This window comes from Chiroxiphia lanceolata, chromosome Z, assembly GCF_009829145.1.
Source record: "Chiroxiphia lanceolata isolate bChiLan1 chromosome Z, bChiLan1.pri, whole genome shotgun sequence".
NCBI classification, from domain to species: domain Eukaryota; kingdom Metazoa; phylum Chordata; class Aves; order Passeriformes; family Pipridae; genus Chiroxiphia; species Chiroxiphia lanceolata.
The window spans coordinates 3,149,526-3,726,241 of NC_045671.1; the positions used below are offsets into that span (position 1 = coordinate 3,149,526).

At 40.8% G+C, this 576,716-nt stretch overlaps 1 protein-coding gene and 1 long non-coding RNA gene across 5 annotated transcripts; one reads left to right on the plus strand and one right to left on the minus strand.

The window, feature by feature from the left end:
* Positions 1-3,561: 3,561 nt before the first annotated feature.
* SETBP1 (SET binding protein 1) lies at positions 3,562-267,288 on the minus strand. 4 transcript variants are annotated; one of them, XM_032674915.1, is made up of 9 exons: positions 267,109-267,288; positions 264,980-265,171; positions 247,304-247,964; positions 213,840-213,923; positions 144,393-144,464; positions 79,304-82,772; positions 9,602-9,769; positions 3,924-4,923; positions 3,562-3,572 (listed from the first exon to the last, which is right to left on the minus strand). In XM_032674915.1, exons 3-8 carry the CDS (start codon positions 247,793-247,795, stop codon positions 4,367-4,369), a joined length of 4,842 nt encoding a protein of 1,613 aa, XP_032530806.1. In that variant the 5' UTR covers positions 247,796-247,964; positions 264,980-265,171; positions 267,109-267,288; the 3' UTR covers positions 3,562-3,572; positions 3,924-4,366. The 4 variants fall into 4 exon arrangements, with proteins under 4 accessions (XP_032530806.1, XP_032530807.1, XP_032530805.1 ...); XM_032674916.1 differs by lacking the exon at positions 264,980-265,171; XM_032674914.1 differs by lacking the exon at positions 267,109-267,288 and having other exon boundaries at positions 264,980-265,472.
* Positions 267,289-471,959: 204,671 nt separating this feature from the next.
* LOC116780231 lies at positions 471,960-472,925 on the plus strand. The gene is made up of 3 exons (XR_004354394.1): positions 471,960-472,007; positions 472,425-472,489; positions 472,862-472,925. It is a non-coding gene; the product is annotated as an uncharacterized LOC116780231 (long non-coding RNA).
* Positions 472,926-576,716: the final 103,791 nt, after the last annotated feature.

Below are 576,716 nucleotides of genomic sequence, written 5' to 3' on the forward strand. Positions count from 1 at the left end.
GTACAACCTAGGCAGGCATCTTAAGGAGATCTCCAATATGTGTCTTTTGTTGAAATGTGCTTCTAATTATCTTAGAACTGCTGCACCTCAGTTTTTGGATAATATAGAAGGAAGAGGCATTACAAGGACAAGATGTTTGTTTTCGCAATTCAGAAAACCATCTTGGTTTTGATTTTTTTTTTTTTCCTTTTTCCTGTCTTTTTTTTGTTGTTCTTTTTACTCTTCAGGATGCTCCTTAAATGGGCTTAAGTGCAGTCCTGAATCAGGGCCTGTGAAAATAAGAGTTTGGAAAATCCTTGTGTGTGGAACACCTGGAACAGCAATTTCTGTTCATTTGGTGTATTACTGTAGCACTCAGAAGCCCTAGTGATGCACCAGTACCTCATTGCACCAGATGCTACCCAAAAAAACACAAGGAGAATATTCTACATGAATGGTCCAAACCACTGCTGACAAATGGAGAGTCATGGGCCATGCTGTAGGATACTCAAGTAGCTGATAACTATTTTCACTTTTTTGTTTTTTATTTTTTTAATGTTTTTTTCTCTTTATTTCTTTGACAGTTATCCAAAAACATACAAGGTGCTTCACCAGTAAAATTTGATATTGAAGGGCTCAAGAAACTGGCAGCATGAAGGTCTTGGAGACACAAGTGGTCATGTTTGTTTTTTTTTCCCTCTCTCCCCGCACACTTATCCCCATTACTGGTTTAACACTTGGCTGAGGAATAAAAGACCCACAGAGAAGATGCAAACCCGTGGCCTCACTTCATATGGCTCAAAGCCACGTGATTTTGAAGCATGCTCAGATGTGTGCTAGTCTGTGACACAGAAGAGGTGTTTTAAAGGTCTTTTTGGTCTTAGTAAGCAAAAGGGTTTTCACCCAAGTTTTATACAGTTCTTGGAAATGTGTGGAGAGAATTTAGAGAGTTCCTCAGTAAATCTTCCTAGTGGTAGGGGAAAAAAAAAATCAAAAAGCTCATTACTGGAATATTGTTGGGTAATAAACTGCAGGAGTGGGATTTTAGCCTTAAGCCCTAAAACTAAATCCTTTATGATCTGCATGTAGTACATCGCCTTATAATATTATTCTGTCAGCAACTTGCTTATCGTCTTTATAGACTATGCAACATGCAGAACACAAATTCTGAGTGCCATCTAACAGTATTTTCAGTCTGCTTTGTACGACATTAACAAGCTAATTTTCCTGTCAGCCACAGGACCGGCTGCGCGAAGGTGTTTTGTGGACAAACAGTCAAGGCTGTACTGCAGCACAACACTCTACAGGCACCTTCTTGCCATGACAAACCAACCCTGGGTGCCTGGACAGAGCCCATCCCACGCTGACAGGTTGCAGTTACCAAGTCTTGAACTCTACCCTTAGTTTCTCTAGGACAAAAAGGACCTCTTCATGTTTTTCCTCAATGAAGGGTCTATGGGGTTGTACCCTCCGAATGGATGCTCTCCTTAAACACTGTGTCTCTAGCAGCATTTTGGATAGCACTTTTTGGAAAGATAAGAGCATTTTTTTTTTTCCCAAAGCTCAGGAGCATGGGAGGCAGCAGCCACTCAATCATCCTTCCCTGAGGGGGTTGTATCCCAGTGCATCCAAAAAGGTCCAGCCCAAATCCAGCACTTGTTGGCACTCTGACCCCTCTTGAAGCCACAATGGGTGTTCAGTGACAGAATTTATTCCCTTCAAGCCTTTTTTCCACTCACCAAACACTGAAATGTCCTTCAGTGCTAATAAAGATATCACTGGAGATAAAACTAAGGATAAGTTGTTTGGCTTAGTTTCAGCTACCTGGAATACCAAACTTATGGTTTTTTCTATCATTTTAAGTGACACTGTACCTACTTTGAGGTTCTAATGAGATTGGAAAAAAAAAAAAAGATTTCTAAATTAACTAAACCTCAATCCAATGCTTTTCAAGGAAGAAGTGAGGAGCTCAGTGAGGTTTAAGCATTTTTTTCCTGCAGGTCTACAGCTTCAGTCAGTAACACTGTGCTAATTCAAGAGAGCTGAAAAGCAAAATTGTTTGTAACAGAACGAGCAACCATCCAATTTATTTCTAAGCTGCATTAATTGGAAAAAAAAAGCACAAATGCGTATGATGCACGATGCAAAACAAAAATTGGAACCAAAATTCTGCGATCCCTCTTATCAGTTTTAAGGAGTTAGGATCTCAAGATTTGTTCCAGTCTTAAAAAAAAAATAAAAATACATCCCCTGTTCCAGCTCCCCGACGCAATCCTATCCCCAAATGTATTCAGTTTTAATAAGCTAAGGTGCTATCACAGAAGAAAAATCAGTCTCTAAAAAATAACAAGTTGTATGTTTACAGTGTTCCTCTAACACCATAGTCTTGATATGATTTTTGTAAATAAATAACAGAATAGAAACACAATATTTTTTGTGGGGACTTTTTTTGTTGGGTTTGTTGGTTTTTTTTTCTTTCTTTTTTTCTTTTGTATTTTTTTTGTTGTGTGTTTTTTTTTTTGTGGGTTTTTTTTGTTGTTTTTTTTTTTTTTAGTGTCGTGCTATATGAAGTTTCCTTGGCAATAAACCAATTCAAGATTTCTCAAGAAAGGGAATAGCAAGTTGGCTTGTGAACATTAAACAATTCCAATCCCCACTCCCTTGCTGTAATCTTCCCTCTCTGTTCTCATTTTAATATCCATCTTCACATGCCAGGTGTTGAGTGTACTGCAGGACATTAAAAAGAAATTATATAAAGTCGAAAGTACCTATTTCAAATTTCAACAATTAACTTTTTTTTTTTTAAAGCATTGACACTGCAATGGAACAGCTTCCTGTTCAGTCTTTGTTTTAGCTAAACATTTTAATTGGGCTGTGGAAATGGAGCTTGGGTATTTTACCCAAGTTAAATCAATGGCTAACGGACAACTCGAATGAGAAATGTACAATTTGAACTGACCATTTAAAGAGACGATTTGTCACACACAGTTTGCATCCATGCAGACTGAGAGGTTTATAATTACATTATGTACAAAAAAAAAAAAATTATTTTTTTAGTTTATTAAGGCAACCACAACTTGGAGAACGTGTCCAAAGTGGCATTAATACAATTGCAGTGGTGATACCCTTTGAACATTTTTATTTCTATTTTCAGATAAGAACACTTATTCCTTTTAATTTTTAAGAAATAATTGCCAAGAAAGGACCTATTATTGATAGGGTCTGTTCTATAGTTTTTTAAAACAATCTACTTTATCTATTTTCTTTAAAAGATAATATCAAGGCATTGCTAAACAATGCAAATTATTCGGATCCTGGGTTTCCCTTCAATTTCACTGGGAATTGCAGGTGGTAAAAATGGGTAGGTTTGGGCCCTGTCTTTTTAGTCATTTTTTAAGTTCTATTTTTTTTTCTTTTATGCTTTTTATATTATTTTTTTGGTGATTTTGTTCATGTTTACTATAACTATATTCCCCAGAAGTGTCTTGCTGTTCTCTACTCATATGTACCGAGCATCAAAACAACTTGGCTGATGGATGACCCCTTTTTCACATGCCATTGCCAAGTTGCTTCATATAAACATGCTATTGTAACTGAATATCCATGTATACTTTATTTTAAATGCTGTGATATTCCGTCGGTCCTTGGGATAGCACTCGGAATGAGTGTGCACGCGTGTAAGGCTCTAATTTTCTATTGCCTATATTGCAGCTAGTAACTAGGCAAGTAAATGAGAAAGAGACATATAGTTCTTCATATAGCAGGAGTCAGGCACTTTGGGTTATGCTGTCCCAAAGCCTGGTAGGTATGTAGAACTGGAAAAAAAAATAAAATTCAGACAGATTATAACCCATATCACAGTTGAGAAAATTACACTATTTTTTGTAGGGGTTTTTTTCTTTCTTTCTTTCTTTCTTTTTTCTTTTTTTTTTCTTTTTTTTAACGGTGATTAGTTTCACCTGGCCTGCTAAACAGAATCAGAGTCGAGCACGCCGCCCCCAGTGACAACGTTCAGCTCTCTGCGAGGATGACCTCCCGCCTCCGGGTACGGTATGAGAACAGCAATGCTGAGATTTAGATTAATTTTGGAAACTCTGCAGAGTTCAGATGCTTTTTTACCAGCTTTCACACACATCCCCCTCCCCTTTATCCCCCACCTTTCCCCGCACCCTTTCCCCCTCTTCCCTTGGGGGGCGGGCTTGGGTCAAAGCGATGAAGAAGAAGATGCGCGCTCTGGCTGGCAGAGCCCTCTGCAATGAGTTCTGGCTGCTGGAGGGACGGGTGAGTCTGGTGCTGCCAAAGGGGCCAAATGGACAGCGTGCCTCCCGTCCCTCCGCCCTGGCGTGCTCCGCCACTGGCACCCGACGTCCGACGAGGTGCCCCGGCCTTAGGGAAGGCCTTCACTTTCGCTCCCCCTGCCCTTCCGGTACCGCTTCACTTTCACGTCCTCCTCTTCCTCCTGTGGGGACTTGTTTTTTCTTTTCCCAACCCGGGGTGCCCGGGGTAGAGGGAGAGGGAGCGGAGGGGGTGGAGGAGGAAGAGGAGGTGGCAGGGGTGGTGTCTCTCGAGCCATATGTATGACAGCCTCGATGGTGGCCATGATAGTATCTTGAGTGGCTGCTTGCTCCAATATCAAAGGATTGAGTGTTGGTCTCTGACCTCTTTTGCTGGGAAGGTCAATGCATTTTTCCAGAACGGGCATTTGGTCTCTGGAGTCTTCATCGAAGGAAAGGGGCTGCTTCCGAGGACGCCCCCTCCGCTTCTTGACGAAGTTATTGCCTGTCTTTGATTGTCTCTGCAGCCGCTTGGCTTTCAGGATCTTGTTCACATGATCCAGGTTCTTCTTCGTGGACAGGATCTTGGTGTAGTTGCACATCTTGCGCACCTCGCACTGGATTGCTTCGATTTCACGGCGCTTGAACCTTTTCTTCAGTGGTGAGCTGGCTGTTGGGAGACAAGGAGAGAAACAGGGATATAGGTCAACCAACAGTGATTGGAAACTCTTCTTTGAATCCTTTGAGGTTCATGAAGAGTAGACAAAAACATAACTCTGATATTTAGCAGTCTTCCCTCTTCTAAAGAATCAAACCTTTTCTACCGTAATGTTTTACCATGGGTTTGCTTCATTCTCATTTCTAAACCTCTAACTGGAGTGAAGGGAGCTTAGCATAGCTGGACCATCTTAAGTATTAAAACTTTCTATATCCTAAAGATATAATCCCGATGTCTTCATCCTGGCCTTTAATTCTTGTCATGAATGTCAGTTAGTACAAAAAGTGTTTGTTACTGAAACTAGCGGGCAGAGAAAAGCTGTGTGGGTCACTTCATCTGTGGTAAATTCATTACCCCTGCCTGGGTTTCTGTACTATCACCTCTGCAGATACAAGCTGAAACTACTCAGTCATATAATTGACTTTAATGGCCCCCAAAGTAAGCTTACTCCTGGTTCAGATCACTTACTTTAGATCTGAATGAAGTCCAAAGTAGTTAAGTCTCTTGCCAAGGTCACGTTGTGAGTCATTGTCAGAGTTGGAAAGAGTACCCAGCATTTCTTGGCTCCTGGTCCTTTGCTTAGGACACGAGTCCTTGCTTGTTTTGCCTAAATTGTCTCATTGTCCTTTACTGAACATGGCATCTGTTCAGAGTTCAGGATTTGCACACAGATTAGAAGTAACTACCCCTTTGTGAGGGAAACAGAATGTATTAATTCTGCTTTTGCAATAACTGGTGCTCCCTTTCACTCCCAACATATCCGCTCTGCACTGCTGGAAAAGAAATGTCAGCGCTCAGGATTTCTTTTCGGTGAAGAATAAAACATCCCATTAAATTAAACTCAGCCCACATCTGCTTGCAAACTTAATTTACACCTGACTGTCAAGCAGTCATTTGGGTTTGAAATCCTTGAAATTTCCTGAGCAGCCAAGATTTCGAGAGAGGTTCATTTGGGGGTTATCACTCCCTTCACGGCTAATCTTCTAGCAGTAGTTTAAATAAAGTTGCTATTGTAGTATTTTCTGTAGATAACCAGGAGCTGTCAAGCGGGAGAATCTCCCCTTGCTCTCTTACAGCTCTGACAGATTCAGCGTATAAACCTCATTTACCGGCCTCCCCTCTTGGAGAAACATAAATTATTGGCTCTTATACCACCATGTTGCTTGGATTCAGTGAAGAGCTTGTGTAAACAAACCCAAGTTACAATGTAAGAAGTAGGAGTGAGTCATAAACAAAACACAGACATATGCTCTCTTATAAATAAAGACCTGGGATGGCCAACTTCCCAAAGTCTGGTTTTCATTAATTACAAAACAAAATACATTTTCCATATGTAACCCACTCCCCACACCAAAAAGAAAAACAAAACCCACTTGCAGTCACAGAGGACAAAGAAAAAGAGGAATGCAGTCATTCTGGTACCAAAGGAAAAGAGAAAGGAAATGAAATATCCAAGTTGCTCAGGAGAAGCTAATTAGTTGCACAGAATTCCTCCCAAGTAGGTCACCCCTAAAAACTGTGGATGTAAGGTCCCTAAAGGCAAGTTGCAGTGAGGTATTTCTCAGAAATTTGATCAAAAAAGGTTAAATCCCTGTCATGGAAAATGATAGCTCTCATCTGTCCTCACTGGTGATTGACACGAGGAGTCCCAGTATCTTCAGTCTTAAGCATGCAAATCCTTTGAACCCCTCCCACATCCTGAGAGTAGCTTCAGGTCAGAAGATCTAAAAAATCAAACATTTGGCACACTCTTCACATTTACTGTCCACCTTTTGCCCTTTACTACTATTGTTAGGTCAGATTCTCAAGCCTTTTTTTTTTTTCTTCCTAATTCTCATATTTGAGATGCAATTTCCTTTTTTTTTTTTTTTTCCCCAGAAAGTAATGCTGATTTTTTTTCAGCTGGCGATGAAATTTAGCAGAAGGACAGGAACATTTGCAGGTTCATGATGATACCAGGAGATCTGGCTTTACTGTCAATTTTTACTGGAAAGAAAGTAAGCCAAAAGGCAGGAAACAAATTTGAAATAAAGCATTAGGCAAGTATCTGCAAAGATTTTATGTCTTTACTGAGATTTATCTGTAGCCAGTTGTTTCTGCAGATTAGTGTTATGACCTGATTGTGGTCAGTGGAGACCTGGTGTGTACAGTCGGTAGAGGATGACCTTCATTTCTAAAATGGGAACTCAAAGCAAATCAAGGTGACCATACACTTTTTTTTTTTTGCTCTTATAAACCTTCACAACCAAGAAAGTATGTTTCTTTTTGCACTGAAACTAACCTTCTCATTTAGAAAAAAAAATTCTGTGCTGTTCTATGCCAGCTTACTGTGCTAATTTTTCCTTCGTAAATGCTTTGGGGTGTTTATGACTACTAGTAATGCTTTTGCTTTTCTTCCTAGCAAGCCTCTGAACTTTCAGGCTCTAAAAAGCATTTGAGTTCTGTCACACTCTGCCAATAGTCAGAATGCATGTACTGAATAAGTAAACATGCTTTCAAGTCAGGCTTTTTAAATGAGATATTAGGAAACTCAACATTATTTTAACTATTAAGTGTTAGGGACATCTGATTCTAGATTTGGTGCAGGGAGACTGTGTGGAAAGAGTCTGATGGGTCTGCAGGGGGAAGATTTGATGAGGTGTGCATATGACAAAATATCAGGGAGATCTGCCAAAGTAAACCACTATTGAAGTGAGAGCCATTAGGTGTTATCAACTCATCTGGAAGTTCTTGGTGAGCAATCTCTGATATAAAATATTTTCCTGCATTGCCATGTGATATACTGCTCTGCTGAAAAACAAGGCTAAGTATTAATCTTTTCTATTTTATCCAGACAGACCCTGCCCAACCCTGGACCCAAGTTGGTCTGCATTGGTTTTAGGTTTTGTTTTTCTGGTCGTGCACATATTTTGCTATTTACAAATGGAAATATTGTTGTGGGAGGAATTGGTGGAATTCATTCAGAAGGGGTCAAGGAGAAGATGGAGAACAGTAACTGTGTCAGCTTCCCCAGGCAAGCAAGAACCAATGTTGGTCTCAAAACACAGCTTTACACATTTAAAATAAGGCACATGGAGGTCCAGTGTTCCTCCCTTCCTCAGGGTACACCTCTGAAGTGAGGGTCAGCCCCAGAATTTGAAATGGCCATGGGCAGACAGGAAGTCATGCAGGATTCATATGATGCAAAGAGGAAAATCTCTAGCAAGAATATACATTTCCAAGGGTAGATTGGAAGTGGTTGAAAGACCAGAGTGATGGTGAACAAGGTGAGTCCAGGTAGGTCAGACCCCTTTGGATGTTCTCCACATCCTAACTTTATTCTGGATGGCTGTTATGTCTGAAGCTCTAAAATCCTTATTACCACCTGTCATTCTCCATCTCTCTGGAGCTGCCTGAGGCCACTTGTAAGAACATGGCACAAAGAAGACTGTTTGCTCAAAGCTGGGCTCAGTTTGTTCACTTGGTTTGAATGGAGGAATTATCTAAGAGCTCCCTATTAATTACAGGAAACCCATAGCACTGTCCTGTTTTTCCATTAACACAGTTTCTTTCAGATTTCAACTAAATTATTTCAACATCTGGGCTACAGATAAACCGACGATTTAATTAGACTTCTGAAAATGGAAAGAATGAACTATGCAGTCAAGCATACACTTTCATCTTGAAATGGATCATAAAATATTTGTGTGCTTTCATTCTCTGCTGCTTTAAAAATCTGTCCTTAGTTTATATATAGGAAAGTATTAAAGACAAAACAGATATAAAAATTTGTCTTTAAGGAGGGTACTCTACATGGAACCCTTGTTTTCACTATTTATTCAGGAAATGAGAGGGAAATCAAAATGAGTGTATTGAAACAGCACTTTAAATTGAATAATTATATATGTAATCATTCTGTAAATCAAATATGATACAAATATGGTTTTTGTGAATGTGGCATCAAAAGTTTGATGAGACTGTGAAACTCCTGAGGGCTGCATGTAAGGTAATGTACTGTGGGTCACCCATTCATTGGAAATCAAGACACAATGAAAGATTAACTTCTCTGTCCATGCCCATAACAAGGCATGATGATGCCTGAATGACTTGGCTCAATTTCTGACAGCACAGGGACATCATCTTTCCAATCTGATTCAAAATAGAAGCACACAATATAAGTTGACAGAAAAGCATGCAATTCTGACTTATTTAGTCTGTATTTAAAAGTACTGTTCAGTGCCCAAGACAATTTCACATTTGCAAGACAGAATATTATGCTAAAACTGCTGGAGTATGCAGCAAAAAATCTCATCTGTTCCTTAGTTATTTGCTGTGTCTTTGGTATGTTCATGCCACAGGGATGGGAACATTCAAATAAACGAGGAAGGAACCCCAGAGTCTTGTTTCAGAGTCCCCTGCTAGACCATACAGGCTACTTTTGTCCTCATTATTGCACGAGTTTGGTGGCATGTGAGTGAAACAGATTTGATACGCCAAGATACAATCACGGTAAAGAAGTGTTAGAAAAATTACAGCCTGATTTTCACATTAGATATGCACATTTGCAGCTAACTCTGCAATCAGGAAGAGCAGTGCAGTTCCAGAAGAAAGATGGGGACGAAATAGAGGGAATGGAGCGAAACAGCATTACCTGCTTCAGATGTTGCTGCTGATGAAGGTAGGAGAGATAATACTGGACTTGGCATTGCAACACTGTCAACAGCTGCTGGTTTCCTTCTGGTCATCACGTTACAGGCAGAACTTTCCATTTTACCATGAAGTGAAGTCTGGTCTGCTTTTAAGTGGGGACCTGCAATACCTGGGGAAGGAAACAAAATTTGGATGACTACTGGTAAAGTAACATGTCTGGGGAATATCTGAAAAAAGAGTAGTCAGCTGCTGCCCTGGCTATGTTGATATATATCCATATTTCCTTGTATATGTACCTGTAATACAGTCTTGATACTAGCAAGGATCACCATTGTTTTTGAGAATTTTGCTGTAGGACATGCCATCAGGAGTCTCTATAAACAATGGTAAACAAAAAAAAAAAAATAAAAATCCACATTACTACTTTTTCTTCTAAAAAACCTGCATCAACCCTGATGTATGTATAACAACAGACAGATTTCACATCTCTATTTAGTGGAATCGACTGTTTGTCATTCCCTGGGTAGTTTATTCTCCACACATTTTTACATCCTTCTCTTCTATAAACACCTCGCTTAGCGAGTATTTCATCTGAGTAAGGAACAGGTATCAGGAACAACTTCAATATGCAATTCCCTGTCTAAAGCACATTACAGTCACTTTTCAGGAACCCCCTCCCCAGTTAAAATTTACCCTAAAACTCATAAAAGAGAAGGGAGTTAAAAAAGAAAGAGTTCTTTGTCATACATTTTTCTATCTAGAGTTTACAATGAAGAATAATAAATGAGCAGTAGAAATACACCAAAGAAGTCAAATATTCCAGAAAAAAGAAAAGTTATGCTCTTATGTCTGGTAGATTCCTCCCTTAACAATGTTTTTGAAACTCTCATATTTTGTACTCATTTTGTTTGCCTGTAAATGTGTCAAATTTAAACTGCTGTGATTCAAATCTGAAAACCTCTCCCAGTCTCTGTGACGCTGGGCTTCAACACCATAGGACAGCTATGGGATTATCTCAAAAATAATCTTTCATAAATTCCTTTCCTTTTCAAATCTCTACCTGCACATGTCCCTCAGATAAAATGCATCAGATTTTGGCAACTAAATTACACAGAGATTTAAAAAAATCATGGAGCAACTAAGGTTGGAAGGATCCCCTTGAGACCATCTAGTCCACTCCACCCTGCTCAAGCAGGGTCAGCCAGAGCACGTTACCCTGACCATGTCTGGTCAGTCTAGAATATCTCCAAGGAGAATCCACAACCTCTCTGTACAACCTGTTCATTCTCTCAGTAAAATTTTATTGTTCAGACATAACCTGTGTTTCTGTTTCTGCCCACTGCCTCTTGTCCTGTTCCTGTGCACCGCTGAGAATAGTCTGGATCTATCTTCTCTGCTCTTTCCCATCAGATATTTGCATACATGAATAAGATCCCTCTGAACATCCCAGCTCTCTGAGGCTTTCCTCATAAGAGAAGTGCCCTAGATCCTTAATCCTTGTGGTCTTTTGTTGGACTCTCTTCCCTATGTCCATGTTCCCTGGTATATCAATCACTCCTCTCAATTTTGAACTTCTCCAGGTTCATTGAGGGTGTCTTTTACCCCAACATCCAGATCATTAATTAACATGTTAAATACTCGTAGTCCTTGTGTAGAACCCTGGGGTGCAACTCTAGTGACTGGTCTCTAGATGGACTTTGTGCTACTCATCACACCCTTTGAGCCCAGCCAGTTTTCAGTCCATCACAGTGTACATTTACCTAGTCTGTATTTCATGATTTTGTCTATGAGAAGCTACTGGAACACAGTGCCAAAACTCTTGCTAAAGTCAAGATAAGAAACATCATATTGGTGATGCGTGATTTCCCCTTCATAGATTTTGGATAACTACTCCTGATCACCTTCTTTTCCTTCATATGTTTGGAAATGCTCTCCAGGAATATTTACTACACCAAACTCCACGGGACTGAGATGAGACTGACCAGCCTATTGGTCTCTGCTTCTTTTCTCCATGCTCTTGTTGGGATGACATTTCCTCTCTTCTACTTCTCAAGGTCCTTTCCTGATCATCACAACCTTCCAAAAACAACCAGGACTGGCCTCACAATGATGCCAACCTGATCCCTCAGCACTTTGGATGCATCCTGCCAGATCCCGTGAACTTATGCACGTCCAGTTTGTTTAACTGTTCCCTAATCAGATCTTCCTCCACCAAGAATAAGTTTCCTTTCCTCACCTGTCTCAGGGGCATGTGACTCTCAAAGGACAGTCTTACCAGTAGAAATCAAGGCAGATAAGACAATGAACACCTCAGTCTTCTCCTGGTCTTTTCCCACCAGGGTCCCTGTTTCATTCAGCAAGGGGCACACATTTTCCCTAGGCTACTTTTTTCTGCTTATGAACCTGTAGGAACATTTCTTGGTGTTCTTCTGCCCCGGATTCAACTCCAGATAGACTTTGGCCTCCTAAGCCCATCCTGCATACTTGGTCATGATAGTTCTCTGGGCCAATCCCTTTTGCTTCTTTTTTGTATCTGACATTGCTCAGGAGCTTCTGGGTCATTCAAGAAAGTCTCTGGACATCTTTGTTTCAATTTGCCACTCTGATCTGGTTTGGTGTGATCCAAGCCCCAGGCCAGCAGCAAACCACCCTGCACAGCAGGTCAGGTCAGCACACGTGGGCCTTTGTCCCCTGTGGCAATGAACCCCCACTGCACCTGGATAGCACCTGGTTGTTTCTCAAAAACTCTCCACAAGTACTCTGACAACTACAGCTACGACCATAGAATCATTTAGTCCCACATTCCCCAGGCACTGCCAAGGCCACCAATAACCCATATCCAAAAGTGACACATCCACATGGCTTTTAAATTCCTCCAGGGATGGGGACTCCATCACTGTCGTGTGCAGCCTGTGCCAGGGCTGGACAACCCTTCCCCTGAAGAAATTTTCCCTAATATCCAATCTATACCTTCCATGGAACAACTTGAGGTTGTTTCCTCTTCTCCTATTGCTTGTTCTCTGGGAGCAGAGCCCGATCCCCACCTGGCTCCACCTTCCTGTCAGGGAGTTGCAGAGAGCCAGAAGGTCCCCCCTGAGCCCCCTCTTCTCCAGGCTGAGCCTCCCCAGCTCTCTCAGTTGCTACTGGTGCTCCTTTCCTAAAAGATCAAGATCTCAAAGCAGAGCCAGAAACAGCTGCACAAAGCTCTGTGTCTGTTGGCTGTGCTCTGCCACTCCAGATACCAACCAAAAATTCCTTATATATATATATTCCTTCATAGCTGCTTGGAGCTGCTATGAACAGTCCCTACCTTTGTCTCTGGCTCATGAAATGAGAAATATCAGCACATCTACGGGTTGTCTCAGACAACATGGAAGAAATCTCTATCAGATACAGGCACAGAACTGCTCTGGTGAGAGGAGTCTGAAAGACAAGGCTACAGAGTAGGCCAGTTTGGAATAGAACTCCTGATGAACCCATGACCTGATATATCAACTTGTGGACTTAAGGGAGACAAGAGCTCTGAGTGTAGAAATAGCCATGAGTGAGACAATATTACAGGTCATGGCTTTGTGGAAATACACAGAGGAGTCTCTGCCTATTAGACTACACATCCTCCTGGAGCCTCAAACCTGGTATTAAGCATCTCAAATTGTATCCATTAAACTTCAATCTCTCTCTGCTTGGCTTCTCTAGTGCAAATGAGAACAATAATATACCCCTCATCTCAAGAGCAGTCCTGTGAAAATAAAATTATCAACATTCATGAAACATTCATCTATTCACACCAAGGCTTAGAAATGTGGAATAAATGAGACATGATATCACGCACTGAATAGCAAGAGGAAAATCCAGCTACCAAATAGCTGTTCATTAGGTGAGCACTGTACATGGAATAAAACAGTGTCCCATAGAATAACTGGGATATTTGACTAGGTAATTACACCTATGGGATCTCACCACTGTGGAACTGTGCATATGCAAACCTGAGGTTTCACCAGGTCTTGAGTTTGTGCCTTAATGTTATTTATTCATGAATGTAGTCGGTGCACAAGAAATGGGCGTTTGTGGGTGCATGTATCAATACACATACACACATATGCATGTGCATGTGGTACATAATAATGCTAACAACCTCATAAATTCAACATCTGGCTCTAATTAAACTGAAGGGCCTCTATAAAGAGCCGTATGAAAACATGCAGCTGTAACCTGTTGACCTCTATTGATAAAAAAAAAAAAGTCTGTGAAGCTGTGTTTCAACATATCAAGGGACAGTCATTCATTTTTTCAAAGGTAATCCCTCACAAACCACTTATCCTCTCAAATCTCTACCTGCACACAGTGTTTGCATTAGGGACGTTGATTTATGGATTCCCACTCCTTGGATGGAGAGGCCAACTTCCTGTTGCCGTGGTTACTTGGATCTTGGTTCAAGGTTAAACTACTCCCAAATCAAAATCAGTGGCAGGCACAGCATCTAACAGCCAGGTTATTGACTACCCTAGGATGCTTAAAGGTCAAAGACCAAAGTGCTGCTTACTGCCTTTGGGGTGAGTCAATATTTTCAATATTTTTATTCTGTTTCTTCTGAAGAAGTAGTTGCTGCTCAATTACCACCTATCTGGGTTTAGCAAGGTCATACAAATCATTGAGGAAAATCCTCCCTCTACAGAAGAGACACAAATGTAATGAATTACTTCAAAGTCTATATGGCCCAACTGCAGCTCATCACTGGTGAATCATGGGTTCAGACATCTGTCTTTTGCTTTAGGGGCTTGGATTCTTCAGCCTGTATCACTCACCTCACTGAAAAACTCATCTAAATCGAGGAAGAGGAGGAATTTATCAATCTGGAGAAGCCAATAAGGAAGAATCATCAGTTTTCTTTCATGGATACCAAAATGCAGAGGCTCAGAGGCACAGCTGGAAACCCACACAAATGCAGCAATTTGCTCACAAGGCTTTGATGCACTCTGCAGTGGTGGAAGGTCTATCCTTGAGTGTATGGACCTGCTGGTGTGGTATCATCACCTTTCACTGGACTTTTTTTTCTCATTTGGATTGCTCTGTTCAGAAGGCCTTATGGAAGAGAAGGCCCTAATTTAACCAGTCTATGAATCAGATGAAAACAAATCATTTGCAACACAAATTGCAGATTGGAGAAGAAAAGGCTCTGGGGACATCTTAGAGCACCTTCCAGTATCTAAAGGGAGCTTATAAAAAAGGCAAAGAATGACTTTTTGCACAGCAAGAAAGTGACAGCGCAAAGGAGAACTGTTTTAAGTTAAAGGAGGGAAGTTTTAGATTAGATGTTGGGAAGAAATTCTTCCCTGTGAGAGTGGTCAGACACTGGCACAGGTTGTTCAGAGAAGCTGAACATCCCTGGAAGTGATCAAGGCTGGGTTGAATGGGCCTTGGAGTAAGCTGGTCTAGTGGAATGTGTCCCTGTTCATGACAGGGGGTTGAACGAGATGGTGCTTAAGGTCCCTTCCAACCCAAACCATTTTAGGATTCTATGACATACACTGGTGGCCTGATTCTGACCTTATTTATCACCCATCACCTATCTTTGTGCATTTCCTTCAAATCAGAGCTCTCTTCATTCCATGAAAGACCCACACCTTAAGTACCCTGAGTCCTACCGATAGCACAGACAATGCTACGTGCACCTGCAAGTGAGCAGTGGGCAGTAAATCAGGGAGGAAATCAATCATTATCTGTATAACGAGAAAGGGAAGCTTCAAAAGCAGGGACAGACATAAAGGAGCTTGTCAAGAATCTAAAACAGTTATGGCATGATTATAAATAAATAATCAACATAATCACAAGTAAAAGGGTGATTCAGGGAAAGGGTAATTCTCGTTCAGGGCCTACTGGCAGAAAGCCTGTGTGTGAGGGAAGACAATTCTGACTTGAAACTGGCCTCTTCTTAGAGATTTATGGCATTCTTTATTCACTGGCTAAGCAACTTATGAGCTCTAACTGATAATTAATACATTAATTTTGAAGACCTGGTAATTATTGTTATTGTTATTAAGTGCTAACATTGCAAGTAATGTGGTCTAACTCCATTGTACCAGGCTCTGTACAAATGGACTAATTAACTCTCCTTGCTTTACTGTTAAATCATGATCACTCTGCTTATTGCATTCATCTGTTTTCTCTCATCTTGTACTTATACAGAAAGGCTCTTGGACAACATCTACCTTTTCTTCTTTAATTTGTATACAGAATCTAGCACAATGTGCACCCAGGCTGGAGCTCTAAGTGCCAGTTCAGAAGAGATAATAAATGTTAATTTACCATTGGAAAACGGAGAAAATTGGCTGATAAAAATTGATCTCAGTGAAGCTTCTGATAGGGAAGATTTTTCTTTTGAGAGCTCATTGGATTGGATTTGTAATCCCTGCAGATTTCTGGAAATCCACAGCTGTACTTAAATTGTTTATGCCTCCGACCATTGTTATTGGAAAACTCTTACAGATGATTTTTTTTTCTCCCAGTGTCTTTGCACAATGCAGCTACGAAATGCAGCTGTACAGGAATGCACTTCTAAACATGGAGTTAGTCATAGTATTTGCATTTTGATAACTCCTCAGTTTGGAATAAAGAACCAGAAGAAACCCCATATCTGGGTGAATCTTTTCTTCAGGCTAGTTTCAAACAAATCAGTCAAAAGTTTGGCATTGCATCATATTCCAGAAGGGAGAACTGAATTACTATGTGATAAATGTAGTTAAGGAAAGTAATTATTCTTCTTAAAGTAATATTATTACCTTTCTAACTTATGGAATTCATTTCCCTGGCTTCTATTTGACGTGTATTATCATTTAGAATAACTGGTACTTCCAATGTACAGCACTGCTTTTTGGCTTTAAGTCCTTTTATCTTCTTCCCTTTTCCGCCACCACATTAAAAACTTCAAATTCCACCTCTTCTATGAGGAATTTTCTATTCTGCAGAACATGTACCCCTGAATAAAACCAAGTTCCTGTAGAATAATAATACAAAAAAAAAAAATTTACTCCCATTGCCAATGGGTAAAAATTTAAGACATGGAGTCTGCTTTATTTCATTACAGCTATTTTCCTACCTTTTTTTTTTTTTTTTTTTTAACAGGATAGCTTTAGAGAAAGAAAGAGGGAGGCTGAGAAAGCCATCATTAGATAGATCTTCTGATCTTTATCTGCAGTAGCACAGTCAGAAGAGCTAATGCTATGATGATAGCTTTGAAATCTCTTAGGAATTGAATAAAGAGAAGTGATAGTGATGAACTCCCAGCTAATAAACACAGAGTGCTTATTTCTGCAGAATGATCAATTTCCAGATGTCCTGAGGCTTGTCTGATACAGTTGATTTACTCATTCTCCCTCACTTCACTAATAAAGCTCAAGTCCTACATCAGATTAGAGAAGAGCCAGATTTCTTAAAGGGGCAGGATCAGGGCTGGCATCATGGCACACAAATGCTGGGAGACATACTAATCTCTTCTGCCTCCTCCTATAACCACCAAGCTGTCTTAAACAGCTGCCTTCCTCTGCTGAAATCATACACTTTATCCGCTTTGGGTTAGTACAGTAATACAGACAATTAATTCGTTATCTTGTTAGTGGAAATTTAATGCAATGATCTAAAAGAACTCTTACATATTGTGATAAACTTTAGTGCCTCCAGGGTACTTCTTCTCCATAGGACTCATTTCACATCCCATCCATTATGTAAATGAGATGTGGAAATAGTTTAGTTCCCCTAATGTATCTGTACACTGATGGATTGCACAAAGTCAGCCCTACTGAAACTAATGAGGTTAAATGCACCTTGCCATTCCTTTCTACTTGGGTGAATCTCTGTGCCTGAGTTCACAAAATGTGGTGTGAGTCTTCCTCTTCACTTCTTTATGAAGATAATTGTGTTTCCTGACAGGGAGCACAGTGGCAACTGCTGAATACCTGAAGCCTCGCAAGGCATCACTTGAGCAGAGCAGCTGCTGTTGCTCTGTACAGCTATGGAGATGTCTGTGGAGGCTTCAGATCCTCTTCCACTTTGGGGACATGTGTCCCAGAGCCATGTGGAGCATGACATGCAATGTTTGATAACTACATAGTTGTTAGCATTATCCATGGAAGGGTTAAACCCCAGGAGAAATCAGGGTAAGGAAGCATTAACTTTGTTGATCATCAGGATGAGTCTCAAAAACCCATTGCACAGCCCTAAAATTATAGAATCACCCAATGGTTTGGATTGGAAAGGACCTTAAACACCAGCTAGTTTCAAACCCCTTGTCATGGGCAGGGACACCTTCCACTAGACCAGGTTGCTCAGGGCCCCAATCCAATGTGGCGTTGGACACTTCCAGGGATGAGACAGCCACAGCTTCTTTGGGCAACCTGTGCCAGGGCCTCAGCATCCTCACAGGCAAGAAATTCTTCTTAATAGCTAATCTAACTCTGACCCCTGTCAGTGTGAAGCCATCCTCCCTTTTTCTGTCACTCCAGGTCCTTGTCAAAATTCCCTCTACATCCATTTTCTAAGCCCCGCTTTAGGTACTAGAAGGGTCTCTAAGGTCTTCCTGGAGTCTTCCCTTCTCCAGGCTGAACATCCCCAGCTCTCTCAGCCTGTCTCCAGCCCTCTGAGCACCTTTGTGGCCTCTTTCGGACTTGTTTCAAGAGGTCCATAATATCTTTCTTGTGCTGGGTGTTCCAGAGCTGGACACAGCAATGCAGGTGCTCATCAGAGCAGAGTAGAGGTGGAGAATCCCCTCCCTCAACCTGCGGCCCATGCAGCTGGGGATGCAGCCTAAGAGGATGATCAACTGAAATTTCAATTTCAAAAGGCTGATCTCCTGTCTTTTTCAAGCCTATCTTTGTAATGCATTAGACTTCCTGGCAGATGGAGTCTTGACCTTTGCCTTTGGATTTTGCTTTGGGATTCCTTTTTTCCTCTACTGGTACAGGAAGAAACATGGATCCCCCAAATAATTTTCTTCCTTCCTCCTCTGCATACTGAGTGTTAGTCAGGAGACCAAGTAATAAAGGACATGCAGCCTCGGTCACTGGAGATGAAGTGTGGTGTGTCTGGAAGCTCAGTCTTACATGTAGCCAAAGATGAGCATTTAAAGGAGCTGGGGGAAGCAGTTCACATTCCAGGGCAGCACAGGACTGTCACCCAAGGGGATTATAAAAGTGCTCCTGTCCAGTCTCTCCCAGCTCCCCTGAGTACCTTTCCCACGCACCAAGCCCTTCAAACTGAGTGGAACTGGGATTTGGAAACGCCATGGAAGAAATCACCAAATTTTGTTATGCCAGGAAGTAATGAACATGTGAAATGAGGATTTCCAGTGGAAGTCAGATCAAAGTAGAAGAACATGGTACTTATCTGCCAGTGACAGCAATAAATAAACTTAATGAAAGAAAAACTCAGAGGGTCAAAAGACTAATTCAGAGTCAAAGGCTCTGAGTTCCCCGGCCTTATGAGAAAGAATTTAAGGTAAAGGGTTCAGAATCAAAGACTTTACCCATCCAGAGGCTGAAACTTTTAGTTGAATAAAAAATTACAGTTTACAGTTGTTGGAGACTGACACAATCAAGAGGGACAGAAACCAATGGTGCTGGAGAAATTAAATTTTCCATTAAATATCTCAGTGAATGAAAGATTTAATACACAGTAATGAAGAACTAAATTCTCTCACGGAGAGTGAGGAGAAAAATTAAAATCTATGAAAGAAGTGAAATGAAAAGGCAGTGTTTCAGGGAGGATGGGTAGGCAGAAGAGTGAGCCAAAGGGTTCTTTTTTAAAGACATAAAAAGCCATTAGGTGCACTGAGGGGCAGAAATTAAGCGACCTGCAGCTAGGAGCAAGGAACTACCTAGAAAAAGTAGTCATACCGAGATGAGCTGTCACAGTGAATGAGGATTTGCTCACTGGGGAGGAAGAAAACATAAGACAGGATTTCTTTCTTGAGAACACAGCTGAGGAAAGACAGATGGGGAAATTTCTGTCTGTAAGTAATGAGAAAAGTCAAGGGTGGTATTTTGAGTTGTTGTTTTTCTAAACAACAGGAATGATCATTTTTAAATGTGGCAGATAGAGCTGATATCCCCTAGGCAAATGGAGTTGGGAGCAGTTTGTATTTATCACAGATTAAATGGGACACTGGCAGCTTTGGTAGGAGAGTGCTGGCATGAAGCACAGGCAGAAGAGTCAAGTTGCTGGTGGGGGGAAGGACGAATGGTGCACAAGGGCTGGACTGGTGTAATGATGGGAGTCATTTTTCAGGCACATCCAGGGTACGAAAAGTGATGAAAACCAGGAGAAGTTAGCAAAATAATTAGCAAAAATCTTGCTGAGCAAGTTCAGCTGAGCCCTCCGCTGAGAAAACACAGCACAGCGCTCCTGCAGAAACAGCATGGCTTCGTTCTCCCTACGTATGCATTCAGCAAAAGACAGTATCTGTTTGATAAACAAATTCAGCTGATATATTTTTCTTGCTAACCTAAATGTTATATTTGCATAACACCAAGTTAAGTAGTCCTGTGGCGAACGTCTGTGTTGGAAAAGTAAACTCTAACAGGGGCGTTGTTTGAACCCAGCAACACATCTGGCTACACAAAGGGAGAAGGAGAGAACCAGGTGGGCACCTCCACCCTCAAACTTTGTGCAGTAATATCTGAACTGATCCCCCAAGGGGTCCACACCTCCGTACTCACTGCAGCTGCAGGCAAAGGTGGCCAAGCCACCACAGCAAGCACCTGGGGACGGGTGGGATAAAGATGGGCTGAAAGGCAGAGCTGATAAGAGCATCCAAGGCTGCTGACTTCTTAAGCTGTGTCTTCCCTGCTGGGCAGGGCAGCCTACTAATGTCATTTTTCTTCTTTATCTGTAAAAAGCTACACCCCTGTTCATATAATAAGAAATACTCTGGGTATGACATGCATTTGAAGTAAAATCTCAACACTTAACAGAAGTCTCCATAGACCCTGCAATCTAGAAGACTGTAACAGAGGAGTTTATATTTTTAGAAGGTCTCATGTTGGCTTTGTTTTAAAATCTGAGTCCATTCATCCCACTTTAATGCTGATTTATCACTAAAATGAGTGCTTGCTTTATCAGCAGCCCAGATGAAAAATAATGCTCACTGGGAGTGCACCTATCGTTCTTCCTCTCTCTTCTCTTCTGTGTTCAGATCAATAGATATGGGGTATTTTTTTACCTTTCATGATGAGAACCACAGTAATTGCCTGCAATATGAAAATTGGAAGCTATTTAAACAGATATATAGGTAAGCTCATAGGTGTTACTGACAAACTCAGCAACAAAGAATCTTAACAGCGTTACGGTACACAGGACTTTAATTCCTCCTCTATTCTAATGACATTTGAAAACTACTAAAATATGTGAAAATTATCAAATACAGTACGATATATAGATTTATTTTAACAGCTTAACATTGCCATGAATATAAAAAAAAAGTTAGATATAGAAATCAAAATTTTTCCTCAAGTTCATCCTTTTCCTTGTATCCTTTTAAAAAACCTCAGTGATACACTATTGCTCTACTAAGAACTTTAGTGTAAAATATTCAGTTTTACATTCTTTTCAAAGGAAAATTCTGAAGGAAATACTTTGTTGGGAGTGGTTTTCATTAAAATTCTTACTGGAGACTGCTTCCTACAACAGTGGAAGAAGGATGGCAAAGAGACCACATATAATAAGGTCAGAGACTGCTTCCATGCAGCATAGACACAAGAAGGGATCTGACTGATGAAGAAAAGGTTAAAGAGGTGAAGAGTGCAAAGTGGAATGAAACAGAGAAATAGATGGAAGTAGGAGACAAAGAATAGATTGGAAAGAAGATGGAGGAGGGAAATCACTTATTACAGACGTGTGAAAAGCAGATTGACAAGGAACAGAATAGAGAGCATACTGGGGAAAACCTAAATGCTCTTAACCGCTGACATTTGGAGTTATGCTATCAACTTTAAGGTTGCACATCTATGCTTGAGTCACTCTAAATCTGCAGGGAGCTTTTCTGCACAGCTTTGGTGCAAGCTTGTCTTCAGTTTTCACATTTACTGGAGCCAAAACAGAATATTTTAGGTTCTTCAAGCAATGAACTGATCTCCCCATAGCCTTATATGCTTATTTTATAGCACCAGGCAGACAAAATACAGAATGGTGGATCATGGCATGAATATGTTCCCTTTAAACATCCACTCTGAGAGGGCATCATGATGAAGCAAAGATTATACAAGTAAAGATTATTTTTTTTAATTATGATTTCTTTCCTGGCATGGCAGAATGTTATTGCCCAAAAGGAAAGATGTAAAAGAGACATAATCTACTGAAATTCTGACCCTGACTGAGATTTTGGCCAGGTCATAGCACTATGGAAAAACCAATGAATATCAGAAAACTGTCAAGCACAAGTTCTCCAACCTTTATGCCTGAAATTAGGTTAATAGTGTATTTTCTTCATTCAGAAATACACTGGACTCCAGTGTACTGTGTCCCAGTATAGACTGATAAAAGGACAGGTGCCAGTTTCAGACAATTGTTTGCAAAACCTGGCCTTGGAGGTTTTGCGGAAAAGAGAGAATTCTGAGAGAAGAAATCTAAAAGGATTTTGTTTAGCAGTTTGGGTGTGAAAAGGCACTCAGGCCTTATTTTCTTCTACTGGGACAAGAGCCCAAGAAGATAGGTCAATCAAATTTGGTATTTTGAATTTTGTCACCATAAATATCTGGATTTGTACTTAACACCCTCCCGACAACTGTTTTCTTTCCATAACAAAGGGAATAGGGGGTTCATCTCACTCAGGTGTCTGCAACCCATGTCTTTACTTGAGAGCTATGTGTTTTAAGGTTACAAAAATGAAATAACTGCAGTCAGAAAGTGGAGTGGCTGTTTCATCTAAAATAGTTGGGTCTACTTTAGTGCAACATTATTTACATTCCAGGCTCCATTAGCTAAACTTTCACTGACCATAATGAAAGAGGAGAAACCTAACATAGCAATCTCATGCTGTGAATATCTAGATTCAGGTGAGAGGAACAATCTCATCCCCCTGAAGCTCTGTTGCCAAGTCACCACTCAAATTTAAATTCCTCCTACTCAAAAGGAAAGTCTCAAATGTGGATGGAGCACCCTTGGGCCGGGAGTCTAAAGTCTATACAAGCACCTGGTTGTATCTGAAATGCCCTGAAGTATTTGAAACATCCAAGGGAGGCTGGCATATATGATAAAGGGCTTCAGACAAGACCTCTGCCCTCCTGCAAGAGCAGCTGGAGGCCAGGCAGGATATCTTAGGCATCTCAAATGACAGTTGACAACTACGTGTGGGCAAAGGAATTGAAGCCCTGAGCCTTCATTTTTGCTTGTCCCTAAGTCTCTTGTGGGTAGGGAAATATCTCATCATTGTAAATATCCCCTTGTCACCAACGAAGGAGTAGCACAGACACGTCCTGTCAACTCTTCCCTGAATGGGAGGCAAAAAGGCTGCAGCAAGGTATCTGTGCAGGAAGTTTAAACTGTGGAAACTTCCCCCAATCTTTTAGGATGGATTTGTTGCTCAGGTTGAAAATCAGAAATAATTTTTTTCTGTCCAACGGGAAGGGTCTTTGGCTTGGCATTATAAAGAAGTATGTATTTTTAATTCCAGTAAATGGAGCATAACAATTAATAATAATAAAAAATTCTATCAAATCAGCAGTTTAAAACTGCACGTGAGAGAAAAAACACAGGAACTTACGGGACACAGCTCTGCAATTGCTAGTATGTACAGAAGGAATCAATGAAATAAATATAGCCTACCCAAAGATAGAAGAACAAGCCACCCCTAAGTGCATAATTTGCTGCATCTGTGTTTGAATCTACCTCAAAGCAAAGAGGGCAATATGTCTCAGAACGATGAGACAACTAACTAAGCTTAACATTTCCTCTTCCCTCTTGTTTATCCATTCTTCATTGTTCATTTAGTGTTGGGAAAATACTCTGGAAGCAAAACCACCATGATGGCTTACACACATGTATCGCTTAAATCCAGCTCAACCTCTCAAAAAAGCCTCTCAAGGCAGCCTAAGTTATGGTTAGGTCTTAAACAGGGTTTCTCCACAGGAATCTCTCTCCTTCCCACAAACAAAAGAGCCATTTCATCTAGAGCTGTGAATCCTCAGAGATGGGAAAAAAAATCCCCCACGAAATGCCAAAGACGCATCAGTAAAATATCTTCATTGATGAAGATTAACTGTTTCAATGCAGGGAAAAAAAAAGTGTTGAGCAACTGGTGGGCACTTCCAGGGCTTTCTGTGCTATTTCTGTATCGCTGTGCGGCTGTTTCTCATTCCAGGAGTTAAAGAGGAAAAAAAAAAAAAAAAAAGAAAAAGCCTTCTGTTTTTTCAAACGATCTGGAACCACTTGGCATGTGACTTCTCAAGTGTTTAGCACAGACTTACAAAAACGTCATGAACATTTATCAGCCTAGGCCCCAAATCTACTTGCCTGCCTTGTGTCATCAGTCATCGTGCTAATGAAAATACTAATGACATTTCAATTGCGTTCCAAGAGAAATGAGCTGTTTCAACAGAACAGGAATTAGGAAAAAAAAAAAAAAAGTTAAATTTTTTTTACAAAGAGTATATCACTCTCCCTTTTTATTATTATTAATTAGATGAAGCGTTTGGCTTCAATGAATGCTGGGGTCCCAACTGTGCAAGTCACAATAGACATAAAAATGAGAAATAAGCCACATCACTAAACAGAGAAAGCAAGAAAAAGAGTTAAGAACAGGAAATGGAAAGGGAAACAAAAACACTCAAAATGTTTTCAAGTTCACTTAATGATGTCTAAGCTAAGTTATTTTAGGATTTTAGATGATCAACAGAGAGAAGAAGACATCTCCAGAGGTCAGGTCATGCCACCAGGTCTAGATGCCTGTGCTTGGGTACGATTGATTGCCCCTGAGTTACCCACATTGGCTACGTCAGACCCAAACCTTCAGAAGTCGAGTAGCAGACAAAGAATCCCACCACCACCTCACAGTAAGTCAGTAAGAGATGCAGTTTTTGATAGAACGAGAGGAAATTGTCTCAAGTAGCATGAGGGGAGGTTTAGATTGGGTGCTGGGAAAAATTCCTTCACTGAAAGGGTTGTCAAGCTCTGGCACAGGCTGCCCAGGGCAGTGGTGGAATCATCAGCCCTGGAGGGGTTTAAAAGATGTGTAGATGTGACACTTGGGGACAGGGTTAGTGGTGGCCTTGGCAGTGCTGAGTTAATGGTCGGACTCAATGGTCTTAGAGGTCTTTTCCAATCTTAATGATTCTACGATTCTGTGAATCACTTTCCTGTTGCCCAGCCCAATTCCTTGTCACAGACTCCATCCCAGGGTTGTTGCTGAGATAGGTGGAAGCAATGCCTCTCCTCTGGAGCACAGGGTCTGGAGGCACAGATGGCTCAGCTCTCCAGGTGGCATCACACAGCCTGTCCTTGCACTGTCAGGATGGAGCAGGACAGAGGTCCCCAGCAGATGAAGATGTCAGTAGGTGCTGCTGATGGCCAAGGGGTGCAAGCCCAGGCTTCACTGCACCAGGGCACCTGGATCAAGTGCAGTACTTGTTCCCTCCTTCAGCTCACATTTTCCCTTACACCGGAGATCTCACACAGGCATCACATCATCTTTGCAGACTGACAATGTCCAGTGCAAAATTTTGCATGTTAGCTTTTCTCAGTTGCCACTTTTACAAGTTTATTCACATTTTTTTCTTCCCCTGTCCTGTTGAAAAGTGGGAGTGAGAGCACAGTTGAGTGGGTGCAAGGCAGCTGGCTGAGGTCAACCCACCACAGACGGGGACAGGGAAGAGGTGCCCTTAGGAGGTCTTGTGATGGATGCATGTGGGTGCCTCAGTCTAAAAAAAGAGCAACTATGGCAAGAAGCTGGGACTGGTGTGAGACAGAAAGGAGGACATGATTGCTGTGTGGTTTGGGAAAGCATTAGTGCCTGCATCAATGGGTGAGCAGACTTGACAAACTAAGTGTGATCCTAAACCAAATGCTTTACGCTTTGGAAATTTTGAGCAAAAAGCTGAAGGGAGGAATGCAATGGTTTGCCTTAAAAAACAAAAATAATTAAAAAAGAGTAACCCTGGAAAATCACCACAGTTCCTGTGTTCCAATCTGCCCTGCCATGAAACCAGAACAAATAGGCTGTGGCACGGTTTTAAGAGTCGATTATAAAACACCCCATCAGAACATAAACATCCCACATTGACAAAGTAATCTCTGTGGATCTCAGTGGGCCTGACCTGCTGCTGCCCTCTTCCTTGTATAGTCATGAATACAAATGCAAGGTGAATGCTGGCTGCCTTCTGATCGGGTGACATTTTACACCCATGTTACTGATGTCAACAACTGCATGAGGGAGCAGAGAATCAAACTCAGGGTAACCACTCGCAAAAAATAGAAGAGCAGAGCTGAAGGCATGTTTCCAAGCAGTTTAGGCATTTCAGAACATGGCTAGGTTGATCCCTTCTGCACTCCCACATTTACTCAGGGAAAAGCCTCGTGCTTTACGTTGCGCTGTAACACGTTGTTTGAGCAGACACTGCCCTACCTCCATAGGAGAGCTGTTCTCTCTGCTCCTGCCATCTCACTTTGTGGGTACTAAATCAGTGAGGAGGAATAGCTCCCCAACAAAACTATTCGGGTATCTTCGAGATCAAAGACCTCAACTTCTGTCTTCGTTAGGGAATGTCAGCAAAATTATGACTCGTCTCTCATTCTGTTCAAACAGTCCTTTCTCTTTTTAAGCAAACAAGCAAATAAACAGCAAATGCCGTATTCCCACCTGGAGTTGGTGCAATGTTGTGTTTGAGGCTTTAAAAGCGTAAAAGTCAAACCATTCAAAATGATGGGTCCCGTAGCAAATGTAACACGGTCCCAAGGGTACCTACTAGTGTATGGTATTGCTGCACATGGTATTAACTTTTATGCCTTCATCTATATATGCAATGTGGCTCATTTATAGTTGCTCTGGGAACCACTGTGTTTACATAAATTTTAATTTCCTGTCTTTTGTTTGTTCACTTTATCATCTTTCTAAAACAAAATTTTCCTTGTGAATTTTAGTGCTCAACCAATTATCCGCAGATGGAGGCACGGGAGAATTGACATCCTCTGGTTTTTCCATGTGGCCCTGGCAACGCGCCTCCACTTCGGTTTGGACCCATTAGAAGTGGCGCAGCTCCAGCAGTGACACTGTATTTCTACCAGAGCAGCCCTGTTCCCACGGGTCATGGCAATTTTGGTCCGTTGTCTCCTGGGATCTGGCCAAAAACCTTCCTGCTGAGTTGACGCGGGCCATATTTACTATATCGCAACCAATTTTCCTGGATTTGTTTTCCTTTTAAATGTGAATAGAATGAACCTTGTGGCTGGCTTCATATATCCAGACTTGAGTTATATGCCTTCAGATTTTGGTGTGAAAGCCCTTTACCACCTGCTCTGGTAACTAAAACAAGGTGTTTACAGCTCCTTGAAATACATCTTTTGTTCAAGCCCGCAAAACTAGCGCCTCGCTCAGCAGAGACCTGATGGCACCTTGTTGCAAAACATCACTATAAATGATTGAAACTGTAGAGATGCCAGTTGCAGAGAAAAAAAAATATCCATGATGGTCCAGCTACAGAATAATGCAGTGATCTTCATGAACTTGTAATTAAAATTCAGTGTTGACAGGACCAAGCCTTGCTACTATATTTTAGGGAAACAAAGAATAACAGATAAAGCCAAATTATAATAGGTTGATACAGCAAATCCAAGAAAAATATGGCAGTTCTCAGCAGCTGTGATAGGAGTCCTTCCTCTTCTTGAATAATAAAGGCTTTTGCTAATTTTAACCAAAGCCGAATCTGAAAAACCTGCAGTTGCATGTGACTCAGAGAGCCCCAAGGGAAGGGGAGGTGGGGGGAGATGTGTGTGTGTGTGTGTGTGTGCATGTCTGTGTGTATAATCTAACAGTGCCCAGAGCTTTTGAGATCCTGGACCACTTCAATCGCACAGGCCAGATTCATTAAAAACCCTGGCTGCATTCCAGCAGTTAAAATTGAGGCAGCATATTTATTGCATTTTGCTCAAATAAATCTGAAAACGTGTGAATCATATCCCTCGGAGAGATGGAGAGGAGAAGTAAACACTCTCAGGCTCACACTTATGCGCGGGGCATGACGGAGAACAAAGATGCAGGAGGGTCGTGGTCGCAGGGAGCTGCAGGATGAGTGTGGAGTCAGAGGGTTTGGGAGGCTCAGTCGCCATTTTCTCCTGCTATTCTGGCCTGGAATCATCGCTTTAGCTTTCTGTGTGTTATTTATACCCGTGCATATCCACACACACACACACACACACACACACAGAGTCACACGCATATATTTTAAAGAGCTCCTCAGCTTATGCAACTCCACTCTGCGGTTCTCTGTGGTTTTCCAGATGCTGTTCATGACGCTGGCACCTCACCCCAGTTGCAGCTGCGTTCAGCTGGGATTCAATTACAGCCTCTCTTGCAAAGGCAGATTGGTTTTTCAAATATAACATATTTTGGGGAGGAATTTTATTCCTTTTTTTCTTTTTTTTTTTTAATTTTGTCCCTCCAAAAAAAGCAATTTCTATTAGGAGGGGAGAGGCATGACTTGTAGCTTGATCTTGCCAGGTGCTGAACGGCTCCAGACAGGTCCTTAGCACCTTCAGTATTGTTTTACTTCAGTGCTTTTCAGAGAACACACAGTACCCCGCAGGGTTCAATTCTGCGAGAATAAAGTGCTGGCAGAGCAAGCTCCAAGCCTGCTGCTCCCATGGGCAAACTAGCAGAAACAGTGTGTAGATAACTGGTGTTCTCACCACTGGTTTTACAAATGGTAATCAGCTTAAAATTAGCAAACCTAAGTACTGGGTATTTTTTCCTCCCATGGAATTTTTTGGGAAGGGTAGATAGGTGTTGCAAAAACACGAGGTGATTGAATAGTCCTCCAAGGCTTTCTCCACACCGTGGACCTTCTTCTTCAGGCAATGTCTAGCTCTTCCCAAGATGATGCTGTGCAGAGGGGAATCCCCTGGCTTGGCTGGGTTGGGATATGGCAGCGTGGGAGGTGAAGGGTGGGGGGTTGATGCTGATGTCCAGCAGCTCAGTGCAGCAGGGTGGGAGGGAAAGGACAGTTTTGCAAGGCTGTGGTTCACTCTGAGTGACTGGCGCTGGGATTAAGAGCACTCTAGTGAGCACAAGGGCTGGAGGGATGGAGGAATGACAGTTTTTGAGCTTCAAGTCCTTGTTTTCACTTTATCACATTATTTCTGTTCAACTATTGGTTGCACTAATGAATGCAAATTAGCAACGTTATTGCTTTCTTCCAGCTTTGTACGGCACTCAGATGCTGAACAGAGCACTAGAACGCGGGACAGAGACACCACTGCTTGTACAGGGCCTTGAGAAATCAAACAGAGCAATTTCATGTGTCACTTATTCCTGAGCCTGATTTTTGGAGATGACATTTGCCCACGTTCTCTGGCGAAAGCCGTAGAAGCTGCCAACAGCAGGGATCTTGGCAACCCAGGTGATAAATCACGGAGTTTTGGTGACTGCACAGACACTTTGGCAAGTGTTGGTCTACACTTCTCCTGCCTCAGTTTCCCCTAGCTGTAACAGGAGCAGAAAATGTCTTATCCTGGCCATAGGGCTGACAAAAATAGCATGTGATACGAAGATGAAATAAAATTGCTTGTTCTAAAAAAGAAATGATAGCTATTAAATTAAAATATTCAAAAGCCGTTCGCTGGTTTTTAGATCAGACAAGGAAGCAATAATAGCATTATTTATTAGTTTAGTACAGCTCTAGCTTTCCTCAGTCCTTCTATATGTGTTTTATTTGCATGCCATTAAATCCAACTGCACTTTTTCGAAGACGTGCTGGAGTCTCTGAGTTGCAGAGGAAGCAGCTTTAGCACAAAGGAAGAGAATAGACCCAAGAAATAGAACTGTACAGTTTTGATGGAGGAATTTCTTCAATTTAATACAGGTGAAACAGGTAAGGTAAGCAGAGAAGCAAGGAGGGCAGTGCAGGTGTGGTACAGCAGCAGAGACCCTTAGTGCGTGCCCTCCTTGTGCCACTGAAGGGCTGATGGAGCAATGAGATTTTAGAGGTCTCTCCCTGCCTGTTTGATGTATTTTGCTGCAGTGGGAGAGCTTGCAGGGGCCATGAAGAAACCACACTGCATTAGAGAGTTGTGAGAGTGGCTTGCAGCTGAGAGCAGAACTCCCCCAAGCCCACCTGGGAAGCTCCTTCTGCTGATGGGTCTCTTGGGCACAGGTACGGGTAGAGAGGTGGGAAATGGAGCTGGGGTTTGCTTTGCAAAAGTTCCCTGCTCAGAGTTTGATTTTGGGAAACAGCATCCAGTGGTGGTTCAGATCTGAATCCTAGAGGTTAATAATAGCTTTGCATGTGTCTCATGGTGCCATTTGCTAGAGTACTGCAAATTCTTCTACATATAGTAACAAATGCAGTTACCCAGAACACCTGGAAGTGAGAAACATGATCCCTATTTCTAGTGGGTAAGACTAAGCAATCCCATTGATTTTGTGTCATGGTTTCTCTTGAGTTTTAATGGGGACCAGTGAATCTAAAAGGCAGGCTTTCTGTATTACACCAGTGGTATTTTTGAGATAAAGACAAAGTGCTTAATTCCCTAGATAATATTTCCTTTTCTAATTAGTGAGTTTCAAGACAGAGAGTAATTGAAGGTCCACTCAAGTGCTATTAGGGGAGCCTCACCATCGTAGCAGGGGGATGCTGACATGAGATGGTAGCACAAGGACTGGGGAAAAAGTGAGTAATCTGATCCACAGAGGAGGACAACACTGTGGACTTCAACATCTCTGAAGTCCATTCTGCATTGTGAAAGGAACAGCCATTAGTAATTCTTTTAATAACGTAATCCTCAAGTACACTAAATAAAGTCTAGTGTAAAGAAAGAAAAGGGAAGGCATTTACCCTTCTCATACAGAGCACTTTGAGACTGTACCTGTATAACCCCACTTATTATCACTGATTACCTAGCAGACTGTTAAAGGTGTCTTGGTTGCTACATGTTTTTCCACATCAGAACATCTACCTCAATAGTTTTGCTTTGTAAAAATAATATTGACAGAAAAAAAACCCCAACCCAAAACACAGGGTATAACTCCCTGCTTGTGTTGACAGGGAGGAATTCACGGTAGGCAAGGAAATGTTGTCTAAATATTGACCCATCTGATTTTTGGAATGTGTTTAATAAAGACATTTTTCATGATGGCATGGTACAGTGTCCACTAGAGCCTTGACTAGACTTCTATTGACTGCAGTGTGCTTTGGACTGGGCCAAATACAAAATAAGATAAAGTAAAATAAAATAAAACAAAATAAAATAAAATAAACATTTACTTTGTCAACTTGAGGAACGTATGTTTAGTTGAATGATTTCCAATAAATGGAGGGAGAGTTGTGAAGCTAAATCTCCGTGCCCGACCTCAAAATTTTGGCTAGACAAACTTATTTATAAAGGCTAAGCAGGACTCTAGCGAATGCATTATAAAAGCAAAAGCATGGGTCTTGAAATGCAGTGCCAGCCCTCTGCTAATTCCCTCTTCCCTCATCACATATATTTTCCTTTAAGGAAAAACAAGGAGCTCGCAGACCACTTGTGTGGCACGTAATTCCTCGCCTGCAAATAGAAACAGGCATGTGGCAGGCCTCCGAAAAATGCAGTTTGTAACTGTAACACCAACTGACCCTCAACTGCGGCAGCACTTTGTGGCCTCCACATGCAAACAATCATCTATTGATTCCCAAGGCATCCAGCTTCAAACCCGCTCTTGTTTTCCAGAGGACCTCCAGTTGCAGGAAAAGACACTGTCCTCGCTAATTCCCCCTGCCCAGGGGCTGCTCGGTGTTTCTGCTGCTCGCTTGAAGTGTTATCAAAATAATGACGGCTTGCAAGGCAGAATTATTGAATGTTAGTTTTGCACTGTTTTGGAGTGGAGGCGATGAACCCTCAGCCGCACAAATGGGCTTTTATTACCGCCCTTTTGGCGCATCTGCCAGAGAGAATATTGAGGAATATGCTATGGGAAACTCACAGCACCGCGAGAGGAGGGATGGAGTAGATCAACCACCACTGCAATGTTTCTCAGGGAAAATTTCAGTGAATCAAGGGCCATTGAGGTTAAAAACTGCTCAAACCTCTGTGTTCAGCACATTACTATATATTTGCCACAAACAAATCTGCTTTACAGGCTACAGGGAAGACAGGGAGGGATCTTACAGAATGACCCTGGAAAAGGAAATGCTCCTGAACCATATTTCAGGTCTTCATCACCACAGCAAAAACCTCATCGCCTCCTTCAATCAAAGTTTGAAATATTCAGGTCACTTCACTATATCAGTAACTTGTGGGTGTGACCTATACCACAGTTGGGCAGCACACCCCACACCTCTACACCAGCAGTTTGGGATCATAGTACAGAATTATAGAATCATTAGGGTTGGAAGAGCCCTCTAAGGTCATCTATTCCAACCATTAAACCAGCACTGCCAAGCCCATCACTAAACCAAGATGTTAGCTTGGAGAAGGTGGCATAGGCTGTGATGGGAAGAGATAAAGCTGGTGACTGAACTCCCTCCCAGCCAAGGTAGTAACTTGCCTAGCTTAAGCAGAAAGGATTTGAGATTTTGCTGGTACATTTAGGTAGATTAATATCAACTCACTGAAAGTGCCTCATGGGTATGGTCAGAGCTGGTGACTCAGCTTGGGGATGTGTATCTCAGGATGGAGATTCCACTGACTCCTCTCCATGGACCACAATTACTGACCTATCCACTTGTCATTACCCTCTCTCACCACAAAGGAAAAAAGTCCTTAATCTCTACTGCTGAATGAGACCTTGATGGAAAATGGTGCTTTACTGCTACGGTGAGTCATTCCAGCAACGCAGAGCACTGACTTGGCATGGCCCCTGGGGAAGACACAGGTTCCACTGAATCTCTAACAACTCAAGTCACAACCCTCACTCCCTCACAGCTCTTTTTCCAGGTAATTATGTGGCTTCATTTTACTAAGCATGTGATAAATTAAACACAGAGAAAAAAACCCCAAAACCACCTGGATATGTGTAGAAGAGTTAATAGCTGAGCCCTGAAGGAGGGCAACTCACGGGCTAGGGAAATATTAATTTGTTGTTTAGGGATCTGAACCTCCTAACTGTAAAACATCTCCCAGTAGATGCAATGAAGGTTTTTGGTAGAAAATGGCTGCCCTTACTTTCCCCTGGTAGAGGCATACAATAAACTTACAAGAACAACAAATAACACAGTCTAAAGCAGAGGAGCTGTGGCTACATAGAAAGGAAGAGCCACGAGGGAATTTCCTTGTTTGTTTGTCTAAAAATTGCTGTATTAAAAAACAACTGGACAAAGATTGCAAGGGATGTCCAGATGGTAATCTGAGCATCCTATTCTGACCAGCATGCAGCAAGACTGTGGAGAGAAGCCACACAGACAAATACTGCCAGCTACTGCAGCCATAACAGCTTGTAATTTTACTGCAATACATTTTCCTTAAAAGTGGAAACTTCAGGAAATGAGTGATGAGTGCGTGTCAAATGCACTCATTTAAAAAAAAATGAACCCCAAAGCAGAAAAAACTTCTTGTGATGGGGATGCAGAACAACTTACTGCTTCCTGCAAATACATGAAATAACAAGTTGAACACAATGGAAACTGTCTATTTCATATTTGTAAATACTGAGAAAAACTGAGTCATTCACCAAATCGCTGGTGCCTGAGAGTGTTGGAAGCTTTTACAGTATTACAGCATTGTTAGAACACTGGGATTGTATTTTCAGATGATAAATCAAGAGAAGGAGGAGAACCTCAGTGAAGTACTTTATTGGGAAGCTGCGTAAGGAATCATCTGCTAAAAGTCTCTGTTTATGGGGTTCTGACAGACCCTATGATTGGGGTTACAGTCAAGGTGCATATGTACTGATTTTTGAGTTCAGCAACTGAAATAATGGACTTTCACAGATTTTGAGTTGTTCGAGTGAGGCTGGTCTTCTCCAGCGTGACTGATACAACCAACCTTGAACTAAAACATAGTTAAAAAACTCTTAGGTGAACACCTTATTACTCTCCCCTAAGAACTCCCCAGGGAATGTCCTTTCCCACCAACCTGGATTTTGTTTCTTAGAGTAAAATCACACTCCAGGACTGACCTGGTCTTCATTTGTCTCCAAGGGGAACAATTACTGAGATTTTCAGTTCATTTCCCACATTACACATTGCTTTGCTCTTTTGCCCTATAGAAAATGAGGTAGCGAAGGGAGGTTATGACCAGTGTTAGACTTTGCTAAGGATAGACCAGCTTCCAGTCTGCAGAAAAGTTGCTTTTCTCTAAGAATGTCTTTCTCAGTCCTTATCATTCCTGCAATCGTTGACTGACTTGTGTTGAAGGGTTACTATGCCAAATCTCTGACACTGGATCTCCGCTCAAGATGCAGCTTTTGATGGGGGAATGTCTGTGTAATTGGTTGTTGTAGTAATCCTACAGCACTTTTTCATTCCTGGAAGAATCTCATCTTATTCTAGAAGCTAATCCAACACAATTTGTATAGTTTGTTTATTCTCAAAGCCCAACTTTCAGAGAGGAAGGGTAACGAAAATATTGCAACACAGATTCCTCAAAGAATTTGGGTTACAGAAATTGAAATGCAAAATAACATATATATATATATGTATATATATGTACACACATTTAGACTTAGAATCATTCATATCCTCAACAGTCACTATGAAAATTAAGTAATACTTTATTTCCTTTGACTCCACAGACCAAGTAAGTGGGAAGAAAAAACAAGTTATGTCTGAACATTAATATCTGTGTTTCCAACTCAAAGTTTATTTTTCCTGCTTGGGGTAATATTTGTCATCTATTTAAAACCTGAATCATAACAAGGCACACATTGATCTTCCAGTACATTTTTCCTTCAGTGTTCCTTCCATAGTCTCTTCTTTAACTGTTTCCCAAGTTCCTAAACTAGATGACATCAGTTCAGAAATAAGAGTCCTGAGTCTTTTGCACTTTTGGAGACCAAAGTGACTTAAGAAAGAAATTGGAGAGGGAAGAAGACAAAAAGCCACAACTGAATGTCCAGGGATCCTGTGGTTATGACTTGCCTGCCTACTAAACATGCTGTTCCTCATTTTCTGGTGTGTTCCTTGAAAGCACGTCTGCCTGCGTTGGTGGGTCTCAACAGTCCAAGTTTAGGTCAGATATGTTAGAAATGGAAAAGCCATATTAGCTCAGCTAGCCCATCCTTCCAGCTGTCCCAGAATAGGTCAATTCATTCATCCTTAAATGACTGGGCTTTCCCAACTTCCCTGGGGGACACTAATTCAAAGTCTGATAGGTTTTCCTTCCACAAGCCTCTCCTGATGTTATATTAATTTAGTTTTGGATACTGAAGGGGAGGGCTTAAAAACTGTCTTCTGATGTGGGAAAGACAGTGCTGTGGGTGCTTAATTTGAAAGAAGAGATTTTCTCAAGCTGACAAGCATCTGCAGAAAAAGGGTCTTTAAAGGACCCTCAACTGGGTGATTGAGGCACGAGGCACTTTTGAAAGGTTGTTTTTGTATGTGTATGTCTACAGATGGACATACATATGTAAATATACACATACGTATCTATAATATAAAGAGTTATTGAAAGCTGGTGTCAGATCAGAGCTTATGCTGAAATGTTTATCTGAGGTGTTTCTGAGGGGTCATCTTACTGGTCCTTCTGCCACAGGCTTGTCACTGCCTACAGGGACAGATGAACAAGTCCCCTAAGTAGAACTGAACATGACACTTTGCTGTGAGTAAATATGTTACATAACCTCTTTTATGCTCTTTAACATCATACAGTAATTCTTAGCCGTGAAAAGAGCTCCTCACAGCTATGATGAGCACCCTTCCAGGCTGTCCATACGTGTTGACCTAGATTATCTAAGTCTTGTCTGCACACCAGAATAAGAGCCTTAATTATAATGGTACAAAGTCCTCCTCAAGCTGTGTGGTGCTTGCTGCAACAACAGCAGACCTTGCCGTGTGCTAGAGGAAGCAGGAGGCTCTGGCATAGCCCCATGCACAGTGACATGACAGCCTTTTAGGAAGGTTTGTGCTGAAACCAGTTTAGCACTATTGCCTCTTAGCCCACATTACCACCGTTGTTTTTCTTTCTCTGCAGGAACTGGTGTTGTTACTCCCTTGTCCTGGCTCCAGTATGCATTACTCACTGACCTCTGTTCAGTCCCCATGGCTCTCTTAAACAACTCTGCTGGCTTTAGGAATTAGGGCTCTAATTTCCCTTACTGGCCTTGATAAAGGAACTGGCAGTAGCTCAGCTCCATTTTTTATCTGGTCTTGATCTTATGTGTTACCTTCTCTCCAGAAATTTCCCGTTTGCTACTTGCCTACTAACTGGCTAATTTATGCTGGGGACATAGAAATAATTAAAAATTAAAAAAAAGCTTTTGCCCTCAAACAAATATTATTTTCCTTTGATGGAGACAGGGATAGATGAAAGTGTCTGGACATAAATACAATGCCATTAAGGTTTTAAATTAAGACACCAAGGCTGCACGTAGGCTGAGAAGGAAGGGGGATTAGAGAGACAACACGTGCACAGCATCCTGACATATTTCAGAGGACTGAGGGTCAGAGTCCGTGATTCATCCAGCACAGCATGGCTAAAGGATCTGCCAGCTGACCTGGTCAAGAAACATTTGCCAAGGGCAATGTGTGCACGTTGGAGGTGGCCACATTGGCACTGTGCCGATGGCACGTGTTCAAAAGAGGCCCTGAGTTGTCTGGACTAAGGACAGCTACAGCATCTTCCCTCTGACAAAGTGAGGAGCTCTTCTCTGGGAAACTAATGAGAAGAAAAAAGCATAAAAATGTCCCTGAAGACTTTGGTGAGGTTTTCTTGTCAGTCTTTCTGTCACCCTTTTGTCTTTAAAAGTTTGTGTGGTTCGAGAAAGATCAAATAGGTATGCATGAACTACATGAGACAGACACGAGAGAAACATTGTCCTTGTCCCTTGCAACAGGGAAAAAATAGGTTTTAAGGAGCAAATTAGGTGATTTTGTATCCTCCTTTTATCCACAGGGGATTTGCTGAAGGTGGAGTGAGAAAAAGTATTCACTGCCCTGCAAAGGGTCAAAGACAGGGCAAACAGTGACTCCCTCCAAATGAGCAGGTTTTTAGCTCCTGGGGTTGTGGAGCACTGCAGTTTCTTCCTGCCTTCTAGTAAACAGAAACAGTACTCCACAGAGCTGACAATAACATGACACATCCAATGACTGGAATATTGTTGGGATTTAAATACATCAAAAAGGGGCTCCTGTGACCACAGTGAACAGACAATGGGATGGATGTGGATGTGAGAGCAAACAGGTAGATAAATGGGCAGGGAGACAGAGCAACAGATAGTATCCTTTAATCCCAGACTAGGAATGAAAAGCCACAAGGGTGGCTTTGCCCTCTCTTTAAGCTCTTCTTTCCTCCTGAAGTTCATCCCGGGGAAGTCATCAGATTTCCCATTTCCCACCACCAATACAGAGGAGATCTGCAATGATGAGCACTCAGGCAACTGGCACTGTTGTTCTCTAGAAACCATAAAAAGCTGAAAACTTTTTTCTTTTTTCCCCAACCATATGATTTCTGCTGATGGGAGACCTACAAAGAAGCAGGCCAGCACCAGAAGAATGCCTGAGGCTGCTGCAGATGGCCAGGTCCCTCAGGATCTCAAAACCAGCCCAACAAACAGGCTGCAGCGCTCAAAAAAAGTTCACAGCATCTCCATATCCTGAGCCACACTGGTCTTAATACCAACCCCTCCTCATCAGAAATGCCCTCAGCACCCCGGGAGCAGCTTAAAACCAACCATATGCAGCTCTCTGTGTGATCTCTCCACAAACAAGTGTTAATATTATGCTAAGACCCCATGTGTTCAGCAGACTCCCTGTTCCTACAGATGAACCAAACTCAAAGCTGTTAATTTTACAGATGCTGCTAAACCAGAACCTGAGTTATGAGAATCTCTAAACGTTAGCACAGCTGTATGCTTTTGCCCAGTCTTTGCAAATATCCCTTCTCTTTTTACTGGACTAGTAGGGGGTTCAGAGCCCAAACTCAAGTCAGGGATCTCAGTAGGATGCCAAACTATTTTGTGTATAAAGGACTAAATGATACAATATGTATTCTTGTTTTGTTTTTTTTTTTTTTTTTTCTTTTCACATAATTTCTTTCCAGCCTATATCCTCTGGTCTGGGTGGCACAAAGACTTTCCCAGACACTTTTGCTCTCACTTTAGCATTTACTTACATGTGTTTAGAATATACTGATAGCTTTTGAGACAGAAAGTGTAATCAAAGCCAACCATAACCATAGCAGCAAAAAATCAAATGTCTTTAGCTTAAATATTTGCTTCCCCAGAAAAGTAGGGAGAAATATCTCTTGCACTTTCAAGTCACTGATGGAGAATTGCCACCTACTAAAGCACAGGGTAAGAGTCATAACATATCTAATATATTATTCCCAGTCCAGCATGATATGGCTAATTAGTTGGAACATAAACAGCTGAAGTTAAAATGCCAAAGACAGACTTTGACTGCATAGCTGTGAGTTCAAACCACATTGCCGTGTTTGAAAGAGCTTTGAAGCAATAAGGATTGAAGTAACACAAACGCTTTGTTGTCCTACAGAGGAAGGCAGGGTGAAGAAAAGGACCTGAGATTAAAACCTTGCAGTTGACTTGTTTTCAGAATTTTTAACACATCAGGAAATCTCCTGATTTTGATAAAGTTTTGCTGATTAAAAGATCAGCATATACAACAAAAGTGCAAGCCACCAGTTCTTTAAACAGAAGTTGGGTTCATCCAAACCCTGGTTTCAAAGCTAAGCTCTCTCCCTCTGCTTAGCAGCAAGCAGAGATTCCTTTTTATTGAGAGACTAACACAACTTTATGATAGCACTAAACAGATACAACTGTCTTCTTATCTTATAGAAGAAAAGGTACCTGCTGAAATAACTGCATTATTGGATAGCTACTGTGTTCCCACAGTGCAGTAAACTCAAAGTTCAGATCAGTGCCACGCTGATAATGAGTCAATAGTACCCATATATGAGCACAGATAATCGGGAGAGCAGGTAGACAGATAACGCTAAAGTTTTATGGCCCTCTTCATTCAGATATAGGGGAAACTGTAATGATTACAAAGAATCACATTAACGGTTAAAGAAAAGAACAGGAAGGCTCTGGCTGCTCCAGGGGTTTTGTTGAAGCTCTGGAGTAACCCCGCTCCTGGAGCAAATCACTCTGTCCTTGTGCCTCAGTCTCCCTCCTGTAGCAGGGTGTGCCAAGGACAATGCTCTAGTGATGCTTTATGGCTCCTCCTGCAACAAAGTTCTCCAGGAGAAACCCTGAGGAAGGGTCAGGTAAGCTGTGTTGATACAGGGATGCTGATCCCACCCCTCAGATGCTGAATGGGAGTTGGTGCTCCCAGACTGGCTGTTCCCTCTCTGTTACCTGGCTGCATGCAGAGAGAAAAGCATCTCTGAGATGTGACCCTCCTGTACTCATTAGCCAAGAGAAAATGGGGAGCAAAACCAGCCTTCTAGACCCTCACCCTTCCTCCAACTCCTTTGCCCATTTCAAAGCCTGTTTGGCACCTGCATTGTCAGCTCACGCTCCCCCATGAATGCAGGGGAAGCTCACTGCCCATATTACAGCATCTACCCAGAAAAATGGGAAATATGAGTTTAAGCCACCCTCATTCTCTGGGGAATCCAAACCTGCCATCTCCCAGCACAGTCCCAGAGCACTGCCAGCTCTCAGAGGCAGTCAGAGGGGAACCAGATCGGTTCTGAAAGCTGTAGTGTTGTGGCAAGCATCCTGCCAATACAACTCATTCATCACCCAGGCAGGACATACCTGATTTTAAAACACTCCTTGTTGCCAGCTTCCCAGTGACCAGAGTGGGACTCATCAGACTGAACATGGTTGTCTACAAGCAGAATCACTGATTTATGAGCAAATCCTTTATTAGCAGCAGGAACTAGGCATCGAATCATAGAATGGTCTGGGTCAGAAGGGACCTCAAAGATCTTCTAGTTCCAACCCCCCTGCCACAGCAAACAGAGTTGAAGGGGCAACTCAGCCCAATCTAAAGCATATGCTTTTGAAGGAACGGTGTCACCGCCTGCATTGACCAAGCTGCACTGACTCCTTCTTCACCCATCTTTCTCATCCTATGCTGAGCTGACTGTGTGAGTGGTTCTGGGTTTGAGTCCACTTGCACAATGCTGCATTTTAGGTGCTGCAGTCAGTCACTCACCTGTGGCATCAGCAGAAATATGTAATGCAAATTAATTATCCAGAATGCTACATCCTTTCACTGGAAGCACAACCCTGTGAAATGGTGCCATCCATGGCCAGCTACAAATTTACAGCACTCAGGGGAGGAGGATGCTGTCTCTGTTAACCCCTTCCCCTTCCCTTGCCTGTTGAGTGAGCTGTATTAGCCTCACACTCCCTGTACATAGCAGAAAGGACAGTAAGCCTTGGGATATGCCACAGCAGCCTGTAAAAATGTCTTTCTTCTTTAAACCTGCTTGGTACAGAATGAGGGTCTGATTCTCATCAGCAGCATGAGAATCATGGTATCATGGAGTAACATCCTTGCAACTGGGTGGATGAGATGAAAACAAGCCTGGGAGGCAGGGGATGGCTGCTTGATTGATTTATTGCATCAAAATTTAAGCCTTCAAAGCTTTTCCCTTAATTTTTTATTTTACCTGCTAAAGGGTAGTAGCTCCAGTCTAAAATAATCATAATCATGCTAAAAGGAGCAAAGCTGCTTCTCCCCTAAAAGAGTTGGGTTTTTTTTGGAAGCCTCTCTTATAGCAGGAGGATTGAAGCGAGGCAGATAAAAGCTGGAGGCTGCGAATAGAAAGGGTAAAGCCACCCACACATTGTAATAACAACCAGTATTTTAAATCTGGCACTACCTTTGGAAACATTTACGATCTTAAAACATAATTATAACGATACGGGGGCTGAGGGGGGCGGTGGGAAGAAAGACACACACTGAAAAGAAGAAAAGTGATTGAAACAACTGTTTAATTTCTTGCTGTCATTAATACCAGAGTATTAAATAAAATCTCGCAGATGAATAAAATGACTCTGCTGAGACAAAAACAAAATTCCATTGGACTGGGCCTGGTTTTTGCAAATAGCAATATGTGTATGCAAAGGAATTCCTTGTCCCTGAAAATGTTTACAACTCAGAAATAATTGAAATCAGAAGCCAATCCTTTCCATGAAAAAAAACCCTACTTTTTTTTCTGCAATTTTTTTCTTTCCTTCTCTTTCTCCTTTGCTGCCTCTCTATTTCTGGAGGTAAGACTCACTGGAATTTTAACCCTTTCCAGATCAGATCAAGGCAAAAAGCAGAACTGGCTTAGTGATGTGCTAGCTCTTCCTTCATGGAGTTCAACAATAACAAACCCTTCTGCCTAGGCCAATTACAGAAGACAGGTGTAGCAATTCACTTTATTTTTGTTATTTTATGTTTTCCAGACAAAGATTCAAAAAAAAAAAATTAAGGATTTTAGTGAATCAAACCTCAAAGGGCCTCTGAAAGAGACAAAAGTATCAGCGTTCCCCACTTGTTTTAAACACTTCTTTACAGATCATAATTAGAAATTATGGAAGGTGCATAGAAAAACAATCCTATTAGTAGAAAAAAAAGCATCCTGGTGACTCCTCTTTTGCTTGTTTTCCGCAACTCAAGGACTGTACAATCCAAAGTCCTCCCATTTCTCCTTTTCCTTCCTTTATATGCACCATTAGCTAAGCCTATCTGCAAGGATTAAAATGTTCTTTGGCTCCCTGATTTGTTTGGTCTTCAGACTCCCAGCAGGACATGGACAGAGTCCCAAAACTGGTGGTCACCTTCTACTGTTTCCCTAAGTGATTTAATAGAGGTCTCCCCAGTTAATTCTTACTAAGGTCCATGCTTCTGGTTTAAACACACCAAAACCGTACAGTCTCACTTGTGCACTTTTTGAGTTGTTCAGAAACAAGCTATTTATGTGCTGTGAACACAAGATCTTTTGATAAACTTATTTTCCTATTTCTTTTATTCCTTCTCAGACATAAATGTTTTCTATTGGAAACACCAAATTAAGCTTCAATTTTATATTAATTTTTAAAAAATTTTTAATTGGAAAGCATCATGTTTTCAGATAAAGAAGCCTAACGCGTAAAATGGTACCTCTGACCAGCAGCAAGCTCTAGGAGGTTTCCTGAAGGACCAGCTGCTCCAGTTATTTAACTGTTTTGATATATTCCTAAGAAAATCGTTGCCTGTTTTCTTTTTTTAAAGACATACCACAGAAAATAGCATAGCATATGTTAATTTTGGTGTAAGCAGAAGCTTTCAGTTTGCACAGTGGGGAGAGGGAGAGCCTGTTGTAGCCACTTCCCTCTATATAAATTCCCCCAGTGCTTGAAAGTGAAAAGCAACCATGAGCAGTTAAAGATGTTTTACTCTGTTGCTGCCTCAAAAACATCTAAAAGGGTAACATCAGCTGTGTTCCCTTTGCCTCTTGGAGGATGGTGTTAGGAGAAAGTTAAGTTTTCAAAGTAGACCTTGGAGACACCTCCCATCACGTTGCTTCTCTGACACCCAGAAAATCATCAAAGATTTTTACTAATGATAGAATCAAAGAATCATTTAGGTTGGAAAAGATCCCACCCAAGGTCACTGAGTCCAACCACTAACCTGTCACTGCCAAGCCTATCACTAAACCATGTTCCCAGGAGACACATCTATATGTCTTGAACGCTTCCAGGGGATGGTGACTCCACCACTTCCCTGGGCAGCTTGTTCCACTCTTTGACGACTCTTTCAGTGAAGAAATTTTTCCTAATATCCAATATACACCTCCTCTGGTGCAACTGGAGGCTTTGACTTCTCAGAAGAAATCGTCCTACTCACTGATCAGGTCAGAGGAACACATCAGTGCTCACATCCTACTTGGTTCTCGCAAAGAACAGGGCACAGGGATGTTGACAACACTGGAATCAACTTCATGAAGAAGTACTTGACCAATTTAGTGCTCTAGATATGATAATTTCTGGACTAAGTTGTCCAAATGAATCACTACATCTTTCATCACTGGTAGAGAACAGCTTTGCTAACAGAGTGGATGTTTAGATGCTCTGATGTGCCCACACGAAAAGCCTGCAGTCTGTATACGTCATGTGTGTTGATCATCTCATCCACTGCAAGGTGATAACTGACAAAAAATAACTGATTTGTGGATTGCCTCCATGAATATGTTTACTCTGTCCTTGCAAGTATATCCATCTGGTGATCATCAGATTTCAAGAGACGTATTTCATATATTTTCAGTAATTCTGGATCACACACTTTTTCAGAGTTTTGAAATTTATACGTGGCCTCTTTTTTTTTTTTTTTTTCTTCTGAGAAGATTGCAATGATCCTTTGTGGTCTTTTTCTCAGTACTCATTTAAACACTATTTCAAATTATAGTAGTCATTCAAGGAAATCAATTTGTTTGGAAATGCAGAGGGGGAAAAAGGGCACCGGTACGTTTCTCCCCTCCTGATTTACGCAAGGACATTCTTTGCTTTGTCTATTATGGGTTCTATTTCTCATTTTCATTTACCACTGGACCCTGAACCTCAGCTGTCCTGGTTGCAAACTGCCCAGGTATGCACAGGCAGGAAGAAAGCATATAATAAGGATGATTGTCCTGTGTCTGTGCACGGCTTTTGGGCCAGACCCACAACCCTAAGAAGAGCTGTTGGGGGACGGTGGTGGGGTTAGAGATCTCTGACAATCTGCACACACACAGCAGAAAAGTCAGAGGATCTAACTACTACAAAATATCCAAGATGTCAGAGTTACTACAACACTTTTAGGGTATTTTAATTAATTAGTAAATTAATTAGTGATTGCAAAGCAATGTCAGCTGGAAAGGGATATCGTGTAAGCACAAACTAGACTGTGATTTGTTCCAATTCAGTTTGGTTTTAGGGCATATGAGGTTTTCCAATAAGATCAGGTCATGCGTGTCTTTGTCCATGAAGATGGAGAGTGGCAGCCCAGCAGCAAAGCAGCAATCTCTTGTAAGATCAGTGTGTGGCTCTGTCTCACAAGATTGTACTGAAAACCGCTTAAGGTAAGATGAATTTGTAGTGAGAAGACACAAAACTATAGGTCCTTGGATTTCTTTCACTTAACTTGAACTGCAGTCAACACTCACTGACTGCCTACCTTTAAATTTCTACGTGCAACTGGAGACAGTACATACCATCATGTATGTTTTTAGCGCCATTAAACATCATCATATAGCAATTTCAACCTGTTGAATAGGGCTGGGAAGTGCAAAGATGCTGGCACGTAGGTTGGTGCCCACTTCTGAAAGCGAAATGGTGCTAATGACACCCAAAACAGCAATGGAAAATGTATGCTGTTGTATGACACAGTCACCAATAGACAGGAATGACCTGTAATGCTTGTATATTCCAGTGCCTACATTTCCCCAGATGCTTGCTCCAAATAACAACAGGCATTAAGAGAGAGTCAAAATGGGCTGAATTGCAAAAATACCATATTTAGCATACAGTAGTGTTTGCTGCTGAGCGGGCTCTTATTGCCTCCAAAACGTGGTGCTAATTAACGTGAACCAAGTTACAATATGTGCTAAAGATTCCAGCTTTGTTACTTATTTAATGAGCTTTGTGGGATTTGAACATGAGGCTCAAAGTAGCAGGGGAAACCTCATAATTAGTTTCAATTAGAAGAAGTTCCTATGCATTACAACTATTTGATAAACTGCAGAGGGAAAAAGAACTACTGAACAGATACAAATCACTGGTGTTGTTTCATTTGTTATTATACTTATTTTATTCCTAATTAGTGCTGATTGGCTTATGATCCTAATTAATGCAAAGGAATTTGGAATGGTATACAATGGTATGGCTTAGAAGATGCCAGAGTGTACAACTGCTAAATTATTGCTAATTGTTATTTACACTAGGACAGGAAGACTAAGCAATGTGCTGCCTAATTAGCATTAAAGATATGGTTTCCATTTCCAAATTAAATGAAGGCAAATGGGATAAAATCATTACAGTTACCAAAAAAATCCTCATCCTTCTCTCTAAAAGTCAGTGGTTGCATTGCCAACAATTTTTTTTTTTTAAAGCAATCTAAATTAGCGAAGAAACAAAAGACATTCAAGAAAATGTAGACCCTTAATCCAAAGTGGACACTGTTAAAACCTTTTCAGCTGCCACTTCAAAATCTTTAATGCTATATCCATTACAAGGATATATTACGACCAACAAGCACTTTGCCAATCTTAATTAGAGAAAGCTGCAATGATTTTGGCAGCCAGTGCAGGTGTGCCCAGCCTACAGAATTGCTCTGCTTCAGTGGCTACAAAGAGCTGGTGTCTTCAGTTACTTCCTCCAGAACTACATGGGAAAATGTCCAACCTTGAAACACCAGAAAACTTGGACAAAATTCCTGAATTACAACCTGGTTTGACCACTGACTGACTAGCTGGCCTTTGTACTGACTTCACCTCTGATTCATCTTCCTCACGGACAATGCAAATCTTTTTGGTCATTCCACTGGCAACTGGTAAAGCCCTCATCAATATAGATTTACATCCCCATTGCCCAAGGTCTCCACAAGAACTACTGAATTCTTTGAATACATAAAATGCTGTGTCAGTGTCATGGTAATTATCTCCCTTTTTTTATTTTAAATCACTCAACATTGGAAACAAGATAAAAAAAAGTCTTAACATTACGGTTTATGGAAAACTTGTAATGTGAGAAAGGAAAAGCCCAAGGCATTTTAAAGAAAGCTCCAGTTCTTTTTCCTCTCTGTATATCAGTTTTGACGGGTCTCAAACAACATAATCTGCAGTGGCTGTCGCAGGACTTCTGTTTGCACTGTGATTTCTGCAAAAATAGACATTTTTTCCAAACATTTCATAGCTTTAATGCTTTTTTTTTTGTTTGTTTCTTTTCCTGCTTCCCTGTACCTCAGTGCTGGGGGAATAGCCAGGATGATCTAATAGGTCTTTTTTATCTCTGATTTCCATGATTTGATGAAAAACTATATTCTGCACACTTCTCAGGCCCATTTATAAACATTTTTCTTGGCCACTAGTCTGTGTTTAAGGATGTCATTCACTTCTCAGGGTTTTCAAAGGTTACATTTTTATACATAGGCATGCATATATCTGAACCTCAGTACCTCCAACTTTCTATTTCTGAAACATAATTTGAAATAAAAACAAACAAACACACACACACACAAAAAAACCCTACCCCAAACACCTTAAAGTCATGGGGAATATAGATGTTGGATGTTTTCTGACCAAATACTTGTATACACATACACATCTTTGTTATAAACATACCAGCGTATATAACAGGACACTGCCAGTGCTTGTCTGAGTTGTCTTGTTCCAATTTGCTTCAGGGCTCAGAGAGTTTGTGCTTTGCTGCCAGCAAGGGGCCTTTCATTTACCAGATCAATGCAGATAGCTCAGCACAGGCCTGCAGTGTTGCTGAATGAAGATACAGGCTTGTGCACGAAAAATACACAGTTTTCCTGGAGAAAAACGAGCAGTGGAATCTGAGCAACAGACATTTCTGTGACCAGCCCGCACTGAAGGCTCCAATCCAGCAGCACAGATCAAGTTCACTTGGACATCGTTCTTACTTACGTGAAGTCCCTTTTTAAATCATAAAAGAGGCATTTTTCCCTACTAGGGTTTTAGACTGGTGCAAACCTATCAAAGCAGGGCTTGCTGGAATGGGAACTGAGCCTGCAGCCTTTACTGATGGCACTCACATGCCTGAAGCTCTGTGCTTAAGTTGCTTGTTGAAGCCTGAAGGCATTTAAAAGGCTTCATTTTTGTCTTGAACGCGGTTCACAGCATCCCATGATGCCTGCCCACACAAGGCTCCTTCCCTCCCTGTGACCAGCTCCACTCTTCCTCCTGAGCCCCCTCAGCCCCCTTTTGCACCTGGTACAGCTGCTGGGTGCCACCTCAGACACAGCCACTGTGGTGGTGGGTGACACCAGCATCCCCTGTGTCATTGAGGACCCATTCAGAAACATGTCAGCCTTATTTCCTGCTGTGCCTTTCCCTGGACCATCATCTCCCATTTCAACAACCTTTTCCCCAGATGAACCATTCTAACATACTGTAGAATTACACCATGTTGGGATGTCCCATTCCTGGCAGCGTTCAAGGTAACGGTTGGACTGGGGCTCTGAGCAACCTGGTCTAGTGGAAGGTGTCATCTTCTCTCTGGTGACCAGTGACAGGACCTGAGAGAATAGCTGGAGCTGCGTCAGGGGAGGTTTAGGTTGGATATTAGGGAAAGATTCTTGCCCCAGAGGGTGGTTGGGCACTGAAACAGGATCCTCGGAGTTGGGGTGGCAGCACAAAGCCTGGTAGAGTTCAAGGAGTGTTTAGACAGTGCTCTCAGGCACATGGATTCTTGGGGTGTCCTGTGTAGGGCAGTAGTTGGACTTCGATGATCCATGTGGGTCCCTTCCAACTCAGGATATCCTATTCTAGGAGTCCGTGTTGAAGACAGACTTGCCAGCTTGTCTCAACTCCAGCCCAACTCAAAAATGATCTGGGCAATGGGGAACAAGACTGGGGACATGCCAGGTGAAGCAAGATGTCCCCACCAAAGTGCCTTCCAGCACAGGCGCCTGGCACATGGGACCTCGCAATGCCAGCTGTGCCTCCACACGGTCCCGCACTCTGTGTCCTAGAGGAGAACATGGCAGAGGCACAGCAGAGCATTATCTCCTTGAGAAGAACATGGTAGAGGCACAACAGGAGGCACAGAAGGGCTCCATGCATCACCAGTGTCACAGGTGAGATCCAAGCACACTTTCAATTCCTATTAAATTGTCATCTTGTCCTGGCTACTGAATGACTGTTTGTTTTTTTTTTCCTCAATGGATTGTGCCAGGTTAGAAGCAATTTATTGTCTGGCTTAAAGCACAATCTGGCTGCCAGTGAAATTAATGGCTGTTGCATTATTCATTTCACCTGAATAGCAAGAACAGGTCTGGTTATTTACCTAGGACCTGGTACTAGCACCTACCACAGGAGCATCTGAGAAGCACTGGTATCCTATACTCGTTATCTTTGTTTCAGTCAATTGACTGACATTCAGGAGCAGAACAAAAAACACTCTATATTCTTCATTTATAGGCTTGGGGGAAGAAAAAAAAAGCCTCAGGAACAATGTGGATTAAAGGAGACATTCAAATTTGGAGGACATTTCCTGAGCATTATAAGAAATTTATATAAGGTCACATTCAAGAACTCCTTGAATATCTATCTTTCAAATCACTTGTACCTCTCCAATGACAGACTGACAACATTAATAAAAATCAGAGGCTGTGAACTAAAATCAGAGTCTGCCTCAAACTTACGAATTTTCGATTCACAGAGCACTGCATGCGGATAGCTCGCTGGACTCGATGCCTTAAGCTAAAAATCAACCTCACATTCCCCCTTCCAGGCTGCTGAAGTTATCATAAAGCTGTTCCCAACCAATGGCTACAAAGCAGCCTCTGTAAAATGAGAATATTGCCATTCCTGTTGCTAGTGGAGATGATCCTGTTACAAGAATAGCACGAAGCAGGCACTAATTCTTTGAACTCTTTTCTCAGACCTTGAAGTAAGGGTTGAGGCAGCCTGGCTGTACAGCACTGTTGCTCTGTTATGGATTTACTGTCCATGTTGAAGAGAAAAAAAAGGCATTTTTGAGAATATTGCATCCAGTGCTTTTCTTCTCATCATTAAACTCAGCTTAATTTAGTGAAATTACCTTTTCACTAAACACACAGGAGAGCCTTGGAGGGGGCCACTTGAATTTATGCTTAGTAATTTATCTTGGATAGATTTGTAAATAGACTAAAGCACTACTTGTATTTTATCAAACACTGTGATTTTAAAAACAAGCATCATGAAAGTAATCAGTTTCTCCCTGATTTTAATTGGGATTTGTTGACCTTGTGTTTAGCAGGCCTTGAGGACACACTTCACTGCTGTGACCAGGTCACAGTAACACCTTTCCACCTCTCAGGAAACACAGTTAAACCCTGCAAAGGCGTAGACTAAGCATGTCTTGGTTGGAAACTGTCTGATCATAGAATTGTAGAATCATTAAGGTTGGACAGGTCCTGTAAGATCATTGACTCCAACCATTAACCCAGCCCTGCCATGTCCACCACTAACCCATGCAATCTCTGTGTATCCATTGTCTAGGTGAAATCCCAGTACAACCCCTGGAGAAAACAACTCTGATAAAAGCATCAGCCACTCCATAAGCAAAAGGAATCTGCTGATTTCATCCTAGTACGTGTTTAGAAGCAATACGTTATCTAGAAAGAAGGCTGCAGCAATGAAATAATATATACAACACATACATACGTGCAGAGGCGATCTATTTAAGAACCACATAAAAAATTAGGTAGAAATATGAAGAATGCATGCTACTCTTGACTCATAATTCACAAAGGCCCTGAAACGTACAGAGGAAAATTTCTACAGCAGAACAAAGTCTCTTTTTATTACCACAATTATTGATCCAATGAGTGCTTTTTTTAGAACAGCACATGGCCATTTTCCTCATCTTTCCTGGTAACCAAATCTCCCTCCTCCCTCTTACCCTCAGTTTTACTGTTATTGGCTTTAAATTAAGTCAGCAAACGATGGAATTTTTTTGCAGCCTAACCAGTTAAATGCTGAAGCATAAAACGAGCGGTGTCAAATCATATCCTCAAAGCTGATTAAAAGTAATCCTGCAGATACTAAATATGGATTACCACAGCAATTACTGAAAATTCATAACCTTGCTAAAAAGGCATTCTAACGGAGCTCTGCAGCACGCTGTAGTTAGGGGCTGTTTGCTTTTTTTAAAACAATTTGCAGTATAACATGTGGAAGTGTGGTCTTACACAAGCTTCTTCCAGCTATGAACACAAAACTGTTTGTGGCTGTTGAGAGCTCTCCCCTGGTATCTGAAGCCACCACAAACTGTTTTGGCTCTCTCTGTCTCCTATTGGACCAATTCTGACCCGCACTATGTTCTCATTATATCTCTTTTACAGTTTAAAATTGTTTAAAATCTATTTCACTCCTAATTTAAGGCCACTTCATACGATATATTGCTCTAGGACAAAGGCCTTATTGCATTAAGGTTTGTATGTTCACGCCTGTTGATTACACAGACTTTATTTAACACCATTAGACCCTACGACTGGTAATAAACTAATGAATAAGAATCTGGCTGTTTTAACCAACAGACTTTAAATAATATATGTGAACACGGTCATTATGAAAACCTTTCCATATCTACTCTTTAATATAGATTTAGCATTGTTTTCAGTGACAGTCAAATCTGTGCTGAGCTTTGGCAAACTCATATATTGGCAACTCCACTACACTGTCGTTGACACCAAATATCAGTGGTAAAACTGTCTTTTACATGACTGAGCTCAGATGGAAAAAGAACATCATCTCCCAGCTTCAGAAATGTAGAAAAAACCAGAAGGGGTATGGATAAGTGCTGCTCTGTATTTTGCTGACCTTTCTGGCAATACAACTCTGTTGACAACAACAGAGAACTATGAATGTAACTACAGTAGTCTGTTGCTGTCTTCTTGAAATTCATTTTTTTCTAGACCAAAGATTTTTGAGGGCTTTTTCCAGTAAGAAAAAATAGACAAACTTGGACTTCACTGTATTTGTTTAAGTTAATTAATTTCTTATAGAGGTTTTTTTTGGGTTTTTTTAATACATGAGGACATGTTACAGCTGTAGGCTTTTTTTTCCTACCATCTCCACTTAAACAGTAAACATTAATAAGAATAATGTGCTTTCAGTGCACCTTATAGCATTTCTAGATAAATGCATCAGAGAACAGAAGTACAGGGATGAAATAATTTGATCTAAAGTTTGGTTAAGGTTAACACATTCTTATTCCTAGTGACATGAAGGCAAATGGGATATATTTGCAAGTTTTGAAATCAGACGCCTCAGTTACTTTTCCCTTCCTTGATAAGGGAAATGTTACTCTACATATGGGGAAATCTGACTACGAAGGTTCAAATACTTTGTCCTTATCTAGGATCAGTCCATGGATGCCATATTGAAACGTGATCCTCTACATAAGTCTGATAAAATCAAAGCAAACAAGAAAGAAATATGTTTCAGCTGATAAAACCACCTTTCCTGTGACAACAAATGAATTTCGTGAATCATATACTTAAGAGAAAAAAAACCAAAAAAACAAACAAACAAACAAACAAACAAAAAAAGAGAGCTATTCTTTGTATTCTTGCTGCACTCTCCTAATGCCCACTGGTTACAACTGTGTGTTCCCAAAGGATCAGGTCGGTGGTGGTCCCAGTCCCACCAGCAACCACGACGCTAAATAAGCTTCTTTACTTCCTTCCACCAGCTAAGATTCCCAAGTAGACTGGGCATTAATGAGACCTTGTAATACAGGCTCTATGAAGACAAGACCTAAAATTGCCCTCCTTCAACAAGATCTGTGCTTCTCTCTGCACTCTTCCAAAGGCACTAATCGATTTGAGACCTGAGGACTTACTGTCGCATCCTACTCTCTTCAGTCTGTGTTCGGTCTCCGCTAAACAGAAGATGCAAAGCTGATGAAGTTAAAAAGTTAACTTAGATTTTTTTCCAGACTGATGATGTGTTGCCTCAAAAGAATTATCTTTGGTGCCTGAGCCTGTTGAGGGAAGAGGAAAGGTTTTTAATTATATCTGAAAAGGACTATCCCCATCTCTGCAGAAGGGCTCTTGACATTTTTTGAAGACTAGGAGTCTTCTGCTGTGCTAGCAATGGAATGTGTGTGATAGGAACAGAGCGTGTTGCCTTTCCAAGTTGGTAAGATGACCTATGCTGCTAATGGCAAAGCCCTAAAAGCTTTCTGTTTATCGGGATCCTACACAAATACAGATCAATAACTTCAATTTGATTCTCACCAGTCCATCTGTAAAAACAGTATCATTCATATGTCTGCTGTCAACACAGTCGCTCTCTCTGATCCAAACAATTTGTTGTTTTTATTTGTTTAGAAACAAACCCCTCTGAACATTCGGATTAATTTGAAAAATCTACTCCTTTACAAACTACTCTGTTCTTCATACTACTTTAGCCCTGTCTTCCATGCATTAGAGAACAGTTATCACACAAAAATTACATTATTCTTTCTTCTCTTCAGAAAAAGAAAATAGAATGGAGTGGCTCTGAATGACTCCTTCTCTAACAGTGACTTTAAAATAAACAGCAGATAGATTTTAATACAAGATACAGGTACTTCTGGAGCACTCTTCACCATGCTGGAGATAATGCTGGAATGCTGTATGGTGTTTAAGGAGAAAGTAACATGGTAATAATGATGGAAGTTTGATTTGCAAGGAAACATTACATGTATTACAGAATCCTAAGTAAATGATGACTAAAGGTAGAGATTATAACAACCTGCAGGTGTTTGATGGAGGCAAACTTAGAGGAAGAGGTTTTCTTGGGGTCATCCAAGGGGTAAAAGTAGCAGCAATGCTAGATGGACAAGCTAAATTAATAGCTTTTCTCCACCTCTAATGACTATGATTCTATTATATTAAATCAGAGGAAAAGCTACAGAGAAATAGTGAAGCCATTTCTAATCCAGACCTTCACTGACAGATTAAATAGTACAGTAGATTGCAATTTCTTCTTCTGTAGTCAAATGTTAATTAGATTCCTTGCAGCTGTCTGTATATCCTTCTGAGCTGGCTGATGAGCACATTAACAATGTGAGCTGATTCAAGAGTAGAACGAAACTTCCTTATGAAGGATAATGACACATTTGAAGCACAGACTGGTCCCACCGAAACACAAAACCCACTAGTATGCAGTGGCTCTGTTGCATATTTTATACCATGTGTAAATGGCTTTGTTGCACTGACAGAGTCCAAATAATCTACAAATCTCAGCTCCTCCACTAATGCAGCTTTGAGCACTTAAAAACCCCTGAGCAGTTGGAAGCTAATAAATAACTTTTTGCATCTTTTCCAAACAGTTATAAAAAACAGTCAAGCCACCTGACACTTCAAAGTGTTCCTCACATTTCTGTAAAACGAGAAAACATTATTTCTCTTGTTAGTTTATTTTTGGTAAAACCTCATAGTGTCCTTGGCTGAATAGTATGACATGAAAACTATCATGCCACTATATCAATGTCAGTGCCATTAACTCCCAGGCATTTTGTCATTTTCCTGGATCTTTAGCCAAGTGTTAAACTAGAGATGGAAAACCCTGTCCTGTTACCTAAAATTATCTTCAAAAAGGTTCCTTCATAGTCAGTTTTGTTTCAATTATATTAAAGGCAATAATTAAAGTTGAAATTTGAAACAAAACAATCCATTGAATTCTTCTCAGAGACAAACAAATAGAGTAGTAAGAATGGGTGTCTAATTCAACTTTGGATTCCTTGTTTTAGACTAAATTATTTTAAATCATTGTTTAAACATGTCATCCACCCACCTAAATCCTAGGGTCAGGATTTTGACATACACCTTTCTACTAAAATGAATGAAACTGCATAAGTAAGTGCTCTGCTTGGATTTGAAAATTCTACCTTTTATTTTCAAATCTGGCAGAATATTCACATAACAGACTGAAACAGCTCTAGCTGTAACTGTAAATTTAGAATAAATGATGTATATATAAAAAAAATTTGGGGCATGACTTTTAAAACATCTCCTATGACATCCTCATAAATTAGGGCAGATAGGAGACTGATATCGCCTCCAACTCAATCAAACAGATATACAGTTGCCATAATTTCCACTTGCAGTTTATTTGACATTAATTTTGTGGCTACTGCCTAAAAATGTCCTTTGAAGGGAAATACTGCAGCAGTTACATTACTTTTCGTAAGTCTAATATTTTGTCCTTTTGAAATAATGAAATTAGACCTAAGGTCTGAAAAACAATCCTGTAATGGAAGGAGAGTGGAATATATGATCTAATAAGCCCTATGATTCTTATTTACTATATGATTGCCAGTCAAATAGAAATTCTTCTTTAAAATCAAATCCAATCTTCTTTCATTACGTCAAAAAATTGCTTGAAATGTGACCGTACAAGAGGAAAAAAAAATTATTTTTGCACTTTACTGATGCAGCCTCTACTTCAGCACTGTTCTTGTGATAACCACATAAAACATTTCTGTTCAAAGGTTCTGTTATTGTCAAGGAGATGAATTATAATATAACTTTATATTGTGCAGTCTGCAGATTTTATTGACAAAGGTGTCAGGAGCAGAAGAACTGGGAGTGTCTCTGCTTGTCATGGGATAAATAAGAGGATCTACAGAGCTCTTAGCTTTATTCAATTTGTTTAGATACAAGTTGACTGTGAGCATTGATTCGATGCGAGACCGGTTATGGATTTTTAGGTAGGTACGTACACAGTGGGGAGTAATAGATGGCTCTAAAGTGAGTATACGGCTGCAATTCACTTGGGAAGCTGCAGAAATCATGCAAGTCTGGCTGTTTAAGCATTTTGGATCAAGGGCAGAAGTGCCTGATCCTCCAAAGGAACTTTTTACTTGTCCACTCCGGCAAAAAAATATTGCTCGGCCTCTTCTCCCATGTGGGAACTATGATGGTTATAACTCTGTATGTATATGTACTTTCATATACAGTATATGAACTTTCATATATGTATGATATGTATAATACATGTACTTTCATATAAAGTACATATATAACTATGTATTAAATATGTACCATGTAACTATGATGGGTTATATTTGTGTGCTAGAGGATCTCAATTAATAGCCCCTCATTATTTAAAGCTTAGTTCCCCACCCCTATTGCCACAAACAGAGAAAGTCTAAGCTGCTGAGCAATGGAATCACCAAATTACAGCTAATTTGCTAGCTAAGACAAGTCAGAGAATGAGACTAACACAATACTTGGCTCTTTAACTGTCTGGTTTCTGCAACAACACGATGCTTTTCCTCATTCATATGCCACCTAGCCAGTCTGATATTTCCCTGGGGACATGGTCTTTGTCTTCCTGTCTAAAAAGTACCTACCTGATGATGAAGGCATGCCACAAAGCCAGTACAGCTAATGTGGATGTCCAAGTAAAGCCCACGATCCCACGCTCTTCTCCCACATCATCATGATGAAACCCAGTCCTGAAAACTCTTCTTTCCTTCAGGCAGAAATACCTTGAGGAGTCGACTCATTGGAAGCCCAAAACTAGTGTGGGCTTCCCTAGACAATTGAAAGGTAAAGTGAAAATCAGTGGGAATAAATGGCTAGGTTGGTGGCTGAAGGAGAAGAAGATCAGACTCTAACAGAACATTCAGCATCAGCTAATGTTTTACTAACAGTGGAAGTTCCCCTGCTCTTCTCTGCTGACTGAGCTTATAAAGTATTTCCGCTCGGTACCTCCGATGGTGCTGTTGTAAAGATGGATGGTGTTCAGCGCAGAAGATGAAGAAAGAGGCAAGGGAGGGTGGGATTTATCTCATATCCCAGCCACCTAAAAGTTATATATCTAATCTTAAGCAGTCATCTAGTCTGCCTCCATAAGGACAGGCAACTGTCATGTTGATTCAAATCTTTGGTCGTATCTCCAAGAGGATCTTAACTGCAGACCAACTCATTTCAGGCTGAAAATCCATTACATTGCAATTTTCACCGAGTTTCAAGCTGTATGGGATTTAATCTGAAATCTCTGGAATAAAGGATTGCTTCCTTAGGCTTTTCAGCCATAGAGGCACCATCTATTATATCAGTTATCAGGTTTTGACATTTCATAACCCATGCAAGGTAGCTCAAAATTATCCTTTGTTGCTCTGTTTGCTGTTGAAGTAATTAAAAATGGAAAATGCTCTGCAGCCTTTTGCTGGTGATGGTACTTTAAACATAAAAGCTCTTTTTCATCCTTGTTGAAACTCTTTGGATTTGCATTGGTAGAAATTACTTGTTCAGGACCAGTGTAATTTTTGGCTTAGTAGAACACTGGAGAGAGAACAATGTATGAGGATTTTTTTTTTCCTTGGAATTTGTTTTCTTTTAGCCAGATTTCTAGCTAATTCTCAATTCCAGCATTGGTGAGAAACCTCTAATGTTTTGATCTTTCAAATATTCCTCACAAAATGCTCCAAGGTCTTTATCTGACAGTTGTCTATTCTTTTGTTTTATTATTTGCTCAGGCATAGTAATTCCAAACTCAGAATTTAAACACTGTGTTTCTCAACACAAATTTAAGCTGAAAGGGGAAGGCAAAATGCTCTTTTTTCCTTATTGGGGTGAGCTGTCTCAATAAAAATCAAAATAGAAAATGAATTAAAATTATATGAACCATTAAATGTAACTTCACTAGCTGTTTTCAAGTATTCTGACAATTTTCCAACATCATTCAGTTTGAAATTACAGATCATTAAAACAAAGCCATAAGAATGTTATCAGCTGATTTCTAAAGAACAGTGAATTAGGAAATCTGGCTCCTATTTCTAGATATAATCCAAGTTTGGGAAAGACACTTAGCATCTCTGAATCTTGCCAGAGTTTCATAGAAAGATGTTGAAGAACTCCAGGCTGGACCAGTGCCTGCTTCCCAGCATCAGCAGCACTCAGTCACTGACACTGGAAATGCTCACACACAACCCATGACAGATGGAAACACAGAACACCAATAAATCATAATATACAGGGATGCTCAAATTTTAAGGATAGGGGATCACATTTCACTGAATAACTTTCTTATCAAACCAAGAGATCCGTGTGTGAATATACACTGGCAGCCACACAGTCTTGAAACAATCTTTCAGAAGCGAAGCTTCTGCACTGTGGTAACCACAATCACAACCTTTATTATTACCTTGGCTTTCCTTTGTGTTCCTCCCAAATGGCCCATATTCAGATGTCTGACTTGGACCCAAATCCCAGTCCTTCTCTTCACATTGGAGACCCTTCTGCATCCCATCACAGAATCACAGAATGGTCTAGGTTGGAAGGGACCTTGAAGATCATCTCATCCCACCCCCCTGCCATGGACATGGACGCTTTCCACACTTGGTTGCTCCAAGCCCCATCCAATCTGGCCTTGGACACTTCCAGGGATGGGGCAGCCACAGCTTCTCTGGGCAACCTTCCACTGTCTCACCACCCTCACAGGGAAGAATTTCTTTCCGCTATACAGTGTAAACCTTCCCTCTGTCAGTTTGAAACCATTCCCTTTGTCCTGGCACTCCAGACCACTGTAAACAGTCTCCCCTTAGCTTTCTTGTAGGATCCCTTCAGGTACTGGAAGGCTGCAATTACGTCACTCCAAGGTCTTCTCTTTTCCAGGCTGAACAAACCCAATTCTCTCAGCCTTCAGCAGGATAATATTCTCATTCTCTACACAAATGATGGTTGCTGTCTGTGATTAATCTGTCACACTGTTTTCCATCAGCCTTCCATATAATTCTCAAACTAAACACTTCTGCACTATCTCCTATGGCATTTTTTACACTCCAATGCATTTTCCTCTGATCATCCACAGAGTTATCTCACTCTTTTCTTTCCAACTCTCCATTTCTGTAGTAGTAGTTACAAACTCTTTCAATCACACCAGTGTCCTTCCTGTCAAACTGACCAATGCAGTCTCACTGTTCCTGCATCCACCTTTACCCTCTATCTTTTGTTTTGTAATTAGATTACAGAGAGGTTTGATCCCTGATCAGCCCTTCTTACTGAGGGCTAATGATGATAATACAAACCACGGTGTATATGTGTGTTTACACTCACAAGTTTTCCCTGCTTGCCAGAGGCCAGGTCAGCCCAGACTTTCCATCACAGGCACTGTTGGATTGGAATGCCAGGGGCCTAGGACATCCAGAGAACTGAATTTGCAAGATGTGCCCAGTGCTTAATCAAAAATGCAGAGCAAGTGTTCAGGGTTGTAGTCCAGCCACTGCTACAGAATCACAGAATCACAGAATCAACTGGGTTGGAAAAGACCTTTGAGATCATCATGTCCAACCCTTGATCCAATACCGCTGTGGTTCCCAGACCGTGGCACTGATGCCACATCCAGTCTCACCTTAAAAAACCTCCAGGGACAGTGAATCCACCACCTCCCTGGGCAGCCCATTACAATGTCTGATTACCCTCTCTGTAAAAAGTTTTTCCCTAATATCCAACCTGAACCTCCCCTGGCAGAGCTTAAGATCATGCCCTCTTGTCCTGAGAAGCTCCAGGAACAACATTCTGGGGTTTCCATTGCAAAAATCCACAGTGCCTTTGCATTGCAGTGTTGTCAGTGGTAGAGCTCTTGCAAGATACAGCACATAAGCAGAGAGTTTGAATCTCCCTTCCTCTCCCATATTCCTTTTGCAATAAGGAACTGAAAATGTATTTGCAGGAGGAAAGGACTAATTTGATCACGGGCAGAAGATTAATAAACTCCTCCCCTTATGAAAATATTCTGTGATTTTTAATAGCCATTAAAACCACAAAGGATCTAATTTCTTAGGATTTAACTCGAAGGACTTGTTCTGACTGTAGTAAATGGCCAAGCACTCAATAGATCTGCATTAACTTGGTAATGATCCTGCTGGAATTTGAAATTATGGCTAGACTGATCCGAGGCATATGGCTTAAGCTGCTAAGCCATTGCCTGTTGTCTCTGTTTTTCATTTGACTTGGTAGTTTCCTGAGGTCCTGAATTCATCCTCGAGGATAATGCAAGCTTTTCCTGGCAGTGGGTGAGCTGTCATGACTTACCTACGTGACATTTAAGTGGGGTAAAGAAGGATTACTGTAAATGCCTGACTTAACCCAACTAGACTTTGACCCATCACATTATATTTCAGCATCATTTTCGTGTGTGTGGTTTAGTTATTTACACATTGCCTACTGTTTTCTTTGGAAAGTTTTGGATAATGAACAAGAGCCAGTCTTCAGCCCAAGGTTAACATAAACAGCAAACAAGGACATTCCAAGTACCTGTCTAGAAGCAGTTTACTGACATGTCCTGGTTTTGATAATAATTATTTACATATAAAATAATAATTTTATATGCATTTGAAAAAATGAAAAGATAGTTTTGTCATGATAAATGCAAAACTTCTTTCTTTTTACAAAAATCAGCTGTTGTGTGCTGCTTTAAAATAAAAACTTTAAATCAACTGCACTAAACTGGGGTGAAGGACTTGTACTGAGAAGGAAGGAAGTAAAATGTAATTCTCTCTACAGCTCTAATATTCAAGTCTTTCCTCCTAGGCAGTGACATGATGTTCCAGAGAACTAATGGCACTTCAGTCACAGGGCTCCAGCCTGCTGCCTGCACTGCCTTCCTGTAGAGCATCAAGTTTCATGGGCTGGAGGAGAAGCACCTTGGACCTTTCTTTTATTGGCAGAGATGTTCTTGAACTTGTCAGAGCTGTCCAGATCAGCAGCAAGGTGTGCTGCAAGCCAGGAACTGGGGTTTCATATGCATCCTCCAAAATCCCCCATCTCCATCACACTGTCCCTCTCCAGGTCAGCCTCCAAGGCAGCTACTGAGGTGGGTCAGTGCTTCCAAATCACTCTTTTTCTGCTCACCACAGCAGTGATCATTTCAGCAGAGATGCATCATTAATCACATCTGTGACCAAAGAAATCCGGAGGGGGGGGGGGGGGATGAAAGAGAAACCTTCCTAGAGTTATTCCGGTAAATTATGTAGTCCTGTCTCCAGCACCTCTTTCCTTTCCCGGGAAAGGCACGGCATGGCTGCGTATCCCACATGCTGCAAAGCCTCCCTCTGGCAGCACAGCTCTAATCAGCACTGCTCAGCAGAGCACGGCAGTCACTTACGTTAACTTTACGAGTTACACAACCGGCACGCTCATGCAGATGTTGTTTGCAGAATACTGGAGACGATGCCAGCCAGACACTTGGCACCAAGACCCAATCTGGGAGATGAGGAGCTTTCTAGGCTCATTCCTAACATTCATTATTTTCATATTTAATAAGAAAATTGATGCGACACATCAGGGAGATTGGTCGGTCAGTTAGCATGGAAACTATTAGCACAGAAAAATGAATAGCCTGGCAGTTAAATGGCTGCAACACCCACACACTCCCTAGAAGCAACTTAGAAATGGGGTTATTCATCTGAATTTATCTCATGGTCCCTGGATCTCATAGCAGAGGTTGGAAGGGCTGAAACATTCTGCACCGTTTGTTGTTGGATCTGGGTTCTTTGTGGTGAACGGTGAGTGTTTTTAAGACAGAGTTCTCCCAGGTCTCAAAATCCATCAGGCAGAAGCTCAGAAGACTTTCAGAAACACTTGTGTGACACAGGGTGCAAACCCTGTGGGCATCAGTTTCCAAATGATGGCTTCAAGAGGTGAGGTGACTGGTTTTAGAAAGTCATTTAAGTATAGTGGGTGCTGAAAATCTTTCCTTACAAATACTGTTTTCCCTAATCACTGTCACTCACTTTCTAGTGCCAACACAGGGAAGAAATGTCTTTAAAATTTTAAAATGAGGAGGGTCTCACTAACAGTGCCTCTTGTTTGTTGGATTGCTACTTGCACACAAGACCCAGTTTCAGACAACGCGAAAGAAAATCCCTCAAGTTCATCTTTCATTTTCCTATATGTTTTTTTTTTACTGCCTACACTTTGGCTATATCTACATCACTAAGTAAAATGGGCCAGCACACGCTGACCCTGAGTGCAAGCAGATGGCGTGGCTTATCTTACTAGGACAAAAGTTCCTACTTGAAAACAGGGTCACCTCATCTGTGTCGTGCCGACTGAAAACCATCCCTGGCTCACGATGCCCACTGAGTCATGCTCAGGTGTTATTTGAGAGAGCTACCAACCACAAGCCCAAACACACCCGAGAGCAGGCTAACAGCAGCTCAAAAGAATCATCTCCTTTCCCAGTTCCAAACACCAGCACAGATGGGCAGATGCCTTTGGGCCTGCAGCTCCGTTTATGGGTTCAACACCATTAAGATCTGCTGATATTGAAGAAATTTGCACTCATGTTCATGACAATAAAATTTTCCCCCAACTCTTAAGATGTGATGAAGCCCCCTCTCAAAGTTGCTTTCTTTCTCCAGGGACTAAAGGAGGAGCTCAGACGACTAGTTTCGACCGGTTGCCTAGCTTTTGGGTGGCTAAAGTGAGGTGAAAATCCCAGGCTAAAGAATAAAGGACTTCCTCCACTTTTTAATCTGAATGGTATAAAAACCAACCTCGATTTTGCAGGGAACGAAGAAGTTCTACTTAGAACATATGCGGTTCAGTTCTTTCCTGTGAAGTTGCCATATGGCAGGGGAGTGATGGGAAGAAGAAAAATATTGACAGTGATGATATATCTTATTACAGAGCATACGGACCAAATTTTCCTCTCAGTTACACTAGTGAAAATCTGGAGTGAACAGCCTTGTCTTGATAGGAAAATCAGATCAGTCAGTGGATATACAAAGCCAATTATGAGAATGAAACAAAAGCAAACTTGGGAAACATTATGGTATAGTAAAGAAGACATGTGGTAGGATGCCAGAAGACAGGAAGTCATTGAGCCCAGCACGCTTACTCTTCCTTTGAAAAAATCATCCCATCTACAGCAACCACAAGCGGTCAGGATCTTGTTTTATGCCTGAACTTGGCAAACCGAATGAAAGCTGCCCAAAAACATCTGTTCTGGGTTCCAAACATTTATATAGCCCTTTGTTAGAGTACCAAAGATGGCATCACATCAATAGAAAGGAAGCACTGCAGAAGAAAGCAGCTCAAGGGCGCTGGAGGGGAAAGTCCAAGATTAACACAAGACCTGCAATGTTTTACACACCAATAACTGTCATTTATTCCTTGCTGAACATCCAGCTGATCAAAACTTTAAGCTGCATTTGACAGACAAAACCAGAAACTGTTTCAAGGAGAGAGACTGTGTTGCATTCCTATTCCATACTATTTAGAATTTAGTATTCCCTTCCATACTGTTCAGAAATCCATTGTGGACAACTTAGTAGCAAAAGCTGCAGGAATAGTGCCTTTTCTCTACTACATTACAAAGGCACAAAGGCAAATATGTAGCTGACAAGACTTCTGGAAATATAATGGGAAGTATATTTAGTAAATAACAGTAATTTGAAACTTAGTCTTGCAACCAACAAGCAAAAGAACTAATTTGCTTCCAGGCTATGTAAGGTAATCAGAAATGTATACGATTTTTGCACCTCTATGGCAGGATGATAGCATTCATGTAAACTAGAAGAAGTAAACAGTGCCTGAAAGTCAGATAGAAAAAAATGAAAACAAAAGCCAAAATGGAATTACTACCTGCAATTTAGCACACAAAAGAGTTAAACTGCAACTTAACAAATAAACTATGTATATTTTTTTCTTGGAGGCCTCTGAAGACTGAGTTCTTGCAAACGGGTTCAATGACAAACTATAGCCAACTCAGTGTCCACAGTTTCTTTGGAACAGCACAGAACATTTGGCCAGAAAAAAACAGTGCCAACTATCCAGCGCAAAGCCTATACTTCAGTTTGCAAAAGCAAAAAGCTGTGATTTATACCTCTGAAAGGAAGAAGTTTAAAAAAAAAAAGGCATCTAACAGTACGTTCTGTGTAGGTTTATTATTCTGCCAGCAGTTTGTGGGTTGGATGATGAGGTACGTTCCTGAAGATTAGACATCACCATTTTTTTAAAACAAACAAAACAGCAGGAAAAATCAAAATTCCCTAAAGCAGAGGCAGTCCTTGCGAAAGTTCAGGGCTGTTGTGGCTCTCTCTTGGCTCCTTTTTAAAAAAAGGAAAATTCATCAACGAATAGCATTAATCAGCTTTGGCTCACAGGCAGCATTTTTGCTTCCAGTTGGGGACAATTAGAGGCACAGTGTCAACTGGTCATTAATTAGGTTGTGTAAAGCTCCGTGGATACACATTGTTTTTTGTGACATCAAAAAATTCTCATGAAAAATGGGACTGTAACATGTAGACATCTTCTGGTTTCTTCTCCTTTTAAACCCAACAATCTCCTATTTCAGAGGAAACAAGGTAGAATAAATGGAAGTAAGCAATGTAGTTCCATTGACAAAATCTACAGACAAGTGAAAATCCAGTGGAGTAGACGGTGAGCTATTAATCCATTTGTTCAAACCTGGTAGCATCATTTATAGTGTGGCTAAGGGAATGGGATCTTGATCTACGTTAACTATTAAGTGATGAAATTTAAGATGAAGACTGGTGACAATATTGCCATCAAGATGTTTGGCTAATATGATTTCTTCAGGACCCCTAAAATATCAAACCCACCTTAATAGCTGTCTTTAGTAGGTGATCCACAAATATCTTCATGACAGAGCCTCAAGATATCATTCAAAATCTGGCCAGACATTAAGGTTAAAAATGGAATATTGTTTTTCAGAGAGGAATCTTTTTCACTGTCATGACTTCCCCTAGACACCAAAGGCCTATTCTAAGACTTAAATTAAAAGTCCAAATAAATATATTGTCCTTGTGCAATATAATAGCCCTGCCAAAAAGAAAAAAAAAATCCCAAGGGATGCAACATTGTCATTCTGCAGCCTGAAAAATATCATTTATTGCTGAAAAAAGGCACTCATAAGTTGCACATTGTTAGATGGTTATTACGGGTTTCTTGGCAGTCAGTCTGGAAAATCTATTCTTTAATATAAATATATATATTATAGATATAGATATATAAGTGTATATATATTATTTATATATATAAAAAATTCTAGTTAGAAAAACCTAAATTTGGAAGGCAAAAAAATGGCATTTAGAGCAACTCCAAATACCTGTTATAATGTTAGCCACAGTCTTCCAATCCCTAAAATGTGTGTGGGTTTTAAGAACACTACTACACAATTGTCACTCTTCCTCAGAGGTAGCTGAGCATTAACAAATAAATTAATTTTGTTTGTAAATTTCATCTCCTTTGGTAACACCCAGAGCTGAAGGTGTTCAGGTAATATAAAGGTTCTTTCTCCAGGTTTAGCTTAATATAAAGCAGGATGCATTCTTATTGAAATTTTAGCCCTGCCCATGGTTTTTTCTCTGCTGAGCCTCATATTTTATGAATCATTGCTATTACTCTGGGGTTGATTTCCATGAGGGCTCTCATCCTTCATGTTTTTTGCTTCTAATAGAATGGTCACATTTCAATTTTCGCTTCTGGTGGAAGGATTCATCAAAAGTACTATGAAGACAAAAAATACCCCATGATTTTCCAAAGTGTAGATGGTAAAAGTATTCACTATTATGCTGGGAGAGAAGCAGAAGGGATATAAAAAGTGATTCACAAGGACAATACCCAACCTCTTAATCAGGGGAAGGAGGAAAAGATGTCTTCCACAGACACATTTCCCTTTTTGTTCCTTCTATATGCCTTCTCTTCCACATTCTTTGGATGGGATACCCAATAAGGTAGATGCAGTAAAGCAATTATTGGGTTCTTCTGGAAAATGGTAATTAAATAAAACAGAGAAGTGTAGTACATCAAGTTGACATACGCTTACAGAAATACATGTGGCTGATCAGTCTTCATGGCAACTGGATTTTTCTTATTTGTGTGAATTTAACAAACTGCATCTTCTGCTTCCATTTATTTTTTTCTTCTTTTTTTTCCTCCCTATTCAATTTTGTATTGTTTTCTAGGACCTTTTAAAGCAATATTATGCCCCAATGACAAATTTTCCTATAGGAGTGTGATCGTCATCGAGAGAACAATGTCATTTGGATGAAATAAGACTCCCAAAGGAACACCTTAAGAGCTGGAAAATCTATGATATTCCCACTGAAAGGTAATCCACCTTGTGATTTTTACTTTTGAAGTAAAATATTAGGGATGTTTTATATATTTGAAGCATCTCTCATTATGGGAAAGAGAAGATCACTGCTTTCTTAGGCTATCAATATACACTTGTGAGGCAGCAATAATTCTTCCAGTGAATTTCATCTTCCCACTGAGATGTCTTCACTTTTTTTGAACAAAGCAAGAATTACAGAATGATACTACGCTGACAAGATCTAAAAATAAAGTCTCTTGGCAATTGTGTTAAAATAAGCACTGCTACTAGCTTGATGTAAATAGGAGGGAAATCATATCCTAAAAATTACTTCTATTGCCTCTGGGCGTAGTCACTCAGGTGGAGAAATGGCACCTGCTCTTCTTTAAGTCATTTATCATTTCTTGGGGGGAAAAAGCCTCTGAAGAACACATTCCTATCTGTAGAGAAGAAGTCAGTACTGGTCTATTTCTGTCTTTGGTATCTCTGCATAACTTTGTGGTTGATGGTGCAATAATAATTATTATGAATAAGAATTATGACACTCACACACAATGATGCATTTAAGTCTGTTGCAATTAGCTGTTTCTCTCTCTGACACTGACCTTCTGGCATTAGATCTCAGTTTATCCATCCGTGAAATGAGGGTAAAGATATCGACCTCTCTTGTAAAACTAGTCTGATATTTACTGCTGAAAAGCACCAGGTACAAATTAGGCAAAATATTTAACACTTAACAGCATATGTAAGAAGAGCACAAACTCCACTCTTATCACTGAGACACTCTCTTGTGACATCCACTCCTGTCTGAATTGACGCAAAGTGGCCAGTCTACCTGAGATTCCATTGGCTGCCAGGGAATTTTAAAATTTTGCTTGGTGTTCAAGGCATCTCTTTTCCTCTGAACTAGAAATTGCCCCTGGGGACAAATGTAAATTCTACTTTGATAAGGGCATAAGACAGAAGGATAATAAACACAGAATCATAGAATGGCTTTGGTAGGACGGCACCTTAAAGCTCATCTTGTTCCAACACCCTGCCATCAGCAGGGACACCTTCCACTATCCCAGGTTGCTCCAAGCCCCATCCAACCTGTCCTTGAACACTTCCAATGATCAGGCATCCACAGGTTCTTTGGGATAATAACAGAAAGAATGATGCTTTTCCAACAAAGGTTTAGAAAAATGAGTATCCTTCTGTGGGAATGGTCAATACAAAAGGGTCATTTATTGGGTCCGATTTAGTGGATGGACCACTACCAGGACCAGTGCATGAGGGCCAGGTGGCAATGCCAGGATTCCTCATGCACACTGTCAGAAACAACAAAATCTGCCAGTTCCATGTCACGCAAATGAAAAGAGGTGTCCTTGATGCAGGAGACTGGCTGATAGGATCACTCCAGCTGTCTGGATGGCCATCCATCCACCTCCTCCTGAGGCCATCTCTTCCTGATAACTAGCAGAATGGCAGCATACCTTGGGTGTTTGGTGACATCAACTGGAGTAACACAGCCTAGTAGCAGATGCTCCCCCTCCTGCCTTTACCCTGTAGCCTTTTCCTGTGTTTCACACTGCAGTGGAGGCAAAGTGCTTACTGAGTAAGTTTATACTCTTTTTTCATTAAGAATTTACATATAGAAGAAATTAAACCTGACTAGGAACCTAATGAGGTATTTTGTAATCTGGTGAAATGGCGTGACCTACAAGGGAACTTAGTCCGAGGAATTTTGTGTGCTAGTCTGATTCTAGGCACAAGGAGGACTTCAGGGATACCAGCTTCTCCTGGGTGTCCGGCCCACCAGTGAAACTGCAGGGCTATAATTAACATCCAGCATACTGGAGAAATGGAAGAACAAAAGCTACATGGGGTTCTACAGTGCTGAAGATGAGAACCCGCGCTAGCCAACACTGTGACTGGGAAGTAACTGCAAGTCCTAGTAGGACCCTCACATTTCCATCTACCTTCTGGCACATCTTGCTTAGACACCGAGTGCAAGTTGACTGAGGACTCCAGCATTGATGGTTTAATACTGAGACTTAAAAAAAGGGGAGAGGTGCCAGCACTTTGGCCCAATACTCTTGGAGTGAGAAGTAGTGCCTCTTCCCTGCAACATTTTAACTAGTGTTAAACATATCAATATATCAAAAATAATCAATACCATCCACATTTTAAGTAAGCTTTTTCATGATTCACCATGAATCAGAGGATGCAGCCGCCCTGCGCTCTGCTCAGGTATGGTGTGAAAGTGAGGTAGAAAGTGCCGTCAACTCATAATAACACACCTAGTTTATAGACCTCATTTCATTCCCTCCATTTCAAAGCCTTACCAGTATTAATTAATTAAAATCTTGCAACAGCTCTATGAGTTGGGCAAGGTCTATTATATCACTGTATTAGCCGCTGAACGCGGAGACCCTGAAGGCCGGATTGAGACTGTCTGCTTTAGGCACTCAATTTATTTATTGCAACATCTGAAATAAAATAGGTGCTTGGCTCCAGCAGAATGATTCAAATCACTTAGGGCAGGTGGCAATGCAGGGACGGATGCCTCTGAAGTAGCACCCAAGTGATGTTCACACATTTCTCCACCAGCTGAATGGTGGGCTGCAGGTCCTTCATGGAATGATTTAGTGTGGTTACATGCAGCCACTCAGGCATAAGCACTGGGAAATATTATTCTCACAAGTGTGCCTGGGTAATTGCTTAATTCAAGGCTCAACAGTGCACAAACCTGCTTACGTGGGAATCAAAATATAAATTCCCCTCTGAAGGGCAAGCACCTGGGTTGTGGGATAAGTGGGAGGAGGAAGCACAAGGTGTCAATGGTTTGAGCACTTATCCTGAAAAGAGAAAAGATCTAGGCTGTCTAGCCCAAGGAGGTCTGGCCCCAGCACTTCCCATTGCCTGGACTATTCCAAGTGGCAGGTAAGGCTGGATTGGAGGCACTGAGGTCAACTACTCAATAATAATCAGCAGTGCAAGATGCAGAAGCTAGAGATATTAGCCCAGTAGATGGGGAGGTCTTTTGTTTGTAAGGTGCTATTTTAGAGCTCTGTCAGATATATGGTACGAATCAAGTTAGGCCAGGGAACAGGCGTTCCCTCGTGCCCCAGGCTTAGCTGCCACTTAGGAATGCCTGGGTGTTTCCACACTGCCAAACTGACCTGTCCCTCTCCTGTATCCTGGTATCCAGGTCTTCCACACTCTCCAGTCATTAACTGGCCATCAGGAAGCCATTTGTTCCATCTGAGAGGAAAGCTGGGCACGGCTAAGATGACCTGTGTGCTCCAGGCTGTGCTCCAGGCTCCGCTCCAGGCACAACATGGACATGCACAACTTTGGCTCTTTACCTGGTGCAATGTTGCAATGAAGTCCCAAACCCCAATATCCCTCCTGTCGCCCCCCAGAGCAACAGATGGCTGCAGAAAAGCCCCTATTTTGGCATCTGTATTAGTTAAAAAATAAAAAAAAAAAGCTCAGAATTAGGATTTTACACCAGGTCTACAGGGAGATGTTGGCCAGTGGAGATCAGGATCAAGTGCTGTGCAGCGTGGATTGCTCTGCCCACTCCATATGCTCTCAGCTTTTGGTTGTGTGAACACAAACCAGTCTGCAGCAAGTAGTTCAGAGGCACAGGTTCTCCTTCTGCTTTGGCCCACAAAAAGGGTATGAACATGCCCCAGATTTCTCCTGCTGAGGTGTTCTGTGCTAGCTTACTGTCACCTGAAACTGGTGGGTTTGGTCAAACTGTGACTTAATGAAGCTCTTTTCAACACCTTGGGAGATATTAGTAGCTTCTCACCCACTTGTGAGTCATGATGGACTGCCACAGGCTGTCAATCACTGCACACAAATGAAACCATATGCTTATGTGTTTAAGTTACTCTTAGGTCTAAAGCACACTGTCCAGATTTATATATAATACTCAGTTTCTCCTGGATGTAGGTTCTGCTTCAGTTGAAACAGGCTGAGACATTCCCTGGGACTTAGACACATCCCATTCATTCTCACAGGGACTTAAGCTGACCTGTGGATGGTCTAAATCACATCCACTGACTTCTTCAAGCTATGCAGCATCTCAGAAACAGAGCTGAGAAAAAGACTCAGGAGTTCTGAACTTGGGCTTGAGCCTGATTTATTACCATTTTTACCTGCTAGGGGTTCCTTTGATCTCAGCAAGACTCCCTCTCGACTAGCAGAAGAGAAGGAGAATTTGAGTTAATGCATGCTGTACCCACTCTTTAACATAAGAGTGGCTCCTATTAGTGCTTTGGCAGTTTGTCTTTTTGTGCAAGAACTTGCACAGCTGACTTGGCTAAACTTTTAATGGGTACGCTTCTCATGTGGGAGGAAATGTTAAGCACTGCTTATTGTTACTTAGAATTACACACCCAAATGCCGTAACTCCATCCAGAGTTCCCAGGCATCTAGCTACATTACTATATCACAAATAACATCTTCCTCACCGCCTAAAGTAATGTCATGATGCAGTGTAGGAGCCAAGGAATGCTGGGTTTGCAAAACGCAGGCATTGCTTCAGATTGCAGCGAATTCATTTAAGAGGAGATCAGGCAACAACCATTAATTTCAGTGCAATATATTTCACTGCTCTTCTTATTTACTGAGATGTTGTCTCACTAGATCAAATCAATGAAATTACAACAGTGTACTGACAACAGCCGATATCTGCCCAGCATCTCGGAGAGGCAGCCCTTCATCAACTGCCTCCAGCTTTTGCCTGACACATCCCTGCTGTTCAGCATGCTCTGCTGGAAATAGGAAAGTTAAGTTTTTTCCAGTGTGCTTGGCTGAGTCAGAAGCTCCTCTGGGCAGCCATGCACAGGCACACATATTGACAGTAAGCTCGGCCCCACCGTGCCAGAGGAGGTGTGCTATTTGCCTTGGGTGCACTTCTGGAGGCCACGTGTGGGGCGTGCACAGCTCCACCCTCAGCTGAGGTGGGAAACTTGTTCAAAGTGGTTTTGAGGTTTTTTTGTTAAGAAGCAAAACAGGAAATCTTCATGAATCTGGAGTTTAACTATTTTTTAACTTGTTGGTCTTCCAGACTTTTTTTTTTTTTTAATAAAATTAAACAAATATCTGAATGATAAACTTTCTGCAACTAACCTCATCCCAGTTCTGGGGTAAGCCCAAGTTTCTACTGGTGCAGAATAAACTTCAGGCAGCAAAGAGACCCTGGAGGAATCCAGGGATTTTTTTGTTTCCTTTTCCAAGCAAACCAAGCAAATCAAAGGCTGTGTAAACTTACTTAAGTGCTTTTTATGCCAACTAATCATAGCTGGCACAAAAAACAATACTGACTATTGCTCCCTTCCCTGCCTACACTGGAGGCAGGGAAGGCCAAAGACGGAGCTGAAATGGCAACTCTGTGCTGTCTGTTGCCTCAGGAGCCTGGGAATGGGAAAGTTATCACTACTGGCCTCAATGAGGGACCTAACGACAAAAAAAAAAAAACCTCCATCAGCAGAACCACAAGCTACTGAGCTTTGTGGTACGTTGCTGATTCACATTCTGCGACACTGCTGAGCAAACTCTACCTAGATATCTGCACAGCTCTGTTTTCAGTTCTATATAAGGCTCAGTTTGGGTCAGATTCTCTGAGGAGATACGCTGTTGTCATTCACAAGCAACTGTGCTAAGATAAGTGAGTTACTGATAGGCGTAACACAAATTGGCTGAGCTGTATTTTGCAACCCAGATCAACCAGACAAGCTCCTCACAGTTTGCTCCCAGTTTGTTTAAGCTGCCCGCGTGTGCTGCATAAGGCACCAGCAACGCTTTTGCTGCTGCTCCAGCATCACTCTGACGTCAGCACTTTGATTTGATTTTCTGTCACTGTTCTTGCAGATTAAATTTCAACTAGTGACCCACAGCTTGATAGCTCATTAGCAAATCCCTTTGAGCCATCTAGTCTTGCCCTTGCTTGACAGTTAACTCTGCACTGCACATACACCCGAAGCCTCCTGAAATCAGCTCTGTGCCATGTGAAAGCTTGATCAGGCTCAGTGCAGCTGCAAAAGCCTAGGGGAACCATGCCCAGGTGCATGTTTTCAAGGACAAATCACTGATGATTCCTATTATGAGTCCTAGGGTCTTTTCAAGTCATTGAGGTTGTATAAAAACTCCTCCATGGACAGTCAAAGCTTTCCTTTCCCACCCCTCCCCTCAGCCCTTGTTCTATAGGGGAATTATTCAGACTTCCTTCTTGGTAAGACCTTAAAATAGGACGTTCTTACTCCTTTTGTTGTTCAACATCATTATTGCAATCATTCAGACTGAGCTCTTTAAGTTTTCTCTTGCTGTGACACATGAATATAAAAGTCCTGGAAGGCTGTGGAAACAGAGGAGTGGCCTCAGATCATGCACTGGAGGTCACAGACCCCAACTCCCACTTTTACAGTTGAGTAGGACAGGACCCAGGTTGCTCGGAGTGCATTATGGTCCCTCTCACTGACAGATATCTTGAGCTCAGCTTTTCCAGCTTTGAGTCTCATGGATCAAGCAGGTTTACAGCGAGGATCCAGCCTCTGCTTTGTTTTACTTCCTCCATGCATCTGAACAGTCTTGCACATAAATTATCAGTGCCTTTGAGCAAGAAATTGTATTGTGTATAGCCCAGAGCTATAGCACACGCTTTTCCCTCTAACTGTTCTTAAACTGCCACTTACACAAGTATCCAAGTTGTACACCATCGAAATCTTAATGGAATGACTTTCTCTAAGATGAGAAAATCTTAAAAATGCTGAATCAAGGCTGTTTTCAGGACTGGCAGGTTGAACACAGCCAGAAGGACTCTGCTGTGCCCTCACTGAAGCCATGGACAGAACTTCCCAGCCCCACACTCTTTTTTTGCCTCAACAGATACGTCACTCCAGAAGCCAACCTCACCAATTTCAATGGGGAGATGCTTGATTTGTGCCGGGCTGAGATGAGAATACAGCCATGATTCTTTATTGCCTTTTAAAGCCAAGAGCCCAGCAGAGGCCAATTGTGTCTGATGTGAAGCTGCTGCACACCCAACGTGGAATCTGCACAACTTCGTGAACCAGCAGTGGTCTGAATAAAAACTTCAAACAAGGCGTTCTGGCATTGGCCAGAGAGAGCGAAGATAAATAGCTGGGAGACGCCAAGCTGCAAAGGAAGAACTGCCTGACTGTTGGACAGAGAGCAAAGTAAGAGGCAGAAATTAGGCAGAGTGTAGGGAGGCTTGTAACACTCCCTAAAAAGCAAAAGGGTCACAGCATTTAATTTGATTAATTCATCGCCAGTTCAAAAGACTTTGTACTGAGCCTCAGGCAGCACAATAAACATACAATCATTAAGAGAGGAAATAAAAGTTTGGTCGGGTGATAAATAGTCCGGCTTCCTCTCCCACTCCAGCTTCCCTCATTTCTTCTCTCCTTGGTCAGTGCAAACACTGGAAGCAGCACAGTAAATCAAGAGGTAGCATTAAAAAAACAACAACAAAACTCACTGTATTTCAATTGCCTGAGTCAAAACACTTCCAAGGAAAGCATTGACTCACTTTCCCCATCATTTTGGTTATCCCTGTTTCTTTAGCATATGCCTTGGAAAACCAGAAGGATGTTTATCCTAAGGGGGCCCGATAATGCTTTTGGAACTCATTTCAGTAGATTTGGTTTGCAGTCCTAAACATTCAGGGGCCCAAACAGCTGTTTTGATTAATGCAACCGTATTTACAAATAATGGTGTTATGTAAAGCTCCGACTGTAACTTTTATGGGCCAGATGGCACAAACAATTTACCCTGTAACTGCACAGTGCTTGTCCCTCACCACAGGACGCAGGTGGAAGGAACAACCCCCTACTAACACTGGGGCTGGAAAAGGTTTTTCAACTGCTGGAAGCTATACAGGAGCCTGGGGTGGCCCAGAAACCACAGCAGAGGCAGAGTTGGGGAAAGAGGGGGTGACTAATACTCCATACATCCTCAGTCAGTGAAGTTTGTATCTGGCTCTTCTCCCATTTGTTTCAAGCACTACCACGGCTCCTACCCTGCATTCACTGGGCACCAGGGAGTGTCAGAGCTCACTATGGCTCTCTGTGGCAGGAAACTGCTTTTATCTCCTTTACCCAGTCACACACTGAGGTTTACTGAAATTTAGACATTTTTCTGCAGTAACATGAGAAAACTGTGATATGGGATATGGGTCTCCAGATCCTAGACCCTGCATCAGTCTGTCTCTGAAACACAGGTCCTGTTGAGTCAAATGTCACTACTGAAGAAAGCCAGGTGATTTATATGTGGGTTTCACTTGATATCTATTCAGCTTCATTCATCACCTGATGTTCACTTCTTCTCCCTTGTCTGAGTATGTAGAGCTGCATCCATGCAAGACCCAGCCAGTATGGACACTCATTTTATGTCTCTAAGCTAGTCAGATGAGAAAATGTTCATCACACATAATGTTCAGAGAATCACAGAATTATTAAGGCTGGTGAAGACCTTTAAGATCAAGTCCAATCATTCCCCCAGCACTGACAAGGCCCACAACTAAGTCACGTCTCCAAGCACCACATCTATAAATTTTTTGAACACTTCCAGGGACAATGAGTCCACCCCTTCCCCAAGCAGCCTGTATTAATGCTTGACAACATTTTCAATGAAGAAATTTTCCTTAATATCCAATCTATACCTGCCCTGGAGCAAACCTGAAGCCATTTCCTCTTCTCTTATCTCTTGTTCCCTGGGAGCAGAGCCCAACCTCACCTGGCTCCACCCTCCTGTCAGGGAATTGTAGAGAGCCAGAAGGTCCCCCTTGAGCCTCCTTTTCTCCAGGATGAGGCCCCCCAGCTTCTTCAGCTGCTTCTGCTGCTCCAGACCCTCCCCCACCTCCATTCCTTTCCCTGGACACACTCCAGCATCTCAGTGTCCTTCTTGTCATGAGGGACTCACAACAGTGGGTTCAGCAGTGTGGGACTCCTGTTTCCCCTTCTATTGAAATAATGTGTTTACTGCAGAATAATGAACTAACTTTGTGATTCCAGACCTATGTAAAAAAATAAATTATTTGTGAAAAGTTATTAATTATATTAATTAATAATTATATTAGTTATACAAAATACCAGTAAAGTTTAATTAATAAGGCAATTGGGCAACTATTTGCCTACATCTTCCATATGCATCCAGAAGAACAAATATGCTCACCCACTATTGAAATACTGATCCTTTCTCAATGTAAAACTCTGACTGACCAAGGTCTCATGATAATAGTCCAGAACTGCATGTGCTGTTTCTTAAAAGAAACACCAAAAAACCCTCACACTCAACCCAGAAAAAAACCCATGGTGGCTTTGCCAATATTTCACCATATTTGTTTTTTCTTATAGAGAGCCCTCTTTTAAGTCACACTAAGGCTTCAACTTCTGAGGGAGGATGAACCAGAGATTTATTCAGTGTTATGTAGCAACAGCCCATTCCAGCAGGAAACTGAGCCATGGAGGGGAGTTTTGTCAGGGAAGAAATCTCTCCTGTATAAATGACACTCCTCAGCAGAGCTGGGCTACTTATACATGTGTTTGTACTGACATCAGATGAATGCTCTTCCTTCATTTGATTGTCACTTCTCCTTCCCTTCAGTGCTCCTCCAACTCTCCCTTTTGGATGGTTTCATCACCCTAAGCAGGGCTTTTTAACAGGAATAAGGACAATTTTAAGATAAAGATGTTGTAAAATGCCTTTCAAAGAATACAACATACATTTACTTGTGCATTTAATATGTATGACTCTCTTCTCCCTCAAAAGTCACAGGGCATACACTACTCATTGAGTGATGCCCACCCTCCATCTAAAGCTGATACTGATCCCTTCAAGGGTAAAACCAGCACCATACAAACCAGCTGAGGAGGAAAGGTTAAATCAGAAAAAAATCAGCTTGTAGCACTGATGGAGATCGAGGGGGAAGGGGGAGCTTGTAGGTAAGTTAAGCATTAATTTGTAAAGCATGTTTGTCATGCAAACTATCCAGCATTCAGAGACTGATGGTTACTGCCTTCCTAATAGCTGCATATGATTAACTTAATTTTCCTGTGAATTTACTGTGGATGGTTCCTGTGCTGTATCTGATGAAACCAATGGACTTATTAGCTGATCTTTGAGCCATGATGCCCAGTATGCAAGCAAGGCAGTCTTTGCTTATATAATCATCATTTAAAAAAAAAAACACAAGAGGCATAAATACTGTGAGAACAAAGTAGCACAGACCTTGATTAGTCTCACTAGAAAGAAAAGCAGAAATGCAGTCCTGCATATAGTGACTCTCGACCTCTGCTTCACCTCCAGCTACATCCTGGTCCGCAGTGATTGTAACTAGGACATAATCTGACAGGTTGCACATGCAAATTGCCCTCTTATCTATGCACCTTAAAATGTTAAATGTGCTCTTCCTCATTATTTCACCCAAGGAAATAGGGAAGAGGTAACAAATCCTGCTTTTTTTTTTTTTCCAAGGCATGAGCTAAGGCATTGAGACTGCTCATCAGCAATGAAAGTCTCTTCTCTAGCATCACATATGAAGGTGAAACAAGCAGACAAATGACAGGGAGATGTGGAGTTTGCCATAAGGACCTCTTTAATAAAAACACAGCTCTAATCTCAGTCTCCCCAGCCCAGCTGTGACACTAATCTGTGACCTCTCCCTGGGTCCCTCACCTGGAGCTTTAGTAACTCCTAGAATGCAGATGAAAGGCTCAGCCATCCATCTGTGCATAGTGCCTCGGGTCACAGAGTGCTAGAGGGACTCTAAAAACATTTTGTAAATGCATGAGATGCACCTCTGGCTGTGGGGAGTAGAAGGAGGGAGTCAACTGAGCCAATGCTTGGTGCACACAACTTGAAAGTTCAGTTTAGGAGGTGCCCAAGTGACATCACGACTGTGGCAAGGCAGAATCTGAAACACTTTCTGCTGCATCCTTGCCTGTAGGCCAGGCTAATGCCACTGGAATAGTCTTCAGCTAAACAGAAAAGCTGTTTAATCAGTTTTGATTAATTTGTCTTTCTAAATGCATGAGAGGTGGATGAGCAAGAACAAGAAATTTGGCAAAAACAGCAATTTCAGAAAAAGACAGCAGGAAGCAACAGGTCTTGGGGAATGGGTGGAAAGGAAGGTGAGAAGAGTTATTAACTAGTACTTATAGAAAGGACTCCAGTTTCTCCAGAACAATAGTGGAGAAACAGGCAGTGCACTGCCTATGCATTGACATGGTGTGTTTAACCCCAAGAGGTTCCAAGAGATATAAACTGAGTCAAAGCTCACAAGGTCTCCCCTAATGAATGCCCAGTGACAGTCCAAGAAGGTGCAGGACAGGGAGTGGACTTTTGGTCTGACCAACCAAGATGACTGGTGGCACTCTTCAGTGTGACACTTCACTCTGGGCACAGATTTCTACATCAAATCACAGAATCATGGAATTGTTTGTTTGGAAGGGACCTTTAAGGGTCATCTAATTCCAACCCTCCTGGATTGAGTAAGGACACCTTCCGCCAGACCAGGTTACTCAAACCCCAATCCAGCCTGGCCTTGAAAACTTCCAGGGATGGGCCATCCATAATTTCTCTCTGGGCAACCTGTGCCAGGCACATTTCTTGTGCCAGGACAGCAATCTACTTCTCCAAAAAGTAAGAGGAACAACTTTCCCCTCACGTCCCATATCCTTCTAGATAGCAAAATTGTACATAGGCTTTAAGGTTGTACTACAGCACCGTTTTCTGCCATATACAAGACCTCTACATAACACCAGGGAACACCAAACTTCTCAGAGATGGCTAAGTGTTGTTACAACACAGACAAAAATACAAAAATAACAGCAATACAGTGTTTGTACCTGCATCTGCACGCTACACTGAAACAAACCACAATGCCCAAACACCAAAGAACACTAAATGGTTCTCTCATCCCTCTTATCACAGATATATCTACTGACTGCGGGTAGGTTTTGCTCCATATTTCATCTCCAGCAACAAGCAATGAAGTTGCAAATGGCATTACTGAGCATACCAAGATGCCCATGCAGTAAAGATAACCCTGAAATTGTGATATAAATCTATCTTCAGCTTTCATCTGAATATTCAGGATGTCTACTCTTATCTCTGTTATATATTATTTTTATGCAGTGAAAGATGACAAACACAGAAAGGAAAGAGCAATCAGGAAGTCGCCTCCTGGGACAGACATATATGTTCGCACAGGGCTTTTTTTTTTTCTTTTACCTTTTATTTTTCTGATCAGTCAATCACTTTTTAACCACCTCAGGGAAATGCAAGGTGAATTAGGAGAAAGAAGGTCAAGGTTATCATGGAAAAGTGTAATCCCCTCTCTGTGGGAACTGGTTAATAGTTATGGCTGGACTCAAGTGCGGACCTCTGTTGGGAATCCCAGTGAAGGTCAAAGGCAGAGAGGAAATAAAGCTGCACTGAGATCTTAGGCAGTTAGAAGCAGACAGATGTTCATAGGCTTTAATGAGCAGCCTTGGCTCCAGGCCTTTCTTGGCAGAGCTGTTTAGTTTTAGTACTTTTCCTTGTAGTACAAGGTAAGGCTCTGGTTATCTGGCTCTGCTTAGCTAACTGCTGATGATTTTTCCATCTAAGTAATGGCATGACAATGAAGAAACAAATTAATAATCTGAGACTTGATGGATTGGGTTATGGGGAATGATGTGCAGCTGTAATAATGAAAAGCAAAAAATAAAGAAAAACAATAATTTTAGTTTAAATGAGGACCAGTTTAAAAAGTTTAAACAGTAAATCTAATGGAGCTCCTAATGCCAGATTTACCCATCCTTTTTACACTTCTATCATCATGGGGAACAAACTAAAGGAAAATAACATGAAATGGACTTTTTCTTTACTAATTCTATTTTCAAGTCAGCCTGCTGGGGGTCATACCTCTACTTTGGTAACTCATTTGAGTTCAGCAGTGTTGAGAATTTTGACAGAGAATTTTCTATGCCTAAGTAAAATACATTAAATTGGAAAGTACAGGTTTAGCAAGCATCTTCTGCTCAAAAAGCAAAAAGGTTATCGATCCAACTGTTATAAAACTGTGAAAACTGTGAACTTCCATTAAAAAAAATTAAGAAATAGACATGTTAAACATCTTGAAGACTTTTAATCCCCTCTGCTAGGACACAATGCAATTGTGCATTGTCCTTAATGAAACAGCCACTGCAGCACTTGGTGGAGAATATCTTTGTTCTTTGTCAGGCACGTAGAAACTCTGATGCTCAGAGACTGATTTCAGTCTCTTTTCCAATATTTTTGCATGTGTCATTTTTGGGTGTCTCAACTGATCTAATATAATACAATATTATGAATGAAAATGTTTTCATGGTGTGATCTCTCATTTCAGACTGCTTTTCACTATTACAGTCCAGATCCTGCTCTCAGTGAAAGAAATGGATATATCTAGGTGGCTTAAGCACGAGCAGTCGCTGGAACTTGATCAGTTACAAGTCAATAAAAAACTTTAGAGCCTTACATTGGCAGGTTATACAAATTCCCTGCTCCCTGTGTTTGTTCTCAGTTGATTCTCTTTTCATTTTGAAGGCTATGAACTACTTTTCTTTGAAGCTCTTTTTTAGCACTTCAGAATCTCATCCGCCACTGATTGGTTCAGTAAAGCTCGCCCTTTTCCAGAACCAAGTGTGAAATCTGCTTTGTGATAAATATCTGATGGTGCAGGAGCACTGGGCTGGCTCCCAAGCTAAATTCATTTATATTGTAGCAAAACACCTGCCTCTGTGTCATCACAAAAGCAGCTCCCCATTGTAAAGTACAATTCAGTCTCTCAGACAAGATTCAGATTCCCTTTTTTCTCACTCTGCAGGAGAGGAACAGATGTCCTTGCAGCCAAAAGGAGCTTCCTCCCTCTTCATCTACCCAGCTTATATTTCCAAGTCACGAGACCTAAAACTCTTCAGAGTCAATTGGTGAGGGTTTATTGTTTCCATGACACCAGTCCCTTCCCACAGCCACTCAATGCTCACATAATTACTTTACATGACACCTGCTGACTGGATGTGACAGATTTAAACTAGGATTGTACCCAGATCTCCATGTATTCAGCCCAGCCATCAGCATGATGGGTTCCTCTGGATCAGCAGTACACTACACCTGTCATGGGAGAGCTTCACAACTTCCCACGTGTCTGGTCTGTCCTATCAACAAATGGGTTTTGATCATTTTATAGGCCAGAGCTGAGACTGTTTGCTCTTCTCCCAAAGGCTGGACAGCAACTACCACGTGGTGTCTAATGTGGCAGACATTAGACACCAGTCAGAGAAATGCCTACCTTGCCAACAGGTGCCTACCTTGCCAACTGTTGTTGCAGAATGCAATGGTGAGACTTTTGGAGGAAGCACAACAACCTATGAGAGACAGCTGAAGGCAGGACAAATATTTATCAAACTGCTGTGTAACATCTCAAAGAGTTTTAAATTTTTGGGCTTAAGATGTGGCCAACTTCCCTGTTGACGTCCCCAAGGTTTGGATGAAGAACAGCAGTCAGTTACAAAAACCCAGAGAAGTTATTGACTCATAAATATATTTGCTGTAAATGACGAGTTCCTCTTCATTCAGCATAGAAATTTACATGCAGTAAGGTAAAATAGAATAAAGCAAACCTTACCTGAAGAGGCTGAAGAATCATAAGTACTTCTGTCCTTCTTATTTGTCCTGAAGGGCTGAATGTCCTTTTCCCTGTAAGTTCCAAACCCTTCAAAGCTTCTTCTTTTATTCCCACTTGCATCATTGTCCCGCTTCTCACTTGAGGAATTCATTTCACCAAACATGTCCAGGGACTCTGACCTTCCATTACTCTCAGTATTACCAGAGTATCTCTTTGTGCAAGAGTCAATGGGATCACTGCTTGAGTCGTTTTTATCTTTACTCTGTGACCACTGCTGGGTATCAGAAAGTGATAATGTAGACAGTGTATCCACTTCAAAGTTACTCTTTGAGCCTTTGTGCCCGGTTTCACAATGCTGGTGCTTCTGCTTCTCCTTATGCTTGCTTTTCTCATTGAGCAAGGAGAGGTCTTTGTCTGAGCCACTCAGCCTTTCATTCATGGCATGGCTGGAGAAGCCAGTGGACTTGCTGGCGAAGAGACCACTCAGATCTTCATGTGTCCCCAATATCCGCTCATCCTTATGCTTGTGCTTATGTTTGTGTTTCCTTTTGTGAAGTCGGCCACTTGAAAGGCTCGTCCCTCCAACCTTTGGAGGAGCTAAAGGGGACTGCATGTCTCCAAGGCCCATTCCCACAGGGGTTTGTAGGTGCACTCCGTGTTTTGCTTTGTGTTTGGCAGTGGTGGACATCTTCATATGAGAGCTTGCATGGAACTGGGGTGGGGGCACGGTAGGTCTCATAAATGGGGAAGCCGCTCCGAGCGTGTGAGACAGGTACAAAGGAGCTGGGTACTGACCGTAGTAACCAAGATTCATCATAGGCATTGATGTGTAAGGCATTCCATAGGGTGCATAGTAACTCCCACTGGGAATAGGGTAACCGAACCCTTGTAAAAAAGGCACCTTTGTCATGGTGTCATTGGTTTTGGCAGGTCTACCACGCTTCTTCTTAGACTTCATGTCAGAGGTCCTGCGAAGATAGAGCAATGGGTCATATTGGATATATGGCACAGGGTAGTAGTGATCAAAATTAATCCTGAAGATGCTGGGATATGGATTTTCATGATAAAATGTATAGCTTCTATGGGAAATCCTGAACACTTGGAACTTATTGATGAGTTCCTCAAGGTCTGCCAGAAACTGGAGGTCATCTCTGTTCTGCAGGCTTTTCCGTTTCCTCTTGTGCTTTGGCTTTTTAATACTCTCATGAGAGAGAAAGTTATCCACAATGAGATGCTTCTGCCGGTGACCATGCCTGTTCTTTGTGCTGGTGTCAGATGGGATAGCCTCTGGATTGTCCAGGGTGCAGAAGTCAAAGGAGTATCTCCGGCGGGATTCTGAGCTTTTCTCGGCCTGGTCAGAGGTGCTGTTGTTGTCTGTACCTATCCCACTGTCGCTCGGGATGGTTTCCTCGCTGTGAGACTCGCTCACTGGCGACAGCGTGACTTCTTTCAGAGAACCTATTTCACAGAGGTGGGAAGGTGAATTAGCCATTAGCCTGGGTGGAGACAGCTTCCAAGTTCCACTGTGCATTCCTTTCTGTGTTTTTGTAGGAAGAGCACTGATAGGTTGAAGATTTGGCATAGTTTTTAACTCCGAAAAATTTGTTTCAGTGCTTGCAGGGCTAAGGTTGCCGTTAGTCCCCACTACCTGTGTCGAAAGCGGATGAATAGCTGCTGGTGACGATGCCACAAGTGACTGCAGGTTGGAAGGCACTGCTGGGTTTTCTGGCTGGCTGGAAACAGGCCTTGAGTGCTTGATGGCTGTCTTAGGTTCTTCTGGCTGAGTCTGCAGCTCTGCCCTTGGCTTTCTGCCTCGTTTTTTACCAATGTAGATAGTCCCCCTCTTGCTAACATTGATCTGCTTCCCTAGTCTGGCATCAATGGTGGTTGGCCCAGCATTAGATGGTGGCTGGACTTTTGCTTTCAGAGCTATGCTGCTGGAGCAGGAGGACAAGATCTGATTGAGAATATTCTTCCTCTTAAGGGTTTTCATTTTATTAATGGTCTTGATGGTCTTCTTATCCAAGACCCCAAGCTTCCCGACCTTTTTGTGAAACTTGAGTTCACTCATGGACTTGTCCTCTCCTGGGACCATCTGGGCCAACTTGGCCAGATTCCTTCTCCTCTTCCTTTTCTTTGTTCCTGGAAATTCACGATTGATTGGACTCACTGGGCTGGTGGAGGTTCCCTCGTGAATGGTTTCAACAGTGAGCAAAGGCTGTTTCTTTGGTCGTCCTCTTTTTTTCTTGACAGGCGTGATCACAGTAAGACTGTCTGTATTGGTGTACAGAGGGCTGGATGGTGTGATGGGATAGGCTGAGGGAGGCTCCACCATCAGCTTCTCCGATGTTGTCATGGAGGTCTCCCGAAGGATAGATTTAGGTTTGCTGCAAGTCCATCGCCGCTTAGCTGCGTGTTTGGGGTGCTGGACTTCAGATAATTTGCCAGCTGTGGAAAGGTCGGTGGGCAGGAGAGTGGATGTCACTGCTAGAGGTTTTCTGACTCTGGCGGCACTGTTGGGGGAAGCTTTGTCAGTGAACACACTGCTGTCAATAGATACTAATGGGGACTCGTTTTCTATCACTTTCCCTGGCTTTGAGGCTCGAAGATCTTTTTTACTCGCCTCTGATTGAGAGCTAGTCCTGTTTGCTATTTCACTGCTCATAGTAAGTACAGAAGGCAGACTTTTCTCCTGGATAGTTTTCTCTATAGAAGATTTTATGGATTGCCTTTTTTTCCTTTTGTGGCCAGATGTATCTGTCGTTGGAGACTTTATTGGGATAGTAATTCGTACATGACTGGTGTCACTTTCACAACTGCTAGCAGAAATGGGATTCTGCTTTGAGGGTGATGTATCCAACATGCTGTCCATCGAGTAAGACTCCTTTTTCCCTTCCATGCTCTCATGGGATTTGCTGTCAAAAGCTTTCTGGGCACTCTTCACCCACTCCATGTCCGTGGTTTGGATGGTCTGACTTATCAAATCCTTTTTGTTGGACTTCTTCTTCATGCTTCCAGCGGGCTGGTCAGGGGCCTCCAGCTGCACACCTCCCTCTGGATCCCCAAGAGGCAAAAGCCCACTGCAGTCGGAGGCACTGCTCGGCTGGGCGGCCACACTGATGCCGCTGGGTGATGGGACTGCACTGCAAATACCAAGCTCTTTACTACTGACTGACAGCTGCCCCCACGTGCTGCTGCTGCTGCAGGACTTCTTGGCCTGGGATTTGCTGAAGGGAACTCCTGGTTCCAGAGCAGAGACCTTGGTGGCATTAACTGCTTCCCTGCTGGGTTCTGTGTTGATGAAGCAATTTTGAGAAGCGGATCCGGTATCGGGGCTCGCTGACCAGTCAAGATGGTGCTGGTTGCTACTTTTTTGCTGGTGCTTTGATTTTAAGGTGTCACTGGTGAAGTCTTGTTGGAGGCCCGGATCATAGTGCAGAGCAGAATGTTTCTGTGGCCTGTCATAAACCTGGAAGGTAGCAGAAAGGAAATAGAAAAAAAAATTAGTTTATCAGTCTATTCATAACCCCTGGTTGCAGCTCTTTATTTGTGCAGTGAATGACAACTCTTCTTAATCAATGTCCTTGTAAGAGTTAGGAACTTTTATAAAGTGTTCTTATACTTGAGCCAAAATTGCATTTAGATTCATGCACAGTAAACAAGTTTTTTTTGGTTTCTCCACTCTAAAAGCAATGGAAATATTTCTATAAATACAAAATTGCCTAGGAAACATTTCTATTGATTTTTAATTTGAAACATAAGTAAAATATTCCCTTTCTATGGATGAATGGTGCAACTCAACCTCCTGGTGAGAATTCTCTTTTCCTTAAAAATAATCCCTCACAGAACTTGAGGCTTAACAACAGCAATTAAGCTCATTATTGTAAACAAGAAAACAGAAAAAAAATATGTTAGAAGTTGTAACAAACAAGAGGAAAACCCATGGATCCACTTCCCTATGAAGCCTGATTCCCCAAAGATTTATTTGAATTTCCACATAGAAGCCATCCCCACAAACTCGGTGCTTAACATCATACGCATAGCGTCAAGTGTGTGAGGCCCACTTGGCAGGTTCAAGATTTGCATTACTTCTTTTCCATTTTAATAATCTGCTATTTGTAATGTTGGTGACAGATATTTTCAATATGATTTCTAATCTGACAGGAGCTCTTCAACCTGCGGAGGTTACAGCAAGGGCAGAATTAAGCTGAAGGCTCTTACAGAGCAAAAGAAAGTCCACTTTTTTTTCTTGGTGGGCCTCCTTCAGCTAAAGAAATTCTGTTTACTACAGCTGTGACTTTTTGATAAGTCTTTTAAAAGCAAAACAAAAAAATTATTTTCTTTAATTGACTTGTTTTCTCATGTTACATTTAGGAGCTTTTATTTTGCAAAGCTCTGGGTCGAACTGTACAAGTGACTTTGTACACCTAGTGCTGTACAGAACTGGGTGTACCAAGTACTGACACTGTTCTTAATGTCAGATAAATGATGGGAGACTTAAAACAAATGTGTAGCCAAGGAAAGAATGATAAAAAACAACTGCTAAGTGTCTCATGTTCCTGCAAACACCCTCTTACAAGTAAGTTTCTATCATTCTATCAGTAGCCTTATGTTAGAGCCCTCTTTGGGGTGCAAAATGCAGCAAAAATTTTTGAACAAGGGACCAGAGCATAAGAGGGCTTTGAGCTGGGAAATGAGGTGTCCCTACTTCTGAGCAACTTCAGAAAGATTTGAAAAGGCCTAAAAACCCCCAAGCCCACAGTGCATTATGTAATGACCACTAAACATACATGTTATTGACAAAATGACGTTGAGCTATCTCTCGTGTGCATATAAAAATGGACATGTGGCTTTCCTGGAATAGGCAATAACGATGAAGCTGTTCTGGTCCATTGTCTGAGAAGCAATCAGGGACTCCTAAATCCTGCAGATAGTTCAGCTGTCATGCACATGGACCAGCCATGCTCAGGGAAAACAGAGATTTCCAGGAATTGTGGAGTGAGAAAACAAAAGCATGCAGCTGCGGTGGAGCTGCAGATGTCGCGGGCAAGCGACACCCAGTTTCCTCAGCCTGAGAGAAGAGCCGAAAGCATAAACAGCCCTTGGGGAGTGAATCAGTTCCTCCTCCTTCTCCTCCTCCTCCTCCTTGCAGTGGCCCTCCCACGCGTGAGCCATGCAGCACACAGCAGCCACAACCAAGGCTGATGCCCTCCCCTGGAAAAGGGAGCCCACCCAAACCCACAACTTGAGATGAGACCAGAGAGGGGTCGAAAAGAAACCAGCAGCCCCAGCACTGGAGTTTTGTAGCTTGTTTTTATTTTGATTATTTTAAACTGATCCCAAAGCTCCTGAGATCTGCCATTTGGGGCTTCTCCTGCCCCCTAGCCACTAGGTTAGATGTCCTGTCAGTTGGGCACAAGGAGGGTGTAGGACATGGCCACCCCCTGGTGAGGTCCCAGGGAGCTGGAAGTGGTTGCTCTCCATTCCAGCCTCATATAAAAAATCATCTTCCTGAGGTACCCTGATTCGTAATGTCTAAAAGCCCTGGAAATTTCAGGCTCTCATGGGCCCCAGGACCCACACTAAGGCAGGGTCAGGCTGTTTCTGAACAGATCCCAGCCTAAAGGCTGCAGTCAAAGCATTTCCTTACACCCACATTATTTCCCAGATGCTGAGCCATGAAACTAAATGACCTGAAAAATTTCATTTGGAAGAGGAAAAAAAAAACAACCAACAAAAAGATAAGAAAGAGGGTTACAGCAGTGAGAAAAAACATGACATGCTGGCAACAACCTGGTCCTTCCATATCTACCATGCACACAGGCATCCATAGTTTAAAAAGAGCAATAACGCCTGACCTGTATTTTAAGGCAGTTAATAAGGGCTCAGAACAGAGAGGCCAGCTATAGATCAGCAATGAATGCTGATAAATGGCTTGGCTCCTCCAGCCTCATTTCCTTGGCCTGCACGTTATATAGTGATGATGCAAGTCCCAACACATCCCTAATGATAGCCCTGTCATTACTCAAGCAGCACGGGACACCACCACATCGATCTTAAAATTCATGAGAGAGATATGCCTATGTCATCAAAGGTGCCAACTCCGGAGGCATTTAATCACATGGATAAGCACTCTGATTTCAACAGGGCTTCAAAAAATGACCAGTCTGCAGGATCAGGGGACTCCATTTCCTCAGCAGGATGTCAGAATTATATATCTGCCCAGGCACATAACAGTCTGCTGGGCTTCCTCATGAAACTTCTTCCAGCACCACATTTACTGTTGGCTCTACCTTGCCAGAGACATCCATATCACACAAAAATAATTCTTCTGCAGCCCAGCAGCCATAGATTATGTTGGGCTGCAGCAGGTCGGATTTCACTAGCTGCAATGGATTTACCTAAAAACACTACTAAATCAGTTGAAAGTAATATAGCCCTATGTATTTTATTCCCTGTGTACCCATCTAGCTTGCTGTCTGATCCCGTTGGTCCTAATGTTTAGGCTTCAATTTTCCCTGTTGGGCAAGCACCATCCCAAGAAGCCAACAAGGCTCAGCTCAGCTAAGCCAAGACTCTGCTGAGCTGACAGAGGATGTCACAGCTGTCAGGAGGGTGAGGGCAGAAACCTGTATCTTGGTGCCTTTCACACAAATTCATTACTGAATTTGTCAGTAAGTGTGAAATATACTCCAGCTCTATAGGTCTTGGCAAGGGGCTGTTGACTTGAATAGAGTTCCTGTGGCAGCCAGCCAAGACCAGCATCAGGAATAGTGGGGGTTTTTCATGAAAACAGAAAGATTTACCTTTATTTACTCTTTGGTTTATGAGGCCCTAAAAGTTCTTCAAACTTCAGCGCTTGCCTCTGCTTGTAGCCTGCCCTTTCATTAAATGGGATTTTCTTCTGCAGCCAGCTATTCTGCTCTAGGAATGTGCTCCTCCTTCTTTTGTGGAAGTAGAAGTGTAAATTAAACCATGTAATTTTACTACATTTCTCTATACTTGGTCAACACTTCTCTTGATATGCAGTTTACTGGAAGTGTTTAGTAGGTTAATAATTCTGTCTTTCCTTTAAATAAAATAAAATACACACAAAGAAGTGGGTAGCTTTCCTAACTGCAAAGAAGCTTGAGCAATATGATCCAGCACACGCTAAACCTTAGATCAGACAAAACAGAATTTGAATCCTCTTATTAGTAGTATATGAGTTGAATGACAAACTCCTGTGTCTCAGCCCTCAGCTTTGGCAATGGTGGGTAGAGACCTATAAGCAGGATACATCCCATACCCTGGTGACTAGTGAGCACTGGTCAGAGAGAAGGAGAGGTTTTACACTGTGTGCTTATACCTGCCTTGCCAGATCTCTGAAACCCTGCACCTGAAGGGGTGATTACTCCCCATAACAGTTTTATTCTGGCACCCAGCCCTTGCAGCTGGGGAGATGAGACTGTATCAGTCCCACGAGGAGCAGCACCCTACTCTGCAAATAGTTACCAGCAGCAGAATCCATTCCTCAGGGACTCTTCATTTAACTACTGGATGTCTCAGTCTGCCTCCCCATTCCCTTGACTGAGCTTCCATCTAAATCCACATGCTGCTTCCAGTCCCAAAGCAAAAAAAGTGGGAGAAGATGACAACAACCTAATCAAGAGCCCAATAAAATAATAATAATAATGATTATAATAATAATATCAAAATAAGACAGAATAAAACTATTAATAATGATAAAATACACAGTTAGAGAAACCCATCACATGGAAAAAAAAATCTGAGTGATTAAAGGGAGTGGTCCCTCCCTGCTCCAAACGCACCTTTTTGAGGAGGTAACACACATAAAGCTTGTCAAGAATCTGGCTTGCAAATCAAAGTTAATACTACAACGCCCCCTCTTTAAATCATTGCAGATCCATCTGTGTAATGGCTCCTCAAGTGTAATTCCCTATTAAGAGGCTTTATCTGGAGAGATAAGCAGCTGGTTCCCATGTCACTAATTGCTGTCTGCTGTGATTTTAAAACATCTGCACCATTGTGCTCTTCATTTTCATATTCTAATCACCCTGAAACTTGAAAAAGGTACATCATTGATTGTTTCTGTGGGTTAATTAGTACACAGTCTCCTTGTAGAGACAATTTAAAGGCAGTCAGAACCTCAATCAGCAAGTTTGTTTTAAAAATTAATAACATCGGGAGCGTCTGTGGGGATTGGCATCCACAGTGACACATCAGAGTGTGCTCTGGGGACATACCACCCTTTGTTATCTTCTTCGTAGGCTGGAAATGAAATTGAAAAAGAAAAAAAAAAAAGAAAAAGAGGAAAGGCTTTCCTAAATGCACAATGTCACTTAAGATCAGGGTCTTGGGAAGTGCTTGCTCTTATCCCAGGGCCAACCTTGTCTCTCCAGCAAGAACAAATCTCATCAGAACACCGTATAATACCTCTGTGTGGTCTAGGAACTTGTAAGCCATTTTTGGTAACAATATTGCCACCTGGGATCTGGCATCTCATTGGAAATCTAAGGGGTAGAGCTGTGATGTGTGTGGGCATTTGCTCGGCTGGCCACCTGAGCTGGCAAGATGCTGGATCTCCAGGTGTTGTCTCCAAGCCGTTCAGAGGAGGATATCAGCTCAGGCACAGCACTCTGCTATGGCAGTGGTATTTCATGCAAAGTAGACCTTCCCTGAATCCAGCCAGCTCAGAGGAAAGGCTGGTCTGAATTCACACGAGCTTCAATTTAGGCTTATACTTGAAAGTAATCCAGACAATGCTGGTAACAAAACTTCTGTGCCTAGCAAGAGGTCAGCCTGAGATTTTCCAGACTGAATAAATAAATCTGCTGTCACTGCAGTGGGCACTTGCCTTCTGAAAAATCATACTCTATTCTGGTCCTGAGCTCCTAAAAACTGGACAATCTCCAAGTGATTCGTTCCCCTTGAAAAAGCTTTCCCTTCAGTTTCTGCTTCCTAGACATGCATGAACACATGTTACCAGAGAAGAAAACCCTTTGAGAGGAAGAAAAAAAATTAGATTTCTAGGTCCAACACATGAATAAATAATCCTGGCTCAGCTCATACTTTTGCTCAAAATTAAGCATTTCCTCTTGTGTCCCAATGGGACAGCTGTAAACTACTCACTTGAAGGCTCTAATCAGAACTACAGGTTAGAGATATTTCATGTCTTTTGGTGAATGCACTGAGCCTTTCCAGGGTAGAATTATTCTGTAAATAAAAGATGTCAAGTGAAGGACACACCAGGTTCAGGGAAAATGTAAATTGGGCCTGATGACTTAGAGGTTGAGCAGTCACTGGCACGAAGTGTGAGGTGTCTGTGATCCAGTCAGGGCAGTTCATAATTGTAGGTGTCTGAAATGGACTTAGGAATTTCTTCAGATCCTCAGTGAATTTAACCAAGGATGAGGGGTACAACCAGCATATGACACTTGCTGGAATTACAAACAACAGTGGTGTCTTTTGAGAAACTCCACTGAATCTAGTTCAAAACAGGGGTAGGGGTTCTCATTAAAAGTGAAACAGTAATGGAAGACACATCAGCAGGCACTAACATAAAATTCATTGCTATCGCTCCAAAACAAGGGATTTTCCTTAATTTGCCAAATTTATCACTCCCAGAGTTTACTCCTTCCACAGCTCTCTGGGTCTTAAATAGCACAAAGCCCAAACACCACCACGCTCACAGGAGTGTGCATCACAGAATCATAGAAAGGTTTGGGTTGGAAGGGACCTTAAAGATAATCTAGTTCCAATCCCTCATCTTTCATTTGACATAGAAAGAGAGGCAGGAATAAACACGAAGCTGCCCTCGAGAGCACGACACAGCATAGGGTGGGAGTGGGCTAATTAAAAGTCATGCAACACCTCCTTGTATCCATTCACCAAACAAAAGCATCCCAGACGGTGGTGCATGTTTTTCTGATTGTATCGATACAGAGAAACTGAAGTTCAGGCTTTTTGCATTATGACTGTTTTGAGAACACCTTGTCTAAAGCACTCACCCTGAAGGAAAAGACAAAGCAATTCACAAAGATTACTGAAGGTAACCCACTCTTGTGGTTGGAAATTGTGACTTTTCATGCATTCCTGATAAAACATCATGATTTTCTAAATATTTTGGAAATTCCAAAGTTATTCCAAATTCATTTTGCTACCAGCTTTAAACAGGATAATTTGCACACTGTTTCAATCTTCTGCAATGTTTCAGACCTTTCCATTTTCCACATACAGGGATTGAGAATTTTATATAGGCAAAAAACAACAACATGTTGAATTTATAAAGGTATGATTTGGCGCTGCAGGCTGATCTCCTTGCTCATGGAATAGACCCATCGCTGCACACATTTTTTTTATCAAATGTTTAAACAACCCTGCTCTTTTCAAGGCTTTGTATTAAGCACTGAGTCTGGGAAAACTCTAAACAATGGGATTTTTCTGTCATCTCCAACAAAGAACCCATCATCACCGACATAACAATGCAGTTTAAATATCGTGTTTAACCATAACACTGTTTGCCGCCTCGGTTTAGGCAGCTGGGAGAGAACAATTGGGCACCAGCTAAGGTGGACTACAATGGGACTCATACAATTTTGCCCATTCAACTTCTGAGATAACCCTGGTTTGGTCCTGGTTTGGCCTCAAGCCCGTGCACGGATTTTTAAGCAAACGTTTCAGACATTGTATCCACAAAGCCAGGGCTTGCAGAGCAAGACGCCTTTGCTAAGCTGTGCTTTCATTTGTTCAAAAGCTTTGCTAATGAACTTTAACTGCAGCAGTGATATTAAGGCTTTATTATTCATATATAAAACACACTTCCATCCCTTCAGAAACGGTACAATTCCATGGAGCTCAACCTACACTCTCCCCAGAGTGTATTGTGATGTTGCACATCCAGGTTTCCATCTCTTTCATTTCGCTCTGTAATTTCAAGTTGTAGAGGGCGATGTACATCTGTACTTGACCCGGCCAAAATCAAACAGCAGAAGGATCCCAAGACAGACTGGGTCCCTCAGAAATATGAGCAGTAAGGGGTATTAATCTCTGAAGGGTTTGTGGTGTTGTCCTGGATGTTAATGCTTCAGCATATCTCAGATAGCTAAATTGGAAATAAGGATATGAGCAGCCGTGCACTTTAAGTTTCCGCTATAATTTTTGAAAGCCTGCAGTGCTTAATTTGCACTGAAAGGTTTCTTTTATCCTTCATTTAATACAGGAATTGCAGCATTACCCTGACTACTTTCTTTTTTTTTTTTTTTTTTTAAAAAGGATGGGCAAAATATAAATGGCTTTTCCATCATGGCCAGTGATTCTTTCCACTAGAGTTACATAATTTAATTATAAATTGAGTCCTTAAATGTCAAGGAGATGCTGAATTCACCTGAAAACAGGCATTTAGAGAAGCTCATAAAAGCTGTGAGCTGCAGTCAGTTAGCTCATCATTCTTTTGGCATGCACTTCATTTAGCAGTTATTGACCACCAGATTAATTCTTTCAAAGCATCCTGATTGCAGCTAAGGTCTAGTATGAAGTATTATATGTGCAACAGCATTAGCAAAAAGTCCAGAAATCGGTCAGAACATTTACTGGCACAGCTGGGTTATAAACCTCATGAAAATGAAAATTTGGGGGACAGGTCAAATATACATTGTCCTCCCCAGTCCAGCTTTAAGATCTGAGTCTTGTACTTAGAATTTAGTGAGGGTATCACCTGTGTCTTCACCAAATTCACCATGAGAAGATGAACTTCAGTGATCGACAGCAAAATGTGGGAGGCTCATTACCTTTGGAAAATCTGCCTGCAGATGTCATACATGGTAAATTTCTGGGTCCACTGAGTATACACTGAAAAGTAACTGCACTCTGTGCAAAGACAGTGGTGTGTACCAACCAGAGATGAGATGTGGTCTGGACTCTCTCCAAAAGCTGTACTAGACTGCAAAGTGGGATTCTTCTTTGTTTTCACCAGTAAAATAATTCCCTTCAGACAGAAGGGAATAGGAGCACACCCATCTTCCCTTGCACAGTGTGCAGTCCCTACAACAGTTCAAGCAGGCATGCAGTGGAACCTGTCCCATTTGCAAAAGGCTACAGGATGAGTGGGGTTTTAGAAGTTTTATGCTCCAGTTTCCCTATAACATGTCCCGTTTTTTCACCACTGTGAGCAGATAAAAAGTGATCCCTCTCCTCTTTCCCCTAAAACTAGTAGCAACCCCAGGAAGTGATAAGTGGGGAAATACCCTTGCACACATTGAAGATGTCAAAGCATGGCAGACATTTCTGTTTCTGGACTAGAACTGATTCTCCTGGGACATGGTTGTTCAGGATTTAAGTCTTCAGTCAGGTGATTTTAAAGTCACAGAATCATTAGGGAATGATGGAAGGCAGGTTTGATGCACCAGGACATGTGTTGTGGGAATGCTAATGCCCAGCTGCAAGTCCTCTTTCGAGACCATGGAAGGGATTATTTTGGGCAGCAGCAAAAACACATGTTGCCCTGACTAAATCTGATTGCTCTCCTATAAGAACTACTTATACCATCCCCTGGATGATTTGGCTCTTCCACACAGATGTTTTTGCAGGTTCCCCACCACACCTAAAGCCAAGTCTAGCAATAAGGTGTTGGAGTAACAACAATAACAACAACGACAACAAAATAGTGACATAAAATGTCTCCCTGGTGATGCTGGGTGAGGTGATGAAGAGTGACACTGCATTTTTGGGACGCTGCTGTGCTTTTTCTGAATGACACGTATCTCTTCTTTGATGTTCATCCCTCATCTCTTCTTCCTCCCCTCCCTCCCCAGCTATGACAAAAATCACCTTTACTAATAAACCTCCAGCTCGAATAGCAGGTTTTATTTAGTGTGCTATAAAAAGAGTAATTTCTCAGATCATAAAAGGGGCTCAACTGGACTGCATCATTTTGCTGAAGTGAGTTTTCTGGTGGAGCAATTCTCCCTTCTAAATGCCACAGTCCTCCACTATCAGTATTTATGTACCAAAATAAAATGCAATTCTCTGTATTTTATTAAGTGTGAATCTGCAGCGGAAATCCATTTGGGAGCTGATCCCAGGATTTTATTGTCCCTTGATTTTTATACTTTCAAGACATTCTCAACTGTTTTCACAACATCACCAGGCTAACTACAGTTTTATTAAGGTAAAACAGCATCATTCTGAGGCCTTGACCAAGTTTAGGTTTGTTTTCTATGCACATAAATCAACAGAAGCACAGACCAGAAAAAGAAAGGGCATGAGCAGTGGTCTAGAAAAGGTGATTGAAAAACACCCCAAGCACAGCTTAGTGCTTGAATGGCCTCCCAAACTTTTCTAGCTTCTCACCTAACAAATCAAGTGCAAAATTCAGTTTATGGAGTCCCCAGTCTTTCCCCCATGAGGTTGACCATGTAGGTAAAAGCCTTTAAATATAAATTCAGGCCTGGGATTAGCATCCAGAACAGAATTGGCATCATGAGAGTGTCCAGGTCAGAACTAGCCTATCCTATACTGAGAATCTGGTCTGGACAAACCCTTAAAACTCCTGAACCATTGCAGAAATCCAGTGATTTTTTGTGCACATACTCCCCTTAGGAGTGGAGACACTGAAACTAGACAGAGCGAAGGTGTGGAACCACCAGCACTTCAGAGCACTGCCCTCTTAATTGCCCTTCTTCTAGTAACTCACTTAAATACATTTCTTTGCTTTACACAGTGTTGACAAAGCAAAACCATTCCAAGCCCTTTTGTTGCTTCTTCTTAAGTGCTGGCTGCATGCTCAAGTTGAGTAAGTGTATAAAAGTACTGGACACTGAAGATACAGTCTCCTGCCCGAGCAGCTTGTCAAAGGGGATAAATAACAAACAGCAGTACATGTTTTAGACCTCAAAGTGCATTTGTCCATTGCTGATGGGGGAAAGGTATGCCTCTTTCTTAACAAAATGTACTTATTTTGAAGAACTGGCATTGTAAGACTTGGCAGAAGGTAAGTGTTTCAAAGAGCTACTCGAGGAGAGAGAGAGGGAGATTGGTTAAAGCACAGGTGAACCTGGTGTTAAGAGCATCTGAGATACACATAAAAGGGCCTAAAAATACATGGGACAAGAGTGCCATGAGAGGTCCTTCAGTTTGGCAGATACACAGGATTTGAAGCTGAAGCTAGGAAAACTGAGATGAGAAACATGGTTCACAGTTTTAATAGGATGTATAAATAATCATGAGAACAGCTTATCAGCAATGGGTTTTCTAGAACTGGAAGTTTCTTTTAATCAAGGCTGGGTGTTTTTCTAACTGATATGCATCAGTACACGACAGCTATTGGACTTGTAACAGAAACACATTCAGGCAAATCTTCTGGTATGAATCATGCAGGAGGTTTGACTTAGGGGTTCTTTCTAGCCTTAAATCTGTGACTATACAACCTCTTTATATCCTTCAGTGTTTTGTTCAACCTGGTGTCAAGCAATTCCAGCAGTGTGTCTTCATCCCCTTCTTCTGGGAGTCTATATCCCAGTAATAAATCTCACTGTTCACAGTCTCTTCTCTCTTCTCCTGGAATCATTTCCATTCCTAGACATACCTCAGGTCTGGATTCATCCCAAGTCTTCCACGGACCAAAGAGAATATTCCACATTTTTAAACAATTAATTTCATTGCTGTTTTCCCTGCTGCTGTAAAGTGGTGTGTCCCACTGGTAAAACAGAGCTGATTTGTTAGGAAGGGCCTTTCTATCTCGACAAACCCAGGGAGATGTGGTTCCCTCTGCAACAAGGGTGGGCAGCGTTGTACCACAGGTGGTTCTGCAACTGAGAGTGATGCCAAAATCCACTGGTTCAACACACTCAGGCTATCAGCATGGCATAGGGAAAGTCACTCTGATTTCTATTGTCACTGCGCTACCCTGGCTGAGCAAGGACTTGAGAGGCAAATATATGTGAAATATTCTTCCAGACTGACTCTGTCCTCACCAAATAGCTGAGATTTGGCCCTGACCTTTGAAAGGAGACACAAAGTCTCACCTAATCTGGATCTAAGCCTCACAGATCTCTAAAACACCACAGAATCAAAACATCCTGGATCTGACGACATGAAGAACCCTGGAGTCAGTTTTAAGCATTGGCTGCTTTATTGCACTGCTTCCTCCCCCCACACCCGGTTTTAAATACAGAAGAACATATTGATTTGGTCTTTTCTGGTTTAAATTTCTCTGCTGTTCTGTATGCTGCATCACAGTCTCAAAACATGAGCCCAAATGCAAAGCTCTGAACAGTTGGAGACCTCTGCTTCAATCCAAATGTCCACTACCCCACAGCTGGTGTTTTGGAGGTTGTTTTGGGGAATTTTTGGGTGTGCTGGGACAAAAAAGAGCAAAAACTAAAGTCTCAAACAACTGTACAAAAAGGTTGCATACATTGAAGTCACTGATGCAAAAACTATTCAGTGGCTGCTTCAAACATACTTAAAAAAAATCTATTGCACTCTAAGGAAAGCATTTACATATTACTCAATAGTTATTATGGCTTTTTGTGTGTTTTCCTCCTTTGTTTTGTTTTCCACTAGACAATACACACAGTTCTGCATAGTCCCCCTTCAGGGATTTCTCTCAAGGATACACAGATATCTATTTTTCTGCTACCAGACAGAGCAACCTTCTGAAATCAGTGTAGATTCATCACCCACCCTGCACACGACCTTATCAGCAGTTGCGATGGCTGGCCTCTGTGGAATTCTATGGAAAGGGCAAAGCTGGAAAACGCGCACTTTAAAGTGCCAGGGAATTTAGTTCAGTGTGCAACACTTGTAATTTCTGCTGCTGCAGACTGCTCAGCCTGTTATGGATATCTGAGAATTCGCTTTTTACCTGACTGGAGGTCACAAGATTTATTACAGTAAATTTTTTTTGCCTTTTTTATTTTTCCTTCTGGAATAGGTAATTGAGGGTGCCAATATCTGCATGCATAATATCTCCAGAGATGAAGAGAGAAATAATGCTTCCTGACACTCCTTTCCCCACATGTGACATATTTTGCGTTTACTCTTGCGAAGGGAATATTTAAAGAGAAGACAGTGCTGTGCTGGGCTTTGGTACAAAAGGTATGGCAAAAAAAAAAATGACTGACAAGGACTCAGGCGGATGACTGCAGCAGGAAATATTAAAAATTAAATTTTTAGTTTCCTCATCATATATGTTCCCACCTGGTGGCATCTATCAGTAAATATATTCAGAACAGGCAATTGTTTCTGTTGGCTTGCAGGTCGCCCTCCACCAAGAACCAGGGATCTACATTTTTTAAAAATATTACTTCAACGAGTAAAAACAGAGTGGCAGAGGTGTATAAACCAAAGAGCAAGCAAGTAACAAAGGTTTATTACATCTCTGCGTCTTTCACACAAAGCAAAACCACCTTCTTGGTGACTAAAGTCTATCTTCAGTACATCTCAAAGCACTTAATGAAAGAATTAAGAGTCATTATTCTGCACACCACAGATGGAAATACTAAGGCTCAGTGGTTTGCCCAATTTGTCTTTCCGTATTCCTTGACCAGTGCTAACAGGAGAATTTTGTTTTCCTCACCCTCACTTTTGCCGGTGCCCATGAAGGTTCCCGTGACCAAGGCCTTCCAAGGCATTTTACAATATAGATGAACGTGATTTCAAATAAATATCTGGCAGAAGTGCAAACAAACTGATCCTTTGTTATTTGAGTCTGAACGTGCCACCTAAAGTGTCCACAGGTAACACAGATACAACTGGAATCCCTGTTTGCAAAGGACTAACAAAAATCTGTGTTTCAGCACAGCAGCACCTTTTCACAGCCAGTCACCTGGGATTTGAGGAAGCCTCACACGTACAGGACTCTCATTTCTGTGCTGCAAACCCACAAGAGTGTTTTTTTAAAAGACTTTTAGCTTTGTGGAGGTATTAAAATGGATTATCCATGTATCTGCTGTTGCAGCACACACAGGCCCTGTGTGGTGCCTGTGTCTCTGTGTGAGCGTGTTGGTGGGCATTTAATTTTAAAGAAGGGCTTTTAGTCTCACAGAATGAAACTTGGGGAAGATCCCCAGTCCTCCACCCTTGAGGTAATTACACCAGGAAAAACTGTCCTGTCTATCCACTTCTCATCAAGCAAAGGATGCGGTGGCAGGCAAGAAGTGACCTTGTGTTTCTGCTGCTCAGAGTCCCAGCAACCCACAGAAACTTAAATTAGAACATGTGCAATATAATTAGATTTTCTTCCCTTGTAGATTTGTCATGCTTCTCCTGCCTGAAAAGGAGTGGACACTTCAGACAGAGGCTTGGGCTGTTTGCTGCTCACCAGGGCCTTGCTTTGAGTGAGATGGGGGAAAGACTGGGATTAAAACAAAGACTTTGTGCTTTCAGCTCCTGCCCTACAGAAACAGTTTTTAGTCAGGAACCACAGAAAGTGAATCCCGGATTTGGAAACAAAATTAGAAATCCATGTCAGGATTCAAATCCAGGTTTCCTCCACACGACTTTAGTTGTTTGTTGCCAAGGTTGTAGCTTGGAGGGACCTGATCAGGTATGAGATCAGGTTTGGAACAGTCCCTACTAAAAAATGCAGGAATTGACCCTCCAGCTCCATCTGTAGAAAAGCTTGTTGCAGCTCATTAGTCGGAGCAGAGTATTCTGAGAGTGTGGCTCTGGTCACTAAATTCTGATCAACACCTGGTTTAGGATCCTGGTTGGGCTCTACAGCCCATGAGGACTCCAGAGAGGACATTAGAGCAGGCTAACTCACTCCACTCACTACAGAGGACACCTGAGAAGCTACTTCAGGCAACTAAACTAGATATCTAAAGGGAGGTAGGGCTAATATAGCCCAATTTACCTCAGCGTCTTGTCATAAACTTTTAACCCCTTTACTGCTGCTCCATATCTGACTTTAAAGGGCTGAATTGTGCCTTTACAAAAGTCTTTGGGAAACATTTCCTAACCAATAAAATATACAAAGGCCCAACCTGTTTCTGAAAAAGCCTTCAAGTTTTCTACACTTTCTGCTTTTTTTTTTTTTTTTTTTACTTTGGCGTAGAGATCCTTGAAGTTAATTGAAAACGCATTTCAATTACAATAAATGTGATTTGTTAGGGGGTTGCCTAATGTCCTCCCTCCTGCCTGAAGAAGAGAATTTTTACCATCAAGTTATAACTCACCATCAAGTTATAGCACCATAAAGTCTCAATTTGAAAAACTATTGTTTCCTTTTTGAGGCAAACCATGGAAGAGCAGACACCACAGTCTCTACCTTTTCTTCATTGCTACTAGGCAAGAAAGTATTTTGAAAACAAAAACAAAGGCAAACTTACTTACGCAACTTAATTTAAACCAAGTCTCTTTCTTTTTTTTTCTAAGTTAGCAGAGGTTAATATTTCCTCACACTCCCTCTGAGAACGCCGCATCATAAAAATGGGCATTTGAAGACAGAGCAAATCTGCTAACAGGATTCAAATTTGTCATGCTGTTCAGATGATGACACTTCTAGCTTCTTGTTCAAACCTTTACTCGGTGTTTTGAGGTTTACTCATCAGTAAAATCTCAAGTTATGGACATTCTGTTAACCACGGGGTAGCAGAGCTGACCACAGGAAGAATGCAACTGAAACAGCTGCCCGTGGAGCAGCACCATCACCTGCCTCTGGGCATCCTTTGCTTTTGCTTCTTCAGTAGGTTATTTCCCACAAGAGCAGCTCTGGCCCATTTGTGGTCCTTCCAGAGAGGATTCATCCCATCACCACACCTTTAATGAGCAGGGCATTACTCAGCCCTCTAAGCCAAGCTGTAGATGATGACTGTGTGACTGGAAAGGCTTTCCTCTGATGAGATTAAACGTGGTTTGAGGTAGGTGTTCTCTGCTGTAGATGTGTTTTCGACCCTTGGTCACTGTTCCTCAGGCTTACAGGCTCAACAGAGGGGAAAAAAATTCTATAATTATAAAAGTAGTAGAGAGAGTGCACTGCATGGTGTCAGACATCAAACCTGGGGAGTAGGAGTCTCCCCACAATTGTGGTGAGTAGATTTTGATCACTCAGATGCTGGACCAAGTCTTGGCATCTTTTGGAGCATCAACACACTCTCTTCATTCTTTCAGTCACCAATTTATCCTTCCTGCCATTTCTAGCTATTTTACCCGGAAATAATCCTCAGAACTGTGATACTAAGCATGGTCTAACTGATCTAGAATTTTAGAAATTATTGTTTTGTTCTTGTATCTGTCACTGACTTCATCGTTCCCTGGTCTTTGAGATGTTCAGGGATAGATTTCTGCAGTGTGATTACTGGACAATACTGAGCCACTAATTTGACAGAGGCTTCTACTAGTATTATATAAGTCATGATTTTAGTAAAGAACATATTTCAGAGAATTTTTTTCCAATTCTAGAGGAGGCTCTGCTAAACTGAGGATGTCTGCACAATTTCCTCAAAGGAACACAGACTGGAAAACATTAAAAGGACAAAACTTTGCATGAAACTCGCTAAATTTTTACCAGCTTGGTTTATCATCTTCTCTGAAGACCCTGTACCATCACAAAAAAAAAAAAAGGAAAGAAAAAGAACACCTTTCCCATAAAGTAAGGGGAGCAGGCCGCCTAGTTTAGGCTCCAGTGATCTGATTTCCACTCCTATCAGGGCAGCAACCTCAGGACCCAGATGAGATACCTTTCTCCCACTGACAGCTTAGGCCAGCAGTAGACAAGATGCAAAGTTTACCTGAAGGGTGTGCTATGCCTGCTTGTTTTCTTGGGCAAGCAGCAAAAGATAATGCAAAAGTGCTTTTTGTTGGTGAACTGAAGAAACAGAGCTAAAACCTTTCCCTGCCAACCGTTATATCCTGACAGGAAAGAAGTAAAGCCTGGCCCTTTCAGGAGAGCAAGGCTTAGTGCAGGAGTTAGTGAGGGAGCCTCAGAGGCATCAGAGCAGCACAGAACGCCTTCTGAAGCACACAAGGGTCATAGGTGCCTGTTTAAATTTTCTGCCCACGCCACAGTAACACGCGCAGCAAACAAAGCCAGGCTGCTCTCTAACAATCTTGTCTCGGAACCAGCGTCATCTCGGGGAGTATAGCTACGGAGCCTTGGTGTAACTCAAATGAAAACATGAAGGTTACTAGGGATACGAGGAGACTCATGGAGCAATTAAATAACCAACAGACACACACACCCACACACGCAGCCCTCATTTACTCAAAACTCTGACAGTTGTTTATTGAGAAGTAGGTGTTGACGGTTCACTTGTCTTGGATGGATTTCTCCCGGAATAAACACCAGTGCTTTCAAAGTGCCTGATCCCATTTTCTTGTAAAAGAAAAAGCTTAAAAAGAGGGGAGGGGGGGGAGGAAAGAAAAAAGTTTTAAACCCCCACAAATGCTATATACAGAGCGGGTGTCATTACTGCTGTGTGCTGTGGAGAGGGGACTCCATGTATGGGAAAAGATTCAGCTGCGAGAGTGTTTTGGAAAATGAAGAGTTATTTCGCAATAGGCCGTGACATCTCCCTTGGAGAAAACTTGCCCAGATTCTGCTGATTGCTTTGCAGATGGAAAAGGGACAATGCCTGATTGCAATATACTCTCAGATAAAGTCAGGTTTGACTCGGTCTAGAAACTTTCCCTCCCCAGGAGGCCAAAATTGAGCACTGAAGGCATCTATCCTTCTTTAAGCTAATCTTTATATTCAAGTGCAGGTGCAATCAATAATACCAATGTAATCTCCATTGCAAAACAGAGCCCACTGAATGCCAAAAGGCTGAGCAAAATTCCCCTTCTCAGTCCCAGCACTGTGCTATCAACAGCTGAAGAGACTTTTCACAACACAAATGGGAGGAAAGGGATGAAATGAAAGGAAATTCAGGCTTAATATTAGAACCTGCTGACAGCAAGATGTATTAAGTCATAAGGCAGCCCACAAATGCAACAGGAAACCCACTTTTTGAACACTTAGGACTGGAAAAATTAACAGACAATGGAGAAAATGCTACAGGGAGCAACTGTGCAATGATAGAAAGAGAGACATCAAGGTGAACTATCTACACCTTTCCCATTCTTCCCTTCCGTGTTTCAGCAGTAATCCCATAGTTTCTGCCACTTGGAGAATTTTATTGCATATAGTGAAAACAATGTTACTCTGATACAGGTCTGAGAAATTTTTGATGATCAGAAGGGGCAAAACCAAAGATGCTGAGCAAGGATGGTTTTCAGTAACCACACTTTGCTTCTGGACCTGCTCATCAATGTGCATATGAGCCCGCATTTACCAGCTTCTAACAGAGTTAAGCACCTTATAAGAATCCCACTCCTAAATTTCCTTGCATTAGAAATGTAGGCATATTAATCTAGGGCATTATCTATGTTTGCGCTATCAAAGCCTTTAGCAAGAATCATAGAGTCACAGAATGGTTTGGGTTGGAAGAGACCTTAAAGCTCATCTCATTCCAAACCCTTGTCATGGACAGGGGCACCTTCCACTAAACCAAGTTGCTCAGAGCCCCATTCAACCTGGCACTGAACACTTCCAGACATGGGGCATCCATGTGATTCTTCTCTCCTCACTCTTTTACTTGACTGTAAGTGCTTTTAAAACCACTCCTATCCATACATAATTTTGTGGAGATGTGCATTATCAAGGCCATCTGAAACCTTTCTTTTGAAGGCATGATTAAAAACTATTGCACGGTAAAATTTAACTTTGGAGTCTGAAACAATTTTGTGGGATTGCTGCTGTGTTTGACACGCTCTCTGACTTACCAGCCAAAGCAATCAGGCAAATAACCCACCTCACACACACGCTTAAACAGTCCTCACACACTTGCTGTGTGCATTTTCTCCAGGGGCCCTTTAGATGCTGTTTTGTACACAGGGCAGTGTGTGCTTTCAGTGGTGTGAAATAAAGAGGTTAGTGCCATGGAAAAAGTTCCAAACACAGAAAATACTGCTCGAGATGCATAAATAATTAAATAGGGTGCATTTAAAACGTGAGCCATTAAAAACAACCTTTGTGAGGGGGGGAAAAAAAAAAAAAGAAACTGTAGGATGCAAGTTAATCTTTCATAAGGCAAACCTTCAGATGGTTGCTTCTTCACGGGCACTTCACAGTGCTCTGTTTCCTTTTGAACCAAGCATTCATACAAAAAAGCGTTTTGACAATCCCACCAGGATGCTCATCCTCTGTGTTCAGAGGGAGATTTATAAAGATCACAAGGCAGGATTGTGAATATAATGATCCCAGGGATTAGCCTTTCTTCCAGCTATGGTAGGGCAGTCCTCTGGATCTATTTGAAATCAGAGAGGGGGCTCTTGACTGTGAGCCAGTGTGTGGCTTTCTTCTCACTGACACTGTCCCTTCCCCACCTACTCCCATGTGCCTTCAATACTTTAAATGCTTAATAGTTTAAAACAGTCATATGTTAGCTATCACCCTCCCTGTCAAGGAAAATGAAGGCATCTCCATTAAGAGTAAGTGAACTGTTGCTCTCCATCAGAGTGGATCCACTACTGGCAAGTGCTGTTTAAGTATTGATAAAGGAGCTTATTTAACCTTCTGGAAAGTCAAGCCCAAAGGATAAGGAAAAGCTTATTCAGAGGAAAGACGATTTTGTGATTAAGACACTGGATAGGTATTTAGAAAACTTCTTGTTTCCTCTTATTTTCTTGTACCCCTTTTGACTTTGAGCAAGGAATTTGATCATCACCAGCCAAAACACCAGAAGAGATCATCTCCTCTTTCGGCACCTAGAAATGGATTTAATACAAGCTGGGCTCACTCCCTAGTCAAGATGCCTGATCTAGGAACACCTAGAGGCATTTCTGTGGGCAGTAAGAGAGAAAAAGAGACACTTATAATCACGATTATCCAATGAAAAACCTAACTTGTGCTCTGGAGATCCATGGGCTATGGCTGGAGTAAAAGCATAAAAACTGTCTCAGGAGAAGATAAAACTTTGCAGAATGTTGTCCCAAATGCTGTGGCTTTCTGTCCAAGAAGGACAGAAATAATAATCCTTCCCTTCTCTTGCTGCTTCCCTCTGTTTTGGCTTTAGCCTATGAGGTCTGAGCAGCAAGACCCACCTTTCACAGTGTCTACCATGATAGCAGTCAGGTTTAGTTCAGGTCTTCTCAGGCTGCTCGAATACAGTAGAGACATACATATTTAACTGAATTAACTGCTTTAACTCCTTGCATCCAAGGACTAAAGGAAAGGGCAATAACATCATAAAAGCAGGTGAAATAGTATCACTTATATAAGAAGATAAAACCAGCATGCAGGAGGAACTGTGCACTACCTGTCATTATTTCTCCAAATTTTTATGCATGTGAACTTTTAAGTAATCACATTGCTTTACAGAACATGTATAATAAGTATATCTAGTAAATGACTTGAAGCTTGTCGTAAAAACAGTACACTAGCAAAGACAAGAACCTGAAAGATCTCATGATGAGTTTGTGAGCGTGGCCTCATTTCAGTCCATTTCTGCAAACAGATTAATGGTACAGGTTTTAATTACATGGTCACATACTGCTCTTTTCTGCAAGGCCCCTGCTTCACCAAGTGCCAGTGAGACATTTTAATTCCTGTAACTTTATAGCACATTAATCATGGGTGATGAGGCCATGAATCAGTTATGCAAGTCATTCCAAATACATACTGATGAAATCTGCAAACCATCACCACCCACCACGCATATTCTGATTATCCACCTGTGTTACGGATGAACTATTTTGGGATTGTTTTAAACAGTTCTGAGGATATTTGCTGTTTTTTCAGTAGCACAGGAATATCTTGCCCACCATTCCCACAATATTATGTGCCTCAGCTTCCATGTGGTCATCTGTGAAAGGCCCATTAAGGAAAAAATGTGACAGTGTAACATTTAATGTCTTCAAGTGGTGACCTAGGGCAACTTTCTGCATGGAAAGAAAACTGCCATAGTATCTTTAAACACAAGTTGTGTCAAACTACAAATGTAGTTAACCCTTTACGTGGTGTTAATAAGCCCCAATTTTTGTGATTAGTTTTAAAAAAATAAGCTCTGTGACAGTGTACTATGGCTGAAAAAAATCTCTTTTGTAAAAGGTAGAATGTTACTACAATTTTATATTTAAGTCTTTACAAACAAGATGGTCAAGATGGACTCTTTGCCTTTTTTTTTTTTTTTTAAATTTTTTTATATTTGGTACTGAGTAGGTACAAGGAACTTTTTTCCGGAACAGCAGATGAAGTAATAAAAAGGCAAAGACAAGTAGATTTACTGTATTGAATTTCTATTTGTCATACAAAGACATGTGTGCAGGTCGTTCCAGCTATTGGTGTTATGCTTTCTTGCTAGTGGCTTGAAATCCACCACTCACCAAGTCATAAATATTAAATTTGGAAAGACCTCTCAGGCTGTTCAAGCCACCCTCTTGCAATAGGTAGGTACAGTGGTCCCTACTGAACATTCACAAGCATAATTCAATTTTGCCATCAGAAGGGTCATTTGCCTCCTAATTACCATGGAAAGAATGCAACAGACCACTAAGTCTTCACCACAACACATACATTATTTCCCAGTATACTCTAATATACAGACACATAAATTGTACTTGTCCGTTTAGTTCACTGCTAAAATACTCCAGCCATAAGTATGCTGTCCAATAAGCCCCACAGCTGACAGGGAGTCTCAAGCAAGAAACCCCTTCCTGTGTTTTAAAGTCAAATTTCAAAGAGAGAGCCAACAGCAGCTTTTCTTTCAAGAGTACTGATAGTTAAAATAATTTCCTTTCAAAAATTCTGTTGCACTAGGATTTTAGAGAAGGAGGAAATAAGAAACAATGGCTTTGAAGTAATTCATCTCAGAGAAAGAAATTAGACCAGGGTTCATATTTTACAGTGATTTACATCTTGTGCAACCCCATTACATTTAATGGGACTACTGAAGGTCTGTGTCAACAAGGAATGTGACTCTTCAGGCTTAAGTGCTGTGATTCATGGACTGGGTTGCAGTGGTCTCTGTTTTTATGATAAGACTTTATCTCCAAAGACTACTGCTAGAGACTTCAGTTTTATTTTTTTTTTTGTGGGTGGACAGAGTTGTTTTCCCTTTGTTTGCTTCTTTAGGAATATTCAAGGGGATAAGCCAGTTTGTCAGATGCCCACATTTCATGTCTTTTGCTGTCACACTTATTCCAAAGGGAGTACCTGGACTCTTGGCATGTATACTGCCATGTTTGTTGATGGCACACCTCTTTATTATAGATCATAAATAATATAAAGCATTCAGAAGGTAGCAGTACTGCCTGAAACTGAAAACTATAGGCCAAAGCCCAGAGAGGCAGTATTTTATAAATACATATAGTGATATTCTCCCTCTTAACTTATCTTTTTTTTCTTCCTTTTCCTTTTCTTTTATCCTACTAAAATGAGCATATATGGGCTTATATTTCTTTTCTTTTCCTGTAAAGATTTATAATATTAAGTTACTACCATGGATGAACCAGAGTTGCTACACAGCTGTTGATGCTGTTGAAACAACAGACTGCATCAATCCAAAACACTATTGAATGAAATAGTTTTGGTGCCTTTTGCCATTTCACAGGAGGGTGGTAATAGTATAATGAATATTTAACATTTCTATTCTATTTTTATTAGACTTTGTAGCACCTTATAAACTGCAAGGAGCACTTACTGCTTTGTCCCACATGTATATTTTTCCTGGCTTGGAGTGTAAACTGTTAGACACCATTTAGAAACTATTCTGAAAAGGGAAGGATACTCTAGCAAAATCACTTCAGTTTAAATATATGAATAATTCTGTGGGGTATGTTGTAACTGTAATTTCCAAGCAAGACCACAAGCACATTTCTCACCTGAAATGCAGTACACAAGCCTCACCCTTACCAAGGAATTTCCACTGAAAAGGAAGAAAAATTAAACCTATAAAGTCACCTGTGTTTCACGCAGAAACTAATGCATGTAGGAAACAGATATTTAATTCTCCACCAGTTTATTCTGTAAGGGCAGGTGAATTTACAGTGGAATATTTCAAATGAAACTACGCTCAAGTCATGCTGGCACAGAAACATTTTCTATTTGATACTGTCCTGGCAGCTGCTGGAAGCGCCGTGTCCTTTCTCTAGGTGCACAGACTAGGCAGGAGTGGGAAGAAATCTAATCTGGGAAACTCTAAATTAAGGCTTGCCTACACTTTGTGCTTAGCCTAGGCTCTTAAATTTGTCTTTGTCCAGCTATGACTATTGCCATGAAAAATCTTATTTCATAGAAATTAATTCGTATTCTGAACTTGCAATTCCTTGCCCATAATAAGACTTAAAGGTTGGACTCAACGATCTTAAGTTTTTTTCCAACCTGAATGATTCTGTGATATCTGTGACAGATACTACCCTTTTGTTGTACCACTGCAGAAGGCTGTAGATATCCCCTCACAAGTGGTACCTGAGCTCTCACTGTCTTTCAGAACAGAAGTCAGATACTACAGGCTTGATGGAAAGACTGTTTTTCTCCCCCAGACTGGACACCAGCTCATTAAAATCAGCAGAAGAACCCCGAAACCAAACTCAGAGGCTTGAAGCATTGGTATGTCCCTTCCCATTTCAAATGGTGAGTGCTTTTGATCATGTCACACCATTTACCCACCACCTTCCTAAGTACATGTAAGAAAGATCTTCAAGGCTCAGGTTGAACCTCCTGCCCTCTGACTGGGGGTAGGACCAGAGCCTGCAGCTACTCTGCAGTTTGCTTCACTTGTCCTTTATTAATGGTTCCCCTTTCTCCCCGCTGACACCTCCCAGAGTGAGCACAGAACCCCCAGCAAGCTCTGCCAGCTTTGCAGAGCCAGGAAGGGGGAAGAGAGGAGAGGAGAGGAGAGTTTAGAAGTGGGTTTGATCTGCTCCACAGACACTGACCACACTGTGAAACAAACAGCTGCACAGAAGACAAAGAAGGTCTGAGAACGGAAACCAATATATTCTATGAGCTGGGAGTGGTTAAACGCGATGAAGAGCCACAGCAGCTGACGGGGAGGGAGCTGGGAGCAGGAGGAGGGAGCGCCCCGTCACATGCACTGGGCATATTATCATTTTTCAATGCTCACATTAAGAACAAGAAAACCGCGAAGTTTCATAACTTGTCGTTTAGTTTAAGGAGGAGAAGAAGGGAAAAAAAACCCCCACACAAAACAACAAAAACAAAAAAACCAAAACAACCAATGCTAAAAGAGGAATAATAAAAACATCTCTGAACCACAGAGAACTGCAAGGTGACCTTCTGACAAAATCTGGGGTGAGCAACCCATCTCTTGTCTTCAGATGTCATTCATTTCCTAACTCACTCTTTGCAGAGGAAGGACAAAAGACAGTTTCTTGAGTCGGCTGCAGGAAGATGAACAGAACAAGGACTTTCTGTTTGTACTTTTGCGTTCCTCTTTTTAAAATAATAACAGTGAACAGTGTGATCAGAAGCGACTGCCCGGGGGATTTTTGTCTTTCTGTTTTTAGTGCATGTCTCTCCCCGCTGAGTGAAGGATCCATGCAAATAAGTGGAGGGTGTGCACTGAAGAGACTGGATGGGGGGAAACAGCCAAACTGATTGCACACCCATCAGTTCACAAACAAGCACTGCCAAGTGCCTGGAGTACACAGTCCAGAAAAGAGAACAGCACACTGTGTTCCCTTGCACCAGTTTAACTTCTCTCTATCATAGCCACTTCTTGAAATAATTGTTCCTATTTAAGATACAAATCTGATTTTTCACGTAACTATACCTTGTTCTCCAATAATAGTCTTAGTTCCTAGATCTCAGGAACTCATAAGTGCCAAGATCTTTGATGGCATTTAGGTGTGGAAGTGCTCTTGGAAATGATGAAAATGATGATGTCGTTTGGTTTAGGTCACCCATCCCATGACGGGATAATATTGCAATCTCATTCAGACCTCCCAAATTCCGGTCTCTTCTTCTGCAAATTGCTGTCACTTTAAAAAATATGTATGTGCAATAAGATATAAACTGTCATGTCTCATGGTATAAGCCAAACACTGAACGGAGGCAGTGGATAAAAGCTATTTTTCTTATGATCAAATTATGTTTACTATTATTGTCTACTATGTGGTTTCTTGCATGCTCCTTTGAAGCATCTGGTGTTGGCTACAGTCAGTAATTGGAAACTTGAAATAAGACAATAAAAAGACTTCGACTGATGTAACAGTTCCTATGTTCTAATGTTTAAAAAGTCACAAGAGTTAAAAACAAACAACTCATTTACTCAGTATTACTATCTAGGAAGCTTTCCTGAGTGAATGAAGGCTAGCTTTTCTTGAATTCAAGTTTTCATCATCAATAACAGAAAATATTTTATATCCTCATATGCTCATTACAACATTAACTTTCTGAATATGAACCCATTCATTTAGTGATGAAATAAAATTCTCTGACACTGTTCCCAGCTCTGTCCTCCAGTTGCACCAGAGACTCTGGACATAAGGCAGCCAGCTGAGAATTCTGAGACAGTGTTAAGCATCTCCTGGACTATGGAAAATATTCTGCATCTCTCAGTACAGGGTTAGCACTTCATAGACATATGCACCACCATGGGATAAAAGCTATTATTACCTCTTAGAAAAGGTTTACCACATTAGGGTAGCAATGATGCACCTGAGTCAGAACAGCAGTTAGCAATTTGAAAGCATCTCAACTCATAAAAAAGTGGAGGTGCAAATCTCCATGAGTGTGCTGGTATCTTCAAGATGAGTAGATGTGGTGCTTAGGGACATGGTTCAGGGTGGACTTGGCAGTGTTGGGTTTGTGATTGTACTTGTTGATCTTAAGGACCTTTTCTAACCTAAATGATCTAATGATTCTATGATTCAAAGATATCAACTTTCTGAACTACTCCTTGAAGAGGGGCAGTGATGTTTTAATATCCTCAAACCAGCTAATGAATCTCACCAACTTTTGTCAATTTTCCCTTTTGTTGGAAGAAGGGTATAACCTCAGTAACTAAAACCATGAATGATCCCAGTTTAAAACGAACCAAACAAAAAAATTAAAAGACTTTTCAGGAGGAAAAAACCCCCGACTTTACAATAGGGTTACAGTTACAAGGATATTTCTGCACTGCTTACAGCCTATCAGACCACAGTGAATTCTGGCAAAGTGGGAAAACCAAATGTCTCTCCAGAGCCAAGGTTTCACAGGTCATCCTGAAAGCTTTAGCTGTTGATTTCCTGCTGGAGAGACCCCTTAGGCATTCCCTGTACCTGTGCTGCAAGTGAAGCTCCTGTTGACGTCAGCAGGAATGTGTCACGCAGGAGAGAAAACTGCACTGAAAGGCCTCTGCTTAATGGGACGGTGAATTTTTACAAGCAGAAAGAATGCTTGAGCTCCAAAAGTGCAAAGTATCCACAGCTGAGGTCAGCTTACAGTGAATTTCCCCCAGGCAACCTTTGCACAGAAAAGCCCGTCACTGCAGAATTTGTGCCTCCAAGGGAAGCAGCAGGTTAACACTCACCTGAACCACCCTATTAACATGGGCACCCTGGGAGGAGCTGCCACGGACGGACAGAAAATTCACCACTGGCTGAGGCAATGTGCACACCACCAGGTCAGAAACAGCTGGATGTGGCAACAGTATCATGTCCCCTGTAATTGGAGAGGATCAGATTTCTCTGCAGTGTGAGTGGGAACTGAAGAATGGCTAAAACAGCCCGTGGTGCAGTATCGTGCGAGCCTACAAATTTCATGGACAAAGAGCCCAAAAGAGCCGCGCGTTAATGACAATCCCGATCCTTCCCGTGCCATCTGGCTGCACCATCACTGCTCTGCACATCAGGCTGTGCATGCACAGTGACAGAGGCAACATATTGCTATCTTTGGGATCAGTGGTGCAGAGACCCGGTGTGGGCACGGCGTCTGCAGCGACACATGTCCACACAGCCCCTCCACTTCACAGAGCCCCTGGAACACAAATTCAGCCAAACAGGTGAGACACGCCAGGATTGCTCTTCCATTGCTTAGGTGGAGGGCGGCAGCTGTTGGACATTCAAGAGTAACTATCCAAGAAGAGAACACACCAGGACAAGGCAAACTGGTAGCAGACAACTGGCAGGGACTGAGACTTCCTGCATGGTTATACTTGACTTCTCTGCAATTATATGAAGAGTGATAAACATACTCTGCCTTGGGAATCTCCTGTCTACTCACTAATGCTCTACAAGTCTTCCTAGCTAGTATGTGGTTCAAGATCGGCCAACACTGCCAAATGAAGCCTTCTTGCCTTGCAGGGGCATCTAGGACACACCTCCTCCCTGTGATCCACTGAAAGACAACAGACTTTCCTGTGCTGTGGGACCTGCCAGAGGCACTCACTCCTTCCCTTGATGAGAGAGGGTGTTTAAGATGGTTAAGCCCCTACGTTAAACACCAGAATGTCTCAACTCAGATGTGGGCTGAGCATTTCTCCAAGAGGCTCGGAGCACACCTCTACCATGATGACAAGGCTCGTCATCTTGAGTGACAGGGCTAGACTCGAGGAATTTGGATACACTACACAGGAATCCGCTATTAACGGGATACGCAAGAGGCACAGGTCTAAACCAAGTAACACCGAGTGATGAAGTGAATTTGGAGTGGCGCCAGGAAGACTACAGGACAGGAAGAAATGAAAGATTAAAGTGTTTTTAACACTGTCTCCACATGCTCAACAAGGATTTTCTCAAGAGTCTTTACTTTATAAACTCTCTGTGAAATACAGCATTTTTTCCAGAGCTGCCCTTTATCATCTGATCAACAGAAAGAATCAAATCGCTCTGTCAGTTGGATTAATCCTTTCTAAATGGCTCATTTCTGCTTTTATTCTGAAGATGCAAGGCATGGTAATTCCACTAAAATCTGTGAGATGATGGGACTTTATACCAGAATAACACAGGATTTGGTCCACCTTTACCTACATCTGTGCCCCTGAAGAAACGAGAGGGATGTTCTCCTTTATAAACACAGAACGGCTTCAACAACATGGGAACACGACTCAAACAGCAACTGACTCACAAATGACGCAAAGCAAGTGCTACCACAAAACAGGTCTCTGCCCTAATAAGTAAGGGTTGCTCTTCCACGACTCCTAGGTGTCCCACAGAGGGATGTGTCTTTCCTAGGGTATCTAAAAATGAGATGCTGGAATAAGAACAAATCAACCTAGGGTGCCTTGATAGATGATGGAGAGGAAGTTACCCCACAGGACGATTCTCATCACACTAAAACAGGCATCTAAGGTATAGGTATTGCTCCCTGGAGATGCCTATGTCTTACTATTGACTACAAAGGGAGTCCAGGGTGACCAGTTTAAACTTAGGCACCTAACTTTCAGACATCTGAAGCTGTGTGAAATGAATCACAATGTAGAGGGACTAGTAGATCATCTTTTATGAATCATAGAGCTTTAATTTTTACCCAGCTACTCTTTTGTTGAGCTTTTGTCTAAAACGTTTCCTCCAGAGAGGCCTTCAGTCTTGAAGACATCAAAAGATGAGCAATTCATCACTTCCACTGGCCCCTTGCTTTAGTGATTAACCACTATCACTGGGAAAGACGCTGCTGGATCCAATTTGCCCATTGTTAATGTTGTGCTTCCCTTTGCTATTTTGAAGGGATTGCTGCATTTCCCGTCTGGAAGTGCTGGTGCAGTTTCAGATTGCCAAGTCTGAAGGCCAAGTGGTCCAGCCTTTCAAAAATGAAGATTGTACAAAATTCTACCTACCTAGTAGAAGCACTGCTTCATTTTTATGTTTAACTAGGACATGCTTTAATAAGATCAATGTCTTTACATGCCCCAACTTCCCAAGGATCTGAAAGAACACTGCAAATATTAATAAATTATGTCTCAGCACATCTTAAAATAAATATTGCCACACAACCTTCAGAAACAGAGAAACTAAAGGGCAGAGAAGACAAATAACTGACTCAGGTCTGGAGTAGAGATGGGAGCAGATGTCCTATTTCCTGATTTATAACAATGTCTTTTAAGCACTGGATTTCAATTAGCACTCTGCCACCTTTACTCACACCTTGTTTCTTTTCAAATGCAACAGGACATACACAGACTGGAAAGGAGAAGTTTTATCTTCAGTGTTTGGTTTCCAGTGTCCAAGGAGCACCTCTTTGTTCTCTTTATACTTAATCCAGAAAAAAAGGTTTCTAGCTCTGGTGTGGGCTCCATGATATAACTTGTTGCAATAGCCAACAAGTTTCAATCATCATCTGAGATAACTTTTGATGGACTTCACTTATTTTTACCTCTACGTCAGTAACCACACCAAATCTCAAACAAATCTCTGCATTTGCAGATAGAAACTGGGCAGTGAGGAGGGCAGTAACTCAAGTCAGTAACAAAAAATGCAAAGGGGTTCATGAACACTAAATATGTTAGAAATAGCCATTTGGCACAAGTGTCTATTCTTTTAATTTAGTTGCCATTATTTATGCTATCATAGATGAGGAGACTATTGCACCTTGCACTGCACACTCAAATAACAGAAATGGTAGTCCTGGTTTTTATTTTCACAGAGCTCCAACTAACACAGACAAAGTGAAAGAATATCGTTGAAAACATCTCCATATAAAAAGCTCCCACAGCTATATATAGATGCTAGATAGAGTTAATCATATCACGCAGATAACATTTCTATGATCAGCTTCCAGATACACCCAGTAACAACAGGGTTCCTGCCAATTTTCAAGCTATTTCATAATGGACATGAACAGGAGTTATCTTAAAGTATAAACATCTCTCCTGGTCTTCAGTTCTGTTGTCTCTATCTTACAGAGCTCTCTTCAAACCATATTTACTGCAACTGTGCGTGTTGCTTTTCCTGCTTCAAACTGAATACTCCTCCTGCAGGACTTGGCACTTTAACAGATTTTGTTATCACTATGCATGTCTAGAGCAGAATATGCTGTTTTAAATGGTCCCCACCCACTGTTTGGATGATACAGTGCCCTAAGAACACTGATCAGAGCCAGAGCAAGAAGATACTGTTGTATGTATAGATGTACACACTCTACCAAACACTACTACTACGACTTGTAATTGCACTTTTAGTATTACATTTTTCCATATAGCTTTTGAGGAACTGGCTTAAATAGATGGTGAAATTGTTAAGCACCTGCAAGACGGAGTTGGAACATCACTGGGTTTGCTTTTGTGCCAATGATGCCAGAGCCTGACCCTCAAACCCAGTGCAAAGTACTTTCATCCAAATTGTCCAACCAAAACACAGATTAAATGTCCACACACTTTCCCAGAGTGTTTAGTGTGCTTTAGATGAAGGTCATAATAAAAGTACTAGTTTTATTATTCCACAGTTTCAGCAGATGGTCTGAACTATTAAGAATCAATTCGAGCCTATTAAAAATGTCATCTATTCTATTTCCAGACAATATCGCAGCAGTTCATCCTCATTACTTATCTGTCACTATGAAGAGTAGATAAACCTTCATCCATCACATCCAGCGACTTTTACCCAGAATTCTTGATATAATTTTTTCTAGATTTTCTTCTTCTTTTTTTTCCACCTAAATTACTCCTCTTCTTTCAGTTCTACAGCAATGAGGGCATCCACTCCTTATTTCAACACCCAAAAATATGTATGCTGTAAGAATATTTAGTCCTCATGTAACACATTTGCCATAGAATCTCAAAGGACATCACAAAGGACAAATGGTTCTTTACGCCCATTACTCAAATGAGACATCTGAGGTATGTTTGTCTACACAATTAAAAAAAATTAAATTGTGATCTCTGAAGGCAAATAAAGAAATCAATGCTGACACAGCACAAACTTCACTTTTGAAATCATGCAGGCTCCTAGAGTTTCCAGGAGTACTCTCTGCTCTTTTTTCTTGCAGTTGCTGCTCTACTTTCTTAAGCCAATCGATCTTTAAAATATTTTCCAAATATTTATTTCCCATTTTTGGCTTGTCTCAGAGATGGTTTTCCTTAGAAAATATGAATATTATTTCTGCAAATTCTGACTTAAAATCTATACAAGTAAATCTGTAGAGCAAATATTTTATTTCATTCAAGGAATGAGTGGTGTTTGATACTGTGACTTAATTAGCAAAGTCATTTGCAACTTATTCCAAAAGTTTTAAAAAAGCAATCTGATCTTTGGAGATCCTGTTTTGAAGGATTGATATTCTGATCCATATTACATACTCATGTCTTTCTTTTATCTGCTTTATAAAATTAGCCACAAACTAAGTAATTGCCATTTGTCTATGAGTAGGATTTAAAACTTCCAGGGATATTCAGAGACATTCATTTTATCAATCATGTTTATATAGTGCTTAATTATGTTGAACTTGTTGAAACAAAGCTATCATCAACAGCCATGACTATTATATTTATTCATGTTTATAGCTAGATGAGAAATAATCACTTAAGGTACAGTCATCCAACATGTCTCATGTGTCTGCAGCTGTGATATACTTTATTGCATGAATTGAGACGGGGAAAGGAAAATTTTGACTGTGATAACTCAATCACATTAGGAGAAAAATATGTGACATATATCATCTATCTATTTTTATATGACAACATAGAAAGAAACACTTAAAAAAAAAAAGTGATGCTTTGAGTTCACTAAAGAGATATATTTGCTGATATCTAGTACAACTGACACTTTAGGGGAATATGACTTTTTTCCCGTCATAGATAATATCTGAAACATGAGAAGCATCAATCAATACCTGCAGTTCCTTGAGAGGCAGCATTAAACAAGAGAAAAGATCACTTCCTCTTCCGCTCTGTTCCACTATGAGTGTCTACATGGAACATGTTCCAGCCAAGACAATTAATGATTAATGAAAGAAGACAGAGCTTGTTTAGAGAAAAGGGGGAATCCACGAAACTGAGCAGTGCATGATGACTTCATCAAAAAGAAAAAGGCTGAGCACCATCTTAGGTGGGGGGAAAAAAAAGAGTCCAAAGCCTTTTTCTGCACTCTTTGAACTTCCCTCAAGCGGGCTGCTGAACCTTCTTCCTACGGTGTTTTATGGACTACATGGGAGAAAAGGCCTTCACCAGGTAGAAACCTGCAGTGCAATTGTCCATCTATGGTGTTCTATGGCTCTTCTCATCTTTGAGTCACTTGCGTGGGAAATGACTTTGGATTAGATCACTTAAGCCACTCTTTGAGGCTGTGGTTTCAGCCAGTCTCACCATTAACATGACTGACGCTTGCTGTGCCTGGACAATGCCATGAACTGGAGGAGGTATCTCCCACCTTGACAACTGCTTCTACTGCTTGTAAGATCTTCAGAGCTGTAACTGTTTAACTAATATTTACTCTGTTTCAGCTTATGGGCTGGATTTTCTGTTTTGTAGCCAGCTGGAGGGGCGCTTTTCCAGTGGAAAGCACAGGAGAAATTTGGTCTGGCTTGGCCATAATTCTGCCTGAGATCCCCTGAGGAGAAGACGTTGCCATGGCAGCTTTGCCGTTCCTTCAACTGGTGCAATAGCTGCTGTTATCACATTAAGCCAGCTCTGCTGGTCTGTGAAGGTGAGCTGCCTCTCCGGGTAATTAGAAAAGTACCTGCTTCCCCATGTGCTTCTGCTGCTCATCCCTCCATCTGCCTAAGATACACAAATATTTTGTTATCCTTTCTGCAGGAGGTGACCTGCCAAGCCGTCATGCTGTTCATCTCTCAAGATTTTAACAGCCAGCTCTGTCACGTAACGGGCTGCAGATTTTACAGAGGGACTCAAGCTGGCCCATTAAGGTGCCTACTAGAAATGAGAGTGTGATATCAATTAATTTCAGTTTTAAGCTCTGAGGTGACATTCATCCTCTCCTAGGTTTTTTGTGCTTTGTCTTGTGCCTGTGGCATAAGAAGATGCTACAAAAAATACCTGATGAAGGGCTGCACCTCTCAGGACTGATGCAGTTGAGACCTACAGGCTGGGATCTCTACCTGGTAAGATCTGTCTTTTATTTGAAGAACTGAGAAAGGTTGTCCCCTTTAGAATCACAGCCTTCAACTCTTGTACAAGGCTGGATGGCACACATGAGCCAGAGTTGAAGCTCTTTGTCTCTCAAATCCACATCTCACACCTCACTGGAGAAAGCCCTAAGGCCACTGATGACTCTGAGCAGCAGACATTCACCCGTCTAGCCTGCTGAAACAGTGCCAGATGAGATCAATGGGATTGTAAGCATTTAAACAGGAATTACTACTGCTCAACCAGCTAAAAACAGTCCTTTATCAGGCAACAGCCTCACTGGCATCCCTCTGCTTGAGCTATAAACAAAGCACATCAAACCGGAGGTTGAACAGATCTGTGTGCAGGTAGCAGCCTCTCTTCCTTTCCTGCTCAAGGTAAAAACCATCACAAAAGGAAGGAAGGAAGGAAGGAAGGAAGATGTGTGCTTTACTGCACATGGATTTTGCAGTTCTGGAAATGTTACAGCTACTCTACCCATCTCACAGGGCAGTTCTGAGAAATGAACACATGATTAAGAGCTTTGAGGGCTCTGCGTTAAAGAAGAGACATAGTGGTGTTGCTGTGATTTAATTCATGCGTGCATGCACTTCAACCCAGACTAATTCCCCAGGGTTAAAATGAAATAGAGTTTAAATCTAACAAGGCCAGAAACTCGTAACCAATTCCTGTGCTTCTCAAAGAGAATATCAAATGACGTGAAATCCTTAATTGCCCTGAATGAGACACAGACATCTAAATTGGAGTTACTTGTCTCCTATCAAAAAAAAAAAAAAAGTTTAATTAATTCTTTACCTTCTTTCCACCACCCCTAAAAACCAAAACTTGTTCAGGTATAAAAATAGACTAAAAAAAAGTGGAGATTTAAGGCACCTACTTAAAAAGGACAAGCTGTTTGCACAACTGATATGAGATTATGAAACTTTAGACATTTCTTTCACAACTGACAAGGAACTGAATGCATTAGACAGGCCTGTTTCACATCAGAAGCCACAAAGGCTCCCAAGTCCGTATGCCTCTGGATTTTTCTCTGAACTCTATTGTTTGTGGTTGAAAAACTAAAAGGGTCTGACCCATTTTAAAAGAAGGAAATCATATTTCTTAGTCTGCAAATGATACTCACTGCTAGCAGAAAAACAACTGGAGCTTAATCCTCCTGAAGAAAGGAAATGTCCCAGGTCAAAGTCACAATGCATAATCTCCCACAGAAAGTAGAGAAAAAAAATAAAATACACCAGGTCCAGGCTGGTCATGCAGAACCACACAACACTGGCAAAGGTTACAAATGGTTCTGTCAAACACAGCTGATTTCCATCTAGCAAAGCAGTGATGTTTTTGGTGGAAGGTTAGCATTAATTTTTTGGCAGAGCAGAATTGTACCTTTATTCTGAAGTATCACTTCATGGTGGGAAGTGTTGCACACAGTAATGAAAAGCAATAATCTGTCTTCAAAGTCCTTTTGAAAGGTCTAGCTCATTCCAGTTCCTCAGGGCAGAGCAGGACAAAGCAAAGTGGAATTGTTTCCATTTCACAGATGGGAAAGATGAGGCAACAAAGCAAAGGATTAAACTGGGGGAGGGTTGGTGTGATGCCGTTTTGGGATGTTCAGATTGCTGTCTCGGGCAACCATCTTTTTGCATTTACATTCAACTTCAGGGTAAACATTTCTGCGCTTTTTACCAATGTAGTGCATGAGATCACTACATCTGCAACTCATTGTGCAGCCTGAGTGCACCAATTGGCCCAAACATCAGGGAAGTAAGCCCACAAGTTTGGATGAATCTCTGGCCTTTTGCCAAGCATGCAGAGATCTTGTTTCTTAGAATAATTACTGAATTAACCTCTTTGCAGGGAGAAGAGGAAATTGCAGGAGCCAAATTTTTTGCCAAGCCTTAGCACGAGAACTCAGGATGTCCCGGGTCTCTTGCCTGCTCAGATCATTGGGTTTCCTCCGTGTTCCAGTAATTCTCAATGCAAATGGATTTAGTAGTAAGGAAGGCACATACCCAACCAGGGGCTCTGCTCCCACTGCTGAAGGAAACAGAGACAGAAAATCTTAACGTGATTGCAGACAACCTAGGACTAAACTAATGGACTGTTCATTTTGCCTTGGAACTCAATCACTTTCCCTTTTCTTGGCACTCTGCAGTGAGTTGCTCTCTAAGGCGCTGACCCTGTTACTACCAACTACCAAGCCCAACACTTGTTATCATGATAAGTCTCATTGGTTAAAGCAGCCTTTTCCTAACGGTTTTCACATACATTTTACAGCCTCAAATCACAGATCAGAAAAGCAAGTGAGAGAGATTTCCTTTATCTTTACCACTTGTAGATTACACATCACATAACTGCCCTGGTAACTCCTTGCATCACAGAATCGTAGAATGGTCTGAGTTGGAAGGGACCTTGAAGCTCATCTAGTTCCAGCCCCCTGCCATGGACAAGGACACCTTCCACTATCCCAGGTTGCTCTAAGCCCCGTTCAACCTGGCCTTGAACACTTCCAGGGATGGGGCAGCCACAGCTTCTCTGGGCAACCCGTGCCAGGGCCTCCCCACCCTCACAGGGAAGGTGTTCTTCCCAACATCTAATCTAAACCTACTCTCTTTTATTTTGAAGCCATTCCCCCTTGCCCTGTCACACCAAAATTACCTTCAGGCACTGAAAGGCTGCAATTAGGTCACCCTGAAACCTTCTCTTCTCCAGGCTGAACAATCGCAACTGTCTCAGCCTTTCTTCCTAGGAGCGATGCTCCATCCCTTTAATCAACTTTGTGGCCCCCCTGGACTCACTCCAACAGCTCCATGTCCTTCCTGTGCTGGGGACCCCAGAGCTGGAGTCAGCTCTGCAGGTGGGGTCTCACGAGAGTGAAGCAGAGAGGCTGAATCACCTCATTCAAGTCTAGTAAATCTTAAATAAATCACATATTCTGCAAAAAAACCCCTCCTATCATATCCCAAGACAACAAATCTCCATGAACAAACATGGTATAATATGTTAAACATTTGCCCCTTTATTGTAACTTGTACTGGTCTGGTTTTAGCTTCTGGTCGTAGGGTTTGTTCTGTTTTTCTCATTGTGGTGGGTACTTTCCATGGGTAATTTCTTTGTATACAGAACTCCTGAACTTGAATTTTACTGCATGACACACTGAGCTGCCTAACAAGTCAGTCTGTGTCAGTGTCTGTCATCATGAACAACCAATCTGTCCATGAGAATGAATTACGAAAAGGATGTGAAATCACAACAGGCGGGTAATTTCCTTTCCAACTATAACTCTGTTGACATTAACTACAACATTAGCAGCTATGAATAAGGTTTGTCATGTACACTCCATCCGAAGAAGAAAACAAATGGAAAAGTTAAATATTTACTCTGTGATAGCTTATTTTTTGCAAGTGTGTTTTTTAACTAAAGTTATCCAAAGCCTTCCCAAACCATTTTGCCAAGGGAACTGCTGTTTGCAGGATCAGGAGACTGTGTTTGCTTAAGCACATCTGTGGAGCCAAAAGAAAATAAATAAAAATTTAAAAAAAAAACCTTCTTTTACCCATTCCTCATCCATTATTTTATTAACCACAATTGTAAGGTTAGAAAAATACCTACTCCATTAACCTCCAGGGCATCAGACACAGGGCTCCAAAGCCCATTTTGTACTTAGTTATGCTGAATTTCAGCGCCTACTCTTACTGCATGGCACCATGCAAAGTAGACTGGACTGTGAGTTTTTTAAATGGCAACTTGGTCCAATCATGCTTTCAGTTATTAACAAATACTGTACCCCAGGGTCAGTTCAAACTTTCCACTCCATGCTTGAGGTGACTGAATGATAAACAAACGATCAGTGGGAAATTTTGATGCTGGCATATGCTGTCTGGTTAGCTTTTAGAAGGAGGAAGTAAGAAGATGTATGGTTGATTTGCCAAAGCAGTTTAAAATAAAAAAATAATATTTAAAAAAAGAAACCTGCAGCCGTTCCGTCTTTACTTTCTTATGCAGATACCTATAATCAGACTTTTATTTGTACAGAGAGATGCCAAAATAAACAGGACTTGCTCTCAGAGCATCCATTAACTTCAATTTAGGCACTTGGTGTGCTAAGGCTCTCTGTAAGAAAGTTTACTTTTAAGTGCCTAAAAAGGATTGAAGTGACTGGCTAAGACACAGTCATCCTGATTTGGACATTTCTGGCAAGGCAAAAGCATGAGGATAATGGGATGTCTGAAATTGATTCATTTCCTCGCTGGATCAAATTCCAGACTGATTTAATATAAGTGGCCAAAGCATAGAGAAAGGAAATAATGTGGTACTGCTCGCTGTGGGTACCGTAAGAAATAGTGTAATTAAACTGAGGTGAAGGAAACATAAATGAGACATTAAAGAAAACAGGTACAAGGTGAGGGCAGTTGCATGTTGGTGCAGGATGCCTGAGGGACTCAGGACTGCTGGATGTGAATAGCAGCAAATTAGATGAATAAGTGTGGAATAGTTTGAGGTAAAGCTGGCCCTGCCTTAATGAGGATGGATTCAGTGACCCCTTGAGACTCGTGCTTCACTCCCCAGATTAACAAACCTTTGGTACCACTGTGACCTGATATTATTAGTATGTGAGGATGGGATTTGAGAGAAGAGGAGAGGGGAGGAGAGGAGGACAGGACAGGACAGGGCAGGAGAGATCTCTTCTGTCAACTTTGTGAGAATCTCTTTATAAAAAGCCAATAAAAGAGGAGCAAATATAATTTTTCTCCATACAGTTATGTGGCACCTTTCACATCAAGATCTCAAAGCAATTTTTGACCATTAATTAAATGCAGGAATTGACGGGGATACCATTAATCTGCTTATTTATAAAATCCAAAGGACACTAACAAGGTGAGTGTTTTGTCCACAGGCTCTGTGGCAGAGTAGGAGGAAAGATGGAGGTGCAACTCTGGGGCCAAATTTTGCCTAAAATGAGGTGCTTCCTCCTGCAGGAGCACCGGAAAGAGGACACTGGTAATTTAGGAAAATTTGATTCCAAGCAATCTGAGGCAAAAGGACAAAAAATCCCACAGACTCATGGTCTTCAAACATCCTTTGGATCTATTTCTCCACTAGCCAATGCTGCTTGTGCCCACTGTCAGCACTGAAACACCCAAAGGAAAAGTCAGAATAAAGCAAAGATCTCTGGATAGAGCAGCATTACTGTCACAGACGTAGGCAAACACTCACAGAACACCACGGTGGCCATGGTGCCATGTTACAAACTGCAGGACACATTGGCTATTCTAGACACCAGGTGTCTGGGACATAATGACCTCTTAATTAATGGCTAAATAATGACCACTAACAATTAAGCTGTCAGAAGACAGAAGAATAATGGTAAGTACAATTCCCTGTTTACCAAAGGACTCCATCCCGCTTCTTATGCCCTGGGCTCAGTTCTTAAAACACCTTTCTTGTCCACACATTTTTTGGACATATGTCCTGTTTATAAGCGTCAGTCCAAAAGAAGCCTTCCTCAAATTAGGAAATTAGGAACCTCTCTTTCTACACTCAGGTTGGGGATCAGAAAGGGAAGAAAAGCCCGCCTGAAATTTTAACAATTGCTGTGGAAATACCCTCATACAAATTCCAGACCCTTGCTTTTTTTCGTCTGTAGCAAAGTTTCCCTGCTGGGAAACCCTTGGGCCTGTCCATCTGCTGTACAGTATGGTGAATACTACCACAATGGCACTTTAACAATAACTGTGCTCTTTTGAACCTCCCCATTCAAGTCACTCCATTGATTACTCAGAAGAATGCAGACTCTTGTGTTATTTGATCGGCACATATACTCTGAGCATTTAATCCCCTCAAATATTTTTCAATAACTTCCTTTAATTACAAGGAAAACACTTCGAGTGATGCATGCATTGAAGAGCTTCCTCTTATGTCTCTCTCTCTCTCTCTTTTTTTTTTCCCTCCCTCTGTTTAATGAAGAATTTGAATCACTTTTCAGCTTCTTAATCCTATAATCCTGGAAGGAATTTGCTCTCTTCCAAACCCTGGGGGTGGTAGGCTTATGCTTAGTACAGTACACCCTGGAGATCTTTCAGCAGGGTCTTTCCAGGGGAGTCCCAAATACCTGCATTCCTCAGCTGTGTGGTCACCATTTAACTCAGCCTCACCAAAAACACCTTGCCTAAGTGGTTCAGGGATCAGCTTTTCCAGGGAAAGTGCGAGGATAACATGACACAAAGCGTTCAGAGAACCAAGCTTTGCCAGAAGGAACGGGTGCACGGTGTCAAGCAGGATGGTTTTACCGAGACATTTATCCCACTCAATGAATCCATTCTTGTGGAAGAAAGAAAAAATCAGGGAACGGGTCACTTTGCCAATGCTACATCCTTCCACCTTATTGCCTCCCGTTCCCTGGAGAGACTGAGGAATGATGGACAAGTCTGTACAACTGGTCTTGTTGGGAGGGTTGGGCCTGAACCTGTTGGCTGTATGGTCTTTGCCTTAAAGGGCAGTGGGTACATTTGCAGCATATGACACTCTCCCCTGTGAGCACGGTGTACTCACTGCACAATTTCAGACTTGTCTAGTTTTGTCTGAAGAAAAACCTCTGTTGTCACAATAAGACAGCGCTTTTTTCAATGAAACCAAAGTCCCCGATTTTCCCCCTCCTGGCTTTCCTCTAGTACCAAGGAACTCCAATGACTACGTGAAGTACAAATTTTCCACCGTGTCTTTCCAGGTTGTTGATTCTCGAGGGGTGGCCTGTGGATCTTTAGGGACCCGTCAACGGGAAAAACAAACGGTGCATGGAAGAACTGTAAAAGAGTAAAATCACAGTAAAAGCCCAAACTGTTCCCTCATAATTCCATACGTGCCAGTAAAGCAGACAGGGTGAAAAAAGAGCTGTAAATACACTTTCAAAGTTTTGCGGCATTTTTAGCTGTTTGTAAATCAAACACGCCGGGTCTCCCTTGACCAGAGCAGGTCTTGGCTTACTCTCCAAATGTCTAAGTGTTCTTTCATTAGAAGCAGCAATGAAAATACCGCTTTAAAAGCATCTGTTTTTCACTCCTCTCCCGTTCTAGGTTGCGCTCCTCAGCTCGCTTTCTTTTTCTCATGCTTGTTAGTTCAAGTGACCATTGTTTTGTCAGCGGTTAGTTACCTAATCCTGTCACACATAACTGTTGTCATTGCCTTCCATGCTAAAGCACCAACACTAAGAAACAGGCTGGGAAATCTGAACAGCCCAGAGCGTGTCTCAGCCTTGCTGAGATAAGATGCCATCAGAGGCCTCGGTTGAAAGGCAACTGGTTGAAGAGGCGCATGCAGGACACGCTGATGTTAATGTGGACACAGCATGGGCACACTGCACACAGTGAGGACATGTGGGGAATGAGGGTGTTGCTTGCACGTCATCTCCCTCCCAGTTGAGGGAACGGAAGCTTAAAGGCCAATATTTCAGTGCTGGATCAGCCTGAAAGCCTGGCCTGTTGTCAAAGGTTTGCACATTTTAGTGCAGCTCTGATGATCGGTTTTTATGATCTGACAATTGACAAACTTGCTAACACCTTAATCACAGCTCAGCTGGCAGAAGATGATGAAAAATTATGTCATACTTTGATGTATGACTGCTGCTTTCCGTTGCCATGATAGACTCCAGTACCTATTTCATACCTGAATGGCCCATCTCATGTTGCCCCTTCTACAGGAGAAATGACTTCCCTGCTTGCCTGGCTGAGGCACCGTATAATAAGCAGGAGCATAAATTAGAGGTCTATCATTGATGCAAAACCATTGCCTTACATTTTCCAAAATTTTTGAGCCATTTCACCACAAACTTTCATTCAGGGAACATTATTTTGCTATCTTCAGAAGACTGCTAACATAAAACCGACTGAAGGAATGCACCTCCAGGAATATTTTCCAGCAATAGTGGATAGGTTACATGCTGATGTCCTCTCTAAGAGAAAAGTCTCATTAGAGCAGACAGGACTGACAGTTTCTGTCCAGACTTGGCATGTACACGGTGCCACCCTCACCTCCAGCTTGGAGAGTAGCTGGGCAAGTTTAATGAACAAAGACCATTAAACCCCCAAGTTTGGAGAAGGGTGAACCAAGTCATGTGGAAGTTGTCACTTGCTGCAGGTCACACATCAATTCAGGAGTGGAGCTAATGACAGAATCTAGGAAAATAACTGAAGGAACGGTATAATTTTTGGGGGAGGGGGAAAAAAATCTACATAAAACAGCTCAGGAAGTCTATTTTGTCATATTCTGCCTGAAAAAAAAAAAAAGTCCAATTCTTTTTATGTTCTCATTTATGTTTCCTCTCTTTCATTCTTCCTCTCTTCTCCATCTGTCTCAATGTATGTCTTTCAATAAGAAAACTTAAAACATTTCCTTAGAAAATAGCTGCACTTTTTAGGGTTTTTTCAGAGTTCCTATCTCTTTTGGAGCCAAAATTACTGGGTGAATTTAGTCCCAATGTAAGAACCATTTATTTGGGAAATACTAAACTTTTTTTTCCCCACAAATTTTCTGGTAAAAGTACAAAAACCTAAACTAGAATCATCAGTTCTCACTAGGAAACCACATACCCATGCCTTTCTAGCACTCTCGCTGCCTTTGTCCTTGTAATAGTTGTATTATCAGCCGTGACCCCAACACTTACATGCACTTCAAAGCCCTGTAAGGACTATTATCCCCTCTCAAAAAGTGGAAGAAAGTGAAATTCACTGCAACAAGGAACTGGTGAGCTTGTGGTGGGACAAAATAAACACTCTGGAGAGGGAGCCCTGGGGAGATGGCTCACCTCCAGCAGCACGGACCAAGGGCTTTTTTGTAGCAAGGGCAATTTTTTTGCTCAAAGAGTTGCACCCAGCAAAGACAACCTGGAAAGGCAGTGCAGCAGCATCTGCAATCCTGCTGGGATGAACCAGAGCCTGAAACTCATGGGTTGGTTGCCTCTGGAGGGAGAACTGAAGAGCAGACATGGGAAGGGGCACAGATGTGTATCCCCGGCATGGGTATGTTCTGAAGCAGTACTGTGAATGGCAGTAAGGGTGAAGAGGAGGCTGTTGTCTCTGGTCTCTGCAGTGCACAGATGGGTGAATTAATAAGAAGAAAGGAGTCCAGCTACTAAAATTGCCCTTCGCTGTGCTTTCCATGGTTTTCATTATTGACAGACTCCCTATTTATAAGATCCAAGGTGTGCTGAGTAATAACAATCGCAATAAGTAATATAACCATTCCCATAAACACTTTTTTTTTCCAATTATTTATCTAAGACAAAGTCCAGGGATCCCCCCTGCCCACAGCAGAACCTCCTCTCAGCCTCCTCCCTCCATAGACAGCAGGGCCACCGTGAGCAAAGGAGCAGGAGCAAAGCCCGAGGGTGCTGGCGGGGCACAGCAGTCAGTGTGTCACTGTGATAATCTGCTTAAAGGAGGAGGCCAGGGCATAATTAAATATCCTGGCCTGAAGTCCTAATAGAGCAGCTGGAAGATCTGATGTTCTCCCCATAATAAACTGTAGCTCATTTATTACTGCTTTGCATATACATCTAGAAATGAGTTCAGCCCCAAGCCCTGACTCACCCTGCTCATCACCGGAGACACCAATCTCCTGTTCTCAGGTTATTGTTGTGACGGTGACACCTACTTTTTATCTACATTTGAGAAGCCACGGAACTAAGCAATCTGATTTTGTCACGCGTATTTCCTCTGGCGGCCACAAAACCATGCATGGCAAAATCTTAAAAAATCGTTGTGAATTCACAGGAAAAAAAAAAAAAAACAAAAAAACAAAACCAAGAGAGTTGGCCTTTCAGAACAGATTTTTTTTTATGATTTTGTTTTGACATTATCAGGGAGGATGCTTTGAGTCTCCAAACATCTTTTAGCAATTCAGCAGGACGAAGAACAACCAGCTGGAAGTCATGTAGCAGATGGTCACTGGGATCCTCAAAAGAGAGGAGGACCTCTCTTGGCTTGCGTGAGTCCAACAAGTCAGAGATGTTTTCTCTCTACTGACATATCAGAGATTTAATAATAGGAAAGTGAGAAAGCTCCTTAGGCTCATCTGCACATTGAGGGCATGAGAGAAGAGTGTATGAATAAATTAGGGTATAGACTGGAAGAAACACCGGGAACAACAAACCAACCAACCAGCCAAAGATTAAGCTACAACTTTGTAAACTTGTGTTGAAGTGATTACAGGACACAGAGGTTGCACTCACTGTGAGAGGGATATGAAAAATCAAGAGACCCCATCCAGCTTTATATTGATGTGATTCAACCTTTGAGGAAAAATCATTCAGAGAGCACAGAGATGATAGCCACAATGGTGGTTAAGATGTCTAGAGGTCATGGTTCTCTCTCACTCCCAGTGTTTTGTCTAGGTTGAAAACAGAGTCTGGAAATCCATCTGGGACTAGATGTCCACATTTTTAAGACAGGTAATGGTAAGGTAATATTGCATCACTTGCCCTACCTATTTTCTCCACATGCCCTTCCTTGTTGTCCTGAATTTTGACTGGCTTTCCTCACCCTTTGGCACCAGCTAAGTCTGGTTCTTTCAGAAGGCGAAATCAAATTTCTTGCTGAGGTTCATTCAAATACTGTAGCTTCCACTTGGGTTATCTCACCTTTCTGTCAGGTTAATCAAAATATACCTGGCTGCCTTATCCCTCAGAGCATGCCACGTCCTTGGGACTTTTGCAACATGCAAGAGGTCTATTTCACATGTCAGATATCCCTCAACTAGAACGGGTGACCCTAATGGTTACCTGCAAGAATGCTGTTTTTATAGACATAAAGAGAAAAATCACCTAATGGAAACACTGTCCTAGAGAGCAGCTGGCGTTTTCTTCAACACAAAAAATTCATAATGCTTTTAAGACAAATTAAGTGGTCCAAAAAAATACTTTTTTTTTTTTGTTTGTTTGCCTTCCAACTGGAAAAAGTAATTCGCAGTAATTTATTACTGCAAGGTAAATAAAGCACTAATTTTCAGGGGTCTGGAATTTGGGAAGGAGCAGACGTTTTTCAGGTCTCATTCTTAAGCAGAGGTAGTGGCATGCACCTTTAACTTTCGAATGCCAAGCTGTCAGCAAGCAACTCCAACACCGCCTTTATCTCTTCTCTTTTCTATTTATACATTACACAAAGCTATTTTTTCCTGGGTTTAATTGCACATCAAAGGGCCAACTGAATGGATCAGTTTGGGAGGTTGCTGATAGCAACGCTGGGGAATCCTGCAAAGGCAGGAGTAAAATTTCAGCTCTTTCCAGTGCTGTATTAGCTAATATGGGGAAAGCCAGTGAAACACATGGTGAGCAAAAGCACCCTGGCTATGCTTCTATTATTTTCAAGTTCAAGCTGGACATAGAAAAGAGTAAATAGCTATTTATTATGTTAACTCCCTCCCTCTAACCATGTGTTTCCTATCTAAGGAGACACCAATGACAATGATCATTTCAGTTTTTCAGAGTGGTAGTGGCAGATCTTTGAAAACATTCAGGTGTCTCAGAGTCCATGAACACATCCTTAAAAATGGAGTATAGCCTCCTATTCATTCAGGGACGTAAAAAAGGAATGTCCTAGTTCCCTTTAGGCCAAATATGTTTGCCTTGGCAAATATGGATTTTGAAGGAGTGCTCCAGGATTAAAGGAACACAAAAATCACAACATTAAAATTGATTATATTGGACACAGTATCAGACTGAGGGTTTCACTGAGTTGTTAAATAAATAGAAATGCCTACACCTCTATATTCCCATTGTAACAGAGAGGTGAGCACCACAAAGCACTTGAACTGGCTTAAAACCAGCACGGAGCCTGTCTCTTCCAAGCTTTACGCACAAGGAAGGTAAACAAGCACAGCTCCAGTCTAAGTTGAACAGCCTTTTTTGACATGTTGACTTGATTATCTCTGTCTACTTCCCCAAGCTTTCCAGCTCGTACCGACTTAGCTTCTCTCAGACTAAACCTCCGGCAAAACTGCCTCTTGTGTTTCAAGATCCTTAAAACTCGCTCCTTTGTCTGCCTCAATGTCAATTATTGCTTATTTATGAAAGGAAAGGGAAAGCAAAACACACCGACTCAGACTCATGAAATAATGAGTAGACAAGAGTTCCACATTTCATAAATAAAACAACATACTTCCTATAGCTCTTACATAATCTTAAGGGGTTGTTTTGTTTTAAATCCAGCACCATTTTAGTAGGTCTTTTTGTTCTACTACTCTTGTGCTACTTTTAAGTAGGAGAGGTGTTTGACAAGGGAATCTTCAGTGACGACAACTGCAGCTTTTATTGACTATTTTGAAAATATTGAACTAACTCAGCATTACTAAGCTCAACAGCATTTGTGAACATAAACTAAACCAACAGGTGATTGGTACATACTGCATGAGAATTTATTTAATTTTGAACCCAACAGAAACTGATGGCCAAACCAAGAGACTCTTAAATGCTGTTGGAAAATCTTTTCCCTCCCTGGAATGGACATAAACTGCCTCTGGGCTTGATTCCATCACACACACACAGAGGTATAATTTACCATAATAATTTATAATGGTGTATAAATTTGTAATAAGGCTGGTTTCCTTAAGCTGTTTCTGTTCACTTGCAGAAATGTGACTTTCTGAAGAGCACAGCCATACAAGGAGATGGACGCTGGTTTGGGGTGAGGTAGAAGAGCTGGAGGAAAACTCAGCCTTAATTGCCAGTGCTTCCTCAGGTCACACAGCTCTGCATGGGCCAGTCCCATGACAAATGCCTCCAAAGAGCTTGAGAGAACATACCTGTTTGCAGATACAGCAAACTAATTACATGGAGCCAAACCTCAGTGGAAATAATAATAAGAAGAATTAGAATGTTCCAAACAGTACTCATCTGGGAATCTCAATTAGCTTCACAAACAGTAATTAATTTAGCTTCTTAGCTCTCTGCAAGATAGAGAATTACTAATCTTCCCATTTTATGGATGGGGATATACACAAGCACAAATGCCAGTGGAGACACTAGCTGGATTTATAGAGCACATCTTACTTGTGACCTGTTCTCCACCTTGTGCTTTCACCTGTCACATCAGCTGCTGTTTTCCCTCTCTTTTTTTGTGCAAAACTATGTTCTGGTGGTTTGGACCAAAGAAGAAATTTCTCCAAGGTCTCCTAGGGTTTAACATAACCGAAGTCTGCAGTACTCACCATACGGGTTACATTAATTACCCTGCGCTGTGTTAGACAATGTGTCCAGTGGGATCCCACCAGATTTTATTTAGTAACCCAACATTGCAGTTTCCCTAATGAGCCTGATGAAAATTTTGGTTTTATTCCTTTCACTAAAGACTGCTACAGCTCAGGAGATAACCTTGTAAAAAAGTCCTATTAAACACCAGGTGAGAGACATGCCTGCCTCTGAGCTCAAACACAGGGCAAGAATTTTTGGGGCTCTGAAGGCAGCTCTCCAACACAGTGAGATAATGGATCCTTCCCTAAAATAAACACCAGGCCAGCCTTACCAACAGAGAAGTCTCTAGTTTTATAATCCCTTTCTATTTTAAATCTCCAGATAAGTTATTATATTACAGTACATACACAATTAGTATCTCATGACCCTCCAATACATTCTGTAAGAATATAGAGGATGGGGAGGAATAAAGAAAAAGGTTAGTGACATTCCAATCTTGAGTGAACTTCATTTGTCTGCTTCCTGAAAAGAAAAATCTTTGGGTACCCTCAAAATCTTAAAAGAGTGTTTAATTTTTTTAGACTTGGAAGGAGGTTGTAGCCAGGTGGGGGTCGGCCTCTTCTCACAGGCAACAAACAGCAGGACAAGAGGAAATGACCTTAAGCTGCACCAAGGGAGGTTCAGGTTTGACATCAGGAAAAATTTCTTTACAGAAAGGGCTGTTAAACACTTGGAGGGGCTGCCCAGGGAGGTGGTGGAGTCACCGTCCCTGAAGGTGCTCAAGAAACAACTAGAAGTGAGCTGTGGTTTAGTTGACATGGTACTGCTCCTTCAAAGCTCAGACTCAATGATCTCGTAGGTCTTTTCAAACCTTAATGATTCTGTGATTCTATTCTATGATTGTTTTAGAGGAGGGTTAACTGCATATGGTACAGCTTTAGTGACTGCTGAGTTACTGTCTTTGAACGTAAGGCTGTCATACAGGTGAGACAGGATGCAGAAAATGTCCTCAGGTTTGTGGCTTGGAAAATTATTTTTCATCGTGTCTCACTTTCCCACGAAGAAAACAAGACCTGCAGCTGCGCCGCAGCGAATACAAAGTGGACGAGAAATTTTGCTACTGGACTACGTAAGGGGAGATTTCAGCCCCACTCACATTTTGGATGGCTGCATAAGCCTCCAGGTAAATGGGCATGAGGTCCATCGTAATGACACTGTTAGAAAAAGGAACCATGTCCCACTCTGTTTGTCTCCTAAAGCCAAAGTCTTCCTTAATTTTCCCAATTTAGGGTTACTAAACATTTCCCCCGCTAACTCTCTTTGCCACATTTTGCTGACATGAGCCAGCAGCTTGTCTGCTTTGTGTCTATTTGTGGCTGGTATGGACTGTGACACGTCCAGAGGATCTTTTACAATTCCTGGTGACGAGGAGGGCCGTGAGCAGCAAAGTGTGTCACATATATTTGTCAGCTGCAAAGCTGAAACCGATAGCAGGGCACGAAGAGTTGATAGCCTCACTTCTAGCTGATACTTCACATGGCAGATCATGTTTCTGGGGGCTATTTTTCCTGCCCCAGGGACAGCTAGAAACAAGTCCTGCTGCATCCTGGTGAAGATGTGCTTGTGCTGCTCAGGGCATGTTTAGATTGAATATTAGGAAAGATGTCAGCAAGGCTGGTATGTGCAAAATGCACCATCAGTGGGGTTCTAGAGATGGCAGTAGCTTGTATGGGAGCATGAAAAGGAGGAAAGTACATTACTCACCTTGAAGGTGAAGCCACCTCTTGGCATCCTGTGTAGGAGGACAGAGGAAAGGTCATCCCACCCTCCCCAGTCTGGACCTGACTGGCAAGGGAAGGGAATTAAACCAGCTTTTAAAATCCCTGGAAGATACTGCAGCAGTTTACATTCAAGTTGTCAGTCAGGCAGATGCATTCCTTAAATGCCCATGATTAGTGCTCTTCCCCAATTAACAGGAAAAGAATCACAGCTCTTGTGCAAAGTGGCAGTGGAGACACCCATTAATTTCCATGGACTTGAATATAAACACTAATGAAAAACTCCTGTTAACTTTCCAGGGAGACTCTCTCTGAGTGTGCATGTGTCCTTGTGTGCTTTTGCCATCTGGAGAGATACAAGGTCCCTCTTTCTCTCCCTGAGAGAAAAAGCAGTCAGCTTCAGAGCCACAATCACCATCAGATTCCAACTGTCCACTTCTTGAGAAGCTGCTTGGCTTCCCAAGAGGGCTTTTTGTGTTCCAAACTGAGCGGTAGAAGGGGAAGGGGAGGATGAACTTTGCATCCAAAATAGCGAGGAACAACAGCAGCATCCTCTGCTCCCAAGAAACTTGTCACCCTTTTGGTGAAACCCTGTCCTGTCTGGAAGCATAGACAGTGGGAAGACAACTATCCTGGGCTATGAGATAGGTCCAGGGAAAAGAGAAAACACCAGGAAAAACAGAGAGGGAAGCTCTGCAAATGAACAGTCAGCATAAACAAAGTGTATCAGCCCAGGCAAGAGGCCGAAGCATGACTGCACTAAACAAATCATGGTGGAATCAGCAATTGGCAAAGTAATTGGTGTTATTACAGCTGATGGAAAATTTCTGATGCCGCCCATGTTCGCTTTCGAAACACTACTCAGACATTTAATTGGCTTGGTTCTCATCTAGTTGATTGTTCTTTTTGTCCCTCTGGAGTGTATCAGGCCTGTATCTGCAGACTTTCGGATATGCTTCCCTGGCTCTGTCCACCAGCTGTGAGACAGGGAAAGAAGCTTCCCACAAACTAAGCAAGTCAAGGGAAATGTGGAGAAAAATGGGTCTGACATGAATCATTTCAATCTCTGCATTACCTACTTCTTTTTCAGTTCAACTCTGGCACTCCCAAGTCCTATGCTTGCAGCACCTAGAATACTGAGAGTTAAATTCAGGGACAAAAACTGTATGTAGTGATGGCAGTGAAGGGTGGCTTTGGTGCTTTAGTCACCATATAGGTGAAATTTCTTTCTCTGTCACACACAAATGCTCCTGTAAGCATCTTCTGGCATATTTCTTACAGTATTTCATCGACTCACAGTCTGGTTTGGGCTGGAAGGGACCTTCAAGATCATCTCATTCCTACCCCCCTGCCATGGAGGACACCTTCCAGGAGACCAGATTGTTCAGAGAACCATCCACCCTGGCCTTGAACACTGCCAGACAGGGTAGTAAAAAGTTAATAATGGCTGAGTGTCTGTGCTCAGAAAGCACTTCTTCAACTTGCTAGACTGTCTTACCAAAGCATCCTCATCCTGTGAGTTGAACCAGATTTCCAGAAAACCAACTGTCCCCTGTAAGTCAGTCCTGTATGGACAGAGTAATTTCCGCCAGAGGCATACATGTCTATCCCCAGTGTTTTATAAAAGCCTCACAAAATCATCAATCTGTAGGGAGCAGCCAGATTCTCATGGTATATAAAGTTGGGCAATGGCGCTTTTTTTAAATTTTCATCAGAAAAAGCCGCTTGGCTTGGTTCTGAGACACAGATTCAGCTCTGGTTTTGCCTCCACTCCACTCCCTAGGTCTAGTCTTGGTCCTATAGAAGACAGACAAGTCTAGGAACAACAAGCTCTTTCCCTGGCCAGGGGATGTGTCTGTGGGGTGGACAAGGCTCTGGAGGAAGGATGTTATTGCCCACTTCCTTCCTCTACTCCTTGAGTCTGTTGAGAGCTGTATGACCACAGGCTGCCTTCATGAGAAATGCTGAGGTGGCAGCAGCTCTGCAGCCATGTGAAGGGACAGTTCCTTATTTATCAGGGAGTCATTTCTGAGTTCTTCTTGGAAGCAGTGGGAATATTTCTGAATCCACTTGATTGATTTGTTCCTCAGCTGATTTCACTGGGATATGATCCATTTAGATTTGCAGCTCGTTTCCAAGGATGAGGGAGCCCAGAGAGGCTCATTCATCATATCTTCTGTCACTGCAAATCAAAGGCAGCGCCATGCTGGGAGACTCCCAATGCCAAAGGGAGAGGACATTTGGCAGCATGGCTCCCAGAGATTTCTGGAGCTGCTTGACATCAATCTTCTTGGTTTTTTTTTGAAAAGAAAAACCCCTTACTGTAAAATGATCTAGCACATGATGGCAAAGGACAAGTCAGAGGATTTGAAGGGACATGACAGCCCTTCAGCAGTGACTACTGTATGGCTGTACCAAAGCATGGCCCCTCAAAGACTGCAGTAAGGCCACCTGTAACACGGCAAAGCAATCTGGGAACACCATGGGTTCCCAACTCAGAGGGATGGCTTCAGGACTAAATCCCTGCTCCAGGACTTTCAGAAGCTTGCTGCCCCCCCCCCCCAGAAGCACAGAGTTGAAGAACAGGACCATTTTAAACAAACAGGTAATTTTCCACCCAGAAAAACCTGGCTAATTATAGGTGACTCGGGGCCACAGTCAGCTTTTGCAGGGACTTACAGCATTGCCCTTATGACTCTGGGCCTCCCAACTCACTACTGCTGCTGCTGCTGGCAGGCACCAGCACCGGCACAGGACCTGGTGAGTCCTACAGAGGCTCAGAATAAGACTGAATTTGCTCTCAAAGCAAACTTGAGACCAGAAGACAACAAAGAGGAAAGTTCAACGCAGCAGACATCACCTCTTCGCTTCTCCATGCAAGACTTTCAGAAAATCCCACTAGAAAGAGCCAACAGACAATGGCCAGTGACAAAAACGGAAGGAAAACACACAGGCAACATCATGTTATCTACCAAACTGAGTATTTTCCTTTCCAGTTACCACTTCTGAATGCTTGACCCTGACAGAGAAGAGCAATCCAGTCCCTGAAGAAGCCAATGGGGAGATGTCCACTGCCTTCATGCCTGTTTAGTTGCAAGCCTTTGATTCCCACCCTATATGAAACTGCCCACAAGGCGGTAAAAATCTTCCTGTGGGAGATGCAGTGCTCTCCTGGGATGGGATTTAGAAGACCAAGGTGTACTCCCAGCAGTGCTGCTCTGCGGCCACCACCAAATCACATCACATGGTGTTTTTCCTGTTCTCGCAAACAGGCACAGCGTCATGCCCTGCTTTCTGGGATGATGAGATTTATGTGTGAGAAGCATGGCACAAAAAAAAAGTTTTGTCACACGACGCAAATTGAAGCTGTACAAGGAAACCAAGGTAAATACCAAGGAAACCAAGTGGGTGCCATTAAAATCCTGACACTGAATGCTAGAAGTGGCTTAAATTTTGCAGCAGTACTTCTGCTGTTCCTTTTTATTATTAAGCAGGGGGGGAAATACTGCCTTGCAGATAAACATTGTGATGTGGTAAATGTTCAGAATTTAATGAAGTCCATTATAACAGATGAAAATGCAGCTTTCATTAGTTTATGAATACTGTATTCATTTTAAATTTTATTTTTTTATTTTTTTAATCCAGAAAGAATGTTTTCCCTAAGCAAGTGCCAAGTAAGAGAGTAAACATCTTCTGCTCATAGACCTTCATCTCTTCCCCAAGGCTGTCTCTCCTGCAAGGGAAAGGCTCTCATTACACCAGCCTTGTCCAAAGTCCTCTTGCAAACCTCTCCCAGTGAGTTGCACCCATCCCTACTAACAGCTGGTCACAGCTGGCTGTGCCAATAAGCTCTGCAGAGCGTTTTCCCACTCCTGCCTGCCTCTGCAGAGTTCTTCAGCTGCCACCTTAACCTTTTATTGTCACACACTCTTTGGGCCAAGAACAATAATCCACTTGCTTTATGATGCCCCAGCTACAACAGGGATTTTATGGAGTACCACAACATTATCTCCATAACTGTGGTCACACTGCTGATTAAGGGGGGGTCACATTGGCAATGGGGAAACCTATAATATCTTTATTTGTTCACAGGAAGGATGCACCAAGAGTTCAGGTTTCTCTCTCCAGCTTCAGAATCTTGGTTCTTTGATCCTGATCACCTCTGAGAATAAAAGGGGAATTTAGATCTTAAATGTGGTTTGGTCACTGGTGTCTCAGTTAACACTATCCATAAAAGGATCATTTGTTCTGTTACACAGGATAAGGCTGAGACCATGGAGTTGAAATAGGAGTAGAATGACAAAAAACAGTATCTTTTGAGCTAAAAAGGGCCAATCATCAACCATGTAAATAAATGAGTGACTATTGAGTTTTAGTTACAGTCTATTCTGTTGCTCATTTGCGAAGGGGGGTGAAAAGAAATTGTTTTAAGGCTTCAAAGAGATTTTTTTTTTTTAATTAGAGAATTACACATCATGGTATTTCACCACTACAAACACCTGCTGACAGTGTGATTGAAAAACAGGACATTCTAGAGGCCGCAAGAAAATGGGCACAAGAAAGAGAATCCAAGTAAAATATCTGAAGACTGTGGTCCGAGTGTGTAAGTTTTTTTTCCTCTGACTTCTAAAAGCGTCACATCCTCAAATTCAAACGAGCAGATGGCTGCCAGAAACACTCAGAAACCAGCAAGCTGCTTGCCTTGGACACATCATTCTGGTGTCTTGGCCTCTTGACTCTCTCATTGATTTTTATTTCATTTGGGTTTGATCCAAGGCAATTGGAGAGGATTTTAAAGTCACCAATGACCTCTGAACTTCAATGATAGCATTTTTGGGCATTTTATCTTAAAAGAGGAGATAAGGGCAGAAATGGCCAGTCACTCACCATCCAGTGGAAGAAAAAAAATGTAATGACATAATTTGCGGTTTCAGTTGAAGCAGTTGAAGTGAGCTGCTGAGTCTGTACAGAGAAGAGGTGATAGTGCTGGAGGGATAAATGTTTTGAAGAGTGTGCAAGCATGCCATCACCTCTTTCTATTGATAGCACACAGCTACAGCTGGTGGCAACTTCAGCTCTACCTCCATGTTCTTGCAAAACAGCAACCCTGGGAAACCCTAAGTCTTACCTGCTCCTGGTTGAGTGTCTGAATTTTTGTTTCTTACCTCTGAAAGGGTGTAGAAAATGTAATCTTTGATATGAAGTCAGGTCTTATGAATTGCCAGTAGATAAAGAGCCTTGCATTCATTTTCCCTGCAACTCTTACTGTTGTGAGCACTTCAATCCTGACCTTGATTCCTCCAAGTAAGAGATAATACAAATCTCATTCCTCACACAGACTTCCTCAGATGTTGTCTTGAACTTCATCTAACAGGTGCTAAATGGCTTTTCATGCAGGAGACAAGCTGAAGCTCACTGATGAAGGATAAGGCTGATAAATTTGCTCCTTTGGAGCAAGGGGATGGCGTGGGTAAAGATCACCCAGAAGACAGAACCAAACTGGTAGCACAGCAGGTCACGGTGACACTGAATCAAGATGGGGCCACCTTCCCCAAGGAGGGGAGCAAGGTACTGCAAAAGGTACCATTTCTCCTGATGGTATCTTCCTAAAACACGTGGAAGGAAAGACTTTTTTCCTCCCTCACTTTGTCAGGGCCTCATGTGGACTCCTTCCAGCTCTCTGAGGCTCCTGCTTTTATGCTTCCATCATTGTCCTGCACCTTTACCCAGCCATGGTGGCATGGTGTGGCCATTCCCCCTCAAATGTCCACTTCTCCTTACCAAGGTTATGCTCTGCTGATATCCAGGTTACTTTCTTCCCATCACTCTTATTGAACTAAAGGCACTTATTAAAGAAATGAGAAAATCATATAGTGCAGCTTCTGCTCAAATATAACAGACCAGAACTACAGTATTCCTTTATGAAGGGTTCTGTGACAACTAATTTTGGTGGCACACAGATAAAACACTCATTTAATTTCTCTGGATCCGGTAAAATCTGAAAAGAGCTATAGGAAATCAAGCCTATACCTTAGTTAATGAAATTCTGGGCTGCTTCTGGGAAGACTGACAATTGTTAAAACCAATCTGCCAAACTTTCATTCACAGCTTCATTGCAAAGTCATTACAGATACGACAAAAGCCGCCAAACTCACAGAGGTGTGTGTGAACGCACATGTGCCAATGGGGAGCACCACATTTGTCTCCTCCCAAGGCAACCTGGCAGCCTGGAGGGGACAGGAGAACAAGGAACAGATGCTCTTGATGCTGCCAGCAATACTCAGTGTTGCAGAACCCTTTTTTTTTCTTCCCAACTGAGAACTTGAGCCTGAAGTTACCTCCGCAAGCAAACCACTAACGATTCTGGAGAAGGCTGCCAGAGGCCCCAAGCCATCCAGCCACAGCCCATCTCACTTTCCCCACAACATAACAGAATGGCTTGGTTTGGAAGGGACCTTAAAGATCATTTAGTCCAGCCCCCCTACCGTGGGCAGGGACACTGTCCAATAGACCAGGTTGCTCCAAGCTCTACCAAACCTGGACTTGAAAATTTCAAGGTATGAGCCAGCCACAGCTTCTCTGGGCAACTTGTGCCAGTACCTCACCACCCTCACAGCCAAAAATTCTTTCTCAGTATCCCACCTAACTCTGCCCTCTGGCAGTTTAGAGCCATTCCCCCTTGTCCTGTTCCTCCATCCCTTGTCCCAAGTCCCTCTCCAGCTCTCCTGGAGCCTCTTCAGGCACTAGAAGGAGCTCTGAGGTCTTCCCAGAGCCTTCTCTTCCCTAGGCTGAGCAACCCCAGCCCTCTCAGCCTGTCACCATAGGGAAGCCCTCCAGCTCTCTCAGCATCATTGTGGCACACCAGAGCACTGATTATTTTGTCCAGCTGGGCTGTGTGCTGCATCCTTCGAGATGGATACTGGAGTTGATATTGATTCATTTTACTGGTGTTCTTTGCAGCTGGTTTGCTACACCCAGAAACCACACAGGGCTGAAATGAAACTATAGCACCCTCTCTGCAGGTCACCTGTGCCCAGCTACCCTCATGTTGGTATTTGTGTTCATTATGATACAGGTAAGGAGGATGTGCAGGAAACATTGCTCCCTGGGAAATAGTGATTTACTCTGCAAGGAAAAGGCAGGGTGCAGGCAAGTAATGCCTGCAAGGTTTGATGCCTTGATTTCTGTCGTGTGGATCAATATTAATAGCAATATTGTATTTCCAGGGCATACTCAGCTGGCAGAGATATTGATTATTTGGTATGTAGCAGTTCATTTATACTTGAGAGCAAACTGGGACACTGAAACAATAAATGTGCAGCTGTTAACAAGCAACTCAGGACATTGAGTTTCAGTGACACAACTGGGATATCACTTCCTTTGTCTAAAATGGAACATCTTTAACATGTCAGAAATATAATTTACTTATGTGACTTACTGAAATACCTGGAGAAAATACCTTCTTCCCTAAAACCTGCAGATTTAGGTCATGTTTTCAAATATGTGCCAAGTCCAATCAATAATTTCATCCCTACTGTGACCAAACACTTGAGGTACTCTTCAAGGGAAAATTTTTTTTTTATGTTTTAACAAGTATTATATCAGATCACCTTGTGCATGAGCAGATTTCAATGAAAGAAAAGATAACGAAACACTGGTTATATTACAGTTTGGTTGCAGTGGTTCAGCCAAAACTTATTTTTTCCAGTGAGGTGTTTAATTCATTGTAAGAAAGAGTAGATACCTGTATCTATATATATCAATATATTAGTATATTTGGATAGGGTGGACTCAAAATAAAGCCTTCTCTATCAAGCAGAGGGTTTACTTATATTTGAAAGACATAATGCTGTATCCTTCCATGAGCTGCTTTTTTATGTATAAGTCTACAATTGTCTCCTATGGACAGATTTAACTATCAACGACCAAACCAATGAAAAGAAATTATATAGGACACCAACCTTATGACTGGAACTCTTTGACAAGGAACCTCCCTACAGTGAAGGAGAAAGAAATGCTTTCTATGAAGAAAAATAATGGGTGGCACTCGCTGTTGCGGGAAACAATACCTCAATGACTTAATAATCTTTTTGTTTGAGTTCAAAGAGGCTGGGGAGGTGACTAGTAAATATGCAGGAAATGTACCTGTACTACACATTGCCTTTTGGGGGATAATCTAGCCTTTTCACTGCTATCAGCATGTTGCACCCTGTAGGCTTAGCTGCCTTAGCAACTGTTTACGATTTGGAGAGGTCAGGACCATGGGAGGCTGAATCTGCTTCTGATGGTGGTTCCCCTCTCCCACTGCTGACAAACGGAGTTTAGAATGAAGGAGTCCAGCTTCTCAGTTGGGCCTGAGCCTCTTCAGCCACTAGTAAGTTAGATGTGCCCAGAAATATTTCCAGTCATTGAGGCCAACTGGCACAGAGTGTTTTGTACCTCTGCTCCCGACCGTGTCTAACTTCCCTAATGCAGCAGCTAAATGCAAACAGCTCACTGGGATGAACCCTGAGCCATGCTTAAGAATGATTTAGGAGCTTGCTAGTTGTCATGGACCAAATGTGTGCTGAGGACTGGCCCAGTACTTTGAGTATGCCCAGTTACAATCCTGTGAACGTTCCCAAACACTGTTTAACTTGCTTTTGGCAGATGCAGCCTAAGACACTGGTATGACAAATGTCCTTCTTGCACTTTTCCTGCTCAAGATCACTTCTTTCCAGCCTGGAGAAGGGGACTGTATGGCTCTAAATTTGGTTACAGCAATAATCCTTTTGCTGGTTCATGAAATCACTCTGACTCAATAAGAAACCAGTTTACTGCTGTCTGCAATCTAAGAATATTTGCAAGGAACCAGATGTTGTGTGTTTAAAATGAAAAAAAATTGTTATGCATGGACAGATTAACCTCATAAACAAATCACTGTTCTCCTTATCCCACTGCACACCACTGTCATCTGCCTGATATTACATCTTCAGTGTTTGCAACTTGAAGCTGCACACCCCCCAAAAATCGTCCCACCTCAAGTATTTGCCGTGTGCTCCAACTATGCTACATTGGCATGCTGGGTTTGTCTGGGGCAGTTTACTTTCTCAACAGTGGCTGGTATGGGGCTGTGTTTTGGATTCGTGCTGAACATGGGGATGATAATGCAGAGATGTTTTTGTTGTTGCCGAGCAGGGCTCACACAGAGACAAGGCCTTTCCTGGTTTTCCTACTGCCGCACTGGTGAGGAAGTTGGGGGTGCATCGGAGCTTGAGAGGAGGCACAGGTGGGAGAGGTGACCAAAACTGACCAAAGGGATATTCCAGACCATACGAAAATATATAAATTGGGGAGAAGAAGGAGAGAGGAGATGTTTGGAGTGATGGTGGGTAACCTTTACATGTGAAGGGGCTCTGCTCTCCTGGTGGTGGCTGAACAACTGTCTGCCCATGGGAAGCGGTGAATTAATTCTTTGGTTTGCTTTTCTGGTGTGCACAGCATTTGTTTTCCTTATTAAACTGTCTTCATCTCAACCTATGAGTTTTCTCACTTTTACCCTTCTGATTCTCTCCCTGATCCCTCTGGTGGGGGAGTGAGTGAGTGGCTGTGTGGAGCTTGGCTGCTGATTGGGGTTAAACCATAACAATTGGGATACCTCTAGATGTCCTATAAAACTTCTGTGCTGACCTGCCAAAGGCAAAGCAAGTCTCCTTTCATGGGTTTCTCTGAGCTACAATTAGCTGAATGCAAGCTTTTTGAGAAGACTTGATTATATCAGGGCAGGGGCCATTTGGTAGAAGGTGGAGCAGGGTGAATGCAACCCCAAATCAAGAAGGAAGATCTTGGTATGGTGTCACCCAAATCTGGGCATCCTCCTACACTCCACAGGGACTCAAGCACTACAAGGCAGAGGAGGAAGGCAGGGGAAACATTCTGTGCCTACACTCTCTTCATCACACACACCACAAAGACTCCTTGGTGAAAAGGTCTCAAAGCTGCCTTCAGAAGCTCTTACTTTAATATGAGAGCTGTTCAGAGGAACTCATCTCTTTGAATGGTTTAGATCATGACACTTCCAACACTCAGCCTTGAGCATCACCTGTGCAGCCACTGACTCATGGTTTGCAGAAGGAACTTGGGAGGGAGCTCCTTGTCATAGTGAGCTGCTTATATTTCAGCAATGGCACTTTCTCAGTGGCACCAAGGCTGCCATCCACCTTTAGCAGTGCCTGCTTTCCCAAGGAAAAGATGATGGAGACTTGGGTCAACCAGCTGGTGTCACCTCCCAGCTCCCAGTTGGACAACCTGTGGCCCTGGCAGCAGCAACTCTAAGGACCATGGGGGGCTCACAGTCCCGATGTCTCGTGGTGGCTCCCTGACTCAGGAAGCTATAATGCCAGGAGGATGGTGGATGACTTCATGCCAGCAGCATCTAATACCTTGTGATCCTATGATCTAGTGCAAAAGGCAGGAGGAGTGGGAAGCCCAGCAGGCATCTGATTGAAGAGGCTGGGGGAGGTAAGAGGAGACAGTGTCCTGCTGTGCATTTCTTCCACCTCCATAACCTTCTTATTTTCAAAGAGTTTCCACAGGGCTATTGTTCTCCAGACCTGGTGCATCAGCATCCCCAGTACACTGGCAGCAGTTTGTGATTCACACACTGCCAGCCCTTCTCCTTCTTCATGTCAGTAAAATGAGCAGCTTGTTTGGCTTCAAGAGGAAGCAAAATGTGTGCAACTTGGACACCCCTATGCTAAGCATGTACAGGGTGATGCTGCTGCATACTCTACAACCATCAGGGCTTTCCTGGGCACATGATCATGCTCAGACAGACCCAGATGCATGTACACTGAATTCCACAAAACACGTGCCTCTCCTTCCTTCCTTCCTTCCAAAACTGATCACAGCAGCCTGGTCAAACTTTGGCACAACTGTTATTGGTGTGCAGAGTCAGCAATAAATGAGCAATTCTGTATGTTCAGTTTTCAAAGAGGTTGCAGATTTGTCCTGGCCATTAAGACAAAAAGGACGCTAACGCAAAACTACAGCAAAGTTTAAGCAGTAATTTTGCACAAGCAGGCAGGTACCATCAATGTAAAAGTCATTCTTGTTTTTTCTGCTTGGCTCTGTAAAAAGAGAAATACTGCCAAAGCTGTGCATTTTTTGAAACCTGCATTATTTTTTTCCCTAAAAAGGGTTGAAATAGGTTTAAGCATTACTGTTATTATCTCTAAAATGACAGAGACATTTCCATGTGAGTTTCCATTCACAGATATCCATATTTACAATGTGCACACCTTTGATTCAGGGACTGCAGGTCCCCTGTGGTCCAAGGACTCAAGGTTCATTTTGTGTAGCTCTTTCTGACAAAATGGGGTTATTAGTATTAGGAAATAATGCAAGGTCACCCACAGCCTTGATAGGAAAAGGAGGGTAGGAGAATATTAGAGAGAAACAGTAAGCTGTAACATCCAGCTGCAGTTGGCAAACCTGAGTGCATTTGGAGTGCCTGCACCAGTGTTTCATTCCCCTGTTTCCAATTGATTGCCCTAGCCTAGTGATTAACCACCTGAATACACCCAAGAAGGATATTCACAAAAGGATCTCATGATAAAAAGGCTATTTCTGGCCCTCTTTCCATCACATCATAATCTGTCCACTAATATGGCTTGAGATCTCAGCTGATCAAAAGGTCATAAGATGCTACTGCTAAGTATCACTGTCTCTGTTCAGCCGACGGCATTTTTACTCCATTCAGCAGTCAGAGGAATGCAATAGCAAAGCCTTCAAATCTGTTTGTATAATAGATGAAGTCTTCTCTATATGGCATTTATCATCCTTCAGGGAATGACACCTGATAAATAAATCTCTAGTTCCCAGTGAATTTAAATAAAACAAAGGCAAATCATATCACTGCACACTGTAAATATGAAACTGCAGAGAACATAAGGGTTCCCAATCTCTCACCATCTCCTTTGCTGCAAAAGCTGTGAAGTGCCGACCACCCTCAGATTCTACCAAAATCAAGGGAGCCCAAATCTCTGCGTACATTACAAAAAACATGGTGATAACACAGGAGGGACTAAAAGATACATCAGTCATTTAGTCTGATGAAGTGGTAAAAATTAATTGTTTTTCATGTTAGTAAACCCCCAAAAACAAATAAAGGGGTTTATTAGCATATCAGTAGGAATAACTGAGTGAAGGGGGGGGGGAACCCAATAAATGGGGGAATGTGTTTCCCAGGGCGTAACACTAGGGGGGACAATTTTCAAACATCCTGGAATGAATAAATACTAAACCACATCCTACCCAACACCACCACTCTGTCCAGCACTGCTTTACTGCAGTGTGCCAGTGGCTACTGGTCCATGTGACACCAGCCATGGCCTCCAGTGCCAACTGCAGCCACTTCTCCGGCCATCCTGCTTCCAAACCATCCAACCTGGGCAGAGATCGCTGCCCAAAACAGCAAGAGGAGAGGGAACCACTGCCAAGAACCACTTGCTACCTGAAGCCTTTGTCTAGTGGATCTGCAGAAGTAGTTCCTGTGGGCACCACCATTGGAAAAGGCGCTGCTTTGTGTCCCCAGCACACCTGAGGTGTTGTCACAGCCAAATTAAACCCCTCAGCATTTCCCAGACAATCCTCCCACTCCTTGGCTTTACAGACCTCTGTACCTGAACCAACAGACAGTTGCTTTAACTACAACTGGCAGTCATTTTGCTCCTCTCCATGCTTTCAAAGCTGAGAGCCATCAAAGATTAGCAGGAAAAAATCATGACTGTTTTTCCCTAAGAAGCAGCACTGGTAATAGGCTTCAGGAAAAATCCTCCTAAATGCAAGTGATAAGCATAGACTGTGTGAAGGTTGACAGGTTTGATTATAATTATCACTGCGAGGGGACTAACACTAACCTCCCTTCTGGAAGGCAATGACAATTCCTGGAAGGGAACAATGCAAGTGAATTATCATAAACAAAATCAGTGTGAGTAGAGTTGTCTTTACTGGGAAACTAAAGATAAAGATTTGGGGATGAAAAAAAACCTAACCAAACCAAATAAATCTTGAACATTCATTAAAGTTTATCCCTTAAATAGCACTTAATCATACATTGAAGTTTTGCTGACTTCGGGATGATGGGAGTAAAAGAATCAAGAGGGCCACATGAAGCATGAGTGGAGTCATGCATGCAAGAAGTGTTTGGAAATAAGGGATATATTCTGAAATTATACTTAAAGAACATATCCTGCATCATAAAAATGAACAAGGAATCCAAGGGAGGATGTTGGTCCAGACTGAGCTAAATATTCAAAACTAAGATAAAACTCAGGCAGCCTTTCACCAACCTTTCCCCCTTCCTCACATCCTAGCAGGAAGAAAACCAGACAGAAGCTCTTTAAATTGCTTCTGTCCACTGAATTCCTAAAATTGCATCTATACAGTAACTGAAATACCACAGCATCAGCTTTCAGCAGGGTTGTGAGGCAGAGAGGACAGGTAGTATTCCTTCAAGATCATCCTGCCCTGAGCTCTGTGCTTTCTCTGACAACATTGCATTTTTCCTAGTCTGCAGACTGGTTTTGCATTTCTCACTCCATTTCCATTGGAGACTTGGAAATAGAGAAGCTTGGGCAATCTGGAATAAAAGTAGCACTACAAGCAGCTTTTTCTGTCTGAACACAGGGCAAGAGATATTGTCTTCTTAACAGTGGGCTGTAATTGCAGAGGAGATGAAGAGAAGAGCCTCAGAGTCAAAGGCAGTTCTAAGAGTTTCATTCTCATTCTACCTCAATGGAGTGAAGCAAATAAATTGTGCAAGGAGACATATGGAAACTCACTACACAAATGGCCTATTTAAGGCTCCTACTTCCTAATTAGGTCCTGGTGTCAGGAGGTTGGTAACAATTATTCACACATAGATCATTTAGATACAATACAAACTATTCTAAAATCCAAAACATCATAATGGTATGAATTAAAAAGAAACCTTATTCAGCCTGATCTTTTTAGACTCCTTTGCTTACGGCTTGGACTATCACTTTCTGTGCTATGCATACTTACATTTTGTGTCTAACACCGCAAAAATGCATCTGGAAGGGGAAAATGAATAAACAAAAAGCATCAGGGCCATAACCCCTTGTTCTTACCTTGTTCACAGATTTCGTCACTGGACTCTGCACAGGGAACCCACACTCTCTTCCCAAATTCTTCATCTGACTCTGTGGTGTTTCCCAAAGCAAAAAGAAAAGACAAAACCTTGATTATTGCGATGACTGTGTAGAAGATGGTCACAAGCCCACAGAGTTTTGCTCTGCCCTTTCAGTTTCTTTACAGCCTTCAGTATGGTCACCACCATGTGCCAGCCCCCAGAGCTGGGGCTCACCCTCAGCCCTGCAGAGTTTTTGGAAGGTCCCCCAAGCTTTCCCTTACCCCACACAGATGTGTAGGTTTCTCCTCCCAAGCGCCCCCAAGTATTGGCACAATGAGTGTTGATGTCAGGGAGAGATGCCATGGATTCCTTTGACAACCCCTGTTAGAAAGGCTTGGGAAGAGCAGGAAGGTGTCACAAGATGTCAAGCTGCCTGTTTTGTATAGGAGCTAAAGTAAGGAGCTGAAGCCAAGGATTACCACATTGGAAAACCATTAAAAACAGGGTAAGTGCTTGTGATTCAACATCATGACTGCAACCAACCTGCTCTCCCTGTGCTTTGGTACTTCTGGTATGAAAATTAGGTCTTCCTCTCCTTCCTCCATTCCCACTTCTCCTCTTTGTCCACCTCTCCAGCCCTTCACACAAAGGTGAAATATTTTACATTTTCACCTGTGGTGATGCAGATCAGAGAGTGGTTTTTTTGCTTTGCTTTGCACTGATTTTGCCAAAGGCATCCTTTCAAGCATCAGCCTGTGCAAAGATAATAGGTGACACAATTCTCTGAAACTGGAATCAGCAACAAATCAGCCATCTGCCACTCCAGGGGGCTGAGATTAACCCAGCTACTGGACCGTGACTGCAAAGCATTTGCACATTTAGATTACAGAAATACGAGGTTTCCGGTCCAAAAAAAATAAGACCGGGAATGGGGAAGGTGTGGAAGATAGCCTTGGAAGAGCTCTGCAGATTAACCCTTCCAGACACAAGCCATCTCATAACAACTCCAAGCAAACAGTATTTCTCATTATAAAGTGTTAAAAGGGTGAAGGATTTGAAGGAAACAACTTGATACACATGAGACACCGTGTTTCGGGAGAATACATCCAATGACACCTCCTTTATACACGGAGAAATAAATACAAAAGCATTCAAGTGCCTTGTCACTGCCTTTCCTCCTTGGGAAGCATGACCAAGCTGCCCAGATGGCTTACTTGACCACTTCGAAAGTACAAGAGCAGCATTTTTGCCCCAAAGCTCCCCTACTCTCAAGATACCAAGGGAATGAAAGAGGTCTGAATTCTGAAGTAACAAGGTTTAGGAAGGTCTCTTCATCTGTTGCTCCCAGTTCACCTTTTTGAATAACAAACACTACATTGCTACTCTGTGCATATGGATGCTGTGAGTCTACATTAATACTTGTCCATATCTTTGGGATCCTCTCTGTGAACCTGATGGGAATTGTTGTTTGGTAACTCATGTATCAAGAGCTTTAAATCAGTAGTAAACACAAGCTGTCTCCACATGTAAAAGCATGAACAATGGTCTGTACAGTTGCATGGTGGGTCAGGACAATACCAGGGTCTCCTCTGGTCCCTTTGATGTGGGTTGTAATCTCCACTCCTGCCATTTGCTCTTGTACGTTAGAATCCCATGGATCCTTGAGATTACCATCCTTAGGGATCACAGGTTAAAAAGAGCAGGTTGTGCCCAGAGGAAGATGAGTAGCCACAGACAAAAATACCAGCAAGAACATCTGGAAAATTCTGGAATATCTCACCGATGAGGAGAGACTGAGAACAATGGAATTGTTCAGTCTGGAGAAGACAAGACTCCAGGGAGACCTTGAGCACCTGCCAGTACCTAAAGAGGCTAAAGGAGAGCTGAGGAGGGACTTTGGACAAGGGCCTGGGGTGACTGGACAAGGGGGAATGGATTCATGTTGCCAGAGGCAGTGTTAGATGGGATATTGGGAAGGAATTCTTCCCTGTGAGGGTGGTGAGGCCCTGGCACAGGTTGCCCAGAGAAGCTGTGGCTGCCCCATCCCTTAGAGATGTCCAAGACCAGGTTGGATGGGGCTTGGAGCAATTCTGTCTAGTGGAAGGTCTCCCTGCCCGTGGCACAGGGGATTGGAACAAGATGAGCTTTAATATTTGTTCCAACCCAAACCATTCTGTGATTCTATGAAATTCAGGCAAGATCTGCATGGTGCATGCCCTTGGTGAGGATGATGGCTTAAATACACAGCTCATCTCATGAAGCCCAAAGAGATAACTTAAAAGCAAACAGCATGCACATGTGTTTATAAAAACCCACGTATTTTATGTATGACTTTTATTCAGAGAAAACAGGTAGGATTGGGTAAGCTCAGCTGAGAGGTGAGGAAGAGCAAGGGATCAGTTGCTGTAGTCATTCTACTCCATACAAAACCTGCTGACATCACCTCAGAAATGAGTGCACCTCCCAGCAGTGTTAATCTGGGACTGAGCATTTGATCCTCCACAGAGTAAGGACTATTGATTTGCAAGGAGCTGTGAGAAGAGGGTGAGAAGAGCAGGCCTTTGAGTCTCCCTGAATTCCCCACTATTTATCAGAGTATTTCCAAAAAGGCATTGCCTGGGCAGAGCTAGGTGCTCCCAAACCAGGTCTACACGTTTGAGACCAAAGGTGAGGTTTGAAGTGGTTTGTATATCTACTAGGGCATGGTCTTCAGGTGAGAGAGAGGTCAAAGGGATCATCCCATGCCTGGGACTACAAAATGGGCCAAGCTAGTAACCCAAGAACCCACAGCCTCCTGAGATGCAGCAAGTTAACAAGGTTCTGCCTGTGCTTTAGAAAGGTCTCCTTGAACTTGACCCGCTAGCTATGTAAGGGCTAAAACTGATAGAACAGGATGTGGACCTGTTTTCAAAACCAAAGGCTGGGATTTTCTCTTTCTCCAGTCTCTAGTTTCTGTAAAGACAACCTAAAACTCCAAATTCAAATTCCACAATGGTCCAAAAAAGGAACATCTGTGGGGTGTGTGGGGGAAATATTTGCATTTAACTTCAACCATTGAACTATTACAGGAGTGCTCGTGCTGGTAATAATTTTTAAAATGCTAAAAAAAAAAAAATAAAACTCCATTAAAAAAAAAAAGTGGGAATTTTTATATCCCTTTTCTTTACCTGTAAATGGAGGGACAAGGGGAACAACACAGGGCAAACCCCTTCCTTTCAGACAAAAATCACCACAAAACTCCATCCCATTTCTTGCCAGTTAACCAATCTTATGAATTGATAATTTTTGTTTGTTTTATCCAGACATACTTTGCAGGAAGGGGCTTTTGCAACCCAAACAGCGCCACTGCATCAGCCAGGCTCTGAGCTGAGCCGTGGAGCTGCTTGGAAGTTGCCTCGTCTCCCAGCAAATGAGAAGAGGAGGGAAATACCGACGCAGGCGACGCTGCACCTTGCAGCAGAGACTCGTGTGTCCTACAAGTAACCTTGCATCAAGATACAGAGCCACAACAGCAGCCTTATGGGTACAGTGAGAGGAGGAGGAGGAGGACAGCGAGGACGAGGGGAAGGGCAACAGGAAAACAATCAGAAAACTCACTGGGAATCAACTGTTCTATTCCTCCTTAGGAAAAAAAAATAACAAAAAAGATAAATAAATTAAAAAAAAAAAAAAGCCCTCCCTGATACAGAGATGGAAGGAGGGGATGAGCCCCTTTACACTCCATGTCCCCAGCAAAAGTCCCCTCCCTTTCCCAGAGCTCCTAAATACCACTGGGGGTGGCTGGAGGAGAAAAAGGGTCACATTTAAAAGGCGAATGGGAAGCAGGGAGGAGGGAGGACACTCCTGAGCCCGGCCACTGGCCCCACGGTCTCAGCCATTCTCATTCCTGACACGTTTCCCTTCTCTCCAGCACAGCCCAGCTTCGAAATATTAGTGCGGCGCAGAGTGCCATTTTCGAGTCGCTGCAGCTCCTTCTTGGCACCGGTTCAGCTTTTTGTCTTGCCTTCTCCTCCGAGCGCCCAGCGGAGGGAGGGAGGGAGGAAAGAAAGGCGGAAAGCGAAGCCCCGCTGGTTCGCTGTCAGACTCCCCGCGGCACCCTCGCCCTGCCCGCGGCACCCCGCACCCTCCCAGCCTGCTCCCGACCCAACCACTCGGCAAACATAAATCTCTTCCCACCTCCACGGCAGCCAGTTCACAGCCTTCTTCCTCCCTCCCCCCCCCCCCCACTTCTCCCCGCCGCCACCCCTTTTCATCGCGCTCTCTCCCTTTGTACTCCTCTAAATTTTTCCAGCCAAGCGTTACAACCTTCCACCCCCTCCCTTTCTCCTCCGTCCCCAGCCCTCCCCACCTCCTGCTCTCACACCGGCAACAAAAAAAAAAAAAAAAAAAAAAAAAAAAAAAAAAAAAAAAAATAAAAAAGGAAAAAAAAAAATCGTGCCATGGTTGCCAATGCCCTGGCAACTCTCCTCGAGGTGTGGGGAGCCCCTGGACACACAACAGGGCCGGGAGGTCCATTCCAGCCCGGAGCTGCCCAGGCGCGGAGCTCATGGGCGCACACGCGTGTGCACACACACACACATACGTGTGACAGCGCAGGACACACTCTGAGTGCATCCCTTGGCATTGCTGTAAATACAAGCGTGCCTTTGGCAGCTGAGTCCCACCTCCTCCTGCCTGTGGGGCTGGGAGAAAAGAAAAGCAGAGGCGGAATAACAGGGGAGGGACGCTGTATTTTTTTAAAGCAACCCAAACATGGCACTGAGCGCTTCCACCAACAACTTCTCAGCCTGCTGTGCTGGCAACCAGCTGCTGGTTCTAGGCTGGCACTGGCTTTGATTTGTTTTTCTCTCCTCTTAAACGCCCTCCTCCCAAATATTTATCCCCTTATTTTATTTTTTTAAAAGTTTTTTTTTCTTTTCTATTTCCCTCTTAGGTTTTCTGTAGGGACAAGGCTTGCCCATATGCTTGTCACTTTCTCTCTGGTGACTAATGACAGGACTCAAGGGAGTCCTGTGTCAGGAAAAGCACAGACCTGATATTAGGAAAAGGTTCTTCACCCAGAGGGTGGTTGGGCCCTGGAACAGGCTCCCCAGGGAAGTGGTCACAGCCCCAAGCCTGCGTTGTTCAAGGAGCACTTGGACAACTTTCTCAGGCACATGGTGGGATTTCTGGAATTGGACTCAATTATCCTTGTGAGTCCCTACCAACTCTGGATACTCTATGATTCCATGATTCTAAAGGAACTCCCTTCCACTTCCACCCACAAATCCAAAGCAGCATGTGTGGAAGGGGCACCAAAAGAAGTACTACATGATGTAACACTGAATGGACCAAGAAGAGGGGAAAAAAAACCCATATGAACACACAAGATATGTATTCTCTTCTCTGAGGAAGAAGGAGAGAGTGAGAGATGCCATAAAAGCAGACAATATGACCTTGTGCATGCCAGGATGTGCTAACCCCAACCCCCTCCTCAAAGGAGGGAGGAGTCAAGTTTTGTTGGGAGTAGAGAAAGACTGAGGAAAAATGCATGTTCTCCATAGAAAGGACCCGAGAGAGCCAACTTCCAGCTAGTGATGTGACTCTTATTAAACCAGAGTTTGAAACAGTGACATATGCATGAGAGAGATAAAGTGGTATCAAATGTACCTTGTCTGGTGCCTGGAGGAAAGAGATTTGGAGAAAAAAAAAATATAATAATGCTGATGCTGGGGATGGCTTGGGAGGGACATGGTAGGGAGGAGAGATGTGCTGAGGATTTTATCATGGAGGAACGAGTGTATTAAGCTGAAAACCTGGCTGGAGACCCAGGGAGGGGCACTGCCTTGTAAGCAGCCACTGGTGTCCCTGGAGATTTTTTTATGGGACTGCTGAGATGGCTTTGTCCACTGAGAAGCATCAGAACTGCTCGGAAGCCATGGGAATTAGAGGATGCTGAAACAGATGGGCACTAGCTCCCTGGGGCAAGTTCCTCAGGAGGCGCAGCAAAAGTGCCAAAAAAAGTCTGGTTCTCACTGAACACGCCCTGGCCACCTCAGGGAATAGCAGAGCAACCACCCTGATAGCAGGGTCGCAGAGCCAGAGCGGGAGACAGACAGACAGACAGCATGCTCGGCGTGGTACAGACAAAACAGCAATGTCCTGAGCAGCTGCCTAATATGTATCTTGGCAGAATCTCGCCTGGCTGTGGATGAAGCAGAAATCGCAGGATGGAATCGTAAAGCCATCAGTTGGTCTGACTTTTGCCTCCCTGGCCAGAGTGGATAACACAGGAGGAGAGCAGAGGGCTGGATGACACCTCTCTATCTGCCAGGAGCCACACGGGGAAGCTGGTCCTTCAGCCACTGACAGCTGCTGCATGGGGAGCAGCTGATGGGCAGGCACTGGAGTAGACTTAAAATAAGCAGATGCCCTGCCATGACTGCACTCATTAAGTGATGTGTGAGTTTGCATATTTAAGCTGAGCACAGGGCCTGTGTCCTTAGGAGCATCTCTGCCACTGAGATGTGTCCCTGCACAGGGTCCACATTGGAGTTTCTCCAGGCCAGCACAGCACAACTGGATCTGGCTCAGTTGGATGGAGCAATATCCAGGTAGGGCCACTAAATCCCCTCTTCTGACTTGTGGTTTTGCTGCCCCAAGCTCTTTGTATAAGGTCATCACCCAGCACTGGCTGTGATTCCTCCCACTGTCTGCTTCCAAAGTCAGCCAGTGTCCATCCAAATGCTCACTCCCATAAGGTTTATATATTTGTTTTCTCTCTCTTTGCTATCCCTCAGGCTTAGGGTGGGTTTTTCTGCCCTTCCCTGCAGCCTTTATAAGTGCTGGCATTTGGCAAGGCAGATGGGGTCCCTTACGTGTGTCCATGGCAAAGCAGACCCTGACACCTCAGTTGGAGTCACCTGCAAAGACACATCCCTGCCTGCAGGTATCACTGAAGTGACTCCCAGACAGAGGCACTTTCAGATCCTTTGAGTCAAAAGGTGCTATAAATAAAAGATATTACAGACTAACAAGTTCTCAGTTGCAAACTGGAGTGGGAAAGAATATTTTAGCATCCTCTTTCTAAGCACATTAACTCTTGGCAGACGTGATCGTTCAGGTCTTCACAGCTGAAAACTTCACACCTTGTGCAGCATGTTGAGTCCACACGCTCCACTTCCAGTTTCAACAGCTCTAAAATCTACAGCTAAAATCTATATCCCCCGTAGTGCAGCAAGCACCCAAATATCGTGTCATTTTGGGGGTTACGACACTAAATATACACCCCACGGTCATCTTCCCCGGGAAAAACAGCTTTTGCTGCTATAAGCTCACAATAGATGGTGCCTAAAGATTTTTATCAGCTGGCTTCTGATGCTTCCCTTCCCAGTGCGAGCAAGCACTTTGTATCAATCTGGCTTGCTTTAGTGCAGTGACCCAGAGCCGTGCTCCGCCACTGAAAGTTCAGGTCCCAGCTGCGGGGCTAAACTCTTGCTGACACTGTGCTGATTTCTCCGTCTCTGTCACCCACGCTGCCAGGGAGGGGGAGGAGATGTCGGATTTTTCCGGGCTGGAAAAGAAAGAAAACAATCGTGCAAAACTCAGAGATGATGTGGCAAAGGAGAAGGGGGAGGAAAACAAGCACGATGTGTGAAGTGAGGCTGAGGAGAGGAAATCCTTTGGGCAGCACAGGGTTCCTCGATCACGTTTTTTTTTGTTTTCTTAACCGAGGAGAAGATCTTGGTCAAGCGGGAATTAAATGGTTGTGCGCAGGGAAAAGCTCTCAGGATGTCTCGAAGAACTTGTGTGCGTGAGCAAGTGCATGGAGAGATGCAGAGGGGGAAATCACTATTAGTGACGGGTGAACTACAAAAGGTTGGGTGGTTTGTTTTGGATGAAGATCCCCACATGCAGATGCTTATCTAAAGCCCTCAGTCTTCAGAGCAGGGCTAGAAATCTCTTAAGAACAGACTATTCTTGCATGATTTCCAGTATCTCTGAAAGCTGTCCTCCATGCCAAAAATACTGAGAAAACAGTTTTTTTTTCTTCTTCTTTTATGCAGCGTTTTGGCTCTTCTGTCTCTTGTTCTAAGCAAAGCCTAAAACCGCAAAGACTTTGACTTGAAGGCTGGACTGTGCTAGTTTAATTTCAAGCCATCCTGGTTCTCATGACTGCACAAATACAAGGAAAATAAGGAAAAAACTTCTGTGATTCTATGGAAAACTTTCAGAGAAGGCTCCCTGAAAAATGGCAGAAAAAGAAGCTTGTTTCCCTAAGTGAGAACTATGAAGCTTGAATTCCCCCACCTTAAGCAGACTACTTATCTATAAACTGGCTACTCTGCTATTAGAATGTGGAAAATTACAGCATTCCCAGTTCAAATGAGCCTGTTAGCCTTGGGTGGTTATTAGTCAGTAAATACTATTGATTCAATAGACAAAATAAAGACTTTGAAGAGAGTCTTATTTCCCCAACCAATCTGCAGTAGCCCTGATTTGACAGAGAAGGGTTAAAGAAAACAGTTTGAACATGATCCAGCGCCCTCCAGTTTTCTTAAATCCAACTGTAATTGAGGTAAAATAGCCTGGTGCTGTTGGAATGACTGTGGTATGTTTTGCAGGAGTCCTCTGAACAAACAAGGCTGTGGCAGGGCTGGTTTTGATCTCCATCTGGATTTACACCAAGGTATCTCAGTTACTGTTGCTCACTGTGTAAAGGCAGATCATAATCAGGCTAGTGTGCTTTTAAGGACGTTGCCAGATATCCTGTGCTCCTGAACCATGCACCTCAGGAAGGTTTAAAGCACATACACTCACTTCACATGCAGTGAAGAATGAATGTTTTGCTGTTAAAGACCAGATGATGCTCTTTCTAAGTGATTTCTTGTTGTCTTTTCCCCTGCCTTTCCTATTATTTATTAAATACTCAAGCAATGATCTTCAGCTCATCCAAGTGGTTTGGAGACCAAGACTCGTTTTCAGCTGGTCCAAATCAGGATAACTCAATCCAAGTCAACCAGAACCATGGACAAAGTCAGCGGAAAAGCTGTGACCAAGAGTTTATACCACAGAGGCTTCCTGAACAAGGGCACTGCCTTCTAGACAGCACAGTACTTATGGTCTAAGTATTGTCTCTCTGAAGCTGAAGGCACTTCTCGTGGTTGACCAAGACAGGTGTAGGAGGCCCCATTCATGTCCACATGTATGACTGGGGAGTAGCTTTATTACCCATCACATTCCGTGCTCGTTGTAAAATCCACTCACTGTGTCCTGCTAAATGCTGCAGGATGCTGCTAATTTTTTGCAAAACTTGGCTCTTGTGCAGCTTCTCAGTTTAGATGGGGGGAGGGAGAAATGGGTTTAACTTTTGGCTTGAAAGAAAGCAAAAAATCTGGACTCTTTCAAGAGTGTGCTGAGCAGTTAAGAAATCTGGCCCTGAGCTTTTTAGAAGAAGTGACCCAATCGATCTAGTTATTACACCATTCTCTGGCCTGTGACTAACACATGGATTGATATTTACTTGCAGGAAATGTTGGCAAGAGATGGGGGTTCCCATTCACTCGTGCTGTTTACTGCTCCCCTGAGAACACAGGCTGCAGCCACGATGTAGCAGCAGCTTCACAGGTGCACAGTTTACACGCCAAAATGGGTTGTAAATCAGAGCAGAGGAAGAAAGGGCTGGAAAAATGCTTGTTTGTAGAAGCGACCATTGGAAAGGGATGCCGACTGTGTTCATTTTCACAGGTTTCCTCTCCTAAGTCTATGCTTGCTCACACTGCACCACAGGGACTGGGTCCCAGGTCGGAAATCCAAGGAGCATGCCAATAATTTGCCAGAGATTACACAGGGGGTGAACTTGTCCCTGATCTCTATTATTGGTTCAAAACCAGGAATTCTCATAGCATTTTGGACAGATGGCTAGTCCTATTACTTCTTATGTTAGATTTCCCATTGAGGCTGAAAACAAATCCACATTCAAGCTGAAAGTAAACAACCTGCGAATTCAAAAGGCATTAACTCGAACTGCCAAAGCATTTGCTGCATATGCTGCAGATGTCAAACAGACAGTTTCCCACAGCCCTGAGCCTAGACACACAGCTAAGTTACACAGAAAAACCCTCTACCCAGCCCAAAAATCCATCCTGTGCAAAACTCACTCTCCTTGCTGGCATTTTAAAGAGCTGGAGACTCAGCTGGATTGAATTAATGTAGCTCCTCTGATTTGAACAGAGCTATGTCAATTTATACCAGATGAGGATTTCACCCTTTGGAGGCTAAGTGGGAAATGGCTATCCACTACTTATTTAATAATGTGGTTTCAGGCAAAAAAAAACCCAAACATAAAATGTTGTGTATTTTAAAGAGTGAAACAGCACTAAGTAAGTTTCTTTCCATTTCTATGATTAATTTTTGAAGGAACCTGTAAGACAGCTTGGTCCAAAAGAGTCAGGATTTGCAGAAAAATGCATATAAATAACACAAAATACAAACAACATAAGTTACGCAACTTACATCTATTCCTGATACCTTCCAAAATGCCAACAAAAGTTGACTAGGAACCCAAGAAAGACATTGCTGTGGCATTGCAGGAAATTCATAAAGTGGAAAAGACTAAATAAACCAGTCTATTTTTCCTACCAGGGCTATATGAAGAGGATAAAAAACCCATGAAACTAAACCATGCAATCACAAAAAAAAATTCCACCCATATGCTTTGAAATGCTCTTAACATTAGCACCATGGTGTGCTCCTTCGCCATAAAGATGTGCAAGATTGTTTTCCTAATATATTTTGGTATAAATTGAACAGCACCACTGAAGTAATATTCTGAAAATCAAGATTCATTCTATTTAAAGGAATGCATCCTCACGGTGTACATTCAGGACCGACCACTTGAATTAAGCCTCTGATTTATTTTTTACCATAGGAGGCCCCACTTGCAGACTCCTACGTGCCTTCATTTTCCCCAAAGTAAACTGGAGGTCAAATATTACACCAGTAGAAACAAATGGAGATTTTTAAGTTGATAGTAACAGGAAATCAAGCTTTAAACTGTTTAACTTGAAGCCACTAGACCGATACAGCTCATCCGAAAATTCAGCACCTCTTTCCTCCTGCCACCCTTATTTTCACTTTACAATTCAGTATAAGCTGGCAATTAGTAATACTTTGTCTGTTTATAGAGCCTTACATCTGAGGATCTAGAAACACTTTGTAAACACTAATGAATTAAGCTTCTTAACACCCCCTGTGAGACAGATACTGCTATCTCATTTGCACAGCTCGGAGAAGTGCAGGTTTGCTGTGGGTCAGAGCCAGGCAGCACCAGGGCTGGGAAACTGCTACAGACCCTGGACCTCACCTTCAGCTCAATATCACAAGGCTTTCCATGGATGCAGTGATGTGCCTGGCAACTTCAGGAGCTTATAATTATCTCTTGGAGCTGCCAGTGTTGCCCTGATGTCTGGCAGACTGAAAATACAGAGGATTGAACTTCTACCCACAGAGAGAGAAAACTTAAGACCCGCTCACAGAAACACCATGAATATGCCATCCGTCCTTTCCTGAAACAGCCACTCACACATATGGTCCTCTGGCATGGCAAACAGGAGAGAAACTTGGGATTTCATTTGTCCTATTCAGTTTTTAATAACAACACCAACCCTGGACAAATCAATAGGAAGGTCCAGGAGGATTCTTTTCCTTTCCTTTGCATTTTTAATTGCCCATATCTTTTTCTTATGTAGGGGAAAGGTAAAATATCCAAGCCTGCTTGCCAGTCATGCTGACAAGAGGAACTTAAAGGATTTTTAAAGAAAGCCTGAAGGTTTTATTTCCAACACTATCAGGAATGTTTAGATCTTAGGCAAGCCTTAGGACAAGATAGGCATTGGTGAGAATTTTTTTTTTTTTTCCCCAAAGCATTGTCTCATTGATTTAAGAGCAACTAATGTCTGGTACCTATTTGAAGCATTTTTCCTGGTAGCCCTTCTCCAAATGCCTGGCAATTGGACAATTTCCATGATGATTCTTCTGTCTAAAAATACACATCTTCCCCTCTTTTCAATTTATTACTGAGCCAGTCAGCTTGTTTATTGCTGAAGTTTTTCCCATTTAATAGTGCACTTAGAAAAGCTTAATACAAACATTGACCAATTCGTCGCTGTCACAAAAAGAAAAGCCTTAGAAATCATTAATCTAAACAGGAGTCAAGAGCAGGAGTCTCTTATTTAGAGATCAGTCAATAGGAAACAATGTTATGGAAGCTATTTTAAACAGAACAATTTTTTTTTTTTTAACGCTTCTTTCTGTTCCACTGATTGAAATTGAGGAGAATAGCAAATAAAATATTTGGTTTTGCTTTCAAAATTTGTTCATGACCTTAAATCCCAGGAATGGGAACAGACAGGCATTTGACATATTCAGTGTGTTGATTTGTGAACTACTGGCAGATTGCTGTTTGCCTAAGAATACGTATTTGAAATTCTTTTCTAAAAACTCTTCTTGATCTTTTCCCAGTCCACGGGCTGTTAAATGTCTGCATGACACCGCGGTGTTTGTCTCCTGAACAGAGGGACATTACAATCCCTAGAAGCAGGTTTTCAGCGGGAACATTAAAGGCACTATTCAGGAATATTCCCCAGTATTTGCAGCCTCCGCAAACAGTACTGCATGCAAACATGTTTGCTGGAATATTTGTCAAGAGCAAACATGACAGGATGGTGGGAGAAAGTGTACAAAGTCTAACCAAGCTTATAAAAACCCAACAGCTAATGAATACTTGTGGAAAATGTCTTATGGCATTTCCTCAGTGACAGATGCTGATTAGGAAAGCCTATAAAGCCCAAACTATTTTGCTGCCTACATCCTCCTGTACTCCAGAACTGAAAGCTCCTTCCATGGCTCTCTTTAGCATCTTCTTCCATTACTCTGCTGGATCCAGAGGAGCAGTTTCTAAAAATTTGTGTGTGTATATCAAATGTGTGAGGTTATGAACAACTGGACAGAGGCCCAGAAACTCATTTTACATAAGCATCTTGATGTCTAAAAGCTTTTCACTGTCTCGGAAAAAAACCAAAAAAACAAATAACAAAACAACAAAGAACAAACAAACAAAAAACCCCCAAAACCAACCCAACCAACCAACCAACAAAAACAAACAAAAAACCTACAAGAAACACCTACAACAGACATGAATATATGTGTAGATTGGTCAATATGTCTCACTGACCAATACTGTGTCACCACAGTGTTACATAGTACTCTGGGTCTTCTCTTCAGGGCCCTTCCTTCAGTGAAAAAAACGGCTTTTGGTTTGGGTCTTCTCCTGCAAACAACCCAGTGGGTACCCAAAAAAACACAGCAAACTCATGTGGACTCATTGTCTCAAAAGCACATGGCCAGGGAAGGAGGGAGAACTGCAAGGAAAGCCAGTGGACACACCCCTACGTGCCTGGGGGTGCTTGGGGATGGTGAATTATGGACTCATCTAAGCCAAGACAATGCCATGCAGGCATACACAGCCGAGAAAAATCATGTCTCACTAAAAAACCAAGGCACTGAGATCCAATATTTTTAGTTAATAACAGCCGAACGAAGCATTTGGGATGTATGGCAGTGGGACACAGCATGAGGTTAACATGATCTTGGCGACTGAAAAACCTGTCTGGGGAGACATGAGTTGCATTTTGCAAACACTGCACCGAATTTTGCTCCTGAAGGGAAGCTTTAATGCAGAGAGACCACTGTGGGAATCCTCTGACACACTACTGGTGATAACACGGGACAGATTAGGTTACAGTCAGGGCCAGGCTGAATTTTTTCCTGGGCTGCTCAAAATATTCTAGCAATGTCAAGGCTCACCATAAGCTCTTGTATCTCACCACTATATTTTCCAGCCAAGCATGACGCTTCCTTTTTCACCTGACTAATACTATGCCCCTCAGTATGATTTCTGAGCAGGAGTTTACTGAAAATGATCTTTGTTCTGCTGTGCATGCAGCCAGCTCACGTAGTAACAGGATAGGGTCATTTGCCTTTCTTTTTAAAAACTGCAAATCCCAGTTCACTAAAAATAGGGTTTTATTCTGCTAATTCTGCCTGTTAACTGAACACATCAATCCTTATGTTTCCCTCTCCTGGAAGGTGAGGGAAGGCGATGGACCATCCAGAATTCTTCCAGTCTGTCCCCTCTGGTCATGCATTGCTAGGGATGATACTGTATAATGCATGACTTACCTGCAAAGACATCGGAGGAGTAATGAAATAAGCAGATGCTCCGTCAGCAGGCTTTTAAAACATTGGTATTGCAATCTGAGATGCAGTCAGCCATTATGTGCATATGTCCTTTATTTATGGAGCTGATAAAGGCTCTATGTCAGGAGCAGTCAAGCTGCCTTTTTACTTTCTGCTTTTCTTCACGTTTAAGAAAGTTGCTGTCTGGATATTTTGTTCTTGTGAAAGCTCCAGATTTGTGAGGAAAAGTAGGATTTACCTCCTGACTATTCTGTTAAAAATAGAAGTCTAAAAACCAGACAACTTCATCAAAACAAATCACCAGGAATTCCCAGTAGAGAATCCTCTCCTTCAAACACAGATGATGCTTGAAATAGGTGGATCTCCCTGGAGTTACCTCCTTCTCTTCATTGGCTAGAAAGGACGTCCAGGACAACTAGCCCAGCTGTAGGTTAGAACACCACAGATGCTCACATCACCAGAAAGAGAGTAGGTTTAAATCAGATATTAGAAAAAAAATCTTATCTGTGAGGGTGGTGATGCCCTGGCACAGGTTGCCCAGAGAAGCTGTGGTTGCCCCATCCCTGGAAGTGTTCAGGGCCAGGTTGGCCGGGGTTTGGAGCAACCTGGTCTATTGGAAGGTGTTCCTGTCTGTGGCAGAGGGATTGGAACTGGCTGATCTTTAAGGCCCCTTCCAACCCAGGCCTTTCTATGATTCTATGATTTGCACATATTCACTCAACTATAAATTCAATTTTGTATACTTTTCCATAAACAATATTGTTCTAGGTCATTTCATGACAGTATAAAATACATTTTCCCCTAAACTCCATTCCAACCACCAATGACGGGTAGGAAATCAGAGGGAAAGCTGGCACAGATCAAAGGGAAGGATGGTTTTAACATTAACAGCCGCCACATACGGAGCATTTTGCATTATAAATAAAATAGCGTCGCTCAGCTGTGCAAGAAGTTCTGAAGTCACCGAGCTGCATGGTGGCTGTGACTCAGGGGAGGGTTTCAGTTCACGCTCAACGCTGTGTTTGATTACTGGTACATCACCCAAAGGCTCACAGCAAAACAGATGACGGGACATAGAAAAGCTCTACTTCCTAACACAGCAAAGAGAGCTGCTGCTTGCTGACTGACAGCTCCCCAGCCAGCTTATGTGCATCTAATTACCCAGACACAACCCAAATCAAAATGCCCTATTGCAGCTGGTGTCTCACTTAATCCATTCATAACATGAGCTAATTAGCATTGATGTTTTTGGGCAAGTTTATTCCAAATGTGGTCAGGTCCCAGGCTTTCAGCTTAGTTGCTAGGACCCATTGAGGATCCTGTGTTTCTGCCCAGAAGGCATTTTTCTGTCTTGCTGATGGAGAGAGACTTAGGAGTGAGTTCAGGAAAAGATGTTGGGCTGGGCTGAGATGAATACTGGCATGCAAGCAGTGCTGTTCTTGCTGCTACACCCTACCTTGATGCAGAAGAGTTCGTAGAAGAATTAAGGTGTTGCATAGTTTCACTTGTATCTGAATTCCAATGTGAAAAGAGAAAAAAAAAAAAAAGGAGAGAAAAATGAAAAGGAAAAAAGAAAAAAAAAAGAAAACGAAAAAAGAAAAATAAGGAAAAAAAGAAAAAGAAAGTGAAAATGAAAAAGAAAAAAGAAAAAAAAGAAAAAAAAAGAAGAAAAAAGGAAAAAGGAAAAAGAGGAGAAAATAAAGAAACCTTGCAAAGTGGGAGAAGACATGAAACAGTTCTGTACTTTATGGTACTCTTTGTGAGCAGAGCTGAGAAAAGAGGCCAGTTACCAGAGCTTTGCATTTCCTTTTCAACCTATGGGATTAGAAGATGAGAGCAGGTGCTAATGGGAATTTTGCCCATGGAAGAAAATCAGAACCCTAAATCTTCATCTCTGGAAATCACAAAAACCCTTAGCAATGATTTATAGTGGCTGCACTTGGAAATTGGTGATATAAGGAATAGTCACTTGGCAGAAAACTGACTTTCCACTCCTTCAGCGCACCACAATTTCAGTTTAATTTGTAACAGGATGCAAGTGTAAATGAACTGACAACAGAGCTATCAGCTATTCTGTTGGTAACGCTTGGAGCAATAGTTTCGATTTGACTAGACACAGCTGTCCACTGCATGAAACGACCTTTAGCCCCATCCTTGGCGAAATTCAATTCTCTCCATGTCTGACTCCGTCCGTGGGGACTCGAGTAGCGGAGCTGCCAGAATAATCAGCGCGTTGCTTAATGACAGGCACTCCAACAAGCAACACGGTTGTGCATTGTCAGAAACGAAGTCCGCAGCTCCGGGGAAGGGGTGGGGTGAGGGTTGGGGGGGAAACCCCCCTGTTATTCAAAAAGAAATAAAACGGTTGTATGGGAGCAAACGCAGACGCGCGCGGCCGCCTCGGCTCGACGAGCGTCGCGGATGCGCTGGCACCGCGTGCGTGCGTGTAAACGTGGAGTTCTCCTGTGTGTTTGTCAGCAAATACGCATTTTTATTAGATTTCCTCTCCCTCTCTGGGAAAAAATAAAGAAAAAGGAAAAAAACCCACTGGAATTCTGCTGCTGTTCTGCAGCGCACTACTGCGAAATGTAATTTCTATTTATGTAAGTCTAAACATGCGTACGTCCCATATGGTGGTGCTTACATGACCTTCCAGATGTATGTCATCTGACGTGTATAAACACATATATATAGATGTACGCACTTTCTGTGTGTTTACTACGTTGGCTACTGCAATAAGGAAGATGTTTATGCTGCAAGTGTCAAAAAATAGGAATTTCACAGCTTTACAGCTATTTGTGTAAACTTATTTCTGCTTGAGTGAGTGTTTCTCCAGCAGTGTGAACTAAGCACTCTCTCACATGTGACAGGAAAGACGTGTCACCATGGGATTAACATGTATGTGCCCCAGTCCACATCATGGCTGGACCCACAAGGAAAAAACCAGCAATTCCTAATTTTTCAGCTGTTTGATTCATCAGCCTGAATAGAGTATGTTGTGCCCAAAAGTGGATCCATCCTTTCCTTCATCAAGGATCATTGGAGATACACACTGCTTTGGTTGGTAAGACTTGCTAGTCTCACTGCTAGTGAGAAATTGCAGGGGGTGACCCACCAGCTCCACCTGCCCCATGAGCCCCTGGGGATTTCTCTAGTTGCTATTTTTGCTTTGGCAGCACTGTGGGCCCAGGTCTGCAGAAGATTCATTTTCAGTTATTATTCTGACTCGCTGCCAACATTTTCCTGAGAAATACAAGGGAGAAATGGGGAATGTTGATCTTACACAGCTCATAACTCAGCCAGAACGGACGAGAGTTCCATGGGAGAAGGGAAAGGCATGTCTTCAGCTTCAGGGCTTTTGTCCCTGCCAAAATTCAAAGGTTCTTTTTCAAACAATAGAGAAATTTAAAAAAAAAAAAAACAAACCCACAAAAAATTAAGAGTCTACAAGAACCTCTGATAATGGAAAACCTTAGGAATGTTAAAAGGCTGGTCTTCATCAACAAGAAAACATGATGGTCTCCAAAACTCTCTGAAATCATATCACAATGGGGCATGTTATATTACTTAAATACAGGAGTCACTGCCGCTGCCCTGTCACTCTCCCCCCACTAACTGCTTCTGTTATTTGTTCAGGAAAGGGACAATCATAGAATGGCCCAGGTTGGAAGGGACCCTAAAGTTCATACAGCTTCACCCCCCTGCCATGGGCAGGGACACCTTCCACTATCCCAGGTTGCTCCAAGCCCCATCCAACCTGGCCTTGGACATTTCCAGGGATGGGGTAGCCACAGGTTCTTTGGGCAACCTGTGCCAGGGCCTCCTCACCCTCAAAGCCAAGAATGTTTTCATGTTATATAATCTAAACCTACTTTCTGTCAGTTTGAAACCATTCCCCCTTGTCCTGTCACTCTAGACCCTTGTAAATTGTCTCTCTCCATCTTTCTTGTAGGCTTCCTTCAGGCACCAGAAGGCCGCAATTAGGTCACTCTGAAGCCTTCTCTGCTCCAGCCTGAGCAATCCCAATTCTATCAGCCTTTTCTCATAGGAGAGATGTTCTATCCCTCGAATCAACTTGGTTTTCCTCCTCTGGACTCTCTCCAACAGGTTGATGTCCTTCCTCTGCTGAGGACCCCAGAACCAGATGCAGTAAGTAGACCCTGAATGATTCTCCTCAGGCAAATCCATCCAACACTTTGTGCACACATGGCTGCACACAGTTTGGCCCACTTCTTAACTGTGAGCTTTCTCCTCCCCATCCCTGTTTGCTCCTCCCTGGCTCTTTGCTTGATCCCTCCTGTCATCTTACCTACCATGCTGACACTTTTTCACCCACCCCTTCATGGTCAGGTTCTTTCTGGCACTTGCCTTGGGCTAAAGTGTTCGTTCCCTTCCTTGCTGACATTTATGCCCTTCCTGCTTGTTTTTCCTCCACTTCTCTCACTCTGGTTTTCGTTTTTCACCCTTTTAAACTTTTTCACTTTTGATGACTCCATAAGCATGCAAAAATCTGCACAGCCAACACATGGGTTTTTTTTTTCATTCTCTCCCTTCTCTCCAAATGCCTGAATAATTCAGAAGCCAGTATTTTAGGATGGCTGCACAGTAGCTACAGTAGACTTGCATCACCTATTCAGCTAGCTCAGAAGGATATAGCACCTTTCTGGGAACTGGTAAGATGTATCACAAGAGCATGTAACATGAAGAAAACCTTGGTATATAGCTTTTCTGTTTGCTTGGTGCAGATGTTATTTCAGTTCTTGAGCATGTACTGCTTTACACATTGTAGAACAAATAGAAAGTTCCTCAGCAATTGAGAAAAACATATTTTTACAGCTCTGAGAACTAGAATATCAAACTGATCCTTAGCTAAATAAACCTTTTCCAGAATAGGTAATTGGAACAAGTAATGTAATATTAAAACTGGAAGGTATTTACCATCACACCAAAATGTACAGGCACTTCCCAAGTCTGCTGCCAATCTCAGTGGCCTAGAACCCCTCCTAGAAACTCCACAATGTGCAGCTGTACAAAATGCTACATACATGTGCACACCAGAAAAATACTACTGAGAAAGTAATACATGTGGGACTCCAGAAACTGGGCTAAGTAGGCAGGAATTTCTGCCTCCATCACTACTGAAGAGGTAGCAGGAAGGGAAAAATAATTCTAATGCTCTAGATAGACAGACAGGTAGATAATAACAGGGAAAGAATGAAGCACAGTTGTAGAGAGAGCAGAGAAAGAACACAATGACAGGATATGGGCATCTCTTCTCCTCTCCAACCACGCTCTTCAATACACATGATCTCCATCATCTTCCAGCTCCTTAAAAAGTGACACTCAACAGTTATGGAAATGTTCAAGGCCACAGTGACAGTCCTGCTCCCGAGGGAGAATCAGGGAACAAAGAAGACAAAGCCACTCTACTTCTCAGTTCTTTATGTTCACTGAAAGTCCACACCTCCAGCAACCATCTTTCAGAAATGCTTCTCCCATCCTTGAGAGCTGGAAATGTGCACTCATTTACTCACAAACAGGGAACTCTGCCAGCAACCTCACAACCTGCAGATTTTGATTGCATTAAATTGTTCCAAAGCAGGTTTTCCTCTTGAGCCTGGAGTAGAAGGCAATTAATTAAGACCCATTCTCCCCCTCCATCAGATTAAAGCAAATGAAATGGGAGCAGTAGGACAACCTTGTCTGGGACAGGGATTCTTGGAGAAGCAGGGCTTTCTCTCTCTGTCTGCACTGGAAGCTGATCCTATTATACGTTGTTCAGCTGAGCATGGATCAGCTCTAAAAGCCCTGTGCATTATTCCACAGGACTGGGAAGTCCCACTGCCATCTCCCAACCACAGAAGTCCAAATACAAAACACTGTGAAGAAATACACTTTCTGATCAACCACTTCCATGCAGTTAATGAACACTTAACTGGGAATTGACTGAAAACAACAGCAGATATGGAAGAGGTTCTCCTTCAGTTGTGTCTGACTGCCATGTTAAACAGCCACCATCCCTTTTCCAAGGCCATTCTTCTCCTCACTGGTGAGGAGAGGGAGACAGGGGATTACGGGACAACCCACTGGGATGCCACATCCTCCTGGAAATACCTCTGGCACATGGTCCCTGGCCTGGTGGGAGAGTCATAGCTAAGCAAATGAGTATTGAGTAATTTCAGAGAAATTAGAGACAGGTAAATCAATCAACCAAGGGAAAGCACCAAATGTATATTGCATTTAATCTACTCTTTGGAGAGGATTAGAAGAAAGAAAAGGAATTTTACATAATCCAGCCCCAGTGCCAACATTTTTTATGGTATTCTCTAATTCCCCATCAGGAAATCAAACTCACACCCCTCAGATTCACCCAGGTCCCTCATTCTGCACATATTGAAGACTGCAGTGATACTTCAACCCAAGCACATCTCACAGCTTCCAAATACTTCCTGAGTTACCTGGAAGCTTGGCTCAGCTCCCACAGTGGGAATTTAACATGCTTGAAGTGGAAATCAGAGGAAATCCTCTGCCAGTTGCTCCTATTTGCAGATGCAATGTGCTAAGCTAGAGAGCCACGTTCAGAGTCAACCCATCAGCTCAAGAAAAGCCTTCACCCTGACAGTGCCAGAACTGTCTTCACTGCCACTGGTACAGGACTTTGCTTTGGGGCAAATGACCAAGGTGATGAAACATTGCTTTTTTGTTTTCAAGCACTGAATATAAAAGTGAAAACAACAGAAAAAAAATATCCTCCTTCTAATTGAAAACACAGTACCAGTTAATGGTCTTTTAAGTGAGTCTGAGTGTGCGTTTTGTGGGGGAAAGGGGAGAAATGGATCGCTGTAACCAACAACACCCCAAAGGACTATAAATCAAACAGCATACAGCTGTTGGTATCAAATATTACTCCTTTCGCACTACATCAAAAAGCTTTAATTAACAACTAATTTATTCAAGTGAAAAAAAAAATTCCCTTGCACCAAATAACTGTATTATAACTGGGGGACTAGTCTGTGTATTTTCCCCCTCTCTCTAAAGCACGACAGGAGAGGAAATTGAGCCTTTAGAGAACAGCAAAGTAGAAAAATGGATCAAAGATTCAGAGGCCTTGTTGATTGGCTTTTTGAGTCAGCAGAGACTGAATCAGCTCATTTAATGAAAAAAGCTACACTGCAAGGTCTGTTTGCTCTAGGACCTAGTTTTAATAAAAATGCTTATAAGGACAAATGGCACCAGCTGACACCAGGCATGGTGTGGACAGGTGTTGCACAAGTCTCCCCGGACGGCTGTGTCACTTCTGCTCTGTGCCTTTGTTTTGTCATCCATGGAGGGCTCCCATGGCACAGGTTGTCGAGCGAGGTTCCAGCCACGTGGGGATTTAGACAGAGCTGCCAAATGTCTGCAGAGAGGCCTTCAGTGACCTCTGAACATGCTTTCTTGGGAGCTACACCACACTTGAACCCCAAATGTGAAAGGTCAGGCTGGCAAAATCAATTCCTTCCTTTCCCTCCTGCTGGGAAGCATGGAATAGCACCATATCCTGAGTTGGAAGGACCCACAAGGATCATAAAGCCCAACCCAAAGCATGTGCTGGAGCAGCCCAAGGCCTGCACACACCCAACAGTGCTGCTCTTCCACAAGTCAAGAGCACAAAGATCCCTGCACTCCAGAACCCCCATGGCCACCAAAGACACGTGGCACCACCTGGGTCCGATTGTCACCTGCTGCCAACATCACTAAGGCAAGAATTGGAGGGATGTTTCTTTTTTCTTATTCCCTTTTTTTTTCCCTCCATAACTTTGTGCTGGTGACAACTAACTAATCTCTGGTGAGGTAAGGTAAGTGCCATTATCCTGCTTTAGTGGCTAATGAAGCTGAAGCAGAGTAAGTAGTTTACTGGTTGTCTCATCTTTGGGGGCCCATCATGCATGTTTTACTGTCCCTCTGAGTGCACTGAAGTTTCCCATTAATGCCGCCATTGATTACAGTGTACAATCTTTGGGGCAGGGGCTGCGATTTTCTTTTCATTTGCTTAATGAAAAGCACACTGCCTTTTAATTCTTCCGGATTCTGTTGCCTAGGTATTAGGTGGGAGCCTCAGTGGTGGGAGCAGTGGGGGGAGAGACATGTGGCCGAGCCACATGCTGTGCATGGACCAGCTGAGGATGATGCAGCAGACCCAGCCTGCAGCTTCAGCACCTTTCTCTCTATTCAACCCCACCTCTGAATTAGTGCCCGGGTAGTGCTGGTCCACTACTATTCACAAGCTACTCCAAAAACACCTTGAGTACATATAAAGTCTGGTCAGGTTGTGACACAAAAACGGTTAAAAGAAAGCATTGGGCTTGCTGCTGCAAACATCAAACTTAACTAACAGTCAACCTGTACACATTATCCAACCCAGAGGACAATAATAATGGGAACATGGTTAATTGATTTGTTTATGTATAAAACTAAATAATTGGGTACAGCACTCTAATGATATATCAAACCATAGGAATGATTTGAAAGGCAGGCAAGATTTATTTTGCCTTTGTGACAGCTTTATCCTGTTAGACATCAAAAATAAAAAATAATGTTCAATAAAATCACTATAATTCATAAAATAACACTCCAAAAAGCTTAAAAAGAGCTTAAAAACAGATCAGCTTAAATCTTTTTGGTATATTTCAAACGTTCAGGTATATGCTAAAATATGTCTTCTGGACAGATTTCAGAGGTAATTTTCACAAGTGATGTTTTTCAAGCTTTTAAATCAAATCTACAGCTTGTAGACATATAAAGCTCTTAAAAAGACCTCTATATAGGTTACCCTTAAAGATCTCTATATAGGTTACCCTTTGGTTAGTTTAATGTGGTAACCCGCAGCCCTAAACATCAAGCCCGTGAACAGGACAGGACAGCTTTACACACAAAACGGAGTATTGTGGTCCTAATCTACCTCTAATAAGTAATTACACCATTAAAGACTACCCAGGAATGTGCTAGATAGGTTTCCCAGCCACCAAGAGTGGGTTCCAGTATTGCTGGTGACCTGCACTGGTTGTATAAGAAAAAGGAAAACAAGAGAATTCATGGTTGCAGGGAGTGAACTGATTGTTGACCTCTTGGTGAAGATACACACCTAGACTCAGGTTTTGCCTCTGCTCGTGACTACAAAGATTAAAACTGCTTTATCTTTTAAATTCTTGTTTATAAAAAGAGATATTCATCTCTTTGTGAAATTCTGCGGGTTGTGATGTTCAGGTTCCTTTGGGCATTGCAAATTATGAAAAAAAAAATAATTGTAATTTTCCAAGAACAGTCTGCCTACTTGCTCCCATCAGTGATCAGTTTAAGCCTAGAGCATAAAATCTGACAACTCTGTGCTTGGCTTAAGTATCTTTTATTGTTGGCCATAAATTGTCTATCTCCTTATAAATTTAGGTGCAGAATATAAATACACGCGATAAATGGCTCCTTGAAATTAAGTAAAAATTACAGCACACAACAGAAAGACCCAAGCTGATGGAAAACCTCCTGGCAGATGGAAGCCTTTTTTATTACTGTTGTGGAAACTCAACGTTAAATCCGTGCTGCCCCCAAACTGGAGAATCCCCTTCTCCCACTGAATGACTCACTTGGGATGAGCAGAACTTCACCTCACCCTGTGTCCAAGAGGAGGTGCAGAGAGGAAAGGGCATCACGGGTGCTGGGGGTACTCTAAGCACAGCAACATCCTTCATTCCTCAAGGGTCCTTTTGTATTTTGCACACTCCTTCTGTTTCCTGTTTTACCTCGTTCCTTCCCATTCTTATCCCCTAAACAATAAAAGCTCAATGGGAATGCAAATGCAGCTCTCCATTTAAAATCCCAGCCGAGAAGGCAGTGTGTCACCCATATTTATGAGCTCTAAATGGCTTTTATCAAAGTGAGGTCGTACTAAATCACCCCCAAGCTGTCATAAATACAAATGACTCGACATAGTCTGCAACAAGCCTTCGGGGGAAAATTATATGATCTGCTGTTGCAGTTATGCTATATCACACAGCGAGCTCATATATTTCCACTGGCAAGGTAACCTGATCCTTCAAAGGACACTAATAGGTGAAAGGGGGATGGGAGGAACAGTGAATCAAGCGGTGCGTGCCCGCGCGTGTGCACGCACGTCCCTGCACGCATCTCCCAGCTAAACCCAGGCTCCTCTCCCAAAGGGAAGAGGAGGTTCTTGTGGCTTGGAGTACGAGGTTTCCTTGGCTGCCTTAATGGAGAAGGGAAGCTGCCAGCCAAGAGAGAAAGATCCAGCGGCTCACCAGGGTATTTCCCATTTTAAAAATTCATGTGAAGGCATGAAAATTATTAAGATATGAACCAGAGCTATCCAGGCTCCAAGGACTGGACCACTTCCAAGTGAGTTAAAGGAGCCATTCCTCAATCTCAGCTGGCGAAGCCCAGGATTATAGCAAAGTCTACCACAGGACAAAAAGGAAATACTTATGAAGGAGGCATGAAATGGGAAGTGGAAAAAACTAGCATGGGCTCCTGAGATAACAGGCAATAATTACTTTCTTTTCATTAACCTCTCATTATATATTAAGTGCTGTTTATGCATGTGCAAACATAGAAACACACATATATATAGAATGAGGAATTCTGATTAGATGCCACCTAATCCATACACAGTGGCAGCAATCTGGGGAGGCTCAAGAGATGGAGTTTGGGACAGGCAACTGAGCACCATCCCCACTCAGCTCTTTGCAAGTAGCCTGGCATGATCTGATGTGACAGTGCAGAGGTTCACATTCAACAGCTTTTCCTGTGGTCATGCTGGGCTGTTGCATCAGGTTACATATAAAATAAGTCAACTCCAATGAGCGTTAGTTCATATTTTCATATCTGGGATGAAGACAGTGCCTCTGTCTGCTTGGCAAAGGGTTACAGTGATAAGTCAGTTTGGGTTTGCTATCTCTAAAGTAATAGAGGCAATATGCCAATTTCCAGCAATCCAGGTCAGATGCAAGCATTTATAATGGTACCTTTCTCAGAGAATGAGGTCTCTAGCATTGAATTACATATTTTAATTAAAAGCTGAACTTACTGAGCTTAAGCTACTAAACTTGATTTTCAGCTGCTGTGAGCCTGGTGGGAAGCCAGTGGGCAGCACTGCCATTTTCCATTGTTGAGCTTTTCCCAAACGCTCTGCTCAGGAAACCTCCTCATTTTGGAGATGAAAAGACAGCCTGGTGAAATGCACGTTTGAGTGATTTATCATCGAAGAGGGCGATAAGAGCAAAGCGATCAGAAATCCTGTTTTGAACTCCTCCTGCTCTGATGCATCATGCTGCTTCCCCCAGGTGGGGGGAAGTGTTAGGAGACAGGCAGACTTGTCTGTAGCTGGGGGAAGAGGGTTATCAGCTCTGCCCTACCTGCTGGAAAGCCCACACTGTCAGATGGGAAAAGCTCAAGGGGTACATAAGCCCAACACACTGCCTGGACCAGCTCCTTGTGCTTCAAGAACTTTACCAGCTTCCACAGCTGGTCTCTTGGCACTGCTTGGCTTCACGGGTAGGGCAGCAGAGAAGACACAAGGTGTTGTTGTGAATCAGTGAGGTGGTGGCAGGCTGACCTGTGCCAGTGGGTCAGGCAACAGGGCTCACCATCCGAGTGGTGACACCTGGAACCCCGCCAGCCGGCTGTCCGACGTGATTAAAGGCAAAATATAAAATGCTTCAGAAGAGGGAGAAACAGGATCACAGGTCTGGGTTGCATAATCTCATGCATTTGTGTAACTGGCCTGAAGAGAGCGTGTGAGCTGACCAGATGTTTTTCATTTCAGTGTAACAGCACCGCGGAGCAAATCAGAGACCAACGAGCGCCAAACACAACGCGACTTTGCCAGCGCTGTTGTAATCAGAGCTCAACAAAAGGCACTGTCAACCCCAATCTCTGCGCTGGCAGGTCAACCTCCTGGCTGGCTAAAGACAACAGACCGTTCCCTACACCAAGTACCTATATCTAAGTTAAATACCAGCAGTAGCTCGTAAACGTGGGGCTGAGGGTCAGTCCTTGAGCCAAACATCATCAGAAAAAGACACAGCAGGATGTGTATGTGGTTTGATCCATTCTGGGAGTGATCCTTAATGCAACATCTACTTATTCGGACAGAGCTGGATACTGACTTTGTGAGACAAAACCATCCCATGTGAAAATGTGGAGTAAAAATGAATATACAGCCTCATTTATGATTATGACATCATTCTGGTTTGGAAACACTCAGCTCTACTCAAGGACCAGTACTCAAGGACTGTACAGAGAAGGTACATTGGGTCAATGCTCGGAAGGGGCGACCCACTTTTCCATGCTAGGGGCCACAGACTGGTATACACAGATCTGTTATTAAAAACTTTAAGCAGATGCAATCTGAATCTATACTTACATGTGTACCTTATAGACACCTCTACCTCAATATACTTGGTGGATTCATTCACTGATCACCAAAATGCTTTGGCACCAGACAAAACACACACTGTGCAACCTCCCATAGCCTTGGGGCACTGATTGGTCTTCTTGCCTTAAACTTACATAGATAAGGGATGGTTATGAGGCAGAAATTGCACTGCTTTCACTACATGGAAAGAGTTATATTGAGGTAAAAATGCTTCTAGAGTGCAGTTATGTAAGAACAAGGAAAAAAATTATCTCTAAAGGCATCCTAATTCTCAGAACTGTGTGCAATCTAGATATCGTATGACATACTATTGTTATATGACATTGATTAAACATGGGGTGTTGTCCTGGCACGAAATCTGTGTTTATGTAGACCAGTCCTTCAAGTGTTACTTGTGAAAAAAGCTATAGCACATGTTCTAGGTACATTAAAACTTTGGTGGCTAATGTAAGTGATTTTTTTTTTAAAGCTAAGTTGACTTTTCTGAATGCTCTTCTCTATTTCCCCATTTATTTTTAACTAGAATATTGAAGCAAATATAAAGCCAAGTTTGCAAGCCTGGAGGCTGAAATCTTCTCCCAGGTTGCAGCAGGTGGTACAGCACAGCTGTGAAAGCCACAGGGTGCTTCCCTACTTTCTAACTTGAGCAGCTCCAACATCAAGGGAGCCAGCCTCTTCTCACTCCATTCAAAAGAGAAACAAATCCAAATTTTAAAATCGTGCTCATTGGGAGCATGAAAGCAGCAGGAACTAGGCTCTGAGTCCCACCTCTGTGCAGAGTAACAAGCACAACAACAAAGAGGAATGCTCAGTCATTAGGTTTGATACGAGTAATAGAGTCCTAGAATGGCTGAGGTTGGAAGGACTTTAAGCTCAGCTCTTTCCAACACTCTGTCGTGGGCAGGGACACCTTCCCCTAGACCAGGTTGTTCTGTTGCTGACATCCTTAACTGTGTTCTAGTACAAAGCAATTCTTCATGTTCTGATACAGATTGTCCCTCATCAATCTGATTTTACCCCCCAAAGTAATAAAACCTGCAAAATCTGACTGAAAAGTTTTCATAACCTTTAGAGAAGTGAAGCCAATGCTCCTAAAAGCTCCCCGGTGATGGTGTGAGAAACAGAACTAATTTGCCTCAGAGGAACAGTACAAGTTGGAAACTTAAGTCTCAGCTTTTGCACAAAGGCTTCACTTCAGAGAAACTTTCCTGGTTTACAACATTTAACTTAGCCCATGTTTTTTGACCTTTTTAAATATTGTCCATCCACATCTGGCAAGTGTCTGGCTTGTCTGGATCCCAGAAATTCCCAATTGCACCACAGTTGGGGACTGTTTTTAAGTTCTGATGTTGTTTTTTACAGGTCACCAGCATTTCAGTTGTGCAAAACATGGACTAATTTGACTGCTAATTGGACCTTTTGTTAGCAAGTACGGGTTGCTACACTGAAGATAAATGGAACAACTGAATTACTACACCTGTGCAAGCTTCAACGTAGGCTAAGCACAGTTAAATACAAGTATTGCCTTCCCCTGCTTCTTTGTAAGCCACTTTATTCCAATACAAAATGATTATAATGATTATTCCAGACATGAACCCTGTTTGTTCATGTTTCCTTTTCATGCTTAGCTCCTTCAAGCTTAGCTTAGGGCCAGCAACTTAACCAGGAAAGAGTTATACCAATGTTTCTTCTATGTGAATGATCAAAATGTTACATTTTAAACTGTGCCAGGGGTACCTCTCTGTTTATTTCTTTCTTGAGGGGGTAAGAAAGATACTTTTTATTTCCACCAGGCCACTTTAACTACAGTTTGTAGCAACAGAAATATTTTCAGTTACAGCAAGGGGGTGTCAATGATGAGGATTATAACAAATGGACGAAGCCTACTTTTGAGTTTTCTACCTGCTAAAATAGCAGGAGAAAATTGTTACCTTAAACAACCTTTTTGGGATCTGGTCAAAATCAGCTTCCAGGTAGTTTGGATTTTCAGTGAGATAATTAGTTCATTCATTTACCAAATACTTATAATTTTAGAAATCTGTGTATTGAAGTGGCAGAAGTGAAAGTCACTGCTATTGTGTGACAGTAGTGTGATGACAGAAAGAATATGCCTAGACTTCTGAGGCCCTGAGTAACTTGACCTAGTGGGTGGCATCTCTGCACAAGGTGGGGAGGTTGGAACAAGATGATCTTTAAGGTCCTTTCCAACCCAAACCATTATGTGATTCTGTACTGAAAAATCAACAAAACCCCAGTGAGTTGCCCAGGAGTGTTCAGTCAGTCTACAGCTTCCCCACAAAAGGAAGAGAAAGGGCAGGCACTGATCTCTTCTCTCTGGTGACCAATGACAGACAGGACCCAAGGGAATGGCCTGAATCTGTGTCAAGGGAGGTGTGGACTGAATATGAGGAAAAAGTTCTTCACTCAGGGTGATCTAGCCCTGAAAGAGGTTACCCAGGGCAGTGGTCACAGCACCAAGCCTGACAGAGTTCAAGAAGCATTTGGACAATGCTCTCAGACACGTGGGTGCAATTCTTGGGATTGTCCTGTGCAGAGCCAGGGGTTGGGCTTTGATGATCGCTGTGGGTCCCTTTCAGCTTAGGATACTGTATGATTTTATGATTCTGTGAACTCTTCATGCTGGGAGGTCTCATCTGCTCTTGTATAATTATGTGTTATGATGGCAAAGTGATCTGGCTCAAATATGAAATCCTTTCTCATATAAGTAGCAAGTTTTTCAGCAGCAGCTGAAAAAAAACAGCTTTATGGGTGCAGGTTTTGAGCTGACACAGGCTTTACCTCTCAGTTATTTATTTGGCCCTAACAATGCAAGTTCTGGATAAGATCTGGTCACACTAGACGTGTACAATAGGGAACTCTTAAAAAAAACTCAGAACCTTATAAAATTAACTCAAGAAAATAGTGGCACAACCAGAGCAAAATTCAACCACAGCAAGGCTGCGAGAAGCTGCTTCATGAGCACAAGACTGTGATTCTCTTTCAGGTGGGATTCATGAAACCAGGCTCAGAACCAGAGCCATTGACAGGAAGAACATTTGCAGAAATACTTAATAAATGTCACCACACAGACTTTTCATCAAATTCACAGTAATTCTCAGATTCATAGTTCTTAAGGCCAGCAGAGACCTGAAAGGATGCACAGACAAATTTTTTTGGCTGAATTAGATATGAGGAAGGAGTTACTGCTACTGTAATCCATGTCCAGATGGCTCTTCTGGACAGGGATTTCTGCCAGCCCAGTTTTGCTGGCTACCTTGCCATCTGAGTGGGTCCTAACCCACATCTGCTCTCTAACAAGGCTAGAGATCTTCTGGATGAAGAGCTAAACTGAGAGAGCCAAGGGAGTGATCTCCTGAAACCGCAGGGACAGAGAATGCATGGGAACAAGTTGCCCAGAGCATGAACTGCACATCCCAGGTCTGCTACAGAGAATGATTTATCTGACCTTTCATCTGGGTTATCCAAGCTGACCACTCAATTTGGCCATCTATGCCTTGAATCACACTCTGAAATTGCCTGGCTCAGTGCATCTTTCAGAAGGTCACACAACCCTGCCTGGAGATATCAGGAGGTGCAGAAAGCCTACCATGAGTTTTGCTCAGACGATCATGTTGCCCTCGCCCCTCAAAATGTGTTTTCCAGCCCTGGTGCAGCCTGACTGGTTATAACTTCTGTTCACTCACTCACCTGTCCATTCCAGGCAATACAGAAGAAGATTCAAGAGACAGCAAGCTGCTTCTCCCTGTACAAGAGAGAGGTCTCACTGCTGCATGTGGTGTCCTGGAAGGAACGAGTGTTTGAAACATCCAGCGGGAGCAAGAAGGGAAAAAAAAGACACACACACACAAACAGGCACACTGCCGTTGCAGTCTTCTCCCACAGACCTCCTTTGTCCCCATAGCTGCCATCGCCCCCCATAGCCCACGCTCCCCTCTGTCCTCCTGACCCCTCCTCTCCCTCCATTCATTCTTCCAGAATTTATCCCGCTTCTTTAACTCGGCATGTGTCTGGGCAGATGTCCAAAAAACCTCCCTTCAGCAACTGGGGGGAGGAAATTCCTACAATTCAGCCCAGGCTCTTTCCCCCCACCCCACTTCCCGCCTTCACTCTCCCTCTTTTTCTTGCTCCTTCTTCCCTTTTAATGTGCTGAATGATTGATAACACTTGCCTCGCCTCACCGCTGCCTGTTTGAGCCCTTTCTGCCCGGCATCTGCAGCCCTGTAGGGAAACAAGCTCTCCTAGGCAATGGGATGTTGGGGACCTCCTTTGGTTCTTTTGAAAAATTCAATAAATAAAAGGAAAGAGGAGAGAAGCACAAGAAAGCCTGGAAAGTCTGGGGAGAGGCGGGGGAGGAAGGGAACAGCTAGGAAAAGCCCTTGATTAGGACTGGTCCAAAACAAACAAACAAATTAAAACCAAATCCTCTGCATGTCCCTGACTCTCCATTTGCCATGGAAAAGTGAGTGGAAAGCTTTGTTCTTTGTGTTGTTTTGCATTTTCAGGCCCAAATGTGAGGCCTGTGCAAAACTTCTAGCTTCTTGTGATGCCATTGTGATGAATGAGTTTGTTGTCTCAAATTCACACTTTCTGGAGCCATTCATTTATTTCAAGATCTTGGACTTCATTTCGAAACAAATAAAACTGTGTTTGTCTTTCCTACAACAGGAAGAGGTCAGACAACATGTATCCTAACACCTTATACTTCAGAATCAAAAAACATACCTTATTTTTACATGTCATTCCACTGTGTGTACATATACGTAAGCATCATGTCTTCATTCATAAGGATGCCATGCTAATGTCTAGGTTTTGATTAGTTGTTCACATTCACTTTATAATTTGTATTTCAGGCATGAAACTCATTGAAAATGATGTTCAGGCTATGTTATATCAGAACTGCACATAGTACATGTATAGCATATATGTACAATACAGAATCATAGAAAGGCTTGGGTTGGAAGTGACCTTAAAGATCATCTCATTCCACTCCCCCCTGCACCTCCTACCATGAGCAAGGTTAATATGCATGTATTGCATTACAGTAGTAACTTCAAACTTTATCATCATCATCTGTGAGAACTCATGGCCTGTTCCAGAAGAATGGGTAAGAAGGAAAGATTGTTATGCCCATTTAACAGGGGGAATCTGGAGATGGACCAAATTATGAAGAGAAGGGTTTATTTTATTTAACTTAGACATCCAAGTGTCTACTGATTCCAGAACCCATCTGTAGCCAACAAATCAGCATCTCCTGAGAGTTCCATAAGAAAGACCTTGAGTGACTGTCTCAAATGTGATGTGACTTCAGGATATGGAAGTTATGTATTTTTATTCCAATCAACATCACCAAGGTCTCTGGCAGAATTGAGATTTCTGCCCACATATTCTCTAGTCTTAGCCTTAGCAAAGAGAGAAAAAAAAAATCTATTTTTCTTAGCAATGCTACCTGTCTTCTCAGTAACACAAAAACTGCTCCTTCAAACTGGGAGAAACAGATAGCATAAACTCTTCATATTTTATTAATCAAGGTTCTGAGTTTTGAGTCTCTGCTTAAAAATGAAAGGTGGGTTTCTGTGACATGATAATTCAAAGTAAAATAAACAACTCACTGGTGTGTAGAAGAAGTTACATTTAGACCCTAGTAAGACAGAAACAAAACATAATAATCAGCAAGCTGATTTTTTTCCCCTCATTTTTAAATCGAGGCAAAAGACCATCACGTCAGTTACACCTGGGAGAACTCTGTGTTGAATATTTATTCCTTGTTAGCTCATAAACTCTCTGCATCCTTGCAGTAAGTGATCTCCATCTCCTGGGCCTGGAGGATACTTGTCATTTCTGTGTAGGTAGCAATCTATCTACCTGCTGCAAGCTGCTGACTACCTCACCAGGATCCTGGGGAAGAGAAATCCTCATTTATTTATTTGAAACAACTACAAAGTGCTGCTGGGAAATTTCAGATGTATTTCCTTGTCAGATGTGTCCACACTGAAGGTCTCCTAATGCAAAGCTGGTAATTACCAAAGGTGAAATATCCAACACAAACATCCAGCCTGCCGACCCAGCACTCACCCAGCATCACTGAATGACACATCCCATGGAAATAATAGCAATAATAATCCATTTTTCAAAGAAATTTCCTGACAGAAGGCTTGCTTCCCTTCAAGGCAAGTGTTAATGGTGTCCTAGAAATTCAACATGACCTTCACAAATAACTCATTGGTATCTGAAACCTGAACATGTAAAGACTGGAAAACTCAATTGTTTTCAGAGAAAATAGTTCTTTATTTCTAAACTCTCCAAAAATCACTCAGAAGCCTGGGATGAAGAAATTATCAAGTTCCCAAAATGTCAGACACAGAACTGCACGTGTCCCGACTCAAAAAATTAGGTTGTGTTGTATGCCAATTACTTTAACTCTTCTTGCTTTACCTACTGCTTCATTTATAGTAAGACCTTTCCAGTTCAAATATTGCAAAATTCTGGGTATGAAAAATGAGACATAGGGCTTTGCTAACCCAGAGCTTGATGAAACCTTCTCAGTGAGAGCTGCCACCAGGCAGAGGCAGCTCTCAATCCTGGAAACCCAGATCACAACTGGCAGCCCCTCATCCCTCATCCCCTCATCCCACAGTGGGCTCAGCTGCAGGGATATGAGCTCCCAGGGGTGCCAATGTGAGGAATTTGTCCCTGCTGGGTCCTGAAGGGTGACTGATAAGTGACAGGCATACACTTTGCGTTGAGAGAGGAAACCTCCCCAGCCTGTCTGGGGCAGCAATGTTTATCTGGTATCCTCTTTCCAGACCTCTTGCTGATCTTGAATGTGAGGTCACTGAAAATGATGTCAAACCACATATTTGGAAGCAATATGGATATATAGTTTCCACAGATGTCTTTTTTTCCACTTGAATGCCATCTATTAAGTATCTGTCAAAGTTCTCCTGCAGATAAGCACCTCTTCAGGGACAGAGATCATCCCTGCAATAAAGCCCAACCAATTCAGTGTTTTCTTGGGTGAGAGACAAGACCTAAGTGTTATGCACTGAGGTGAGAGTTGTCCCTTTTTTTTTTTTTTGGCCCAACACACAACTAAGTCCCCATCTTTGACTTACATTCAGATGTAAATTCAGCCAAAGTGCCGCTGGAGATCGTCCAAACTAACTCCAACCAACACCATCTTCCCTGTGCACCTCATCCTTGTCCCATCAAAAAGCCTGTAGGGGTCAACCCAAAATCCCACTGGCGTTGCCCTGCTCTGTGCAGCCATGCAGGAGGAGCTGTCCTGAGCCTCCAGTCCACTGTTCCTCTGAGCTACTGGTGGATGAAGGTGAAGAAGTGAATAAAACACACCGTGGTCAATTCTCTTTCCTCTCCATGTACTCATACTACAGACAATCCCCTTTACATCTGTGAGCCAAAATTTCAGTTTGTTTGGTTTTGTTGTTTGGTTTGTGCTTTTTTTTTAACCAGTGGAATTGTTAGAATCTTCCCTAAGGAAAAGAAAAACAGGATGTATTTATCAAAATCTATGGCCCTAAAAACAACTGCAGGCTTTGCTCTGAATGGACCCAGTAGGTTTTAAACCGTTTTGTAACCACTAGCAGCTAAGGATCCATAATGTCAATCTCATTTGTCATGAGTAAAGGGGGGAATAAATGTCCATTACCAATAATTTTTTATGATTCCACAGAGAATGCAAACCAGACCAAAAAAAAAAAAAAAGATGGTCTACTCATTTCTTCCCACTTACTGTGTAATTGGCCATTGGTATGTGGCAGCAGGGCTATGAAGCAAAGGGAAGAAAAGACAGTAATGGGTTGGAGGGTTTTGCATAAAGAGAACATGATGGGGTAGAAAGGAGTCTATAATAAATGTGGAAGGCAGAAAATCTTATTAATATTTAGTATCATGGCATCATCTGTAGGGCTTGTCCTGGTGCGCCAATAAATCAGACTCTAAGCCCCATGAACCTCATGCCTTTGGCTTCTGGTTGTACCTATGTTATGGGAAACACTAAAATGGATATGAGAATCTTTAGCTATATGTGCATTCACATATGTATCTCTATCTATATAATTTATAATTGTATCTCTATCTAGACATATACATATACCGACCTCTCTTTGTCTCTATTTCTACATCTAACTCTGTCTGTACCTGTACCTCTAACTGCTTCTCTATCTCCATATCTACCTCTGTTTCTATCTTTATCTATATCTCTTTTAGGACCATCATTTTTATGTAAGAGTTCACAGAACACAAACACAGAATGGCTGCCTGAAGGACAGCACAGAAATTTAGAGGAGAAAAACACGTAACAAAAAGAACCAAATGAAAAATTATACGTGCCTGCATTGTTCTCTTCAAAATCAGCTTTTAAATGATTGTTATGACCAAAGTTTGTCTACGTCCCACTGGCCCTGGGTTCAGTGAAATCTCCTGGTTTTCCCTATGTAACGTATGAATTTAACCTGAAGGGCAACATTATCATTTGACCCGTGAGAGTGTAAGCCCCAAAGATCATCAATTGCCTTAAATTGGTGGCCCAGTCACTCATTTAATGCCTCCATGTCAGCTTGAAATAAGACTTACAGTTTGATAGGTCAAAGTGAAAAGAGGAGGATGGGAGGGGGAAAGAAAAAAAAAAAAAAAAAGGACAGACTGATTGTCACAGCAATAAAATAAAAAAAAAAAGTATAAAAAAAAAAAGAGGAAACACTCCTCAGTGAAAGCATTGTCAAAAAATATATATGGGGAGGAGCGATTTTACAACCTCCTGTAACCCAGTGGTCCTGAGGTATTGCCTTTCACCGTCTACCCAGGAACAGGCCTCTGAGAGGTTGTAAAAACACCATCTATTATTCCAGAGACCGAGGCATCGTCTGGAGGGGCTGTCTCGTACCAAGAGGCTTTGCTCTCCCACCCATGTGCAGGCCCCCAGAGCAAAATTACAGATGGGGCCCCCTCCAGCTCCTGTCTCGGGGTCCCTGCAGGGCCCTCCAGCCCTTGCAGGGTGCTGGCAGGATGCTTTGTGGATCCAGCTGCAGAGCCCTCACTTCTGCCTGCATCCCTGTGATGCCAACAGGGATGGAGGCAACTGATGCATTTGGATGTGAAAGTGTGCCCAGGCTCTCACTCACTCCCTCTTTGAGCCCATTGTGTTTTCCAGACTTGTTTGTCCTTGTCCCATGTCCCTGGTTGGTCTTTGGTCATTGGCTTTCTCCCTATTTCTTAATGGTCTATGCTGAAATTCCCATGTTTATCTTTAGTTATTTTTTCCTTTCTTCCCCCAATCCCAGTGATTTGGTTTCTGAGTTTCTTCTTTTTTTTCTGTGTTTTGTTTGTTTGTTTGATTTGGCTTGGGTTTCTCTTTGTAGTTGTTGTGGTGGTGGTTTTTGTTTGTTCGTTATTTTGTTGTTTGGGTTTTTTTGTTTCTTTGTTGGGGTTTCTTTGTTTTGTTTGGTTTGGTTTTGTTTGGGTTTTTTCCCTTTTTCTCTAATTTTTCTTTAGTGAAACACTTGGCAGACAGGTAGAGCAAGGGAAATTTGCTTACACAGTGTGTGTTAAGAAACACTGGTTTCAAGTTGGTTATATAGACAAAATAAACAAAATATAGATAAAACAGTTACATAGATAAAGTAACAGTTCAGTTATACAGAAAAAATAATCAAAAAGCAGCAAGGACACCAGCTCAGGAAACCAAATCAAACAATATACATCCCCAAAGAGACAAAATAATAAAAGCATGGGCACTGAGAAAGTTTTTTCTCTCCAAGAACCCGAAGGAGATGATGGACTAGAGGTTCCTCCAGAAACCTGACCAGAACAAGTTCGCAACTGACTCCCTTTTTTGCCTGCTCTCTCAAAGGCCGTGGTCCTTCTCCCCCTCCTTATCACTAGAAGATGCTATAAAACAATTTGCACAGTCACAAAGCTCATGTTTGTTTGTTTGTTTATTCAACACAGAATGAGGACTTTAGATGCAGCGTTTGGCTCTGGGTCAGGGCCAAAACAGGACATGTGGTGTCACCTGCATTCCCTGTTTCCTGTGTCCAGGCCACATTTCAGGTTCATCTTCAGATTTACTTTTTCCCCTAGTTTTCAAATCCACATGCCAAGGCGTGTGCATATCCATTACACCATCCACGCTGCTCAATGTCTCCATTTTAATGTGTTTGCTTCCAACACGAGACACAATCCTAAACAGTCTCCTGGAAGAAGCAGAGCTTAAATACCATGACTGGCACCTGCTTGGTTTCACTTCTCCTTTTTCTTCACAAAAATGTGCAGCCAGGGGTGGACAAATGTCGCATCAAGGGAGAGAGGCCTCCTACAAATGTCTCTTCTCAATTCAGTTGTAAGCTGAGACTTGGAGGGTATTTTTAAGTATTACTATAAAATCCTCAAGTGGGCAGTTTGCAAGTGGATGCAGCCAACCCCCGTCTCTGCTGCTGGGAGCCAGATGAGGTCCCCAACGAGTGACTCTCCCAGCTTCCTCCTTGGGGATGGAGGGCTATGAGATGTCAGCTCATGGATGGGGGCCCAACAGCCTGAATTTTTGGAAATGTGATGGGAACTGATAGAACTTTTAATTTGTTTCGGTTTTTGCTCATGTTCAGGTGCCTCTTGCAGGACTGGTCCCCTCAGTCCTCTGATCCCTGGGGTGGATTAAGCCAGCTGGCCCCACACCTCAGGTCAGAGGTGAGAGAAGAGGGGAGACCTGCCTCCCACAAACCCTGTTTACATGGTAATAAACACCTCTTAGCCATATCCAGTGTAAAAAGTGTTACATTATCAAACCAGGCCTTGGAACTCTACCAGGCGCTCAAGTGTGACTAAGCATGTCCTGCTCCAGGAGGTGGGTTCAATTTACAGCCTCTCCTCCCCAGCCAGAGCCAGGGCCCTTGGAGAAAAAGGGAGGAACTGCTCCTTCCTGGAGCACAGGCACCCGTTCTTGTCTGCCCTGATCAATGGCAGAACAAAGCCCAGCACAGTTCCTGGAGCAGCCACACAGCTCCTATTCAAGCATGGAACCTGCACTAAGGAGAGGGAGGGATGGGGAAGGGAGCATGGAGACAGAGGCTGCCACAGTGATAGAGAGAGGCACCAAGGTCAGGTTGGATGGGACCCTGAGGAACTTGATCTAGTGGGTGGCATCTAGTGGGTGATTCTGTGATCCTGCTGTCATCCCCTGGACTTTCCAGGGACTGTTTTGTTGCCACTTGTCAAGACTATGAGCAAAAAGTGGGCAGGATAAAAAACCTCTGAGCTCATGCTTTCTCCAAAGTGGCAGTGATCTGAATGCAATGATTTGGAGTAGGGTTGCAACAAGGTGCGTGAATGACATGGTAGGCTCTCTTCCCCTTTTCCCCTTCCCTGGGGAAATACAGCAAAGGGATGAGCCCCTAATAGCCCAGGGTTGGAGCAGATGAACTGATGCCCTTCCTTTCCCTTTATCATATATATTCAGTAGGATGCTGTATCTCACATGTTCTGCAAAATGTCTCCAGCAACTTCATTCCCTCTGCTCTGCACAAAGGATATATTCAGCATGAAATTATTTCATCACAGCTCTTTAATTTATTTGCTTAGGCAGCAACTTTTCTCTTCTTGTTGTCTGAAGATAAGAACATTATCCAGCACTTTTCTTGTGCCTTTTAATCTTAAATTTTGTCTCCACCATCAATCCTAAATTTGACCTTCACCACATGCAGTCAAACCTACTAAAATATATTTGTAACCTTTGATCAAATAATCAATTTATAAATACCGGTATCTTTAAAATTCAAGCATGATATAAATACAAGCAGCCAAACAGGCTTCTTGAGAGTTACATGGTCTGATGATGGTTTTCTATAAAAACAATCATGTAAAATCACCTGGAGAGCTTTTTCCTGAAGCTCTTTTTATACAAAGCTCTATCTTCAGCTAGTCAAGGCATCACTACCTACACATGACTGCTAGCAGAGCTCCCAACATATAAACTCAAGAATATTTACATCTCACAAAGGATTTTTCAGAGACAACTCTGCTTCAGAGAAACCATCTCCCTCCCAAGCACGCCAAGAAAAACACTGTTCAAGTCATCTGGCCACTACATTTGATCACCCACCTCCCTTTTCAGCTGGGGGGGCTAACACACAGCCTCCCTCGCTGACCAGAGGGCGTTCAGCTTAGAAAACACTAATGCGCAAAAAACGTCTGCAGGCTGACTACGTGAACAGCAATATACATTTTTAATTTGAATAATATGCAGTGTTTACCATAATTAGACAGCGCATTAACATGATTAAACCAGCGCTGCAGATCAGAGTGGCAAGGCACCCGTCTCGAATCCAAAGCCCTTATTGCCGGGAGAAGTGTGTTGTGCTTGTCCACTGAGTGACTGCTTGCCCTGCCCTTTTGCAGCGTGAGTTTGAAGCTGTCATTGCAGGGGGCAAAATTTCCCTTGACAAGCAAACAAATCCATTAACATGTTAACAGGTTTTGCATGTACGTGTGGAAAATATTAAGAATGCCAACGTAACAGCATGGTTAGGAGGGCAGTATTTATTCCAAGACAACAAGATGTTCAAGTTTTACTAGGGAGAGCTTTTACCTATCCTGAGAGGCTATCCTGGAAAGGAACTGATTTTCAACAGTAGCTAAAATAACAGGACTAGGAATCAGCAGAAATCACTGCTATTTTTAGCTGCTAGTTGTTGATCTCTAACTTTAGCATCCATCAAATGGCTGCAATTATATTGCTATGTCTGATTGCTTTGTGTATACCCTCCAAGTACTCCAAATCACAGTCTGCCCTCCTACTCGTTGCTGGGAGCTTTGCCACTGATTTTAATCAGGCCAGAACTTCACCCTTGTTTCAGCCAGCAGAAATCCTGGCAATAGACTTTTTCTCTGGAGCGAGCCAAATGTGATGGAAAGTGGAAATGATGGCAAATGGACCCAAAGGCTGTCCACACATTTAAAAGTGAGACCGTCCAGTTGTGGAGCTTTTGGGGGGATGTGGAGAGTCTCTGTTGCATTTATTCAGTTCTGTGTGTTGGAGGAATGTGAGGATGGATTTAAGGAGATGGCAACTGGACATAGAGACAAGAAAAAAATAATTATCAAGCATTAAGTAAAAGTGGATGGTGATTCATAAATCCTTTGTGTTCATACTTTCTGTTCCAATATTTGATTTTACCCATTACACCAGATAAGCACCTTTACACATGAAGGAATTCAGCAACAAAAGTTATTCCAAAATACAGCAGCTGCAGCGCATTAAGAGTGCTCTAACCATTAAAGGGCATCTGGAACATCTCAAAATTAGTCTTGCACCAGGCCACAGAGATTTCCATACAATGGGCACACTTCAATTCATTCCAGCTTTAGCTGTGTTCCAGCACTACATCCAGTGCTTAAGACTGGGAAAGCCCTTGCAAGCTGCAACAGTTTTGCGACTGTCAGGGAATGATTTTCAGCATATAATCTTCAAAGCAAAGTGTACAAAAGCAAAGTGGAGTAACCCACAACACAGCAGTAAGATCCTATCTTAATTTTTACAAATGCTTTGCTTATGACATGAGTGCCTAAAGTCAATAAAATGTCCTTCTGAGCAAGGCATGATAAAAACCTGCAGGGCATCTTACAGAGTGTGAGCTCCAAATGCCCAAAGCAAGGCCAAGTGGGACTGATATGCAGTATATAAGTAGGACGAACATGATGTCAGCTGTAGATATGATTATTCCCTGACATCTTGGTCCCATTCAGCCTGGTTTTTAATGGTGGGGTCATCTGAGCAGGTGGGAAGCGAAGACTAAGAGAGGATGAGTTGATGGGAGAACAGACAGCACTAACTCTTTTATCTCTATTTTCTACCTTTCCAAAAGGGTGCACAGCTTGGGATGAGGGAAGTCGATGTGGATAGATATGGGAGAGGAAGGGTAAAAAGAATGTGTATGTGTTGTAGGCCATAGTGGAATGTGTAACTGTAAGATTTACAAAGTCATGGTTTGGTGAAGTGTGTTGATGCAAATCAAGAAACTTCTATTAGATAATCTTGCCCAAGGGTTAGATTTTGAAGGAGAAAGACAAGAATGTGATATTCAGGAGTGTCCTGCATGATCCCATCCCTACTGCCAGGGAACATGGGTACTTCTCCACATTCTTCATCAGCAAAAGACAATACTGAGCCCTACAGATAATCTTACTCCGTGTATACAGAAAAAAGACTTAGAAGACCAGGGGAAAAAAAAAAACAAACAACAAAAATTTAGTGGTTTTTTTCTGCCTTAAATCCTCTCTGACATTCCTATAAACCCCAATGTAACCCTTCCACTGAATTTCAAGGGGATATGAGAGCTGAGCTATGCTGGGCTCTTTTTGAAGCCCTTTGATAAGAGGATGATAAGAGCAATACAAGAGAGATGGGGAAAGAAATACAGATCACAGGATAAGCACAACTTCAGCAAGAAAGGACCCTTTGTAATACTTTCTCACATCCCAGGACACCTGACAAGAGCAACAAAGAATCGCTCTGTATCTAGTAACAAATCCAAACTTTTAATCTCTGTTTCTCTCCAATTCCACATCTAACTGGTGTTTTCCTTCCTTCCAAGATGAAGAAAATAATCTAGTCCAGAGGTTACGTGGGTGCTCCTGCAATAAACTGGGCTGGGACATGTAAGAGTCAATCCTGATGGGGCTTGATATGCAAGCAAATATTTCAGCAGGAGCAGAAGATGCTGGATACCCCATTCAGCACGGTGGATGCTGTCAAGCCTCAAGATTGAACGCGGACCAGAGGACTTGAACAGACCTCCCTGGCATAGCACAGGGCTTACTCACTCCTGTCAATCTGACTACAGGGTCACAGCAGGGTTTCCCTGAGCCCGACTTCAGCACTTGGAGGAAGAGGAGGAGGAAGGGTGGATTTTCGCCTCTGAACCGAACAGCTCTAACTCCACTTCTGGTGGCTCAAAGTGCGTCTCACTGAGGCTGACTGTGCAGATACAAAAAAAATTAGTTTAAGGAGTGAAGTGGCTTCACTTGTGGGGCTCAGCTGGGGGTCTAGCCTTGGTGGTGGAGCTGGCAACAATGCTCTACTGGCCACATCCAAGGATGGCACAGCATCTTGCAGGGACAAAGCTCCTAGTCCCTCTCCGTGGCACTGAAGTCACTTTAGCTGATAGCAACACTGCTGGAGGAAACTCACACAGAATCAGATGTGCCTCCTTACTCTTGTAAAACTCATTATAGTGAGGAGGGATGTCACTGATGGGATCAGCAGTGCCACTGGGACTTGGGACTATCGATCCTTGCTGTCGGAGCAGTATCAGCCTCCCAGAGATTACATTCCTCCCGTTCACAATCTTCCTGCCCCATGGTGAGATGCCATTGCTTAATCACTGGCTCAAATCAGCACCACATTCACAGCCCAGGGTGGCTTGATGCACACTAAAATATATGTTCCAGGTTTGTCCCCCAAGCCTGTGAAGTATAGATCATTTTTAGAGTATGTAAGGGTTGTGACCTCTCTCCTGGACTATAAATCTAAGAGGACAATGTACTCGCTCCGCTTTGCTCCTCATACTCTAAACCAAATAATTATTGTCCAAGGACTCATTGGGAAGGGAATGTACACTTTTTCTCTGTAAGCAATCAGAAGCAGGTATTAAAAATGTACAATCTGTAATGATCAGAGCATTGCAAAGAATTTACCAGACAGAATAACATGTGCAGTCCTTTCCCACATGGCCTTGGTTTGCTGGATTGTTTGTACTTTCAGTGAATCTGCAAGGACTAGAGATAATAAAGGTACAATATTCTAGACCTCTTACAGATATTGAAGGAAAAAGTAAATAGTCTTGTAACTAGGTTCATTCCCTGCCTTGTGTTGCTGTAGGGTTTCTTATGACCCCAAAGGCTCTAAATGATTTTTCATAAAAAATACTTGTCTGTGTAAATCATTCCATGTATGAGTAGATGATTCTCTGTAGCTCTGGCTTTAACGTTTTGTGCAGCCATAAACCACTTGGGACAACAAACACAGGTCCTGTCTGTGCACATTAGCTGGATTTAAATCTGCAGGATCAAACAGTGATGAGGGGAAAAGTGCACACTCCTTTATCCTGAGGAATCACAAATCTGGTGGTTTTGGACCATCAGGCCCGCTTCATTTCAAAACTGTCACTTCCTGTGATATAGGAGCCTTGGGCTTTCCCTCCCAGGAAGGAAAATATAGAAGTGTGTCTGAACTTCTGGGTACTCTGGGCATTGCCTTCAGCATCCCCGTGGCTTGCCAAGTCTTTGGAGTTCTGTGACGCCTCTGTGGTGAGCTGCACCGCAGCCCTGCGATGCTGCTCCATAAAGCCTGTCAGGATAAGCACATCTCTTTCAACACCGATGCTCTCCCAGCTTAAAAATAGCAGTCAAGACTTGGAGGCAGGGAGGAAAAGAAAGATTAAAATCCAATTTCCTCGAAAGGCTTCATCCTCATTCAAGTAAGAGAAAGAACAGGCTCCCTTCTGGCTTTTCCAGCCCCAAAGAATCAGGGCGGAATCTCAGAGATGATCTTTCCATGCTGCTTCTCCATAAAGGTTAGCAGAGGGACAGACCCTCCTGTTGAGTGCACAGATGTGGCACACATGGATCATCTATTTTTTCTTTGGTCCAGGCTGGGAAAGGCCTTTTGAAGAATGTTGCCGGATATACAGGGTGCAAGCTCAGAAGTGGGGGTCGTATCTCAAATTTTAAATAGCTCAGAAGTGCAACTGGGAGGGGAGGAACAGAGGGAGGAAAGATGGTAATAAAGGAAGGCCAGGGCAAAATATCTGAAGTATTCTTTGCAGTTTTTTAACTGCTGGGATCAGCCCCTCACCACACAGAAATCAACACAACCCCACTGACTTTAGAGAGCTGTGCCAACAGGCGCCAGCAGGAGACATGGATACAAATCCAGACTAGCCCCACATCTCCCCAGACCCACAGCCCTGCCTGGCCAGCAGCAGGATGCTCATGGGAGTAGAGCCTAGGAGAGCTCCCTGACCTAAAAGAAGCATCTGCGCAGGAGCAATGTCCATCCGTCTGTCAGTCGAGCAGCACATTCTGTCCTGGCTGTCAGACACAGCCCTGTGTACATTGCTGCCCGATCTATATTTAGCCCCTGATGTAACTAAAGTCAATAATATTCCATTAGGGCAGCTGCTCCTAACTCCCGAATAGGCTTCTGCTACGCCGGCTCCACCTACACATGTCAAAAATCTGGACATATACAGCAACAAAACCTTCCCATGTTTATATACACAGTGGTACAGTTTTGAATAGAAAATATACGACTGTTAGCATAGTTTAACAGTCTGCTGTATAACAGCAGAGGCGCTTCTTTTATAAGAGACATTGATTCTCCTTGTCCAGGGGTGAGTTTAAAGGGCTTAAGCTTCACAGCAAGTCAATATTGGCCTTTCCCTTTTTAGGGTATGTTTCTACATTGGAGCATTCCTTATCTCTGCTCCCGATGACAGGTTCTGTGAAGGGTTTTGTAGTGTTTTCTGGGAAGGAAGACGTGCACATGAAAAAGAAGAATCACACTGCAAATCCCACACTTGAGCCTGTAAGAAGTTTACATCTGGTGTTTCGTGTTACTTAAATAACGGCTTGTGCCAGGCACCACACGAATATTCCTATATCATTGTTTTTCCAAAGGAAAATTCCAGTTTAAACAATGTGGGGCTCCTTTCTGTTTTGCTATAAAATGCTACAGAAGGAATTGCAATGCAAAGCACTAGAGAACTGCAGTTCCCTTTCACAGCACATGGAATTGCAGGAATTACAGGGATTACTAAAATAAAAAAAAAGCTAAAAGATCATGAATGGGGAGGGGAGAAAATCTCATATAACTTCTGCAAAAGACTCATCCATCCACCTACATGATGTACACAGTGAAAATGCCCAAACATCTATTAAAAAGTAACAAATAACTAGTTCAGTAATAAAAAAAGTATTCAAGAAGTATGATTTAGACACCAAGTTAGTACCGTCTCTGTTTAATCTCATGGTCTTCACCATGTGTGGTAGAGGGCACAGAGAACCTCTGTTGGCATTTCTGAGTAAATATATCTTCCACCAGCAAGGTACATTTGGGAATACAAAATGATGACCTGGGAGTCTGCGGACATGTTGCCATTTAGACCAGCGGCTGAAGCCAAGCCAATCATTTATTAAACAAAATCTATTCCCAATTGACAGCTAATAGTTTTAAGGAAATGAACAAATGCTTCTTCTGTTTGAAATTTAAAAGTTTAGATTATACATTATAAAGGATAAAAATTAGCCCGTATTTGATGCCTTCAGAGACACTAGGGTGTAATGGAAAATTTTCCTTAACCCTACAGCCCAGACTATAAAAAACCCTCATCTCTGGTCACATGAGGACATCCAATGAAGTGACACCCCAAAGGGCACCTGGATACTCACCTGGTTGCCCCCTGCAGCCATGCCTGACACCACAGGGCTGTGATGACACAGGTCATACTTGTTTTTGAATGCCACTGATGAACAAGAGAAGCGGTCCCATCTCTGCAGACCCAGACCTCAGCAGGGGCAGTGGTCTGGGGAGTAACAACCCTTGGGAAGTCATACTGAAATCGACCAAAACCTGACTGTAGACTCACATCACAGAATCACACAATAGTTTGGGTTGGAAGGGACCTTCAGACTGCCTAGTTCCAACCTCCCTGCCATGGGTAGGGACATGTTCCAATAGACCAGGTTGCTCCAAACCCCGTCCAACCTGGCCTTGGACACTTCCAGGGATGTGCCAACCACAGCTTCTCTGGGCAACCTGTGCCAGGGCCTCATAGGGAAGAATTTCTGCCTTGTATGTAATCTAAGATAATAATAATAATTTCAAAAATGTTGCCTAAGCAACACATTGACTCCCCAGAGAAGCCTGGGTACAACCTGAGGTCTCTGCTTTCTTTTCAAACCTTTGGCACAGAGACTTTATTTTAAAGTCTTGCCTTTCTCTATCTTCCCATGGAGATCAGAGGCAGTGATGACTATGACAGAGAGAAACCCCCTGCCAAGACAGATGTGCCTCTCCATACCTAGGATCCACTGCATACCATCCTCCCAAGGGAACAGCAGATGATTTGTCACATCCTTTTATTCTCAAAAGCCATGCTACTGACCAGGTAGTCCATGGACACGTCTCCTGGGGATGTGGAGTGTCCCCAGATTACTCAGCTGAGGGCTCAGACAGTGAAGTGACACTAGAAATCCTTGGCATGAAACAGTAAGGTATGAATTATCTCAGACAGATCAGCTAAAGGAAACAAATCAGTGTGTACTTCTCAAAATGATTTCTCTAGAAATTCATTAGCATGAAGTAAAGCCCTTGTCATGAGGGTGCTCTATGGAGGAGGAGGTCAGTGTAATTTTTCTGGCAGTCTATTCACTTGCTTTTCAGAAAAAGATGTTTAGAGATGTGCAAATTCTGGGAACTGTATTCCATTGCATAATGGCATTGCTCACATTTTGCAGGGAGAAAGAAAAATATTTTCCAATCCTTTTGACATGTAAAATTTCCAGGTTTAAAAATTCAGGGTAAAATCAAGTTCTTCTGGTGATGCTTGCAGCAGAAGAACAATAGACCAGAATAGAAGAGAAACTCTAATTTCTTTATTCAGGTAAGAACCTCATTAAAAATCAATAGGCCTAATTTATCCCTGATAACATTCTGTTGAAGTCTGTACATTTACCCTAGGGATTAATTTAGCCTAATGGGTCTTCATGCGCAAACAACATAGGCAAGGCTTGATTCTTGGAAGTTACTGCAAATGCTACTACAAGACTTGATCCTATCACTGAAAAAGACAGAGGGTTGAAGTATCTAATAGGCTCAAAGCCTTGAATGGTGTCCAAATACAGCCTGTGGTGAATAAATGTTTTATGGCCAATCATATGTCAGTGTGAATCAACTTTTTAATGGATGCTGCTAATCATAAAATAAAAGAACAGAGATCAATGTATGCAGTTCAAAGGGGGGGGGGGAAGAATAAAAAAGAGATGTGTGATCTTGTGATCCCTTGTGGACACTGGCAAAAGTGAGTCATCCTGACCTACCGTGATCCCTGGAAGGAGATATTTCTCTCCAGTCCTAGAAAATAAGCATTTGCCTTGCAAGGATCTGCTCTTGTAAAAAAAATAAAAAAAAATAATCTAAACATTAAAGAGCCTGGTTTCACTGAGAATACGTGACAGTGAATTAGTGGCCCTCAGGTGTTGGTATACAGGCCAGCGAATTAAATTAAGCTCTTTGCTTCTGTTCTAATGTAGCAGAACTAATGCAGTCACGGCTCAGCACTGCAGCTTCTTAAATGTGGGCACTGCTGCTGCCACGGGGAAGGGAACCTGCTTTCCATCCCCTGGGGAGGCTGGCTGGAGTCAGTGAGCAACCCTGGGAGCTGTGACATAACGTCTGAAGACATGGGCAGGAGGAGGACCAGGCAGCAGAGACAGCTCCAGTTCCAGTCTTAACACCATTAGAGGGGAAATCAAGCACAGTGGCTTTTAAGCACAGTCTGAGGAAGCATCATGCTAGGAGATTGAAAAAATCCCCAACATCAACAAAGTCCCAACAGGGCTACAGTAACCCTTTCACTTCCTCAGGCAGAAAAAGGCAATGTTTGGAGGTTCATAAAAACCCTTTTCCACAGAGCTCAAGCTGCCATGATGATGACTTTTGGCTTAAGAAAATGGAAATAAGCCCTACAGAACTGCTGGTGGCAGCACCATGGAAACATCTATCGGGAGAGGGAGAGGAGAAGGAAAATGAAGATTTGGTGTTTCCACAAAATTTGTGCTTCCCTTGACTGTATCTTTCCTTTCCTGCTCCTGCCCCTCCCATCTCCCTTGGTGCACAGTAGCAAGCTGGGTAAATATTAACCATGATAAGAAATGATTAATGAATTATCAATTGCAATCAAACTGCATAATGCAAACAGCTGGACGGTAAGGAAAAATACTGGCTGCTGTGTCTTTATTATTAGATTGGAGAGAAGGTGGAGGCAGGGAGTAAGTTAGGAGGCTGCTACATCTGCTGTAGATCCTGAAATATACCCTATACTCTGGCTATTCCAGGTAACTGTGGTAAGTGGAGCATAGATACTCATGCAAAACTCTGTTTGATTTGCATGTAACAGTTATTAAGAAGGTGCACAAAAAAATGCCACCTTTTCCTATGCAAATAGAAGGACAGAAGAACCACTGGCAGCTGCTCATTCACAGCTGGCCTGTAATGGCAGGTGCTTGGAGAAGAGCAGGGCTTCTTGGGCAGGAGGCTCATGCTTGATCTACCTTCATCAGCAGTATTTCCAGCTGGTTAATGAACAAGTAAACACTCTGAAAGCTCCTCATGAGCTAGTCAAGATATTTTCCCTGAGAAAAGTCAAGCCTCGTGGTATCAAGAGCTGCCCTAACAAGTTCCTCCAAGGGTAAACTGAAACAAAGTGGTGATAAGGTCAATATTTTCCAATGGTGTTGCTTAAAATATCCAGCAAAGTCAATAATAATCGAGACAACCACTAATTTGGGTTACTGCATTGGGGTGTAACTACGTGACATGAAACTTCCATGTTTGAAAACATAAGTCTTAACCATTTGCTTCTGTTTAAAGAATGAGTAAGGAGAACACCTGTGCTTGTTTTTGGACCTGACCACTAAAAACAAGGAATGGAAAAGGCTGAAAAACCAGCGTGGGCACAAAGACTTGCCCCTCTATTTCCCTGAGAGGGGGCTGCTCCGTGGGAAAGGGCTGGGATTGATGCTAAAGTTAATCAGAGGAGCATGAAAACTCATCTGTGGTCAAGGTGTTCCCAGCTGGTTCTGGAACAGAGAAGTGTGCTGCTTGTCCCTCCTCACTCCCTCTGGAAACACAAGCACCAGCAGCTCAGCCGCTGACTGCTTTTACATTTGGACACGGATGACATTGAGTGGCGTATCTTTAACAGCTCTTGCTTTTCTAGTTAAGCATTAATGTTTAACGAGATCAGCCTGCAGTTGCTCGTTAGTGCCCAGTGCTCCAGCTAATTAATACATCACCAGGAGAGCCAGTCTGGGAAAGGAGAGCGAGCAAGTGCATTCCTGAGGCCTTTCTCAGTCTTCAGAAAAGAAAGAAAAAAAAAAAAGGAAATACGGGCAAAGGATTCTTCAGAGAGGAGGAATAAAAGGGACTGAGCCCTCCGGAATGTTTGTGCAGCAATGCTGAGCTGACTCTCTGTGATGAGGATGTCTCTCACCACACCACCACCCCCCTGATAAAAGATGAGTTTGTAGCCCATGAGGAGCGGTGCCGGAGAGGCAGCTCGAGTGTCACGAAAACACGCCAGCCCTGACAGCCACACACATTTTCCAAGCAAGAAGAAACAAACAAACCACCTTGTACCCGGCCTGGTCCCTGCTAATTCCTCTTACCAGCTCACCTCCTACAATGGGGGTCACAGGGAGATCAGGAAAGCCTTGTCAGCACCTGGCTTGAGGCCGCTCCATCGCACTTGGTGGGGCTGGTGCCTGCGCAGCAGGCAGAGATTTTTCTTAGAAATCATGTGCATTGCTGCCAATTCTCACAAATGTAACGGGATTCCCATGAATTTTCAATTTATTGCACCTACAATGCCACTGCCTGAATCAAGTGATGATTTGCCAGCCCTGCTGCTGAAGATAACATCTTCAAAATTCAAGTCCAGTGTTTTCTCCAGTATTTCAGAATCCTGCACGAAAATTGGAAGACCCTTTTGTGCTTACCTCAGTTCAAATGTCAGCCCAATTTTCAAACCAGAGAAGTACATTTACAGCTACTGGATGAAAAAAATTTAAAATTCTGAGGTCACTCTTAGTTCAAATGGTGTCTTAGAGCCTGGTGTTCATTTTTTATAGCTATTTCAGAATGTAAAAATGGAAAACATAATTGTCTCTTTTTATAGGAGAAGGCAGCCACATGATGCAAAACCCCTATTAGTATGTAATATGAAAGATCAGGCGGGGTCATCAGAAACACTAAGCATAATGTTTAGTTTTAGATATTTAGTCTTGGGAGTGTTGGAAGGAAGCAGAGAAATGGGCCAAGATATGTATCACAGATTTAGAACCCAGCTTTTAAAAGGGACGTGTCTTGCAGCTGCTGACATGGAATAGAGTTACGTGGTGGTGAATTCATACCTGATTTATGATTAACAATCACACCTCTATGTGAGCCACCACCAGCAGCATTATAACTGGAGTTGCTAATACTGCTAAAGTCAAAATGTTTGATGGTCATGGGTCAGGGTCCTTAAAAACACTGAATTAGAATCATAAAAATTAGATTCTATTTATGTGCCTTCTGAGTTTCATGGACTTTATAATTTGAGCCTCATCATTCACTGATGTTGATGTTTAAAAGGAAAAAAAAAACCAGGGAAAAATACAAACCACTGCACACTTCATATCATAAGACTCTTAAAATTAAATCACAACAGTGGGCTACGCAGGTCCCAACCCAAAACACAGCCCACAGAAACCAAGGATCCTTCCTCCCCTGGATCCAGCTGAGTGATAAGTGGATAGCATATGCAGGAGGTAAGGATTCAAATGTTGATGCTGGGGCAAATTGAAATGAATTGGAAAAGCTGGGAACTTTGGCAGGGCAAGAATGGAAGGTTTTCATTGCTGCACACTGGGTCTGTGGAAAATAAATGGAAACTGTTGCACCACCTTTTTCACTACTGGTTAAATGGCAGCTGATATAGAAGTACAATTTTGTAGTGTCGCTGGAGATGGAGGGAAGGATGGAAGAGGAAGAGAAGTGCATTGTAAAACAGTGAACAGCTGGGAATGATGCTTCAGTGGTGAATGGATTCTTCAGTACACATACAATCCTTACGTAAGCTGTGCTGTGAGCATCCTTTCCATAGCAGTAAATAAAATAGGGAGGGGGAGGAAAAGTCTAACATTCATTAGACAACTGCATTACTTAAGAGAAAAATCTAAATTCATTTACTTTTAGACTTAAATCTCATAGACAAAATCACATATGTATGTAAATGCACCCATGCATAGATGTAAACTTTGTTTTCAACAGCTATAAGGTCTGAATTATTGGAATAACTGGAATCTGTTATCATGATTGCTAATGGATTTCTCCTGGCACCAGTTCTCTGAGATTAGGAAGTTCCTCTACGCCTCTTATCAGACGAGAGAACTCAGAGCCAAGCTTTGGGGTGACTCAGCAGGGCTGTAGAGAAATAAAGTTCAACAAGATTTTCACTGGGCCAGCAAAGCCAAGATTTAAGCAGGGAACAATTTGGCTCATAGTCTTGGATAGATAAGGAAAAGTGAAAATTATTATGAAACAAATAACCTTATTATTGTTACTGAAAAAAAGTAAGGGCCTTCGTTCAACTGAGGTGCCACTGTACAAAGTCTGGAGAAGTACAGGCCAAGACACCTGGAAGGGCTGAAAAGTCGAAACAGTAATTAACTTCTAATGCCCAGCTACTGAGTGTAATTTCTGTAACACCCAGACGGTGTGTACATGGGACCAGAATCAGAGACAACACCACTGCTGCCATCAAAACCCGAGTAATGGTCATACTGGCATTCTGCTGTTCAGACACTGACAATTCCTGAAACAGCTGTACCTGTCCATGGGGCCAGTGACTTGCTCTTCTGGCAATCAGTTGTTAATGAATCTCCAGTAACAGTACGAGGACTGAACAAAAGCCAAGAGTTTCCATGTAATCCTACACACATTAGAACCAATCAACTAACCAACCAACCAAAGAAACACAAGACAAACAGATAACTTACTCTTACAGAAAATTCATCCACAATGATGCTTCACTGTCACCTGAAATCACTGGAAAATAAGGGAAACCCTAAACACAACCCTAGAAGGATATCACTTGGATCTGTGATTATGTCCATTAACAACACAACACACAAAGGCAAAGCCTTCAGCTACTCTGATGTCCTGAAATTGCAGCTCTCTTGTTGCCTTCCCTATTCATTTGGTTACTTTCCATAATATTTTTGTAAATGGAATGATCATAGAATTATTAAGGCTGGGTTTCATTTTCAGGTCATGCTGACATAGAGCTTTATGAAGAGGGATTCATAGAATCATAGAATTATTTAGGTTGGAAAAGATCCCTATGATCATTGAGTCCAACTGTTAATCCAGCCACCACTACCCCATTTCCCCAAGTGCCACGCATACATGGCTTTTAAATCCCTTCAGAGATGGTGACTCTGCCACTGCCCTGGGCAGCCTGTTCCAATGCTTGACCACTCTTTCAGTGAAGAAATTTTCTCCTAATATCCAATCTAAACCTCTCTTTGTTTGCAACTTGAGGCCATTTCTTCTCGCCTTGTCACTTGTTACCTGGGAGCAGAGCCTGACCTCCACCTGGTACCACCTCCTTTCAGGCAGTTGTAGAGAGTGGCAAGGTCTCCCCTGAGCCTCCTTTTCTCCAGGATAAGGACAGATAGACTGCCACTGCCTCCCAGAGAAAGCTCGTGCCAAGGAGGAGAGGAGGCAGGACCCTGGGTAGAGCCCAGCATGTGGGGCCACTTCATCTCACAGCTTCCCCTTGCTTCTAAGGGCTGGTGTGCAATGGCATACTTGGAATAGCCCGAGCCTTTTAAAGACGGAAAGATGAAAAAGTAGGAATCATCTTCCCAAATGATAAAAGCCAGCATGGTTTTAGCCGTGCGCTGAAAATCCCTCTCCTCTGAAACGAACTTTAGTGGGAGTCTGTCATGACAGGAGGGGAGGTTTCAGCCCAAACACTGCAAGTTGCCACAGCCCAAACAACCAAGTCAGGGACTTATCATAGGAAGTGACAGGCAACCTCAACTATAAGCGAAGTCATCAGCTCCATCTAAACACTTTCTTTGAAATATATCTGCAGGGGAATAAAAACAGGATGGCAAACGACTCAAGACTAAATACTCCAACATATCCTGCAATACCCTTTGCACTCTCTTTTTGACTCCAGGAAAAGCCGGGAGGCTGAGTAGCAGCTCCGTTTCCGTTCCCTTTTCACCTCCCCTCAAGAAGAGTGACTTTTAACCTTATTATTTATATTACCCTTGCATCTGCAATTAGGCACTGCACAAACACGCGATCCGAGGGAAGTACCTGCCCGAAGGAGCCCACAGATGGGCAGAGGCAGAGGAAGCATTAGACAGGGAGATAAACCATCTCGCTCTATGTCACCAGGCAGTCAGTTCTGCTGGGCAGACCTTAGTTTGGTGACACTAAACCCCTCCTGCGGTGACATAGAGCAGACAAGCGCCCAGGACATCTGCCTGCCATGGCTGAACCAATCCCCTAGCCGTGTCCCTTTCTGCTGGGGTGGGTGCAATTAGCTGGAGTCTTTAGAGCTGCCTTCATGTCTTTGTTAGAGCCATCACTCCTCCCATGAAGCCCGTCTTCTTTATGATGGGCTCACTCCTCTCCACCAGGTTCAACTGGCTTAGCAGAGATTCCATAAAGTGGAGACCAAACACACCTTGAGCAGTACCTCTAGGATGTTTATATGTATTTTTTCTTTTTTTCTTTTTTATTTTTTTTTCAGTTTCATCCCTTTTTTATCTCTCCCTCAGTTTCTCCCTTTCTAGGCATCTACACTGGGGCCCACAGTCTGGGAACCTTTCACCCCTCCGCAGCCAGAAAGCAGAGAGATGTTTATTTTCTTCTTCCATTCTCAGGTTTAATGAAAGCTTTTAAACCCAAATGGCTGGAGATTCACACCTCGCTTCCAGATTAAATCTGACTTCACTAAAAGCTCTTAGGTTTCCTGTCACCGGGTGAACATAAACAAAGTCCACAAACAACCTCCCCTTGGAAACTATGAAAAAACAGAAAGAGCTAAAACCAACATGGAAGACCTTTGGATAACAGGTTGAGTAACAAACACACTCACATGTACACACACACACCCCCCCTCAGTACCTTGCTCACTAGTCAGTCTCTGCACTGGAATGTGTAATACAAGCACAACAGCTGCCTATACCACTGATCTATGGAAAAGGTCAAGGAAAGGTATGTATCCAGCATTTGCTTTGAAATACTCTATAAGGAGAATGTGGTGGTTTTTTTTCCTTTCTAATGCCTTTCCCATATTTCTTCATAGTCTTTTCACATTCATGCAACCAAGAAAATCGAGCAGTCTTCCCCTCTGATATTAAAGATCACATATATAGTCCTTTGAACTGGACTGGTTTTGAGTTTTTTGAGCAATCAAGGAGGAGACAAGGTGTGACTTGCTCTGGACAGAGAGCTGCTTAAATATTAAGCAGTGGAATGTAGTTGTAGTCGCTACTTGGGAAGGATAGTGGTGATCTTGAATGAGGAAAAGATTAAATTTTTGGTGTTTTGAAGTCAAAAGAAACTTAATCATGGAACTGGGTAACAAGGAAAAAATCAGAAAATTTAAAATTACCTTCAAGGAAAATATCCAGATTTGTGCTGTGCATGTCTCACTCTGACACAGCATCCATCAAAAACCAGAGAAATTCTCTAAAGGACAAAACCCTCTAGCAATAATGCCAGAATGCAGCTTTTCCCTTCCTGAATTTCTTTAGGAATGTGAAAGGAAAACAGTAATCTTCATAATTCATGTATTGATAGCAAAATGTTTAACATCGCAACCCTGAGAAGAAAAGAGCAAATTCAGAGGAATTACTCAGCGAATTTACCTTAAAAGGATTCCTGCTCCACCCCTATTATTATTATTTTTTGGTGTTAGATTATTTTTCTAATAGGATTAACATTACCCTCTTGGCTTCTGTGTAAATGGGTGAGTTCACCTTGCCATAAGCTGTTTCGGTGCGAACAGAGAAAAGAGATTTCTCAAATCCTTGAAATATTTTTTTTTTAAGAAAAAGTCTCCTGATGGGTTATTCTTCACATAAATAGAGACATATTCATTCATTCATTCATACTGGCATATCTCATGACAGAAACATTCTCAATAAAGGCTGTCCCAGATCCAACCAGCGAAACTTCAAGAAAAAGGTCTTGGAAGAAATTCATGGGCTACAAAGCCTTTGCATTGTTATTCAAAAAGAAAAGCACACTTGAGGCTAAAAACTTCTCAGAGGGGCTAGCTAGACCTCTCTCACTCTCCCTTTATCCTTTCTGCATGACAAGCCTGTCCCACTTCTTCCCACTCCTGTCCTATTGTTGGGGGTGATGCCTTTACCTCAGCTCTACCAGGAAGAGTCTTCATTTCAGTGCTCAGAGAAATGCAGACGACTCATTCAGGATGAAAGGTAAGAAAAGCAACTTATTCCATCAAGCTAAAGAGCAGCTCTTCCAGAGGAGGCAGGCCATTTGCATGCCATTTGGGTTTGCTGGGAGAGATGCCTCCATTCTTCTCCCATCCCTGCCTCCCAGTTCATGAGGGAACGTGGGGCTGAAGAGGAGAGTCTACATTACACCCCAAATGCATTATGGACCCCAGAACACTGCTACAGTCCATCAGAATAAACCTGACAGTGCTTTGAAGTCTGTAAACTGATTCCTAGGTAACTGCTTAGGGTTTCTCCCCTCCCCATGCCCCAAACAGCTTTTCATTTGATGTTCTGGCACAGAGCTAATCTGAGAAAGGATCAGAAACTCGAAGCTATTGACAGCAGTGACAGGAGTGTCTCAGTGTGACAGCTGATTGAGCCCCTCTCGCATTTCACTGACAAACTCAATTGCTCCAGTAAATCGAGTGAAAGTCAATATAGGCAGCTCCTCCTCAGGCTCTGGGTGCATCCCCCCTCCCCGAGCCCTCCTGGGGGCCCCTTGTTGCTGCCAAGGCTTGTAGGACCCATCTGAGAGCTCATCCCTGTGTAAAATGGAGATGTGGACCTGCAGCTCACATGGGTTTTGAAGGCAGCAATACAGTGTTCACCCTGACGGTATAAAGCTTGGTTTGTCTTACTTCTCCCCTTCACCATTTTCCTTTTTTGTTGCTGTTTTTTAACAGAGATGTCTCTTGGAAAATCAAGATTGATCTTAAATCCTCAGCCCAGGCTGAGGCTGTAACAGCTAGGCAATGTTGGAATTGCAGGAGTGCAGTGTCTGCATGTCCAGCCCACCCCAAGCAATACCCATGTGGCAGTGCACACTGGGGTTAAAACCAGGAAATATAAGTCTGCCTCTGCTGGCTTCTTCTGCTGTAAATCAGCAATAAAAGCCAGCTGTGAGGAGTAAAATCTTATAAAGGTAGAGGAGGTGGGAGAAGAGGTTCAAGCCCATTGCAGATGGCAACCTTGTGTTAGCAGTGAGTAACCAGGCAATTAAATCAGTGACTTAACAGGCTTTTTCCACACTTTAATTGTGAAGCAGGGGTGTCTGTGGCTCAGAGCAAGCAAACCACAAAGCAGACTAAGCACCATGCAAGGAGAATCTGAATTTGCACAAAATACTGCATGGGGAGACGGGGTACATGGTGAGGAACATATGCAGGCTACTGTTTGCAAATGGAAATCAAATAGGTTGACATTACCAATAATGAAGTGTGAGGTTGGCGGTTTCTCTCTCAGATTTCAGCATGGTTTATTTTTATAGAGGCAGCTTCCTCGTGCAAAGTGTTGGCAAACAGGCTGCTGGCAGGGAGGTGGGGAGGGGGGGGGGCTAGGGCAGACAAGGCTGCTTGGGGAGGGCACAGGACATTCTCCACCTGCTGGGATGGAGCAGCAAGCAGCAGAGATGGAGCTCCAGGACAGAAAAGTGAAATTCCATAGAGACAAATGACTGAGCTGTTAATATTGTTGACGAGAGGCGTAAGGGAAGACGGGAGGAGGAGAAAAGTAAAATGGTGCTGAGCAGGTATCAGGTGCTGAGAGGGCAAGGGTTACAAATGACGAGCTCAAAGACAGAGCTGGGCAAATGAAACAACATCTCTGTTGCGTGAAGTCATATGAACAAGTAACTACATATATTGCTACAACTAAATATATTCCCCTGTCCCCAAGATTATTAGAGCACGTCAAGCTTTGCCTCTACTTACCCTACCCAGCAAACAGCTGAGAATACAAAAGCTACACTGTGCTTGCTGCGTGCCTTAAAAGAAATCAACTTAAACATTACAACACCTCCATCCCAGCGTTACGCTCTGATGCCAGGATCAACACACAGATGGTCTGCCCTCCCTGCTCCCACCGCTGCTCCCCGGCAGCTCAATGCCTCTCAATGCCTCAGAGCATCCTGCAGGTTTCCCTGCCTCCTGGCTCTGCCTGGACACGTGTGCGCCCAACCAAATGACCTCATCTGGACTGGATTGAGCCTTCCAAGTCAAAATAAATACAGCACATTGGAACTGGCAGTGATTTTCAAAGGTTTAAGTTGGGTCCCTCTCAATTTTCACTCAGCACTTTATACATTTGGTCTGCTACAAAATGGGAGCATTTTATATTCTCTGCTCCCATACATATTTTATAAACCTTCAGAAAAGCTGCCTCTTATGCAGTTAATATTTTGGTTCCAAAGTTAACTGGTTAAAACATTTTAATAGATTGGGCATGGAAAAAAAAAAAAAAAAGAAGTAAAGGCAGGTGAGAGAAGTGCTGGGGGAGGTAAAATAGCAGCAATGTTTGGAATGGCTCAGGAACCAAGACAGCAAACCTGGTCTTTTTAATGGGACCACCCAAGTGAGAAAGACCTCAAGCTCTTACTCACGTGTGTTATGTTCACTGCAGTGGAATTCAAAGTCCAGAGGGGAGTTAGAAAAAGTAATAGTGGGGTTTATTAAGGGCTTAGCAGATGAGAGAAAGTGCTGGGCTCCCACCAAAGGCCATTCCCAAACTTGCCAGCAGAATATCAAGTGATCTCAAGTCCAGGAGCAGGGAGACTGTGCTGCTGGAATAACCTGTCACTACCTGCACTTCCCAGAAGTCAGTCATTGTTCATCAGCTTCTCCTGAATGCATGTGGTGGCAATCTTCCAGAGGTGAGTAACATCACCTCCTCTAAACATTTCTCACATCCAAACAAAAAAAAAAAAAAACCAAAACCAAAACCCAATAAACCCCAAAACCCCTTCTGGAGGCCACTTAACAGAACAGCATTTGAACTTGTGGTATTTTCTCCAAACAACCGCCTATACAGGAACCCTTCCTTATTTAAAAATAATTACTTAATTCAACACCAAACCTTTATGTATTATGAATAGTTCAGTTGGGTTGGCTGAGTTAGGTCTAAGGTTCATTCCTAGGTCATAATTAAAAACATTACCAGTGAGGAAACTATTTATGATGGTGTAAGTGCCAAGATAAGACAAACCAAGACGTAATAAAGGAAAGAAAAGTTTAGAAAGTGACCTAAAATAGGAGAAGTGGATGGAGATACAACAGATCTCCCAGCGATGGCAAAGCTGGGTTCTTAGATTACTGCCCCTATTTCTTTCTCCAGCCTACTTGAAACACTCCCATCAGCAAAATCCTGTCATTAGATTTAGCAATGGCATCTCCAAGGACAGAGCAATACTCATGCACTGGATTGGCTGTATCAGTATCCCTTCTCTCTGGGATTACACTGTTTGTATCCTAGCCTCTAGGAAAGAAGATGATTGATGTATAACAGCAGAGGAGGGAGGAGGGGGACTAAAGGGAGGGGGAGAAGATGGCAAAATCTGGTGCCCAACATGAAACATTTAAGCCCTAAACTTCTGTGGGAATATGATCCTACCCTGCAGCGTTGCTATTTTTTTGCCACAGAATTAAAAAGAAGGACTTTTCCTGGTGTCACTGCAGGCCAAAGAGGATAAATCCAAATGACAGGGCTTAAGTTATGAATATGGGGAATTAGAGATGAGAAGTAAAGCAGCTTATAATGACTCTTCCATTTGCTCTTTGGATCGCAAGCTTCAGTATTGATTTTGAAATGCCCTGTCTTCATCCTAACAGCTTCTTGAAAATGAAGCTTGAGAGTTTCTTCACCTTGCAGCCTCTTCAGCATGATTTGATAATGATAAAAAGAGAATATAAAAGCTTTTGCAGGCTATTATTCATCAGGTATTATGATATTAATTCATTCCCTTGTTTTCTAAGTACAACCACCGACCTCCTGGGAGGATGTTGAGAGGGAGATTTCAATTAACTTCCTTACGAAGGGAGCCAATGTTCAACTCAGAGCCTCCACTCCCAACAGTGTCAGTGCAGGGAGACATGGATGCCTTGAAAACACATCAGTCAGACAGTCATCTAAAGTCAAACCATACAAAAAGCCTACAACAGCTCCAACCTTGCAGTGCCAGGTAACACAAAGTTCATGGAAAGTGGCTACCATCTCCTTGTCATCCTGTTCACATAGATATTGAGGCAGCCTTAAGATACTTAAATGAGTCTTGGCCCCTAACACCCATAGACAACACCAGTATCCTTATCCAAATGGAAACTTTTCTTTTTCCATGACCAAAATATAACATGGTAAAATATCAAGCAACTCAGGGAGTATTAAGAAGCACATAGGGTTGGGAAAGCTAATTTTATCACCTGTTCTCACCCCAGCTTTGAGGTAAGTAATCACATTTTCCACTGAGTTGCAAAACATTTTGAGCTCTTTTTAATGGGCTTGATATCAACTACCAAAATACCTGTGATGAGCATCTTTGGTGGGATGAAACAAAGGGCCACCACTTCCCTCATGGATTTTTCCTACTTGCTCTCAGTGTTGTGCAGGTAGAGTCTAAACCATTCCAGTAATGGAGTTAAATAGCTTCTCTGTCAAATAACTCATGTCCTGGAGGAGATAAGACTGAGAGAAAAACTAAGGTGAAATAACTTGGCTGCGTTTGTAGAGTAGATCAGTGTTGGAGAATGGGAGACAATTTCCTGGCCACCTACACCAATACTGAGCCACTGGACTGATCCTGCTGCCCTCCAAAAGTGAACTTCAGTACCTGAGGACAGACAGTGAGGTTTCTTATGGCTCTTCACTTTTCTCTCTTGTGTTTTTCCTTCACAAAAGAAAAGCCACTAATATTTGATCATTACTGAGTGCAAGATGCAGTTTCTAAAATGGGGTTTGCACAGCCTTCAGTTGTAGACTACACTGATGACACTTAAAACATGCCCATGAGCCATAGCAGAGTGATCCTATTACAGCACTGCCTTAGTAATGTTGTGTTAGTTAAGGTTATGTTGGCTGGTTTTGAGGGTTTATAACCCAGCTGTGCATATATTCTCCAGGCTGGAATGAGTTGCCAAAGGGATTTAGTTCTGCAGTGAATCATATGGCTTTCTGGTGTGGGTTTTTGGGGTTTTTTTGTGGGTTTTTTGGGTTTTTTTATGTTTCCCTGCCCCCCCCCCCACTTTAGATCAGATTTTTGTCTGTTTCTTTTTAAGATGTAACATAAAAAGATTAAAACATCCCTCTGTCATGATGCTGGTAGGAGCCACACTATATTTCGAACTGGTGTTAACCTACCTCAGGCAAGCCCTACACCACACTAATATCCAAGTACTCTCCAGTCTTTAACATGAAGGACATCTGTGCTGCTTTCACTGCTTTATAAGAGAACTGAGGTCTTGCATGAATTAAATCACACAACTGGTTGTGTAGGAAACCTCAGAATGAGTGTATGAAGAGCAATCTGACTCCATAGGCACTGAACCCCTTCTTCTTCCACCTGCTCTAAAGACTTTCAAAGTATAGCTTGAATGATTTTTCCCACACACAGGGGATTTTTTTTTTCTTCTACAAAGACCACTTTGGTTACAGTTTTATTTGACAGAGCTTCCTGAGTGTTTTCCAGGAGGTGATGTTTTAAAAACTGATTTTGACCTATATAAGGAGACTTTAAACCCAAGGCACACATGCAACTACTGTCTCTTACCAAACCAAACTTGTATGCAAGAACCAGAAACTCATGAAGTGGGATACAGGAAGGAGTAAAAGGCCATAAGGAACAAAGGACTATTTAGATGGAATAGTGCAAAAATATTCCTATCAGCATGGTCAACTCAACAGCAGAACAAGTTCCCGTGAGAAAATCATGAAGAGACTGAGCTGATGGAAAATTCAACTGAACACATTTTCCATGAATAACCAGAGTCAGGAGTGAATATTTGCTGAATGCAGAGCAACCATATTGGGTACAATTCCAGACAGATGACCCGCTGAAATATAGGACCTGAATTTCATCGCCTTGACACTGACTGGTACAATGTCAGCAAAAAGAGGGTGCAACCTGCCACAATTGTGCTTGGGCAGCATTTTGCACCCGTGGTGACTGAGACAGGCGTGAAGTGCTCCACAAAGCTCCAAGCACAACACTCCAACCAGCGAACGGGTCCCTCTCTCCATCTGCCACCCTCCACAGAGCCTTTGCACTTCCCTTGCACCTCGCAGCTCTCAGCAGCTCTGAGCAGGCCACTCCATTTGCACGAACCTTGGAGGAGATGGGATCTGGATTCTCGTGGCATCTGTCATCTAAAAGGTTGCTGACTGATATTGACCTTGCCATGGTGTCTTCACACGCTGGCATCTGCCAAAGGGAAGTGGGAACAAGACAGAGTGGAAAAGGCAGCAAAGCTGGGGCTGTTCAGCCTGGAGAAGGTTTCATAGAGCAACCTTACAGTATTTAAAGGGGGGCTACAAGCTGGAGAAGGACTCTTCATCAGGAACTGTAGCAATAGGACAAGGAGTGATGGGTAAAAATTCAAAGAGGGGATATTTAGGTGAGATATTAGGAAGAAATTCTTTACCATGAGGGTGATGAGACACTGGAACAGGTTGCACAAGGAGGCTGTGGATGCCCCAGCCCTGGCACTGCTCAAAGCCAGGTTGGATAAGGTCTTGAGCAACCTGGTCTAGTGGGAGGTGTCCCTGCAGGGGGACTGGGACTAGGTGATCTTTAAGATCCATTCCAACCCTTAACATTCTATGATTCTATGAAACTCATCACTGAGTACCAGAGGCTGATGAGGAAAGATGGTCCTTCCTATATCATAATCAAATGGACAAGTCTAAATCTTCACCCGTGCCTTTTCCTCATCCATCTGCACGTTGCTCCTGCCCAGGTAAGCTGCTAAGGCATAGGATATGGGATCACTTGGAGCTGCTCAGCAGCACAGCTTCTCTCCTCCAACTCCTTCCCTCTCCATCTGTGTAGAGAGATCAGTGAAAACAACAAAACAGTTATTGATGCTCACTGGCATTTCAGAGCCTAAATTACATGAGGCAGCATTTTCTTCAGGTGCTTTAGCTCTCTTTTAGCATGCTGCTGTGTGTTTGCCTTTGAGCAGTATAAATGACCCTTTCAAATTCAGCATTTGAGGCTGAGGATGACAATTGATAACACTAATATTTTTCAGTGTGTGAAGCACTTTTCATTCAGAGGGCTCTCAAACGGCTTTTCAAAACCCTACAGTTTCCCTTCATTCACAACCAAAATGAACCTACCTCCAAGGTGGAACAAAGGACCCATCAATGCAAGGTACACAGCAATTCAGGGCAGAAAGTGAAGAATAATATGTCCCACTGAAGGCACAGGGTCAAGTAAAGTTGGCAGAAAACATATCCTGAATGAGAGCCTGGACAAAACATCACCACCAAGATCCATGTGCTCCAACCCAGGAGGGAAAGTGCCATGGGATCATCACTCACTAGAAAAGGTCGGAGCCCCAAGTTTTACGTCTTAAAGAGGGGCAGGGCACTGCGTTAATGCACACATTCAGAAATGCCTCAAAAGAAAAAGGAAAAAGCAATTTGCTGACTGCATTTCTAAAGCCTTTCCTGCAACTAAAAAGGGTATTATGAGTTTTTTGGTCTCCCTTTTCCTGTAGAAAGGAAAGGATCTATTGAACTTCAGTCTACACGGTTCTACACTTTACAGGAAGCCCAACCCACTCTGAAAATAATATGAACAGTAAGAGGAGACCACAAGGTGAAAAACTCTTGAAGTGAGTACAAGACTATTCATAAAATAAGTGAGAAAAGGAAATAGGTGATTATAAAAGGTCATTAAAATGTCAGTTTACCAATGGCATTGTGTGAAGGGAGGTGTAACCCACTGCAAGACAAACCTATTACAGCTGAACTTGTGAAGGACATCCATAACCTCAATCTCTTTTGTTCAGAAGCTTACATTTCGGAAGCTCCTTTCACAGCATTATCCCTCTAAAACTTACTTAAATCTGAAGAATGGGGACTTATCCACCCAGTTTCCACTTCACAACTGCTTCAATTCTACCCAACAGATGGAGGAAACCAAAAAACTTTCCCAGCCACCAGGAATGCAGATGCTCAGCACTAGATCCAGCAATTACCGAGGCATAATTGCTGCATGAAATTGGGAGGTGCAAGAAAAGGCATCTGAGGAACCTTTCATTAAAACACCTCTTGTCCCCAGACAGATCCCACTAAGAGGAAGAGAGTTCCAGCTTTTAGAAAAGATTTCTGAGATTTAATTTTCTACAGCATGTTGGTTCACCAAGCAGAACTGGTTTCTCCCTGTAGCACCACCAGCAGCAAGATTGTGGAGAGTGAATAGGTAAGTAAAGGTGGTTCCAACATCTGTATCATGGAGGGGGGAAACACTCTGATCTCGCAGGAGGAACAAGATACACTGGTATTATGTGAGTATTTTGGAAATATTGGTGAGATGACCATAATGTCAGAGCTATAAGATTTGCTTTAATAGGCACCAGTGCCGAAAAGTATGTGTTTATCAGTGGTACTCTGTGTAATACCTCCCTGAGATCTCAAAGGACTCTGGGACAGTTTCCTATAGTTCCAGGTTCTTTGTATGATGATCTAGCAGGCTTTATTGAACAAACAAAGTATTTTTAATGGCATTTTACTGCCCAGATATCTCAGGCATTTAACACTGTTACTCTTTTAATTTACTTCTTGTTTTAGCTCTTTACAACCTGTGTAGAATCCAACGATTTTTCAAGCAGAGATTCAAACTCTGCCAATAAACATGGGAGCAGGAAATGGTGGACAACACACCTTCACTCCCCCAATTCTCTCCTCTTGCTTCATTCCCACCCTGTATTTCCAAGTTAGCCAATGCTTTCATTTATTTTTATTACTCTTATTTCTTTTAGCAGAGAGAAACATTAACCATGGGGGTGTGATCCAGGTTTGCTCAGACAAAGTGCGGGAGCCTTTGCACCCCCTCATTTCGTGCTTCAGTGCATTTCTTGCTGACAAGTGGAAGAATGCAAGGGAGAGCCAGGAAAACTAAGGCAGATTCTCCGAAATCTGGTCTCAGCCCTCTGCTACACCCTCAGCAGATATTACAGTGCTGGCTGCCAAATGAACTTAGCTCTGACACAATTCAGGCCAGGTCAGTTAGCTATTTAAAGACGTGGGTATATTTATACCCTTTTTACCCTCCTCCCCTCCAAACTCCCACCCTGTTTTTTAAGATGGCAAATTATCAGTAGCCCTGAACACATAAAATTTGACAGTGGTTTACCAGACAATTTGTATTGGTCACTTTGTCTTTGCTGATACCTTTATCCTTCAATAAATTCCTTCGACAATTAAACAATGTTATTCCCACAACAACTTTGGCAGAGATCAAGAGTGTGGCAGGTTTGCTCCAATTTCTACTGCTACCGGTCAGGTATTGAAGAGCTAGATGGAGACAAAAGATGTTTTTCTTTCCTTTGCTCTCTTCTAATTGGTTTTGTCCTGGAATTCCACAAAGCCAGTGAAAACATTTTAAAAAGTAATTAAGGTGGGTTTTGAGAGGTGAGGAGATTGGTTTCAATCCAGTACTTAACTCATTGTGCTTTTGCTGAAACAACGATGACATCAATTGATAGCATTATCTCACCTTTTTAAAAAGAACCTGTACTGCTAGGAAAACCAGAATAATTATGAATTAAACTACTGTCTTGTCAGATCTCTGGTGACAGAAGGAAGATCTATTTTGAGATATAGAGATACATATGTCTGCAAACCCCAGTCCAACTGCTCGGAGAGAGAAATTGGACTTCTCACAACTGTTTTGCACAAAGTGGACACCACTGCATGCATCACCTCTACAGTCCAGTGTTCCTTCAAGGAATCCAGAAATCCTCAAAAAAGCTGCTTGATTTGGGATCTATTTGGTACAACAGGAGTCCAAGAGAGCTGAGCTCACAGTCAGTCTCGTCAGCTGTTGAAACCTGTTGCAACCACTAGAATAGACCTTAGAATCTTATCCCCGCAGGGACCGTGCACACACTGAGTTATACTGGGATCTCCTTAAGTTTAAAAAGAGGAAAATCTAGCAGACAAATAAAAAAGCCTCTGTGAGATTATTTAATCCCTAACACTGAATTCAACCTTTGGAAAGAGTCAAACTCTCGTGAGACTTCAGGGGAAAGGAGGACACTCAGATGAGGCCGAAGAAGCCCACAGGGGAACCTGCCTACTTCATTTCTGGAACATGGACCATGTGCAACTATTTTTAACTTTGAACTGAGTTCCTCTGCCTCCTGCCAGAAGGCCTGAGCCCTGTGTTGGTGCAATGAGAGCAATGGCCCAGCCATCCCCTAATAGCTTTCACTTCTTAATAAAGAGCAGCACTTAGGCAAGGGATGAGGTTACTGTCGGAGGAGTCATGATTAATAATGATTAATCTGATCCTTGCCGACATGAACTGGATCCACCATTCACTAAATAATTACTCTGCAGCATGGATACCATTTCCAGAGGAGGCATACATTTGTCATATTAAAACCAAACCCAAACACACAGAAGGACAGGAGTGTCTGACTTCTCAGTAACACTTGGTCTCACAGGAACCATCAGAAAAGTTAAGCCAAGAGAAAAAAAAAAATCAAAGGATAAGAGCAGTTAAACATTGATGAGCCACCCACCTTTTGGGAGAAGCAATGGAAAACAAATAAAACTAAACCCTGAGAAAGCAGAGCTGCATGTGCTGAGGATATGGAGCACTCTGCTACTTCTGGTTCTCAATCTTATGCATGCTTCTAATATGTACATTATTTGCCCACGCACACATTTTCCTCCTGTTTTTAAATTACAATTATTTTTTTCCCCCTCAGAAGGTACACAAATGAAATCACTCCCCAGGAAACATCTTTCCTGTTTTATGTTAGTACACTACTTGGCATGAGGAAATTCTAGCCCAGGATTGCCATTCTTATACAACAATGCACCTCAAATATTAAGCAACATTATAATAATTTATGGGGAGGCATAAACTATTGGTAAACTAATAACTCCTCCTAAGAGCACATATGAACCTTACAATTACACTGGGATGTTTGTGGTTCAGAGTCTTGGTTCTGGGCCTCAGAGCGTGGATGAATTTTACTCCCACAAAGCACACAACCAACTGGCAATTTTGCCAATGGTAGCCAAAGACACACAGCTTTTGCTGGCAAGAGGTGGTCTTATCTGAAGACTCTTCTCAAGTCATCCTGCTTCACTGACCCACAGTTTCACCTAAACCATGCATGGGCGATAAGACTCTAGTTCTTCAGTGCAGCTGTATCTCCTTTGAGGTTTTCAAAGCTTTTGTGGGATTTTTATTGTGCTGTTTAGCCTTCCACCTCATCTTGGAGGGCTCAGGTTGGACTCGGAGGCCCCACAACACAGGTCACCAGTCCCTCTCCCGGGACAGGATGGTTGGGTTCCTTGTGCCTGTTGTGAAACTCCAGCTCCATGTGAGCCTGTTTGCACTTCTGCCCTTGACAGGTTTTACACACTGGTGCCTTGCACCACGGAAAACATCACGCAGATAATTGTGGTTTTGGCTGCCAGATTTGGGGAAGCAGATCTCAGGTCAAGGAGTTTAAGGTGCCATTTCTTCCAAAGGCACGCTGGAGAACCACAGAATCACAGAATATGCTGAGTTGGAAGGGACCCACAAGGATCATCGAATCCAACCCTTAGCCCTGCACAGGACCATCCCCAAGCGTCACATCATGTCCCTAGGAGTGTCATCCAAACACTGCTTGAGCTCTGCCAGCCTTGGTGCTGTGACCACTGCCCTGGGGAGCCTGTTCAGTGCCCAACCACCCTCTGGGGGAAGAACCTGTTTCTAATATCCAACTTAAACCCTGCCTGACACAACTTCAGGCCATTCCCTCAGGTCACACAGAGCAGAGATCAGTGCCTGCCCCTCCTCTTCCTCTCATGAGGAAGTCGTAATTGCAATGAGGTCTCCCCTCAGCGTCCTCTTCTCCACATGAACAGGCCAAGTGAGAAATGCCAGTAAATTAAACCCTTGGCAATGGGGTGATGAATTAGTTCAAGTGGGGATTTTCACTGGTGGAGCTGTGTGTTTGGGGCTTTTTGCCAGTTTCCAAATTGACTCAAAAGAATGAAAGAAAAATAAAATCTTTGCAAAACATCACCTTTCACAGAAATTTCAGGCAAAAAGTAGTTGGTGAGTCCCAAAACTTTAAAATAGCTATTTACTTATTTATGCGTACATTCATGCAAATGAAAACTAAGTTGCATATTCACAAAAGTTTTAAGAGGCATCAGAGTGAAATACAAAGCAAGGAAAAGAAAAAAAAAAGGCCCCAACAACAATAATGAAGGTAAACCTTTAAAATCTGAGACAGGGCGCAGGAGGAGGGAGAAAAGCTCTGCAAACAAAACTAAATCCGGTGGACTGTTTTTCCCCTTCACAAAGTGAAACAAGCTGTTCCTAAAATAATGCTTCCTTGGTTTTCTGGCAATTAGTGTCCTGAAGGATTAGCCTACAATCATTGGCAAGTGTTTGCCTTTCCCAGCCGATGTCACCATAGAAGTCTGTGTTTATCTACAAGGCCCAGGGGATAATTTATAAGCTGAGCTGAGGTCCCGCATTTACAGACAAATGTTCCACACTGCCACCCACCCTCCTGTACTAGTTTCCTCCCCATCCACCTCCTGTCCCCTGAAATACAGAGAGGACCCTGCCAGGGGCATGATGAATGAGCTTTACAGCCTCTGAAGCAAGCACTTGCCCCATAGTTTATGTTGTCACAGTAAAGAAAGAGGTACTGAAATGGTCAGTACATCACCAGATAACATCAAAAATTAGATTTCAGAAAGTAACTGAATGCAAAAAATAATTTTCACTGTTCCAGAAAACATAAAAGAGAACGGGATTTTTTTACTCTCTGAAAACTGTTGCCTACTCCATAATTAAAATATTGCCATTTATGAATTTCAAGTCTACCACACAGGGTTTTTTAGAGATACTGCTATGTAAAAACTCTCTGCAATCAGGGTGTTCCAATTTAATTTCTAATCTGTACTACCAGTGGTTTAATGCTGCTTTAGTCCTGTAAACCAGAATACATCAAAATATAAAAGTATATATTTTTATATATACTTTATATATATAAAAATATATACCAGTATTGGTTAGAGTGTTTGTTTCCATATTATTTTTTCCTGATGCGTTAGAACTTCAAAATGAGAATACTAAGCTCGTATTTGAGAGAATGGGAAGCCAGTCTTTAAAGAAAAGTAATATGAATCCTTGTCTTGATGGCCAACTGATAATATAGCTCATGAGAATGAATCTGTTATTTTGAAAATACTAGTCAAAAAAACACAAGCAAAACAAAGCAAATCAATGAATGATTCAATCTGACAAAGAATTTGTAAGTGTGACCAGTGTTCCCCACAACAGAGCCTACTATAAAATAGGCGGATGGATGGATAGACTGATAGATAGATCTGTTCTCAGATCTTCTCAAATATTAACAAAACAAGGCTTAGAGACATTGTTATTAATTACAGCTGATGAATGTTAAAATTTGATGCATTTTAAAAATGAAAAATACTTTTCTTCTTGAGAATTCATCTCTTTTCCCCTCAGGATATTATCAGGAGTTTCCGAACTTTGCGGACACTGTTTGAATCTGCTTCAGGTCTATACCCAGTCACAGGCTGTTCACAAGGTACATTAGAGAACAAAGTTGTTTGACCTTTGAGATCAACTGTTTCACTTTGCCATATTTAAGACTGGATGACCCGATTTTACAAAATGTTTATGCTCAAATCAAATTTTGTTTCATTTTCGGAAAGAATGATCTCCAGATTCAAACTTCTTTTTACCTACAAAGCCAGAAGGCCATAATAACTAAAATATTTGACAGAGATGAATAAGTGCAAAATGGTAGGAGGTAGCAAGAGACCACCAGCTGGCTGTCATAACGAGCACAGACAATCTCACTTGCAATTACTGAACCCTACAAGTGGTCCCACCAATGTCAATTTGACCAATTTTAGAATAAAGGGCCATTCATTCCAAGTAATGAATATTGAAACCTGGCCATCGGTTTGTGAGCAAGTTTTTACATGTCTATCATGAGGGGACCTCAATAAGAAATGTCCTTTTGATGGTGTCACTTCAGAACAAAAGCATGCAAAGAATGGCACGTTTTTCTGTAGCTGCCACCCATCTAGGCAGATACAGTAGGAGACCAAAGGTTGCATGCATTTAGCCAGCAAGGAAATGCAATATTCTTTAAGAAAGGCATTGCCTGGAGTGGATTTTTATAAAGAAACAGAATTCATGAATAAATAAACCAGATGTGAATAAGCCAGGCTAGGGCATTAACAGCTCCTAGTGCAAGGAATCCCTGATCTTGCTTAAGGGTTTTTCTACAAATAACAAACACAAAAACATCAATGTTGTACTGTTGTTGATCATGTCAAGAACTCTGTTTGTGTCCAGGAACTCTGATATGCAACAGCACAGATCAAATCCACCAGATGTTAAGACATTTCTTGTATTTCCACCAGTAAAGGTATATAATGACTGACCTGATCTGAGTCTTTCACTTGAGAATTTTTCCCTTTTCTGCAACCACAACTCATAAGCAGTTTTGCATCTCCAATGACTTTTCCCTAAAAGAGATAAGGCAAGAAAAACATCAGCACAATCTTAACAGCTGAAGACCAAGAAGTCTTGTATTTATTACCAGAAACAGGGGAAGAAAGAGCATTAGGGAAGCCTGTGGACTCATCTTGCGTTGCTGGGAGGTACCCTTTCACAGAGGGGTAGCTCCCAAGCGGCCAAGAAAACTTTCCCAAAGGCCAATATTACAGCATCAGGGATGTGACATAGACAGGGGTAGAAGGATAGCACAGTGCATGGAAAAGCAAAGCTGAGGGAAAGCAAAGGTGAGGGAAAGCAAAGCTGAAAAGAAATAAGTTATTTTAACCCGTTGTTTTCATACATTTACATGAACACAAAAAGCCTATCATGCTCAGAGAGTACAAGTACCAATCCCTGCCAGGAATTCAACAGCCCACCCTCACCCAGCACTGCTGGCACAGATCCTGTAATTTCTATAACATAGAATGTTTGGATTGGAAGGGACCTTAAAGATCATCCAGTTCAAACCCCCTGCCATGGGCAGGGACACCTTTCACTATACAAAGTTGCTCAACGCCCCACCCAGCATGGCCTCAAACACTTCCAGGGGTGGATGCTGGGGCCAGAACAGATTTGCAAAGTAACAGAGTCCCCTCACTCTCCTTTTACCTGCAACCAACAGTCTGAGAAGGAAGCTGAGCTCAGACACCTTACTTTTGTTGAAAACCCATCAGACTGAACGTGATCGGAGAAACAAGGTCCCTCACGTTAACATGGTTCTTTTCTGGGGATTATTTGAGTCACCCTGGTTCTTCACCATAGCATTTTTGTTGCTTATCAAACCTGGGCATCTTGATAAACCACCATGACAGAAAGGGGTTGGGATTCCAGGTTTGGTCAAAATGCTCCTTGAACTCAGACTGTAACACAGGAAATGGAGTCCCCACAATTACTGTCACAATTACTTGCTTCCCATGGGCACATGCACAAAGACATTGTCTATTTTCAGACTTCTGCTGCCCACAGCTGAAAAATAAACACTCTCAGCATCCACTGGGGAACAGAGGGAGAATCTGATCGTGTACAGCCATGAAGAGTCACGAGATTTCAGCTGGATTAATTAATATAGAAAAGGAGACCCCAACACTAACACAGTTATCGAGTTTAGCCAAGTGGAAGTGCTCTGTCCTAAACGATGAGGAAGGGAAAGGGCATGATTAAAAGGAGTTGCAGCCATTGCTCAATGTCAGGGCACAGCAGATAGATGACCCTTGGTGGCAGGAATTACAAACAGGCAGATAAACTTTTGGTCACCTTGGGAGAGCCTGCAACCTGCCAGGTGTGGTAAGATCTCTTACTTGGTGACCTCAGCATCACACAAGTCCCAGCAAGGTCAGATAATGTGCAGAAATGATCTTTTTTCCTCTTTCCAAAAGAGAAGCTGGGAAAAAAACAAGACACTGAAAAGGTAGTACTGATACTTAGTCTGATACCTAACAAGATGCTTCATTTGGTCTGCTGATAGCATCCTGTCAAACTTTGAGGTTTTCATGGGACTACTTGCAATTGGCATCCTCCGCCTGTGACTCCAATCTATCAGTGGTGTTTTGCTCTTGCCCCATTATTACAGTCTTTCAAATATCAGTCTATAATCTCTAAAATTCAAAAACCATTGCTGAGAAAGAAGTGATTAAACTAGAAGTTAAAGCAAATTATGTTGATAGTGATAGGAAACTGAGGCACAGGAAGAGACTCGTCTGTCTAACCACAGAACACCTTCTACACATCTCACACTATATGAGACAAGTTGGAGCTACAAAGGACCTAAGAGAGACCCACACATTTCCTAACAGGCAGCCGATGTGCAGTCAGGATATACTGGGGTACCTTTAGCAGTGACACACACTTGTGGTTAGGAAACTAGATCCATATATACCTTGTTGATGGTTAATTTGTCCCAGTATCCACTGCAAAGTCGTCATGTTGAAAAAGGTAATCCAGCTCTTTTTTAACAAAAAGCCAAGGGAAAAACTCACATTTTTAGAGCCTTCCATGGCTCTAATGTGACCTGAGCTCATGGCAAACCACAGTCATGTTCTCCTGCCCAAGTGGAAATATCACCAATTTTATTTACGAGAGAGAAATTGCAAGGTGTTGCCCATAGTCATCCGGGAAATCAGGAGTAGAAGGGGAATATTAACCCAAAACTAGATTTTTTTTTTTCTTTTTCTCTGGCAGTACAAGAATGAAGGGGCTCTTCCATTCCCTAAAAAAATCAAATGAAAGCAATGCACTGGATGAATATTTTTACATCCTTTTCCAGCTGCAGGTGCACCTCTCCTAATGTGCACTGGCTGAATGAGCTGCTACCTCCACCTTATTTTGGGAAAGCTTCTTATGAGCAGATGCTTAATTTGGGGATAGGTGTCTAACATTAGGCAGCTAAGTTGAAAGGCAAAAAGGAAAAAAAAAAAAAGCATATGGACAACATTTGCAGCCAGTCGCAACTCTGTTCCAGAGCAGATGGAGGCCTTGTCATTCAGGGGTTTCCTCACATACACCAAGCAGTTCAGTGGGGATAGGGAAAGGGGCTTCTGTTTGGATGCTTCTGTCTGGAACCAGATTAGAAGGAAGCATGCTTTTGCGCAGCACACGCCTTGTGTTACATTAAACATGCATATGCAGCTTCAGCTTTTATTCAGTGATCTGAAACAGAGCCCTCCAGGGTGCTAAGGGTTAGGGAGTTTTTGTTTGTTTATCTGTATGTTATTTTACAGTTTCTAGTGCCCAAAGAGTTTGTTAAGAAATTAAAACATCTCGCTGGGGCTATCCTACTCTGGATGTTGCCTCCTGATATATCCCTCCTTCCTTCGTCCAGCAGCGCCTGATGAGCATAAGAGAGAGAGAAGAACACTGCAAAGAGGGGAGCCTCAACTCACTGGGTATTAATAGATGTTTGGTCTTGATTCATGGAGCATCATTTCCATGTTTCCTGGCCTTTTAATAACAGTGTTGAGGAGGAGCACAGTTATGTTGAAATCTTACAGATGTACTGCCTACTTTTGATGAGATGGTGTGGTTTAGAAGCAGGTAGGCACAAGGTTTTCCAGAAGGGAAGCTCACTTTGCCTTCTGCTGGCTCCTACCCATTGTCAGACACCACCCTTCCCAAGGCAAAGAGCAAGAAGGCTCCTTGACAAAGCACATATGTCACATCATCCCACCTCTTATAGAGGATCTCTCTGGCCTCACCCATCTCCTTGCACCACAGGCTCCAGTAGTTGGCCAAAATGTGCAGAAAAAGAAGAAAAAAAATCATAATAATAGTAACAGGCTTAATTATCTCAGCTGCACGGGTGACAGGAGCTGAGCGGTTGCCAATTTTAACAGACTGTGGTCGAGAAATACCGAACTGCGTCACCCAGAAGTCAAATGAGGGTCGGTCACAACTCGCTTCACGCCAGCGGCTCCGGGGGAGGCTCAGGGGCGCACACAAATCACGGCAGCGTCGCCCAGAGCTGTCCCAGGCAGAGCTGCCAGCCCTGTTTAAAGGAGTCAGACACGAGGCACATGGCACCGGCGGGCCTCCACGGAGCTGCCAGGCTCTGTGCTCTGGAGGAGGTAGCTGGGATTAACGAGAGGATCCCCGTCCTCCTCCCGCTCTCCCAAGCCTGCGGCTGAAAAGCTCAGCTCGAGAGGTGGGCTCAGATTAGCAGCACTGTGTCGTGCACCTTGCAGTGGCTGACAGGTACAGCAGGGCTGTGACCTGCTTGGTTTTCATCAACCTTCCTCTGTTCTGGGCAACGGCTACTGAAAATACTGGAATTAGCCTCTTCCCCAGGGAGCTGGCACAAACACACAGAGGATGGTCAGGTGCTGGAACCACCCCAGGGCAGTGGTCACAGCCCCAAGTCTGCCAGAGTTCAAGAAGTGTTTGGACAAGGCTCTCAGGCACATGGTATAACTCTTGGAGCTGTCCTGTGCAGGGCCAGGACTTGGACTCGGTGATCCTCGTGGGTCCCTTCCAACTCAAGACATTATTCTATGATTCTGTGACTGCAACAGTGAACTCTAAAAATCCCCATGGGTGCACAAATGCAATTAAGAAGAACAACATATTCAGTGTTTATTATGTTTTTTATGCTGTTCTGTCAGGGTGATCCACACATTCTGAAGAACCAGTACCCAAGTGCCTATAGTAGAAGAGTGGGAGAGAAGGGGGGAAAACGAAGGGAAACAAGAACTGAATCCAAGGTGGAGGCAAGCGGCAGTACAACAGACAGCTGGTGTTTGGGTGGTGGTAAATCACCCTGAAATGAGCCTCTTCCCTCAGCTCAATGAGGCCTAAACAACAAAGGAAGGCACAGCTTGCAGCCGGACAGCCTGCTAGCCAACCACAGACACACATGACAGCTTCATTCAGGAGCCCGGAGTCAATACAAAAGCTCCGAAATCAATCCGACATCCTGCGACCTCAAACAATGCGCCAAATCTTCTCAGAATTGGAGCCCCAAATGAGGGGGAGCAGCATTCAAGGGAGATCAAACCGCAGGGCTGGCATTGAAAGGGACTAAAAAAAAGGAGAAGAATGTTCCCAGTTTATTAATGGCGAGGTCTGGCCGGCTGCATCCCAGCCGCCATAGGTTACGTTCATTAAAGGGCAGCGCTTTGCACGTATTATGCAGAGCGCCCGGAGAGTATGTGTTGTGTGCGTGTGTGCGCCAGCGTGCCCCTCACTTGCTAGAGATCAGGATGTGCCTTTCTGCTTAGCACTGTTTTCTCCCATCAGAAATTCCTCCTGTGTGAACCGCAAACGGGGTTTTTTCCCACTTGAGCGAACTGTATGGGCACAGACGCGCACACATGCGCTCGCTCTCTCTCATCCCTGAGCTTGAAAAGCATAAAGGAACTCAGACAGGCTCTTTCCAAGTTAAGAAAAAAAAAATAAAAAGACAAAAAAAAAAAGAATCCCAACGTTTCACATCCCCTTCCCTCCCGGCCATACTTTCAGCTCACACACACACACAAAATCTACTACAAAAGGCTGAAGCATTATGCGATTGCTGCTGATGATGATGGAGTTGATTGCTCCATAAACCCCACTCCTATGTGCCATAAAGGACCTGGTCCCACAGCACAACAAATCCACAAAGAAGAGAAAAGGAAAAACAACAAAAAAAACCCCAACCCTGCTTCAATCTTAAGTCCCTGGAGTTGTCCCCTCTGGGCAGGATTGCCCCTGCTGGGGTAGTTTCACCTGCAGAGTCTGTCTTGCAGCACTAAAAAAAATGGCACTCTTCCCCCTTCAGCAACAAAAAGGCCAAGTAAATCCTTTTCTATCAGCTTCACTTTGAATGCAGGTGGAAAAGTAGAATGCAGACACACAGAAATACGCCAAAAAGCCCACAAAACAACAACAACAGAAAAATTGCAAAAGTACTGTTAGGATTTGCCTGTTCTAACTAAATTTTTTTCAGCTGAAAAAAAATTTTTTAAAGACTCAGACCTTGAAAGTTCTCTCCTCCTAAGATGCACTGCATAAAACTGAGGGCTTGCTAGAGGAGATCAGACTTGAAAAATGCTCCTTTTTCTGTGCTGAAATGTGAGCAGATGAAGAGAGAGGGCTGAAATTTTCAAAGCCATCCAAGGATCTTGACACATATTTCCCATGTGTTTTCACTGAAGACGTGTCAAAGTCTAATCACTTTTGCTTTTTGTGTGTCACATTGATCTTATATTCACGACAGACACAGCTGTGGAAGCTAGGAAGCTCTCTCAAATTTGGAGAAACTTAGGCAAAGAGTAAATGTTCCCCAGGATGCCGCAATTTCCATACATTTTATCTCAAATGTTGGGGGAAAAAGTTAGAGAAAGCGAGTATGTTCCATCCCTGGAAGTGTTCAAGGTCAGGTTGGACAGGGCTTGGAGCAGCCTGGTCTAGTGGAAGGTGTCCCTGCTCATGGCAGGGGGTTTGGAATGAGATGACCTTTAATGTCCCTTCCAACTCAAACAGTTCTGTGATTCTATGAAATGAATATCAAGGTTCCACAAAAAAAACTTTATGCTTTATTCCAACTTAATTTCACTACTCTACACTATTACTGGTACGCCTCTGGGGTCCTTACAGACCATGAGCATGATTCTTATCTCCTTCTCCAGGAAGACATCTCTAATTTTACCTTGTGATAATGTTACAGAGATGCCAGAGGGCAAGTGGGCAAGGACAAGCATAGCAGATTCAACAAACTTCTCTAAAGTGGGATGGAAGATCAACACAAAGGCAAGACAAGATGAGGTGATACCCAAACCCCAGGCAAGAAGACTGGTTTATCAACAGTAAGACAAAAAGCTTCTCCATTAGCTTTCATAGAAAGAGGAAAACTGCAGGGTGAGTGCCTAAATAGGTGGTAGATGAGTGGTAGGAAACAACAGAGGCTGTACCATTCCTCACACTGCAGATGAAACAGAGTCTGCAGGGATCAACTGGAGAAAAATTAAAGGCTAAGTTTGTTGGGAGGATAATAAAGTTGAAAATTTTCACTCTAAAATATGTCTGCCTTCACACTGAAATAACACTTTGTGTTTCACATATCTAGTGAGTCCAAATGTACACTTTTCAATTTAAAATTCAAGAAAACTGAGCGCTTTGGATGAACTTTTTTTTTCCCCCTCTCTGCTTTAAACTCTGCTATTTGAATAATTTAACAATCTATCTTAAATATTTCACCAATAAATCACAGGCTTGTGTTTCTATTTCATGTTAAAACTAATCAGTGGTGGAGTGCCTGAGCTGGAAGTTAAAATTCTGCTCCACCAAGCCAGCGATGCATAATCATTTCTCCTCAGATTCTCTGGCGAATGAAAACTTCTCTGTAGAATTTATGTCATATAAGAAGTTCTTTGTGCAGGCGTAGAGTGCAACTGTGGTCCAGGATCATCTGAATCCTGCCAACAGGGCTCAGGATTTCCAGAGGTAATTGGTTTGTATAGTTTCCCCACCCTGCCAAGCACAAGCATGGAGCTCACAGATGAATCCCATTCATGGGCACATCGAGATAGAGTCCCACTTCACCAGTCAAGGTGCTGATAATACACACAGAGCTCCAAATGGTCCATGCATGTGATGATTGTATTGGGATTCCGTGCTTGTTCCCATCAAAGAGGAGAAAGTAGAACAAAATTAGTATATCGTTGGCCAAAGCGAGTGATTTTTAAAAATGCCTCTGGAGTGAAGGTGTTGAGAGCCTGTACCAAGGAACACCAAATCCACTGAGCATCAGCGGGAATAAAACTTCTCAAATTCCTAAATTGTGCAGCCATTTTAAACTACATTTCAATGAGGTTGTGATGCAAAAGCAACACAATTATAAAACCTAAGAAAAATACACCTACCCCTCCCTCACCCTCTCCCAAAGTCCCAGTTCCTCAAAACAAAGCCAGCAAGCCTCACATATCTATAATTTAGTGCAATTAACTCTAATTTTGTTCCTAAATCATTGAGACACATTCAATGCAAGACTCCCTCCGGTCCCAGCCAGCAAAATCCAAAATGCATGAACAATGTGAATAGATAGCAAGAAGCTGATAGATAGCATATTGAATTCAAAAAGGAAAACGAGAGAGAGAGAAAAATGAAGGCTAAAAGGGAAGGGAAGGGGAATCACTGTCAACTACATTATTATTAGGCTGCCTTTCAGTTTGTTTTGTGTCAATCTTTTACTTAGTTTTGTTTCAAAACTTAAAAAGTCATGTCTTTTGCTTCAACGACATCTATAGTGGATGATCTCACACTGATGCCCACAGGAGCAAAATATACACAATCCTATATGCACAGAAAACAATCATCTAGGGCAACATGACTCCTCTTGTGCAGCTGGGCAAATGTCTCAGCATCCCAGCTCCTAAACCTGGCTGGATCTTGCCTGGGGCAGAGTAGGTGAGGTGAAACTGGAGATATGTTCTCCTCCTCCTCCTCCTCTCCTCCTCCTCATTTGAGACAGACACCTCCATCTTTCCTTCCTGTGTTCAGCCAACAAGACTTCCTGCACAAACTGACATGGAAATAGCTAATTTACTGCTTTGTGTCAGGAATGCAGCCAAGGTCTCAGTCCCCCGTGCCCCGGACTCCCTCGGCTGGGCTGATTCATCCCAAAAAGGGTCTCCCCTTCTTCCTGCCCCTCCCCTCCAACACACTCCTCCTCCTCTTCTGCTTTTGTAACTTATCTCCCTGCAAGCCACTTCCCAACAGGAGTCGAAATTAAACAGGCTGCCCATATGCCATGGCTCACTTGTTGTCTGTTCCCCTCACTGCCATCTGGCCTATTTGCTCAGCCAAAGGGAAAAAAAAAAAATCAGGGAAGAAAAAGAAAAGAAAGAAAAAAAAAAAAGAAAAGAAAAGAAAAAGGGGTGAGGGGACAAGGAAAAGAAAAAGGATAAATCCAGACACAATGAGGACAAGGAGGGAGGTGATGATGCTGTCTCTCGCATCTGCTCCCTGGCCAGTCTCCCAGATAGATCAGTAATGGAGAGCAGCAGAACCAGCGACAATTAACCCAAACATAGTCCTGTTTATTTAACCTGTTCACAGAGATCAACCCATGTGCTGCTCCTCTGGCAAGGAGGCACCACACTCCAGCAAGGAGATTCCCACTGAAAAACCTCCAGCCAGGGGAGGCAAAGAGAGATCCTCATCTCCTGAACCAGGCTGGGGAAAAAAATGCAGATTCTTCAGAGCATGACGACTGTGATGGTGGGCTAAGATTTTCCTTAACTTTCAAAATCCCCTCACTTTTTTTTAAAGTAGCACAGGCTAGAGCAAGGAGAGATGTGACTCGGAGAGGGGGAAGTTGCACTAGATTATGATGCACCCTAACTTCCCAAGCTCTGACCCTTCAAGACCAGAGGAAAAGAAAGAAAGTGACAATAAAGAAGTCAGAAGAGAAAAAAAATAGACCGATCCAGAAACACCTAATTATTTCCATGCTGTTTCTCTAAAAATTTTTCATCCCTGCCAAGCGCAGAAATCATATTTTTTTTAAAGGAAAAAGAGGTTAGCTCAAGGAACAGCATGGCTCACCATCACTAAATATTTGTGCTAGGGTGGGGAGAAAGTCTGGGAGCAGAGCTGTGGATATAACTGAAGTTATGTTTGTTTTTCAAGCTGAAATGAAAACTTAAAGATTAAAAAAAAAAATTAACCTGAAAAATAGTTCTCTAAAACAGACAAATAATAAACCATTTATACAGCAGAGTGAAAAAAGAGTAAGGAAACTTTTTTCAACACTGTTAACTGCTTTTTCTTTATTTTTTTAGCTTGTGACGAGACAACGTGCAGAGGTGGGTGCGTGTGCCAGAAGGAAGTTAATCGCGTTTCAGTCCTCTCAACCTGGTTTTGCATTTATTTACCTCTAAGAAGGAGAGGCAGGATTCAGCTCGTGTTTCCCTGCAGAGTGCAAAACGTGGGGAGCACAGAGGCGTGTGCAGGGGCACACGTGCCTCGCCCTGAGACGGGTATCAAAAGCCATACGGTGGGTTCGTCTCGAGGCCGACACCGCTGAGACACGAGACAACGATAATTACCATTAGGAGCTCCATCAGATCATGGAGGGGAAGCCCCTGCAGGGAGAGGCAGACAGAGAGGAAGATCAGATCTCCTCTTTCCAAAGCAACAGGGCTTGTGTGTGGGAACAGTTAAGTCCCAGATGCTTCCCCGGAAGGAAAGGTGGTGTTGCACAGACCATTAGGGAAAGAGTCCTTGCATTAGCCATGTGCCTACACCTGACTCCTTCCCAAACACAGAGTAGAGGAGCAGATCCTCCTGAAGGCAGTACCTTCTGATTAAAGCTTATGTTTTTCCATTGCAGCCTGACTCAACAACAGAGCAAATCTGAGTAGACTGAATGTTTTCATGCGTGATTGTTCCTCCACTTGCAATCACTGATCAACATGAGCATTGTCTGTCTCAGGCTCCCCATTTTTCTACACTTGCATTCATACATGTAGGTAAGCAACAGTGTTGTAAGGGGTGCCCCAAAGGAAAGGCTACACTGACTTTTCCAACAGCTGGGCTTGTGGTCCATCACATAGAATCATAAAATCATACAATATTATGAGTGGGAAGGGACCCACAAGAATCATTGAGTCCAACTCATGACCCTGCACAGGACGACCCCAAGAATCCCACCACGTGCCTCATGCTAGAGAACCCCCCCTTCCTCATCCAAGCAGCCCACTTGCAGTCTTCAGAAAAGAAGAAGTAGCTTATGAATGAAAAACACTTTGTGACAGAGGAAAGAGAAACCAGAAGTTCACCTAAAACCAAAACACAGCAGTGTTTCCAACTTTAACACTGCAGTCACCCCACAGCAGGGCCTCCGGATTTGGGAAACCATTAAAAGCAGCAACAACAACAACAGCCAGAGAGAAGTCCTCTGTGAAAAGACAAATCCCACCACAGGTTTTGGCTGACATCACCAGCCCATCCACGCTCTGCTGTTGTGGTTTATGATCTCACCATGAAGCACCTCTGTGGAGTCATTCCCTCCTATCTCACTGCAGCCCATCCATTATCCTCTACCTAATTGCTTCCACAGCGCTGCTGCGACAGAGATATTTCCTACGGCTGAACATTTGTATTTCCAAGAGCTGGCACCTGTCAGGTCAAGTTCCCCAGTCTTTATATTTGATGTTACTACAGTGGGAAGGTGTTCCAGAGAAGAGAAAAGCACACAGAGACAGCAATCAATCTGATTCCTCAGTTTGAATTCTCCTTTAAACAGAAAGGGACTTGCTAAAGATCATATTACATTATTCGATGGAAATAAGATGGAAGGAAAGGGGAATTGTGTCGACCACAATCTGTCCAATACACCATTAAATCAGAATTCTCTAGTTAGGGATAACAATGAACTGCAATAAAGTCAATGGGAAGGCTGCGCAGTATGGAAAACTGGGAAGAGGCGGGTTCATTTTTCTTGTGCTTTTGTTTAGAGATGTGGGAGCTGGAACTGATCAACTCTGAGCTAATGGCATCCAAGCTGACTCCAGAACACTGTCACCCCCTGGGGTCTCAGTTTTCCACAAAACCAACCAATTCATCCTGTGAAGGGAATGAGGACACTGGCTTTTTTGTAACTGGAAGGGAAAGCCCCGGGAGATCCCCTAATGTGCCCACTGCTGAGATGCCACTTGCAGCAGGTCAAGGAGAAGCAGGTACCATCTTTCATCTCTCTGACTGGAGCAAAAGCTCCAAGCCGTTCCAGAAACACATAATTTCACATTTTTCCACTCTGTAGTAAGGTTACAAAAATACTCTGCATCTGCATGTTGTGCTAAGGGAAAACGCTGTCCTCTCATGAAGATGCTATTGGCATTACACTGAGAAATTTTGGGGTCCTTGATTTACTTTCCCTCTGAGAGGTTTTTGTATTTTGATAATCACTTTAAGTCTCTCTGATTCTTTCACTTCTCCCATGTTTAATGGCAAGAAAACTTTTCATTATAGGATTTCTTCAACGGGTCTAAAAGTAGTCTTTCAAACTAGTAGGAAGATCACCTCTGGTCTAGATCATCTCTAGTCTAGCACATCTAAGGTGTTCAACTGTGAGTCCTTGATTTATGCAACAGAACTTAATGCCTTCAGAGCTCTACCACCCAAATATTGGATTAGATTGGCATAATTTGCCCTCTAGATTGGCATAATTTAACCTCCATCAGCTACATGATCACTACTAGTGGAATTTAAAGGACAGTTTGCCCATCTTGGCCTCACAAAGGCCAAGGGATAACTGTCATCTTTAAAGAGGAGCCTCCTTAGTGCTGCATCACACCTAGCCATGCTGGCAAAAGGGGCAGCACACTCAGAGACTACTTCTGTGGTATGCTGCCCACCTGTCGGCCAAGGAAGCCCAACCACGTCCTCGGTATGAAGAGTCAAGCATGTGAGAGCAGTCTGAAGCCTCTCTGGTGACCAGTGACAGGACTTGAGGGAACAGCATGAAGTTGTGTCAGAGGAAGTTTTGGCTGGATATTAGGAAAAGATTCTTCCCCCAGAGGGTGGTTGGGCACTGAACTGGCTCCCCACAGAAGTGGTCACAGCCCCAAGCCTGTCAGAGTTCAAGCAGTGTTTGAACAATGCTCTGGGGCACATAGTGGGTTTCTTGCCTGTCCTGTGCAGGGCCAAGACTTGGACTCCATGATCCGTATGGATCCCTTCCAACTCAGGATATTCTATGAGTCCATGAAGAGCTGAGCCCCTCTATCTTGAGAGTCCCAGCCATGAAGCCTGTTGGGACAAGGCTTCCAGGTTTGTCTTGGCCGGTGGTTCTTACTAAGCTCTTAGTTTTAGGGGTGTTTTAAGGCCATCTGCCACCTCCAGCTTCCCATATCAGCTGCCTCAGCATCCGGTTTGGAAGATCAAAAACCAAAAACCCCAGGGCTTTGAGTCACAGCAGGCCGCAATCCACTATTTAAGACTGGACCTAAACCTACGCCTTTCTGCTCCTGCAAGAGCCGGACCCAAAATTACAGGAAACAGAATGGTAACATGCAAGTCAGTGGCGAGCATGAAGAGACAGCCAGGCTGCTGGCCAGGCAGCCTAGTTTGCCACAAAGGAGATAAAACACAACCAAAAGCCCCTTAATTCCCATCAGAGGCCAGGGGCAGCCCGGGCAGAGCAGCAGAGCCAGGACAGAGCAGTGGCAGACACAGCTCCTGCCAGCCAGATCCAGCCTCCTCTCTGGCCTGCTTGGAGCTTCAAAGGCCTAAGCCAAAGCAGTGGGAGGAACTTACAGCGCTTACAAATCTTCAGTTTGGACTCATTATAAAAATGGTGTCAGTTAAGAAAAAAATAAACAAATAAATGCCCAGTGATCTCTCTGATCTAGCCAAATGTGGCCAAAAAGAAGCATGTTTGTTTTCATTTGAATACCCCAAAGGCAATATAGGTTCTTCTGTGCATGCCTGAAGCCCAAAAAAACAAATTCTGCACATTTTCATTCTTTGAGAGAAGAATTACATTTTTGGGAAGGCAAGGACAACTTTCTTTTAATTCAAAAACTGAGGGAGATCTTTCCAACTAAACCTATCAAACTTACCAACTGCCACCCATGTTATTTAACTGTTTTTCTAACATTTGATGTTCAATTTCACCTAAGCCCACTCATCATATTCACTTGAGGTGTAACAAGCAAAGTTAGTAAGGGAAGGATGAAGTATATCTGTAATTCTTAAAATATTCCAAACAAGCAAAGTGTCCTGTAGGAAACATGAATGTTCTGAGCCTCTATCCCAGTCATAAAATGCTACAGCAACGGGGCAAAAAACGGAATTAATGACATCGATATATGGATGGCCCTTATGGTAAAATGCCATGCCTCCTTTTAGCCTCAGATGCTAGGAACTGCATTGCTTTGAACTGTTATCACCCGTCCCTCCCACCCACTCCTCTGAGAAGATAAAAATCAAAGTCTGGGCTGCTGAGTCAGATTACAAACACTCAAACAAGACATTTATTCAGACACAGTTGGTTTTGGTCCCTACTTCACTGAAACTCTGTGTCACGGGGCTTGTAGGAGGCTCCTTTAACCTCTTACAGGGAAATGAGTCCCTGAGAACCAGAAACCACAGGGACAGAGGAAGAAAAAAAAATTTCTTTTGTGAACAGGGTAAATTTCTAAACTTCTGGTCAGAAACTGGTTCTTCTCAGCATAAAATCCTGAGCACCTGAGCAGATGACCCTGGAGAAATACTATGGCCTGGTAGATAAAGCACTAGCCTGGAAATTGTGAAAGTTGAGATCTGGTCTATTATTAGAGGTTGATATTCATGGCTAGGCTTCGCGAACGAAGATTTAGGAAGGCTCTATCAGAGGTTGATATTATGGGTATTATTTTAGAAATTAAAACTTTTGAGGTGACCAGACTCATCAGTCCCCTGAGAGAAGCTCTTCTCTTTTTGTTACATGAAAAAGTGCAATTTCCCACCCTGGGGTGAGCTCAGCCTTCAGATCATCACAGCTGAAGACGCTCTGGCAAAGTTCAGATTTTCCATTTCTCTTGGGCTTCTTCAAGTCTCCTTTTCAGTTTCAGTTTATATTTCCTGTATCACTGTCTTTTCATTTTTAGGGTTTCAAACTTAAACATAAAAACAAAAGCAGCGCTGACTCAAGATCTTTTCGTGTTTCTCTCATTTTGACCTGAAGCCAGAACAGGCCAAATAAAAAAATCAAATGATGCTTTGATACCACTTTGGCACTTAAAGTGCCTTGTAGATCTTAGGAACTAACTCCTTTCTCACAGAGGATGGCCTGTGATGTCATATCCCTTATTCACAGGGAGGGAGATAAAAACAGAGGAAGTTTAATGGATTGATATTTTCATTTTAAGCATGAAATCCACATTTTCAATTCCTTAGCTTGCATGCTGGATACTCCTGCGTTTTGAGGTCCAAAACTCTTTGGAATTTAAACCCCAAACCTTCATGCAAACACGATGCAGCAGCACGTGTCCTGAAAACATTCATAATTAAATAAAACCAAGCCTCCCTTGCTGAACACAAGAGGGGACAAGCTTCCCTTTTGAAGGTGAACAGGGGTTCATGGCTGAGAACCATGAGCCTTCCTGCAAGACACGGTTTTGTGTTGGTCTCAGATCCTCTGGCCTCTCAACATCCCCAAACCAAATAAACAATGACAAGTTTTAAATTGAATTTGACTGACTTCCCATCCTCTTGGTTTTTTTTTTTCTTTTTTTTTTTCTTTTTTTTTTGGCAGGGTTACAAATGAAGGATCAGATCTTTATAGAGACTGCAACTAGAGCTGTTAAGAGCTCCCTCCCTCCCTGCCCTGTGAGGAGTGCACAGGATGAGTGCTCACATCTTTCTCCTAATTTCAGCACCTGGGAATTATTCCCCTTATCCTGCAATTTTGACCTCTTTTCCTTTCAATGCCACTTGCACTCAGAAAGCAAAAATCCAGTCCTGGGGGAATATACGGGATGTTTTACATCCCAGGACAACACTTCAACACTTTGTTTTGGGACTGCAAAAGGAGGCAAGACAATCACCTGCTTGAGTGAGCTCTTTGGAGGAGGCAAACAAGTGTCACTTTGTTCTCACTTGTGCAACCCAGGCAGAGACTGAGGGGGGTAAGGGAAGGTCAAGACAGACCCATGATTTAAAGGCAGGAGAATGGTTTGATGACTGAATGAGCCGGGGGCTTCACTTTCAGCTCATGTTGACACGGATCATTATGCAGAGGGAGGCCCAGAATCACGGAATCATTTAGTTTGGAAAAGCCCTTTAAGATCAAGTCTCACCATTCCCCCAGCACCGCCAAACCCACCCCTAACCCATGTCCCCAAGTGTCACATCTACATCCCCCAGGGATGGGGACTCCACCACTGGGCAGCCTCTGCCAGGGCTGGACAACCCTTTAGGTTAAGAAAATTTTTAATATTCAACCTTTGGTGTAACTTGAGGCTGTTTCCTTTCGTCCTGTCCCTTGTTCCTTGGGAGCAGAGCCCAACTCCATCTGGCCCACCCTCCTGTCAGGGAGTTAGAGAGAGCGAGAAGGTCCCCTCTGAACCTCCTTTTCTCCAGGATAAGCCCTTCCAGCTCCAGACTTGTGCTCCAGACCTTCCCCCAGCTCCACTGCCCTTCTCTGGACATGCTCCACGTTAGTGCCTCAGTTTCCTCACTGTAAGGCAATGACTGGGCTGCTCATTTCCCTCACAGGCCTCCTGAAACAAGGCACAAATCTGCAGTCCTGAGCAACTAACACACCACTGCTTCATAGCCATAAGCAGGAAAAGAGTCATGCCTTGCCTTGCTACAGCAGTAGGAGCATTGCCCAACCCTGTCAACTGCTTTCCAGGGCCAGCTGTAGTGCAAGGCCAGCAGAAGGGAACCCTGGCAGACCTCAGCATGCCTCACTTGAAGCTGATACGCAAAGCCAGGCAGGCTTTCTTTCCCTTTGCTTAACAACAAAGATTTGGGCCCGCTGAAGCTTTAACCAAGCTCATATTGACTATTAAAAATCTCCTGTCTGCCTCTTGGGCATCTTTAAGGAGTACATAAGTCTTCAAGGGCCCAAATGCAATACAATTTCCTGGCCACAAATAGGGTACACCCCTGCCAAACCTTCCTCTACTGTAGCTATGGCATTCTCCAGAAAACATTTTATAAGCTGGTCTCCAAGCTTTATGACAGGAGTGTATAGAAGGGAACATAAAATTTGCTGACCCTCATGATGCTTTTTGGCTTGAGGAACTGTTTCTTTTTACATCTTTCTCCCTTTCTCCTTAATTAACCCCATATTTCTAAGAAATAAGGAAACTATGTTAATTGAAACCTTCTCAGTACATTATCAGCTCTAGAGGGAGCGTTCAGAGAAGGGGGAGGCAGAAGGGCAGAGGGGATGTGCAGGACTAAATCACCACTTGGAGGAAAATGTCAGGGTGTGAAAGGCCAGCTAACTGCTCTTGGTCACATCAACCTGGATTTTCCTTCTCCCAAATGTCACCAGAGTTTCCCACCCACACCCAAGAGCAAGCAAGGGATGCCAGAGGGCTGGGCCAAGGTAGAAGCTAACCTGTGATGCACCAGACAAAAAATTTCTCTCCCTTCATTTCCACCATGGCTGTAATAGCCCTGCCCAGGCACACAGACATCATGGATTGCACAGGCTTGAAACACAGATGAGTATTATCCACACTACACACAGACATAATCAAGAGTTGAGCAGTTGTCATATTTTTTCAATATGCCACCAAATCTCATTAATCTCCTGTCCAGCAGATGAGAGATGGATCCTCATGACACCTGGATTTTTCATGGTAGCACCTCCATGCAATAAGCTGGACCTGAAAAGCAGTGTTGGATGGTGCTTGGAGTGATGTGGTCCAGTGGAAGTGTCCCTGACCACGGGAGGGGATTGGAACTAGAAGTTCTTGAAGGTCTCTTCCAACCGAAGCATTCTATGATTCTATGAAAGCAAGACTTCTGTGAATGCAAAAACATCAGGAATCGGTCAAATTCTGCTTGTGAGACACCCTGAGTTCAGAGGTGCAGAATTTTGACTCTGCAGTTGCATGGTAAAAATGACCAAGCAAAAATGTAAGCACCAGGCTCCAGGGATTTCCACGGGTGTAAGTGCAAAGTTTTTGGAAACAGGTTTACTGGGAATAGTGTTTTCACTGAAGTCCTCTCATGCTTCCCCTCCCCAGCTGGCTGACTTTCCCAGTCTCAATTTGCAGCCTGCCTGAATAACACCCAAAATATTTTCTCAATTAGAGGAGAAAACAGGAATTTGCCACTTGTCTGCCTCTATTCTGCTGCCTGTCAGCATTCAGCAAATATTTCAATCATAGCCCTTTGCATGCTGCTAGCCCTGCTCATTTAACCTTTTGCCCTTCCCCAGGCTAATCCATCGGCCTTTACCTCCAAACCTTTACAGCCAAGGGCTGACCGCAGGATGGGCTGGCAGAGAGGGGAGGATGAAAGGGGTGTTGTGGGGGATAAGTTATGCCAGACTTCGTTTCAATTTAGGGAGGGGGAGCAGAGAGGATGCAAATCTCTGGCCATGCTGCCCAAAGAATTCAACCACCAGCAGCTGGGATTTGCACTTCCACATCTGGAAGGCAGCGAGGAAAGTTAACAATTTTTAAGGGGAAAAGGGAAGGAAAACCTCTGTCACCTCAGCTCTCTTTTGCGTGGCTGGCAGCATCCTGAGGCAGGTACCTAATTGCCCATGGAACCTTTGCTCCTCTGCCTCGCCCGCCCTCCTCCCCGTCCCACGTGTTGCCGAGATTAGTAGCAGCTAACGGTTCCGCTGTCAGAAGCGCATGTGATGAAAATAATGCCCAGAGCGCTGCCTGTCAGCCTCAGAAAATGCCTGCTCGGCTTTGATGGTGGAGGTCTGCAAAGCCTCTGCCCACCTGGCCCCCCGCTCAGCCAAGCATCCCCTGTGGCTCTCCAGGGGCTGCGCCCCGCCGTCCGCTCTATGAGAAATCGCTGACCCTTCCGTCACATGGGCGCTTCAATTGTTCACGTCAGTATTTTGTTTCCCTCTACTGTAGACAGTTTGCTGTCAGTTATCTGTCCTTCATATGTAATTAATTGTGCTGTCTCCTGGCTCATTAGAAACGAGCTCCTCTCCTTCCCCTCCCCCCTCTTCCCCAGCCAAGTCACAGTGTGCATTATTTAGGTTAAATCATGTTTAAGTAACAACACAAATAGTAGGTCGAGTTTGCCTTTTGTCTAGGCTGAGACTGTTGCTTGGCTCCTTTCTCAAAGCGCCAGACCAGGAAAGCCCTTATCCCTGGAAGGCCTCGAAGGGAAATCCTCACTGGGCAGAGCAGCCGTGCCACCCCAGGAGCAGGGGAAGGTCCTTTGAGCAGAAGGTTCCTCCAGTAGGTAACAACAAGGAGTTGCCAAACTTTAATAAGGCAGGCACGAAAGTCACCACTACAGAGCAAAAATCCTGCCAAGAGGATATTCATCGTCTAGAAAGAGATAACAGTAAGAGGAAGGTAAAGCTTGGTTTGGGTACTTTTTTCCCCCTCCATAGTTTATTTTAGTCAGCAAAACACACTTCAAGTGACATCACACAGGATGGGTCACCCACTACCACCTTGCAACGATAGCATTGAAACTGAGGTGCTAAAATGCACATGAAAGACTTCTGAGCATTCATTCAATTAAGAACAAAAAGAGACTTTCTGAAGTGGATTCTCTCAGTGCACAAGTTACAAAAAAAAAAAATAAATAAAAAATGAGGATGTGGGTATACAGGTTCAATCAATCTAAAAACCAACATGAATCATCACCCTGAACTCAAACAAAACCTGCACCAAACTGTCTTGCAGTTTTAAGAGTAGTAAAACTGAAACCTGTAAAGTTCATTTGCTGATTTGTCTTGGCTAAAACTTTATGTTCATGTAAACCATTTTCCTGTGCCAAAGTGCCTCTAATTCATCTGATGTAAAGATTTGAGGATTTAACTACCTGCTTCTAGCTGGGAATAACCACTGTCAGAATGAGCATGAGAAAGCTTGTTTCCTTGAGATTTCCAGCTTAGCTTAAGAGATTTAATCATCTGGAGGAGCTTCGGGTGAATCACCTGAACTTTTGGATACTGACTGCAGCCAAGACCTCCCATCCTCTTTTGTGCGTGCACATCCTTGCTGATAGACCTGGGCTAGCCAAATGCTTTAACTGATTGGACCAGGCTCAGCTTTGCTGGATTGTCTGCACAAAGGTTGTGAAGGGCTTTGGTGAAGGCTTCCACATGAAAAGCGCTGCAGATGTTTCCAGGGGTGTTATTCGAAGCTAAATTACTGCTTGGGGTAACTGTTTATACCAGGAATGCAAGGCAATGAAGTTCTCTCTTCCTACCACAATCCGGGCGCAGACGATGGCAGAACAAAAGCCTTCCGGGCTGCCTGAGACCAGGGAATCTCACCAGTGACATGGGAAGGCCACCACGAAGAGCCAGGGCATAGTTCCGTTTTCCAGTCTATCTACAGCTGGTCCTCTCCACCACAAGGGTTTAAAAACGATGGAGGTCAGGAGTGCATGTCATGCAAGTCACTAAAGTTGTTTTATCAAAGACCCTCAATCAAAACTTGCTTCTTGGGCTTAATACAGCTGCTGGTCTACCAGGGAAATGTGCTGCTATTGAACTGAATCCCCCCAAAATGTCAGCCTGGCTTCCCACCCCTACCAAACTCGCTCCTCCTAACACTGTTTGTACTGCTTCAGGAGACAGTCCCTCCACCACTTTATCCAGTTTTATACAGACAAAAACAAACTAGCCACAGCTTGGTTCATCAGAAACACATCCAGCTTTTAGGTGATGTTGTATGATTAATAATACATTATTTAAAAAAATAAAAATGTTCTCAAGAAGGAAAGGGGAAAGGAAGGAAGAAAGAAAAACATACACAAGCGGGGGAAGGGGGAAAAAGGACAACAATCTGAGACTTTCAATGGGAATGTCCAAAAATAACACAAACAGGATCTCCCTGCCATCTGCTTCGATCCTCTCTGAAAGGCTTTCAAAGCAAAAAGCCTTGCCAAAACCTGACAAACAAAGCACTGAGCATCAGTTTTAATGGAATACCAATACTGCGTTCCCCCTTCCCCCCTTTTTGCTCCATAGACACACACCTTCCACACCCCTCCAGTTGCCAAATAAATGACACTGTGCAAAAAAATTTGCTTCGGTTACGAAGCTGAATAAACAAGGAATAATTTTGCAAGTGGTCCCATATGTCTCTGCTTCTCTGCTTACAATGGGCACTAATAAGATTTGCCATAACTAATTCATTCTTTCACACCATTACTCTATTCTCTAACTTAAAAAAAAAAAAAAAGAAAAAAGAAAAAAATTAAATTCTGCATATCCCATGTGCATTTTTCTGCAACTTTCACACAGTTGAAACACAAGGGTTTCAACAGCAGAGCCCACTCCTTAGAACACAGACATTTCCACCTCAGTTTAGGCCTCTCAGTGAGGTTTAAAGGTGAGTTTTACTGAACCTAAAAGGAACAGAAGAATGTTTGCCACTTGTTTTCTTTGATTTTCCATTCTCATTTTTAAAAAAGAGATGTCTAATGGGATTGGAGGGAAATGGGAAGGCACAGGAGAGACGCGATCACAACACCAAAGGCAATGTGTTAGCGCACATAAAGCAGAAAATCTCAACTCCAAGGGCAGTGTGCTAGCAGCACATACAAAGCAGAAGCAAAATGCATTAGCTGCAAAAACCTGGAACTCTCCTATGTTTCCCTTCAGCCCAGCTAAGCAGAGCAAACACAAAGCAAACACCCAGCAGCAACACCCAGGACACTGAGAATCCAGGCACCCATCAGCCTCACACCGGCTCCCGGTCCTTCACAGTGCTAGGATGCAGAGATCTTGGTGAAGGGCAAAAAACGTTTATTTCTTGTTTTGATTGGTGGGCTCTTTGTTTGTAGGGGGTTTTTTGTTTTGTTTTGTTTTGCTTTGTTTTGGTTTTTTTGCTGTTGGTTGGGTTTTGTCCAAGATTCACATCTCTCCTGACAGACTTAAGAAACAAACTCAAAATGCTTAAACCCACACTTCTTTGTTGCACTTTGTTCCCTCTGCTATCGGGGTATTTCTGCGTCCCAGGAGCACACCTTCACCAGCGCTGATCAAGCTTCTTTTGCGTTTCTCTTTTAGAACATCTGAGGCCTAAATTACTTGAACAAACAAAGGAGCTTTCCCTCCCTCTCTCCCCCGCTGCCACCTCCCCCCATCAATGCCGGGTCTGCCCCTCCTCCTCCGGCACACAAATGGCCTCACACCAGACGGGGTGGAGGGAGGGCTCCCAATTACACCTCTTTATTAACGAGGGGCCAAGGCGGGGAAGGGGCTGCAGCAGCGTGGGGTACAGACTGCGGCTGCTGGGGAGCAGAGGTCACGGGGAATTCTGCTGGGAAGGAGCCCATGTGCCAGAGCTTTGGCGCCCACCTGCCAGCCCACCCCGTGCCACGCTGGGTGGGCACTGCTGGTCCCCCCCCCACATCTGGGAAAGGGTGGCAGGAAAAAAAGACCTGCAGGGCTCCCGGTTGTTTCTGGCAGCCTGTGGATGGGGTGAACTGAGCGGTGGTGGCGGGGGGCGCATTGGAACCACCAAGCCGTGGGGTGGGCGCAGGGGTCCTTGCTGCAGTTGGAGCAGTGGAAGGTGGCTTGCCTCCTTCACTAGCCCTGGGTGAGACACCTCTGTCTGCCTCAGTTTTCTGCTTGAAAACCTTAGGAAAGTGATGAAAATCCATGTTCTTTTGTACTCTTCAGATATGAAGTAGGCCAGCGATGCTTTGCTCATGGCAAGGGGTTTGGAATGAGATGGTCTTTAAGATCGCTTCCAACCCAAACCATTCTATGACCTACAACAGTTACAGGACACTGCCTTCAGTTTTCCATAAGTACCATCCATCATCTAGCTCCTTTCTCCCTATTTTTGTTGTGATTCATTTCCTTATTCTTATAAGAAAGACAGGAGGGAGATTTTTGAGAAAAAGTCACGGTCAAAATCAGAACTCTTTCCTTCTCTCCCATTTGAGCCTCAGGCCACCCTTCATATTCACCCTTCAATGTCATGATATCACACCTGATGGTAAACTTTCTGAGCCCCTTGAGCCTCTTATTTACCCATCAGACCCTCTGCAGAGCTGCCTGCGTGGCTGTCTCCATCTGGCAGAGTCCAAATCCTCCTTTCTCCTTACCTCACTGTTTAAATTCCTCTCCCACTGGGCTGCTGGCTTTTCCTTAGGAACAAAGCACAGCCCTTGTGAGCAAACACTTCTACCCATCTGTGTCCAGCAGCCATGACAAAAACAGCTCCCCTTACTCCTAAAGGCCCCCATAATTTTTTCCCCAGACCTCACAACATGCTTAACACCCTTTGTGACTCCCTCCCTACTCTCAAGACTATATTTGCTTGCCTTGTCCAGTCTTTAGATTTGTTTGTTTACAGACCTTCTTGCTACCTGTGCTTCTTGTTGAGCGTCTTTGGGGTCTGCCTATATCTGTGTTTTCGCACAAGTCTGCAGGCAGGCAGGGAAGATGCAGAAAGAAAAGGGGACTAAAAGGGGAGCATAAAGCATTTCGACTTTTTCTAGCCAGGGATTAACACATGGGTTTAAACAAGGGGACTCCCTTCCCAGCTGACAGCAGCAGCTGCAGCTTCTGACTTGCTCACAGAGTGGCAGGGAATCAAATCAAAGAGAAAAGAAGAAAGAGGACAACCCTTCCTTGGGGAGCAGGAAACACAATACGAGCTATTCTAAAATCCTTGAAAATACTGGCTTGGTTTTAGGTCAGGCTCTCCTTCCCCCTTCTGTCCTGTGTGCCCCCCCCCCCAAACCCCCTCTCAACAAAGGGAAATTGGTATTTTTCAAAATTCTTCTGAAAGCCAACCCGGCAGATGGTTCTTTCCATGCCGGGGAGGGAACAAAAAGAAAAACCTGCCAGGATACACATCACTGAGATGTGACAAAAATGGGCATGGTGGCTGGCCTCTGACCCAGGGATTTCATAGACCTATTAAACCATGTGGCCAAGATGGACTGAGGCGACTTCTATCTGCAGCACGCAGCTGCTGTATCCCATGGGCTCGTGCTAAGTTTATTAGATTAAGTCAAGCCAGATAAACTGAAAAAAGAGAGGGTTTCCATCTCCCACCTTTTCAACACCTTAGAACAATCTTCAACACCAACATCTAAGCAGGTGGAAGTGAAATTCAGCAGCTGAAATCACAATGTAATAATAAAAGGCTTGTTTAGACAGTAATTAGCAACAGTCCTACTTTACCAAAGTCTTACATATATATCAGTAATATGAACTCCTGCAGATGCAGAAAGCCAAGGGAAAGTCACTGTCAGCCCTATTATTACACTCAAATGCCTCAGGTTAAGGATCTAGGTGTCCATCACAAGCTGCTCTCCTTAAGACATCCTCTTCCCTCTACAAAAACATCAACAGCCAAATTCCCACTCTCTTCGAGGGTGCTCCAAGCAGATCCCAGGGCTCTGCATCCCAAGCATCTAAGTTACCTCTGTGGATGAAGCATGACTTGGTTATGCACCATAGCTGCCAACCCAAGCACAGGGAACAGCAAAGGGTGTGCTGCCCTCCTGCAGAGCTGCCCTGTGCTTCACAAATTCCCATGAAGCATGTTGGCAGTCGCTGTCCCCCAGTGACTAATAACAGCTCCTGCCCACGCCCAGAGTCAGTGACCTAAGGACAGATCGATCCCTCCCCATCACGCTCTTCCCAGTTCCTCCTGTGCTGTAGGCACAGAGGGAAACAGGCTTCCTCACCCACCCACCTCCCTCTTCAAATCAAGAATATAATTGTAAGTAATGCAATGGAATTAGGACCAGAGAGAGAAAAGGCTGGAGGGAATTTGTCCTAATGATTACATGTATTATTGAAGAAAAATATCCCATGGAAAAGGAGAGGCTGTCTTCGGGAAGAGTGCTTCACCAGCTGAGTGATGGTGAACACAACGTCTGAAAATGGACAAGACAAATTAATTATCCCCATCTAACCTGCACACAACATGGGATATAAGAAGTAGAATATGTTGCCAATCCAATAGCATCAGTTCCCAGTGGAAGATGCAATAAAACAAGTGCCTTCAAGCTCCTTGCTAATACACATTAGGCAGGTGACTAATGTAGAGACTGTTCCTGCAGCTTCTGGTGGGAAGCAGAAATGAGGGCTAATCAAGGTCCTCTTAGTGCTCCTGCTCCCCAGTGGAAAAAAAACATCTGCCTCAGGTCTACTTGTCTTAAGTCTTACACTTAAGACTTTCATCAAATTACCCCACTGGGAATACAGCAGGTAAAGTTTAGGTGAAGCTACCCAGGCCAGCACAATGTTCTAGCACATACAGAGGAGCAGGGAAGACTACTGATAAAAGTCCATTTAGAAATTATAGTGTAAGGTCTATCTCCAAGGTATGAGGAAACTGTTTCCTACAACATCCTCCTGGGAGAAGTGTTTGCCAAGCACAGTCACAGAAGCACCAGGTGGGGACCCGGTGACCTGCCCTGCGGTGAGGCAAGGGTGTGATCAGTGGTGACACATCCAATGTCCACTGCTCAGCCCTCTCCTTGTCAGATAGAGTCATCAACAAGGAGAGAGGGGCCCTGGTCTCTGGCTCATTTGCTCCTGTCACTGCATTCCTTCCGAAAGGGAGAGCATTGGGCAAGTCAAAATTACCCACAAATCCCCTCAGGGCTGATTCTCATCTTTCAGCCATGTGGAGGGAGAGCAGCTCACATGAAGGTAGGACCGCAAAGTACTGAGATTCCTCAATGAACCACCCAAGTTTACAGTGCTAGAGCCGTTGTAACACTGATGTCAATAAAAGATACCATCTCTTTACAAACCTCACCACCCAGGTGAGGCAGAACCATGGGAAACTGATGAGAAGATAATGAGTCCTCCAGTAGATATTCCTCATTTGACTCTTACCACATTTTAAGGCTTACAGACCAGAAGGGATTATTAAGGGCATGTAGGTCAACCGATTGCATGCTGGCTCTGAAACTCCACCCCCTCATTTCTGCTTACAGCCCTAACTCTTCGCTAAGTTTTATTTTTAAGTGAGCAGTGAAGATGCAGAGAGTTAACGATTTTGAAACAAACTGACCAGTTTAAATGAGAACTACAAGAGGACTGATTTCCAGAAGGGCTCTCCACTCAGTGCTTGGAGTTCAGGTCACTACCTGGGAGACTCAGTTGTGTCATGGTTAAGCAACCACAGCTCAGTGAAAAAGGTCTGAGTGTTACCCTGGCCTGCGACAGGTTCCCTGAGTGAATTACTTAATCTTATTACTCTATTTCACATTCTGTACTAAGAGACAAGATGGTTCCATTTATCCTCCTCTATACAGAGCTTGTGAAATTCTAGCAGGATCTCCTGATGCCTTCGTACAGGACCTGCCAGCAGCAGACGTGGATGTACAATAAGGAACATGAGACACCACCTTAAAGCGAGCCTGGTAGAGACCCACTTAGTTCTGCAAACACGGCTGCAGGTGACTGTCTATCTTGAATGACCGTGTTCTCATCTTCAGCAATTCTGTCTTGGCCACAGTCCAAGCCACATTTCAGACATACAACCTCATCTGCAGCCTGTAGTAAGACACCTTAGCCCTTATGCTACCCTTTTCACTGCTAGCCCACAGATCCAGGAAAAAAAAAAAAAGAAAGAAAAAGATAATATCGAGATGTTTGGTGTGATACCACCCTGAAGAAGTGGAGTTTGCTATCCATCATACTTGGAATCAGTGTCATGCTACTGGTGCATACAACATGGCTTGAGAATCCCTCTCCTGATAGCAACCACCTGCAGCTCAGAGTCCAAATATAATCACGATGTAGAAATAGCACTTCATGTCCTGAAATGAAGAAGCCAACAGCCACTGGTCTAATTCATGTTAGAGGTCATGGCAAGAAATGGAAAATAACGCTCTTAGGAAAACACAGCTAACTGGACTTGTCCTCGAGTGTCACGTATCAAGTGGAATCAATTTAACGTTCAAGAGTTGGAAAAGTCTCAGCATTAAAAACCAAAACAATGCATGTTTATTCTGGATATTTTTAGACTGGTTTCCTAAGGAAACAAGGCTAACATGGTTCACACTGTGTTTGTGTGCATGTGAATGCACACACAAACTCCTTGCCTTCATGATCCTCTCCTCAATGTTTTTGGAATATTTTGCCCAGTTTTGATCACATTTGATGGAAGAACAGAAATCTTTGTGATACAATATTCTAACAAGTTTTGTTCAAATTGTTCACTGGTCAGAAGAAAGGGATCCCTGAGGGGCTCCCAAAGAGGGCTTGGCCAGCAAGTTCACTTATCACTAGACACCAGAGAAGTCACATAACAGGAAAATGGTCAGAAACCAATTTTCACAAGTTTCAGTGCTCTTAGAAAAAGCAAAAAAAGAGACAAGCTGAGGGGACCAGGTGAACCCACACTTTACATTCAAATGAGCTCAGATGGGTCCATCACTCAGTCCCACTGGCTGGGCAGAAGAATGGGGACAGCAAGAAGCCCATCTGGGAATGAAGCATTTGAAGAATGAGATCTGACCTGAGGGGGCTAGCTGGGCGTGTCTGTGTGTGTGTGAAAAAGGGATTAAAGATGAAAAATCTGGAGGTAAATCAGAAGATATCTGTGGTCGGGTGTGCCTGGAAGGGGAGGGAAGGAAGCGCTGCATGCAAAAGCTGGTGCTGGAAGAACATGATCATGTACATGAAGGACTGACACCCAAAACCTCTGCAAATGAAGACACAACCAGTTTGCAGCCCTGGGTGCACAAGCCAGCACATCACATCTCCATCTCTGTTAGCCTGGAGGCCACAGTGCTTTCGAAACAACCCGCGTGTGCTGACTTGGCCAAGTGTTTACAAGGCTGCAGGAGCAGTACCCATCTCCTCCTGCGGTTGGGTGGCTGGGACTAAGGACCTCCAGCTCTATCCCCAGCTTTCTGCACTTGTCCCAGTTGCTTCACAAGTTGCTTTCCTGCAATGTCTCCTCAATCCCAAAACCAGATCCGTGGACATTTTGTCACGCTTTGAAGAGAACGACACAGCACAAGCAAACAAGGAAATGTCACAGAGGGCCATCGAAACTCAGCTGTGGGAGGGAGAGACTGCTGCAAAACAAAGCCTGTCGTCAACACAGACAGGCTCCCCAGGCCCTGGTCATATGGCAGCTAATCAAATGCACCAAGTCTTCCTTGTTTGGCACTCAGTATTCAGCAGAAAAAGCCTGCTTACATTTCCTCAGCCCATCCCTTCATTGCCAGACGTTTGCTTCTTTTAAGACACACTTGACTAGATGAAAAAAAGGTCACAATTCGTTGGGAGCAGACAGTGAGGGATGGGCATCAGCTGGCTCAGGCAGAGCACTGAGCTGGAAAAGACGCTCTGCCTTATTCCTGTCACAAGATATCTGTGACATGATGCAAGACAGACACTTCTCCAGTAAGTTTGGAGGAGAAGGAAGGGTTAAGACCTGGGATCCAGCCCTTCCTGCTCTTCATAGAGAGAACTGAACCACCTTCAGGAGGGACCAGCTTCCTCCAGAGGCTGTGGGGGATCAAGAGGACTCAGGTCCCAGTCTGGGAACCTCAGGTGCCTTCAAGGACCAAGATGAACGCAAAAGGTTCTCAGCTCCTAGAAAAACTGGTTTCTTAAGCAAAGAAATTAATTTCTTCACAAAGAAAAAATAATTCCTGCTCTCTTTTTGAGGGGAGCCTAAGGTAGTTGTGGTGGGAGAGCACCAAACTGCAGGTGTTTCATTTGTGCCTTCAACAATGCGGTAGAAAGAAAAGCTAGCCTAAAGGAAACCTGGGATGAGTATCAAAGAGCTGAGCTGGTGTAGCTTTGCACCCGTACACTTGTGAAGAAAGACTGTAAAAACACTAGGAGCCTTGTGCCTGTTGGAGCAGCTCTGAATTGATCTCTCAGCTTCTCAAAAGCCAGTTTCACCTTAAAGGCAACTTGAAAAACACTCCTCCCCTGTGTTGGCACTTCTGGGGCTCTACCCACGTGCCATAACCTGGGAAGAGGCTGAGGTCTGCTCTGCTGGTGTGAGCTTCAGATAACCTGCCACAAGCACCATTTAGAGCAGCCTCAAGGCTTTGCTGAGTAAGAGTAAGGACTAAATCAGCGCAGAAACAGGTCCAGGCTCAAAGGGCTGTGGATGCTGCATCCTTTGGGGAAAGAAAAAAAAAAAAAGAAAAGAAAAGAAAAAGAAGCTGTAAATCAAATCCTGCCACTTCAATCAGGTACAATGACACACAAATGCCTTCTCCTCCTCCTCCTTGCTAAGCCTCACACAGCACAGGGAGCGAGCACTTACGTCAACTCCCCAAGCCACGTTTGGGATCGCAACAGGAAGAGCTGACTCAGAAGACATCTCGCATGGCGGATGCCCTTAGCAAAGAGGAATAAGCAAGCAGGACGAGCAATTGGATGATTATGCACACAAATCACTGGGGAGAGGAGTCCGGCACAGGGGTAATCCAGCAAGAGCTGCGGATGCACACGAGGACCTGGAGGGAAAGTGCAATGTGCAGTCAGCAATAAAAACAAGGGGGAAGGAGAAGGAGGGGGGAAGTGCTCATGATCTTCTGGAAGAAAGAGGGGAGCAATGGTGAAAGCACATGAATGAGAGTCCTTCAGGAAAGGTGAGCCGTGGGAGAAAGTTGCGTATGTGGGGCAGGGGAAAGGAAAACTATGAATTGAAAGTGTTAGAACTGTTTCCTGCAGAGAAATGGCAAAAACACCTACAGAAACTCAAAGGAAAAAAAAAATTGCAAGAAAATCCAAAGATAGAGTTTCCTCTGCACACAAGGAATCTTTGCTTCCAATTCACTTGCTGCTGTGCTTATCTGTTAGCAATAAAATGCATTCACCCATCCCAAGCTCTCAAAAAACCCTAGTGCACTAATAATTACAAAAAAAAAAAAAAAAAAAGAGTTTATATCCCCTGAAGAGGGACATTATGCATATGATGAAAGCTCCAAAGAAACTTTGTCAGGAAAGGAAAAAAAGGTGGAAAATGAAGTGTTTGCAGACATAAGAGAACAGATAGAAGAGCAAATGCAGGGAAGGGGTGAAAAAAGAAATAAAACAAAACCGAGGAAATACTGCTCATCTGGGGCTTGTTAATGCTACATGACAGACAGGGAATGCTGATGGATTGCTTCATTGCATTTGGTGCCATACTTTCAGTGTCCTTCCAGACTGACAGCATGTTTCCTTATCTAAAGGAAAAGGCACCTTTAGTGATGCTGAGGATGCTGGACTTTAGCAACCCTGCTGCAGATGGGTGAGCAGCATGCCAGCATGCCAGCAGGACATCCTTTGGGCTCCTGGCTTTTTTTCTTCCCTCTCTCTCTCTCTCCAATCAGACTAAATGAAATAGAGCTATTTGTGGGTTTAGAAGTGGCAACGGTTCAGCCCGCTCCATCCCCAGGTGCCAAAGGGTTGAAATAAGAGAAAACTCTTACAGAACATTTGTGCACTTTCCAATTGCCACACAAGTAGCCGCAGGAACAGCCCAAGCTATGATTCCTCTTCTGAGCAGTCCCAGGAAAAGGGTTAGGAAGCTACCGTCGCTCTTATTTTCAAGCAGGGGAAGCTGATGTGAAATTTGGCATGGTCAGGACTTGAAAGAAACCCCAAAAGTTGTTGGGTTGCAGCCAAGCCTTCAAGCCAGGAGAGCAGAGGTTCCCAACACTGATGCTCTCTCATCCCCTCCCCACTCCAGGGCATCAGCAGCCGCACCCAGCAAGATCCTCTCCTGAATTCCCTCCCTTCCCATTCAGGATCACATAACATCCCTGGGGCGATTGCTCACATGGAGAAGCAACATGAGGAAAGTATTTAATGTATGTTTATGTCTTTTAATATAGTGTAGCAGCTGGAATAAAAGGCAAAAACCTCAGGCTTCGGCACATGAGTATCATGACTCTCCGCAGAGCCCCCTTCTAATCACTGCCACTCTCTGACCACAGCTTTAGAAATCAGGCACTAACCTCTATTGCCTAATTAGCAGAGCAGTGTAAGGCTTAGGAGCAGGCATATCTTCTTCCTCCCTAAGTGGCCACCGAATAAATGTTATATCCCCAGTTCACAGTCCCTTTTTACATTGCTGGCATTACCAGTCCTTTGTGTACCCACATGCTGTTACTTAAATTGCTTCCATGTTTTCATTACTTGCCCTCTGTGCTATGTGTATTGAAACTCCTGCAAGAAAGCTGAAGTGGTATTTCAAAGCACTGAGGACTACTGGAGATGTGGCTGGAAATATTATGCAACAAGCTAAAGTGATTTTTCAAATCCTGATAGAGTTTGCACCTCCTCAGGAGGAAAAATAAATTCGGGTGCTACTCCATGAGGTGCAGGACAACCACTCCCACCCACCAGAGACACAAGAATGGCAGCTCAGTCTCGGAGGCCTGTGTGTGTTCCCTGCATCCATGAGCAAGGTGGTAAACCCAAATAATGATGCTGCTCCCATGTGCAAGGGAAATGTGTGTGTTGGGCCAAACTCTCCTGGCAAAAATCCATGGAGGACAGTGGAGTGATGCCAGCTGAAGGTCTGGCCCACTCGTTTAAATGTGTTGTTCCTTCCTGCTGCTGCCAGTAGCTGCTTTTCTGGAGCTTGTGCTGATTAAAGCAACAGGCAATCAAACAGCCTAACGCTGAAATTTCAAAACCGCCAGAATCGTTTAAATGTGACAATCATTTTTTTTTTTCCCCCAGCCACTACTACAGCTCTCAGTGGTTCTGCAAGCACACACAGAAGGGCTCCTGTGTGCTCTGCTTTCCCAGGGAAACACAGAGTTGGACCAGAGAGCTACATCTCCATGCGAGTTTCAACTTGCTCTTTCCTCCTAATTATCTTCCCCAAAAAATTTCTGTACCTGCCACAAGACACACGCGTTGGCCATGGAAGAAATTACACTGGCAGCACTGGAACTTTTCTCCCACTCATTTCCAGCCTTCGCTTCCTGCAGTGCCTTTCATCACCCCATAGATACGAGACATTCACAGCCTGATCCTGAAACCCGCGAGCTGAGAGGCAGCCATACGCAAAATCCCTCCGGCTGCAGGGATGCAGGTTATTTCTCACCCTGGTGTTGCAGGCTGTAGGTGTCTCCAGGCATCAAACCCCTTGAGATCACAGCACCAGGGCCTTCCAGATCCCTGCTGGGGACATCTCTGCCGCAGCTGTGTCCCAGCAGCTGCCGCGCGGCAGCCGTTGGGTGTTATGCTAATGGATGCACCGGAGCAGCAGCCCTCCACCCATCTGCTCAGAGCATCCACCTGCTGGGTGGTAGGGGGGTTTTTTTGTTCGTTTTAATGGCCAGATTAGACCAGTGCTGACCCAAAGCGCTCCCAGCCTGAGCACAGGGTGTGAACACAGCCCCAGCCAGCTCGGACCTCACAGCACAGGTGCAAGCTGGATGCAGCCATGTCTGCTTCTTTCAAACTCCTTGTCCTGCTGCAATTAAAGTCTCACCCTGAGCATAACCACGCCAACAAGGTGCATTTTTAGTTATTGTTCACATAGGGTTTGTTTGGTTTTTGTTTGGTGTTTCTTGCACATAACTTCCTTATACTTCGCTTTATTTATTCAACCTTTTCCAATGACCCCACACAGGAAAGAATACACCTTCCATACCCATCTGACTGAGTGATAAACAGAAATGAAAGCTCTGATTTCTATGCAGTCATTTTCTTCACAGTCATTGCATGGTAGGCAGTGGTTTGCAATTCGTTTTTTCTCCCTGTGTGACCATGGAAGGATTGCTTGTGACACTTCTGCTGTCACCAAGCATAGTCTCAGGCAACTGCTGCTTCCTCTGAGACCTCTGCAAGCGTTCAGGGAGGAAAGTCGAGATAAGACATTGCTTGGTGCTAAGACAGCCCATCCTTCCCAATAGGTGGGAAAATCCCTTCTCAGTGTGTTATAGGGCCAAACCTCTGCTGTGCTAAAAAGAGGTGCTCCTTTCATGGCCATAGACTGTGCCATTTAGCAAGATTCTGAGAAAAAAAATCCCCTTGTTGTTTGTTTCCCTCCCCTCCCCCCAAATTCAGCTTGTAAGAAAAGTACTCCAAGACTGAGTGATGTTAACCTCCCTGGGCTCTGCCTTGAGTCAATGGAAAGTGTTGAAGATTCAAAAAGTAATTTTGAGTTATGAAAATTTTAGTTTAAGTCAGTCTGCTGAGGAGGGTTTCTCCAGGGAGAAGTGGTGGCAATTAGCCTCCTCAAGGCTTCACATAAGCCTCTGAGCATCCATCAAGTGCATAATGTATGGGAAGAGAGGGATCAAAGCTGTATGAGAAGGAAAACCAAGTCATGCCCAGAGCTCTAATCAGTGGGTGCCTACATCCTAGATGAATTTGTCCAGGTTTTGGAGATACTCATGAGTCTTTCATCAAATCTGGCTTCGTGACTGAACTCATCATGGTGCCCACGTGCTACTAAGGAGGCAGAGGTGAAGTATTTGTATTTGACCTGACCAAAACTCTTTTTCTAATGACTGGGACAGAAAACACCACTACACCCAAAAAATCATGGGCAATCCCCAGCAGTGCTGCTTAATACACTCAAATTCATTTTAAGAACTAGGTGTGAGAGACACTACTGAAAATTCAAGTCAACAGTAAAACAAAAGGGTGCTCCAGAAAACAGCTCATACAAGGGAAGGATTTTCTTTCTTTTCCCATCCTTGACTAAATGAAAAAATAAAAAAGATCCATTTTCCCCCAAACATAAAGTACCAAGAATTTCTCTGCAGAAGGATATTTCAAGGAAATGATAAGCATCTGGAAGAAAATGAGACTTATAATGGAAGTATTTTCTGTGGCATAACTGTAGTGCTGCTCGCACAATGCTGTAATCAAGAATAATGGAGCCCTTCACCCAGAATACAGGAATGAATTCAATTGTTCACGGTGCACATACCTCTATTTTAAAAATGCAGTTGAATGCTTTAACTGCCAAAAGGCTCGAGCATTAGCGCTCAGGCACAAAGCAGTTCAGAAGTGGGCTCCTTCATTTCTCACTCGTGTAATGATTAATCTTAAAACTCAATTACACACAAAAATAGAAGAGGCCCTGTTGAACTTTTGATCCCTTCTGAATTGTTTCATCTGAAGGATAGTTCAAGATCATTCCCTATGCGTATGCGGTGGTGCAGGATGACACCCGCCCCGTGCTTCTCCATGGCCAAACCTTGCCAAGGTTATGCCTTGGATACAAACTGTTTGAGGAGGTTTATTCCTCCCTTCTCCCTCTGCTCCCAGGAAAAATTGGAAATATTGTGAAAGGACAGGACTTACCTTCTTTTTGGAGTGTGATCTGTCCTCCTCTTTAGCTGTTTTGCTGTTTTTCCCAGTTCTGGAAAGCTTCTGCTCCCCAGACTGCTTGATGGTGATTTTGATCTCGGGAGGGCAAATATAGTTCTCCAGGTTCTTTGGGGGCTTCTTCGCTCTCTTGGTGGTCTGGATCTTTAGCTTTAAACTCCCCTCTGTGAAGTTTGCCTCCTTGATGGAAAACTCCTGCTCCTCCAGGCCATCTCCCGCCACCCACTTCTCGCTGTCCGCGTTGGAAGTGGAATCCACGTCTCTTCCAGAACCCAGCTCATCCTCTTCCTCTGGCTCCAGCCTCTCACTGCTCACTGGGATCCCTTTCCCCGAGCCTGCTGCAGGCAGCATCGTCTCCCCTGCGCAGCTGGAGACAGGAGGAGGCTTCGTGGAGGTGACAGCAGCAGGCAGAAAATCTGCCTCGCCTCCTCTCTGCCGGGAGCTGCTCAAAGTCTCCCTGGGCTCCATAGCAATACCACAATGCCCTGGAGTTTTGTTGGAGGGAAGGGGAGTGCGGGAGGGGGTGAGGAAAGCAAGGGCAGCTGTGATCCCAGGGAGCGAATGGTCACTGTCCACCAAATTCAATGTCCCGGTCACCCAGAGGCTGCAAGTTGCTCAGAAGAGACCAAATCTGCCACTGTCAAAAGAAAGAAGAAGAAAGAGAGGAAGTTAGCACACATACACACATATCCAATGAGGGTGAAACAGGGCACAGGGCAAATTCAGGCTTCCCCTGTAGCATCCCAAGGGCTTTCCTTGAAGCAAAATGGGAACTGAGGCTCACCAGCATTTCTGAGGGCTGGACCTGGTATCATAAAGCAAGGAAAAATAGCCACATGTATTGGTAAACTGATGAAAATGAATATATATATAAACCGAAATACCTGAAATTGTTCTCTAAATGCAAACATCTTCAACTCAACTTAGGAAATAAAGGAGGGGACAGCCAGTTTTCCACAACCGTGAACCTCTCCCTTTACTCCAAAACTGTCACTGTCACAGGGTTTTCAGAGGGGAAAAAAAGTAGAGGCAGATACTTGCCTTGGGTTTAAAAATAATGCATTGATCAGAGCACAGAAAACATGGTGCTGCCCTCTGAATCACCAAACTCTCTATTTTCCCATTTCCCAGGTGTGAGAGAGAGATGCCCTTGGCAGCCAGGTATTCTGATCTCCAAGTTTTCCAGAGTTCCTCATTCCCTTGGGTACCACTGCTCTGTGATAGAGCCTTGGGCTGGCTGATGCACTGACTGTGCTCTCATCCTTGCAAATTTTGTCTTTCTTTGGAACATCAGAGGTGGAACCCTCTGATATGGAAGCACTTGTACTTGGTACCTTATAAAGTCTCAGCTAAAGTTAAGGGGAAAAGCTGTGAATGTTCAACTGAGGCAAAAGTTGTGTCACCCAATGACATGAAAGACTAATATCAAACATCTTGTTAAAAATAACACTTATACAGTGTTTTTTAAAGGTACTGAGGTGTTTTCACACATCCTCCTTAAAACCCCCCTATTGGCACGCCTCCACATGTATCCATCATTGGCAAGCCAGTTTAGGTTACAGAATTAGCAGAGGAGTCTACAAAAGTGTAGCCTTCAAAATTAGCAGAGAGAAATAAATATATTTTCTGCTACTTTAGGAGAAACAGCTCCCCAGTGGATCAGAGTAACACTTCTGGCATATGGAGAAGGAAACAAGAAGGCACTGTGAGGAGTAGGTGCATAGGGTGCAGACCGACTCTGTCAGCAACAACTCCCTGCTAGATTAGCTCTGCTACACTCAACTCAACTGCAATCAGGATCTGAGCAGAGCCAGGGATTTCCCAGATCACTCTTAGCAGCAATATATAAAATCGAATCAAAAATGTCTTGCTACCTGTCACCAAATCAGAACAACAATGTCAGTGTAGACTAGTCTGAAACACAGCTCAACTAGAAAAATCACATCCTTGTACCACTGGCTTCTTTCAGCTTTTTAAAGGTCCCTTGCAGGAGCTTGAAATTCAACAAGAAGTAATAACAAGCACCTTTTATTAGTTATAGATCCACATTTACACTGGAGCTTGGCCATGGGTCACTTGTCTGACCTGGGCACATATGGCTACTAATGAAAAGTCCTAAGCATCCTAGAGCTCCATGAAATCATTAGGTGACCTCCACCCAAGTCCCAGCAGACACAAATTCAAATAAAGTTCCCATAAATAGCACAAGCTGACAACTCAAGCAGAAAGAGAAAAAGAAAAAAAAAAAAAAAAAGGGAGAACTCAGAGCCTGAACTGCCATCTGGCCTTAGAAATGGTTTCTGTAGCTCACAGGAGACAGAAATACACCATAAAAACACTTGTACTTAAGTTGCACATCTCCTGGAAATAGGGGGAAAGACTCATTTCCCAGAGCTGCTGCCACTGGTCTCATATAAGATGATCTTGAGGAACTAACAGACCCAAGGTTTCCTGCATACCCACCCTGACTCACCCTGAGGTCAGCAGGTCTCTCCACCACCTGGGAAACAAGGATCATGCTTACCTCCTTCAAACCCATTCTGGAGTGGGTTAATGTCCTTGCATAGTTTCTAACCCAAGTGTTTACCCTGTGGTAGTCGCTAATTACTAACGCAATTAGTACGTTAAAGCCACCCAGTTGCAAGGAACTGCTCCACCTAATTTACTGACTTTGCACCTTGCTTTGCCTCTCCTTTGTGCCTGTGGAGGTGATGGGAGTCAGAGCTGCCACCTTCCTCTTCCAACCCGTCCAATTAAAAAAAAAACACAAAAAACCCCAAAACAAACAAACAAAAAAACCCAAACACCCCCTTCCCCCCCCCCAAACTATCTTATTTATCTGCCATTTTGCATTGTTAATCTACTTGGAGAGGGACACAATGTACAGCACACTCCTGGGCTGCAACACAAACACAAGGTGGTAAAAGCTCGGCGGTGGTGCAGCATTCCAGAGAGTTACTGCTTTGGTATGCACGCATGTACAATGGGCACTCTGTGCCGGCCTCCGCCCACAGGCTTTTAACCTCTCTCACTGCTGGTTGGAAAGGGAAGGCTCTGGCAGACAGCACCTAACTCAGCAGGATGAGTCTGCAGCCACCAAGGCTGCAAGGAAGGGACCACGGCCACCACACCACAGACACCCGTGTAACGAACAACCCATTTGGTGCCTCGTGTTCAACGGGAGCTTAAATACAGCTCGTGGCTGCATTTAAGAGCCTGCAGAGAGAGCCAGGAAGGGTCTTTCAGGTTTTGAGTCGCTGGATAATATTTTTTTGTAGAGGGTGAATAAAAACCCAGGTTTCTGCACTGAAGTCTGGTTGTGGGTCTTGGACCCAAACTCTGGGTCATAATGTCCAAACACTCATCCCAGCTTGGCTGTGTGCCTCCAGGTCAGTGTAAACAGGCAACAGATGAATAAAGTCATTGCATCACACCCATGTCAGATGAGTCCATGCCAAATCCACCTTAAAATCTAACTTAAAAATACTGGCCTCCTGTTCTGCCAAGAGTTTGCAGATGATGATATCACCAGACCCACAGGTAGCAACAAATAACCCTGTGCTCAAATGCTGCACACAGAATTAACTGGGTCATTGTTTAAAGAATCTTCTTACTCTCCTCCAGGGTTAATAGTTAAATGATTTGGGTGCAGGGACATCACACTCGTCTTTCTAGTTTGGGCAGGCTACCTGTGCTTTGACTAATTAGAAATAGCACTTCAGGCTTCTGAATGTGTAACCTTTATTGGAAACCTTCCTACCTCCCCTCTCCAGGGTGCCTGTGAGCAGAATCATAGAGTGGTTTGGGTTGGAAGTGACCTTAAACCCCATGTAGTTCCACCCCCCTGCCACAGGCAGGGACACCTTCCACTATCCCAGGTTGCTCCAAGCCCTGTCCAACCTGGCCTTGGACACTTCCAGAGATGGAGCAGCCACAGCTTCTCTGGGCAACCTGTGCCAGGGCCTCACCACAGTCACTGGGAAGAATTTCTTTCTAATATTCAAACTGCACCTACTCTCTGTTGGTTTAAAGCCATTCCCCCTTGTCCTACTGCTGAAGAGTTCTATTTCTATTTAAACGCCCAAGACATGTGGGCTACCACCTGGAACTTGCCCTTCCAGGGCTGCAGTGCTCTGCAGCATCAAGTCCTGTTCAATAAGCAGCTACAGAAGTGTCCAAATTAAGCTCACAGAGGAAAGTGTTACTGCTAGCAGGCTTCCTGCAGTCAAGTTAAATTTGAGGAGGATAATTCACAGGTGAATGACAACAAATTTCACAGAAGTTGGCATTAGCTCTTAATTAGGGAGACATTCACGCTTCCTCTGATAAGTACTGAGAAATAATCAAATGCCTGCTTGCTCAGCCTTGCTCCCAGTGCTCAGGTTTCTTATCAGCTCCTTTGGGTCATACTGGATGTCTTCCATTAAGGGTTCTGAATACATTCCTTTCTCCTGCCTCAGGCAACTGCTCATGCTTGTAAGTATTCAGATGCCAGGGCTATAAAGTGATTAAAGTGAAAATTTGCTGAGGACAAAAACAGAGGTGAGAGCCCGTAGGAGGTGGGGGGAAATCCACCTGTTTGGGATTCTCCATTAAATGAAAAGTGGACATAATAATTGTCATGGCTTTTGCCCTAAGCTTGGACTTGATGATCTTGGAGGTCTTTTCCAAACCGTAATGGCTCTGTGATTCTAAGTGTGAGAGCAACCACAGTAGTAACAAACAAACATTGGTTTGACACATGCAAGCAAGGTAGGTTCAACTGCCCAGCATTTGTGCTGTTCCTCTGAACTGCTCAAGCACCAGGAACACCAGCAGGGACCTAGGAGCAATATTAAGAGGTGCTGCCCAAATCCCTCCTACACTAATACCACTGTAGCTACTGAGACTTGCATTTGGGAGTCTGTGAATAAAATTACTTAGGATGAAAAAGAAAAACACAAAATCTATTGAACAGGTTCAAGTGAGGCAAAACTGAGGCACAAGTCTGGGAGTGTTGTGGTGAACACAAAGTAGAGGTCACATCTTTTCTGGCCCTGCATCTATCAGGTTGCCTTTGGATCTTGCGTTCTCCCGTGGGACATACACTTAAATCCCTAATCTGTGCAAAATATCAGAAATCCTGGAAGCCTCTTTACACTCCATCTTTCTAAAACCATTCACACAAAGCACTGGAGACTACACAGCAGTATTTAATGATGAGATATCACCTTTCACTCCCAAGGCTCCCAGGTTGCTTCCATGATTATATATGCCACTGCTGAAATGCAGCTGCCTCTGGGGCAAAGGCCAATGGACAACCCACATTACACCCAAGGGAAAGTTTTGGTCAGAAACCTGCTTTTATGAGAAGTGTCTGTGAAACTTCAGAATTCATCAAGGGACTTAAAAACCCAATGGCCTGGCATGTGGCAAGCTGCACTGGACTCAGTTAGCTCACACTAGGAGTAAAAAATGCCCCAACCTATTTCCTCATTATTGTTTTACAAAGAAAAAAACAAATTAGAATTTCGTGCTTCGTTGTGGTCTCTGTCCACACACTGCCAGATAGCCAGCAGCATGACTTTGATGGAGATTAGGAACAGGCACCTGATCACACTTCTATGGAATGGGCAAGAACACAATATCAGATGTAAAACTTTCTTCATGGCATCTCAGAGGCAGTTCCAGAGTATGGGCAAAACTTGTGGGCCAGAAAGCCAGCATGGTGCAGACCAGTGACACAATATGATGCAATACCAAGTCCTCTGAGATAAAATTAAATCACTGCAAATTTTTTTGAACAAATTTTAACCAGGAGTATAAGTTTATACTGGATCAGTATCATGTACCAGTAGTGTATTTAATCCACTGCTCAGAGCCCTCGAGCTAGATTTATCACATTTTTGGACCACAGCCTTAGTTACTTACTGAGACCATGATACTCTGAAAGAACAACCCAGCTTTGGCAGGGAGCTCCAATAATGCCTGTGACAGTTATTTTCTGTCCACACTACAGATCACCCAGGAAACACTCTCTCCCTTTCACCTGCCTTGTGTTGATCAGGACAGAAACAAGGCAGAAGAACTTCCCCTTCAGGCAAAATGTCATCTCTTCATCAAGAGCTAGAGATGGCCTGGTGATATCTCAGAGGAGGTTTAAGTTGGTTATTAAGGAAAGGGTGTTCCCCCAGAGGGTGGTTGAGCACTGGAACAGGGTCCCCAGGGCACTGGTCACAGCACCAAGCCTGTCTGAATTCAGGAAGTGTTTGGACAACGCTGTGAAGCACATGATGGGGTTACTGGGTTTGTTCTGTGCAGAGCCAGGAGTTGGACTCGATGATCCTTATGGGTCCCTTCCAGCTGAAGGTATTTCTATGATTGTAAATCCCAACTAGGCACAACCCTCAGCATCCTGCCCTAGGTGAACCTGTGCTGAGCAGCGTGATGGGCTTCCAACCCCAGACGTTCTGTGCTTCTTCTGTGATGTATTGCTTGGCCTCCATGTCCAGTGCTGAGCAAACTGGTCTCTCCACTGCACCACAATTTTAAACACGCTGCTACAATCCCATCTAAAAGATATACCTGAATACAAACACGCATAAAACAGATATGGGTGTACAACAAATAAAGTATGGGATCCTCAACTAATAATAACTGCAAATGATATGACCATATGTGAGTGCCTGTAATCCACAAATTATCTCTAAAAATAACTAACTAACTAAGGCATGTGATTCATTAATTGGGTGAATTAGAAGAAGAAAGTTGATTCTTCTCTGCACTGTACTCCTGTCTCCAACTCTGCTTTTGTTCCAATTTTCCCACCTCTGCCTCTGATTTTGCATGGATTATGTGAGGACTTTCTCTGAAGGGACAGGATGCAAGCCATGCCAGGTGTGGTCTATCCACATGAAAACAAGGAGCAAGGGTTAATGGCAGTTGCCAGAACAACAGCAGAAATGTAATCTTCACTTGTTTCCATCAGATTGTCCCGAGTCCAAGTGCTACCAGCCCTCTGCGCCTCCTGAGCAACAGTGACTGATGGCTCTGCCTCACTTGTGCCCAAGCCTGGCAGAGGGAGCCAGGAAAGGTCACACTGGAGGGAAAAAGATGTGGTAAAACAAATATCTGTCACAGCCAGGTGAACCTGCAAGCATCCTCCTCAAGACAAAGAGACAGAAATAAATGAGAGTCCAAGCATATCCGTAATTGCAGAGGCATGTAAGCGTGCACATTACACACATGTGTATCTGTCTTCTCAACACAGAGACATTAAGAGTATATTATGGAGTCATATCTGGCTCCATAATTAGGTTTGAGACGTTATAATTAGATCAGATAGTCACCTTTCTATGTAAGTAACTAACTATCATACAGGGCTGACAGGAGGGCCAGCTGAATGATTAAACAACTGACACAGCCATAAATCACGAAGCCCATAAAAGCAATACTTGCCCAAGGTACAGCTGTGGCAACAACCAGCGTAGCAAAGCACCCATCTGCAGGAGGAAGAGAGATGCCCATCACGTTGCCCAAGGACTTTTACAATCTCCTGCCTGAGAACTGTGCCAAGGTTTTGTAAACCTACTCACTCACAACCTAGAGCTGTGCCTGGGTGTTGGGGAAGGCAGTACAGTTATCAGACCTGTGAACATCTCCACAGAGAGACTTCTGGTCTCTAAAGGACCAACCTCCTCCTACTTGTGCCCTGCAATACAAATAACAAAAAGTGGCTTGGCTTGGAAGGGATCTTAACAATCATCTTGTTACAACTCCTTGCCATGGGCAGGGACTCATTCCACTAGACCAGGTTGCTCTGAGCCCTGTGCAACCTGGCCTTGAACACTTCCAGGCACTCACAACTTCTCTGGAAAATCAAGGAGCAGTGTTTGATCCCAATGACATCAAGAGCTGGCATGTTATTTTTACCCATCATCCTTGTGAAGATTAGGCCTCCGGGACACAAGACAGCAGAAAGGGATGCCAACTGTGCTTCAGCTCATTACAACACAAAAATCCAAACCAGGAAATTTGCCTAAGTCAGGTCAACACCAGGTTGCAGAGCTTCCAGACCAAGCATCATCATGCTCAGCATGATGTGTAATCAAAAGTGACTCCTGGGATGACCCAAGAGACCACCCCAAGCACTCTGCTGGGTGCAGCACTGTGTGCAACTGCAAGGATAAAACTTATTCCATTGACAACAGCCATAAAACTCTTGGGGGGGGAAGTGTCAATATGCACAGAAGGGGACTTAAATGCTCACTCCATTCCAGCCAGCTCTTGCCAAGCACACCATCCTGGAGGTAGCGGCAGCTACTCCAGGCTGCAAATGGAAAGTTTTATGGGTATTTAGGGAAAGGTTGTTGGCACAGAGATCAGCCACAGAAAGCAAAACCCTGTACAATTCCTTCATCTGTGTTACCAAACGTTCCTAGATTGACTCGGCTCTTGGAGAACTGCCATGAGACACAGTAGCTTCCTTCTAACACCGTCATGGCAGGGCAATAATCTCTCCTTCTCCCTCTGATCAAACATTTCCCTCTGCACCACGAAATGTGTGGAATATTACTTCTCTGTATAAATCATTAATGAGAGTCTTGTTTTTATTTATTGTTGCTGCCACGGGACTGTTGCTGCCCCCTTTCTCCCTTTTTTTTTTTCCCCCTCTCCTCTGTTATTTCGTTTTTGCTTGCACAGGTGCCAAATACACCAGCCTTCCCTTCCTTTGGGAGAAACAAAGAAGTAAATAAAATCAAACAACACATCTGATAGGGAATGCACTAGGTCTTGGCTCGGCATCCATTCCTCAGAGCCGTAAGTGATGGCACAAGGAGGACCAAAAAGGCTTCAGTCCAGGGTCTAATCTGTGCCCAGTCTGGAGTCTGTACAAACAACACATCCCATGTTATTCCATTCTGAATGCTTCAAATGATGCTAGGAGTAAGAAAGGTTGGATTTTGTCCATCCAGGATTGCACTGAGTGCTTCTGTGCTGAGTAAGCAGTGGTGTCTTCTTTGAGCCCTATAAGGTACCAGTATCTTCAGCATCAAGAGGGGATTATAGGAAAACAGTGTGTCTAAAGGGCATATAAGAAGAAGGGTAATAATTTGGGGTATTTAGAGGAAGGCATTGAGGCTGCTTTGTCCTGCAGAATGCATCAGTCTTTTGGCTCTGAGGGAAAAGAGGGTATAGGGGCCAGCAATACATGAAATGCCCTTAAATCCTCATGGTCAGAAGAAGAAAAATCAGGAGTCAAAAGCAGCACAGGACACCAGTGGATGTGGCTGGATGCACCCAGGGCAAAGAGCAGCCCAGGGTGCCAGGACAGTGAAATCAAGAGGTATAAAACCATTAGTTGGGAGCATGCTGGTGGGAAGACCCGAGGCCAGGAATAAAGGCAAGATAACTGACAGCTGCTGTGGGCAAAGGAAAGGAGTACCTTTGCCTCTAATGAGGCTGAAGAGGAAGTGGTTACAGAAATGCTGGGTGAAGTTGAGTCAGAAGGAGATAAAAGCTCGCTGAGTATCTGCACGCCTGAAAGGCCTCTCCGGCTCAATTACCTCGCTGTGCTCTGTGCACACATCCGACTCCCTCCGAGGCAGCAAACAGGGTCAGGAGCACCACACTCACCACTCACATCCCTGTTCAAGCAGGGCCCAGTCTTTGGATTGTTATTCCCTTAGAATCATGGAATCATTAAGGTTGGAAAAGCCCTCTAAGATCATCGACTCCAACCATTAACCCAGCACTGCCAAGCCACCACTAAACTGTGTCCCCAGTGGCTGCATCCACATGTTTACTGAACACTTCCAAGGATGGTGATTCTAGTGCTTCCCTGGGCAGCCTGTTCCAATGTCTGACCAACTCTCCAGGAAAGAATTATTCCTGGTATCTAATCCAGACTTCCCCAGGGGCACCTTGAAGCCATTTCCTTTCATCCTGTCACTTGTAATACTTGTAACACCACTGACTCCAGGGGGATGTTAAAGTTTGGGATGGAGTCAGAGTTTGGGGAAATCCAAGGTTAAGTCAGTCATGGGTGCCCAGCTCTCTACATCGAAGACCTGTGGATCTCTGATCTCTGTCTCTTTATCTGAATCCTTCACTTAGGTCCCAACCAAGTAAAGTTTGGCCTGTGGGCTCTCATGGGTCAAGAGATCCCTGAAGTGAGGTACCATGCTACTGTTCTCCAGCTGGAGCTGGGTGTGGGTTTGAATAGGTTCTCAGTTCCTATCTAGGATCACACTACAGCTTATTGTTATTTTAACTGTTGCTCACACTCCTTTATTTCAAAGATTTTCCTTAAGGGTGGGCCCTGGGAGGTCTGTTCACTGAGCTAAGGGTGAAGAAAATGTTCTGGCCTCAAAGTCGCACTTAAAAGACAGCATGTTCTAAGAGCAGACGTGCCTTCAAGTCTGATGATAGAAGGGAAGGAGCAGGACTCGTGTTCCTGTGACTACCTCCAGTGACACAGAACTCTAATGTAACGTAACCAACACTGATAACAAACGCCATTTATGACACTTATCTAACAGGATTTGTTGGACTGCGTCGCTCTCTTTAACCCAGCAGACTACAAGAACACCATTGCCTTCAGGATACCTACAATGACACTTAAATCTGTCGTGGTATCAGAAACCATAACCTCCAATTTTTGTCCCCCTTGCACCCCAAAAAGTGACAGAAGCCCTATATCCGTAACATACAGACTGCTGTCCATCTTCAAAAGCATATGGTTAGAATAATTTAAAAAAGCAAAGTGTTTCCTCTTCTTCCCCTACTCTCACTTTTTCTAAATAAATTGGGAAAAAAAAGAGGAACAGCTGATAGCTGGAGAGATCTACTAAACTTTTCAGGAAGAAGATTGTCATAAAACAAAGAGAAAGTATGACATTTTTCAGCCCATTAGGTGAAGCTTTATGGAAATTACAAGGATGTGAATGTATGGGTTAATATTTTAAACTGGTTTTCAACCTTAAGATCAATGGACATGTATAGTAACACTTTGCCCAGATGCCTGCTACAACACTCTACACGTGTACAATCCTGTTCAAACACTTTATAAACTCCCCCAGTTAAGCTTCGTGTCTCTGATCCCTTCTGAAAAAAAAAAACCTGAGGAATTCAGCAGAGAATTATTCCCCTTGCAGAATTCTATTGAATCCCCACTGTAGGGCTCCATAGGAAGGCTTTAGAGAGAAAAAGAAAAAAAAAAAAAGAAAAAGAAAAAAAGAAAGACACAACTACAGGAAGGATTTCCTTGTCTAACAAACTAATAGGATTTGAGAGGAGTTTCGGTGGAAACCCCACTGCATTCTCCAAAGCCAGTAATTTAGCAAGCCTTGAGGAGTGGTAGGCACAGATCACAGCATCACTCCAGAATATGCCGGGTCTGGAAACACAGAGGGAAGTTAGGCCCGTGTCCAGATCTTAGAAATCACATCAGTAGGATATTCAGGATGTGTGGACTCATATGGAAGAAAGACGTGTCTGTAACACCTTGCAGCTTGACCTTTGGTTTGAGTGTCATCATTTTCTCCCTTCCATCTTAAAACCAACTTCTCCATCTTGCTAAAATGCCAGGACAGAAACAGAGTGATTCATTGTATACATATATATCTTTCAGTTTTAAAGGTTAAGGCTAACAAAAATTTCAAAGTAACTTAAAACCTCAGGCTTCCGATCTTTAACCCATCTCTAATTTTGAGGTATTTGAGTGAGTCCTGGGTTACCCCATGCTTGCCTACCACACATTCTTCTGAAAAGCTTTCTCAAGCACTATTACAGGTTATACCATAGTACAGTAGAGGAAACTTTGCTCTCATTGCTACCACAGTAATGGAGCCCTTATCTGCCCAGGACTGCAGAGCAATCCGTACAGAAACAGGAATTCACTGCTTCGGAGGCACGGAGAAGCCAAATAAGTCACCCCACAATGGTATTTAGTCCATTCCAGCTCCTCCCTTTGCCAGGCATTTGCATCCTGATGTATCAAAGAGCCAAGCCTTGGGCTTGCTCTGGTGTTCCCCAGGGCAGGGAACAGCCTTGCCACCACCTTCTGACCTCATGTTTGCATGGAAATTGGTCTCCTCCTGCATGGCTATTCCAAACGTTCTGCTTGCTTTCAAAAAAGTGCATCAGACTCAACAACCCTGCACAGAGAAGGTAACTTGGCCTGATCCTTACCACCTACACAACTCCTATTTTCCCTGCAAAACCCCTGTGGTAGATGGACAAGTACATGAGACACACCAGTGTCCCTACTCATCAACAAGAGTAAACCTTGACCCAGGGATCTGTGAGCAGTACCAGTGACTTCATTCTCAGAGTACTTCTCTGGCCACCTTCTTCTTTGATCACCCGTGCTTCAGACCCACCACAATCCCTTTCATATCCAAAGTCAACAGGGTCATTGTCACACACTGGCAATGGCACAGGGCAGACAGCCGGGCAAGGACCACAAAGATACAGAGGCCTGAGACCTTGCAAAAATCCCCAGCTGGACTCAGAAGTAAACTACAGCTGTAAAGATCATAATAAAATTTGGATCAAATCCTCAGAGTGTTTGGTGTCCAGAGTTTCTACTTGGTCTTTTGGAGAAACACAAAAGATGACAAAAGCCTAAACGAAATAATGTCAGAAGATTGCTCTTCATACAGTCATCCCACAGCTCATCATTGCATTTGGACAGTGTGTCCTCCAAAGTAAATCCAACTCCTAAAGAGCAAAATAGTCCCTAACTTTGCACTCCCTCAAGAGCTGATAAACAGAAATTAGCACCCACTACTTCCTTCACACATTTCCTCAGCTCTGAAAGACAAGGTGTATTATTCTCTGACTGATTTTATTCAATTGAAGAAATTATTTTGTCTTCCTTTTCTCCCCCAGCTCTTTATCTCCCTCACTTTTTACTCTGTACGACCAGTTAAATGTGAATTCAGAATCCAGGTGCCTGTTGCAGAGCTGTGCTTGGTCCCAGCATGAATCACACTTTTAAACAGGTCCAAAAATGCAATGGACTTTTGCAGCCACATCAAGTGAAGCCTTCACACTGGGAAAAGGAGAAAGAAACAGTCTCTAAGTGTTGCTAACCATGCACACTTCCAACCTGATTTCATGCCCTTATCAGAAGGCAGAGCAGTCCCAACCTTGAAAGTTTGGAAATCGCTTTCAGATCTTTAAGTCCCCTCAGGCTAAAACACGGAATTGAGGGATTTTAAAGTGCATCTTTAATCAAGATGACAATTTCCTAAAAGCGTAAGTAATTTTATTTCCTCAACAAGAATAACGGGAGAGAAAACTCTTTTTTTTATTGAGTTGGAAAGAGAGAAAGTAGTGAGAACAGAACACCTATAATAGCAGCAAAACCAGTCCTAGTAGAAACCACAAGCCCTGCAGCACAACACTGGGAACCTTCTCCATTAAGATTGTCCCACAAACTCTTGCCTTTCTCTCTAGGCTTTGGACTAGCTCTGATCCTTGAATTGGTGCTGCCCTAAGAGTGTCTGAACTCCTCAACAGTGAGGCTAGATCTTACCATGGATTTCATCTGACTATCTATTATTTTATAGGTCAACTATATTAGGAAAAAAATCTTGGCTGTGAGAGTGCTGAGGCTCTGGAACAAATTGCCCAGATAAATTGTGGCTGCCCTATCCCTGGAAGTGTTCAAGGCCAGGTTGGACAAGGCTTGGAGCAGCCAGTTCTGGTGGAAGGTGTCCCTGCCCTTGGCAGGGGGTTGGAACAAGATGGGCTTTAAGGTCCCTTCCAATACAAACCACTCCATGCCTCTATGATTCTGTGATATTTGTGCACAGTTTTGCTGCCCTTGTCTCATCAACAAAACCTGTACTGAAATTGCAGCAGTTACACACCCAAAACCCTGCTTGTTATGGTGGGCAAAAATAAAATTCCCCATTTTCTCAACATGGCTTAAAACCTGGCCCTACGTGCTCCTTGGAGCACATTTTGGCAGTTATTAGTGCTGCCTTTCAACGTCACCACAAACCAACAGATCACAGATCCTCCAGAGATGGGTAGTTAATGGGGAGCAAGGAAAACTGCCTAGGCATATGGTTAAGCAAATCAGTCATCAGTTCAGTGGGACAGCTTTCATTTCCATCACAGCAATCTGTTGGATCCCAGAACTGTTTTTACGTGGTTCATTAGACAATAGCCTTTCTTGCTACTAGTTGGGTCAAGAGTCAAAATTGCTGTGTAATTGCAAGTCTCAGGGCACAAGGCAAGAGTTTTTCAGTCCTGGAGGGTGTTGTCCAAAGGGGAAAGAAAACAGAAGGGAAAGATTATGTGTGAGCAATTGAGCCCTACTGAGAGGGCAAAAAAAAGTCACTGAAACTGGGATTAGACAAATCTTGTAAAGGAAAACAAGAGTCCTGTTGGTAAGCTGGCACTTGCACCTAAGAGATGTGTGTGCTGGGAAAAAGCAGCTCAAAGGATGGGTCAAAAAAGAGCATAAGAGGAGATTAGGCAGCATCAGAAGCCAAAAAATGATTGTTGAACCTTTTTAAGCATTTAACTCCCTGAGTTAATTAAGCACACGGCAATAGAGGTTGTTAAACAAGAACAGTTCCCAACTTAATCCAAGTACACTGGAAACAATACTGAGCAACCTCAGTAGAGAAACACAATAAATATCAAATTGAACTAAATAGCTCAGTTAAGATCATTATTAATAATAAATCATGGCCACTGTTTCTTTTTTTTTGCCAACAACTAGCATAGTTTATGGCTCTGCACAAACCTAACACACCATTTTATTGCATTTCAAAGAGTGCGTCCTCCTAAAATGATAATGTGTTAATAATCTATGCTGGGCTTTTTGGCAGGAATCAAAAAGCTCAAACAACTTGAAATAACATCAGCTAAAAATTATTTATTCCCCATCCCTAGCTGCAGAGAAAACAGAGGTTTTCTTGGCTCAGTTACTTCTCAATAGACTTCTGGTTTCAATTAAAACTTTGAGTCTGAGAAGTTAAAAAAAAAAAAAGTTGAAGCCAATAAGAGATGGAAGAGAAGTCTCCATTCACTGAGTGTTTCTGCTTCCCCCCCTCCCCTTTTTACATAACCTTTCTGAGCTAAGAGCAGAGATTAAAGTACAACTCCATTGTGTGGAAGGGTTTTTCTCCTCCTGGCTAAAAAAAAATGGAGATGAAAAAAAGTTTCTCCTTTGAGTGGAAGGAGCTTCTGACGAGGGGAGTAATCTCGGGAAAGGCCAAAGAAGTGCAGAAAGCTGTGCATGAAGCAGCCACTTGCACACTTCCCCATGAACGTGTCCCATCCTTGGAAGTGTTCAAGACCAGGCTGGACGGGGCTTGCAGCAACCTGGTCTAGTGGAAGGTGTCCCTGCCTTGGCGGGGTGGGGGGTTTGGAATGAGATGGCAGGGGAGCTGTAACAAGATGAGCTTTAATGTCCCTTCCAACCAAATCATTTTGTGATTCTACAGTTCTACAATTCCCTGATAGGCATATTTTTTTGCTGTCTACAATAAAAGGTCCACTTGTTTCCTGAAGTTCATGCTGTCACTGGCTGTCACTAGACACCTGATTATACCATTCCTGTAGCCTGCACCAAGTTACTCCTGGATGCAGGGGCTGTCAAATCAGTAATTGTTCCCATTTGGGCCCATAATATTCCACACAGGACCGGATTTGCCAGCAACCCTTTCCTCCTGGAACAATTCCATCAATACCAGGAGGCTCGGATGCTCTCTTTGACAGCAGAGCACTGGCTGGTTCCACAGTCCCCTCGCCCCACTCATCCTCTGCCGTGTGACAGACGGATATAGAAGGACACACGGCAGGTCCCCTCCACCACGGAGCAGGGCCACCGCGGGCCGGTGGCTAATGAAACACCTCTGTATGCGGGGACAACAGGCTGCCAGGCTCCCCTACCCTCCTCCCTCCATCCTCCTACTCCTCCCAGGACCCGGCTGGGTTAGCCCGGCTCACGGCAGCCGCGGGGACACCGCCACCCCTCGGTACCAGAAAGGGTGGGTGCTCCCCTCGCATCTCTCTCCGCGCGTCCCCCTTGCGCATCCCCCACGCTTGAAGCCCCCCCATTAACCCCTCCCGAGGACTGGGGGACCTGCCCACCGCGGGGCGGCCGAGCCGGGTGTGCCCCGTCCCCCCCCGCCTCCCCGGGCTGGGCTCCCGGCGGCCAAGTGCCCTTTGAGCATCAGGCGTCAGGCCCGGGATTATCGGGGCCGTTTATTTGAAGCGGAAACGAATCGGAAATCCTTCTCTCAACTGCCTTTTTTGAGACATAAATACAGCAGGCAGGGGCAGCGCGGAGACCGCCGTGCCCGGGTGGGATGGTGGGATGTTGGGATGCAAACACGCTGACACACTCGCTCTCACACACACACTCACACACACACACACACACACACACACACACACACACACACACTCTCACACACACACACACACACTCACACTCACACACTCACACACACACACCCCCCAGGAGACAAGGGCGGTGGGGGGGGACACCCTATTTCCCGGTGCCCGCCGGGAAAACCCGGCGAGAAAGGGGTATGAGTGCGAGTGTGAGTGCCCGGCAGGAGCTTTGCGCCAGGGCTGGGGTTGACAATAGCCGCCCGCGGCTGCCGCCTGCCTTACACCCCCTCCTCTTCCCCAAACCACCACCTTCCCCCCAGATAATATCGGCGATATTCCGCGCGTCCGCAGCTCAACTCCACTTCCACCCGTTGTGGGGGGGAAAAGGGGCCACCGGGGTCCCGGGGGTGGCAATCACCGGCTTATTAAGAACTAGTATTGCACGGGGGCGGGGGGCGGGGGGGGGGGGAGCCCGCTTTGCTAATTACTACCCCACTCCCCTCCCCACATCGTTGGTCCCCCAGATCGCCCCCTTTTCGGGGCTGCGTGTCCTTTTCAATGTCAAACCCAGCCAGGGCCACCCCGGGGCAGCGGCGCCCCCCACTCCAACCCCCCCCCGGGCACCGCCGCGGAGCCCCCCGCACACTCGCACGAACACACTCTCACACACAAAATCCCCGTAAGGTTACAGTGCTGCTCTCTAGCTCCACTTAACCTGCAATTTACGAAGCGGGGGGGGTCGTGTGCGTGTGTCCCCCAATTTCCACAGGCACACACACATAGCTGCCACCTTCACATATAAATACATATAGGCTACAAAAGCGGGAGGGGGGCACAAGAGAGGGAATAAATACATTATGCAAACTCCTAAAAAAATTCCAACCCCTTCCCAGTAGCACCGTTTTACACACACACACCACCACCACCACCACCCCCCTGCAACCACACACAAACACACACACACCCCCCTAAGCAGGCACAAAGCGTGGGGAGAGAAGGGGTCGGAGGGGAGAGGAAGATTCGCGTGCATTGCACAGAGGAGGAATATTCCCCCCTCAAAAAAAAAAAAATAAACCCTTTTCCGCGCCATTGCAAAGTCACAACACGAAAAAAAAAAAAAAAGGGAAAAAAAAAAAAGAGACGACATTAACTTTTGCATGCAGAGGGGAAAAAAAAAGTGGGGGGGGTGGAAGGAAAAGGAGAGAGGGGTACGACCCTCCTGCAATCCCGATCATCAAGACAGACCTTTCCTCGATGCCTCAGGATTTTTGTTGCCCCTTTTTTTTTTTTTTTTTTGCTTTTACTAACCCATATCCCCAAAACGGCAGCGGGGGCTTCTTAGCAGCTTCCTCTTCTTCTTCTTTCTTCCTCCTCCTCCTCCTCTTTCCTCGGATTTCCCCCCTTCTTGTCTCTTCTCTTTTAGATCCCGGTTTCAATCCCTCGCCACAGCCCCCAAAGGTGCTTTTGCTTGTGTTGCGGCAAACCCATGGCGGTGTTCATCTGTCAGATGGGGATGAGGGGAGCGCCCGGCCGCGCAGCGCACGCAGAGCGCAGAGGGAGGAGGGCGGGGGGAGGAGGAAGGCACCGGGGAGAGGGAGATGGACGGACAGACAGACGGAGAGACAGCTCGGGAGATAAATGAGAGAGAGAGAGAGATAAATAGAACGAGATAGAGCGAGAAAGGGGGGAAAATGGCGTCTTGGAAAGCCGGAATCCCGGAGTAAATCAAATTAACACGCAACACCCAGAGCAGTCCCGACTAATTTTAGCAGGATCCAAAATAAAATGAAAAGGAAAAAAAAAAGGGTGTGTAGGAGGAGAAGGGGGAGGCTGGGGGTGGGGGGTGAAAGCAAGGAGGGGGTAAGAAGGGGAATAAAAATAAAAAAAAAAACCTCAATGCACTGGATAAAATCCTGGATTTGAAATCGATGGAGCTTGTCTCTGGCTCTCTCTTTTTCTTTTCTTTTCCTTCTTTTTAATTTTTTTTTGGAGGGGGGCCCCCTTCTGCTTTCCGCTTGCTGTCGGTGGTTGTTTGAGAGCCTTTTGCAGGGGGGCGAGGTAAGGGGGGAATGAAGCGTTTTCGGTTTTGCTTTTTCCCGGCGAGGAGTTTTAAAAAAAGAAAAGAAAAGAAAAGAAAAGAAAGAAGAACGAGCAAAGCCCCGCCAGGAGAAAAAAAAAAAAAAAAAAAGAGCTGGTTGGGCGGCGAGGAAGCTGTTCCCTTTATCCCCGCGCTCCCTGGGCTCCGGAGCGGGTGCCGGAGCTCCGGCGGGCTGCGGGGCTGCGGCCGCCCCGCTCCGCTCCGCGCTCCCCCCGCGCCGCCCCGCGCCGGGCCGGAGGAGGGCGAAGGGAAGGCGGAGGGAAAACACCCCCTTCTCCTGATGGGGCCGGGGTCGGTGCTCACGCACTCACACACTCACACAGAGCACACACACACACATACACACACAGAGTACACACACACGCTCATCCCCCTCCCCGCTGCGAAAGGGTGCGCCTGGGGGGCGGCTTTTTGTTCCCCCGCCGGATTTTTTCCCTTTATCTGTCTTTTATTTTGTCTTTTTGGTCTGGTTCCCCCCCCACACACACACACCTCCCCTCGCTCTCCCTCTCTCTCCCTCCCTGCAAGGGGCGGTGATTTGGTTAAGCAGATCTGGGGGGCTGATGGCTCTCGCTCTTTCCTCTGTTTCTGTCGCTCGCTCCCGAAGTCCTGCAGCGCTTGGGGGTGGGGGGGTGGGAAGGTGGGGGGCGAAGTGTGGGGAATAAATGGTAATGATCAGGCGCGCACACACACACACGCACACACACACACGCAGACGCTCGGTGTGGCTGCAATGCTCAGCTCTGGATTAATGTACTCAACAGTGCCACTACCTGACACAACCGCAGCACTGATGGGGGCAGGGGAGAAAAGGCACAGGAGGTGAGATTCAGGGCAGTGGTATTTATCCCACTTATCCCACTCCAAGCTCAATCTCTCCCACGCCATCCCATCCACCCCCCACCCCACCATATGCTTTTCACCGCGAGCTCATGACCTATGCGGGAGATTTTTGGGGTTCAGTGGCTGCTGTTCAGACCACAGTGAGAATTCACTCTCTGGGGCTGGGGGAGACAAGCAGGGACTTTCAACACCTAATTTAAGGAGTAAAGTCACCACCCCCACACCTTTCAGTATAGAGTAGTAACAGTGCCCAAACTACAGCACAAACTCAGCTCCAGGTCAGTGGAACTGTGCAAAATCCAAGTTGCTGGGCTTTTCATTTCCCACCATTGCTCTGCCAGCAGTCTGGATGATGCTGTCATTTGGGGTTGCCAGTTGGGCAAACCTTTACTCACAAGAGTAAATTGTTGGCTTGACTGAGTAATCACAGAGATGATGTTGAGGAACTCCTAGAAAAGGGAAGGCTTGTGGGATGGAGCTGTGGAAGTGTACTTACAGATGAAGGTAACATTGCAGGGGAGTTTCTCTGCATGTCTGATCCCTTGCAGAGATGGTGCCACAGGTTTCCCTGTCCCAGAGTATTGCAGAAGGCCCAAAGTACATCAAGTTTCTCCCCTGTGCTCTGGGAAAAATAGTAACTTCTGGCTATCATCCTGAGTGACCTCAATTCAACTGGTCCAAGGCTTGACTAACTGGGTTGACCCTCATCTGCCGTGGAGGTTTTTTCATGTGCTGTTATTCCTTATGTCATAGAATCATAAAATCATAGGTTGGAAGGGACCTGCCCTGGGCAGGAACACCTTCCACTATCCCAGGTTGCTCTAAGCCCCATCCAGCCTGGTCTTGAACACTTCCAGGGATGGGACAGCCACAGCTTCTCGGGGCAACCTGTGCCAGGGTCTCACCACCCTCACAGGGAGGAATTTCTTCACAACATCTGATCTAAACTTTCCATTTTTCAGCTTGAAATCTTTCCCCCTTGTCCTGTCACTCGAGACCCTTTTAAAAGTCCCTCTCCAGCTCTCCTGTAGCCTCTGTAGGTACTGTAAGGGGCTCTAAGGTCTCCCCAGAGCCTTCTCCTCTCCATTCTGAACAACCCCCGCTCTCTCAGCCTGTCTCCTTAGGAGAAGGGATGTACAGCAGTGGATCTACAACACAGGTCCCAGTCTAACACCAGATGGGCAGGAGACCTTTGTGAGCCTCATGAGACACCAGCATAGCCCTCACAAACCCTCAGCAGAGTCAGTTACATGAGTGAGAATGTGCCCTCAGCCTCAGAGTGTTTTCTTATGCTTTTCAGGACAAGATAAAAGCTACACCAAGCCATCGCTTCCCTTTGGATCTCCCCACATAACTGACATCTGCCACGATAACCTGCTGATCCCAAACAGGTGAGCTAAGAGGCAACAGGCTGTGCCTGTCCTTCTCTAATGGTCCTTTCCTCATATTTCTCTCCATCAGTAGGAGAAAACAAATCAGTAAAATACACAAAAAGCCCTCCAAATGATGGCCAACAGAGCACCCCCACCTCCATCCCGAGCAAATACGCAACTCAAAAACTTTCAAGTAGGAAATGTCCCACTGAAAATGTTGACATTTCTGATTGAAACCAAACAAGAATTGTCGTTTCCAATCAGCGCTTTGACATGGAAGGGAGGCTTGTTTGTTTGAATTAAATCACCCAACTGGAGCTATATTTTGTCATTTTGTATCCAAATGAAACAAAAAAGAAACCGTTTCAACATTTCTTGGCAGAGCTGCCAGTGACATTTCCTGTGAAGAATTCTGGTTTTGAAAAGTTTTGGCAGGTGAACTCTGCGTTGAAGAGCTCCACTGACCATCATCTTCCTCCTCGGAATAATCTGACACATGGTTATGAAATAATTGGCTTGATTGAATTAATGTAGAAAACCAAATTACGGTACAAAAGACTAAAAAAAAAAAATAAAAAAAACCCTTTTGATTTTCTTTCCTAGAAAAAAGTATTTTGTTTACATTCAATACATTTGGGATACAAAGTGTTTTGTGAGCCTTTGCTCTTATTTTCTTGTATTACTTTTCTTCTGGAGGGTATATATATACATATACAAATGTATTTAAAACAACCCCACGTAAATAATTTCAAACTGAGTTCAATTTAGGAAGCAATAGAAATAATTACTTACTTAATGCTCACACTGAAAACATGGCAGGATTTAAATAAATAATAATTAAAAAGCCTCTGTCCTAATAAAGGAAGTTTTTGATTGACCCAAAGTTATTTTTAGGCCTGTCTTATGTATAACTGAAAGAAAAAAACCCACACCTGGTTGCCGTAGACATCAAACTCTGTCAGGATAAATTTCATAAGCAGAAAAAGACCCGTCCCTCTGAGTGGTCACCTTGTAGGACATGTGTGCATAAATCATTGGGAATCAGGGTTGACATCAAAGGTTTTCTTACCTATGGTTTTGTCTTCTAGATCTAGAAAGTTTTTTCCTCTTTTAAAAACATCTTCTCCCTCTGACTCTGCTCTGTGTCAAGGAGTTCATACAATGTAAGTGGATAATCTCAAAAAGGAAATTTCCTCCTCTTTGTTCTTTTCACTTAAAAAATATGATGGCATTCATAATGTTGGTTTGGTTCCTCTAGTGGACCTGAGATGAGTTTCCTATTTGTGCCTAACAGTCTGCACATAACCTTGACTGCATGAGACAGGCAGATGTTTTATAATGAAGACCAGGAGCCTGTTATTTCTATATAAATAGCATATTGAGTTAAATATGTACATAAGTCTTTCTAGATTCAAGGTATGAATTAAAGTTATGCAGAATTATTTTGTGATTTGTTAGTCAATGTGAAAGATAAAAAAAAAAAAAGGAACTTTGCAAGGCCCCCAGGAAAACAATGGTAACTTTATATGATTCAAAAATACAACCAGATCATTGGAAGCTTCTATTTACTATTGTTTAAATTGCTTAATATGTGTTTTAGCTTCTCAGATGTCTAGCAGACTTCTTTATATAGCAGCTTTATATAGAAATTTTCTATTTATCTACCTGTCATCTAACTATCATTTATCTATTTATATGTACACATAAAAAATAATATCTCAGACCTACAACAGTTACCAATTCTTTATATCCCACTACAAGGTAAGAAATGAGCCATCATATACCAAGTAAGACAAGTGAGGAAATGTGAAAATATTTCAATCCTCCCTTTTTTTTTTTTGGAAATCCAACTGTCTGGACAAATTTGCCCCAAAATAGAAACAACAGTGATTTTTGAAGTTAACCTTTTATTTTATTAATCGCTCTGACATGTGGTATTGAGTTTCAACATTGTTGTGTGAAAAATGACAGGCAACAATCAAAATTCAGCGTCAAGGGATTGGAAACCAAGTGCAACACTAATTTTGGAAGACATAAACCCTCTGTTTTGGTTGATTATCCATGAGTTTAGGGCATTTATACCCACAGTATCCACAAACCATTTCTCCTGTACATTATTTTGATAGCTGAGCACTTCTACCCCTGTCTCAGTGTCTTCTTAATGGTCACAATGATTGTGTCATGCTTGCTGCTGTCCAAAAACAAAAGCAGAGGATTTTGTCTCCAATTTCTCAACCGGGACAATTAGAAGAAAACCTTGGTAGCTTAGCAACATTGAGTTACAGCGTGGGAGATGACCACAGGGGAGGCTCAGGTTTAAGTCCAGGCTTTCTTATCTATCAGATCTTTCTTAGCCTCTTTCCCCCTGCGGAGCCAATGTCTAAACATTTCTCTGCACACCAAAGTTGTAGTGCTCAGTGATGCAGCACTTGCTGACACACCAGCAGAAGACCAGGACTTGCCCTTTGCTCAGGCTGCTCAGACACACGAGTCCTTTTGAAAACCTTTGAATATTTGCCTCCTGTAGCTCTTTCAACACCCATCAGTTTGTCACTGCTCTTACATTTGTGATTATGTTTTGCAGTCTCTCCCGAGCAAACAAATAACTCTGATCTTGTAAGTGCATGATTTTCTTTTCCCTCATAAATAACTTGAAAGAGACTAATTACCAATAAACGTCAAAACCTATCCTGGATTCTCACGTGCATCATTTCTTTATGATGGTGTGGATTTCCATCACAGTTTTCATACAAGTTTGCATCTATATGTACGTATAGCCTTGAATGTACATGCTTATGTATATCTGTGACTTTGTAAACCAACATAGAAGCAGTAACGTGAATAAGAAGCACAAAACATTAGCAGAAATGTAACATCAGTCAATGAAGCTCAGGACAGGCAGGAGGTAATTGAAAGCTACATAATTTAGGATAGGGAGGGAATGGAAACAGTGGATCTATTTGGGAATTCTGAGTATAAAGAATTGTTTAATCTAGCCGGGGAAAGTCATAAAAGGAATTGATAACTAGAAGTTGAATTCAGAGAAAATATCACATTGCAATGAAGACGTACAAGGTTCATAGCAATTAATCATTCCAGAAATGTAATAGGACGATTGGTAAAAATCACCATCTCATGACATTTTCAGCTTGGAGACTGGATGGCTTCCTAGAAGATATGTTTTAGCCAAGTGAAAGTAATTGGGTTCAGGACAAGAGCAGACATGAAATGAGTTAAGAACTGACTAACTGACAGATCTCTGAAAGCAATTGTCAATGCAGAATTATGGTCAAAGAAGAGTGTTACTAGGGTTTCCTCTTATGCTATTGATCAGTGATCTGGAAGTAAATATAAAACTACTCCTGATGACATTTTTAGATGACATTATGGTCAGTGAAACAGCAAAGAATGTGAGTCCAGGGCAGCCTCATGTAACAAATACTGCCTGGCCTGGGCAAACAAAATGCATTTTAGTGGATTAAGATGCTTCTTGCAAACACAGAACAAAAACCTGGACAAGCCCAGCAGTTTCAGCTTTGAGTTGGACCCTCAAATCTGAAAGTGTTGATGTGAATCTTGGGCCTGCAGCCAGGAGACTTGTAGTGTATGGCACCAGTAAGTTGAACTAGAGAGGATCTGACAGCCACATTTTAAAACATGGTGACAAAATTGGAGAGGATACAGAAAAGAGGAAAAAAAAATTAGGACTGAAGAAAATGATTTGCAGGCCAAGGGTTGGTTAAAGAATTATATTTAGCTATCAGAAGTGGATTTGATTTCTGCTGGAAAAATGTGTGTAGGTTGAGAAAATTAAATGGTACCAAGGGACCAGACTTAGGTACTAATTTTTCAAAGAAACAGAATTGGGACCAGTCCCCCCTTCAACATTTCCCTACATAACAGTACAAGTGATTCCTACCCACTGTAAATCTAACTAATTTCTCTGTCCATTCACTGCAATTGAAAGACCTCACTTGGAGATTTGGGGTCCACTTTTGGGCTGAATGTTATATTACCCAGATTCAGTGTAATCTGGAATCTGAATTTGGCCTGGGATTCCTTTCTGTAAATGAAATTTAACTGAATGAAATAGAACCATCCTTTAGCCTAAGCCAAACTGAAGCCCTGATGACCCTGACAGGCTGGAGGCAGATGAGGTGCATGTTCCTCTCCATATTGGCAACCTTGGAAGTCAATTTGCAGAAGAATCATGCAAACATCTCTCGAACTTTGACTGACAGTTGTTATGCATACAGTGCGTTCCTCATGAGAGGTGTCATGAAGCACTAAGCAAAATCTTGCTACTCCCAGGTGAAAGTAGCCATCCAATGACTGAAGAAACACTGCCATAAGATGAGGACAAATCATGACTTTTCCTAAGAAACTATTGAACCACTGAAACTGGAGGTTTTTGCTTTGGCTGGGTTTGGCTCAGAAAATTTCTCCAACCCAAGATGGACTTCTTGGCATAGAAAGGGACATAGCCTTGCCTTAGATCCCACTAGTAATGTGTGATATCATTTCCAACCTGTTTAAATCAGAGCAAATATCCAAACCTCATCTTCCAGGTCAGTGCTCCAAGTATGACACAGCTGGCAGTTCTTGGATGGCTGTGCCATTGTGTTTCCCTAGGCAGCTCTGTTAGGCATGGATAACATTAATTGGCTCAGAAATAGTTGATTTTTCTTGTCTAAGTGTGCTCTTAGTCCGATGGAAAGGGCAAAAATTTTTATTTCTCACGAAATAACACAGAAGGGCCTTGATTTTATTAAAATATGTTGTGTACCACTGTCCTCCCCTCAACAAACCCCAACAAAGCCCACACCAACAATTTTCAAAGAATAAAAAAATGTCTTCTTCCTTTGCTTTGTGTGATTTTTTTGGGCCAATCACAGAGTAGGAGACACAGATCGTGAGATAACATCAGCAGTCAGAGGTTTGCATTTCACAGGTGAGCTGAGGTTGGCCTCGAAAATTATTTGGAGGAAAAGAATGAGCACGTTCACATGCTATTAGTAATGTGCAAAATCCCTCAGATGGCAATGGATAATATACATATGGATATCCATCCGTGGATAACATACACATGGAGAATATCCAGTTCTCATTGTCTATACACCTTCTTTATCTAAAATGTAAATCATCTTCGCTGTTCCTTTCCTCCCAGGGCTTTGCAAAACTTGACGCATGGATGCTTTATGTGCTTAAATTATTTACAATTGTTGTGGGACACCTGAAACTTTTGAAGATGGAAACATGAGGAACAAGGTGTATCGTATTTCAGCGTGGGGCTCTGCCTGAATAACAGTTTGCAAACATACTTTGGGGAGTTTGGCATCGTGTGCCTCAGCGAGCCTCTGCCAGCCCGCGCACAGTGAGAACAAGATCCCACAAGGCCAGAGTGCAATATTTGGCAAGAATCACCGCTGGTATTAAGACTCTGTCATCTGCATTGGATCTCATCTAAGACACAGCACCGCTCTCAGACAGGCAGCTGATGGCAGCAGGTTGGTCAGCGTGCTGGTGGGACGCTTGAACCTCTACTGTGGGAAGCAGTAGCACATCCAGCAAAAATGGAGATTATATTTATCAGTTCCAGCTCTACAACAGAGAATCAGTGTACTCAATTCTGCCTTTTCTCCCTTTTCCCTGTCCATTATCATTGCCTGGTACTCCCATGGTGACAGCTATCCTTGACATCGGGTGATGCAGAGATCCCCTGATTCACAGGGAGCAGCATCCGGTGTCAGCCCGAGAATCCTCGCTCACCATCCCAAGGGAAAACCAGGCACGAAACGCCAGGTCAGCAAAAAAAAAGGGCTGATTGATTCCCTGTGCTCCAGGGAAAGTGCAGCAGAACTTTTAAATTCACACCTCGGTCATTTATCAATGTTTTCTTATCTCAGTTCCTTTATCAGCGAGTTAAATTTGGGGAAAAAAACACCAACAAAACAAAACAAAACCAAAACTACGTGTATGCGTGGGGCTGTCGCGGGTGGGAGTTGCCTCATGGCTGTAGTACCGCTTTGCCTCTTCGTTTCTTTGCCCTTTTCCCCACCAGGCTCTGTAATTGCGAAGTTTTGGGTGGTTTTGGTTGAATAGCCATGAAGCATTGCCCTCTGCCGGCAGGTCGCACACCTGGCTGCGAGCGGCTTCGGCAACGCCTGGGCTTGGAGGGGGATTAAAACCACAAACATTTTATACTAAGTTATTTAAATTTTGGGGGAAAAAAGAAAGAGAGAGAACTCAGAAAAAAAAAAAATCATCTGCATCAAAAGCATCACTTGCATCCTTAGAATTTAAAAGACAAATACATTTTTATTGCCGGGGTTTGTTTTTTCTTTTTTTTTTTTTCCTTGATTTTATTTTGGTCGTGTTTTAAAATATCAACTGACGAAGCATTTCTTGCTCCAGCTGCACAATATTGTGCTCATGCAGCAGCATGTGCAATTGAGAGAGGCTTGTGCAGCCCCGTTGTTCATTAGGACTGAAATGCAGATTTAACAGCATGAGCAACAAAAAGTCACTGTCATTAAAAAATTGTCTGAGAATGCAGCTAACTTAGGTCCTAATTTGGCCCTTGATTACAGCAGGATCTGAACAGCTCATAGTCTCCTAGAAAAACATTTATCCTCAGAATCTGCAGAACTTGAGAAGATACCAGTGATCCTATTTTATAGACAAGGAGGTGAGGCATTAAAAAAAAAAAAAAAAAAAAGGAAAAGTATTTACCTTGGGTCTCAATGGGAGTCTTGGGCAGGAGGGCTTAAATTCACATTTCTCACACCCCAGGCTCTTCCTGCCCAGTCCGTAGATGAGCTGTCCATGCTCTGAAGTTTACACCAGCTCTGTCCAGGTTAAGCTGTGAAGAGTTTAGGAAACAGGATGCATTTTTAACTTTTTTTCAATTTGACAAAACTCTGCATCTTAAATAAATTATATAATATAGAGCAGGAAACTTCTACTGAGAGCAAGCTAAAAATATAAGATTTTTTCTTTTTTTTTTTCTCTCCATCACAGCTCCTGTTCCCAAATTACACTTGCCTTGCTCAGAGTCTTAGAAAGCTGACACAGAACAAATTGTCCTATGTAAATTGCAAGCTTCCCTTCTGATTGACAGCAATCCACAAAGATGGATTAATTCCAGAGGAAGTCAAGCAAAGACTGTGTCATAACTATTTACCCTATTTTAAAGATGTTCCAAATTGCCGTGGAGTTGCCAGCACGTCCTTCATATAATGCCTTGTGTAAATCTGAAGTACAAGAGCCAGACAGAGTACAGGTAAGTGGGAGGTAATGAGCTACATGTTGCATATGTGCAGTTTTGCTCCCTTGGCTACTTCAGATTTGTTGGGGAGGGACAACCCCTCACTCCCTCCTGGAGACTTTGATCTTGAAGACGTGCAATGGGCAGCCAAGCATAAGACCAGTTACATTCTTTCTGCTTGTTTTGGCTGTTCTTGTCCTTAAACCAAAACAAGTCATTAAGGGAGCAAGGACAATTATTCATTGAAATTTTTGTAAGGGAAAGGGAGAATAGGGGCTGCTGTGAGGTTGGTATTGTCACACAGCTGATGTGACTGTGCCATTCCTCACTGCAGAGCCATGACTGAGTTTATCGAGGTCTCCTTTTGCAAGTGATAATAAACCTAATAGCTGCCCACAGCTAATATTTTTTCTTGCACCACATATGTTCACTTTTGGTCCTCAGATTATCTTTTTTTTCTCCAGTCTCCATCTGTTCTTTTGCCTTTGAGGTACTTTAGTTACCATGGAAATGACAACATCATCTGGATGGGTGGAGCTTCGTGCAGTGTAAAGTTGGTTTCCCACATTAAGTGGTTTGAAAGGTATGGGGATGGCTGATTAAATTACAGCATTTTATGTGATGGCTTTTCATGCTTTTGGTGTGCAGCAGAGAGATTCCTGTGTGTGCCTGTGAATGCATGAGGGAAGATAGGCCTGTTCCAGGAGGGGGCATGTGCTCATTTTTGGTCTGCCAGATGAAATCTTTCACTTGAGTCTTTCATACCTGATTCCTTACAACCTCTAGTTGCAGGTTGAATTTGATTTGTCGGGATCCTATTGTAAGACACTTTCTGAGTCCTGTGATCGTCAGATGGGTCAGGCAAGGTGCAGAGCTCACTCCCTGGAGATGGTCACCTTTTGTCAGCATTGCCATGAAGAAGAATAGGAAGAGTTAATTTAGTGGGTGGTTGTCACATGGGCTTTGTTGTCTGGTGATGTGGGTGGCATTGACTCCTTGGTCACTGTGAGGGGTCTTGTGCCTTCAACAAGTCCACATGACAAATGATTGATATGATCGAGAGATCACTTAAAACAACTGTACACAGACATCACAAGATTCATCTCAAAAAATCTGGCAAATCCAGGGCAGAGCCCTTGTTTATATCAAATCAGACCTTATTTTGCTAGTGACTCCTTGGACTTCAGCACAGTTCCAAAAGCTATAATCCTCTACAAATCCCTGTAGCACCTGGCACTACTGATTATACGACCTTGTGGACATGAAGGTATTTTAGATGAATAACAATTTTTGGCAAAGGATAGTAAGAGAAGGGCCAGATATGTCAGAAAGAAAACTTGGCCCATGAAACGTAATATTAAGGCCTGTGCAGTCTCCAAAATGCTTTTACCTAGTTCATATATTCCGTGTATGTCTCTTAAAGACTCTGAAGTGCTCTCTGCTTGTCTAATCAGGTATGTGGATGGGGCCAGGGAATGTGTCACAGAAAAGGTTTTAATGCAATTCCCGCAGAGACCAAAGGAACAGAAAAGGGCTAATTCATTAGAGTATGTGCAAACATGGGTTCCTGATGGAGTCTCTCAAAGAGGGAGGTCTGGCTGGCTGGGACAGCATTCAGTTCTTAGAACTTTTGGTGGGGAAAAGATGAGGAACCCACAGAACAGTTTGGTGTCCCACGCAAGGTCCATGACTTTGGTCAGCGCTCTGAATCTGGTGAAGATGGGACTCTAAGGTCAAATCCTTGGATCTTCTATCCTAAGCTTACTTTGTCACATAGCTAGAGTGACAGTATTCATTTATTTCTATTATAGTTATTTTTAGGTGCTCTAACTCCAGCTGCAGCCATTTCTTACCACAACAATCCTTTCAAGAAACATCCCACCCAGCAACACTGAAAATCTTTCTTGTGGAAAAACAAACAAACGAAAAAACATCAACCAAAAAAAAAAAATCTAACCAAGTCAGCAATCAGCATTAGAAATCTTTCTCAAGGGCACATCCCAGCCATAAATAAACTCACGATTCTCAGAAAGCTCAGAAGTGGGTGGTGCTGCTGGGGGTTTTTGCAGCGATTCAAGACAACCCATATTATGGTCTACCATGGATGGGAAACTCCAGGGCTAGGAACCCTTCAACAGTCTCCTTTGGAGTTTTTTTTAATGTACCTTGGGTGTGGAGAGCTGGGGCATTCACATGTCAGGCACCATCCTGGCTAAAACAGAAGCAATTGCTGCCCTGAACTCTGGAGCAGAGAGCGTGACCTGCTCTGATCGGTGCCAAGAGCTTCCAGCCGGGCACGACGGACTTGCCCTTGGCATGGAGAGAGCACTGGAGGGGTGCTCATCAGACAGACTCATCAGGAGAAAAAAAAGAGGCTTGTCTCAGCCTTCTTTGAGGTGGGGATGTCTGTGGTGACCCTTCTGCAAAGGCTGCTGGCAGACAGGGGCACTTCCAGCATTGCAGTGTTGTGCTCTTGGCACAACAAACTGCTTAATGAGCCAGCAGCTTCTCCCAGAATCAGTTTGTCACTGGAGCAGTTTCCATCTGAGCCCAATGTGAGGTAAGTTGGAGTCATAGGAAAACAGAGGGAGAGAGGCTCAGAGGGAAAGAAAGTTGTCACCAGCACCAGCTCCACCACCCGCTGGCTCAGCCCGTGCAGAAAACTCCAGAAATGAGAGGACAGTTTGGAAATCCCTGGGACAGGCATAAGCAGGAGGGAAAAAAAACCCAAACCAACCAAAAAAAAAAGTCCTTTCTTGCTGTAATATGGCAAGCAAAGAGCAGGGGGAGATTCAGCAGTGGATGACCTGAAGGCATCTCCGTGGTGAATTTAAATCCTTTTTTGCTGCCTGACTGCTCAGCTTGCTTTCCGCTCAGACTGAAAGCTGAATTTTCTGGGGTTGCCTCAGAGGTCCTCAATCATTTTTTTTCCAAGGGATCAGTTTTTCTGAAATCTCTTTTAGCAGGTCACAGAATTTGCTGTCAGGTGCTTTTGTCAGGGTTGTTGGCCACCAGATGTGGCCTTCACCAGTGACAATGCTCCTCACAAGAGAATTGGATCTTACAAGGAAAAGGAGGAGGTATTCCTCAGCTAGGAGCTCAGCAATCACCAGGACAATGTACAAGAGATCCAGATCCAAAGAGAGATCACATATGAGGAGACAAGGGCTGGTCCTAGATGTAGAAATGTGTTTTCCTTACATTAAATGTAGGGTTGTAACAATCTAAATTCCAGTTGTCTCCTTCCCTTCAGCAGATTGATAATGAAAATTCAGCAGCCTAAATGAAATTAATCTAAGTGCAGAGCCCAGAACTGAGATTCTTTGCGATCTGCTGAGCAGCTGAAACCACAGTGGGGTAAGCAGAACTCTTATTTCATAATAGGTTTTTCCTTCACACCTTATGAGAGGGATTTTACATCTTACATGCAGCATGAAAAAATGTAGGACTTCTTTTTATTATCCCCCTCTTTTCTTTTTTTTTTTTTTCCTGATTGAGACCTCTATAAGGATATACACCGCAAAAAGCTAAAAAATTTGGAATTTGTTTTTAAGCTATCTGGTTTTTTATGAGCTGTTTGTGTTCTACGTTTGGATTACAGCTTGAGGAGCAATCAACTTCTTGATCTCCTAGCCAGACCTCTCAGAACAACATGAATGTTTTTCTTTGACATTATTCAGGTATTATTAATTCTTTTTATTGCTCTTTTTCCCAGCGAAATGATAGACTGGGAGTGATGGGGGCAAGGAGTAGGTTGAATTTATTGTATTTCTTTTTGTTATCATTTCTTAATTTTAGATAAATATGGGAATTAGAGAATGTGAAAATGAGAGACTTTGACTTGAAGACATAAACCTTTTCTGGCCAAGTGAATCAAAGCAATTAAATGAATGAAATATGAATTCAAACATAGTTTTGAAAGATATTAATCTGGGGGCTTGGGGGAGTTGAGGGTTTTATAAGAGGGAAATACATACCACTTTGCAAAATGTCACCAGGATCTTACAGGGATGAAGACATTAAGCCGGTGTTGAAAACTGTAGGGGAAGATTTGGTATGTGGGTTTCATGTGTTCAGGGTTCCTTCACCCCGTCCGGAAGTGGGGAGAAGTGGTTTGCATCAGCTGCACTCTCTGCATTGTTCCCTCATTCGTCACCAAATGCCAGGAGCTGCAGTAATCCATCCTGGAAGTGACAAACACATGACACCGTGCGGCCTGATCCTGTGGGAGGAAGGGTGGAATTTCCTATCGGTGCAGATGCCTCAAGAAAAAGTACTTTTTTAAAGCCTGGAGTCTCTTCCGGGCTGTCCCAAGTTAGTGACAAATGGACTACAATTTCAAGGATTTGTACCATTTCATCAGTCTTCTCTAGTAATTTCTGTTGTTTTTGTTGTGAGTATTTCTCTATTGATTCCATAGGGACCATTGTGGATTTTGACTGTGATAGGAATCATTCCCACACAGTAAAAGACTAGAGATTTTTTTTTTATCCTTAATTTACTGATTAGGTATTTGCTGCATCTGTTACTTGTACCCTTGCTTCTCACAATCCTGTCTCTGTCAGAATATACTCTGACCTTTAGTCAGGGAAAAAATAATCTTATAAAAGGATTTACAATAAAAATATGTATTTGTTTGATGAAAGCTGCTGGAATGACAGCTATCCTCTTAAGGGCAAGATTAAGGTTACAAAGGCAGATGGAACATTATTATTCCCTGATCTGGTGAGTATTGGACAGTCCAGCCTGCAGGTTATGTCGTATCCTAAATGATCTACCCATAAGTGTGAATGAAATTCTTTAAGGCCAGGTTGGATGGAGCTTGGAGCAACCTGGTCTAGTGGAAGGTGTCCCTGCCAATGGAGAGGGTTGGACTAAATGAGCTTTAAGGTCCCTTCCAACCCAAATCATTCTGTGATTCTATGATGAATCAAATACAAAAAAACTGTTTGCTGGAGTTCTTCAACAGATGTTCGTAGTCCAGAGAAGCTGGGCGATTTCCATGCCATGTACCAGTCTCTCCCCTCCTTCCTCACACCCCTTTACCACATTGAAGGCCAAGACATTTGGAGGAGAAAGCTGTACCCATCACCTCTGCCATCCTGCTCACAAGCACAGCTGTGGAAACTGAAGTAGCTGTAGATTTGTTGCTGTGCATCCACACATAAAGACACACAATTACCCCAGTCCGTGGGTGTTTAATGATGTGTCGTTGCTAAATTCACATCTGGGGAAAACCCTGCTGAAATTGGTTTTGCCCCTGCTGTGTTTGTGAGTTTAAAAGAGTCCTGGTTTGCCTGTTGTGTTGTTGCTGTGCAATCTATGATGCTGCTAAGCCTGTATCCTCTCCTGGGGTTTGGCTGATGTGCTTTGGGCACCGTCTTTCAACGCATGGACAGTGTCAAGGCTCTCTTGATGAGGATGGAAAGTGTCTACTGCATAAAAGAGAGAAGTGTTTTGCCCAGACCATTATGCATCTCCCCCAGCAGCTCATCCCCTTTCAAGAGTGGCACTGTGCTGGTCACAGCAGTCTGTACCCCAGGCTTAGTCAGGGATGCAGCTTTATGAGAAGCAGAAAAGGACAGTGCCAGCTGCAAAGATTTACAAAAGTTGCCCGTTACATCACCCTGGGGACTGGTTCCTCATGAGTCCTTAATCCTTTGGTTGGAACTCTGGATACTCTTTCTGGCTCATCTTTCCTCCAAGTGCCTTGTGTCCAGTATCTAGTAGTACTTTGTTAGTGCTTCCTCCTCTTTTAAACTTACTTTTGCTCTCACAGGACCACCTGTGATATATAAAACCAGGAAAAAAGCACTTGACCTAGTCCAACATTCTCACTCTGGAGCCCTGAATGTTTTTCTTGAGGGAAGTACATTGTTTCCTACACCTATCAGTAGCTTTATACTCAATAGAGTTGGCAAGAACAAACATTTCCTGTCCAGGAAGAATTTTTTGTTTGTTTGTTTGTTTGTTTTATTTTTTAAATTTGTTTTGTTTGGGTTTTTTTTTTGTTTGTTTGTTTTGTCTTCAAATTTGTCTTCAAAATTGACCTTTTCAGAATTTCCCATGGAATAAAAATTCTGGTTAAAACAATCCCATTCCCCACACATTAAAATGCCCCAAACAACAAAAGGATTTGCAAAGACAGAGTTCAGACTGCACTTTTACTGTTGTAAAAGTAATATGACAAAAGCTGATCCCAATTCAGTTACCCACATATGGATTTCTAATACTCCTTGATATGTCAAGGAGTGTCTGAGGTATCTCCAGGGTCCTGAAGGATATGCCAGGACTTCTGCCCTTCTGCAACAGCCCATAAAAACCTTGTGGAATAGTTCAGGACATCCCTGTAACAACACTAACACTGACAGCTCATGTGTCACATCAGAAAAATTCAATTTTTACCATATTACGCAAAACCTTGCAAAGCCTGGGCCAGATAGATATCCTCAATATTGGATATACACACCCTAGCATCTGTTCCAGTAAGCAGGAAAAAAAAAAGAGGCACACAAACAAAAAGAACAGGGCAGATTAAAATAAACTGCAACGCAGATGCCGGGCGCACTTTTATTTAGACTAGAGCTCATCACCAGCACTGCCTTGATAGAGCTCCACCTTCCCCTTTTGAACTTCTTTTTTAGACCAAGCTGTGACCTACACTCAGCTCACTTTACACCTTGGCCTAATTACATCCAGGGGAGCAGGGGGCAGAATATGATAACTGTCCACATCTTTATCATAGGTGGAAACAGGCGGAGTGATCATTTAGGGTGGCTGAAGTAGGTAAGGTTGGGAGTAATGAGACGGAAAGTTTAGATTGAATATTAAGTTAAAATTACCCACAATACATTCTTTTAGGTAAGGGGGTGTATTAAGTCTCAATTAGTGGCAGTATCATCTAATAGCACCACATCTACTGACAGCATTATGGTCCCATGGCTTATTAAATCATCTTTGAAAGAAACCCACGGAAGGATGAACTGGACAAACCACCAGTAACTGTAATATAAAGACTACTCCCATGATGGAGCCAGAGTGGAATAAATAGGCAATTTCCATGTCACTCATAAGAAGGTGTTGTACCAGGTCATGACATCCAGCAAGCCCTGTGCCTGTGCAGAGATCTTTGGTGGCACTTTAAAAGCTTTCTAAAGTGACTTAGGAGTTGTTATCCTCTTTTGAAAATCACTGTGGTAATTTAGGTATACAAAGCCTGTTGTATCACCTAGTGAAACAAAGTTTGTAAACCTCCCTTGTTTAAAAAAGTACTTGGTTTTGAAATGTCCACTTGGACATAATCCATATTTGTGTGGAGTACTGCAGCCTTGCTCTGCCTGTTTTCTGCAGCAAAGCACTAGCAGAAATCTTGGTACAAGATAAATTTGGCCCATGTGCCTTTTTTTCTTTTTTTTTTTTTTTTTTGGCACACAGAAGCAGCTCACCTGCAATTAGCAGTGCAAGTAAACTCTAAACCATGATGAAACTAGGATGAAGTCTCCCAAAGTGGCATTTTGTGGGATGTTCTTTCTGAATGCATGTTCTGGTGACACATGTACCACATGAATCAATGTATGTCAACACCAAATGTGACACATCTTTGATGCAGACACAAGTGAGTGGCAGACGAGCATCCAGCTCTGATTCTTCATGTCATTGCCACGAGCCTGAATGCCATAGAAATCCAGAGCATCAAGGGTATTATTGCAATTTGCATAAGTAGAAAACACAGTGATTAAAAGTTATCAAAGAAAGCTATTGCTCAGTTGTCAGCTCCACAAGCACATTCCAGTGATGTCTTTCCAGCTCCTTCATAATAATCTCCATAAGTTCTTGCTAAGAGGTGCATTGAAGTAACCTGTCATTTAGTCTGTCTTTCACCAATTCAGCTCAAAGAGATGCACCAGCTGTGATCACTTGGAGTCAGAGCTGCTGTGTCGCAAAGCATTGCTACAGCTGCAGGCAAAACACACGATTCAGGGATCTGCCAAATCCAAAAGTCATGGAAAAAGCAGAGCTGTAGCACCCACAGCACCCTACGATCATGGCAGGAGAAGTACTGCCCTGGGAGAGGAGAGCTCAGACTCCAGCATGCTTTGCATGTGATGAACAGGGACACCGTGTAGGAAAGTGTTCCTTTGCCTGAGTGGGTCTTGTCTTCTCTTCTCTTCTCTTTCCATGGTTTCTGCTGGCCTCTGGTGTGGAAGCAGGGTGAGAAAAATGTGGTAAGCATCGCAGGTTGCACCTTGTGGATCTGAAAGACCTGCTGTTTTGTTGGTGATGGGTAAGTGTTCATCTGATTCGGTTTTCACAATATGCACTGCTGAGTGCCACAAAACCAAAGAGGTGTTATAAAGCTCCCTCAGGCACCATGATGTCGGTTCCAGCCTACGTTTGCTTTGGAAGGATTGAAAATGACATTATCGGTCAAACATAACCTTTCAAGGTAGAAATGAGATTGAAGCATAGTCTTCCTATGGCTTTATTTCTCTACCCTAGAAAGCATCTCCTCATAAACATGGTCTCAAGTGGCTGAACTTCTGTCTCCCACACTCCAAGTATCTCTCCCCTCTCTCCTGTCTCCTCTCTTGTCTCTAAGTGCAAATGTTCATTGTGAAAAAGTTTAGCACAACTGTAAGTCAGTGTAATTTTACTAAAGTGTCTAGAACTGACATCAATTATACATCTCTTTTTCTGCCAAGCAAAGCTCATTTGCTAGGCTAAAAGTGGGACCAGTTTTCCTGCTAACACTTGGGAGAAGGGATAGCCAGGATGGTTCTGTGGGCTGGAGTCCTGCCATTGTACTTCACTCAAACATCTCTCCACATTCTCTCTTTCATTACCTTTTACCTAATGACAGATATATCTGGGTGTAAAACACAAAGACCCTTGTGACAAGGTTTTCTCAAACACTCGGGCTTCTTGGAAACCTCAGCCTATCACCAGCTTGTGGGATAATTACATTTTCTTCTGTGGAGCCAATTAGAGACTGATAACATTATCACAATTATCTGATCAAACTTTTCCTCACTGTCCTTTAGAATTACTTCCAGTCCTCCTCAGACACCAAAAAGCATGAGGCTGTGAAAACAGCGGTAGCTTCCTTGGTGCTGTCATTGCCAAAAGACTGGGTGCCAAATGGTTCAGGTTTTCCTCATCTGTGTTAGCGTGGAACCAGACAGATATGTGGAAAAGGCATGGGGCATAAGCAGGCCAGATGAAAAAAAGACTCATGGATTTTCCTCCAGTGAGGTAGTTCCTGACTGATGGTCGATGTTTTTTTTCAAACCACCTTGGCATACCTCACCCTCAGGACAGCTTGATCATGCTAAGGATCTGTCTCAGCATAGTTATTCTCCTGAACTTGATTTAGTTTGTTATATTGCTAATCTCTCAACTCATTGCATCCAGAAGCATTTGAGATTTAATTTACTAAGTGATTCGTGAGAGAGGAAAACAACAAAGGAAGAGGGAAAAAAATCAAATAAAAAGGAAATTCCAAGCTACTAAAGGCAGCTTTTGGGGACACGAGGTATGTGAGACCTCTCAGTGGGAGTTAATCTGAGTGATTTTCTCCATAAAATTGTGATGGGACATAAGCTTCTTGAAGTTTGGAAAAGCATGTGGTCAGACTTGCATCCAGATCTCAGAGCCTGAGGGACTTATCAGGGCTCTCTAGTGGCAATACCTGATCACCTTTGCTTTTATATTTAAACAGATGCAGATAACTGTATTATTTCCAGATGAAACATGAGAGCATAGAGAGCTAGCTAATCTCTATTGGATTTATCCATATCCGATAGCAAATCTGTGACAGACACAGAAAATAAGCCTGTAGCCTACCTGGCCCACAGAGGCCTTCTTCTCATCTGTAATTCATCTTTCTGTGCTCAGTCCAGGATTCTGAAGGTTCAAGCAGTACATGCAAAGAGCTGCCTCGCTTTATGAATGAAACAGGGTTGCCCTGAGTTCTTCCAGGTCAAGGTTAACACCCTGTGGTTCATTTAACCCATCTGTTCTGTGCCTCTTTTTCTGGGTTGGAGCCTCAAGACTGAAGCAGTGCCACAAATCTTGCACAGAGACATCATGTGGAACTGCCCACAAGCCCAGCATGAGACCCTGAGTAGATCCCCAGTGACTCTGGTCCTGAGCTGGGTTTGCAGCCCAGCCCAAAGAAGCCTGGCTCTGATCTCCTTCCCAACTGCTTCCCATGCCTCCTGTGTTTACTTTGGCAGTAGGTACCTTCAGTGCCCAACTCTCATAAAACCTAAAGGTGGTCTCAAACCACATAACTTGGTTTTGGATCAAGATTTGTGTTTCCAAGCGTGTCTGAGCCCAGGATTTCTATTATTTGGCCTTCCATAGGCATGAAGTCACTGTAGAAATGTGCATTTGGAGAACAGCAAATTTCCAGTCATTCAAGAGAGGTTTTGGATTCATGACTACATCCATTTCTGCATCTAGCACCAGCACTGGTATTCCAGTATTCCACTAGTACCTGTAAATGAAATAGGGTTACTACAGGAATGAGACTACTTTATGCTCTAAGTTAAGCTGTCTTACGGAAAAGTAAAAAAAAAAAACAAAAACAAAAACAGAGACAAGATTCTTGAGGGAGAAAAAAAGCTTCTATATTGCAGGCAGGTTTGCTAGCATTTTCAAGGTCATAAGACAATCTGTTGCAAAACAGAGAAGAGGAAACTATAAATCCAATGTTTCATTAAGAGGATGAAGCATGTTAATAGAACAGAGGATACTGTCTGTTGCAACTGCTATGAACCAATTTATTCCTGGGTACATGTTCACGTGAAATTGGGCTAACTTTTCCCTTTGTCAAATATAATACATAAGATTCTGGTGACATCTGTTTTGTTTCACTTGCTAGAGTTGTGGGACTCTAGAATCAATAAGGTCTTTCCGATTCAAAGAATAAAAGCTCCCAGGAAAGCGAGCCAGGAGCCCCTGTTTTTACAATAGATTGCTTGGCTTGTTGCAATATGTTCAGACAAACAATTTTTTTCCCCCGAGTTTAAGAGCGCTGTGTGAATACCAAGTACAGGAGTTGTGATTAGTAGCTTCCCTTGGAAGTCTCCTTCTAGGAGCTCTTATTTGATTTGGTCTTGTCTCAGGTAAATGAAAACAATGAAGTGGAAATGGCCTTTGACCTACTAATTAATCACTTGTTTCTGTTACCTATTCCTCCATCAATGTTATTAAGTGGCAGCATCTGAGGGTAAATAGCCAACAATGTAAAGAGGCTTAAGTGCCATCTGGCCTTACCTGCTAAGGTTCTTTCGCCCTTTGGAGTTGATCCCTTGGTCTTTTTTTTTTTCTTTTTTTCCTCCTTTTTTTTTTTTTTTTAACGGTTTGTTTTTGTTTGTTTGTTTTTGGTTTTGTGGTCTTTGGTATTTTTTGGTTTTGTTTGTTTGTTTGTTTCACATCTTAGGAAAATAATTGCATGCAATATGATTAAAATACACTTTTGACCAATTCAACCCCAGCTCCACAGCTGTCTGAAGATGCTCAGCAGTTGTGAGCAAGTGTGGTTACAGATGTACTGTTCACCTCTTGGTGATCAGGGTAACGAAGACAGCAGTTGCTGTCACATGCAGAGCCGTGGTGATTAGCAATAGTTAATGTCTATGTTGAATATTAACAGGGAAGTATTTACTCATACAACCCTGATGAGGACTTGCAGTGAATGATAAATACTCCTTACAAGAACAAGCCTTGAAGGATACTATCTGATAGGACTTTTTGTGCTGGACTGGTTAGAAGTATGGTTTAAGTCTAATTTATCACCCTCTTATGGCACATGTTTTGTCCTGTGCAAGCAATCAGGTATGTTTTCATAAAACCATAGACTCATAGAATGGTTTGGATTAGAAGGGACTCTAAAGATTATCTAGTTACATCCCTGCCATGGGCAGGGACACCTCTCACTAGACCAGGTTTTCCACCCAGATGTCATTTAAGTGGAAGAAAACAATACAGGAGGATAAATTCTATTGATCCCTCTCTGGGATGTGAGTGAACTGCTCCTGCAAGTGAGTAGAAGGATGGAAAACCCAGACACATGTGCTTACTAATATTCATGTAAAATGGTTGTACCCTCATGCACACAGCTGCCGATATCCTACTCCCTGTTATTTGCCTGGATGGATGCTTGTTTCTCTCAGGTGCTCTGATACAACCTTACGCTTTGTGTTTCCAGCTAATGTGTAAGGTCAGCTTTTGGGCAACCTAAGTTATAATAAGTATATTCTGTACTTCTGAGACTAGATTAGGTTCTGTGCAAGACTGCACAGTATAAATCTTTCAGAGAGTTCAGAGAGACCAGTAGGACTGCTTCATGTCCTGTAATGCTCATAATTTCATCTCCACAAAAAAAACCACAGCTGAACAAGATCCTGACAATCTTCACGTCCACTGGCAGTGGTGGGAGAAGTGACTCTGATCAGTTTTCAGGATTATGGGGCTTATCTTTTGAGATTAAATGGGACCCATGTTTGTAAGGGTCTAATCATAAGCCAAGTGATTTTTATAACCTGGAGGCTGGATTTATTGCTGAGCAGATCAATTCTATTTACTCGGAATCCTTACAGAAGTACAATCATCATTGGCTCCTAGCCATGATCTAACCACAGATGTGGGTGGGCTCTGTGAAATGTGCGTTCTCACAGTGCAGAATCAAAAAATATTGTTGTTGGTGGAGTTTTATGGACCGGTAAAATGACCCTTTAATAAAATCAGCCAAGTCAGTGGAGTTGCACTAATACAATTGAGGTTGTAGCCAGGCTACCAAGGCAGGGTCCTTCCCTCTGCCTCAGTGCATCAGAGAGCAGAACCTGGCCCAGAGCCTGTAATCAGTTTTAACAGTCTGTCAGGTGCTTTGGGATTTGGAGGTGAAAGGTGCTATGTAAATGTCAGGCATCATTTACTGCGGCACTACAGCCAGGCTGAGAAGCACAGCCTGCCAGAGACACTTCAACAGGGTGTTAGGAGGGACCTTCTTGTGAAACATATTGCACTGAATGTATGGATGTTTGTTGAGCAGAACTGTGTAATTTTGGCTACTGTAAATCACCTAATGCATTTTCCATTATCTCCCTATTTTATCTAATTTTCTCCCATGTTTCCTTTATAATTTAAATAAATCAAACCAAGTAGCCGTGTACTAAGATATTTATTTATACAAAAGAGGTGTGATCCCAGCTCCCTAAAGCTGCTCATATGAAATAACAGATCAGAGTGAATCATTTAAGCTGGATGGTTTATTTGCTTGTGGGTTGCTCTTTTTGGTTCATGAAGTGCTGGTGAGCCAATCACAACATTCTCACATCCATTCATTATTGAAAACAACCTATGAAGCAATGAATAGCTCACACAGGGCTGGGGAGGACATTCACTGCTGAGACTCCAAAACACACACTGTGTCTATTATTTACACTAGTCACCTGGTTGTCTTGCTGCTTCCTGATGGCATTACTCAATTAATTAACCAACAGAGTGTGAATTTAGAGTACTGTATATGTATAGGAATATATATATATGTGGGTTGATGGCTGCTCTCAGGGATTTTCAGTGCCTCAGGAGACTTGAATCTAGTCCCAGATAAACAAGCCAGTTCCAGGAGATGGGGATATGCTATGAACAGCCTCCTCTATGGATGTAATTTTTCGTTCAGTGGGTATTTGTGACTTTATCTTGCAGGTTTGCTTTTCAACAGGCTAAAGCTTCATGAAAGTGAGAGCAAAAACAAAGAAGGGACTATCCTGCTATTTGGTTCCTCTGTGACACAAAACACCTTTTCACGGGAGAAACTGAACATCAACTCATTTTTCTGAGTACCTACAGAATATTTCTCACGCCATATGGTGTCAATAAGGGATTCCCCTTTGCTTTTCTTGAACAAAGTAGGTGGTAGAATAGGGAGATGATGGATGACTGCACAGAATGAGGCAGCAAGGCTGAGGTGGGATGAGAAAGAGCTTTACTATTTCAAGTCACAAAACCATGGGGAAGGTGACTGTAGAACAGAAGGGGTTGCTCTCCCAGGCTCTCCCTGGGTTCTGTACTTAGCACAGTTTCCCTCAAAGGGCAATCCAGAGTTCTCTTGACACTGTCTTCGGGGGGGGGTCTGGGAAAAACAGCTTCAAGAAAGCCTCTGTGAAGACCTTCTCATCTCTTGCTGTTCCTCCTTATGTGATCGACTTAGTTCTTGATTTCCATTTTCCTCTTTTCCATTTTAGTTTCTACTTAAGTAAAATCAAAATTAGGAGCTATTTGTGTTTTCTGCTTTGGTTTTGAAGGTGGAACATGCAAAATCCTTTCACTTCTGACATGCAACTCCAAATTTTCCTTAGCTAAGGGAATGTTTTTAGAATATTTTAATTTCGGTGTCTCTAAAGTGATGGACTTTTTTTCCCCCTCTATATATCTCTATTCTATATAAAAAGAATCCAGTACCTAAGAATTGCAGAGGTAAAGTTATCTACAAAATCATCTGGTAATAGACAAATCTGTAAGTATCACTCTAAATTATGTATATTTTTTATTCTATGTTTGCGTGCCAGTGGAGCATGGTTGTCTTTTATAAGCAAAGAAAAAGACACATGGGAATCTTACAAGCTTGGGGAAAAAAAAAAAAAAGGAGATACAGGAAATAGAGGCTATTTCTGTAGTGGTCTTTTTGAAGCAGGGTTGTTTTGATTTGATTTATTAAAGAGGAAGGTCAAGAAAGGCAAGAGAATAAATAAAAATCTTCTGCAAGACAGTTGTGTTGTTGGAAGCGTAATACACTAAAAAGTTGTTACTAAGAAAGGAGCTTCTTCAATTTTGCATGTACCATATATTTTAGAAAGCTATTGTCCCATTTAAGTGTTGAAAAATAAATTGCTTTTCGGACACCAGTAGCTTATTTTCTTTTTTTCCCTCTGGCATTGTTAGAATAAAGATTCAACTTGTCAACCTTGTCAAAAGGGCTGAGAAATTTTTATTTTTCTTAATAGCAAAAAACCCACTAAAAATCATTAGAAAATTTAAGTCACTCTTTATAAAGACATATTCTGTAGAATATCTTTTGGACATAAAACAATCATTTAAAAATTAGGGGAAGATTTGACACATCCATCCACTCACTAATCCTTTGAGAATTTATCATATACTGGCAAGTTCAGAGAGTGAACCTGGCAGCAGAGACCTTCATGAAATGATGGTGGTCTTTATGAGACGTAGTTTTGGCTTTGATTCCTTGGAAAAAAAAAAAACAAAACAAACATGGAAAAGGCATCAGCTTTTCTTGGGGCACCTCTTTGTCACAACATCAGCTGAGACCTTAGCATGAAGTCTGAGTGGTTTTTCCTCTTAAACAGGCTTATGTCTTCCTAGAAGATATTGAGAATGGTGATCACTTTGAGAAAGTATATGTGAGTATAATAAGAAGATGAAAAAGAAAAGAAATCAGATAGTAGTTTTTGATAAATACAATGTTAATTGCTCAAAAAGGTACATTTATAGGAAATTGTACTATAAATAAATACTAAAGTAGTTATGACAAATACTTAGTATTTTGAAGTTTGGCTGCAGCCATATGTTAGAAAAAGGAACCCAAAATAAAGTCATATTTTGGAAAGGTCTCAAAACTTCCCTTTTCACAAAAACATGAACTTATAAATTATCCGTGGATTTAGCTGAATATCCCCCACACATAAATATGATGTTGTGTCAAAACTAAGTGATGTAAATTTGTATTATTCATACCAGAATTATGAAGTTAAATGCCAGCTTCAGTAAAGATATTCACTAATAAACCCTAACAAAATATATGTGCAGCACAGTGTTCTGCTTCAAAAGTGGTTTATTATATAAGGTAAAATCATAGGTTTCAAAATGTGTGCTTATATCAGCTTGTACAAAAACACATGCACTACAGAAATTTGGCCCAGCCTATCCAGTGGATTGTTCTCTCCAGAATGACTTTCCAGTTTCATTCCCAATGCCCATCACTAACACCTTGCTTAAAACACTTTATTCTCTGAAATTCCCTTCCCATCAGAAGTACCTCTCCTACAAGGAAAGATTGAGAGAATTGGGATTTGAGCCTGGAAAAGAGAAGGCTTCAGGGTGACCTAATTGTTGCCTTCCAGTACCTGAAGGGAGACAACAAGAAAGATGGAGAAAGACTATTTACAAGACCAGTGTTAGGACAAGGGGGAATGGTTTAAAACTGCAGAAAATAGGTTTTGATTACATATTAGGAAAAAAATTCTTTCCCATGAGTGTGGTGGGGCCCTGGCACAGGTTGCCCAGAGAAGCTGTGGCTGCCCCATCCCTGGAAGTGTCCAAGGCCAGGTTGGATGGGGATTGGAGCAACCTGGGATAGTGGAAGGTGTCCGTGCCCATGGCAAGGGGGCTGGAACTGGATGGTCTTTAGGATCCCTTCCTACCTAAACCATTCTATGAAGTAGGGGAGGGTGGCAGGGCAGATACTTTAAAGTGACCATAATGCCTTGTTTTTCGTTACAGTTAAAAAATTACCACCTATCTGAGTTCCAGACTCTGCCCTTTCCCTCGGGAAAGAGGCTACTGGGAGGTTTATGGCCTAAAGGGGAAGATCCATATCTCCTAATCTCAGCCATATGATTATCCTGTGCTAATGTTGCCTACTTTCCCTGGAGTCCAGAATTTGTAACTATCACATGACTTTCATTTTTATATATCCAAGGAAAATGCCTTGATTCCCACAAGCTGTCAGCTAATGTTACAGTGCTCAACTGAAAGGCTGCAAGCATCACCCACTCCTTAAAATGCTGATGATCTGCCTCAGATGTGTGATTACAGAAGCACAAGAATTGGGCTGTTTTGTAGTCCCCTTGTATTTTTAGCTCAGAGCAGTGATCTTGTTCTTCTGGGCTCGTGGTTTGTTTGTGGTTTTTTGTTTTGGTTTTTCTTTGGTTTGGGCTGGGGTTTTGTTTGGGGTTGTTGTTATTTTTAAGACCCCCTTGTGCTCCAAGGATTGACTGGTTAAAAGAGTCTCTAAACATTTCTAAGTCATAGACAGAGGGAGGGAAAAGCAGGAATAAAACATGACAGGAAAAATTGAATGGGGCATATAAATGGGATAACTGAGTGGGATAACTGAGAGTGGGTTTAGATTGAATATTTGGAAGAAATTCTTTATTGTGAGTGTGGTGAGGCCTTGGCACATGTTTTCCAGAGAAGCTGTGGCTGCCCCATCCCTGGATTATTCAAGGCCAGGTTCAATGGGGCTTGGAGCAACATGGTCTAGTGGAAGGTGTCCCTGCTCACAGCAGGGCGTTGGAACCAGATAATCTTTAAGATCCCTTCCAACCCAAACCATTATGAGATATGAAACAACTTAATTTAATCTTCCACTTGCAGTGCCGAGGCCCACAGGGCACTTGGATCAGTGTCTGAAGTGTTCTTTTTTTACTGCGTTATTGGAAGACAAAATGCTGAAGTTCTGGAATTCACAAATCCGTTTCTGAGACTGAAGTTCATCGTGCAACACTCAAGATCCTGTCTACTGTTTGTATGAGAATGCGACTGATGTTACAGAACTAAAGAAAATATGCCCACCCACTTCCTTCTTCTCCATACCTTTCTTTCCTGGAAATAAAGTGTCTCTTGGTAAATACAAAATATTTGATTATCATCTTATTAGGGGCTAGATGCTGAGCAGCACAGTCTCTTGGAGGTTATATGGAAATTAGTTTCAGTACAAGCCTTGGTATTTTTACAAGGTCAGTATTTGGACACTTAGATAGAGAAGACAGAAAGTCAAGTAAAACTTTGACCTACTTGTCCATAAAAGGCAATAATAAGTCAATAATCATTGATGCTGATATGGAGGTTTAAATGGATCTTGTGTGTATCATCCTTCAGATGAGTTGTACTTACTAAGCACAACTTGCACTTTATTGTCGCACCTGTCAGAACTTTTATTTATTAAGAAGCTGGTTGCTGTTGAAATTTTAATTTTAAATCCATAAACCTAAAATAATAATAGTACTTTATGCAAAATGCTAATATTGTTTTGAGATGGGTATCTTTGCTTCATTCCAGTGACTGGTCTAAATGGCTATTCTCTCAGTGCCAAAGAATTTATCTTAATTTATTTGTTGTTTTGTTTTTTTTCTTTTCTCCCTGTCAATGCAGCTTCAAGTTAAAGATGACCTGAAGTTTCAGAGCCTCCCTGCCTCTGAACTTTTGTGTGAGGTTCAGTACCTTTGAGGAAACATATTCAAGAAGTCCTTCTTGGAGAGCCCTGACAGGGTAGTGGTGAATGGTGTTGGGATCTTGGTAATTTGAGACGTGTAAACCTTGCTGAGGTCTCAGCTGAGGTTTTGAAGGCTTTGGCATGATATTTGCACAGGGAATATGACTTCTGTCTTTCGGGTCTCAGTCTTAGGCTAGAAAGTACCATTCAGGCTGCCTCTCTTTCCTGGGGCAAGTAACTGAGCATCCAGTGTATTTCACCTTTATTGGTTAGGAAAAAGAGGCAATAAAAGATTTTAGTCTATTCCTTAGGATCTTATGGTGTCATTTCAGGGAAGTTAGATGTTAACTACTTGTTAGAGGATACCTCAAAACCACTTGCATTTCAAAGGTTTAGCGGGATCAAAACGAATTTGTCAGGACCTCAACAGTCCTCCTGGTTCAACCAAGTTGAACCATATTTTCTACTTGTAGTTATTTGTATTTTAATCCAGATTTTAGGTTCGGATCTCTCAGCATGCAGCTACACTTGAGTAGGCCATTCCTCGTGGTACTACGTGCTGCAGGATCAAGGGTCCAGCAAGAACACTAGTTCTTGTCGTTCTTTCCCTCTCATAGGAGACAAAGCTGGGCTGGAAGCCCAGCTTATAAAACCCTGACGAGCTCCAAACTTTGACAAAGGTGACAGTATGTGGGTTCATGTGATTTTCCCCTCCTGGCAGGAGAACCAGCTGAGATCACACAGGTCTCTGCCTCACATTAACTCATGGATCTGGGATATGGGACAGGTTTAATGAGGGAGTCATGTATTTAATACCATATGTTTCAGACTGTTTTTGGCTGTGACTTGCAGTGCCATCAAGACTATGATTGCAAAGGCTCAGACCAGGGTTTGACTATCAGTAGTTACTGCTTCCTGCAGTTAAATATGCAGAAATATATGCCAAGTGCTTAGGAGTGTGAATCCTAAAAGGATTCTACCTTTCTCAGTTTTTCATTGCCCAAGGCAACACAGTTGCCTAGAAATAGTTAATGGTTCTCCTTGCAAAGCCTCATTCCCCTTTAAGGGTCATCATTATCTCCATTTTAAGGCTGAACTGAGATTTAAATTTAACTTCATGTTATTGAGATGCAAATCACCCTGGTCTCATAAGTATTATATGTTTAAGTCATATTTTTCATGATGAAACTCTCTCTTTTTTTAAAGTGTTTCCCTTTAAGTACATTTTTCCATTAAACTAAATATATGTTTAATTTTTTTTCTCCTCCAAAGGCAAGGTCCTTTCAACTCATGCCAGTGTTATTATTTCTCAAAACGAGTTTCATCTTGATCCATAAACATTTTATGCCAAGAATAATGCCGTTTTAAAGACAATAAGTGCCTATTTCTGCCTGAGGCCATCGGAAACCCCGTAAAGGAGGCAGTAGGAATTAAAGACACTTAATCACATTTCCCCATTTTTAACTGTTATTTTTTTACACTCTGAAGCAGTTTTTCTATCCTTGCTGGGTCCTATTGAATGCCATAAATCTTAATTAAAGATGTAATTTTTTTTTTCTATGAAATCTGAGCTGGAAAGAGCATTTCTTATTTTTAAGACTAGCACTGTGTGCAGGCTCATAAAACAAACAGGAATTTTACACTCACAGGGTTTCAAGAGCAGTTATTGCTGCTATTATGTCAAATCAGTACCATAATTATTATTATTGTTGGGCTTGGTGTTTTTATGATTATCGGTAATGCCTGAGCTTTGCATTTTCTGTGCACAAGACACCATGGAGAAAAGAATAGCTTATACTGAGTGCATATCTTCATGGAAAATGGAGGAAGGTTTATAGAAATATACCCATCAGCACAGGAGTTTGGATTGAACATATTCATTCTGAGGTGGTGTCATTTTTGGGTTTTTTGTTGGTTTTGGTTTTTATTTTTTTGTTTGTTTGTTTTTGATGCAGGAGCTGTTTCATTTAGGTAAACTTAAGTAGTAGAGCTTGTTTGGTGAAAACTTTCATTCAGTTTATGGAAGCCAAGAGAATTGCATTGTTTTATAGCAGGAGAAGTGCTCTCTCTGATAATGTTTTCCCACTGTTCCACATACTTTTCCTATTTAGAGGAAGGAGGGGAACAAAGTTTCACTGTCTTATCTGTATTGGCGGGAAGAAATAGGTACTCCATACCTCTCAGGACAAGACTGTGTTTGTATTATCTCCCTGTAGCTGAAATGGAAAACACTGTGGAGAGGTTTTGATCTGAAGCCTGTTAAATTCAATGGGAAGATTTGTGTCTGCTCTTGGTAACAAGCAGTATTTGCTCTGCTTTAATGGCACCCGCTGGAAGTATATCACTTGACAGCCTTGTTCTGAGCCCCAAGGCATTTTAACAGCCTGCTCCAAAGTCCAAGGAAATCAGCATGAATTTTCCCAATAATTTCACCACCTTTTTTGATAGAGCTTCTTACAGACTGACTGAGGCAGATCCCACTGCAGTGAAGTTCCCTTGGTAGGGAACACTGGCCACTGAGTTGTGATGGTTTTCATCATAGAATCATAGAATCAGATGGGTTGGAAAGGACCTCTGAGATCATCAAGTCCAACCCTTGTTCCACTACCACCACAGTTACTAGACCATGGCACTAAGTGCCACGTCCAGCCTCATCTTAAAAACCTCCAGGGACGGAGAATCCACCACTTCCCTGGGCAGCCCATTCCAATGGCTGATTACCCTCTCTGTAAAGAATTTCTTTCTAATGTCTAACCTAAACCTCCCCTGGCACAGCTTAAGGTCATGCCCTCTTGTCCTACTGCTGATTGCCTGGGAGAAGAGACCAACCCCCACCTGCCTACAACCTCCTCTCAGGGAGTTGTAGAGAGTGATGAGGTCTCCCCTGAGCCTCCTCTTCTCCAGGCTCAACAACCCCAGCTCCCTCAGCCTCTCCTCATACGACTTGTGCTCAATTCCATTCCCCAGCCTCGTTGCTCTCCTCTGGACCTGCTCCAACCCCTCAATGTCCTTCCTGAACTGAGGGGCCCAGAACTGGACACAGTACTCCAGGTGTGGCCTCACCAGGGCTGAGTACAGGGGAAGAATCACTTCCCTGGTCCTGCTGGCCACACTGTTCCTGATCCAGGCCAGGATCCATTGGCCTTCTTGGCCACCTGGGCACACTGCTGGCTCATGTTCAGCCTCCTGTCAATCAGCACTCCCAGGTCCCTTTCTACCTGGCTGCTCTCCAACCACTCTGTCCCCAGCCTGTAGCGCTGCAGGGGGTTGTTGTGGCCAAAGTGCAGGACCCGGCACTCGGCCTTGTTGAACCTCATCCCGTTGGAATCAGCCCAACTCTCCAGTCTGTCCAGGTCCCTCTGCAGAGCCCTCCTGCCTTCCAGCTGATCAACACTCCCCCCCAGCTTGGTGTCACCTGCAAATTTGCTGATGATGGACTCAATCCCCTCATCTAAATCATCAATAAAGATATTAAACAGAACTGGGCCCAACACTGATCCCTGGGGGACACCACTAGTGACCGGCCACTAACTGGATGCAGCCCCGTTCACCACCACTCTCTGGGCCCAGCCCTCCAGCCAGTTCCTAACCCAGCACAGAGTGTCCCTGTCCAAGCCATGGGCTGCCAGTTTTTTCAGGACTATATTATGGGAGACAGTGTCAAAGGCTTCCAAACACTTCTCAGCGCTGATGCCGTTGAAGAGGATGCCATTAAACTTATCAAATTACCCAGCACTCCTGATGCAGAGAAAGCAGCAGCGCAGACACATCCATGAGCGTAGTCCATCTATTCACAGCTTGCAGCCTACCAGGCACTTAGGGAGCCCACTGGCTTTCCATGGGATAATTTCAGACTTCACATTAAGGTTAGTTAGGTATTTACACTCTAAAACATGCTCACAGTTGGTAGTCAATTGTCCTTTTAAATTTGGCTGTTGTGTCTGGAGTTTTTCTAGTTAATACCACTATTTTTCTGTCCTTTGGAAATCAGAACAAAAGAAAGGGTAGAAGCTTTGCAGGCCAAGGAGCAAGCTACTGGTTAGAGGGGTGAGTGAGCGCATGAAAATGTGATTCTCCAGTCATTAAGCACATGAATAATGTTGCTCCTGTGAGTAATGCTGCTGAGTCGACAATGAAACATTCATGTGAGAAAACCTACCTATGGCTAAGTATTTGTGGGGCTGCAGCCTCATGCTCTCACCTTTTCTACTGCAAGGTCACTGTGTTTCCACAGCTGTCAAGTCAACCAACGAGACACCAGTGGCTTTTATTAGATACTCATAGTTACTGTTCCTTAACATAACATGACCTTCCTCAATGAAGCCTGCATCAAAAGGGCATTGATTTACTAGCTGTGAAGTGATGTTTCCTCACTGGCATCTAATAATTTATTTAAAACATGGTTTTGCCAGGAAAATCTCTCATTATTATAGAATCACATCTCCTCTTCCGAAGGCATTTTGGGAGATAGCAAAAACGTAAAGAGAAAATATGTTTCCCATCACATACCATTATTAGAATTTATTTTGGGTAGACTTCATGCCTGCAGCTACAGTATCTCCCTTCTACATGGGTACTGAGCTTGGGATAAAAGCAGGAAGCACTTATTCTGTATCACAAATCAGTTACTGTATTTGGTAGTTTCCATTTCATTCACGGTAATAATTACATGGTTGCAGCTATTTTGACACTTCCTAGTGAAGGATCATAATTGTCATACTTCCTCTAATTTATAAAGGGTAAGGTACTATGATGGTGTAAAAAACCCTAACCAGTCAATATCTTTTTCTTTTCTCAAGATGGTGTAATTTTGGAGGCAAGGATCATAAAAGAGAGATGAAACTTTATTTTGAGGATATGCTAATAAGTAGTAGTAGAAGGAAAGACCAGAAGTATTTTGGGGTCATGAATGGTGGGGAGAAAGAGTGGATCTAAGTGGGGTCCCATAATTAGAGAAGCTGACCTGAGGACAGGATAGATCAGTATTTCCCAGATTTCAAAAATCCGGGTCAAGTACTCTGTTTGGAGAAAATAACAAAATTAAAGGAAAAGAAGAGTATATCCAAGGATAATCTTTTGCAACATTACTTGAACAGACACTATGACAAATACTTGAGGAAGAAGTTTGACATTATGAGTACTCAGGCATTTATTTTTCTATTTTTCTTTAATTGCTATTTGCTTGTTTGTGTTTGGGGCTCTCGTAGGGTTTCTTTGTTTGTTTGCTTGGGGTTTTTGTGTGTGTTTATTTTTATTTTCTTTGTGGGAGGGTTTTGTTTGTTTGGTTTGGTTTGTGTTTTGTGTTCCCCCTCCCCTGCTTTCCTGGGACTGTTCTGCTGTGTAATCTTACAAGGATTTCAGCAGTCATTTCACCGTCCCCATTCTGACACCTTCCAGACACTCAGCAGTCCATATACTATAGTCTGAGGAACACAGGACAGGACAATTTCTCCAGGCTCCAACCAGCTTGATCTTGCAAGCTCTTGGGTTTACAAGTAATTTAAGGTAGGTGAGCAGTAATTTAAGGTAGGTGAACAGGGAACTGACACAGGTCATTTTGGGTTATTTTATCTTAATTTAATTTTTCAGTTCATGACATATCTTGTTGAAAGCTGATTAAATGTGTTTTTGATCGACTGTCATATTGCTTTTCCTTTTTTTTTTTCCTAAACAGTCATGAGTGGAACCACCTCAAAATCATAATATTAACAGAAACTCCTGCCACAACTTCCAGTAAAGGTTAGTGAAGTTTGTCTGTGTTTTTCAGTCTTGTTTTTTCCTTGTTTTGTCATCTATACACAAACACACACACATGTATATATAAATACCTACACCTATAGGCATTTAAGTATGCGCACACAAACATGTGAATGTGCACCTATATATATGCATATTTATTTTTTCTTGTTCTAGTCCTGAAGGTAGGGGATGGGAACCAACACAAAGTATTACAGCTATATTTTGAGGGAAGCTTAAAGATGTTTTTTCCATATGAACATTTTGAGTACAGCTCACAGGTTGAGAGGATAAATATGACTCCTGGATTGGTATGGAAATCTACTGTACCCCAAAGCACTGTTGCAGCAATGCCATTGACACCAGATGGCTGTTCTATATCTGCAGCTGATGAGGTTAGTTCTCCTCCTGGTAGTCTGGTAAGGAAATCAGCCAGGGTTTTGGTTTTTTTCTTTCTTTTTTTTTTTACCCTTCTTTCTTTCTTTTTTTTTTCTTTTTTTTTTTTTTTTAATTTCTTTTTGGTAAAACCTCTTTTGCTTTTCAAAAGTGAACCTGATGTTACTGACCAAATAGGAAGGGAGTATTACTGTTTTCAATGGGGCTAGGACCAGCCTCAAAACTGGGATATGCGAGCAGATCTGGGTGGAGAATCTTAATTTATTGCATTGCACTTATTCTATGTTTTAAATAAATTTTACATTTAGTATTCTGCATCAAGTGTTTTCTGTTGTGACCTCAGAAGAAGTGCAGATTAATATACAGTGATGGACTTGGATCTGTTGTGGCTTGAATTACAAAAGCAGAATCTGAAAACATCAGACTTATAGATTATGGGATTCAGATCTGCTCTGGTAGCTGAGGTTTATGGCTCAGGTCCGTCTTTATAATAACATTATGTTAACTTTACAAAAGACTTCCCAGCAACTTAATGGACAAATTATAGCAAATAATTATCAGTTCTTAGCTCAGTCTTTTTTTTTTTTTTTAAGTGGGTTTGAGCAATTCAAGCATTTGAATTACATGATTATTTATGAAATAAGATCGGTAAAAGATAATGCTTTAATAAAGAAACAACAATTTTCTGATAATTAGAGAACCAGTGAATAAAATTATGCATTCATACTGAGGAATGACTGGTCTACCTTGAATAGACACAAACATATTTACATGAGCCTGTGAGCTGTTTGTCTGGACATCTGAATGGAAGATGCTTTGTCTCTGGGTGAGCCAAAGGACACCTTTATCTCCCAGAGAAGGCAATGGAGGGAGCTGTTGATGTCAGTGAGAAGGGGATGGTGGTGCAGAGCTGGGGAGGGGAGCAGTCCCCAGCTGCACAAACACACAGCCAGATTTGTGCAAGCACAAGAATTGAACCTCATCTTCTGAGTCAGGACATGGAAAGGCTCGTGCATCTGAAACTCAAACTGTAGACTGCTGTAAAAAAGTTAAAAAAAAAAAAAAAAAAAAAAAAAAAAAAACAAAAAAAAAAAAAAAAAGACCCAAAAAATAAATAAAAGAAAAAAAAAAAGACAAAAAGCGAAAAAAAGAGGAAGGTATATATATACCTAACACAGTCTACCTGAGTTGTGCAGAAAAAACCTCCATTCCAACAAAAATGTAGATGTTCATCCTTTATGATTTCACCCTTTTCATGGCCATTTCCTTGCTACTTGCTTTTTTCTGCTCTCAGTCAGCTTCTTAACCAAACATTGTCCCCTGGAAAATACAGTTTCATAATAAACAAGCAAACAAAAAAATATATCGGAGGTGAAAAATTCCAAAGAGTTTGAGCAGGCAGTGTTGAAAGGCATCAATGGAAGTTGTTGCTGTCAGGTAAATTTTTTCATTTCTAGCAGTTAAAAATTATTCTTTCTGACTTTTTATTCCAAATATATTTTTGATTACTTAAAAAAATCTTTTTTTTTAGTGGTCAAAAATATCTATATATATATTTTTAAGTGGAATATAATGGCAATAGTATCTCATTTAGTTTACATATGTTACATTCTTACCTTTTATATGTAAAAGTCCAATACATAATGAGGGAAAGGGTGCTCTTGTGCTCCTGGTTCTTCTGCAGCCTGACTTTGCACTGTGAGACCCAGCCCTTCTGCAAGAGCGGGTTTAGTATCCAATACAGACCTAGCTGAAGGGTTTAAACCAGTCTGTGGCAACTGAAAAGACAGAAGTGGAGCTCAAGTTGTGCAGAAAACAGACACCACACTGACAGCACACACCATGCCTTTGGGGACTGTGAGCAAGGCTGAAATGACAGGGTTGGGTTGAGGCTTTGGGCACTGAGCTGGGGAAAGGTACTGCACTCAGAAATATTGCATTTTATATTATATATGTAATATGTGCATTTTCTAAACATAGGCTTGCTGCATAAACCACGGAAAACTCGGGTGTCAGCCTACCAGCTGTAACCATTCACGATATCCAGCATGGCACACACTGTATTTTGAAGGCAGCAAGTGTTACACTTGTGACAGGAAATTGTCACAGATGTAATTACACATACAGTATGGTTAAATCCCAGTGAACTAGGTATTACCACCCATCAGTTACAATAATCACTGTACAGATACAATCTGTTTCCTGATAAAATGCAGAGGCTCATAACACGCTATACATTGTGCACAGAGAGAAAACCCTGCCTGGGACTCAAAGCCCTTTATCCGCTTTAATTGTTATTACTTTTAGCTGTGTGGTACCTAGGAGATAATTATTCTTGTGTGTTCTGAAAGAGCAGAAGCCGTTCAGGGAGCTGAATTGGTAAAATAAGATCCAGCCATCTGGATGGGGGAAGAGATTGTCCACTCCTGGCCAGGTTTTTCTTTCTGGTTGAAAGGTCACTTGTGATTTGGATCACAGAATAATTCAGGTTGGAAGGAACTGCTGAGGAACATGTACCCCAGACTCATAGAATTTTAGCAAGGTTTGGATTGGAAGGAACCTTAAAGCTCATCTCATTGCAAACCCCTGCTATGGGCAGGGACACCTTCCACTATCCCAGGTTGCTTCAAGTCCCATCCAACCTGGCCTTGGACACTTCCAGGGATGGGGCAGCCACAGCTTCTCTGGGCAACCTGTGCCAGGGCCTCACCACCCTGTCAGGGAAGAATTTCTTCCTAACATCTAATCTAGATCTCTCCTGTTTTAGTTTAAAACCATTCCCCATTTTCCACTATGTACCTATGTAAAAGGTCACTCAGCTCTGTTGCATGGGGGTCAGCTTATCCCAGACACTGGGCTCAGCTTTGGAAAGTTTCTCCAGGCTGTCAAGGTCCCTCTGAATAAAAATTTTACCTTCCAGCATATCAGCCTCTCAGCAAAGCTCAGTGTCATCCACAGAATTGGTGAGAAGGCACCCCATCTCCTTTTCCAGGCTGTCAATAAAGAGCTTGTACAGTATTGTCCACAGCAGCAATCCCTGTCTCTGGACGCTGGCTACAGTTTGGACTTTGTATCACTGACCACCACACTAAAAGCCTGGCAATACAGCTAATCTTCTAGTATCCAGCTAATTTTCCACACTCATTATAGAACGTTTATTCAGTTTATAACTTGGCAATTTGGTTATGAGTGTATTCTGGGGACTGTGTCAAAATCTTTGCTCAAGTCAAGGTGTGTAACACCCACTGCTCTTTCCTTGTCCCAAAAGCCATAATTCTAATCTCAAACAAAAAAATGTTGTGTAGAATGGGAAACTGAGGCACAGGTGTTTGAATATCCCACTGTTCCTAGTGTGGGAGTAAAGGATATTAAGAAGGTAGGTGGAGTTTTCTCAAGGGCTTTGAAAGGTTTGTGACTTTTTGAAAGGATAAGGAAAGTTTTCTGCATCTTGGTAAGAGTGAGTACAATACAGCTGCTTGTGTATTGAGGCATTGATGCCAGCAGCACTCCATTACCCTATGCATGTGAAATATAATTTTAATTACACTGTGTTTACTCTCTTTATGACTGTCCCTTCCACTATTTAAAATTGGTCTTCACTATGTCAGCCTACTCCACTGGCATGGGTGAAGAATCCCAACCAAAAATATTGCCCTAATTCAACTAGATCAGGGGCACACCATATTTTTCAGTTAAACAAAGGCAACTCAACGCTTAGATCATCTTTCTTCTTCCAGCTGCTGCCCCTTGCCTGGTGTGTAAATTAAGAGCTCTTGTGCTAACCATTGATTTTGCTCCCCAGGATCCCAAGGGGACATATCCTGCTAGGTTTATTCTTGAGGAAACCCATTCCACTGCTGCACAAAGCTGGCACTGTCAGGAAGATTTAGCTCCTGATGGTAAAACATCTTTCATTGTGAATTCTACTCATCATAAGGGGCTTACAAATCCTAAATCACAGTGGGGCCACCCCTTCTTTTGCTCTCAGTGCACCATCATAACTCTTCCACCTTAGCTATCAGAGGAATGCTGTCTATGCCTCTTATCAGGCCTGGGTCAAAGGTGAATATCTGAGCTTCTCAGTCAGGGTGATACAAAGTGCTGTGAAATATGGCAATAACAATGTTTCAGGAATCTCTGAGGCCATGCTGTAAACGCACAAGCGGCTCTGCGTGACTCTGTTTTTTGTCTTCCACTGCAGATGTGATGCTACCTTGAAAGAAGAGGTTAAAAATCCCTCTGAAAGCAGCTGTGGTGTTAGCAGTGGTGAGGGGGAGAGGACTGGTTTTTAGCCATTGATGGCATGGGGAAACAGCTGGGAGAGGGTTTTAAAGACCTATCGCTGGTCTGAGAGCTCAGTGATGCAGATCAGTAGCGTAAATATTCACTGATAACTCTCTGAGTCATTCGGTAACCTTTCAGCACTCCTTCTTAAAATAGAGTCCTTTGTTCATAAGAGGGAAGCAAATGTAACAAGAGTATCATCCATAAGCTAAAACCTTCTTCTAATTATCAATTATCCCTCCTTTACATAAAGATTTTTCCCCCTTCTTGCTGGACTTTTGGTTTCCCATCTGGTCCCTAATAGTTTTCTTTAGATAAGAAAAAGGGAAGATGGGATATAGAATCACAGAATCATTTAGGTTGGGAAAACCCTCCAAGACCATTATGTCCAGCAGTTAAACCATATAAAGGGTTTTTCAGTCTTTCTGAAGCCTGAACAAATCTTGGATATGGAGCATCCAGGTAAACGACAATAAGGAATAGAGGAGCTTCCCTGGGCAGGCAGGAGGGAGGGACTGTCAGACAAATTGTTCTTTATTCTACAGAGCAAGGTGAGCAGATTGGTGGCATGGTGACTAAAGGAGAAAGACCAGCCACTGCTGGTGCGTTCTGAACCTGTAATGATCATGAAGTAAAAACTGCTGCTGTGAGATGGAACATGATTTTCCTAAGTCTGAGCAGGGAGTCTCTCTTGCCTCTTGCTGCAGAGATCATGCTGGGTTGGAAGGGACTCACAAAGATCGTCGAGTCCAACCCTTAGCCCTGCATTGGACCATCCCCAAGACTCACATCATGTGCCTGAGAGGATCATCCAAACACTCCTTGGGCTCTGTCAGCCTTGGTGCTGTGCCCACTGCCCCGGGGAGCCTGTTCAGTGCCCAACCACCCTCTGAGGGAAGAACCTTTTCCTGATATCCAACCTGAACTCCCCCTAACACAACTTCAGGCCATTCCTTGGGGTCCTGTCACTGGTCACACAGAGCAGAGATCAGTGCCTGTCCCTCCTGTTCCCCTCCCCAGGAAGTTGTAACTGCAGTGAGGTCTCCCCTCAGTCTCCTCTTCTCCAGCTGAACACACCAAGTGCCTTCAGCTGCTCCTCACACGGCTTCAAATCAAGGCCCTTCCCCATCTTCGTGTCGCTCCTTTGAACACTCTCCAATAGCTTAATATCTTTCTTATATTGTGTATATTGAACGCAATATTCAAGGTGAGGCCGCACAAGTGCAGAGCAGAACACAAAGGAAGCTTTTCCTCTGTGGATTTAGGTAATGGGCAGAATCTAAACATGCTGTAATAATACTGCGAGGTTAAATTTAGCATTCACTCATCAACAGGTTGCAGTCCCATCATCAGAGAATATCCTGAGTTGAAAAGGACCCACAAGGATCATCAAGTCGAGCTCATGGCCCTGCACAGGACAGCCCCAAGGATCACACCATGTACCTGAAAGCATCGTCCAAATGCTTCTTGAACTCTAGCAAGCTTTGGGCTATGACCACCTCCCTGGGGACCCTGTTCCAGTAATCAACTACCCTCGGGGTGAAAAAGTTTTTCCTAATACCCAACCTAAACCTCCCCAACACAACTTTACGCTCTTCCTTTGGGTCCTGTCCCTGGTCACCAGAGAGAAGAGATCAGTGCATGTCCCTCCTCTTCCCCTCATGAAGAAGCTGCAGATGAGGTCTCCCCTCAGACATATTCTTTTCCAAGCCCTTTTGGTCTCACCTTTGTTATCCTTGCCCCTTGCACTCCCTCTGTCCCTTTGTATCTGACTCTTCCTCCACAGCACACTTAATATCCGTGAACCTGGTCGCTAATTACGGTGGTAATAATTTGCAACCTGTCTGGTGGTGCCAGGAAGTGAAGCACAGCCTTTGTAAGGGTGGAGGGATCAATCAGGCTCTAGTCAAAACAGAGAGATATGTTTCCAGCTAATTCTGAGGGTTGGTGATGACAAGTACCATTGAGCATAGATGTTTGGCTGTCAAGTGTGCAACACACTTGGGGACTCGTCCCATGGGAAGGGCAAAGGGCTTTCCTATTTTAGTTTTCTCTTCTGAACTCAACTTATTTGATCACACACACCAAAGAAAAAAAAAGGGGGGGCAACTGGGGGTGGGGGAGAGGAGCTGTCCATGGAGAATTTCCAAATCTGTTTTCAATCAAACTGATATATCTTTTCCCAAGGTCAGTGTCCCTGCCACTCTCTGGCTGTGCTTCTTCCTCCCCTTTTCTGAGTTCTACTATGAAGTTATTTTTTAAAGGGTTGTGACAAGAGACTTTGCAGACTTCAGATTTTTGATGTTGTAAAGTGCAATTGGATATATCAGAAATATGAGGATTAGAGGGAAATAAAGGTCTCAGGCCTGCCTGCTTTCATAGCATCTTTTGATTGCATAGTAATTCTGTCAGCATTATTAAATAACATTGTAGTGGTAACAAAGAATAATAGCCAAATGTGAGAGATTTAGTATGCTATGTAGAAAAAAAAATAGATTCTGCGTTAATTGAATAGTCAAGAAAATGTGAGAATGAATCCAAGTTTTCATTTACAGTTCTGACAGAACCAGAAAACAACAGATTTTAGGACCAAAAATAGACCCTAAACTATCTGGTTTTTAAACCTCCTATGTAACAAAGCTATGTATCATCCAACTTTTTAAAACTAGAAATAATAGTTTCATTTCCCTTTTGTCCTGGTTATGTTTTTAAAAAATGGGGGAGGAGAGAAAAACCACGAAAAAATTTGATGAAATTTTTTCCCAGAGTTGGAATTTACAGGTGCAAAACTCCTATTTCTTGTACCACACTAGTGTATATATATATATATAAAAATAAATAAATAAAAAATAACTGCCAGAAATATGGCAGCAATCTGCTTCTTATCATGCAGTCAGAAAAGGTTATAGATGAGAAGATCTGTTGGGTGCAATTGGCAGCAGGTCACTCCCAGACCCTTGTCCTAAAACACAGGTGTGACAAGAGTTTGCAAGGCAGCTCCCATTTGCTTCTGCGCGTCATATTCAAAGGAAAAACTCAAGGCCCACCTCTTGCTCAGATGTATTAACCATTCTTGCCGAGCAGAGAAGTTGTGGATACGTATTTGAGGTACCATGGGTGGATGACCACAAACCCACTCGTGTAAAGAGCAAGTGAAATGATTTGCAACCGGTGGCAACTGTGAGTGTCCCACACTACTCCATGGGAGAGTTTTTATATATGAATATTACCATTTCCTTATGCTAATAATGCTGACAACTGCATGAGAGGGAGAGTGATGTGAGTTTTTATACTGACTATAATGCTGGTCTGGTTGGCTCCACTGAAATCTTGGTGGATGTTCTGAACAAAACAAGAAGTTCTCTGGATATTGAAGGAGTTACTGCAAAGGCAGTGGACATTTTTTTCATTTAACTAGGTTGTTCAACTGGTCTAAGTAACTACTGCTGCATCTTCTTTGCAGTCATGAGTATGAGCAAAACGACCTTGAACTGAAAATGAGCAATCACGAAGTATTACTGCCCTATAAATTGCTGTATATTACATTTCATATCTATAAACGCATGTTTAGTCATAGAGATGTTAGAGGAAGAAAAAAAATATCACTTTTCAACTTAAAAAGTATTTATCTCTGCTTTAGCAAGCTGTGTTTCATACTCCAATGCAGAAAAAAAAGGATATTTTTGAGCTTCGTAAGATAATTAATAAAGCCAATGAAAACATATGTGTCATCAACTGTAATCCTTTCTAGAAGATGTGTTTTAGGAGAACCAAAATTATCAAATGCGTACAATCAATAGTAGACTGAAATTACAGGATAATACAGTTTTGGAGGAACCTCCAGAAGTCAAATCTTCAACTCAAAGGAAGACTTGATCAGATCAGATAACCCAAATCTCTACTGAGGCAATGAATAAAAACTATAGGGCTTTTTCTCTTGAAATACCTTAATTTGAACCCTATTCTGAGCTTGAATCTTGCACCAGTCAACATTACTGAGGCTTGTTAGGTGCCAGTGCTGAGTTTGCCTTTCCAAGGAGCAGGAGACCAGCACTGGCTCTGACAGGCAGCTCCACCTCGCCTTAAGTGTGAAAAACTGCCAAGCCACCCTAGCACTGCTCCCTCAGAAGGGGATGGAGCAGTTCTCCCTCATTTCTTTTGCCTTTAGACATCTAACCTGCAACTGAACTAGTCATGTCCAGCTCCTTTTCAGCCAGCCAAGAGAAACATTGTAAAGCCTGATCCATCTGACCTACCGTAAATGTCTTCCTTGGGATTTGATGAAAGCATTTCATAGCTCCTCTTTCTCTCCACTGGCTGTGGGGGCTATACCTGATGTGGTAGCCATAAGGCAGTGGGGACATCCATCTGACTAAGCGTCTCTAGACAACTACCTATAGCTCATTTTATAGTCAGCAGAATAAAGGATATAATCCAAACCACCTTGATGTCTTGTCAGATCACAGAATTGTGGAGGGGTTTGGGTTGGAAGGGTTGGATCATCTTGTTCCAATCTCCTGCCATGGGGAGTGACACCTTCCACTAGACCAGGTTACTCAGAGCTCTATCCAATGTGGCCTTGGACAATTCCAGTGATGGGACATTCACAGCTTCTCTGGGCAACCTGTGCCAGGGCCTCAACACCCTCATCGCAAAAAACTTCTTCCTTCTAATTTAAGTCGACCCTTCTTCAGTTTAAAGCCTTCACCCCTTGTTCAACTGCAAGAGACCCTCTTGACATGTTTGTCTCCATCTTTCTTATAGGACACCTTTAAGTACTAAAAGGCCTCACTCAATAAAGTCTCCCTTATTGTGAACTGTGTAAACCTCTACTGGTTACATCTTCACCCAGAAGCAGCTCTGCAGCGTTTAACATCCTGCTTTGCAGGTGCTGCTGAGCTCTTTGGGCTGGAAGTCAGCTTAAAGAAGACAATCAGAGCTCAAATCAGTCCAACAGTTTAATTACCTTGGTAGCCTCATCTCCTCAGATGGTAAGATCGACGGAGAGATAGACAACAGGTTAGCTAAGGCATATAATGCTTTTGGAAAACTCCACAAGAGAGTATGGCGTAATAAACACTTAAAGAAAAGCACCAAGATCAGTGTTTACAAAGCCATAGTCTTGTCTACTCTCCTATACGGCTCCGAATCATGGGTCATCTACCGCCACCACCTGCGTCTCCTAGAACGCTTCCATCAGCGCTGCCTCCGTACAATCCTTAACATCCACTGGTCAGATTTTGTGACCAATACATCTGTACTAGAGCAAGCAGCTGTCACAAGTATTGAGGCCATGTTACTGAGAACGCAGCTGCGATGGGCAGGGCACGTCTCAAGGATGAAGGACCACCGCCTCCCTAAGATCCTGCTCTATGGTGAACTTGCCACTGGCTGCCGCATGAGAGGAGCCCCGAAGAAAAGATTCAAGGACTCCCTGAAACAACATCTCAGCCTTGGCCATATTGATCACCATAACTGGTCTACTCTGGCCTCCAATCGGGAGGCCTGGAGACACACCATCTATAACGCAGCTGTCTCCTTCGAGAACACACGCAGGATCACTCTCGAGGAAAAAAGGCAACGCAGAAAGAACCGTGTCTTGCAAAATACACCATCTAAGGAGTCTTTCTGCTGCGCCTTTTGCAATCGGATATGTCTATCACGTATTGGCCTCATAAGCCACCAGCGTGCCTGCAGCAAATGTGGATAGTGCCTTCCCAAATCTTCGTTCGCGAAGCCTAGCCATGATGATGATGACATCTTCACCAAGAAGAAAGTGAGACCACGGTAAATGTAGATGCATGAAATTAAGTGATTAATTCCATTTTCAGAGCCTAAATTTGATAAGACATATTCCAGCCTATACATCTTGAACATTGTTGAGGTCTGGACAAAATTTACTTGTGGGTTGGCTCAAGAACTGACTAAGACAAATATCTTTGAAGAAGCCAAGTGTGAACTTTGCAACCAAGATAGATATCTTACTAAAAATGCTTGATAGCCCTAATTAGGAAGACGCTATTTGAGCTGTATGTCTTGTTCAGGCACACTCTTTAATGTTGATGTTAAAGAAATGAACCTGTTAGAAACTGGACTAATTCCCAAGGAAATAAATATGAAGTCCTTATAGAAAACCCAGAATGTGACTGAAGTGGGAAACTCTTGCGGTTGCCATAATTTTTTCGTTTTCCATTTCTGATAAATCATAGTTTCTTCCATGAACTGGAACATTCAGATACAATTTAATTAATTAAAGAAGGAATTATTTTCTTATTCTTGTCTTCAAGACATATAAGAAGCTCTAGAGAACATGGTGATTGCTCCTCACGGGGTCTTGTCTTCAGAGTGACTAAGGTGGCATTATTTCAGAGAAAGGGAGAAAATGATACCTGCATTCAGTAGTTCTGACAGCAGTAGCCCCAAGGAGTATTTCCTCCTCAACTCCAAGTACTTAAAAGATTAGTTTAAGCCATGAAGCAGGAAGGATTGCTTTGGTATGGTAATAGGAAGAATTGCACAGGATTCCCTTCTGAGTATGCTGGTTTTGAATCTAGGGAAAAAAAAATCAGGTCAAGACAAAAGGAGATAAAGAAGCACCTTAATAAACCTGAAGCTGTGAGATTCTGGCTCTCAAACATGCTCAAAAATTGAGCTTAATTTAAATTCAGCATCACAGGATGCTGTTAAATTTCACTTCCTGCTGAAAGAAAACTGAAGTTGAATCTGAGACACTTTAAAGTAAAATCTTGAACTGTATTTTCATTCCATAAAAGTTAATTTTCTCAGCAGTTGCTTTCTCTTGAGCTCATTGAGCTTTATTTATGACTGCAGCATTGCTGATGAAAACAGAAAACAAAACCCACACCAGAACAAGACTGCTGTTTAAGGAAAGATCTTTAAGATATTTAACTATTCCTTAAGAATCTGTGTGACTTTTGTATGAACAGGTTAGAGTGGAATCTGCTGGAGTGGAATTTCACTGAGCAGCTTAATTAGCTCTTCATGTTATTTAATGTTATGTTAAATGACTTACCAGAAGTTATTAATTAAAGTATTAAAATCTCATTATTTGTTAGTAATGGGGCACACGGGAAGAGGGAAAGGAATAGGACTTTATTATTAACAAATTTCAGGGAATGGTGAGCAAATTGGATAAACAGAGGAAATATGCATCTGACTGATTCCACTTGTTGTATAAATCATCTGATAGTTTATATTTGTTAGAGGAATCCTATAACTACTCATTTATGTTCAAATACTTCAAACTACTACCACTGTTGGCTAGTGGTTTAAATAAACCTTTCCTTAGCCAACTTCAGGAAATCAAGGCTTCCTCAAAGGGAGTTCTTAGCTCCTCAGTTAACATCTGTCTGTATTTAGCCACACTTTAAAACCATGGGGTGAATGGACATTTCAATTTGGCTTATTTTTAATAGTGGAGATTGCCAGCGAATTTCTTGCTACTGGGCTGATTAAGTGCTGTGTGTCATGGTGACAGGAGGAGATGAATCTCGTTATCCTCCCTGCCTACCCCTTCTTGTGTCACATCTTCACAGGGTGAAGACTTGACCTTTCTGCTCTTCCATCAAGGTCTCCAAAATCCTGTTGTCATCCAGGAAATGAGCCTGTGTTTGGAGAGCAGGGTTGCAGTTTCTCTCACCTTTCTTGAGGTATCTGTGGTGCATGTGTGTCTGAGTTAGGTTTCTAAGAGCAATATGAAATTGAGGGTGTGATTGACCTCATCAGAAAATAACACCTTAATGTGATCAGAGGAGTTTACCACTGAACACTATTGATAATATTGTTAGATTTCAGTCACCTGCAGTGGGAACCCAGATAAATTCTACAGATAGATGTTGATACCACAGATATTTTCAGTCAGGGTATAGGAATCTCACCACGGCTTTTATTTGACAGTGTTTTCCTGTGATGTGTATAGTGATCAATGTAAATTCAATGTAAATCTGAGAGCACATGGGAATAACCCAATCTGTCGGTGATGAAGGCTTGAATTACACTGTCAAGTTCAACCTCTGGAAGAAAGAGCTGAGGTAATAGAGGAAAATATCCACGTTGCGTAACTCTGCAGCTTGTATATTAACAAGACATCAGGGGATCTCATTGGATTCCTTTTAACATTCAGTTATTCTTCTTCAAATGACTTTTCTATTGTGATCTTCTCATCTTTTATGAGTGGTTTGTCATTCAAAGCTCTGTCTAAGGTTATTGCTCAGAAAGCTTTACCTTACATCTCTGATAAGGCAGAAGCAATTCTGATTACAGAGAGTTCCTGTAGGGCCAGTGAATGGTTTAAAACTTCCACCTGGACTTGTAAGGCATGTGAAAGAAAGAGGTGGAGACATAATCTCTCAGAACTCAGATGGCACCCCCTCTTTTAATGAAATTAAAATCTTCAAGGGATTCCATAGTTTCTACGTCTTCTACAGAAAATCTGAACAGATCTTTCCAGAATTATGCTGAACCTCACAGCAGGTCTCAAAGAGACCTTGAAAATCATTCTTAATGAACAGCTATCATAAAAACTTAATCAAAAGAGTCAGCACAGATTTTGGTCTTTGTCCAAAAAGAGAGAGAGAGACGGTTGTTTGGTGTTGTTTCAACAATGTGATGAAAAGAAGAATTTTGGTCCTGTTGGACATTTCCTCCCCACCACAATATTATAACAACCTCGTGAAAAAAAGCTAACAAGATCAACAACAGCTTGAATGCATTGACATGTGAAAAACTTCATAGGGTTTAAATTTTGTCTAATTATGCAGTATGTCAGCTAGGACAAGGAGGAATGCTGTGCTCAGCTGTGGAAATATTTCTGGTCACTGAGAAGTCTTTTGGCTAGGTCTCCTCCCCACAATCAATGTGTCATGTGCCGAGCTGAACCACTCAATTTGTTGATAAATTCCAAATATATGAGTAGGGAGGGGAAAAAAGTATGCATAGTAAAAGCACAAAGTTGAGGTACTGCTCAGGAAAAATGTCTTGAAGTCAGTGTTAAGCATCATTATTAATATCGTCTCATGTTTGAAAGTGGTAAAAAATGTGAATAAAATGCTTGAAATTAAAACCAACCAAACAGAAATATCAGTTATTGTATAGGTTCATGGATTGTTTATATTTAAAATTATTCTCAGAAAGGATGTGGGTGAATAGTACAGACTGACTTCCATTGGAGGAGATGCTATGCTGTGGTCCAAACAGCTTCAAAATGAGTGAGCCAGTGTGAATGGGGGTTGTCACTGGTGTCCATAAACTAGTGAATGTTTTATGGGAAAAGTACATAGGAAATAATAATTACTTTTTTTCACAGTTAAGAAATAATTATCAGAGGGCACTGGACAAAATTTTCAGGCAGAAGTTTTTAATATAAATCTGATGATTAACTACTTTGTAATAAAATACGTGGTTAAACTATTAACTCAATGCCAGAACATATTGTGGAGGTCAGATATCAATTATTAAATTCAGTCATTGAGAAGCAAGCTGCTGCTTGGAAAGTTCATTAGATGGTGGAACAGGGAGGTTATACTAAGAGAAAGATGCTATTCTATTACCTCATTGCTCAGATCTAAATTATTTTCCTAAACATCTGCTATTAATGTTATCACAGATAAATAACAGGCAAGGTATGTATATGGTATGAACATTTATTCTTACATTTCATATTATATTCTTTTACATATATATATATATACACTTTGTGGGTTTTTTAGATGGTTGCACAGGAATGGTCATAATAGAATTGCTAAAGTGACCACAGTGTATTTAACTGAGGAAGAGGGTTAGAAGGAACACGCAGAGCACATAAAAGAGAAAACAGTTCTCTCAGAAGTTATTTTCATTACTTTTATATGTTTTAACATCCTCACTAAGAGAAGACAAAACACCAAATAGTTGAGTTTTTTACCGTTCTAAAGTGAGCCCTTAAATAATTATTCTGGTTTAGAAGGTACACTGCTTTCCTGGAGATATTTTGGCCAAGAGGCCAATGGCCCCGGGGCTGTCCCAGCCCTGGTGTGGCAGCAGGGCCAGGGCAGTGCCCTCCCTGTGCTGGCACTGCTGAGGCCCCTCCAGTGCTGGGGCAGTTCTGGGCCCTCAGACAAGAGAGACATTGAGGGGCTGGAGCGTGTGCAGGGAAGGGAACGGAGCTGGGGAAGGGGCTGGAGCAGCAGGAGCGTCTGAGGGAGCTGGGGGGGCTCATCCTGGAGAAAAGGAGGCTCAGGGGGGACCTTCTGGCTCTGCAACTCCCTTACAGGAGTGTGGAGGCAGGGGGGATCGGGCTCTGCTCCCAGGGAACAAGGGACAGGACGAAAGGAAATGACCTCAAGTTGTGCCATGAGAGGTTTAGATTGGATATTAGGAAAAATTTCTTCATTGAAAGGGTGGTCAAGCACAGGCTGCTCAGGGCAGTGGTGAAATCACCATCTCTGGAAGGATTTAAAAGTTATGTAGATGCATCAGTTGGGGACGTGGGTTAGTGATGGGCTTGGCAGTGCTGGGTTAATGGTCGGACTCAATGATCTTAGAGTGCTTTTCCAACCTTATTGATTCTATGATTCTATCATTCTTTAAATAAATGTGTTCACCCTCTTTCAACAGAACTCAATCTCACACAATTTGTTGGTAATTTTGTTACCAACAAAAGGTGTTAACTATGGATTTTAGGGAGCCTGACCTCCCCTGACAAGTCGAGACTTCCTGAGGATAGTGGAACATTTAAACATCTGGCCTGCTCTAGTTAGGTTGTATCATATTGTTTTTATGTAGCTGTTAGAAATATTTGATCCCCTGTATCTTTTGATTGTGTCTATTAATTTAATTATTTTTCATCTTTTTGTCATTCACATACAGACAAGAACTGTCACGGTAAACAGCATTTTAGTGCAAGCAGAGCAGAAAAGCACAAAAATTTTGCTGTTGGAAGGCCAGAAATTGTTGGATAGGTGTGAACTGCATCAGAGAGATGGGTTCAGTGACAAAATGCACCTTTGGCACAGGAAATGGTGAAACCTAAGATTATATTAAGCATAAAGGAATGTGTAATAATAATAATAAAAAGGTATTGAAGAATATTTGGCAGAGTGTTTGAAGAAATATCTTTCTGGGAATATTAATTTCTGGCACATCTGTGTGGGAAAAGACGGGACTCAGAGAAGACAGTTATGAAAAGGAAAGAATTATGAACCTACAAAGTAATCAGGATGAATGACACCATGAATAAAAATTCCAGAACCAATATTTCATTATTATCTTACAGCTTTAACAAAGATTTATGAACAAAGAACTTTTTTTTTTTTTTAAATATGCACCTAGGTAAACACTGTATTAAAGATGTCAGGATTATGGTGTTGTTGATCTTTATGCAGGACAGGAAGAAATGAAAGGAATTAAGTTTTACACATGTGCACATTCTGCACATTTGATAAGTAATACTGTTTTACAACAAATCAATAACTTTCATCCTCAAGTTTCTCAAAGGACTTCACACAGTAAGTCTCCAATAAGAGGTCAGTGACACACGTGTGCACGCACACATATTCATGCATGCAAAGAGGGAAAGAAGACTGAATCCTTTACTCTTTCAGTATAAAGATGCCCAACTACACCTCTCATCCAACTGACAGGAGGAGGATTTTGCATCTTGCCTCTTCAGTTCTCTTCTGGGCTTCATTAAGAATTGTAGAATGGTGGAATGGTTTGGGCTGGAAGGGTTGGATCATCTTGTTCCAAACCCCTGCCATGAGCAGGGACATCTTCCACTAGACCAGCTTGCTCAGAGCTCCATCGAACCTGGCCTTGGACACTTCTAGGGATGGGACATCCACAGCTTTTCAGGGCAACCTGTGCCAGTGCCTCATCACCCTCTTAATAAAGGATTTATTCCTAATATCTGACCTAATCCTGCCAGTTTGAAACCATTCCCCCTTGTCCTGTCCCTCCATCTGTTGTCCAAAGTCCCTCTCCAGCTCTCTTAGAGCCTCTTTAGGCAATGGAAGGGGCTCTAAGGTCTCCCTGGAGTCTTCTTTTCTCTGGGCTGAGCAATCCTACTGCTCTCAACCTTTCCTCAGAGGAGAGGAGCTCCATTCCTCTAATTCATTTTCATGGGTACATTTAATGTGTAAAGATTTTATCTAGATACAGATAATTACACTATCTGTAAAAAGTGCAAAAAGTGTAAAAAGTATAAAAAGTGGAAATACTTTTGGCATCCCAATATAGACTATCTTTCAATATAAATTCCTTCATTTTCTTGCCTCCCTGATGCATGTATCACACGCTGTAGCTAGAGGGTGATGGAGACCACTTTCCTAAAATTTGAGAGAAATCCCAGAAAAGCTACGGATTACACTAAATTCAAGATGTCAGTTTAGCTTGAACTGGAGGGGTATGTGCTTCTGGTTATCTGTGGCCAAAGAAGGTGATTCAAGTCCGAAAGAAATTCAGAGGAGGCATTCAGGACTAGCAAAGGGACCAGAAGAACTCTCAGAAAGAGGAACTACTGAACTGTGATGAAATCTCATGGGGTTACTCAGCCCAGTGAAAACAAAGGTAGCAGGGAAATGACTGCAGTCCCTTAGGAGCAAAGAATGAGAACTGAAAGGACAACAGTTACACAGGAAATGTGTATGAGCTGACCACATAAATTTTAACTGGAAACAACAGGAATAACAGATAAGGAAAAGAATTTGGCAGTGCCCTCTAACGAGAGAGGGATGGGACCCTCACATCCTTAGAAGGGACTTGCTGAGAGTGTTGCTGGCATTATAAGAATCATATTCTTAATGACCAAGAATGTCTGGTCTGGTCTTCTGACAGACAGACTTGTCTTCTAGCACTTCAACAACGTGAGCACTGTGCATCTACTTATAGCAGTTTCACTACTGGCACCTCTCTTCTTCCTCTGCCCCTCCAACTGTCCCTGTTTGTAAAGGTCTTTGCATTTGAGACTGTCTCTTACATGCTTAACCAGCACCTACTCTGTTAGGTATTCTTGCTTTAAGTGCTACATCAAAAGACTGCTGTCAACACTGCAATGACATACTGAGTACACTGAACTTCGTAGAGGAATAAGGCTAAAGTTGTCCATGTGACTCTAATTCTGACCTGCTCTGCAAATGACTTGTGTAAGTTTTAAATTACGAGTTCTCATGCCTCTTTTTTTTTTCTTTTTCTTTTTCTTTTTCTTTTTTTTTTTTTTAAATTTGATTCACTAAACCGGTGAGTTGTTTCATTTTATACATGGACTCAGAATATGCCAATAGTGTTTCTTTTCTGAACTTGGGAAAATTTGGTTTTCTTCCCTGAGCTGCAATTTGTGTCTTCTTTGCATGGTGTAGACATGTTTAGGTTCAAGCACAGAATAGGAGCAGCCTGTAGGACCAGCCCTCCACTCATTTTCAAGAAACCTTATGATCTTGTTGATGCAGGTTCTTCTTTAGGTGGTTTAGGTGACAGCAGCATGGGGAACACCACAGGGCAGCCTCACTAGCCAAATATTCAGTGCTCACGTGCCTGCATTCAGAGACAACTTCACTGACCATATATAATGAGTATTGTTAAACCCAGGAGGTTCCTAGGGGAATATACTTCTGCCCCAGGAGAGTGTTCTCCACCCTCTCTTCATTCACAGGTGGTTGTTGTCACGCTGAGATGCTGTGCTGAGCCTCCACTGAAAGAAGAGCCACAAAAGTTATTTAGTTCCCCTTGAAACTGGATCATATGACAAAACTTGTACGGAAATGGGTCTATAAACAATGTGCAATTCTAAGCAGCCAGTTATAAAAAGTAATTAAAGAGGTAGTCTAAATCACAATAAAGTGCACAGAATTTTAAATAGCCTGTCTAAATATACTCCTGCCCTTTAGCCAAGTCTGCACAATTACTTGCTGATTCTTTTAACTACATATTAAAACCTGTCTCTTCTACAGGATATGCTTTCACATAAACACAGACATCAAATCCACTCTCACAATATCTCTTCTGCTTTAAACTCTCTGAGTGGATGGGAGGAATCTGCAAACAACTGAGCTGCAACTTGATTTTCCTTCTCAACAGTCCTAGTGCCTGGCACAGATACCTCAGGATCCACAAGGATGAAGGGCAATAATTTGCTGCTCTGAAAGAGCAGTCTCTGAAATGGTCTCTGAGTCCTCCAGGCTCTGCCTGCCATCCACCACCTGGCCATACAGATGCCATGCACATAACCTGTGGACTTAGTAATGGGGGTAGACAGTGCTGTATGGAACTTTTTGGTGGGCATGGGGGAACTGCTTGCTGGGGCTCTTCTGTTTGCAAGAGAGGCGAGTTTTACCTAGAGAATTGCCACAGTGCCATAAACAGGGGAGTAGTTGAACTTCCAGCAGGGGTGGGTTCAAATTCCCCTTTCATTTAGCAGTGCCACACTACCTTACAGCCTCATAGAATCATAGAATTGCTGAGGTTGGAAAAGCCCTCTAAGATCATTGAGTCCAACCACTTCCCCAGGACTGTGAAGCCCGCCACTAATCCACACCTACAAATGTCACATCTACACACCTTCTAAATCCCTCCAGGCCTCCAGCACTTCCCTGGGCAGCCTGTTCCAATGCCTGACTGCCCTTTCAGTGAAGGAATTTTTCCTAATATTCAATCTAAGCCTCCCCTGGCACAACTCAAGGCCATTTCCTTTTGTCTTGTTACTTGTCACTAGGGAGAAGAGTCCTGTCTTCCCCTGTGGTACCACCCTCCTATCAGGGAGTTGTAGAGAGTGAGAAGGTTCCCCCTGAGACTCCTTTTACTCCAGTTTGAGCCCCCGCAAGATCCCTCAGCTGCTCCTCATCAGACTTGTGCTCCAGACCCCTCCAAGCAGTTAACTGGTAGGTTGGATTGACCGACTGTATTTAACAAAACAGTAAGCCAGTGAGCTTCTGTGAGCTTCCATAGCTCCTGAGGGGTCTAAGAAGACAAGTTGTTGGCAATTCCCCTCTACCATGCATTTGTCCTTGCTTTGCCTTCATTTACATTTTTGGTTGAGCTGTTCTCCTGGCACCTGTTTCACACCATTTTGCCTTCACTCACTTCATGCCTCCCATCCACAAACTGACACCTTTTTAACGTAGCAGTGTATTCCCTGCTCTGGCCACCTTGGGGTTAAACTGGGGTGTTTTGGTCAGGTAGCAATTGCCTCAAAACCTTCCCCAGATTTTGCAGACATGGAACTGATGTTTTTACAGTCAGCACTGAGTCTCTGCTGGTCATAAACCACACTAATGCACGTGGATGCAACCGTGCTTGTATAACTAAACCCGAGTGATGTGTTTCTCTTAGTGGGGACTCCACTTGCTTCGTTGTAAAGACTAGAGAGTGATTCAGCATTCATGAGAAAATGTGGCAACAAAAGGTCAGCTGAACAGCGCTGGAAGTGGAGCCATATTGGGAACAATTGAAGGAGGAAATGGTCTGGATTTATTGTCTGCATTAAAGGTATTGTGGGTCCCATGGATACCAGGAGTGTCATGGAGACACAGCTAATAGGATTTTTATTGGATTATTGTCGGGCTGTTGCACCTGCTTCTGAAGGGGACAGTGCAGTGGGTTTCCTGGCACAATCCTTAAGCAAGGAATCAGAAGGAGCTACCGGAGCTGGAAACTCCAATATAAATTTTCAAGGAAAGTTTTAGAATTGCCTCAAAACCATTTCAAGCAAGGCACCAACAAGTGAATACAGTACCCCTTGTGTCCCTTTACAAAACATTCATGGTACAGAATATATATTTCTGGAGTGAGTGAAGACACCAAGGATCAATCTTACACATCTCTACTCTCTACAGTCCAGATCTAGGTTATTTTTTATTTGAATTGACTTGAAAGACGGTTGATTTTTTAGTTATTACTTTTAAAATACCAATTTGGATTACTGCCAATTATTTTATTTTTGTTTGTTTTGTTTGTTTTGTTTGTTTTTTGTTTGCTTGTTTTGTTTTTTTTTTCTGTTTGTTTGTTTTGTTTACGATTTTGGTTATTTTTCCCCCACAGTGACATAGAATCATAGAGTCATTAAGGTTAAAAAAGATATCTAACATCTTCAGGTACAACCATTAACCATTAACTGCCAGGTCCACAACTAGCCAATGTCCCCAAGTGCCACATCTATCTGGTTTTTTACCATTTCCTGGGATGGTGATTCCATCTGGGCAGCCTATTCCAATGCTTGACTACCCCTTCAGTGAAGAAATTTTTCCTAATATCCAATCTAAACCTCCCCTGGCTCAACTCCAGGCAGTTTTCTCTCGTCATATTGATTTCTCATTTCCCTTGTCTTCTGTGCATTAGATAATAATAGTTTCCTCCTCTGTAGCCTGATTTGAAGCTCCTTTACCTACATCTCTAAGTATTATAAGACTTTGATAAAGGTTCCAGTTGAGGGGCATTTCTGGTCATTTCCAGCCCTGAAGATCCAACACATGGTTTGCCACTATATTTCACCTTCAGCAAACTGTTTCCCAGAACATGTTTTTCTTTTTATTTATTCAAAACAATCAGAACACGTGTTATCCAACAGGGAATTGAGTTGAGGGGGAAAAAGTGGGAGTTTCCATCAACAGTTCATTCTAATTTTCACCCCTGGTTTCTAATGAAGCTGAACATTAGAGAAGTTTGGAAGCCATCTAAATTCAGGTGTCAGGTTAAACACTTCTAGCATTGATTTAAGAGTCATAAGTAGGTTTGGACGAATGATTTGTGACAAGTGATCTCATGAATTGTATCTTATCTCATTCCTTAGCTTGGGAATTGCTTGGAAAAAGAGTCAAAGCATTCCATCCAAAACTCTCTGGATTTAATGGAGGGAGATCTATGCGTTCTGGATTAAGACATATAGATATTTAATTGAATAATGTTACTCTTGTAATTTATTCACAAGCAACCATTCCTCAGATCTGCCAGAGAAGTTGTGCTTTAATATGTATCTCTAATACATGATGTAGTTCTTTCCCACATATAAGAATGTTGTGACTTTATTTTGTCTACATTTCCTTTAAAAAGACAGGACCTCCAGGAGAAGTTCTGCTAGTGTTTTGTGAATATTTTACATCTTTTACTCTAAAGGTATTGTTTTAGAAAGCATTTTTTCCAGTTAATCTGGAGAACTGAGATTGTGAATATATGAAATAAGCTATTTTAACTTCCAAATGAGTAAAGATATCTCGGTTTTAATTGGTATTGTCATCAAGGATTACAGTCAGTGGCTTCTAAGAATTAGCGACAGAACAAGAAACACAGCCTCAAGACGCACCAGGGGAGGTTCAGGTTGGACATTAGGAGGAATTTCTTCACAGAAAGCGCAATTAGTTGTTGGAGTGGCCTGCCCAGGGAGGTGGTGGAGTCACTGTCCCTGGAGGTGTTTAAGGAAAGACTGGACGTGGTACTCAGTGCCGTGGTCTGGTTGTTGTGGTATTGTTGGGTCACAGGTTGGACTCGATGATCACAGAAGTCTTTTCCAACCTTATTGATTCTGTGATTCACCACATATTTTTCCCCTTCCTTATCTCTTCAATCTTTTCCCATAGTGATGCAATTTTCTTGCCTATGTACTAGTCTCTTATTCCAGAAAGTCAACTAACCCTAAGGATGTTTACAGCTACTTCTGGTAGTATTTTAGTACTTGTTTCTTCACTAAGTACTTGAACTTCCAAATCTTTTTTCCTTTCTAATTGAATCTGTCAGCTTCTCAGCTTTACAATTAATTTTTTTTTCTTTTTTTTTCTTTTAATTTTAGTCTTTTGATCCATCACACTCTACTCGGTTTCTGGTAACCAGTTCTCCAGTTTACATATTTGTGTTAACTTTTTCTCTTTTGTTTCATGGATTATTAGACCAGCAGTTAACGTCATATGGATCATATGGTATATTCTGCCTTGAGCACAACTCATTTCTGGTTCTGATGATGAATTTAAGAGGAAGTAATTTGGTTTAAAACATGTTTTTGTTGAAAGAGATATGATTTCAATTCAAGATTTTATTGTATATTGTCTTTGTGATCAGTTCCTTATCTCCTAGAAGTATATCACTAACAGTAATACTGTATTAGAGATACAATTTAAGATTTAAATTGATACTGAAAAGATATAAGAATAATTTCTAAGATAATTCAAATTCTTCCGAAATTCGACTTGCATTTTAACGTTGCTTTCTCATCAATATGTTAGTACTAATTCAGAATAAATTATGTGACATCTATACTGGCACACTGCTAGAATTTTTCCTGATGTGGTATTGGCCTTTGGCAAATGCCTGTGTCAAGCATTTCCTCTAAAAAAATTGGGAATTTAAATATTATTTCACAATTCTTAAAAGAGAGGTGGTAGTCTCCCTAGTTTGAAGGGTAAAAGAGCTTAACAGAAAGTATGGAAACTCTTCATGACATCCTTCCTCCTTGCCAGAGTGTGGTCTTGTGTGTGCTTAATTTTCTGCTGCAGGTGAACTCCATGATATTTGTTGTGTTGTTGTCATTTATAATGCATGTGCTTTTATGCAAGCATTTGTCTTCCTCCACATCGTCTACAAGGCCACTACAAATACTTCTGTTCCTTTCTAATGGCTAATAATAATAATAATAATAATAATAATAATAATGCTTTTAAAAGCGTCCCACCTGCTTTATAACTTGGCTTGGCTTAATCTTAGTGAATTAAGCTACATCCACTTTAAGATGTATTTCAGGAGTGTACTTTTGTACCCAAATAATGGTGATGTGTAAAATTTAGCAGAATGACTTTAGATTAGGGAGTTACCACTTTGAAATGCTACCAAGGAATATAAATTACCATTTTAGTCACACGCCTGCTTTGATGACATTTTTATCTACACACAGCATAGGTGTGTATTTACACTCTGATAAAAACAGATTTTTATAATTAATAAAAGTGAGGGAACAATGTATCTCACCATAAGGTAGGCTGGTAATTGCCTTCTGCAGCTGCTTTATGAACATAAAGGTGACCTGAAATTACTCAGGGATCTAGTTCTGAGACTTTTAAAGCTTGGTAAAGCATAACCTTAACATTCTTCTGTCTCAGTTCTTCCACTTGGAAAATGCGGAGAATCTGAAATCTGTACTCAGTATCTCACTAACATGCTCATAATATTTAAGGGGCAGGCTTGAAGATGTGATAGTAGAAGGCAGTTAAGAGCTATTTAGCTAAGCAAGACACCTCTTTTCAGTTTACCAGGGGAAAAGAGGTTGACTAGCAAGTAGAAGAGGGCAAGGTAGTGAACTATCCTGGAAGTAACCCATCTCTTTAGTCTATGAGGCGATTAGGTTATGAATTGTATCTTTTAACATGTCATCTAACTAATGCAAGGCAGAACAAAGTCAGAAGTTGTCTGCATTTAAATTGGAAATGTTAAAATATATCTGTAATCACTCAGTTCTGGAACAACTCACAGAGTTATTTTATCTCCAAGGATGTGATTGGTGAGGTTGGCACTGGTGGGGAGATGTGCAGGTTTCATTCCAACAATTGGTGTGCATACACCCTCTGTGCCTCCAGGCCCTCTCTCAAGGTGGGTTGTACTAGAAAAAGCTGAAAAGGTGAGGAGAGGGATGTGTGCCACAGTCGTGGAAACTTGGCTCAAAGGATTTGAGAGGACAGGTTGCTGGTACTCCACGCAGTGACCTACCTCTGATTGTGTGTTGAAGTTACTACCTGTAAAATCTGCCAGTTTAATATCTCTAGTGAATGGTTAGTTTTATTTATTGGCCATTCTGGAACTTACTACAGAATTAAAAAAAAAAAAAAAAAAAGACACACAGGAGAATTCTGCCAAAGTGTCAGCTCTGGTCAGGGACACAACCTCATAAACTGAAAATTATTACGTGTGTTAGAGACATACACATTGTGAACAACACATCACTATGTGTTGATGAAAATGAGATTAAAAATAAAAGTTTACTTTAGGTTAAAACTTTTCCTCCTGTCTTTCTAATTTCTTGGCTGAATGTTAAATTCTTGACGATTTCATTCCGGTAATTCCAAATATAAATAATAAGGCTACTATTAGAAAGCATTGACTCATAATGCTCACTAATATTGCTCCTGAGAGAATAGTAGGGTCATTAACAAAGCACAGTCATCACATCTATGGTCCTCAATGGCATCAGCCCAAGCTTTGTAAAAGAGTGTTCCTCCCACAGGGGTTGTGAGCTCATTCAGATTTCTGCCAGTTTCCAGGATCAAACTCAGGAGTTCAAAGGATTTGTCTTGACAATTGGCTGCCTACTCCAGTGCTCCTGTTCTTAGGTAGGAACAGCCAAAAGTCTCACTGCTCTCAGACATCATGCAGGATATGCTTCCAAGGTCAAAACTAATAAAAGACGAAATGCAAAGGAAAAAACCATCCCATATAAAAAATTGGCATACTTATAGAGCATCTTATTCCATCCCAGCAAGGTGTCTGTGTGACTTTGGATGTTTTTTCCCCTCCATGATGGCAGGGGAAGCATAGGTGTCAAACTCTGGATTAGACAACGAGTTACTGAATCCAAAGTTAGGTGAGATGAATCCCAGTCTCTAAGCAATATGTCACATATTGCTGGAGGAAGGAGAAGTTTCTCCCACACATGCCCTCATCTTCTGTATTTACTTGTTTTGCAGAGCACTGGGTTTAGGTGTTTAGCTGCTGTCTGAAACAGCAAGACATTGATGATCAGCATAAATGTGTCATATCATATCATGGATCCTGAACTCTATCTAAACATGCAAAAATGTCAAACTGGAGTCTTCACAGTCACTCACCCCCCCCCCCCCAAGAACAGGATGAGGTTTTAGATTTGCTGAGAGATTCAAAAAGATTCACGAATATTTCAACAAATATAGGCAAAGTATTCACAGAGACTGGCCCAAGTTTTAAGGGAGAATGTGCCACCTCTTCTGAGAACAAAAGTCATGGATATAGCTAATGAGGGATGACATAAACATATGCTCTGCAAAAATCCATATTTTCTCATCATTTTGTTGAAGAAGAGAGTTACAACTATTCCTTTAGTTGTTTTAATTTTAGTATCTTTAGATTGGTTCACACCTGAATTTTAGATGGCATACCTGACTCACAGACAGTATAAAAGAGACATATGGAGATGACTTGTTAAGGATCAAAACACAAACTATCTTATATGTTAGATTTGAGTAAACCTCTGAACTTTCAATCAAATTATTAACTTTCAACTGCTCAGCAGTTTCTCTGACACATATTTATTCTTTGCATATGATTTAAAAAATTCATGTAAGTATGCATGCCATTAAGATGTCATCACGGATCCACTGCGTAGTCTTAAATATGAAAATATCTCAGTGGTGGCAGTTTATTCAACTACTATTACAAAGTCAAATAGACAAATTATTTTTCAACCATCTTATTTTGATCTAAAGGGCCAAAAAACCCACAAGTTTGTACAATGTATGAGGAAAACAGGAATTGACTGATTCAAGGAAATAGGTCTGGTGATGAAAGTGTTTACTGTTCTGAAATTGACCCTTGAATTCTCTGAAGTCACAAAAGGTCAACTTATACTTTTCTAAAAAAATCTCATAAAATCTTGGCCTTCAAAATAAGAACAATCCTGTTAAGAGCTGCTTAAGCTGCAAACCTCATAAGTTATATTATTTTATCAGAGATGTCATTATTGCTCAGTGAGTAACTTTTTGACAAATGATATGGAAACTGTGTAACTGGCTAAACACTTAATGAAATAATTTTTGAGGAAACCCCTTGAATTTTATCAATGGATTTATTCATGGAATAGTGTAAGAGAAACCCTACCATGAAGTCTTGTTGTTGAGCAATAGACTAAATGGTTCAAATGAACGAAGAACTTGTCTAGCTTTTTTTTTTTTTATTAATTTTTTTATTTTTTCATAAAGTCAGAGTGAACATGAACTGAATTTTAAGGTTAAAAAAGTTTGGTTGACTCATCATCCTTCCTCCTCACCTCACCATTATTTTTCTATCTACTCTACTTCTAGATTACAGTGAAGAATAAAAACACATGCACAATTCAAGTCTGTAGAAGCCTTTCAAACTGTATATTCTCTCAGAAAACACAGGATTTTCATCCCTATTTTAAAAAAATCAAAAGGCTCAGCTTGATAAGGGTTTTGCTCCATACCAATGCCTTATGCCAGATATATTAACTTATTCTCCTACCTCCTGCTTGAATGTTCAAAGAACTATCCACACGGTTGTTTTCTCTCCCCGAGTGCTGATTTTTGCTCAGGTGATCTCCTTTCTTTCCACTTTTAATTATAAACAGTGGATATGAGCTTAGCTCTACAGCCATGTCTTTGTAAGCACATGCACGTTTACATGCACTCATTGCAAAATGTGCTTTGACAGCCCCCTGCTAAGGCTTTTCCCAGATTAAGGAATCATAAGCAGCTTTGGACCACTTGACCCTGCTGGTTCATCATTTATGATGTTCAAAAACATGTACATGGCCAATTTGAGTTTATCTAAACACATAAGAGGAAACTCTTCAATTAAAGATCATGCTAACTGACATTGACAGTAACCCTCTTACCAATATGGTGCAGCTAAATTGCCATTAAATGCCAGGAAAAGTGCTCTTCCCTTCACAAAACAAATCAGAGAGAATCATATTTGGGGCAGTTCTTTCTTAGAACTCATTTTTTACAATCTCGAAAGAAAAAGGTGATCTAACATCAAATGATCTGGCAAGATTTCACTGCAGAGTTTTGCTTAGGACATAATTTCCAAATGTTTGAAAGGAAAGATAAGTATATTTATGGAAATTATGCCACGTTTTTCAGCATCAATCACACAGAAGGCTTTATCATTTTAGTAAATGATGCAGTATAATCCTTGTGTCATATCGAACACCAAAGCAATAATTCTCTGGGGGACACTTACAAGGGTATTCAGGCTGAATTGAGTTGTCTTCTAGTCCTTTCCCTAAATTGTCACATTTACTGCCTGCTGTAGAGAGGGGAAGCCACCAATTGATTTCTAATTCTGCAAACCCCAGGGTGTAAATGTGATTAGCGGTAATTGGAGAAGTTCAGCAACTGTTAATTTCTCCTCTCTTTGTTGTTTTTCCTATTTAAAATATTAACGAAATGTGTATGTAGGCCAAAAAAACTGACTCCGATGCAGCTGAACAAATGATACATATTTAATCAGAGCTGTGGGACCCCGATGCGGTTGTCTGAAACAAATGTGACATGTGCTTCCTCACAAAAAAATAAAAAAAAAAATAAAAAATAGTCAGGCATCTAATAAATGGCATCAGTATTTTGTTGTAATGTTCGTTGTCTACATGATGTCTAGTTTAATGGTATTACACTATGTAAAAAAGCCAGAAGTACAGTGCTAAATTTGTCTCTCCCAGTTGGCTGTCCCTGAGGAGGTTATAATGCAAGCGGTGGCTTTGTTTGTTGCATGCATAAGTGTGCACAGGTTCCTAAGTCTGAAGCTGTAAAGCAAAGTGGCCAGAAGAGACATTAACCCCTGCACGGCTGAGAGTTGCCTTGGAAAGAAGGATTTTTACTGGTACAAAAAGTAACCATGAAAAAAAAATGCTTTGCTGTCTAACTGCAGGATATCTCACTTGTTTGTTTGGGTTTTTTTTCTAATAAAGATTCTCTCTCATCCAACAGATGGAAAGGTTTTCTAATACTTTTTTAGCAAGCAAATGGCTCTTGCAAGGAACCTACATTTACCTTTAGTGCCTGGTATTACATTTTTTTCTTCATTAACCTAGAAGCAGGAAGGTCATGTGCATACGTGTGTGGTTCTACTCGAAATGGTTTGAATATCTCAGGAAGCCAGAGGGAAACCTTGGCTAACATGGCATCAATAGTTCAATCTTAGATGGCTATAGCTAATCTTAGATGCATCTCAGCTTTAATTCATTTGAAGAAAGAGCCTTAGAATCACAGAATTGTAGACTGGACCAAATTGGATAGAACAATGCTTGGACTTGTTTTTTTTCCAACCTTAAATATTCTGTGATCAAGTCCAACCATCGCCCCAGAACTGCCAAGCCCACCACTAACTCATGTCCCCAAGTGCCATGTCTACACATCTTTTAAATCCATCCAGGGATGGTGACTCCTCCACTGCCCTGGGCAGCTGTGCCAGGGCTTGACAACCCTTTCAGTGAAGAAATTTTCCCTAGCATCAAATCCAAACACTTAAGAGATTCAGGTGTTAAAATGCAGTATTGATCTCACAGAGAAACTTCCACATTGGGAATATCATTCCCTCTTGGATTGACCCAGTAATTTATAATTTATAGAGTAACACCCTGTAAGTTTTATGTCTGCCTGATGTCTGTTTTCTCCTCTGCTGAGAGCTAAAGAGGTTCATGAGATAAAGCACAGATGTCATCCTGAGCTCAGGAAGGGTGGCCATAGCAATATCAATTGCTATGGCACGTGAAGTGGCACAGAAAATAGATCTACATCTCATTGTGAGATGGAACACATATCTCCAGACTCCAGTTCTGTAACTTGTTAATTTATAAATTCAATTTGTCAGGTATTCTACATTTCTTTCACTGGAAAACACAACTTTGGCTTCTTTTGGAAAAAAAGGTCAAGAAACTCATTATCTTTTTGCTCACTTGATCGTAACCATTGTTATCATGAGGAGAAGGAATCTTCTGTATTTCAGTATTTTTAATTCTGTTTGGTTTTATCTGTCTGTTTTCTTTTTGCAATCCAACCTTGACTTTAAAATAGGAAACTGTGACTAAAATATTTTAATATGTTATGAAATAGGCTAATATACTACTGGTGTTATATACTGTTAGTATTGTATGCTAATCATAGAATCATAGAGTCATAGGATGCTTTGGGTTGGAAGGGACCTTAAAGGGACCAACTTGTTCCAACACCTTTCCATGGACAGGGACACCTTCCACTAGACCAGGCTGCTCAGGGCCCCATGCAACCTGGTTTTGAACACTTCCATATCATATAGTAATCATATAATTATATAATATTTATTATATAGTATCGTTATATGTGCCATATGCATTTATACAGATTATTTATTTAATTTAATAAATATATTAATTACACACATGCACGTATAACCACCTATGCACATATATGCATTTGCAACGTTTTCCACAGAACAACTGCTGACCTTGGGAATTAAACAGCTACAGGTGAGACTTCTATTTCTTCTCTAGTTAAATGCAATTCTTACTACTGTTTATTTAATGAATAATATTTCTAAGACACCTTTTCAAGTGTAATACAGTACTATTTCCCTTCTATTTTCTCCGTATTACATCCCAGACACACAGAGGCACCAACATTTTGAAAACCAGAAAGTGAAAATGTGCCCCCCCTTGTTTTGTTATCTCTTATGAAGCAGGATGGAGTTGTCTGAGAGTCTTGTTTCTTCTCATGTCTGACGTTAACAACTTTTGAATGGGGTGTTTTGCTCCAATAACACGCAGGACAGACAGGACACAGACCTGTACATGGGCTTCAGGGGAGCATTTTGGGCACTGGTGGGCACCTCTTTCCCTGGTGTACACCTTTCCTTAGGTCCTTCCAGTCTCGAATTATTGGACTCCAAATATCTTTCTCACTCCTCCTAGATTCATGAGGGAGGCCTGTGAAAGGAGGAGTTGGGTTTAGCTGGTGTAGCTCAGATACCTAAGACAGATGTAGGTATTTCCATCTGGGATTAACCCTCTGAGGTTGCACTTATATTTGGTAGAAGGTTTGGTAGTACTGTCAATGGAGTAATTATTTGTCTCACTAAATACATGCAGAACTCTGGCCACATGAAAGACACTACAAGCTCCATGGACTGCATGAACTACATCTCTGAGATGACTGATTTGGATGTGAGCACCTTCACCATAGACACATCAGCTGGGAGAGAGGAATCTGACAAAAAGCTCCCAGATGACAAAAATTTTTTGCTAAGTCAGGAAAGAGTCACTTTCCAAATTTATACATCTCCCTTCCCCTCCATCCCTCTTTCCCCCCTCCCCCAGTTTTGGTAGAAGGAATAAAAAGGGGATGGTACAGTAAAAAGGAAGTATTTTTCACAGAAGGACTTGAAAGAAACAACAGTTAAGCCTCTTCTTTGATCAGGAGGAAAATATAGCTCTTCACTGGATACTGTAGTAATGAAGCAAATGAACTTAATGAAGTGAAATTATAATAAATCCCACTCTTCATAGAATAGTATCCAGATGGAAAATATATAGACATGCCACATGAAATGCTGGCCTTTCTATATTCCCAAGAAAAAAATCACTGCTGAATAGTTTCTGGAGTCAGGGGTTTGATTTTTTTCTTCTGTGTCCTTTTATGTATCCCTGCCTCCTCATTTCCATCTCTGACATTAGCCATTGTACTCCTCCACTCAGCCCTCTGCCTCCTTCTATTGTGCCTCCTTTCAGGGAGTGCTCTTACAGAGCCTTTTTATCACGCTAACCTTCAGCTTGTTTGGAGATCTCTCATAGAAACTAATTTTCCTTCTGGCTAATGAAAAGGCAGTTCTAAACAGAAAAAAAAAAAAAAGTACAAGAAAATGTAGTTAGTGAAGATGCTGAGTGAGTCATTGCTATGTCTGTACCTCAGAACAAAAGAAGTTAAGGACCAATTTCTGGCCCAGGGGCCACATGACTGTGACTGGCTCACATCCATTGCTGTTTGGATATCTTTGTCTTGCAAAATTTTCTTGGAGACAGTTCATTACCCGGGTCCAAAGCCGAGACAAAAGAGAGCCATCAGTTTGCTGGCTTTGGTTCTTACACTTTCCTTTTCATTTATTTCATGGTAAAGGTGGAAACTCTGGCTTTTACTCAAGTCAGATGCCGAGCTATGAAGAGCCACAGAATCATGGAACGGGTAAGGTTGGAAGGGACCAAAGCTGGGACATTTGGCTGAACCTCCCTGTTCAAACAGGGTCATTCTGGAGTGAAGAATATCATAGGGTTTTATTATGATATTTTAAACGTGAATTATACAGATGAACATGACTTGGTTATGACACCGTTCACTGGTCATGTCTGAAAACATCACCTTCCTTATGCGTCACACATATACTGTTGTTTCTGTTCTTAGCCAAATGTTTACATATTGTGGAGACTTTACATGTTGTGGAGATGGGTGCCATATAACTTTGTATGCAAATAATTTTTGAAAAAAAAATGAGCTTCTGCAAATACTTGGCTCATATATTTGGTCTGACTGTTCGCAAAAATGTTGGGCTTCAAAGATAGTAGGGGAAAAAAAAGGTATTCAGCCACAAAGTCTTGATGGAAAATAAATGCTGGGCCTTTTTTACAAGATTAATGAGATCAGAGGAAACTTTTACTTTAGAGTTCTTCAGCGCCTGTTACAACAAGCTGGTGTCTTTATTTCTCAATTTTACTATTTTCTCTCTTCTTATTGTCTGCTCCACCCACATTTTCTCCCTAGAACAACCATAAAATTGCATTTACAGCTGATTTGCAATGCTCATAAATGCAATTTAGATTCTTTAAGTGAGACTGTGTCCTTCTAAAACGAATGGTCTCTCACTGCTTCTTTTTCCACCTGGCATACATCTAACCCTCTTCCTTCAGAATGGCAAGTATGATAAATGTGTCAAAAACATTTGCACCAAAACTATGCAATAGGAGTTGTTATTTTGACTTCTGCTGACACCTCCTGTTCTCTTTCACCCAGATGTTTCCATAAAGTAGCACAAAATTTTTCTTTCTTTTTTTTTGTCCCCTTGAAGTAGAAACAGGCATTTCTGTTTCTAGTGAAACTAAAAGTCTTTCCTTCCTCTGTTGCTGTGTGTGCAGGTGCTTTTACGCAGGTGAACATTCCTTTACTAGAACTACCTTTAACAGCTGGGCAGGCTTTCTGTCCAAACTCTGCTTTGGTTCACAACGAACTAACTACAGATTTTCAGTTCATGCAAACCCTTATGTGCATTTGCAGATATTTAGCTCGAACAGATTACTCCCCACATAGAAAGATCAGGTTATCATGAGATAAAAAGCCAGCATTTTGTAGACCAGCAGGTGCATTTTTAGGGCTTTGAAGTCAGAGTGTTAAAGGTGTCTAGATACCTAACTGCTATTGAAGTAACTGGCTTTTAAATACCCACAAAAGGATGCTTCAGGTGATTTTTGACCTAAAAGTTCAAAACAGCAACAGTTATCCAAGGCTCTGTGCCTTGTGAGGCATCCAGGTGTGACTTGGAAACTCAGGATCCTGCTATCAGGTACTGAAGAGAGAAGACCCATCCCTGGAAGTGTTCAAGGCCAGGCTGGATGGTGCTATGAGCAATCTGGTCTAGTGGAGGGTTGCAGAGGGGTTGGAATGAGAGGGTCATAAAGGTCCCTTCCAACCCAAACCATTTTATGATATTTCTATGTTTCTGTGAAAGTTGCTGTGGCCACCAGCAAAGAGATGTCTAACCTAGCCACAATGAATGCCTAAGAGAGGAGTTAAGACTGCCCTTAAGGACAGGTAAGCATCCAAGTGTCTAACTGTGGATCTGAAAAATAAAGTCTGTTTTTACTCAGCATTTTCTAACATTACACTCTCCTGAAGCCACAGTGCCAACCTGTGCACCCAGACAAAGCTGTCCTTAAATCTAATAAATTAAGCACAGATGAGGATGCTCATTTAGCAAATGAACTTGTTTCAGTTCCTGCTTGTACCTGACCTGAAACAAAGACTTGAATCCTTTGGTCTTTCCCTAAGAGGAATGCCCTATCCATGAAGACAGTACAGGAATAGGATATATCCACCTCTCTTCTCCACATCCTCCACATTCACCCCAGTCTGTGAAAGGTCGTGTCCTAAAATCTGTCTTGTAAATATTGTCATAGTTTTAAGACCAGAGGGAATCTTTGTAACAACCTAGTTAAACCAGAGTATTTCACCCAGTGTTTCCTGTGTTAAAACCAGTACCTTAAATTAGAGCAATCACACTTAGAAGGAAAGACAGACTAGATTTAAGGACTGGCATGAGTGGTAAATCCACCACATCCATTGGCAAAAGCTGTTCCAGTGATTAATTGCCCTCACTGTTTAAAAAATTACATCTTGCTTCCTGTTTGAATTTTCCAGTGCTACTTCAATTGTTTCAGTCAGAAGTTTCTTAACTTCTAGGTTCTGGCCACAACAGGAAACAGAAGTGCCAAAATACCATGAAAAAAAATATTTTTGTCTTGTTTTTCCTCCCTCAGAAGGAGAAGGAAGCAATGAAACTAGTGAAAAAGAAACTTGAGATTTGCTTGGTCTGAACATGGCTTCACCTCTAATCAGGGGCTGCAGAGTCTTTATTTAAGTTAATCTCTAGTTATCAAATCTGTCTTGACAATTTTTCTCCAAAGTTTCTGAATCAAAGATACCCACCAGTTAAGGAACTCATCCCAGCTGAATCACTGAGCCTGGGATTCAAACAGCATTAACAACTGTATAAATTCTTATGCTCTTTTCCACTGCTGCTGAAAAACATGGCAAGTTTCACCAGGCTGGGATTAATCAGAATTGTGGCACTTCTTGATTTGTGTCTTTCTGATGCACCTTGTTGTATTACAGTGTTTAACTCTGAATTCATCCACTTTCTTCCCGTGGGATCGCAGGGAAGTTGGCTCTGCTCTGGGTTATTCTGTGCCCGTGTCTGACTGTCTGTCTGTGTGTTTCTCTACAGCAGCTGGCAGAAAAACATGCAGCAAGGGCACTTAGTGTACACAGGGAGAGTGAAGCATGTGTTTACATCTCTTCCTGAGCCTGGGTCAGAGCAAAGGTACTGGGCCAGATTGTTTGTTTTATACTGACTCCTTAACATCGGGATCCGAGTTTAGCTTCTCTTCCGAGAAATGTTTTAGTGTCAGCTCAGATTCAAGGGTAAAAATCTGGTCATATGTAGCATCATACACAGTACTTGATTTGTTAGTAAGCTGAAAATACTTGGGGTTTCTTCTGAATTTCTTTCCTCATTCCTTTCCTTTTAATGTGCTGCTTTAATAGCAGGATGAATGTATGTTATGCCTATCAGTTTACACGTGGTTCTACCATAAAGCACCTGGATTTGAAGTAGTTTCTTCCCTGAGGATTTCAATGAAGTCTTTGCCCCAGTTTCAGAATCCAGGTTACTAGCAGTTAGCCATGTGCCACAGCAGTATTAGCTCAGAGAACACTGTAGCTGTTTGTACTGCAAATGCAGCTCTCTTGACGGTCATAATAAAAGAAATCAGCTTGCATTTCTTTAATGACAAAGCCTCCCTGTGTATTAATTTGGTTCTACACAGCTATATGTCTTGTCAGAGCAGCCCTACAAATGTGCAAACATACACTAGGAGAATTGTCAGTAAAGTAATTTATGACCTTTTGTTCTGTGCTGTGTGGCTTTACTTCTGTTCAGGAGCACAGAAGGGCTCCCTAGAAAGGAATACACTTATAAAATCATTTGTTGGCAAAGTAAGTTATAAAATAAACTCGGATTTCCAGTGCCCTTTTCAAAATATAATCTAGTTCTCATTTTAGTACACAGACCACGATTCCTGGGCCAAATAGCTGTTTGAATTTTTGATTTAGATTCATTGTATAACAGAACTAGGATGTGTACTGTGAGGGACTTGTGTCCCTCTAAGTAATTTGAAAAGGCTCTTTTTGTTAATCTATAAATGTTATGATAACCTTGAATAGCGAAGAAAGGCACAGTAGACTGGACACTGAAATTATGACAATATCAAATGGGGATTCAAAATGGAATTTGGACTGGAATCTGACATTCAGTTTGGAATTGAGTTTTGACTGAAATATTGAACCAATGTCACTTGCCAAGAATTAATTCATGTCCTTTCATTTTATACTCTAAAATCAAAAAGTTCTTTTATACAAGAAATGCGTTACTGACAAGTTACTGATTTCTTTTTAGTTTTTCCTTTTCACAGGTGGGAAGAACTTACCGTACCTGACCCAGGAATCTCTGGGCAATGTTATAGAATATTATATGTCATAGAACAACATGCGTTATAAAATACTATGGATTCTAATATAGAATAGAATAGTATAGAAAGCTACGTAATTAGGTAAGTGTATGCCATAGGTTGATCTCGATGATTATAATAGCCCTTTTGGCCTAAAATCCTATAAAATTCTTGCTGTTATTTTAATTAATTTTACATAAGATATGCTAGAATATATCCTTTCAAAAGACTTGTGCATATAAGAAAATGTGTATCAAGTGAACTGGCAAGTCTGCTGCTGTAGAAAACACTTTTAACATCTCATTCTTTGTATAGGGATGATTCACCAGGGTTCGTTTGCAAATCTTGGGGATTTGCAAAGTGATGTCTTTGTGCAAGAGAAAGCAAACAAAAATCCAGAGTGCTAGTGCTTGTCAGCTTGATGCTTTCAAATGTTTCTATTCTGAGCATTAGGTTTTGAAAAGGAAAAAAAAAATAACCCTCAACACTGCAACTAGGAATGTGACTTCAAATATGAGCTCTGTTGCCACGCTGAAAACAGACTGTGGAGTGAAAGGTGGGGCCATCCCAGTAGCAGAACAGCTACACAGGCACCTTTTCCATCACTGTATTTCTCAGAGAGCAGGTTCATGTTATGTGGCCCGATGGCTGCAGGTAACAGGTTTTCCACATAACCCACCTCACCAGCTGTCAGGGTCACAGTGAACCCAAACCTGAAATATCCAACCAACCTAAAATATTCATTAGTCCTACATGGTGTTCAGTATTAGGCTCCCACTTGCTTAAAGTTATGTGTGGACCTATGTGCTTCAAAGGAATGTACCTGAAACATTCGTGCCCACATCAAGAAAAATACTGCCCGTGGTTTCTCTCATCAGTAACTGGTGGTGTCTCAGATGCACCTTGATGTTTAGAAACGACCTTGTCGTGGAGGGTAAGATGAAATCTCGGCTGCTGACTTTGATTCGGTTTTAAAAACAGTAATAAAGCAAATACAGGAACCTATAGCCAGAGACAAATATTCAAACGAGAAGAGAGTCCCTTTCATTCCACTTCCCAGCCCTCTGGCCCTGGAAGAGGGCCTATGGTTTCCCTGCAGCCCAAGCTCTGTCAGCAAGTCCATCACTGTGTTCTGACTGTCAGAGCTCAGTTGTGGGAAATTTTCAAGCCATGCTTGTTTGGTTTTCCTCTTCCTGTTTGACTTGTATCTTTAAATAATGTGGTTACTTCACAACAGCTTGTTTTTTGACTGGGGAACAGGGCATATTTTTCTAGTAGATAAAAAAACTTCCCACAATTTGCCTTGTGTTATTTCCCCTTTCGAAGGGAGAGCTGATAAATTCAGGGTAATATGTAATAGATGCTTTCCTGTTTTTACTTATTGCTCTGTCAGGCTTGTCAGCCAGAAATTTATTAGCTCGTTTTGTGGCTGTAACGTTTAAACAAGAGAGAGTAAGCAGTACACTTACCCTGAAGAAAAACTGTGAATAACAGTGCTTTTGTTGTTTCCTGCTCCACAGACCAGCATTGGAGAGGGATGGTAGGTCTTACCTATATACCTACCTTCATTTTCAGTGTTTATTTCTTCATTTCTTCTCTGTGTTATTCTCACTTCCTGAGCAAAAGGTAGGAGGGTAGGAATGGTCTTAATTTAATGGTCTTAATTTCATCTACCTGAAAGTGAGTTGATCTGACTAAACAATCACTGAAGCTTACTCTGCAATCCACGGAGTTAGGAGATCTCCATGAACGGATCTACTATGTTTATTTCTGGATAGGAGAGGTTGTTCTCTAGGTCTTCTCATCTCCCCATTGCATGTAAAGAAAACCTGATTAAATAATCACAACTGGATTGGCAAATTTCAAGGAGATAAATGCCTCACTTCGTGAGGTGGACATGGAGACAAATCTCAGGAAAAACCCACGAACTGAGGTTGTTTCTGCCATGTTATCCCAGCAGTGCTCCTGATGTTCACACATCCTTCCTCCACCTTTCCCCGCTTATTCTACTGTTCAGTGTCTGATGGATGTAATACCTTCACCTGACCAAGACTGACCCCACCTGTGGAATCAGTGCCATGGTCCCTCTGCCATTCAATAAAGACTGCATTTACCCAAAGTGAAAAACTCAGATCTAGTGAGGGATTACTGTTTGACTGGTTTTTTTTTTGTTTGTTTTATTTTTATTTTTTTTTGTTATTTTATTTATTTGTCTAGAACCTAAGTTCTTTTTTTCTAGAGGGAGGATGTGAGTGAGTGTTTCACGGGTTGGAAGCTGATGAGATGATGTGCTGGAGACAAGGAAAGGGAGTAGCTTTTGTGGCATACAGGGTGTATATGACACTAAATGATGATGGGAGAGCTAGAGGACAGTACAGATCTCTTCACTCTGTTATGAACCATCTTCTGAATACCCTAAAAGTCTGGAGAGGTGTTAGAGCATTGTCTGAAGGTGGTAGAAAATCTGTCTTGCTGAGCAGAGTCATTAAATACCTTTCACGTGTGAGAAGCACTTGAGCTGAATTTTCCTCTTTTACCCAAGGGGTAGATATTAGTGTCTCCTTGTGTGTCACAGCAGCAATCAAAATGCTTCCTTTTCTGGAGTTTGTGAGTCATTTCAGGCTGCTGCCCACAGTAGGCAGGAGGAAGCTCTGATCCTGTAGAGCAGCTGTGCAGAAGACACTGGATGGGCATCAGATTCTTCCTCCTTGGAGCGGTGTCAGTGGAAACATAAACTTGGCTAGGATAATAGTCTTGCCAGCTGTCCCTACACAGTGATGTTTTGGGCACTTCATGTATTGGAAATCACCCTATTTTCTGTGCTACCCAAATAACACCCACTTAGGGTTTCAGAGCTTGCACGTTGCACAAAAAACAACTTACTCTTTTTGATTTTGCAGCCTGTTGATTGGGCCCTATTGATGTAAATTATCAAACATATCCCTTCTTCCAACCTGCTGATCAATAAGGCAGAGGCACACACGAACTGCACAACACACAAGAATTGTGTGGCACTTTTGAGACAAGAGAGAATAAAGAGAAAACAAACCATGATGGGCAAACTGAGTCAAGTCAAAGACCTCTTCTTATTCGCCTCCTTACTTTAACACTGGGTGGTAGCAAATGATAAGGAAAAGTGTAAAAAGCAGAGTGTCCCCAGAGTCCTTCCACAGTGGTCTTTCCATGTGTCATCCAAGGTCTAATTTTTGGATTGTGCAAAAGACCATCAACCTCCAACAACCATGATAAGAATTGGGCAAAAGATATCGCTGGAACACCATTCTGAATCAAAAATACATGTGATACCCACAATCCAAACATCTATCTGTCTATAATTTTGAAAACAAAGTTTATTTTCCTTCCATAGCTTCTCTGTGTGACTGAGTGCATCCAGACTGAAGATTACTTTTTCCTTTTGTTCAGCAGCTCTGCTGTTCTGAGTTCAAAAAATTTAAGCACTTCATTTCTTCCACTTCGTTGACTGTGGATCCCACCAGTATTAACCCTGAGTGTAACACTCAAAGGGGGAAAAATATTTATGTTTTTTCTAAGAATTTCTTGCAAATCAAGGCAGTATTTGCTTCACCATTTTCCGTAGTCAATGGTACTATATTCCCTATGATATTATTATACTAAAGAACTGACCAGGAAGTCATTGCTAGCAGATTTTCGAAAGTAGAGAATTCCAGCTCTGAAAAATGAACCATTTATGGACCACTTTACAATCCAATCATATATGTGTAGGAAAAAAAATATTATCCCTTTGTCCTGGGAAGACTGTGATGAAATGGAAGCACAGTTTTGCAGTGCTACAGAAAGAGGGACCTCTGCAGTGCCACTGTAATAAACTTCAAAGTATGTTAGAATTTACTTTCCACTCCTACACCCAGACACAAAGTCTATACATTCTGTCATTACAAACATAAAGTGAAAACACTTTCCAATCCAAAGAAAAAAAGGGTTTTACTCATTTTTCAGCAATTAGGAGGTTCAGTTATGGAAACATTGTACGTTCTTCTATTTGAAAAGAACCCAGTTCCTTCTGGCGGCTGAAGTTATTAAATCCACATTAAAAGGACATGGCTTACAGAAACACTGAAGTCATGCATCTGAATGGAATAGCACCATAATCCATTTCTATCACATGTTGTGTTTTCCAAATTACAGATCTTCATAGTTGTAGATTGAAGGTTATATTTTTCTATTTAGCCAACAGAAAATAACTTTCACCGATTTTCCACCAGCAGTTCATAAATCACCATAAACATAGAGCTTATCTAAAGGTTTGTGAATACATACTTTTTCAATTTAGTGCCCAAGAGAGAAACAGCAAAACAAAATATTCAGTTTTGGTCTAAATTAAATACTTCACATTACCCAAAGTGTATAATTTCCCTTTTTTTTTTTTATCTGTTTAGTGATAACAAGCAATTTTGAAACTGAAGTATCAAAACATTTTGTTTTGAAACTACTAAATGCTTTATGCAGAAATGTACCACCTTCAACACTGAACTACTTGTTCCAAAACCACAGAAGAACTTATCAAGATGGAATCAGGGTCTTTATGGACATGTGTGGCCCATGGATTTCAAGCAATGACCATAAACTAAACAGGGAAGGTCCTGGCTTGATACAAATAAAATATTTCTCAGCAGAAGGACAGCGAAAGATTGGAAGTGCCCCGAAGAGTTTGTAAAATCTTGGTCCTTGTTAGTTTTGAATACTGAACTGAAATATACGTCGAGGAACTGAGTTGAAGTAAATGATAACCCTACTTCAAAGTTGGAGTAGAGGTTTCATAAAATTCTTTACAGTCTAAAATACCTTATGATTTTATGAATTTGGCAGAAACAAGTTATTTTGATTAATCCCAAAATGTATTGCTCAGGAAATAAACCTATTCAAGCAGGGACATCCCATTTAGAGTTTTTCAGCTATGTACACATGACTTCAACCTGAATTATAACAAGAAATGTTGTAATGAGTTTGCCTGTTGGTGACAACACAGCAGATTTCATGTCAGAATTGTTAGAATTGAATTTGCTACTATAATCTCAGAATTCTTATCTTAAGGAGCCTTCAGTAATATTTGGGTGAGAACTGGTCACATATGCCCAGGTGTCAGGTTCCTTTTCCAGGAAAAGGATGCTATTTTTAGGTAGTCACTCTGAAATATGCTGGAGCTTTAATGTTGTACAGTTTTTTCTTGGGTATGGTTAACCCCCCACATATTTTTTTCCTATTTTTTTTAATTAGAATATTGCAGTCAATTTTTTCTCAAGAATGATTAATCTGTACTGGCTGCAATTACATTTGTAATTATTCTGAGGCACATTTTCCAAACCAGTGTTCTTCTTTCATGGATTGCTACTAAAACAAATTTGAGCTGTATTAGCTCAACCTGGAGAAGAGATAACTCCAGTGAGACCTGGTCTTCTGGTACTTAAACAGGGCTTATAAAAAAGAGGGAGAGAAACTTTCTACATGAGCAGATAGTGATAGCATACGGGAAAACAGTTTGAAAGAGAAGAGATTTAGATTAGATGACAAGAATTAATTCTTTACTCAAAGTGTGGTGAGATTCTGCCACAGGCTGCCCAGAGAAGCTGTGGCTGCCTCATCCCTTGAAGTGTTCAAGGCCAGGCTGGAAAGGGATTGGAGCAATCAGATCAAGTGGAAGGTGTCCCTGCCCATGGCAGGGGGGTGGAACAGGATACTCTTTAAAGTCCCTTCCAACCCAAACCATGCTATAACTCTATGATTCTATCTAAATGGACGTTTGGAATAGTCACTGTTTAAACAAGTAGCTTTGGTTACTGAGTCAGAAAATCAAGTTAGACAACTAATATTGATGGAGAACATTCCCTACCCAAAACATGTAAGAGCAGAGATCTCATCTTGCCAGTCAAGTTTCTCTTGAGTTGTACCAGCAGGTTCTAGACTGATCCTATTACATGTCCTGATGGTTTCCCTCTGTCTCTCAGCCCCAACACAATCATTTGGAAAATTATAACACTTTCAAGGCTTTGTTCTGGTAAGGAAAACTAAAAGATTGCAGTTTAATAACATTAATTCCTTGCTTTCAGGCACCAGTAATTAGTCTACTGGTACATTCTGGAAGAAACAGGCCAGCTGCTGCAAGTGAAATGTCTACTCACACTTTAACTCCTTATTCTCCCACAAGGCAGAGACTTTTTCAGAGATCCAAAGACAGTGTTGACCAAACTAGGCAGTTTGAACATGGTTATGCCATGCTATGTTACATATAACATACACCAAGAGTTAGCCCAATGGTGCATGAACACAGCTGGAGAACTTTCAGAGCCCATATGGCATTTTGTGGTGTGGTATGGATTTGTGGCTCTGGTCAGTGCTGATTTGGAGAACACATTCCACTACGACAAGCTGATGCTCCCCTTTTTAAACTTCAAGTCCTGTTAAGCGAGCATGAATCCTCTACCACCTCTTGTGCATCACCCTTTTGTCCTGTACACTGAGTTCCTGTGGTTCATTGTGTGCTTAGACAATGATGATTCTTTGGGGAGGTACTAAGGCCACCTACTCACATTGGAGTGAGCATTCTTGAATACTTTGCTGCAAGTAAAAAACCACTAAGAACATAAAGAAGTCAAGACTGCAGTCTATAGGCCAAGGAACTAGAAAAAACGTGTAGTCAGAGAGATGCTACAGGAGTAGTGAATTAATTTGCATTATTCTGATGCTTTTTCATTACTTCCTGCAGTGCAATATGACTGGATGAGTCATCACAGCAGCAAGGACTAAATTTAGGATATCTTTGAAGTAATGGCTCTTCACTGCCTGTGCTAAATGGCCTCTGTTTTCCAACTAAAAGACTGCTGATTCTAACTGTGAGAGACTTTAACTTTTGGCCTAATACAGGGTCATCAAGGTGAAATCGTGACATTCAGGAAATAACCATAAACCACTCTCCTTTGGCAGTGTTCTTAGAATCCGTGCAATATAAATCAGAAGTTATGGTTTCCTTCTATCTTCTGAATCACACTTCCTAATGTATTCCTGTAACTATAAACTAATTATTATGGACAATAATTGCAGTTTTAAAGTCAGTTACAGCTCTCATCACTGCATTTTCACCAGCTAGCATGCATTCATTAATGTTGCCAGCCATTAGCGTAGCATATATGAGCTATTGGAGATCTCGGGGGGATGATCTGCACACATGTTAAAATTTAAATAGTTTTCTTTTACACTCTCCATCTACATCCTCATGCACCCGCTTTTGTGGTGAGAGAGCCCAAAGTTACATTTTAATGATGGGGAGTTATACCTGGCAGCCAAGTATCCGTGGAGCTGGAAAGACCAGAAAAATCTGTGAAGGAAAGCTGGCATTTGGCAAATGATGTCAGCCACTAAGAATCTTACAAGGCATATGATCAGAGTTCCCTGACTGTGAGCCAGCGATTCCTGAAAAAGACCAGCTGTCGGCCATGAAAAGGAGAGTGGCTCCTGGAATGGTGGCTGAGAGCTAAAAACTGCAGCAGCTTTGGGAAATGCAGACCTTGGAACCTTGTATTTGCTAAAGCACCTGCAGAACAGCATCAAAGAGAAAGGGAGAAAAAGGAAGGAAAGAAAAAAAAAGAAAAGAATATTAAAAAAGGTTGTTAGGACTTGCCTGGGGCTTGGGGACCGTGAAATATCTTCCAGAATGAATAACTATGATAATGAAACTTTAGAACCCGATTAAAGCTCACAGCAGTGGGGAGAGGCAGCTCCATCAACTCACAGCTGTGGCTGAGCCTGGGAGGAAGGAGAGTTCTGCCTTAAAATCCACCCAGGGAGAACACAATGCCGGGAACATCTGGCACACTGGAGGAATTAAAAGGGTCAGCTAGAGTGGTAAGTAGGGGAATGCACCTGGCAAGATCCAAGTGGAATTAGGCCAAAGCACCATACAGCATGTGCCTAGACACACTGCAGGTCCATCTCACGTCAGTCTGGGGGTCCAGAGAACAGCAAAAGAAGGAAAAGGAGTTTTCATGGGCATGATTCTCTGAGAGAAGATGGAGAAATCTAAAACCAGGTGACTTTTTGTAAAAAATAGTTTGCAGGAAATATTAAACAAGAAGTCCACAGAGTCAAATTCTAATGATTTTAATGCAAAAGACATCTTAAGGAAAGTAGGAAAGACGAAACTTAGAAAGTGATGATAGACTACACTTCCTGAGGAAAATAAAAGCATATGTCCCTTTGGAAAGTGAGTGTGTCAGGATAAAAGAAGTCCTCAGAGAAAGGGCACTTGATCTTTTCTTCCTCTGTCCTTTTTTTTTTTTTTCTTTTTTTCTCCTGCATGTCAGAATCCTTTCAAGACTCCTGGCCATCTGAGAAGGGACACAAAGCAGAACTGCAGGTAACAAGAATTGCTCATGGGGGTTTCTAAGGCATAGTTAGAAGGAAAGAATTTTCAGAAAACTGCAGACTCAGAGAGAAACAGATGACATTCTGTCCTTTTTGAACCCAGTAGCTTTATATTGACTCTGCTCCAGGCATAAGGGTGATTTTGAACAAAGGACAAGAAGCAGAGCAGGGTGACCACGAGTATCTGCTCTGAAAAGAAGCACCACAGAGCATTTGTGTTTATTTATCAGGTCAGTTCAGGCTGTTCAGGATGATGGAGATCATTAGGTCTCATTTAACCCATAGCTTGGATAACCAAGGACAACCTCATATGCTTGAAGGTCCAGGATTCAGCTTCCTTTTTGAAAAGTAAAGAAAGTTAAATCCTAAATAGAAAGATTCAGTGAAATCTTAGGATGATTTTCAACACCTTATTTTTTGTGAATAGTCAGAGTTGGAGATCCCCCAAAAGCTGCTGTCACTCACAGAATTTAGTTCATTTGGAGCAAAGCTCAATTGGTCCAGACAGGAATTTTCTTAGAAATCTGTAAGAAAACTATTTTACTTTCCTGTTCCATAGAACTAGTCTAATGATGGATGGTGGCAAAGCAAACTGCTGAGAAAGGCAATTTTACCTAGGGAAGAGAGCGTCCCCCAGACTGATGTAGGAACCTGAAATTTAGGGCCTCTGCTTTCCTCCCTCCACCCTACCTAGGAACTTTATACAGCTGAAAACAAATCTAAACAGTCAGAGGGAGATTTGGCTGGGAATGCTGAGAGCTGGCAAGGCCCTGCTCCCTCCCTAGCTGCAGTCGTTTATGATCATTAAAACTAGTCTCTCTAGGAAAAAAAAAAAAAAAAAGACAAAATGTGGAAGTGCATGAATCATACATTCCAAGCAGTAAAAACATAACATTATAGAAGCTAGACTGTATGGTTTTCCTGTCCCTCCCCCACTTTGCCTCCATTCCCTAACTTAAAATAGATAGAAGAAAGCGGCAGAGAAGCAAGACCAGGGATTAAGTCAGTCAAGAAAGGAATCAGAGGAGCTGCTCTGAGATCTGTAGGCAAAGCAAATAACTATAGCAACATGCAGGGGAAAAAAAAAATAAAAGCAGGTTAGAATAGAGTCACAATGGTTTTGTCCAATTTTATTTGGAATCCCTTATTCTGTTTTGTTTTTCTGACTTTGAAATAATATTAGGATTTCACACATCTATTGCAAGAGAGAATTCTCCACCTTCCAATCTAAATAGACAAAACAGAGGAAGGTGGAGAGGAAAAACCCAAATACTAAAGACATTTGTGGCCATTCACGTTTTAGGGGACAGAACAACCTGAAGCCCTACAAGGGATAACAATCCGGCTTTGAGAATACAGTGTCCTATTTGTATCATAGATCACTGCATTGACCAGTGCACTCCTCATGCAAAAGTGCTCTAACTTCCCGAAGCTACATATCAGCAAGAAAACTGCACAAACTTCTTCATTTGTCACATTTTCCTTCCCGGATCTGTGTTTTTCTAATTTATGTATCAGTCAGTTGGATCAAAATTGAACTAAATTCAAGAGTACCCACAATTATAGGGATGGCTTTTAGCTCTGTTTTAACAATTTGTCATCGTGTTTTCTGGAGGACGTTTTTGCTACAGCTGATGACATTTAGGTCTGATAGACTTTGTGAAATGAAACAAAACCAAGCATAGCCAACGCAAAAAAAGGACAAGCAATGTTTTGCTCATTTTGCTTTCAATGTTTCTACTCCCACTTGGAAAAATCCACTCACTGAACTGAGTGAAACCTTATCTCCAGTTGGCACAGACCATCACAGATTCATTGACATGAATGAAGTCTACACCTGCTGTGGATCTGGCTCAATGAGCAGAAACCTATGAAACCTTACACTAATTAGAAAAGGGGGCAAAGTAGTGTAGTGTTATTGTCAAGCCCCTCTCCTATTGGGTGCACATGTGCTTTTAGGGAGGCAAAGCAACATGAGTTTTCCTCAGAGGAAAGTAGAGTAGGTTTAACCAGGCAACTCTGATGAAGAAAGCCAAGAGGCTGCCAAAGTTGGAAAGAAGATGTGAAATAGCTGTCGACATATTAATGACGGTTCTTTAGAAACAACTCCATTGAAATGGGCAACTTTTAGATTTTCTGCGCTTTCTTGTCACTTTCAGAATTTAACCTAAATCCCTATGCTACTTAATGGTGAGGTTTCACTCAATTAGAAGCTTGATAATGTTCCTATCAGTTCTTCATTAAATCCAAATGACTTTGGAAGCTGATTTTGACTAAACCCCCAGGTTAGAAGTGTCAATTATGGAGTCTGATGAAGGGGGAAATTTTATTCAGAACAGCCTAGTAAAGGAGAGAACATCTGAGTCCAGCAGCTTGTTCCAAGCCCTTATACAGCTCTACTGTGTGACCCTGGGATGGACTCCTCACCTTTCCATGCCTTACTTCCATGCTTCCACCTTTAATGCACACCTACTCTAACTGTCCTCTTTTCAACAATAATCTCTAATGAAAAATAAAAAGCCAATCAGCCCTGCCTGCTCCTGCTCCAGAGCTATAAGATTTTAGACAAAAAATAGGTTAGAATGAAATTTATAACCTAAAACCTAATTCTAGGGTAACTGAGCTACCCTGAGGCTTTACATGAATACTTCAAATTATCTATTCAGTGGTAATTTTCATGCAGAGTTCTGTTCGAAAATTGGTCTTTTTGAGGGCAGAACAAAGTCTCATAGGAGGGATTTGGGTAATCTATAAGCAAAGGATATTTATGCCCAAAACAACAGCCAGCATCTGAAATGTTATGACAAACTCAAGGTTCATTTTCCTGTTCTGAGAACAAGAAAATATAAAAGTTCAGTGACTCATCCCAAAATATGATGACAGCCTAGTGGGAGAACTGCCTGCGGTATGTGAGGGCTTTGGGCTCTCATGTGACAGAGAGAAGAAATTAATAACTGACCCCAATGTTGATTGAAAGTCAAAATCAGGAAGCTGGTAAGAGCTGGTGGTCAGTGATCCCTGCTGAAACATGACTTTTAATAGTTCCCCTGTGGAGACCTGAGAGACTCAGGGAAGTTGAGGACACATGTGAAAGGAAGTATATCTGAGGACATCTGGAAACACAAGTTACAGCAAGCAGAGACATCTTTGTTCCTATGGCAGAGATCCTATTTTGGCACCCCCTGAGCACCCCTTTTCCTGTCAAGTCCAACCTGGTACTCTTCCTAGCAATGCTGGGGATCAGGTCCAGCAGCGAGGAACATGGGACAATGTAAAGCTGGGCATCGTTAAATTGTGTTGACCAGAGCACAGAGCTGTGGACTCATAGGATGGTTTGGATTGGAAGAGACATTAAAGATCGCCTAGCTCTAATGTTGCGTGGTCAAAGAGGGAGGAACATCTTGCGTGCAACTTCTAGGAGAGTTTGGTGAGGTGGGAAATAGGGAAAGGCACTAAAATGTCAAAGACAGTAGCAAATGTAGGTAATGCTTAAATCAGCGTTTTGTTTCCCCAACTGATTCCACTGTAACTGCTGAAACTCTTAGACTCTCTGCTGTCAGCAGTGACTGTTGACAGGAGGATCAGGCAGTGGTCTCACCACAGTTTTCTTGAGTAGAGTGCACTAACATGGCACAGCTTGGACTCACCTACCAGCAGGGATGTAATTCACAGACCTGTGAAGCACTTTTGTTCTTGCAGCATTGTTTTACTTTACAACTCTACAGCACTGGTGAGAGAGACAAAAAATTACCCAGAATTGGAAAGGCTAATTTCAAGCAAAACATCAAAACATTAATGACTCTTACTTTTTAAAAACAGTCCTTTCATGCTTCTTTGATCAGTGCCTAGTTAGAACCATACTGTGCATCTTCTTCTGACAAACAATTTCCTGTGCCAATATTGCAAAGTCCTCTGATATGCACATTAAATCTAAATTAGTGTATTAAATGTGTTAAACTGCGTGCAACTGTCAGCTAATCTGACATTTATCTCACGCACCTGATATACTGACACCCACATCTTCAGCAGAATCTCAATTTTGTTATACATCTAGTAGGGGGAATATGTGTATTTTATACAATGCATTATAAAAATTCTTGCATTCTACATTCATATAACCAGAGTTGAATATACCACAGATGCTGTGGTTATATTCAGGATGATCAGCTGAGGTTACCTGGAATTCTGATGTGGATCAACACTTTCTACCTGTATTAAAGGCTTCACATTTCAGCCTCAAAGCATAAATTCAATGAGAGGAAAGTATATAGCTATAGAAAACTCTAATTCTGGAGACCTGACTTAACAACAGGCAGCCTAAACAATTTCTGTCCTATGCAGCAAAGAGCAGTGCAACTATGCTTGCAAAATTATATGTCTTAATTAATGGACATTCGAGTACAGTCATCATTTTGAGTCCTAGGATTTTATTCAAAGTAGCACTAAAATAAATGGATGACCAAAAGCCAAAAAAGAACTAATTTCTGTAACTGGATTACTTTGACCAAAACTACATAAAAACTAAATTTTGCAAAACCATATAGAAGCAATAGGCAGGTGTTACAGCAAATGGTGCCTGGGACATTGAGCTACAGGTTGGGGTAGACCTTTAGCTGATAAGAAGCATGTGGTCTGAAGGCAAGAAGAGTTTACTTGTGAGGCTGCCATTATCCTGTAGAGTCACCATGAATTTTTTTCCTCATTTTCCCACTATTTAATAAGGACCATTATGTTGTCATTTGTTGCAAACCACTTTGAAATAAACATTTGAAATATACTGTAAAAAAACTTGGATGAGAATTACAGGTTTTATAGACTATAGACCATGTGAACACTAACTGGATATAGATCACTCCGTAGACTTCAGGAGAGCACCTCTTCAGGATTTCTCTATTGCTTGAGTTGTCTGGATTAGGCAGAAATTGATGGCACTACGCTAACAAAGGAATCACAGAATCATAGGATGGTTGGAAGGGACCTTAAAGACCACCTTGTTCCAACCTGTTGCCATGGGCAGGGACACCTTCCACTAGACCAGGTTACTCAGGGCCTCATCCAACCTGGCCTTGGGAATGGCTTCCTATAGCATATGAGCAAGATGTTTAAGAGAGTCATCATTTTCAGAAATACACTTGTGCCACTTATGAGAAACCGAAGGAGAGCAAGAGCAACCAGGATCTGCTCTTACTGGGGCAGAGAAGAGAACTGACAATGCTTACAGCAAGATAGCCTGAGTCATTTTTACAAGCTGATCTTACAGCAGAGTACTCATCTTTCCCACAACAGGTAAAGCCTTTCAGGGTTTTTTTTTGGTAGAAACTAAGGTGGTTTAGGGTAAACATCAGTGACTGCCCAGGGAAACAGAAGAAAACAACTGCCTTTTGTAGGTCATATGGAAAAGATAGTACCTTAGCTCAGAAATGTCCCTACCTCCCAATCTCTGCATGTCTCAGAACCAGGACAATTGCTAGAAGATCCAGGAGTATGAATGTTTGTTCACAAATACCATCTGTGTAACGTTGTTTTGCCATCATACATAGGTTAGAGAGCATGGCAGAGGAAAAACATTTGCCCAGATTGATATGGAAAATTCACCTATTAATACTTTCATTTGAAACCCATAATTTACCGCAGAAAAGGGGATCTGAGTTTTCCAGACATTTTTCTTACAGTAGCAAAGGGGCCTAAATCACAACTGCTGAATAGGTAGTGGGGAGACATGTTCACTGGGATGGTACCAATGGATAGTTTCAGGCTGTCTCTGTTGGTAACCATGGCATAGACTCTTCATGCACAAAATCCTGGCACTCCCTTCCTTAGGGAAAAAAAGAAACCACCAAAAACAAACAAACAAACAAACAAAAATTTTAGAAGAATAGAAAAGGATTGAAAAAAGCTTTGAAAAAGTGACACAGCTCTTCTCTCTTTCTCTCTCTACTTCCAAAAAAAAAACATCTCTCCTTGTCTTTTACAATGGAACTCCCTTCGAGTTTGAGAGATGATACTATGCCAAGGGTAAAACTACCAGTCTTGTTGACACACTGCATGATTTTTGGACAGTCCAACTAAGAGTCATCCCATGACTTTCCCCTGTGCTTGAGGTGCTCCTCTGAGGAGAGAAGTCCCTCACACAGCACTGGAGTCTACTGTGGGTTTTGGGCTTTGGAAACACCCACCTAAGGAAAGGAACAACGACAATGCTTCTGCCTGTGAAATGCCACCTCTCCATTTCACAGTACCCACATTTCAGAGCATTCCTTTGTGAATATCACTTTTTCAGTCAACCGATTAATCATGGTAGAGGGTGGGGGGAGTAGATCTTCCTCAGAGCTGCATGAAGTGGATCCCATCACTTACCCAAACACAGTTAGGGGAATTTTACTCAGCCATGAGTAAAATATACCACTAGGCTTTTTGTTTGCTAAGAAAAAGTTTGACTGGCCCACTCTGGACCCTGTAACTCCTAAATTTCAATATGACAAAGGAGCTTAACTCCATTTCTCCATGCAGTGATCTCAAAACTTCTGAAGTATTTTCCAAATGACAGCGACTGCACAACGTTCCATTAATCACAGCTGACAAGTTCTCCTGAGTAGCCCCTGATTGATCCTGATGTTGTCAAACTTTCTTTTTCTTTTGACGTCTCCCTGATAGGCATCTCTGTTTAGTTCTTTTGTGACCTTTCTGCTGTATTGATCCACACAAATCACAGGGAAGGGAGCAGCTCCATGAAGGGGCAAAGTGGATAAGAACAGGTCAGGTGGTTGCTGGGACCTCCACACACCTCCATTTTAATGATTGATTAGCAGGAGAGTGGAGAAAGAGCCAAGTACATCAAAATTAGGAAACAATAAGGTCTCTATAAAGAGGTTCTTGTAGTCTCTTTTTATGGCTCCTGTTGAACTTTCTTATCTTGTGGGGTTGATTATCAATGTGAATAGTCTTCCTGTTGCACATGGAGATAATTTATAACAAGTTACTGAAAAAATTGGCAGGTACATGCAATGAGTTTGGCGGTGCAAGTTTTGCAGGGGCGGGTTTTGGCACTGGAAACTGCCCTTTCTTCAATGCCCCTTTCACACATTGGGTAGCCACATGAGGTGAGGGTCCCCACCATTAGGCAAACTGGTTGCTTCACAGTTTTGGGATCAGGACTGTGTGCAGCAAGGAAAGTCTTGTTTTGTTCCCTTTTCCTCCTTTTCTCCCCAGGCATCGCTCCAGGTGACTTGTTGTTCAGAGGGATATGTTAAACAGGGAGAATAGGCTAGCTGAGAAATGATTTGCAGGCTGGGTTTCTGAACACTCAATTTTTAATCACTCTTTCACTTCAAAGCCCCCTGCATTTAGTATGGAGGACACGAACGTGAATGTGCATATGAGTGTATCCCTTTCCTGAAAAGCAATGTATTTTATAAGTATATTTTATTAGGAATGGCCAGAGTTATTAGTTTCTGTGATAAACCTGTTGGAGATGTTGAACATTCTGAATTCTGTTGTAGAGCCATAAGTGTTGGTTTATAATGAGAGTAAGTATAGGTTCAGTGCAATGATATGCTCACAGCACTTAGAAAAAAAATTACGGTCCTTCAAAATGCAAAGGATACAATTTCTTTAATTCATCTTAGTCTTACTTAGTGTCTAACACTAATCAATACCATTCAGAGTGTCATAATGATCCATATTTAGATATCAAGCAACTTATCTGTACTGCATTTTGTATTGTGGTAGCTGGTTCTTAAATTCTTGTATTTTCTTCCCACTGCACTGTAAATAATACTAATAAATAAATATATGTTTATAATAAAATTTTAAATGTAAGTTTAAGTTAAAATTTATGAGTTTATAATAAATAAACCAGACGATTATCTCATGGGAAGCCCTAAGAATTCTGAGGAAAACAAAAATCGAGACTACTGAAAAGAAACATTTTGTTCCTGTTGTATCTCCCACCCCAGCAGCACTTCTTGTCAGATGGAAACACTTTGTTTAAATTTTGTCACCAGAGCCTGATCAAAACACAATAAAATATATTTTATCCTCCAATTCTTCACTTCACTAAGAATCTAATTGAAATCACCCCAGATTTCCAAAATGGTTACATTTACTCAGAAAAGGTTTTCAGCAGAAAGTATGCTGATGCTTTTTAGAGCAGGTCTCAAAATTTTTGGAGGTGTGTTTGTGTCAATAGTTCTCCTAGGGTGGTGAAGCTACACCTTGGAAATCTTATGATGATGGCAGAAAAGTCCATCCTTCCTTTCTCTTCCTGTAATGATATTTTAAACTGGTATTGCTTTTACTGATTTTCTTGCACAGATACAAGACCTTCAATTATCACTCTCACACCATAAGGCATATGTGAGGGATCCACTACTCTACCTATTTTGTATAGACACAGGCTAACAACTTGCTGGACTGTTCTGGCTTGTTTTTTTCTGGATGCTCAGTGGAGTTTAACAATATGAGATGACATTTGCAACACAAATGTCCTGGGGCAGAACAAGTCCAGAGTCAGAGGAGTGCAGTGGTTTACTTAAGATTTATAGGCTGAGTTTTAAAGAGTAATAAAGAGCAATGTAATAATATGTGGCACTTGGAAGCCTGTAAGCAAAACTACCCTGATGTCTGTACTAATAATCCTAATTATGTTCGACTATTAAGTAATGTAGTTACAACCTGTACCACAGATAAAAGAGTTTCTGTTGTTTTTCTTCCCTATTGTCATTCATTTAATCATCTGATTTTATCATTTCTATTGTCGACAAATGTATTTCTCTTATTTTAGACTTTGAGTAGCACCTGGCACAAGGGAAATCTAAGGAAAGGTGTTTTGGTGCAGCAGCAGGAGAAGTGACAGACATCTCCAGTGACCTGCAAGATCACACACACAAGTATCCCAGGTGCAATTCAGCATTGACTTGGATTGCTTCTAATTCTGGTTTAACTAAGGGATCCACTCCTTCAAGTATATGGATTTCACTGACGTTTCATGCAATGACATCTCTTAAAAATGTTTTTCGTAGTTGCTCTGAGGAGCTTGTTTTGGTACTAATCATTTAAATGAGCCATGAAAGTCTCCTGTAACTGCAGATTTTGCTTTTTTTTTTGTTATGTGATAACACCTATATATTGCACTTGTTTATGCATGAAAAATGCACAAAAACTGCAGTGTTCATATAGGATTATCAACTTTTTTTTTTACATGGAAGTATTTTTTAAATGCAGCAGCTCAAATTAGTAGGAAATATATTGCTCTGTGAGAAACAGAATAAACAAAATTTCATTGCCTTTCCACCTAGTTTAGTGGTCTGTGAAAGACACTCATAATTTCAGCTATTAGTTATAAGATACCTTTTTTTTCCCTTTTGGTGTGAATTAATTTAGATTCAAATCAAAGAGACTAATTGCAAGATAAACAGTGTTATCTGTATTAGAATAAACAAACCTTTGGAATACACCAGGCTATGAGAACATATTAGGATGAAACTATAGTATTTCAGAAAGCTTCCAGTTTAGGATTTGGGGTTTTAGGAATGAAGAAGTGGTCAGGTAGCCTAGGAATGAATAAGAGTAATCACTGAAGATGAAGAAGGCTCTGGAAAGCTCTGAAAGATTTGTGTGCCTACATACTGGCTCACTTTCCCTTGACTATATCAATTACTCCAATGAGAAGGAGTGAGAAGGTCCCTTCTGAGCCTTCTTTCCTCCAGGCTAAACAACCCCAGCTCCCTCAGCTGTTCCTCATGTGACTTAATTTCTAGACCCTTCCCCAGCCCCTGGGTTTTTAAGGGAGCTTTTCCGGGCTGTTGTGAGTAGGCAAAAGAATAAGAAATTTCAAATGTTTTTAAGTAAAGAAAATGCAAAGTAAACATGGAGTAGAACCTTTTAAGCTCTAAATGGTGAAATACTGGCTTGTATTAGTTAGGGGTTCTGTAAGTCTTCATCAATACTTGTCTCAGTGCGGTGTGGAGGGAAGAGGAACTGCCAGGGCTGTGCAGCCTCTGTTGCCTTCCAAATTCTGAGTTGTCTGGGGCCAAGCTTAATAGGATTTAGAATCTACAGAAAAGTGTCTTAAGCACTATCAATTTTTTAAGCAATATTTGAGATTCAGAGCCCTCAGCAGCCCTTGAATTTTGTTTCCCCCATCTTTAGAATATTGGCTAAATCCAGGCAAATAAGGCTTCTGCATGTCTTCAGCGTATTGTAAAAATTAAGAGGGCTCAGGAACAATCTCTTCTCTTACATTCTTTCTACGTAAATCAGTCCCTTGTGCTATGTTTACAGAAGAGAATCAGTCTTCAGACTAACACATTTTCCCCTAGCACAATTATACAGTTTTGTCCATCTTCAAAATGTATGAGTATGATTTTCCCTGATTAGATAGGAAAGCTTCTTGAAATTATTTAAACTCAGTACAATATGAGACTTCCACTCCTCTCTGCCATCAAAACAGGAATGAAGATGTTAGTTTGGGGAGCAATCAGGCAATCTAAATTATTCAGATCTGAAAGTTTTAAGTTAGAACAGTTTTTCGAATTCATTTGTATCTGGATTACAACAGTCTCAACCCATGTCTGTCTAATGAAACTCCTGCTGAAAATCTCAGCTGGAAATTCAGGGAATCAAGTCTATCCATCATCTCAAAGTCATGATTATTTCATAAGCAACACTCAGTGTTCAGTCAAGTCTTTAACTCATCATTTGAGTTACCATAGTTTAACCATACAGGCATCTTTTAGAAGAACTCATGCTGAACATTACTTGATGAAGCTAAATCCCATTAGAAGAACAAACAGTACAAAAGTCTGTGTCCTGACACCACAATAAGGTATACTTAAATTTTCACAAAGGATACAGGTGCAGATCTCTCATCACATATTGGAGCACATCCAAAGCCTCTAGGAAGAATATTAATAACCCCTTCTCTTGCATTTCTGTTGGAGGAATAGCTCAATTAGTTTCAGTCTGCTGTCTTTCCCTTATCTATTATACATTTGAGTGGTTACACTTTGCTTCTGAAAGTGCACATGGAAAGATGTACATTAACAAGCTAGTGAGAGCATATGGGCACCCTATGCCAAACTTCTTGAGCTGACAAAGAGTTCTACCCATTTGTCCGTACGTGCACTCTCTCTGCTCTTCTGCCCTCTCCCCACTTTGCTTTGCACACCCAGAACTGTCAAAGGAAACCTGATGGAAAGACCAGTGACCCAGGTACAGCCACTCTGTCAGCTTTATGTGACGTGTGCTGGGGGGTGCGATGAAATGGAAACATAATACGAAGAAGGATTAAAAGGGTTAAAGGAAGGTGGAGATCTGAAACTGAGGCACAGGATGTTGGTGAAGAGCACAGAGAATGCGTGAGACTGCAGCTCCAGGGAAGAAAACAGAGGTGGGAAGAGAGAAATGGTTGAATCTTACAGGAAACACAGAGAGAGTCAATACTTTTTGAGCTGTGCCCTGTACAGTTTTATTTATTGTAGTATACCTGTCGGTCTGTAAAAAAAATAAGTTGTCTTCTAGCACTTTACCTTTTGATTTCCATTTCTACTGAGTCATGAAGGAGACTTGGATGATTAATGACGTAGAATCATAATTTGTGGTAAATGCATGTTCCCAAACACCTTCTAGAGTTCAGTGAACAGGTCAATTAATAAAACCTATCACCCCTTAAAAGTGGGTTAATCATCTATGGGGATAATATTTCAAACTGTAATTACATAACGTGATGCTCTAACAAGGTTCATTTTCTGTCATGCCATCTACCATAAACGTATCCCCTGTGATATATATAACATGATTTGACTTTTGAAAATCTTATAGACTACCATTATCTCCTAGGATACATATTAAAAAAAGAGACTAGAACACATGTAAAAATACCTAAAGAATGTAATTTAAGCTGGTCAGATCCATTCAGTTAATAAATGATGGTTGAAGTTAAAAAATAATCATCATAGCTGTCAGTAAAGGTTTATTGAGTTCTACATTAAAATAGCATAGAATTTCCTAGGCAGAAAAATTACATATTCCATTCAGCTTGGTAAAAAAAAAAAACCACACCAAAACTTCACAACTTTGTGGTTTGCAGAAATAACACTACAAAACTCCTTCTCCAAAACATAAGACTATTCAACTGAGGCTACAGAAAAAAATTACCATCATCTGTTATCAGTATAGAGCATGTAACACAACTAAGGAATTCTGTTTCTAGGCAGAAGGAAGAGCACCATGTACTGCAATAACAAAACCACTGTGCTCACTGGGACTGAATATTTTAAATATTCTAAATATTCTGTTTGAGGTAGCTCTGGTATGAGGTTAGGGATGTGCCTTGAGTCATCTCTTGTTCCTGTTCAGAAAACACATTTCTAGGGAGTAAAACAGCTTGAAATCCTACTGAGACTGCTTGCATAGGAGATTGAACCTTATTTGTGCTCTATTCCAGCAATTTTTCAGAGCACTGGACTAACTATGTGAATTTATGGTTTATGACTCAGTGTGTCTTGGCTTTATGTTTGTTCTTCTCTTCAGAACACAGCTGAAGCAGGAATATCACCATCAACTTTACCAAGGTTCCCGAGTGAGTGACAGACCCAAGTCTCTCCATTAATAATCTAGAGCTCTTCTAGGTAGACCATTCATTTATCCTAGCAAGTGTACTTGCTTTTAAGCACATCTTTAAGTGCTTCATGGATTGAAACATCTCTGAAAATCTCCTTGTAGCACTATCTCAAACATGTTTCTTCAGCCCATGACTGTTACATGTAAAATGCTCGCTGTTTCTTGGAATACAGCTTAAAAAACTTGTCTTTTCCTTCAAAGGAGAATGCCTTAACCTTTAGGTTCCTTCTGGACCAACAATTTCTATTTTGATGGGGGAAACATATCTCTGCTCAGAGCAGTTGGCAGATGGTAGGGACAACTATCTCCAAGAGCAGGATAGGTATGGGCAGAAGCTGGGACTGAGTCTGAGACTCCCCCTTCTCACTTCAAGAGTCTCTAACCCACAAGCTGTTCTGTTCCCTTCTCCCCACATGCTTTGAAAGGGGAGGTAGGTATCTTGTTCAGTTGTTTGAAGGAAAGATCAGAGGCATCTCTCTGCAGAACATTCTGAACTGCAGCTTCCCTCTGAGTAGAAGTGTCTTCTTCAAATGTAGAGGAAAGCTTCTGAGAGGGACAATTTGAGACTTGTTACCTGCTCAATATGTAGAAGTACCCTTGGGAAGCTCTTGGCTACTCTTTGTTCAGCTTGCTGGCTGACTTAAATCTCCTTCTAAAGTATCTTTACTCTCCTTTTTCCCTGTACGTTGAACACTGGGACCTTACACTATGATATAAATCCTGGTCTGCAGAAAATTAAATTAGACACTGTATAATTCAGGGGGAGGAGAAGGACAAGAGACATTTGAAGGGAAATTTGGCTTTCGTCCTTTTCATCTAATACTTTCTTACCTCCCAGTACTGTGATGGAGGGAACCAGGTACTACACTACTCTAAGAGCAACCATGTAAGTACCCACAATTAATAAAGAGGTTTTACTTCAAAAGCACGTATGAAATAAATTCACAGAATCTTAGGATGATTTGGGTTGAAGAGGACTTTCAAGACCAATCCTCCTACCATAATTAAGAACACCTTCCACTAGACTAGGTTGCCAAGAGCCCCATCCAACCTGGCCTTAAACACTTCCAGGGATGGGATAGTACACAGAGATGGGAGGTGAATCACAGCTACTGTGTTGCTGCTAAGGTATGGTTACATGAAAGGTTAGTCCCCTTGAACCTCTGCTATAGCTACCACATCCATGAAAACCTCTTTTGGGTAGATATTTTAAGTTATCTAAAATGGTTCTGGACAGAGGAGACAAATGAGCTGAGCTTCAGGTCTCCACTGACAGTAATGACACTCATTTCCTGGGTCACATGTGACATATATGTTTTTGACACTTAAATTTGACATGTGATGTGGACATATATGCAAACTCAACTGACTTGAGCAAGAAAGAAGGAAAGTATATGGCACAGTAGGAGATTAACACAATTCATCAAATGACAGAACACTGGAAAGGAACATTCCTTCCTTGCCAGCTCTATCTACCTGTAGCAAAAGTCAGTTCTTGAATTAATGATTCATAAAATTTCATTGGCTGATGTGATCAGACTAGATATAAGGAAGAAATTTTTTATTGTGAGGGTGGTGAAGTGCTGGTACAGGTTTCCTGGAGAGGTGGTGGATGATCCATCCCTTGAAACATTCAAGGTCAGGCTGGAGGAGACTCTGAGCAAACTGATCTAATTTAAGATGTCCATGCTCATGGCAGGGGGTTGGAGCAGATGGCCTTTAAAGGTCCCTTCCAACCCAAATCATTATATGATTTTATGATTCCATGTTAAGATTGTAATAAAGAAGGTAGTCAAAATGTTAGTATAACAACAAAGAGCCATGGTGGGTGACATCACCAAAAATCAAGGAAGATTGTTTTGTTGCAACTCAAAAAAAGTGCAAAATTTAAATGGCATAATTTATTAATTTAGTTAGGCTTCTTGTGTAAGTAGTTACTTGTTGTTGAAGAAATGATACTTGATCACAAAACAGTGTTATAATGGAACAACAGCACTTTTGGTGTGTATATTGTTGAGGATTATTTGTTAAGAAAAATATTTATACTTAGAGTTCCTAAAATGGAACACAGTTATTCACACACTGGAGGAATATTCTCGTGCTAGAACAGAGTTTAAAACCCTTTGGATAGAATCTGAGAGTAAAAGAGAAAAAGTCTGTCTTCTTTACGCTAGAGAGTGTGGTGGTTTCCATAATAATTTGGCTCCCACTTAGTGGGAGTAGTGATGATTGTTTGCTGGTGTGGAAATCAGAATAAGCCATATTGAGAAGCAGGGAATCATTAGCCACATTTGCACTGAGCACTTTGGTGTAACAATCCAACGAATTACACACCTGCACTACCAGGCTGGAAACACTAAAAGTGGAGGCCAGCACTAAGTGCAGAGCAAACACCCACCCTGCAAGTGATCCTAAGAGGTAAACAGGCTGGATCAAGTAGGCTGAATTCAAGCTGCTGAACAGCTTGCTTTGACATGCAGGGCCCTTCACTGTGAAAAGAAGATTCCTATTGAAACCGTTGACAGTTCTCAAGTATCTCTAGTGCCTCTCTGCCTAGGGAGGGGACATAACCTTTGCATTTCTGTGACACCTAAGGAAGAAAGGTTCTGAAACTGTAAAGAGAGATTGGATAGGACAATAAGCCACTTAATGTCAGTAAAAACGGCTGAGTAGAGGAGAGGGGAAAATTGAGCTCTTTTGGGGAAAGCAAAGCAAAACAAAAAGAACTTGAGCATATGGCTCCAAATCTGTGAGTACACACATATTCCTATCCCTGCACTAGCAAATGGTCTTATTAGCACCCAAGGATGCTGCTGGTACACAGCACCTTTGCAGATCTGGGTCTAGATATGATAGTGTTATGATATGGCTTAGGCCAGAGCCCGTGAGCCATCTGGATGAGCTTTTAAAACATGTCTCCATTTCTGTTTGTTTTTCTTTACAGGGATTTAAACTGTTCCATTTGTGTAATGTTCTACCTTTACCATCTGATCCAGAGTGGAAAAGTGGAGCTTTGTGACCCCAAATTTCTATTCATTTTGCTTTCCTTCATATATAATGCTGTCCATCTAATCTTTTGTTCTCCTGGAGCCTTTTTCCCTCTGTGATGTCAAATTCTGATATTTTTCTATTGACAGGCATCATAGGTTAAAAAAATGCATTACATTGTGAATAGAGTTGATAAATAATTGGGTATATATATACACACACGTATGCATTTCTGGGCAATACAGAATTCAAAACAGCTTTTGAATTCACAGGCAGAAACTGGTACTTTCTAGCTACACCTGGTACAGTCCAGTTGTAGATTTTGATAACACCTAGACAAATCAGAAGTGGCACTACTTGAATCCTCCAGTATATAAGGAGACATGAGACAGATCCACTAGTTTAGAGTCTGTTCATGTGATGTGCTTCTTCATACAGGCTGTTTAGACTGGGACAACTGGGGACTGGGTGCTTGAAAAGAAGAGGTGGTGCCAAAAAATAAAATAAACTAAAAATATTAAAAAAAACCATCCAGGAACTGGGGGAAGATCATGGAGATGTGTGGGGATAAATGCTGTGTGTTGCCCTGTGACCTGACCAGGGACATGTGAGATGTCACTGGAGGAACAGCAGGGATCAGCTTGGATTTCTGCCTGGCCTTGCTGGATCAGTGGCCACCTCTGTGAGGAAGGGTAATTGAGACCCCACAATCACAAAGCCATCATAGGAGCCAAGCAAGTGAGCATGTGACACAATCCATTCAGGCCAAACTTGCATCTCACTGGTTCTTACACAAACTCTGGGGTCCAGATTCCTTACGGGCTGTTGCTCATTCCACCTCGTCCATGTCAGCAGGGAGACCGTGATCCCAGCTGTGATTCCCCGGTAATCGGGTAAACAGATCCTACCAAAGCAATGCTCAACAGCTGTGGGTTTCATGAAAATGACACAGTTGGGGAATTATGGGGTTGGTGGGAGGAATTAAATTGTCGGAAATACGTGATCTGCTGGATGAGGAGTTGCGGAGGTCAGGACATGTGTGATGTGGATGACCTGGTGAAAGGTCTGGAGCACAAGTCTGATGAGGAGCAGCTGAGGGGGCTGGAAGGGGTCAGCGTGGAGAAAAGGAGGCTCAGAGAGGACCTTATTGCTCTCTAAAACTCCCTGAAAGGAGGGTAGAGCAGTGTGGGTGTTGGACTCTGCTCCCAAGTAACAAGAAATAAGACAAGAGGAAATCGTCTCAAGTTGTGTCAGGGTAGGTTTAGGTTGAATATTAAGAGAATTTCTTCACTGAAAGAGTGGTAAAACCCTGGCGCAGGCTGCCCAGAGCAATGGTAGAGTTCCCACCCCGGAAGGATTTAAAAGATGTGTAGATGTGGGCCTTGGGGACATGGGTTAGTAGTGAGCTTGGCATTGCTGGGGTTTATTGTTGGGCTCACTCAATGGCCTTAGACAGCTTTTCCAACCTAAATGATTCTGTGATTTTATGACTAAAAGGAGATTAGGGATTTTCTTTTTCCTATATTTCTATAACATGGTGTTGTAAATATCCAGTGAAAGTACAGAAGAGGGGTGATGACTGATTACTCTCCCTCCACGCTCCCTGGGACTATCCACATCCTAAATTTACACAGCAGTTGGAAACAACCTGAGTTCAGCTGATAAAAAAAGTCCTGAAAAATCAAAATTCCCTGCTAGATTTTGCTAACCACAATCTGATGCTTTGTGTAGGCAATGCTGTTGTAGGACAAACTGACCTGCAGAGGACAAACTGACCTGCAGAGGACTTGTAACCTTGTCTACAGATGGTACAAAACAACCAATTTGCAGTGAGACCCTGGCTGAAAGGCAGCTAAAGTAGGTACTGGCTTCATAAATATCCTCTGCTAAATATGAGGAAGTTTGTAGGCTTATAGAAAAGGAATAGTAGTAGTCTACTAGTCTAACTAACTGGCAACCAAGCAGGTGGATGGAAATTAGGCCAGATCCAGGACCAGCACAGCCCCTTGATATCTGGGAAGAAAAAATGTTGCCATCCTGTACCCACAATTTTTTTTTTTGTGTGACATCCACCACATGATTCCACATGTATACACAGAATTATTTATCTTTTCCTTTGCTCTGTTCCTCACTGTTTAATGTGACACCATATTGATTAGGTTTCCGGAGCACACCACTCCAGACATATTTATATGGCTGTTTTACATGATTTACAATAACTAATCTTGTAACAGAAATATAATTTTGGAAATATAATACCACTCAATAGCAGTAAAGTTTTTACTAATGGCCAGAACTCCTTGTGTCGTGGGAATAAGTTGCCTCTAACAATTTATCAGCTGGGGGCCATGTCTTCAAGTTGATGTAGGCTGGCACAGCACCAAATTTCAGTGCTCAGTGAAGCTCTACAGAATTATCTCAGCTGAAAGTCTATATGTCCTAATTACCCTGATAGTAAAGCTGGATAGGGCACCCTGTAAAATCGCAAATTGGTTTGAAGCTTGCCGTGGTGCAGGAAACCCAGTTTCCTCGTGCCTCTTTTTCCCGGCAATTCCCCCTGGCTGCAGAAACAGTTTGGATCAACAATTATTAATTTATTTCTCTGGAACGTGGGCCTTCCAACAGGAGAGAGAGAGATGAGTTTGTTTTAATCCAATATAAAAATATGCTTTCTAGAATGCTTTTAAGTTTCATAAGAAGACTAATACCTTTATTAGTATTATGTTGTTCTAATTCTTGCATTACCTAGGCACAGAACAGACACTAATGGTTTTAGCTTTGCAAAAGACTTCTCAGAAGAAAAAATATTACAGATTCAGGATTATCCAAAGTTAATGGGGGATTTCATACCAGAACCTGAAATATCCAGTGCTTTTACTAAGAAGTGATTCTCCTTTTAGGGATATCAACATAAGAAACAGTAATTTCATAAGTCAATTTTTAAGGTTTTATTTATGAAATCAACATGATGATGACAAGAAGTATGTAATTTCTGCCTGAATAGCAGGTAATTTGTAAATATGAAGACAAATACTTTCTTTTATTTATTTATTTTGCATAAACATACAGTGTCTAATTTGCAAAATTCACAAGAATAAATGAAGTCTAAACAAATAAAATCTACAGTCTGTCAGAAGAACAAGTGATCAAAGCTTTGCTTTGTAGAGTGGTGGTTTTAGCAGTAAAAGAAAGGAGTTCCAAACAACACTTTAGCACTAATAGAATGGAGTTGCTTTATCTCCAGATCTATTTGTGGATCTGTTTATGACCACTCAGTACATTCTGCAACAGTTGTAGAAAGGGCATCTTTGTTTTCCAGTTAGAGGACAAGCCTCTGCATTATATAAGGGCTTTTGGTTACCTAAAAGATTTTTGCACAAAAGACAAAACCCCCCCAAAGCAGCAGTCTGAAGTGTTTACAGTGTTTCAAAGGAGTTGTTTAAGAGGCAGACCTTTCACTCCATGAAAGTAGCATGCAAATGCTACAAGCAGGTTTGACAAAAATCCCGAGTTCCTTCAGGAAAATTGTATCAAGAGTAAAATCTTCAAGTCTGTGTAAAGCAGTACTGTTCAGGGAAACATTTCCTTTCAAAAACATCTTCCTCTTTTTATCATAAGCATTTTAATCCTGAATTGATTAACCTAGTTGATTGTCAACACTGATAATTGTAAAGTCTGACTTAAAATTCCAAAATCGTTTTTTGCAGTCGTTGGGTTAAAGGACTGGATGCATTTACTAACCTCTAATTAGAGGATGAAGTCCAAAAGGTTACCTGAGTGTCTTAAACATATTTAAACAGCACTCCTTGAAAAAGTTTGAAATTAGGAAATATCAGATTCTCATGAGACTGTAAAAGCTGAAGAAACTTTTGAGATCTGTAATGTATTCAGAATTGCTAAATAAAACATACATCTATCCAGGGTGTGAAATCCCTAATCTCTAATTTAAGATCAGATTTTAGATCATATCCCCCAAAGGAAGAAAATATTTGTCTTCTCTTTCTGATTTAAATTTTAAAAAATCTGTTTCAACAAATGCATAGTGTATCCAGAACAAATACAATTTTTCAGATGGAAACATGGAGGCAGAATTAATGCAAAATATCCAAAGACAAATGTTCCAAAATGCAAATAAAATTTGAGCAATGTGAAATGTCAGACATAGTGTGGTAGCAAATATCCCAAATCAGTGCCTTTTTTTTTTTTAAGACAGAGCTTCATTTTTATTTGTAAAACAAATTCATTGCAGGAAAGTACCAAAAGACTAAAGTGTGTACATAAACACACACACGCATATTGAAAAATTAAGATTTCAGAAGCATTGCATGAAGCAGCTGAGAAGATCATTTGTGCTCCCAGAAAATATTACACCCTAACTGTTCTTCAAGACTGCTACATCCAGTGAACAGAGCACTCAACCACCAGTGAATATTTTATGACTTTTAGGTTGAGAACTTGCACACAAATCCTGACGATGTGAAAAATTTTACTCGATTTTGTAGAGTTTATTCACAGATGAGAAACCTGGTGATATTGAACACGCATTGAAAAAACCACAATAAATACAAAATAGAATTTCCAACCTGATGTGATGAACATTCAGATAGAACAAAGCTATAGTCAGATAAGATAGAAAATACAGATGAAAAAAGTCAGTAAGCCAAATTCCTGTAAGGATCACAACATTATGGAAAAAGCTATGGGAAGGAAAAAAGGAAGAATAAGTCGCTGGCACTGGAAGACTGAATGTAATTGTAAAACTAGATCTGTGGTACAGATCTGGTATATACAGCTGGCATAAATTTGTTTCTGTATGTTGAAAAAAATTACTTACTGGTTCTGGATTACTCTTCCCATTACCCATAATAGTACCATGTTAGAAAATACAGCTGAGCATGTAATTTCAGATGTAAAATCTGTATTTTCTACCAACTATGATAATGATGGATAACAGACCACAGTTTGATTGCTAGAAGTTTAAGTGTTTTGCAAGATAGTATGATAGTTAACCTCACTTGGTTTCTTAGTCACATCTAAAGGTTTTATGAAAAGCATTTTTAAAATATGCTAAAAGGATGCTTTAAAAGACTTGGAAGTTGAGTTGTGATCCTTATTTAGCACCATTAAATTAAAAGGCAACATCCCAGAAACATCTGTGAGCTAAAATGCTATTTAAAAGAAAGCTTGGACTTGGGCTTCTTTGTCATGAGATCATTTATGTTAAAAATAGGGAAGCTGAACATTCTTGTAAAAATCAGATAGAGGACCAAGAGAATGAAAACCTTTTCATTGTTTGACTGCAGGTTTTCTTTGACGAAGGGAGTAGAAAAAAATAAGTGTTTAAAAGAAACAGAGCAGATCTTCACCGATTTGTAAGACAAGGGAAAGAAGAAACCAAAGGATCAAAGTGTCAAGAGAAAAAATGATGCAGAGCATCGCAGTGGCTGAAGTCATGGGGTATTTCTCTAGGAGAGGGAGGCTACCAGCTCAGAGAACTACAGAAATACTGATACATGCTCATATTACCATATCTCTTAAAGCCCCATCCAACCTGGCCTTGAACACTTTCAGAGGTGGAGCAGCCACAACTTCTCTGGGCAAACTGTGACAGGGCCTTAATTCCCTCAAAGCAAAGAATTTCTTCCTTACCTCTCACCTAACCCTGCCCTCTTTCAGTCTGAAGGCACTACCCCTTTTCCTTCCTCTCCAAGTCCTTGTCTGAAGTCCCTCACAGCTCTCTTGGACCCCCTTTAGGCGCTGGAATGTGCTACAAGGTCTCCCTGGGACCCTCTCTTTTCTAGGCTGAACACCCCCAGCTCTCTCAGTCTGTCTCCAGAGCAGAGGGGCTCCAGCTTTGTGATCTTCTCTGGACTTACTCCAGCATGTCCACACCTTTTGTGTACTGGGAATCTCAGGGCTGGAGGCAGCTCTGCAGGTGGGGTCTCACCTGAGGGGGTAGAGGGGCAGAATAACCCCCTTCGCTTGCTGCCCATGCTGTGGGATCAGCCCAGCACACGGGAGGTTTCTGGCTGCCAGTGCACATGGCCAGGACATTTGGAGCTTCTTGTCCACCAACACCCCCAAATCCTTCTCCCCAGAGCTATTCCCAATCCATTCTCTGCCCAGCCTCTACATGTGTTTGGAATTGCCCTGACCCAGGTGCACTTGGCCTTGTTGAACGTCATGACGTTCGTAAGGACCCACATCTCTGGCAACTTGCTGAGGGTTTGCACTCAATCCCACTGCCTATGTGACTGACAAAGCTTCCAAACAGATGTTATCCACGTTACCTCTTAAAGTGGGTTGTCATTAGAAACCTGAAAACATACTCATAGGAAAGAAACACAGACACAGGGACTCTTTCATCTCCCTCACGAGCTTCTTGCTGTCACTCTCTGATGTAAAGAGCACACGTACCTTTAATATAATCTTTGTGGAAAATTCGTACATACTTTTAATAAATAATGAGAGTTGGACCGGTTATTTTACATGCAAAATTTCAGAGAGTTTTTGTGCATTTCTTCATCCATATCCACAGATTTTATTCTAACACATGTAGAGGTTATGTATACTTCAGCCACCATGGCTTTGGGATATTAGGAAAGAGAATGAACTTGACCAAACTCCCCAAAAATATTAATAAATATTAGTAAACAAAATAAATCTGTTTTTGACTGCAAATGGAAATTTAATTTTGAATGTAACTAAGTTATACTTCTAATTGAATTCCAAGAAAATCATAAGCACAGAGATTACTTGGAGGGAACAGAGGGTGAGCTGTAAATTTAAGAAAATTTAAAATTAACAAAAAAAGTTGAGAAGAAAGTTAACCATTTTAAATTTCTTTGACCACTTTTGTTGAGGAAAGGAAATATTATGTTCTATTTATACAATTTTATTCATAGGCACCTCATATTATATACAGAAAGAGACTTTCCCTCTTTCTTCCTTTTCAGTCTGTTAATCTGTAAGAAGAAATTCTTAATCCTCCTAAAATGTTTTCAAATAATGTATGGAAAGTAAAGTAGCAGGATGTTGTCCAGTCCACATGTTGTTGACAAAAATCTCCAAAGTAATCTTATAATTTTTAGTATGAATCCATCTCTATTTAGATAATTTAATCAACACAGTACCCTAATTCCCTCCCCTAAAAAAAAAAAAAGTTGTTAATCCCAAACCTACTGAAATCATTGGAATCTTTTTACTGATCTCAACATGTTTTGTATCAGATCCTGAAAGGTTCAATACAAATTCTTAGACCCATAATTACAGTTTATATGTAAAAAGAAATTAAACATTATTAAGATAGTTCCTCTCAGTAAGGGATCTTAATTGTTTTAATTCTTTTTTCTAATGCAAGAGGAGAGAGAACAGCTGAGAATGGCTTTTGCCTAACACAGCACACAGTTAACTTGTATCTTACAACACTGAGGACTTGCAGATGCAAGATATTACCCAGTTTTGACAGAGCACTTTTCATCAAGATATCTCAAAAGTGCTTTAAAAATGATATAACATCATCTATTCCACTGCTAGAAATAGAGCCATGAAGTGAAGTGACTCACAACACACAGAAGCCCTGGAAGAAAATCAAGATTTCCTCTTCATCCTGTTAGTGTCCAATCCTGTAGGCTGCATCGCTTCCCCCAGCCTACATGTGGCATTTCTTGAGAAATCAGAAGGAAAAGGTGATGGGAAGAAAGTATAAGGAATGACTACAACAAATAAACAGAGTAGGTGCTGTAGCTGTTTGCAAAGCAGCCATAAAAATGCACATTTTCCAAATGTAAAGGACCAATTTCCAGTGAGACAGACTGGAAAAACCTAACTCTACAGCAAAATGCAAGCTTCTCTACGGACAGCAAACCTTTTTTGGGGCAGCGAGTGTTCAGAACACATGTTCAGTCTATATCACAGCATTACACTTAAGGTTATACTTTAAAGGTCCTTAGTTAGACAGTTTAATGTCCACTTTAACCCTCGGGCTTAGCCAGAGCACAACACAGTCACATCTGAGAATTCAAAGGTTCAATTAATGTCCCTGATTTAAGAGCCTCCCAGACCCCATCAGACAAAAGCACCAGATACATGGATGTCGCTGGAAGTCAGCTTGGATGTGTCTTTGTGTCTTTATTGATCCTTCCTGAAAAGATGAGCAGATACTGATCTTATCTTCAGAAACAGAGAGAGATTGATACTGATCCTGAGGAGCTCAACCAAAATGGTTGCTACCTGGTTCCTCACAGTTGCCAGCCTCAGCTTCAAGCTGCATATAGAACTGTGCATACAAGTGATCTAATTATGCATGCAAATACCTTGTCAGTGCTCCAGCTGATTGTTTGCCTGCGTAATTCCCGCAGTAAAGAAGAATATATTATAGCCAAGCATTTTTATATACACAGTTCTAAAAAGCTGAAGCTCATCAAGAAAAAATTTCTTCTCCAAGGACAATAAAACTGAAGAACAGCAGAAGCAGCAGCCATATGATCATCCGGAGGGGGCCAGAGCCACCTGCTCTGAAAGGCCAGAGACCTTGCAATTGAGGCAAAATATGCTCAGAAGGGCAGGAAAAGTTTCTTCTTGATTCTCAGTGGCTAAAAATTGGTACACACCGAGGAGCACAAGAGCTTTGACCCTTGCAGAACTCTGAATATTTTATCTAAACATGTGCCAGACCCTTTGTAGTTCTCTGAAAGTCTTGGCTTTAATAACAGACTGGGGAATTATTGCCAGCGATTTCAGAACACTGTATGGAAATACACTTTCTTTAACATGTTTTAGATTCTAAATCCACCTTTAATGGATATTCCCTTAGTCTCATATTAAAGAGGAAAGGTAAGTGGATAGGCAGGTAAAGACCTGAATTGTGTCTATTTACGTTTTTGCAGAATTATCAGAAATGCAGCCTTGACCCTGATTCAGGTTTCTACATTTTAATTATCACTTCATCCCCCTGATTCATGCCCGAAGGATATCTTTTCAATTTAGAAAAGAAATGCATGGAGCTAGATGCAGGTTGCAGAGACCCAGTTTCAGCTCAATTTCCTACATATTACTTTCAATTATTTCTTCAATTGATTTCTACTGAAGTTCAATGACAGGGACTGCTCTGTATTCTTCATCCTTATAAATGGGCAAATAATAAACAATAAAATAACAAACAGTAAAATGCTTCTTTGTCACAGTTGTTTCATTGTTTATCACATCTGGTTTTTTCACATTGCACACAGAAGGTACCAATAATTCATGTCTGAGTGAAACCATTTCTGTAAAAGTTTATATGCCTCATACCATTAGCAATAGATCAAATTTTAAGCATCATTAGAGTCTCCCTTCCTATTTCATGATCTGGGTTGTTACGTTCATTTCAGTAAAAAAGATTTTATTTTTACAAAACCACACACCTTAGGCAACTCAGACAGAACAACACATTTGTAACTCAAGTGTAAATACCTCTCCAGTATTTGTAAAGAGATCTCATGTGTAAAACAAAACCCCAAATCAACACTTTCAAAAACTCCACAGCATTTTGTCTCCACAGGAGACAAATTCCTGTTTTGTGGAATGAGGCACTTGATGCCGTGCAAGGCCCATATTTCAGTCCCTGGACACATGGAGAAACGTTCAAAACTTGGAATTTGACCTGTGAAGCTACTGTACACAGAGGGAGAGGTTCAATATCCAGACCTAGAGTTAATATCATCAGCATCATGCAGCCTGATCCTAACCACACAGAGCACTTACATCATGGTCAAGAGTCATCTATCAAGATCCTTCAATACAGTGAGTACATGCAGAGAAAGAGAAGACAATCTGGGCCAGGAGCAGGTTGCAGATGCCAGTCTCAGGCTGGCAGGTGAATATGTCTCTCTGTTCTGGGCTCTGACCTCTAATGTATTTTTCAAGGATAGACATTTATGTCCACGCAAAAACCTGAGCAAGGATAAGGCTTTTCTTTGTTCAAGGCCAGGTTGGATGAGGCTTGAAGCAACTTGGTCTGGTGGAAGGTGTCCCTGCCCATGGCAGAGGGGTGGGGCACAGTGATCTTCAAGGTCCCTTCCAACTCATAACCTTCTGTGATTATATAATTTTATAACATGAATTCTAGAGAAAATAATGCAGACAGCTGTCCTGGATATTGATGTCAAAGATCATCAAGAGAGGAACAGATCACAGTTTTGCATCTATGAACTGAGGAGAGCCAGACTGTCAGCTCCTTTAGCTCAAGAGGTTGAACTAGAGGGCTGTGGTGCTGGTTAAGGTGGGGGGCAATCACTGGCACCTTGTTAAAATTGCAGGGAAGAAACAAAGGGCCACAAAGATACTCTGAAGACTGGAGCACCTCTGCTATGGAGACAGGCTGAGAGCTGGAGGGGTTCAGGCTGGAGAAGAGAAAGCTCCAGGGAGACCTTGTTGTGGCCTTCCAGTACCTAAATGGGGCTTATAAAAAGGGGGTAGAGAGACTTTTTACACAACAGATAGTGACAGGACAAAGGGCAAGTTTTAAACTGAAAGAGGGCAGGTTTAGATAAGATGTTATGGAGAAATTCTTTACTCAGAGGGTGGAAGCACTGGAACAGGTTGCCCAGAGAAGCAGTCAACGTCCCTGGAAATGTCCAAGGCCAAGTTGGAGGAGTCCTAAGCAATGTGGTCTAGTGGGTGACATCCTTGTCCATGGCAGGAGATTTGGAGCAAGGTGACCTTTTGGGTCCCTTTCAACCCAAACCATTACATGATTCTGTGATTCTGTGACACGAGAAACTGATAACCCAGAGGGAGACAGGGAACTCAAACATGAGTGAGTACACTGATTCAAGTTTGCTCTATTTGTCATGTTACACGTACACCTGATTTTCTAATATGTTCTTGGAAAGGAGGATGTATGGAGAAGAAAAAGCGCAAAGATAGAGGAATTGCACCCCCAAAAGGAGGAGATGGATTTGTGCCTGAAATTGAAAGCAGAGTGGGTGTATCTGTTACAGAATGTATCTTGCCAGAGTGCTATTGGGATTTCTCTCTTAGGAAAGGTTGGGGATTATCATCTATGCAAACATGCAGACAACATGAGAAACGATATTTGTTGAAGAGAGCTGTGAGAAACAGTCTATGTAGAGCAAGTTTGTATTTGTACCAGGTGATGTCAATATTTCAAGTTCATAATCCTCAGAAGTTTTAAGGGTTTGGGTTTTTTTCCAACCATTCTTTTCCAGCTTTGCTGAAACTTTTACAGAATTGCTGATAGCACTCCTGATTGTATTTGAAATCTGAAAAAAAAAATGTTAGCAAGCCTAATACTCTGCAAAGGCCCTATTTTCTCCTGGTGGTGATAAAAGTGATGCATTACCTTAGAGAACAGAATTGTCTATATTGACAGTAAAGATTTGACCACAGGAAATTTGAGCATATATTTTGGTTTTTATTTTGGTAGTTCATAGATGCAATGACGGTGATCAAATTCCTCAATGTCCCTGGCACTTTACAGCTGCCACATAAAAAAAAAAAACCCTATCACTCCAAATGATTCAGAGGCCATATTTTTAAAAACCAGATGTTTAAAACAATATTATCTGCTTGTAATATGGGAAACTGAGGCACAATAAGGGTTAGTTTTTCATCCACAAGCTCAAAGGCTGTTTGGCAGAGGTTAGAAACAGGATGGTTTTCTCATGTCTAGGCCTAATACATTCAAGATTATCCTTCTCTGTTTTCCTTATATCTTTCTTTCTAAGCACATTATTAAAAGTAAGTGCTTGGGTTTGGGTCTGTTTTACGTATTCTTTGATATAAGTAGTACTCAAGTACATTTTGTCCAAGACCACCTACAGTGCAGGGGTTTGTGTTTGCCATTCCTTTTAATCAAGTTTTTGGTATGCTTCAGGAGAATGAGTGCTTAGACATTAATTGGTGTACTTGCCTTTAAGTGAATTTTTGCCTTTTGTTTTATCTTTGTTTTGTTTTGAATGTTTTGAGTGTTTTCTGGCAGGCTTGCTGCCTTTTGGATTGTTCTTTGTTTCCTGTGGAAACTTCATGTAGTTTGTTTTGGTTCCTTTCTTTTCTTACTTGTAGTAAAAGGGTATCTGAATAGTCCAGTGAGATTTTTCCAGGTCTCATTTTTATGTCACATATGAAATTAAAATTGCATCCCACCAAAATAATTAAGTGTTAACTAGTCACTGCTTCATTTCTCGGTAGTAATAAACCCAGATACAACCACATTTTAGCCCATGGCTTCCTGACAGACATAGGAGAAGTTGTAAGTAACAGGAAAAAGTGACATTACGTTCCCTCCTGTTTAAATATGCATTATGAATAGAATTTGTCAGCTACCCCGTGCACAAAGCACTGGTGAGAAGCCAGTATTCAGATTTTTTAAAGGGGAATAACCTAAAGAGCCCATAATTTATGGCTGATATTGCCCAATGTTTTATACAGATCAAGAAAAAAATGTCCAATAACCTGAGCTGAAGACAAACAGAAAATAGGTACAAATTCACTTTTGTCTATAGTACAAAAAAGATTTCTCAAAAAACTCTTGAGCATCTTCTGCTTCACTGTACCCTATAAATATGAAGAAAGTGGCAAAGTTAATTTTATCTATTCTGGTAAGATTGTTGGAGCTTACTCTGTCACATGGGGGACAAAATATCTGATTTTTAATGTAATGAATGTATATGTGTTGAAGACAAGAGATGTGTGGGTGCCTCAAAAAAAATATACCTTTTATTTTTGGAAGGAATGTGCCGTATCTCTGAGTTAAGAGGAATTAATACTAGAGCAGAGTTTATACATGTACATTTTAGTCAAAATTATTATCTGTGGCTTAAAGCAAATAAGATAATAGCCTGTCTCGAAGGCACCCATGCAATTTTAATCTACAAAAGGAAGATAAACAGACTTAAATAGGCAATATTTTCCCTAACTTGACACTCAGGCATTGCTTTAAATTTCAGCCCCAATTCCTGTGCTGGCTCATGGTCAAGGAACAAACTGTCCTCCGTATCCATAATTGTGGCATGATTTCCATTTCAGTCTGATGCCATTTTATTAGGCAATGAAAGCTGTGATGAGTGTTTCAGTCATGTGGAAATGTCAAGGAATACCGTACCAAAACAAAATAGATGCTAGAAAGTGCAAATTGTGAGGTATTACTGTGTGGTTAGAATGAGATTTCAGAAGTTTTGATGAGAGAGAATAAAAAAAAAAAAAAGATAAAAATTACTGACCATCTTTCTGCTGGATTTTTGATTTGAGGAAAGTATTTTTATTCTTCTCTGAAGTACTGGTGTGGAGAATTGCCATATACAAAGCCCTTCAAATCTTCAACAGAAGAGCTTCCAGTGGAAGTAAAAGTCACTCCAGATTTGGTCCTACATGCAGCTGGAAAATAAAATACAGTGTCTCGGTGTAGTTCAAACAGTCTGAAGAATCTGGAAGACACTTTGTTATGAAAAGTTTCTTCCTTTATCCAGTAAAACAGTTTTCATGACAGCAGAGCCACCTCCAATCCTTGTACCAGCCCTCTTCCGGTATTACAACATTTAAAGGGAAAATAGACTGGGGAAAGAGTGACTTATACTGCATCTCTGTGTGATTTAAGCTTTGTGACAAAACAATTCCTTTGCAGCTGTAATGGGTTTTGTTTTTTTTTAGTGCTTTATCCCAAAATTCTTCCCTGCATCAAAAACTTTTCAAAACAGACTATGTGCTTCTTCAGGACTACTTTCAGACAACTGAAAATTCCTTCTCTCGTGTCAGAAACCACACACAAGCAATTCAAACATCATTTTCCCCATCTGCAGAGTGAAGAGTAAAAATCCCACGTACTTTGAGAAGGTCAGCTGGAAAAGGAAGAAAATATTTTATACAGATGCTTTAATCGAAACTGGGATTTACCATAAACCTGTTTCCAAAGCACCCTCTCCTCAGGAGAATAAATAAACATTTCCCAGACCATTGGATGTCATGACAAGCAGAAGTGTCTAGCTAACCTCTGCCACCAAAGCCAAGAGAAACCAGTGTCTCAGACTATTTTTCATCAGAGTCTAAAAGCAGCCCATGTTCAGGTATATCTGAGGGATTTACTCTGTGGGCCACACATTTCCCTTAGCTCATTTGCTTCTCTGGATTACATTTAGCAACTGTCCTATGAGTCCTTATTTCTCCTTGTCTCTATTCATCCTCAAATTGGCTTCCAGAGATATCAGTGGACCTGCTATCTCTGGATATCAGGTCTGACCTTGGGGCATTGTTTCTGTTCCTTGCCCAGAATTAAGCCTCCCTTTCTGCCAAGATGGACTTCTTATGCTGAGACAAACTCAGATAATTTTTTCCTGATAGCTTTCTGTCAAACAGTTATTTCACCAAATAAGGCTAAAACTATTTCAAAGTGTTTCCACGAAGAAGGAATTTTCTGTGAAGAAAACAATAACCTAAAGAAAGAGCTTTTGAAATTCACTCTAATTAAACTTTTCACTTGATTTTTTTTGTTTATTTGTTTTCTTTGACATGATTTCTTAGTAGGTAAGCAGCAGTTCCAGTGTTGTTCATGGTGTCAGTATGTGGCATATTGATAGCAGTAGTGTGCAAAATTATATGCCATGGCATAGTGTATACTAATATGAGCAGGAAAGATGTACTAACATACTTGTTGCTGACTGAAAATCTCATTTTCCTAGATCAAAAAACCTTCTTGTTTGTGTAGGAATTAAGTCATGACACTTTGAACAAGAAAAGGAATACAGAGTTTGTGTATTAACAAGGGAAATTGCTGCTTTTTATGTTCAAGGAAAGTAGAGGTGTGGTTGATTGGTGGAGATGCACAGCAGAGGCCTTGGCAGATCCAGGCTGAACACCTTTGGTGGACCCCTGAACCCTCCATTGCATGATGATTCCTGCTACAGATCAAGGGAAGGATTTGGATCTGATGGATTAAATCAGCTTTTTTTTTTAGTTAGCAATTTTTAATACATTGTACATTCAGTATGCACAAGATAAAATGAAATGAGTATTCCTGAAGCAGGTGCTGGCCACTGGGGCCCTTCCAGGGTGAGCTCCTACAAGTCACCTGGGACCCAGGGAGTTTGGTGATTTTCTCTGTGCGGTGGAGACCAGGAGATCTAGAGTTTGCCCACTGTAACCTTGTTTTTGAGAAACTTTGGTGTAAAGTGGTGGAAACATGTCTGAATCTGTTGGGGGAACTGGGGTGAGAATACTGTAGTTCTTATCTGCAATGTGGATAGAGAGCACACTGATTTGAGAATGCCACTGGACTCTGTTGTTCAGTGATGTAGTGGAAGGGAAAGTTTAACACCTGAATTTCCCTTAAAAAAAACTTACTGACTGATTCCTTTGGGGTCAGCATGGGCTGTAAGAGTCAACAGGACAAGGAGTTGGTCAGCTACAGAAGATGTAAGCCAGCTGTGAAAGGGACATTTGAATTGTTATTGTACTTAAATATCACTTAAATTCTTTTCAGTCTGGTTATTTCTCTCCTTGGCTCATCTTGCAGAAACTCGACAGTTTTGAGTCCAAACCAGAAACAAACCAAAACGTGATTTTGTTCCAAGAAGTAGAAATGCTGCAATAGCCCTGCTCAGCAATAACAGCAAGACAACCTCCTCCCATCCAACATACAGTTATGGGAGCCTCAAGGAGCTGATACTGTGGTGTCATCACAAGCTACCAAATAGTTTTTTATTACTATTTCTGTACGGGTTGTGCAGCACATTTGCACAGAGTAAGACTGCTGATCTCTGCAGCCCTTGAAGGGTAGGGGCAGAAGCAGTGCTGAGAGCCCCACTGCCCGCAGAATAAACTCCAAATACCTTTCGGAAAACTCAACGAATCTGCTCAGGAGGGATTCCTCTTTTAAATTGAGGACTGTCAAATGAGCTAGGTGTTGTGGTTGACTCTCTACCATCTCAGTTGTCTATGTCAGCTGTGTGTGACAAGATGGTGTGGTCTGTGATGAAGTGGAGGATGCAGCGGGCCACACAAGAGAAGAAAGGTTGTATGATCTGAGTGCATCCTGGGAGCTTGTCACTGCGGTTGGAGTTTCATCCCACATTTTACACAGTACTTTCCCTGTGTTGTCTGTTCCTGAAGATAAACTAAGGCCTCTACCTCTTTTTTTCCCCCCTGTTGTTTTTTAAGGGCTTTGAGGGAACAATTCCCCAGACTCCTAAAATAAACGAGTATGTCTCCTGGATTGTAAAAACGCTGAATCAATTACTGAAACTTTCTGGGAATCTTTAATGGCTCTTTTAAAATATATTGTCTGATCTGTTCAGGAAGAAATAAGGGAAAGGAAATCTTTACTTGCAGTTATCCCAGTGAGAAAATGCCTTCCCACACTCTGCTCCCATCTCTTCCTCCCTCCCTTTCCCTCTTTCTCTTAGATAGTGACTCACGGTAGGAACTAACAACCTGAACTGCTGTAAACTGCGGCAGTAACTTCCACCCACACACCTCATTAGGCCTTTAACACATTTTTCTTTGCTTTTCCCCAGCACTGCTAAGTGGCACAACTGTGAAGCTGCCCTTTCACATTATAATTGGAAGCAGTCAGTGGTTTTTATGCTCTGTAATTTGGTAATTATATGGTCTGTCACTTACTGGACACTGGTCTGTCTGGTCATTTCAAGTTTTGGGTCTGTCCAGCAGTCATTAATCATGAAGAAGTCCTCAAGAGCCTATATGCCTTCTCTGTTCAGAGTACTCCTTTATTTCTACAGCCTATTTTTTTCTTTTTTTTTTTTTTTTTTTAAAGATGTGAATGGAGAAACTGAAGCTTCTTCAGTGGAAACATGGATATTGTACCTTGTCATGAGCTCAGGAGACCTGATTCTATATTTTGCCTTGGGGTTATGCCACTGAAACTCTGCCATTGCCCACTTGGCGTTATCCTGAACTTGTCTCCATGGTGTGCCCAAGCCACCCCATGTGCTGCTGCTTACAAAGAAGTTCTGGGGAACGTTTACAAAAACTTAACTGCGAATAAGCAACTTGATTCCATTGAATCAGACCAACATTTGAGTGCTGATTTGTCCTTTCAATGTCTTCCATTTTCCCAACTGCTTATCAACTCTAGACACTTAAGGCTGTGTTTTTATTTCGCAGAGATAATTCAATTTACACACCTTTTCCCAAACAACGTTCTCATAGGTTAAGCCAAGACCTTGTAGTCAAACTTCCCTCTTCTTCATGCCATTTGAATTTGCTCTAAGAAGTAGAGTACATCATTAGCCTATTCTTCAGAGAAATACAAGAGACAATGTTTAGCTGGTTATGGCTTTCGATGACTAATATAAAAAGAATTAGATACACAACATTAGGAACCTAAGGAGTTAAAAGAGTTAAGAACTTAAACACTTTAGGAGTTAAACAGGTATAACTGAAGATGACTGTGCCAGGTATTTCATAAATATTGGACTTTGGAATATGTGAGTTAAACAATAAGGAAAAGTTGAAAAATTAAAATCTGTGAAACTCCCCAAAGGCCAAATGGTGTGATAATGCTAATGTTTGGTTTTGGGGCTAGAACTGTAGCTGCTTTGACAGGTAGCAGTTATTGAATAAGTAACAGTAATAAGAGTAATAAAAATATATACATGTAACTCTATTTCTGAGTGATAAGGCAGATTTTTTAAAAAACACAGGCATATTTGTGTATGTTCCAGAAGAAGTGAAAACACAGAAGGATCAAGGCATAGGGACGAACATACCAGTTTGGAACGCAGGAAAGTACAGCTCTCCTATGCAGTTGCCTGGGTATCCTACCCTGACAAAATGTTGAGCTAGATTAATTTGGTGAACTTCTGTCCCTGCAAAAGGATGGAAGAGCTTAAAGGTGGCTTAAAATTAGTTATTGCAATGATGAAGCCCAATCCTCCCTCGTAAATCTAGCCCTAGTTTTCTTTACATAACTGTTCCATGCCTCTAGTATACAGCACATATTGCTGAAGTTTCTGCAACGTGTTTTCAAGGTAAAGATGCAGGTGTTGCCTCAAAAGGGACTCTGTACTGTGAATATGAGAGTGCTCAAATGGTTTCAACTCTGTTCAGAAAAGCAGAACATATGTTCTGGTAAACATATAAGGTAACTTATTGTGTTATCCATTTCTCCTCCTAATCCAACTCTGTCAATAGGATGTGGATTCTAGTGGCTGCTCAAGTCGGATACAATGATATTAGTTTTTGCTGTGCTGTTTGCTTCAAGGATTTCTTTGTTTCAGACCTGATAACCCAATTATTACTCCTAACCTATCAATCTTAGGACATCCCAACCCTCTTTCATTCTTCTTCATGACTCTTCCTTTAGGCTCCCGTTTAGAAACTGTATTTAAAAATAATAGGAGAGTATATGATTTTCTTAAAATCTTCTTTTAATTATGCAAATGTAAATGCCAAAATCCTGGCATGTTTTCAGCAAGGCAGAGCAAAGGATATCTGCAGGTTTATGGAAGTTGGGGAATTGGGGTAATGCTCTTATGAAGCTCAAGTATAATTGAACTAGGTGCAGCTTCTTCAACTGTAAACGTGTATGGAAACTCTAAAATCTCTTTTCACTGCAATGCTTTTACTTCATAGCAATTAAACAAAACTCTAGTGTGTGGCAAAGACCTCTGCAAAGCCTCAGGAAGGAACAAGGCGTGTGGGAGGGCAGGTACTTGAGGTGTCAACAAATCAGACCTATGCACATGACCGGAATGTTAAGCTGCAGTTTCAGCTTCTGTGTTAATTGGTGCTGGCAAAGCACAGCCCCAGTGCAATTAACTTTAGTGCAGTGGAAGAAGAAATATTTAAAGCTCGTAAGTGCTGTGCTATGCACCTCCTAAAGGTATTCAGTTATTGCAAGAAAATTGTACTCAGCTAACAATGCTGAGTGAAATACAGAGGTCTGGAAGTGACAACAGGGAAATCAAGCACTGATACCTTGAGTTATACAGGTCACTGCGAACTGCAATTTACAGGGGATGAATTGGCTTCAGTGAGATTTAGTTGTCTTCTTATGCTCTTCAATGGATTTTGAATCAAAACTTAAATGAAGAAGAGGCAACAGATTGGATACAGGTATAGAATGATTCTGAACCCTTTCTTTCTAATACAAAAATAGGATATATTTGAAAGGTAACAAACTTGGAAAAAAGGAAAAGAAAGACTATTGATTCTTCAGTTACTTGTAAAGCTGACAGCTGTAACAGGCTGTCCAAGAAATATGTTTTGGAAATGCAGCTGGATAAATAAAGATGATCAGAGAGTAAACTAAACCTATGAAATGAATGACAGTCAGAAGAAAGTCACTGGAAAAATATATTAGTTATTTGAAATTACCTCTCCTGGACTTGCCTAATTATCTCATCCTGGACAATGTCAGAGAATATTTAATGAAGAGGAAAAGACCACAGTTCAGCTGGGTGCAAATGCAATTATTTAAAAATATGTAATAGGAACGGATTTTGTTAGGAAAAGTGGAAATGTGAAGAACTGGGGTTACAACTCCTCAGAAGATGTTTCTCTTGCTGGAAGCAGTTCTCTTGTCTGGATTTCTGTGGGTCTGATCTGACCCTGATATTCTCTAGGATGCCCTGCTGTGAGTTACTGTACACGTGCAAATTGATGATGGCAGTTGCACACAGATATTAACACAAATCAAATTAGAAAATCATAAAGTAGGTTGCAACTTCCTCATATGTCTTTTTAATGACATTAGTAGAAGTAGAAATTAAGATGGATAGGGTTTCACTTTGAAGTTGTCCTCTTTATCGCTATTATTATACATATTGCCATAGACTTTATCAGTTCTGGTGATAGAATAGAACACAATATCCTGAGTTGGAAGGGATCCACAAGGATCAGCTCTTCACAGGACAACACCAAGAACCCCACCATGTGCCTGAGAGCCTTGTCCAAACACTCCTTGAACTCTGTCAGGCCTTGGTGCTGCGACCACTGCCCTTGGAAACCTGTTCAGTGCCCGACCACCCTCTGTGTGAAGAGCTTTTTCCTAATATCCAACTTAAACCTCTCTCCTAACAAAACTTCAGGCCATTGCATGAGGTTCTGTCACTGGTCACCAGAGACAAGAGACCAATTCCTGCTCCTCTACCTCCCTGCAGGAGGATGTTTTAGACTGCTAATAGCATGAGCTAGACATGAGCTCACTAATGTCAATACAGTATATAGACTTAAAAGTTGATCCTTCCCCTTAGAAATTTGTGATTGCTCTTCTCTCGTGAAAGGCCAGTGAGAGAAGGAGCATGAACCACCCAAAAATTTTATCTGTGCACATCATTGCTGAACATGAAGTTACCACAGAGCTCTAAAGGGAGGCACTGGGTTTTAAAATAACCCTGCAGCCACTAAGAGGTTTTACAAGGTCATATCTAAACTTATGAAAGTCATTGGAAGGAGGAGCAAGCCCAGAAAACAGGAAAGATATCAAAGTAGTTTTCACTGTGGGCTACAGAGCAAGAAAGGTGCTAGCAAGGAGCAAATGCAAAGATCAGCTAGACATGCTAAAACCATCGAGTCCAACTCACAGCCCAGTAGCACCATGTTGATCACTAAACCCTATCCCCAAGTGTCACATCCACATTTTTTGGAACGCTTTCAGGGATGGTGATCCCACCACTACCCTGGGCAACCTGTTCCAACGCCTGATCCCCCTTTCCAGTGAAGTCTGGCTTCTTCTTGGATCCTGGCTTTCCAATTCGTGCCGTCTGTTAATTTGGAAGTTTCCTTTGGACAACAAACATTTCAAACAGAGGCCCTCAGGGGTGTTTGATTCATCCTTGTTTCTTCCCTTGGACAATCTGAGTAGTTCCCAGTGTGAGATCTGGGTTGGCTCACCAATAACAACTATTGTAGTCACCTAAGGTGTGACCAGACCCTGAAACTCACACACAGGAACAGAAAGAGATCTCGAGGAATTATCTTTCATGCCTAAATGTCCTGTTATTGTTAGAGCTAAATTAAAGATAAAATCGTGGTGATGAATAACACAAACCACACACTGGTTTCTATACTTTGAAGTTCTACAGAAAGTAAAACTTTGAGTAAGAGGGGAAAGAGACCTAAATACACCAGGCAATGGAGGCTACTAATGCCCTTGAACTGAAATAGAGGAAACATAACAACTAGGTAGGCAAATTGAAATCCAGTCTCCTGCTCCCTCATCCATTCTCCTGTTTGCTTTTTTTCAGTCACACAGGTTTGATTTCAATACACCTGGAGGGAAGACCATTGAACCAGTAAGTTTTACTTCAGTTCCATCTCATCTGTGATTGAAACTGTTTTGGTTTAGTTCCAGTTCACACTAGTCAGAAACAGCTAACCTTGAACTATTTAGAAATTATTCCTTTTGAAAAATGTATTTAAAAATTAAAAGTCCATGTCATAAAGGCATCATTAGAGACCACAAACCTTACCAGGAAGGGACTCCAAGGTATTTCTTCCTAGTCCTCTGTCACAGCCCAGACAATATTTGTGTTCCCAGTTGTACCAACGATACCACTGCTTGCTAAGTTTAAGGAATTTAAGAGAAACTGAGCTGTTGATTGCAGACCCAGTTTTACCATTGCAAAAGTAAAGACAGCAGGAGATGGAGTTTAATGACTGAAGGGGATCACAGGCTTTCAGCCACATACACCACTGAAAAAATATTTAGCTCAGAAGCAGAAAGTCTTGGGTATTTCTGTATAACAAGATGCATGAGGCTTACCGAGAGGGAAGGAACACTAAGTCCTACATGGTAGAGTCACAGATCTTTTCAAGACCGTGCCTGGTGGTAGTAGCAGGTGGAATCAATTTTGGCTCGAACCTGTTAAATTCTCTCTTAGGTTTACCAAATAATTTCAATATTTGCTCCAGTTAAGCTCTGATATGGGGGGAAATAATGGTTTGAATAATTTTCACCTTTGGCTTTGGGTTCAGGTTGTTTGCTGTCTTGGAGTCCCACTTGGGCGTTTCCCTGGATGAGGACAAAATGAGACACCTCAGATTTGAGGTGGAGGTGAGCCCCTGATTCTGTCTGGCCTGTGAACAGTGCTGAAGGTGTCAAGGTCTGGTGGTGCTTGGAGACCAGTGCCTGAGCCACTGGTACCTCTCCTGAGGGGTGGTTTTGTGTCTGGTAGTCATAAGTATAGAATAAAAAAAATGGGACGGGAGCTTACCTGCACCTTATTTTTTTTTCTGGACTGAGCTCTCCTTGAGTTTGTGAGACAGCATTGAGAGAGCTCTTTCTGCATCAGATCACACAGTGAAATCATTGAAAAAATTAGACATGGAAAATAAGACACCCATCACCCAGCCCATTCAGTGGGATTTCTGACAGTCCGCTGTGGATGTATCCCCACATTGTTGCTCATCGCAAGCTTGTTAAGGAGTAAAGGCCTTTCTCACCACGCCTATGTCCCATGCCAACACATTATCCAGCTGTTCCAGACTGAGCGTTTTAACCACATGGCACTTCTCTTTCTTCTTCTGTTCAGTGCCTTCCCACATTCTTCCACTTTTCATTTCCAACTTCCACAGCATTGTTTACTGCGCTGCCAAAGCCAAATAGGATTAAACCTGATAAAGAGAAGCAGATGCATTACATCTGGCAGAAAACAAAAGATCAGCATTTGGCACAAGGGTTTATTGTTTGTGACAAGGCTTTGGAATGTAATTAATTTTGCAAAGCCATGCCAGAGAATGCCATTCAAACTCACCAGATGCACCAGTGAGGGGGATGCCAACTCTTCTTCCAAGAGGACGACTTGCTGCCTGCTGACTCTCATTTGTGCAGCTCCATAGGTGTCGAATAAAATAATGTCTCTTTGGATGGCAACAGAGAACAGGCTATTCTCTGCAGAGCTACTGCATATGCAATGACAAAAGGGGTTTTTTGCTTGGTGATGGTGTAGTTTTTCTGGGTGAATGTGGGTTTATTTTCATTCATTCATTTATTTATTTATTTACGTGGAGCCTTTGTCTACAATTAAATTCTGGGCAAAGCAGGCATTGGTCTGAAGTTACCAAGAGTCAAAGACAGGGGCACACACAGACCAAAGAACTCGTCCATCCACAAAAATAATTGCTCATGCAGAATGAGAAGCAAGAGATAAAATGCAATTTCCTCATAATATGGCTTTGTATCCAATTTTTCTCGCTGGGAAAATTTCTCCAGATGCACATGTTGCTTCTGGCAAGAGGGAAGGTGCAATTTTTATTTTTTTTCTTTCCCCACTAAACTTCACTACAGCACAGACAGAATAATACAGGGCACAATATGCAATAACAGGCAGCTGTTAGTGTTTCATTTTACTGGGATTTAAAGTTTCTGTAAAGCTGACAGCAGAGGAGACAGGCTTTTAACGGGGTAGGTAGTTTAATTCTGCCAACTGGGGGCTGCTGCTAAGACAAAGCCCATTTTCTGCACTTGGGTCCAGGTGTCAGGAGGCTGAAGGATCAAGATAGAGCTGGGTAGGAGACAGAGACATACACACACAAAAAAATAAGGGTCCAAGAAACTCAGTCTTCCATAACGTGAAGCACTTATTTCCAAATAAACTTAATTTTAGCACATTAGCATAATTTTTATAGCACAGCTGATGCTTCTGGCCTGCCAATCTTCTGCCTCCTGCACACAACTCCTGCTTTATGCTCCTGCACAGCAACTGTGGTCTTCTGCCAAAGGGATATTTGACGTGAGTGGAGGCAGGGAGGCAGCAGGAATGGGAAAACAACTCTCCCCTTGCTTCTCTCCACAGTCCCCAAACATATCCTGATGCATAACATAACTGTAGGACCAGCTTTGAAGAACATCATCAGGTGGCACTGCATATACAGTTATAGATTTCTTCCTGTCTTTCAGGTTTCCACATCCAATAGATAACAAAATTGTCATTTTCCACTGGTAAAAGTTGATTATAAGTTTGAAGCATATTCAGGACGGAAAAATATCTTCAGGACAGCTAACACTGAGGGTGAGAAGAGACAAGACAGTCACAAGGCTGGAAAAAAATTCCAGACAGACTATGGTGACATGTCCAGGGCTGAGTAAATTAATCCATGGCATGAGACTTTCCCACATAACCTCCCTGCATTACAGTCCCAGCCCAAAACTCATCTTGCAGTAGCAGGTACTTCTCCACCTCATTTTTCACTACTTTCAAACCTCACAGGTTATTATTAAGACATTGAGTAGGTAGGCACAGGTTACAGTTTAGGTCACATTAATATTACATAGGGAATATTAGAGAAATAGGGAAAAATTAATTATTAGGGAATTATTCCTGCTCTAGAGAACACACAACCCAGAACTGAGAAGTGAGAAGGGACAGGAAGCCAAGGTATTTTCCATCATCAAATGTATACAAAATGAGGATTTTTGTACCTTCTAGAGATGACATAGGAGATCAGGTCTTCAATCCCTTTTTGTTTGCACATGATGGCATTTTGGTAATTAAAGTTGTTTTCTTTCCTTGAGCACTTTTCTGTTCAATAGAACTGATTGTACCAGTGTGATTCTACTCCCAGTCTCCCACTGGCCCAGTACAGTTCCTTTCCAGACACTCCAAACCCTGCTTCAGCCTCCAGCCAAAACTTGGCAGTTCTGTATTCTACAAGATGTGTTTTTCCCAGACTAATTTTCAGAGAGGCTTTATCAGTTTTAATTAAAATGCTGCCATCTCTCTTGGTACTTGCTGTTTGGACTACATGTAAGCCCCAAAACATAATTCACCTTCTGCAAGATAGAAGTGTGAAGTGAAATCTCTTGCCCTGTGATGATGGTGATAATAAAACAAATTGTGTCTGATAATTTCTTTGAGGTTTTGTTTTAGAGTCTATTTCTTTGGTCTGGTTAATGTTTATTTGGGATGTCTCTGAAATATTAACGTGGGTTGATTTTGCTAAAGAGTCCTGTGGAAATTAGTGGCACAGTCAGACCTGCTCAAGAGAAGCAAGCATCACACAAACAGTGGTCTCTTGCCTTAAAAATTTCAAATGGCATAAACCTTCATCCACAGTACTTTCACCATTTTAGAGCCTTGAACTTTGACTGAAGAGTAGATCAAAAGGAGAAAATCAAGAAGAGAACTATATGAATGTCCTTAGGTAGAAACCATGAGCCATCAGAATCACAGAATCACAGAATCATAGAATAGTTTGGGTTGGAAGAGAACTTAAAGATTATCTAATTCCAACACGCATGCAAATGAGGATGTTGGTTCAGAGCGGAAATTACAAGAAAGAATTGTAAACCCCTTAAAATATATGGGGAAAAAAAAAGAAACTGAAAATAGGAATAAGCCATTTTCCATGTTTATTGATGATACTAGAGTCAACTTCCTCTTAAATTGTAGGAAAGGAGATATAGTTTGAAGATGAGGAAAGTGTTTCCAACTGTTAGAGGAATGAACACCAGGAACACAGTGGTCCTTCATTGTTGAAGGTGGTCACAAACTGATTAGAAAAATAGCTACATTGGATGGTATAGAAATAATTGGACCTAACTGAACAACCCCTTGAGACTTCCAAACCACGTCTTTCCCCTGGATCCTCCTTCCTTCCCAACCTGATCAGAAGAAGGTGGTAAAAATGAAAACATTAACTTCCTGTCATGGAAATATTTATTTATTACAAAAGGGCATAATCTTTAGACCAGACCAAAACTCATTTTAGCTCAATATCCTGCATCTGATAGTGACCAGCAACAGATGTTTTGGGAGAGAATATAAGAAACAGAACGAGTGCTGAGTGGATGCTTGGCTGGTACATCTTCCCAGATCTCAGTACAGTTTAGGGATTTTTAGAAACAAGGAAAGTACCTAGAATTTGGAACCAGTGTTACAAATCATCTGATATGTTCTGCACAAAATAATGCTATAATGACAATTAATATAAATAAACAAAATTTATTTCCCCATGAAATTAATTTAAAGTTATCCTTAGGTTCTTCTCCAGAAAAGAAACTAAGGTTTTAAATACGTTTCCACTCCCTGCTACTCTTCAGAAGCCAGCTGGGACCCAAGAATTTCTTTACAGAGGAGTCAAAATATTGAGGAGAGCTGGGAAAATGGTATCAATGTTTAGAAATCCAAAATTATGACTTTCAACTCTATTTCTTCCACAGAATTCTGGATTTTTGTAAAGCTTTCTGGAAGATGTGTGTCAGACCCTTCAACCTGTCAATTTAAAGTCTTTAATGTCGAGTTTGAAATGAGCTCCATCTCTTCATCCCGGGAAGTCTTTTTGAGGGCAGAGGCAGCATTGTCTGTGTGTGAAATGCTGGTGAAGAAACACGGAGTTTCACTCATAAATGTTTAATTTTATTTTGTGACCATATGTTGGTTGTCTTCCAGCTAGAGGAAGGTTGTCTTCACATCAAGAGGGTGATAGTTTCTGCATCCTATCTGTGAGCTCTGCAAAGGTGTTCTGAACTCCCTAACTTTTCTCAAGTGGTGTTATAGAACCAATTTGTGGACAACTGAACTGAGCCCAGAATAAATGTCTCTTCCATGTTCATGTGTAATGATTTTCTTGTCCCTGTGGTCATGGGAATTTCTGTTAATCCAAGGAAGTTATGAACGCACTCATTTCCACTCATGATGGTTTGTTGTAAAGACTCCCCTCCAACGTAACTCACATGTACAAGGGATTGAGGTACTCAGAGACACTGAACTCATTCCCAGTTTAGGAAATTTAAACTGGTAACCCTCATGACACTACTTGATAGTCTTATGTTGCTGTCCCTTGGGTAAAAACAGGTCAGAATAGAACCCCCATAATCTAGATAATTTTCTTACCTTTAACTCTTTTGTAGTGCAGGGATTTAATGAAGCTGTTGGGGCTCTCAGTGCCTGAACTCTCAGCTACATCAAACATCGGCTGAGATAAGTAAGAGGCAGAGGCACACTGAGGTGATGTGAACCTGGGTCACAAAATATATTTTTGGCAGAACTCAGGATGCAAGTAAAGCCTTTTTCTTCTTAGTTCCTTTAGGCCACGGGCCATACTGCCTCTCTGCAGGTAACAGTTTTTCCATTAAAGAGTCATTGAAACTACTGAAGAAGGCAATTTTCAGGTGCAATGTTTCTTGGTCATGAGAATAGAAAGGAAAAGGAAAATACAAATAATAAAAAAGACCCAACAAACCCTCAAGCTCTTGAAACAATCCTCACCTTCCAGCTAATCTTTACAATGCCATTTTAACATTTTATAGTGTATAAACAACACCTTGATGTTATTGCTCTGCCAGAAGGCTGATTACGACAGAAGGCAATAATAGGACACACATATGCCAAAGTCCAACTGCTACTTCAGGCTTGGTTTTTATAGGACACATTTTCACATCCTTCTTTATTGACTCCCCCGTACCCCTCCCTCTATGTGCTGTTAAAGAAACGCCAACATAAAACTGGCTAAAAATAAAGCCAGTTCAGGCATATTTTTCATGTTATTGTAGGATAAATAAAGCTGTCTAAAGGAAGTATGCTATTAACCATGAATCATGGGGGGAAGTATGGCTCTTACTTGACTAGTGTTTGAAGGTATAAAGCATTCTTTAAAAACAACAACTCTAACCCTATTTTAGGAACTACATATATATAGGATTTTATTTCCAGGTCCTTCCAGAAAAAAATAATAAATGCAATATAAAAGGAAATTGATGTTAGATGCTGGGCTTAGATTTTCAGGAAAAAAAAACCCAAGTTTTTATAGACTGTTTTCTGAGTCTCCATGTGTCTCCTTTTGTCACTCCTGTCCTTTGTTTTCTTTCTTCTCATTAATAATATGACCCTGCTACTGGAACTTGAGCCATACATCCAGACTCACACAAGTAGCTAAGAAGCAACAGTACAGGTGCAGAACAGAGGTTAGAAAGAAACACAGATACAAAAATTCAGATATGAAGGGCATTCCATCTGACACCCCTACACTAACATTTTGTTTACTTCTGAAGAACCTCCTGGTTGATTTTGTCACACTAAGCATTATTCAGACCTTAGTAGCCAAAACTGAGATGTCTCTGTGAAGATGGGGTGAGACAGAGGATTTTTGTTAAGATGCAAAAATACTGTGTAAATGGAGTGGCCTTGCTTTCCTAGCTTGCCCACAATCAGAAGGTTCCTAGCTGCCTTCACAGAGGTGAGCCACACATGGGATCACAAACTTAGTGATCACACTGGGCGACTAATCCAGAAGGAATTGTAGAGGCTCATGATGCAGGCTTCAAAACCAGATTTATGAAATCAAATTTAGGGGATTGAAACTTGTGTGCCACCTAATTAAATGTCTGATCACTAAGAGTTCGTAGGATCATAGAAAGGCTTAGGTTGTAAGGGATTGGAAGGGACCTTAAATACCACGTCATTCCTTGCCATGGGCAGGGACACCTTCCAGCATCCCAGGTTGCTCCAAGCACTGTCCAACCTGACCTTGAACACTTCCAGGGATGGGGCAGCCACAGCTTCTCTTGGCAACTTGTGCCAGGGCCTCACCCCCCTCACAGTCAAGAATTTTTTCTTGATATCCGATCTAAACTTACTCTTAATTTTCTTCATACACTATCTAAGCACGTTCTCAGTGTGAAGCCACTTCTCCTTATCCTGTTGCCACCTTTGTAAGTAGTCTCTCTCTGTCTTTCCTGTTGGCTCCCTTCAGTCACTAAAAGATCACAAATAGGTCACCCTCAAAAACCAGAGTTGTTGGAGATCTAGGAAATAAAGTTGATAGAGATTAGAGAACGAGTCACATAACACTGAACACTAGTGCTTAGGCATCAGTCTTGTCTCTAGTGACTGGCTGATAGTCCAGTGGGGCTCCACAGATCTCCAGGACCAATCCAAGTTGCTTATTCAGGGAAGCATCTCGTACTATTTCAGAAGCTCTAGGATGTCTTACATGACCTCCAAACAGCATCCTAGGAGTGTATGGGTTATGAATGCCATTTGAAATATAGAGCAATGCCTTGCAGATGTCTAGCATGCCACAAGCCATCTCAGATAACACTTAAAACCTGGATTTAATCAACTGAATCACTTATGAGTTGTGGGTATGACACAGAAATGATGTGTAGCTGTCTTTATGCATAGACACAAAACTCAGTTTTCTGATTCTGTACCTGAATCCCACCTCTTACTCATGAGTTTGTCTGAGGGTGGCAAGATGGCACTAACCTAGCCAACAAATCCTGTTGAAATGAACTGAGTTTGCATGGAATCTGAAATCAGAAATTGTATACCAATAGAAGAACAGGGGAAAAAAAATTCAAAACAAGTTTCAACCTCGTGGGGGGATGATAAAAGGTCAAGGTGGAGTTCCACAGAACTATTCATTTGCTGCTTTCCAACACAATCTTTGTGCTCTTTGTAACTGAGGATGGTGGGACCTGAACCCCACCTAAGCCTGAGCCCCCATCACACATCTTTACTTCCTCAGACTAAAACCATAACATCAATACAAGCAGCTACCAGAACAATACTTGATTCTTACAACACCTTGAGAACTTTTAGAATGAAAACTCCTAAAACTAAAACAGGTAGCATCTTTTTTGAACATATTTTAAAAACAATTACAATTCTTCTCTCATTACATAAAATTTTAATCCAAGACTTTATTGTTACAGAAAATTCAGAGAAATAAATAGTTCCTCAAAATAATGGGCTTTATAATTCTGTCAGGGTACTTCAGCATAATTCTTTAACCACCTCTGAGTATTTAAAAAGTTGTCTTTTCATGGGCCTTTTCCTAAGTGCTTTTTTGCTCAGAAGGTTACTGCTGTTGAAATGCATTGCTCAAATTTTCTTGACAGGCATCACAAAATACACTTATGTGATCAGAGACATGAAGAGGTAGTGAAAGTACTGTGCTTCCAAAACACTTATAGTTACACTAAAACACAATAATCATATTCTTAAACCAGAATTTGCAAATATTAGATGTACTGCAGTAACCAGAATATCTAAGTAAACACTGACTATGTCTTCATTAATCCACAGAAAAAGGGAATATCCCTTTGAGCAAAACCCCATTGATTTTGTTTGTTTGTTTGTCTTTCTTAAGCTCATCTTTTTCTTGAAAAAACTCTTTTTAGATGTAAAATTCTTGATTCTTTGATAATTTACATAGTGATTCACATTCATACCACAAATGCCAGTGATTAAGAAATAGAAACCTTCATGCATACTGAAAGTAAATTTATTTATTTATTTTTTTATTGCTAATTTGTACTATTCTACTGTCATAAGAAATGCAAGGGGTGGTTTTTTTGGTGTTTTTTTTTTGTTTTTTTTTTTTTAGAAATTCACCTTCAGGAAGGTAATTTCAAAAGAAACTTAGGCAAATAATAGAGATTCATGTGTTGACTGTGGAATGTGAAAATAGGATCTCCAAAAACCTTAGAGCCAAACAGTGTTGAACCAAAAATCCAAGTTTAACATTTTTTTAAATCTTTTTTTTTTTCTTTTTTTTTAATAACCTGTGACCATTAATAACTTCAGATGTTGTGGAGTGGCAAAACAGATTCTCAGATGTAAGTAACATTTTTTAGGGACTGTGGGCTCAATCTAGGCTGGCTGCTGCAGGTGCCTGACTTATGCACTGTTGGTGGTGTAGTCTACGCTGGTAAGGGTTCTCCTCACCTAAATTCGGTTGTCTGAGGATCAGAAATCCTAAGTCTCAGCCAGTTGCCCCAGGCTGGCTTTGAAGTGAATAGGGAGAAATTGGCATGCCCAGCAGGTGATTCATGCTTCACCTTGCCAGATGTGATGAATCACCCTCTGAACATGACTGTTTCCCTCCACTGAATGTAAATGGACCTCAGGGATCTGCTCACTGACTCTTAAACACTTAACTTGTAACAGCCCAAGTAAAAGCAGACAAATCGTGTCTATTATCTCTTGAGTTCTAGGAGGTGATGAACAGCACAGGCTGCCTCCTCCTCAGCCCTGACAAAAGCTTGTTGTATCTGATAGACAGTAGCAGTCTGACTGGCCTGACATGTGTAGTAGGACTTTGCTCTCTTCGTTTCTCTTACCTTTCTATGTTTTTGCAGTTCTGGTGAAATTTTTATGAGGAATCTGATTTCACTGAAGTTCTCAATATTCCCTATGGGAAGTGGCAAGAAATAGGTTCATTTTTGTTAATTTCATTAATTTTTTAGAATGGTTTGGGTTGGAAGGGACCTTCAAGACCATCTTACTCTGACACCCCTGCCATGGGCAGGGACACCTTCCACTATCCCAGGTTGCTCCAAGCCCCACACAACCTGGCCTTGAACACTTCCAGGGATGGGGCACCCACAGCTTCTCTGGGCAACCTGTGCCAGGGCCTCACCACCAAGAATTTCTCACACCATGAATTTCTTCCCAATATCCAATCTAATCCTCCTTTATGCCAGTTTGAAGCCATTCCCCCTTATCATATCACTCCAGGCCTCCTCTCCAGCTCTCTTGAAACCCCTTTAGCAGCTGGAAGGTGCTATATGTCTGTACTAAAATTAAAATGGCTGAAGAGGAGTTAAATGTTAAGTGTTGAAAAAAAAAATGAAATTAATCTACCTGAAGAGTTTAGTAGCATCAATAGATCATCTCTTCTTTCCACAGCAGCGGCTCCTGGATCATATAACTGCAGTGCCTAAGGGGACCCTCACGACACAACATGGGAGTTACTGTCCAGTTTTGCTGCTAAACTCACTCTGAAGGTAGGAAAAGATGAGAAAAATTACTCCCATCACCAGGCACCGTGAGTTTCTATCATGATTTAGAGTCAAAACAACCTTGAAATGTCCTTTGAAGTAGTCAGTCTAACTTTGTACCAGCTGTATCAGAATCACAGAATCACAGAATGGTTTGTGTTTGAAGGGACCTCCAAGATCACCTAGTTCCAATTCCCCTGTCATGGGTAGGAACACCTTCACTGGAAGTTGGAAGTGAGACAGCTCACATGTGCTATTCAATTTGGAGCATTAGAAATGCAATATTAATTTATAACAAGTTAAAGATCATCTGCACTTGCTGCTAGCCACTGATACATTGCTGCCCTTTGAAAAATTTGTGATAGAGCAGTATTTTATTCAGGTCTAATAATGCCGCAGGAACTTGATGAATAATAACCTTGGTGAAAGGATAATTTGATGTAAGAAAGTTTTTTCCCATGCAATTAAAAATACAGATGAAATAAAAACTCTTCAATGTGTCCAGAAAAATTATCATAAAAGCTAAATCCAAGGTGGGACAACAATCAGATTTTTCTAAATTCTGTTTATGAGGCAACACCTCTACATGGTTGTCATACATCTCTGACTACTCAACACTGTTTTTGAAGCTTTGGGCAGCCCTAAAAACCAAGAGGAGCATCACACAGGCACTGACAGATAAATAGGCTTGGTGAAAATGCCTATTATAAGAAATATATTTCAGGGAATAATTCTACATTGACAGATGGAGGGACTCAGAGAGTTAATGAATATCTAATATCTGTCATTCTCTGAAGGAACAAACTGTGCACGCATCTTTAGAAACCTACGATGTATAGTCTGTTTAGTAATTAATGATACTCTTGACCATTCACCTAAAATGGTGAATCACATTGAGCAAGGCTATATTAACTTTCATTTTTTCAACCTTCAGTGCTCATTCCTTTTCACTGAACAGTCATTCTCAAGGCAACTTCCTCTACTTGACCTGCTGGGAAGTTTTAGAGTAGCAACAAGAACCACCCCCGAAAAACAATGAACATCACTGGACTGCCCACCTATTGAAAACCTATATAAACTAAATAACTAATAATGAATGCCTGCAGCAGTTAATATTTCACTTGTAACAATTTGGATGAGGAATAAAACAAAGAACACTTTATTACAGAAAGAGGAAACAAAATGCTGGTTTGGGGTTAAAAAAAATGAGCCTGAATGAAAATCTGTCAGCAGCCATAAACACATACACTGCAATGTCTGTGTCAACAACAGTAGTGGAGAGGATTGTGGCAGCTTCTAAAAGAGAGACCACAGACACCAGGAATTATCTTCTTCAAAAGGAGATATTTGAGGAGATTTAAAAAAATATCTTGAACAGAAATGATTGTTGACAACTGGAGCAAAATCCTGAATGAGTTTATGCTTTTTATTATAGAAAAAAAATATGATGAAATAACAGTAAGTGTAAAGCAGCAAAACCCAAGTTATTGGGTTTTGTTTGGGGTTTTTTTTTGGGGGGGAGTGTTTTGGGTTTGGTTTGTTTTCATTTAATTTATTTTTTTTCTTCATATGGGATGCAACAGTACTTAGGAATTCAGTGGTGTAGGGTGTTGTGGAGGACAAAATTAGATTAGGCAAGTTTTTGGAAAACAGGTCCAGTATTCACAATAAAATCATGGTCAGAATTTTTTCCCTAACTAAGTAACTTTTAAGCAGAATTGCCCCCTAATGGGAGATAGTTCAGTCCCCTCTGTCTAGTAATTTTGTTTATGCATTTATTACTTACTCCTGTTGGCAACTGGTTTCTGCCTAAGCAGCATTTTCAACTGGTTGAACTAGGATCTTTTCTTGTTCACTTTTCGTGTAGTTTCTATGATTTAGATTCTGTGAGTGATAAGATCAGTTCTAGAAAGGCATTGGCAGTATACTGAACATTTCACCAAACTCTTTATGAAGAGGAACAACCAGCATTTTCATAATTTCGTTGTTCAATTACATTGCTAATTTGACACTCTTAGATCTTTGGTGAATTCCTAACACCTTAGGTGATTTCAAGGCAAAAAAATGGTGCACATGTAAAATGACTCTGTAACTATATTACTCTTCTTTCACAGAGGACAGCAGAGATCCATACACTGAGGATTTATGAATTCTTCTTCTGCTTTGCCATCAGGAAGCTTTTTGTAAGGAATAGGCTCCCAAGCCAATATGAAATTGCGATGTGCTTTTCTCAGAAATTAGTTGTCAGCTGTGCTTTAATCACGCCAATGAAAAAGTGTTTAGAGGAAAAGCAGTGACGAGAAACTCTCTTTGGCTAGAGATGTTGAGATGTGTGAAAACTGAAGGCTCTTCTAGACCTGGATTCTGAGAGGCTCTCAATATTTTCACTCACTTCATACATTTACTGAGAAAAAATTTATTATAATCTGATTCAGAGCCCATTATAGTCAATATAAAAAATCCACCAATTCCTGTACAATTTGGCTCAAGCCAAGAATAAAAGGCTTCTTAATTTAGATCTCCAGTTTTCAAGAGAAGTTATTTTATAGCCATCTATATATGCAAATTAAAACTGTGAACGTTATGGTTGCTGTTTATCATGGTGATTGTTTACTCCAGGTAGCTCTCAAATTTCTTTAATAATTTGTGCTATTGCCCTCTAGAATTATCTTTCATCTAATTGCTAGACTATGTATGCAAATGCTCTCAGATTTAATTAGTGTTTTTCCCTCTTGAAATGATTAACAAAGCTCAAAGTTTTATATGGATCATGCTCTATAGATATTATATTAGATATCCTATGGTCTTCCACAAAAGATATTATAGCTGCGTCTCCCCAGAGGATTAACAAACATAGGCTTGGCCTGCAAAGAGTTTATTGAGGCACACACGTCTAAATGGTGCAGTGGAGATTAGTGAAATCTGTATTAACATCCACCTGAATTGGTAGTCTATATGGTATCACACAGAACTATTATGAATTATGAGTTTAGTCAGCAAAGAGACGCAAATGTACCAGCATCTTCAATAGGAGATTTCAGGAGCAGAATTGATGTCGATAGATTATGTCAGTCTACAATTTATATGTGTATATTGTCTTGTTTACAGTACATATATTTATGTATGTTCATACACACACACCTCAGGTTATCTACCAGTAAGTCTTAATATGGATTTCCCATCCCTTAGCATAATCTCCATTTTCACTACCAGTTCATGTGGAACACGCAAAGTATGCACCATAACATTTTCTTTGCAAATGCTCTGTTGGTATACTTAATGGTATGCTTAATGGGTTTAAACAGGAATGAGGCCAAGTATCTTCCCATACCATACCAGGAAGAAATCACACAATTTGATAGAAGTAAAGTGCTTTGCTTTACTTCTGGACTATACATTCATGACACAAGTCACTCTTATTTGACAGAAGAAGGAACATGGTTCAAGTCCTTTTGGGATTGTATGACCTTCTTTTCTTCATTCATCCTTGTTGGTCCATAACACACTTACCCGTGCAGAGTCTCTCATGAACAGCAAATTTGTACGCAGCCTTAATGCTCACTCTTTCGACACAGTACTGTACAGCAATTATCTTTCTCAAAGACATGAGTAAAGTTTAGGTGTCTCTGAAGGAACAACACCCAGTACAACTACTAGTGATAGAAAGAACCAAGCAAGCTAGTTAACTAGTTATTTATACATATACATATATACATATATATATATACATATATAGTTAAGTAGCTTTATTCCTAACTTTCATATATTTTAAATTTAGCAAGATTCTTTCCATCCAAGCACTGTACATTCAGAAAGAGATTTACTTGAAAGCTGTATGCAAGCAGATAGACCACCAGCTTCTTGCAGAGACAAGTCCTCAGCGACACACTTGATAATGTAATTCATTCTGTTTATGACACCTCTCTCAACAATGTGTGTTTTAGGCACTTTTTTACTTTCGTTGAACTGGAATCAGAGGCTTCTACTGGGTTTGCAACCATTTAAGAAATTTGACCCAAAGATTCACTGACGCAGTCATATGTCAAACAAAAATACCTTTGACCTTCTAGACTTTTCATGCAAATGTCAGAGGTTGGAAGACAACTAATAAAAGGTCCTTTTAGGAAGCCGGGAAGCAAAAAAATCTGATTTCTCTGTTGTTTTTTGAGAGGCACAAAAAAATTTTCTTAACAATTTAATTCTGAAACAAGTAAGCCATGCCCTACACAAAGACTTGTGGTGGTTTGACCCTGACTGGACACCAGGTGCCCACCAAAGATATTAATCCCCTTCCTAAATGGACAGGGGAGAGAAAGTATAATGAAAAGCTCATGAGCTGAGAAAAGGGCAGGGAGAGATCACTATAATGTGGATGTCCTCCACAGAGTCAGTCCTTCAGGAGCAGATTGCTCCTGCCTGGGCCCCACAGGGTCACAAGTCCTGCCACCAAACCTGCTCCAGTTTCCAGTTTGGAAAATCAAATGTGAGAGAGAAGTTTCTTAGTGAATCTCTGCTGGAAGAATACAAAAGATTGCACAACAGAGGTGTGCAGGGTGGACTAGGAGTTGAATGAGCTTTTCAGATCCTGTACATTTTGTGGAGTATCAAGGGAAAATGTTAGGGTTTGGTTAACTTGACTTTGGCTTTTTTGTGGTCTACACTAGGATGAGATGGGTTATACTATAAGTATATTCACTTCTGCTTAGACAAGAGGTGATTAAGTCAGCTATAAACAGCTCTACCATACAATCTGAAGTTGGGTGAAGTGAAGGTTTCTCCTACTGATTTATAGGCCATATCACTTGCTGTCTCAGCAATGACAGCCTTTACCACCTTCTTTCCTATTTGTCTCCTAAACACAAGGGTATTTTATTTTAAGCAACACTTAAGAGGCAAAATCTATTCTGTAAAAATATTTAAAATGGATTCAATATTTCAGATGTTTTCTCCTGTCTGAAGGAGCTGCCAGGTGGAACACAGGGGCAAGCTACTACTTCACCTGCTAAACTATTACTCAATTTCAGGCACCAATACCAGAGGCAGTAGCTAGTTCACTGCATTTATTTATCCCAAGTAAATTCCAATGATTCATAAAAGTTTTTGCCTTGCTAGAGAGTCACTTAGTCCTGAGGGCTGGAAGAACTGAAATCCTGACCTTTGAGGGCAAATGGGTTATAAGCGAATCTGCACAAATGTCCCAGTGCATTGTTTGTCTGTGGACTAGTAGAAGTATTATTACAGCTTGCAGAGGTAGATGCTGGTAAGTTTTAAAGGTGAGTAAGATCATTAACCTACTGTTTCAGGCAAGGCTATAAAAAACAAAAGAAAGTAAAATTCTAATGTTCAAAGAAGAAGAGAATAAACTGCAGTTATCTGAGTACATGCTTCTAAAAAAAGAATATTAACATTAGTCTTATTAATTAGCATCTTGCATGGGTTGGCAAATTCTTCACGTAGAACCCATACCTGTAGAGAGGTCGTGGTGCCCAGTATAAAGAAACCATCCTAGAGATCACATTTATCACATCCAGCAGTGGGAAATATGGGAACTCGCCATTCCCTGTCCCTCATTTGGAGATTTGTCATTCCCTTTCCACCTGGTCCTGACCATGGTGTGCTCAGTGAGGAGGTGCTCTCCAGGTATGACCCACCCTTGGAGTTCCGTAGGAACAGACCACACACTTGCAATATTGATCTCAGTTTTCCAAACCCCAGCTAGACATACAATAAGGAAAATAATTTTGTGGAGCTGGGCTGGATGGAGGCAAAAGGATATCGAAATGAAAGCAGGGAATTATCCAGCCTGATTTAGAGTTGACCCCCTCAGGCTATTGCTCACTAACTCTGCACTGCAAAGGAATAAAACAATTCCCTTGTTCATCCTGGAAACTGGTTTTATATTCTCATAACAAACTACTTTTCCAACAATCCAAACACTCTCCTACTGGGAAATATTATCACCTGAAACAAATTTTGCTGCATGACTGTGAGTCAAACCTTCAAAGCTTTTCACAGGTGACCCTGTAATGGGTTGGAAAAAAAAAAAGGCTGACAGTGTAAGCAAGAAAGTACTCCACTTCCGGGTGAACAATACACAAAAGGCATATAAAAGAGGCAGTAACTAAAGACAAAACTAACAAACACAGAACCACTCACTCCAGACGGGCAAGGTTATTTTCAGGTGTTGTCTGCACTAGAGAAATCAATTGGCTGTAATGTCCTTCAGCTGTTGGTAAGTGCTCTCGAGTCTGAGCAGATTTGATACAGTCAACTTTTCAGTGGCTATCACTGATAGCTCTCCAGGATTTGTGTGTCTAGGAGAGTTCACTCCACTAGTGGGGCAGATAATACACATCCCACTGCTTTACCATCTGCAGCAGCAGAGTTAACCCGTCTCTCATCTATTTTCTTTGTCTGGCCTGAAGCCCTCTAACCACAGCCAGGGTACCAAGTGTTTTACAGAACCTACCTTGGGAGTTCCTTTCTTTTTACTCAATAAGCAGTTTCTGGTGCAGAAGTGTCTTTTTTCCTCTCCTTTGTCAGAAACCATATAGTTCCTCCCAGCTGTCTCTTTCTTCATCTCCGAGGGATGAGAAGCTTTGCCAGTTCCTGGAGTATAAGGCACCTCAGCTGTTATAAAGAATATTGACATTTTTTTTTCTCCAATGATTGCAAGTGAAAGGCTGAAGAGGGGAAAGACCTGGAGGCAAAGCTAAAAACTTCTTAAAACTTAGGGAAGTTATAATGAAAAAGGTATCAGAGACCATCTGTTTTCAATCCTTCTCTGAAAATCCATGGCTGCTTGAAATCACACCACTAGTTCAACAGGGAGACAGTTTGTGATAACTGAAATGCATAATTGAGGTTTGTGTACAACGAGTCCATTTATGGAGATTTTTTTATTACTATTAATATTATTATTTTTAATTTAATCTTATTGAACTACCTTTGTGAATCCATTCTGGAACTTTGCAGAATAAGCTCTTCAAGAAATATTGTTGGTTCTGTCATTTGTACAAAGTTCAAATAGAGGCTTGAATGTCTTCTTTATTTATGTTGTTTTACTGAGATTAAAAAATGGACCAGAGCACAACTGTAGACTCTAGTCATTCTTCAGTCATGGTTACTTAGATTTTTATAGGTGGGCTGTAGCATAAATAGGACTCATAGGCTTTTGAATTATCATCTAGGAAATTGCAAATCTACTAAAAAAAAAATATCAAATTATTTAAGCTTCTTAATTGAAAATCCAGTTTTCCATAGAAAATCTTGGGTGGGAATGAATTTTAAAGCTCACCTTGTTCCAACCCCCCTACCATGGGCAGAGGCACCTTCCATCAGACCAAGTTGTTCAGAGCTTCATCCAACCTGGCCTTAAGCACTGCCAGGGATGGGGCATCCACAGCTTCTCTGGGCAACCTGTGCCAGGGCCTCACCACCCTCACAGTAAAGAACTTATTCCTAATATCTTATTTAAACCTACTCTCTTTCAGTTCCCTCTTGTTTTATGACCGTGTGCCCTTGTAAATAGCCACACTCCATTAATATCCCTTCAGGTATTAGAAGGTTAGTAATTTGCATAATAATTGTATGGGGCACATAGTCATTGCCATATATATTGAAGAATGACTGGAGACTGAAAAATGTTTTATACCAGTCTATCTTGTTTACCACTGTCCTAGTGGTCCTTTTCGCTGTTGTTCACATTACCAAACTCAGATGTGGCTCCATGTGTGTTGGATGGAAGATATGATGGTTCCAATGCATAATCCTGGCACATCATCCTTTCTTTAGATGCCAAAGATCCTTGCTGTATTTTTGTAGTTATTCCCATGTAGTTTCTACAGTCAACACAGACCTCAGAACAATGCAACTATCATCACTTTTTCCATGAGTGGAAAGTGAGGACTGAACCCTTGTTCCTTTTCTTCACTGTCTTCAACATCACTTGCAAATTTTTAATCCTTAGCAGACATTTACAATTATAACTTGAATTTTCTCAAGAAAGGGGAACGACATGGCATCTCAATATGAGCTCAAGACATCTTCCATAGAATCCTGATAGATCAGTCTTGAGCAAAACCAAACACAAAACAGGGTGATTTTCCTGCAGTTATTGCTAATTTTGGCTTCTTCTGGTAGCCGGGAAGGTGAACAGAGAGTTGCAGCTCATGGGGTTCAGGGTAGACTGTGCTTCAACCATATGCAGTATCTAGTGTGTTGTAAATTCCTACTCTAATCTAACTTCTCCATGTAGACAAGCTGTGAAAGAAAAAACTGCTAGGAAAGTATATGTTCATATGGCAACACTGAACTGAGGCCAAACTGGCTGCTTAGCACATCAGAAAGCAGAGCACTTACAAAAAGTTAAGGCAGAGTACATAAAAAATATTATGTATATTTATATGGTCAGTCCCCCTGTTAAACACCATGGATGCCTGGGCCTGACAGCAAGAGACCCTAAGGAATAGAACAATTATTAAATCTGTATTCCATATTTATTTATTTATTTATTTATTTATCTATTTATTCATTATTTTATTTGAAGCTTCATAGCGGTGAAAGAGGAACTGACCAGTTTTGATTTTGATCTAAAGCAAGTTTCTATCATGTGAAACAGTATTTTTGCACCCAAGTAATACATTTATAGGGCAGACTCAATCAAACAAAAGTAATATTATTTTTGCTGTGTTTTATTCTCTTTGGTGTTGGTCTGATGAGTTCTTCACAGAGATGCTGCAGGCCCCTTGTATGAGTCATTGGTTCACTCTACCTCTAATATAGGAGAGTTGTCATATGTGAAATTCTGTGGTCTTCCCATGTACCTTAATTTCAGGCTTTCTGTATAAGAGAAGACTTGTCACATACATTTGTGGTAAGATAGAGCTTGGCTCTTTCTTTGGGGAAGGAAAAAAAAAAGATGTTTTACCTATATGGTTTTCCACATTCCTAAAATCTGGAGAGACCAAATGACTCCCACATCAGTTATTCTTATTGGGAAGGGATGAATTTTAACTGTACCACAGTGATATTTATTGGGAAAAAAGCATATCTTCCATGTGCATAATTTTTCATCTGTTGCTTTACCTCAGCAGTTAGTTTTAGGTACCCTCACTAAAAGAGTCAATAATTTCACTCACATGCAATATATACCATTTTCCACAGTTACATTGCTTAAGGGAATTTTTTCAGAAATGCAGTAGGGAAAAACAAAGTAAGCAACATTTGCCAAAAGGTTACTGTACTTTTCTGTTTCTCCCTCTAATGCTGACCGTGAATCAGAGTTTTCTGGTGTTCAAACAGAAAATCTGGCCCTGGCACAGGGTCAGTCTCTTTTTCCCTTATTGTAAGAAATCTGTTCTCAACTTTGTTGTGTAAAATGCAGTGTAGTAACTTTTTCAGAGAAGTTACTGTAGGAGAATACAGGGTCAACCAACCTGTCCTTTCTGAAAGAATTACTCTTGCTGCTTTGCTTGTCTTCTTTACCATTTGCCACTACCACTGAAGAAGTTCAGCTGAAGAAATTAATAAATCATAAAAGATAGCACAAACTGGCACATTTTTTTATTGCTGTTCAGGGGTACCACACTTACCTGCACAGCCTGTGAACCTATTCCAGAGTCTGAACCAATAAAACTGTTCATTTTCACCCACAGGGTGCAAAAGGCAGAGAGAAGAGTTACTTCCAAGGCAGTAACATGCAGCAGTGATCAAAACAAGTCAAAATTGATGTTGTTGCACATGGATATTAAAGAAAAAAATATATATATAAACCAATTTTTCCCATTGAGACAGGAAAGAAGCAAAACACGCGTTGTTCTGTGTTCTTTGCTATTCTGGAAAGCGTTGGCAGCAGATAAGAGTGACTGAAGGAAATGAGCAGTTCCCCTGGTTGCCAAAAGCTAGGCTCACTGTTGGTGTTGATAGGGCTTGTAGGTACAGACTTGAACCTAGTGTCTAGAGATTTAAAAGCTAGCAGGAGAAATCCTGGCTCACCTGAAATTAACAGTGTGTTTTGTTACTGACTAGAGAGACAGAATTTTTCCCACAAAAATAGTTGACCGCTGTTTTTCCTTGATGGGCTTGAAATATTCTTCCAAGGGTGACTTGTAAAGGACCAGACATCCTGGAAACCAGCCTGATCTCAGCTCAGCATTGCCGAGTTACACATGTGTGGATTAAACTATACGATGATGAGTAAGAATTACCACTCAGCTTGTTCTTCATGTAACGTGCTCAGTTAGTAAGTGTTGTAATTTCCATCATTAAAGGCTTTCCCTTCATCCAGTATTAAATGTATAAGCTTTGAGACTGTTCTCACACACCCAATTAAAATGAAATTGTCTCTAGAATGAGCTGATAAGCTCAGTTCAGACAGCAGTCCTGGGCTGTCATTTCTCCATATTGTAGTTCTTCAGCTTCATCCTAACAGACATCCTTGTCAGGATCTCCCTTCTCTCTAACACAGAATGGTTAGACATAAATGTTAGAACAGAAAGGAGGAAGGGAAAGAAGTAGAGTTGAACCACTGGGATTATTCCTTCAAAAAGATTTGGTCCAGAGAAAACTTGTACGCCACTGACAAACTCCTCCAGTCTGAATGTAATCCACCATAAATGACACACAACACCAGTGAAGATAGACAGTTGTGGTTGCTAGTGGCTTTTATCCCCAGACCTGCTCTTTTCCAGCCTTAATTAGGCACATAAATGAGGGCCTACCTGAAAACAGACATGGTGCAGGTGGGGACCACAGCGTATGAGATGCTGAACTGCTGGTGTACAACTCCCATGAAGTACAGAACTGCCTGGACATATGAAAGCTAACATCAAAACTACCAGGAATGAATCACTTCACATACAATTTCTAAGAAGCTTTAATCCCATGAGACATTTTAATATTTCATCTGTTTATTCAATTCAGGATGAAAACACATGTGAAAACACAGAGATTCTGGTCCTCCCTCCATTACTGTTTGTGAGCCAAACACGCCTCACAGACATTTCTCATAAAGTCGAAGGAATTTATATTGACTCTGGTGTACTTTCTCCAGACTTCAGATGACATAGATGAAAGCAAATTTTGGCCCAATGGCTGTAAACCTGACCATCTATCAGCAATTAAACATACTTAACATGTGAAAAGACACACATCGCTATCAGCGGTGACTGACACTATTTACTTTTGACACGATAGATCTCTCACCAGGGACTAACAAAGCAAGCAAAACAGATCTTATATTTGCCTTCTAACCCTTTCTTCACTATCTGTGCAGTGCCAGGTCCTCAGCAGCTCCTGTAACCTCTCGCTTCACCCCTGTGGTGTATCATCAGCTCCCTCAGTGAGTCCTGTATTAGATGTTTCTCAGAGCTCACGAATGGTCTAGTCTTTCCAAAAGGTCATTGTGTCTTTTACTTCAACTTCTTTCATAGTGAACAAAGAAAGGCCAGTCCTCAGGAGCCTTTCCTGGATTTCATCCTGTCCTTATCTGGCAGTGTTCCTAGTGCCAGCTGGATTGAGCTATTATTTCAGTTTCTGGAGCAAAGAGTTAAATGAGCATGTAGGGAATTTATGGTAAGGATGGTATGGAACCATAAATTGGAGGCAGCTATGCAATACTCTGCTCAGGTGATAGATGCCTCAGCTGACAAAAATCAGTGTAATGTTGTTGACTTGAAATGTTCATGTGGATGCTCAGGTGGAAGTAAAGAAGGATACTTCGCTTTCACTGTTGTCAATACAGCCTCTCAAATTTAAATTAGTCTGCCCAAAGACCACATTTACACTGATCAATTTATGATTGATCATATCACCTGTAACGTGTAGGTGAACGAAATCTAAGCAGGACTAAGGTTGATCAAATGTTTGCCTTAGAATATGTAGAAAAAACCTAAGAAGAGCCTCATTTCTGAAGAGCTGAACACTGTTTTCAGCAAAGACAGGCTGTATGAAATGGAAGAAATTGCGGGATGAAGAGAATAGTCCTGGTCAACAGGAAAAAAAGTCACTTGCCATTGAAAGGCAGGAAAAAAATCTGGTCAGAAGCAGGAAAGAAGTTACTATATTGTGTCCAAATAGTCATCTTGAATTCTACAGAGAACGACAGCAGCTCTCTACAGACTTGGCACTCGGTGTCACCAATTCTCAAGTTGATCCTTGCAGCTGTGACCTGCCATCCTCATTCAAGAGTTTCAAAATATGTTCTGAATGGCAGAGGCTCAGCAAGTGTTTCTGCTCTGCTCTGTACATTGATTCATTGCTTTCTGAGGAGACGGGACAGTTCCTGTCATGTCACCTTGAAATAACTAAATGTGATTTAAGGAGCAGAGGAAATTGAGCCTGTTGTAGTAAAGAGCAGAATTAAGGTTTGGATTGTTAAACTGGCAATAAAGTCTTGAAATATTTTGATAGAAATAAATTTTATTCAAACTGACCTGTACATAATAGGAAAATGTTTTGAAACTTAAATAAATTAAAATTTGGTGAAGACAAGTGCAAGGTGATATATTTTGGGAGGTATAATCAGGTGGAAATAATGAGAAGTTATGTAGGGCAGTATGAGTAGTTCATTAAGGACAACAAGCTGAATACAAGCCAATGATTTTGTACAGATGTGGAGAATAAACATTATATTTTTATGTAATAAAAATATTTTTATCTATTTTTATAGATAAGCAGCAAAGAATATAAGCTGACTTCCTGTCTTTTTCAACTTTACATTACAACATGAAAGCAGAACTGAAAGGGAATATTTTTGAAAGCTTTAACAGGATGACATGCAAACAGAAAATTTATCTAGTTGAAAACTATTAACACAAACCACAGACTTTAACACCAGTTTTGTAAGAGACAGCAAGTGAATGAGAGCAGGGGAAATGTACAGGTACAGATATAAATACCCACGTGATAGTAAGTGGAGTCAGGGACCAAATTTGAGATGTGATGGCTTTGGCAATACCACACTCAAGGCAAAACAAAGGGGCTCTAGACAGTTAATGTTGCTAAGGAACCAAAGTCTCATACCTACATCAGGCTACCCAACTAACACATTCCTGTTTTGCAAACTACATCTGAATCGATTTCTCATGAGCTGATCTGTTAGTTATAGCCAAAAGAAACATCTGAATTACTACCATGACCAGAAGATCCCCGAACTTGTTTTATTTCCCTTCATCTACCCTCTTTTCACTTCCTCTGTCTTTCTGGGGGTTTTTTATTATTTTTTTTTTAATAAGATATCTTCACTCGAGCATTGTTGACATGTAAAAAATGTCAGTGTGTGAAGGGAGAGTCCATGGGGGAGTCATATCCTATAGAGTACTTTCTCTTATTGCCAACTTTTATGTAGGACACAGTGTTAAAATAAAAATGTAACAGCTCTCCTGTCGAAGCTCACGCTGGTAACCACAGCCTCTTAAAGAAGGCAAGCAGCTATCAGATAAGTATCTAAGTCTTTATAGGCAAATAGTTGAAAGCACAAAGCTTGCACTTCATGAAGTTTTGGGGTTTTTTTCAGTATGTTGATGCTTTTTCTTCACGTGAAAGGAGAAATCAATATTGTTGGTTGAAAACAGTTTAGAAAGTCAAGCCCGAAATTTAAAGTAGTTACCTGTACCAAAATTTGTGTCTTGATTTCTAATTAAGAACTTCAATCTTTAGTGCTAAGTGCCACACAACTGATCTCTTTCATGGAACCAAAGAATTTGTCAAATGGTTATTAGGAGCAAAGCTGTGTTGAGTTTTATGTGTAACATAAATGTGCTTCTCTATCAATAGGTAGAAGTTGTTTTTCTCGCTCATGTCTTACAGCTTCTACTATGTGTGAGAGTTACTTTCCCTACCCGCTGAAAATGTATACCACTTATTTAGAGGTTACCAACACTAAAAAAGTCCTTGAAAAACAGGAGTTTGAGAAAAATATTCTATTTATTTATATTTATATTTATTTATTTATTTATTTATATACCTTTTATCTGTTTACTTCTTTAAAAATTGTCTTTTATATAGATTTTGGAATTCAAAATTGAGTACATTTATGATATATTCTCAAGCTTCTTTCCCCAAATGTGAAACCATCTTGCCTTGCTTTTCTACCCATACCCACACCCTTCTATTTCCTGCTGAACCTCTCACATCATCTCGTATTTCCAGGAGCTCAGACTTACAGAATCATAAAATGGTTTGAATTTAAAGGGACCTTACAGATCCTCTAGTTTCTATCCCCTGCCATGGGCACGGACACCTTCCACTAGACCAGTTTATTTGAAGCCCAGTACAACCTGGCCTTGGACACCCGCAGAGATGAGGGAAAAAAAAAAAATCAGTCACTCTGAAACTCACTCATGGCAGCTGACATCACCAATCTCCCCCTAGATGTTAATGTAGTGTGGGTTTTGTGTACTTAGTTCAGAGGTTTCCAAAATACTGGCCATGACTTTTTTTTAACAAAAAAATGTTAAGAAAACATATGTTTGATTCTATATGATATAAGCAATTAATAACAACAGTAAGAAAAGTCAGAAACCAAATCATATTTCCAGCTGTGCACAATTTATTGCTTGCATATTTCTCTTCATGAGTCTTATCATACAGAAATATATGGCACAATATTATTTGCTTTTCTGTAGTCTACGCTCTGCACACAGGTATCTCAGTGCACACCTCTTCCTTAGAAAATTGGAATGAAATATTTCCGTGTTCCTGAGATCCTTGACATGTAATAATCCAGTGAGGCAAGATTTAGGCTGCTGTTTTCTGTTAACACGTACAGTAAAAGAAATAAAATGATCCTTGTGCATGTTTCCTACGTATAAACTCCTTGTAGATATTATTGAACTGGCAATCGGTTCTCCAATCTTCTATTAAAATATCAATAGTATTTTTTAGAGCTTAAATTGAGCAGTGATTTTATTTAAGGCTGCACCTAGACACCACTTTTCTTCAAAGAAATCTCTTGTTGTTGCTAAAAATGAAAGCCATTGAAACGAGTGTGATTGAAACAGGGACAGGGAAAGGGAAAAAAATCAATAGAACATTTTCCAGGGTACTATATCTACTTTTGAAAAGAGACCATTAATAACATGCTTACAGTAAAAGCAGCTGCTTGTTCAAAGTGCATTCACGGGTGAGCTGAAAGGATGGCTCTCTCCACACAGCCTCCCCAGAGAGAGAGTTTGTAAAGGTTTCAAAACCCAACTTCGGGCTATGAACAAAAACCTTCCCTAGGAATTTTAAATATTCTTATCTGATGTTAGATTGTGGAACCAAAATGCCTCAGTTTTTGCTCCTTATGAAGGGCAACACGGATCAGTGAATGTGCTATTGGTCTAAAAACTGTTTTAGAGACAAAACACTGCAGGTTGCAGTCATACCTCGGAGGACAGCAGGTGCCATGCTAATGCCAGCTGGTGTAACCCTCAGCAGTGATGGTCAGCACTGTGGGACGTGAAAAAATGTCAGTCACTGAGATTCACTCATGGCAGTCGACATCTCTTCTGCTGAAACAGAGGGCTGGGTTGGAACATTCAAGAAATTTTAGAGAATAATAGAATATCCCAAGTTGGAAGGAGTCCACAAGGATCATCAAGTCCAGCTCCTGAACCTGCACAGGACAGCCTCAACAATCTCAACACATGCCTGAGAACCTTTTCCAAGTGCTTCTTGAGCTCTGTCAGCCTTGGTGCTCCGACCACTGCCCTGGGGAGCCTGTTCAGTGCTCCACCACCCTTGGGGGGAAGAAGCTTTTGCTAGTATCCACCCTAAACCTCCCCTAAACAGCTTCATGCCATTCCTTTGGGTCACTGATCACCAAAGAGAAGATTGACACCTGCCTTCCATTGCTCATTGTGAAAATCTGTAGACTACAGTGAGGTCTTCTCACAGTATCTTCTCTAGTATATACTTGTATCATAAAACGAATTAAAGATAAGGATTGAATCTTGGATCATCACCTTACTTGCTTCTAGTATCATTTCATGTACTTAAAGGCATGCAATGATTTAGAATACGTAAAAGATCACCAATGCAGTTCACATGTAAGAGAACTGGTTTAACAGAGCTTAGTGCTCTTGGGTGCAGTTTTGTAATCTCTCACTTGTTTTGTCCAGATAATTCAAGCAGATCTATATGTTTTCAGGAACACTCAAAGCACACCTTTAACAAGGAGCATATCGTAGAGGAGGTGAAGACCTGAGCTCATGCCAGTAATAGCTGGCTGATTGTAAGTTACACAATATGCACTTAACTATCTGTGGAAACAATATTGTCTGTTGAAGAGCCTATAAACTTCCAAAGTATGAAAGTTCTTTTCTTTGTTATACTGCTGATTAATCTAGATCTGCCCAATCTTCTTTATCCTGGTTCCAGAATTTGGGTATCTGGAGAACCATTGGTACCTCTAACACAAGCCACTAAGACCAAGATTTGTCTCATCTCACTCTATTTAGGCCCCTAACAGCTATTGTTAAATTAAGATCCTACTTGTCTTTGGTATTCCAGAACAACTGAAGAGTGAATGAACAAATCATGTGTTGGATTGATTACCAAATTCTACACTCTGTAAGGTTTTGATCTGATGTGTCTGTAGGGAATACCAGACTAAGGAGTTACATCTGCTCCTTTCTGCTTTTGGCTGCTTCTTCTTACTCTCACATTGCAGGAAGAAACATATCTGGGTTAAAAATCTTCAACACTACAAACAACAACAAAACAAAAGTAAGAAATTTGCCTTCAGAACCAGAGGGAAAAAGCTCAGCTTCCTAATCCACCTTGCACAAGATACTGTCAATAGTCAGTTTATATCAAGGGAGAAAAAAGCAATATGGAAAGGACATGGCTCTTTCTGACCCTGGTTTGGCCCCTAAAGCTTCTGCACTACGAAATCACAACAGTAAACTAGCAGGAAATTCCAAGACTTACACTATAATGGTGTATATTGCTCTAAAAACAGGGACTATCACCAAAACATTCAGTCAATCCTTAACGCTGTTCTTCCTGGTCTCAGCCTGGCTGACTACAATTCCATAGATTTTGTAAAACAATAAAAATTTGGCATCCTCTATGGCAATGGATTCGTGTGGGCACTCAGTATGCCAGATCTCACTGATTTTTATATCTCTGAGTTTCTATTCTAAGGAGAAGTTACTCGTATAATCTACTGGGTTGATAGACGAGGAGCTGGCGTTATTGCAACAGGCTGTCCACAGCTCCTTTTCATCATAGTTATAGCTATGGACTAGCAGGAGCCCCTCTGGAAATGAATGTTGAAAATCATAATGGCACTTTGTACTGCGCAGTTTTATTTAGGGAAATACTATTCAAGACAGAAAATAAGGAGCTCCCGCAGAAAAAGAAATAAACAACTGGATACTTTAATATGATAGTTTCAACCAAGTTCCATATTGTTTTCAATAATAGTTCTGATGGCACTTTTATAATCTAGATTTTACCTTCATTTGCTTCAATTTTGCCTAGAGATTAATATGAGATGTTCATTTCAAAGAGAGAGATAGCCATGGTGATTAAAATCTCTTTTGTTATGTGCAAGCAGAAGAAGCAGTTATTAATACTGAGAAATATATTATGCATGTCTCCCCTTTCCTCTGAGCTCTCATGAAAGACACTCCTATAAAAAAAAAAAAAGGCTTTTCTGGAACACCATTATGACTAATTTCTATTTTTTATCACTGGCTTCAAAAATCACAAGTTTTCTAAAGCATTTCTGGTGGTCATTTCTGCTCCTGTTGGAAAAAACCCCTGTAAAAAAGTTGATATCAGTTAAGGATGTAGGGTCAGACCTCATATCTGGGGATAGTGTTTTGGCTGACTCAAAATGCCTACCTAACCCTCATTAACATTTAAAAAATAATATTTATTCTATGAACTTCATTCTCCCTACTTAGTAAGGGAAGTGCTGCTATCCCTATTTCGCAAGAGAAGGCTGAGGGATTGAATTATTTAATGGTTATTCAAGGAAGAGAGGGAGACTGAAATTTTGAACTGCTTGTTAAATACGTCCACCCTGTCTGATTTTCAAGTGATCTTATGCACTGAGGAACCCTGAAAATCTTACCATCTTTTTTAATGCAGGATATTAATTTGTTAAAAAAAAAAAATCAACCCAAAACCTGCTGACATCCATAAGAGATTGTTTTTCATTCATGACAGAGATTTTTCAATTCAGCCCTTAAATTACACCCACTTACCACTTGGTTGCTGCTGTTGCTGGTAACTGCATATATCAACCATATGGACTAAACAACCATTTTGCGCATGTAATACAAGTCATCTTAAATGAGGGTACACCAGAACTAACAAGGTTTCTATTCTGAGGTGAATTTTGACTATTTGGATTTTGGACATGACTCTAATTGAGTTTTAGACATTGAGGGGACTGTCCAGGACTTGCAGCCTCAGTGAGTTTATGCCACAGAATTGGCGAATCATAGAATTGTTTGGGTTGGAGACCTTAGAGACAATCTCATTTCCTTCCCCTGCCATGGGCAGGGACACCTTACACTAGACCAGGTTGCTCCAAGTGCTATCCAAGCTGGCCTTGGACACTTCCAGGGATGGAGTATCCACAACTTCTCTGGGCAGCCTGTGCCAGGACTCACCACCGGCGTAGGCAAGACTTTCTTCCTGCTTTGTTTATAACTTGACTTCATGATTAGAAACTTACAGGCAAAGACTCTTCAGGGCTTCATGGTATTTTTAACAGACCAGTCAGAGAGCAGAGAATATCAGAAAGTAGGATTCCTCTTTTTGTGTCTCTCCACCAAGTGTTTGCCCTGTGTCTGAGAGAAGTAACACATGGGATACAGTAAAAGCCTTCCAAATACAAAATCTTTCAGATATAGAACTTTAAATCTCAATACAAAATTATTAATAAGGGTTTATTTAGTAAAAAATTTATGGAACCATAGGATCTTGCAAGTAAGAAAAGCCCTCCAAGATTATTGACCTCCAATCATTAACCCAGCACTACCATCCCCACCACTAAACCATGTCCCCAGTTGCCACATCTACACATTTTTTGAATACTTCCAGGGAAGTGTTCCATTAATTTGGAAGCTCCATTGATTGCCAGTAATCAAGTAGAAGGGAAGACACCTACTGTAATCACACTCTTCTGTACTTAGCTATATTAATTAACTGAGAAACATATAAATTGTGAAAGTAATACTTTGTTTCTTTTTACTGGAATGGTCATTCTGCATCAAAAAAAAAAACAACAAACACAACAAAACCAAACAAGTACAAGGCAGGCAATGGGGCTGTGAACAAGGTCAGAATATAGAATGAGAAGAGAAGCTGCAAGGTTGGGATGCAAGGAAGTAAAAAAAATATGGGAGCATTCTTTAGGAAGGATGTTGCCTGGTAGAGCATATGGGGGAAAAAGAGAATTTGATTAACTTAAAACATAAGAAAAAGTAAGGAAAATTGGTGATGGTAATGTAAGAACAGATTTAGTAGAGGAAAGAAGGGGTTAAGATAAGAGGGGATAAAGGAGGAAAAAGAGCAGAAGACAGAAATCTTCTCTGTTCTTGCTAGGCATGGGCACACCCCAGCTGCTGTAATTAGTGTTCAGCAGTAACCACAACTGGGTACGTGTATCATCCATATCACATCTGAATGGAACTAAGCTACCTCACTGTTGATGTGTCCAGACAACTTTTCTTGAATGAAGGGAGTGTGATGTGTGTTCAACACATGAATTGCACAAGCCATACAGTTTTCTTTGTCTGTGGGATGAATTTGGATTTCTCCAGTTGCTGCCTGATGAATTGAATGCATCATACTCAGTTTAAAATCGCTTTATCTCACCAGGTTATTAAAAGAAGACAGAACTTCAGTACACAGCAATCAGGATGCACATGGTAACATTCATCAAGTTAGACTCATTTAACTACTCCAGTGCTTCTTAAAGTAGACTCCAGCTATTTCTATGCACGTGCGTGTTTTAAAAATTAAAACAATAACAACTGCAACCAAAATCCTCAGTGGTGAAAACTTCACCATGTGAAAATTAATCAGGTTTATTTAATTTCAATATAATTCTTCTCTAGTCTCAATCCCTTTGTGAGGACATTGAGGAATGCTACTACCTGCCGCAGATTAATTCTGCAAAGTTTTCTCAGTTAAACACGTATGAATGTGCATGTGGCATGTTTATATGCATGATCCTATGAGGGAGAATTATTCAGGAGCATCCACTGAAAAAGCGGACAGTTTTTCTCCTTTAGCAAATTTCGGTGGCTCTGATATTACAGAACAGAACATTGCTGTTGATATCAACAGTTGAGTCTGAAGGATAGAACAAAAAAAGGTCTAGAAAAGAGTAGGTAGTTCCGCATAGAAGAAGGAAATGGGCAACAGGTAAGCCTTTTCATAACACAACTTGTCCAACAGGAAAATGTCCTGGGGGGAAAAAACAAACAAACAAACCAAAGTCCCACTAACGTTTAGGAAAAGGCATTATTCTGTTTAGATCTATTAGGAGAAGACAGTGCTCACTGCCTTGAAACATAAGGAAAAAAGTGGTGTTGTATAAATAGATGGAATGGGTCAATTAAATACCCTCTCTTTAATTCATCCTTCTGAACAGTCACGTGAAAACTTGGAAATATGTTAGAAGAAGCAACAGTGAAACCCACACAGTAAAATTTAACCTTCTTTGTTAATATGTTGCACAGTCTTCTAGCAGAATAAACATTAAGGACTTTAAAAAAACCTGAATAATTCCCTACTATGTTCCCTATACCTTTGACTTGGGAGCATGATGAATTAAAGATATTGTATAATTCAGGTCGCTTGAGCTTTTCTCTCTGTATATAACCCTTTCCAATACACTCCCTGGTTCTGCACTTCAAATTCTACTTAAATTACTTTTGTCTATCAATCAGTATGACACTTGCATTAGAATATCACCAGACACACCATGTTGTCAAACACCATCTTTGCAGGCAGCTTGAAAAAGTGCAGCTTAGCTTCATTAATCTCATATAAGAACACTTGACACTAAATCATCTTTATTACCTAGTACAAAGATTTTGTACCTAACAAGTAGTGAATTTGCATGGATAATTGCTTGGATTACTTCATAAACAGTGACATTTTCCTTGTATATCCAAAAACTTCACATTTCTCTACCATACACAAAAAAGCTTACATTTAGCTAGACATTTAGTTAACCTTTTCATTTTAAATTTTCAGTAGTGAGATGCCTGTAAATGAGAACTTGGTCCCAATCAAGTCCATTCCTTACCTACAGTCATCTCCATATTTCCATGTGTGATATTTCATAGAATCACAGAATTATTCAGGTTGGAAGGGGATTTGAACTTTGTCTTGTTCCACCCCCTGCCATGGGCAGGGGCATCTTCTGCTATCCCAGGTTGCTCTAAGCCTCATCCAACCTGGCCTTGAACACTTCCAGGGATGGGGCAGCCACAGCTTCTCTGGGCAACCTGTGCCAGGGCCTCACCACCCTCACAGCCAAGAACTTCCTTACATCTAATCCAAATCTCTCCTATTTTAGTTTAAAACTATTTCCCCTTGTATTATCACTATTTGCCCACGTAAAATGAGTTCTACCTCCATTTTTTTTTTTTTTTTTTTTTACAAACTACCTTCAAATATCCCCTCTCAAGTATTTTCTCAGCATGGGAGCATTCCTACAGGTTGCTTTCAGGTTGTACCTCTCCCTATATATGAAAGACTTTGGAAAGATTTGGAAATTTGGGTGTGATTTGGAAATTTAGGTGTGATCTTTTCTGGCTAGGGCAGGAATTAAAGAGGTAGAAGATGCAAGTTTTGGTCATACAAACCCAAGTGGAAATAACCTGCTCCAGACGTAGCTGTCTGATGATAGTTTAAGCTGAGGTTTTCATCTACTATGTCCAGGGCACAGATGCAGATGAATCCAAGGAACCAGGGGGTAGATTTAAATCCGAGAAAAGCCACCCTACTTTTCTCTACATTGACTATAGATGGAACTAAGACGAACCACTCTTAGGCAATGAAAGTTAGACATAAATTGTGTGCATTATCATAAACACCCATAAATCGTGTTGTTCTTCAGCTGCAAGAAGTGGGTGAGCCAGGGAAGGTTAGATGGCCTCTTAAACCTGTATTTGCAATATACCAGAAGCCAAATACAAGGTAGGATGCAAATAGAATAGTTGGCCACTGGAGTAAATTATCAAAAGACCTGGATATTTTCTCTCTTTTTTTTTTTTCTTTTTCTGTATATCCAATAAAGGATACTGAGTTCTGTCTAGGATGATAATTTAAGGTGTGAACTGTGTATGGTCAGGCTGTTATACTAATCTTTGCTGGACTGAGTTTTATTATTTACACTCTTAGAAGCAGGATAGTTTATGCAAATACTGATGACAATGGACTCCAAATGCTATTTCCTTTCAATACATCCCTCTTAGAAGTTAACTCAAAAATAATGCTTTTTTAAAAAAATTAAATTCAATGACAAAATTCACTGACTGGTGACGAAAACTAAATTTATTAATTCGTGAGAGAAATTATTTTAAAATGGAACTATAATATAATAAAAGCGAAACTGCATAAATGGTCAGGAGAACACTTTGGAGACTTCTTTTTTTATATGTAATCAGTCAGTTCCTCATGTAACACTGAGGCTGCCTGTAAACAAATCCACTCTTAGATTGGTGTGATTCAAAAGAAAAATTTGCAACAGCTGTTGTGTGAATAGCACCGTTCCGAGATTTGAGCTCCTAGGCTGATTACAGGCGAACATCTGGAAAATTGAATGGAATCCAAATCTACTAAAAATTACTGTGCCTGTTAGTTTGTTGTGTTCACTTCAGGAAATGAGCAATTTCATCATAATTTAAGGAATTTCATTGCACAGTTGGTGGCACATACATTGAAAGAATGAGGTAATCTCTATCCCTCTGCTATGGAGAAAATAGTCTTTACAAAAGGGGAAACTGTCCCACTTCCCATCTCCAATCATCACTGTGAGATCCTTCTCATGAAGTCTAGGTAAGGAAATGGAACCTGTACTTAATGAAAAGTGAACTTATTTATGTACATAGATACTGATTTTTTAGACCTGTGACCAGTGAACTGAATCCTTCTTCTGAAGTTAGGGTGGTCTGAAGCCCATGCATGTACATGGGATTGACTGATACTTAAATGTGAGCACAGGTTTTTTACATAATGCATGAGGAGAAAAACCGCCTTATTTTTATTTTATTTCAAGGTTTTCTTTGGTGGTTGTTTTTGTTACTGCTGTTTAATACATCTTTAAAGATTTAGAAATGGGTAGGTGTTGAAGCAAGAACTTCTTTTCAGCCATTGGAAAACATGGACACAGTGACCTGCCCAGGCTTGCTTACCCTCTTCAGTTTAAGAAAAGTTAATTAAAAAACCTCCTGTAAAATCATAAGGTATTTATAGTATTCACCAGTGTCATCTTCTTTTGGGAAAAAAACAGAAAGGAATAACGTTGCAGAAAATACCACACAAATTTAGTTGTTACCACTGCTAACAGTGATCAGTTTGACTCTGGCGTAAAGTTTTAATTATTTATTAATCTACCTATTGATATTTTCTTAATTTCAATATGACTTATCTATGGACACTTCAGAATAAAATAGTAGAGAATACTTAATATGAGTCTAATAATAACATTCAAGGGATGTTGTTGTTGTTGTTGTTGTTATTATTATTATTTATTATTATTATTATTTAATCATCTTTGTTTTACTTTTTCAGTGAAAATTTGGAAGTATAGACTCAGGATATTTCACTAATAAATAAAAGCTGCAGTCTTGTCTTCAACTTCTAATTTTGTATTTGGACATATTGATCTCATCCAAGACTTTCAATACTCAAGAAAACCTGTGGAACCATAGGAATTCAAAAAGCTTGGTCTGAAATAATTCCCTGCCATCGAGGAGGAAGTCTCATCTCACTGGATATGCATCAGTGGCCTGCCAGAAATATGAATTAAATCAACAAAATTTGCACAAAATTATTTTATTATCTTAAAATAGAATTTTTAAACTTTAAATGAAGTTTAAAATAAATTTTCATTTAGTGTATAATGATAAGTCCAAAATGAACCCCAGCACAGGGTTATGAGCCAATAAATGTTGAGCTGTACTATCTGCCTAACAATGGACATTTCCTTGAAGGAGGTTTAAAGTACAGTCTTTCTTTAGGTGCAATAAATTACTGGGGCAGATAAAGTAACACTAAAGTGACTGAAGTCTGATAATTTTCAGGGAGATTTCAGAGTTCTGCAAATTGTCTAAAACTTTTCATAGAAATGCTCTAGAAATATGCTTCCTCTGTTATTTTGTATTTTTTTTCTTAGTTAAACATACACCCAGAATAGAGAAAAAAAGAGTTGAGTTCAAACCATAGGCAGGATAACACCAGTGTGGTCCTTCACAGACATACAAAGGCTTGGGAACAATTCCAAGCAGTGTGGCTGTGGGCAGTAAAACACCTCAACTGGTTTCATTGATGTGCAAATATGGAAATTGTTTCATGCAACCATGGGATATAGTAGGATGTATTGCATCATTTAACATAGGAGGAGTGGTGAGAGAAGTGGAAGGAAGGAAGGGAGGAAGGAAGGAAGTCAGGAAAAGAAAGATAGAGAAAAAAGGTGAAAAAAGGAGAGAGAGAAAGATAGAGAGAAGGAAAGAGAGAGAAAGAAAAAGAAAAAGAAAAAGAAAAAGAAAAAGAAAAAGAAAAAGAAAAAGAAAAAGAAAAAGAAAAAGAAAAAGAAAAAGAAAAAGAAAAAAAAGAAAAAGAAAAAGAAAAAGAAAAAGAAAAAGGAAAAGGAAAAGGAAAAGAAAAGGAAAAGAAAAGGAAAAGGAAAAGGAAAAGGAAAAGAAAAAGAAAAAGGAAAAGGAAAAGGAAAAGAAAAAGAAAAAGAAAAAGAAAAAGAAGAAGAAAAAGAAAAAGAAAAAGAAAAAGAAAAAGAAAAAGAAAAAGAAAAAGAAAAGAAAAAGAAAAAGGAAAAGAAAAAGAAAAAGAAAAAGAAAAGAAAAAAAAGAAAAAGAAGAAGAAAAAAAAGAAAAAAAAGAAAAGAAAAAAGAAAGTCAGCCCTCACTATTACAACTTCAGCTTAGATGACAGGAATAAAATGCTGGCCCCAAGATCTGCATGCAGTCATTCAAATAGCTTAATAGCACAGGGGATAAATCACTATTATTATTATTATGGAACAGGAGACAGAGTTCTTTGAGACTGGGAACTGTGCAGCTCAGCTTCAACTGCTGTTCAACATTCAGAACTACCAACTTCATTTCCTCCTAGCACGTAATAAATAACACATCTACCCAACATAAAAGCGTTTTTATAATAGCAGTAAAGGAACTGCAGAGAGTGTGATTATCATGAACTAATAACACCCCGTGGAAGATACGCAGCACAGCTTGGAGATGACCCCAAAAAGAGCCTGCGGTTCACGGGGCTGGTACTGTACCTGACCAGACATTTTGTCCCATTTCGACCATGCTCTCCCAGAGCACTACCACGTTTTGATATTCTCTCCCTCTACCACAGTGGTCTGCTCAGAGTGAGCCCATTTGTCATTGTCGGTTTCCTCTTTATGCGACGGCACAAATGCAGTGCTTCCATCCACGGCTGCGCTCGCGCTCCAGCTCACACTGCCTGTAGTATTTTCACAGCATCACACGTCTCGAGGAAACAGAAGGGAAGCTCAGCTGGTCTCTTTTCAGTGATACTCTAGCTTTGCAGAGGTGATGACTGTACCCTCTAATGGGAGAGAAAGGGTTGCCTGGTGGTTAAAATATACAGCTGGCTATTAGCCAAATCGGATTTGCTCTGCACATTTGCACAGACCTGTATGACCAGCGGCTTCGTGCCTCGCTTGTATTGCCTGTGAAGTGGATCCTACTTCGTTCTGTTCTAGCATGTGTTTTACCACGCACCCCAGTACACGTCTCAGTGCTGGTGTTTGAACACCTGCACGGCGTGGTGGGGAGAACTGTTCTGGACGTGTGCTCCGTGAGATGGGTTATTCACAGAGGAATGTCTCACACAGGGGACATTTGCACATGCCCTGAAACAATGAAAAATCAGCCCGACAGCCTCACATCTGGTATCACTGGGAGGCAATGGATGAGAACACAAAACCAATCACTTAATAAAAGCTAGTCCCTCAATCACAGCCTCACATAATATCCCTCAGACAAATTTTAGCAGTGTATGAAAGTCACATGAACTATACAATCTTCTCACATTAGGAAAGGGGCCAGAAAAGTTTTATTCCTGTGGATGAAGAGGCCTTTAATTGTATTCACCCCTACGGACAACTTCACCTCCTCTATGATGGGTGTTTGATGACCAGGAAATAGCTGCAGTGATGCAGAGCAGTCTTCTCTGACAAGATGTTTTAATCTTTAGATGAGGCTTGGTATCCCTATATCCTGGTGAATCCTCCTTGATAGTGCTGTGGAGCAAGAAAGCATGGGCAGCTTTAATCTTAGAGTTTTTGGTCTGAAATTCATATTTTATGGGATTTCATCAGATTTTTGGGACATCCTTTATAGTCTTGGTACTGCAGATCTAAAATCACACTGAGCAGAAGACGGTAGCAATCACAGAGGAAAGAATAGACACATCTTGACAGAAAAAAAGACAGATCTGTTTTCTGATCTTCCTCAACCATGTACAGACAGTGAAAAACAGACCACTAAAGGCCTGTTTGTTCATAGTAAAAATATTCTTTTTTTTTGTTTCATTTGAGAGTCGAATTAAATACTAGGGGAGAAAAAAAAAAGACTAAGTTGTCCAGAAAGTGTTTTTCTTTTTAAAATTTTCTGACTAAAAGGAAATAAAATACAGGGTCTGGTTTGCAAGTTTTTTCTGCTTGAATTGGGAAGTTTGATTTTTGAGGGAGAGAGGTGACTAAAATTACCTAAAGTGCCTGCCAATCTCATTTTCCTGAAAGTTACAATTTAGGTCATTTTAGCACAATTTAAAAAATGAAGGAGTACAATAAGTAAGAGGATATTTGCCTTACTCCAAACAATTTCTCACATTGTCTGTAAGTTTTTTACAGTTTTAAGTTAGAGCAAACTTAATGTATATCAAGGGGATAAAGAGTTCTTAATCTTTTCTGTTGATGTGATTGCACATTGTAGGAACTACTCAAATATCCATCAAAAAGAATAGTGAATTTTCTTGGAAAGACTGAAGAGACATAAGGCAAGGCAGAACTATGGTAAGGTGGGGACTCAGCTCAACCTGAAAAGAAGTATGATATCATGTAAGAGATAAATAAGAGAGAAGGGAAGTGAAATCATATAATTCAGAGGTGTAAAACAATCCCAAACTCACTGCAGTGGGAACAGATTGTCAGTCCCTGAGGGAAGGAAGCAAAGGAAGTAACTGTATGCAAATGAGTATGATCATTTATGCAAATTATATTTACAATTGGTCACAGGATTTTTGTAGGCCCAGATGACTTCTGTGAAAGGTGAAACAGCAGGACCCAGATTAAATTAATATATTAATTTTACTAATCTAGTAAGGGATTTTTGTGTTATTTTTTACCCCACAGCATGGAGATGTAAGATACTGGGTCAGAGAAGATATTTATCGGGATGTTGTTTCCACAGTACCTACAGTAGATGCCCAGAAGAGTGTAAGAAAAGTCTGAAGTGTGTGAAAAGGTCGTTGTGATCTCCTGGGACAACTTTCCAGTAGTGAGTATTATTGGGAATGATGAACTGGAGACTACAGATTGGCTGCTGTGTTGAACAGCTGCAGATCCGTGGACTTCCATGGATATCTAATCTCTTCTCTGAACCTACGGATAACTTTTTACTTCTGGAAAATTCTGTGACAGAGCTTCACAGTTCAACGTGCAGCATAGGAAAAAAGAAACAAAATCAAAATAAACCCAAGAAAAACAAACCAATGAAACAAAAAAAAAAACAAAACAAAAGAAACAAACAAAAAAAAACACTCCACCTTTTAAATTTCCTATCTGACCATTTTCTTGGGAGTCTTCAAGATATCGTATTGTGAAAAAATGTATTATTTCCACTCCTTGCTTTCTTCACACCGCTCCTGATTCCACAGATCTCTGTTATATTCACCACAACAGTTTATTTTCATTTTCTTGTGGGTGTTTTATGCCTTTGATTGTGTTTTTCACCTTCTTTCTGCCTCGTCCAGTTCTACTATATCCTTTTCAACTCGATGTGATAGCATATTCCATTCAGAATACATGAATGAAATACAGCGACACAAATCTTATTTGGAGCCATCATGGAATATGCATACTTAGAGTTATTTTTCCACATGTACGTTACTTTGCATTTGTAGAAATTAAATTTTCTCAGCCATTTTATTACCCAGTTAGACAGCGCTGCAGGATAATTCTGTGACTCTCTGCAGTTAGTATTAGATTTGACTGCCCTGTACAATTTTTAACACCTGCAAGTGTTGTTCCCTTTTCAGATGACATGTGGATACTGTGAAGAACAGCGGGTACAGTGTGGCCCATGGGGAAACCATCTGTTAGATTCTCCCCATTGCAAAAATAAATTATGTGCTCCCACTACTTGTTTCCTTATCTCTTAAGTGCTCCTCAGATGAGAAGTTTTCTGCATCCCTCAGCCTGTGACAACATACTTAGTGCAGAAGCTTTTATGTCTCATCACATCTGATGGTCTTAAAGGTCTTTTCCAACACAAATGATTTCATGATCCTATGGTTCCATGACTTCTGTTGCCCCCAAATAGGGAGGGATAGAAAAAAATTGGCTGAGTTTGTCAACAGTTGCCTTTTCATCCCATGGCCTTACCATTAGTTGTTTATTTGTATATACTTGCTAATGCATGAGATAACATGTCTCACACAAGTGTAAATGAGTGTTAAAACTGGACAAGAATTGGTTGCCCCCGAAAAATTTCTGAAGTTGTGTTGTTTTGCAGCTGATAAAGGTCAGGGTGGACTTGATATCTTGACATAAATTAAGTGTGAATGAATTTCAAAGTTCAAATTTTTCAAGCCTTCCAATACTTTTACGTTGTGGCAGTACGTAGAAGTGTTTAATACAGTGTTACCGTCACACCAGAACTGCAGTTTACTTTCAGTTTTCTGAGAAAGCTCTACCTGGGCTGCAGATGTAGGCACTTAAGGTGACTGTAATGAAATCCCAGTGACCATCCTATTTTCAGGAGGGCCTGAGAACACAGTCAGCTCTGCTTGGCCTTGAGCAGAGAAATCTACTCCTCAGTCCCAACATAAGCCAATGCCCATAACTGTGGTCAATATCTGTAGTCTTTTTGGTACCCAAGAAGTGTATTCCTATATCCTGGTCTCCTTAATACATGTCTGCCCACTCTATTTCTTGCATTACATTCACATTCTTACATAAAAGGTGCACCACATAGGGCTGGTTCTTCCTTATTTTCATCTAGATGGGCATTGCTACTCATAAAAAAAATAATTCCCTTATGTTAACAGTCACACACTGGTATAAGAGCAAGGAAAACAAGGCCAACATATGCCCTTGGCTGCATCTTGCTTTCCCAGGAGGAAGAATGTATTAGATCTTTACCACATGATGGACAGAGAAATGGCACTCTGTTGACTGAAGCTACTCCTGATTTACACCAGGGAGGAGAGCAAACAGCTGCTTGCAAAACCGGCAAAGAGAAAAGCAAAATACAAAACAGTTGGAGCTGACAAGACCAATGCTTTGTTTCTGGTCAGCATCACCAGATAGTGGCTGCTTCAGGGCGTGTTCTCCCCTTTTGAAGAAAACACACAGTGTTTGTGAGCTGCAACAGATCCCAGCAGGATAAACATAGCAGCAGCAGATCCTCTCATCCCTCCCTTTGGTGGCTGCTGATCCACGAGTACCGATCTTACTCTGGGTTAATTATGCCCATATTTTTACATCTACCAGAAGATCCCCAGGTTTCACATGTTCTCTAAATCTGGCTGTGTACCCGTTTTTGTGGTCTGTTCAGGTTGCTTTTGTGTAGAAGCTGCTGCAGAATTCTCTTCTCTGCCTGTATAACCCCAAAGACCAGTTAAATGGCATCTGTGCATTCATCTCCTTTGTCTATACCAGGGTTATGGCAGCAGGGACATACAGGCCTACAGCTAAGCCAAAAATAGTTATGGTTTAGTTTGCTAAAAAAACTCACCAATGAAAAGAGGTTCTGATTAAAATGACAAAACTAACTGTAGACAGAAGATGTTCATTTTGGCTGAATGTTTTCTGCGTTTAGGTTAAACAGTTACTTTTTTTTTTAAAAATTTCTAATAAGATCATGATGGAGTAATTATGTGGGTTTTTTTTTTCCTTTTTATTTTCTCCTTCTCTATTTAGGAAAATGAAAATAATTATCCATTTCCTTATGTCCTGTAAGACCAACAACCAAATTATATCTGGAGATATAGGGTATGGGACAAGATTTCTCAGTCTTAGAATTTATCACATCATGTGCCCAAGACTGGTCTGTTCACTGTGCAGTAGAACTGGGGGAGAAGGAAACTGTTGTTCCCTCACCTCTTCTGTTCTCTAAGCCATTTATGTCTCTTCTTTTAGGTATGAGGAAATGGTTGGAAAATGAAGTAGAAGCATCATTCAAAAGACAGAGGGCCATGCAACGCCCATAGCCAAGGCTAGAAAAATGCTATGGCTGGTTGTATTTCAAGGGTATTGCAATCTTTTGTTTTTTTTGTCAATTGTAGATGAACTCATGATGCAAGTTTGAAAAGCTACCTGTCTCTTCCTTGCTCCAGAAAAATCTGGATAAGACTTTCTCTGAGCAAGAAAAAAGAAATCAACATTGTGGTCTGTGGGTCTCACACAGTTCTTGATGTCATTAAGCTTGGATTAGGACACTGGTTTCAAATAAATTCACGGTAACGATGACGACCTTTAAGCTTGGGATGGCCTGTGGAAGTGCTGGAGCAATTGTTGTCGAGATGTTATCATGCCATGTTTATCAAGAACCCTTCATAATGTGGGGGCTTATTGTGGGACAATTCCACCCGAAAAGAGCCATGAGAGAAGCTCTAACCAGTCTAAAGGAAACCATCAGCCAGTATGCTGTCAGCCATTGCATAAGGGAAGAGAAAGGAATTGTTAAAAGAGCTCTGCATTTCACTGGTGCCTGTCAGAGATGTGAACTGGCTAAGACAGAGAAAGAATTTACTCAATTTCATAATTTACTTATTAATAATTCATTAGCTATGACAGTGGCAATTAAGACCCAGACTAGTTTCTTCTGTTCTTTCATCTTTCTGTCTGCAAAGATGGACTTTGGCTAATCCATTCCTAGAGGTCTTCTCTCTAATTTTCATTTCTCTTTCCCGCTTTCATCCATTGCAGTTCTATCTCTCCTTTCAATTACACTCAATTCTTCACAGCTTCCTTTCCCAGACACAAACTATTATTGCTCTTCTATTTTCCAGTGCTTTCCCGACATTATCACCCACTTTGTTGCAAGAAACCTGGTCCTTGATCCATCATGCTCTTAATTGGCTTTTGACCTTCCAATAACACTCTGCCCTGCCTGTTTGTAACCTCGATCTCCTCCACACGCTCCATGTTTCACATTCAGCGTTTCCCTCTCTTCAGTTCTTTTCCTTAAAATATTGCTTCCTTGAAATCCCTGCTCCTCTTTTGAGGGAAGGGCTGATTTTTTCTGAGTCTGCACATGTAAATGGCATCCATTTCACCTCTCCTTTGCAAAGTTAAAGTAGGGCATTGTGCCATGATAAAATGCAGTGTGCTTGCTGTGCTGGGTATTGTAGACCTTATGTGATGGTCAGTCCTTAGGTCTTGACCCATAACCAGTTAATATACCTATATACATAGTATTCTCTAGGAAGAGTATAATGAAAAATAACACGGTGACATGTTAAAATCATCAGTGTGAAAGAAGGGAAATTTCAAAAGTGTAAAATATCTCTGTTTCAGTGAAACTCAGAAGTAACACATGACTATCTTTCACACCACTTGTTTTCATTCCTCTGTTCTCTTTACGTACATGCAGACATAAAAGATAATTTCCACTCTGCTGTTCTCTTTCTGTATCTGTTTATAATTGGATATGCAAGCAAGTGTTGGTTCTTCTCTTTGTCTGGATCACACAGGCAATGCCTTGGGTGCTATAGTAGGACCAGTGACACAGAGATATGTTTATTTATAACAGTCAGACACCAGGCTTTTCTCTACCAGTGGGGAAAAAATAACACCGACTTTCTCCTACTTCAAGTGAAACAGGACAGTAATAGGTTCAGGAATTGCCTATTCTAATTTTCCAGGACAGGATCTTCCTGTCTGGGTATTTATACAGCAGCTACCACTGTGGTATCTAAACTCCCTATTGATTTATTAAAGTGCACTCATAAAGCTCTCCGTATTTTTTTTCCCTTTCTCTGTTATTTTATGTGGTGTTATTGTGGGAAAGCGAGGTCAATGGAAGAATGTTTTACATTTTGTTCTGAAAGTGCTGAGGTTTACAGCCGCTCTGATGTGTTCCAGAAGCAGCTATCACAATGTGGACCAGTTTCCAAGAAACCTCTCTCTCCTGCTTTCACAAGTTTCCTTCTGCCCTTTCGTGAGGAGTGGAGCTCCCCTGTGTGATCTCTCCGATAATACAAATAAAGCAAAATGGAATCTTTGGAAACTGAGGAGAAAATTCTCGATTTCATGTAATAAGTCATCAGCATCAGCTCAAACATCAGATGACTTCCATCAGTTGTTTGTTCAGCAGATGGACTATTGCGCTTTCCATCAGCTGGAGGGTGTGTTTTCCTTTGTTTTGGTTTGGTTTTTTTTTTGTTTCTTTAAGCTTGACAGGTACTTACCTGTCTCTGATACAACCACAAGAACCAGGAGATGTGAGGCTAGGTAAGCATGTGTGTTACTCTTTGAAGGTGCAGCCAGAGGTCACAAAATAAAGGGCAGTTGTACCCTGGCTGAGTCTGAGATGTTTTGGGTGCCCACAGTGCACATTGGGAGGACGAGGAAGCACCTTCTCTTTAGACATGTGAATAGCAGCAGTAACCTTGAATGGAATGGGAATACCACTGAAAAGGAAGCATTGCATCTACTTTTCTCAGCTCTGGCCAAAACAAATTGTTCTTCAATTGCTGAGTTGTTCTTTAGCTGTGAAGCCAACAGACTAAACAACTTGAGTGTATTCCGGGAACGGCAGTGTTTGAATGAGGTGATTTAAAAGTAAAAATGTGCTACTATGTTTGTCGTTCTTGGTCATGATATCTCAGAATCTTCACAGGGGGGTTGGACAGAATGAAGCTGAAAGCAGGGCCCAAATGGAAATGTACACAGATGTAGTCTGGAAAGAAAGGGGCAGAGAATAGTTATGAGAAGGTGTGAGACATGACCATCTGAGGGAAGACAGCAGAATCTCAGCTCTACCGTGCCCTATAGGGGTGCAGACATAGTGTACATTCTGGATCCTTGGAAGGATGGATGTCAAGCCTCATGCTTTGCAGCACAGTTGCTGGTAACAATCTCTAACAACTACAGTGTTGCTCCAAATATTCGCAGTAAATCCCAGACCCTGCACAGCTGTGCAATAACTGATCCCTGTCCATGACATGCCATAGGAAGGGGCGAACATTTATCAGTGGCACAACTGATTTCTGTAGACATTCCTGTCTGTCCTCAAACCCTCCAGAGCCCTGACTGATTGGCAAACTCTCTGCTGTGGTGGTAAGGATGGAATGGAGTGGGGTGTCTGTAGGAAAAGAGTGTCAATACTGGACAGATCTAGTTAGTGGAGTAGTGCAGAAGGTTTCTGAACAAGATGTTTTCTGTGGACAGAAGCAGTATACAGGATATTCTAGGACACCCAGAATATTTGCTTGAAACTTGCATACTTAAAAGCAAAGCAAACCAGTGATATTTAAAATCCATAAATATTTCTGGACATTTTAAAACAAATTCAAATTAAATTGGTACCTGCAAAAGCCAATATGTTGTAAATTAAAAACTCCATGAACAAAAACTGTGCCAGTGCTTTTTTTTTTTTTTTTTTTTGGAATTAATATGTATTAACTGCAGCCAGCACTTGTTCATCACTGTGCTGTGCTGATACTGGAATAGACATAAATATAATCAAACCCAGGTCTCTTTTTTTCTCTCCTCTTCATTTCCATTCTGACCAATGCATTTTAATTCAGTCCATATGAATGAAGTTCAGCCATTAATTTTATATAACCTGATCTATGCCACAGAATAAATAATACAGTATCCATTGCCAAGTTAGAACACTCTAACTGAAATAGATATGTGCATTTAGTGAAGCCAAGCCGTAATTTGCTTGAACCAATATTAGTAAGGCAGCCAACATATGGGATTTTAAACCCAAAGTACATTTGTAAATGGGCTTTTATAATGCAAATGGATATACATTTTTCCAAAGCAGTGTATATTCAGTAAAACCCACCAGCTTCCTGAGTGTCAGTTGATACAGCAGTGGATAACGTGCTATCTTTCCTCTTTTCAATTTCATGTTTATTGAACATCTTTCCATATTTGTTTAGTTTGATTTATTTTATTTCTGGCAGAAACACCTTTAAAAGCATAATTCTTTCCTGTGATTTCAGGTTCACTCTCCTATTTCTCAGCAGCAGTCCAATGTCATAAATTAATCTGCAAGGAAAGGCAAATTTCCAATACATACCTGTAATTATTTTGCAGTCCTCTCCATCCTTGACATCTGTGCATTCTTAAATAGTCATGGAATTGAACCACCCTTATGAAAAGTTTTCAGAAAAGAGGTGTTGAGACATTTCTACCTAACCAGTCTGCGTGTGGTAACTTATTTTGAACATTGATCTAGATAAAACAAAAATGTTATTATCTTAGTTGAACATATTAATCCAGAAAAGTGCTTCTGTCATTCACATTTTCAGATGCTGAAAAGAAAGTTGCATTAGTGCATCCCTTTCAGGTTTCACTAGATGAAAAAAGTTGAGCTGTTTTGGTTCACCAAACCAGGAAACCTGTAGCTGATGGTAATTCTGGAGGAGGTGAGAACTGATGTCGGTGACAATAAACTGTGTAATTGTATGGCTGCACAGCAAAATTTCTTCCTAGCTCCAGATGTTAATGAGCCTGGTGAGAATAAATAGCCAGCCTTCCCTGCACACGTGTTACTGAGTCTGTAAAATATAATCAGCCACTTTGTGCTTGAACAGACCTTTCAAGTTTTGGCTTTCTGGGTGTACAATAGTGGGCTAAAATAAAGAGAAAAAAGTTGACCACCAAAAACCCTGGACTACTTGTGCTCCAGCCCATGGCCCAAGAGTTCAGTGAAGGAAAATGTGAAGCCTCCAACGTCTCCAACCAACCTTGGCTCTTATCCCAGATTTTGATGTCTGGCACATATTACAGCAGAGGCAGCTTATAGATAGAAAAGACACAACCTGAGTTGAGTGTATAGATATATATTCCACGTGATAAACTGTATTACAATTTTTCCTCACTTTTGAATGATCTGAAGATTTAATTTCTAGGGTGTAAAACCTTCTGGTTTCTCTCATTAAATATATTTTGCAGAAATGTTAGAGAGGTTATTTAACTTTATTTTTAACATAGCAAAGCAAAAGTTTCTTCTGGGTGATTTTGGGGCAGTAGCAAGATGATTGCCTTACTTTGCAGAACTTGCTTGAAGGTAACTGATGCTTTGACAATAAATAAATCAATACAGTTGTACAAACAGGAATGTGGGCTCAGACCCTGTTGCAATAGGACAAGGGGTAAAGGTTTTATCCTAAGGGAGAGTAGAGTAAGTTTCGATGGAAGAAGATATTTTTAAACAATGAGAGGGGTGTCACATTGCCACAGGTTGCCCAGAAAAGTTATGGATGTCATGCCCCTGGAAACATGGAAGGCCAGGTTGGACAGGGCTCTGAACAATACAAACTGTGATTCCATGATTCCATGAAACTCTATTAAAAGTCTCTTCCTCCATATTCTCAAAGGATGTTCATTTGGTATTCTGCGACATGGACTTTTCCTCTTACAATAATTGTCATTTACCCAAAACAATTATGTACTTAGAATACTGAAAGTTTTATTTATAGTCATCACAAGCTTAAAGTGAGCACAGAACCGGAAAAAAACGCAGAAGGGCATTCCTTTACCCTTCATCTGTCCTACACGTGAAACAGGCTAGTCACCAAAATATATGTGCTTGAATTGAAGATCAACTTCCTTTCACACTTCTACACTGTCAGTGTCTGCATCTAAACCAATTGTCTTGATTCTCCTTGTGATCAGTGGAGATACAGCCGATATATTCAATATGGCTTAGATCTGTACAGTCACTGGACTTTCCTCAGTGCAGGTGATCTCACGCTATTTTAGGGTGAGAGGAGTCATATTCTCTCGACCAGTGGTGTTTTTGTTTCACGATATTATTGAGAAATTAAAGCAATAAGGCAGGATAAACAGTATACTTGTTTGGAAAGATTAGGGTGAGATCTAGACCTCAAGGTATATCAGGTGAAATTCTTACCGATTTTTTTTTTTCCCAGGCATTCTTTAGTTCTCAGGAAAAAAAAAGAGATTGTTCTGACTCCTCTTACTCAGTGGTGCTATACTGATACTATTGGGCTTATGCCACCATCCTTACGAGAGGATTTGGCCCTGAATTACCCATTTATGGCATGAGAACAAGTAATAATACTACAGACCCACATTAGAGGGAAATTTGTTTCTTCTGAAATCAGTTAACAGACAAAAAACCCATTTGAAATTAATGGAAGCTAATTGAAAGTAATGGAGAATTACCTGAAAATGTAGCACAAGTAGATGAAATTAATTGAAGATAATTGATAGTGACTGGAATTAATAAAAAATTGAAACAAATTGGGCTTAATTGAAATTTATTGAAAATGAATTAAACTCAATAACTCAAAACCTATTAAATTTAATAGAATCTAATTCATATTAAATTTATGCAACATTTAATAGTAACATAACATTCTTAAAAGGGATTTTTATTGGATGTTTTATTTGTATAATGCTATTCTAATATAATAGTAAGAACAAATTTTAATGGAAAAAAACATCCAAACCATAGAAACTTCAGGCTCCTTCTCGAATACTTCTGGGGATGGTGTGTGATACTGATAACAAAAGTTCCTGACAGGATTTAGTAGGATTAAAATAAAGTCTTATGGATTTTATATCATCATTGAGGCTTTTATTAGAGTTTAATGAGAACATTCTACCCATTAAGATGTTGGTTTCCATTTGATAAATAACTTTTTGACCAGATAATAAATCCAGTATCCATTCTTTATGAGTGTACTGTGACAACCTTTATTTTTTTTCTTTAACCATGAAGCATTTTAAGCCTTATGAGTGTCCTTATAGACTTCCTTCTGTTATATCACCAGTGTTTTTACCAGTTACTTCCACATCCCCCAATGTTTGTCAGTTGAAAAAACTAAATATTTTTTCACATAAGCCCATTAATAGATATATTCAGCTCAGTGTTTGAATTATACTTTTTGTGGATGCGTGTTCTGACTGTAATTTGCAGGAAGCTGAAGGATAACTTGAAATATTTTTTAGTGAACTGGCACTGAGATCCCATTATTTCAAGAATGAGAAAGACAAAGAAATTAGAGAAATCAGGAAGAAAATATAAAACCAGAACAAATTGTATGCAAATTGAGTATTTCTCAAACTTATAAAAATACTTACAATATTTCTACAGGATCTAATTCTAATTAAGAAAAAATGTATAAGTGTGCATGGAAGACCAATACCTCTTAGAAAAGCTGAACAAGCAGATGCTACTTTTGAAAAAACACTTATGCCCCTTAATGGCAAAAAACAAAAACCCCCACGTTTTAGCTAAGCACAGAATTTAAGCTAAACACAAGATTTAACTTTTTGTTTCTTTGTTTTTATATTTAACCTGCTACTCGGTGAAAACCTCAGGGAGGATTAGAATTCTGAAAAATTACTGGTAAATAAACAGTTCTAAATGCTTAACAGAGGCCTGCAAGTGTTGGTGGTGTCAAACAAATCTGGGTTTCCTATTAACACACAAGAAAAATCCTACTGTTTATTTGTACATATCTGTCAATTTGTTGGAAAAATTAAGCAAAGGTGGCAGAACACCTTTACTTCATTCTCCTTTCCTTGTGGCACCTGCACCACTGATGGGAGTTTAATCCTATTTTTAGGAGGCAGATAAGCTGGGATTCAACTGACAAACCAGGATAAAAAATTTAGGAGGCTGAATACAGGTTTTTACAAAGACGTTTCTGGCATCACTTCTCAGTGTGGCCGTTGGAAATCCAGTCAGTACAGTCAGTATAGCCCAAAGTCATTCAGCTGACTAAACATAGATGTCTTCTTTAGGTCAGGTTAGATGTCTGGACTCCACTGAATATATTGGGGCTTGAGATTCTGCCCTACACATAGCACTGACTGCCATTCAAAAATGTGTTGGGGATCTGAATTATCCATGGCAGAAATTTCATGGGATCTACAGGGTACTTTTGGTTAACTGGAGATCATTCAGGATGACTTAGGAGTCTCAAAGATTTTATTTTTTTTTTTTATATTAAAGATGCTGAATCACATCCTTACTAGCAATGGAAATGTACACATTTAAGTGTGTACACACTTAAGTGTGTACATTTACTTATCTACATGCCAATCTATAAATTTATGTACTTTAACCAACAAGTTGAATTGTACCATTAGTTGAACCTGGTAGTTCTGGTAGTACAGTCAGAGTAGAGGGTACTATATGCCCTTCAATGTGGTTTGCACTTAGCGATGGATTTTGCTGGTATTTCCAGAAAGAATTTTGTTTTGGAAAATATATTTGTTTATAATAAAGCGTAAGGAGTCTTTCTGACAAGAAAATTAAAAAAAGGAAGAAGCTGGGAGAACTTAAGAAGAGGCGCAGAAAAAGGAGCAAAGAAAAAGAGAAGAATTGAGAAAAGAGAAGAATGAAAAATGAAGTAAGGAGATAGAGGGAATGAGAACTAGTGGAATAGACACTACAAAAATTGCCATCCTATCTCTACAAAACAGGTTTCATGTGTTCTCAGACCAATTCCCAAGAGCTTTCTGTGACACCCAAAGCTGGTTGTGTGCCGTGCTACAGGTTCTGCTGCCGCGCAGAAACTTGGCAAAACTACCTCCCCCTTAAAGCTCCCAAAGTGCAAATAGCCTCTGTAACAGTTGTCAGGGAAGTTCTGATGGGAAACAAAGCACACTGTGAAGCTCCAGGGAGTACCATGAAATGCTGCTCAGGAATGAAACCTGAAACTGAAATCCATCCATCCCCATTTGTCACTGTGAGTAAGCTAATGGCCTGCTCTGCCTGATGTGGTACAGCACACAAGCCTCTTTGATTTACTGATTATTTGGGTAATGTTTAAGCCGCATACACCGGCAGGTAACATTATGGATTCTCCCTGCCCCCTCCAGCCTATTTACCCACATCCAGATTCCCAGTGAAACATGATTTTCCTTGATTAAGCACTTCAGTTTAATTCTAAAATGGAAACAGTGACATAAGACACATATTCCTTTTGAGCTGAGAAAACAACACCACATCATTTTTGGGTGGCAAAGGGCACATAAATTGATTTCAATGTCCTGTGCTTTTGATTTCAGCCAGAAACATGTGGGATGGTAGAAGAGAGGAAAATAAAGCGGATCCTTTGGGTATTTAAATTGATCAGTGTAACCTGTTGTGGTGTTGCACCACCTTCCCACACCACAACCTGTGTTTATTTTATGGTTGGTTCCACCCAGAAAGAATACAGGAACTCCCACCAAATGGGCTGATTTTGGATCCCCTCTCAACGTCATCTTCCCCAAAGTAAACCAGCCCAGGGCCTAAGCCTGTGGTAGATCACCTAACCCAGGATCCTCATGATTTCTTTAACTCCTCAGTGGACCTTTTCTAGAATTTCAAAATCCTTCTTTATTTGAGGAATACAAAACTCTACATAGTGATTGCCCATCAGATTAGTCACCTGCTTAATTTTTTTGCATGGAATAGAAAATGTCTCAAAAACAACAAATGGAGGATAATAGAAGGGACCTCTGGGTACAACAGATAACAGAAATCTAATTACAATTTGCACAAAAATAAGTCAAATAGTGAGAAATAAATAACAAGCAGGTCTCTCTGGAGCCTTCTCTTCTTCAGGTGAACATCCCCAGCTCTTCCAACCCGTGTCCAGAGCAAAGGTGTTCCAGACCTCAGAGCACCTCCGTGGTTCCCTCTGGACTTGTTTCAGCAGATCCACACCCTCCTTATGTTGGGGACCCCAGAGCTGGATGCACCAGGCCAGGCTAGGTCTCACAAGAGTGGAAAAGAGAGCAGAATCCCCTGCCTTGACCTGCTGCCCACACTGCTTTTGATGCAGCCCAGGACATGGTTGGTTTCTGGGCTGCAGAAATGATGGGCTTCAAAACCAGAAAAAAAAAAAAAAAACAAACCAAAAACCCCCTCTGTGCTTAGGATTCCATTAACAGGTCTATAAGAACATTTGGGAGGAGGGAAAGACCTTGAAATAAGAATCATGAATGTGCCAAACCACCTATATATATATGCTGCAACAGCTTTGTGAGCAATAAAAGCATGTTGCAGAGTTAATGCATTTCTCAGTCCAGTCTGATTTTTTACCAAAGGGCTTTGATTGGCCAAGGAGATTTCTGAGAGATGGGTCAACTTCTGTGATTAGCTCTGCTTATTCAAAATTGCTATTTAGATATTCTGAGCTGTCACATCACATCCCAGCATGAAAATACACTTTTGCCCTTTCTTATAAATTTTGAATTACATTATAACACAGCTCAACATTATTCAGTATCAGCTTCTTCCTCCTTCATCTTCTTTTCATTGTATTTATTTATTTATATTCTGATAATAACATCCTTGGGGGCATTGTGTAGGCAAGACATGTATTTTGGCCTCCTACTTTCCTCAGGAGTGCAATTGCCTTGTGGTAATTATAAGATGTCATATGTTATTATGAAGGTACCTTATTGCTCAAACACATCAGGGATATCTGATAATGTAATTACTTCACCTTATAAAACTATTATAAATCACATATGGGTAACATTTTTTTTTCATATAAAACTGTCTGAAGAATTATCATATTGCAAGGAATGGGAAAATCACGGTATGCCTAGCATTATGTTGCCTAGGCCCACTGTAGGCAATGGCAGTATTAAAAAAAAAAAAATTAATATGAAAGGTTAAAGAAAACACATTCAGAAAGCATGGCTTCTTTCTAAAGATCTGGGAGAACAAATTGTCATCTAAATAGGTATATTCCACTCTTTGCCTTCTGAGACCTGAATAATAGCTACAGGTTTGTGTTTCTCTTTATTTTTCCTTGACTTACCTCCTTCCTCCTCTAATTTCCCAGCTTTCCTGAGTGTATTACAATTGTTATAAAAGCAAATCGATAAGTACTTGAGACGTTGGCCATTGTACAAAGAATTGTACTTCTATTGGCCATCACTTTAATAACATCTAATGATTATTTTTCCCTCTTTCAGCTTCTGAGTTTTCCCAGAACTTTATTGATTAGAGCTCATGACAGAGTTCAGGTTATAATTAAAAATCATCAATGAGTGAATAGAATGCAGTTCTACTTAGCAATCAACTGAACAGATAATCACTAGGTTAGGTGATGTGACCACAAAATATTTCCAACAGTTACAGGCAGAGAGCAATTGAAAGTCACTTCATGGGTCACAACTCAGTAGGGCTTCACTGAATCTTAGATAGAGGCTTCTGTATCCTAAGTAAATAGGTAGTGTTAAATAGGTAAGTATCCTAAATAAATAGATGGCTCTAAATCCAACTCTTTCACAACCACGGTTCTTGAATCATAGAATCACAGAATGGTTTTGGTTGGAAGGGGCCTTAAAGCTCATCTCATTCCAATGCCCTGTCATAAGCAGGGACACCTTCCAGTAGACCAGGTTGCTCCAAGCCCCACCCAACCTGTCCTTGACCAGGGGTGGGGCAGCCTGTGCCAGTGTCTCACCACTCTCAGATTAAAGAATTTCTTCCATATATCCAACATAAATTTCCCCCCTTTCAGTCTGAACACTTTATTCCTTGTCCTATCACTACGGTTCCTTAAAAAGAATTCATCACTGGCTTCCCTGTAAGCCCAATTCAGCTACTGGAAGTCTGTTATTAAACTCTCCTGGGGATCTCGGATCAAGTAATGGGGAAGTAGGAAGAAAAAATTACAGACCTGTTGTTGGATAGGGAAGACAAGAATCAGCATCAGTCCAAGTACTTGGATATGGAACATAAACATCTCTGGAAGGGCTCTGACTAAGTTCAGCTAAAAATTTAGTTGATAAACTGATATTTACACCACTAAGTATATGGAAGCAATCTAGTTTAATGAGAAGGAGTGGATAAAGAACCTAGAGACCTGAAATCTTTCTCTCACACCTGGTGCTTTATGATCTGAGAGCTTCTTTCTCTACCCATTAGCTTTGCCTGTAACAAGTACCCACATTTGAGAAGACAAATCGGGTATCACAATCTGTACTAGATCTTTTATACCAAACAATTATTTTTCTTACATATATTTCAAAGCCTGCCTTTTAGGAGCTAGAAGCTCTAAATATTGTCCACTGTTTTATCCAGCATTCCACACAAGCTGATTTATAAGATGCACTGGGAATTGTTAAATAGCTTCAACTTTGTCACAATATTCTGAGAAGCTCATCTATATTCCTTCTGGTTGTTAAACTTGCATCAAGCTAAATCGTTAAACAAATATGAGGGAAGATGGTGCTTTTAATTTTATGGCCTGCCCATGGCACTTTTAGGTACTCTCCAGTTTGGAGGATGCTCTTCCACAGGTAACTCTGTGGAACTGGGCAGAGGGAATCCCTTCTTTCTAACAATATGTGCAAGCCCTCTGGGAAATCATGCTGAATGCATTCATCTGAATCACTCTTCAAACCAGTCACTTTGCCATAGATCTTCTTTGTGCTTGAGCTTAAAAACTGCACGATGACTTCTTGAAAGGTAAGACAGTTACCTCTTATGGTGAGGGATTTAAATATATGGGACCCACTGTCAGTTTTCATATAGCCTGTGTGAGCTTGCATAAATTATTTGGAGTCATTTTAATGCACCTCAAAAGGAGTCAGCAGCCTACTTAATTTTAACCTACTTTATCCTTGCTGTTTACTTTCCATTGCCTGGAATCACAGGCCTGGTAGTCCTTTCAACATCCTTCTTTCCATCTACCTTTGCTGTGTCCAATTCACTTGGAAAGCAACAGCCTAGAGCCATCCTGTGCCATCATCCCAGCAGCAGAGCCTCCCTGATTTTGTAAGAATTTCTACATGTTGGAACTGTAGAAAGTTGCTCTCCATCATCGTCTTGTCATCGTCAATAAATGGATGAAAAATGTCCATGTAATGCAGAGCCCACAGTAGGATACTTGGACTTTTTCACTGTTATTTGAATATGCAAAATTGCTATTATTGTCTGTTTTCTCAGGTTCTGCATGATCGGCTGCTCATATTTTTTTTTCTATTTTAGACTGATTAGCACACAATTAGGTATGAAGAGCAGTTCTTTTCTTTTCTGTAGCAGCATTTTGGAAGTGCTTCACTAAGGAATTTCTATTTGTGGTAACAGTCATGTGTGTACATCTGGGCCTGAAATCTGCCTTCAGGGACCTCCTCTTTGTCCAGGCAAGGGATAGAAAGAATAATGTGCAAAAGCTTCTAACCAAATGATTGCTGCACTCTGCTGGTCAGCCTTGATGTGCCACAGAAAACTTGGGTTTATGTGGAGAGCAAGGCAGTAAGGATATGTGTTCAAATGGAAATTTGAGAATAGACTAAACAGCACTGTTTCTTCCCTGTACTGTTAGGAACCATTTAGTTTTGAGTGAAAATCTTCTCTGAGTGTGCAGGGGTGAGTCTGTGAATCCGTTTGAGAAGGCAGGTACTTCATGTCCCATGGCAACAGAAAGGGTGCCCCAGTAAGAAGCGATTCAGACAGATCATCACACTTGCATCTGTCCAAGATAAAATCACAAGTAAGTGAATGTCAGGAGATAAACACTCCATGCATGACCATTTGGGGTAGATGATCACAGAATCACAGAATGGGCAAGTCTGGAAAGGACCACAGTGGGTCATTTGGTCCAACCTCCCTGCCCAAGCAGAGTCATCACAGAACACATGGCACAGGATTATGTCCAGACTGTTCTGGAACATCTCCAGTGAGAGAGACTCCACACCCTCTCTGGGCAGCCTGTTCAGTGCTCTGTCACAAAGTTCTTCCTCATGTTGAGGTAGAACTTCCTGTGCATCAGTTTGTGTTATTGCCCTTTGTCCTGTTGCTTGGCACTACTGAGAAAGGGAATCAGCAGAGTGGTCTCATAGAAGAAAAAATTATCTCACTATATAACAGAGATGGAAACTCTGTAGGAAGAAAGAAGGGGAAACAATAACAAACATTCAGTCCCTCACTTCTCTTTCCAAAATAAATTCTAGCTTAAAATCTCCCACATTTCTTCAGGTAATATACAGAGGTTTGGAAACGTCTCCTCTTAATTGATTTCATTTCACCTCCTATGTTACAGCTCAGACTTGGAAATGGCATTTGCACACACCTCGTTGTCCTTCTGTGTTTCGTGGCAAAGCTACACATGACTGATGCTGAGTTTTACCAATAGCTGACACAGTGCTATCAATTAACGTTTGCTGTGTCTGTGGGCTCCTGCTGAGTTGAACATGTTGGCTGCTATGGATGCTATGGAGCTGCTTGCCGCCAATTAGAATGCACGTTGAGAGGACAAAGTTCGAGTATAATAGGTCAGCAGTGGCTATTCCTCGACAGACTTCAAAATGCTGAGCAGATGTAAGGCTGTGCCACTGAACTACCCCTTCTCAACGTTGTGTAGTCTTACACAATGATACTAGACAGCTGTGGCCCACTGTCTACATTGAAGGGGACATTTTTCATCTGTCTGTTCATCCTGTGCTCTGAGGAGATCAGGTGTGATCCGGTCCAGTCCGAAATGAGCAATGCTGCGCTAGTCCTGCAGCAAATCAGAAGTGATAAGGACAGCGAGACAGACACCAAGGAGGGCAGTTCATTGCAGATATCTTAGATCACCACCCTGTGACTAGCCTCTTGTTGTTATTTTAACTCCCAAACTTCTGCTGCACACATGTCATAGCAGTGCTTTGACTCTTTTTATCTAGAAACTGTGTTGTTCATATTCCAGGCCAGAACAGAGCATATTTTTTCATGTTGGTTTTACTGAGAGTGGTCTTTATTAGACACAGCACAAAGTTGCAATTGTAAAGTAATAGAAGATGTGCAAAATATTGCTGAATGCAAATGCCATGTGTAGCCTTTTTTGACTGCCAGAAACCTCAAGATATGCTTGCAACACATATTCCTGTGCTTGCAGAATTTTCACTTGAGGACAAATCAGAGGAGTTTCTTAGATGTGGTCTTGGATGTAAAACAGTTTTATTTACCCCTTCACCAACACAGCACACTTTCTTTGCGTGTATGTTCTCGCTGATGATGCAGAATGCCTCTGAAGGATAATACTTGCTGCTGTATTCATAAAATCACAGAATCATTGAATGATTTGTCTTGGAAGGGACCTGTAAAGGTCATCTACTCCACCCTCCATTTCAACGAGCAGGGACATCTTCAACACTGGTTCTCATGTGTCAGTTTGCTCAGTCTTGAGTTGCTGTAGCCAACAACATGATCCTTCCCAAATGACAACCCTTATCCCACTGAAGGAGTGAAGATTTGCACCATTATTGCATTGTTCAACAAATGCCCATAAGTGTGCCAATATTCTCCATTAGAAGCTCAAGCAGCAGCTGCAAGTCAAGTATAAAAAGAAGCACACAAGGAAAGGAGTCAGGATATAGTCTACAAGTTCCATGCTGAAAAAGTGCCCTGTCTAGTTCTGGAGTCAGCAGGACTCTACATGAATTTGTCTACACAAAATTCTCTGTTGCAGGGCAAGAAATGAGAGTGACAAGAACATCCTGACTACACAGCTTAGTTAGGAAAGTTGAAGTGTACCTTCTTTAGAGATCCTTTTTCTGTATTTCTGGATAGTGGAAACGCTTGAGATCTATAACACAATTGCATGTCAGTACAGATACCAAGTGTTATCAACAATGGGTCTGACTCTGAACTGCCATGCTTCAAATTCTGGGCTGTTTTTTCTCACTAGCCCTGGCTAAATAACTAAATCTTTGTGCAAATTTGGTGAAGAATATAAAATAAATCTGAAACCCAGGAATTGTTCAACTGGAAATTAACAGAACTGCAACTCAGGTGAAATTTGGGAGATCCTATTATGCTGAAAACAGCAAATATTCAGCAGAGCAAAGTGTATTTTTTTTATAAAATTGAGATAGTTTACTCTAGATGCCCATGTGTGTATGTCACTTGAAATTAAAGGTGGGTCAAATTACCCATAAATAATCTGGCTGGTCAGTGAACCACAGGGGCTGGCATTTCTCAGATGCCATGAACATTTTCCCATTCACTTCACTTTCTTTTTATTTAAAATAAACTACTTGACATCTAAAGTGACTGAGGTTATTGCAGATGAAAAAAAAATATACACTTGGAGTGTAAAGACCTTTGCCTATTCTTTTTATTCGTAACAACCTGTAAAAGGACATGTTTTGATTGATATAAACTATTATGACACACAGGAAGAAAAAAATGTGTTAGAAACTGAACAAGGTGCATTGTTGCTGATTGTTCATCCATTACTCTAACATATTGAGTAAACATGTAGTCTCAATATCATACTGATATAATTCTACTGACATCAGTGTGAAACTTTCTATTTCTGAGGGTATTGAATGAAATTGTCAAAGCTCTCCATTTGTTTAAAATATGCTCAGAAGCAAACTAAAGCAAGAGGATTCCCTGAACCCTTTACAAAAGGCCTTCTAAGCAGCATAGATGAAGTTAAAACTCTGCACAGCCACTTCCCTTTGTGGTCTCTAATAATAATATATTTGTGAATAATCCGTAATTAAATGAGAAGAGCATAACATTAATTATTTCACTAGATTGTTAATCAGCAGGGTATTCTATGCCCCCCCCCTTCCCAGTAGCTAACCTGTCAGGGTCTAATAATTGTTGCCATGAACGGGGTTGGGTTAAGGTCCCCAAGGAATGCCAATTCTCTTGTTCCATTAGTGAGAGCACATATAGATCATTTTCAGTACTAATCTAGGGCTAAAATCAATTATGTCTCTTGTATTTAAAAATTAAATTGACTCACCATGGGAGTAGGATAAAGGGAAAAAATACATTCCTCCTATTATGTGTAATTACAATTGTAAAACATTTTCCTTCGAAATGTAATTGCTGCCTATAGAGACTGAAGCTGGAGAGCTTAAACTGTTTAGCTGACACATTCAGTTGTCTTTCAGGTTTTTCCTTTGGATTATTTAATGTGCTGAAACAGTCTTACAGACTTCTCTTCTTCTTGGCTCTCAGAAACAGCTTAAGGTTTAAGAAAAACAAAAAGAAGACTCTACAATGAATTAATTCTCTCATTAGGAAATGTGATGAAAGTAATTTATTCTTATATCTATTCTTACTCTTTCAGGAAGAAAAATGATCAACCAACCATAATCTAAGAGTTTCCATTTTCCTAAATACTGTATAACTTGCTCTCTATGTCTGGCTTTTCTTTTCATTATTGGGTTCTTATGAGACCTTCAAGAGTAGTTAATCAAAGCTATGCAATATATATGACCTGCCACTCAGGGACAAGGCTTTGAAGGTCACCAGAGGGTGTAATACTGGTCCTTTGCTCTGCTGGGCAGGAATACACTGAAGATCATACTATTCTACAGGATGGCCATGTAAGATATTACTGAGATATTCAAGCCTGGGGTCAGGTTGCAATCCTACAATACTCTTTATCATAAATTTTTTGGCTTTCTGCAGTCTTTCATGTTGACCATTAGTACCAGGTCTGTGCATCAACCAATTATTTTTGCTAAATAAAAAGTTTTAGATAGCATAAGGAGTGCTGATGAGGAAATTTGGCTTCCTGTTTACAAATATATACATAGATCTCTGAAGGAATCTTGAGTAGTAACAGTACAAAAATAACTTGCATCACTTGCCACGCTTATCACATACTAATCATGTGAAAGATTTGTACATTATTTGTACAGTCCACAAACCAGTTAAAAATCAGGTATGTGCTTTTGGGGAGAACTGTAACTCCACCTTCACGGGCAGATTTCAAGCTCACAGTGTTTTTGCCAGTTTTTAAAACCTGTTGAAGAATAAGATAAATTGTTTGCAGGAACATCCTCAACAAATTTTTGTGGTTTACATTTTGTTTCTTATTGTATTATTCATTAAGCCTAGTTATATGCATATTATGGATATGAATGATTACCTATACAGTTACAAGCATCTTCCAGGATGCTGATTTCTGGACAGCTTATTATTCATGTAGTTTATTTGCCACGTTTAGAAGTAACCTTTGACCTGTGGATTCTATAACGATTGATTAGTCATTTATTAAGACATCTAAGAATCCATTATTCATCTTACATAAATTATTTATAAATCTACTTCTTATTTGATGCATGAGTGCTATATTTAGAGTACATAAATAAGTCAAGAAAGGCTAACTTCTGCAGTGTCCTAGCACTGATAAGGATTTTATCAATAACCAAGTACAAATCCAATGGGAATTTTAGTTTAAATTAATATTTAGTATTGAAACAATGAAAAATTCCACCTCGGCCTTTGCAAGCCAGACAGCCAGCTTATTTTAAATGTTTTTAAAATTATGTAAGTTCATAATTTCTACTGCCCTGAGTGGAAATGCACACTAATCTTTGATTTTCATGAAATTAATTCTCTGTTTTCCAAGGAGTAGCAAATTCCATCTATTTACAAATTTTCTACACAGATATGACATTTTTCATAGCTGGGTGAAAAGGCTGAACTGAATCACAGGCATGCTGAAAATCCATGGGTGGTTTGACTTCAGCCTCGTTTAATAAACTCAATTTTTTTTTTTTGAGGCTCATGAAGGATTAATGAATGTGAGATGGAAATGGTTGTGCTGGTGGGAAGCCAACAAACTTCTTGACATTCATCTAATTTCTGTTCTGACTTGTCCTTACTTATCTTACTCTATTCTGGTTCATCATGTAGTATCTGATACAGAAAACTGACTTTGTGTGTTTTTCTGAGTTAGTTTCTCATCATGGCAGGTAAAAAGCCTCTAGCACTTTTTTGTTAATTTATGTTTGATAAAAATATATCCACTTCCATGTCACTTTTCAGAGCAAAGTAAATCTAAGATCCAAGAAGCAGTCTTTGCACTTGGAATAGAAGAAACTGAGGTGGATACTGATTTTTCTGAGGTCATTATTTAAACTGGTACTTGAAGGGAGAGGTTGTGAAGTACTGACCACAACTCTAAGATAACACGGGCCAGACCTTGAGACATCCCATAGGTAAAGATCAGAACACTGTACTGCGTTGGATATTGTGTGACAAGCCCACTTAGGGAGACTGTTGAACTCACAGTTCTGATCCAACCTGAATAACTTTCAAAAATTAAGAGAATTGGACATAGTGTGATAATTTACTTCAACTGAGAAGTAAGTTACAAGAGCATGCAGTAATAGGGCAAGGGGAAAGGGCTTCAAACTGACAGAGAGTAGGTTTAGATGGGATATTAGAAAGAAACTCTTGTCTATGATAATGGTGAGGCCCTGGTATGGGTTGCCTGGAGAAACTGTGAATGCTCCATCCCTGGAAGTGTTCAGGTCTGGGCTGGTTGGAGATCTGAGAAGACTGTTCTAGTGAAAGGTGTCCCTGCCCATGGTAGGGGAGTTGGAACAACATGAACTTTAAGGTGCTTTTCAACCCAAACCATTACATGGTTCTATGATAACTAACATCATAAACAAAGTAAGTAACAACACATACTGTATAAAATTTGCTAAAGAACACAAGAGGACACGATTATCTGGCACATCCAGATTCTAAGTTGGGGTGATTTTCTTCAGATATGTGTATTTTTAAATGACTGAGTTGAATAGATTCTGTTGCTGTGTGGTTTTTTTTTTTCAATGTATGTAAAGAAATAATCTCTTCCTCTCGGGCCAAAACTAACAATAATCCTCTCTTCATTCATTTCATCTCTACCACACCAACACTCATGAGTGAGAGTCATCACTGGGACTGTTATTGGCTCTGGCATCATCAAAAATCATGTCTTTAGTAATTTGAGTAGTTTGTTCTTCGTTATACTGTGTAAACTACATAAAAGTACTGGGTTTATGGAACATTATCTAGGGTATGATTGAAGGGCAAGAAAAATCTTTGTCACAGATTAAAAAAAATTTAAAAGTGTGACATTCTGATAACAGAATGGCTACATGGAATTAGGGGGGAAAGTGTTTTAATACAGTAGACATCAAACTACAACAATATTTTTTACAGACCACATGCTCAACTTGTTGACTTATGAGAGTGTTGGTGACTTTAGTTGAAGATCTGCCTCACTAAAAAAAAGTAATCTCTGACTATAAAACTTTGCCGCCTGTGACGTGGATCATTTATCTGAAAAGATTTTCTTTGTCTATGAAACTGTCCTTGAGGAATTGTTTCTGGTGCTGTTCAGATGTTATTGTAAAGAAGAAAGTGATAGGACAAGGGAGAATGTTTTTTAACTAAAGAGGAGATATTTAGATTAGATATTAGGAAGAAATTCTTTACTCGGAGCATGATGAGGCCCTGGCACAGGTTGCCCAGAGAAGCTGTGGTTGCCTCATCCCTGGAAGTGTCCAAGGCCAGGTTGGATGGGGCTTGGAGCAACCTGGGATAGTGGAAGGTGTCCCTGCCCTTGGCAGGGAGTTGGAACAAGATGGTTTTTAAGGTCCCTTCCAACCCAAACCATTCTATGAGTTAATGAAGTATTATCTTGAATTTTCACAAGTGGAAAAAGACAGAGGTGTTACAATGCCCAAGAGAAATCAGAAAACATCATTATTGCTTGAAAAGTCTGCATTTTGCACCAGATAGATACTACAAGACACAGCAGAACAACATCTTTTGCTACATTCTTTGGCTGACTGTGTCCATTAATGAGCTATAACTTCTGAAAAATCAGGAGAAGTAGAGAAGAGAACAAATAGAAAGGCAGTGAAAAGAGAGATACCCATACCCCTTTCACCCAGAGCTGACCAGTCTATTTCAAGTCTGATCTACTTGGGCTTCTGAGATGATGGAGAATATTGTACTACTTCCACATTCTCTGCAGATAACCATCACTCTCCATTACTGTCAATATGCAGGTGCCAAAATAGATATTGCACAAATATAAGCTTTAGAAATGCAGGCAGAGAGACAGTGAGAATATGACACTATTTGTCAGCAGGAAGCCATTTTAGAACTCGCACAGTTTAAACAATTATTTTAAATCCCTTCTTGCTGTAACTGATGCATAGAGTAATGAAAGGGAAAGAGTGAGTGTACCTGGATGTTTTTCATGGATTATTTCCTTTTGCTCACTCTCACCATAGAAACAAGAAGTAACATGTTCCAGTGACATCTGACTCCTTCGCTATCTTTAAATGCTTCCCCAGATAATACATTATTGTGTCTGTAGCATCTTCCCTGTGGTTCCCAGAGCAGCTTCAAGAACACTGTGGTTTGTTGACAAAACAAATGAGCCTGAGACATTGTGATGAAGGACACTCTTCCCCAGAGTTTTCATCCAGAAAGGATCACTGCAGTAGCCACAGACGAGCTGTTTAAAGCAGAGGCAGAGGGAAGATAAGAAAACTGGGCAGTTTGATCAGCTGTACAGAGAGACTCACAATCTTATTTGACTGCAAAATATCTGATTGACCTTGAACTTGAAACAACTTGTAGGGGGATCTGTTGCTTCAATTGCTCTCTGTCAGCTCCTCAGCCAGCTATTTCTCCCGTTCAGATTTCATCTTCAAAAAAACCCCCAGGCTGATGGGAGTGTGATAGCACTGGGTCAGAGCAAGGAGGATTGTATCTCTGGACAAGAGGAAATGCATTTGCATTCTTTTTTTTTTTTTTTTTAAATTTCCTTTTATGAAAAATCTAGTAGCACCTACTGACCCAAAAGATATGCAAAATCTGAAAAGGAGGTTAAAAAAAAAATCTCAAAAGAAGTGTTGTTGCACAAGGTGGTCAGGCCTAATGTGCATGGATTTAAATAACTAAGTAATTAATACAAAGACATTTATGGTTGTGGAACAGTGCAAAAAGCTAGATGTAGGTTCAGTTAATTTTGAGACAAAATCTGAGGAGTTGTTCATAATATACAATACATTACCTTGTGAATTATATTAATTTTCATGAGACTTTTACAAGATTATATATGTATATGGCTGCCAAGTTTCATCCCTACCAAAGTAGGAATATTCATATATCACTCCTGTGGTCTGAGTAGCCCACTCTTTCTAACCTTCTTTAACACTTTTTACCCTGGCCCAAGATTTTTAGTTTGGGAAGCTCCAAAATTTCCAAGATGGTCTCTTCCACTGCTTTTTTAACTTCACTGATACAAGTTTCCTTAACTCTCATTTTAACTTTTTGAATAAATTATATGTAGACCACTATCAGCAGCACCCCCAGGCTATCTTCTCTAGACTAAACAACCTGAATCCATTCAATCTCTCTGCTTAAGTCATTTTCCCAGACCTCTTCTGATCTCCCTTCATACTTATCTTTTCTGAATACCCACACCACACCTTTCTTGAAGTGATATCTTCAACTCTGCTTAAGAGCATGGAGAGAAGATATCCTATCACTATCAGTGTTGTTTAATTTTGACCATTACAAAGTACCCTCATGACATAAAGAATTTAATAGTCTACCTCAGAGAAGTTACTTTACCTTGCCCAAAAGACAAGAAGCTATCCAATATCCTACTTTCATAAGTAGGAACCAGTTTTCAAGTTCTACGAACTTGAAAAAAACACCCAGGCCCATCCACTAAACTGTTCCTTCAAATCCATCTCATTTGTTCAAAATGGCACAACCTCACAATAAACTGTATAATTGCCCCCAGTGATAGTAAGGAGAATGCAGTGGACTCAGACGGTCAACCTTCAAATGTTTGAACAGAGGTGAGATTCACCTTCAGTCACTGTCTTTTGTTTATCTAGTGGTGTTGCAGAGCAGAAAAAATATCTTGACACAGTCCGTTGCCACTTCTATGCATTGAAACAAATTTTTCTGCCTAATCCCCATCATTTGGTTTTCTCTGCTATTTTTCACAGGTACTTTGGAGGCCAAGAAACTCCAAGAAATGAAATTCATGACTGAGTCACTGTATCTTAACTATCACCACACATATCTGAGCCACAATCCACTGAGTAACTTGGTCTAGTGGAAGGTCTCCCTGCCCATGGAAGGAAGCCACTCCCAGCTCAAACCATTCTATAATTCTGTGATGCTGTGATGATAATCTGGCACTGCTGCACACAAGAGGTAATCTGATTTACCACATATGGGAAGGAGTTAATCCCAGGTGAGGAATTTTAAAATTACTGATGGTGAAGCCTGTATATAATGTACAGGAAATGAGTTTAAATTACAGAATGAGGATGCCTTAAACTGAAGCAGCTTTATCAAGAGTCTGAGACAAAAGAATATTCTATTTCCCAAAGGTGTTTTTCACCAATGTTGATTGTTCAGATGAAAGAGCCAAAAAATAACAGCAGCCCAATTAACAAATGAGTTTTCATATTAAAAGGCACAGTATTAATGATGGTTAGTCACAATAACTCCCAACTAATAACATCATTACTGTGACTTGTGTTGAATTCAGATATCATCAAAAGGCGCAAAAAAGCAATATTATTTCTGAGAGCTGGTACAGCTCTCTTGTCTAAACAGGGTGCCTGGCACCTGGAAAGTTCATGACCTCTTTTTGAACAGATACGAGAAAGGGACTGCACCTTGCCTGAAGTTATGAAAAGAACTTTTGAGGAGAGAGTGCACTAGCAGTGAAAAAGTAAGAAAATTTGTTTCTCCATCTGACAGTAGTTCAAGAGATTTCTTTTGGCGTGTCTAACCACCTGTCTCCAGATGTGATGGTTCGTATTTCCCTTTTGAAAAGTCAATTGGTCAGAGATGACCTACAATTTTAAAGTTTTCTGATGAATTTCCAACCTTTTAAAAATGTATAGAAAGAAGGTAGAAGAAACATCATTCCTATCCTGCCCTGTTCTAGTCTGTGAGCCAATATGGGACCAGAAAAAAATTGCATTGGAAGAGTATTCTTTTTCTTAAACTTTTGTGGGGAACTTTATCAGAATATTAAGCTGTTCATAGACTAGCATGACTACTATTTCAGCACTGTATGTGGCTTGTAAGAAATATGAACACTGTATTTCTAAAAAATCCCTTTACATGAGCAGGGTTTTGCTGAACAGTGGAGTGAAAACCAGTGCTAGCCAAGAAGAGCATCACAATTGCAGCTACAGGTAAGCTGTGGGAATCAAACCTTCCATTACAAGCCTGTGATCTTTTGAAGGTGTAACTTCACTGCAACGGGTACACATTACCTCTGAAAGCCACAGGGACAGGCTTCCAGGAAAGGTCTGATGAGATTTCTGTGTGAAAATTAAAGCAGAGAAGTTATACAAAGGGACCTAGAGACTTTGGAAATATGAGCAGGAAACAGTGAAATGAGATTCAGTCTGGAACAGTGGAAAAAAGCCATCATCTAATGCCTCTGGAGAGAGGTGTGTAAAGAGGTAATCTGAAACAGGCATTTGGTAAATGGAAGAAGTGATATTTAGGTTGCAATAACAGTGAAGGAAATCTGTAGGGTGACAATGAGCCATTTCTCTGGTAGTAAAAGACAGACAAAGAGAGCAACAGAGTGTGAATGTGCTTTTGGGGAGTCCTACAAAGGAGCATGACATCATAGCTCAGAGAGGAGACACAAGTGGTGTCATTCCACCATGTTTGAATAATAATCATCCAAAGATATTGTTGCAATAAAAATAATAAAAGGAAATCGTTGTTTTTTAGCAAAAAAAGAAAAAACTGACTGAAAATCAGAAAGTGACTGGTGGAGAAGTGTCTGATGAGAGCATCAAGAAACAAGAGTGGGAATGATAATTGCTTGCACAATGTGGAAAGCTGTTGGTACTGTGAAGAAAGGAGAATTATTGAGGGTAGTCTAAGGAGGCTAGGCAGGAGAAATAGAAGAAACTAAGAAGAGAAAAAAAAAATCAGGCTGAATTAAGCAATTAAAGTTTCTTAATAGAGAAGTCTATTAGAAGAAGAAATGTTCTCCTAAGAGACACAGCTGTAAGCTCTTCAGTGCAGGCACCATGACTGCTTATATGTTTGCACTGCACCCAGCACAGTTGGGATGCTGATCCTTATTTGATCCTGTGGGTTCTGCTGCAGTAGAAATAACAAACAGCAATAATTACATACTGTGGTACAGCATGGGGGATAAGTGCTGAGGCTGAGCTCTCCTCTTAGCTACACTCTACTGAGGTCAATGGTATTTGGATACAGGCTGGTGGTGTTAACAGGACAATTTGGCCTGATTCATCTGTAAAAATAGAATATGTGTGTTTTCTGTTCCCAAATCTCCCTATTATTGTTTGTAGTAGAGCCATGAAGGCTGAACATTGTCCAGTTACACAAGAGGGAATGTTTTGTGCCCAAAGAACTCATTTGGTAGGGCAGACTGGTAGATGTGCAGAGCCAGGGACTGGAACACCAGCAAATTTTTCTTCAGAGCAATAACATTTTTTAGAAGCTGCAAAGTAGAAATCTGCTCCTTCAGGACTGAGAGCCTTTCTTCCTCATCACTTCCAGTAGAAGCAAGACCTTGCTCAGTGTCTCATTCTTTAGCCAACTGACAGGAGGGAATTTAGGGAGCAGATCCTGAGCTAAGTCCTTTCAATCCTGCAGAAACAAGGACACTGGAGAACATGCAGACAGGACACCATGGTAATGCTGTAGCTTGGGAGCAGTGGGTTGGAGACATTTCTGTGGTACGTTACATGTAGATGATAGTCTTCACTGACAATAACATGGTACTTTTTGTCCAAATTGCTGCCTTGTATTTATCTGACTGCATTATTATTGTTGTTATTATTATTATTACTACTGTTTTAATGGTTGAAAGCTAAGAAGAACTGTAGCTTGTCAGAAAACTGAGCAATTGATGAAAAAGCAATTGATGACAGCAGTCCAATTCTAATAATTTCCTGTCTTACTTTGCTGGTACTGGGGTGTACTTTAGCAAAATGACTGAAATAAGTGATGCATTTTCAGTCAGCTTTATCCCTGACTCTTGTGCATCTGAGAAAGACCCAGCAGTGGGTTTGGCAGATAAAGTGAAAAGCAAGTCAGGAACTACCATTATGAAATGCAAAAAGTCAATTTGAATGTCAACAGCAAAGGCAGGGGATGTAAGCTTTAAAGAGCTCCAGTTTGAGAAAATGAGGGCACCACATTGTGTATCCCTGACTAACTGCTCATGTTCCAAGCTGTAGAAGAATGCCACATTTAGATGGTTTCTCATTTCACATTGATTTTTGTTATTTTAGACCACAGGACTCTCCAAGCTTCTTGCAGATACTACATCAGTCAGAAGGAAAGACTGCCCAAAACCATGAAATCTGTGAGCATCCAAATTTAATTGCATAAGTTTTGATATTTGGAGGGGGAAAATACAACACTTTGTCACTATCTGGGGAGAAAGTCTAGCTGCAATACAGTATAATACAATACCTTTCTAAAACTTGTTTTAAGGGGAAAGTATTGTAGAAAAAGGAAAGGAGGGTTGTTATCTTTTTAAGGCTGTAAAAGCAGTGAGCGGAGAGATGAAGCAGCTTGCCTAGATCATAGGAGCCATGGGACAATGATCCCACTGGGTTTCACTGTTTTTGATAAATTACCAGAAAGAAAAGAAAAACGTAATAACAAGAAGTGGCACTAAAGAGGATCAATACAATCAATGAAGTCTTCTGTCTTATTTAGCTCAACTAATGTTGTGATACTGGAGAGATGTAACATACACAGTGACCTGCCTTAGGAGGAGGCAAACGCATACAGGTCATTGATTAAACACAGTGGTTTTTACCATTAGTGTTGAAACCAAGACCAAAGTGACCATTTTTATTCCTGACTGGGAGATAAAGCCCTGGTTACTGGGTTTCCAAACCAGTTGTCACATTGCCGTAAGTAAGTAGTATATGTGTGTTTTTTGTCTGTTTACTTTTATGTCCCACAGGGACTCTTCTCTTGAGGTGCTGCCAATCAGTAACTTTCAAGTTCTAATTTCTTTCCTGACACCAGCCCTGTGTTTCCATCCTTTCCTCTCACTGCCTGAGCAAAACAGGCACTGTTGAGACATGATTCATCCACATTTGAGATGCCTGTTTTAGGATGGGGTGAATCATGCTTGTTTCTTTCCATTGACTATATAAAGGGAGACAAGGGTGACTAATCAAGACATAGATGTCTGTAGTGCAGACATCTAACATTAAGTGAGATGAATACCACTTTCAGAGCCAGCTCATGTCTGACAGAAATGGTGACAACCAGCTGGGTCCACCAGAGCTTTGGCTCTGGCACAGCACTACATGCTGTTGCTTCCAAGGCTATTTCAAGACCTTCTCATGGTGCTCAGACCCCAAGTTAATTAACATGGAGGACACAAGCTGGCCACATGCAGAACCAGTATATCTCTGCATGTTTCTCCTTAATTAAAGTAGTTCTGGTGAGTTTGGTACAGAGGCACAGCAAAGTGACTTACGTTTAACATCATATTTGTACTCAAGCGTAGCATTGACCTTGCTGTGCACAAGCTGGCTCCATGCAGAGCTTCTTGTGGATGTCTTCTTCCCATGTTTTAAAGTAGTAGTGATGCTCTGTGGGAGACCAGGAGAAGTGTGCTATGGAGGATTGTGTCTACGAGCAATGGAAGGCAAATATAGAAATCTGCGAGGAAATTCTTGGAACACCAGAAGAATGCACCTTTTCTACCTTTGTTTAAGGAGTTGGATTGTTAAAGCACTTTATCAGTAATGTTATTGTTGAATGCTTTATGCATTTCCACAGAAAAATGTCTGTCTAGTCACACTTGCTTCGTGAATCTGCAGAAAACTGGTGGAACTGGGTTTTGTGGCAACCACCGGTGTCTAGAGGCATTAATATTTGTAATGCTTATTTTCTCTGTTGTTTATATTTTGACAGACCTTATTATTTGAAGTACCTGTCTGAATAGATTCAATGGTTCATTTTTATAGCCACCTCATTGCATATAAAGTAATACCATGGGTAATTCAGCTACTCACAAGCAGCATATTACCTTCTACATAGAACCGAAGAAAACTTAAAGTAGACCCTTTGAATTTGGAATAAAATTGCTGAGATTGTGTCATGACTGAGCAATAGTCACTTCTAGTCCCTTCTTAGAGTCCACAGATTTGCTTAGCTGGACTAAGGACTTAAAAATATGATGGAAATGATCACAGCCCAGTTTTCTGAATTGTGTAGTTACTGGGAAAATGATTTTTCCATCTTACCTGCACATAATTTAGTGATGAAAGTGAGCAACTTGAGGTCTCAGAGATGCTGGAGAGTCACCGAATTATCTAAAAGCAAATACTACCTCAATTTTCAGAGAAATTTATCCGACTCCTAAAATTCTCTCTGCCATGACACCTCATCTCAATCAAGATTTTGAGGGAACTGCAAAATCCACAGCTAAAATTTACAAGGAAAAAAAAACCCCTAAACATTATAAACCAATTTGAATTCATAGGAAACACATATGCCTAACCTGAGCAATAGTAATTGCTCATTTTTACAAATTGCTCTGGGGAGGCTGTTTTCCTCATAATTTTGAACAATGTTATTGCTCATAAAAATAACTTGCCCAAGATTCAACACTGAAGTTTGAATAGGTGTTAGGACTAAAATCTTCCCTTTGTACTTTTTCTGAAAAGCATTAATTTTGAATTGTACCAAAAAAGTGTTAAGAAATGTAAAAGAAAATAATATATCATGAATAATGTTTCACTTTTGCTGACATTTTTCCACGAATCAGTTATTGAAAAGCTCAAACCTACACATTTTAATTTTCTTAGATATTTAACTACTAAACAATCTTGGAAAGGGTTGCTCATCCAAGCTGCAGCTTTTCTCCTGCATCCCTTATTTGTTAAGTTTATGAACAAAACAGGGGTCAAACTGTTTTCAATAAAAATATGTAAATAAGATACTTTATTCCTAGTGAAGCTGTCTTAATGTTAAACATATTTTTCACCAAAGGCAACATTTCAAATGAAAATATATACAGAATAAATGTGTTGTTACATAGAGTAAAGGCTGAGCACAGGGGAAGATGAATGATTGTTTGTGTGGGATGAGGGGAAGAACCAAAAGATCAACAAGGAAAGCAGGATAGTAATCGATGGAAGCAATGACTAAGCCAGTTTTATTTCTAGCAATAGAGATAGAGGGAAAAACAAAGACACACTTAGGAGATATTAAACAGACATAAGTGGCAGGATTTGGAGCCTAAATGTGGAGTTCTTCCGTAAGAACAAACTGGCTTTTGAATTGTCATCCGTCAGCGTGGTGTCTTCAAAAGGAAATGAGGCAAAAGCTGCTTCATATGCATCTTCCCACTAACAAAATTATAGATCATTAAAACCCAGGAAACAGATAGTCTGCTGACAGATCAGTTGTGAGGAGAGTTTCCAATAGCACTGACTATGGTCAAGGAAGGAATTAAAGCATGTACTTAACTTCATCCATCCATCAGAGAAGCAGAACTAAATAACCTCAGTGTGATAGTAACTTAGTAGCTCCAAAGTTTTAATGCATTTATTCTTGCCGTCACACAGTGGACGGCGCTACCCATTATCCCTGATTTACAGGAGGATGCTCAAGCACACTTAGGGTAGGCTTCTAATTCCCACAGAGTTCCGTTCTTTTGAGGATCTGGGGCTGTAGGTCTGGTCACTGCAGTGAAGCACAGTACAGAGACCTGAGCCACTGCCAGCTCAGCCTGCTTGTGAGCAGGGCTCATTAGCGTGGGCACAGCAACATCCTGATGCTGTGAGGAGGCTGCCAGCCCTGAAACAGAGCTCCAGCATCCTGCAGCATTGTGGGGTTGTTTTTCTCACGGACAGACTGGATCAGAATAATTCGAGCTTGGAGAGCAATGTGACCCGTTGGGTAGATTTAAATATCTTTGCCATGGTCACCCATCATTTCTCCAGAATACTGGACTGAATCCAGCTTTATGACTCCAACACTATTATCCTAATGGATGGACTACTTGTCCCTAAGGAACTGCTAGTGCATTTAACTTTATCTGCTTTATCTATATATTTGCTTAGAGATAAGCACTTTCTCAGGTGGTTCCTAGAACTGGGACTGAGACATAGAACACCCTGAGCTGGAAGGGACTCACATGGATCACCAAGTTGTTACTTACAGATAAGGATTCTTGGGAAACTGAACAGAAATAATTGTCGAATTTCTAGACAAACCACAGTGTCAATGGCACAAAAAAAAAAAATATAAAAGAGGAAATCTTCCATGTTTTCTGTTCTCCTTTCTTTAAAACTAGTGACTATCTCTAGACATGAGCTCCAGAAAACCATTTCAGCTAACAACAACACATTAGACAGGAGTCAAACTTCACATTGCAGTCCTTAGTAATCAACAGCTGACTTGAGCATTAACAAACTAACTTTTCCATTAGGTAACAGCCAATGGATTACTGCACTCTTATATTGTCTCTGTGTTCCAATGTCCTAGTTTTCTCCAGCTGCTAATTTAAACTGCTTTTCACTGTTGCAAAGAGCGTAGTTAACTGCTAAAGAACAATTTTATTGCCCTAAAACAGTCATATATTTGCATTCATTACTATGAGTCTTAAAACCTATTACTGATATAAAAGAGGGGATAACAACATGAAGGGTTTGAAGGGCAGTAGATAATAGACTGCAAAAGGTTTTGAAATGCCTGAAGTATGAGACATAAAATAGCAATGATAAACAAGTTCATTATTTGTTAGTGATGGTTATGCTGGAAGGAACATTTTTTATATTATTTTTCTTCTTTTTAAAGTTTTATGGAGAATGTATTTCAGTCCTAAGCTGGGCATAAATTAAACATGTTTTACCCGGCTGCTCTGTTAAGAAATAGCAAGAACTAATGAGCTGTATAGTTGCTAGGCTGTTAAGGCAATGTGAAAGGACTCTATAGGGCAATCTATGAAGTATAAAAGAGAGAAAAGTCCCCTCTCCACAGTCATTTACTCCCTCTCAGACATTTGGGTCGAGCTCAGCTCTATACCACCTTGAGCTATATGTGATCAGCAGAGACAATCCTGTCTTGTCTGTTTGCCAGCCATAAAGGAAAAACATAACTGTGATATGGAGGGACATTCCTTAAATAAAAATAAACTTCCAAATCCTTTAGTCTGACAGCTTTTAGATCAGTTTTCAGGGTCTGATTTTTCAATTCCTGACCAGCTATTACTCTTGGTGGTTTTGCTTGAAGATAGAGGTGAGCTGCCCAGCTTCTCCAGAAATGAAGCCAGTGAGGGTATCTGGCCTTTTGAGAAACCTTTATTTAAAGATGATACTTCCTTTGGAGCACTTTGGAATATATTGGTGGGTTTGAGATCATGTTTGATAGCCAGGTACAGATTCTTCTTCCCTGTATGGAAATTTTCTTCCTCAAATATTGGCTGATCTTATTTTATATGTGTGCATATATATATATATATATATATATATATATAATTATTTTCTTTTTAGTAACCTCTCGTGAAAGCTTGGGATTTCCACGCAAACTATTTTAAACATAAGAGACAACACAAAGAGCAGTTTGCAGATGTTTGCAGTGCAGAATAGACATCTTCGTTGCTTTCTTTACTGATCTCAGTGTGAAAGGTTGAATTGTGCTTGTTTTGTTCTCTGTAGCAGTTGAGATTGAACAGTTGTTTAAGCTATTTCCTTAAACTATTGCACAGTATTAGTTCTCAAATGGTTGGAGATTCAAAATCAATAACTCATCCAATCCTTACATATTTCCGGGTTTTGAAACTGTAAATACTCAATAAACCTTAACCTTTCAGCCCACTCTGGGAAGAATTTGAAAATGCAAGTTTACCAGAGCACCTCTTTTTTGAAGGATGCTCTGTAGAGATGGACAGAGGACTTTGGAATGACTCATCTTGAAAATTAGATACCAAGAATTTTACCATCAGAAATCTAAATGGAAAGGGAATTATCAAGGGATTGCAAGGATGTACTCCACTTCTATTCTCATCCTGGAATATGAAGAACAAACTCATATTTCTCTGTGTGTTTGCATGTGTGTTTCAAAAACTGCCAAAATTTACACAATGCCTAGTACAATAGAATTCAGACTGCCTATAATTTTTAGGTAGGTACCACTGATGAATTTTCTCTTCATCCTTATCTTCATCATCATTGCCGTTATCATCATTCATATTAATATTGCTGCAGTTACCATTGCTGTTGAAGTATCCTCATCCCAAAACAAAGTTCTATCAGCATAAAAACCTTATTAAGAAAGGATAAATAAATGCTTAGTTGATGCTTGACTTAAATTTTAGACTCCCTTTATAGATGATGAAAAGAAATTCACTTGATCTGTTTTATAAATAAACTTTAGATGAATTTGTCCCTGGCAAGTTTGGAGACAGCAGTTTCCCCTATAGATGTTTCTGCTGGATAGCACCCATCAGTTTTAGGTGATGGTCTGTTTCCAAAGCAAATTCAGGCATCTTTTTTTTTTTTTTAAATCCCCCACACAACACACCCAAGGCTGTCACAGAACAACCCTGTGAATTTGTAGTTCTATGACCAGCAAGGAGAAGAGGAAGTTATGAAGGGCCTTCCTCTTCCTTTAAAAAAATAGCAATACAGTGAAGGTGATTGCAAGTTGTGGTGAAAGAAGAAGGTAGATAGGAAGAAAAATGAAAAAAAGAAGAACAGAAAGAAAAAGGAATAAGAGAAAGGAAAAAGAAAAAAAAGGAAGGGGAAAATGATGAGGAGGAAGAGAAAGAAAGAGAAAGAGAAAGAGAAAAGGAAAATAATAAAAGTAAAAGAGGAAAAAGAAATTACTATGTTGAATTTCCTGGGTAGTTTTTATTCAGCTGTGCTAGAGCCTCTGCACCCACTAATCTGCATCATATTTTGGAGGCCTGGGGGAGTGCTTTGGCTTTTTACAGATGTCAAGACTGTTTTTAAAAATCACTGACAGGACAAAAGAAAGATAATTAGATACAGGTAGAGTAGAAAAAAACCCAAACAAACAATCCAAAGCTTCCATAAGGGTTAGTCAGAGTTTGTGTTACTGTAATGTTGCAGTTGCTAGTGCATGTCTATTCTATTCAGACCTAAAACTGATTTATTTTCATTCTTTTAAAACTGAAAATTAGTTTCGTTATTAGACAAGGGGAAAGAAGCAGCAAGCGTAAATTACATGTATGAAATACTGCAGTTTTGAAAGGAGCAGAAATGACCTCAAGTAAGTCTTCAGCTGATCTGTGTTAATCAATATCCCTGTAGTAATGATCAGGTTCAAATCATTATCTAGCTCCCTTAAAAGGACAAAATATAAGATCAAAACATTCCTAAGAAATCAGTCAGTCTCTCTAGAGAGGGTACCAGGGGCTAAAACGTGTGCGATGTGGTCGTGCTGTATAACGTGGCAGGACTGAGGCCAACACAGTCATAGATGGATCACCCAGTCTGCAAACGGTGATTCCTCATAAATCATTATGAAAAATAGACTGACTGTGCCAGTTCATAAATTCAAGGCAAGTGTCTATTTCCATAAGGCCTGAGCAGACAGGCAGTGTTTGGGATGCAAACATACCACCACCACATGCAGTAGTTAATGTGTTAGCATTTTAACAAATTGAGCCACTTCACTGGCCTATTTATCAGTTCAAGCTATTTAGAAATGTTGCTACCATATGTTGTCCATTGAAATGAATGCTAAACACTGCATTTATAAATGGTAATTTATGACTCATAAACGTCTCAGCTATTAGAGTCATTCTGCCACTGTGAATGGAATTGATAGCAGTTTCTGCACTTCATGTTTTGTTTTTTTTTCACTCCCCTCATTTCAGGGATATTGTTGATATTAAAGCTTTAGTGCCTCATAGAGGATGTTATTTAAAAGACTACGTGTGTTTCAAAGAGAGGTTATTTTTGTGTGCTATCCACCCTTTAAATTGATTTCAGCTTCCGAGTAAACTTTTAGGACTAAATATTTTAAAAGGCCCTCTAGAGTATGCAAAGTGTTCAGTTTTCAGTTATAATAAACTTGGTTTAAAAAACAAATAAGCCCTGTTTCACCCTCCCTGCAAAACCTTTTCCCAATCTATGTTTACCTCTGCACAGATTAGATGATTCTGAAGCTGCATCCTCTTAAATCTCTGCCATGACAAAATGCAAATGCTCAAGCAGATTTGCTGTTTCTTGGCTTTGGAATTAATTTCTGGTTGAAATTCTTGACTAGATATTTTAAATATGCTTTATTAAAATGTTGCCTATGTACTTTCCTGTGAGTGCTGTTTCCTAATGATAAAGAGCCTCGTAGAAGGTCTTATTGGAAACCGAATTTGTCAGAAAGGGTCATTTTTACCTAGTAGGTTGATTGCAAGTTCCAAGGCACTTTCAAGGCTATATTTTCAGAGAGCCTTTGGAGTACCATTCCAAAGTGGAAATAATCTGTAATTTTTACATCCAGAAGTTTGGTGAATATAGCTTTCCATCATGGAGAACACCTTGACAGGCTGGTTCATTCTGTTTATCTCAGACAGATCTTCACATGGCACAAATATTTCTCAAGAAGGGAGTAAAGAAGAAGCCTTATGAGTTAATTTAGACCAAATACTTGATTTATAAGTAGTTTTAATTAGGTAGATGGGATTTCAGCTTTGGAAAACACTTTCATGCTTCTAATACTTCTGTACAAATATCTAAAGGCATTCAGGGAAGTTAAGAAGGTCCAGAAAGACTCAAATGTGTCAGCTCAATGTATCTCAAACTGTGTCAGCTGTCTGCAAATATAAATCTCATACATGTGAACACAGATACACAGCTCACTACTCTTTTTGAAAGTTTCTCCAAAATATAGAGATGATTTCTGTAAATTTGCCTGTATTGATTAGGTTGAGGAAATATCTATCACTGTGATTGTGTTATCAGTCAGATCTGATACATCCCTGACAAAGGTATGGCACGCTGCACTGATATGTGTTATGTTAGTTATGTGATCAAAGATAGATGTTGTAAGAACACAGTCCATAATTAGCGTGGAACTGTGCCTCCAACTAAGCAATAGCAGTTCAAAGCATCCAACCAGCATCTTGGTGTAGGAATATTATTTATATCTTGGTATTAAAGATGTTTTGGGAGTATCATCTATTAAAAAATTTTAAAGAATATTCATATAAATATGCTTTTCTTTTTTGGTTGGCTATTAGGTATATTGGGTTACAATGGATAACAGTAGATTTGACCTTTTGGTCCTTCCTGAATATGGTCAATGTGACTACAGACAAGTCGTTTGGCCCACATTATTTTTTTTAGCTGTAGAGTAGAGATATTTGTTCATTCTTCACAGAGGGGTTGTGAAGAAAAAAAATCTGTGTTCGAGTGTGACATATCCAAATTCCATGACTGTGATGCTCTAGGAAAAAGATGGACAGAAAATCATTAAAACAAGCATGCTCAGAATTTTAGGTCAGATATTCATTTCAGTGAGAACCTAGTTCTCATCTTAAGGAGTTTGATACTATTGTCTCAAAAATACCTACCTCAGGATCTTGAAAGCTCTTTCCATTTATAGAATGATACCTTCAAGTAGCCTCTATTATTAAAAAGAAATTAGAAAGATCAGATCTGCTCTTTAGGGTTGCAAGTGTTCATTAAAATCAGGATGTGTGAAACAGGTAACATGAAAAGCAGCTACTAAATGGATATGTTATCAGGGACAATAATACTGAGAAGTCATGTTACAACAGTTGCAAGGAAACGTCTTTGAAATGTCTTCTACAAATATTAATTCAACCTAAAAGTTAGGCCTCTGCAAACAACTGAATATTTTGTCAGGGGAATACAAAGAAACGCAAAGAAACAAAATTACTTGCTCAACACTCTGACTTTCAGATCCCAAAATCCTGAGCGGGAGGCAAGGTTGGAGCTGCCTCTTGCCCAATTTTAACAAGCATTTTGGGATATTGTATGCTGAGCTTCTGGCTTGTGCTGTGGGTGTTATGGTTTTTACAGCTGACATGGAATCCTGGGTGGTCAGCAGATGAGTGAGAGTGTTGAAGGAAATGGAATTGGCATCATGCAGTTTTATTTCCTCTTTTTTAAGTATTGTTAATTGTGCTGTGAAAATGCCGGTTTCGGATTGTTTCTTCCATTTTTCAGGAAACCTTTGTCTCCTCTCTCCCTGTAGTAAATAGCTTTTTTGAATTCCAACAAAAATAAGAAAAAAAAAATGTTGTGATTCCCAGTGAAATGGTTCCTTTAGAGTCTATGTTTTATTTATTTTTATTCAAAACAGCATCTGTTTGTTTGTTTGTTTTAATGCTCATGAAATGCCAAAACAATTTGTCTATTTATTTTGCAAAGGCTAAATTAAATTCAGACTTGAGAGCTTGACTTTCAGAAGTGCAGGTCACTTACTGCTCTGGCTAAAGTTAAAATCATGAACATGAACTCAACACCTCTGACTCATGAAAATGTTACTTAGAAATGTTTGACTTTGCTTTAATAAGTCCATTAAAGTATTTTCATCCAGGGATTGAAAGTAAAACAGGCACATTTTAGAGAACCAGTTAGAGGTCTGGTCTGTTATGTATTGCTAAATTTGAACATTAATCCTTTAGAGCAAGTGTCATTTTCATTCAAAATCAATAAAAATTAAAACCAACAGATGGCAGATGTTAAAAAATATTTTCTGGTAAAGAAATTGCTTTTTGGGTGAATGGAAAATTTGGAGACCTTATTTATTTTACTTCTAGCTTAGACCTGCTCTTAGAGAACTTCTGCTGCAACTACCTTTGCTGTGGCCCTTTCCAACCTGAACTACTCATGTGTGTGAGGACAAAAGATCACTCTTGTACTATTAAAACAGGGTAAAATACTGTAGCATAGTAATTCCAAACCAATTTAGGATTTTTTTATGATCAGTATTTAATATTCTTTCTTCCATTGATAAAGTCATGTAAAAAAAAAACTACAGAGAGCAAATTAGATATTAGATTTTCAAAGTGAAGTTGTTTCATTCTGAGCAAAGTGACAAGGGATTGAAAGTACACAGTTTCAGTATGCTACCCTGACTTCTAAAGTCAAATAAAGTCAATGGGAGAAATGGGTATTTGAAAAGAATGATTGATTTGATCTATTTTCAGTGTTCTGAGACGATGAGGTGAACTGCTCCCTAGCCTGACTGTTCCCAAACTGACACCAAAGGGAGCCTAAGATGACTAACACAGGCATATGATTGGGATTTTAATTTTTTTTGTTGTTGTTTTATAAGTTAAATCTCAGAAAGAAAAGGAGTGTTTTATATTTTTGATGTTTCTTAAAACAGCCATAAGTAATAGAAGCACTTAGGGGAGCATTGAAAAAAAAGGGCCTTCCTTTAGAATTATAAAAATCCATGAAAGCTAAATCACTGAATCACAAAAAGGTTTGGGTTGGAAGGGACCTCAAAGATCATCTCATTTCAACCTCTCTGCCATGGGCAGGGACATCTTCCACTATACCAGGTTGCTCCAAGCCCTATCCAACCTGGCCTTGAACACTTCCAGGGACGGGGCAGCCACAGCTTCTCTGGACAACCTGTGACAAGGTCTTACCACCCTCACAGCAAAAAATCTTCCCTTAAAAATTATTAAATAAGCAAATATATACATTATTATTATTATTATTATTATTATTATTATTATTAATAATAATAATAATAATAACAATAATGAAGTGGAAGACAAAATGACATCACTAGAATACAATTATCAATGGGTTTTCCGTAAAATATTTCTCCTCAAAAAATTATTTAACTATTTTATAGACAGGTATAAGCTTCAGGACATCTGTTATAGTAGTGCCATCCACTAAACTGTCTGTGGAAATAATACAGTCAGATCAGAAAAGAAGGAGTATGCTCAAACCTGTACTGTAACAGTCTCCAGAATTCTATTGCCAACTCCACAGGGAACCTCTGCATTGCTGACAAATTTTAGGGCACAAATAGAGGCTTCTAAATATGGATTTATATGTTTAATTTTAGGGATATTTTCGTTTTCATTCTGTGTTTTGAATCCCAGCAGTATGATGATATACTATTGACTTTGTTTCCACAACCAGCAGAATGAATTCTTTTTTTATCATTTATGTAAAGAATTGATTACAGAGCGATCTGTAAATATTTTCTGTTATTAATGTTAATTTCCCAATATGATTATTTGCTCTAGTAGTTTTATTAAATGGAAGGAAACCGTGGCAGCCAGAAAATGAAATAGAACACATTGTTATATTTTTTCAAGAAAATATTTCTCGCTGTTGTCTGATATTAAAATAACTGAAATTACCAATTTTCAAAAGCTGCAGCTGTGTTTCAAGGTGGCACCAAACCTCAAAAGCATGAAGGGAAAGATCTCTTCCAGATCAGCCAATTTGTCTCTTAGGCAAATATTGGCCTTCCAGAAGCTTACTGTATTGTCTCTGAAGCACCTCTTTTCTGTCGTATGAATAATTGCTCCAGTACATCTTGCCACTGTCGCCAGCAATTACTGGAAACCAGAAACTCAGGGATGGGCTACAACACCAGGAAAGCTCCTACTGAGACTTTTCTCAATGTGTCAAACTCTGTAAGAAAGTTAGAGACTTCATTACCTGGAATTCTTGAGCTAGTTACTTGTGTTTAATAGCCAAATATTTTTTGCAATGCTTTGTGAAGCCCAGTTTCTTGACCTGATATCAGCTTGTACTTTGCTGACCTTTTGTGCTAGTTCCTCTCAACTGGTACTTTTTAGGCTGAAGATTCTGATATATCTTCAGTCTATATATAGTCAGTCACTCCACATGTGAAACACATTCTCCCCCATCCACCTGTCTGACCACTATTCTCTGACCGTCCTTGATCGGGACACTGAAAACCATGAGATTTTGGGGTACAGACCCCATGCTGTTAATCCAGCATGACAATTCCTGGGGGTCTTGCAAGTTAAGTCAAGGCCGTGCTGAACTATTCCTGACAGATGACAGAATTTCACTGCAGAGGTTTTCAGTTTAGGGATTGCTATTATACTCACCGGAAAATCATTTCCCAGGCAAATGTGACCCTGAATTAGAGCTCTCCCTCCAAAACTTCAATAATTTTGTTTGTTGCTTCAATAAGAAAAACTGAGAAAGAAAAAGGAAGCAAACCTTGCAATGTAAAATTGAAATTACCTTGTTAGTTATAGCTTAGTCTCTCCATCAGTGGGAGAATGAGAGACTGAAATTTTTCTTTCTATGCATAACTTGTGTGTTTTTTCTTGGGGTTTGGGGCCATATCAGACAAACATAATGGTTTCCTCAAGTCTTTTGTTTCTTTCTTACTTGACTAAAGAAAAATGGCTATGACTCAGCCACAAAGAGCATCTATATTTGTAGTTTTGTTAGCATAGTTCGGTTTGACTTCCAAGTACAACAAGAAGCAGTAACAGGCCTATCATGGTATAAATGCACTGATACTATTATCCTGTACACTGGTAGATTATTAGATAGCACACTAATACATGTAGAGACAAAAGAGTAATTAATTTGGGCCATGAAAGTACAACAAAGGAGGAAGTCCCAAAAGCCAATGCTAAAAGTTGGAATTTAGACATAAAATAGAGAGGTTGGAATGGACCTCTGAGACCATCAAGTCAAATCCTTGGTCTACTACCACCACGGTTACTAGACCATGGCACTGATGCCACATCCAGTCTCATCTTTAAAACCTGCAACGATATAGAATCCACCACTTCCCTGGGCAGCCCAGTCCAATGTTTGATTACCCTCTTTATAAAGAATTTCTTCCTAATATCCAACCTAAACCTCCTCTTACAGAGCTTAAGGTCGTGCCCTCTTGTCTTACTAATCACTGCCTGAGAGAAGAAATCAACCTTCACCTGGCTACAACCTCCTTTCAGGGAGTTGTAGAGAGTGATGAGGTCTCCCCTGAGCCTCCTCTTCTCCAGGCTCAACAACCCCAGCTCCCTCAGCCTCTCCTCATAGGACTTGTGTTCGAGCCCCTTCACCAGCCTTGTTACTCTTCTCTGGACCTGCTCCAGCCCCTCAATGTCCTTCCTGAACTGAGGGGCCCAGAACTGGACACAGCACTCCAGGTGTGGCCTCACCAGCACTGAGTACAGGGGAAGAATCACTTCTATGGTCCTGCTGGCCACACTGTTCCTGATCCAGGCCAGGATCCATTGGCCTTCTTGGCCACCTGGGCACACTGCTGGCTCATGTTCAGCTTCCTGTCAATCCAAACTCCTAGGTCCCTTCCTGCCTGGCTGCTCTCCAACCACTCTGTCCCCAGTCTGTAGCGCTGCAGGGGGTTGTTGTGGCCAAAGTGCAGGACCCGGCACTTGGCCTTGTTGAACCTCATCCCATTGGAATCAGCCCAACTCTCCAGCCTGTCCAGGTCCCTCTGCAGAGCCTTCCTGCCTTCCAGCAGGTCGACACTCCCTCCCAGCTTGATGTCGTCTGCAAATTTGCTGATGGTGGACTCAATCCCCTCATCTAAATCATCAATAAAGATATTAAACAGAACTGGGCCCAACACTGATCCGTGGGGGACACCACTAGTGACTGGCTGCCAACTGGATGCAGCTCCATTCCCCACCACTCTCTGGACCCGACCCTCCAGCCAGTTCCTAACCCAGCACAGAGTGCCCCAGTCCAAGCCATGGGCTGCAGCTTTTCCAGGAGTGTGCTGTGGGAGATGGTGCCAAAGGCTTTGCTGAAGTCCAGGTAGACACATCCACAGCCTTCCCCTCATCCACCAGGCAGGTCACCTGATCATAAAAGGAGATCAGGTTGGTCAGACAGGACCTGCCCTTCCTAAACCCATGCTGGCTGGGTCTGATCCCTTTTCCATCCTGTAGGTGCTGTGTGACTGCACTGAGGATGATCTGCTCCATAACCTTGCCAGACACTGAGGTCAGGCTGACAGGCCTGTAGTTTCCCGGGTCCTCCTTGGAGCCTTTTTTGTGGATGGGTGTGACATTCACCAACTTCCAATTATCTGGGGCCTCCCCAGTGAGCCAGGACTGTTGGTAGATGATGGAGAGTAGCTTGGTGAGCTCTTCTGCCAGCTCCTTCATCACTCTTGGGTGGATCCCGTCTGGTCCCATAGACTTGTGGGGATCCAAGTGGCTCAGCAGGTCACTAACTGTTTATTCCTGGATTACAGGGGGGGGCTATTCAGATTCTTATCTCTTTCTACAAGCTCCAGAAGCCAGCTGTCCTCAGGACAACCTGTCTTACTGTTGAAAACTGAGGTAAAGAAGGTGTTAAATACCTCAGCCTTTTCATCGTCTTTGATAACTATATTCCTGCTCATGTCCAACAAAGAGTGAAGATTTTCCTTGCCTCTCCTTTACTATTGATGTATCTGTAGAAGGACTTTTGTTATCCTTCATAGAAGTGGTGAGATTGAGTTCAAGTTGTACCTTCATCTCTCTAATTTTCTTTCTACATGACCTAACGATATTCCTATACTCTTCCTGAGTAGCCAGCCCTTTTTTCCATAATCAGTAGGCTCTCTTTTTTTCCCTAATTTCCATTTACATGGAAGTGAGTAACTTTCTTCGTGGCCCTTTGGCTTTCTTTATAATTGCAAAGTCCATAAAATCCTATAGTGCACAGATCACGGATTCAGAGATGATGGAAGGGACTTCTGGAAGTCTTTAGTTCAAACAGCCTCTCAAAGAACAATCAATTAGATGAGGTCGCTCAGTGCATTGTTCAGTCAAGCTTTGAGTATCCCCAACAAAGGAGATTTCACAATCTATTCTCTGGACAATCTATTAAGGCTGCTTGACCACTCTTATCACCATCTGGTTTTTTTTCCAAACATGTAGCCAAAATTTCCCACACCAAACTTGCATCACTCCAACTCAGTGCACCTTCACGAAGTCTAACTGCACCTTCCCTACTCTCTTCCATCAGATAGCTGCAGACAGCAGTAAGATCCAGCTTAGTCTTCTCTGAAAGTGAAACAAATTTTCGCCTCCTCCTTCATCTCCCAAGTTCTGTCCCCCTCATCATCTCCTGCTCACACAACCCAGGATGACGGTGCCCACCTTTCCCCTGTGACTCCTGTCCAACATCTTGACCATCAGAATTCCCAGCTATTTTTCTGCAAAACTGCTTTCTATTCACTCAGCCCTCAGTCCTGACAACTAAATAGATTGAGACAGATTGCTCCTACAAGCAGTTATTTTTCTCCATAAACTGTAGAGGCAATCTAGGGTGATTAACTCAAGTGTAGTTATTGACACTGAAAATGCCTAAACTTAGGTAAGAGGCATGTATCCACAGACTCTTCAAAATTCCTGCACTTGATTGATGAAAAGCATGATTCTCTGGAAGAGATGTTAATATTGTTAGGTTAGAATTATGGAGGGATATTGTAGAGGGACATCAAGGAGTAAGAAGACATAAAAACATAAGGAAAGATTGCCCTCCTCCTTGGGCTCTTGCTTAGATTTATCTATGAACATTAAATTGCTTCCTAGGAACTTAACACAGAAGTAAGATTCCAAGAAGAATCTTGCCTGCTGTTTGACCATTTCATGCTAGGATTGTAAGTAAAACAAATTACACTTAGAACATGCATAAATTCCTTCCCACTGACTTTTTTTTCCTTATTACTCTTTGGAAACAAATACACTTACTTGACACTGACATTCAAATAAACAGTGAAGTAGGGAGATATAGTGAAACGATATCTTAATTTTCTTTTAACTTGAGTTTCCTCTCCCTATTTTCCTGCAACTTTCTTTTTTCTCAGTTCCTGGCTCCAAACCAAAGAGGAGTGCACCAAGGAAAGATATCCCACTTCCTATTGAAAGCAGCTGGTTTAAGAACAGTCAGACAATTTGCTATCATAAACATTCACCCAACACTTCTATGAAGTTTATTTTCTTTCATTCAAAATCACTCTAATTTCACAGTGGTGTAGTGATAATGGCAGAACAATAACCCTTTAAAATATTCAGCAGGTTCCTACCTAGTGAAAAACATCTTAAACATCAGTTAAAGCACTAGGCATATATTTTCAATGAAAGATTTTTCCTCCATCTCTTCAGATGGTGCATTTTCCAACTAAACTATCACCAATCTTGGTAGCTTAGGGGGGGGGGGGAAGATGTATTTAAAAAAACTTAAAAAAAATCAGCATTACTTTGTGACTTACTGAACTGGGAAAGAGATGATTCTGCTTCACGCAGAAGAGCTATGTGGGATGTGTCAGCTTTGCAACACAGTGGTCACTTCAGTTTGGAGTAAGGCACTTTTTATTACTTCTTATTGTAGAATGAGAACGGAATTAATAGAGCTCACCCTCAGTCATGATGAAATTAAAGGTCACGGAAACTTTTACACAGTGTTGTTGGAACAGGATGGGTAATGGGGACAGGATAGTGGAAACAAGGTCTTAGAGGAACTGTAGGTTGTTGTTTCTTCCAGCACTAGAGCCAGTTCTAGGACTGTATGGGCCAGTTCAGGTCTTCAAGAACATTCCTGCACCAGAAAACACCCCAGTGATATCCCAGAAACCCATCTGGAAGGCACTTAGTATTTACCAGAGAGCTTTACCATTAGTTCAGGGAACACAGTAGTACCGTGGAGAAACAAGGGACAACAGTACAAAGTCCCAGAACTACAAATATAACTAAACTCTAAACTGACCCAGTAGTTTAGCAGCAACAGGATTTCAGAAGTTGGGACCTCACTCTCTAACAAGGGTATTTGATTCTTGGGATAGCTTTTATTTAGCTATCCAAAACTCTCTATAATCAGTGAAAAAACATAACTCTGGAGAATGTTTTGTCCTATTTAAGGACAGGTGCCAAAGATAAGTCAAACAATAAACAATAAAAATGCTTGCTGGCATACTGACTCTCCTCAGTTGGATAAAAGGTGTCTGGCCCAGTAATCAGGTCTAGTTTGAGCTTTTGGAAGGTGTCCCTGCCCATGGCAGGGGGGGTGGAACTAGATGATCCTTAAGGTCCATACTATACCATACTATCATTCCATGAATCTATGATGTAACTGACATGTGAATATCCAACTGATCCACAGCAACCAAAAATTTGGTTTTCACTGGGCCTGCCTGTCCCAGAGGGCTGTGCAACCCTTCAAAAGGACCGCGACAGGCTGGAAAGATGAGCAGAGAAGAACCTCTTGAAATTCAACAAGGGCAAGTGCAGGGTCCTGCACCTGAGGAGGAATAACCCTGGGCACCAGCACAGGCTGGGGGTGACCTGCTGGAGGGCAGCTCTGCTGAGAAGGACCTGGGAATCCTGGTGGACAACACTGTCCCTGAGCCAGCAGTATGTCCTGGGGGCCAAGAAGGACAGTGGGATCCTGGGCTGCATTAGGAAGAGCATTACCAGCAGGCCAGGGAGGTGATCCTGCCCCTCTACTCAGCCCTGGTGAGGCCTCACCTGGAATGTTGTGTCTAGTTCTGGGCTCCTCAGGACAGAAGGGACATGGAGCTCCTGGAGCAGGTCCAGTGGAGGGTGACACAGGTGATGAAGGGACTAGAGCATCTCTCTGATGAGGAAAGGCTGAGGAAGCTGGGCCTGTTCAGCCTCAAGAGGAGACACTGAGAGGAGACCTCATCCATGTCTGCCAGTGCCTGTAGGGATGTGTCAGAGGACGGAGCAGGCTCTGTTCGGGGGAGACCAGCAATGGGCCAAGAGGCAATGGGCAGAAACTGATGCATAGAAATTCCACCTGAACATGAGGAAGAACTTTACTGTGCAGTGACCGAGCGCTGGAACAGATTGCCCAGAGAGGGTGTGGAGTCTCTGTCAGTGGAGGTATTCCAGAACCATCTGGACACGACGCGGTTCAATGTGCTCTGGATGACCCTGCTTGAGCAGGAAGTTAAAGCCGGGTCACTCACTGTGGTCCCTTCCAAACTTACCCATTCTGTGATTCTGTGATTTTTGTCAGTGCTCTTGGGCTGCATTTGCTCAGATTCTAAGAGGGAACTTTTTGGAAGGGATGGGTTCCTAAGCCTTTTGAGAAACTGCGGCTTTCACCCATTGCTTGAATGACTGGATCACCAAAACCTCCCCAGGAAGGAAGTAGTTGCTCCTTCTCCAGAAAAGTAGAGGGGATCCAGCTGTTTAGAATCTAACACCTTGTAGGGATCTGAATCTTTGTCACCAATCAACTTTAAACTCCTGTCTAGAGTTCTTCATATAGACTTTAAGTCATCCACCCTAAAATTAGTTGGGGTTTGGACAGGATGCTGATACTGAGTACTTAGTGAAAGTGCATCTCCAGAACAGTAAGAATCGGGTGCACTGACAGAGTGATCCCTTCTGCACCTCAGCTGGTCTATCCAGGGCTGGTGTAGGCACCATCATGTGAATCTCTCTTTTGTTGTATGCCTCTAGGAACATAATCTGATAAGATGCATTTTTAATGATGCCCTTGGCTGTCTATGTCTTGACATCTTGAATCTTTTTGAAAGCTTGGTCCTAATTACTGATCTAAAACACAACCATTAACCCAAAATAATACTCAGTTCTCAAATCTACATTATTTCCAACAACCTTCCTGTATTTTTTTGCTCTTTGTTGACTAAAAAATAATGTATTTGCAGGAAAGAAGTTCCAAAACAACTACTTTAACTTTGAGTTTTAATTCATTTCACTCTTTGATGTTCATTTAGCCCTTATAATTCATTTTCCTCCTTAAACCTCTCTTTATCTTTCAGCCATGTCTCATACCTTTTAGTTTCCTAGCCCTCCCATTAAACCTCACACCATCCCCCTATCCTGAAGCCCTCAAAGCAGAGCAGATAGCTTTAATTTCACTTTGCGTTGCTTTCCTTTTATAATAATAAACCACCCACAAACACAGGCAAACTTTTGACTTGATTTAAAGCCAGCTTTCTGATGTGTCTCCAGCTTTGCCTTCTGACTTTCTGTCTGTGCAGATGTAAATTATTCAGTGAGGGGTGTTGTAGACATGCCTCCTTTATTAACATCAGTGGGACTTGTGAGGCTGAAGGAAAATCTACCCTCCCCACAGGCATCTCATATTGGAAATTTACACTTTATGGCTGTGTAGCGGGGCTATATATCACCACACTCTTCATAACTGTTATTCCTCCTCCGGAAGGGAAGGGAAAAAAAAAAACAAAACAGAAGGAAAAAAAAAAATAGGAAAGCTGTGGTGTTCTTTGCTTTATACAGAACCTTTGCCACATTAAAAACAAAAAAACAAAAACAAAACCAATAAAAAAACCCCACCAAAAAAACCCCAACAACAACAAAAACTCACAAAAAAACCACAAAAAAACAAAAAGAAAAAAACAGTGCTGTCCAAACATGAGAGGTGAATAAGTGCCCCAAAGTTGGTGTCGTTTGTGATGTTGTAATTAATCACACATAGTTGCTTACAATCTGTGTAGTACCTACTAACTGATTTTGTAAAACATGGTTGGATCACAGATGTGATCCAGTTGGTGCTTCCTACTCTTTCCTAGATTTCTCTGCTGAGTGGATTGTTAGTTAAGACATCGACAGCCCACCACCAGTATATCGTGTGATCCATATTAAGGCATTATTTGGCCCATGGGCAGAATAGTATCATCATTGTTGCAAAGCATGGAATAATAAGGCAGAGACATATACTAGCAGTTTGGGATAGCCAGATCCATCTGATTCATTTTAATGAACAACTAGGCCAGCAAAGCAAACCCAACCATCTGTGCTGCAAAGACACTGAATGCTGGAATTTTTTTTCTTCCCCTTCATCGTCATATTGCTATATCAGCACATGTGCTAACTTCAAACCTTTCCCATAACACATGTGCTCCAATTGCAATCATTTGGATGCAATTTGGTTTATGCTTCCATTTCCCCCCTGTTGATACGAGTGGGGCGGTCGCTGTTGCCGTTGGAAATGCTTTGACATCTCTGTCTCCATTTCTTAACGTTCTTCTGTGTGACCTTGTCCAATCAAATCTAACAGGTACTGGCACAATCGCTTCTGCCTTGATCAGAAAATACGCGCAATTATGTGCTGCTTGTTTGTGATTGGTAATTGATGGTGCTTAAAAAATACTCGTAAAGTTCCCAAAGAGGTAAACAAACAGGATGCCAGGATGTGAGGGTGCAGAAAAAGGCATCTTACATGTTCTTCTGATGGATACAAAGCAACTCAAATTAAATCCAGGTGACCCACATGCAAATACAAGCAAATGAAAATATTCTTGGTGCATTAAAAAACCAAAACTGGTCTGAGAGCTCTTTCAGTCATTATTGCCTGGGGTCATTTACACCAACTGAGGCCTTTTGCTTAGGTTCCTGTTCTTCCCAGGCTTCCTTTGTCATCACAAAAAGGGAGAGAGAAGGTCACTTCAGCATCACCAGGATGACATCCTCCATTCAAGATATGACTCAGCCTCTGGAAACTACATTTTCTCTCACCCGTGGAAAGGGACGGGGTGATGAAGCTCTAGTACCTCACATCTAATCAGAAATGTAACCACAGATGTACGGCACCTAAGGGAACCCCACTGAGCAGACACTTTGCTTGGCAGTACGGGTAGAGTGACCTCTGATGCTGAACATACTGTGGCCACATCAGAGAGTCCTACCATCTGATGGAAACCTTAACTGATGAAGCTGCCCAGCTTTAGGAGCATGAAAGGGTATTTGTGTATGGCTTTTTGCTTGACTGAGTGGGTATATCAGCTCAATCAGTACTAACTCAGGAATCTCTCCAATTGCTGGAGGCAGACATAATCTTTTTATTAAAATTACTATTGGGTTAAAATGAGGAACGCAGAACAGTGCTGGATGCAGTGATTCATGGTAATTGTGAAAGCTCCATTTCTCTCTGCTGAGCCAGAGGCATTTGGAAGCTGGTGTCTATTCCATTAGCAAACAAGGAAGTCACACTACCACCAGGTAAAAGCATATTACAGCTGTTAAATGGGCTGAGCGAATACAGAACAGTGTCAATAGCTGAATAATTTTGATTTTTAGCTTTTCCAGTTGAAGGTGGCAGGATGCAAAGCCTGCATGTGGGGGTTACGTGGTGGGGAAAAGAGGAAACCTAGATAATGGACAAAATGTGGTCATGGTTAAAGGTAATGGCTACATTATGTCTTTGTGTTCCTTCTGTGATGAGAGGAATAGTCTATGACATGTTTGCATGGATATTGCAATGCTGTGTGAGAAGTTTGAGAGAACATCCATCACTTAATGCATGTTTCCAGAAGTCTCCCTGCACTTATTCTGACATGAATATTTCTACTCACTAACCTACTGCCTCAATGCCTCTTAGATAAAGCTGAGCTATCTCTTGCATTTGTTGAACATCAGTTTTGTCCTTATATACTTTCTACAGAACCCTTTTCTTTGTTTCTTAAGTTCTTTACTCTTGTCCCTCTGGAATTTTAACTGATGAGTAATTGTTGCTGGGTGTTCTTTTGACAGAAAAGCATCAGTAAAATTATTGTGGTTAATAGATATTAAGGTATAAAGACACTGAAACAAATTTCTAATCTGTCTTCCTATGTGTCATTATCCTGGTAAGTTTTGTACCTATCCTCTCTCTTATTTTTACTAATAAAATATTAATAAAATTTTTAAATAGAGGAACCTGAAATGAGGCATTCCACTATAACCCATTCTTCTCACAACTAGACCTAGGTGAAACCTCAGGGATAAACTCACCACCAATCCCTTCAGAAAAGGCTTATTTGGATTAGCTGAAAATGAAAATCTGAATCAAAAAAAAAAAAAAAAAAAGGAGAATTCTCAAAGAAATCCACAATATGTTCTTTTATTGAGAAAATTGAAATGTTTTATTTCATCACAACAGATTAGAGACCGGCACAGAGATGTCTAAAGCCATTTAAATACTTTGGAGCATCTGGCACATCTGCATGGGCCTGAGAAGTGCAGCCCAGGAGCCACTGAAGACCTACACCTTTACAAAGTGGCAGCTGGAGGCTGGGTGGGGAAGCCCAGAACATGTAAGAGGAGAGGACATCCAAGGTTGGGAAGCATAATATCACCCAGACGATCAAAGTTCTTGTTTTCAGAATGCCCTTTTATTTTTTTATTATTACTATTTTTGTGGGTTGTTCTGTATCATGAAACAAATACTTAAACAAAAATATAAAAACTGAAACAATTCACCTCATTTGAGGCCACTGAAGAATTCTGTTCTACCCAGGGGTATTTTGGGTGTTGAGCAGATAAAACAATGCCATCTTTTCCTGCATTTCAAAATGAAACAGAACCAAATCTTTTCATTTTCTCTCCCCTTCCCAAATATTTCCAGTTTATCCAAATATGGATCACCTAATTCCAAAATGGGGTGTTTAACAAAGAAGAGAGGATCACTTCTGCATGGATATGAGGAGAGCTTGGATAAAAAACGTGGCAGATGCCACACATTCAGCCAGCTAAACTGAGGTGAGATCAGAAACAGACTTACAGGCAGTGTTGTCTTCTACTCCTGGATTTCTTGAGGGAGGATTTTCTGAAGGGCATGCCAAGTTCAGGTCAAACGGGAGAGGCTGAGATTGTCATTAATTCTTTGGTTTGGGAGAAAATTGACTAAGGCCCTAAACACTGTTTAATGAACTTGTGACAGAAGTGACAAATCCACAGCAGAAAAATTCAGTTATTTAGCTGATTATGTGGCTGATAAAAATTAATGAAATATCCCAATAAGGATTTATATAGCTACAATATTATTAAAAGTTTATAACCACTTGCTAATTGGCATCATTAATGAAAATTAATGTGGCTTCATACGCTTAAGTATTTCACTCCATAATGAGGAAATGGACAGTGAAGTGAATTACGACTAATAATTAATACTACTTATATTTTCCAAGACAAATAGCATGTCCAAAGCTTTGCCAAGAGAAAGAAATACAATTATCCAGTCTGTATGTAACATGTGGTGGCAGTGAGCTAGCATTTTATCTAGCAATGTTGAGGACAACCCTCAGTGATACAGATACGTCAGAGACAAATCCCACACCACAGAAAATACAGTAATGACACTGAACCTGAGGCAGAAGTTTCTCATACGTCTCCCCTTGTCATGTGGGACATGACATTTGCATTTGCAAATACAGATCATATCAATTCCCTCTCACTGTGTGGTAGAAAACATATGTACAGGAATGAGGGAAGTGCTTTGGCAGCAGAACTGCCTAAATGCCAGGCAAGAGGCATGAAAGGACCTGCAGATCTTGTAGGTAGATCCTATAACAGCAGTAAAACCTGGAATCCTCTGTCAGGTACCGATGCTCCTGCACAGTGCATGTGGATCTGCTTCAAATCAAAAGCATCCAACATGCTTGGCTGAGAAGCATAAAAGACAAGAATATACATTCCAGACCTTATTCTTCTCTGAATCTTATTCACTTTGTTCAGTGTTTGGGATGTATCATAGCACATCATGATTACAGTCACAAATATCTCTCTGTAATACATTTATTTCCAACCATTATATATATTTTTTTTTTCTTAAGGTCTTAGATGTCTTTTTGTGACACACATATGAAATTTTGGTGATTTAAGAAAGCCTTAAAAGGTAGGTGGCCCAATTTTAATTTCCTTTTTTTCTTATAATGTTTCAAAAGTTATCTCCATCTTCCTGGGAGAACCTGATAAAAACCAGAATAAATATTATTTTTTTATCAGCTGGGTGAGACAAAGAATCAAGAGCAAGCACTAGAGACTGTTTCTAGCTGGACATTCAAGGATATACCCATTCTTTAATTTTTATTCTTTTTTCTTGAGTTCAAGTAATTAATTCTTAATTCATGCTTATAAAATTAAAATTATTGCAGAGCAGAGAATGTTTCCACCCCCATTTGTAACATAACACATAGGATAGTGCCCTATTATGAATTGAGGAGGGCAGTAGCACATTCCTGGTGCCCTGTTGAAGCTTTGTCATTTAGCACAAAAAAATTTCAAGATTCTTTAGATGTAAGGAGGGCAAATAAACTAAATTCCTACAGGGAGGAATTGAACATAACTTTCCCAGTCCTAGAGGGCTGCTATAACCACAGTGTTACTGTTATAAAGACAGTTTCTATCATTACTTTTTCAATCTCACTCTCTGGAGGGAAGCTAGATGAAAGACTTACAGAATGTAACTTGGATTCACTGTATGTACTGCTCTGAAACACAGCCCTGAGAGCCAGGGCTTTTATTTTGTTCTTATTTATTTTGTTCTGGGCTATGAGTCCACCCACAGGTTAAATCGCTTTTATCAATTATGTCTCGGGGTGACATAGTGAGAATTAATTGCTATTTGTAAATTACATTGTGATGATCTTTGTTATTAATTCAACTGAATACGTGAGGTTCTTTTATTGATGCAACTTGTTTGACCATTTTCAGGTTTTACATGGAGTAAACTGGAAGCTAGCTCCCATGGGAGTTAATTCACCTTTCCATTATTCAATGTACCCTGCCTTCAGAAAAATATCTAACGAGGCACCTCTTTTTCGTATGATTTCTACTCTTAAAATTTATTGAGAATTTATGCATAGAATTGCTGAGGTTTCCTTACACGTTGGAGACAAATCTTACATAAAGATTATCCTAATGAAACCTTTCATTTTTCATCGACTCTTCACTATTTTTCCTTTTACACTCAAAGCTTTTTTAAAGGCGAAATTTAAGATACGGTTGTAGAGATGTGCACTACTTTTTACCTTGCCCTAGTTGTATATAAGTAAATTAATGGAATGAAAGGAATTAACTTCTCCTGACTGCTATATTCCATCAAAGGACTAATTTTTTCTATCTGTCTTCCTCTGCCCTTGTGTTCTAAGTTTTGCCCTTCTTCATGATGACTCACCATGGTAGAATGTTTTCCCAAGGGATGTTTTCTAGTAGGTAAGTGATTTTATTTTAGATCTCGGTTCGAAGGTCACCTTTTGTCTGTTTACTTTGTTTGCAGAGGTATATTCATCTTTGTGTTCAAAAAGCCTTTCTGTCATCCATCCCTTTATCTGCATTACCAAAATAAGCTGACTTGAAATATAGTATTAATTGCATCTATTTTGGAACATCTAACTTGCAAATGTTTCCACCTGGGCTTTTATTATAGTTTGTTTATTTGTTTGTTTGTTTGTTTAAAAGAAATTTATAGAAAGAAAAGGTGTATCTAGATTAAATATAACATTTTTATCATGAGGATAATGAGGCCCTGGCACAGGTTACCCAGAGAAGCTGTGGCTACCCCATCCCTGGAAGTGTTCAGGGTGAGGTTGGAAGGGGCTTGGAGCAACCTGGGCTAGTGGAAAGTGTCTCTGCCCATGGCAAGGGGTTGGATCTAGGTGGTGTTTAAGATCTCTTCAAACCCAAGTCCTTCTATGGTTCTAGGCTTCAATGAAGTAGCCGGTTTTAGATTGAAATTAATCTCATCTTTCATAGAAGTACCTAATGTAGGACAGAATAGTCTGGCTTTAAAGCATTATTTTTTTTTTTATAGACTGCAAAGAGACACAGTGGTGAGTATCTTAGATGGAGACATCTGTATTGTAACTGTCTAAAGCGAAGGAAGATGCATCCCATCCAGAAAAGAGAACTAATAGTATCATATCAAAGACCACAAGAATATATTTCCTCTCTCTGCTCTTCCAGTCAGAGGGGAATGCGCTGGAGCTGGCCACACATCACAAATAAGATAAAAGGCACAGCCAAAGTGAATAGATTAGCACAAAGCCATATGTAGAGCCACTCAAAGCTGCTGACAAATGATGTTGAACTTCTAACAAAATACTGAAATTCAAAGACTATTAAAACAAAAAAAAAAAAACCACTAAAAAAACCATTTAAAGAATGGGGGTGGGTAGATGAAGGAGAAAGGATTGGGGGGAAGACAAATGATATTCACTTAGTAAATTGTTCAGTAAGAAGGCAAGTATAATCTCAGGCCTATAGCTTGTCCCTTGAGGTTGTTAAGTGTTCTCCTGTATTCAGCAGAACGGGAAAGGTTTACATCACCCTTCCCATCAAAGTGGTATTTGGACTGCCTTCTCTCCAATCTACTTAACATCCTCATTTACATCTACCTTTCTGACTTCTATTAAAACTGGGCTGCTATTCCACTGTCCTGCCACACGCAGACATTCTCCTGTCCATCATTAAATTGTTGCCTTTTCTTCTGCTCTTCCTCCTCCCTTCCTTTCTCTTCTGCTCCACCCTGCAGCTCCCAGAGGTATTTGCATTTGTGTGGCAAATACACTGATTCTCTTCACATGGTTTGCTCCAGTAAGACATGAACTATTTAATTGTAAATTATTAAGTCATCTGTACTTTCCTGAAATGATTCACAGTGGAATGACAGGAAATTATTCCTAGTGGAATGACAGGATATGATATGATGAAATCACGATTCACATGTAAATTGGATGTCTGCTGATAGAAATCTGAAGTCCACTGAGAATTCACAAAAAGGAAAATGCTGTAAGGCTTATCCATTGGGTAGATGATTTACTAACAGATAGCGCTTGTTTTAATATTGTCCACTCTTAGTTGTTAAAACCCTAGGGTGATCTTTTTAATTTCTTCAGCTGTAGCTCGATGTGAAAATTTCAGACAAACAGCACCATTTCTAGTCTTTAAATACATATACTTTCCCCCCTAGTATCTAATTTGTCAATCACACTCACACACACACATATGTAATATAAATATTACATGTATGCATATTTTACATATATATATATATATACATACATATATATATATATAAGAACTGACTGCTAGCTGGCATAACTCACTGTAGCTTTATTACTTGAATGGAATTGTGCCAGTTTTATCCATGCTGATGTTCTGTAGACAGAACATTGTAGTGCATCTTTATTTTTTCCCTTCTACAAAGCTGTCTGCACAAATAATCTCTTTGGCTTCCTCTGATTTACTTTAAAAGTGCTACGTTAATTTTAAATGCAAATTGCAATAATTAAATTTGACCTTATAAACTATCAGATGTGATGGGAATTTCCCTTCCTGATTTTTTATCTTAAATTGGAAAGGAACCAGATCAAACAAGCAGGGAATTTCAAAGTCAAAACAAATACCATCCATGGCTAGGGACTCTTTTACAATAACAAAAGAGAAAACATATGTATGTGTGTGTGTGTGTGTGTGTATAATATAGATGTTAACTACAAACTACCCAGCATTTTTAAATTTGTTTGTAAGACTGGCAGTTGCTCATCTTTTGTTGTTAAGGTAAAAAAAAAGAAAAAAAAAATCACAATCAAAGTGACCCACATAGATATATGTATTTTTCCTTCCTTTAATAATGGATACTTTCAGATACCTCCTAAGGTCCTATTCCTCCTGTCATGTTTAAAGGGTTTATTGTTTCCAGAAAAGCTTTTGCTGCTCCCTCTGGAGACTGAGCTGATCTAAGGTAATATTAATTCTGTGCCTCTCTCTTGTCGGAACTCGACTTCAAACGGAATAAATGAGATGAGAGCTGAAAGAGAGGTTATGCAAGCTGTCATCCTCCATTGTGTTGGAGGCATCAATGACTCTCAGAACAAATTAGGTGTCACTCTACTAAATCGCAGTCAGAAAGGCAAATCAGTTTATAGAAGACTTATTTGGTCTCCTGGAAAGCTCTTGCATTCAGAGCACAGTTAATCTTCCTTTTCTTTCAGTAATTTTAAAAATCCTCATTTTTTATTTCTTTTTAAATCAAGATGAAGCAGAATTTCCTCATCATGACTCATAACGTTCCCCATACAATTTATGCTGATTAGTTCAGTCTAACTTCTCTTTCTCTAAAAGGAAAAAAAAAATCCCACAGAGGTTTGTTTCACTCCTGAAAGAGAAAAGAGAAGTGACTACATATGTTTTATTAGACTTCTTGAGAATTGTGACTTGGGAAAGAGGTCTGTGATGAAAAGAGTATTTGAAGAAAAAAGAATATTTGTGAAGCTTGCCAAGTATGAATTATTCCAGTTTTGTGAATCTTATCGATTCCTTTCATTCTTTATTAAGTGACTCTCAACCTATAGAAAAGAAATACTTATTTTATTTTATTTATTTTTTCCCCAATAAAGAGGCTAAATAGATTTTACATTTAGGTTGTACAAGGAACATTTTTCCTTTTACAATCAAGTGATGTGTAATCAGGTTTTCTCTGGAAAAAGTCACTCTCATTCAGTTCTTGAACGAAGAAAAAAATTACTGTGCTTTAGCAAGATCAGAACAACAATTGAATATACTTCACATAAACTGAGGTACCCATTACAATTCAACTTTATTTCTATACAAGCAATGAGTATGGTGCAACAGGATCAGCTCTGCAGAGTGAAATAGCTGCTGTTGAAGGCCATTTTACATTTTAAAAGGACTTTTTCTCAGATTATCTTTAGTCTAGACCTATGAACTGGGACTCAGCAGGTTCTGCAGTACATCAAGTGTATTTTTGAAGAGCATCTCTTAGTTTGCCTGAATTGAAAGGTTTTAAAATGTCTCTGTGCTGTGCAATAACTGGGGGCAATCAGATTTTCCTCTAAAGTAGTCTCTCAACAAAACCTGAATGGAGACATACTATTAGTGTCTCATAAATTTCAAAATAAGTGACAAGCACATATTCCTAGAACTCACTGGGGTCTCAGAAGTCACTGTATCACTCTGTGATTGAAGCTGTGACTTGGGAACATAGTGTAAAGTTTCCAAATTTCCAATCACATTTAATTTCCTGAATTTTAGAGAAATCTTTGTAATGCTCCAGGCTTAGAGTGCTTAAGTTTCCTATAGAAGACACAGAGAGGGTTAAATAAATATAGCTAGCTTTAGGGAAGGCATCAAGCTTATGTAGGAGTTCCCTAAACTTTCTAGTGGGAAATATGAAGGAAAAAATCAGAAATTACCTGCTCTTATCAATAATTAGCTAAACAGTTAACCACCTCCTCTGACAGATCAGTTGAAAGAAGTCAACCCAAATAGAAAGGAATCAGAGATACTCCTTTCCCTTTGCAAATGAGAGAAAAATCCTCCGTGCACACAGATGAGTGAGGAGATCTGTTACTGAAAACTCATCCTGCCTACTCTAAATCACATTTAAGATCAGTTCCCCTGTTTGTTTTTTTTTAGCAAAGTCTGACACCATGGACATATTGGATATTTTCAAATGAGTCTTTCTGAATCACTGCTATTGACATTTTTCTGCTTCAGGAGACAAGCTGTGTACTTTTGAATCTCCTCAGGCACAGGAGAGACCTGAACTCAGATTCCCCATGTGCTGGAAGGTAGATCTAAGACTTAAGTTATAAAAACACAGTTAATTCCCTTCATTCCAGCTTAAAATAAATAAATAAAAGAAAAAAAAAGTAAAGACTTTTGCCTGAGCTTGTAAGTTTGTTTTCATAAAGAATATACTTATGAAAGCTTATGTTTGAACATCCCAAATGGAAGTAAATTCCTCTTTACTGACAAAGTTGAGATGGAAAAATCTTTTAATGAGAGGGATATTCCTCAGCATTCCAGAATCTTAGAACTATCAAGTTTGGAAAAGACCTCTAAGATCACTGAGTCCAACCATTAACCCAACACTGCCGCGTCCGCCACTGAGCTCTGTCACTGAGCACCACATCTACAGGCTTTTTGAACAGTTCCAGAGATGGTGATACCACCACTTCCCAACAGATTGCCCCAATTAACTTACCAACACTCCTCCTCCCACACACAAAATCCATTCTCATGGGTGTTGCCACAGTGAATAGGAACCTAAAAATTAAGCTCTGTGTTAATGAATGGTTCGGAATCAAAATGTCATTATATGAGAAGTCACATTGCCAGGGAATGTCAGAGGAACTCAATCTCTTAATGATTGTGGATTGTAAAATGCTAGTGTAAAATAAGATTTTCAAGATAAAAGGAGGAAGTAGGATCAACCAGTGTCAACTCTCTGATACCCTGATACTCTGATACATCTCTCTTTTTTCTCAGCATGTTGTGAGGCCTCCTGAGTAGAGGTGCTTGAACATTCCTAAACATTTTCTATGAGCATTTCTCCCAAGTAATAAACACATTTGGTTTGATTGTGCTTATATATCACTTATACTCCCTTTCTCTCGATACTATGGTAGATTAGTTAACTGGAAAAATTATTTGCAGAACCAGCTCATTTTTAAGCTCGTATTGCAAAGTATTTGGAAAAAAAAAGTTTCATATTTATTATGGGGAGTATCCACAGTGTAGGAGTCACTTTTATGAGCTTGATTTACACAATAAAGTTGTGGGAGGAGCTTTCAGATAATGCAGCAGCACAAAGCTGATCATGAAATGTTGGGACACAGGACCCATCTGCATTGTTGTGCCAGTTTTCACAATCTAACCACCAAAGTCAGGGCTTTCACCTTTCAAAGGCTGGACTCGATGAACTTGGAGGCTTTTTTCTGACCTTAATGATTCTCTGATTCAACTGCTGAAGCATGAGAAAACAAAGGAACAAGCTCAGAGAGTCCTCCAGCTACGTAGGTGTCTGATGTGGGCTCCCAATATAACATTGTCTCCCCTAGATAGCAGTCATCAGATCAATATTGACACTCAGAGCATGAACATCAGCAAAGCATGAACATGCTGCACAGATGGAGAGGGACACCCTTTCTGAAAGATCCAAATTCCTCTCCTATTCTTCTCCTAAGACAGGGGTAAAAATCAGGGTTAATACTTTATGTCAAAAAAGGGCGGTTTCATATCTGCTATTGTTCCTAGAGATAGCAGTAATGTCCTCACAAAGGGAAAAGGTCAAACATCTTTGTGTAATATTCCCCTCCCACTTAACTACATAAAAATGTCACAGTCCATCCATTAGTAGATGTCTGAAAATTTCTAAAAATCTTGAACTATAAAGCTAACTATAAACATTTTATTTCTCAGACATATTCAAAATCTAGGCTTACCAAAGGGATTTCTAGAGTTGTTTGAAAGTGATAAATAAATACAGGGGGATTTATTTAATAAAGAGATAGAAACACACTATATTTGCCACACAAATTGTATTCAAAGTAGTGAGAAAAACTGAGCATGCTGATGCTTAACCACGCTTATGGTTTCACTTATTTGATGTGTTCATGGAGTGCATCAGACATGGGCTGAAAATCAGTGAAAGATGGGAAACAAAGGAAAGGAATAAATAGTCAGTGGCACAAGGTGAACAGTGGGATGCCTCGCCTCATTGTTCTGCATTAGATCTCGTGTTTGAAATCTGTATTAATGATCTTGAAAGAGGGTAATACTGAGGTTAGCAAAACTTGCAGATGACACGAAGTTATTTAGCTAGTACGGACCAGAGAGATCCGTGAGGAACTTCAAAGAGACTCAGCTAAACCATGTGAGGGCAAATGAAGTTCAATGCCAGTAAATGCAAAGTAAGGCATACTGAAGGGAAAAAAATAAATTAAACTGCTTGTACATCTGACAGGGGTATACATTCACTGTCTCAACCCAGGAAAGGAATCTGGGTATCAATGAAGACAGATTTCTATACCATATGCAGCTGTAGTTTTAAGAAAAAAAAATTCAAACAAGATGTGAGGCTTCGTAAGGACTGAGGCCGGGATTGATGCAGTAAATACTACACAGTCAACCTATAAATCAAAATGTGATCTCATCTGGAAAAATTTGTGAAGTATTATTACACTTCTGTAAAAACAAAATAATAAAAAATAAGGAAAAAAATTGATAAATGAAAGTGATCCTTTGGGAGGGGAGGAAAGAAAAAGAAAAATATCTGTCATGTAGGATGATTGAAAAGATTGGAAAAAGTTACCTAAAAAGGAGAGGGACAAAAGGACACAATGAAAGGATAAAAATAAATGACTTAGGGAAGATAGATTAGGTGCTTCTCTTCTCCTCAGCTTGTGGCAAGACAAGAGAATGTGCAATATAATTAAGGAGACTAGCAAGTTCAAAATAGGTAAAAGGTAATAGAGCTCTTTTTTTTCTACAATGAGTGATTAAACCAGGGAACCTTCTGAAACACAAAAGTGATAACTAACGGACACTTCAAATAAACAATTAAACAGGTAGCAAGAATTTCTAAAGTTGAAATCAAAAGGCCAAATATTTGTTGGTAAGTATTTTTTTAAAGCTGGATTTCTTGAACTTTCCTTTGAAGAGGTTTTCTAGTCTTGTGCCCAAATCCCACAGTCTTTGGAGGAAAGAGATCCTGAGGACTAAGTGGCTCATTGGGGCTAGTTCATGTAATGTGATTTCCATATTAGAGAAAATATAAAATATTGCTGATCACCAATCTTTGTGTTCTGCACCGAGAATCTTATTTTATCTATGCACCAAATATTTGTTTCCAGACATTCAGCAGCCTGTGCTGCCACACACCTGGGTAGATGTAGATGTACAGGTAAATGTGTTCCTGAGCTGCTCTTCAGACACTGATTCTGGTACAGGCATCAGCATGACCATTTAATGGAGACACTAAGGATCCATGTGATCCCCTATTGTTTACTGTCCCAAATTCTTTAAGACATGGTGATGATAAGTCATGGAGACATGACACTGGGATAGATGGATTAAAGATCTGACCCATGACGGCAACATGTGCATTTCTCTAAACTATGCACAGAGCCAGGCTGCCTACACTGACACAGCCTGTTATTACTTGTCCTCCCCCTCTCCTGGACTGTTTGCTTCACCAAATCATCAATATTTATCTTTCAGGCTGCAGGGTTATGGAGTGGAGCTATGATGAATGCCTTTGTGTTTGTAGGCTGTCAAACACAACACGGCTTCCACCTCATTGAAGCCTCAGGTTGTGAAACATCAGAAACTTGAAGCAGTATCAGTCCATCCCAGGAAAGGAGCAAAGGAGATATATTCCTTCTTTCAATCACAAGTGCCAACCCGGAGTACCCCAACATCTGACACTATGAGTGGTGACCCAAACCTCTGCTGTCTGGCAGCTCTCTGACACTCCTCTTTACAGTCATTAAAATGGAAATGGCATCTGACAGACATGAACATAATTTCACTTCCAGCTCCCTCAATTATCTGCTCCTTTCCACTGCCCTCCCACTCTCTGTGTGGTGAGAGAAATATGTTTTCAGAACTGTCATTTTAAAGAATAAATACTTGAACCATCAACAACTGTGTGCACTTTGCCCTAGCTGAATGAAAACCTCCTTTGTGAGTACAGAAGCAAATGATGCACAGTTAAGTAGAAAGAAGCTACCTGAATGTACTTATTTCAGCTAACTATTTCTGTACTATGATAACCTGTTTCCAGTAGATCAAAGAAACCTGGCAGTGTTATTCTTTCACACTGTGAGAAGCACAAACATCATTTAAATGCCCCCTCGAAATATTCGTGCATCAAAAATCCATTGAAGGCTCAGTCTATTCTCAAGCTGGCTTTCAGCCAACATTGTTATGTTGTTGCTGCATCATGATGGAAACAGCAGACAGTGGAAAACAACAAACAGCAGAGAAGACAAGTCTTTAAAAACAAATCCAAACAATAACAAAAAGACCTATTTTAACACTATTTGAAATTTCAGTGATATTAAACCTCACTTGTAATTGTTCATTTATAGCTTTAATTCTATAAAATGAGATTTTACATACTGAATTCTAGGCTCCTGTTTTCAGAGTTTTTCTTTGTGTTTTTTTTTATTTTGTTTTGTAAGATACATATATAGCACATGGATGGATTTCTCATTTGATGAAAGTACTGTAGCTTCACTGAAGCTGACAATTACCTCTTTCGTAGTGAAGGTCAAGTACGTAAGAAGATTAAAAGTAAATGGAATTGCTCAGTATCTAGTGAGGTTTTTGCATGACAAAGGGTGAATAATCTTGCATCAAATCATTAATATCTTCATGATCTCATTTCTGAGAAAGCTGTGAAGTTTATACTTGAATGTTCCAGTAGATAGATACCCTAGGTAAGTTAGTCAGATACTTAGATGTCCTTAACTAATCTTATTATTAAAAAACCTCACAGTAGACGCAGAAGACTTTTTAGAGAACACAGAGAGGAAACCTGTGTCACCGAATGCAACAAAACTTAGTTGAAATGCTAACATGCCCTTTGGTCTGCCTACCTCGTTCTGGATAGCTGTGATTCAGGGTATCTATCTAGCAAGACTGCCCATATTCTGTCAAAATACAAAGTGACATCTCTGCTGATAAGCAAAGTGCAAATCTGTTCATCTTTCTCTTTCCATGCAGAACCATAGTATCCATCAAAACCAACCATGTCATCATCCCAGGAAGAAACTAATATACCTTCTGGGCTCTGCTGAACCTGCACTGCCTCAGAGATTTCTGCACAAAGGTATTTGCAATCCCTGCCCACAGTATTGAACCTGAGTCACTGTGTATCAAGAAATGGAATAGTACAGAGACCCGCAGAGGGGCAGCCAAGTAAAAACCTGGTTACGACTTGTTAGAGCATTCATCTGGGAAGAGGTAGAGAAGGATTTCAGTTTCAAGTAATATCTGTGTTTTCTTTTCAACTTTCATTTAATAGTATGTATGTGTGTACATATATATATATATATATATGTATAATACTATCGCTATGGTATATGTCTATGCATCCTGGAGCAAGAAATAACATTCAGAATTAGAGTCATAGAACCATGGTATCATTAAAGTTGGAAAACACCTCCAAGATCATCAACTCCAATCAATTTACTCAGTCTGAGTTGGACCATCAGTCTTGGATCGAGTCCAAGATGAAGGACATCACTCCCACCACTCCCCCAGAGACCTGCTGGTGGGCGGTAGGCATTTTTCTCTTAGAATCATAGAATGATTTGGGTTGGAAGAGTCCTTGGAGATCATCTTGTTCCACCCCCCTGTGATGGGCAGAGACACCTTCCACTAGACCAGATTGCTCCAAGCCCCATCCATCCTGGCCTTGGACACTTCCAGGGATGGGGCACCCACAGCTTCTCTGGGCAACCTGTGCCAGGGCCTCACCACCCTGATAGCGAAGAACATCCTCTTAACATCTGACCTAAATCTACTATCTTTCCATTTGGATCCATTCTCCTTGTTCTATCACTACAGTTTCCCTAGAGGTCCTTGTGATAGTGTATAGAGATGTAAATGTGGAAATATGGTTTTAGGTTGAGTAGGAAAATACCTAAGGAGTTTAGATGCCTGTAAGTTTTGGTAGCTGTGAAAAATATATGAAATGGTTTAGATTTATGCAGATCAGATTTCAGCTAGACTTTGACAGACCTTCTCTTTAGAATTTCTTATTTCTCAGCTTCAGTTCTCCAGTAGATGTTCTGCTCTGGTGATTTCCAGGCTCAGTCTCTAACTTGCCCTCATTGTGTGAAAGCATGGTGTCCTGGAAAGCTCTGAGGTTCCTGCTTTAGGAGTGCAGCATATGGGAACTATGCAAACAAAAGCCATTTGACAAAGGTTTACTGTGAGCAGGGCAACCCAGAACACTTCACTCTTTGTCCTTCAACACTATCATCATCAATTCTTTGGTTCCCTCACAAATTTATCTGGAATTCATATTGGAGATCAGTTCTCTGGTCTTGATGCCTTTCAGGCAAGGCAGGGCTGTCATTTTAGGCCTGTGAGCTATATTTACAGGTTGATGGATGCCTCCACCTTGCCAGCTGAAAATCATCCGGAAGCTGGCCATAGCAGATGTGCCATGTAATTGCACTGTCATTGAAGGATTACAGACATTGGCCTGGTAATTCCAAAAATCCATTTCTGTCCACAGAAAATTCCCAGTTATTCTTTCCTAGATATTAAATATTTCAGCCATTTTTTACTGTGATAAAATATGTATTCCAGCAGCATTTCAAGACAGCAAAGCCAAGATAAATCTCGTGTAATGTTATGCCTATGGCTGTCCCATTTTGAGCCAGTAGCCTAATCATCCTTCTTGCCCTTCTTACGAAGTGAGACAGAGACCTCCATGAAATCCCTCAGACCTGAGGTTGCACGGCTCACCCACTGGAGCTGGTCTTTTTCGTCTGCTGGTAAGCAAGATCTCAGTACAGCTGGTCCCCTAATTTGGGGGTTTCATTTATTAGACTAAACACAAAAGAGCTGAAGACACAGACAGACAAGGAGGCCCATTTCTTTTCTTTATTAGACCTCAGATATGGCGTGAATCAAAGCAGAAGGTGTCAGAGTGCCAATGTTATAGCATCTCATATACTGTGCTTTGGGCACCCTCATATTCAGGACAGTTGCTTAGCAACTGGGATACAGGCTGAGGATGCAGAGTCTGGGATCTTTTCTCTGCCCAACATGATTAGCATGACTTGGATAAATTACTTCACCTTTCTGTATTCCTCTTTCCCTTTATACATTTATTTATTCTGTCTCTTACCAAATGCTTCAGCAACTCATTTGAAGATATCACAGCCTTCATGTAATGAAATTATTCATCTCCTGTGAAGCTGCAGATCCTGGACAATGACTAAGGTGTCACCTCCTCTCACTACCTGTCTTTCACAGGTAATCACCTTCTCCTTAACTACGTTCATCACTGACACAAAAGAGCTGTCATATTCACTATCTAGTAGTGAAAGCATTTCAGTGGGGAAGTGTTTTTAGTCCGTGTATGAAAATTTCTGAGCACAAACCATTTCCAAAAATCTAAGCTGGCATTTGGCAGAATGTCAGTAGACTTTATACAATAACACTATCCAACTAGACATATTAGTAGAACAGAATCTGCAAGACAGCATACTTTTGGCTCTGTTACATATTCATACTACTTCCACAATCACCACCACCAGAAAATAAAGACAGGTGGGAGGACAGTAGGGCTAACATTAGACCTTTGTGAGGGCATTCTTTGCTTGACTGATGGTTTGTGACTGTTCAGCATGGACAGTGAGCTGTGAGGTTTTGTCATCCAAGTTAGGAGCTCTGTCTGATAGGCAGATGAATGAAGAGTTGGCTCCAAAGTCTGTAACCCTTTGATTTCATGGTTGTTTTCTACATCCTGATCTCTCTGCAGCTGCCACCTCAAAGAACAGGGTGAAAGTAATTGTGTTGGCTTGCCTCCAAAGCCCGGAGGAGTAGTCACTTGCTACTCTCCCAGATTATCTGCCAGGCAAACAGAAAGGTTAATGATGTAGGCTTGATTACTCTGGTAGAAAAAAAGCAGTCAGCTTCATCCAAAAATCTTTATTGTGTGTGTAAGGGAGATGCGTTAAAAGGGCTCAGAGCTGGAAAATGTTGTCTCCTCCATTCTGTCTTTGAACATTGGGAGTATTTGCCTTCTGGCACATATGGTCTTGTAAGTAATAGCTTTTTGCTGCACATACATCTTTTTGCCTGAAGCTTGTTGTTTAATTTTAAGACATTTACAATAGTTTTGTTGTTAAAAAAGCCAGCCTTCTTCAATATCAGCAGAATAAACATTTGAACGTATTCATCCCTGGAACAGATTGAATACCATTAGTTGAAATATGTGCATATAAATACATGGTTTTATATAAAAATACATACATAAGTGTATGTGAGATACAGCGTGTGTGTATGTCTGTGTGTACACATATATGTGTATACCATAAGCACACGATTTCTGGTGTTCAACTTCGAGATAAATGTAAACAAGGCCTATCAAGAGAGACGCATCAACATCTACAACAACCTCACAGGAAAGAAAAAAAAAAAAAGAAAAGAAAATAACAGATAAGAAGCCAAAATAAAAGCAACCAGAATCAACCCGCCAACTGAACAAATGAAAAACAAAACTACAGCATAAGGAAGCTAAAAAAGAGTTTACCATGGCTGAAGGCAGTAGAGTTATATAGGTGTTTATAAAAGTTGGCTTCCTTTTTTAACAAAATTCTACTTTGTGGAAATGTTTAATATTAAAACAAAATAGCAAACAAGAAACTTTATGAACCCATAAAAATTGAAATCTTCCAGCCTTTGGTTGAAAACCAGAATATTCTGGCCCAGGAGTGAAATATTGAAGCCAAAGCCCAGTATATTTTATTTTACAGTGGTTTATGGACTTTATAATTCAGAAGCATTTTTCTTGCATTATTCCATGGAGGTCTGATTCTTTGGCTGACCCATATCTCACATGATACTTGGTGAGGAAAAATCCTTTTGTTCGCCACACTTCCTTCACTCTACAATGGTTTCCAAAAAATTTAAAATTTCCATGGGACAGCAAATCATATTTTAATTGATTCTACATTTTTCCTATTTTGTGGTGAAGAACTTGGAGGAAAAGAAGTCTAAGATAATTTGTTATTGCTCTTATTGTACTGATTTCTGATTGCTCTAACACAGATTTGCAGCTAGTTTTAATGACTTTATCTAAGAAGGCTCAACTTTTCCTTTTTATATGATTCATATTCTAAATTTAATTTAATATAGCTGTCTTCAAAATCCAAACTTTGGCTAAGTTGTGCTGCGTTTTTTTGCTGGAGCTCTAGAGGGGTTTTTCACTTCTATCTAAAACACTGCTTTTGACTATATTCTCATTGATAATTACATCTATTAATTTCTCCTTGAGCTTATACTTCTATTTTTTATGTCAGCTAAGCTCAGACCAGGGGTGTTTGCACTGTGTTCGTCAAAATACCTGAAGATCTAAGACCTGGGGACCTACTGTGGCCATGTCTTAGCTTCATAGCAGATGTGCTCTCTGTTCTGCTCTGTACATTCCTCATCTTTGTCACCTTGCATTTTAAGATACAAAAGAATGATCATCTCTGTGAGGTTTTTAAGCACTGTTAGGGAAAAAAACCCATTCAGAAGGACCAAAACATAGGCCAAATCAATGGCATTTTCCGTCATGGTGTGAAGAAAGAATATGGTGTGCTCACAGCAACTGAGAAAGTAAGAAGATTTTTATAAGTCAAAAGCCTAAAGACCAAGATAAAAGGAGTTCTATTCATAAGCAAGAGAGACACAAGTGGGAGGGGAGTGAGTGAAGAAAGAATTCAGGACAAATGTCTCAACGCAGCTATGGAAAAAGCTCTTCAAAAACACAGAAAACATTCTGAAAAGCTGAAGGGAGAGGAAAGATACCACCAAAGTTGCCTGGAAGTCAAGAGCTGCCAAGTCAAGGCAGGTTTTCAAAAACTAAAAAGTCAGGAAATGTCATTCTTCCTAAACATCTACTGAGGCCCTGCGGCACAACAAAGGAAATCTACTACAGCTGCATGGCAATTCGTAAATTCTTGTTCTCATGCTATATGCCAAACTCCTTTCTCTTTGCTTCTCTAATTCATCTGTCAGCATGTGGGGGTAATCCAGACACTGAAGAGACTTTTGTGCTAAAACATCAGTTTGGGGACAACCCTCAGCCCCTGACAGGAAGGTAAATATATAAGAAGATCTCAAAATACGGAGCAGAGGATCAAGGAACTTGAGTCCAAGAGGAGAAGGTAGCAGAGAGTGGGTGAAAAAATTAGGCCAGTTTTCCAAAACACGCTAGTTCAGTAATTAGCCCTAGAGCTATGGCTTTAAAGTAGACAACAAAGATTAATATTATGCCATCTGAAATAAATTTAATCCTATCATTTTGAGTAAACAAGGATTTGAGGTTCTAAAAAACAGGGGCTCAACAGAAAAACATCCAGGGCTGTAATTTTTGAAACATAAATGATGCAGTGTTCTATGTGTTGAGCGAGGAGAATGAGTGGGTGTGCATGAAAACCTTATCTTTTTATTTAACTGACAACAAATGTGGTTCTGCATGATTTCTAGAAACCACGTAAGATGATGTGTGGGCTTTCTGAACTGGCTTACGGGCCACTGAAGAAACACAGAGGAAAGAAAGAGAAAAAAAAAATCTGTCATTTTACTTAGACAGCGGCAAGAGCAAGAGCTCCCTGTGCTCCGTTACCGGCATGTCCTGCTTTGCATAGCAACCATCAAATCCCTAGAATAAGATGTAGCTCTTTTCAAGACATTGGCTGCTGAAAACCTTCCTAGTGGTGCAGGTATGCCAGGATTTAAGAAAATCCGAGCTTTCTGCAGGTGCTATGCCGTGGATGGGAGAGCTGGGAACAGCTGGCACAGAGACTGCTGTGAGCATGTGATGCTGCTCAGGGACCTTCCTCTGCAGGAGCCCTCCAGGGGCTGAATTCAGCAGTTTTACAGGTGCTTTGTGCCTCTGAAATGTTTTTCTTGTGCTTCCATGTAAGGTATACTTGCCTCTAGGGAGTAAATCTTCCTGAAAGAGGGGGAGGAATTTGGTATTTGTGTTCATTCACTGCCTTTGTTTTGCCCCTGCTAATTACACCGATGGAACTAAACTGAACAGCCCATTAAACCACTTGTCCTTACAGAGGAAGGGATTTGGGTGAATTAACCTGCCAAAAACATATCTGCAAGGTACATTCCCTTATGGGGAACATCTACTCTTCTCCTTTCACTGAAGGCAAGTACGGGAGATCACAAAAGTGACTGCTTTTTACATTTCATTTCCATTTGCAGCATTTGAAAAGACTAGAGGGCGTTAATTTAGGTCTTAAACTAAAATGTGGGGGAAAAAAAACAAACAAAAAATCTTTTCAAATATTAAAATTAGTGGGAATCTCTTTTTTTCCCATTTTCATTCTCTCATCTTAAAGGTGACAAATTTGATGTAGCATTTATTATCCAAATGGCAATATGACATTCTTGAGGATAACCTATGAAACAAGGGAAAAGGTAGGAGAGTACATTTTTTTGTGTATAAAACAGGGCTTGTATGAAAGATATCAGTATTTCTGTTCCACTCAGTCTGTTTGTTAGCTTATTAATCTTTCCTTCGTAATCTTACCAGAGTGTCACTAAGTAGATGTTTAAATGTACTCACAGCCTCCAGGCATTACCCTACACCTAATAATCCTAAAGTAAATACATTGCATGATTGGTATGAAGCAAGAAAGATAGCCTGCCTTCATTTAGAATTGTATAAAAATCTCATGTAGGTTTAAAAGAATACAGCAGTTCACTAGAGATGTCTACAGTTCTTCAAATTATAACAGTATTATCAGTAGCAGGTGTGACATTCATGTATTAAAAACTTTAATAAGAAAAAGTTCACATGATTGACATCAGGTAACAAGAGCAAAATAAAGATAATAAACCTCTCACATACCACTTTTATGAATAGTTTTCAGCTTTCTACAAAAAAAAAGTGACAATCCTTATGTCTGGTGTGCACATTTGGAGACCGAGGAGGTTATTTTCAAAAGATTTCCCAACTGCTTTTTCAAATAAAGGACATTATTGCATTGAAAACCAAATATTACTCTTGTTTTTCAGACCATAAGGTCTCTTCCCTTGCTCAGGATGCCACCAGGTTAGCATTAACACTCTTGCTGATTTATTTTCAATAATAAAATTAATCATTAAACCCATCTCATTGTCTTCTCTACTGCTTAGCATGAAGTGACATCTTGGATGGTGGGGATGGTGCTCAATATCTATAGAGCAGCTCAGCATAACAGGGTTACAAATGGTCACAAAACCTTTCCCATTCCCAATCAGGAGTGAGTTATCATAGAAACCAGGGGAAGGAAAGAAAGTGGTAGTAGGGTTTGTGGCAAAAGTTCTGTGAGGGGCAGCTAAGGGTGCTGGGAGAAAAGGATGTTCAGAGAGGACCTTCTCACTCTCCACAACTGCCTGAAAGGAGGTCGTGGGGGTTGGCCTTTCCTTAAACTTCACCAGGAGTGGTTTTAGATTAGATACTAGGTAAACTTTCTTCACTGAAAGAGAGGTTAAGCATGGAAACAGGCTCCCCAGGGATGTGGTGGAGTCACCGCTCCTGGATGTGTTCAAAAAACAAGTGGGCATGGCACCTTGTGCTCTGGTTTAGTGGGCATGGTGGGAGGTTTGACTTGATGATATTGGAGGTCTTTCCAGCCTTAATGATTTTGTGATTCTATATCTTTTTGCCTGAATTAAGCATAAGGGTAGACAGGACCTGCATCGAAGCAAGTCAGACATTGGTGCGGGAAATCTTTTCATGGCACCATTGCACTAAACATGAACAATTAGATGTCCAGCAGCTCTATGATTTTTAACTTTTTTCATCTGCAACTAGGTAATTTGTGATGAACACATCCATAAACCATTAATATTTTTATACAAAACACAGTTGTTCACTAAAAAAATAAAATGACCTGCTGTCTGCAAGTCACAGAAGTCATCTAGATTTTCAACCAATGTGCTGAAAATTAAGGGGCAGAACGAGTGTATGTGTAATGTGTATGTGTCAGTGAGTGGGTGAGTGAGTGAAGATGACTGTTTTGCTTATTTTTAGTCTTCTGGTTTGGGTGCTACAAATTGGACCATTCATGCATATGACTATCCCGAAGCACTTGAAGTCATCACCTAAACATCTGTGAATATCTTCCCAAAGTTTCTCAGCCAACCATTCTGCTATTGTTTCACCTGAGGATTTTGTTATTCTTGATCTATAAGGTCAAGAGTTGCAAATCTGAGCTCTCAAACTGAAAGTTTCTTTGAAAACACTTTACTACAATGAAAAATAAAATACAAAAAGAGAAAGAAAAAAAAAGAAAGTGCTGGTCTTTAGCCAATAGGAAGTTTCACAAAACACCCCTATAATTTTACAGAAAACAACTAGTTGGGCATGCTGCTCAATGCAGAGAGAGAAGCCCAAATCCTTCCACAGTAAAACAATATTCCTATGCTTGTTCTCCATAACAGGATTAGCCAGACCTGTAAAAGAACAATTGCATCACTACAAAGCATTTTAGGTTTTGATCTTATAAATTCAACTGTTTGAGTCATAAAGGATCATTATTTTTTTTTTCTCTTGGAGTGCTTTGTGGAACCATTTTTATGACGTGTGCAATTGAGAATGATGAGAGACTGATATGTACCAAATTTTAGGACATGTAGCACGCATTTGTCTCTGAAGTCTGAGAGCATGTGAGTCATCATAATGTCTTCAGGTTGTAAGCAACATCAATGATGAAAACATTAAACCACAAAAACAAGTTGCCCTTATAATGGTTCATTTACCCTGGAGAAAAATAAATAACTAGATGAAATCTCTTTTAATAACTAGGAAGGATTATCATGGAGTATTCATTTCATCTGGCAGACATTTGCAGACTATCTCCTAGAGGATTATTAGGCCTACATCTTTATAAGTGGCTGTATATATTTATTATTCTTTTATTTACAGCCATACTATGATTCATTTTAAGATTCAAGACAGGGGGATCTGTGGATCAAAAATCTTGGTATTTAACCATAGACAGACAGTGGAACAGAAATTAATGTTAGGAGAAAAACAAGAAGCTCTATAAATGTATTCAAATCAGTTCGTTATAAACTGCACAATGACACATTAATATTGTTTTCTCAGGAAATTAGACCTTGTTGATAATTGAACTTTGAAAATTTGACAGCTCTGTATGTGACTAGTAATACCTCTGAGATGTCCCAACAGCCAATTCAGAGGGTTTGTGCCTTTTAGAATCTTAGGTGATGCTTGCTGAAGCTGAATAAGTTTACAGGCAAGAAAGTGATCAAGAGCACAGGGAGAATTGTGATCTGGCATGTGCTGATGTGGGTGACAGTTGCAAGGAGGGAAATGTTGGGTTCAGCAGGCAATTTATTGATTGGAGATTTACACATCTAACTTAGTACTGGAAATTTTCCTCTAAGAGGTAATTTCATAGGAACACCACTTCTGAACACTGTCACTCAGAAACCCCTTTGGGCACATGCCACTTAGGATCATTTAGCAACAAGTGCTGAAATAGCAGAGAATTTATGTTTTCTTTCCCCAACAGAGAAGCTCAGTTACAGAAATAGAAATACTTTACTGTCTTGTCAACAGTTGATAAAATATCATTTCAAGTGCAATGAGAAATATTGTAAACAAAGCACAATTTTTATTGTGTAAGATGTACCATAAGATGAAAGTCAGTTTAGCTGCTTAATAACATCATTCTAAAAATCCTTTGTGAAAGACGAGTGGCTACAGGTCTCACCAAGAAAATGTATCTTTTAAAGTTACACTGACAACTTTAGCTACCCTCTTCAGGAATGTAATTCCCTTCTGAAGAGCAGGGTGACATTTGCTACATCCACAACAAATGTAATGCACATTATTAGGTAAAATGACAAAAAACTGCTGGTAAGCATTAATTTCTGCCTATCTTTTACTTGAGTGAATATTCATTGGTCAGTTTTCTCCGAAAACATAGAATCATAGAATGGTTTGGGTTAGAAGGGACCTTAAAGACCATCTAGTTCCATTTCCTGCCCATGGGCAGAGACACTTTCCACTAGAACAGGTTGCTCTGAGCCCTGTCCAATCTGGCCCTGGGCACTTCCAGGGATGGGGCAAACACAGCTTCCCTGGGGAACCTGTGCCAGGGCCCCACCATTCTCATAGAGGAGAATTTCTTCCTAATATCTAATCTTAAACTGTGTCTCAGAAGGAAAGCTGAAGGGAAGCAATAACCTTGTGAGTCAGTTTAGTGTATAAAAGTTCAGTCAATTCTGTGTTTAAAAAAAGAGGTGAGGTAGAGATAAGGACTATTTTGCAGGGAGACCAAGTATTCACGGAAACACTGAGTGGTCAGTGGTTATTTTTTAGCTTGATATTCAGGTCTGAATGTAATAATATGATCTACTATCTTAATTTCTACACCACTTTAGAAACCAGTCAGAACAACCTCTGCAGTCAAATCAGCTATTTATAATAACTTACAGAAATCAGGAAGGTCTAGATGACTAAAGGAAACCAAAATTCATAAACACCCTTGAAAGGTGTTATTGTTACCTTGAAAGGTAATATTATGGAGAATATTAACATTGATTTGTCTAAGAGATTGTGGAACAAAATTTAGAACAAAAAGTGTTTATATTTCTGTGAAATAAGGAGGCAACAATTGTAACAGATTTTGTAAAACATCAAATGATCTTCTCTTTCTTATAGTACATATTTTATAGGTAGACAGGTTAATAGATATGAGGCACATTGATTTTAACATGTCTTTAGATTTGATCCCTTATGACATACTCACAAGGAAATAAGAACATTTCAAGTATAGTTTAGTTGCACAGCTGTTCTTAAAAAGTCCTATTTTTATGTTCATCTATCAGTAGAGAAGCACCAGACTGCGAAGACATTGCATCTAGGAGTCTAATTGGAATCTCTTCCAAGAGACTATTCAAGTTTATTATGAATTACTTCGGTGATAAATGCTTGCATAGGTGGTACAAGAAGCTCTGTGGAGAAATATAAAGCTGCTCTATATGATGAGATGAGAGTTCAAGCTGATCTTGATAAGATGAAAAAATGATCTGAACTTAGAAAACATTACTGGAATGGGAAATGTAGGCTTTTTTATCTTGGAAAAGAGAAGGTCAATAGTTTTTTCAATAGGAAAAAGAAATCTTGTAATTTTGATGATTGTGTTGCCATTTAGAGAAGCAAATATGATGGGGAGAAAAGACAGCTATGATTAAAATTCTGAGAATTTCATCATTTTGTGCAGGATACATAGAAACAGGGTACAGGCTACTGCTCTGTGATTTTGGATGTTCTTAAGAACAGGCAAAGTGAAAGCCCTTGGGAAAATACATTTGATCTGTTGCTTTAGTGGCAAACAGAATATGGCGATCTTTTTTCATCCCTTCAGACTCTGTGTTCTTGTGACATTGCATATTTAGGGAGAGTTTATCAGCTCCCCTTGTACAGTCTGAAGGAAATTTGCTGAGATTTCCATTCTGTAAGCAAAGGAGAAACATAAGGGTAAAGATCACATCCTTGCACTGGTAAAAGGAGCAGTCTCATTGGAAAGGTGAGAGGTGAAAAGGAGAGATGAACAACCATGGAAGATGTACTGACTTTTAACCACTATGTAATTAAAGCATTATGCCGGTGAAAGTACATAAATTAGCAGTGGTACTTTTTATTTGTAAATTGCAGAAGGAGGTATCAGAAAGTTTAATAAAAAATGTGGAGTCAAGAGAGACAAATATGAAGTAGAGGAGACGACTTACAGTTCTCGGTTATAAAAGGGTGTGCTGGGTGACACTTGCAAATAGCCCAGGTAAAGGGTATGAATGAAAAAGAAACAAAGATACAAGAGAAAAATCCTTAAAGAAAAGGAGGATAAAGCTGTGTGTCCTTTATAATTCTGCAAAATGGTGAAGAAACACTTTCTATGTAATGCATGAAAAGCTACCATTATGAGCTGCACCACAGAAACTCAAATAAGGTGGAAAACAGCCTGGTCTTCTAATTTTGAAGTAATACTGTGGACAGAGGTGCTGATCAGAGCGAATTCATGCTAACTTTCATAATTCTTGAGTGCCAACGAAGAAAACATTGACATTTCAATCATCAAACAAAGAGAGGGAAATCTGGACAGCTAAGAATGATGTGAGTTTTCAGCAAAGAGGTACAAGGTACCTCCTTATAACCTGGACAAAACTTGAACACATAAGCCCTATTGAAGACTCTATCCTCTGGCCTTTATGTGTGCATAGCATGAGGGATTGACAACATAATGAGCTTCACACAGAGAGTGAAGCCACAAAATTAAATCCGAAGTAGCCCTCAGGAGTCTCAAACCCACTGTGGAGGTGGTGCAGAGACTTGAGAAGTGGTGCCTGGCTTTGGAAAAGCCTCTCATTGTCTGAGATAAGTTGGCTGCAACACAAAATATGCCTTATTGTCTTATTTTGTCTTGCATGAGAACCATTAAACCAATTTTCAACGGCTGCTGAACCTGTTAAATTAATATGAAATTCAATATAATTATAAGTATCACGGAGATTGTTCATATCTTTGCTTTCTTTTTGAAAGAGGTAAGTCTCACTGAAGTAAAAACTTGTGCTTTAGGTAACTGCCCATGGAACTGTTAATTCAGCCTATTAAATGCTATTGATTCAATGCCTTTTCTTCTGAAAAAGAAAGAAGCCATCATGCATGGCAACACATATGTGCACACATGCTCTGACCAGAGCCAGAAGGTCAGCTCAGCAGGTTCAAATCCAAAAGCTTGTAAACCAGTGCAATGAGATAAAAAAATAACAGAACACTATTTTACAAGCGTTAGAAAGTATTCCTACCTTCTATAGAGCAATAAAGGTTTTGTCTGCAGCCATTTGTACTGTAGCACCGAGTGATACAGCCAAAGAGAAGCAGAGACTGGTGCAGCTGGGCTGATGGAGGCACAGGAATAGCTCACAGAGCCTGGTTTGAGGTCCCTGCTCTATCTGTGTTTCACAAATCAGAGCTGGTATATTTTTAATATGAACTACTATGAAATCCTCCCTTCCAGATTGGTTTCTTTTATGCAAGTGTCATGCAATCTCATCCGGTTGAGCTGTACATAATGCTAGGCAGATTTTGGCTCTGTCTCACAGTCTTCTTTTAAACTTTTTTTTTTTTTTTAATATAAATCATACTGCATACAGTGTTTACCTGCAGATTACAGAAACAATCCAGATTGGGCAGCCAGTTTAGTCTGAAAATATTTATATGCTATGCTGATAACCAGTCCTAAAAACACAGGCTGAGCAGTCTTGTCTTTTCTTCCCCTGGAAACCACAGCTCTTTTCCATTCTTTACCCTGAGGGTCTTGGTTAGCAGAATATGATTTGTGAACATTTCCAGTCCAACTCAGGAAGAAGCAACCTGCTCCTACAAGCTGCCTGGTTTATTTGGTATTACAAAGATATAATCTTAACCTCAAAAGGAAACATCTCTATTATCATGCTTAGTCATCCATGCATGGTGCTGGTTAATTATTTATAGAAATTCATACCAAATAAAGACAGAGTCCTTCAGCTAATAGCAACCTGCCAAAAGATTTTTGTTTGCATCATCCTTAAAAGAGTATAGCCAGTTTCATCTTAAGTACTTGAGAGACTGCTGTTTAAAAAGAGACTCTATGGACAGGTTGCAGGTAGAAGCACCACTAAATACATTCCAGGGTTCAGCATCCACTTTTGTTTTGGTATTACCATGTTCAGTTATTTCAATAGAGTAAACTTTGGGGTCTTCTGTATATTTGTAACTGGAAGTAAGGCATAGTTTCTAATTGCAGTTTTGGCACTTCTGTTATCTAAGGCAATATTAGTTATATGGAGTTTCATTTTTTAATGCAGAAGGAATAGATAGGAAATGTTTCCTACAAGGGAAAGATGCCTGCACTTGGCCAGCACCCCAGCTAGAACAGCATGTTATATTCCATCAGGAATGACTAGAAAACTCTTCCTGCCACTGCTGCTCTTCTTTTCAATTCCTTGGCTTGCTGATGCTTACCAAATGCCAGCTGACATGAGAGGGATCACTTCTGATTTGGATGCTAAAACATGCTTTGATGTCCTTACACGTTTTGTGTAGGCTCCAAGTCCTTTATGCCTCACAGCAAAATCACAGCCATGCACTATGCAGTATGGAAATATGTGTCATTTTCTTCCTCATGTTTTCCTAACACAATACTTTCTGGGAACATGATTCTTTTTTTTTTTTCCTGCTCATTTGTCTTTTTCTTTCTGATTAAGACTATGTTTCAGTTTGGTCTGGACATAGAGTATTACTGGGAGGTGGTGTGTTCTCCACTTTTTTTTCTTTTCCCAGCATCACAAGAAGAAATTGTTTGATTTCTTCCAAGTTCTTTTATCTAAAACATTAAAGAATAAAGACTTGTAAAGCATGTTATTTTCCCTTTCCCTCCTTTAATAAAAATTAATCTATACATTGTAACTAAACTGAGTTAAGATCACAATTTTTGACTATAGAAGACCTATTAGATTGGCTTCTTACAATATTATTGATCTTGGATACACAGTTCCAAGGTTTGAATGAGTATAATCAGTATTGTTCAAGCTCATGTGCTTCAAATCTGCCTTTGAATAGATTACAGCGTATGGAGAATTAAATATTTTTTGCTTGCTACTTGAAGTTAAATAAAGAAAAAAGTTTGAAGTCCTTTTCCCATTGAGAGGACATTTATAACATATTTCAGCATCCATCCACCAAAATCCCTCTGGTTTATGTATCCATACACAGAAGCATTTCCCACAGAAGTCACTCCGTACATGATCAAGATTTTTGAAAGCTTAGGACTTTATCTAATTGCTTAAATAGAGGTTTCACTTTCCAACTTTAGCAGCTGATTTAGAAAAAAAATTGACCCAAGAAGTTTGTGTCTGCCTCAGATTAGAGACCCACAAGATCATTATTTACACCACTCCCTTGCTCATGACAAACTTCTGCTACTGCTGCCAGACTGACAGCTCTGCAAACTGGGTCTAACTTTGTCGTGCAAGGTCTGTAGCTCTCAGTAGGCAACCAAGCATCATCAGCTCTCTCTTTTCCATGTGCTACTCTGGGAGAAAACCGATTATCATAAACATGTTGTTTGCAAGAGGTTTTTTGACTTTTTGGTTTTTCTGAATGCCCCACCACCTTGGAAGTTATTCCCAGTCGTACTGATTCACGTGGGAAGTTGTAGTGTTAATACTAAGTATATAAGCACTGTAGATTCTTCCTTTCCTGTGCTTACTGTTGGGCTGACTGAGGCAAGTCATGTGGAAAGAAATCATCACAGAATAGTAGAATGGTTTGGGTTGGAAGTAAACTTAAAGAACATCTAGTTCCTATTTCCTTCCATGGGCAGGGACACTTTCCACCAGACCAGGTTGCTCCAATTCCCAGACGACCTGGTCTTGAACATTCCTAGGAATGGAGCTGCCACAGTTTCTCTGGGTGACTCATTCCAAGGATAAAGGGTTATTTAGTTTGCAACTGTAGTGTAAACATGTAAGAAAATTGAATCTGGGTTATATATGTATCCATTAAAAGATATTTCTTGATGATTCAGAAACTGATTGGATTGGTTGATATCTCACCATTACCTAGCTGCAGTCTCCTGTGGGTGAGCTACAACTACTCTTTGGAATGTCTCTTGCATCCCAAGAGATAAAAAAGAACTTAGTCATGAGAGCTACTAGGCCTGGAAATAAGTAATAGTGTATATCAATATTGTAAGGGGAGAAGGGGGCAAGGGAAAGACCTTTTGTCACCTTTATACTTCAAAATATCATTTGCAGAAATAACTGGAGTCTATTTTCATTCATCTTGTGTGTAATAAATATTTCAGTTGTTTTATACATACAGAATTACGCCCACAAATGCCTGCTTAATGACCTGCAGCTAATGAAAATCAAAGCAATGAAGATATCATCTCTGATCCTTCCAAGCTTACATAAAGCAAATGTTTTTCAATCCCAGATCGCTTCTCTGGAGGAATATGTTAGTTCTTCCAAGTAAGAAGCAGTGATAATCCCTGTTCTCATGGATATGCTTTCTTTATCATTGCTTTTCCTGCACTTTGTATCATACACTGCCATGGACACTGAAAGTGTCCTCAGGGGGATGGTGTAAAATACTGGGCCATCCAACAGAGAGTGTTCTACTCCTGTATCGTTTGAACAGGGACAAATGTTAAGACCACATACAGCAGGAAGCTTTGGAAGCAGTAATTTCCCAGAGCTTAAGAAAGCAAACATTTGGGAATTCTGTGGGCACAGCCTAAAATACTTGTCTGGGAGGTGAGCACCTCATGATCTTTAATGTATTTATCTCCACAACACCCCTGAGAAACAAGGAAGTGTTGTTATCCCTATGCTTGAAGAACTAAAAGCCTAAGACCTAGTCTAGAAAAGATTTTGAACCATCAGCAGGGGAATAAATTTTTTTTTTTTTGAGCAAGCCTAATGATTTCTTTACCACCATAAAGAGAAAAAGAATGAATATATGTACACAGAGATTAATGAGGTGACCTGCTTGACATTATCAGGGCTGTTTGAATAGAGCTAGGAAGCAACTGCAGGCCTGACTAATACTGTCACTGCTGGGCCATTTTGGTTCTTCCTTTGGGCTTTCTCATCCCAAAACATAAAAGTTATCATGTTTACAGGTCACCTTTTGCTCTTGAAATTTTTCCTCCTAGTGACCACATTTAACTATCAAAGGGCAAATTTCAATTTATGAATAAGTTCGAAGCGCTCCCACAGTGGTTATATCCATTCCTGTAAGTGCAGAGGCACTACTGCATCTCTTTTTGCAAGAACTATGGTCTTGCTCATTATTTTATGGAGTGGCCAATTTATAGGAAACATAATAAAAATGCTCAGAAGCGAGGAACTCTCAAAACTGAATTAAATAAAAAAAGAGTCTGAAAGGATGTTTGGTATAGGCTTGAGAGCTGGAATAGGAAGTGAAGGCAGTGAGGGGAAACTTATTCAAGAAATAAAACTGAAATCTTAACAGACACAGCAAGACAGAGGCATGTAGTGAAGTCAGCAATTACATCTGCGTAATAGAGATATGGAAATTCAGGTATCAAGCTTGCTAGGGAGCCCTTTCAGTGGGGGAATATAGCGATAGAGATAGTAAGGCTGTTTGTCTGAGAAAAATAATTGCCATTAAACTACAAGTACTGTAACAGTCCACAAGACTGGTAGCATCACTGTTAGAAATAACAAGGTAATTTTTTTACCTTCACTCAATGTCAGTATCCAGGAGGGTGGAGAAAGCTTGCTTCTCTGAAAATACTGTGGAGAAAACAGCCATGAACAAGACATGACCATGAACAGGCAAAAGTAGGGAGTTTGCAGAGCATGACACTCCTCAGAGGAAGGACACTCAGAGGTGCTCTTTGCTGGGAAATGATGCTCAGCAGCTTCACTTATCCCCTACTACAAAGGAACTTCAGGTTTCCTAGATTTTTGGAAAGCACTACCTCAGAGAGAATCTGTGAGTTTAACGTGACACCGAGAAAAACAAGCCATCCTTATGAAGCCAGGGTGACATCAAAGATTGGAATTGTACTGATTCTATGGAACTGAAAAAAACAAAACAAAGCAACACCAAAAAACATTACAGGTATGGGCTAGTATTGGGAAGGAATGTTTTTTTTATTTTCACTGTTATAAAGTATAAGACAAAGGGAAAGAATGATGATGAAAGCAAAAACAAGAGGATGGATTAAGCAGCAGTGAGCTGCTGTGTTGGTCAAGGAAGTTTTTTATTAAGGTAGATTCTTATTTTTCAGCAACTCTGTTATCCCTGGCAAACATTACTAGTAGCATAGGATGCTTTCATCTTGAGGTTCCTCAGGCTTGTTTCTTCTCTGCTTTGTGTTTGACTCTGCTTTCTATCAAAACTGTGAAGAGTGTCCGTGCTGCTGACTACTTCTATGTAACCTCACGAAGGGCTATGAATACAATGCTGTGTGATGTTCTGTGTTTTATGGAGTAAACAATTTGAAAATATGTACTGTACAACTTATATTTATGACATGGACAATTTCCTAGCACACAAAAGGACATCTTTGCTTCCTGTACCCAATGGGTGGAAAGCAGATTGAGTGAGACCAGGCTTCAACTCTCCTCTTGCCACAGAATTCCTGAGGGATTATAAACAAGATGTTCCCTCAGATTATTTCCGTGTCTACACCAACAGTTTAAAAATTAATTTGTTTTTGAGATGGAGTTTTATGTATTTCAATAAACTCTTTAAAATCCTCTCTTCCTAATTCAGTCCCACCCCAAACTTTTAAAATATTTGCAGCAAAACCTTTAAACATACCTCTGAGTTATGTTTAAAGGGCGCAAATATAAATAGCTAAAGAAAAACAAAAACAAATGCGAAAACAAATGCAAAACAAAACGTCAAGCCAAGAATGTGAACACCCTGAGTTTTAGGAGGAATTCTCTTAAAAAACACGGAGAACAAATATTAAAAGCTCAGTGTCCGGTGAATGTTTAGCACAGGCTTCCTGATGTTCCAGCTAATAGCAGCTGTTAACACCCCAACACGTTTAAAGATGTGTTTCCTCGTTCAGTTTGTTGCATACATTAACACAGGGCACTGAATGAATAAAGTTACTGCCCACAGGTTCTCATGTTTCTTTTGGAATTGTATTCGTTCACTATCCCTGAAGAATGCAGAAAGGCAGAAGCTGCAAGGAGACAAAGCTTCTGGCCAATAAAGGGTTATGTGAAAAAATCTTTCAAGAAGGAGATGTATTGGAGTAAATGTCCTGGCAAAATTTCAGCATCTTGAAATATGTCTGTTTCCCTGGCAATTTCAACCTCAGTGTCTAGTTTAAGTTTGATGTGGCATTTTTCTTTCCTGGAGAATTTAGGTGAGAACACCCAGGGCATCACAACTGAGTCTCACTGGAGGTGGTGAGACTTTGCATAGGACAAAGATCAAATCAATACCTTTTTCTAATGCAGGATCATTACCTGTCTTTGCTGTCTGCAGGCTGTGTTTTCAAATATCACAGAGCAGGGTCCCAGAAATTATAACAGTGACATGAGTCGTATGACTAGTCAAATATAGGTAAAGTTCTTCTTTATCCTTGAGTCTAGCTGCTGCAATAAGGTAGGAGGCATGTGTAAACCCTTCTTCTCTACAGATGAACCATAATGGAAAAACCTTGATACTACCTATTGACTGTAGAGGAAGAGACTGTTTGCGCAAATAGGCCTCACAGTTCTTGATAGCATAGTAAAAGGGTGGCTCAGAGAAATGCTTACTAAACTGGGAAGATAAAAGGATGTTCAATCACTAAGCCTTAAATCATTCCACTTAACTCATTGCTAATGACGTATTTAGTTATGCAGGAAAAAAACTAGGTGTGGGGTCCTCAGCTCAAAAAAGACTTGGACTTGCTGGAGCAAGCCCATATGAGGCCACAGAGATATTCCAAGGGATGGAGCACCTCTGCTATTGGAGACAGGCTGAGAGAGATGGGGGTGTTCAACCTGGAGAACAGAAGGCTCCAGGGAGACCTCAGAGTCCCTTCCAGTGCCTAAAGAGGGCTTATGAAAAAGGTGGAGAGTGACTTTTTACCTGAGCACATAATGATAGGACAAAGGGAATTCTTTTAAAATAAGATAGAAGAGATTTAGATTAGATTTTAGGCAGAAGTTCTTGGCTGTGAAGGTGGTGAGTCCCTGGCACAGGTTACCCAGAGAATAAATCAATGCCCCATCCCTGGAAGGATTCAAGGCCAGGTTGGACGGAGTTCTGAACAACCTGGTCTAGTGGAGTTGTCCCTGCCCATGGAAGAGGGTTTGGCACTGGATGAGTTTTAGGGTCATTTCCAATCCAAACTGTTCTATGATTCGGGGTCTGATTTAGTTCTCCTTAGAACTAAACTGCCATGTAGAGGTATTTCCATTTCCCATGCAAACAGTTATCAATGAGTGATGTCCTCATTTAGGTTATTCAGCTGTGAGTCTGAGCATTGGCAGGATAAATCCTTTTTTTTTTTTTCCCCAGAAATTTCTTGTCTACTTCATATTTATTTACTTCCTTCTTTCTCTTTATGTTTTCACCACAAACATAAAAAAAATACTCAGCCTTTTGAGTTTCACAGTAGTATTCCACAAAGCCCAGTGGAGAATACACTTCATTTCCCATACCCTAATGTGTTCCCTAAATAAATTCAGGCTGGTTTTGGTCTAGAATGAATCAATTAACTCCCTTGGATGGCAAATGCAGACATGAAACAGTACATGAACAACAGAACATAGCCTAGGGATCATATGGATACGATCCAGCCTATGTCATTTAGGCTAAGAACCAAGATGCTATAAGGGATGTGGATAACAAAGATGGCTCAGGCACAACCAGTCTGGCCCAGACTCACCTGACTTCTGGATTTGGAGTCATCTGTGACAATCGTTCTTCTCTGTTTTTGTATGAAGAGATGCAAGGAGGGAAGAAAAGCAATAAGAGAAGAAAATGTTGAAGAAAATGTCCAGAATTAAAGTGTTTTATACTCACCTGATGCATCTTATTAAGTCATCTTTTCATTTTCTTGAATTATTGCCACAAACAGATTTATTTGGATAAAGGAAAGCCCAAGGTGCTATTATCAGGCAAATCCCCCCTGTGTTTACTTTTTAAAATAAAGATTAAATGCATACAACTTTTAAACTTTAATGAGTTCGGGTCTGTTCTAGCCAGCGGTGATTTGTTATCCCAAATCCTTGTGCCATCATATTAATGACTACTTGCACCAAGGGGCATACAGGGTAATCCCCCGTCTCCAGCAATGTCAGCTCTGTGGTGATTGCTATGTAATTAATCAGAGACTGCTGTTCGAATGAGGACATTGTAATCTGATGCATAATGAAATTTATTAATGGTGTCCTGCATAATTTATGGGATCTAATCGTTCTAATGTAGGTATAAGTATAACATATAAACATTTTTTCTTTCATTAAGTCTATTAACTAACATGCCAGGAGAAATTAAGGGCTGGGATCTTTAATTTTGCCAGCTGTTGTTGAATTGGCCCATTTTAACAGATATAAAGGAGTAATTGATTTTCTGTAAAACCCTAAAAGAAGCCACCACTACGAGGAATGTTTGCAAACATTCTGTTATACGGTATTTGCATTCCCACTGTGCTTTGTCTGACTGAGGTTTGAAATCCCACTGCGACAAGCACTGTATAAACATCAGCAAAGAACAACTCCTGGTAGCTGACAGTGTACAAGGCAAAAAAGGAACCAAGAAAAGGAGACATTATTTTTTTTTCCTCAATCTCATAAGTGGTGTTTCAAAGACAAGACCTGAAAAACTGAGAAATTAATAACCAGATCCACAAAGTATTTATATTGGTACCTTTCCCAGCTGACTATTTCTATTGAACTCCTCAGCTTCTAGGATACACATATTTAAGTATGTGACCAAAACAGAAGATATATAGCTAAGACCACAACAAACAAATGAAAGAGGATTTAAACTGACATTTTTTTAATCCCAAAGTATTTATTTTATGAATAAAACAATAACTTTCTCTGTAAGTGCTTTTGAAAGGAAGGTTTTTAAAACACAAAAGTTAGTTATAAATATGTGCAGTCACAAGAACCCCCCACCCAGTTTGTTAAAGGGAAAAAGCACTCCAAACTGAGATCATGCATGCCAAATTCCAGCTTTATTTTAATTTTTATGGTTGTCGCTATGAACACCTGAATATAGTGTTTTATAATGGCTCATCTGACAGGCTGTTATAACTTCAATGGTACTAATAATACTACTATAATTAGTGACTTTTGTATTGTATTAACAAATGCCAGAGTGTGCTACCAGTCTTCCAGATGACTTATCCAGGTTTTAATTAGTGTCTATCTTTCTTTTCTTTGTGGAGACATACACTTACTAAAATGACTCAATGCTTTGCACCATGTACAGGTCAAAATATCCACCTGTCAAGTGGGTTTAGAGCTGCATGGAAGGAGGAAACGACTTGCGACATTTTATTAATGGAACAGATTGCACATTTCTCCAAATAGAAATGGGAGGAATTGTGTGACAGATGCATCAAAACCTTCCCGTTGTTGGAAACCAACAGATGAGACAGACTTCTCTGATAGCACTAGCTGGATAGCAAGATGCTGATTAGCTAGACCTGAATGAATCTTCTGCCCCTTGGCTCTGAGCGTTCATGAGACACTTATGTCTTGGGTGATTTTTCTGTATCATATTTTACATCTTAGCAACATGGATGTGATGTGTATGTACATGTTTGCACATACATACGTGTATAAATATCCATATAGGTATACATACTAAACTATCATTCTAAAATCATTTTAATTTCCATAACAAATTGGTTCACAATCTGTGTTTAAGTTGCCTTTAACTAGTACAGTGTCAGTATATACAGTGTCAGTACACCTATGATTGAAGAATATTCCTTAATTTAGTATGAAGTGCTGTCTATTAGATATTTAGAGCCTTCGTTACGAGGCTATTGACTTATTCTTACTAATAGAGAATTTACCATTTCTTGAAACATCTCTCATGGTACAGTAGTGATTGTACAGCACATGGAGAAAAGTACTCATGTAGAGGAAAGCTGGAGCAGCAGGACTCCTTAAATGACTCCTTAAACAAGTTTCTAGCTATGTATTAATCATTACAGTTTCCATCCCACTAAGAGCTACTTAGTACTTTATCAAATGGAAATCTTTACTAAGTCATGGGAATACCACCCTGCACTAGTGTCTCCAAGGGTGCAGGAAGCTTTACCTGTTTAGACACATATCACAGATTTCAAAGGCACTGCTTGAATGGCCTAAACATAAAGAATGCTTTTAGGTTTTTTGTTTTTGTAGGTGGGTTTTTTTCCACATTTTAAGTGCCAAATATGTATATGCCACGTGTGAGGAGCTGTCATTTACTCATGAAAGAGCACATCAAGACTTTTGCTGTCACTAAAATGGGAGAAGCTCAAAGAAGCTGCTGATACAATAATGTACATTCAAGAAGCAATCGTGAGTGAAGGAGAACAGGCACATAACACTCCAGCCTCCAGGAGGAATCTGGCAGACAAATCTAAACATGAGGATTGATCCCTAGGTATGTTCCTAGGAAGAGCCATAGAAGTGATAAAAGCACTGAAACAGTTCACACGCTCTGTGCTGGAAGATGAATTACATGCAAAATGTGTGTTTTTAGCACAGTCAAGTTAAGAGCTTGACACTTTGTAAAAACCCGATGGTTTGTTACACAGAAGTCATAATAGTTCCTCCTGGTTCTAAATTCTCCACATCTGGCATTTATTCCCAAAGAACTACTCTTAAGGGATGTGTGTTTCTATTTCTGTAAGAGAGAGAAGATGGTGAAGGAAAACGGTTCGTTGCCAACCTGAGGGTTCACAGGGCCATTTGCATAATACAGATCAGTACCAGGAAGGCTTTAACAGCTTTACTCTCTAGCTGACCATAGTAGGGCTCCATTTATCAGGTTTCCTTTTCTTTTTTTTTCTTCTTTTTTTTGGAGGAGATGTGATAGAGGATTTATCAGCCTTTGACGTCTCAGGAAATACTAACATGTTTAAAGCAATGCTTTGGGTGGGACATTGTTCACTTGACTCACAAAATGCTGTGCTAGCTCCAGTAATATTTGGGGACTTTGCAGAATACTACAAGACGATATCCATTTGTAGGCTCATGAATTACACCTCAAACTATCTTTGTGTTAAGTTGTACCACAGTGATGTAGGATTTTGTGGTAGCTGGTTACAAGACAATTCCTGTGACAAAAAAGTTAACCCGATGGAAAATTGCAGATGCATTAACAGGCACTAGTGCAGAAATAACTCCTTACTGCACTCTAAATTGTGTGAAGTAGTTTATGACCTCTAGGCTTTTTCCTCCCATTTTAACTTTGTAATGCTAAATAAAAGTTATACTCAAACTGTTACATTGGCTTAGAAAATAAGAAATTAATTACGCACACCCCATTTAATGCTGGAGGAGTACAGTGTCCACAGTTTCATTAAAGCATCAGTGAGGTAATTTCACTGCTGCCAATTGAACAGTTACACAGAACACATCTAAATGTGCTCAGTCAATGAATCCCTGGAGTGTTTCTGCTTCATTAAATGTTTACATGGTGACCTCAGTATAAAGGTTTTAGCCTGATGAAATGCCTTCTTTGCATACTGCTGTAGGCAACTGCAGAATAGCTGTCCCCGATTATTCATGATACACTCAGAATTTAGAAGGAAAACATCAGTTTGTTCCATACTGCCACATCACCTCTTGCTGTGTTAGCATCTCAACAGCTTCTGTAATGCTGCAACAGACAATAACAATGTGCCCATTTCTGGCGCCTTCCATCTTCCATCAGCCAGAGTCAGATAATTTCATTGATGTTTCATGGTGATATTTCAGGTATTCCTAATCCCAGACTTTGCATTTGAATGGTATAACAACTACTTCACTCTTTTTTAATGGTTCTATTATTTGCCTCATGAATCACAAGGCCAAGGAAGCCCATGATATTTAAATTTTATGGCACTGTCTTCTGAAATAACAACTTTCTAACTCAGCACAAAGTGAAGAGGAACAATTTACCTTACATGAACTGCTATTTGGCTTACAGAAATAACTCCCAGGAGAACACTGACTGTCCAAATTATTACCTTGGATATCCCACTACGGGGTTGAGCAGAACAAATAACACTTACTCATCTTCTGCTCATATACAACAATACAGATAAATAAATGACATAAATTTAAATTCCATGATCAGAGATAGCATTTGATAGATGCATTCCAGCTACCCAGTAACTCAGAGTAAGTCAGAAATCCTTCACAATATTGCAGTGGCTTTATTCTGCAATCAAAAGGCTAACGCATCTTTTTGTTGATGAGCTAAAACATTGGAGCTTTCATACTCTCAGCGCACAATAATGGCATAATAATTAAGCCTTTGTGGTTGGAAAATGCTCTTTTTTCCTCTTTTCAATTCATCTTTCATTTACTACCTATTAAGGAGAAAAGTGAGCTCCTATTATATATATTTAGGTTCTCTATAAGATTATATAAGAATGTCTAATTCTCAGATGGCCTGTAGTTAAGGAAAGTTTAGATTATGCTGAATATCAGGAGGGAAATTTTGCTTTTGGCAGGCTCTATTAAATATGCATAATTATCTGAAAGAGCGAGTAAAGACCCTCACTCAAAGCTTTACCTCATTTTAAGTTGCCCACTGCATACGGCAAATTTTATCTATTTCCCCCGAGACAATCTTTCTGCAGAAGCAGGGAAGTTATGGATTGTAACTGGAGTATAAGATGTACTTTAGTCCTCTCTAAGAATACCACTGCTCCCTGGAGGGCAGTTGCTAGTGATGTGTGTTGTCTGCTATTAAAAGCCTTGAGTAAGGGCCTTCTGCTGCTTTTTTAAATGCAGTTTTGATTTTAAGCAGGGGGAAGATGAGCAGCAAAGGTAAATCACGGCAATTCTGTAGCCATTTACACAACATGGATTATTCCATGGGCAGTTCCCCTACCCAGACACACGCTCCTGGCTCAGAGGTCAACCTGCAGTGAGTCTGCAGCAGCTTCAATGCATTCATTGAAGGTTACTCTCTTGTGAGTGAGTCTGTATTCCCCAGAAGGACCATATTTCTGTGAAAATCCACAACTCTGACGACTTCTAGCACAACAGCACCCTGCAGTACTGCCAGAACTGTGGCTTTTATGGCTGTTAAAAGAAGGTTTTGCAATCCAGGAGAACAGAGTGAAGATGTGAAGACAAGTTGGACAAGCTCTTTTGATGGTGGAAACTGACATAGTTCCATTTATTTTGATTCTATAACATCAGCTAGTACTGGCTGAGGGACCAAACATGAAATAATAAAACTTGGGATTTGTTTTAGGAGTGTCTTCCACTATGAGCCTGTTTCTGCCTGCCACTTTCTCTTCTCATTCTGAAAAGAAAATGTGTGGAAGAAAGGAATCTAGGTTCTACAAATTTGGTTTAAAAGTCAATACTATTCAAGAAAGAGATAATCTTTTATTTATGGACATTCATACTTTCAATAGATGGTTAATCCTCATTCTGCAACTCAAGATTTGGACTGAAAAACAACGAGTGTCTTTAGAACTCTTAGGTTTTCATGGTTGAAGATTTAAATTATGCTGTTTCTTCAAAATATTTAAACAAAGAAGAGCTATAAAGACGTTTTACGTCTCTTATCCTCTCCCTTAGATGCAAGTAGGACCTTAATTTTCAGGAGTCTTCTACAAACCACATAGCAGTATAAACTCATATCTTTTAAACTTCTCTGAAAACACTGTATGACTAATAGTGCAATTTCTAAAAATGGCCAGTTCGGTAGAAAAATTCCCATTTTTTTTGTATGATTATGTGATTTGCTTACATATATAAGTACCATCTACTCAGAGCATACAGGTGTAGATTCTTAATTACAGATTTTACTACACAAATCCCTTGGTTTTAAGGAAGTGAAAATATGAAGAAGTGCTCAACTAACTAAAATATACCCTTCTTGAAAAATTTTAATTTTGTAACAAAAGTGTTTTTTTTTTCAAATGCAGTAAATTGAAATATAGTTTACTTTGATTTTTTTTGTTTTATTTTTTAATTTCTTTTTTTTTCTATAAATGTAACATATTTTCTAAAACTAGTCTACATTAATTGATTTTAAATAGCAGCAAGTACCGCTTCTTAAAAAAAATTGGAGGAAAAATCATTTTGATGCTTCTAACCTTTGAGGCAGCATCACTTTGGTCACAGTTATTATATTACAGATGGCACTTCCCATCTATCCTCTGACAAAGTGCAAATGAAGAATGTTTCGTTTAGGTCTGCCATGTAGATGAAAAGTCAACAAACGGATTTTAATTTTCCTTTAACTGTTAAAAATATATCTTTACTGGAAGAGAAGGAGAGGAGAGGGTCGGAGAGGGTTGAAGAGGGTTGGAGAGGGTCGGAGAGGGTCGGAGAGGAGAGGGTCGGAGAGGAGAGGTTCAGAGAGGAGAGGTTCGGAGAGGAGAGGAGAGAGATACAGCATTTGTAGCCAAGGAAGTAGCCAGAAAGTGTTTATGTGGCTGTTTTCTTATTTGAAAACATCCTTAAATCAGGTTAGAAATGTTGAAGTCTTGATTTTTGGTACTCTGAAAGTCATCTAGGTTTAATGATAGAGCTTTTAGTCTCACCCTATACAGGTATAAATAGAGTAGAAATAGACCAATGGAGAAGGTGGATATCACTTTTTCCATGGCAGTGAAATAAGAGGATGAGGTGGAAGTTTTTTCTCACCTTTTACCCAGCACCTCGAGGGTTAGCACATTCTCCAGCAGCATAGGAGACTAGGAGACCCGGGTTCAACTCACTCTTGCTTTTCAAATCACATCAGCACAGGACTGAAGGGGACATGGGTCACCAAGTCTCGCTCCTGGTTATTGCAGACAAGTGAATCACTTTTATTATTCCCTTCATAAACATGTGAATCATTTTTATTTTGATTTAGGAGCGTTCAAAGCCCCATCCTGCTTAGCCTCAAATGCACTCTTGACTTTTACATAATTCACGGTCATAAGAACAATAAGAGCCTCTGCCTGGTGTAATTTTCTTCACTATAGGCAGCATGTGTGTCTTTAGATTGCTCAGTGACTCAACTCTTAAATTTGTTTAGGTTGCTACTAATTAATAGTCCTGCACTGAAGTCCTAGGTACCTGGCAGGTATCTAGATGACATTTGCAAAATTTTCGTGACCCGTTAATATTGCAAATGCTATTAAGAAGAACTGAGAAGGAAGCCTGTGGTAGGTTGAAAACCTAAAAGGAAATATACAGCAAAAATTGTGGTAGCAAAAATTGTAGTAGCTTTGTTCCCTGAAAAAATGAAAATACGAGGATCTACCAATTTAAAGTCAAAGTTTGACTGCAGTTTCTGATAGGTATTTGATATTCTTGTGAGCATTTACATTCAGTGGGGATTTCACTCTGATTAATTCAGAAATATCTAAGGAACTGAAAATGTCAGTCAGACTTTTCCAGTATTCCCGTGAACAAAGACACAATAAACAAAACAAAATAAAACAAACAAAACCCCCCACAAAAACATAATCAAATCATCAAAATCTCATGGCATTTGAAATTAATTTTAAATTAATGTTATGAATTTTTTAGGTCATTATAGAGTCAGGAATTCATTACTATAGAACCTGGGTTTTCTTCTATTAGGGTTTTTTTCTATTAGAGTTTTTTCCGTCTCCCTATATCTGCAAAATTATATCAAAATCACCTCCCTGTTTCTACAGCCTGTCTTCTTTTTTTAGACAGAAAACCCTTTGAAACCAGGTAGTATGCCTCAATTTAGACTTGTGCAGTACCCAACATACACTTCCATCCTGAGATTGGTTCTAACCACTGTCCTCTATAGAGATATAATAACATGTCAAGTAGTGACACTAAGAATTATATTTTTCAATCATTTTTTTTTTTAATAAACATGATAAAATTCTTAATTTGTCTTTTTTTTTTTTCTTTGTCCGGTTTTATGTGTCAAAAAGTCATGGACTAATTTCTTAGATTAAATTTGTAGACCATAAATATCTGCCTACTACCCTGTAAACAGAACTTGGGAAAAATTATGATTTATGGGAAAAAAAAAAAGGAAGTCAAGTGTATTTGTTTGAAACAGTGGGGGAAAAAGAAACAAATTTTGACATACTGGCCCTGCCATTTAAATATTTATTCCTCACATAAACAAAACCAGATGTTAATAAAAACACCATCCTTGCCAGAATTAGAGGATATGAGGTACCTTTGATTTGGTCTTAGTCCAGGTCTACTGAATTGTACCAACAGCAATGCAACCACGTGTACCAGTACCCTTTGCATCACTAATTTGAATTCTACAAACAATAAGGTTTTATAGGTCCCTGTAGTGATTATCCCATGAACTGATACGCAAGGCAAGAGTGCTTTGTATCTAGATATTGAAACTATTAATTGCCTTGATGCCATCAAAGTCATAATCAGGACTAGCAGAAGTGCCTGGATATAATGTCCCAGTACTCCCCTGATACCTGAAAGCTTATTTTAAATGTGGATTAGTGTATCATATTTTTAGAGGTCAGTGAAGATATGAGTATCAGGGAAAAAAAAAAGATTTAAAATTGTAATCAAGACTGAGAAGGCTACATGCAGAAGCACAGTAAATAAGGATAGTACTTAAAATTTTATAGAGATATTAATTGTCCTTAATTTTCTTCTATTTTTTTCTCCTGAGGAAACATTCTGAAAAAAGCACAGTTGCAAAAGAGTATCTAACAAAGCACTGATACAACCTCTGTTGCTTTCATTGGAGAAAAACGTGCAGAAGGGCAGAAGTGATTGGTCTCCATCTTCAGAAGATAAATCTGTCTGAATAAGCATTAAGACAGTTGAATTTATGTAGAAAAAAGCTGACATTGACAGTATAATTTCTTCAGTTAATCTATAACATTCCTTGTGACCAAACAAATTTATCTGTAGATTTTAAGATCATTGTTTGACTACATTGAAATTATATCCCCCAGATGCTTAATTCAGATTTTGTTGGTACTTCTGTAGGCATCATAGATATGAAACAGATAGAGCAGACAAATAGTCACAGCCCAAGGAAAATGTGTAAGGGCAATTCTTATTTCCATCACTTCTTAGCTGGAACTGTGACCTTAATATGCTGAACACAAACTTAAGAATGTCTCCCAGCATAATTATTTCTGAAAATATAAGAATGATGATTATGTATCTTACATGGTGCTCTGTTGGAAATTAAAAGGCTAAGTGTTTAGAGGTCTTCTGGGGTTCTGCACCTCCTTGTAGCTAAGGGAGGGATGTAGGCATCTTCAGAGGAGCCAGCTGCCTCTCCAATGCCAGCTAGAAGGCAAAGTGGCACCTTCTACCACCTTCTACCAACCCAGGGTTTCACATGTGAGAAGAACTCCCTGGAGATGTGTCTGTCAAATAACCAACACTTGGAAAATCTTTAGATAAGAGGTAAGACTCATATAATTGAATAGAGGTGTCTCATGTAGGTGTCTGTCAGGTTAGACTCTGTTCACCATTAAAGGAGACCTATTTGGCACAGTCAGTGGAGTTTAGAAATCTCACTTGTAACTGTGTAGGGAGAGAGGAGGTAATGCCACCCATACCTATTGCAATGTGTTCCAACCAGGAATGAGGACAAAGAAATTAATGTGTGACCTATTGATATGAAAAGCCAAATTCTGAAAGTTCTGCCAAGCACTGAAACATTGGTCTTAGTTCTAAGCCCTGTTGTTACCTTCTTGGTCAGTAAAGCTTGGCTGAGCTTTTTCTGTGCAATCACCCAAATTTTCCACAGAGGTATTTCTGTCTTCCAAAAAGGTTGTTTTTCCCACCCCTGGATAGCCCTTCTCTGAAAGTGTTCAAGGTCAGGTTGGATGGGTCTTTGAGCAACCTAGTCTAGTGTCATTGCCCATGGCAATGGGATTGGAATGAGAGGGTTTGTTAAGTCCTTTCCAATGCAAACCATTCTATTATTTTACTGCAGCTCTTGTCATCCTTGATTACAGGACTAGCATTGGCCCATACAGAGATGGAAGCATTTTGAGAGCTAGATTTGGCCAAGGATGGAAAGTACAGATGTGGAATATGACTAACTGTAAACTTAATTTTCTTATGTATCTTTCATCAAGCTTATCAAGATGGGTCCCTTCCAACTCAACATATTCTATGATTCTCTTTTCACTGATTGCTATAGTTGCCTCCTGCTGTTTCACTGACCTGGTACCTATATGTACCAGTCAAACCAATATGAACTCAAAATCTATTTAATCAACTGGTGAGGTAAAAACATAATAAAAAAACATTCAAGAATGTTCAAGAAACACTGAGTTGATTTTCTGTGTGCTACAAAGTGTTAAGGTAAATGGGATATGCAGAGAAATTACAAAAAAAACAACTCAACCCAAACAAACAACCCCCCCTAAACAAACAAACATCTCCCCTCAAAAAAAACCCCAAAACTTCCAACAAATAAAGAAAACCCAAACAAACAAAAAACCCAAACAAACAAAAAAAACAAACAAAAAACCTCTATACCCAACCTCTACTCTATTTTGTCAAAATTCTTTATCCAGCAACTGGTGAGAAGTGTGTAATTTAAGTCATGGGGATGCATGCACTGTCAAGGTGAAAATAACATTAAATTACCCAAATTCTCTCTTCAATTGGAATGCAGAAAAGTGCAGGGCTGCATAAGCACTCTGCCCTTCATTCAATAAATATTTGTGGGAATAAGGAAAAAATCAGTCAGAATCCTGCATATATAATCTATATGGTCTTCCATTGTAGCTTTTCAGTTGATGCACTAGATGTGTTGCAGACTGTCCCTTTCAGGAGTCCAGAAAATAATAATGATATTATTCAGTATGGCATTCCCGTGCCTATTGATCTGCTTTCATATGAGCCTTGATTCTCTACAGCTTATTATGAAAGTGATGGATCCTGACCAACCCGCACAATAAGACCTGATTCAGCATTTTTATTTAGGTTGGCTAACACCTTATAGACCAAAACTGAGCTGTGAAAGAAAAGGAAACCCAGTTGTTTCAACACAGAGTCCACAAGTCTTCTGGAAAGGATTCACAATTATATTGTTTCACTTCTCTCAAAATTTTACGCCTTGAATGACATCACGTATTGGGAGAGAGAATGCTAGCTGTTTGAATTTCAGATAGACAAAAGCAAATTTATCTAATTTATTACTAGTTAGAGTCGAAGTTTTCTAGTATAGGAAGGTACCTTTTTGTTCCATCCTTGCACGGTGCTTTTCACATTGCCATTCTGGCTTTCAGCAGTGAGGTAAGAATAATAAGAGCAAATAGCATCTCTTCTCACATTTATACACAAGATCTACCACTCATTTCACTGTTTGAACCAATTTTAAGTGATAAACCAAAAAATTCCACCCTCTTAAACATCTGCTTACACTGAGAAAAATTTCTTCCCAATAAACTCCTTTGATTTGGATGGGCTTTTGGTGGGGATAAACGTGGCCCTGGATGTCTAACCTATGCCTTGGACAAGCAGCAGAATTAGGGAACCGAATTAATTTCCTTTGCCTCGATTTGCAAACTGTGCAGCAATCTGCACATTTAATTCTATCTTTTGCGTATTATTTTCTGAGCAAGGACACAATTGGCTACAGATTTGACATCTTTGTGACAGTGAGTCTGCGGCAGCACTGAAAAGAAAGGAGAAAGCAGCAGGGTCACAGAGAGGACAAAAGGAAAAAATAGCTGTCTAAATCATATATCATTAAAGTGATGCTCATTGAATTACCTCTCTCAGGGCCTGTCAAAACATGTGGTGCCCTTGCAATATGATGTGAATTAAATGCCTTCTGGCCCCTGAAATATTGTTTTCAAGGCCAAATGTGTACTTTCACAGTTTCCCTCTGGTAACTACTAAGGAACCTTTGAAACACGCTGATTGACTCCTATGATTAGCAAAAACAGCTCAGGAACACGGTGGTGTGTGGCAACTGTCTCTCAGGGGAAAGACAGAACACGTTGAGTACCCCCCGGCCCTTGGTGATGGTCACTGATAGCCCCATCCACTGAAAAATTGGTGAACACAGCTTAAGGTTGCCCTGGGAGAGAAAATGTAATTTTCATAGAGTCGTAGAATGCTTTGGTTTAGAAGGGACCTTAAAGACCGTCTCATTCAAACCTCTTTGCCATGGGTAGGGACACCTTCCACTAGACTCAGTTGCTTAACTGTAGCTAGACCACATATCAGTCACTGACTAAATCCTTTCAGTATTTATAGCCTTATTTTGTCCCTTATTTGCCCTTTTTTTTTTGAAGAGAATACTGCTGGCTGGTTGGGAGACCCCATGTAGACATGAGATGGCTTTGGAAGGTCACTCTTTTCTCACAGGTGACAAGGGACAGGATGAGGGAAAATGGCCCCAAGTTTCATCCGGGGAGGTTTATACTCGATTTTGGGAAAAATTTCTTCACTGAAGGGGTGTTCAGGCATTGAAAGAGGCTGCTCAGAGCAGTTGTGGAGTCCACCTGGAGGTGTTTATAAAATGTGTATATTGTTCTTGGGTACGTGGTTTAGTGGTGGACCTGTAAGTGTTGGGTTAATGGTTGAACCTGATGACCTCAGAGGCCCTTTCCTACCTTAACAATTGTGTGGTTCTATGTGTCTATCGTTGTATGATTCCATCTGCTTGAGGATATGAGGCTCTTTACATTCCACAGACATCACATCACAACAACTTCATGAATCCGGCTTTCTCCCAGCGGCTCAGACCATTGAGGCACCAGAGGAATAGGTTCTTTCTATTCTTTCCCAGTGAATTTTGAGTTTTGGTTAATTCTGACAATTGTGAATTTTACCTTTATCCACTGCTGCTTTTATACATTGATGTTTGGTTGCTGACCAAAGAGTGCCAGACCTACTCAACTGTACAGAAGCAGAAACAGTTGGTACTTTTCTGATTTCAAAATTCATCAACTCTGTCCATCAAGAGGCACAGTGATTTCTTAGCTGCTGTGGAACTGAAAAGATCTAGCCAGAAGATGGTGTCTGTAGGACTGGGACAGATATGGTTAGCACATGAAGAGGCAAAGTATTACATAAATGATGAGCTGTCAAAAATATGACTTTGTGGAGAAAAAATGTACCATTATTTATCTTAGATGTGAAATTAGCAGGGGGAGTTAGGGAAGGTGACCTCACTGCCAAATTCAGGTCAGGTGAATTCAAAATTCATAATAAAGTCCTTCCAAAATTGTGTCATTTAACACATTTTTTTTTTTTTGAGTCTGTAGGTTACATTTGTATTATGCATGTAAACTTGTCTCTGAGATGATATTAATTAGAATTCCTTTTTATCTGCTTCTCCCTATTTTTATTGCAGTTTCAGTGGAGACAGAAACTTTTTCATTCTTGAAAACGCAGTTTTGAAGAAAATTAATATACTGTCATGCTTGCAACAGAAATATTAAAACCAACATCACATTTATTCATGCTAATTATAACAGACTCATCATTTCCAGAGCAAGGATAATTTTTCATCCCAGAATCATGGGATGAAAATCTACCCATATATTTCCATCATGTACAGAGGCCTTCTAAGATCTCTGTAAGTTAGATATTATAATCTTTGATTCCTTGAGAAAACTTAAATAAACTTAAAAATATGGAGATGATATGAGTCTCCTGAGAAGACTACAGCATATCAGTGACAGATAGAGAGGCAGAGTTCAAAACAGTAGGATCCTAGTGCTGTTCTTCGTCTAAGTACCCATGAATATTCTCCAAGAGTCCCCTATATGCCCCAACTAGCATATCCTGCAAATTTATTTTTCAATGAGTTATTTTTTTTCCTAACACTACAAAACAAAACAAAAAAAAGCCACAGTTGATTTGGATATGGAGTTTGGGTTCTTTTGTTTGGTTGGTTTTTTGATTTTTTTTTTTTGTTTGTTTTCTTTTTTTTTCATTTGGATGAAAGCAATACACCAATACACTGTATTTTAAGAAAGAAGGGGCAATAGTGACATCTTATGTATTCTGTGAATCATGCAAAGGTCATGTCCAGGTTGTGATAGAGAGATGACAAGGCCAGGACTCAGTACTTCTGAGGAAAATTTTTACTATATAAACCACAGCATCAGGGTAACACAAGGAGAGGTTTTGACAGAAGACAAGTCTGAAAACTGTTCTTTTCTTATCCTTTCATAATATCCCTCTAGTGGCTGGCAGCATCTTTAGCACAGAGTGATTTTCTTTCCATACATCACCCTTTTATTTAGCAATTACTAACAGTGAATGAGACCATATTTGGTATTTAAGAACAGCACCTGTAAGAAACCTTCTTATTCATGAAATGTTATACTTATTTTTATCCAGCATACAATCTCTGTATAATCTCTGTATATATTCCAATTTTGGTAACATCAGTTTTACAGCAATTTTGTCGTGGAAGATGTGGTTTTAGCATGAAGAGGTTGAGACTTCACCCCAGGTGCCCCTCAGGTAAATCCATTATTAAGTGTATCTAGAAAAAAAAAAAAAAAGGATAGTGGATAGTTACCAGCTCATACCAGGAACCTGTTTGCTGTGTTTCAACAGTTCTATAGGAGTAGCCCCTGTAGCCCCCATATACTTATCTTCATATTTCCTTCCATGATGCCTGTAGTCTCACTAGGTGGAAGGCATGACAACCAGTCCTGAGCCTTGCCCTAGGTCACAGACAAAGTTAGTAACAAACCAGGGAAGGAAGAGCCCAGATGTTCTGGCACTTGGGCTGTTGTCCTGGTCACCACACTTCGCTGCTTTCAAAATAACACAGTATCACTCAGTGTTGGAAGGTAAGTGACTCATCTTCCTTGGTGGGGAACAGTTTTTGGAGTGCTGCCCTCGTGCATTAACCTTGGCTAATTCCCAAAATAAGGATGGAAGCAAAAATCTCAACAAATTTGCACCCAGAAAGCCTGGGATGTGTTCTTAACTTGGTATCTCACCTTTCTCGTTTTCACGTTGTGATCAAAAAGACAGAGTGATTTTTTCATCTGCTGTAAGCCTTTGTTATTTATTAGTGATTTCAAGGTGCTGAGCACTTCTGTGAAGTGCTGAGCACCCTGAAGTTTCAATGATTGCCAATTAAAGGTGTGCAGCATCCTTCAAGACTGACTTACAAGAACGATTGTGTTGAAAGGGAAAAGTCTTGTCCTGTTAATTACAGGTTCAATTAAAGCACAACCCACATCAAAAGTACAACTCTAGAGGAAACTCAGGGCACAGTACATTTGATATGTATAAAAGACAAATAGGCCTTTTGATTGGCTTGAAGGTTAACGTGCTCATTAGATTATATCAGTTCATTATGCAATTGCGCCTGTGCCTGCAGTATGATGTATAGCAATCAACAGGAGCATTTCAGGGATAAAATAGAAGGAAACAAAATAATTGTTCAGCATGAACAGTTAAAAAGATGAACTGTACAGAAAGTTCATTTTTTCAGACATTGTAGGCCCATTTCATCAAGGAAAAAAACCAATTTTTTTGAGATGCAAATAAAATAGTAAAGCAACTTGGCTTAGAAGGCACAGAGATGCAGATTTGGGCTGACAATGTTTATGATGACCACAGCTTTCTTGTTTTTCCCCTTTACCCTAACATAATTGCTTTTGACTGGGCAAATCATGTTGTTCTCGTTGTAATGTCATTGCAATTTATGATTCCATAAGGCACTTGAATGGATTTTTTTGTTTTTATATGCTTTGCATTTCATTTTAATGCCATCCAAGGAAATTGCATACCTAAAGCTGTACGTGCTACTTATTATTAAGTACTAAATGGTACCTTCCCCCCCCTTCTTGATTACAATCAAGATGCGTTTTAGATTTTATTACAGAATTACTTTCCTACTCAATTAGAGACTTAAGGTTAATTTCCGCTTATACTTCGCACTTAATGTCAAGCTTAATGATGGTTTTATGTGAATACAGGGGAAAACCCATCCACAAGGGCTAGATGTAGCCTTGTGGGAAGCTTTACACAAAACATCAAGGAAAAATTTTGATCCTGGAATGGAAGAAATAGCAGAGATTACATGAATTCCTTTGGGAGTTTTGCAGAAATCTCAGGTAAAGTGTACTCCTGTACCATGACAGCAGTAGAAGATCTTACCATAAAAAGTATAATGTACATAATATCTGGTTGAGGAGTGCTCTGCCAGCACCCAGTCTGTGTGGAATTCCCCCAGTGTGGGGAAACTAATATTTTATTGAAGCCTTTCTCCCCCATGTCCTGGCTCCCTGCAACCAAAGGAAGAGCCCTGAGTATTCGTCTTGGAGAATCAAATGAAGTCAAAAGTCCCTACTGCTACAATAGATTTTGATAATTATTATTTCTCAGGTTCACTGGTATTAAAAGTTTGATCGTTTCCCAGATTAAGATATATTAAAGGTTCAAGGATCTAAAGAAGAAAAGAATATCAAAATGCTTACAGATCTAAACCTGCTCATTAATATATTTATAATTAATTATTTAGTCTACAAATTATAGCACAATGTAAATAACACAGATTTTCTGAGCACAAAGGCTTTGTCACATCCAAAATCTTACCGATTTGTGCAACATCTCATGACAACACACATTATTATCTCATGGAAGGTTTTGCATGGAAATCTAAAAATAATCTTTTTCTATAGATAGTGCTGGTTAGAAAATCCATATTTTTTTACTTTAGAAGGTAATTTATACTTTTTTTTCTTCTTTTGAGGTTAGTACTTTTCCTGCAGAAATCTTTTTTCTTTCTCCAGGAAATTATCAAATCCTCAAATTTCAACAGTTTTCATTTAAAATTTTCAGTAAAGTCTACTTATGTGGGAAAAAAATTCAACAATGGATATTATGTTCATGCTCTAAATTTTTACTCTCTTCTAGGGAATTATTAACAGAGAAATGCTCTCCTTGTCTGTAAGAGGAAGGGAATTTTAACCTTGCCTTTTAGAAAGCACACGAGAATCTAATATGCAAGACAGTTACTGAGGGATTGATGTGTCAGCATGCAAGATTAAAACATATACAGAAAAAAAAATTATCACAGACCTTATAAGCTATTAATGTATATCTTTATTTATTGCAAGTTAAAGGTTTTGTAATAAAAAAGAACATGCACACACAAACCTACATAAATATATACACATAGAGTTATAAAATAATAATTTATATGAGTAACCCAATGGGAAACCAGCAGAGATATTCAGATTTAACTGACAAGCAGTAGCTGCAAAGCTTCTGATATATACCTAAGGGGCAACATTTTAGAAAAGAGATAACAAGAAGATATTATATTAATATTAATAAAGTTTTATTTCCAGAGGGAAAATATGATCAAGTACTTTGCTTTCTAGGCTGCTATTTTTTTTTTTTTATTTCTGTGCAAGTTGGAAACAAAATCACACTTACTTAACCAGTTGCTCCTTTTTCATATAATTCTTTTAAATTATACATGAAAAAAATAAGGGATGTTGAGCAATGAGGTTAACAGAGCCATACTTCTCAGATGCTGTGTGATGAACAAGGCTCAGTGCCAAACATTTTTAGCCAAGTCAAGTCAGTCTATTCATGTTCACGTACCATAAAATTCACTTTTATAAGGGTAACTGTAACATTTGCATTAGAAAGGAACACGTGAAATCTTGAAGTCTTTGCACATATATTGAGTATTTCTATATGAGAAATATGTATTTTAACTTTAAATAAATCTTGGCTTCATAGCTGATTAAATTTTATAATAGATTACATATTCCCTGAGGACTCAGGAAGCCAAGATCTGTTTCCTCTTTTAGTTACACCCTGTTCAAGGTCAGCCTTGCAAGGTTACAGGCTGAGGATCAAACCTGATACATTTTTAAGTTGTCCAAATTTGGAGGTCTTCTTTCTTGATTTTACTTTTAATAAATCATGAGCAATTAGCAATGCCTGAATTTATTGTTAATTTTCATTGTTTCAGATACCTCTTTCTCATCAAGAAAGTTATGTGAGCGCTACTTGATGTACTACAGGATGGTCTCATGAAAACTGGTTGGAAAACTTATTTTGAACTCTGTGAACAAGAAAAATGCCTACTTTTTCCTTCTCTCCTCCCTCGTTCTCTTATTCTTTCTAAGCTCAGGCTAGGAGGAAGGACCTTGAAGTCTTGCATAATTATGAATTGAGAAGGGAAAAGAAATAATTTTTTTCAAGAGTGTTAAGTATTTCTGATATTCTATGTTAATAAAGTTTGATTTTCATAGTCTGTTTGTGTTAACTTATATTTCAAATTCAGGGGAAAAAAGTAAATTACAGAAATAGAAATTTAAAAGAAAGAAGTAATTGCTTGTACTGAGAATTTTCTGCATAAAACCTTTTATTTTTTTTATTGTGAATAGTTTTGATATCAGCCCCTGCAAGAAAACAGTAAAACATCTGTTGTTTTTGAAAAATATCACAATCAGATTTAATGTGTAAGTCTCCCATTCTCCTCTTTCTTTCTTTCAGTAGATAAAACCTTTAACTAAGTACAGATTTCATCTACATAACCAAATTAAAATGACTATGCTGTTGATGTGCACATTAACTCTGATATCTACAAGGCATATTGGTAAACTGGATAATGATGCTTTAAAACAAAGGTAGTCAAGATGTTTCTGAATGCAAAACAAACACAAGACATAACTTCAAAGACCATCAGCACTGCTATTACCAAAAAAAAAGAGAGATTATCTGTGTATGCAGAAAGAGATTGAAGACACATAAAGCGCATTTAACAGGAGACCACAGAGTTTGGAACTGGAGAGCTCAGCATATCGTATGTCATAGCATATGTCAGTGATACCCACTGGGAAAGTTACACACCATCAGGAAACTCAGACTATGGTCTTCAGACCTTACATCTTTCTTGCCGATATTCTGTGGACTATTCATGTTCCTGTTGATATGGGGAGTCCAAAACCGCATCTAATACTCCAGTGTTCAATACTCCAGCAGCTTAGGGTAGATCAGAATAATTACTTATGTTACAGAAGATGTTGTTTCTATTTATATGCTGAAAATCATATGTCACATTGAAAATATCAAGAAATTTTTGTAATCCTTAATAGCTCTCAGATCCTTTTTAGCAGAGATAATTCCCCTCTAGCTGTTCCCTGATCTTCATTTGCTTTGTTCAGCACATCCACCTGTATTTAGAGATTCATATTTACCCTGCTTTTACAGAACTTTTTATTTAGGTTTTTTGGGATAATTGTCACCACATTTATAGTGTAGGAAGCAGGCAAACACAGAGCAGGCACTAGACATTTTGACCTACTCAGTACTATCTGATACCTTTCCATTCCCAATGAACAGCAGAAAAGTTCATGCCTTGGTTATCATTTTACAGTACAACATGCCTTCATTCATTTGTTCCTCTGGAATTAAATTCTCAATTCCAGCTCCCTCCATACTAACCTCTTGGAAGACAGTACAAATCTCCTGTACCAAATCCATACACAGAGGTGGATAAGAGTTTTTTGAAGAGCATGCATTTTTATATTCAAGGCAAGGAGAGCATCATGTAACTACAGTCTTTCTTCAGAGCAATGTAAAAACACAAGCACCTTCTTCTGGTAATTGAAAAAAGAGCAGCAGAACTCAGGTTGTCTTATTTGTTTGCATACTTAAACACAAACCATATTTTGTCTTCCTTTGCTGCTGTTGATATCACACTTAGAGGTAAATAACAGGTCATGTCAGCTGTGTCTCTGGGGCCAAGGAAACTCACTTCTAGAAAAAAAGACTAATCACTACTTGGAGAAGACCACTAATCATTCATTTATCTGTTAGTGCACAGACTACTCCGGGAGAAAATCTTCTGAAAAAGTAAAATATATAAACTGAGACCAATATTATAGTATTTGACTCTACATGGTATTTTTCACTGAAAGGAATCTCAGGGAACTTCATAAGCAGCATGTACTAGAACCACACAGAAAAGAGGTGTCTAAATTTAAATACAGTGTGACTGTTCACAAGGGATGATTTAGCCCAGATTTCTGAGCAAACACACTACCTTCATTTACTGTAAATTATTATGTACATAGAGAGAAACAAAAAACCCAAGTTTTCTCATACTTACAGTTGGCATAAATGTATACAAGAGTGTCTGGACTTTCACAGATGACAGCTATCTGCTAGCCAGCACCTATGAGTGTCAGGACATAGTCAAAGTGTTGTACTTTCTTTAAAGCAGAAATCTTTCCTATTAGCATTGTATAATAGAGTGGTGTTGGTTGTATTGTTCAGAAACAGGACTAAATCTTAGGAAATCTCAGTTTAGTTCAATAATGGAAAGTGTTTGATTCTGTCGCTGGGATGGGGCAACACTGGTTGTACAGACAGACTGGGAATGAGAGGTTGGAAAGAAGTGCCAGGAAAGGGCCCTGAGGGTCCTGGTCAGTGGCCAGTTGTCCATGAGTCAGCAGTGCCTTGGCAGCCAGGAGGCCAACCCTGTCCTGGGGGCACCAGGCCCAACATCAGTGGCCAGGTCAGGGAGGGGATTGTCCCGCTCTGCTCTGACCTGGGGTGACCTCACCTCAAATATTGGGGCAGTTTGGGGCACCACTGTGTAAGATATTGAGCCATTAGAGAGTGTCCAAAGGAAGGCAACAAAGATGTTGAAGGGCCTTGATTTGAAGCCGTGTGAGGAGCAGCTGAGGGCACTTGGTGCGTTCAGCTGGAGGAGACTGAGGGGAGACCTCACTGCAGTTACAACTTCTTGGGGAGGGGAAGAGGAGGGACAGGCACTGATCTCTGCTCTGTGTGACCAGTGACAGGACCTGAGGAAATGGCCTGAAGTTGTGTCAGAGGAGGTTTAGGTTGGATATTAGAAACAGGTTCTTTCCCCAGAGGGTGGCTGGGCACTGAACAGACTCCCCAAGGCAGTGGTCACAGCACCAAGGCTGATGGAGCCCAAGGAGCATTTGGATGATGCTCTGAGGCAACATGGTGTGACTCTGGGGGATGGTCCTGCACAGGGCCAGGAGCTGGAGTTTATGATTCTTGTGTGTCCCTTCCAACCGAGAATATTCAGAATATTCAGTGAAATGCTGCTGTGAGTGCAGCATCTAGCTCTGACCTAAGATTGATTCACAGGAACTCTCTGTGGTGCCTTCAGTTTTTGTCTCACTTTTTGTTGTAATTTGTTTGCACAGGAAATTATTTCTTGTACAAACCTTGAAACAGAGAGGCCAATTGACAGGGTTGTAATGCACAGAATTACTGCTGTTCTTGAATAAATTGTAGGTTGTAACTGTGAGAAAAAGATTTTAATGAAATAATCTTTTTCACAGGAAGAAATGTAGGAAAAATGAAAACCAGACATTGCCTAGTAATACAAAGGTTTTTTCTTTAAAAAATATTTTCCTCTTCTCTCATACCAGTCATTGAAGAAATAGAAAAGAGTTTGAACATGATAGAGTTTATGAAATGGGCTGATACAATATTCATGTGCAGATGGAGTAGTCATAAGAAGAATTATATCTTTGATCAATCAAGAAAGTTTTCTCTGGATGGAGCCATCATAAACTATTAGTGACAAACAGATATATCTAATAATAATGAATGAGACATAAAGGGAAATTCCTCTCTACTGAAGGAAAAAAAAACAAAAACTTTTGGGTAAAAATCTTGGTAGTTGAATAGTTCACATGAGAGGAGTCACAGAATGCTATTTTTGGGTCCTTAAACAAATGCAGTCCCAGCAGGCCCAGGGACATCAAGACCCGGGAACATTCCACTTTGTTGTGCTCTATTATTTAAGTCATCAGTGATCCATAGTTCATCTACACTAAGGGCTCTTCAAAAATGCATTGAATGTTCGGTAACTTTTACTTATATAATTGATTTCAGGAACTCCTGATTCTCAGGGGGGATCTGCAATCTGAACAGATCCTTAGTCGAACAGATTACTTGTGCTGGTACTTACTTTTTTAATAATGCGAGTATCCGTTTTGTGATACTGAGAACTGGATTAATAAGAGAAATTCATAACAATTGTTCAGTCTCCTTATCCCATTACTTAGACAGCATATATGACTTCAAGCACCAGAAATGGTCTTTTTCATTAGAGTTGGCCATGTTACATGAAACAGTGATCCTCTTGCCTTTTGATGAAATGTAGCTGACAGCTGCCTTCCTGTTCTTCTTGCAAGGGAATTTAATATTAGCAGTTTAGAATGCATGTGAGCCACACAGTGCTTTGGGGAACCTTTGAGCTGTAAGGAATCACAGGATGGGAAATATCATTACCCTGAAAAGAGGAATCCAATATTTGCAACCACCATGAGATCAAGATTGCTCTCCTGGAGATAGAAATATATGCATTACCTGAGCTTCCGGTTACTGGAGGTGGAAGGTATTTCTTTATGGAAACCATATTGTCTCTGTCAACTGCTCAAGTAAAGTAGATTCTCCTGAATTGCCTCTGAAAGTGTAGGACTTCAGCTATTGTTTTTCTTACAGAGTTACCGTTCAAATCATCAAGCAGTGTTTCATCTTGTGTGCTAAGGAAAAATGCTGAAAAACCAGAGCTCCGTTTAATGAGATTAGCAGGTACTAGTTTGAGAATCCTTCTCCCCTTTATGTGATAATTAGTTTGGATTAAGCAAAATAGTGGGTAAATAAAGAAAATCTGAAATTCTGAGCAGATAAAAAAAGGTAAGAAAATAAGAGTATAGGAATCTTGGAATAAATATAATGTGATTTTAGCACAGAGAAGAATGACAATGAAAAAAAGAATAGGCAGGTTTCTGTCAGGTCTGTTCTCCTACCTTTACTAAGCTTGCATAATAGCTTACATTATCAGCAGTTCTTTTGCTTCTAATTATACAGCAGGTACTGTATTTAAGAAGATGTCCTATTGTTACCTGGTTTTGCATATATACTTGGTGTACCTCAGGATTCAATTAATTCAGCAACATGCTGTACCTATTCCTTCAAAAAAATCTTACTTAAGATCCTTCTTCGTGTTGTTCAGAAAGGCCTTTGTAGTCTAAAAGCTACATGGTGTGTGTTGAAGTCATACCCTTGAGTGGAACCCAGCATTTCCAATAAGGTACATAGAGCAAAGGGTCAGATAAAGGGAGGGGTCCAAAACAGCTCCACTCAGACAACTAGTCAAAAAGAGCAAGATGAGTAAATTTTTAATGCAAAATTGAGCTTTATCCACTTGCAATCCAAAGTTCAGAAACTCTCTTTTGAAAACGAGCAGAAAGACCCCTTTTCTCAAGGGTCGCACATCCTTCTTTTGTGTTTGAAGGATAGTCAACAAAATGCCAGACTATGTCCTCTTTTAATCAATAGTTCTGTAGTAAAGGTCAGCAATTGTGTCTCTATAAGGGAGAATTCTAAACTACAGCTGTCCTCTACCTCAAACATTCCTTGAACATCAAGGTATAAACTCTTCTTGAGTACTACATTTTTATGTTGTTTTTTTTTTTTCTGGTCTGCTGTTCAAAACAAAGTGCATCGGACCACAAAGTCTCAGCAAGGTGGAATTTGGGTCTGGTGTTCAGTGGACCTTTTTCTTACTGTTGATTCCACAGCTAGTTACAAATTAAAAGGCTACGTGTGAACCTTTCAAAAAGACTTTTACGTTTGAGTAACATGCCCAGATGCATTGCTTTGGATTTAAGCAACAAAATTCCACTTTCTTTCTGTACTAGATTCTGGCATTCAAACTGGTTTTGGTTTTATTCCCTAATTGCAAGTCTATGACATAAACTGGATCATAAATCCGGTTTCTAACTTTTGGATTTTAAGAATAACTTATGGAAATATAATTATGTACTTGATAGGTCATTAATTTATTTCCAAGACCTGTATTAATATTATGGAAATTTTTGCTTAGATACTGCTTGAAAAAGAATCTTCATTATTTTATGTTAGAGAGTTCTGAATCCATGTTCAAATAATTTTACATGCACAAGTTGTTCTTTTAAAATTTTGTCATAAACATTATACTGATAATTTCCTTCTCCAGTCAAAAACTATTTGCAAGAGAAGGAGTTGTCAATATCTATATGATTGTACTTTATAATATGTACTGGTTTAAATCTTACAGGGAAGGACACTAATAGAGTAAAACACAGAACAATTCTTTAGGTTTGAAATGCACATGAAAATTTTTGAATGAGAAATTCTGTAATTGTTAAGATAATTCATTCTAGAACAGTAAAAAATGGAAGAGAATTTTTTTCAGCACATACAAAAAGGGAGATAAAACAAAATACAGAAATTAGACAAATTAATAATCCTCAGTTATATCAAACATGATTTCAAGAAACCACCATCTGGGTGTATATTAAGAAATAAAACAAATACATAAACAAATAAGGTTGTAATTATACACTTATGGAATCACAGTTTTAAAACAAATACCTTCACATAACATCTGATAGTAACTCATAAATAAGGGTTTTATCCTAGAAATTCACAGTTGTATAATTCTAAGTTTTGGAATTTCAAAAGCTTTCAAAGGCCCCATAAAATCTTTTAAACACATAAACCGCATTTAAAGCAGCAGGATGAGGGATACAAATACCTACTGAGTAACAAAATCACTTAGATTCTTAAAGAGAGTTACACTTTTTGCAGATAAGGGGATTTGGATGTACATCGTGTGCACTGCAATGGGGAGCTAGAAAACTTGATGTTGTTGGACCATCTACGGCATTGTGTGGTACAATGTTTCCTCCCATCTCTCTCAGAAGTGAATTCAGGACCTTTCTCAACCAATGGGCATATCTAACAGGAAAATATTTCATTTTGGTTATAGATGAACTTGCATGTTTAACAAAATGTTAAGTCGTTGCTTTGAAGAAATAAATACATTTAAATTGCCAAAAAAAATCTGTTCTGTGAAAGATGACCAAAACGTTGCCCTTCAAGATGGTGATTTAAAGACTTTAAACAACTGAGAAATCAACACACATCTACAGGTATTGTTTTCTAACACTAATCTTCCTCCATGTTATAAAAAAAGACCATCTTACTTATTTCTCATCTGATAGAAATTCAAGTCTTAGGTATTCATATTAAAGATCGACTTTTCATAGTTTTTTTAAGCATGTTTGTATATCCAGGTCACATTAAATCTTTCTCTTTAAAATTTCCCTTAGATAAATTAAAGAATACTGAACCTCTTATATCTATCAAATTTAGGCACATTTTCCATTTCCTAGGTTTTTTTTTTATTTTTTTTCCCAACATTTTCTGTCTTTCCAGCATACTTCTGAAAATGTGAAAGCTTCAAAATAACCCTTGGGGCTCGCATTCTCACCCTTCCATTCTCCTCCTGTCCCCAGTCCAAGAAGGCAGTGACCCCAAAAAAGTACCAGGAACGTTCTACCTTCCCTAGAGATCTTCCAAGATGACTGTGCTGCTGTGGAAGGCTCACAGCATGCAGGAAAAGGTAAAAGAGGTTGTCACCACTCACACCTTTCTCATGTACTCTTTGGTGAGAACAGAAGTAAATCCCACTCTCTTCTCACACCTCCCTTCTGGCTCCACTCTTCCTGCCTCAGGAACTTCCTGCTAATCCTTCACTTTCAGAGAAGGGAAAGTCAGGGGAGAGGGGGATATTGGTTTCTTGAACTGCCAAGAAATCAGTTCTGTCTTAGCATCTTTTTGAACCATCTTTTACTTAGGTATTGAAAACCCTGTTTCCCCCCATCTTAGCTGAATCACTGCACTGTTAGTGTATAATGAAATGATCTGAGCAACCTGGTCTAGTGGAAAGTGTCCCTGTCCATGGAAGGTGGGCTGAAATGAGATGATCTTTAAGGTTCTTTTCAACACAAACCATTTTAAAATTCTATATCTCTCTTAACTGGGTTGCCACCTGTCCTGTGATGGGGTCTTGGGTGCCATTGTGGTAACAGGTAACTCTCCAGCATTCATTCATAACGTTTAGCAGACTTTCTCAATTACAAGTACCAAAAAATATTAGCTGGAATTACTTTACATTGCTGCAGAGCAGCCTTCATGTCAAAATAAAAACAAAAAAAGAGAGAAAAGATAAAAAAGTAAATAGGTAAAAATCAGCCAAATCAAAATAATATATATAGTAGAATGAGAAATTTCGTTGCATCGTTCTGTCAGAATATACAGAAGCAAGATAACTCGAAACATCTCAAGAGTCCAGGGCCAGGTTTCACCCTCAACAGTCCCTCCAGCTTTTGTATAGGGGTGGGTGAGATGAAAACTTGCCTGTCAGAAACTGTATCTTATCAGATGCATATCTTATCAGAATAATAAAATAACTAGTAGGCATATCTGAACTCAAACCTCTGATTTTTTGCCTTCTTGAGAGTATGTCAGTTGCAGTAATTCTTAAATATTCTCTGAAAACAGGCTGCACATATGTGTAGAGATGAATCTATTTCAAATATCAATTCTTCACCAGATTTAAAACACTAATATAGACTGACTTACAACATTTTTTGAGAGTATTCTTTCTCTGTGTAGAATTGGGCCAATCAATCTGATGTGCAATTTTGCATTTTGCCTGATTGCCTTGGGGTTGTAAATATTTATTTTTCTTTTTTGTTTGACTTGAATATCTTATAGCTGAAGATTTTCCTCTTAGGGCAATTTTGACTTATAAGAGCAGGAATCCTTGACTTTGTCAATATCTATTACAGAATAGATCATCATGATCCTTCCCCTATAAGGGAAGGAATCTGCTTTAAAATAACACAACAGCCATGGTACCATACACTGAAGTCTCTTTATTGTTGAAATATAAGGGATTAATTAGTTTTAATTTACAGTGTGTCTCTGTTACACAACTTGCATTTTCTTTCTCGTATTTTTGAGTGGTTTCCCCATGGCTGGGGAAATTGACTTTTAAAGTCAACTAGTCAGAAGCTGCAGATTCCTCTCGATCTATAGCTCATAGAAAATACTGCCAGTATCAAAATATTATTTGTTTCAGAACATAAAAAGAGAGTCAGAAGAACAACAGACATCGTTTAAATACTCTACCTATGGAATATAAGATTTTTTCAGTGAGTTTTACCTGGTAGGCATGGGAAAAGGGATATATTCCGTGTCTATCATCACTCCAGAATACTTCAAACACCCAGTGAGACAGGAAAGTGATATCATCTTCACATCAGTGAAAAAAAAAATATGAAGAACAGCATCCAGAAATACTTAGAACCTTGAACTGATACTTAAATAAAATGTATGTGCTTCTGAGCAAGTCTGAAATTCTGAAAACTTGGCGTAACCCCAACAAATGAAACATGGAGGATTTCTTATCCCTCAGTTTTATCTTGATGTGCATCCCCTTGAGACTAAGAAAAGCTTCTGCTGAACAGGAGAAACAGTTTTGCATCATTTCAGCCTTCGGAGAAAACTGCTCATTTCCTAGGAGAGTGCTCTCTGGGCTCTTCATATGAGGGAGTAGCCTCCATTTCCATCCCTTGAAGGTTTTTAAAGAAAGAAGTTTGACACACAGTGACTGTTTTCAAAGAAAAAACCCATAACTTCTGGTCAAGGCTGAGAATCATGAAAACATAAACCCATTCCTGATTCTGGAATGAGAGAGACATCTATCTAGCATTTAATATCTCTGGGTCATTTAAAACTTTAGGTAGAGTGTCCCTTAGAAACTTGGTCATATTTAAAGAAGTTTGTACAAAACTGCAGAACCATTTAAGATTTACAGTGTCTCAAGCTAGTCATTTCTATTTTCATTTCATTTCCATATGTGCTCAGAACAGAGCATCTTGTAACAAGTCACTTTTCAGAGAGTAATTTCCAAATCTCCTTAATTTATACAAAGGGTCTGGTCCAAGAAACACTTGTACATTTAATTGACTTCATGTGAGTAACATGGCAGTACAAAAGTCGAGTATAATTAACAAAAACTGAAGACATGAATAATTACAAACTTGATCTTGCGAATTACAACATTAACTCATCTTAGAAATTTTATTTCCACATTCTGCTGTATTATGGCAAAGCATAAATAACCAGACAGAAGAGAACTCGCAGACCACTCTGCTAAAAGTTGTTGACTAGATAAATGAAATTATTTTTTCTTTCTAGAAACTCCAGCTGGTGTTATCTTGGCCTTCAGTATCCACTAATTAAATGAAAAAGCGTTGGAGATAAAAAGTTAATTTACTAATTAAATGACAAGTATGCTTTATAAATTGTCTCTTTGGCTTATTGTGCATTTAGAGAATTAATTAACAATACAATCAGGCTGCAGTTGTGAGATGCCAATATGGATGTGATTTGAAAATACTTTCACTTCTGTTTTCTATCTCAGTTTTTACGACAGCTGCACCGTAATGAAGATGCTTGACTTTTAATTTGTCTTTGTAAAATTAAGATGAGTTTGTGGTTTCTTGCTCACTAGGAGTACAGACAAAATGGTACATTTAACAGTACATTTCTGATCAGTCAACATAGACATGATGCTCTATTAGCAAGTTGACATTGTTCTCTATAATTGGGGGAAAAAAAATGGCTTGTCATTAGGTTGTGTTGTTCTGGCAAAGTATTTTCAACAGAGTGTGACAATGAAAGTATAAATATAACTTAACTGACATCTTCATTTAAAATTCATATTAAAATATTTGTCATTTGTAAAGAGCATTACCAAGTGATATTCTTATTTTAAGTGTGCATCTGTAGGTCTCCTAGATATGACTAAACTGACTAAAAAGTTAGTTTGGGAACTACTAAATTATAATGGGTTAAGGATAGGAACTCAAGGACTAACAGCAAAATGATTTGTCACCTTTCTCAGTACGTCTGACAAAATTACAATTGGGTAAAAATAATCCTTGTTGATGAGTTTGACTTTTGAATGGCAAATAACTGTAAACATTACATGCCTGGACTGGTCTGACTGATCTTGGGCTTTGCTCCTTTGAATGTAGGGGATTTGTTTTGTTCTATTTTGTTTCCTGGTTGAAATTAAATACAAATATTAACCTGCAGTCAAATCAAAAGTCAATCAGAATTTACTACCTGCTGCAATTCCTCCAACAGCCAGGAAAGAATTTCCAAGGGGGAAAAGAAAAAAAAAAAAGAAAAGAAAAGCCACCTGGACCTAATCAGCTCTTGAGCCACTGAGTAAACAAGCTGGTTTCTCTCCACAGGCAGCTGTAAATTTTTCTGCTTGTCACTTTTTATATTCACCACTAATGTCAGTCCATCACACATTTTTATGCTGGTATTTTTTTAGCCTCTCTTTCATTAACCAGTTGCTTTCAAATCTTAGCAAAATTTAGCCTACAGATGTGTGTGTAATCCCACTGTAAAGGAGGAAAACAGATTATTTTGCACTCAATTTACTTTGATTTTTCTGTCTAGTCTATTGGTGCCTACAGAAGAAAACAGCAATAAATCATTTATAAAATCAGCCCAATCCCTTCTACAGGGAAATACAGTGAGGCAGACTGTCTCATAAATTGTTCAGAATAATGCAGCTCTCCAGTGATTTAGCCTGATTTGTTTGTTTAAAAAAAAAAAAAAAAGAAAACCCACAAAAACCCGAAGATGGTGACTCCTGTCTTTTATGAAAGGAGTAGGAAAAGTGCTCACTTAAGGCGAAAACAATGAGTCAAAGTACCTTTTAATGTTCTTGCAGACAAAGCAGACAACATCACATTAACAAACAGGCCTTGGGACAGAGAAATTAGAAGGAGCAATGCACGGTGAAATGGAAGTAATGGGAATGAATTTTCTGTATTTATTGCAGAGGTTTTGCGTGGGTCACGTGGCCTGAGCTTTCACTTAATAAGGGGGAAGAAAAGCAAAATACTCTCCTCGAACCGACCCAGCATCACAAATCTTTCATCTGTCTTATTGTGTGGATCATTGACAGTGACAAAATGGTATTGTGTGCTGGCAGCTTGATTTCTGGCATTTACCAGGGCTGTATGAAAGATCATATCCCCAAACACTTCTGTCATATTCTCCTCCAGATTGTGGTATATAAAACTGAGGGAATAAGCCTGTTTTTTTCAGGGGATCATAGATTCATCAAAATTAAAGATGGAAAAGACCTGTTAGTGTAAATCACATTATCCCTCATCCAATGCAAGATTACTCCCTGAGGTATATTTTCCAGTACTTTTTTCAGTCCACTTTGAAATGAGTCATGCAACAGTTTCCACTGTTTCTCTCTAGAGATCAGTCTACAGTCTAATAGATCTCACCGCCCTTGGTTTCAGCCTAGATTTTCCATTACTCATGTAGAGATTTTTTTTTTCCTGGCCATCTGCTAGGGCAGCCCGAGGTATCTCTCTGAACCCAAACACCAACCCTTTGGACGCAAGTTAAGGGCGATCAGGAGGGCAGCAGGTAGCCACAGACTGAAAAGGACTTCAGCAAGTTTTCTAGTTTTTTACCATCTCTTATCTATTGATTTGTCAGTTTGATGAAGAGATGCATAAAAGTCTGACTCCTGGACTGATGATTTCTAAGGATGCTTTTACAACACCATGTAGTGATAAGACAAGGGGAAATGGCTTTAAACTGACAGAAGGGAAGATTGGATATTAGGAAGAAATTCTTGCCTTTGAGGGTGGTGAGGCCCTGGTACAGGTTGCCCAGAGAAGCTATGGTTGTCCCATCCCTGGAAGTGTCCAAGGTCAAGTTGGATGGGGCTTGGAGAAACCTGAGCTAGTGGAAGGTGTCCCTGCCCAAGTCAGGGAATGGAACCAGACGATGTATGAGGTCCTTTCCAACCCAAACCATTCTATGATTCTGTGATTCTATGATGTAAAGCCTTAACAGAAAGCTGAACATTTTCTAGTTAATATAAACATGTATATCTGCTAGATATTTTTGGTATATATTGCAGGGGATTTTGATCTCTTCTGGATCCGAACACCGCTGAAACACTGCACCAGTTGAGGGCAATAGTGGAGCAGAGCAATGCAGGTCTCATGATTTTTCTTCATAACCTAACCTCACCCTTACATCCTACAGATCAAGACCTACATCTGTCTAATAAACTCTGAAGTTATTTTCATTTTTGCCTTGAGCATTCTTCTGGCACAGTAGATAGGGCTTAGCCTGCCCTTAGATTATTTCTCAGCTATAGGGGTCTGTACACTAGTCAGTTGCTTAAGTTCCTGTTACAGCAAATAAAGTTAGTGACACAGGTTAAAACATCAACTTAAACACATATTGGCTGCATTTAGACTATACATAGACACGTGTACACTGTAGGTTGTGTATTGCCCCTTAAAGTTAGGGCAAGCTGTATCCTTGCACTTGCACCTATGATTTGGGCTGAACTCTCCATTCTAGCAGCATGTGAGGGAAGAGGTCCAAAATCCATGGCAGGAGGCAGCTACAGCAGCAGTGTCAGAGCAGCGACCTGTAGTGATATCCCCTATGTTGCTGCCTCACCTTGCAGCATCTCTAGGGACAGAGATCTGGACATTGTTAACACTTTTTGGTTAAGACTTTCTGAAATATTGGCATGAAGAGGATGCAGTGCAGGGTTATAGGCATCCTATGGTGACACAGACAACATGGAGAGTTTCAGTTTGAATTCCATCCATAGAAACCCCATTTATCCATGTAGCAAATCTGTGTAAGCTATCATGTCCTTCATTAGTGCTTTTACTGATATTATGGCATATTGTACATTTAGTAGGAAGAGTTAATAACAAGCTTTCTCCGTTTGCAAGCCTACAACATGAAAAAACAAAGAGAGAAAGTAAATTTGAATGACAACATGTTTCAGCTTTAGTTTAGTGTAGGAACACAGGGATAAATTGCTTTGTCAGAGATAGGGAGTCTGTAGCACTCTCAGTAATTAAATTATCTGTTCCAGGTTCAAGGCCAGTAACTAAACTACATGTGTCTATTTGGTCTCAGCAAAAGTTCATTTTCCTTTTTCTCATTTCCTACTTCAATTCATACTCACTTTTGAAAATTATTTGCACTGGGGTTTATGTACACTTAAGGGACAAACTTATTTTGTAAAGACATCATCTGGAATAAAATTGTCTCAGGGAATACATACATGGAGGGAGCATTTTGTTGCCTAAAGTTTCAAAAAATGTTTCTACTTCAGAGAAATACCTGGAGGAGAGTGCATTGTGAAGCATGAACAACCTCCTCCTTGCTCGGTGATTAGACAGAAAACCAAAATATTTAACAAAATGTTTTGAGATGTTTGGGAACTCTCAATTCATGAAAGAGAAGACAATAAGCCACAAACTCTTCCAGCTTGGAATGCTCCATGGGAAGTGTTAGACACACGTTATTGGGGCGTAGATAGAGGAAGCAGGAAGTTCATGTCCATCTTTCAGCCCTAGCAGTGATCAATCAGAAACAAAATATGCCATAAATAGATGTGTGTGGATTTAAATTTTCTTGAAAGAATAGGTGTAAAAAATTCTGAAAGAAAGTGCCATATAAGTCATTGGGAAGGATTTATTTTGCTGACCTGAGACACACAACAGAGACTTCAATTTTACGGGCCAAAAGAAGCAACACTCCTAAAATAAGTGCATAGGTTTCTGCTCAATTGATGGAGAAGAAAAGGGACTTCTGAAGTCATCCAGTGGGAAATCCTCTGGGACAAAGACAAAACTAATTCTGCAACTGGCAACTTATGTCACATTATCATCTTATTTTGGGGGGTCTGTATGTTGGAGACTTGCAGTATTTCACATATCCAGAAAGACAGGAGCACAGGAATCATTCCACCAGTCTTCACCTTTCCGGAGGAAGATTTACCAGACACGGTTTGCAACTGTAGTTCGGATGTAGTTCCCAAAGAGTAGGGAAATTAAACCTGAAGTCACTGTAAGCATTTAACATTCACTAATTTCAGGGGGCAAATTTGGGTTTCTCCTAAGCGAGATATGAAGGGTAAAGGCATTTTATCTGTCTAACAAACCCTAAGACACTGCACATCATCATATAGTTTGAAAACACTTTTTTAGTACTCAGAGGTTTGGTTTTTTTCCACTGACTTATTAACTACTCTTTGCTGACCTTTATTTCTACATCTATTTTCTGTCAGGCAGTTGCACTAAAAAGGTTCATTGCCACACATATTTTTCACCCTTAGGAACATACCTATGGATGCATACACATATTTTAAATAGTTTTAGCATACTTGCTTTGCCCAGATTCATCGAAGCCTACAGAAAACCTGAAGTGGAGGAAAAATTGCTGTGCCATTGAAGCTAATAGTTGCTTTGGAAATGTCTGTACTGGAATTCTGTATCATTTATTTATATTGCTTGCACACACTCTAAGAGTTTTCTTGGTTATGCCACCTAATATTATTTATGACAATTTATGGGGACAAATACTTTAAGATCATTTCAAATGGGTTGTATGGATAAGACATAGACATATTTGTCATTTATCTCTCCAATACTCCAACAGTTCTAAAATTATTTATTTTCTGAGAGAACCATTCATGACTCCATGCCACACCAAAGGGTAAGCAACAAAACCTTTCAGTTTCATGCTATGTAAGACTCTCTAATCATCTGCAATTGAACCTTACATTGCCAAATATTTTGAGAAAAATCATGTAAAAATAGAAACATATGTGAGGACCATGGTGGTCCTATACAGGACATAGATGCAAAGAAAAATGCTCTGCTAATGGCCTCAGACAAACTTTATCACTTGACCTCAAGATCAGAGAAAGATCACTTGTCCTCCTTTGCTTAATGATATCACCTTAATTTTTACTAATATGTAAAAGTACAAAAGGAAAACAATCCCAAGTGATGTCTCCAACTATTTCAAAATAATAGATCCATTATTATAAGGAATTGTTACAAGAAGTTATGAATGATCTTTAAATTTATCTCATTTTGACTTGGCCACTGAAGAAATATCTACTTGTACTAAGTTAGTCTTTTAGTCTTTATGTTCAGCAGAAAACCTCTAGAGAGTGACTCATATTAGACATCTATCTTTAGATGTGATGAATGGGTTTCTGCTGGTGCCAGTTTTTCTGTAGCTGCTAAAGAAGTAGTCTAGTCAACTAATCTCTTACACTGAGTTCCTAGCTTTTAGATGATTAAAGCCAAGTGAACTTAAATAAATAATAATAAAAAAAAAACTATCTTAAAAAAAAAAAATCTATCTTAAAAAATTCCCATACTGTAAAATCCAAAGCAAGGTGACAGCTGTTGAGAGAGCAATTCATTTCTCTGAATGTAGGAGGCTATATCTAAATTACATCTAATATATCCTGTGGCATCTGAACATCTACTTGGGATTGTCAGATATGGTCTGGGACCAAAAGGGACTTTTGCCCTTCTTGAGAGTTTCTCAGAGGCCAGGTGGCAAAATGATAGGTCAGATTTTTGGCATAGTTAACTAGAACTCCATTAAACACCATAGTTTGAAAGAACTTTGCTCTTTTACTCAAATTATTTGAATTTTGGGGTTCCTTTCACCTGTTGTATGGGTTAACAGAAGTCCTGTGACAAAATGTCCTCCAAAAATTTATCTTGACTCATTCCCAAAGAGCCTCCTCAGATTAGGAAGGGACCAATATGTACCACGTGATTGACTAGAACAAAGACTTCCTTGGTCACCCATCACACATCCTTTCTTCTCCTACTCCTGTTTCCATTTCTGGAACACAACTTATTAACGTCTGTAGCCATGGAATGGGGAGCAGGGAGAGGGCATCTGAAGACTCCCACTGTTCAGTCTCTCATCCTGAGAGAGGATGACTTCATTCCCAGGAAACTGAATCACACATGACCTCTTCACAAAGGACCACATGGACATTTCGTGCTAATTGCAAAATGTGCAAGGAAGTAACGGGAACACAGTGAACAGATATGCAGATAAAACTCTGTGGCATTTAGCATATATTCCAATGGGTATAAATGATATTTCTTCATAATATATTATTTCTTTTACTTGGATAAATTGTGCTTGTGAGCCTCAGCAACACTCTTTTCTCTTATGCTCTCTGACACAACCTCAGATGTCACTGTCGCACCTGAACCACCATGTCTTATACAGGGAATAAATAACTGGGCAAGGAGTTTGCATGTCTGTGTAACATTTAAAGTGAGTAGGAGTGTACTCAGTGCCTTTTGACCACCTATTAGTGAAATGGTGGCACTGGTGTCACAAGTTTATTCAATTTCCATTGTTGCAGAGGTAATGTCACATGCACTGGGGGCACAGGCTATTCGTTTTGCAGCCGTCTTTTGCCTGGTGTATAATTATCATGGTTCATCTTTATTAAACACCAGCCTTATCTTTGTTTTGCTCTCTTTGTTGATAGATGTAACCTCAATACTGTTGCCATGGCTACGGTAACAGTAGCTGAGAAGATTTTGTTTGTTGTAAACAAACCGAGCTGTACAGGCGCAGATCCTAGTGGAGCGCTTCCAGTCCCCTGCCTTACATTATGCTGATTAACACTGCCATCTCCCTCCTGCTACCTATTCCTTATTTTAGTTAGCATTAATTTAAGCTGCATCGAGGAGTGTTTCTCCTTTTGGTGCCATTGCACCCCTTTTCTGACAGGTTTTTTTTTTTTTTTCCCTGTAGCAACAGCCGCGGGTTGGGACTGCAGCCCTGCTGAGAGCATCCTCACAGCAAAAGCCCTGCTGGCACCAACAATTAATCTCAATGTACACACTAGCTTAATGGCAAAAGATTGCTTTAATTTACTTCCTACATTCTCACCTCCAGGGGCAACTGAACTTGTTCTGATGTAAGAGCCATGGTGATCTGAAAATGTGTGACTAATTCTGAAACTTTTATTTAACTTCAAGCCAATTCCTCAAAATCAAGGGACAAATTCAGCCCCTCACATAAGGAGATGCAACTCCTCTGTAAGAAACTGTACTGTAAATTCTTGCATCACTGTTGACTTAACCCATGATTCCCATGTGTACAGCAATGACTAGAATAGGTTCAGGAACAGTCTAAACTTCCAAGAGCACCAGTTCATGCTATTTTTATGGCAGACCTTTCCTCTAGCAGGCATTTTCTTTAATATTTAGACTTGTCTCCTGAGTTTTATAATAATTTTATTCACTGTGTATGCCAATGTTAACAGTGTCCAGCCTGTTCTATATCATTTTACTATTATTATTTTCATCTTGAAGAGTTTAGGGGTTATCCCTCAAGGAAATACACCTACTTGTGTCAAGAGACTAGTACTATGTTCTCTGTGAAATGTTCAGTAGTTTCACTATGTACTTATATGTATTTTGGTTGTATTTAAAAAAAAAATACTATTAAACAGCTCAATTCTTTAATTTCACCTAGATTAAATCCAATATAAACCAGAGTGGGCCCAGGGCTATAACAACATGCAAACAGTGAGAGTGTTCCTGCTTAAAAAATGATGGGTAGGAACAGGGTAAGCCAAGTGAGATACATCTGTACTGCAGCAGCACTGTGACTCAAAATTATTAGACATGGCTCTGATTTAACATTGTCTTGTAATATTGCCCATGAAACCAGTTTTATTTCCTGCTTTGCATAATTCTGTTCTGGTTATGTGGCCCTATGCCTCTGCTGAGATCTGTCGTCCTGCTCCTTTACCTTGCACCACCTAAAGTGGTGCTGTCTTGAAGTCTTTGCTTAGCAATGCATTGATAAACAGCATGATATTTTCCTTTTCTCCCTTCCTCTTTATATTCACTGCCCTCCAGTATGGAGTGAAGCTACCATTCGTGGGGTGTCAGCAGGAATCTAAGATTTTGGATGAGGAATCAGATTGTGCTGAGAACAGGATAGACTTTTGCAGAACACTGAACAGAAAGAGACCAATTCCAGTGCTGCTCTGTGATACCTCCAAAGTGTAAGGACAAAGTGTTCTAGGAACACTGAAGTCAAGGGAGAAAAACTTGTCTTTCCCTTCACTGCACTGATCACCTTCACGCAAAACATCAGGAGACATGGTTTAGTGGTGGACTTGACAGTGCTGCATTGATGGTTGGACTCGATGATTTTAGAGGTCTTTCCCAACCTTAAAGGTTCTATGATTCTATGAAATGGTCAGAATACTTATTATTTCATGATACGCATTAAGGGAAATCTAATAATTTTTTAGTGCTACGCATGCTTGGTTCATTTTGTGGAAAATATAGGACCACAGAGTGAAGGGTTCCCAGCTGTCCCTAGGAAGGCAGAATCATCAGCAACATTCAGAGCTCCAGCTAATTTGTTGTTATGAGTGAATGAGTTCATCTGGCATACAGGTATAGTGGGTAACAATGGAGCAATGGTACCAGTGGTCTCTGTCACTATCCCTATCCAGACAACCTGTGGCTGCCCCATCCCTGGAAGTGTTCAAGGCCAGGTTGGACAGGGCTTGGAGCAACCTTGGATAGTGGAAGGTGACCCTGCCCATGGTAGGTGGGTTGGAACCAGATGATCTTTAAGATTCCTTCCAACCCAAACCGTTCTATGATTCTATGACTCTGTGATCAATCTCCATGTGATTTGACCATCTTTACCCAACCCTTTGTCATTTAAGAAGGCTGATGACATTACAGTGCCCAGAATAGTTTAGCTCTAGCTTTAGTCTCTTCCTTTAATACTTTTTTATTTTTCCTATAACACTGTAAGTAGAGATGTGTCCTATTTGAAGCTTCTTGGCAAAACTTTGTACCCTAAAGCAAAACCAGCTGATGAGGTTGAGTCAAAGAAGAAACCACAGCACTTGTGAATTTCCTGGATTGCACAGTTACATTCCATCTCTTCATGCTATTTTAATATAATTTTACAGATGAATGATGAACAAGGTGAGCCACTGACACTAGCAAACTTGATGAATGGGAGGAAATAAAATTACAACCCCTGTGAAGTTTTAGAATGGTTCACACTAATTTTCAGCTTGGAAAGCTGTTATCCGTTCATATAGCAGCTTTTAAAGTGCAAATGGAAGCAAACCAGTGTGCAGAGATGTGTAGTAGCTTACAAATGTCTCCATAGTATCCAGAAATCAACCTGAAATATTGGAATAGAACAAATGCTCTGCGGACTTGAACTTAATTCTGCTTGTTTTAATAACTTACTAGACTGACAGTGCAATTAAAGGGTGTTTGGCAGCCCACCTAAGAGCATTTTCACAGTAGAGCTCTCCTTGCAACTTGTAGTTCTTCCAGCAACATAACCCAACTTTAATATATTTCACCAGCACATCAAGTTGAAAGACTGCTATGAAGTTTGGATTCTGTTTCTTGATGGATTAAAAAGCAGCTCTATCTTCAAATGACTTAACACAGGAATGAAACCCAAGTCAGAGAGGAGCTGCACAACAGGTTACATTCTCTGTCTCACAGACAGCATGAGTGTCATGAAAGAAGGGAAGATTGAAGGTGTAGCTGGCAATTCAACCACCCGAAAAAAGTCTGAAGTTTGATATACCCCTGCAATGCTGCAGTCTGGCATTTCCAGCTGACTTCTGTAGCGATGTGTTTAGCAACACTAGAAGAAATGTTTTCTACTTATGAGAAATGTTAATTAAAAAGTATATGACAAGCAAGGGAGAAGGAATGTATAGTCTACATTTTACATGTTCATAGAATAATATAATCACAGGATGGTTTGGGTTGGAAGGGACCTTAAAGACCATCTTCTTCCAACCTCCCTACCATGGACAGGGACATCTTCCATTAGACCAGGTTGCTCCAAGCCCTGTCCACTTGAACACTTGAACACTTCCAGAGATGGGGCAGCCACAGCTTCTCTGGGCAACCTGTGCCAGGGCCTCACCACCCTCACAGCCAAGAATTTCTTCCTAACATCTAACCCAAACCTTCCCTCTTTCAGTTTAAAACCTTTCCCCCTTGTCCAATAATGATTCATCCATTCCTCATGTTCTTCAAGAATTCTGTGGTAGAACAGCAAATCTGACCTAAACCAAAGAACAGATTTGGTAGAACACCAAATTTGGTAGAACAACAAATTTGGTCAGATGTGGTAGAACATCAAATCTGACCAAAACACCACTCTGGTGTTTTGTCTGTGTTATATACTGGAGATTTTCCTATACCCTTGAATTACCCTCTAGTTTGTTTTTTTATTCTTATCAAACATTTTGACCACTGGACTAAGTCTAGAACATTAGCAAATACAAGAAGAAGTACATATAGAAGTGACCTAAATCTTAGTCATAGTAACTGATGCTGAAGTCATATGTCATTTACTAAAGTCCCACACACATGGATCATGGCAGAAGTTGCTCCTAGAAGAAGAGGTGTGGTAATATAGTTGCCTTCATAAAGAATCCTGTCACTTGAAGTGCCATGATGGAGGTAAAGTCTGGATATGATGCTTACACTCCATTGCACAGCAGGGAGAGACTTCAAATATAGGCAATAAAACATTGATAATAAAACATTGATAATAATGCCTATATGTTATGATGATTGTATTTTCATGTCACTGTCTATATCATCTATCAATTCAATGAATACAAATACTGGTTAAAATTGTAAGTACCTACAGTATAGACTTATATATTAGTAAGTTTTGTTCCATGTTGGTTTTTTTTTTAGTTGTGTGTGCTATGTATGAGAAAGATGCTTTGAAAGTCTGACACTTTCTTGGACACCAATGATGAAGAGGGATGAGTTGAAAGACTGAGAAATCAGACTGTATTCATCCTATCACTTGCAAAAATATTATTGCTTCTCACAGTGTTAATCTAGTGTTAACTTGAAGCAAAGGCTATTCAGTACCAAATGGAACTCATGGAAATTATTTTGCATCCTGGAATCATACTAAAGAAAGGGTGTGGAAAAGGAGACAAAGTACCCTTGTGACCTCTCAGCCAGGTTTAATAGCAAAGATAAGTGGTACTGATCTATCACGACAGTGTATGGCAGTCCTTCCCAGCTCTTGTTTCTATTGACCTAAGTGAAATTTGTCTAATGATAGACAAAATAGATCTCGGTATAATATTTTAATTTAATTTTTTTTCTGATTAAATTGAATACAAGATACTCCTCTATTCCATTTTTAAGGACGTGTCCCATTGAACAGTTAAAAGATAATTTTATCTGTGTTTTGTTAAAGTGTATGGTTACGAGAAAAAAGGACAAGATAGAAAACCAAACAGTTTACTGCTGTGTCCTTTTCTTCTAGGTAAGCTTGTCATGGACAGCAAGCTCCTCATTTAAATTCATACTCCAGTAAGCTTATTTTATATTAAATCATTCCCAAATATTACAGTAATCTAATTGGTTTGTATGGTTAAAGGAAGATAAAATTCTCATATTTGCTATGAGTTACTTCTATAAATCTCCTTACTAAAATAAAAAGAAGCATTTATCCAATTCAAAAGGCTTAGGGACACTGCTATTTGCCTTGTCTGATATATCAGAATAGTGCTTCTGGTACTTCATGTTGTCTTGAGAGTATATATGGAGAAAAACCTCAAATCCAAAACACCATGCACCCAGTTCTCTTCACTCTTAATAGAATATATTTGCATTCTTTTACCTGATGAATTCATTCTACCATGTTATGCAGTGCTGTACAATAAGAATTACTGCTTGGGCAGTGTCCATGAGAAGTTCACTCATGCTGTCTGACTTTTGGCTGCAACTCAGTCCTTAAAATACAAGGCACACTTCCTCAGGCTCTCTTTGTAGTTAATGGGAGTGGGGAACAGGCTTCCCAGGGGACCTCATTGGTACATTTGAGTTGGGTCCTGTGAGTCATGACCTGCATGACTCTACACTGATCACAGAGGGAGCCTTGGGATTGGGATCTCTTTATTGTTTTGCCATGAATCCACAAGATATGTTTTGAAGTCAGGCATTTTACATTGTCATTTTGCCTGCTACTTACTGTTGCTGAATGACTGATTTATCTTCCTTTTAAAACCTCCTCTTATGATGTTCGACATGGCTGCCTCCTGGAGCAGGAAAACCCAGTGGGTAAGTTGGGTTTTGTGTTGGTGTTTCACCTTATTCAGTCCTAATGGAGATTTTTGATATGACAAGGGGGAATGACCTTAAGCTGAAGAAGATTTAGAATAGATACTAGGAAAAAAAATTCTTTACCTTAAGGAGGGGGTGAGGTGTTGACACAAGCTGCCCAAAGAACCTGTGGCTGGAAGTGTTTTCTTCTCTGTGTTTTATTTCCCTGTTTTCATCCCTAAAAGTGTTCAAGGCCAGGTTGGACAGGGTTTGGAGCAGCCTGGTCTATTGAAAGGTGTCCCTACTTGTGGCAGGGGGTGGAACCAGATGATTTTTAATGTCCCTTCCAACCCAAAGCATTCTATGTTTCTATGAACTTCACCTGTTGGTACTTTGCTCCTTTAACTTTAAAGCAAGAGCTTTAAAAAAAGCAAAATTAATAAATAGTATTTTGTTGGTGTGCAGTCTTCCATTAACTTCAGATTGTTCTTTACCATATTCTGTAGGTTTTGCAGTATGAATTTTCCTTGATAACTTGAAAAAAAAATCCCTTTACTCTTCACTGTTCCATGGTCTTTCTTACCATGGGTAAGCAGCTAGGCTCGGTTACTGCTGTGGGAATAAAACAACCTGGAATCACACCTGTTCCCGGTGAAGGTGATTATTCCCAACGTGGTAGGCATCATATCTTGCATAAACTTTTTCTATCCATTTTTTTCTGCTTTCATGCAACTGAAAATCATATTTGCTTTTACTGTGGCTGCCAAATAATGAACAGATATCTTAGTCAAACATTCCACAAGTTTCCAAATGTTTTAGATCCTCAGAGAATCCTGCAGCTTGAGAAACATATGAGAAGTTTAGAGCACTTCTGTCTGCAAGGATAACCTCGCTTGTATCCCAGTTGAATTCCATCTGTCATTAGGCAGCCATACCTCCACAATATGTTGAAATCCACTGAAAAGTTCCACTGTCCTTTACACTGCTTATTAATATTGCAATATGTGAGAAAATTATGATACCAATATTAGGTTTTTGCTAAATACCAAATATTTTCAAACACAAATACCAACTAAGTGAACTTTTTTATATGGGTATGGAAAAATCATGTGACTGTTGCATATAACGCTGAGTATCTTTTGTCCTGTGGTGTTTTAGTGTCATTTAAAAATATTAATCTTGGTTTATTTTGAGGGGTTTTTAAAGTAATTTTTTAGGCAAGTTTCTATATAGAATAGAATTCATGAATTTATTTTTTATGGGAAAGGTTTCTGTTTTTTTTTTTTTATAAAATAAATTGGGGGGGTTCTCATTAAAATAAATAAAAATAATAAATATAGGTTTTTCAAGCTTGAGTGTTTGACTTTTCTATCTGGAAAGATTTTATTTGTTCAAATGAGTTCAAATAAACATTAGACAGAATTTCAAACATGATACAAGAAAATGTCCAGGAAAATATTTGTATGTACTTTTTCTCATGTGGAAACCTAATCTTTAATACCCTAAATATATGGTGATGACCCTCTGCAGGATAATTATAGCATGGGAAAAGGACACTGTACCAGAAAAGTGTACAGAGCACACTAATCTCCTTTTTCACACACAAAAACATCCATTAGTTTGCATTAGTTGGGCAAGAGATGTCAATCAGGAATTGAAAGTACTCAGGGATTCCTCAGCAGCTCACAAAAATATCTCTACTATCTAGAATTTCAATTAAATTTAAATTTACATTTAATTGACTTTGTCTTGCTCATTTCCCTCTGCTCACAGATGTATGTGTAATTGCATTTATTCTAATTAATATTTACTGAATTTTAATCTACCATCCTGTGTTGTCGCTTAGCACAGTTAGTTTTCTGAACTGTTCTCAAAAAGGCTCTTATCAAAACTTTTTCAGAATCCACATAATATATGCTCCCTTAATTATCTTGACATCTTTTACTTTTTTTCTGGATTTTCAGAGAGCTTAAGATCTAAAACTAATTTATTTTTTATTTTTTAATGGAAATGTATGCAGTTTGAGCCTATCAAGATATAGTTATCTCTGTCCCATGCTGTTTTACCCTCAATTAGAATGTCTACCAGGTTCCACAAGAACAAAGACGATTGCAATTTGCTTGTTATGCACTTGGCAACCCCAGATTGTCTTCCCAGAAGGAACCCAAAGTGGTCACACTGCCTAGTCGTCAGGAATGTTGTTTTGTACCCATGAATTGACTCATCAGCTATCTAGCTATTGTCTGGGCAAGGAAATCTGAGTAGTGACTTTGCCCTTAGAGAAAGTATGTTGGAAGACCTTATCTTCATCTCAAAATTCCCGAATATCTTCACAAGTATGTTTCTTAGAGATTCTCAAAAGTTCCTAGGGCTCAGATATCTAATCATGACTTAATTGGGTACCCACAGCAAATGTTTTTCCCTAGCTGTCTCTGCACGCACTTGGCAAGTACAAGGCAGTGCGATTTGTCTTAATCATCTTTGGTGATGCATTAAGCTATGCAAAATTACTTCATATTTTGCATAAACTAAGATTAAGCAATCAGACATTTACTCCAGATTGCCTGACATGTAGTGAGTTCTTAAAACACAAGATCACTCAGATGTCTGATCCTGTGGGCATTTATTTGTCTCTTTAAAGGATGCACTTTTGAGCATGCAGAGACACTTCTGTCCTTTGAATTTCCCAGTTAGCCATTAAACTCTCATAAATGCCTTATTTTTCACAGGACATAACTGGTATTGTGCTGCTCTTTCTTCAAACATTATTTTTCTTCTCATTTTAGACCTGTTGGACTTGCCAGCTGGATTCTCCTGTGCCTGCAATAGCACCATGGGTTATGACAGAATCATAGAAATGTCTCGGTTGGAAAGAGACCTTGATCATCCAGTTCCAAATCCCATCTCACTCTTACTCTGGGTAGAGAAATGCAAGTCTCTTGTTTGTTCCCATTCAGGACAGCATCATCTGGGACTTTCTTTGTACATGTAGGTAGGTTTTCTTCATACATGATGCATGGGACCTTAGTCAATCATGTCTAGAGATAATTTTCCTGTTCGAGATGACTGTAGTCAGTTGTCAGTTTTCCAACCTGGAAGATCTAAATACTTCTACTGTAGGACTGAATTGACATGTTTGTTTGTTGTTTTTTTTTTTTTTAAATTTATTTGCTTCTTCATTAACACAGAATAAACAGGGTTTTCAGGGTGTTGTACATCTACCTTTAGAGACTTGCAGAATATACACATTATATAATGTGCAAGATGTTTTATGTCTCTACAGTGTTCTCAGCATAGCAGAATGACTTTCCCATTTCAAAATTTATTACTTTAAACAGCTGAAAATTAAAAGGGCCCAAATCTCAATCAATCACATTCTAGATTACCAAAACAAAATATGTTGGTTGATTCAACCTATATTCTTCCACCTTATCAGCATGAACATTTCCAGTATTTCAGTTTTGCTTCAAAAACAGTTATGAGGTGAGAAAACTAGAGTGATAACTTTCCAAGAACATATCACGTCTATCCATTTTCTGGGACTAAAAACCTCTGTGCTAGTTTTATGATATTTTAGGGTATAGTGAAATTGCTTCATCTCCATCTGAAATATTTCCCATACACATAAGTTTATAAGCAGTATTACTGGCAGGCTGAAAGCCTGAATGCTTATAAATAGAGAGCTGAAATGGGGATAAAAAGTAGCTCTATAATCATTACAGGCGACTTCCTTTGAGTAGAGTAACAAATAATTTGTTGCATTAAACAGTTCAACACTGCTGAAAGTGAGCAAGGGTCAGTCCAGTGCCAGAGTTCACAGCTGTGCCCTGATAAGCAGACAGTTAGTAAGCAGATAAGATGCTAATAGATACCAACAGTCTCTGGTGTTAGAGGTGGAAGCAGAGCCAAAGTCTTAAGTACAAATTACAGACACCACTGAGATCTTGACATTGCAAAGGTAATTTTTCCAAGACCAGCCTTCAGAGCCGTGAGTTAGCTGCTTTCTAACATGGAGGATATCCAAACCTTCTTATCTTACTGTGACTATCTGCAAAAACCTCCACGTTATGTCTGGCTCAGGTAACGTGATACAAGAATCACAACCTGAGAAGAGAAAACAAATACCTTCTCTGTACCCTACTAGCTACTCTTTACACAGCACACACACACACACAAGTGCACACACATAGTCACAGCTGCTTGACAGCCCTACTGCCAGTGACATCTGGTTATCTACAATCTCCTTTACAAGAGCCCTGCTCTCTGCAATGCACTGGTGCCTCTGCTCTGTGTTAGATAAACATGGTAAACACAGATAGCAACAAGAGAGTGGTATCACAGGCCCTGCTGGGCGGCAGCAGCAGCTCCAGCAGCAGCAGTGGGGGCTCAGCAGACCCCCCACCCCCCAAGTCTGTTTGTTCACACACTGACAATCCGGATGGGAAAGTTGCACGAAGCAAGAATTCATTATGGCAGTGGGGGCTACCAGGGAAGCTTCTCTCTCTCTCTCTTTACTTTAATGGTTGCTTAAATTACTTCTGCAGGCGTCGAAAAAGCTTTGATTATTGCACACAAGGATGACCCACAAATTCAAACTGAATCTTTCATCCTAATAAACATGAATCCAGACCCGTATTTGGATCCTGGATGCTGCCTGTGGGTTCCCTCCAGATTTTCTGCCAAATACTGCCACCAAGTGTGAATCTTAGATTTTCTCCTAAACAGATGAGAAGGAAAGAGACCCACCTGCCAGATCCTGCTCCTGGTGGTCTCAACAGACATTTGAGACTGGCCTCAGTGGCATCCACAGAAATGCTTCCACGTTTCCACAGAAATATCTATTTCCCCTGTTCAAAACAGAGCTGTGAAAGCTGCCTGGCAGTCATCTGAAGTTTTATTTCTATCACAATAATATCTAAAGTCATTACTACAAGTGATGAAGCCCCATCCTTATTGTAAAAGAATAAGACAAAGGTGGAGTGAGAGGAGGTGACTAATGCCTAAAAAAACAATACAAATTAAAAAATAAAAGAAAAGTTGTTGCTCTATATCCCAAAAATCCACAGGTCTTGAGCCTCAGGATAATACCTTAGTAACACAACTGTCTTTTGTTTCAAAAGGTTTGTACCATAATAATAAGTGTAATGTGTGAAACTGATATGAGAAATAACATATCAGTCTTGGAGAAGGAATATCTCTGTTGCTACTTCAAACAAGACTGTCCTGAGAATTTGTCTGTTCACCACATGGAAAAGTAAAGATAAATAATAAGGAAAGACAAATTGAAATATTTCTAAGTGAAGCTGATCAAAACTCTACATGAAGAAGTAAAGTGACAACAATTCAAAAAGCCTAACTTTTTTGAGTATGAACTTTATTTTAAAATGAGGACGTTCATAAGTCTATCTGGTTGATGTTGAATTCCTTGTACTAAATTGAGTTAACTCTCTGTACTTCTCAGCTGTGGCTCTCTACATGATACCTAAGAAAGTCACTTGTCAAAAAGGATGTTGGGAAAGCACAAAAATCTGTAGTTAAAAATGAAGGGTATAATTTACAGCTTGGTGCAAGTCTTTGGTTGCAATGAGTTTAGTAAGCAAGGCTGTCAGACTCAGTACTGGTTCCTGTTTCCAAGTGAGTTGAGACTCCAACGAGGACTGTTTCCATCAGCTATGTTCCTTGGTTTCAGTGAAAATAAGAGGTTACAAGAATGCGATTTTATATAACTTTTTCAAGGTTCAGGTGTAAACTCAGGGTCCCAAGTTGTGGCTCTGATCCTCAGCAGGTTTAAATTAGCAAACATGAACCAGGAAGATGCACTACAAGTGCCTCAGAACAGCGAGGATCCAAAATCATGGAAATTTAAAATAAGACTTAAGACAGCTGTAGACAACTAAACTCCAAGCTCCAATTCTGAAAACTCCACTTAGCTGGAAATGTGCTCCTCAGGCCATAAAGGTCTTGGTTTCTATATCACTCAAAAATTTAAAATTTTTCCAGGTATGTTTAAATACTTCTGGCTTTGGATGCACATGCAACATTTCTCTTTGTTTAACAGGTTCTGCCCATTCATATCAGAGTACAAAACTCAGCCTTGGGCATTCATCAGCAGTTCTTGTAGCTGCACAACAAAGGATTAGTTAAATAATATGTGCTTTTCCTTAAGTTAATATGAGTACCTGTATAATTATTTCTACTGCAGGCCTTAACAGCACCAGAGGAGCTGTTATCCTTTATCAGGTAAATCAAATGCAAATTTTAAATTACTATGTGTGCCAGAGGAGTTCTTTGGATATACTAGGTAAATAATCTCACCTTTTTTTTTATTTATTCTAGGTGGTCTAGCCTCACATCACCCAGAAAGGATTTACAGAGGCAACTAGCATTAACTTTGCTTGAAATCAGGTCTATAAATCCCCATATATTGATGAGAAGCCAGACCCTAAAGTAGTAATTCTAATTCTAATAGAGATCTGAATGTTGTCATAAATCACAGTATTACAGAATGGGAAAAAGGTAAAACCTACATTAGAGGCACTTACAGCACACTTCTTTCTGGGACAGACTGTAAACTTTTCAATTCTTCATCCAGTCTGGTTTGGAATGTTTCAAGTACCAGATCTTCTGTCAATCCCCTGAGGAAAATATTCTGTCCCCACAGAGCAAGCATTGTTAAGGGTTCTTTCTGGACATTCAGTTCAATTATTCATTTATTCACTCCTAATTATGCTCACCTCAATAAAAAATTGTTCTCCTCAGAACTGCACTCAGCTGGAGATACCTCCCCATGCCCCCTGCTATTATTTGGACAAAGTTAGTGATTCCATTATTCATTTGCCTCAAGTGAAGCTTGTATGTCTGTCTTCGTGGGATTTCTCTGTGTTTCAATTCCCCAGCTCTACAATAAGTCTCACTTTCTCACATCCTTTATCTATTCTTCTAAAAGCTCTAACACAGGGTCAGTCTTTATTTATGTACATTATCTACAAGCAATACTTAGGGAGTCTGGGGTCAGCTTCTCAAATACTCCAAGATACGAATGGAAAAGAGTAATAAGAAAAGGAAAAGTTGCAGATGATTCTATTTAATTCTGACAACAAATTGCTATTAGAGAATGATAGCTGAAATAAATATCCCTTTTTAAGCTTATCTGGTTATCACCAGCCCTGAATAAGTTTAGTTCCAAAAGTAGATTGAGAATCTAAGTTGTCATCCTGTGTGTTGGAAAGTAGCCAAAGAAACATCTACAATAATTCTACAAAAAATATCCGTTCTGAAACAGATGTTTAAAAAATGGAGTTGAGTTTTGCACACATGCAACTAGACCATTGTTTTCTAGATTTAATTTTTTTTTTCTGAAAGACAATTAAGCAGGGAAAATGCCAGCCAATTTTAAATTTGAAATTGAAGAATGTGCATGTGGACCTAGAAAAAAAAAATTGCTTGACTAATTTATTCAGGCTGAATAAGAGAAAAAAAATCATGTTCCCCAAACATCTTTTAATTTCTCTAATTGATACAGCTGTAGGCTTCTTGGCTGCAGCAAGGAACTAAAATTTCAAGGGAACTTTAGTAATAGTAAAGAAACCAAGATACCAATTGCAGATCACCTGATCTGCTTTTTGGATTCAATCAGGAGGTTTCACCTTCTTATTTCTTGTCTCAGTTTCTTCTTGTGATGTTCATTTAAAAAATGATGAGGAAGATGAATTAATGGCAATATGTTTGTATGGACCCTAACAAAATAGATGCTAGGATTCAGCTAGGTCTAGCAGATGTGAATAGTCCAACCATGGGTACTACCTTCACTTAAAACTCCACAGAAAATATTTTACATTGTTTCTTGTCCTTGACACTATAAAAATAGAGAGATTCAAGTTATTATTGACAAGCTCAAGTATTTTTCTAAAATAATTTTATATTACTACAAAGCCATCTGGACACATGTCATAATCCTAGTTGAAGTACACAAGAACTAATAATTTATCCTCAAAGTGAGAGCCTAGGTGTCCCAATTGCTTTACATTTGCATCTTTTCCTCCTTCATGTTACTCATTCTCATTCCGTTTTAAAGAATGTGTTTGTACTCTCTGTAAAGAGGTGAAAAGGTTTTCATGAAGGTGTTTCTTTAAAACTGCAAGCCTAGACAATGGCAATTACACTCCAACAGAGGTTTATCCCTTGGCAGCAGGTGGTGACCAGCTGGCATAGAGGTAAGAGCAGCATTCTTGTTATTGGGAGTACTTGGCAAACCCAATTACTTCCCAGAACGTAGTTTAAAAACGTTCAAGAAAAATACTTATTCATTCCCTGCAACTGCCCCGTTGCTTATATTCTTGCCAATGCCTTTTGATATTCCTAGGAAGTGAGGGGTTGGGCACAGTTAAGTGAAAGAAAATTTGTTCCCTATTGACCATTGAGTAGTACCTAGGATAATAAAGGACTACTGGATAAATATATTTGTACCTAAAACATGTAGTGATGGGTTCCAAATTTTATTTTTCTTAAACTTCAGACAATGACTCCTTGTATTGATTTTACCACTGTTGCTTAGGATAATACCTAAATGAGTTCCAGCCTGTGTGGACAAAGAATATGGGATTTTCATTTGATATGGCTGGGTCCCTCCGGAAAACTTTATTTACTCTGTGCTTCATAAATAACTCCTAGAGGATCAAAGGTCTGGGCATGAAACATCAAGGCAAATTTGTTCCTGGATGATCCAGTAAAATCAATAGATACACATCAGGGATGAATTTGTCCTAATGTGTTTACCCATACATAAAATCTCTATATGATCATCACATCTATTATGGCATGACACAAAAAATCACAGCTATTCATAGTCCTCTTTGTCTGTCACACGTCCCACAGCTAATTTTGTGTTACAGTAGAGAAAATAACTGCTAAATACCATCAGCCTCTTCTGCATATTCAGCATGAACCAGGGTCTGTCCTTACACCTTAATCTATTTCAGTATGAGGCTGATTCTTAAAAAAAAAATAAATATGCAGAACATTTTCAATCTGATCTCAATAAACGTTTTATTTTTGGAATTTGGGAGTATTAATTTAAGCAATGTTTGTCCTGATTTCCTAATAGTTTCTCCACACCATGATAACATGATACAGTCTTAATTTTCTGAGAACTAGAATGCTCGAAGTGCAAGATATGCTGAACCCTGGGATGCCAGGGGAATGGTTTCCCTGGTAACAGCAAGCACATAAAAAGTATTCAGAGCAGTCCCTGTTCCCCCTCTGTTTTAAGCCTCCATTGATAGGGGAATGAAATCTAGTTTGGATTTATTTTTTATTTTTTTTTTTTATTTAAGGTGAACTTCAGGGCAGAAACTCAGGGGTGTGCTTTATTACATTTTACCATCTTGTGGACCAAAACTGTAGGAAGAGAATTTAGGGGAGATGGTCATGCAGCCCCAGAGAGAACATACAGTCACAGGAGGAAAAGAGAGAACAAACAACCATTAGAAAAACACAGTTTATTTTCAAATAACGACTTTTGTAAGGTCATCTTTAGAACGAGCCAGAGAGATTGTAGGGTTCAGCCTAAGGCTCGGCTCTGATTCAGCAAGACACCTCTAATCTGAGGAGCAGACGCATCGATTTGAAATGCAGATCCTCTGTGTTTTAGGCATTTGGACAGTCCCACAGAAATTAGACACCTGCTTCAATATCTCACTGAACCATGGCTTATGTGATGTCACTTTCAGATCATTCAGACCTTACTATATTTCTCTTGCTTCTAAAAGAATCTCAGTTGAGCTCCCTCTTCAGACCCCAATTACCTTTGAGAGCGTGCAATAAAACTGAAATTTGTTTTCAACCTGCCATTGTTTTGCCTGCAATGACATTTTCAAGTGAGGACATGTAAGTTTAATTTGTCTGCAGTTTGACATGTCTCATTAATAGTGGTTCTAGCTGTGGTTTTGCACACAGGGAAAGAGATTTAAACCCTAGGCTAAAAAAGTTTGTTATATGATCAGTCTTTCATGAACACTCCATACCTATAATCTTTAGTATGGGAGGGGATAGAGCTGAAGTTTATGGGTACTCTTACAGTGAAATTTCTCATGGACCAGTCTAAAAATATGAATATGATTCACCCCTTGAAATCCCTTGATTTTGACCCCTTTGATATAACAGATATAGACAATATATGGAAAATAATATATGGAAAAAATGTAAGCTCCTGGTATTATATGTTCGAGTTATTACAGAGACTCATGAGTCTGAGATTATTTGCAATATGGGAAAAATATTTTTTAAAATAGAATACCCCACAAACCCATTGGTTCTGCCAGAAAAATTTATACATGAACAAACAGAAATTATATCTTTAGTCTCACGATGAATTCGACTCGAGCTTCTGTTCTTTTCCCTCCTTTCTTAATTCTAGAGCCTTTGCCATTGCTGTACTCTTCTTGTTCCTATGTTTGCTGAGACTTTATATTCCCCAAGTGAATGAGCATTCCTTTATCCTAATTGAATCTTTTCAAAATGCTTTCCCACTTTCTACCATTGTTAATACTGGTCTGCAATTTCTTACTCTTCTCCCTTGCCTCTTTGCAGGCTTTTGTAAGAGCTTCCCTTGGGCTTTGTAGTAGGACTAAAAAAGAGAAAGGTGACATTTAGCACTTCCATTACATAAAAGTAATCTGGACTATCTTTTGTGATGAAAAGAAATTCACTATCTCCCTCAAAAAAAACCACCAACAACAAAACAAAACAAAACAGAACAGAACGAAAAAAACCTCATTAAAATATGAAGTCCAGAGAGAAAGAATAATTTTTCATAAAAGCTTGATATCCTATCCTGAGTTTTCATATCTCTCCCATAGCACATCAACCCGCACCCGACATTCGCAACATCAGGTCTTGTGTAGTGAGAGAAGCACTTACAAAGGGATGTATTTATGACCTTTTCCTGGTCTTTGATTGGTGGGTTTCATTGTTTTTAAGGTTCATTAATAAGCACTGCCTTGAGCCTCCATGCGAACTGCTCATATTTGGACAATAATGACAAGTGTGTTGTACCATCTGGGTGCTCCGTAAAAAGCGCTTCCCATTTGCAAACAAGCAATCAAGTGTGTAGAGGAAGTGTGCTTTCCTAAAGAGAGGGAAGAAAACAAAATGAGGGAGGAAATTGGATAAGATACAATGACCTACTTACTGCTTTCATTAATTACAATAACCATTTAATGTTACCCTCACCATGGTAAGGCTACTTCAGGGATGCTGCCTGCTTCCTATCTCCTGTGAAAAAGCCTCAGCTGGAATTGTGAGGTCCCAGGGCTCTGTCCCCTACCCTGACAGGCATCAGGGCAATCATGTTGCTGTCACTTGCCCACTCTGTGCTCTCAGGGCTGCTCATGCTTATCCTGCTGGCCCTAAAAGCTGCCTCTGTTCCTCAGAAATTTCTGCTTTTCAGTGTTACGGGCAGCCAAGCTGGTGGACTTTGGCTCTCGAGGTAATAAAAGAATGATAAAAAGAGCAAGTATACAGTGTCCACATCTCAAGGTCAGTCAGTAGTTCCTTCTTTTAAGCTCCTGGTCTCAGGTGCAAATCAGTATTCCCCCAGTCTGGGCTTCCTTCTGCCCCTCTCACCATTACTCTGGGCACGTCTTTCTCAGCTGGCAGCTTTTCCCTGTTAGTTCTACAAAAGCCACTAAACTACACTACAGTTTTATTCTTTTGTCTTCTAATGGTACCTAATCAATAGACTGTTTGCAGATTAGAGAACTAATCCAGTGGTGCCTTTTTGTTGCAGCACTGCACATCTCTCTCTCGCTCATGTCCTCTCCTACACAGCTGTCTACCTCAATACATTTCCATGACTTTCATCCCCCCTAGCTTGATATACTGCTATTTAAAGCAAAGCTATTGAGGATTTGGTATTTAAACAATATTAGTGCACTCACCACATCCGTGTATACAGAATATGCTTATCCTGCCATCTGCTTCTCCTTACACACACACTCTTACTTCTGCCCTTGGGAAGATGAGAGAGCAAACACCTGACAGATGCTTAGTTACACTGCTTACTATTTCTGGAAAATATTCAGGTGCTGAGTTTAGAAACAAGAGAAATGCAGTGCAGAATTAAGACAAATTCCCCATAAATCTATCAGAATTATCTATCTGGAAGAATTCTTGAAAAGATTAGATGTGGGAAGGAAACACTATCTTTCTCCCTTTTCACACCACTCAGTTACAACAACATCATTGACAGTCAGTCTAGGTTTTATTCAAATCCAGAGTTACTGCATAATGAAATCTACTGTATTTATATATCCATTCCCATCTCTTCAGTATGTGAGCACCCTCTAGTATAACTCTAAGTGATATAATTAGCATCTGTCAAGTGGGGCTCACTCTCCACAGGAGGGAAAGATTGCCTGTGGATTTTCTTTTCTTCATCTGTGCCCAGTTCCATGTGTCTGTATTAGCCAAGATAATAAAAAAAAAAAAAAAGACTTTACACTGGGCACAAAGAGGAGAGAGGTGAGTGGTGAGTCCTTTGGCAGTTTGTGAAGCTGGTGCTCTGTCTGCTGTTGACACAACTCAGCAGAATCACAGCGTTACAGAATGGGTAAGACTGGGAGAGACCACAGCGGGTCATCTGGTTGAGCCTCATCCCAGAGCATGTGGCACAGGATTGTATCCAGGCAGTTCTGGAATATCTCCAGTGAGGGAGACTCGATACCTTCTCTGTGCAACCTGTTCCAGCGTTCAGTCACTACACAGGAAAGAAATTCTTCCTCATGTTCAGGTGGAATTTCCTGGGTATCAGCGTCTGCCCTGAAATCTTAAACCTAAACTTCATGTATTTTTCTGCACATTACGACGTTTAGATTACTTTTATGATCTCAACAGAGCTTTCACAGTGCTGTAGATGGAAGGCTGAAGTTCCAGGGCACACTATGATACTCTTCAGCTCCTTATGTCTTAAGCAGACTTAGTAGGAGCAAAAAGACTCTTTTTTGAGTCCAGACAATCTTCCCATCCCTTCCTGGAAAGCTACCACCTCACTCCCGCTTGTCTTTCTTCTTTTTTATTTCTAGAGGAGGCTGGTTAGTTCCACAATATCCATTTACATCTTTGGAAGGAACACACAGCATGCATTTGAACTCACTCATAAAATACCTCAGGTTCATTCACATTCCTTTTTAAATCGGCCTAAACTGTTCCCCTGGGACAGACAAGTAGAGCCATCACTTACCAAGGAGTTCAGACTGTCGTTCAGGTCTGCTGTGCCCTGATATATGAGCACTCTGTAAATAGCCACTGAGGTCTTGAATATTCAGCATGATGGAATTTGTTTAGTCTAGAGTAGGGAACAGTGAGGAGACACATAAGTATCTTCAAATGTGTAAAAAATGGCTGCAGAAAGGAAATGAATAAAGTGTTTTTCATGTCCACTGGGGCTAAGGCAAGCAGTAATGGGTTTAAATTGCAGTAAAGATTTAAGCTGGAAATTAGGGGAAAATTCCTGTGTAAGAATTGTTAAGGAAGCACAGAGTGGTTGCAGATGTACCATTTTCGGAGGTTTTTAAAAATCCCTTGGAGGTATCTTTGTCAAAAAACCCACCACTTAGGTACAGTTGTGGTAGGCAAAGATCACCTGGCTCTGAATTCCCCTTCAGCCCTGTTATCTGCTTCTTTGGGCAGCTAACAGTGAGAAAGGGCTAAACCTAATCTATGGAGGCATCTGAGTAGTGAGAAAGTATTTGTCTTGCATGATGATCACTGTCATCTGTGGGAATCAGATTGAATTTCTCATGTGCATTTTCCTACCTGGAAGTATGACTGCTTTTTTTATGTTTGTCTTCCACATTACAATTTTTATCATATTTTGAAAAGGCTCACCTTTGGAATATTTATTTTTTGGTGTTGTGTCATCATTTCCTTGCAAGTTCAGTGGGGCTTCTTTTTCATTTTTTAAAAATTATGATGATCAATCTAAAAATATTTCAAAGGGGTCCCATGAGCAAATGGCCTTTGCTTCTAACATTCTGCTTGCTGTCCTGCCTACTCTTCAACACATCATTTAGAACTCAATCTGTACTCAATTATCTTATTTATTTTTGCAAACTATTCAAATTGCATTCAGCTAGGATTTGATTAGTAGAAAGGTGAGATGACTTTGGTTTCTGTGCTAGCCAATAAACAGTTACTCTAACCTTGATTATCTCGCCAACAGAACGTAATGTGCTGATAAAAGGTTTTTGGATTGACATCTTCTTCCGGGAGTTCAAAGTACATGAATTTTAAGTGCTCCTACTCAGAAAGCTTAAATGAGGGATCAAAATACCTTCTTTAAGTTGTTCAGAATCCTGTAGAGCTGCAGCTCAGAATGGAGAGCAGATCCACAAGGTCTTGAAGTTGTACTGTGTAGACAAGAGATATTGCTCTGCACTTCTTACTCTGCCTAGGTCCTCTGAGGAGAACTTCATCCTATCATAAAGTGGGAGTCAGAAGTGAATGAAAAAAGTGTTCAAAACCAATCTTTGGGGAGGTGCAAAGTGAGTTTAGAGAAAGGAGTTTTAGCCATACTCAATAATTAAAGAGAAGGTATGCTGAATTTTGTATTTTGGCAATCTCATCTGAGATTACATATTTAAAAATTAAAAAAAATATGCTACCTAGTACATTTTATTTGAAACAAAACTTGAGGTTTAGCAGAGGTGAGTTTGAGCAAAGACCCACAAAGACCTGGAAAGTTGTAGTATGCATTCTTCCATTTTAGATTTTATTTTTGCAGAGTGAGATAAAATTTTGCAGAGTTGAAACAAAACAAAACAAAGCCAAAACCAAAAAACCACAGACTCATTGGCTGAAGATTTTCCCTGAATTTGCTCACTAAGTAGTTGTATTCTCAGGGGTGTAAGGAAGACAGTGAGACCTATGGTCCCAACATATCACAGGGAGCAGTCTGGCCTGAAAAACACCAACTAGTTTAGGTTTTTGGATTGTTCTCAGGAGCACTTTTTGTTCTTTACAGCATGATGTCTCTTCAGGTGAGAGCTAGTTTCCTTCTCTTTATTGTTGTTGCTGGTGGTGGTTTTGGGTTTTTTGTAAGGTAATATTTTTCCAGTATTACATATGAGTCCTCTCTGTACTGGTATTTGGATAAGTGTTATTCAAGTTGTTCAACAAACCCAAAAGAGCAGAGATGGAAATGAGATGAAGGTATTTACTGCATTTAAGAGCAGTTCCCAGATCTCATGTCTCACTCGGGAAAACAAGTTACTTCTTTTACCAAATTTCCCCAAAAACCAAATAGACTGGAACAACTTTTTTTTTTCCTATCTGTTTTCTTATGTCCATCTCACCCATACTGCTCTCTAGGCAAAGACTATTATCTTTTCCTCTGGATGTGCATATACAAAGAACTTGATTTTGCAGCAGTCACGAGAGCAGATCAAGATCTTTCTCCTAAAAGAAGGTTTCTCATGGGTGCATCTACATGACAGAAGGGATGGAATCACAGAATCATTAAAGCTGGAAAGGCCCCCAAGATCAAGTTCAACCTCTGACCATTCACCACCTTGTCAACCAAACCAACCACATGCCACATCCAGTCACTTCTTGAACACCTACAGGGATAGTGATTCCACCACCTCCCTGGACAGCCAAATCCAACATCAAACCACTCTTTCCATGAAAAAATTCTTCCAGATGTCCAACCTGAACTACCCCTGGCACAGCTTGGGGCCATTCCCTGTTGTCCTGTCTCTGGTTCCTTGGGAGCAGAGCCTGACAACATCCCACTGGGGAGCTGCAGAGAGCAATAAGGTTCCCCCTGAGCCTCCTTTTCTCCAAAGCCTGTCCTCACATGACCTATTTCTAGAGAAGAGTAAGATCTAGAGGAGAGTAAGTTCTAGACCAGACTAGATCACACATTCCTCCAAGAGAGAGACAGAGTTTCGAGGGTTTTGCTGGCTCACATTTCTACGTTAGTTTTATTTCTGGCACATTTTTCTCATAAGAGCTGAAAACGTGCCATCTTTTGAAAAGTGAGTGTCACTCTTTAGTGCAGTCCTGTGGCTTTAGGAGATATCACTTCATATTAGAATCATAGAAATATGGAACCTTTAGCACTTAAGCCAATGTTTTTGGTGATTGGTGTTCTCAGCCTGGTACCTCTGAGGTTTACAACAAGGTTCCTCACACACTCTTCCAGTAAATCCCTTTCCATCTTTTGTACTTTTCATCCGGGTGAAACCAGAGAAAATCTTGGCCATAGTTTGTAAATATCATTTGTAAACTTCATTTTTAAATAAGCCATTTGTAGATGTCCACATGCAATTGCTTTTTTGGTTTGTGCTCGGAAAGATCACACGAGGAATTGGCAAATGAGTGGAGAAGGGAGGTGTGAATGCCTGCAGAAGTGCTATTAATGGTTGCAGAAGTGCTATTACAGCATAGGGAAAAGCAACAGTTGCATCAGAAAAGTATAATTACACCAGAAACAAAATTATAACTGCAAAAGTGAACTTCTGCAGTATTGTCTCCTCCAAATAAAACAAATAGGGAGTCAAATCTGTCTAGATACTGGGATAGGTAAGCAGGGCATGGACTGATGGAAAACAGTTTAGCAATATTCTGCTTAAAGTAAAAATAGCCAAAGACTTTGAAGTCATTGTTTGAGATATCTCCTCACTCCTGAGTGTGTGACATGACAGCTGGATGAGAGATAACCAGGTAACCTGAGGGTAATCACTTTAAAGGATTAAATGGTGAGAATTACTTGATTGACATACCTGTTGAATCTAATTTTTGGATTATTACCTTTTTTTTTTTTCCTACCAGTTCCCAGGAAATCATTTCCTATCATCCCTTGAGGGTTTTTTTTTTGTTGTTGGTTTGTTTACTTGCCTTTTTTTTTTTTAAGAAAACACTTGAAATAATTCTAAAGAGAAGTTTTTCTATTTGATTGTTTATTTTACACTGTCTGTGTGATCATAACGAGATCCTCCTAAACAGAATACATTGCTAAACATTATTATCTGGTTTTATTTTTCTGCCTCAGTCCATGACCAGAATTTAAATGCAGAATACACAGGGGGAAGCTTGGATCTACTTTACTCCCTGAAAGCTACAGCAGGTAGTGTTTTGGTCATTCACATCACAGGGGCAAGGCCAGCTGTCAGGCTTGCACTTCAGACTTCAGCTGCTGCGAAAATTTTCACAGAAATAAATTCAGTTTCATATATGATCTCTTAACATGTCTTCGTATGAAGTGCTTGAGGTGTAGGATATCTAGTGTTTCTCTCACCTCCTTCACATACAGGCAGCTATATGTCAGTGTCTTAGTCTGGAGCTGCATCACCACAGGTGTTGCAGAGCAGTATCAATCTTTTAGGTGTCTCCAGTATAATCTTTGATAGTAAAGGAAATACTTTTTTCTTGTCTCTGTAAAAGACTTTTGAATCGCAGTAACAGATTTTCTGTTAGACTTCATCACAACTTCTTATTTCTCATAATGAGGTTCAGGTTATGTATTTTTCTAGTGTGATTCATCCTCTGTAAGCTACATGCCATTTTTGTCCCAAAACTGTAAACTTTTGATGGTCCCATATGTTTTGTGCTGTACTGCAGGCAGAAGAAAAACATACCAGTCTTGTTTTAGTATTTAGGCTGTGCTGGAATTTGGGGTAGGAAACCTGATTCCAGCAGTTAACCCTTTTTTTAGCCAAGAATTCTTCTGCGTGAGTTCAGTAAGCCTGGAGTCTCAGATGATGAGGGCAAGGACTACATCTTCTTCTCCACTACCTCCAGAGACAATGTTGACTCCCCCACACAGTAACATTACATCAGAAGGAAAAAAGAAATTCTTTTTCTTAGGAGAAATTAGGTTCAAACTTTACACAGGCAATTACGTGGGCTGTAGGTATTGCCTTCACGGAGCTAATGTTATCATCAAGGGTTTTCTATTCCTAAAAAAACAAAACAAGCCCCCTCAAAAAAATACAACAACAACAAAAAGACCCAACCAATTGACCTACCAAACAAAAAAATTCACCAAAAAACCCCCAAACAAACAAACAGACCAAAAAAACGCAAAACCCGCCCCCCCAAAAAAAATCAAACCACAAAGAAAAAAAAAAAAATCAACTGATTTTAATTTTTTTTTTCTCACTATAATGCTGAATTGATTGAAATATTGCTACCTCATGGTATGGAATACATACCTTCTCAAAAAGCTGAGACTTTGTCTGATTATAGTTCCTTATCCAGCTAATTAATTTAGCTTCTATTATAATCCTTCTTTTAATCACTGTCTTTTCAATCTCTTCATTTCACTCAGACCATCTTCTTTTCACTTCTGCCCTGATGCTTTAATTCCACTCATCTCAGAGCTCAGCAACTGTTTGCTAAATTTTTACAAGAAGCTTTAACACAAAACTATTAACCTTGGACAAAGTGTTTTGGAGCTTTTCGTTTGTATGCAGTAGGAATGCTCTTTGTGGGAAGGCAGTGAGAGGAAGGAACCTCCAAAAGAAATATAAATCAATATCTTTAATTACTCAAATGTACTACAATATGGCACCAGTAGCTGTTACATATTTTTTCTCTCCTTTTGAGATTCAAATACATATGCTCAGCAATTACTGTTACATTTGCATAATAGGGCATTTTTTTTGATTAGCATATCTTGGACTTCTGTTTGCATTTTTTAAGTGTGGTTACTTTTATTCTCTAATTTGTCCTTATTTTCCCTTCATGTTCTGTTATACCTGTTCTTGTTTTCCTTTGCTCTTGTTTTGTTTTCCTGAGGGCTTGCTGTCTCCAAAGCTTTGTTTAGTATTTGGTTTTGTAATTAACATCACACAGTAATGGCATACCAGGAAAGCAAGGCATATGACATATTAAAGTTTAATGAAAAAATTACAAAACCATGTGACAAATGCCATGCTTTCACAGGGGATAGCCAGTGATACACTGCAAGATCCTACAAAAAATGTAATATACTTTATAACAGTTACTCAGCCTTTCATCCCATTCCAAGTTTGCATGCTGTGAGGGAAATATCTTGTGGTTACCTCAGCTTTGTACATTTTATGAAATTTAAACACACTAACTGCTGCTAAAGCTATGACCAAAACAGGTTGGACCAGATTCTTGGCATTGTTTTGCCAGGTAGGATGCTTTGATTAACTTCTTTACCTGCTTTAGAGGACTTAGATCTAAGATAGTGTTCAGGTAGCTATTCAAATGTAAAAAATCCCCAATCCTCTTTGGTACAGCCGAGTGGATTTTCAGTTGTGTAGAAGTCTTTAATACTTTCCTGCTAGTGAATCCTAGTGCCCTTATTTATAGGATAGTCCCCAGGTTTATATGATAAATACACTAATAACCTTATTTATAATGTAGTCTCTCATTTATAAGATAATTTTTTTCAATTTTATTTGTCTTATTTGTAAAATACTGAAAATGCTTTGATGTCAGGGTAGAGTTATGTGTAATTTTGTTACCATTGTTTCATTTATTCCAGCCCTCAAAATTTAACAGATTCTTGGTACTGTCTTACTTGCAATGTCTTGAGATGTCAAATGAAATGATGGCCAAGTCGAGTTGATCTTCCTGTTCATGGCTTTGCTCTGTGAATTCATTGATTTCTGTAATTAAATGAGTTGGAAGTAAATCCCAGCCCTTTGCTGCATGTAACTCATCAGAGCTGATGGCTGAATCTTAATAAGCTGTTTAGTGTGATCTTGTGCCAGAGCAGCTAGGTGCTAACAGTTTCCCTAGTGCTGCAATTCCATGTAGCAATCTGTGGTTGTAATTGACTCTGCCAGGACAAAAGAAAGAGGAGGTGGAATGGCATTAGAGTAAAATGAAACAGTGCAGTGTAGAGTGCTTAGCTCAATGAATGCAAAATTCTTCCCTTTTTGTGTGTGAGCTGAACTCGATGGTTACAATTTTCCTCCTTCTTTCAAATAAATTGCAGTGTTTCAGGCTCAGATACTTGTCTGAAGAAAGAGGTCTGAGAATGTTCCCTGTTTGGAAAATCAAAAACCCAATAACAACCACTCTGAAATGCAAACATTAAGACACTTAATTACTGAGGATAATGGCAATACCTGTGCTGTGTTCTCTGTATTCTTTAGAGTGCTGATGCCAGTGTTGTGTAGTCAACATGCTCTACAAGAATGCAAGAATAATGGTATTGTGGTATGCCTTGAATTAAAAAGAAATAAAATAACAGAACCAAAAAAACCAACAAAACAAAATCCAAAAAGAAAAATCCAATCCAATGGAAACAAAATGAAAAAAAAAAACCAACCCACAAGCAAACAAACTACCCAAGATGTGATGCTTGTTTTAAAAGGGATAAATCAGAACCCAGCAAATGAAAGAGCACCGCCCCATAAAACGGAAAATTATGAAATAGATTATTATTAAAAAAAAAGAAAAAAAATCATGAGTTATATAAGGGAAAATGCTTAAGACATGGAATAATTCACGGAACTGAGAAAGACTGTCTGTCTACTACTTGCATGTGCTCACTCTCATTTTATTTGATATATGCTCTTGGATAAAAATTTCCAAAGTATTTTGAAAAGTTCTGAAAAGATTTCAGCTGTCCATGGATGAAAATTGCACAAAAGCCCATCAGTTTGCTTGGTCCATTGACTCCTTGCTTTCTGAGGACATGAAGTCAAACACTCCAAACTGTGATAAGCAGGGAGACCTTACAGCACTTTCCAGTACCTAAAGGCAGCCTACAAGAAGGCTGGAGAGGAACTTTTTACAAGGGAATGGAGCAATAGGACAAGAGGGAATGGTTCTAAGCTGTAGGAAGGTAGATTTAGATCAGGTATTAGGAAGAAATTCTTGCCTTTGAGGGTGGTGAGGCCTTGGCATAGGCTGCCCAGAGAAGCTACGAATGTCCCATCCCTGGAATGTTTAAGGTCAAATTGGAGGGGGCTTGGAGCAACCTGGTCCAGCTGAAGGTGTTCCTGCTCATGGTAGGGGGTTTGGAACCAGATCTTCTTTAAGGTCCCTTCAAAGCCAGACCACTCTATGATTCAATGAATCCCTAATGGCTTGAGAAGACTTTTCCAACTGATAGGTACTCTCTCTGTGTTTTGCATTTGTTTTATTCCACCCACCCCCCCTCCTGGAGTGATCACCTGTGCCTGCAGCCTGATAGAAACAGATGGAATGAAGCTGTGATTTGCTCATCCATAAGTCACCCATTATTGACATGATTCAGTCTCAAGTTGTTCATACACAAATAAAAGTGCTCAAACACTTTGGTAGATAAGACAGTAAAACCGAAAGTTTCAAATGATTACCCTGTTAAGCCAGCTCGTGAAATAGGTGAACAGGAACCATGAAGAGGAAGTTTAAGAGGTTGTTTGCTCCTGTTTCATGTTGGACTTAGCAGCTGGAAGCCAATACAAACACTAAAGGAAAAATTGCTGTTATCTCCTGTGCAAGGTTTTCTTCAAAGTGAAAAGCCAGAGATTTATGAGATGCAAAGCAAAAACGTAGTGGTCATGTAGGGGAGAAATTATGTGGCTTGTAACCAAGTTTTAGTGCCTTGAAAGTTTTAAGTGTTATAGACACTTATAGTCACAGAATAGTTTGTGTTGGAAGGGATCTTAAAGATGATCTTGTTCCAATCCCCCTGCCATGGGCAGGGACACCTTCCACCATCCCAGGTTTCTCCAAGCCCCATCCAACTTGGCCTTCAACATTCCAGATGGGCCATCCATAGCTTCTCTGGGCAACCTGTTCCATATGCAGCTGAATAACTTTTTCATTTCCTTTTTTTTTTTTTAAATGGAAATTTGTAAATCCAAGATGATGATACACATTGTAATTAATACCAATGTACTGTGAATATCCAATCATTTTTGCAGTAGGCTTCGAGGACTTGGAGAGAGAATAGAAAAGTCCTGCTGACCTTCTAAGGATTATTTAATATTGTGTATAAGGTCTGGGTAAAATGTAACATTTTCCTGTTGAACTATGTCAATGCCAAATTATGGCAAAAATTTTGAACTTGACAGCTACTAGGCAAACATATCTTATCTCCACACAGGCAAATCCTTCTCCCTATATGAAGATACAATAAGATTGTCAAACCACAAATATGAAGGAAGGGTACTAGTCAAATGAAATTCAGGAGAATAGTAGAATAGGGGTAAATAAAAGTAAATGAGCACAATATGGAGGGAAAAAGAAAGACATTTTTTAAGAAGCCTGAGCTAGAAGGATTATTGAAGAGACTACATGGATAAAACTGGCATTTTGGACACGTTTGTATGGTTTGTCTGAGTGGCATGTTGCACTTGGACTGTTGCGGGAACAGAAGGTATAAAGTTGGTTGATGGTTTGTGATTGACACCTCAGGGAACTCCCCTGCCTCTGTGATCTGATTGAACTTAAAAGAGGCTTTTAGTAAAGATGGCTTTTAGGCCATGGAGTAGAGCTAGAAAACAAGAGGAGAATTTTCTTAAAAGCACGGGTAATATTGAGTTACACAGTACTGAATGTAAGAGGCAAAGGCTAAAGGTTTCTCTTATGAATAGAAAAATTGCTTCCAAAATTGACTGTAATTGACAAAGGCACTTCTCTAAAAAAAAAAAATTACTTTTCTATTTCAGATAGAAATCAACATTTCTAACTTTTTTCTAAAGACTTTAAATTGGGAAAATAAATGCTGAATAGTACTTAATGCCATTTCTTTCTAATAGGCCATTAGTCCAAATCAGAAAGAAATTATGAATATAATAGGTGAGGACTTTAATTGGATGGGCAAATAAATTAACACGAATTAAGTAGGGGTTTTCAGTGTTATATTTAGGCAAAGAGTCAAAATTCATCTATCAAAGAAGTCAATAATTTTGTTAAAACTCTATCACATTCCTAGTTCTGTGGAAAAGAATGAAATAAATAGAAATGAAAGATAACAAATGGCAACAAGGAAGCAAAATGGAAAACAGTCATAGCTTCCAAGTCATATTGATTTTTGAACTGCAGAAAATGGGTTAGGTAATTTAAAACACCACAGGAAAAGATTTCAGTGCATGCTGGTAAAGTAACTCAGAAAGACTTTAAAGTAATCTTGGGACTTGCCACCATATCTAACCTTTAAAAAATGTAGAAAATAAAATTGTTAATTCTCGCTGAACTCTTTAGTACCCACATCTATTCTGTAATTAAAAATGTGTAAGATTTCACACTCTCTCATATAAGTTTGATGAAACACATTAAACTCCTCCACTGAGGTGAGAATATTATCATAGAATCAGAGAATCCTTTAGATTGTAAAAGAACTTTAAGAGCTCCAGCTGTTATCCCAGCACTTCCAAGCCCACCACTAACCCATGTTCTCAAGTGTCACATCTACAAACCTTATACCTGCAGGAATGGTGGTTCCACCATTGCCCTGGGCAGCCTCTTCCAGTCCTTCACAACCCTTTTTGGTGAAGAATTTTTTTCCCAAGTTCCAGCTGGACTTTAGCCCTTCTAACTTCCTCCCTGAATAACCTGATTGATCCCTGTAGTCCTCCTCTGTTGCCTGCCCCTTCTTCCAGAGGTGATACACTCCTTTTTTTTCCCTGAGTTCCAGCCAGAGCTGTATATTCAAACAGGGAAGTCTTCCCCACTTGATAATCTTTTGGTACACAGAGACGGCCTGATCCTTTATCTTTAAGAATTCTTTCTTGAAGAATATCCAGCTTTCCTGGACTCCATAGCCCCTTAGAACTACCTCCCAAAGGACTCTCTCAACCAGGCTCCTAAACAGGCCAAAGTCTACCCTCCAGAAGTCCAAGGTGGCAGTTTTGCTGACCTCTCTCCTTACTTCTCTGAGAATTGAAAGCTATCATTTTGTGAACACTGAGCCCAAGATGGCTAGCTGGGAGGACTATATCATCTATGATGTTTATCTTAAAAAAAAAAAAAAAAAAAAAAAAGGTAAAAAACTTTAGAAATTCTGAAAGGTCTGGACAAGATCCTTGGCCTGTTGACACAACGGTTTATTTAAAATTTTTGGAGCATCAGAGATATTTCATGTATTAAAATGCTAAACATCATGAGTTTATGGAAAAAAATTATCAGGACAGATTTCCTATGAAAACATCAAAATGGCTCTGTGAGCAGTGTGGAAACCTCTCATGGCCAGCCTCTTGCACCTACAAACAGTCTGTACGGAAACAAATGCAGCCCCTTCTGACACGACCTTGCTCCTATTTCTCCTTTGTTACGGTTTTGTCTTCACATGGAACTATAGACTGCTGTATCAGGTTGTGAGGGAGAAGGAAACAGACAGGGAATCATTAAAATATTAGCTAAAATGCAAAATGCAAAAGTCAAGAGAGTCGTAGATTTTTTAAAAGAAGGATATGATTTCCCTTTTGATATGGAAGACTGTTTCTCTACCTCTGAACTCACACCTTTACAACATCTTAAGAGGGTCATGGAAATATAATTATTACATGGAAAGCGGGCTAGGAAGGTAAGATAATGGAAAACCCCAAATTTTATTAAACTGTGCGAGAAACCCACTTATCTGATCTAGAAAATTAAATATGATTTATAATATAATGCATCAGAAAAATCAATAACAGAATATGTTAACATAAAATAAAAATTGTAGCAAGTTAATGTAGATTTTTGAATAACAGTATTGACTGAAGATTCTAATCAGCAAAATGCATGAAGGTTAATCCAGAGCATGCTTAGGAATAAATGAATTCAATTTGAATGTATCACTAAAATTATTTTTTGATCTAATGGAGTGATAATTGAATTCTTTTTCTAATCTGAAGCAGGGGAGATAGTAACACCACAACATAATTACTTGTCTGGTTAAATACATCGTCCTTTTTTTGTGGAAATAATTTGCTTTCAGATTCATGCTGAGAAGCTACCAGCTCCTCTTTATCATAATATAATTTAACAAAATGTAGCATTCCTTCTTCATCAAATTAAACCAATTTGTAAAATTGAAGAGTCTTTGGATCTCAGCTCTTCAATCATCCTCCATTGTTACGCTCAGATGAAATAACAGGGCATTAAAAATAAAACCTTCAAAAAGGAATTGACTATCTTTTCTTATAAGTAGGACTTTAAGGAGAAGAAAATAGGGAGAAGATGTCCTTTGAGATGGAAATGACTTGAAGGATTTCTGAGAGGTACACAGACTAAAATCTTGGATTGCTGGATCTCTGTTACAGACACCTCAGGAATGCCTGAAGCCAGAGCAGCTTACTCCAACAGAATCAGGGAAACATCATTAAGAGTGCAAAAACACCTCTAAGGTCATCAAGTCCATCTGTTAAAACCATATCCAAAAGTGCCACACATGCCTTTTGAAGGGGATAATGACTCCACCACTGCCCTGGGCAGCCTGTGCCAAGGCTTGACAACCCTTTTGGTGAAGCAATTTTTCCTAATGTCCAATCTAATCCCCCCCTGGTGCAGCTTGAGGCCATTTCATCTCATCCTGCAAAGCCTCAGTAGGAGGTATCGAGTAAAATGCCCTCAAATGCCTCCTCAAGCATCAGAGCAGGGTAGTTGATTCTGGAACTTCTTTTGGTTTTGCTGTTGTTTGCAGCAAGTCCTGATGTGAAGACAGGTATGTACTTACTCAATAGGTCACTAACACCTATTCTCTCACATCTGTTACCACTGGAAAACAATAGGGTTGCTTGTTTATTTTGAAAGATTCCTGCTGTATCTCAGCCTCAGAATTATTGGCCATGTAATGACATTTAGAAGTTGAGAACTTCTCATGCTCCACACCATTTTAATCCCTCAGTAGTTATTGTTGCCTCATAGGCTTTGATTTGAGAGTTGATCTTTATTCAATGCACCTCACTGAATAAAGTAGGTGCAAGTGGCCTCTCAGAGAGTTAGAGAATCATAGAATGTTTTTTGTTGGGAAGAACCTTAAAGACCATCTCACTCATGCCATGTCAGGACTCTTTCCACTTCCACAGCTTGCTCCAGTTCCCATCTAATCTTAAACACTTCTAGGGATAGGGCTACCACAGCTTCTCTGGACAGCCTGTTGCAGTGTCTTACCAATGTTTTCCTCTAACATGTTCTTAATTAGCTTTTCTCTTAATTAGACTCTCTTCTAGGGAGATCAGTTGCACTTGTTGTTTCAGGAGACTGTGGTGACTAGATCCTCTTTAGCTAAGAGTGCAGCCTAGTGAGAGCAGATCTACAGAGCAAAACAGTTGGTGTTGAGGATCTGGTGTGTTTATTTTTACACTTAGAGGGTTTTGCTCCAAACTGTGATCTGGTCCTGTGTCTTTTACCCATCAGCATTGTATTGGTGTGCATCAGTGTGGTGCACCAGTGGCACTACAGACAATTTTCTAGTGTGATTTCACTCAAAAGGAACCCAGTGCACACATCCCAGGGGACTGCCCTGTGACCAAGCCTCAGGTAGTTGCCTAAGTGTGGTGAGTGGAAGTAGCTGAGATATTGCTGTGCAAAAAGATCCTTTTCATCTCAAGTGAAACTTTCTTTCATAAGTCATTTAGATTCCATATTTATGAGAATATTTGGGATGTTCACAAAAAAAATTTATGCTTTTTGAAAAGCTGGCCTCTGGACCTGCTTTGTTTAGAGGAGCTGCACCCAGACTTCTAAAGGTTTTCTGTCCTCTACATGTCACAGAAAAACTGGGCAGCTCATTGCTCATATGTTTTTGGGGCATACCACATTCCTTGTTGCTTTCAAACCCTTTTCTACAAGTAATATATATTGAGGAAAGCATCCTTTTCTTTCCTTTCATCCTTTTCTTTCTTTTCAAAGTTAAATTACCTCTATCTGGACCAATTGGTTCTAAGACAAAGCGATCCACAACAACAGTGTGGAAGGCATTCCCAGGAACTTTCAAGGATGGTCTCACTCCTGTATCTTGACAGTGCTTTTTAAAATTCAGATCCAAATCTGAACTCTATTGCTACTCAGTAAATGTCAAATTTGCAGAATTTTAGAAGAAAACTAGGAGTAAACTCAAACATTACACTGGGTGCATCAGTGTCAATGAGGTTTGAACCACCTCAAGAACAAACACTGTTGTCCCCTACACCATAATCCTTCCCTGTGCATTTGACTGTGACATTGATTCTTCAATTAGTGTTGTACCAAAATCTGTGAATCCAACCTGGATGCTATGCAGCTGGTGAACTGGTTGAAATAATATCATTGTATCACTAAGTAGCTGAGACACAGGTAATTAAATAAATTATAAAAGTAACAAGAATCCTTTAGCACCTGAAATTCATTATAGTAAGAAAAACACCTTCTCTCTTTAAGGTCTCTCTTTTAATTTCATCTCCCATGAAAAAAATAATAAATAAATAATAAAAATACCCAAATCCTATGAATAAATAAATTCTGGTTCTTTCAGAACATTTAGCCTCAGTTTTAGTTGAGGACACATTAGTGCATATTAACTTTAAACGAGAAGTCCTGTAATCCACAAGCAAAATTATCATTCAGCTAATGAGTTTACAGCTGCAAAGGTCAATGTGCCTTTCACCATTTCTGCATGATGCCTGGGCAGATTTGAAGGGCAGGAGGTAGAAATACAGTAACTGTAAATGCAACACTCAGAACAACTGGTCTGTTCGTCTACAAAGACAGTTAGAGACAAATGAAAATTTATAAATTTAAAGAATGGAAATTCTCGCTAGACATTTTATTGCTAAAAGTAATTACCTTTCATCTCTGTTTCCCCCACCTCCACCAGTCTATGCTCACTGTCTAAAATAGATTGATGGAATGGTTAAGAATTCTCTCTGAGCTCTAGTGAGATTATATCAATTATTTAGAAGTGCTAAAATTTTGGCAGAGACATAATCCACCTTCTCACTTTGAAGACAATTTGGAGATTAATACAAACATGCATTAAGGGAAGAAATTCAGGCAGGGTAAAGCTAGTGTGACAAAATGAACACTTGTACTCCACTACTGCAGCATGAGGAGAAGGGAATTAGCTGTCAGATGATAAACAGGATGAATTGCCTGCTTGTCATATCAAAAGCTTTTAGCTTTAATCTGAAGATAATGGATACATTGCAAGTTATTCAGTGATAAAGTCGAATTTTGGGAAATTTAAAATGAAGTGTCTTGCCCTTTGATAAAAAATTACTGGATACCTACTATTATTTTAAGCTGTTTATTTGCTATATAGGCTGCGCAGACCAGGAACTTACCCAGTAATCTATAAGTGGGAGGGTGTAATTTTGGCCTGATTATGAGTCTTTACAAAACATCGTGAACAAAAGCACAAATAAATATTAATTGATGTGATATTTGTAATAACATATGCTAGATAGTAAAGACTGAGATAAACTTATCTTGAGACGCGTCACAGATATATTCAACACCAGGAAATTGGGGCATAAATACACGATCCCTGCAAAAACAGCTGTTGAGATTTAAGACTGCTGTTGACCACCATTAGTTCATTACTATCTCCCTAGTTGAGTCACAGTAACAGATCAAAAGATTGCTTCTAATCAATTTCAGTGTGGTCAGTCTGCTTAATAGACCTTTAAATCAGGGAGGCTGCTGATTTAAACCAGTCTATCTGACATTCCACTGAAGCAGACTGAGGATATTTGTACATTATGTTACCTCACTCCAGCTCTGGGAGTGGTAACAGCTTTAGAGCAATAATGAGCACACTAGAGAAAAACTGCTTAAACTGCTCTATCTTGGCTTGCAACAACAGGAATTTCTGCGTTCATCCTTGGGCCAGTCACTAAAATTCAAATGAGAAAGGATATTTCTGTACATAAGTTTAATTAGTGACAAATTATTATAGGCTGAAAAGCAAATCTGGCCTCTCCAGGTTATCATTTGTATAATTATGCAGGTGAGACTAACATAAATAGTTAGTGATTGACTTAAAAATTTGCCTAAGTATATATCTAGATATCTAATTTTAAAGTATTTATTTATTTATTTTTATTTTTTTTTTTTTCTGTAGTCTTGGAGAACTTCAATGTCGGGGGCATCAAGCTGTGTTGCAGGAACCTGCCCCCTACTGTTGTCTCACACTTTATCCTTGACAGGGCAAAATTGTGCAGATTATGAGGTTAAAGTACCTTCTACTGCTCCCAAGACCACTTTCCATTGAAAGGAGGCTTAGGAAGCTGTGGTGTTTATGGTGATAACTTTTACCCAGTGACATGTCTTGTGTAAGTAGTAGCAATTATTAGGCAAGTCTTAGATATCATCCAAATATCAAATGTAAATGGAAAATGAGAAATAATGTTACTTTCCACCCCCCCCCCCTTTTATTTTAAATACTATTTAAAACAATCTATTTGTTTTTTGCCAAAAGTAAATCTCATCAGGCTTGCTGGATACTCTTTGTGTATTTTTACAATTAGTTCTTCCTTTTACAATCCCATGTCATTTGCTCCTGAAACATCCATGTCCTTTTTTCTCTATTAGTATTTCTTTTGTCCTTCACAAATATATGCATGTAGTAGATGAAATGCTTCAATAACACCTTTGTTTCATTTTCAGAGACAGCAGAATTAGAAGGCACATCACGCGTCGTTCACATCTCTCTGTTATACTGTACTGGCCACATGAACCCCACTGGGACTTCAGCAAGAGAGCTTGTTGCAAATCTTCCATCAGAACTAGGCTGAAACACCGTTTTGCTATGAATTAGAAAGCTTCTGTGTCTGGGTTTAGCTTCCGACAGAAAAAGATTGAAATTTTATTTTGGAATTTGAATCTAATTGGCAAAAAAAATGTGCCCTCAATGAATTTTTGATGGTTTACAGGTAATAAAATATTCTAGCTAACAGGCTATGTACATGTCTAGTAAAGAAAAAGGGAGCTGACCACTGAATCTTCTGGTGCCCTGGGTGATTAACTGAGCTGCGAACGCAACAGCACTGTTGACTTTACAAATCCAAAGACAAACGTTGAGCTATAATATTCCTTAAGGGAGACACAGATATCCTTCTTCTGGCTTAATATATTAAAATAATTCAAATTCTAATATTATTTATTTAATTGTTGTCTCCCTTTTTGTAGTTGGACTATTGTGCATTCTTTCAAAGAAAGTATTATATTTGAAGGGATTTTTTTTTCAGTAGTTCATCAATTACTTGAAGCCAGAACATGTTTGCCAATACTCTTTTCAACTGATATGTTGGTTAAGGTGAGAGAAACAATCTGGTTTGAGAAACTCTTAAAGATAATTTATATGTTGAAATGAAACATAATTTATCTTTTTGCTTAAACACTTTGAAAAGTTGAAAGAAAAATCTATAACAGCTTAAAATTATTTCCTATGAGTTTTCTTCTACCCTTTCTCAGTCACCTGGTTTTGATTTTATTTTTCCAATTGATAAAATTATTCCATTAAAATATTATTTTTCTATGTTGTTTTTAAAATATTCTGGAAATTGTTGTCATAAATGCAATCTGTAATAATTTCATTGAACAATGTTTGGTTGTGTGCATCAGATTATAACCTCTTTTTTTCCTGATTGAACCAATGTTTAAATTGCTCATTTTTAATCAGAAATCTACAGTGTAGAACTATTTCTTCATACTTTTTAATAAAAATAATTTTGATTATCTATTTTAATATCAATTAAGTGCTTACATTCCTTAAAAAAAGTTTATATAATTTAAAGATGTTTATGGTAATTAACAGGTAAGAGAACAAGTCCATTAAACTGTTTTTACCTTCCAATATCATAGTCTTATCTAAACTTTCTTCTATGCTATATTATAGGAAACTTGACACCACTGGAATATCTGTGCTAAGAACTGGATTAATACTGTGTTTGAACTATTTGGAATATAAAACTAGGGATCGATCATTTCACACTAGATTAAGTCTCTAGGTTTTAGAGAATTTTAATCCTCAAGGTTTGCATTTCTCCATCCTTTTCCTCAATAATTTTCCCTTTTTCTAAAAATCATTTCTTTAAAATGTATGAAGCAGCTGACAAGATTGTTGTTGTTTGTTTCCTGCTCATAAGTTAGATAAACATTTTGAAATAAGTCTTCTTTTGTTGTTTTGTTGTTGGTTTTTTTTTTAGCATTTTAAACTGGTCAGTCAATATGGGCATCTCAAGAATCAAACTTGCAACTCCCAAATCTAGCTCATACTCTCTCAAGATTTACACTGAGATCATCTTGCCTACTAGGGATCAGGGTTTAAGACTCCTGACTGTCTGAAATAAGAATTGAGATGTAACTATAGCAGGGAGTAGCAGATTAAATAGCATACAGGTTCCTTCACTGAGGAGTAAAGCAGTTGTAACACTGAAAAGAACAACAGGTGATCCAACAGAGATTAACTGCAAAAAACGCCAAAATAATGCTGAGGAAAAAAAAAAAGTAAAAATGCAACGGCATGATTAGATTCCAAATTTCTGTTCTGACAGCTGTGATGGGATATACTTAGATTTTCCTCATATGAGATATTACACATATTTACCATCATCATCTACCAGACTATTTGCATGAATAAGAGCTTGTTTCAATGTGAATTTCATTAATTATTTTAGACCATTAGCTTGTGACTTTGTCACTGGATATATATTATTGTAATCATCTCATCTTTAGCCGTGTTATCTAATGATCTGTTGCAATCAAAAGCTTGATACAGCTCTGCTTCACTGAATGTCTGTCTGCTAATTCATAGATGTGGCATAAAGGGAAATCTTATAGCAAAGCTGGATACAGGATAATGTAAACTGGATGATGATTAGACAAAAAAGCAGACATTAAAAATATTCGCAAATTACAAAAGTACCTACAGAAAAGTTTCCTGTCAAAACTATGTCTTTGTATATGGCATTACTGTATATAAGCACATAAAAAATGGTGCTTGTTTTTCTTTTAGAGTGTTTGTGATAGTTTTAAAATTATTAAATTCCTTTAAGGAAAGTAGGAAAGATTAAAAGAAATCTTCAGTTTGAAAATGAGCTTTTTACTGGTTATTTTGCTTTACAAATCTAGTTCAAAAAGTTCTTATTGTATAAAAATTATGGGGCAACTCATCAGGGAATCCCATAAATGTTATTTAACAGTGACACTTGCAATCAAATTAGAACACCTGGATTTAGATTTTTTTCAAAGGACTCCCAGGAATTTGTTGATTGTGCCTATCAGGAATTACTCAGGAAAACACAGAAACAGATCAACAACTTTGCACAGCCTTAGGTATATAATGGGCTCTGGCTGATTTTTCCATAATGGCTATACTCAAGAAATATTTCAAAGACCCATGAGTTGTTTGCAATAGTATGACTCTTCTGTTTTGCTGAAGTTTGAAATAATCTGGAGATATAACTATCAACACCACTTTAGGCACATAATGCTTTAAAACAGAAGATCAGAGACTCCAGTCCTGCTTGCATTTCTGATGGGCTTTGTGATGTGAAAAAGACTTAAAATGACCAATCTTTCCCCCCCCCCCCCCCACCTATTGAAATTGAAAACTACATCAGAAGAGGTGCTTATCTGCATCATGCATGTACAGTCAGACTGAGCCTTCAACTGGCACCTACACATGGTTCCATCATTCAATCAGAATGTTAAAAAAATATAATGCTAATGCTGTGTACATACAGCTAAAGATCCAATGTAACCACTGTTCAGATCTGCCACAGAACACTTTTAAGTAAAGTTGAAAAAACATCCATATATTTCCCCAAATAGAAAAGTACTAAAGAGTTATTATTATTAATAAGAAGAAGAACAAAGATTTGCAAGTTTCCAGCCTTCCAAAACTTGAAAGGATGAGTAGAAGAAAATAAGCCATTAAAAATAGTAATTGCTTGTATCTCTTTTAGGTCGACATTAATCTGACAACTCCAATGGTATTTCCCATCAG

Excerpts from the sequence above, each read along its gene's own strand:
- SETBP1 (XM_032674916.1), bottom strand. The coding sequence starts at position 247,795 with ATGGAGCCCAGGGAGACTTTGAGCAGCTCCCGGCAGAGAGGAGGCGAG. Across the intron at positions 213,924-247,303 it reads GATCACACTCCAAAAAGAAG|GGAAAAGTCATTGGAGATGC; the intron begins GTAAGTCCTGTC and ends TATCTCTTTTAG. Across the intron at positions 9,770-79,303 it reads TGATTCTTCAGCCTCTTCAG|GTATTGCAGGTCCCCACTTA; the intron begins GTAAGGTTTGCT and ends TTCCTTCCCCAG.